The sequence below is a fragment of the Heloderma suspectum genome, chromosome 1, assembly GCF_057233095.1.
Source record: "Heloderma suspectum isolate Gila_16-S chromosome 1, 16-S_ref, whole genome shotgun sequence".
Taxonomy (NCBI): domain Eukaryota; kingdom Metazoa; phylum Chordata; class Lepidosauria; order Squamata; family Helodermatidae; genus Heloderma; species Heloderma suspectum.
Window position 1 is genome coordinate 336,697,487 of NC_139458.1, and position 527,075 is coordinate 337,224,561.

The window sequence follows — 527,075 nt, forward strand, 5'->3', positions numbered from 1 at the left end:
CAGCCCTAACCTTGTGATTTGTCCAGGATTTGTATGATCTGCAGCTTTCAGAGTTTTTTTTTGTTCTACTTCTGTATTAATTAGCACTTTCTGTCTGCTCTACTGTTTTAAAAATGTATTGTATTGTTCCCGCTCCCCCCCCGCCACCCATCTTTTTATCTTTGTTTTGAAGTGTTTCTATGCCATCCTGGGAGTCTTTTTGGACCAAAGACTGGGATATAAATATACACAAATAAATAAAAAATGTAATAAATAATGAACCCTGATGGCATGCCAGCTGTATTATAGTAATTGCTGGAGGTCCATAGCCACCAGTGCAAAATAGAATAAGAGGCATTTCCTTCACCCATTTCCTGTGAGACCATTCATTTACCATTATCACCTTCATAGCCATGTAAGAAACATCACTTCGAAAAACATAAAGATCCTGAAACCTTAAATTCATGGGAGCTGCAAGTTGCTTGGAAACCATAGGTTCTCTCCCCCTCTTATTGCTGCATTATGAATATCTCTCTCAGGACTTGTGATGGAACCGCTTCCCACACCCTTTCGGACACAATCAAAAACATGAGTAGCATCCTTCCAACAGAAAGGTCTTTATTCCAGGGTTTATTTATTTTATTTATTTAAAACATTTGCATCCTGCCCTATATCATTAAGATCTCAGTGAGGTATACAGATAAAATCAATTTAAACAGCATAAAACAATAAATAATTTAAACAGCTTAAAGCTTATTAAACCATTAAACTGTTTTTTTTAAAAAAAATACTTTTTATTCTATTTTTATCTTTTTAAATGAAATAAACAGTACCAACAACCTAATCAGTAACTACAGTTTCCCAGCAATACAGTATTCCTAGGAGGACACAGCAATAACAAAAAGGAGAAAAAGAAAGAAAAAAGAAAACAAGAAGGAAAGGGGGGGAAAAATTCATTACACACCAACTTCAAATCACATTCTACTTAAGAATTATACCTATAACACTGGCAATATTACAATTCAATAGAGCATAGCTAATCAACCTTACATTTCAATATTCTATCATCAATCTTATAGCAAGGATGCAGGCCTACAATTCATTTCTGGTAACCATATATTGCCCTTCAGTTAACATCTAATTATAAAGCTTAACAATTTAACCAGCCAAAAATCTTACTAACCAGTCTTATAATAATGATAATAGTAATAAAAAAGAAAGGAAATTAAAAAGGATAAATAATAACAAATCACTAATAAATTTTATAATATTATATAATAAAAACAACCTTACAGCAATCACTAAGGTATTTTGTACTAGATATATAAATGAGTGTGCACATTTCTTTACACCCTCAAACAGTAAATTTAAGTACAATATATCATATCCATTTTAAAGAGAAAGGATTTTTAAAAAGAAAAAGAAAGAAAAAGAGGCCTAGCCTAAATCTTACAGACTAAACATGGCCAGTTAACAAAACATGTTTGTAGATTCCAGTTCATGGAACTGGGACAGAACAGAACTCTCATGCATTTTTCCGTTTAGCCACGCCTCTGCCATTTCATGATTCAGAAACTTCTTCATCTGACCTTCAGAAAAAATGCAAAATGTAGCAGGATATTTTAAGTGATATTGTAAGTTCATTTGTTTTGCCAAATTTTTCACCTTGATAAATTGCCTTCTTTTATCAGCAACTTCTTTGGTGTACTCCGGGAATAACATAACTTTATCTTGTTTCCAAAAAAGATTTCCGCCCCCTCTTGCCAAACTCAGGATATAATTTTTTGTGGAGATTCTTGCAAATTGGACTATAATCATATGACTAGTCCCTTTAGCATTTGGCACATGGAATGCCTGCTCAATATCAAGTAAATAATCAGATAGCACAGGGAGTATTTCATGCAAAAGCTTATCTACAAAAGTAGACAAATTTACATCACTAGGTAGATATTTAATACCAATGATACGTACATTTGCACTGCGTGTAAAAGCCTCCAGTTGAGAAATTCTGACAGAGAAATTGTTGAAAAAAAAGCTTGTGACACAGTTTCATTCGTTGCAACATCATCTTCCAGCTCGTTAACCTTCGCCTCCATTTTTTGCCAAGAAGTGTTGATTAAATCCACAGCCCCTTGCAGGACGGTGATGGAATTTTGAATTGTATCCAGCCTCTTAGCCTGTTCAGCAAATTTCGAAGACAAAGTTTTTATCAGAGCAAGCAACTCCCCTATATCTTTGGTTTTTGAAACCTTTTCCAGAGGAAGTACTGGGGGCGGGGTGGTGGTGGCGATCCAGTTACTTTTTTTCTCCTTGATGTAGCCATCCTTCTCTTCAATCAGATCTTGCAGGTCCTCAAATATTGTTAATATTTCTTAAACCATTCCTCAGATATTGTTGGTATTTCTTAATCCATAAACTACAATGGAGCACATCAGCTCTAATTTCTCCTAATTAAATAGTAGTTTCAAAACAGCTTTTGAGTGATGATTAAGCTCTGGCAGGCTGGTCTCGGTCGGAATCCAGCCCCTCTGCTCCTTCGCAGCGAGGACTAATCTTCCAAGACTTCATCCAGATGCACTCTTTGCCTCCCCTTTTAATTCCAGGGGAGAGATAAAAAAGTTTTTCAACCCTTAAAAAAGCTGTTTGAGATAGTGCCCCGCTGAGGCTCCGCAGAACGTTGCTAGGGCGACGTTGGCTCCGGCCGGAAGTCTCAAACCATTAATTACACATTAAACTGGTTTAATGGTGGGCAACTTGTGGCACTCCAGGTGTTGTGAGCTGCAATTCCCATTACCCTTCACCATTGGCTGTAGTGGCAAGGACTGAAGGGAACAGAAGTCCAATAACATCTGGAGAGCCACAAGTTGCCCACTCCTGTCTTATTCCCAGATACAAGGCTCTGTCTCTTGCCCTAGCCCTCTCTCATATACCCACATAAAAGCATGAAGCCCAGATGCACAGATTGCATAGCCTCCACTAGTTATGATCAGCTACGTGGGCCAGAGTACATGGATACTTAGTGCAGCAATCGTTTGCACTGGCACAATGTGTAGGGACATTTCCTTAGAACAGGCAGTTGACAATCTTGCTTCATGTAGGATCCAGAGAGAAATAAAACTAGAACCACAAGGGAACTACTTCAACACCTGCCCAACAAGGGTAGCAATGGAAGAAGGGAATAATTTGTCAATGACATATCCAGATATACATCTCTGAAAGAAACTGAGAACTGGCCACCAGTTTCTCCTTTCAAAATACACCCAGTTTCTTGTGATTTTAATCAGAATCCATAGCACTTGGCTTCACAGTGCAGCTCTTTAGCTCATTCCTCAGTACATTAGAGGAATATCATATGGTAAGGATATGGAGTGAAATTAAGAAGATAAGAAGATCCCGGCCAGATCAGACTACAGATCGATCTAGTCTGTCATCCTTTTAAACAGTGACCAACCAGATGCCTCTGGAAAGCCCACAAGCAGGGCACAGAGGCAACAGCCCTCCTCTGCATATCTTTCCAGTATCTGTGATTCAAGGCATGCTGCCCCTGCATATGGAGGTTTCATTTAGCTATCATGGCCACTAGCTGTTGATAAATCGGTTGGCCTAAGAGTTGGGAACTGTACACACCTGATGTTTGGTAACAGTGAAGGTTTATGTGAAGTGAGACAGAGCAGATGTCCTGTCTGTCACATCTGTCATGTACAGGACAATAGCTGAGTGCATACTGTTGCAGCAGATACAGCTGATCCATAGGCTTACTTTGACAGTGGTGGAAGAAAACAAGCTAAAATATAAGGGGTTGGATCCAAACTTAATCATGCTTAGAGCAGATCAAATGAGCTGAATCTAAGGTTCAGCTTAAGTCCCATTCGTTTCCCAAGTCCCAGAAAGAAAGAAAGAAAGAAAGAAAGAAAGAAAGAAAGAAAGAAAGTTAATGATTTGATTACTCTTTTATTAGTGTATGGCAGGAGTGTGGAATCTTTTTCAGCCAGAGGGCTGAATTCAGTTTCCAAGAAACTGTTGGGAGCTGCAGTCCAGTGGCGGGCGGGGCTGAAGACAAAAGGGGTGAGGCCAAAGGCAAAAGAGACAAGGCCAAAGTACCAGCATATTTGAGTTTCAGGCTCTTGCTGTCAGTGACTAAGGCTTAGAAGAGCATGTAAGGGTGCGATCCTATGCATATTTAGACAGAAAAAAGTCCTACAGTTCCCAGCATTCCCAGCTGGCTGGGGAATGCTGGGAGTTGTAGGACTTTTTTTTTTGTCTAAGGATGCATAGGATTGCACCCTAAACCTTTCAGAATGGTGAAAACACACATGCAAAAGCTGGGGAACCACGAAACAATAGGTGGGCAGGGGAAATGGAGCTTGGCCATCTGGGGGACTCTGGCGGGCTGGATTGGGACCCAAGGCAGGCTGGGTTTGGACTGCAGGCCTGAGAGTCCCCTTGGTCTAAGGCCTGGTATAGGCCTGCCAAATCGCCTAACCATGGTTAGGAGTTCAAATGCCCAGTGGGCTTGCATTCTTCCTCTTCCTCTGTCATGCATGGATTCCCTCCTCCCTTTAATTTTCAGAGCTAACCACGGCTCACATTATGGGCCTGTTCAGATGTCACATTAAGCCACCATAGTTCGTTTTTTTCAGTGAACCACGATGTCTTATCATGTTATGCGTGGGGTCAAAATCCCAACCATGATGGCTAGGAAACCACCCCCGCTTACCACCCCTCTGTAGTGGGATTAGGGGGCCCTAGGGTAGCTTATTGTGTCATGTGGCAGGAACTCCATTGTTAAGAGTGGTTGCTCTGCACGAAAATGCAGCAACCACAGTGATGGCAGCCTACAGTGTCTGTCACTTCCGGTGACGCTCTAGGCAGCCTGGCCAGACTCAATGGTCACTGTCACATAGTGACAACTGGAGTGGCTGGTGCACACCATTTCCCAGTGCAATGGCCTCTGGGATAACCAGCAGTGGTGGTGAGAGGATGACGTGGTAACCACGCTGTGCGGTTCCTGGTCGTGTGATGGGCACGTGCATCATGATTAGCCTAACTCTTCCCACTCTGTAGTTACCCTAACCACCCTTCCCCTTTTCGCTTGTCCATAGGGCCTATGTCTGTAGAAACATTTTCTCTAGCCATAGTTAACTCCTAATGGTTTGCAAACATGGCTAGAAGTGGGTTAGCAAACTGTACTTTGAGCTAACCATGGTTAGCTATGAAAATTAAAGGGAGGAGAAATTTACATACAAGAGTGGAAGAGGTGGAAGAGGAAGGAGGTGTGTCTGAGCATACAAATTGCTTCTGAGCTCATCACTATGGGTTCAGTGTTCAGGCAACATTACCTCTGCACAGATCTGAATTGGTGACCATGGCTTCAGGATTTTTAACATATCTGATAGTGAGTTGTTACCATGGATGCGATAAAGAGGAAAAAGCAGACTTACTCATCTTGCAGCTGATCAAAGATCTCTGCTTTTCCTGCTCATGCAATTATAACTGACGCTGAAAATAGCAAACATATTCCAGCTATTTCCATATTTCTCCAGGTCATAGAGCAGAAGGACAATCTATATTCAGAGAAATCTGCTTTTGTTCATTATTTGCAAACAGAAGAATGATCAAATATGGGGAATGATAATTCTTAAGAAATAAGTTGTGATAACTAGTGATAGGCTTTATGGATGCAGTCACAGATGTTATCATTCACAGAGGAAAATTCTGATAAGTCTACTGATTTCTGCTTTTTTTCCTACAAGAGAAAACCTGTTCAATACACAAACACTCTTTAAACCAACTAAAAAAAGCCTTTACCTGTTTCAAGAGGTTTTTAGCTGGGTAAAGAATTTTAGTTGATTAACTGATTACATTTAAATATATTTGCATACTTCCCAAACTTCAGTATAGTTTGGGAAGACTTTTAGAATATTGAAGGATGTGTAGGTGGCTCAAAAGTTATCACTAATTGTTAGAATGAAACCCAGTTTAATATTTTCTTTCTTTTTTATTCTTCATTATAGTAATTTAGTTTTAAAAAAACAAGCATGCTGATTCACTGACAAAAAGTTGCTGGCATCAGGTAAAATGTTCTCTCAGTTAATCAATTAAAACTCTAGCTGATTATTCTACTGATTAAACCTGTTCAAGCTTTCATTCCTATCTTTATTTATGTATTTATTTATTACGTTTATATCCTTTCCTCTTTGCAAGCAACCGAAGATGGCTTACATGATCCTCCTCCTCTCCAGTTTATCCTCACAACAACCCTGTGAGGTAGGTTAGGCTGAGAGTCAGTGACTGGCCCAAAGTCACCCAGTGAGCTTCATGACTGAGTGGGGACTAGAACCCGGATCTCCTGGGTCTCAGTCCAACACTCTAACCACTATATCACAGCCGCTGTCATGGTCTCTATCATGGCTCTAATCATTTGTTATCCTTTCAATCCTTTACTAAAATGAATTAAAATGATGATGATTGATGATGATAATAAATGAATGCATCACTTTCCCCTCAGAGAGCATATCCTTTCACTTTCACATTTTCAATTTATTTCACATTTTTCACAATTGTATTATGGCAACATTGGGATGCCTCAAAAGGTAATGAACGGGATTAGTCATGTAAATTCTTTGCAGGCTCCTTTATATGCTACCCTTCACGCAGGCCGGTGGGCCTTTGCATTCAGGGTCAGCCCTACCATTAGGGAGAGTGAGGCACCTGCCTTAGGCAGCTAACCTTGGGTATCATGAGGGGGCAGCAAATTGTTTTTTGATTTAATTTATTATTATTTTACAGGAGGAAAGAGGCAGTTCCTGCCTAAGATGCCAAAATAACTTGGCTGGCCTTGACTACTATACACTTTGACTTGTGGAGGGCAAGGCAAGGGGTGGGGGGAGCAGAGTATTTGCTGGGAAATATCTTGGGTCTTGTTTGCACTCCCAGTCTCTGTTGCCATTGGGTCATTCCTCCTGGTACAAGTCTACCATAGATGTTCTTGTATAGAAGATCTGCCGAGTTAAAACAAGCTTTACAGCTTTCCTGAACCAACGGTAGGAAAACACATAAATCAAGGGATTGCAGGCAGAATTAAAGTAAGCAAACCAAATAAGAACATCAAACACAATGGGCGGGGTAATGAAATCCAGCAGACTGTCTACCATGGTGTCTATGGTAAAGGGCAACCAACACAGCAGGTAAATTGCTACCGCGATCCCAAGTGTTTTTGCTGCCTTCCTTTCTCTTTTCATGGCTCCTAACTGACACCTGGAGCCCTTGGCTCTCTTATTCATGCTGCTGATCTGTTTGGCTTGTCTGGTGGCTACAATAAATATCTTAAGATACAGCCCTATCATGATCAGGCAGGGGAAGAAGAAGAGCGGGAAGTTGATCCAGCCCCAAAGTTTGTTGAACAGAAGCTGGCAGCGCCCAACGCAGGGCAGGTCCTGCAAGAACTGACCTAACCCTTCCTCCACTGTTTTGCTGTAAAGGAAGATGGAGGTGTAAACCACGGGCACCCCCCACCCCACTGCTATGTAGATGCAAGCGGCCCTTATGGTGAACTTGGTGGGGTAGAGCAACGGGTCACAGATGGCGCAGTGACGGTCGATGGAGATAAAGCAGAGGTGGAATATGGAGGTCAAGCAAAACAGGGTGTCCAGGAAAGTGTGGAGCCGGCAAAAGGCATCGCCAAAATACCAGCAGCTCTCCACAGAGCGGATTGTGCTAAAGGGAAGCACCATTAAGCCCAGGAGGAGGTCTGCCAGGGCAAGGGAGAGGAGCAAGAAATTGGTGGGGGTGTGAAGTATTTTGAAATGGAAGACCGAAATTACCACCAGCAGGTTCCCCAGTACCGTAAGTAGCACGCCCATGGCACCGGCGAAGTAGATGGCTAACTGGACTCCCAAAGGATGCAGGGTTCTTAAGCAGGAGCCGTTCGTTGGAAAGCAGAGTGGAAGCAGGATGGTGACTTCTGCAGTGGTGTTCATGCTTTCTTACCCTCTGCCACTCTCGGCTTCAGCCTGCATCAAAGGTTTCAGGTGTTGCGACCTTTCTTCGTTATCTGAGAAAAAAATATAACATGAATTATTACCTGAATGTATGTTACCAGGAAAAAAATATGACATGGAATATTACAGGACACCGGAATCACAGGGAGTGTGGTTCCCGTGAAAGGAATCTTGAGAGAGAGAGATTGAGAGAGAGAGAGAGAGAGAGACCATCTCCATAGCTGGTTCAAGGAACTCTGTTGCAGCCTAACACATTGAACTAAGAAGCTATGGCCACTCAGTCTGGCACAATTGCACTGGCTACATACACAAAGCCACATACTTGCCTTCTTGCTCTGTTTTTCTGGAATAGCTACCAGCCCAAGCTCTATACGTATAATCACTAAAGCAGATCACAATCCTCATTCCACCTTTAAATATGCATTCAGACAGTAGACAAAACCCACTTTCTTCCCACTTATTCTGATTGGAAGTACAGCAAACTGAACTAATTTGGGTTAGATGTAGACTTCAGGGGCTATATACAAGTTTAAGTACCCACTAATTCAGCTTTCGGGGGGGGGGGGTTAATATGATATTTTGTGATGATTGTACAGATGCTGGTTCTTAGAGGAAGTTAAGAGTTTACTTTTTAAGTCATTTACTTTAACTTGCAACCAGGGGTTTTGCACTAATTTATTATATCTGTATTTGTATCAAAGATGTGTTCATATAAGCATATTGCACTGTGTATATGATTGTGTATTTGCTAAATGTTGCTCAGTCCTTGTTCGGTCTTTTGTACTTTTTAAAGCCATTTTTTTAAATGCAAGTACTGATTACATGAATGACAGAATAAAAGGGTTCTTTGTTAGAACAAGAATTTGTGTGGCATTTGTGGAGAAAAATCTTTGCTTTTCACAGTCGCTGAGAATACATTTCTCATTCCAGATTCATCTTTCTTAAATGTAGAAATCTCTCTCTCTCTCTCTCTCTCTCTCCTTCCTTCCTTCCTTCCTTCCAGTTATTGCAAATATATAAATAGAAAGATATTATGGAATTGAGAATCTCACATCCAATAGATTTTGTAATAAAAAAACAATTGCACAATTATTGATTTAGAAGCCTTGTGTCACTGTTTAAATATTAAACGTCTTCTCTATAAAGCAAATAAACTAGGATGAGCGATACAACAATATGGATAGCATTTGTTTCAGTAGAAATGTCCAAGGTGTTTTGTTTTTTGCTAAGGTTTTGTAAGCAATTACCTGTATGATTTGGGGAGATGCAATTCATAGACAGTTGAGAATACTTGTTTTATTGATTTGTAATAGATACATAAAACATAGATCCAACACTGAGACAGTGTAATTAAACAAAATGTATTTGCCCTAAACTTTAAAAAAAATGTTTCTGAAATGCATGCAAAATTAATATGGAACCTTTGATTTTGATCCCATGAATGCAAAAAGAAAGCATCCTTTTTTATATTGGGGTTGAAATATATACAAAATACAGTAAGGATTACTTACCAGTGTCCACTATATTAACTTCCAGGGTCTGTCTTCATTCCATGTCTGGAAATTGTGAAATCAGCATGCCTTATATAATCCAGTTGGAACAATAGTCCTCTCTAATGAATAGTGTTTCTGTAGGTGTGGTCAACAATGTATATGCATGTTCAGCAACAATGCTTGTCTTCAAGCACCCTATGCCATGGCTTTATAGACATACATACTCATTACTTACCTGCCTTTTTAAAATGTTAAGGGCTGACAGCACAATCTCATGCATGCCTACTCTGAAGTAAGTTATGTTGAATTCAATTAGACTTACTCCCAAGTGAAGGTTATACTTGCAGCTTCCCTAACCTGGTGCCCTCCTGAAATGTTGGACTACAACTCCCACCATACCTAGCCAACATGGGGAAGGTTGGGTTATAGGATCACAATCTGAGTCACAAATTGCCTGTACATTTCCTGCCCATAGTAATGTCACTCTGTCTCTCTTCTGCCTTTTCCCATGATTCAATGTATTCCCTCTCACCTTTGACTCCCAAAGGTCCCTTTGTCATTCCTATTTATTTATTATATCTAAATGCCACCCTATAACAAAAGATTCTCAGGGCGGCTCACTCAATAAAACGGGTTCAAAACAACTCTGCGAACTCCAAGACATTCTGCATTTTATTCCGAGACACTTTCTATTCCACATTACTTCACCCCAGGTTTCTAGACCAGGGGTGAGGAACATCTTTTGGCCTGAGGGCTGGATTGCCCCCCTGGACTGATCCAGCTGTCCAGATGATGACAGGGGGCAGCCCCTGCCCCCTAGTGATGTTATCCCTCCCTCCCATTCTATCTTCCTCTGTGCAGACAGAGGCACAGAGCTGCATGTCTCTGTCTGCATGGAGAAGAGACTTGGCTGTGCCTGGAGGAGCAGCTCCTCCTTATGGTTTTTACATTCTGAAATCTTTGTAAACCACCTTGGTTGGTTTCAGAAAGGTGATATAGAAATGCAATAAATAAATAAGCTTTTCCTAGCATTGGACAAGCTGGCCACCTCCTTTGTGCACTACTCACCATCCCAATTGGGACAAGGAGAAGTGTGTGAATGGGAATCTCCAATGTTAGTTCCAGTCAGTGATTGGAGATAGCAGAAGGGAATCCTCTGCTCTTGCAGCAGCATGCAAAGGTGAATCCCCACAGAAATGGGGAGGGGCTTGGGAGGGAAACCTCCGTGGCCTGGATGGGGAACCTCCATGGGTTGCATTTGGCCTGCAAACCACAGGTTCCCATCCCTGTTCTAGACAGGCCTTGATTTGCACATTATCACAAACACTCTGCAAACCTGGATGAAGATAAATGAACTGGGCAAGCAGTGATACTGTCCCTGGGACTGAGATTGGTCCCAGCTCTAGATTTAAATTCCTGCTCGGTCATGACGCAAACTAGATTGATTTATTTTTTGCTTATTTTACTACATTTATTTCCTTGAAGGAACTCAAGGCAGTGAACATGGTTCCTTCCCCTCCATTTTATCCTCACAACAATCCTGTGTGGTAAGAGAGGCTTAAAGAGAATGACTGGTCCAAGGTGCTGAAAAAAACCAGAAGGGAGGCACCCAGGATAAACAAAAAGCAATAAGAGAATGAATTTTCTGAGGTGTAAAAGTGTAATTTGTTTATTTTAGGCCCAATGTGTTTTGAAGACTGTTGCTCTTTTGTCAGGGGCAATCTTAGAAAAATGCAAATGCTGCAAACAGACTGCAAACCCAGATGGTATAAGAAGGAAAGTAATCTGGCTGAGTTTGTTTTCAGCCTTTGCATTTTAGAAGACTGCCCCTGATGAACGAGTTACAGTCTCCAAAATGTGTTGATCCTGAAATAAACAAATTACACCTTTGCACCTCAGAGACTTTGTTCTCTTATTGCTTTCCACTGGTCCAAGGTCACATAGTGAGCATCATGGGCCAAGTGAGGATATAGACCCAGGTCTTCCTGGCCCTAATCCAGTACTCTCATCACTATGGCTCACTGGCTTGATGACCTTGGATGTGTCACTATCTCTCAGCCTAATCTGTAGACAGTGGGTAGGCAACATAGTATCCATGGGCACCAATGTGCCCCCAGACATCTTCCTTGGTGCCCACCAAGATACCATGCGCCTCACAATTTTTATGTATAAATATTTTTAATATTTTCTTACTGGCTGCTGGGATTGCTTCAGAGCATGGTGGGAGCCTCTAGCTGATGCCATCTTAATGTCAGGGATGAGTCCAAGCCTCCCGGGATGTCTGACAGCTCCAATTCTGAATCAGAGTCGGAACAGCTAGATCAGAGCCCAGGTCCCTACCTTCCCTAGAGCCCCAAGATGCTAGGAGAGATTCCTCTGAAGGCCTTGACAAACAGATGGCCCGGGCTGAGCTGCTGCCCCTTCCCTCCACTGTTAGAACTCAAGTTTCAGAGGAGGAGGAAGAGGGGAACGACTTGAGAGATGCTAGGGCATGTTGCAAAGCAAAGCAGGAAAAGTTAGGGACAGGGTTTAGATGCCCTGCCAGGATAGCCACTCTTAGAAGCCATCATAGGAGGGAGCCACCCTAAGGAAGGGGCAACCCTATGAAGCAAGTCTGGCCATGAAGTTGATGGTCAAACTGTCAGCAACTTCACTACCCTCCGGTTTGTCTCCTCTGATTAGAGATCTCAGATTAGTTGTTTAGGGCCTGAGGCAGTCTGAGAGCTTCCTTGAATCTGCATTTGTAGAAAGGCTAGTCTCTAGCAAAATAAAGTTGTATTAACCTGAAGCTTTGTCTCTTTGTGGAGTTGATTGTGAAGGGGAGGGACAATCCAATCCCGACACTTAATTTCCCATGATTGCTTCTGAGCAGATTACTTGTCCTTTGTGACTAGCTATGCCCACCCTGGCAGCCATTTTATGGTTCTGCCAAGAGCAGTTTCTCAGATTTCCAAATGTCCCAAAAGATTGCATACCCCTGCTCTAGACAATCTACTGACCTAGATGGACCAGAGCTCTGACTCAGTATAGGGCAGCTTCCTATCTTCCTAATGCAAATGTAAGGGGTATCTTTCAGATTTTCTTCCACTCCCAAGATGGAGAACACATCAAGGATGCTGCTTTTTGTTTAGTGTTTATTAAACAGGGGCCACACCAAATATATTTGAATACACACTCTTATTCTTATGAAACTAGAAAGGACAACTCAATTATCACTATTATCAGTCCTTTTCACATGGTCTAAAACAAGGGTGTTAAACCTCAGGCCTGTGGGCCAAATTTGGGGTCCCAGTCTGGCCCTCTGGGGTTCCTCAGAAGGCCATGCACCTTTCCCCTGGCCCCACCTCCTTTCCACCAACCATCAATTGTGTGGTGGTTTCCTGGCTTTTGCATGTTTTTTCCCGCATTCTAAAGGTTGAAACGTCTCTCCCAAGGCTTAGTAACTAGCAGTAAGAGATTTAGAAAGCAATCCTATGGCCCCTAGACAGAGTTGGGGGATGGAGGAGCATAGGATACTTCAAATTCCTGGATCCACGGCCGGAGACAACACTCCGACCGTGGACCCAGGAGTCTGAGTTCCCTGCCCTCTCCCCCTCGCAGCCAGCATAGAGAAAACCGCACCAGCTGCCTCACCAAGGTTGTAACAGTGACCTTGGAGGGAAGGGAGAGGGGGTGGTTCTGTGGGAGGGGAGGGAACTGGGGAAGTGGGGATATGAGCTATCTGCATCTTCCCCAGCCTCTGTCCTTCCTCCTCCACAGAGCCCTAGCTAGACAGGCGAAAATGCCTGTCTAGCAAGAATGCAGAGTGGGGGAAGCACGGAGGCGAAGATCACCTCTGTGGTGCTCCTGCTCTGCACAGGATTCCTGTCAGCCTCCGAGTCTGGAGGATGATGGGAATCCTGATAGGATTGCGTACAAGCTAAAATATGCTGGTGTATTTGGTGTTTGGTCCCTGCCCTGTTGACTTTTGCTCTGCCTCTTTTGCCTTAGGCCCCACCCCCACTTCAAGGTGCCCCCCAAGAGCATCTCTAAAATTGAATTTGGCCATTGAGCTGATAGAGATTCAACACCCCTGGTCTAAAAGATTTTGTGATATTCAGCAGTATGTAAATGCCACAGATAGATAGATAGATAGATAGATAGATAGAACTATGTTATAATGAATGCATGGATGTAGGGAAATGGATCAAACCCCCAACCTTCAGGGGTTCATCAACAGACCCTACATGTGTACAACTTACACACGTGTAGGCTCCTGCAGTCAGTGCAGTCAGGGCCTCACTCTGAGGAGGAGCCTTTCCTCAGAGGGAGGCATTGTGGATGGGGTGGGCCTGGAGACCACTTGGGTGGTAGATCAGGCAGGCGCAGCTCCTGAGAACCCTGCTGGCCGCTCTCCCACTGTGGTATTTGCCACAGTGGGTGAGCAGGGCCCGTAAAGTGGCTGTGGGCCTTCTTGGTGGTGGGAGTGTGCAATTTTCCACCCCTCCCCTTTCGGCTCCTGAGGTAGGGGATTCACTTCACCTGATAGGAGGGCCAGCCCCGCTTCTGCAAGCCCGAGCAAAGACTCAAGTCCCCCCACTCCCCTCTCCACTTCCCGCACAGCCAGGAGGATGACTTCTACAGGATTTCGGTTTACTTTTCATGATTCCTGGCTTATTGTTACATATTTAAAACAAACTCTAGTCAATTGCTAAACAAGCCAACAACAATGTCTGCATTCTTTGGGTGGCTTGTTTAACAAACCAGAGCTTGTCTTAAATTATGATTCCTGCTTCAAACATAATGACACAAATTATGATTCCTGATTCCCAGGAATCAGGGAAAGCCAAATGAAATCCTGGCTAAGTCCTTCTCCTGGCCATGCAGAAGGAGGGGAGGGAAGGAGGAGCATGCAAGCTTAAGTCTTTGCTTGGGCTCACAGTAGCTTGTCCACATAGTGCAGCCTCCTGAACCTGGTGCACTCTAGATGTTTTGGACTACACAACCCCAGGATTCCTGACCATTGGCCATGCTGGGGAGTTGAAGTCCAAAAACATCTGGAAAGCACCAGATTGGGGGAGGCTGATATAGCAGTAAATCCTGACTTAGAGCTGTGTGTGAACTTGGCCACTGAGTGCTAAATACGGAGGGAGGTATAGTGGATGTGGAAGAACCAGCCTGCTGTTTTGGGTTACACAATTAAACAGGAGACTGTTAAATGGAATAAGGAGGAAATCCCAATAAATAAGAAATTATCAAAAATAAGCCCAAAATAGGTTATCAAAAGAGAGAAGTTCATAAACTGGGCAGACCAGTCTTAAGAAGTATGCCTGAAATAGCTTCTGTAAAAGACTTTCCAAAAGAATATTCACAGGGGGTGTAAACGCTGCATGCAAGAGGGACATTTATTGCACAGTCCCTTGGGGCCACTTCCTTCCTTTGCAGTCTCTTCTGAGCTGTTTGCTTCTGACAAAAAGTGTGTCTCACTTGGGAAGTGTCAAACCTGAACAATTATTCCAACTGTTATTTTGCAGGGCTCTTTATGAGCTCAGTTGCATGTGAGTAAATAAAACCCTTGAATTTATTTTAAACACTTTATGAAAGGAAAGAATGTATTCCTACAGTGTATTAAAGAAGACCGACTGAAGCTCCTGGCTCTATTTAAGTCCTAGCAAAAACATCGATTGACTTCAAGGATATATCGAGGGAGATGTGAATTGCAAATATAAAATGGATCTTCTAAAACACAGAGACTAAAGGGCAATAGCCAGAACTCTAAAGGAGCTATCCAAGATGCTGAACCCTATCCCCCAAATAGGTTCAGCACCTTGGATAGTCCCTTTGGATTTATGGCTGGTTCTGACTGAAACCCAGAATGGACACATAACCCCACCCAAATCGGAGCCACCAGCCTCCACTGATTAGCAGTAACACGGGGGTTGGAACCAGATTTAAGCTGGATTAACTGTGTTGCTGGAAGTGGAATTCCCCACTCTCTCCATCCCAGGGCAGCCCCTTCAGTCCCCTGAAAATGCTACACAGAGAGCCAGGAGACCTTGCTGATTAAGGTGAGCTGTGGTATAGGAGGAGGGGGTCCCCCAAAATTGGGTGGAGGGACCTTCTATGAGCAGAAGGCAGTTCCAGGATCCAGCCCCATGTCTTTTTTAAAAAAAGTATTACTAGCTGTTCCTGTTGTGAAACGTGTTGCAACCATGTGTGTAACTTAAGATTTAGTAACTTTGTTAATCAGCTGTTTTACCCAATCTTGACATTTCAACTTCGTACTAAATTTGTATTAAAACTGATAAGAGATAGACTGGTGCAGTAAGCGAGAAAGTTTTGAAAGTTTTTTTTCAAAATACTGCCCCCACCCCGAAATTGCTATGACCACAGATTTGGAGTTATACATAAAAACACATTTTTGATGAAATTAGCCCCCAGTGTGGTTTTCAGTATTTGTCACCGAATCTGTGTGATAAATGCTTTAATTTTTTGAAAAAAGTAAATCAGCCAAGTGGAACTCAAGATACTGATTGCTACAGAAAGTGCTTTGCATTTTAATATATATTACGCCGTGAAAGATTTCTTAATGGAAGTGCATGCAAAGAATTCAAAGTGCTAATTCAAGTACTAAATGTCGATTTTACCATTATTTATTTATCTACCTATCCCTAAACATCTTTGCCATTCCGCATCTTCAGTGAGTAAATGACATGTCTGAGCTGCTTCTTTAAATGTAGCATATACTACCCCATTGTATGTTCTGATACCTTCGTAACTGGTGTCACAACAACATGTAGTAATGGTAATCTAAGAAAATGTCTTTCTGTACCTGAAGGAGATGCACCATACATTCTCCCTAGACAGGGACAGCCCAAGGCACTGGGGATTGCACACATCAGGGATGCAGAATCTCAGACCCGGGGGCCAAATCCAGCCCACTTGGGGTCCCAGTCTGGCCATTCAGGGTTCCACAGGTGGCCACATCCCCTTTCCCCTGACCACTAATTCTTTGGTGGTTTCCGAGCTTTTGTGCAGTTTTCCCTCCATTCTGAAAGGTTGAAATGCCTCTCCTCAGGCTTAGTGACTTAGTACAGATCTTTAAGCTACAATAGGCTGAAATTTTTGGTCTTTTGGGTGCTTCCATTTGCCTTTGACTCTGCCCATCAGTGGAATGCGGCACCTGAGAGTTTCTCCAAAGTGGAATTTGGCCCTCAGGCTGAAAGAGGTTCAGCACCCCTGCCATACGTCCTATGGCATGCAGTAGAGTTAGGGATGAAGAACCTCTGGTCTGTGGGCCAAATGCGGGCCTCCAGGCCTTCCAGTTCAGACCTCCAGGCTCTTCTGAGGCCATGCCTCTTCATTGGTCCCAGTCCAGGTTGCCTATATTAATTACTCCAACTACAATTATTGATTCCTTCCAACTACAAACGTGGGCTTACGCACATTGGGGTTGGAGAATGCCTGCATGCAAATGTCTTTTTCCCCCTTGTTGCATCCTGCACAAAATTAAGAGTCACTTCTGTAACTCCACCCAGTTTTGCTCTGGCCACACCCACTTTGGCTCTGGCCACACCCACTTTTGGCTCTGGCTTCACCTATGTTTGGCTCTGGCCCCACCCATTGCTGGAATGTGGTGTGGAAAACCCCCCAGACAGGTTTAGACTAAGGTAACATGGGTAGCATGAGCAATGGTGGGGAGCATACATAGATCGACATCACAAGGTGATCACATTGCAATACAGTGAGAAGTGAGACTGTGTCTAAATTAAGAAGTTTAACATTTAATTATCAATGTTTCAACTAATTTTTAAAAACAGAATTATTTGTCTGCAGTTGTAGACACCAGTAGCGAATGCATGCAATCATGTATTGTGTACCTGTTCGGCTCTGCAATACAAATTATTATAAACTTTAACAATTAATTGCAAATCTGTCAATTTATTTTCAGGGGTGTGATTATTTTTCTGCAAATCTACAGACTGGCAGCGTTAATTTGAGACTGTTCCAAACTCGATTGGATAATATTTAGGGTTTGAAATGGAGTGAACAAAAAATCATGCTCTGTATATATATATATATATATAGAGAGAGAGAGAGAGAGAGAGAGTTCCATAAACAAAAGAACATGTGTGTGTGTGTGTGTGTGTGTGTGTATATATATATATATATATATATATATTATAACAAATGAAGTCCCAGATGTGGCTGTACATTATCATGAACTTTCTTGTTCCAAAATGTCAAGTTCAAAGCCCATTTCTCAACAAACATACTCTCAGTTTGCTTTTCTTTGCATACAGTAAGTTAATTTGGCATTGAGATAATAGCCCTATTCAGGTGTTCATTGCTCACACAATTCCCAAGCAGGGTTCTAAGTTGCATGGGAAGCCTACATGTGTTGAACAAGCTCTGTGTGTAAGACCTTCCACCCAAATGTGTGGATAGGACCAGGGAGGATGCAATGGTGGGGATGGGCCAAGCAAACATGACCCCATTCTCCCCCCCCCCCATGAAACTGGAAACACATGAGTAATGAATGGCCAAATAAGGGTACTGTCCCATACTTTATGTAATAAACAATGACATGTTCTCAAGCACAGCGCTGTCATGTAGAAAAATCCACAGATTGCTGAATAGAATGCAACATTTAATGCAAAAGCTTTGAAAATTTGGGCTCAAAGGGACTGGAAATATTAAAACATACACACCACAATAGTACATAAACATGGCAAAAAATTAATAATCATTGCATATGATAAAAGAAATTATAAGATGCTACTGTCCATGTAATTGATACATATTGGCTGGAAATTGCCATCATAAAAGAGAATAGCAAAAAGCCTCTGTAGCAGTGTAGATGCGAAAAATGTCAGATAGTCAATTCATTGCCAATGCAGCAGGAACAAGATGTCAAGGAGCAGCAGGTGTCTGCTATTCACCCCATTTCTTAACCATTCATCTTCAGGTGCTTCATAGGCAATGTCCTTGTGACAAGCTCCAGATTCAAATTGCCTCCCCTGAGTGCACTACCCTTTAAGCCAGCCTTCCCCAATGCATTGCCATTGGCCATGCTGGCTGGGAATTGTGGGAGTTCAGTCCAACACATTTGGAGAGCATTGGTTGGGGAAGGCTTCTTTAGATGCTCATTGTTCCAGAGAGCTAGAAGCACTCTAAATGGAAGCTGGGTCTGTATACACACAGACACACAGCAGTCAACTAACTCCACTTTCCTTACCGGCAACCCTGTTGGGTGGTGGAAACCATGGGACCTGAGTTAACTTTAGTGGTTGAGGGAGAAAGATGCTTTCCCCAGACTACCAGGTGTTGCCTCCAACCCAGCAGGACCCCTGTTCCCTGAGAGGAAGTGAGAGGGAAATCAGTGAGTGACTTAGATATAAAAAACAAGGACTACAATTTATTTAACAAGGAAAAGAAAAAAGATGGAGGAAACAAAACAAGCATTCAAATGAATTTAAAATATAACGTAAGACTCTAAACCACAAAATAGAGGGAAGGGAGGCCAATAGTGATATGGTCCACAAATGTAGGCTATATCTTAAGACCTTTCTCAAAACTGTGCAGACCAGGACTTAGAGGTAGCTTCAGTTACTGGTAGTTGGTTGTGGGGCTGCTGCTGACTAGTAATTGGCTGAGCCAGTGTGGTGTAGTGGCAAGAGTGTTGGACTGGGAGCTGGGAGATCCGAGTTCTAGTCGCCACTCGGCCATGGAAGCTCACTGGGTGACTTTGGGCCAGTCACAGACTCTCAGCCCAACCTACCTCACAGGGTTGTTGTTGTGAGGATAAAATGGAGAGGAGGAGGATAATGTAAGCCGCCTTGGGTTCCTTGCAAGAGGAAAAAAGGCGGGATATAAATGCAATAATAAATAAATAAAATAAATGAAAAGTGGAATGCTGCTGCTACTGTTGTCTTTCCTGATCTTTTATCAGCCTCCTCAGAACCTCTCTTTTTCTGTCTCTGTCTCTTCACAATTTTGTCAGAACCTTCCTTTACAACCTCAGTCTCCCTCTCTCTCCCCACAAGCCCTATTCAGGTATTCTACACCTGAGTAGACTAAATGCATGAGGGGGAGGGCACTAGCCCCAGCCCATCCTTGTGCATTTCTGTCGCCCTCTACAAGTGGAGGGTGACTTTCTGAAGGGAAGAAACTCCTGTATCTGACTGAGGAGGCTCTCCACTAGCACTGTGCACCACCTCGGTCCAAATCCCGAAGCGAATTGGGGTGTTTCAGGGGTCCTTCATTGAGCTCCGAAGTGGGTCAGAATAGCACCGAGGTGGTCTGAAGCTAAGCAGGTCACCCCTGAAGTGCCTCAGAGGTTTGGAGTTATTCCAAAGCCATTCTGAAGCCCAGACAGCCTGTCTATAAAATGTATCAACTTGCGAAAGATCAGGGAGGGGGCGAGGAGGAGGAGGAGGAGGAAGAAGGGGGGAAATGGTGAGCCTTGGCGAATGGCAACTCTAGTTGCCAGATTAGGGCTGAACTGAACCCAGCAGTCTCCAAGTAGTGACAATGGTGGAGAGGGGGAAATGCTGGATATAACAGGAGATCATTCCGCTTTGGTTTCACTGAAATGAGAGAGTTGGTTAGAGAGTTGTTTGGAGACTAGAGAGAGTTGGCTAGCTAGATCTCGGGGGCGGCGGGGGGCGTGTTCTACTGCAGCTCCACTTGTCCTTCTTCCTTCCTACCCAGTCCTTCTCAACTGTCCCTATTAGTCTTCCCTTTCTTTATTTTCTACTAGATTCTTTATTTAACCCCCCACTCAATATTTTAAAAACACTTTAGTTTCCTTGCCTTGTTCTTTGGCTTCCCTCATCCAGCTCTTCTCAGTTCTTGTATTCCTTCCCTTCCCATTTTAACTCTTCTCTTTCTTTAAAAAAATAGACCAAAAAACCCTTCTATCTTCTGTTAGGCTTTATGGTGTACTCCTTCTATCCACTCTCTTTCACTTGTAGGCAGCAGGTACTAGTCTAGTACTACTTCTCTTGCCTTGTTCTTTGGCTCACTTCGCCCCCCCCCCCCCCCGCCATTTCTCAATTCCTGTATATTTCTTCCCTTCCCACATTCAACTCTTACCTTTCTAAAAAAAAACATATACCCAAAGAAACCCCCTTTTATCTTCTGTTAGGCTTTATGGTGTACTCGCTCCCCACCCCCAGTTTGTAGGTCGTTTTTCTTTCTGTCTCTCCTTTTCTTTTGTTTGTGTGTGCGCGCGCTGTGTGTGTGTGCAAAGCACTACACAAGAGTCCATACAATACAGTGGGCAAAGAACCACACATCTACATTATATAATATATAGTGTGCAAAGCACTGCACACACAATTTGTTTGTTTACTGTGGTGCAAAGCAACCCTGATATATTGGCAGAGGAAGAGGTGGGCTACTGGGACCAGTAGCACCAGCAGCCGGGCTGGTTCGCCCCCAGTGGGGATAGTGTGTCCTGGTCTAGGGAAGACCTATTTCCTCACGTAATGTGTATTACTTTCAGCCAAAGAGTATAAGGTCATCCAGTGTGAAGCTGAATAGGAAAGTACTAGGGGAGAGGGGTTATTTTGCACTTCAAAAAAACCTACACCAGAGATTAGGGATAGTGACCTCCTCACCTCTTATACACTTAACTTCTCTGATTATCCCTTGAGTTTATTACCTTTGGCTTGAGTTTCTGAGAACAGCACATTTTACCTGTTCCTAGCACAAAAACTACTGGGCCGAACTGTCTGACATTTGGCAAGTTCAGTCACCTCTGCATTGGGGCCCCCAGGTGTCCAGATTTCATGCACTTCTGTGGAAACAGTGACAAGTTATAGCTCTTTGCTTTGAGAGTTTTTGTTGAAAAAAGCACATTTTACCTGCACCTAGCACAAACACTACTGGGCCAGACTGTCTGAAATTTGGCGGGTGGAATCACCTCCATGGGGGATGACAGGTCTCCAAATTTCATATATTTATTGTAGAAACTGAAAAAGTTATGGCTTTTTTCCATAATGCAAATCAATGTTTTGTTTTTCCAGTGCAAATCAATGGGAAAACGTAAAATCTGAATAATCTGGATATCTGAACCTTGCTTCAGATCTGAATCCAAAGTGAAGCAGATTGGGTCCAAATAGGTCTGAAGTGAAGCTAGGGCAATTCAGAAGGTTCAAATTGTCATCCAAAGTGAATTGGAGGTCTGTGCACGGTGCTACTCTCCACGTGATTTTAACATGGATTTTCCAGTGTTCTCAATCACATGGAGAGCCTCTCTGGATACAGGAGGCTGTTGTCTTCACAAAGTCACCTTCCACAATAGATGGTGATGGAAATGTGTGAGGAGAGGGCCAGGGTTAGCATGCTCCCCCTCCTCACACATTTAATCTACTCAATTGCAGAATGCCTGAATAGGGCTACAGTCTCCTCAGGATCTCTCATCACAGTAGCCTTATTCAGGCTTTCAGGATGTGTGTCCAATCAGTGCATGAGGACAAGGAGTGCTCTAGCCCTGTCCCCTCTCCTCTCAAGTTTCCATCACCTTGTACTCATGTAGATGACGGTCTGAAGAGAACAGCCTCCTGTATCTAGGGCAACTAAAGTGATCAAGGGCCTGGAACAACTCCCCTATGTGGAAAGATTAAGTGAGGTGAGTAAGGGGAGACATGATAAAGGTGTACAAAATTATGCACATGGTGTGGAGAATGTGGATAGGGAGACATTTTTCTCCCTCTCTCATAATACTAGAACCTGCAGTCATCCCATGATGTGGATTGGTGGGAGATTCAGGACAGATAAAAGGAAGTACAAAGGAAGTATTAAAGGAGAGCCAGTGTGGTGTAGTGGCAAGAGTGTTGGACTAGGAGCTGGGAGATCCGGGTTCTAGTCCCCACTCGGCCATGGAAGCTCACTGGGTGACTTTGGGACAGTCACAGACTCTCAGCCCAACCTACCTCATAGGGTTGTTGTGAGGATAAAATGGAGAGGAAGAGGATAATGTAAGCTGCCTTGGGTTCCTTGCAAGAGAAAAAAAGGAGGGATATAAATGCAATAAATAAATAAATAAATAAGTATCTTCTTCACACAGCACATAGTAAAACTGTGGAATTCACTACCACAAGATATAGTGATGGCGACCAATTTGGATGGCTTTAAAAGGGGTTGGACAAATCCATGGAGAAGAAGGCTATCAATGTCTACTGGTCCTGATGGCTACATGCTACCTCCAGTAACAGGGGCAGTATGCCTATGTACACCAATTGCTGGGGAACATGGGTAGGAAGATGCTGTTGCACTCATGTACTGCTTGTGGGTTTCCTGCGGGCAGCTGGTTTTCCAATGTGTAAACAGAAATCTGGACTAGATGGACCATTGATCTGATCCAGCATGACTCTTCTTATGTTCTTATTTTCTTATCTGTGGAGGTTCTCCACGTGATTAAGAACCCTAGAAAATCAGGAGCTCTTCAAAGTCTCCAGTTCCCAGCCTGGCTATCTGAAATCCTGTCGACTGGAGACTGAACCTGCAATGTTGCATGTGCAAAGCATAATACCACTGAGCTAATGGCCCCTCCCAATTTCCGCTGGGTTTTATTTAGAGAATTCCCAGCTGCATCGGGGACATTGGTTTAAATAGACTTTAAAGCAGGGCAGGAATCAGTGTGAAGTTAATGAGAAAGGCGCTGGATGAATGAGTCATGATGTGCTCAAACTCCTTACTTACCAGCTGCTGCTTATATCTGATTTGATGGTTCTATTTACACAATTTGCATACAGCCTGTCAGCTGCCGCCTTAGAAAGCTTTGTGCGTGTTTTTTTTAAAAAATGCATATTTTCCATGATATGCATGGGATATTTCATTTCAGATATAATGATCAGTGCCATCTTCAGGGTCTCGGGGCCTCTCAGGTAGTAACTTCTTTATGCTCAAATACGGTGGCCACCTACACATTACCCCCAAACTGGCCATGCATGACCAACAAAAGAGGGCACAGATCTGTGCAGTATGTGGATATGTTAGTTTATAGCAAAGTGCAGAATCTCTTTCAGCCTGAGGGCCAACTCTCGGGGGAGGGGTGCATTCCAGAGGGGGTAGAGCTGAAGACAAAAGGGGTGGGGCCAAATCCCCAAATTACATGTACATTATAGTTTAAAGCTCAAACTGCCAGTAACCAAGCGTTGTTTCAACCTTTTAGAATAGGGGAATAGGGGGTTTTTTTGCACAAAAGCAAAAGAATAGGGCTTTTCACACAAAAGCCAAAAAAGCACCAACCAATCAGTGGTTGGGGGAAGGGGGTGGAGCCAGGCCTTTTGTGGACACCAGGAGGGCTGGATTGGTACCCCTCAAGGGCCAGAGTTGGCCCCCAAGCCTGAGGTACTGCAACCTTGATCTATAGGTATCAATTCAAATTTATACATGATTACTATAACTTAAATAGAAACACAAAATATCTCACCATTGTGGGGGGAAGCTGTGACCAGATGACTTGTGTTCCTTCTAGGGATGGGGGAGAAATTGGTTTGGTTCACATTTTAATATGAAGTGATCTCATCCACAGCTCCCAAACAAATACATAGATCAGAACACAATTCAATTATCCTTCGGTTTTCTCCACTCTTCAAGTATTGCCATGCAGTTTATCCAAAAAAATGGGTACAAAATGCATACATTAGGGAAAACTGCATACAGAAATGTGTGCATTAGTGTAAAACGGCATACAGAAAAGCATATATTGGGGAAAACTGCTTGCAAAAACAATGGCTATATTGATAGAAAATGTGCACAAAAATGCATATAAATTTTCAAGTGGAATTTTTTTAAAACAACAACAACTGCAAACTAATGCAGAAATGGGAATTTAACAAACATGTGCTTGAAAAAAGGTGAACATTTTAGAAAGCAAAACAGACAGAATCATCCACCCCTGGTGCCTACTCAGTCTGCTGTCCTGGTGCTAACTGTTGGTAGACTATTTCAGCACTCCTGCTCTCTCTTTTTATTTTAAACCAAGATTGGACAGGGCAGCCCTTCAAACAGAGGATGCCTTGAAACAGTCCTCTGACTGTTCTCTTTCAAATAGTACACATGATCACCGCCCCAGGCTCTGGAACTCCCTGGCGAGGGAGGCTAGGTTGGCTCCCTCTCTATTGTCCTTCTGCTGGCAGGCAAAGATGTTTTTATTCAAGCAGGCCTTTGACCTATAAGCTGACCTGTTGCTGAAAGGCTTTGTAATAGGTTGCTGCTGTTTATTTATTTCTGATGGCTAAGGCCATCCGAGAGAGAAGAAGCAGCAGCCCTTCCACTAGGCTATCTCCATGACCGGCTGAACTTTGTAACTAAAAATCCAGTGTCTAGGTTTGCTTTTTTTCCTCCTCCCTCCCAATCCAGTTTCCTTCTGTGTCATGTCTTTTAGACTGGAAACATGTGGGCAGTAACTGTCATATTTCTAATCTTTGTAAGCCATTCTGGGAACCTTTTTGGCTGAAGAGTAGGGTAAAACTGCTTTAAATAAATAAATCTCCAGAAAGGATACTGTAGTAACAGCTTGATTATAAATCAAGTTAATGATTAGAGTCAGCTGTTAATGAAGCACTTTAACCATTGGTGTAGGTGACTCTGGGGCCACAATGGTCATTCAGTTAAAGATCAATAGTGGCTGACCTTTTTCACAGTTTAACAATGAGTCATTCCTAGTGCAAACAAATGTATAGTACTGTCTGTGGCTTCTATGATCTGTGCTCCTGTACAAGGTTCTGCAGGAGCATAAATTGTGTTATTTCAGATGGCTCAGAAGAAAAGCAAAAAAACCCAAGATAAAGGCAGGTCAAGAATGTGCCTGTGCTACAGTTCTATGCTGTAATTTCCTCCTCCAGACTTCTGTAAGTAGCCTGAATTCTGTCAGGTCTAAACCATAGAAAGGATACCATTTTATGCCAGAGAAACCATGGAATGCCTTGGGTTGATAAATGAGTTAGTTTATTGATTTTCCAGAAACAGATTAGCAGTGTAGAATATCTTTCCTACGAGGATATATCGAAGTGCTTTTTGAAACCATGGGTAAAAAAAGCCATAAATTAATGGGTTACAGCTGGAGTTGAGGTAGCCAAACCAATTTAAAGCATCAAATAACACAGCAGGAGTTGAAAAACCAATAAAAGGGTCAATTAAAATTGTGACAAAACATGGAAACCAACACAAGAGGAAAACCCCCATCACGATACCCAAGGTCTTAGCAGCTTTCCTGTCTCTGCTTCTGAAAAGCCGGTAAGATTTTTCATCACTTGAACTCTCGCGCTTGCTTTTCATGGCCCTCAGGTGCTTTTTGGACACATCAAAGATCTTTGCATAAATTCCAAACATCACAGAGCCAGGAATGAAGAAGCCAAATGAGAACAGAACGATTCCCCACAGTTTATTAAACATAATTGGACAAGAACTGGAACACGCAACTAAAACCTCGTAGCCTTTGATCCCAGAAGCATATGCTTCAGAGAAAACCACCCCAAAAGCAAAAGAAGCGGGCACTGACCAACAAATGACAATCACCTGCCTGATCACCGGGAGAGTAATTTTGCATGAATAGCGAAGAGGGTAACAGATGGCATAGAAACGATCAACAGCGATGGAGCAAAGATGGAAAATAGAAACCAAGCAGAGCATCAGGTCAAAGCTGTAGTGGATTTTACAGAAGGTCATTCCAAAATACCAGCAGTTCTCCACCGATCTGATCATGCTATAGGGCATAATGAAGAAGCCAAGCAGGAAGTCAGTGACTGCCATGGAAAGGATGAGGAAGTTAGTTGGGGAGTGCAGTTGTCTGAAACAGGAGATTGACATTATGATTGCTAAATTCCCCAAAACCGTGATGATGATGAGTCCGCTTATGAATATATACATGACTCCTCGAACACTTGCTGACCTGAGATTTTCAGAACAGGACCCATTTCCGAATTCAGAGCAATCAACGGCATCCTTGGAGGTGTTAAGAAGACCCATAATCCTTAATCTGAAAATAAGAATCTTTATTAGATGCAGAAATCAGTGTGTGCTGAAACTAGTGTGTTAGACTTCCCAGTTAACTGCAAGGCTTTACATTATAATTCTCAGGAAGTATCATACAAACTTAGGCAGAAATCCTGTTTGCTGAAAAATACTAGTAATAGAAACTCCTGTATATTTTTATCCCAGGAGTTATTTCCTTTTGTAGAAAAAAAACCAAACACCATGTCCAGCCCAATCCATAGGTGGCTATCTATTGATAATTCACTTGTCGATTAATTCTGTGTTAAGCTTGTCTGTAGATTTCTGATTTTTATAAATAAATCACATCCTTAGCCTACCAGCACCCTGGGGATGTACAGTAAAAAATATCTTCACAATTTATCTTAAAACTAGGAAAACACATGAGCAAAAACCATGCAATAAAATTTGAGGTGTAGATGTTAAAGAGCATAGGGAACATTCTGAGTACATTTGGGCCAGAATCCAACAGGTGGCTTCCATCCCCATTGATTCTCTTCTGCCCCATCGATTGCGTTGTGCGAGCGATCGCCACCACTTGCGCAACGGTGCTTTAGCACTTCTGGGGCAACCAGAAAGCCCCGGATAAGCTCCCCTCGCATTAGGGAGCTCCCTGAAAGCTCCCCTTGCATAAGGGAGCTCCGCCAACCTGCCTCCTTCAAGAAACAAGCATTTCTGCTCATTTCAGCACTCCCCCTAGGAAGTGCTAAAACTCCCTTGTGTAAGCAGTGGGTCCTGCTTGCGCAACACAATTGTCAGGACCCACCACTTGCAGAAGGGAATCGGCGGGGAGGAAAAGAATCGGTGGGGTTGTAAGTGCCCTGCTGGATTCTGTTCCTGGAACCATTCTTGCCATAGATTCCTATAAATTTGTCAGTCATGACTTTTCCCTTCCCCTTCTGTCAGAGGGGCAGTGCCTAGTACACCCTTGGTTCTTCAAGTAATACTAGTGGTACTAGTTCTAAACACGTGTGAGCTACAGTTGCGGACAGAGGAAGAAGCAAGAAGTGTAGCTGCAGGCCTCTGCCTAAGGCCGGTGAGAACAGGCCAGTTTCTCTGTGCCACCAGATGTCCCCGAACTGGTGCCCTCCAGTTGTTTTGGACTCCTGGGTCTGCTTGAAACACTGTTCCAAAACCAGAGGCAAAGCAGCCATTTCACCCAGTCTTGAACTCACTTTTAATAATGCCACAACTGATGGGATTGACTCTTTTAATCCTATTAAATGTAATTGGCTTAGTCCTCCCAAGTAAGCCACTTCAGCTGATTTGTGGATCTTGCTGTAAGGCTAACCAGAGATTAATTCGTCTCATTTGACAAATATGAATAATGTCCCTGTGTCATCAGAGCGCTTTGAGGAGAAATACTCTAAAGGCATGATGACAACTGAGAATGAACGTGCCTTAGAACCGATAATGAAAACGTGTTAATTGTCTCTTTCACACATATTAGGTTTACAGTGAAATGACATAAATGGAGTTCACTCACAGCTCAATATAGGTGGGAAAGAAGCATACTCTGTACTCTAGATGCTTCTGATCAGGGCATCAGCTTACACCTACATAAAAAGAAACTCCATATATATATATGTAACATATGAGCAGAGGGCTGGATGCACCCGATCTCATCTGATCTTAGAAGCTAAGCAGGGTCAGCCCTGGTTCGTACTTGGATGGGAGACTGCCTGGGAATCAGGCTTCCTGCATTGAGCCGGGGGTTGGACTCGATGGTCTTGCAGGCCCCTTCCAGCCCAACATCATTATATCTATGATACTTTCTATGTGAATTATAACATTATTTAGTCTTGTGTTTTTAATGGGTTGTATCCAGCAATGGCTTTGCCTTAGTGGAAAGCGCTTCTGCTAACGCAAGTCAGGGCACCCGATTTTCACCAATCCCTCTTACCTACTGCAGCCAGTGGAGGCTGGTAGCTCTGATGACAGTGGGTAGTGAGTCCACTCTGGGGTTCAGTCAGAACCAGTCAGAACTCTACAGGAGCTCTCCAAGCTGCACCACCAGCCTCCACTGACTGCAGCCCTGCTTGCCATATCCGATTCTGTTCTGGAAGGTTAGGTCTCCCAACCCCCAGGAGCAGCTTTGGGGGAAAGACACAGGAGATCACTGGCTTGGGAGATCAGCGAAAATTAGGTGCCCTGATGTGCGGGTGGAGGTGCTTTCCATTCAGGCAGAGCCACTATTGGATAAAACCTATTCTTGATCATTGTGTGTGGGGGAAATAAACAGATTGCCCATCAAATGTATGTTCAGAACGGTATATACCTCTTCCATAGGATTAATATGACTTCATGCCAAATAAGTGCATGAATAAATACTCTCACTTCTGAGCAATATTTAGTCTGAACTGACTAAGATGCCATTTGATTTCAGTGGATGCTTGATCAAACACCTACATTTATTTGTGATAAACAAGATGCACCCATTCATCCCTCAGCCATATGGAGGACTGCTTCACTGGACCATCTCACTCTATGGCTGAGCTACAGGAAGAATCCATCCCATGCTAACCTCAGGCTTGTTCAGGTCTTGCCAACTTGGTCATGTGTGTATGCCACCACAGGTTGAATTCATCCAGGAGTCCCCTTTGGAGACATTATCCATAACATTTAAGGTGCTTTGTAGTGACATGGAAGAAACCAAATCTGGACCAAATTCCGCCTGTTGTGGTACATGCACATACTTCTCTTTGCATAGGCTGAAGGGTGTGGAAGTTAGCAAGGTTTAGTTCCTCACCACCACCACCATCCCCACCATGCCATAGGCTGAAATGGTTGTGTGAACCGAACAAGCGGGGAAAAGAAGGCAAAGCTCATATCCCAACCAAATTTTACTGCCACAATTTTGCTGCTACAAAATTCGGTGTCAAATAAAATCCATATTTAAGGTGTCATTCTCAACTTAGGGTGTCATTGTCAACTTTCCCCATCTAAACCTCATTTTAACATACTGGAGTTAGAACAGGAATCGTGGTGTTCTTGTATAGCAACTTGTTCCTATAGACTGTACCCTTCCATACTATATATAATCAAATATTATTAACATGCTTCACTGAAATCTTTTACAGGAATTTTGCCCCCAAAGCCAAAATAACATTGTATACATTACGGTTATATCTGTCTTTCTTCTCCTTCCTGAAAGCTGTGTACATAAAGCCAGTGAAATTATATAAATGTCCTGAAGTTCCAACCTTTCTGGTACCCTCTTCTAAAAACAACTGGGTTATAATGATGTTGTGCTTTTATGACACAGCAGTCAGACCCCAAGAGAATTTCACGAAAAATTGCAGCTTAGATTATTATTTTTTGATAGGTACAAGTGAGGAATGAGGCCAGATTTCCTGGAATGGTTGAACCCTCCCAAGATCCCACATGCTCTCTGTGCTGTAAGACAGCACCTGGCAGACTTTATGATCAAATGAAAGGTAATGCCATTAGACCACAATGTGATTTTAAAATGAGAATAAATTCAATAGATAGCCATGCAAACTACATCATGGGAAGCGTAATTTTTCTGCAGGTCAAACTAGATCATGTGATGTTTAATTAATTGTGTATAGGCAATTCACATCTATGTTTTTAAAAATGGAAATATCCACCTGAGAAGGAGGGGGTGGGGGAGAAGCAAGCAGGATTGGGACCATGGAGTGGAAAGGGGTGAATCTCCCCCACCCTAGCTCCAATCTTCATTGAAATCCTCAACCTGCCAAATTGCCATTAGCCTTGGTGCCAGTGGGATATTTAGCACATCATCCATTTTTGCACTTACACAATTGCAGCTTCTACTGCAAGCAGAAAGGAAAAGGTTAAGCAGCCTCTGTTGTGTAACCTTCTTCTGCTCAGCCACAACCTGGTCCAGTTGGCTTTGGGTTAAAAAAAAAATGAAAGAATCATGGAATGCTGCTTAACCACATTTTGTCCCAATATTAGGGAAAAGGTGGTATATAAATAATATTTATTAAATAAATATAAATATAATAATAATAATTTTGACTGGGTTCAGACATAACTTTAAACCATGGTTACTCAAAATGGAAGCAGAAGCTTCTAATCTTCTTCTTATGGCAGCACCAGAGGAGGAGAGGGGAGAAGCATGTGAGCCTGAAGGTTGTTTATGCTCATTCCCACAACAATAAGCCATAATTTATCATTATGTCCAAATGCAGCCTATTATCTCCATGGAAACTGGGGGTGGGAGGAGGGGAGGGATGGAAAGATGAACCTGGCTGAAAGTGAGGAACAGGAAAAGAAAACCAATGGGAATTTTCCTTTGGGGGTTAATACACATAGTGAAGGGTGATTCTTTTGTCAGGACCACAACAGGGGAGGAAAGGGTTCCACCTCCCCTTCCCAAATGTTCAGTCTTTACAAAAATTAGAACTTCCTGTACCCACTACTTTATTTTTCAGGTAACATGGCTGCCAGTTACATGTTTAGCATCATGTCTAGTTTGACCCTGAGAGATGATCCACAGAGATGTGAAGAAAGCTAGAATGAAGAGGCCAGGGAAGAAAAGCAGAGAAACTATGACAGGGAGATCAGAGGAAAGAGTGTCTCCCAGCAGGAATGAGAAGAGGAGAAGGTTATAATCAGGCAGCTGAGGGATGAATGTGATGAGCCACAACTGCATCCTCAGCTCTCTAGTTCACCACCAGCAGTTCATTAAACAAATGCTTTCAGACCATCCATCCGCACAAGTTTTCAGGAAAGTTAAACATATGATATCATCCACCAAGGACCTACTTAAAAATAAAAGGAGAACACAGCTGGCCTCTGGGGATTGCTCAGTGAGGGTAGCAATTAGATGTGTTGATAGCCAATGCCACGTCCTAATATGGCAAATGATGCTTTGAAGGCATGTTTGTTTGCATTCCCACAGGCTAATCCATAATAGGATCAAACAAAAGTGCAAAGCATTTCTGTCTTGCTTCTGAATACCCTATACTCTTGGGTTTAAACAGAAACCAAGAGACCTCATTAACATGTCTCTGTTGTATTCTCAGTCATAAAGCTCAACAGCAACACACCAGAGCTGATTAGATGCTAATGAAGGCAAATACTGCAGGGTCTTTGCAAAATGTTACTCTCCCTTATGGAGCCGGATATGTTGAAAACAGAAGGCAATAAGGCTCTTTGGGACAATGCAAAGGTGGTCTAATCACACACAAGAGGACAAAGTTATTGCTGAGTTAGGCCACACACTGAAATGGTGTTTGAGGCTAGCATCACCCGGCATTACTGAGGGACAAACCCCTACCTTCTTCAGTGAACCTGTTAGGGAGGGTCTTGAAATGCAGTAAAACTAGTAACAGCTGGTTCACAGAATTAAAAGCACAAGAGCACAAATAAAGGGGAAATGCAGCTATTTGCTGCCCCTCTGCCAAAATTCAGTGGTGGCATTTTGACTGACTGGCTGGCGGGCGGACTGCAGCCACCTGCAGCCTGTGGTCCATGTGTTGCTCATTCCTGTTTTAAAGTGGCAGGAGGCACATTGGAAACAAGACGAGGACAACTGGGCAATGTCAGTTCCAAACACTAATGGGATACGTCTTTGGGCCAGAAGTACCCTGCAGATGGTTTACTAGGTGCCACTAGTTGATACTGAGAACTATACAGCGCACAGGATAAAGTGGTTTCACTTCTAGGCAAATGGAAGCTAAAAGGTCAGACCTAACCAGTTCTATGGGACCCCTCCAGGACCATTCCAGGAATGTACAATATGAATCACACACACCCCTTTCTGGACTGAGACTCAAATCAGTTTTGGTCTTGGAAGAACGAGCAGAACTACACGTGAGTTCACCTCGCTGCCTCCCCATAAGTTGTAGGGACCCATATTGTGACGTCATCATGTTTTGCGTTTCCTTGCTGTGCCAAATGGCAGCCAATGATGTATGACGGGAGGTGGAAGTGCACGCTGTGATGACACAGGTCAGTGTTGTGCCACATTACAAGGCAGAACTTGACATGGAGGTGCATTTTTAGCTACATCATGTGTATGCTTGTCAAAACATTGTTACACGTGATACCCTATAACATGGTTCATCCTGTGTGCACAAGGAAGGCTGGATGTGGCTGCCAGAAGCAATTTGGCAGGTTCCAGAACATTGATGTTGTTCTAGGTCAGGGATGTGGAACCTCAGGCCCTCCAGGTTTCCCCATAAAGCCACACCCTCTTCTCTTGGCCCCACCCTCTTTCTCCCAACCACCAATCCTTTGGTAGTTCCCTGGCTTTCATGCAGATTTTCCCCATTCAAAACGGTTGAAATGCCTCTCTTAAGTCTACTGGCAGTAGGAGCTTTACGCTAAAACACACTGCTATTATTTTTGGCATTTCAGCTCCACTCCTTCTGCCTTTGGCCTTGCCCATGTTAAATGGAATTCAGCCCTCAAGCTGAAAGAGCTTCTGCAGCCCTGCTCTAAGCCCCAGCACACTGCTAGCCTGTGCTCCTGTTTTTGTGTTCTCATAATACCTGCTTGACCTACATACAATTGCAAATGAACAAGTTATCATGAAGATACTACATCTCTTCAGTGTTTGTCCAAAAGGAAACCAATGCTGTAAAAGATGCTCTGGACTGCCTCAGGGATGGAGGATTTCATTATAGACTTGATCTGGGGCCACATTTTTCATTTCAGCATACTCATGTCTAGTTTGAAAAGCAGACACATTGCTTTGATGAAGAAATGCACTTTATTGTCATCTGTTAAATAATGCATACTGGTCAGTTCTGGTGACTGCATAGGTTAGTTTAAGAATTACATGGAGCAAGAGAGTTTTCATCTATTGAATGACAACATCTGACCCTGACTGAAGGAATTTAAAGAATCCAGTTCACAGCTCCCTCTGTGCTGATTTTCCTTATCTCTCATAATAAGCCACTTCCCTTTGCTCATTTTCAGTACCATGTAATATCAACCATGTCACATCAAGAACATGTCCGCATTGTAACCTTAAACCAATTTAACTGGGATTCACAAGCACACACACAGAGAACCGCAAGAACTGCAGTCTGGTAAACTAGGGGTATTTGGAGCAAGAAATACTCAGAGCCTTAATAAAAGTTCATTTTCCAGACTATTTGGGAGAAAATATGATATTGAAACCAGTTTTATAGCATAGGTTTCTAGTGACTGCAAACATAATTTAATTTTTATTATGTTTGTCCTCCAATTTTAGGGACAAAGTTATGTTAAACATTTCCAATCCAACAGCATATCCCAAGATCAATTTAATGCAATTACTATCCCCTTGGAATAGCATGGTGAAGGATTTAAAATCCATTCCAGATCAAAGTGTTCAATTTTGCATGATCCCCAAAGGTTCACACCATGTTTGGACATACTGGAGCACACCTCTCAGGTTCCTCCATACAGCTGATGAAGGAGGCGGTGCACATTCTGTGAGGAATTTCCCAGCATCCCCTGCAAAATCACAAGGAATCCTGGAACACAACTCCTGCATCACTCACGAGTCACATTGCACCTCCTTGTGAATGCAAATTCTGACTTGTGTTCCTCTCATTCCCCACTTTGCAGCACACCAGTTTCCCACAAGAAAATCTTGGTCTGGATGAGAGTTTTGAACTCCCAGAACATTTGTAAAGAAAATGTAAGTGGAGCACTTGCCCTTACTCTGTTGCCCCACAGCCTGACATAGCATGGCAGAGCACACATAAAGATGCATTAGGCCCCCAATTATGCCCCTTTTCCGTCATGGGGTCCATTTTGCTAATATTAATGGAAAAGAGAGAGAGAGAAACATATAACCATTAATTGGCTCCCCCCATTCCTTTACATGACAAGCCCCAGTCCTTCCAGAATCCCAAGTACAGTAACAATGTTGTGATCCATTCACGGATCATTTTTTTTAAAGCGACATCACCACAGCTGCTGTCCCACTTTCGGCTCCCTGGTTGAAAAGGACACCGTGTCTGACAAAATACGAGAAGACAGGAAGTCTCCAACTTCAAGGCATTTCACTCCAGAAATAGCTGAGTTCTGGATGAGTCTTGCTGAAAAACCTTCCCAAATAATATTATCTTCAAGGCCCTTCGAAACCACAGGTAAAAATACGCGTAAACTATTGGGTTGAATGTAGAATTCAAGTAACCAAACCAAACCATGACATCAATGAGAATGGGTGGTATTGTGTAATTCATAAAGGGATCTGTGGCAGTGCAGAAAAAGAATGGGAACCAGCAGATGAGGAACACCCCTACCACTATGCCTAAAGTCTTTGCAGCTTTTCTTTCTCTGCTGCGTGAAATGTGATGCCGCGCTTCAAATCTGATCTGCATTTGGCTCACGGCAGCCTTAATGGAACTGGCCTGCCTCTTGGCTATAGTGTATATCTTCCCATAGATACACAACATGATAAATCCTGGGATGTAGAAAGAAACCATGGAGGCCACCACCCCTGAAGTTTCACTGAAGAAGACAAAGCAGCCACCCACACAATAGATGAGTTTGTAGAACGCGTCTTCTGCTCCTATCATGTTTAAATGCAAAAAGACTAGCCCAAAGCCAAACATGGCAGGGAATATCCAACTGATGAAGATCATGATTAATATGACACAAGAGTTTATCTTTGCTTTGTATCGCAGCGGGTCACAGACGGCATAGTAGCGGTCAATCGAGATAAACGAGAGATGGAAGATGGAAGCGGTGCTCAGCATGATGTCGACGCTGGTGTGGATTTTGCAGAAAAAGTCTCCAAAGTACCAGCAGTTCTCGACTGACCTCACCATGCTGTAAGGCATGACAAAGAATCCCAGGAGAAAGTCCACTGTGGCCATAGAGAGGATGAGAAAATTGGTGGGAGTGTGGAGCTGCTTGAAATGTGCTATTGAGATGATAACAGTCAAATTGCCAGCAACAGTTGCCAGGATCACACACAACATGAAGACGTACATGGAAATACGAATACTAACTGACCAGCTGCTCTTTATGCAGGAGCCGTTTATGGATTCGCAGCACAACTGCATCCTTCCTAGAGATTCAGATTCTTCCACACACATGTTAAGCCTAGTCCAATGGGTATTTTGTGTGGAATTCCTCTGCAGCAAAACCAGGAATTTGTTAGTCTTTTGCCATCCAGCAGAGGGGGAGTATCTGCCAAGAAAGAAAAGCAGGACATGAATATTTACTAAAATTACACACCACGCACACACACGTGCGTGTGCCTTGCCAACTGCACAACCTGGTTCACAAGCCATGAACAAGGGCTCCCTTTGTAGTGATTTTTCAGGGGGCTCTGTAAACAGCAGTTAAGTGTTTGCCCCCCTCAGCAGTGACAGTAACTGTGAAGGATTGTTGGACTCACCCCAACAACCCTGCAAGGTAGAACAGGCCCAACTCAGCGACAAGTTTCCCCAAATTACCCAGTAGCTTCCCTCCCAGGCCAATAGGCACTGTATTTAGCACTGAAGTTATACAGGACACATCACACCAACTAGAAGTTGAATAAAAGTTTATTAAGGGAAAGGAACAAAGAGGAAGGGAAAGGGGAGAGGTGGTAGGTTGTACAGGAAATTACAAGCAAGATTACAATACCCAAAAGCCAAAAACGCCAATCACCTTGACACACACTCCCAGGAGCAAGACGATAAAGCTAGCTAGTCTATCCCATACATACCAAAGTATGGGCCTCTCGGGATAGCCATCAAGCAGCAACACACCCTATTACCATCAGGGCACCCGCCCCTTCTTTGCCCCCTTCTTTATTTCCCAGCCCTAGCAACTCAAGACGGATTTGAACCATCCAATCATAGCTCAGTCCCAGGACGCCCCACTCCACCCTCCAAGGAGCTGGATCTTCCCACCAGACATGGCTGTTGTCACGGTCACAATTAACAGGAACAGAGTGTGGCCTTAGCTGCTGGGCTGAGAAACGGCTGAGTAACAATCAGCTTCCAGGTGGCTACTTTGAACGTGAAAACCCGATGGGCTGTCACGGCTACTAGTACCCTCATTCTTGACAATAACTATCTTCGCTACTCCTGCTGAGTGCCATCGTTTTTCTTTTTACCTAATCTGAAGCTGCAGTGCTGCACAGTTGCAATGAAGGGTGTGTGTGTGTGTGTGTGTGTGTGTGTAAGCAGTGCCATGTAGATGGGGCCCACGTCTCCCTTCCCCTGGCCCCACTAACTTTCCCCCAATCACCCACCATCTAAAAGGTTGAAATGCCACTCCTTAGCAGGCCATCACTTGCACCAGCTTGGGATAAGCCTCTTAGCCTTTTTAGTTGCTAGCAATCATTTGCTTAACATATTCTATTTCTAAAGGCTTGGTGTGTAAATAAGATAAAGTGGAAACTGACAATACGGGAAGCCTTCAGACAATTACACTGTTATTAATGGATTGTTCCTTTTTCCTGAAAGAAAAGCACTTTTCTGTTTACTGTTATCACCACCTCTTTCCAGTAATTTTAACAGGAATAATACAATGTTTAATCTAAAGTGCAAACAAAAAACATGTAATAATCAGAGTGCTTTTCAAATGGAAATATAACACTGACAACCCAGTCCAGAAAACAGTTGCTAAATGTAAATGGATTTCTTCTGTTGACTCCAACGAGATGAGCAGCCCATTTCTAAGTGTTTGTTCACCAGGAAGTACTGATGGCATTGCCACCATCGCTGAGGAGTGATGGTGAAGCAATGGTAAAGAGTCTGTATCAGACAGTATTGCAGAGCCAACACGTCATGATCCACAGACCCCTTCCCAAGCCGTTTCCACTCTTCTTAAGCATCTGTCAGAATATGTTGCTATGGAGGAGGAACAGGAGGGTGAAGAAGTCCCAGCTTAAATTGTGTAGGTAGCATAAAACTTAAACTGCTCCTTGCAACTTCACAATGGACACTGACAACAAAGGATCGGACTGACTGTCAGGAAGAGAAAATGTCTCGTTCATAGCTTGAATGAACTTGTCCCAAATAAGGATCAAGAAAATAAATAAGTTTGGAAACACACTGATACGCCCCCATAGCACTGTAAATGGTTCCCTGGGTAATATCTTCCTGGGCATTGAGCCCATGAGATTTGCATCTATGTTACTTGTCAGGGAATTTTCCTCCCAGTGATTTTCCCCCCCCAGACAGTGAATCTTTTAGTTGACTAGTCCAAATCCTGCTTTCCATTTTTGCTGTGATCATAAAGTCATACAGTGAGGTAGGCTAATATGATTCTAAGGCCTTCCCTAACTGCCAAGTTGGATACATGGCAGCCCAGATGGAAACAGCTGGAGAGTGAAAGAACTTACTTTTCCACTGACGTGAGAGAAGATTCAGCTGATCTCTAACTTGAAAATGATACTCATCCCAAAGTTCATCTTCTTCCTTCAGTCTGGTTTTCCTGTCTTTTTTGAGGGCTGTTCTGGTGATTTCATTACTAAAGAATTTCCCTTTCTTCATTCCCTTCATGATGAACGAAGTCATGATCAATGATGTTAAATGATTAATCCCAGAACTAGAATAGGGCAGCCATGGAATGTCTTGGAAAAGGGTGTCTCCAATCTAGATTTTTACCAGTCTTTGGTCACCTTAGGCCAAGAAATTTGGGGGTGGGGGGAACCGACTCTTGAGGATGCCAAGATTCATCATTACATGTTCATCTAAGGTGCTGGATCAATACTGTTGCAATGTATTATGTCCCACTCAAGATGTATTACGCAGAACAAATGACTACTGTTCAGCTGGACAGTGGTCGTATTTCCATTTTATTATATTCATTCGGAGACGCTCCTCTAAAATGCTACATAGAGGAAGGAGTTATATCAGCATCTACTCAAGGCAAGAGTCAGACCACAGTTTTCAGCAGGCAAATGCAGCAGATGCTAGGGGGCAGGGAGTGATGGGGTGGTGTTGGAGGGCATTACACTCAGCCTGCCCTCCACCTAGGGCCAGCATCAAAGGTAGGCATGGTGCCCACACCCCAGCACAGGCACACGGAGAAGAGCCACCTGAACTTGCTCCTCCTCTTCATCGTTGCAATCTGCTTGTTCACCTGCCTCTTGCTCTGGCCCAGGCAACAGGGTGGTGAGGAGGAGGAGCAGGAGATGCCGCTGCCTACCTGCTCTCTACCTGCCAAGCTAGTAAGTGGTAGCAATGATGAGAAAGAGGGTGAGGAGCAATAACAGCTGGTGACTATGCTGGTGAGAAGGTGTAGTGGTGAGAGTGCTGGACTGGGAGTCGGGAGATCCGGGTTCTAGTCCCCACTTGGCCATGGAAGCTCACTGGGGGACTTTGGGCCAGTCACAGACTCTCAGCCCAACCCACCTCATAGGGTTGTTGTTGTGAGGATAAAATGGAGGAGAAGGAGGACTAAGTATGCCGCCTTGGGTTCCTTAAGGAGGAAAAAAGGTGGGATATAAATGCAATAAAATAAATAAATAAATAAAGGTACTCACTGAGGGAGGGGGCCCACTGACGGTGTCTTGCCCAAGGGCCCTCCAAAACCTGAAGCCAGCACTGCCAGCAACCCACCCCTCAGACTATCCTGCTGCCCTCTGGTACAATGGAGGAAGCTTTCATATCACCCGTGTTAAAGTAAGAGTCAGCGGCCAGTCCAGTCAGCTTCTATATATAGAACTAGAGAGAGGACGCCATCTTGTCAAGCAGCAAAGTGTCTTGTGCCGGCCCTGGACAAGTTGCCCCCTCAATGGCATTTGATGGGCTGAGGCTGGCAAGGATTTGGTAGGCAAGCACAGGCCAGCTGTGATCATCCTAAACAGGGCTCTCCTGGTCTCCACAACAACAAATCCTCAGGGAATCAGGAAGGCCTGACTGCTGCTCCCACACTCATCAAACTCTGTTGCCTTTGGCAGCAGGCATGCCCTAAATGACCGGCTTCGGTATGCTGGGGAGGGGTGTTTAGACTCTCAACAGAGGCACTGGGCCAACAAAGCACTGGAAGCATCCTTCTTCCTGGAGCAGGACTGAGATGGTACCATCCAAGACCAGCCACCAAAGTAGGCAGCATAGTTCCATGAACAACTCAGCTGGCCCCGTGTAAAAGTTTAACCTGCCCATCCCAAGCAGCTGAAGGCTGGCAGTCCCATCCATTAGCAGCACAAGGTTCAGAAAAGCTTCTAGTGATTCTCTCATGCTGTGCTCAAATGTTATGCTGGTACTACTGGGTCATACTGGATCACCTCCACCTCTGTTAGGAGGACATTTAGGCTCCAGATGAATGGCTCGTGCGATTAGGAGACTGGAAAAATCTCAGATAGTAGGACTAGAAAAGGCCATTACTTTAGACACCATTGAGGTGGACTTGAGACTCACAGTTAGTCGCAGTTGATAGCAGGCCTAGTGTAAGTGCCAGGGATGGGAGCATCAGCAAATGCAGGCACAAGGGCCTGGCACTCTGGTCGATGCCACTGCTAGGTTGCCAACGCTGCTGCTGTGGGTGGACTGCCTGGCTATTTATTTATTTATTTATTGCATTTATATCCTGCCTTCTTTCCTCTTGCAAGGAACCCAAGGCGGCTTACATTATCCTCCTCCTCTCCATTTTATCCTTGCAACAACAACCCTGTGAGGTAGGTTGGGCTGAGAGTGTGTGACTGGCCCAAAGTCACCCAGTGAGCTTCCATGGCTGAGTGGGGACTAGAACCCGGATCTCCCAGCTCCCAGTCCAACACTGTAGCCACTACACCACACTGGCTAACGTTAGTAGTGACACTGCCCAGGGTGCCCACTTCAAGTCATACAGGACACAGGCCAGGAGTGGTGCAGTTAAGTCAGTGACACCACCAGCTTCATGCATTCAGGGCCTGAACTCAGGCCAGCACCACCACAAATAACAATATGGACCAATTGTCTGACTTGCTTTCTTTGTTCCTATGGTTCGACTCTATATAAGTGGATCCGTATATTAGAACAGAAAATGTATGATGCTTAAAATTCTTGCATTAATACAATGGCTAGCAAGGTGAGCCGATTAAAACAAACAAACAAACAAACAAAAATTATATCAACAATGGAAGTCTTTTGCTTATTCCAACAGCTGACCAGATTTTTTTTTGCCCTAATGCCATTTATGATAAATTTCTAGGTAGTTACAGCTTTCCTGTGTGGCTGTTCGTGCTGAAAAGGCCCTTCATCCCAATTCATTTAGTACTTTACATTTCCTCATTTCAATTTTCTTTCTGGTAGTTCTCCAAAATTATCTGTATCTGTTTTCCATTGAATGATGATAAATGGGTCTGTTTCATGAACTGGTTAATCAAATTCGGTCTAAATGGACCATACTTTACATTCATCAGTTAAAGGAATGCTTAACTAATTTCATTAAACAAATCATTCCTGTCAATTTCCTTTAGTGTAGTTGAATGAAGGAGAGGAATAATATAATAAAACAAGGAAACAACTTTAGACAAGTGATTTATCTAAGAGAGATACGCCCATCTATTTTACATTGATCGCAGATTGCTTAGACGAAGACGTAATGTACTGTAACTGATAAAAATGGTATACATCTAACACAGGTCTAAGAATAATCCTGTAGGGCACTGAGTGGAGGGATGTTCAAACGTAGGCTCCCAGCACCAGCAGGGGTGTAATGGAGCAAGAGTGCTCAGGGATGCCACCCTGGTACTTTTTTATTAGCAGGGATGCTGATGTCATCTGGTACCCCCACCTCACTCAGACTCCCCTGTTCCCTCTGATGTTAGCTGCAATCCTCAAGTAGCTGGCGGAGGGGAGGGGATGAATTTTGCCAGCAATAATATATTGTTCCCTGTTGTAATGCAAAGTATTTTGGGGAGGGTTTGGGGCTTTTGTACACGAGGCTGCTGATTGCTGTATCTGCTTTCAGTTTTGTCGCAGAATTCAGACCTGAGCTCTACACAAAAAGCTTTTCCTTTCCTGCTTTTCTGCTACATAACCTCTGGGTGGAGCTGTGCTATAGTGGAATAACGCAACTACACAATAAGAGAGAACACCTGTCAAGGTTCCCCTTATGACCTGGACCCCCGAGCAACCCTTTAAGGATCTCTTGCCTCCTTAAGAGTCCTACTTTCCTTCTTTTAAACTTCCCCTTCCCAGTAACGTGGCTGCAGACATGGGGTGACTGACACACTAAACACGGGGTTTAACCACGACAGTTTACTAGGAGATTTAAAGCAAACAAATTACTACACTTAGACTTTTCTAGGCTGCTTCTTCCTGCTCTCTTGTCAGGCTCTGGCTATGTCTGCTCTTACTGGCTCCCTCACTCTATTTATATACCCTCCTCCCTCAAAACCAAAAGCGCTGCTTCAAACCTGATGAAACTTAAGTGGAGAAATGAAACTGACACTTAACTGGAGGAAATTAAACTGACACTTAACCAGAAAAATTAAACTACTCCTCTCAGGTTTATCCCCCCTCCCAACAGAAAACTCCAGTCCTCTAAGCCTGACCTTTTTTCCCTTTGCCTCTGTAGACCTCAAACCTTCACAATACCATTTTCCCATGCTAAGATAATAGCCCATTTTCCCGATTCTAAAAAAAAACCTGGGAAAGTGCTCTGAAACAACAGAAGCAAAACTGGAGGATCACAGCGTCTACAGCCCATAAACAACTGTGAGTATGTAATCACGAGCACACAATAAATTCCTCCTGTAGAAAAGCTCTTGGTCTTTAAAGACTTGCTCCTGCTGGAGAGGGAAACTGCTAGAATTGGTTTGCTGATATGGATCAATAGAGCAGTCTGAATTTTTGGACTGTGCTTGAGGGTGTGGCTATGCGGACTGTCTTAACGAACGCCTTTGCAGTTCAGAATGTACCACTGAGCACCCAGCTCTGATGCCTTACATCCTGCACTAGCAGTGCTCTGCTTCCACAGCGAGGCTGACAGATTAAGCACCGCGCTTTAGGACAGATGCCTGAGGATTTCGTTCTGTTCCGATTTGGAAGCAAACTGGCCTGATAAGCACTTTCTGAATTACTGTGCAGATCATTATTCTTCCAGTTCTGCTCTTCTCTGAAGTCTGTTGTGCAGTTTTTGTCCAAAAAATATTTTGCATATAAAAATGCTTATTTTATGATAAAAATATATATGAAATGTTTATGAACTTTCATGGAATTTTAAAAATTCAGGTTAACGTGGAAACGGGATGGAGTTATAAATGAACACATGCAAAACTGATATGGACCAATAACAGTCTGATCCATCATCCATCCCTAGCTTTGAGAATGCCATCTAAGCTGTAAGAACAGCCTGCCTCAGTCAGCTGACCTCAAGGACCAATCCCCAACCACCAGGCCCTATAAAGCCCTGATCTCAGAGCTTGCTCCTCAGCCTGAGCAACTTGTCTCTTGTGTGATTACTGCTTGCCTACTTTGGGAACAGACTCCTTCCTGGTTTGAATTATGCCCCTGTTTCTGGCCCTTCTTAACCTTGATGGTTGTCTTGGAACTTGATTGTGCCTGTTTCTGAATATATCCCTGCCTTTGTCCCACTTGGACCAGACAGTTCCCCTGGTCCTGGAAGCTGACTGCCTGGAGGCTGGCTGACTCTTGCCGAGGCCTGACAGACTTTCAGTGAGGCCAGCTTCACACATTCTAAAGAAGCAGCAACAGAGGAGCTTGTCTTCCTTTCACACGCCCAGTATGAACTGGTAGTGACTTGAGCATCTCCCTATAGTGAGATGTAGGAGCTCTATCAGTATCTAGAAGTGATGGTTTGTATCCAATGGTGGATTTGCACTAGTGGAAAGCCTGCCTTGTCTAAGGCAGCACACCCGATTTTCACCAATCCTCCCTATTCACTACAGCCCTCTGAGCCCCTCTGAAGGGACATTCCCTCTGGAACAGTCTGGGATGCGACTGTTCCCACACTTGTTCGAGATATGTATCTCTATCCACATCCGACACTTGATGTAATAATTATTCTGGGAAGTAAGCCCTCCTGGAGCAGAAGTGACAAGGCAGGAATTATTCTGCTGCTAGAGGAACACCTCCCCCCTGTCGTCCTGGCCCTAGCTTGCTAGACAGGCTGCTGTCAGGCGAGTAGAAACTAGCCCTGAAACTAACACATTTTACCAACTACACCGAGAGTGGACAACGTGCTGCCTGCGGGCCAAATGTGGCCCCCTGACCATTGTTGTGGCTTCCTCTGCTCCCCTCTGTAGCTGAATTTGCTGCCACAGCAGCAAAAAAAATAAATGATTCGCTCCCAGTGCACCTTGTTTTCAAGTAAAATTGCCTCCTTTTGACATGGCTGCTGTGCCACTGAGTTTTGGCAGCACATTTGGCAGCAGGGGCAGGTTGTCAGTGCAGATAATTCATCGTGGTCCGGGTCATATGCTGCTTGCTGGACCTCCACCGGCCACCCACTGCTGCTCACCATGCGCAGCGAGTCATTGGGCGGTCTGTGAGCACCCAGCAAGTGGTGCTCTGCCACCTGATCCCTCACCAAGCTGTCGTTTTGCATAAAAATGGCAGCTCGGCCTTTTTTGTAAAGGCTGATTTTATGCAAATGGTAGCCATGAAGTGGCCATTTACACAAGATTACTGGCGTAAATGGACACTTACAGCCACCATTTGCGTAAAAATGGCCATTATGAGAAAGGCCAAGCCGCCATTTTGTGGCTTGGTGAGGGATTGGTGATCCCTGCGCTTGCCCGACTTGGTACGCACTGAGTCGAGCAAGCGTGGGGATCCACAGACTGGATCGTCCCCACATACAGGGGTCCGGGTCTGCAATTTCTCGCTGGCCCTCAAGCCTCATTTGGATACCTGCAATATCTGTAGGTCAGGAATGTGGCCAACTGACCCTGGCAAGTTGCTCACCCCTGAACTATACAAAAGCACAGCATGGGTAACACTAGGAATTTCAGTCTGCTAGCAGAATTCCCTCACAAGGTAGCCGGCACAGTAACAGAGATGAAAGCTTTTTCAGAAAAGATGTTTTTTAAAAAAATGATGAAGCAGATTAAAAGGCAAATTGCAAAGTCAGTTACTGAAGGCTTGTCCCCAAAAGGAGGGGAGAGAGATTAACAGATGAGGCAACAGTGAGCAAAAGGCAGCTGCACAGAGTAAAGCACTGGAAACTTGAACCCTGACAAGAGAAAGAAGAAAGATTGATATATTTATCCTTTGGTTGTGATCTGTCAGAAGCACATCACAGGGAGGTAGAGCAGGGATCCTCACTGGCAGGGTAAATCCAATGCAGGAATGAAAACCGGCATTTGGGGTGGGGAGCATGGCAATGTTTTATTGGGCCTGGTACCACCCCAATGAGGTGCCACCCCAATGAGGGCTTCAAGGAATGGGTCAGGCAGAATAGCTACCTGTCAGACTGCTCCCTGAAAGGGGGCAAAGGCCAAAAATGCAGGCACAGCAGGAACAACCTGTTTCGGGAACAGGAAGAGCTCTGGGCAATGTGGAAGAGGAAGAGCACCATAGGCCGTGCTGGCTGGAGATGATAGGAGCTGTAGTCCAACACATCTGGAGGGTGTCAAGCTGGAGGAGCTTGCTGTAGACTGAAAGGAGCTCCTAACCTCTGCAGGAGTGGATGGGCGATCTATTAAAGAGGCCCACAAATGGATTCAAATGGTTTCCTGATTTCCCTGGAGGAGTTCCCAGCTGGTAATTCTGTTGAAGCCCTCCTCCATCTCTGGGACAGGGAAATGACCCGGGCAGTTGTCACAATTGATGCGGAATTCCCTGTCCCTGCTCATGGAGCCAAAAAGCTTCCTGGTTTTCCAGATCATTCAGGCCAATGAAGCAGCAGGTTCAATGAGCAGAATGATGACGGAGGAAAACTCGGGATGAATCCGATCGAACCCAGGCCCGTATTAAGGCCTGCACTGTGGCAATGATGTTGGCAAATAAAACATGCTTTTCTGCTACTGTTGCATCCACACAGAATTGTCCAGCAAAGCTATTCTGAGTGGTGAAAGGTCTATGGCAGCAAGGACCAGGAAGAGCTGAGAAAGAGGTCTCAGTTGCTAGACATTTTGCAGATAAAGTCGCTTGCATCCACTCCAACTTAGATACTGTGGTTGTAGCAGTTCCTAATGATGCACTTTTGGCGTCGGCTTGTCTGATTGTTTGGGATAGGTTTCCATTTGTGCAGCCTGATGATGTGGACAAGATCCTTGGGAGTCTGAGACCAATCACTGGTGCACTTGATCCCTACCCTTCTTGGATGATTAAGGCAGCCAAAGGAGGTTTTGTCAAGTGGGTGAGAAGAGTGGTGGGGAGAGTGGTGAATGCCTTCTTAAAGGAGGATGTCGCTCCATCCAGCCTTAAGATGGCTTTGGTAAGACAGTTATTTTTTTAAAGCCCTCTCTGGATCCCATTAGTTTGGATAATTTCTGACCAGTCTCAAATTTGCCATTTTGGGGCTACATATTTGAGCACATAGTAATATCTCTCAGCTCCAAAGATTCTTGAATGAAACAGATTATCTAGACCCATTTCAATCTGGTTTCAGGCCTGGTTTGGAACAGAAACATATCTGCTTGCCTTGGTAGATGATCTACACCAGGAAATAGACAGGGGGTCCATGCCTTTTGGGTCTGCTGAACCTTTCAGTGGCGTTTGATACCATTGATCATTATATCCTTCTGGACTGTATGATAGGGATGGGTTTGGGAGGCACTGTTCTGCAGTAGCTGTGGTCCTTTCTTGGGGGTCAGTTCCAGAAGGTGATGGGGAACTCCTGTTCAGCACCTTGGCCACTGCTGTGTGGTGTCCCTTGGGGATCAATTTTGTTCCTCATGTTAACATCTACATGGAAATGCTAGGAGAGGTCGACCAAGAGATTGGGGTGGGTTGGATGACACACAGCTTCATTTCACTTTTTCATCTAATGCTAAGGAAGGTGTTTTAAAGCAGTGCCTGGAAGCCTGGGACATTGCGAAGCACTTAAAAGATCCAGGGCCAGGTCCACAGGACACAACTCTGCCCAAAATTTGCATATGCTAATTGATATCTATATATGAAAATTTAGAAATAATTCCTAGGATGTATTTAAATTTCACAGAAGGATCATCCAAATCGCAGCAAATACAAGCATTATTCAATTAATTCGCACTCTGCCCCAGATCAGTAGTTCCTCTTCAACAACAATTCTTTTGCAATGGTGTGAAAAATGCAAAAAAAGAAAAGAGCGGCTGGTAGATTTTCTTCATGAGCAACACGCACGCACACACCCCTAACTAAAAATGGCAACATGTGCACCAAAATGGAGTTTCAAAACTTTGAGAGTACTAATCCAAAAGCACTGTGTGTTAGGATGGGGAGTGTTGCAGCGTTTGGGGAGGGTTTACCCTTCCCTCCGCACCTGCAACCCCCCTTGAAGATCACCGCCTGCATAACAATTAAGCTGAGGAAAAAACCTTCACTTGGCACTAATGGACACTCGGGGGGGGGGGGGCTACTGTAATGCTTGCCTTAGTTACATCAAGATGGGGTCACTGCAATGTGCTCTGCATGGGGCAACTTCTCAAGAGTCTCCAGAAGCTGCACTGAATCCAGAATGCAGCAGCAAGGATGCTAATGGTTGCCAATTTACTTCTGGGCACAATTCAAAGTGTTGGGCCTACCAACACTTAAAAGGCTGGGGTCCAGGACGCCTGAGGGATCCCCTCCTCCTGTACTAACCTGCTCAATCTCTAAGATCAGGAGGATCTCTGACGATCTCTGTGTCTCACCTACCATGGAAGCATGATTGATGGTGATGAAAGACAGGGTCTTCTCAGTGGCTGCAACAATATTGTGTGACACAATGTTCCATGGAGTGCAGATCCCCCCCTCTGATTGCTTTTTGCTGGCTGGTGAAGACACTGTCATTCCTGCGGGCTTTTGCCTGCTGATGGTTCATTTAAAGTTATGTGTTATCTGTACTCTTCATTCATTTTTACCCTGGTTTTGTTTTGTTTGGTATTTTTAATGTATTGTTTTTGTTGTATTGTGGTTTTAAATTGTTGCATGCCGCTCTGAGCAGTGCACAGGCACTAAAAGGGTGTGAGAGATCTCTCTCTATAAATTAGGGCTGTGTAGGGACCCCTCAAACCAACTCAGAAGCCGCTTTGGGGCTTCCAAGGTGGGCCTGATTTGCTTCGGGCTGATTTGGGGGGGGGGGGTCCAAACAAGTCCAACAACAGTCCAACAACATCTGGAGGGGCACACATTCCCCAGCATTGCCAAACATGAGCTCCAGAGGGGTAAGTTGCCACTGTGACATAGCAGACATCTTCTGTAAGGCAAGTAGGGACCCCAAGTTGGGAGAAATCCTCAAACAGTTCTATTGACCTCCATAGATCTTAGCCTTAGGATAAGGGGAGATGGTGCAGCACTGGGGGTTGCAGGGGGAAGGGGCAAAAACCACCTCCCCTATTTCATCCAGCAGGAGCACAGCTGCATTTGGTCCCTTCCGCAAATGGAAAGAGCCCTCCAGTTTGTGGCAATGCAAACCTAGAAATACGTCTCATATGGTGATATCACATATTCCAACACAAAGGTGTTAGAATGTATAAAGCTGAAATTATGGAGACACTAAAGAGCAGTTAGACACCACCTGGAAAGCTCACCATAAAATACAGTCTGAACTTGATCTTGACAAAGAACTTCGTATTTTTACTAGTTCCAAGGTTTAATCTCATAAGGCTATTTTTATCAGACTCCTGAAGGCAGGCTTACACACTTTCATGGAAAATGGAAGCCACACCCTCCCTTTGTTCTTTGTTTTTAAGTAAAAGACATATTTGATAACTGAAAGCAGCAGTACCCAAGACTGCAGGATATGCAGAAGAAACCTGATTCACTGAACTCAAGAGTAATTAACTAAGCAACTACTAGCCCCAAACAACCAAGTTGTACAGACATGGAATACAAAGCTATTTGAGAAATAAAGTCATCATGTATTATTAAGGTATACAGATGTGCAGTCTGAAGAAATCCAATAAACTGATGCACTTGTGGCATGTAATAACAATCATTGTAGTTACAAAAACAGGGTGGCTCAGCCCAAATGGGATTCGACTGGTTGGGAGAGAGACTGAGGCCAGATCTACACTTTGTGTCATATCATCATGGCAACGCTATATCACTCTTGCACATTTATACCTTGTAGGACACACAATGACATTTGCTGTGGTATTTTGGATAATGTGGAATAAAAAGCAAGAAATAACACTGCAATAGTGGTATATGGAATGTGTAATGTGCCTCAAGAGTTATCAATACTGATATAAAGCAATAGTGTAGATCTAGCCTGAGGCTGTTAGTTGATCAATACTTTGCCTTTAAAACAATTAACGAACTGTAAGAATATTCCATACCTTTGTCAGTCTCTCTCTACCTTCTCCTCCAAAACCATTTTGCTAGTGAAGCTGGGAGACTTGAAAGCTGAGAGGGAGGGTGTATGCAGAAAGGGACACCTGTGGTTAGAGAATTTGCAGGTAGAAATTGGCTGCTGGTGAACCTCCCGTCACTCACTTCTTAGGCTGGTGGCCCTCCAGGAAATCCTCTTTCAGCTGGAGAGTTGAATTCGGGGTGGTGGGTGGGGCTGAAGCAAAAGGGGGCAGGGCCCCAAACACCAGTATATATTAGCTTACAGCTCTTCCTACCAGTGAGTAAGCCTTAGCAGAGGCATCTCAACCTTTCAGAATGAGGGAAAACTGTAGAAAAGCTGGAAAACCACCAATCAGTGGTCAGGAAAAAGGGTGTGTGGCCATTTTTGGGAATCTTGGAGGGCCAAATTGGGACCCCGGGCCTGGGGTGCTGCACCCTTGATCTGTGCCATATAATTTCTACCTATTGTTTAACAGTTTCTTATTCCTCCTAAATCAAAGAAATATCTTAAAGAGCTTTCTTGGTTTTAGATAAAGTTTGACAAATTGCAGTATTCGTTCAGTTTTTGTTATAAGAGTGTGGAAGTCATTCCTTCCACTCTTGAAGTTCAGGGATGAGCGTGAACCCTTATGGGATCCAAACTGACACACATCCACACACAAGAGGGAGACACTGGAAGTAGAAAAAAAATCTTTAGGAGAACAAAAAACTACAGAGGCAGCGGGGGGAGGGGGACGACCCAAAAACAGCCCAGTGAAGACCAAATATGCTCAGTTGAATGTTGACTGACTATTGGAGGAGGCAGGACCAGCATCAAAGGTGGGCAAGGTGTGGCACCTGCCAAGGGCCCACACTCAGGGGCCCTCTGATAAGAGTCCCCTTCCTCCTTTTTCCCCTTGCAGCCTGCTTGTTTACCTGCCCAGTGCTCACTGGCTCTCTGCCTGTCAAGCACGCAAGTGGTAGCAATGATGAGAAAGAGGAGGAGGAGGAGGAACAGCAGCTGGAGACATGGCGGTGAGAAGGTAGAACTCACTGAGGAAGGAGACCCGTTGAGGGTGCCTTACCCAAGGACCCTCCAAAGCCTGGAGCCAATACTGGGAGGAGGGATCAGAAAGCTGGAGGTGGGTAGGATAAGATACTTGGAATCCTGAACAGGAGTCCTCTACCCTGCAATATCTTGGACGCATTAAAAACATATTTATCTGATGCATCACTACCTTCTTCTACTGACATTAGCAAAGCTTTCCAGCCGCAGAACATCCCCTTAAAAATGTTTATGTTAGTTCAAAACTTTCCATGGTCCATCTGCTTGTTCACTATCTTGCCAAATCTCAGAAATGTTTAATCTGAGATATTTTTAAATGAACATTTTTCTCAGGGCTTGACAAATTATGGCTGGCAATTTTTGTAAATCATATTTTTTTAAAAACCTGAGAAAGTTTATTCTAGTGGCTGTAATGGGGCATGCCAGGTTAATGCTAGATGCTCTCAAGAATGTTCAGCTTGTGTCGAACAGAGTAATTTGCCTTCTAACCGGAGCAGCTGGAGGGAGAGCAGACTGGAACCAAGTTCCTCAGTGCTTTTCTGGCATCTCAGTGGACTCCAGATCCTATTGTCCTGCAGGACAAATGCTGTCTTTAACTTATCAACCCCAAATGCCTTGGGATGGGCCCTACCTGCCTTATAGCACACTCCCCTGCGTGTCTACTTAGAAGGCCCACTGAGTTTAATGAAGCTTACTGCCAGATAAAAATGCATAGGATTGTCGCCTTTGAGACTGCCTCTACCCATGTGTCTTGGTGAATATAATCAAGAGACATATTCATGCGCATTTTCTTGAAGAGAATATATTTTCTTGCTGTGGATCTTACTCCCCTCCCTGCAATCTACAGGTATTATTTTGTATTTGTGCTTTGTAATTTTTGTGAACTGCCCAGAGAGCTTTGGCTCTTGCGTGGTCTGGAAATAAAATAAATCATCATCATCATCATCATCATCATCATCATCATCATAACCTCTAATGTTTATTTATTAATTAATTAAATTTATATCCCACCTTTCCACCACAAATGGCATTTTTAAGGTGACTGTATCATCAGTGTTGGGTCCTTTTTATCTATACAGCAAGAGGAAGATACCATAGAACAGCTTTCCCCAACCGGGTGCCCTGCAGATGTGTTGGACTGCAACTCCCATCATTCCCAGCCAGCCATACTGGCTGGGGGATGCTGTGAGTTGCAGATCAACACATCTAGAGGGAACCAGGTTGGGGAAGGCTGCCGCAGAACTACAAAACTGGGCTTTTCGAAGGTCCCGTCTTCCTACCTTCTGTGTTCAACCGAGTATTCTCCTCTGTATCGTCAGTTTGCCATTCTTTCGATCTGCGCCTCCGTTATGTGGTAAGACTTCATCAAATGAGCAGCTTCTTCACTGCTGCAGTGACAGTTGAAGGGAAGCATACTTCTCAAATCTGCAGGGCCACCTGCAAACCCACCCTCAACCACCCTGCTTCTTATGTCCTCTAGTCATCAGAACTGGCCATACTGTGCTAATGTCTGGGGAACGATTGCTGGAGGATGACCAGGTATCAGAAGAACAGCTCAGTTAGTAAACCCCGCCCACCAGCAAGGCAAATCTTAATGACTGTTTAATTAAACATCATGGGCACATTATGAGCAAAAGCAGCCACGTCACATACAGCATGTCATCTACCTTGCGCAAGCATCTATGAAGGCAAGAAAATCATATATAAACAGAGCTCCCTATTGTGCTTGATTTCCAAGGGGAAGCTGTGTGCAGAAAGTGACACTCAATGGACTGGCACTGCTTACTCTGCTGAGCAAACAGGCCTCATCCAACAGACTTATCTGTTAATATTTGTCTACAAAACAGCACTACTAGACATGTGCTTAATATACACAGCGATTGCCTGTTACAAGAGCTACTGATGAACAACACCTGTTGCATGTTGTACATTCGAAATGGCAACGCAGTCCTTTTTTTAAAACATCAAAAATACAAATAAACTTGTATCGTTCTATGCCAGCCTTTCCCTCCAAATATTTTAGACTTCAACTCCCATCAGCCCCAGCCAGCATGGCCAATGTCCAGGAATGCTGGAAATTGTAGTCCAAAACATTTGGAGGGCACCATGTTGGCGGAGGCTGGAATAAGTACAACAATGCGCTGTTACAGCATTTTGGAGATGCTCCATCCCCTTGGTCATTGTAGTTGCCTTTTCCTGCACTTTTTCCAGCTCTACAATATCTTTCTTTAGGTGTGGTGACCAGAACCGGATACAGTATTCCAGGTGTGGCCGCACCATAGAAATCCTTGCCCATCTACTATAAATCACCCAGAGATCTACCACAGGATCCAGATCTACCTTCTGCCCACCCCTGGTGTACTGGACAGAGTGGCCTAGAGAGACCTGGGTTCAATTCCTGCCCAGCCATGAAGTTCACTATTTCTCATCCTAACCGTCTCACATGGTTGTTGTGAGGATAAAATGAGAGAACACCATCTATGCCACCCTGAGCTTATTGGAATAATACAGCAATAATAATAAAATAATTGTTCCTTTTACTTATGAAGAAATAATAACAGGTCCAACTTTAAATACAGCAGTTATTCATATATTAATGTATATTAATTCAGAATGCTGGTTTTAACCTTTAAACCCCTAAATGTCTGAGGACCCAGGTACCTTAAGGGCCATCTTCTCCTACATGAGTCTGCCTGTGCAGGGCCAACATTTTGCTGCCTGAGGTGGAGCAGGAGATGACGCTTCTCTCCCACACCTTCCAGGCAAGGTGCATGATGCTGCTACCCAAGGCCAGTCAAGTTATTTTGGAAGCTGACTCAGCTGAGGCAGAAAATCCCACAAACACTTCTCCTTGGCAGTACCATATAGTACTTAAAAGCCATTCTTGTATGATAAGCAAATGATGATTTTTCCAATAACTTACCCATAACCAGATATATTCTGCTGATATCAATAAATTTGATACAGGGTTTTTTTAGAATGCTACGTAAAATCTTCTCCCTTGCATTAAGCAGTATCATTAAAGGATTCATTAGAAAATTGAAACCCAGATCTGTTAAATAATTTCTGTTATCGGTCTCCACTCAAAAATGTAATTTTTAATGAGATTATTATAACTTGGTTTTTCCTAGTCTTGTTTATACTGTTTCTTATCAATTCATGCTTCATAGAAATTATATTTGATTCTGGTGCAAAAACATTGGGGGGGGGCTAAAAAAAATCCATATAATGCATACAAGTCACGTGCTAAGTGGCTCTTACATGAGATGGTTATCCATGGAGCAGATGAGATACCTCTTAGAAAGCTGTCATAGAACCTTAGGTTTTCACAGTCGAACACAAAGGCAATTTCTATTAATGAAAGCTAAGGCCTTCACATATCCCCAGACCTCTGACCTAGGAAGTGAAGATTAATGTCTTCCACAATTTTCTATTCCAGCACTTCAGGAATTACATCACTTCACTTTCTTTGGTGAGAGAAGAGAGAGTGTCTGGATAAGACATCGTCACATCCCGGAATCCTCCAGAATTCCAAGTTACCATTAGAACAGACCAAAAGATGATGGAAATTCTGCTAGGCATTAGAACTAGTGTTATACCTGCTTGACTTGGGCGTAAGCCTCATTGAACTCAATGACATTTAATTCTGAGTAGACATGTATAGGATTTCACTGTGATTATATTTTATGTTTCCTTTTTTCTACATTGTGGTTAGCCTCTCTGAGCACGTTAGTAGAAGAATGGGATAAAAATAATAAATTACAAGTGGACGTTGCAACAAAATGTTGCGGTGCAGAGTGCAGCTGTTCAGGGTTCAGCCAGCCATGTCCTCTTCCAGGATACTCCATTTCATTCCCCCTCCCCTCAGTTTTCCAAGCCCCCTCCCCCAACAGACACTCAGCATTCCGTGGCCACTGAGCATGTTCAGTCCTCACTGGGCCATGTTGTGGGTGGGTGGGAGGTTATATATTCTTTCCCCCCTCTCTAAAGAATGGGTTATATCCAATGTTATAGCCAGTGTGGTGTGGTGGGAGAGCCAGTGTGGTATAGTGGCTAGAATGTTGGACTGGGAGTCAGGAGACCTGGGTTCTAGTCCCCGCACAGCCATGAAGTTCACTGGGTGACTTTGGGCCAGTCACAGACTCTCAGCCCAGCCTACCTCACAGGGTTGTTGTGGTGAGGATAAATGTAGAGGAGGAGGATTATGTATACTGCCCTGGGTTCCTTAAGGAAGAAAAAAGGTGGGATATCAATGTAATGAATGAATGAATGAATGTTGGTCCTATTTAGAGTAGACCCATTGAGATGAATGGGACTTAAGTTAGATTAACATTGGATACAACCCTATGCCATGCAGTTCCCCTGAGCATGCCAATACTTCCCTTGTTTTTCAGTGACCCCGACTTTTGGCTACACTTCTGTTGGCACTTACCAGCAGAGTTTGCTAACAGAGGGGGTGGTTATAACTTGTCATAGCACTATGATAAAAAGAACCGTTTTTCCTCTTCCTTTGCTGATATTCCTTAAATGGAGTGTACAAGGCTCCCTTTTGAGCTCTACAAGCAAGCCAATGCTGTGGCCCAGGATCTGAGCCACAGAAAACACTCCCTCAGTCATTTTTCCTTTGTGCCAGACAAAGTGGGTGCTCACTCTTCAATGTAACTAAACAGTTCACATTCTTCTTTTTCTTCATTTATAATCCTAGAAAAGTGGATATCATTTGGGGGGCTAGTTCAGAAATGTAAACAGCTGGATTTTAGTGTGCCTTCATTTCCCATGAGATTAAAAACAAACCACTAGTGTGATAAAATTCCCTGCTCTCCCTGCCACACAAATGTTTAGTTTTTCTGACTCTCGGCTAGGGATATACGGATTTTGTTAAAACTGTTCTTTCTCTGTTTTGTGGATTCTCAGGCATATTTCATTCCATCATCCACTCATTGATGGAACTGGATTGTTTAAAACCAGAATGTCATTCTACTTGTGCTAATTCGCATTAGTGCTAATGCACACTGGTGCAAATGTGCTCATGCACATTAGTTAATGTTCATTAGCACTAACACAAATTAGTGCAAATCTCCCTAAAATGAAAAATTGGTCTGTAAGTCCACAGCATCCTTGTGACACGGCAAAGGCTGGTCTGCTGCGGAATTCACCCGTTGGATTCATAGAAATCCGAACTCATTTGAACTGCGGGTTTCTCCGACAGCCCCACTCTCAGCTCTATAATGAATTCCAAGAATACAGAACATTAACTGCACAGAATGAGATTTTTGCATGTTTAATGGACATGCAAAAGATAAGATGTATTTTAGGTTGCTATCCATTGAAAATGAAACATTCACTAAGAATTTATCCAGTGATTTCAAGTGGGAGGATATGGAACTCCAACTGGTAAGGAAATTACAAAAATGAGCACTGTGCAAGGAGAATGTATGCATCTCACTCAAAAGGAAGTAGGCAAATGCTATACTGCTGCTAGGTTTTATATTGGTTTTACTTTTATACCGTAGTTTTAAACTTTTAAATTTTATATTGTATTTTATGTTGTATTTTGTGGTTTTAATTGTTGTGATCCACCCAGAGAGCTTTAGCCATTGGGCGGCATAGAAATGTAATAAATAAATAGGCAATCTAGTGAAAAATGCTGGGATAATTTCTTTGGGATCTATCATTCAATACTGGTGGAAAATATTGAGAAAATATGCAAAAATGAACAGAAATGTATCAAGACTAGTTAGACCTGCAATACAATGCTGCAGCGTGTCTTTGCTTCCTAACAGCACTTTTTGTGTTTGCAGTGCCAGCCAGCCAGCCATGTCCTACTCCAGGATATTCAGTTTCATCCCTCCTTTCTAGTGCTCTGTTTTTCCCTTTCCAACTGATGCTAAACATCCTGGGGCTACAGACAATGCTCATAGTTACCATTCAGCTGTTTTGGGGGGAGTGGTTGCCCCTGTAGCCTTTTCTTTTAAAATATTTGTTGTTCTCTTGCAACCCACAACCCATGTATTTGTTGTACTTTTGCAACCCCTGAGCATGGCGATACCATGCTCTTGGTTTTCAGTGGCTCCATTTTGGCTCCAGTTCTATTGGCACTCACCACTTGAGTTCACTGTTAGATGGAGCCATAGTTTCCATGGAATGTTGGAAATGCTTGCACAATCAACATTCCATGAACATCTCACCTGACCATGAAACCTAGGGCAGGTCTATGTAGTCAGAAATTGGTTTGGTTCTCAGTAACCTCTGTAGGTCAAAGTACATTGCTTGCAACCTGGGAGACAGCTAAGAGGGGGCAAATCCTTCTCCCAACAGTAGAATCACCAGGGTCATAGTGCAGATTTTCCCCATATCCCATGGTGTTTTGGGGTGAATGTCTTTAGTTCTCCAACATAATAAATGACTAGTTCTCCTTACTTCCTGAGGTAAGCAAAAGTTCTGAATTTCTAGGCAGCATTATAGTAGGAACAAAATCTGCCCATTACCCCTGATACTGGTTAACGATCAGGAATCCAGTGGAAGCAAAACAATGCTATTCTTCTTCTTCCTGTAAGGCAGCTTCATAGATGCCAGTAAGAACAATATTGTCATGCATTTGGACCCACTTGGTCTCCATGATTTTGTCTAAAATGTGACCTGATGGCAGGCAGTGATTCAGCAAAAGAAAGCTAATGGTCCCCGATGGTCTGGAGTCACCATCCCTCCCTCCCTCATCCCTATTTATTTCTATAAGGCATTTTAGTCCACATTTCCACTCCAAAAAAGTGGTTAATGAAATATAAAAGCATAAAAACAATATAAAAGCAGCAGCAAAAACAAAACACCTCTGCCCCCAACACACAAAGCATTTCTTTAAGAAGGGGACACTCCCGTTCTAGTGAAATGGGCACGGAAACCGTTTGGAGGAAGTCTTCATTTAGAAAGGGAGACAGACCTTGGGAGCTGAGAAATCCATGAGTTTAGCTAGATTAGAAGAAGCCTATGTGAGGTATGGGGTTCCACGCTGTGGTTCTCCGGAAACCTGATGCAGATTTGCAGCTATGCTACCTGCTCATTAGGAGTCTGCTTGCTTCCAGTAGGCTGCTTTTGTAAATAAAAACAAGCATGACCAAGACACGATAAGTCTCCAGGGTTTTCTCCTCCAAAGGAAACAAAACACTGCAGCACCTCAGTGCTTGAGGAACAGGGGGTCACATAATAACGGCTTGGATCCCAAGTTGTTCTTGAGTTCAGACAAGTGGGAGAAGAATCTGCTGATTCCCTCCCCTCTGCAGCCCCCCTCTGCACCATACCACCACCACCACTGTTCCCAAGAGTCCCCCAATACTCAGGAGCAGATTTTTGGCAGGCACAGGAAAGGGAGATGCAGGAAGGCCCTGATTTGTGGAAGTGAATTCTGCTCCATTCATGGAAGAGAGAATAGGATCCACACCCTTACATTTCCGGTGCTTATCTCCAGGAACAAAGAGTTGGGTGTAGGCAAGAGAAGAGATAAGGAAGAGCACAACTCCAAGCCTACCATTAGGCCGCCTGAGGCGGTGCTTTCCTCAGGCAGCAGATGCTGGGGCGCAGCAGTGGCAGCCTTGCAGGTATTCCTCCTGGACTCCCCAGCAGTTCCTTCTGTTGGAGGACAGAGTGGTGTATCCATACAACCTGTCCCAGGCCCTGAAACAAGCCCCCTGCTTCAGCTGCAGCGGAGGACACTCTGCCACTATCAGTGTTGATGTCCACAGCTTGTTCAGTCAGTTTCTGCACATGGAATGGGGAGGCGGTGTCATGTTGTCCCTTTACCTTAGGCTGCAAAATGTCTTGGGCCAGCCCTGGCAGAGCATTTAGTCTTTCCCTACCCCCATCCCAAACTTGGCTCTTGAGTTAGGAGGGGAAGATATTTCTTAGCTCCTCCCTTATCTGTTTGTCATAGGGCTGCTGTCATGGTTCACCCACTGGACTGCAAAGGTGCAATTCAAACTCAGATTAGACTTTCAGAGTAACATCCTTCAGGTTTGGAAGGGTCATAATCAGGTTTTGGGGAAAGCTCGAACCCTATTCATGCTTTACAATAAGTGGTGAAGCTCACCATGTGAGCAGGAACGGGGCCATGCCAAATAGCCCTGCCCAGTAGCCCTGGGAAAGTGGGGAATGAGGGAAACAATGTAGGTGAGTGGAATTGTGGGAAGGGCTGGAACTCCCCCCCCCCCCTCCCCTGGGCAAATTTCTTGGGCTTTTGGTTTGTGGACTTTCCTCATCCCAGTAGAACTTAGAAAGGTCTGCTAAAATACTGGAGTGCTTGAGAGCTCACCTACTGTGGATATGGAAGCCTGTGCCAAGGCACCTCTTCTTAAGTAATAGAAGGTCTCTAAATAGGGGATACTCAAGGGAACAACATTCATGGCAAAGGAATGCTGTCCATGTTGGGGCTAGTAGCTCCTGGCGTTTGTAGGATATGGAATGCATCTCATGTGATCAATCTATTCATTCAGCACAAGGTAAAAAATATGTCTTGTCAGCTTGATTTTAATTAGGGCTGTTCCTTGCGAGAAGATGTTTACTGAAATGCCCTCAGCACGAAACAATTTCTGTACATCTCTTGATTCCAGCAATGTGCCTAACATGTTTTTCCAAAGAACACATTGTTTTTCTGTACTATCAAGCTGGGAAAACTGTTATCTATATATATATAAAATCCACGTGCTCATGATTTCAGAGCTAAGAAATGTTAACTAGTATATCATCATAGTAAAAGGGAAGTTGAGAGTATCTTCTTTCTACCTTGATATTTTCAACCATAATTTAACACTTTTACTTTAAATAAAAGAAATCATTGAAAGTAACATTGGCAGCTGACTAAAACATAGTTTCATGGATTATCAAGTCTAACCAGTATATATCTTTGCCACAAATATATTATCACAATGACATGAAAAATCAACAGACAGAAATTTAGTTCTTAAATGAATTTTAAACAATCAAAATCTTGTACTGAATTCAGTGTCATTGTATTCTGTTCAGGCCACTGGAAAACTTCCAAGAGAAGGCAAAAAGTTTAATACATATTCTCAGAATTCTTGAGAATAAAATTGTGCCTTTATTCATATTTTTCAGCTCCTGATTTGGACAGGTGTTATCTATCATCTATCTATCTATCTATCTATCTATCTATCTATCTATCTATCTATCTATCTATCTCAAGTCAAGTTACATTTCTGTCACTGTGCAGCTAATCATGGCAGATTAGCTGAAAAATCTGATGAAAATCTTTTACCCAATTTCTTTACAAATGTCCCACCTAAATACCCAGATTACGTATGAATCTTACCTCCAAAAAAAAGAGAGCATGAGCCAAGATACTATCCTTCTTCTCTAGCATCAATTCACCAGGAAAAAGTCCAAAGCATCACTTGATGTGAATCCATTCAACTTCAAGTCACTGAAGCTGTGTCCATCCAAGTCTGACTTGCCTTCACAGCCCGATGCAAAGTCTTAACCATCATGATGACGTCAGTATTAAATATTCAGACAGTCAAGATAAGCAGATGATAAATCTTCCCAGCTATGGGCTTATGGTGCAGAGGAAGGCAAATGGCTTTTTTTGCAACATGGCTAACAAGAGCATGGAAACAAGTGTGCCAAATAAAGACAAGCGGTTATGACAACTTAATTTTTAATTTTCATATGTTCCATATGCAACTACATTACCCTATTATGTCAGCTGATAACAAACCAAGAAAATTTTAGATACATCTAGTTTTAAATTATGATTTGGTTAATTTAATGTGCAGAACTATTTTAAAATGCTGATGTTTAGAGCTGTCAGACAGTTGACTTTTCCCTGGTTAAAGGCAAATCACCCTGAATACCTGCAGAACCAACCGGGGGGGGGGGGGAGTAGTTTGCCCCAGGCCAGCAAAAACTGTAGATGTGTTTCAAGCACAATATTGTTATCAAGCCATCTCTGCAACTCTTAACATGCTATGCCTATAAAATTTAATCTTTATATTTCAGCTTATCTCTATGTAGTTTTAAAGCAAGTAGTTGACACCTTATTTAATTAGTATAGGTTTGTTACTCATTGTAAGCCCTCAAGCACTGGTTTGTGTTGACACATCAACTTATGAAGCCTGGTAGGTTAAAAGTACAGGGCAGACAAGGTTTTATATATTATTATTTTCTACCTTTGTTCACAAGAGTACCAAGCAAAATTTGATGCCTTAATTCTATGCAAGCAGTCAAAAAGCATTACATTGTCCTGATATTTTACTCTGAGGTCAGAAACCTGTCCAGGCTAGCAGCACTTCAAAGCAGGATTCCTCAACCAGGTGCCCTCCAGATGTGCTGGACTGCAGCTCCCACAATTCCTATGGTCAGGCACCTGCCAAGGGCCCATGCCCAGCAGAGGCCCACTATCAAGCCCCCCCCCGGACTTTCACCTCCTCATCTTGTTCATTCTGACCCAGACTACAGTGGTGGGGAGGTGGGGGAGGAGGAGGAGATGCCACCACCTACTTGCTCACTGGCTCTCCACTTGTGAAGCAAGCATTAGCAGTGAGGGATAAGAGGAGGAGAAGCAATAGCCACTGGTGATAATGGTGGCCAGAACGTAGACTCATTGAGGGTGCTCTTGCCCAAGGCTCTCCAAACCCTGGAGCTGGCCCTTTCTGGGGGCCATGAGGTTGGGGTAGGCGGCTTTGATATCATGAGCTACAGCTTGCAGCACTGTTCAGTTGTATCCAAACCTGTCTGTTTACCAGTGGAACAGAAACTCCTGAAAGAACTGATGTCCCCTCCCCCCTGCAGACCCCCCATTCCTCCACATCAGCACCAGAGGGTAGGGAGACCCTCAGGAGGGAGGAGAGCAAGGTGGCATTCCACTGCCTGAGAGGAAATCCACTTACTTGACATTGGATAGAATCTAAAAGTTTTACATTCATTTGGGTTGTTCAGCGTTGCATCTAAATCACAGCTGGGAAACCCTCTATGTTGCTGGACTACAGCTCCCATCTTCTCTGACTAATAGCCATGCTGGCTGGGGCTGATAGGAACTGGAGTCCAACATCAGCTGTGGGGCTGCAGTTTTCCCAGCCCTGATCTAAAAGCTGGTAAGAACTGCAATAAAAGCACTGCCTTCCCAGAAGAGCCAAAACACGATGAACAGGTGCTTCTTGTTTATCTTGGCAACACCAGAAGGTCACTAGGAAGCGCTATTGACAAGAAGAAAGCCATTTATTCCTGCCAGGAAAGGGCTATAGTAAATTATCCTCACCTTCATGAATCGTGACGACTCCGTATGGAGTTTCTTTTAGGGCATGGGCTAAGCTGGGCTTATAGTTATTTATCTATTTATTTCATTTCCCTACCACTCAATAGCCGAAGCTCTCTGAGCTATTCACAGAAATTAAAACCACAAGATAGATCACAGTTTATGTCGATGTTTTAATTTGATATGTAAACCTTTCAGGGAGTATATTCCTCAAAGTATTTAGGTTTCAGCTCTCTCGTCTGCATGGGCAGTGCTTTATTTTTGCATGCGTGTTCCACCTTTTTAAAGCAAAGTTGCAACTAAATAAAATTCTTCAACAGAGAATTCTCAGTCTCAAAGTCTGGATTTATAGTACTGCCTTTCCCCTCTCCCTGCAACACCCCAAAGCCCACAAACATTTGGAATATGATTGTCCTATCGTTGCAGTAACGTCACTGAAGAGAACAGGTGGCATTGGACGCTGTGAAGGCAGCCTACGGTGTGATTGCTGGTTGAAATGGCACCTAGTTTTCAATCAAGGTATCAACATGCAGACAGAAGCTGTGCATAATCAGGCCCTCAGGGTAAGTCTCTATGACTTAAGCAGTTCCTGGGTATGCATCACTGGCAACAGTACATAGAACAGCTGGACTGCAGAACTCGGGGTTCAGTCCATCCAGAACAGCAGCTGAAAGCAGTGGATAGTGGTGAAAAGGAGGTTGGCCATGGAGCAGAAAGTACAGTGGGCTCAAGGGCAAATAGGGAACAGATTAAGACTCACGCAAGAATAAACCAAGCAACCATGGCAGGGATACATGCACTGTTCCGACTATAAATTTTGGTCATCCTCTTGTCAAAGCAAAGCCATTTTTGTAACGCCAAGCATTCCAAAACCAAACGGTAAGGGCCAGACTAGATACGTGGGCACGTATCTCCCATTTGTTTTACTCATTTACTAGCAAATGGACCCGGCTTTGCATGGGTTAGAATAGCCTCTAGGCTGATACAGCAAAGCCCTCAAGCACACTTTCAGAGCTGTCAGACATGTTGTCCCCACCCTACCTGAGTGAAGCCACGCCTGCTGGCATCCTGAGGCACGGCGCCTGCCGTAGTGCATCCCTAGAGCTCCCTAAGGGAGGGGCCCCTCCATTGCATTTCCCTGAAGAGGGGGCTGTCCCACAGCAGGGGTGAGGGGTGGGCATATATCTAAGCCCCACGACCTACTTCATCTCCCCTGGCTTCAGACACTATGGACTGCAAAACTATGTGCTGGCTAGGGAAGTCTGCCCCTGGTGGCTGAAGATGTTATTGCAGGCTTCAATGACATAGACAGATTAACATTAATTCATGTGTTTTAATGACAAAGGAACCCTGAGGTGCACCCTCCTAGGGTTGCCTTAGTAAGGATGCCAAGTTTCAGGTGTTTCAGTTCCATAATCTTGGTGTTATGGCATAGATGGACAGACAGAGAGACAGACACCCTCTTTCATTATTAGACATGTATTCTTTTATTTAAAGCATTTTATACCATCTTTCATCTTAAGATACCAAGGCTGCAGTGAAAGCCACTTGAGGAGGCTGTCACTGCGAGCAGGGAAACAGCAGCTATGGGGAATCACTTCCCTCTTTTCCTGTTGGCTTTTCCCATTCCAAATTAACTCCCCTCCACAGGGAGAAAAGGAGTTTGGGATGGACAATGATAATCAAAAAGTGGCCCACGTGGAAAGGGTAACATGCTTCCTTGATCAGCATTTTCAGCTTGCTGGGACTACTCCTCATTTTAAATAACCCAAAGAAACTGGAGAATATGTTATACCCTTGCATTTAACGTCTGATATGACCCTAAGATTTCAAACACCAGACATGTCTGTCTTCCATTTCCCTTCTGTATGATGTTCCCGCTTCAAATTCCTTAAAGGCACATTCAACATTTCTCCTCTGACCTCCCATTTAAAACTTGTCCTCCATACTGAGCAGAGCAAAAGGTGCACTTACACAGCACCATCCTAACAATGCAATCTACTCCAAACGGTCTAAATAAATGCCTGCCTTTATCAACACCCTGTTGACCCACAAGGTGCAGCAGCTACGTAATACTACCACGTGGAGATGATCCCCACGAGAGCCATGTTTCTCCCAGAATGACTTGTGTGTGGTGCACAGTCTGGTCTAACCCTTTGATAAACTGAACAATCAAGAAACACAAAACCGTCTGGTCTGTAGTAGAGGCTTCAAGGGACTTGGGTTCTTTGCAACGTGACAGCCAATGCTAAGCATGAAGTCAATGTGATCATCACTGTGTGTGGGATGCAACGCACAAGTCACAGTGAGCAAAAAGCAAGCACTGTTCTAAGGTAATAGCGAATGTATCAGTATTGCGATATCAACAGACAAAAGACAATTACAAGAATAGCAACTCATGGTCTGTTCTAATGCCAACTGCTGTCTGTCATGCTCAGAACATCTCAGAGAACTGTACTGTGGAAGTATGGATTTGGAGGATCCTTCTCATACCACCTTCCAAAAAGCGTCACTGTTAGGAGTGGCTGTGATGTATCGTTCTGGCTAATCAGCCGCCCATCACTCAAAACCTAGTTAGGAATGGCAGAGAAAGAGGGAGAAAGAGGGGCTCAGTTATACAGCAATAGTTGCATGGTGTAATGCTGTTACATACTTGAGGAATTTAAGTATCTTCATTATGTGGTTTTAGAGGGGCTGCAGCTCACTGGAATGCAAGTGGAAAGCCCAGCATCCCCAGGCAGGACTGGGACAGACTTCTGCCTAAGTCTCTGGAGAGTCACTGTCTATCAGTATAGACCAGGGATGGAGAACGTCCCTGTTGAATTAAGCTAATTCAACAGCTTAAAATAGAGATGATGATTTTAAAATGAAGCCATACACATATTAAAAATAAACCAAAGAGCAGTTTAAAAGTCTTGGGAGAATAAAAATGTATTTGCCTGGTGCCAAAAAATCAACCAAGTAGGTACCAGGCAGTGCCTCAAATGACAATCTCAGGGCATGGGCAGGAACACACGGGAAGAGACAGTCCTGTTCCTTATTGTGAGTGCTTTTTAAAGGCATTTTTCCAGGCTACTGAGCCTCCTTAATTTTCTATTTGTCATCAAGCACAGAATGGGATTTGTTTCCATGCTGCTATCACACAGGCACAGCTTGTTCCATGCCAACCAGAGAATACCTGCAGACGCTGGTGGGACACCCCAAGGGATGTATGGATATTGTTCAATCCATTCCATCTGTGTTTTGCGGATTGTCAGACATCTTTTGTTCCGTCGCCGTCTCATTGATAGAGTCAGATTTTTAAAACCAGAATTGCACGGTACTTGTTCTAATTCACATTAGTGCTAATGCACAAATTTACTACTGCACATTAGTGCTAATGCGGATTAGCCCAAAGGCCCAGCTCTCAAGTGCAGAGCTAGTCTGCGGAAACAGCGTGACTTGGAGAAAGCAGGTCTGCTGCTATATCAGTAGGTTGGATTCACAGAAACCCGGTCCCATTTGAGTCCCTTATGGATTTCTCTGTCACCCCTGGAAAGATCACCTTACCTGAAACTCTCCAGGGGCCAGCCGAACGCCACTGAGCAGGACTTCCGGGAAGACGTAGTTGGTGCTGAATGTGCCACTGAGAGAATAGGAATCGAAATGGGTATGAGCAGTGCTCACCGACTGGCCACAGGTTTGGCGGTCTGTAGTTGCACACTTCAATAACGTGCAGATCTAGAAGGAAGCAAAGCGATGCCTTGACACAGCAGTCACAGTAAAGGAACGGGATTATTACTGCTATCAGAACATTAAGTGTCATATCATCATCACAGTGTATTCAAAAGAAGGGTGTCGATTTAAAGCACAAGCAAGCAAATAGAGCTGGCTGTGGCAAGAGGACGGCCAGAACTGCTGCTTGTTCCAAGAAGCCAGGACTATGATCTGCCCAGCTGCTCACTCAGGCTGTTCAGTTGCTTTGAGGGAATTACCTGCAAAAACAGTCTCTAAACCAGGGGTGTTGAACCCCGTTCAGCCCGAGGGTCAAATTCTATTTTGGAGAAGCTCTCGGAGGCCGCATTCCAGTGGTGGGTGAGGTCAAAACACAAAAAACCCAGCATATTTTAGCTGACAGCCCTTGCAGCCAGTTCCTAAGCCTTAGGAGAGGCAATCCCACCTTTTCTAATGGGAGGCACTGCACGAGAGCTTGGAAAGGGGTGGGGCCAGGGGGCATGGCCTTCAGGAGAACGCTGGAGGGCAGACCTGGGACCCCGGAGGGCTGGACTGGATCGCTGGGACATACGTTCTGCATCGCTGCTCTACGCCCAGGCAGCCTGTCTGATTTCATAGGTTTGGCAGCCTCACATAGTCGCCGTGCTCCGTATCCACACAGCCCAGCCATTTCTGCAATTGTGACTACTCAGCAAAGGCTGGGTGCAATTGTGCAATGGCAGGAGCCCTTTCTGCCTGCACAGAGCTGCTGACTCACGCAAGCAGCACTGCCACCTGAGCTGCGAACCAAGGCCTCCCCGCTCTCCGACAGGCAACTACAGGGTGGCCACCACAAGCGTGAACCGGATGCATCCCTCGTTATTAGGCAGAAGCCAAATCCCGATCTAGCCTGATCTTGGAAGCTAAGCAGGGTCAGCCCTGGTTCGTACTTGGGTGGGAGATCGCCTGGGAATCAGGCTTCCTGCATGGAGCAGGGGGTCGGACTCAATGGTCTGGCAGGCCCCGTCCAGCCCTACGATTCTATGATTCTAAACAAAAGGCTGATCTTCATCGTACAGCGGTCAAGGTCAGCTTTCAATGGTGTTAGGAGCCACGCTTAGGCTGCAACACGATGTCCATCTACGTGGGAGCAAGTCTCATTGACCTCCGCGGAATTTGTGTCCCCCTGTAAACTTGGCCACGGCCAAGTCATTAAGAATTGGAATTGTTTTTTCTCCTAGCTGGTGTAGACTCTACACTACTTTCCATTGGAGAGTTAGGGATAGTTCTGCAGTTTAACTTCCTGGGACTCACAAGTGCTTACTTCTTGGCTGGATCATGCATGTAACCTTGCAGATGGGGGGCGTTGAGCCTCCCTCAGACCAACGGCCAAATCCCATTTTGGAGGCGCTCTCAGGAGCCACATTCCAGTAGTGGGTGGGGCTCAAAGCAAGAGGGGCGGGGCTAAACCTTTCCCAAATACCAGCATATATATATATATGATATGTTAGCTTAAAATTCGTACTGCCAGTAAGCCTTTGGAGAGGCCTTTCAATGTTTTAGAATGGGGAAAAACCTGCACCAAAGCTGAGAAAGCACAAAACAGTTGGTGGTGAGGGACAGGGGCATGGCCTCCTGGGGGACCCCAAGGGGGCAAATCTGGTCCCCAGGAAGCATAGGTTTGGTCCCTGGGCCTGTTGCAGACCTTCATTTATTATGTGCATGATTTATTATGTGCAACAGGTAAGCACTTACAGGTCCCAGTAATCTGAACTGCAGAATTATACTTAACAATCAAAATTAGTGGGACATGGGATTAAAGGTGCTTAACTTTAGCCAGACTGTGCCCTATATTTCTATGGTGACATCTAGGATTTCTTTCTCTGCCCTGTCCCACCCAATGAAGAAAAAGAGGATATCCCATCTCCCACCATAAGCAAAACCAGTTACGAGACCTGTAAATAATATTCTCCTTCGACCACATGAAGGCCATCAAATGCACCGAGGACGTACAGCTCATCTTCTCGCTTTTCCATCATCCTGTAGCTTAAATGGCAGCAGAGACCTTTCTGGCACACTGTAACATTGTCAGCTTCTTTCGTGAGCTCAGAGAAGGTGAATTCATCGAAGAAGATGAATCCAGTGAAATTGTCCTGCTCATGGAAGGGTTTGATAGTTGTGGCATACAAGCTCCAGTTAAGGGCATGAAGATAGGTGGGAGAAAGAGAAGGATGCGAATCGACTTCTGCAACCACAAGATGACCGTTTTCTGATTCTGCATCATAATGATAAGCTCGGGCTCCGTCTGGTGCATAGATACCGCTACCTGAGCATGACAAAGATAGAAACAGTCATGTCATGCTGCCTGTGCTACCCTCTCACCAACTGTCCTATCAACACATGTACCATTATCTGCATCATCCACTCACAAATACAGAAGCAGATGCAGACACTTAGACACACACGTATGCAGTTGGAAAGTAGACCAACTCACACAAGTACGCACACACTGTCTCCCTTGCCTGTCCCATCAAGTTGTGGTCTTTGGCACTTTGTTGAGCAGCAGCCGACAAGGATGTGCTGCATTCCTAGTTCTAGGAGGCAGATTTCTCGGCCCAGATGCAGCGCATTAAAGAATAAAAAAAATAAAATGAATGTGTCTGATTGGCATCACTGACAACCAGAACAAGCAGAAGCTCCGAATGCAGCGAATTTGCAGCCGCTCAGAGGCTGTGCGGCCATGCCTGGTGGTGGCTTCTTTTTGGTCGAACGTTATCACCAGCATACATTTTGTTACGGAAAAATCTGTGATAAGTGCAGATGCTCATGCGCTTTTTAATTATATTCCTGTGATGTGGGGATTAACAGAAAGACAGCAAAAATGGACCTTGGGAGCCCTAACAGTTGCGAAGAGAGCCTGTCATTCAATGGTCGGAAGGTCTTACTGCACTTGCTGCCTTTGAACGTATGTCCTACAGCTGTCAGTTTCATCTGGATGCTTATTTAGATACATGGGCTGCTTATATTGGTGTATATATTTGAAACAGGAGTGTCAAATCGTTCCCCCTCTCGCTTTTAAATTAATGGTGTTGTGAATAGCAATTGTGAATGGATATGCTTTTTTGTTATGTCCTTTCGGGTGGTGTTTGTTGTTTCCCCCACCTTTTTTGTTTTGTTTTTTTAACAATTACAAATAAAATAATTTTTAAAAAGTAATCAGAGGCTATGTACATATTCCTGAAAGCCAAATGAAAGTCAGTCATTTTCTGTATTTGTATAAAAGCGAGACTGGGATTCTCTGTGTTGTGATCTGGCAAAAGATGGCCGGTAGGGGCCTTTTGTGACTCTATGGATCCCCCCTTCCCACCCACCCCCCTTAATTTTGGCAAGCACACTCTAAAGAAAGCCTCAAGAATGTTAATTTGCAGAGCAGTGGAGTTTGCCAGCTAAATGATGCGTGGAATCAGATAGTTATAAAATAGTTGGATCTACAACTGTACATTGGAGCTGTGCACAAATAGCCTCTGAAAATTATCTAGCCTATTGTGTCAGAGAAATTAAGAGGGGACAATTTCACTGAATTTCTCCTAGGGGAGGAGAAATTCTCCAACTGTTTCTCACAAATAGGGCTCACTATTGGCAGAGGTTGTAGCACAGGCTTGTTCTTTTTTCCTGGGGTTTTTTGGTTTATTGCACTGCTTCTGTAGGTGGCATAGGGAATCAACTGTATTGAGGCTTCCACTTTTTTGAGGCAGAATTTTGAATGTCTTTGCAATATTTTTGAGCTTATCTAATTTTTGAGCTTACCTAATCACTGCAAGGTGGCTGAGGGTGCTGTGTGTGCTTTCTCTCTCTATTACATACCTTTCCACTGCTCTGCAGCCTCCGAGGCCACCTGCACTTTCTGAACGGAAAAAGCCACATGGGAGGTATTGCCTCATGATGTCTTCCACTGAAGTGTGGGAAGCCGAGGAGGCTACAGGCTGCCACAGAGATTATTATACAATGACAGACACGACACTCATGTCAACACTCCTCAGCCACCTCAAAAGCCCAAGGACCCCATACCTGACCCATGAGAGTTTCTCTGAAATTTCTCCTCCTTTGAATTTCTTCGCAAAAGCAATTTCTTTTCTGTCAAATTGAATGAGAAGGGTAAAAAAATGTGGGAGAAATTTTTGGTAGAGCACTACTGCATATTACCTGTCATATTCAAGCGAAGACTATGAGTATTAGCTGCCAGAACATTGACGCGCATGCCCATTGCCCATGACGAATGGAACAAAATAGCAGTTAAATGGGGAAGAACGTTCATCCAAGCTGTAGGGAAAAGGATGGTGTCCACATCTTGCTCAGTCACCAGGGGCACAGCAGGATCATGAAACAGCACATCAAAGCATGTGAAAAGACCAAATTTCCCAAAGGCAGTATTGAAGGTCACAAGCTCTGGGTCTTTAGGGGAATCATACTGCTTTAACTCTATCATAAAGAGGTTGAACTGTTAAAAGATAACACATTTAGCAAACAATTAAGCCACTACAGTGGAAAATACGGAACCTCTTAGAAGTCACTTGCAAAGTCTTTTGAAAGTTATTTAATTTTTGTTTAAATTGAAAACTATTTTTTATTTAAAAAGCACATGATTATAACTTCAGTTGATCCACTTCAAGTAGGTCTTTCTACCTATGCTAATCTACTGTTAAGTACCCATTTATTTGGTGCGAGTTACACGCACTTGTTGGGTCTTATATTCATTTGTGGTCTGCACCTAATTGTGACATGTGTACCCCTGCCTCATGCATGTTCTTGTCTTTTGGCCATGCTGTGTAAAACAATTTTCACCCAGTACCATGATAGACAGACAGACAGACAGACAGACAGACAGACAAATTAGGACCCACTTCATGCATCTGATGAAGTGGGCTCTGAGCCATGAAAACTATGGCCATCAAGAAACATAGCTCAGTGCTTTGCATGCAGAAGTTCCCAGGTTCAATCCCCAGCATCCCCAAGTTGGGCTGGAAAAATTCCTGCCTGAAACCCTGGAAAGCTGCTGCCAGTCAGTGTCGACTGTACTGGGCTAGACAGACCAGTAGTCCGATTTAGTATAAGGCAGCTTCCTACATTCCTATGTAACCTATGCCACAATGTGTGTTTGCCATTCCTATAGTCTTTGCATAACATATTGCACAACACACTGCACAAGCATAGTGCAAAAATGCTTGTGTAACCACACTTGTGCAAACATAACTTTAGTTGGATTCTTCTCTCATGCATACTTCAGAACCTAATTTCTGCTAGCACAATGTCATTTCAGATAATGGAATGGCACAGTTGGATACTACCCTTAGGGAGCAATCCTACGGCCACTAGACACTGTCTAGAGGGCCATAGGATATGCTCTTTTCCAGGAACTGACCTCGGAGCCCGCGCTACGAGGTCAGTTCCCAGAAAACTGACCTCCCCCCACATCTGCGCTGCCTCACAGGAAGCGCGGAGAAGCCCTGTCCTCCGTGCTCAGAAGAGGAACGTGGAGCAACTGAAAAGGGATGGGGACGTTCCAGGACGGGACTATGTGACACATCCTATGTGTCGTACATGCAGCCTCCTCTCCCGGTCGGCCTCCCGCGGCTAGACAGCCAAAAACAGCTGTCTAGCAGAAAATAGCAGGGCAGGAGAGGCACAGAGGGAACGATTCCACCCGTGTCTCTCCTGCCTTGCTTAGGATAGGCGGTCGCATCCAAGTTCGGAGGCGGCCGCCTATCTAGATAGGATTGTGTCCTTAAAGTTATAATATGCTTAAATGTATATTGTTAAACCTAGCATTTTCAAAGTCAAATTAACCCCCAGAAGGGATGTGCTTATAACCGAGAAGGAAAATAATCAGTTATGAAACAATGATGGCGAGGATTTTTGTTCTTACCTTGTGGTAACGTGCCACCAGTTTTCCATCAGAATCAAAGACGACGTTGGTGTTGTACTGATAGTGGCCGTCACTGGGGCACTTGGGGTCAGTATGATTACATGGCTTCTTATCTCCCATATTGGCAACCACATAGATAGAGTTCTTTCTTGCTAGACAGCTCAGCCTCTCTTGCACTGGGGCACGTCCAAATCTAAATCGATAGAATCACAGAAATGAAGGACTTGAAGCAGTCAGAGAGATCGGCAAGTAGATCATATAGTTTGCTGTGGGGAAACACTCACAGTAGATCATCTTCCACCAGGTTGTGGGAGATCATATAGAAATAAGGTAGAAAATCAATTGTGGGCTAAACTCAATCTTATTTGGGATGGAAGTGTGGCCCAATTTGTTTTTGGTTTTTTTATTGAAAGAAAGCCACAGGAGGCTGCCAATTTGCATAGAAGAATAGCCGGGGAAGGGGCTGCTTAACCTTTTCCCCTCCAGCCATTTTCCCATTCATAATTGATTCCCCACTCCCCAGCTGCGTTTCCACCTCTGTGCCTGTCGCTTTCTCCCCATGACTGGGAAAAGAGCTTGGTAGAGGGAAAGGCTAAGAGCACACTCCTGACACTGTTTAAACTGGCAGCTTCCTGTAGCTGCTCTTCTTTGAAGCATCGGGAGTACACTTGTCTCCTACGTAACATCTAATTTGGCCCTCAAACGATTCAAGCAAGCAGGGGCCATATGTTACACATGTACCACAACAACCTTTGTTCTGCATAAAAACTTGCTTCAGAAGCGAGTGACTGAGAATGGAGAAGCAGCTGTGGGGTGGTAAGAGGGCTGAATCCCTTCCCCACTCCAAATCGCTCCCCCACCTTCCAGTACCTTTGCCATAGTGGGGTTTCCAAGAGCATGTTTCCAAGAGCAGAGGGTAAATAAAATCTGTCTGTTCCCACTCTGTTCTGCCTTTATTGTAGCACAACAACCCAAGCTGGGCATTCTGAGGTAAAAATAATTTTTAAAAAACAAGACCTTCACCTCATCTTCCAGCACTTCTATCTATGGTTTCAAAAGCTTGTTTAAGAAGTACTAAACATTCTGACCCTATGAAGTCACAGCTAGATACTGCACATTTATGTTCCACAAATTTATGTTCTAAATTGTTTATTAATCAAAAACATACAGAGTCCAGATAAATGGTACATTCTAGTAACTGAATTTTCCCCACTTAGTTTCCGTCTTAACGGTGATATTTCTTTGATATCTTCAATGCTAGCTCATACATTGCTGCCTAATTGAACATAACCTCTTAAGAAATCCTTCCCTGACAAAACATTCATTTTCAACCCATTTGCTGGTTATGATATACATCTCAAAATAACTTTTAAAGAAAGGATCCTTCCATTTTGTTATCTCACTTGTGCTCTCTGTTCCTGCAAAGTCTGTGATCAGACATTGGTTTTTTGATGGTTGAAGCTGCATGTTTTCTATGGCCAAAAAGTAAGGCACACAGGAAAAAGTATGACTGTGAAAGAAAGCAAATTTTATCTTCAGACTTGTCCATATGGTTCTCATTTTAGGGATCAGAAGTACTCTTTTGTAGCTTGTTTCCAATAAGGAGGATGCACCAGGTCTGATTACAATGCAAACATAATTTAATTAAGTTATTTCCAGATTTCCCTGCCCTTCTATTTCTTTCTACTTTCTGGGCACTGCTGTTACAGATTATTATCCTGCTTAGTCACTACATTGAAGTACTTTCTTTCTTCAAGATACTTCAAGTTATACCTTACTGTGCTGAACCACCAGACTGGGAGACAGCTGCCACATAATGAAGTGCCATTAGGGTGCAATCCTCTCCGTGATTAGACAGGAAAAAGCCTACAACTCCCAGCATGTTTCAGCCATCCATGCGGTCTGGGGGGCACTGGGAGTTCTAGGACTTTTCTCTCTCTAAACATGCATAGGATTACACCCTTTCTATTTTTTTAAGGCTATGTATAAAAACCCAAACAATACTTCCTCACCGCCTTCTCTCTCTCTCTCTCTCTCTCACTCACACACACACACCTTCCTGGGTCAGTACATGGAATCCAGTTGACCTGTGGATCTGGAATATCCTCAAGGTAGTGAAAAAATTTTTCTCTTGTGAAGCCAAAACCATATATGCCATCTTCAGGAGTCACAATGATGTGTGCACCCTGACAAAAGAAGTACAATTGAAGCTCTCCCCACCACAGGACAACACATCTGTAATAATCAAACGCACACTGTGAAATACCTGCTTTGCTGCCATTTTGATGGCCTCTTCCAAGATGTCCATGTTTTTGTTCATCAGTTTTAAAGCCTCTTCAGGAGAAACAGGCTGTGTGGTGGGTTCTGGCAATGTCACTGAATGCTCATACACTGCCGCAATGTATTTGTCCAAGGCAAAGGCTCTCAGGTCCAGCAGGGGAATGAAAAGAAAAAAACACCAGGAAGGTGGAAGGGAGATCATTGCTAGGGCTCTGTCTACGGAAAGGAGAAAAGAGAGTAGCAACAAGGCAAAGAAAGACAGAGTGCTGGCAAAGTCCTCTGGATACTGTTGCTTCTTTAGTTGTTTTGGAATGAAGAGTGTTTCGCAAGATCAGCAATTAAGAAATGGATGCTGGTTGATCCTTTTATGCACCACACACCCATAGGGAGGGGCCACAGCTCAGTGGTGGAGCACATGAGTGGCACGCAGAAGGTCGCAGGTTCAGCCCCTGGGATCTGCAGGCAGGGCTGAAAAAACCGCCGGAAACCCTGGAGAGAAACCCTGCCAGTCAGTGTCTACAATGCTGGGCTAGATCGGCCAATGCTTTCACTCGGTATGAGGCAGCATTCTATGTTCCTTCCAAACCCAATTTGAAATGGGGGAGGGAGGGAGGAGCATTGGAAATAGGAAAATCGGTACAGTGGGATTTACCTCTAGGTAAGCAAGTATAGTATTGTCTCATTTCCCTTTAAGAACATCAACAACAGAGCACTTTTCTCCAGACTCACTTGGTTAATAAGTATAAACCCTGAAACAAAGATTCTCTAGTTAACTACAAGCTCTTCATACTCTTAAATGCTTTTTTCCTTTATCCCCTACTTCATACAACATTAAGAAGTATTAATGTATTTTTTAAAAAAATTCAGCATATTTTTTAAAAAAGGTTAATTTAACCTGAAAGAGTTTCTATGAAGAAACTGCTTAGACAGTCTCATATATTCAAGAGCTGTCGCAAGAAATGTACATAACCTTGGATAGAAAGAGCAAAAGACAAATATGCCTGTCGCTATCAGATAAAGAACCTAGGTGTTGCATAGAAAAAAAGGAAGACGGAAAGGGATGGAGGGATTAACTATGGGTGTGCAGGGGCCCCTGATCCACCTGGGAGGCCACTTCAGGGCTTCCAAGGCAGGCCCAACCCACTTTGGATGGATTCAGGGAGCCCCTGACCCGCTTCGGCCTGCAGAGCAGAAGCAGGAATCGGCTGTCCAAGTCCTGCTTTGCCCTCCCCACGATGCCCACACCATGCGAGCCCCAGCTCCGTACCTGGCCCCACAGGACGTGCGCCTGCAGCTGTCCTCTTCCTCAAGACAGTCCCCATTTTTAAAATCCAGAATCCCAGCCACCACTGCCACTGCCAGTTCCTTACCTGGGTCTTGCAACATGTGCCAGCAGCAGCCTTCTTCTTCCAGGGAGGCTCCTCTCCAATGGATTACCACACCGCCGTGTGTTTTCTTTCACTTATGTACCTATGGTTTGCTTTGGGATGTTTCAAAGTTCACTTCATGAAACAGAGTGCAAATATAGAGTTGGTTCCCGTTGATTTCCAAACTTTCTCCCCTTGTTTCATGGTTGAGCTACATCTGTGCTCCCTTTGTTTCATTGCTGAGCAACATCTGTGCCCTCTGTCTCTGAAAGAGGCACAATAGTCTCTAAACTCCCCTCTTCCCTTCCCCATAAGCTCGAAGGTGAGTTCCAGATAGCAGCAATTGCCTTTTTCAAAGAACATGGTCACTGGGAAGCAACATCATGCAAAAATTGTGGCCTTGCTGGTATAAATGAAATAAAATAAAATATACAGTCAGTAAGGCCAGTCAGGGGGAGAAGGATACCCCCAGCATGGTCTAACAACTCTTGAAAACAGTAATTCTTTATGTTACTCAGCCATAACCACATCAATTGGCAAGAGAATTTCAGAATTTCAATGTTTTCCACACAGTGCAGATGTATTTGACTTATGCTGAACTTCCTATCTATTAATTCCTGGGTGTGATCTCTACATCACACATACGTGAAAGTTGTTCTCTGTTCACTTTCTCCAAATACTCATTCATGATTTTTTTTGGTATCACCACTCTTTTTGTTACCATCTTAAAGAATTTCAGAAATGCTGTGATGCTATTGTTTGTAAATGACAAATGGATGTGCTTCTTTAGTAGCTGTTACTCAACAATTGAGTAACAGGTTTTGCAATTACCATGAACAAAACAAAAGCCCAAACCAACTGTTTTGGGGAGATTAAGAAATCATCCAGCTACAATGAAACAAGCATTCCTCTCTTACCTGCTTTCCTGCCCTGATTTTTGGGGCTTTTGCTCCACCCACTGTCTTAGTTTATGGCTGGCCCTTGAAGGAGACCAGAGCCCGCAGGCATCTGAGGAAGTGGGCTGTAGTCTGCAAAAGCTTATGCCAGAATAAATGTGTTTGTCTTTACGCCACAAGTTTTGTTTGTACTGATGTTAAATTCACAGCCTCTGTTTTTATGGATTTTATTGAAACATGTTTTTATGGATTTTTAAAAATTGTTTCCGTGTTGTTTTCCATATGAAGATGGCCTTACTAGTTCTTTATAGAAACATCTTTATTAATTAGCAAGTACAGAATTCAATTACTGTGCTGTATGGAGTTTTCTCCTTTTCTGGAGCTGGCCACACCTTAGCAACCCTTTCAGTAAACAGGGTGAATGATCCCTCAAGCAGAACAACCCTAGATCTTCAGAAGATCACCCCAAAAGAGTTCCTAACAGAGTGAGAATCAGCCTTTCTCTAAAGCCTCTATACAAATTACAACACAGGAGTACGTGATCAACAGACTCTATTGCTCCAATTCCACACAGACATTTCTTAAATGGGGTCTTATTAAATCGTCTCCTTAACAGGGCAGCAGGCAGCACTTTGAAACAGGAGACCATAATGGTCTCCGGTATTTGGAAACAGTTAGTGTCCCCAAATACAAAGCTCAAATAGAAAGAGTCGTACCTTCCTTACGCCATAATTGCGCAGAACCTCAACAGAACAACCCACCCTACTGATCCTCTTTGCCTTCTCTCCCATCCACCAACTAACCAAACAACCTGAGAGCAATATATGAATATAGCTAGCAGAAGGTGCTGGAAAGTGCAAATGTAGCCACCGTTTCAGGGCCTTTATCCAAGCTAGGGATGTCAGAGAATTCTGCCACGGACTGAAATGGGATCGAATTCCCTTCAGTCTGTGCCACGGGATCCTCTGCGGAACGGCACCACGAGGTCCTGCGGAGCCAGCAGTCATGGAGCTTTTTTCCCCGTCGTTCCCAAAGAGTCGCGGAATTTCCGTAAATAAAAACGCAGTGTAGTATGTTCTGGTAATAAATATGTAAGTTTAAAAAAAAAATGAATTGTGCTCACCGCCTTGTTTGTGGGTGTTCTTTTTCAACTGAAATCCTCCGTCTCCGTTTACTTTCAGCCAAAACACTTCCTCCTTCTAGGGGCTTCCCAAAACAAGGCTGCCCTAGGTGTGCCTGAGCGATGCACTCTTTGTTTAAAGCCACGCTGTTTTAAAGAAAGAAAAAACTTTTTAAATGACCATGCCGGTGCTGGAGCCCTGCACGAGGTATTATTCTCCCTGCCAAGCTTTATATTTCCACATCCAGCGTTGTTGTTGATGTTGTGAGGCTAAAATGGAGAGGAGAACCAACTCTGTGCATGTCTACTCAGAAGTAAGTCTTATTGAGTTCAATGCGACTTACTCCTACACATGTCAGCACCCCACTAACCCCCAGCTCAGCTTTGTATTTCCACATCCAGCTCATGATCAGACCTCCTGTTAGTTATCTCACAGGGTGACTTTGGGCTGGCCTCTATCCACTACACCACACTTCTGTTATGAAACTCATGAAAAAGAGACAGTATAATGGAAAGTTCTTTCTGAAGCAGTCACACTTGTACAAATGCAACATGAAGGGAAAGATTAGCAAGCTTCTCTTTGTTTGAATAAGAAGCACACTCTGCACATGCTCAGGGAATGGACAAAATGAGGAATAAACATACCAGGGAAACAGCTGGATTGAGAGAGAATCTCCCCCCCCCCCACACACACACACATACACACACATAATGGAAGAATATAGTTCTTCATCTTCCCTGGTAAGTTTATTGGACTTTTCCCATTTGAGAGTTAAACCCAGAGATCCAGACTGGGATGCCAAAGGTAAGTTGGGCCACCCACTTGGCAGGACACAGACCTTGATCATGAAGGTTTTCCCGGGGTGAGGCTCATCCATGGCACTCTGGGGGTGATGACCTCTGCAATTTCCCCAAAGGCAGGAAAAACATCAGTACCCTCAAGAAAACATACCAGCCATGAGTTGATTCTGGATGAGAAGCCCAACCTGGTGTGTGTAACAGTCCTGGCTGAATGTGGCAGGCAAACCAACTTATGCCCAGCTGCTGCCCGCTAGATACCGTGTTCATGTGCAGCATATGGCAAGTAGACGGGCAGGTGGTGTTCCTGTAGTCCAGTCTTCCCCAACATGGTGATGTTTTGGACTTCAACTCTCATCAGCCCCAACCAGCATGAGGAATGGTCAGGAATCTTGTAGGCCAAAACATCTGGAAGGCACCTGGCTGGAGTGGGCTGCTATAGTCCTTAATATACTTCTACCTGTTACAGCCAGTTGTTTGTTGTGCATTTTTAAAAATATATTTCAATCATATTCTCATTGTCACATTGAGGGGCCACCAATTTGTTTGGTGATAGATGCCATCACTTGGAATAAGTGTTCAAGAGATGGTTCATGCTGCAGGGGTGGGGAACTTTGGGGCTGGGGGCTACATTCCCCCCCCCAGGTCTCAATCAAGTATGTATATTTGGTGCTTGGTATATGATTGGAGCTTCTGTCATTGTGCCAATCTCCCTGCTACCTTGTCTGACGTATGTCATGGGTCACAGTCTCAGTCTGGTTGTTCATTTGTAGAACAGGTAAGAGGTGAGACTTTACTTGTGGGAGGAGCTGTAGCTCAGTGCGAGCACATGCTTTCCATGCCGAATGTCCCAGGTTCGCTCCCCGGCATCTCCAGGTAGGGTTGGAAAAACCGCTGCCTGAAACATTGGAGAGCCACTGCCACTCAGTGTTGACAACACTGGGTTAGATGGACCAACAGTCTGTCTCAGTCTAAGGCAGCTTCCCACGGCCCTGTGTTCCTATCTGTTGTGGGGACCCAGTTCCATCTCCTTTGTCCCGGAAGGATGGCTCATTCAAGTTTGCACTTTGGGATTCACTTATCCTACAGAGGTGATGAGCCTCCATAAGATCATCCATGATCAGTTGTGTGGAGATCCTGATGGTTTCTTAATGGCCCTAGGGGCAGAACTCTCATGCACCCTTGGAAGAAGGCCCTCCTAGGTGTCCTTTTCCAGTGCCAGTCCCCAGCTGTTCCCATAGTTTCATGGGAAATTCTGGGCAGCAAGGCAGCCAGGAGGATTATTGCAACATGGGCTACCAGAGAATAGTAGCTGATTCAATTGGCTGCTTCAAACATGACACCATCCAGCAGAGCAAAGAGGCACCCTGGCCCTTGCCACATCAAATTGTATGGGATGACTTTCCATTCTTCATATCTGAGGAGGCGAGCACAATATTTGGCATGGTGGGTGCCACCAGTGCCAGCTTTGGGTTTTGTGCTCCCCCCAACACGCTCTGGCAAGACATCTTGATGGGCCCCCACAGCTCTCCTTCATAAACACATAGTTCAAGGGGGCGGATAAACCCGCCCCTGAATGCAGACAGCTGAGTCACCGAAGGCAGTGAGCAGGATTTAGCCCATGCCCTAACAGTGTCTCCAAGAGCATCTCCTTATTTTCTCCCTTGGGAGCATTTCTTTCATGACCCGCTCAAGCCATGATATTTGACCAGCCACCATAGCAGTGGCAGCAACAGTCCATGTGGAAGGGGGCCCTGCACTACCCAAGAAGGAAGGACACGCTCGCGCAGGAGCCTTGTGCCAGGTCGGCACAGGCTGCTCAGCCCTGCCCTCTCCTGGCTGCTCTAAGCAAGCCCAGAACGGGAGAAGAGGAGCAGGAACAGCTGTTGGCCACTTCCGCCAAGAACCAGGGTCAGCCTTCAGTTTGACACCAGTCAGCAATGAGATAACTGCCAGCGTAGGGGCCCAGCACTATGGCAACCACTGACACCAAACCTGGGCATCCCCTCAGCCCTTGTCCATCCTGGCTGGTGCTGAAAAGTCAGGGAACGTTGGAGCTCAGTGCGTTGCTTACCAGAAATGCTGCCTTAAAGAAGGGCTGCGTCCCTTCTCAGCTGAGGGAAGTTTGGCCCTAAGGCTGTTCCAGGGGGGGCAGGGCGTGCGTGGAGAAAGCCGTCCAAGATCCTCATGGATTGGGGAATTACAGATTGAGGTAGGATGCCACAACATCTTTTTAGTAAAGGCTTGTTGGCTAATTGTTGGAGGTGCAACTCAGCTAATGCTTCTTCTATTCATGTGTTTTGGAAATGCCCAATCTTTCTTTCATTTATAAAGACAAAAAATAGAATAAAAAGTATTTTCAAAAAAAGAAAAGAAAAGAAAAGCCCAATGGCTGCCTCCTTTTGGGAGGAAGTTATTGTACGGATAAATTTCATATTGGAAAGCTCTTTAATGTTTACTGATGTAAATGTTCTATTAAATTATTTACCTGCTTCTTGGAATGTAACACATGGTCAGATTAAATGGATTTTTCATGCCCCTTTGGTTTTTCAAAGACTGGTACTACAATACTGGAAAGATAAAAGCTCACCACCTATAACTCAATGGACCGAAGACTTAACAATACTAGCAACATTTGAAAGAGTGGTATATAGGCATAACTTGCAAATGGACTTATATGTGAATATTTGGTCTGCTTTTACTGAAGTTTGTGTGTAACCTTCCCCCCCTCCTTTTTCTTCCCTTTCCCCCCTGAATATTGTAATGTTACAAACTGAGGATTTTTGAATATGTTGTATTTTTATTTTTTATTTCACTCTTCTTCTTTTAGGTTTTGTAATGTTTTCAGTTTTGTTTTGTAAAAAAATCATAAAAGAAAAAAGAAAAAAAGATAGTTGATAGCAAAACATTAGAAGGAGTGTAAAGGGCTTCATATTGACAGTTGGTACCAGAGAGTTGGGCAGATCGCTCTACTAGAGAAATTGACACAAACTTTAAGGACAGCTCAAGGCAATCAAAGACAGACAAGTTTGAAGGGGTATGGATGAAACGTATTGAATCTGCAAATGTAGTAGAACGCGGGTACATACCTCCGCCAGCATACACAGGGCTCTGGAGAGCATCGTTCAAAGAAAACAAGGCTCCCTCATTAACATGTTGAAATGGAATTTGGTGTGTCAATGAGTGATCTAGCAATTAAGATATGTGAGTAATGAAGTACGTGACCTCTTGGTGGAGCTGTGCTATAGGGGAATAGCTCAAAAACACAAGGAGAAATAAAACTCTCAGATATAATACCCCATTTTCCTTGTTCCGGAATAAAACAGGAAAGTGCTCTGAAAAACAGAAGCAAAACTGGTGGATTCCAACATTGTCTAAAGAGCCTGTAAACAACCGTGAGCAAGGATTCACAAGCACACCAGAAACACCTCGTGTAGAAAAGCTCTCACACAACAGGGCTTCCCCATGTTCTCTTCCCTTCAGCATCACCCGTGCGTTCCCCAGGTCTGCTCTGGAGTATCCCCCAACCATTGTCTTTTTGATGCCATGAAAGCCTTTGTATTTTCTCCGGTATTTTAGATCTATTGATTTAAACTCCACTTCTGTGTTGTTACTATGGGTGAAATCCAATGAGGTCCTTCCACTGTCAGAACTATTTCCATCAGTGGAAATGGCAGGGCGGCCTTGCAGCCCGCCATGCACCATCAAACTCTGTTCTAGAGGGTTGGGGGACCCTGCAGGGCAGATTCTGGGTGTCCAAGGAGGTGCACTTGGAAGGATGGCAAAAAAATGACTGGGATTTTGTTATGCTTAAGGGCGAAATCCTATGTGGATAGTTGGCAGCCTCTGAACCTGGAGGCTGCCAAGTCTCCAGTGCAAGGTGGGAGGACAGCAGAGGCAATCTTCACCTGTGTGCTCAGCTCCCCTGCATTTCTGCTAGACAGGCAATTTTGCCCATCTAGCAGCGGTGCTTTGGAGGGGTAGGGAAGGAGGCCGGGGGGGCCATAGGATACATTGTACCACTGCCCCACCCCCGGTCTCCTCCCCTCCCCTGGGAATGCCCCCCTTTCCCCAACTCCGCGCTCCATTTTCCAAGCACAGAGAGGTAGCCAGCGCCATTCGCTCTGCACCAGCTATGAGGGGGATGGGGTGGGGATTGTGGTTTCCTGGCTCTGAGGTCAGAGCTCTGTCTCCAACCTCAGAGCCAGGAAACCGAACAGTCCTATGGCCCCCTAGATGCTGCCTAGGAGCCATAGGATTGCTCTCTAAGGGTGCAATCCTATGCACGTTTAGACAGAAAAAAGTCCTACAACTCAGAATGCTGGAATCATAGGACTTCCTTCGTCCACACGTGCATAGGATTGCACCTTAAATGATTTTGAATGGTCCAAAGTTGCTTTAGGGGGCCTTAAGGTGGAAGAGAGCACCTTATAAATTCAAATATAGATAAATGCAATTCTCCCTGCACCCTTTTAATTTATTTTCAACGAATGCAAAAGAAATTAGGGAAAAACAAGTTTCTATAGAACCTAATACATCCACAATGCTGATGCCGAAAATGTATAAAAGACATCAATTTATTTGCCAGATTTCTTGATTGATGAGATCTATGAATAGTGTCTGTCAGTTTGTACATTTCTACCACATCTAGTGTCTTTAAAGGCCATTCTGAAGGCGAATTAGGCATTTTCCAAAAACGTACCCAAAATACTGATATCAGTATTTTGCTGATATCAATACGTTTGATACCAGGGATTTTACAATGCTAAATATAATCTCTGGGGCATTAAGCAGAATTTTTAAAGAATTCATTGCAAAACTGAAACTCAAGATCTATTAAACAGTTCTGTTATCTGTCTCCACTCAATAAATGTAATTTTTTATGAGATTGTTATAATTCGGTTTTTTCTAGTCTTGTTCTGCTGTTTAGAGTTGTACATTTTAAATCATAGTTAAAGTTTCTCATCAATGCATGCTTCATAAAAAATTATACATGATTCTGGCTCAAACATGAGGGGGGCTAAAAAAATCCATATAATGTAATGCATGCAAGTCATGTGCTAAGTGGTTCTTATGAGATGGTCATCCATGGAGCAGATACGTCTCAGAAAGCTGTCATAGAGAACCTCAGGTTTTCACAGTCAAACACAAAGGCAATTCCTATTGATGAAAGCTAAGACCTTCACATATCCCCAGATCTCTGCTTGCCCTCTGACCTAGGAAGCAAAGATTAATGTCTTCTCAATTTCCCGTTCCAGCACTTCAGGGTTGGTTCTTTCTTTGGTGAGAGGAGAGAGAGTGTCTGAATAAGACATCATCACATCCTGGAAACCTCCAGATTTCCACGCTACCATTTGATAAAGCAAATTAGATAGAACAGACCAAAAGATGATATGAACTCTGCTAGGTGTTAGAACTAGTGCTAAGTAGCCTCAGCGACATTTAATTCTGAGTAGACATGTATAGGATTTCACTGTGATCATATTTTATGTTTCCTTTTTTCTATGTTGTAGTTAGCTGCTCTGAGCACTTAGTAGAGGAATGGGATAAAAATAATGAATTACAAGTGGGAGCTGCAACAAAATGTTGCAGTGCAGAGTGCTGCTGTTCAGGGTTCAGCCAGCCATGTCCTCTTCCAGGATACTCCATTCCGTTCCCTCTCCCCTCAGTTTTCCATGTCCCCTCTCCCCGCAAATGACACTCAGCATTCTGTGGCCACTGAGCATGTTCAGTCCTCACTGGGTCATTTTGTGGGTAGGTGGGGGGCTTTCCCCCCTCTCTAAAGAATGGGTTATAGCCAATGTTAGTCTTATTTACAGTAGACCCTTAGATTCAACCCAAATGATTCACATGCTTCTTTGTTTTATACAGAAGGTGAACTGCACAGAATGAGATTTTGCATGTCTAGTGGCCATGCAAACGAAAAGGTGCATTTCATGTTGCTATGATCCATTGAAAATGAAACATACACGAAGAATTTATCCGGTGATTTCAAGTGGGAGGATATGGAACTCTAATTGGTAAGGAAAGCACTGTGCAAGGAGAATTTATGCACCTCGCTCAAAAATAAGTATGCGGTACTGCTCTAAGCAGTCCAGTGAAAAATACTGAGATAATTTCTTTGGAATCTATGATTCAATGAAATTGGTTTCAATCTGAGGAAATGGAAGATATAGAGAAAATATGCAAGCAATGAACAGAATTATATGAAGACAAGTGGCGCCTGCAGCACAATGCTGCTGGGTAACTTCACTTCCTAAGAGCAGTTTTCATGTTTACAGTGCCAGCCAGCCAGTCCTGCTCTACTCCGGGATATTCCATTCCACCCCTCCTGTCTCATTCTGGTTTTCCTTTTCCAACTGACATTCAGCATTCTGGGCAGGGCTACTTACAATGTTCACAGTTGTCATTTGGCAGTTTGTGGGGAACGGTTACTCCTGTAGGCTTTATTTTTAAAATATAGTCTAAAGATTTGGTGTACTTTTGCAACCCGCAACCCACATATTTGTTGTGCACTTGCACCCCATTTGTTGTCCTTTCGCAACCCCTGAGTATGGGAATACCTCGGTCTTGGCTCTCGGTGGCTTCTTTTTGGTTCCGGTCCTATTGGCACTCACCAGCTGAGTTTCCTGTTAGATGGAGCAATAGCTTACTGGACGTTCCATGAAAATTTCACATGCCCATGACCTCTAGGGCAGATCTGTGTAGACAGAGGTTGGCTTGGTTCTTGGTGACCTGCATAGGACAACGTAAATGGCCTGCAACCTGGGACACTGCTAAGAGGGGGCCAACCCTTCTTCTCCAGACAGTAGCATCACTGGGACCATGGGAAAGATTAGCCCACGTCCCATGGCGTTTCTGAGTGCATGCCTGTATCGATCCAGCATAATCAATGACAAGCTAGTATTACTCCCTGGGGGTGAACCAAAGTTTTGAATTTGTGGAGAACATTATAGTAGGAATGAAAACTAAGGTGAGCATTAGGAGGTCACTATCCCTATTCTCTGGTGTAGGGTGTTTTTAGCTGTTGTTGTTGTTGTGGTTGTTGTTGATGTTGAGGTGCCAAAAACCTCTCTCCCCCTACTTTTCTTTTCTTTTCTTTTTTCTTTTCTTTTCTTCTCTTACGTGCCCAGTGTTGGGAGCTTGCCTGCAATGAAATTTTGAAGAGGGGGAAGGAAGGGAAGAAAGAGCTCCATGTGAAATACGGGTATTTCACTCAGCATCTGATTTCACTGCCCCGAACTGGAACCTTTGGTTTCTGCAGAAGTTTAGTAGCTTCAGTACAGCAAAGAATCCCATCAGCCTCTACAAACTTCTTTCTCCCCCTCCACTTTAATTTCTCCTAAATAGCTGTAGGACTCAAATTATTCCCAAAGGAGGGTTAGGACTACGTGGCATCATGATCAAGGTACTGCTAAGGCTTTTAAACAGGGTCTACAGTTTTTAAAAAGCTAGAAAAAGCCCTCCACCACCTCACCTCAGAAAGTTCATTTAAGTACATGCAGTCCTTGCAAACCCTGCACAGCCCCCTAAATTCCTCTGAAGCACTACCTCTCTGAAAGGAGCCACTTAGCTTAGGGAAATCTCTCTACCCCCCACCTCCGCATTTCCAATCACCAGTCTTCTTTTCTTCTTCCTTCCCCTATCCTGTTCTTTTTCTTTTTTATTCCACCCAGAGTATATCCTGGGGAATTCTTAAAGAGAATTCTCTTCACCAGACAAGAGAAGTTCTGAACAGTGTTTGACTTCATACAAACAGATAAGAGAGCTGGTTTTTCTGCTTCTCCTCACTGAAGTCTTTGAGAAGAGTGGGTTCACATGGTTTCAGAGAAACAAATCTGGGGCTGTTTTGTCAGTTGCCATTATCCAGCAATAGGAAGGGCTGTAGCTCAGTGGCAGAGCACATGCTTGGCATGCAGAAGGTCGCAGGTTCAATCCCCAGCATCTCCAGGTAGGGCTTCAATGAAGGATTCCTCAACCTGGTGCCCTGCAGATGTGCTGGGCTGCAACTCCTGTGGCTAGGAATTATGGGAGTTGCAGTCCAACACATCTGGAGGCAGGGCCAACACCAAGGGTTAGCATGGTCAGGCACCTGCCGAGGGCCCACGCCCAGCAGGGGCCCACTTACAAGGCCCCCTGGACTTGCTCCTGCTCTTCAACATTGCAAACAACTGTTTCATTCTGACCCAGCCTACAGTGGTGATGGTGAGGAGCAAGAGAGGCCACCCCCTCCTTGCTCACTGGCTCTCCACCTGCCAAGCACGCAAGGGATAGCCATAAGGGGAATGCGGAGGAGCAGCCATAACCACTTGTGACAATGGAGGCGAGAATGTGGACTCATGGAGGGTGCTTTGCTGAAACACCATGAGCGGAAGCTTCTTGTTTACCTTGGCAACACCAGAAGGTCACTAGGAAGCGCTATTGACAAGAAGAAAGCCATTTATTCCTGCCAGGAAAGGCCTAAGTCAAGTATCCTCACTCTCATGAATCGGGACAACTCCGTATGGAGCTTCTTTTAGGACGTGGGCTAAGCTGGGTTTTTAGATCACATTTTATGTTGACATTTTAATTTGATATGTAAACCTTTCAGGGAGTAAGTATTCTTCAAAGAACTTGGGTTTTCTTTTTCTCCACTGCATGGGCAGGGTGGCTCTGGATGGTGTGAAGGCAGCCCATGGTGTGACTGCTGGCTGGAATTGCACCTAGTTTTCAATCGAGGTATCAACGTGCAGACGGAAGCTGTGCATGATCAGGCCCTCAGGGTAAGTCTCTATGACTTAAGCAGTTCCTGGGTATGCATCACTGGCAACAGTACACAGAACAGCTGGACTGCAGAACTCGGGGTTCAGTCCATCCAGAACAGCAGCTGAAAGCAGTGGATCATGGTGAAAAGGAGGTTGGCCATGGAGCAGAAAGTACAGTGGGCTCAAGGTCAAACAGGGAACAGATTAAGACTCACGCAAGAATAAACCAAGCAACCATGGCAGGGATACATGCACTGTTCCGACTATAAATTTTGGTCATCCTCTTGTCAAAGCAAAGCCATTTTTATAATGCCAAGCATTCCAAAACCAAACGGTAAGGGCCAGACTAGATACATGGGCACGTATCTCCCATTTGTTTTACTCATTCACTAGCAAATGGACCCGGCTTTGCATGGGTTAGAATAGCCTCTAGGCTGATACAGCAAAGCCCTCAAGCACACTTTCAGAGCTGTCAGACATGTTGCCCCCACCCTACCTGAGTGAAGCCACGCCTGCTGGAGGCTCGGCGCCTGCCATAGTGCATTCCTAGAGCTCCCTAAGGGAGGGGCCCCTCCGTTGTATTTCCCTGAAGAGGGGGCTGTCCCACAGCAGGGGTGAGGGGTGGGCATATATCTAAGCCCCACGACCTACTTCATCTCCCCTGGCTTCGGACTCTATGGAGTGCAAAACTATGGGCTAGCTAGGGAAGTCTGCCCCTGGTGGCTGAAGATGTTATTGCAGGCTTCAATGACATGGACAGATTAACATTAATTCATGTGTTTTAAAAACAAAGGAACCCTGAGGTGCACCCTCCTAGGGTTGCCTTAGTAAGGATGCCAAGTTTCAGGTGTTTCAGTTCCATAATCTTGGTGTTATGGCATAGATGGACAGAGAGACAGACACCCTCTTTCATTATTAGACATGTATTCTTTTATTTAAAGCATTTTATACCATCTTTCATCTTAAGATACCAAGGCTGCAGTGAAAGCCACTTGAGGAGGCTGTCACTGCGAGCAGGGAAACAGCAGCTGTGGGGAATCACTTCCCTCTTTTCCTGTTGGCTTTTCCCATTCCAAATTAACTCCCCTCCACAGGGAGAAAAGGAGTTCGGGATGGACAATGATAATCAAAAGATGGCCCACGTGGAAAGGGTAATGTGCTTCCTTGATCAGCATTTTCAGCTTGCTGGGACTACTCCTCATTTTTAAATAACCCAAAGAAACTGGAGAAGATGTTATACCCTTGCATTTAACGTCTGATATGACCCTAAGATTTCAAACACCAGACATGTCTGTCTTCCGTTCCCCCTCTGTATGATGTGCCTTTAAGTAATTTAAAGTGGGAACATTCAACATTTCTCCTCTGACCTCCCATTTAAAACTTGTCCTCCATACTGAGCAGAGCAAAAGGTGCACTTACACAGCACCATCCTAACAATGCAATCTACTCCAAACGGTCTAAATAAATGCCTGCCTTTATCAACACCCTGTTGACCCATGAGGTGCAGCAGCTACGTAATACTACCACATGGAGATGATCCCCATGAGAGTCATGTTTCTCCCAGAATGACTTGTGTGTGGTGCACAGTCTGGTCTAACCCTTTGATAAACTGAACAATCAAGAAACACAAAACTGTCTGGTCTGTAGTAGAGGCTTCAAGGGACTTGGGTTCTTTGCAACGTGACAGCCAATGCTAAGCATGAAGTCAGTGTGATCATCACTGTGTGTGGGATGCAACGCACAAGTCACAGTGAGCAAAAAGCAAGCACTGTTCTAAGGCAATAGTGAATGTATCAATATTGCGATATCAACAGACAAAAGACAATTACAAGAATAGCAACTCGTGGTCTGTTCTAATGCCAACTGCCGTCTGTCATGCTCAGAACAACTCAGAGAACTGTACTGTGGAAGTATGGATTTGGAGGATCCTTCTCATACCACCTTCCAAAAAGCGTCACTGTTAGGAGTGGCTGTGATGTACCGTTCTGGCTAATCAGCCGCCCATCACTCAAAACCTAGTTAGGAATGGCAGAGAAAGAGGGAGAAAGAGGGGCTCAGTTATACAGCAATAGTTGCATGATGTAATGCTGTTACATACTTGAGGAATTTAAGTATCTTCATTATGTGGTTTTAGAGGGGCTGCAGCTCACTGGAATGCAAGTGGAAAGCCCAGCATCCCCAGGCAGGACTGGGACAGACTTCTGCCTAAGTCTCCGGAGAGTCACTGCCTATCAGTATAGACCAGGGATGGAGAACGTCCCTGTTGAATTAAGCTAATTCAACAGCTTAAAACAGAGATGATGATTTTAAAATGAAGCCATACACATATTAAAAATAAACCAAAGAGCAGTTTAAAAGTCTTGGGAGAATAAAAATGTATTTGCCTGGTGCCAAAAAATCAACCAAGTAGGTACCAGGCAGTGCCTCAAATGACAATCTCAGGGCATGGGCAGGAACACACGGGAAGAGACAGTCCTGTTCCTTATTGTGAGTGCTTTTTAAAGGCATTTTTCCAGGCTACTGAGCCTCCTTAATTTTCTATTTGTCATCAAACACAGAATGGGATTTGTTTCCATGCTGCTATCACACAGGCACAGCTTGTTCCATGCCAACCAGAGAATACCTGCAGACGCTGGTGGGACACCCCAAGGGATGTATGGATATTGTTCGATCCATTCCATCTGTGTTTTGCGGATTGTCAGACATCTTTTGTTCCGTCGCCGTCTCATTGATAGAGTCAGATTTTTAAAACCAGAATTGCACGGTACTTGTTCTAATTCACATTAGTGCTAATGCACAAATTTACTACTGCACATTAGTGCTAATGCGGATTAGCCCAAAGGCCCAGCTCTCAAGTGCAGAGCTAGTTTGCAAGTCTGCGGAAACAGCGTGACTTGGAGAAAGCAGGTCTGCTGCCATATCAGTAGGTTGGATTCACAGAAACCCGGTCCCATTTGAGTCCCTTATGGATTTCTCTGTCACCCCTGGAAAGACCACCTTACCTGAAACTCTCCAGGGGCCAGCCGAACGCCACTGAGCAGGACTTCCGGGAAGACGTAGTTGGTGCTGAATGTGCCACTGAGAGAATAGGAATCGAAATGGGTATGAGCAGTGCTCACCGACTGGCCACAGGTTTGGCGGTCTGTAGTTGCACACTTCAATAACGTGCAGATCTAGAAGGAAGCAAAGCGATGCCTTGACACAGCAGTCACAGTAAAGGAACGGGATTATTACTGCTATCAGAACATTAAGTGTCATATCATCATCACAGTGTATTCAAAAGAAGGGTGTCGATTTAAAGCACAAGCAAGCAAATAGAGCTGGCTGTGGCAGGAGGACGGCCAGAACTGCTGCTTGTTCCAAGAAGCCAGGACTATGATCTGCCCAGCTGCTCACTCAGGCTGTTCAGTTGCTTTGAGGGAATTACCTGCAAAAACAGTCTCTAAACCAGGGGTGTTGAACCCCGTTCAGCCCGAGGGTCAAATTCTATTTTGGAGAAGCTCTCGGAGGCCGCATTCCAGTGGTGGGTGAGGTCAAAACACAAAAAACCCAGCATATTTTAGCTGACAGCCCTTGCAGCCAGTTCCTAAGCCTTAGGAGAGGCAATCCCACCTTTTCTAATGGGAGGCACTGCACGAGAGCTTGGAAAGGGGTGGGGCCAGGGGGCATGGCCTTCAGGAGAACGCTGGAGGGCAGACCTGGGACCCCGGAGGGCTGGACTGGATCGCTGGGACATACGTTCTGCATCGCTGCTCTACGCCCAGGCAGCCTGTCTGATTTCATAGGTTTGGCAGCCTCACATAGTCGCCGTGCTCCGTATCCACACAGCCCAGCCATTTCTGCAATTGTGACTACTCAGCAAAGGCTGGGTGCAATTGTGCAATGGCAGGAGCCCTTCCTGCCTGCACAGAGCTGCTGACTCACGCAAGCAGCACTGCCACCCGAGCTGCGAACCAAGGCCTCCCCGCTCTCTGACAGGCAACTACAGGGTGGCCACCACAAGCGTGAACCGGATGCATCCCTCGTTATTAGGCAGAAGCCAAATTCCGATCTCGCCTGATCTTGGAAGCTAAGCAGGGTCAGCCCTGGTTCGTACTTGGGTGGGAGACTGCCTGGGAATCAGGCTTCCTGCATGGAGCAGGGGGTCGGACTCAATGGTCTGGCAGGCCCCGTCCAGCCCTACGATTCTATGATTCTAAACAAAAGGTACAGTGGTCAAGGCCAGCTTTCAATGGTGTTAGGAGCCACGCTTAGGCTGCAACACGATGCCCATCTACATGGGAGCAAGTCTTATTGAGCTCCAGGAAATTTGCGTCCCCCTGTAAACTTGGCCACAACCAAGTCGTTAAGAACTGGAATTGGTTTTTCTCCTAGCTGGTGTAGACTCTACACTACTTTCCATTGGAGAGTTAGGGATAGTTCTGCAGTTTAACTTCCTGGGACCCACAAGTCCTTACTTCTTGGCTGGATCATGCATGTAACCTTGCAGATGGGGGGCACTGAGCCTCCCTCAGACCAACGGTCAAATCCGATTTTGGAGGCACTCTTGGGAGCTGCATTCCAGTAGTGGATGGGGCTCAAAGCAAGAGAGGCAGGGCTAAACCTGCAGAATTATACTTAACTCTCCAGTTGAAATTAGTGGGACGTGAAATTAAAAATGCTTAGCTTTAGCCAGATTGTGCCCTATATTTCTATAATGGTATCTAGGATTTTTCTCTCTCCCCTGTCCCACCCAATGAAGAAAAAGAAGGTATCCCATCTCCCAACATAAGTAAAATGACCTGTAAGTAATATTTTCGTCTGGACACATGAGGGCCATCAAATGCACCGAGGACATACAGCTCATCTTCTCGCTTTTCCATCATCCTGTAGCTTAAATGACAGCAGAGACCTTTCTGGCACACTGTAAGATTGTCAGCTTCTTTCGTGAGCTCAGAGAAGGTGAATGGATTGCGGACTAATCCAGTGAAATTGCGATGCCTGGGGAAGGGTTTGATAGTTGTGGCGTACAAGCTCCAGTTAAGGGCATGAAGATAGGTGGGAGAAAGAGAAGGATGAGTATCGACTTCTGCAACCATAAGATGACCGTTCTCCGATTGTGCATCATAATGATAAGCTCGGGCTCCGTCTGGTGCATAGATACCGCTACCTGAGCATTACAAAGATGGAAACAGCCATGTCATGCTACCTGTGTTACCCTCTCACCAACTGTCCTATCAACACATCTACCATTATCTGCATCATCCACTCACAAATACAGAAGCAAGCAGACACAGACACTCAAATACACATATGTGCAACTTGAAAGTTGACGAACACACACAACTACACACACACACTGGGGCTGTTCACACAGTATGCTAACCCAGATTCAGTGGTTGAATGTGGGTTGTTTATTGAACCATGGGTTAGTGTGTTGTCTGAACGCAGCCAGGGTGGCTTGTTAACCACTCTGAACAACCCAACAACCCTGAACAACCCAAAACCAAACCATGGATTCTCAAGATGGCTTGTTTGAGAAAATAAGGTACACTGCATGGTTAACGAGCCACCGTAGCTGTGTTCAGACAACACGTTAACCCATGGGTCAACAAACAACCCATGGCTGAAAACAACCCAACAGTTTCCCCTGCCCCTTCCATTGAGTAGTGGTGTCCACCACTCTGTTTAGCAGCAGCAGGATGGGGATGTGCTGCATTCCTAGTTCTAGGAGGCAGATTTCTTGGCTCAGGTGCAGCGCATTAAAAAAGAAAAGAAAAAAGAAAATGAATGTGTCACAACCAGATCAACAGAAGCTCTGAATGCAGCTAATTTACAGCCGCTCAGAGGCTGTGTGGCCATGCCCTGTGGTGGAGTCTATTTGGCTGGAAGTTATCACCTGCATACATTTCGTTCTTGAAAAATCTATGATAACTGCAGATGCTCATGAGCTTTTTAATTATATTCCTGTGATGTGGGGATTAACAGAAGGACAGCAAAAATGGACTTTGGGAGCCCTAACAGTTGCAAAGAGATTCATATTCAAGCCTGGACGCACAAACACACCACCTATCATTCAATGGTCGGAAGGTCTTACTGCACTTGCTGCCTTTGAACGTATGTCCTACAGCTGTCAGTTTCATCTGGATGCTTATTTAGATACATGGGCTGCTTATATTGGTGTATATATTTGAAACAGGAGTGTCAAATCGTTCCCCCTCTCGCTTTTAAATTAATGGTGTTGTGAATAGCAATTGTGAATGGATATGCTTTTTTGTTATGTCCTTTCGGGTTGTGTTTGTTGTTTCCCCCACCTTTTTTGTTTTGTTTTTTAACAACTGCAAATAAAATAATTTTTAAAAAGTAATCAGAGGCTATGTACATATTCCTGAAAGCCAAATGAAAGTCAGTCATCTTCTGTATTTGTATAAAAGAGAGACTGGGATTCTCTGTGTTGTGATCTGGCAAAGGATGGCTGGTAGGAGCCTCAGAACTTTTGTCTCTCTATGGATTCCCCCCTTCCCACCCACCCCCTTAATTTTGGCAAGCACACTCTAAGAAAGGCCTCAAGAATGTTAATTTGCAGTGCAGTGGAGTTTGCCAGCTGAATGGTGTGTGGAATCATATAAAATAGTTGGATCTAAACCTGTACATTACCTGTCATCCTTAAGCTAGGACTATGAGTATTAGCTGTCAGAACATTGACGCGCATGCCCATTGCCCATGACGAATGGAATGCAACAGAAGCAAAATGGGGAAGAACATTCATCCAAGCTGTAGGGAAAAGCATGGTGTCCACATCTTGCTCGGTCACCAGGGGCACGCCGGGATCATGAAACAGCATATCATAGCATGTGAAAAGCCCAAATTTCCCAAAGGCAGTATCGAAGGTAACAAGCTCAGGCTCTTTGGGGAAATCAAAATAGTGTAGTTCTATCTTATAGAGGTTGAGCTGTAAAAATATAACATATTTACAGAACAATTAAGGCACTGCCGTTAAAAACAAAAACAACATGGAAACACTTAAAAGCAAGCTCTAAAGCCTTCGGAAAGGCTTTTTGTTTAAACTGCAAATGAAATTAAAATTGTTATTTAACACCCCCCCCCCGATTATAATTTACACTTATCCACTTTAAATGTTTTTTTCTGCCTGTGCTAATCTACTGTAAGTACCCACTCATTTGGAGTGAGTTACGCCTGCTGATTGGGTCTTATATTCATTTGTGGTCTGCACCTAATTATGACATACGTACTCCTGCCTTGTGCATGTTCTTGTCTTTTGATCCCACTGTGTAAAACAATTTCTTTGCAGTACTGTGATATCTAAACAAACAAACTACATTTGTTTGGGACTGTAGCTCAGTGGTAGTGCTCCTGCTTTGCATGCAGAAGTTCCCAGGTTCAATCCCCAGCATCTCCAAGTCGGGCTGGAAAAATTCCTGCCTGAAACCCTGGAGAGCTGCTGCCAGTCAGTGTTGACTGTACAGGGCTAGATAATCCAATGGTCTGATTCGCTGTAAGGCAGCTTCCCATGTTCCTATGTAACCTATACCACACTATGTGTTTGCTATTCTTATAGCTTTTGCTATATCTTACTAACACACAGTTACTCTCTAGAATGGTAAAAGTTATAACATGCTTAAATGTCTATTGTTAATCCTAGTGTTTTTAAAGTCAAATTAACCCCCAAAGGGGGTGTGCTTAAAATCGAGGGGGAAAATAATCAGTTATGGAAACATGATGGTGAGGATTTTTGTTCTTACCTTGTGGTAACGTGCCACCAGTTTTCCATCAGAATCAAAGACGACGTTGGTGTTGTACTGATAGCGGCCGTCACTGGGGCACTTGGGGTCAGTGTGATTACATGGCTTCTTATCTCCCATATTGGCAACCACATAGATAGAGTTCTTTCTTGCTAGACAGCTCAGCCTCTCTTGCACTGGGGCATGTCCAAATCTAAATCGATAGAATCACAGAAAAGAAGGACTTGAAGCAGTCAGAGAGATCTGCAAGTAGATCATATAGTCAAAAGCTTGTTCACTAAGGAATCTCCATTCAGACCTTAGGAAGTGACAGCTAAATACTGTACATGTATATTCCACAATAATTAGCATTTCCAAATTGTTTATTAACCAAAATCATACAGGGACCAGAGAAGTGGTAAATTCTAGTAACTGAATTTTCCCCACTTAGTTTCCGTCTTAACTTCCAAGTGTTATATTTCTTTGAGATCTTCGATGCCAGCTCATACATTCCTGCCTAATTAAAAATAACTTCTTAAGAAACCCTTCCCCGACAAAACAGTTATTTTCAACCCATTTGCTGTTCAACTGGTTATGATGTACATCAAAATGAATAAATTTATAAAAGGAAGGAGACTTCCACTTTGTTATCTCGTTTGCATTTTCTGTTCCTGCAGAGTCAATGACTGGGTTCACGCGACACACCAACCCATGATGGGTTGTTTTCTGAAACAACCCACGGTGGGTTAGCATGTCGTCCAAACCCATCTGATTTTATTACAGTTGTTTATTTTTCCCAAACAACCCACCCTGATGACCCATGGTCTGTTGTAAGGGTAGTTTTACCCACAATGGCTTGGCGTGTCATCTGAACCCGGACATGCCAATCCATCATAGGTAAGGGGCATCAGACTGCTAGCCACTCGGCAAGAGCAGCAGAAACCCCTGCTGCTCTTTCCAAGTTTGGCCATGATTGCTTTTCGAGATAGCGCCAAACCGCTTCCAGTGCCCAAACAGCACTTTGGAGGGCTGTGGCTGGCCCCATTGCTCCTGCCAAGCTCCCTGGTTCCCACCAAGCCCTCTTTTTAAAAAATTATTCTAATTGCTTTTTTATTTTTTTTGCACAAAAACTAACATATAAACTAGAATTATAGATATTCTAGAAAATTGATCAAATGTAATCTGAAACATAAGGATGGGTGATTGCTTTCTTCTAATCTAACAAAACAGCATCCCTTGCTTTTCTTTTTCTTCCCCACTTCCCCTTCCTCCTCTCTTGAGCATCCCGGGAAGTATAGTCAACAGATTCTATGCAAAACCCCTCAAATGACTGAATAAGCCATTGTGATAAGAGTGTTGAAAGTAAACAGGTGAGACCCAAGTTTAAATCTCCACTCAGCTACGAAGCTTACTGGGTGATCTGGGGCCACTCGTCATTTCTCCACCTAGCCTACCTCACAGTGTTGTTGTGGAGCTAATAAGGGGGACTACATACACTGCCGTGAGCTCTTTGAAGAAAGGATGATATACCATTTCATAAACAAACTGTAGAAACAATTGTACATCCCATGGTTTCAATCGAGCCATGTGGATAATTTCAGTCCACGCTGGTCCTCTGCCAGTCTATGTGGTTGATTGTAATGAGGAGAAGACTGGCACAAGCTGTGCAAGCAATCCGTGCAGCTGACTCCCCAGCACTCGGGCTGCAGCACAGGTGCCCTCCAGATGTTTGGGACTACAACTCCTAGAATCCCTGGCTGTTGACCATGTTCGCTGGGGCGTAAGGGAGTTGTAGTCCAAAATATCTACCAGAACAGAACCTTTCTTTCTTGAAGATACTTCTACTTCTAGTTATGCCTTACGGTGCTGAAGACAGCTGCCACCTACTGAAGTGCCATTAGGATGCAATCCTCTCCATGATTAGACAGGAAAAAGCCTACAACTCCCAGCATGTTTCAGCCATCCATGCGGTCTGGGGAGCGCTGGGAGTTCTAGGACTTTTCTCTCTCTAAACATGCATAGGATTACACCCTTCATATCTTTTTAAGGCTGTGTATAAAACCCAAACAATACTTCCCCACCACCTCCTCTCTCTCTCTCTCTCTCTCACACACACACATACACACACACACACACACACACGCACACCTTCCTGGGTCAGTACATGGAATCCAGTTGATCTGTGGATCTGGAATATCCTCAAGGTAGGGAAAAAGTGTTTCTCTCGTGAAGGTAAAACCATATATGCCATCTTCAGGAGTCACAATGATGTGTGCACCCTGACAAAAAAAGTACAGTTGAAGCTCTCCCCACCATAGGACAACACATCTGTAATAATCAAACGCACACTGTGAAATACCTGCTTTGCTGCTGTTTTGATGGCCTCTTCCAAGATGTCCATGTTTTTGTTCATCAGTTTTAAAGCCTCTTCAGGAGAAACAGGCTGTGTGGTGGGTTCTGGCAAGGTCACTGAATGCTCATACACTGCCGCAATGTATTTGTCCAAGGCAAAGGCTCTCAGGTACAGCAGGGGAATGAAAAGAAAAAAACACCAGGAAGGTGGAAGGGAGATCATTGCTAGGGCTCTGTCTACGGAAAGGAGAGAAGAGAGTAGCAACAAGGCAAAGAAAGACAGAGTGCTGGCAAAGTCCTCCGGATACTGTTGCTTCTTTAGTTGTTTTGGAATGAAGAGCGTTTCGCAAGATCAGCAATTAAGAAATGGATGCTGGTTGATCCTTTTATGCACCACACACCCATGGGGAGGGGCCATAGCTCAGTGGTGGAGCACATGACTGGCACGCACAAGGTCGCAGGTTCAGCCCCTGGGATCTGCAGGCAGGGCTGAAAAAACCGCCGGAAACCCTGGAGAGAAACCCTGCCAGTCAGTGTCTACAATGCTGGGCTAGATCGGCCAATGCTTTCACTCGGTATGAGGCAGCATTCTATGTTCCTTCCAAACCCAATTTGAAATGGGGGAGGGAGGGAGGAGCATTGGAAATAGGAAAATCGGTACAGTGGGATTTACCTCTAGGTAAGCAAGTATAGTATTGTCTCATTTCCCTTTAAGAACATCAACAACAGAGCACTTTTCTCCAGATTCACTTGGTTAATAAGTATAAACCCTGAAACAAAGATTCTCTAGTTAACTACAAGCTCTTCATACTCTTAAATGCTTTTTTCCTTTATCCCCTACTTTATACAACATTAAGAAATATTAATGTATTTTTTAAAAAAATTCAGCAAATATGCCTATCGCTATCGGATAAAGAACCTAGGTGTTGCATAGAAAGAAAGGAAGACGGAAAGGGATGGAGGGATTAACTGTGGGTGTGCAGGGACCCCCGATCCACCTGGGAGGCCACTTCAGTGCTTCCAAGGCAGGCCCAACCCACTTTGGATGGATTCAGGAAGACCCTGACCCGCTTCGGCATGCAGAGCAGAAGCAGGAATCGGCTGTCCAAGTCCTGCTTTGCCCTCCCCATGATGCCCACACCATGCGAGCCCCAGCTCCTTACCCGGCCCCACAGGACGTGCGCCTGCAGCCGTCCTCTTCCTCCAGACAGTCCCCATTTTTAAAATCCAGAATCCCAGCCACCACTGCCACTGCCAGTTCCTTACCTGGGTCTTGCAACATGTGCCAGCAGCAGCCTTCTTCTTCCAGGGAGGCTCCTCTCCAATGGATTACCATACTGCCGTGTGTTTTCTTTTACTTATGTACCTATGGTTTGCTTTGGGATGTTTCAAAGTTCACTTCATGAAACAGAGTGCAAATATAGAATTGGTTCCCGTTGATTTCCAAACTTTCTCCCCTTGTTTCATGGTTGAGCAATATCTGTGCTCCCTTTGTTTCATTGCTGAGCAACATCTGTGCTCTCTCTTTGTCTGTGAAAGAGGCGCAATAGTCTCTAAACTTCCCTCTTCCCTTCCCCATAAGCTTGAAGGTGAGTTCCAGATAGCAGCAATTGCCTTTTTCAAAGAACATGGTCACTGGGAAGCAACATCATGCAAAAATTGTGGCCTTGCTGGTATAAATGAAATAAAATAAAATATACAGTCAGTAAGGCCAGTCAGGGGGAGAAGGATACCCCCAGCATGGTCTAACAACTCTGGAAAAGAACAATTCTTTATGTTACTCAGCCATAACCACTTCAGTTGGCAAGAGAATTTCAGAATTTCAATGTTTTCCACACAGTGCAGATGTATTTGACTTATGCTGAACTTCCTATCTATTAATTCCTGGGTGTGCTCTCTACATCACACATACGTGAAAGTTGTTTCTCCAAATATTCATTTATGATTTTTTTTTGGTATCACCACTCTTTTTGTTACCATCGTAAAGAATTTCAGAAATGCTGTGATGCTATTGTTTGTAAATGACAAATGGATGTGATTGTTTAGTAGCTGTTACTCAACAATTGAGTAACAGGTTTCACAATTACCATGAACAGAAAACAAAAGCCCAAACCAACTGTTTTGGGGAGATTAAGAAATCATCCAGCTACAATGAAACAAGCATTCCTCTCTTACCTGCTTTCCTGCCCTGATTTTTGGGGCTTTTGCTCCACCCACTGTCTTAGTTTATGGCTGGCCCTTGAAGGAGACCAGAGCCCGCAGGCATCTGAGAAAGTGGGCTGTAGTCTGCAAAAGCTTATGCCAGAATAAATGTGTTTGTCTTACACCACAAGTTTTGTTTGTACTGATGTTAAATTCACAGCCTCTGTTTTTATGGATTTTATTGAAACGTGTTTTTATGGATTTTTAAAAATTGTATCCGTGTTGTTTTCCATATGAAGAAGAACGCCTTACTAGATCTTTATAGAAACAACTTTATTAATTAGCAAGTACAGAGTTCAATTACTGTGCTGCCTAAATCATATCCCTTATGGATATACAGTGGAGGTAAGGAATAGATTTAAGGGATTAGACCTGATAGACAGAGTGCTGAGGAACTATGGACGGAGGTCCGTAACATTGTTCAGGAGGCAGCAACTAAATCCATCCCAAAGAAAAAGAAATGCAAGAAAGCAAAGTGGCTGTCTGATGAGGCTTTACAAGTAGCTGAGGAAAGAAGGGAAGCGAAAAGCAAGGGAGAAAGGGGAAGATATACCCAACTGAATGCAGATTTCCAGAGAATAGCAAAGAGAGACAAGAAGGCCTTCTTAAATGAACAATGCAAAGAAATTGAGGAAAACAATAGAATGGGAAAGACTAGAGATCTTTTCAAGAAAATCGGAGATCTCAAGGGAACGTTTTGTGCAAAGACGGGCATGATGAAGGACAAAGAAGGCAGGGACCTAACAGAAGCAGATGAGATTAAGAAGAGGTGCAAAGAATACACAGAAGAACTCTACAGGAAAGATCTGAATGTCCCTGATAGCCATGATAGTGCGCTCACTGAACTTGAGCCGGACATCCTAGAGAGTGAAGTCAAGTGGGCCTTAGGAAGCATTACTAACAACAAAGCTAGCGGAGATGACACTATTCCAGCTGAGCTATTTAAGATCCTAAAAGATGATGCTGTTAAAGTGCTGCACTCAATATGCCAACAAATTTGGAACACTCAACAGTGGCCACAAGACTGGAAAAGGTCAGTTTACATTCCAGTTCCAAAGAAGGGCAATGCCAAAGAGTGTTCAAACTACTGCACAATTGCGCTCATTTCACATGCCAGCAAGATGATGCTCAAAATCCTATAAGCTAGGCTTCAGCCATATGTGAACCGAGAACTACCGGAAGTACAAGCTGGGTTTCGAAGAGGCAGAGGAACTAGACATCAAATCGCCAACATTCACTGGATCATGGAGAAAGCAAGAGAATTCCAGAAAAGTGTCTATTTCTGCTTCATTGACTATGCTAAAGCCTTTGATTGTGTGGATCACAACAAAGTCTGGCAAATTCTGAAAGTGATGGGAGTACCAGACCACCTTACCTGTCTCCTGAGAAACCTGTATGAGGGTCAAGAAGCAACAGTAAGAACCAGACATGGAACAACCGATTGGTTCAAAATTGGGAAAGGAGTACGACAAGGCTGTATATTGTCGCCCCGCTTATTTAACTTATATGCAGAGTACATCATGAGAAACGCCGGGTTGGATGAATCACAGGTCGGAATTAAGATTGCCAGGAGAATTATCAACAACCTCAGATACGCAGACGATACCACCCTAATGGCAGAAAGTGAAGAGGATCTAAAGAGCATCTTGTTGAGGTTGAAAGTAGAGAGTGCTAAAGCTGGTTTGAAACTCAACATTAAAAAAACTAAGATCATGGTATCTGGCCCCATCACTTCCTGGCATATAGAAGGGGAAGAAATGGAAGCAGTAACAGATTTTATTTTCTTGGGCTCCAAGATCACTGCAGACGGTGACTGTAGCCATGAAATTAAAAGACGCTTGCTCCTTGGGAGGAAAGCTATGGCAAACCTAGACAGCATAGTAAGAAGCAGAGACATCACCTTGCCGACAAAGGTTCGTATAATCAAAGCTATGGTTTTCCCAGTAGTAATGTATGGCTGTGAGAGCTGGAGTATAAGGAAGGCTGAGCGCCAAAGAATCGATGCTTTCAAACTGTGGTGCTGGAGAAGACTCTTACGAGTCCCCTGGACTGCAAGGAGGTCCCATCAGCCCATCCTAAAGGAAATCAACCCTGACTGCTCATTGGAAGGACAGATACTGAAGCTGAAGCTCAAATATTTTGGCCACCTAATGCAAAGAGAAAACTCTCTGGAAAAGATCCTGATGCTGGGAAAGATTGAAGGCAAAAGGAAAAGGGGACGGCAGAGGATGAGATGGCTAGATAGCATCACCGATGCAATGAATATGGACTTGAGCACACTCCAGGAGAGAGTGCAGGACAGGAAGGCCTGGCATGCTATGGTCCGTGGGGTCACGAAGAGTCGGACACGACTGAACGACTGAACAACAACAACAATGGCATTTTCTCCTTTTCTGGAGCTGGCCACACCTTAGCAACCCTTTCAGTAATACAGGGTGAATGATCCCTCAAGCAGAACAATCCTAGATCTTCAGAAGATCACCCCAAAAGAGTTCCTAATAGAGTGAGAATCAGCCTTTCTCTAAAGCCTCTATACAAATTACAACACAGGAGTACATGATCAACAGACTCTATTGCTTCAATTCCACACAGACATTTCTTAAATAGGGTCTTATTAAATCGTCTCCTTAACAGGACAGCAGGCAGCACCATAATGGTCTCCTGTATTTGGAAACAGTTAGTGTCCCCAAATACAAAGCTCAAATAGAAAGAGTTGTACCTTCTTTACACCATAATTGTGCAGAACCTCAACAGAACAACCTACCCTACTGATCCTCTTTGCCCTTCTCTCCCATCCACCAACTAACCAAACAACCTGAGAGCAATATATGAATATAGCTAGCAGAAGGTGCTGGAAAGTGCAAATGTAGCCACCATTTCAGGGCCTTTATCCAAGCTTGGCATTCAACTGTTTTAATACCCACTTTCAGAGAAATACTGGCATTCCCCATGCAGGGTGGTAAACCCAGAACTTTCCTAAGGAAAGCAGATTGGACTTTTCCCATTTGAGAGTTAAACCCAAAGATCCAGATTGGGATGCCAAAGGTAAGTTGGGCCACCCACTTGGCAGGACACAGACCTTGATCATGAAGGTTTTCCCGGGGTGAGGCTCATCCATGGCACTCTGGGGGTGATGACCTCTGCAATTTCCCCAAAGGCAGGAAAAACATCAGTACCCTCAAGAAAACATACCAGCCATGAGTTGATTCTGGATGAGAAGCCCAACCTGGTGTGTGTAACAGTCCTGGCTGAATGTGGCAGGCAAACCAACTTATGCCCAGCTGCTGCCCGCTAGATACCGTGTTCATGTGCAGCATATGGCAAGTAGACGGGCAGGTGGTGTTCCTGTAGTCCAGTCTTCCCCAACATGGTGATGTTTTGGACTTCAACTCTCATCAGCCCCAACCAGCATGAGGAATGGTCAGGAATCTTGTAGGCCAAAACATCTGGAAGGCACCTGGCTGGAGTGGGCTGCTATAGTCCTTAATATACATAGCCAGTTGTTTGTTGTGCATTTCTAAAAATATATTTCAATCATATTCTCATTGTCACATTGAGGGGCCACCAGTTTGTTTGGTGATAGATGTCATCACTTGGAATAAGTGTTCAAGAGATAAGTGGTTCATGCTGCAGGGGCGGGGAACTTCAGGGCCGGGGGCTTCATTCCCCCCCCCAGATCTCAATCAAGCTCTCCAGGGTTCCCCAGGTGGCTACACCCCTTCCCTGTGTCATCAGAGGGTTCCCACTCCCCACCCAACTCTGATTGTTTGGCCGTTTCCTGGCTTTTGTGCCAATTTTCCCCATTCTAAAAGTTTTAGATGCGTCTCTTAAGGCTTAGTTACTGGAAGTAAGAACTTTTATATGTACTAGTATTTTTTTTGTATTTTTGGCTCCACCCCTTTGCATTTGGCCCGCCCACCACTGGAATGAGGCCCCAGAGTGCGTCTCTTAAACTGAATTTCGCCTTCAGGCTGAAAGAGGCTCCCCGCACTCTGCCATATGGAGTATGTATATTTGGTGCTTGGTATGCGATTGGAGCTTCTGTCAGTGTGCCAATCTCCCTGCTACCTTGTCTGACGTATGTCATGGGTCACAGTCTCAGTCTGGTTGTTCATTTGTAGAACAGGCAAGAGGTGAGACTTTACTTGTGGGAGGAGCTGTAGCTCAGTACTAGAGCACATGCTTTCCATGCCGAATGTCCCAGGTTTGCTCCCTGGTATCTCTAGGTAGGGTTGGAAAAACCACTGCCTGAAACTTTGGAGAGCCACTGCCACTCAGTGTTGACAACACTGGGTTAGATGGACCAACAGTCTGTCTCAGTCTAAGGCAGCTTCCCACGGCCCTGTGTTCCTATCTGTTGTGGGGACCCAGTTCCATCTCCTTTGTCCCGGAAGGATGGCTCATTCAAGTTTGCACTTTGGGATTCACTTATCCTACAGAGGTGATGAGCCTCCATAAGATCATCCATGATCAGTTGTGTGGAGATCCTGATGGTTTCTTAATGGCCCTAGGGGCAGAACTCTCATGCACTCTTGGAAGAAGGCCCTCCTAGGTGTCCTTTTCCAGTGCCAGTCCCCAGCTGTTCCCATGGTTTCATGGGAAATTCTGGGCAACGAGGCAGCCAGGAGGATTATTGCAACATGGGCTACCAGAGAATCCTAACCAATTCAATTGGGAGCAGATACCTCTCAGAAAGCTGTCAGAGAAGCTCAGGTTTTCACAGTTGAACACAAAGGCAATTCCTATTGATGAAAGCTAAGACCTTCACATATCCCCAGATCTCTGCTTGCCCTCTGACCTAGGAAGCAAAGATTAATGTCTTCTACCATTTCCTATTCCAGCACTGCAGGGTTGGTTCTTTCTTTGGTGAGAGGAGAGAGAGTGTCTGGATAAGACATCATCACATCCCGGAAACCTCCAGATTTCCATGCTACCATCTGATAAAGCAAATTAGAACAGAACAAAAGATGCTATGAACTCTGCTAGGTGTTAGAACTAAGTAGCCTCATTGAACTCAGTGACATTTAATTCTGAGTAGACATGTATAGGATTTCACTGTGATTGTATTTTATGTTTCCTTTTTTCTACATTGTGGTTAGCCGCTCTGAGCACATTAGTAGAGGAATGGGATAAAAATAATGAATTACAAGTGGGAGCTGCAACAAAATGTTGCAGTGCAGAGTGCTGCTGTTCGGGGTTCAGCCAGCCATGTCCTCTTCCAGGATACTCCATTCTGTTCCCCCTCCCCTCAGTTTTCCATGCCCCCCCCCCCAAACAGACACTCAGCATTCTGTGGCCACTGAGCATGTTCAGTCCTCACTGGGTCATTTTGTGGGTAGGTGGGGGGCTTTCCCCCCTCTCTAAAGAATGGGTTATAGCCAATGTTAGTCTTATTTACAGTAGACCCTTAGATTCAACCCAAATGATTCACATGCTTCTTTGTTTTATACAGAAGGTGAACTGCACAGAATGAGATTTTGCATGTCTAGTGGCCATGCAAACGAAAAGGTGCATTTCATGTTGCTATGATCCATTGAAAATGAAACATACACGAAGAATTTATCCGGTGATTTCAAGTGGGAGGATATGGAACTCTAATTGGTAAGGAAAGCACTGTGCAAGGAGAATTTATGCACCTCGCTCAAAAATAAGTATGCGGTACTGCTCTAAGCAGTCCAGTGAAAAATACTGAGATAATTTCTTTGGAATCTATGATTCAATGAAATTGGTTTCAATCTGAGGAAATGGAAGATATGGAGAAAATATGCAAGCAATGAACAGAATTATATGAAGACAAGTGGCGCCTGCAGCACAATGCTGCTGGGTAACTTCACTTCCTAAGAGCAGTTTTCATGTTTACAGTGCCAGCCAGCCAGTCCTGCTGTACTCCGGGATATTCCATTCCACCCCTCCTGTCTCATTCTGGTTTTCCTTTTCCAACTGACATTCAGCATTCTGGGCAGGGCTACTGACAATGTTCACAGTTGTCATTTGGCAGTTTGTGGGGAACGGTTACTCCTGTAGGCTTTATTTTTAAAATATAGTCTAAAGATTTGGTGTACTTTTGCAACCTACAACCCACATATTTGTTGTGCACTTGCACCCTATTTGTTGTCCTTTCGCAACCCCTGAGTATGGGGATACCTCGGTCTTGGCTCTCGGTGGCTTCTTTTTGGCTCCGGTCCTATTGGCACTCACCAGCTGAGTTTCCTGTTAGATGGAGCAATAGCTTACTGGACGTTCCATGGAAATTTCACATGCCCATGACCTCTAGGGCAGATCTGTGTAGACAGAGGTTGGCTTGGTTCTTGGTGACCTGCATAGGACAACGCAAATGGCCTGCAACCTGGGACACAGCTAAGAGGGGGCCAACCCTTCTTCTCCAGACAGTAGCATCACTGGGACCATGGGAAAGATTAGCCCACATCCCATGGCGTTTCTGAGTGCATGCCTGTATCGATCCAGCATAATCAATGACAAGCTAGTATTACTCCCTGGGGGTGAACCAAAGTTTTGAATTTGTGGAGAACATTATAGTAGGAATGAAAACTAAGGTGAGCATTAGGAGGTCACTATCCCTATTCTCTGGTGTAGGGTGTTTTTAGCTGTTGTTGTTGTTGTGGTTGTTGTTGATGTTGAGGTGCCAAAAACCTCTCTCCCCCTACTTTTTTCTTTTCTTTTCTTTTCTTTTCTTTTCTTTTCTTCTCTTACGTGCCCAGTGTTGGGAGCTTGCCTGCAATGAAATTTTGAAGAGGGGGAAGGAAGGGAAGAAAGAGCTCCATGTGAAATACGGGTATTTCACTCAGCATCTGATTTCACTGCCCCGAACTGGAACCTTTGGTTTCTGCAGAAGTTTAGTAGCCTCAGTACAGCAAAGAATCCCATCAGCCTCTACAAACTTCTTTCTCCCCCTCCACTTTAATTTCTCCTAAATAGCTGTAGGACTCAAATTATTCCAAAAGGAGGGTTAGGACTATGTGGCATCATGATCAAGGTATTGCTAAGGCTTTTAAACAGGGTCTACAGTTTTTAAAAAGCTAGAAAAAGCCCTCCACCACCTCACCTCAGAAAGTTCATTTAAGTACGTGCAATCCTTGCAAACCCTGCACAGCCTCCTAAATTCCTCTGAAGCACTACCTCTCTGAAAGGATCCACTCGGCTTAGGGAATTCTCTCCCCCCCCCCCCGCATTTCCAATCACCAGTCTTCTTTTCTTCTTTCTTTCTTTCTTTCTTTCTCTTCTTTATTCCACCCAGAGTGCATCTTGGGGAATTTTTAAAGAGAATTCTCTTCAGCAGGCAAGAGAAGTTCTGAACGGTATTTGGCTTCATACAAACAGACAAGAGGGCTGGTTTTTCTGCTTCTCCTCACTGAAGTCTTTGAGAAGAGTGGGTTCACATGGTTTCAGAGGAACAAATCTAGGGCTGTTTTGTTTGTCAGCTGCCATTATCCAGCAATAGGAAGGGCTGTAGCTCAGTGGCAGAGCACATGCTTGGCATGCAGAAGGTCGCAGGTTCAATCCCCAGCATCTCCAGGTAGGGCTACGAAAGAATCCTGCCTGAAACTTTGGAGAGCTGCTGCTGCCAGTCAGTGTCAACAATACTGGGCTAGATGGACCCAGGGTCTAACTCGGTATAAGCCAGCTTCCTATGTTCCTATGACCAGAAAGCTTTAATAAAAATAGGAGTTTGGGGTTTGTTTTTTAAGTGGAGGGGAAATAAATACTGCTCATTTATACAAGCCTATTTATGCCTACTCAGAAGCCCCATTATGTTAAATGAGGCTTACCCTCAGGAAAGTGTGTATAGGATTTCAGCACAGGTTACCTTTGGAGGGAGGTTTGCACCCTGATGTTCTGCATGTTTACTCAGAAATAAGTCCTGAGTTGTGAGCATGGTACTACAGGCTTAATACAGTGCCTACCTAATTCCATCTAATGAATTGACTACCCTTTCAGCTCAGTCCTATGCATGTTTTGTCATTTGTGTGTGTGTTTTTCATTTTGCATGAACTCTAGCTTCAGTGGTGAGGGAAAGGCACTTAGTACATGCTCAGAGTTTCTCCATAACTTAGCCCTAGTTTTGAAAACAGACTCATTGGCTGAATCCTGGTGTGCCAAGTCTTGGCACAAATGAAGTTATGGGGAGGAAGATATAATGAGAGCTTGTGCATAACAAGGAGGAGGTAGAGAGCAGTTGCACAAAACAAGACATCTGTTTTTATGAAGAGTTGTTGGAGGTCAGTAGGGTGAGGAGGGATGGTTGCATGGAGGGGAATAGAATTGGTAGGGGGAGAATGTAAGTGCTCAGTGGTGAAAGAAAAGCATTCTGCACATGCTCAGAGGCGTTTTCTGTTTAAGAACATAAGAAGAGCCATGCTGCATCAGACCAAGATCCATCTAGTCTAGTATTCTGTTGACACAGTGGCCAAGCAAATGCCCATAGGAAAGCCACAAGCAGGACATGAGTGCAATAGCACCTTCCCACCCATGTTCCCCTGCTGCTGACACTGGTGACATGAAAATAAATGATAGTAATTCTAAATTAGACTGCATGTATATCCTTCAGAAACTTTTCAGGTTTCTTACCCGGCGGGGCGCCTCTAACGACTTGTGTATTTTCATACAAACTTACACAAAAACTATTGGGGAAGGGGAGAGGGAAAGCAAATCACTCCCTCCCCCAAATAGGAGATCTCCCCTTCCACATGAACTGCGGAATGATGTCTTCAAAGAACTTAGGTTTCCTTTTTTTCCTCTGCATGGGCAGGGTGGCACTGGATGGTGAAGGGAGCCCATGGTGTGACTGCTGGCTGGAATGGCACCTAGTTTTCAATCGAGGTATCAACGTGCAGACGGAAGCTGTGCATGATCAGGCCCTCAGGGTAAGTCTCTATGACTTAAGCAATTCCTGGGTATGCATCACTGGCAACAGTAAACAGAACAGCTGGACTGCAGAACTCGGGGTTCAGTCCATCCAGAACAGCAGCTGAAAGCAGTGGATCGTGGTGAAAAGGAGGTTGGCCATGGAGCAGAAAGTACAGTGGGCTCAAGGGCAAATAGGGAACAGATTAAGACTCGCGCAAGAATAAACCAAGCAAGCATGGCAGGGATACATGCACTGTTCCGACTATAAATTTTGGTCATCCTCTTCTCAAAGCAAAGCCATTTTTATAACGCCAAGCATTCCAAAACCAAACGGTAAGGGCCAGACTAGATACATGGGCACGTATCTCCCATTTGTTTTACTCATTTACTAGCAAATGGACCCGGCTTTGCATGGGTTAGAATAGCCTCTAGGTTGATACAGCAAAGCCCTCAAGCACACTTTCAGAGCTGTCAGACACATTGCCCCCACCCTACCTGAGTGAAGCCATGCCTGCTGGCATCCTGAGGCACAGTGCCTGCCGTAGTGCATCCCTAGAGCTCCCTAAGGGAGCTGCGGGGGCCTATCAAAATGTCCACGTGGAAGGGGGGCCTGCACTAGCCAAGAAGGAAGGACACGCTCGTGCAGGAGCCTTTCGCCAGGTCAGCACAGGCTGCTCAGCCCTGCCCTCTCCTGGCTGCTCTAAGCAAGCCCAGAACGGGAGAAGAGGAGCAGGAACAGCTGTTGGCCACTTCCGCCAAGAACCAGGGTCAGCCTTCAGTTTGACACCAGTCAGCAATGAGATAACTGCCAGCGTAGGGGCCCAGCACTATGGCAACCACTGACACCAAACCTGGGCATCCCCTCAGCCCTTGTCCATCCTGGCTGGTGCTGAAAAGTCAGGGAACGTTGGAGCTCAGTGCATTGCTTACCAGAAATGCTGCCTTAAAGAAGGGCTGCGTCCCTTCTCAGCTGAGGGAAGTTTGGCCCTAATGCTGTTCCAGGGGGGGGCAGGGCATGCGTGGAGAAAGCCTTCCAAGATCCTCATGGTTTGGAGAACTGCAGATCGAGGTCTGATGTTTCCTTCATAGACCAAGTGGGTGTACATTAATAATTGGATTAGATGTTGGTCTGCAAAGAAAGGAATTAGTGAGCCATTTACTGCTAGCAGCAAATTGGTTGATAGCGAAATGTTAGGAGTGTAAAAAGCATCATATTGAAAGCTGGTACCAGAGAGTAGGGCAGATCGCTTACCTAGAGAAATTGACACAAATGTTAAGGACAGCTCGAGGCAATCAAAGACAGACAAGTTTGAAGGCGTATGGATGAAACGTATTCAATTTGTGAATGTGGTAGAAGAACATGGGCGCACACCTCCGTCAGCATACGCAAGGCTCTGGACAGCATCGATCGCAGAAAACAAGGCTCCCTCGTTGACATGTTGACATGGAACTTGGTGTGTCAGTGGGTGATCTAGCAATTAAGATATGTGCGTAATGAATTATGGAGTATAGAACAAGTAAATGATTATTATTTATATACCAGGTAGAATTGAAATGTCAATGAATGACGATATTGTTTGATTTCTGTAACTAGAAACAAAATATTTAGACATAGACCAAGTGGTTGAAGAGGCATTGGCCAAACAGCTCCTGCTGCTTCTGACAATCTGATTTATTCACAGCTGGAATTTGGGGTTGAGACCACCTTAGTTGCCCTGATTAATGATTTTTCACTGGAGGAGAGGGGTGAGGGGGTGGGTGTTGCAGGAGGGTAACCATTTGACTTTTCCTGGATCTCTCAGCACTTCTGGTAGTGTTGACCAAGGGGTCCTTCTAGAATTAAAAGTACCAAAAAATGCCAGCACCTTTTCAGTTAAAGCTCTTCCTGCCAGTGGCTAAGCCTTAGGAGAGGCATTTCAACCTTTTTGAATGGGGGAAGAACTGTGCGAAATCCAGGAAACCAACAAATGCTTGGTAATTAGGGGAAGGGGGTGGGGCCAACCCAGGAAACCTGGAGGGGCAGATTTGGCCCCTGGGCCTGAGGTTCTCCACACCTGCTTTGGATCAAACATGTTGGTTAGGAGACACTGCATTTCTGTATCACTGGGAGATTCCAGAAGGTGGTGCTGGAAGGTCACCATTCCTCCTGAGGGATTGTCCTGCATCTAACTTCCATGCTTTTTAGCATCTGCTCCCTGCTCATCTGCTCACTTCCCTTGAGTCAAGACACCAACTGTCTTGACTCAAGAGAAGATTTGGCTCCCCTGCCACACCTGTATGTTTACACATGTCATGGATGTGTGTGCATGTGTGCATGCATGTGCATGTATTTGCAGCGTCCGGTTTACCACCCAGCATTGCACATGATGCTTGGGATCAAAATGTTTGCTCAAGCCTCGTGCATGAGATATGTGGGCATTGTTCCTGCAATGGCAGGAGCACAAAAACCCAAATCCGGCTCTGATGCACCCCAGGGTGCCAACTATCCTGAAAGAGGTTACCTGGGTTTTATTGTTGTGATTAAGGCACCATCAATACACTGATGATACCCAACTCTCTTTTATGTTTCTATCCAGTGTGGCTATCTCATCCCAGAATGATTGCTTGGAGTCAGTGATGGGTGAACAGACTCATTCCAGACAAGGCAGAGTTACTGATGATGGGTGGCCCTTTGACCAGAGAAGCAGGGAATGCCCTGCCCTGGATGGGGTCACACTTGCCTCAAAAGAACACATTCCCACTTTGCAAGTCCTCCTGGGCCCCATCTATGCAAGCCTTTTACTCTGGGGTGGCTGCGAGTCGAGGTCCCTTGGGATAGATGACGTAGTCGCCACTTCGCAGCCATCCATGGTTTCCTCCCGGAAACTGCGGATTTCCGAGGTGGCATTTTGCTGCGATTTGGGGGGTTTGCTGCAGGTTTCTGTCTCTTCCTGGAAGCGACTTCACATTTTGCGGTGGCATGTTGTAGGTGTGCGTAGTGCCTACATTGCTCTGTGATGCCCCTTTTCTCCACCCATCCCTTCACAGCTGCATAGTTACAGAGGCACAGAGAGGCGTCTTCAGTTATTTAATCCCACTTTTGCACATTTTTGCAGCTTTGTATCTTCGCAACTGTTGCTTTTGGACTCAAGTGCCCAAGAGCCGGGGAGGGGGAGGTCTTGGGGGTGGACCATCTTCGCTCCGGCCACCATTTCGGAGTGATGGGCAGGCACATACCGCTCATGCTTGTGAGTGCGAACCATTGTGAGAGTCTCAGGCTAAGGAACTGACAAACAGATGGCATGGAAATGAAGGAGCACATAACACCCACTTTTTACCTAACGAGGGATGGAAAGACACAACAGAAACCCTGGCTGCCAGTTTGCTTCTCAGGGTGCTTCTTCCACACTAGGCTTTTAATGTGGAATCACCCTGCCTCATTTATTTATTCACTTTTTGTGGGGCATCCGAACAACGCCAGCATCCTTCTGTTCTCTTTCTGTATTTTCCTGAAGCTTCTTCTATCTTTTCTTGAACTGCAGAAAACATTATTTGAAGAAAAGAAAAAGAAAACAAGGAAGGGAAGCACCCTACAGGTGTGGATGGTTCTTAGCATGTTAGATACTCTTCTGTATCTCCAGGGGTTAAGCTACACCTTACTTTAAAGTCATAGCTAGTAGTTAATGCTGTCCTGTTACTATTAATAACTGTAAGCATGCTAGGTATCGACCCTTGTAAGTTATAAGGTCCCTAGGTATAAGGTATCGGTTATATGTGGGGTTTTTTCCAGCACTGTTAGCTTAGCACCACCATCATCATCACCGCTGGAAAAGGTCAATGTTTCACTCCTTAAATATAATGTCGCTATGGCATTGTTCCTTTATTTTAAACAGTACAGCTCAGTTCTTAATTATTGAATTAACTAGGGATGTCAGAGAATTCCACCACAGACTCCAGTGAGAAAGAATTCTAAAGAATCCGGCCCCCCAGAATCTGTGGCAGAACAGCCTCCCCCGCCCCCACCACCCTGCGGATTCCCCCCAGGACGGAGCTTACCTGGCAGTGGATGCGGTGGCGGCAGCTCCAGCTGGTCTCCCAGCTGCTGCCAGGCTGCTGCGGCCACAAATGGTGGCTGTCGTAGCAGCCACCATTTGCGTGGCTACCTTTGTTTGTGATAGGCTACATAAATACTTACGTAGCCTATCATGGCAAAGAGCAGCCACGCAAATGGCATAGCGGCCGCCATTTGCGTCCCTGCCTTTTGCTGTGATAGGCTGCGTAAATACTTACGTAGCCTATCACAGCTTACTACAAGGACGCAAATGGCAGCCTCTACAACGGCTGCCATTTGCGGCCGCAGTGGCCGAAACTCTGGCTGCAGCGGGCCCTGGCCGGCGGTTCTGCGGAGCTGCAGCAGAGCAGAGCCGGCCAGGGAGGATTCCGGGGGGAGAGATGGAGCGCCTCCCCCCCACTGCGGATTGACTGGTACGGAGCCAGGTAGGGGTTTCGTACATCCCTAGAATTAACAAAGCAAGTAACAGTAAAATAATAAAAGAAGTCAATTCATATCTAACCTTTCAAAAGTTAATCCCGTTCTAAAAAAGTGTTTTTTACTGGGAGTGTTGGACTGGGAGCTGGGAGATCTGGGTTCTAGTCCCCACTCGGCCATGGAAGCTCACTGGGTGACTTTGGGCCAGTCATAGACTCTCAGCCCAACCTACCTCACAGGGTTGTTGTTGCAAGGATAAAATGAAGAGGAGGAGGATAACGTAAGCCACCTTGGGTTCCTTGCAAGAGGAAAAAGGGTGGGATATCAATGCAACAAACAAATAAATAAACGTATTTAAGCATGATTACCTGATTACTGGCCATGTCCAGAGCTGGTCTATTCATTATGCAAAGTGAGACTCCTGCAACAGATGGTGAAGGAGCAACGGATAGGGGCCTTCTCCCGTACTATGCTGCTGCCCTCCCATCACAACCAGCCCTGCAGCCCCTGCTGCTAGGGTGAGATTGGACAGACAGAGAGAGAGAGAGAGGCTGCTGTGTAGAGCATGTGTCTTCTCTCCTCAGTCACTCAGGAACTGCTGCCGTTACCTGAGGTTGCAATCCCCACCCCACCCCAAACTTCAGACTCCAGCAGGATCCAGGAGAGAAAAGAAGAGGTTGAAGCAAACTTGGAGACGAAAGTGAACTTAAGCCTAAAGAGCCACATTTAAAAGGGGGCTTTCTGCTTCCGTTTTAAATGCAGGATCACAACAGATTCCCTTTACACGCGCTTCCTTTCCCCCCTCCTCTTCCCCCCTTCTTCTCCCCCTTATCTGAATCTTCCCTACGTTTCATTGATCTCGCTCATTATCTCCAATCTATTTAAAAACAGAATAAGGGTCATTTAGTGCAGGAGACGCCCTGGAGGTTAACAACATCGTCTAAAGCAGGGGTCCCCAACCCTGGGCCGCGGACCGGTACTGGTCTGTGGCCTGTTAGAGACCGGGCCGCAGTAGGGGTGTGGGAACCCCCCTTGCCTTGGGTCCACAGGGGGGAGGAGATCTGTCCCTTCCCCCCACCCCGGAATCCTCGCTGGCCCTGGCCGGCTCCACTCTGCGGCGAGTCCGCAGAGCTGCCAGCCGGCTCCGGCCCTATTCTTTGCAGTGATAGCCTATTACTGCAAAGAACAGGGACATAAATGGCATCCGCTACGCAGACACCATTTGCGTCCCAGCGGCCAGAAGTCCGCCCCCAGCTGGAGCCTGTTCTTTGCAGTAATAGCCTATTACTACAAAGAACAGGGATGCAAATGGCGTCTGCTACGCGGACACCATTTGCATCCCAGTGGCCGGAAGTCCGGAGCCGGACGGCAGCTCCGCGGCAAGTCCAGAGCCGACGAGGATTCGGAGGGGGGGATGGATCCCCCCCGTGGACCCAAGGTAAAGGGGGTTCCCACACCCCCACTGCGGCCCGGTCCCATCCCCCCCCCGTCTGTGGAAAAATGGTCTTCCACGGACTGGGCCCTGGTCCTCAAAAGGTGGGGGACCGCTGGTCTAAAGGACCCGCAAACTTCCGTGAGTGAGCAATCTCAATAGCGGGATAAAAGCCCTGTGTGAAGAAGCCCTTGGTCTCTCCTCTCCCAGAGTGGCTTCTGGAATCTGAAAGGGGAAGAAGAATTTTAAAAAATGGCAGTGCACCTAGGCCCTTCCAGAGTAAAGAGGATTCAGCAGCGCTTTTCTGCATCCAGCTTCAGGTGTGCAGTATCACAGGAGTGCTAAAACAATTCCTATCTGTCCCTGCTTATTTTAGGCTGTGCCCCCCCCACGTTTTTTCAAGCAAATATGATGCAGTAATGAGCAAGTAGTTCCTTTGGTAAACATGGCGTGTGCGTGCACGCGTGTGCGTGCGCACGTGTGTGTGTGCTCGCACGTGTGTGTGTGCGCACGCGCGCGTGTGTCTTCTGTTATCTTAAAAACAGTTGCAGCACAATCCTAACTATGCCTACTCAGAAGTAAGTTCCACTGAGTTCCATAGGACTTACTCTGAGGAAAATATGCATAGGATTACAGCCTGAAAAAGAAGGGAGGGTGGAGAAAAGGCAGGAGAAGAGGATACAGATGAAGGTATTGCAGAAATAGAACAGCAGGATATCATGGGATGTTTAGCTATATATGTAAAGACTATAATAAGTACAGTAATGATTAGTACCCCTAAACATATACAGAGTGCTTCAATCTTGCATAGCTGCATTTCTGTCCCAATCAAAAAATCACAACAGTGAACCAGTCAGGTTTTCCTTGGGAAAACTCTGTACGTGATCACAGATGCTTATTTTTAAATGTTTAATTGAAATATATATTATCCTTTTCTGTAATGAAATGGTGCTTACTCCTAAGTAAATGTGTTCAGCATCAGGGCAGCAGAAGGAAATTCTACTTTATTCCACTAGTCATGCTAGTGTGACACGATGAGTTAAAGGCACAATCCTATGCATGTTTAGATAGGAAAAACATCCTACAACTCCTAAAATCACCTGGCTGGCATGTCTGGCTGGGGCATGCTGAGAGTTGTAGGACTTTTTTCTTTCTAAACAGGTGTAGGGTTACACATTAAAATGTGAAACTCTCCACATATGTGAAATCTTTAAAAAATATTATTATTATGGTTATAGCATCAGGAATGTAACCACTGTGCAGTGTGGAAGGTATACCTGCCATTTGAAGTGAAATGATGAATTTTAAGATATAAAGGGGGCTATAAGATTATTACATCCAGCGTGCAAGATTGCTTAGCCAGCACCATTGCAGGTTGGTGCCTGATCGTGCAGAGAGAGGTGCCCAACCAATTGCTACACTTTGCCATTGTGGGCAGCGAGGCTCCTGGCAACGGGGAGGGCGGGTGCCCTGGCTGCTGACTTGTTCCATGGAGTGCCAGAGGCCTTCCTTACCTCTGCTTCTTCCAAGCTGGCCCAGGCCCCTTATCTGGGTCAGGGGGACAGAAGTGGTGCTGCAGCAAAATGGAATCTGAGCAGCAATGTCTGGACTAAGAGCAAGGTAGTACGAGTGTGTGTAGTGTGGTTTGGCTTGACTTGAGTGTGTCTGGATCTCCTTGGCTCTGAAAGCATCTTTCTGGGCTGCACCCGCCGGTTGCATGATCCACGAGGCAGCCAGGCTCTGGTGGGTGCGTGCCGTGGTCCTCCTGGACAGCAGGGGTTTGCGCTTGCTAGAGAAAGGTGAACAGATGTGAAGAAGCACAGGGACCTCTTTGTGTTCAAAAGCCACAAAGCGTCTTGTGGCATCTTGGAGACTCACACATTTATTATAGGATAATAAGCTTTCGTCGCCTGGCCTCAAATGTCAAAGTAACTTAACTGTGGCTTTTTGATATTGTGCACCGTGACTTGCGGGGGAGGAGAGAGGATTCGCTCTTCTGCCTCAGGCCGCAAAATGTCTTCAGCTGGCCCTGGCCAGGACATGTCAACAACCAAAGCCCACCAACATACTTATGTGCAGTTGAAAAATGTTATTAAGAAATTGCTAACTATGAAAAAAAACAAAGTGTCTGGGAGCAGAAGTGTTTGTGATAACAGCAGATGTTTATTTATTCAAGTAGTATTTTAAATGGGTCCTATAGAATTATAGTGCTATAATGCTCTTTCATGCTCTTTCAAGATAATGCTATTTCACTAATACTCCTCCCTCCCACTTCAGCCACTTCTGCTGCCCACCACCTGTTACCCCTGTTGCATAAAATCATATAATGACCCCCTTTTGGGGGGTTACAGGGTTCCTGAAGTATGATTGAAGAGAGTTACCCGAAGAAACATGCCACGTTACCAGGGAAAGGAATGACCAAAGAACTGGGGAAAACCAAGGTGTGTGTATGTGCAGAGCTGCCCCAGGGAGACATGAACAATGAGATGCAGTTGATCAGTGGACTTTGGAAGAAGAGAACAATGAACAAAGGAACCTCCAAGATAAGCCTAGAGCCTGAAGCAAAGGTCGGATGAGTTGTTGTTGTTCAGTCATTCAGTCGTGTCCGACTCTTCGTGACCCCATGGACCACAGCACGCCAGGCCTTCCTGTCCTCCGCTCTCTCCTGGAGTGTGCTCAAGTCCATATTCATTGCATCGGTGATGCTATCTAGCCACCTCATCCTCTGCCGTCCCCTTCTCCTTTTGCCTTCAATCCTTCCCAGCATCAGGGTCTTTTCCAGGGAGTTTTCTCTTCGCATTAGGTGGCCAAAATATTGGAGCTTCAGCTTCAGTATCTGTCCTTCCAATGAGCAGTCAGGGTTGATTCCCTTTAGGACTGACAAGACCTGTGAGAGAAAGTCTTGTTCTTTAGCATCGATAAGAAGAGCCCAATTAATGTACGGACCAGGACACATAGTCAAGAAGTATGTTTTTCCACATCGTGTAAATACTTGGGAAAGAAGAGCACTTAAGATGCCCCCAAACCAGCAGAACTCTGAGAAAGACCAGGACACCAAGAAGCAGCTGCACACAGCACACCTCCTGCTTCTGAGTGTACGACCTGACCAGCCATCACAGGTCCCAGTCTACACAGAGGCGTCTTCTGACCCCGACGCAGTTTAAAAACACATTCTCTTGAATTCCCATCTACTCCTCCCATGGCGTGTGTAGTGTGAAGGAGTGGAGATTTTAAAATGGGATTATTTAGTAATAATGCTTCCTGTTAGAATGGCAATTAGCAGAGAACAAAGGGCCCCCCCACCCCCAGAATGAGTGTTTTACCAGTCCCACGTGCACATCGGCTATCTTAGAATAATAAAGGAGACCACGCCCTTCTTTAGTGAAGAAAAGGAAAAAGTTTTACTCACCAGTATTCTTGCACATAAAAGGCAGGTACAGCGTAGAGTTTCAAAAGTTTGTTCAGTCCATTTCGTGCTCTATTACACCAGCAGGAGAAAAACACACACAAAAACACACATTGCTCCCAGCAATGGTGGAGGTAAGACAGAGAGAGAGAGAGAGAGAGAGAGAGAGAGAGAGAGAGAGAGGAGCAAGGGAAGAAATCACAGGAAACTGCATTGTGCGCTACAGAGACTCTAAGGATAGATATGGTCAAAATTTCCACGAATTCACTAACTACAACATTGCCTCCCCACACCATCCCCTGCTTTAACCCCTTGCACCCCACTGCAGTCTGTATCCGGTTTGGGTCTCCCATGCCTGCAATTTACATTGCTCAAAAGTGATCCATTGTTTTACATACACCACACTTACTTTTGAGTGAGCCTTGGAGTTCTCTGACTGGTTTGGACCAAAACCTGGAGCTGATTCACCGCCCCATTGATCTTGGAGCCATCAGTCTCCACTGAGCGCTCCTGAAACAAGCAGCCTGGTTTGTCCTACACTGGAATAACGATACTGTTCATTTCTGCTTCTGCTGTACAACCCCCACAGAGTTCAGGAAAACAGACATAAAAATTCAGCAACGGGATGAGCCTTTGAGAACACTCATCATGTGAAAAGCAAATGATGCAGTTAAGGACAATTTCATGAAGATGTTACAGTAGATGTGGAGGGTCTTTTTCAAACCATCTTCCAAAAAGGGTCACAGATAAGACTGGCTTTGATAAGCAGTGGTTGCTTACCAGACGTCCATCAGTCAATACCTGGGGGACAGAAAGTGTAGGTAAAAAACTGTACATGGCGAAGCATGTTCGCATGAAAACGGGTATGAAAATAAAGACAACAATGAATCATTCAAGATCTAGGATAGCAGTTTGCAATCACCTTTTACTTTCCTTAGCTGAAATTCTCCAGGAGCCAGTTGAGTCTTGGTGAGCAAGACTTCGGGAAATACATAACTAGTGTTAAACGTCCCACAGAAGGAAAAGGAATCGAACTTTGTACGAGCAGTATCTACTCGCTGCCCACACGATTTCAGGTCTGTGCTGTTACGCTTGAGTAGTGTGCATACCTATGGAAAGAGGGAGAAGAAAGACATTTATGGAACAGAGGGCACGGAATCGTGTGGGCATAGTAGTCTGCCTCCGAATCCAGAGGCGGTCAACTATCCAGTGCAGGGTGGGCAGAGCATGGAGGGGATCCTCTCCTCTGCACTCCAGCCACCCTGCATTTGCAGCTACACAGCTGATTTTGGCTGTCTAACCAGGGTCTGCAGAGTGGGGTGGGGGAGGCCAGATGGCATATAGGAAGCATCGTACCAGTGCTTCTGCAGTCCTCTCTCTGCCCCCAGGAATGCCCCCTTTTCAGTCGCTCCACACTGCTCTTCCGAGCACAGAGCCAGGGACAAACCATGCCTCCTATGAGGCCATGGGGGAGGAGCAGCAGAGTTGGGTTTCTGGGAACGGAGCTCCGAGCTTTGTTCCCATAAACTGAAAAATCCTATGGCTATCTAAATGGCCATGGGATTTCACCCCGCAGTCATCCATATTGATGAGAAAAATAGCCTCCTCTTCACAGAATGAAGGAAATGCTTGCCCATAAGCTATACACTGGTGCCACTGGGATTTGGAAGAGTCATACACTGACCCCACCCATTTATTTCTTTAAAGCACTTTTACCCTGCTGTTCCTCCAAAAACAGCAGCTTACAAAAGATCAATAAAACAAGAGTCGCTACTTGCACACTTACAAAAAGTCACATCACTAAAGGGAAAGGGGATGAGGAGGGAAAAGGAAAACAAACAAACCTCAGCACCAATTCTTAAAGTGACATAGTAGTTTTTTAAATACTAATAAGACTTAAGTAACTATTATTTTGAGATAAAATTGCCAAAAGATAATTGAGGTAACTGTGGAGTGTTTGAATAAATAGCAGACTATTCATTCCACAGTACTAAGATATGTGTGTGTGTGTGTGTGTGTGTGTGTGTGTTTGCGGCCTCAGTGAGAATCGACAGGAATTATTTTACAGTGCTATATAAAACTTGTACATTTTGTACATACTTAAACAATTCTATGGTATGCTGAAAGAGTACTTAGCATTTGCATGGCACTTTGCTTGATTCAAAAGCAAACAAACCCAGCATGGAATATGACGTTCAACAAGAAAGCCACACAGTGTCACTGTGTGAAGCAGGGGAGGGGAACCTCAGGTGTGGGGGCCAAATCTGGCCCTCTTGGTATCCTAATCTGACCCTCTAGGGTCCCCCAGATGGTCACAATCCTTTCTTGTGGCTGCACCCTTTTCCACTGGCTCACCTCCTCTCACCTGATCGCTGATCATTTGGTGGTTTCCCAGCTTTGTGCAGTTTTTTTCCCTATTCTCAGAGGTTGAAATGCCTCTCCTAAGGCTTAGTTACTGGCAGTAAGGACTGTAAGATAAAATATGCTGCCATTTTTGTGTTTTTGGCTCCACCCCTTTTCCCTTCAGACTTTTCCCTTTTCGCCTTTGGCCCCCACCCACCATGGGAATGTGGCCCTTGAGAGCATTTCCAAAATTGATTTAGGCCCTTGGTCTGAAAGACGTTCCCCACCCCTGGTGTAAAGGGGCTCTTCAACCGATTTATCACCTAAGCAGGTATTTTCAGAATCATATTAATTTTGCAAATAATATCATGGCATTAATATATTACCCCTGTCTGTGGCCTAATCTTCCAAAGAAGGAGGTGTCCTATGAAAGATATCATACAGTTGTCTTCAGTAATAATCTCCTATGATGGTTCTGACTACGTTGCTGAGAAAGCTTGAGGAGACAAGGTATCCTCCCTCTCAGTGCTGGTTCCAGGATTTTGAGGGCCATTGGGTTAAACACCCTTAATTAGCCCCTGCCTCAGTGAGTCTACCTTCTCATTGCCATTGTCACCAGCTGCTATTGCTCCTCATTCTCTTTCCCATCATAGCTACCACTTGCTTGCCAGTGGGCAAGAAGGCAGCGGCATTTGCTGCTCCTTCTTCTCCCCATCACCGTTGTCTGGGCCAGAGTGAGAGGCAGGTGAACAAGCAGGTTGCCATGGCAAGGAGGAGGAGCAACTCCACGGGACTCTTGTCAGTGGGCCCTTGCTAGGGTGCAGGCCCTCGGCAGGTGCCCAATTATGGCTACCCCTGACGGTGGTTCTGCTCCTGTTTCTTCAATGGCTTTGCCACAATAAAAGCACGAAGGGTTCGAATGAGGAAGTCAGACGCTGTTCTACACAGGAATAACATTCCACAACTCGCCCATCCCAGCTCACTAAATCTTTTACCTGCATGTAGTACTTTCCTTCAATTACATGAAGCCCATCAAAAGCACCCAATGTGTAAACTTCATCGTCTCGCTTTGCCACCATCCTGTAGCTCAAATGGCAGCAGAGACCTTTCTGGCAGACGGTGTAGTTTCCTGCTTCTTGTGATAGTTCCGTGAAAGTGAAATTATCAAAATAGACGCTTCCAATAAACACCGGGCTCTCTGGTGACAAATGCTTGATGCTTGAAGCATATAGGCTCCAGTTGACAGGGGGAGGATACGTGGGGGAAAGTCGAGGGTGAACATCCAAGTTCCACAACCAGGAGTTTGCCATTCTGCATTTCCATATCGAAGTAATACACCTTGGGGCCATCAGGTGCAAAGATGCCACTCCCTGTAGGTGACAAAAGAGATTGGGATGAGGCCAGTTTAAGGATTCATTTCTCTCTGAAGGTACGCTGTGATTCTGCTGGGTGCCTCTCTGACTCTGTGCCAGTGGAGTAAAACAGGGTTGTATTTTTGATCCCACATTATTTAATTTTTACATTAATCCGATGGTTAAGAGTTTAGCCAACACTAGTTTGCATCCCCCTAAACTGGACACAAGATCTCTGTCAATCCTTCTTTATCCTGCTGATGCATGCTACTACCTCAGACAAGTATTGGCCTGAGACGACTATGAAGAGCCCTGGCCACCTATTGTAACAATGAACTTCTAACTATTAACTATAAGAAGACTAAAATAATGGTCTTTACTAGAAGGAGGGCTATACGTAGATGGCAGATCACTGGTAATCCCAATAAATAGGTAACAAGCTATACGTATCTCGGAGTAGTTTTCCACTCTACCAGATCCTGGAAAGTCCAAATAAAAAATGCTACAGCAAACGCACAGAGGAGTACTGCGGCTTTATTTAAATTCTTCCATACTAAAGGAGGACACTGTATGCCCTTGGCTATTCAGGTATTTGCAGCCTCAGATGTTGTATGGGTCCCAGATGTGAATTTAGGATACTTATGGGCCTTTTGAAGTCCTTCAAACTAAATTCCTAAGAGCTATTTGTGCAGTTCTATGTTGCATCTCTAATGTGGCCCTGAGACTGGAGGCGAGCTTAATTTCTATGGAGGCCCATGCATGGATTTGTGTGATAAACTTTTGGCTCAAACTTGTCTTTCTGCCTATAAGATCGGCTCCGTTGACCCTAACAGACACTTTTCAGTCCACATGGAGAAGGGTGCCGACAGAGAAATTACTGTCTTATGAGTTTACACATGGCAGTTTAATAGCCCTTGGATATTCTAAAGCCAAAGTAGCTATTAAGCAACGAATATGGGATACAGAACTACAGATCCATTTAAGCTCTGTCACAAAATATACCTTTTCTGATAATAAAGTACTTGTGCCTACACATTGTTTGACTAATTTAATAATTCCCACATGTAGAAAAGTTTTTATATTAGCTATTTTTAATGTTTTACCATTCATGCGTTTGGAGGGAAGTTATCAGAAGGGGCTGTACCATGAATTAGGGATGCTAGAGAAATTTGAGATGGGCTAAACTGAGTTTGGATTTCTAAGCATCTGACCTGCAGAATCTGCTGTGGACCAGCCTCCTCAGGCCACACGGAGTCTGTAGACTTTTGGAATTTTCTTTTACTTTCCTGAAATTTACGCAGATTTATTCATAGGAAAATACACACGTTTCTGCTGAGACATATGCCATGCTGGAAAATACTGTATATGTGGGGAAATGTTGAATGGAATGCGGGACAATGCACTAAATGTTACATAGTGATGTAAATTACTTAAATTGATGTGAACCATCTTATGGAATTATTTGTGTATTTTTCCGCATAATGGAGAAAACAGTCGAATCCATCTGTGAATGGACACTGGAACGAATGACACCGCACAGTCCACAGAACACACACGGGATGGACTTCACAAAATCCGGACACCCCTACCGTGAACACACATGCCCCTATGATGGAGGGCAAGTGGAAGCTGTTGGGCATGTGCTATTATATTGTTTCTTTTACCGAGATATTCGTTATGTTTTTATTGCACCTATTTTACAAAAAATTCCAGGCAGATCAAATGAATTTTATCTTTTGTTCTTCTTTCTGATCAGGACTCCCAGATTACAGATAAGGTGGCCAGCTTTGTGCAGCAGTTTACTGCAAATGTTTGGTAAAACAGTAATATGCCATACAGCTAATACACCGGGGTCACATTAGTTGTTTTGAATTTCTGTATAATTATGTACACTGTGTGTAATTATTGTAATTATGGTACATTTTATATATGCTGATTTTTGATCATAATAACTGTATCTATCTGCCCGAGTGAAGTAAGAATTATGGCACACCTACAAGGAAGCTTCCCGAGAGCTCACCTCTTTGGTCTTATGGTAGAACTTGAAGAACGAGAAAGAAGCTAGAAGCATAAGATGCTAGAAGCTGAAGCATAAAAATGAGCATTGGGTTTTGTCAGCAGTGCCCTAGCTGCCTCTTAAAGTCCCCTCCAGTTGCCAAAACAAGACACAGACAAAAGGGATTCTTTCCAAGGCTTTATTCCTTTACAACCTCATGACTCTTTCAGATGCTAATTGCCAGTGACTAAGCAAGGAACTGCATAGTGTATCATAGCAGAGTAACCTAAGCTCCATGTACACAGTTGGTCCCCGTTTGGAGAAGGGCGGGAAAAGCTCTGAAACTTATGGGGTAGGAGGGGAGGCTCCCGCCCTTACCCATGGGGCATCAGGGCGCAGCCGTTGCCGTAGTGCCAAGCGGGCTGAGTGCCTCCTCTCGGCGCCCTCCACCTCACGCCTCTCTCTGTGCGGGCACCTTGCGTCTAGCAACAACCGATCTCCCACTCTTTCGCTGCCAGGGTCACTATCTCTCTCAGGAATGTGAACTGGGGGGGGGGGCTCTCCCTGCAGCTGCACCTCTGAGAGACGAGCGGGCTCCTTTCCCACGGGTTGTAGCTCTTCCTCAGAATCAGAGCTGCTTTGGGGCTCTATGGGCTCAGTTCCAACCCTGACAGGTTTGGACATAGGAAATCCAAGGTGGCTCATCTGCTCTGCATGCAGAAGGTCCCAAGTTCAATCCCTGGCAACTCCATGTAGGTCTGGAAAGACTAGACCATCTGCCAGAAAGCTAGTCTAGCTGCAGAAGAAAGGGAGCACCATCCAGCTACTAGCACTCTCACCAACCTAAGCACAAGTGCAGAGCAGGCATGCCGCAAGAGTGCTTAAGGAACCATTGTTCCAGGACAAAGTAGCTATAAGTGTGCTTAACCACATGCTGCAGGCAATTTCTGTCTCAGAATCAAGAACAGGGTGGGGTGAACTGCACTTTCCTCATTCAGCCGCACTTGTTCCTCCTATCTGCAATGCATAGACTGAGGCACCAGTATGGACTGAGCAGACCCAATGTGGACACCAGGTTGTATCCAACTGTGCCTGTCCACCAGCTTCCCTGTTGGAGCCCCCTGTGCAACCCCCAAATCTGCTTCAGAGGGTTAAGGGACTCTCCAGGGCAGATTTGGGGGGGGGGCACACAGGGGCTGTATGGGAGAGGAGGAGAAGGAAAAGTCCCCACTTTGTGAACAGAGGTCCACTTGTGTAACATCGGATGTAACCCAGTAACATTGTTTTCCTCATTCTATAAACTTCTTCCTGTTGTTTTCCTCTTCCTATACACCTCCAGGATAGGAAAGGCCTTGCTCCTTTGGTTATGGTTATGAGTCATCAAACTTTTGTCCTCCCAAACTAATTAGTCCATTTGAAATGTTTGGGCCATCTTGGGATCTTGGGATCTGGACCAAAATAATGAAGAGGGGTTGGACAAGTGGAGTCCAGCTTGGGATTTACCCACAAGACAGTCCAAAGACTGCTCAGTAAATAGTCATGGTCATTATCTTTGCTCGCTGATAAGGGAGACAGGTTTAATCCCGTTAAATGGTTTAACCTCTAAAGATCTTGGGGGTGACTTTACCTTCTTCAGTCACTGGGGGGCAAGTGCGATCGATTACATTCTGATTTCAGGGGGTTGCCTAGACAAGGTCAGGCACTTCTCAATTGGTTCTTATCCAGAGCAGGACCACCAACCAGTGAGGTTAGCAATAGACATTCATAATTCCATGAGGAGAGGGGAAGCCAGGACTAGAATCAGAAGCCCACTCAGGAGTGCCAGAATAAGGATTCAATGGAAAAATGTGGATCAACAAGAATTAGGACAAATACTTGCTTCCAATAAAATGAGATGTCTATATGATCTAATAACATATGGTCATATTGTAGAAGCTAAAATCGACCTTTTCCAGGATATGACTACAGAGCTGGAACCCTTGTTATTCTGCACCCCACGACTGTTATTAGGCCTTGAAACCTCTTCAAAACCATGGTTTGATTCAGACTGTAAGCTACAAAAGAAAAAACTATACAAAGCTCATAATATGCTTGGACGAAGGGCAACTACCCCCTTCCAGTTTTGTATCCTGAGCAACGCGGATTGTTTAAAACTAATTAAAAAGAAAAAAGGGAGTACTTCCTTTCCCAGTGGGTGGAGCTGGGGTCAGCCCTAAAGTCTAAAGATAGAACAACATTCTGGAGGCTGATAAATCAACATCACAAGCCAAGTCCTCTGCAAAGTTTATCCCCCATCAGTGCATCACTTTCGAAAGCTGTTTTATGTAGTAGGGACAGAGATAGATGTGGGTCCATCGGACCTGGTAAACCAGCAAGCATGGCCCCCTGTAACCCCGGAAACAGTTATTAACTTAATTACAGGCTTAAAGAAAGGTAAAGTCCCAGGCTTAAATGGTATAACTGCATTTAAATGTTAAGAGTGTACTTAAAAAAAAAAGGTGTTCTTCCACAATCTGTCCAGCACTAATATTCCCACATGCATGCAAACAGCATGAGAAAAGTGTAAAGGCACATTATAGTGTCATGTGTAAAATCACCCAAAGTCTTCTTATAAAGGTGGCACTTTGAAGACACAGACAGTAATCAGCCTCCGATCACTTGTTAACCCAAATAATGTGTTGCTTGCAAAGTCATCTCATGTCTGTTGCCTGACTTCAGAGGTGCATGCAAAGAGCTCATAACGATGACTTCAACATTAGAGGTTCTTTTATCAGGTTGATCCCTGAACAAAAATCACAGGAGAAATCCAGCATTTTCACCAGCATTTCATAGATTAATCATGCCTCTCTGTGCAATTCCTCCCTCCCCACCCCACTTTCTAGTTGTGCCCTCCTGTGCCTGATCTGGACCTAAGCATAGTAATTCAAAGTTGTTGTTACCAGTAAGATCCCATCGGGGCTTGTGTATATTAGCTGCAAGGAGATTGACGCACATTCCCATAGCCCAGGGCGAGTAGTACTGAATAGCAGAAAGAAGTGGTGGTGTATTCGTCCAAGCAGTTGGAAAGAGGACAGTGTCCACGTTGAACTTTTCCACTAGTGATATGGCAGGTTCCCGAAAATAAAACATATCGGCGCAAGTGAAAACACCAAGCTTCCCAAAGGGGGTATTGAAGTTAACATACTGTGGGTCCTTGGCATTATTAAAGTAGATTTCAGACACAAAAAGGTTGTGCTGTTTATAAGAGAGGAAAAAAATGTATATCAGTGGAAGAAAATTACACAATGAAGAAAGGAAAACGTTTTTGTTGCTGTTGTCTCTTATCTTAGGCAAAATTGTATATGTCCTGGCTTTTCTTTACAAAGTTGTGAAAGCAATTCTTACTTTACAAATAAAGTTATTAGGACAAAACCAGATCTGGGTAACACCTGGATTCTATATCTTCAAAAAAGGAGCTCAACCACTATTCGTTTCTTCATTCCAGCACTCCTAGGAACAGTCCTAGATGCAACCAGAAACCATCACAGTACCCATTCCAGGCTAATTTGAATGTCGGCAACCTCTTCCCACATTCCATCTTAAGACTGCAAGTAAATGCAGTCTTCAACACCAGCCGATTCCCACCTTCCACAGTTAGGCTTCTTTTTTTTAACATGGAGCCTGATTAAGAGTTACAGAGAACTTGAAAGACTGCATGCTGTTTTATGACCTTTGGCTTGGCCTAATCAAGGGCTGGCCCTAATACGGATTTTGGAACTTAAAGAATTGCCATTCTTCCTTCAACGAAGGCATATTCCTGCCAGTGATCTCCTGTGGGCAATCCAGAGCTTCTCTGCCTGAAGGACTTCCTTTCTGATATCAATGGCGGGCCAGCCGTATGCATAAAGCAAGGGTGAGCAACTTCCAGGGGTGAGGGGGCCATACCCCACCCCTACCACATTTTCTGCTGTGGTGCTAGCAAAAGAAGTGGTGATTTTTGAAGAAAACAAGGTGAGCACTTGCCTTGTTTACAAGCAGAATCACACTCCTGGGAAGTGTGATTTGCTTATAAACAAGGCATGGACTCCCTGCACTTCTTGTTTTCTTCAAAAGTGGCCACTTTTCTTTTGCTACCGCTGCTGTGGCAGCAAATTAAACAGCAGTAATGGGGGCAGGTGGGGCCACAAAAGCAGACGAGGGGGCCACATGCAGCCTGGGAGCCCCGCGTTGCCCACTCCTGGCATAGAGCAATGCATGCATGCTGTGGGTCCCTCAGTTCAACTCTCCATTCATGTGAGGCTTCTTGGTCTCAGGGGAGTGTAGATCTGACTCTTATTTGGGTAGGAAAACTGGGAGGACATTTTTCTTCTAGCTCAAATACAGCAATATGAATTTACATTAGCTCCCCTGTTTCTTTAGAGGAATCACTTCAAATCCCATGAGAAAATAATGCTTACTTTGTGATAACGTGCCACAAATTTCCCTTCCGAATCATAAACAACATCTGTGTTGTATTGATAGCGACCATCACTGGGGCACTTTGGATCACTGGAGTAGCATGGTTTCTTGTCCCCCATGTTGGCAACCACATAGATGGAGTAGTTCTTTGCCATGCAGCTGAGTCTTACTTGCACTGGATTTAATCCAAACCTAATTTTGAGAGGAAGAATGGAATAACCAAGACAAATTCCATTCAGAAGGGAGGAAACAATGGATGCTGGCATTTATGTGAACGTATACCTTCAGAATGTGGTAGATTAAAGAAGAATGCACAATTACAGATCTGATCATAGCCATTCTTGCCAGGCGGGGGACAGAATAAAAGAAATACAAAACAGGTAAGTTAGACGCATTGGCTGATACATAAGGTGAGCAGGTGGGCGAAGGTTTAAACCTTCCCTCCTCATGTGTCATGATCCAGATCAGGCCAACTTAGAACAAATAATGCAAAGCTATATAGTATATTTGATGGCTACCAGTCAGTGTATTTATACAATGACCACTGTTATGTTTATGTTTGTTTGGTAGTACTGTTTAATTGTATAGGGCTATAACAAGTTTCATGCATATTATGGGTTGGTGAACTTGGCTTTTAAAAAACATGGAAGTCCAACTACTAGGGAAATAATGATTGGGGAAAAAGTGTCCCTATGCTGCCACCTACTGGGATAAATTTGGGCAAACAGATTTAGTGTTGCTTACAAGATGAATCAGATACAAACAATATTTACAGAACTCTAAAATCGTGAGGTTTCTTCACTCCAGCATTTAATGTTTGCTATCGCAGGAAATCTGCAATCTGCTCTGAAATGTGTTTATGTAGAAGTAAATCTCACCCAGTGTGTTATATGTGGCAGCATGCTTCCTGATAACTATTCTTAAAATCCCAGCTTTAGTTAGGATTTGAGAAGGGTTTTTTTTAAAAAACAAAACAAAACATAATAATCAAACAATATGCAAACTACAGATACAGATGGAAACTCTGACCTTCACAAAGAATCCCTTGCAAGCAGTGGCTTCCCCATTTATTGCAATATCAAAGTACTTCCTAACTGCAGCCCCACTTAAATAAAATGCAAGAAAACAATCACAAAAGAGGTCTTTTGGGGGCTGTGGGAGCGCTATAGTAGGTGAACTGTGTTATGCAGTTGTTCTTAATTAAATAACCAGGAATCAACACCACTCTGTATTCACAATGACTAACACATACTGGAATCTCTATTCTGTATGTATACTGAAAACAACAAGAAAATCCATTATTACTTCACCATAACAACAGAGAGATAGGTGTGTTGAAAAGTTGCTGAGTTAGAATACATGATGTACATTACATTGACTACGTAACCCAGGGCGTTTCTATTTTGAATATGAATTTTTCAGTATTTCTGTTTGGGTATGAAGGAAGTACGAAATTACCTTTTAGGCTCATTGCATGGAATCCAGTTGACTTGAGGATCTGGTATATCCTCAAGATAAGAATACAGCGTTTGTCATGTGAAGACCCAACAATAAATTGCATCCTCAGGTGTCACGATGATGCAGACTCCCTACAAGAAGACATCAGCTCAAACACAGGCACCCCAAGGACAAATACAGTACTTAAAGGGTATCTTCTAAGCAGTCTCCAGTACCTGATCAGCAGCTGCTTTGATGACTCCTTCTAAGATGTCCAGATTTTGGTTCATCAGGCTCAAGGCCTCTTCTGGAGTGACACATTTTGGGGTCTCCCCTGATAGTATCACATCATGCTCGTAGACAGCAGCAATGCAGGTGTCCAAGGCAGAGGCCTTGAGGACAACTGCAGTCAGAAATAAAGCATAAATAGGAAGCTGGAAGGTAAGCATGCTTGCAGAGTCCAGCTGTTGTGCAAGATGAGAAAAACCAGGAGGTTGCCTTGGACAGAGCAGGGTAAGGAGTGATTTATTCATTTCAGGGGAAGTCCTGTTTCACAAAACCAAGACTCAGTGATGGGCAGGCAAGATTGTGTAACATGGATGACTGCCAAACATTAACCATCAGTACACCTTGTACTACAGGCTTGTGTAAGTGCATGATATGTATTCACATAAAATGAAGTATGCAAAACCTAAACACCAAGCATAATCTAGTAATCGCTTAAGGGCAGAATGAGATGCGTTTGAACAGGTAGAACAAGTTCACGTTTCTGGAACTGGACATAGTTGAGTTCCTGAAATTAAGCCAGTATGGCCTCTTGGCCAGTACTTGAGTGGCAGAGAGTGCCTGGGATCTCCCTGAATGTGGAAGTAAACACAAGGTCCAAAGGATCATGCTAGTGAAATAAACAATTTACTTTGTATTTCATCATGAGAGTCACAACTGCTTTTTCCTGTAGACTTTCCGAACAGTAAGATTGTTATGAGAGGCACGTTATGTCCTTCATTCCCCAGACCCAGAGGTGGACAGGAGCATGAGACAGGTTCTGCCTCCCCTGTAAATATTTCCCCAACCGATTTTTGACATCTCTAAGTAAATAGCTACCATTCAGCCCTATTGGGAAAGTAAAGTGCAGTATTCATTCATTTATTCATTCATTCAGACCTGCTCACTGAACTTGGCGGCCTGGCCTTCTCAGAGGGATAGAGTGGCCACTTGTGAATTGCCAGAAAAGAGGACAAAGCATCACAAAAAAAAGAAGATGATGATTTGAATAAAATTTGCATATGCTAATTTATATGTATAGATGCAAATTTAGTCTATTTCACTGTAATAGGGAAGACTTTGACCAGGTGAGCTGGGTGCCTTGCTCAGTGTGTTGTCCAGGGGCTGTTGATGGGCAACTTCAAGGCCCAGCTCTCTCTTCTGATGGTTCTTGCCCTTTCAACCAGGCTTGGGCTGGGAACACTTCATGCCTTCAAAAAAGAGGACAGTCCTCTGGCAGCTCTGCAAACCTCCATGAACCTCTGCAAGCCTGTCCTCCATGAAAGAGGATACCACCCTACAATATATGGCCGTTCCCTCCCACCCAGCCATCAGAATGATTATTTTGCTTGTTGATCAGCAGGTGGCCAGAGGGACTTACTAAAATGGAGGACACTGAATGGCCATTGAAATGCATTGGTTCATTCTGAATGGCGATAGGAAATCATTGGAAGATTTTAGGGATCATCTTCATATTGAAATACCTAAAAGAGATAAGCATTTATTTTTCATAGAAAACCACTCCAAATCAAAATACTTGCTAACAGAGTGGTTTGAAGTTACAACTCCTGTGACCCCCAGCACAGCTGTTTTTAGGGGTCATCTCCAAATATAAAAAGAAATCGAATACAATAAACAGAAGGGGACTGCAGTCTTACATAATGATTTATAAGCACCAGTTTCATATTGCGTAGACATGTGGGAGGTTGTTTTTTCCCCCAAAACTGCCAAAGATTATTTCCATGCTTACATACACCCCACCCCCACCCCGGTCCCAGGCAACCTCCTCTTACAACAGGCCTGCATTTCCCAATGGCCATAGGAATACATTAGAATGATACCACAACCCCTCAGGAAACAGAGGGAGCCCCCAAACTGCTCATGGATAACAGAGGTACTACCCCCAAACATCCTAATAGTCCTGACGTGATGCATGCTCCATAGGAATGGCCTGTCTTTCAGCATGGCCATATTACAAAAACCTTCTGAATGGCCATAGGACCTCATCAGTGAGCTCATTCTACAAATGGAGGTCCACCACTGGGGGTCCACACCCCCTCCCTCGTTGCCACCTTCTGAGCTTCCCTCAATACCCAGAGGAGGACCTTAGATTCTGGACATAGAGTATGGGTAAGTTCATTCTGGAGGAGGCAGGCCATGAGGTATTGTGGTTCCAAGCCATATAGGGCTTTAGGTTTAAACCAGCACCTTGAACTGAGCTGAGAAGCATTTAGGCAGCCAGTGTAAGCAGGTCAGAGTTGGTCTTGTATGTCCAGACTTTCTAGTCTCTGTTATCAATCTGTCCACTGCATTTTGCATGAGCTGCAGCTTCTGAACCATCTTCAAAGGCAGCCCCATGTAGAGTGTGTTGCAGCAATCTAACTTGGAGGTTACCAGAGCATAGACAACCAAAGCCAGGTTATCCCTGTCCATATAGGGGCATAGCCGGGCTATCAACTGGAGTTGGTAGAAGGCACTCGATGCCCCTGAGCCTCGTGACAAAGATGGCTCGAGGAGGACCCCCAAGCTACAGACGTGCTCCTTCAGGGGGAGTGCAACCCCATCCAGAACAGATTGAACACCTTCCACCTGGTCAGCAGAACCACCCACCAACAGCATCTCTGTCTTGTCTGGACTGAGCTTCAGTTTATTAGCCTTCATCCAGTCCATTGTCATAGTGAGGCACCACTTTAGCACATCCACAGCCTCAGCTGAATAAGATGAGAAACGGAGCTGCTTATCATCAGCATACTGATGACAGCACACTCCAAAACTCCAGATGACTGCACTCAATGGTTTGATGCAGATGCTGAACAGCATGGGGGACAAAACTGACCCTATACTGGAGAATCCACAGGGCCAAGCAACATTCCCCAAGCACCACCTTCTGGAGCCAACCCTCCAAGTAGGAGCGAAACCACTGCAATGTAGTGCCTCCCATTCCCTATTCAGACAGTTGTCCCTGAAGGATACCATGGCTGATGGTATCGAAAGCCACTGAGAGATCAAGGACAATCAACAAGGGTCACACTCCAACTGTATTTCTCCATAGGTCATCATACAAGGCAATGAAGGCTGTTTCTGTGTCAAAACCTGGCCTGAACCCTGAATGAAGTGGATCCAAATAATCGGTCTCATCCAAGAGTGTCTGGAGCTGGCTTGCAACCACCTGCTCACTCAAGGACCTTGCCCAGGAATGGAACACTTGCAACCAGCCTATAATTATTAAGGTTTTCTGGGTCTAGGGAGGATTGCTTCAGGAGTGGTCTCACCACCACCTCTTTCAAGTGGCCCAGGAGCACTCCCTCTAGCAAGGAGGCATTGCAACAGCCCCACACGAAAGAGCGGAAGCCCAAATACCGCTCACAGGCAGCCAGGTTAGCACCCCCAAGCATGCTAAGACTCACTATTTGATGCATGCTCCCTAGGAATAGCCTCTACTTCCTCAAGGCCATAATATTCAGATGTCCTTCTGAACGGCCATAGAAATGCATTGGGTTTTGACAAACAGCTCCACAGAAAGGAGCAGGAGCTCCAAATCTATTCATGGATGACAGAGTTAGTACCCCCAAAGGCACCAAGATACCTGATGCCATTCCCCCTTCATAGCTATGGGCCCTCCTTGTTCATGGCCCTGATATTCAGATGCTCTTAATGGCCATAGGAATCCATTGGGCTGAGACGAGAAGCACCACTGAAGAGAGCAGGAGCTCTAAAACTACTCATGGGTGATTGAGGGAATACCCTGAGAGGCCCCAAGAGACCTGATGCCATTCCCCCTCCAAAGCAATGGCCCCTGTTTGCACATGGCCATGATATTCAGCTGTCCTTCTGAACGGCCATAGGAATGCACTGGACTCAGATGAGAGCAGCCCCGAAGGAAGGAACAGGAGTGCCAATACTGCTCACAGGTTACAGTGGGAGAAATGGCCACTTGTTGCACATGGCCATAATAATCAGAGGTCCTTCCAAATGGCTATAGGAATGCATTGGATGGAGACAAGCAGCCCCACAGGAAACAGCGGGAGCCTCAAAACTGCTCATGGATGATAGTACTCCCCAAGAGCCCAAGGGTCCCAATGTGATGCATGCTTCATAGGAATGGCCTCTCCTTGCAACAGGAAACAGGAGGGTGCCTACAGATGCATTGAGGGTATCCCGCCCCCCAAATGCCAGGAATCACAAAGCCAGACATGCCAGAGGCTGAGCTAATCAGAAGGCATCAGAATAGCTCCGAATCTCCGAGGTGGAATGAGGCACTTCGGTGGTGACCTGCTTCACTTTTGGAGTGCCTTGGTGCTGGTCTGATTTGCTTCGGATCTCACCGAGGCACCCCGATTTGCTTCGGTATTCGGATTCGGTACCAAAGCATTGCACAGCCCTATCTTTTAGTACATCCTGGTGGCTAGAATTATTTTTCTCTGCCTGGGGTGGTGGCAGTGAGGGGAGCAGCGATAGCTATATTCTGTGTACAAGGGAATATGAAATGCAAGGCTGACGCATTTAGGAAAACTTAAACCTGATGACTCCTTAGGACGGGCCTTTCCATTAAAAATGTTGAATTATGTCAGCTTATGAACAGCTAGGAAAAAGAGTGACAGGCCTGTAGTTGTGTATGTTTCGGTGAGTACACTGTGGGGCAACCATCAACAGCAAATGCCTAAATACAAGTCTTCTGTGTTTATAGTTACTTTTTATTAATTTAAATTGGATTAGATTTTAAGTGCCAGGCACCCATGCACATATTCACCCGAAGACCTTTCCTGTAGTAGTGAGAGTTGGAGGAAGACCTATTATCCTCCTCAGTCTTTTGGCCATATGGCTAATAATTCCATCTTTTTCCCCCCTGTAGTGAGTGGTTTTGGGGCTTAAGCCTGCCTGAACATTACGTATGCCCTCTCGTCAGTCATTTAACTGCAATCTGAACTTTTGAGGGAGAGAAGGGGCACAACTCACTCTTTGCACATGCTCTGAAGCACAAAAACTTCCCATGGGCGTGTTACTGCAAGGTGTCTCATAATGAATGATGAAAAACAGGCTGAAGCTGAACAGCCCACCTTTTCTTAGCCTTTCCCACCCATGGGCTCAATGGCTGAGCTGTTGCTGCATCACCAAATTAAATCGCTCTCAGTTTTTCTGTCCTCTGCTCATAGTTGTCAGCTGAAACATTAGGAGCAGGCAGGGGTGGGGAATGAGAGGAACGAAGCAAGAGACAGGGAAAGGGGCAAAGATGTAATGGAACCGGTCTTACAGAAATGAGCTTGGCTGTTAAGAGATTAGTTAATGCATGACAGAAACCAGCTTCACAATCACTTCTCCTGCTCCAGGGGGTTTGGGGTCACTTGGTAGAATGCTACTTGCGTCTTTCCCTTTATAGCTCTACAAGGAAAAGGGCTAGTTGGAGCAGTGGTTCTTAACCTTCAGTCCACTACCGCTCACCAAGTACACAGCATCAACATCAAGTGATGCCCCAGCCTCAAGTAATAGGATGTAAAAACAAGACTCCAGTGATGGCAACTTTACTCCGATATATAGATATATATTTTGATAGATGTATCCAAATTGCAAGCATTGGTTTAATGAGATCCTTGTACGTGATGACCATCAGACAACTGTTTAGGTTTCTTTGAACCCAACTGCCACTTTTTAGAGAACCTGTTTCTCCTTTGCCTTTGTTCGTAAGACAGCAGCTGCTTATTTTCTGTAAGCTCACCATACATACTTAGTTCCAATGTAAATGGAGTAATTTTTTTAAATGATTTTGGCACCAAGTGGGGAGGGGGCATTCCTGTTTGATTCCTCTTTGTGATGCCACTTTAAGGGCTTTGAGGCACGATCTAGAATTGTATCCTCAGGGTGAGCAATATACAACAACTGTCCTCCGTTGTCTGTCTGAAGACATTGCAAGAAGGGAGATGGGGCTATCTGAAATCCCAAATGCACTCCATTTGTCCCCAAAACTTCGGAATCCACCCCTCCCCATTTTTATAGATCACCTCCTGGTAGGCCTGTATTGTTGTTTATTTGGTCAGTCACTTCTGACTCTTCGTGACTTCATGGACCAGCCCACGCCAGAGCTTCCTGTCGGCCGTCGCCACCCCCAGCTCCCCCAAGGTCGAGTCCGTCACCTCCAGAATATCATCCATCCATCTTGCCCTTGGTTGGCCCCTCTTCCTTTTGCCTTCCAGTTTCCCTAGCATCAGCATCTTCTCCAGGGTACCCTGTCTTCTCATTATGTGGCCAAAGGACTTCAGTTTTGCCTTTAATATCCTTCCCTCAAGTGAGCAGTCTGGCTTGATTTCCTGGAGTATGGACTGGTTTGATCTTCTTGCAGTCCAAGGCACTCTCAGAATTTTCCTCCAGCACCGCAGTTCAAAAGCATCTATCTTCCTTTGCTCAGCCTTCCTTATGGTCCAGCTCTCGCAGCCATAGGTTACTATGGGGAATACCAATGCTTTAACAAAACATTGCTTTGTTGTCAGTGTGATGTCTCTGCTCTTAACTATTTTATCAAGATTTGTCATTGCTGTCCTCCCAAGAAGTAAATGTCTTCTGATTTCCTGGCTACAGTCAGCATCTGCAGTAATCTTTGCGCCTAGAAAGACACTGTCACTGCCTCCACGTTTTCTCCCTCTATTTGCCAGTTCTTGATCAAGCTGGTTGCCATAATCTTGGTGTTTTTGAGGCTGAACTGCAACCCAGCTTTTGCACTTTCTTCTTTCACCTTCGTCATGAGGTTCCTCAGCTCCTCCTCGCTTTCAGCCATCAAAGTGGTATCATCTGCATATCGGAGATTGTTAATGTTTCTTCCAGCGATTTTAACTCCAGCCTTGGCCTCATCAAGCCCAGCACGTTGCATGATGTGTTCTGCGTACAGGTTGAATAGGTTAAACCTGGGCCTGTATAGCCTGGGTTTAAAAATACAGACATGCGTGTACGTGCCAGGGGCCCTCTTTGAATTTCTAACTGTGTGCACATGTGCGTGTGCATGCCTAAAAGGCACAGACCCCTCAAAGGGGTTTGATGTGGCACTCTGTATTACAGTCACCTAACCTTCAACACCCGCAATAACTGATCATCTATTCAACCACCTTTTGAGGTTGCGGACTATGGTAAACAGAGAGTGTTCCACCTCCCTCTACGGAGGAACATAATCTACAAGGGGAAGGCAATGCGTTTTAATCAAGGGAGCAGTTCTGTATCTTCAAAAGGGATGTGCATATCCTTTCTTTTGAAAGAAATGTGGAGAAGTCCACCTTGAAGGAGCAATGTTTACACCAAAGCAGAAACAATGCTCTGGATCAGAGCACCATGAGTTACAAGCACACGGGACATAATATACAAGTATCGCTATGAAAAGAAGCACAAAATAAAGGAACAAAACTGTTTAGTATTTTATTCTTTTTATTTTAGATTAGTAGGCAGACAGTTTTAAGTCATAATATTCCTTTAAAAGTTCAGCACAGTATTCTTTGAAAAGTATTCACAAAATGCACTTCTAATGCACTGGACCTGCAGGTTTACTGAATACTGACTATCGGTGATATTAAAGTCCCAAAGTCAGGTATTACTGAACGTATTTCATATTGTGCAATTATTTCCCATTGGGCAAAATATTTCTTCTGTCCATCAGACGTCTTTGACACTCTCAGTTATAACCGGCTCAGTTGGTCACAGGAATGCAAAAAGGCATTTATCCTCTAATAACGGAGTGGTACATAGCAGCTATCAAAAACTCATTGGTAATAATGGGGCACTGTGAAAGGGATGGCCACATTTACAAGTTATTTGCTTGTGCCTTGTTTGTGTGTTATGCTCTTGAATTAGCCACGAGTTTAGGTTAAACCAACTTCCAATTATGTTTTACTTGGTAAGAGATTAGCCCTTTCTTGCTCTGTTCCCAGAAGGTTTTCAGGATAGGATCTATACAAAACAAAAGGAAATAATCTCAATGTTCTCAGCTAAGTAACACTATTAAGACAAAAAGGAGGAAAGAAAAGATAGCAACATTTGAAAAAGAGCCTCTCGGCATTCAGGATGAATTGAAACAGCTTATCTCTTTTTGTGAGCACTGAAGAGTGTCTTCTACTTCAGTAGTTTGGAGCACTTTTTGCAAATATAATTGTATTTCAAAGCTGATCTTAATTTTTCTCCTTCTTTACCCTCCTGTCCTCCGTCTCATTAGCTCACAAATCTACCATTTAGTCCTACTGGCTCCAGTGACACACAGGATTTTATTGGTGCTCTGCCACAACAGACTTGATAACCCAGATGCTTGCAAATGGTATCACAATGGTATCACCACAGCCAATAAGATGGAAGTGTCAGGGTGAAACTGGTCCCAGTGGAAATCTCCCTGCTGAAGCTGGTATTCAGCCCTGGACAGACTTTGCTACTGGTGCCAGTGACAGCTTCTCTCCCAGGGAAAACAGCAGCTGTGGGAAGGAAGATGGCACCATGGCCCTAATCCTAATCAGCTGCCATCCCCGCAGCAGCTGCTTTCTTTTTTTTTTTTTTAAGAAAAAGTGAAATATTAAATGCAATCACACATTTCATGCAATGTCTACTTTGGCCCTTAGTGTGGGCAATGTAAGGCAGAGCACTGTAGAGGCAAAGAGGGAGGAAAACGGCACCAGGCAAAGTTGCAGCCAGGAAAATAAAAGGATGCTGAACAGCATCAAAACAATGTGAATGTTTGGCAATGCAAGTGTTTTTGCAGTAGTATACTTGGCTGCATTGGATGGGCTACTTTCAAAGTGAATATGGGAGAGAATATTAAGAGAATACTTGGAAACCTGCTCATAAAGCTATCTGAATGTATCCTGCCGATGTCTGGCTGCAAGCCAGTTTAATCATCTAGGAAACAAACAGGAGAGATTGAACAAGTTGATATTAGTTCTTTGTGGTCTAAATGAAAATCAAGACAATAGTAATTTTTCACTTTAGGTTTTAAGATGAAGAGTAACTTTCACAGTACCTTTTATGCGCAGCTTCGTGGATATACAAAATCCCAGCAGCTAGTCCCTTGAGAGAAAGAAATTGGTTAGTACACTTGTATTGCTTCAGGTACAGCCATAATAAAAGGTCAAGTCAAAAATATTGCTTTACATACACTTAACAGAGGGAGTCCACCTTGTATGGCTGCAGCCCATTCAAACCCCAGCTTGTCATTTAGGAAGCCACCTATTGTTGGACCTACAAAAGACCTAAATAGAGATCCGGAAAAGAAACACACCAAATTTAATGTAGGTCTGAGAAAATATAACTCAGGATCCAAAGCACTGTACACTAATTGCACATTATGTTAGTTTCTTGGGAGTTTTCAGAAGGCAAAGACAACCCTACAAACAACTGCCAAGTCACATCATTTCTTTAAAAAAAGGTAGAATGCTGGTCACTGGTAAGGACGTGGGGACTCTCTCCCCCTCAGAAATATCAGCTGTTTACTGTCCTCTACAAGACTAGAGGCCTCAAAGGTGCAGTTACTTTGAGACATTATAGAAGACTGGTTTGTTTAACCTCCGTCACTGGCCATGTTTGCACAAAAGACTAAGCCAGAATTCTGGAGAGTTCTGGTTTACCATCCACAAACATGTTGCCTGGTTGCTCCTGCCTGGCACCTCCCGACAGCAGGAGTGGCTTCAATAATTAGGAGCTCACCAGGAAGAAAAAGCTTAGCATTGCATCCAGACTGGGAGTCCTAGCTTGTCACTCCCGAACAAGCCAGGAATCATAAGCAGACTATAACCTGTGGCTTCAAGCTCTGGCTTGTTAGGGGAACAATAAACCAGGGTTGGACATAACCCTACATTTTTCTCTCTTCCTGACTTCCTGCTTATTGAAGCCATACCTGTTGGTGGGAGGAGCCAAGTGGATGCAATCTGACAGTGGGGATGCACATGCTTGCTTGTGAATTCTTGCTCATTGTTTTGAGCAAATGCAGCCACCGATTCAAAATTCATTGGGCTTCATAAACTATATTTCCAGTTCATTCATTCATTCATTCATTCATTCCATTTCTATACCGCCCAATAGCTAAAGCTCTCTAGGCGGTTCACAAAAAGAAAAACCAAAGAGCACACAATAAAACAATATAAAATATATAAAACATTAAAACCACAGTATAACAATACAACCAGAATAAAAGCAGAATAAAACCTAGCAGCGATGCAGGGATTTAAAATGCAGATTTAAAACAGCAAAGCTAAAAGTCTAGAAAGCTAAAATGCTAAAATGCCTGGGAAAATAAAAACGTCTTCACCTGGTGCCGGAAAGAATACAGTGTAGGCGCCAGGCGAACCTCACTAGGGAGCTCATTCCACAGCCAGGGTGCCACAGCAGAAAAAGCCCTCCTCCTACTAGCCACCGAAGGAGCCTCACTTCCTTTGCAGGGGCTCATGGAGAAGAGCCTCTGAGGATTTATTTATTTATTAAACTTATCAATCGCCCATCTGGCTGGTCATCCAGCCACTCTGGGAGATGTACAACAATAAAAACAGTTCAAAACACTAAAATTCAACATTAAAAACATCACATTTCTAAAATTACCCTAATCTACCCCAAATGCCTGCCTGAACAACCACATTTTTAATGCGGGGCTGAAGCTCATTAAAGAGGGGGCATGGTGGAATTCCCTAGGGAGAGAGTGGGGGCCACCACAGAGAAGGCCCTCTCCCTCATCCTCACCAGTCTAGCTGTCCTGACTGATGGGACAGAGAGAAGGCCATCCGAGGCTGATCTTGTTGAGCGGCCTGTCTGGTGCTGCTGGAGGCACTCCTTGAGATAGGCTGGGCCGGAACCATATAGGGTTTTAAAGGTCAAAACCAACATCTTGAATTTGGCCTGGAAAACAACCGGTAACCAATGCAGCTCCTTCAGCACCAGAGTGATGTGATCACGCCGGCGGCTGCCTTTAATCAGGCGAGCCGCCGTATTCTGTACCAGCTGCAGCTTCCAAACCGTCTTCAAGCATAACCCCACGTAGAGCACATTACAGTAGTCTAAATGAGAGAAGACCAGGGCATGTACTACTGATGGGAGCAGATGGTCGGGAAGGTAGGGGCTCAGATGCCGTATCAGACGGAGTTGGTACAGCACTGTCCGGCTCACAGCTGACACCTGAGCCTCCATGAACAGCTGGGAGTCTAAGATGACCCCCAGGCTGCAGACCTGGTCTTTCAAGGGTAGCCATACCCCATTCAGCACCAGGTCAACATCCCCCAACCTCCTCTTGTCTCCCACCAAAAGTACCTCGGTCTTGTCAGGGTTCAGCTTATTCCTCCCCATCCAGCCACTCACCATCTCCAGACATTTGGACAGGGATTCTATGGCCAACCTTGGTGAAGATTTGAACGAGAGGTAGAGCTGAGTGTCATCCGCATACTGATGACACCGCACTCCAAACCTCCTGATGACAGCCCCCAGTGGCTTCACATAGATGTTAAATAGCATCGGGGAGAGGATGGAACCCTGTGGCACCCCCACAAGTGAGCGGCCATGGGTCCGAAACCTCCTCTCCCAGTGCTACCCTTTGGTACCTGCCAGAGAGGAAGGACCAGAACCACTGTAATACAGTGTCTCCAATGCCCAACCCCTCCAGGCAGTCCAGGAGGATACCGTGGTCAACGATATCAAAAGCCGCTGAGAGGTCGAGGAGAACAAGGGAAGAGCATTCACCCCTATCCAGAGCCCTCCTTATATCATCCACCAAGGCAACCAAGGCCACTTCTGTCCCATGCCCAGGCCTGAAGCCCGACTGAAATGGGTCTAGATAATCAGCTTCTTCCAAGTGTGCCTTCAACTGCACCGCCACCACCCGCTCAATCACCTTGCCCAAAAATGGCAGATTCGAGACTGGGTGAAAGTTGTTCAGAACTTGGGGATCCAAGGAGGACTTCTTTAAAAGCGGTCTTATCACTGCCTCCTTGAGGGCTGATGGCATCACTCCCTCCTCAAGGGAGGCGTTCACCACCGTCCTGATCCCCTCACCCAGTCTCTCTCTGCAGCTCATAATGAGCCAAGATGGGCAAGGATGAAGTAAGCAGGTGGTCGGCCTTACAGATGAAAGCACCTTGTCCACTTCATCAGAAGGAAGAAGCTGGAACCGATCTCGCAAAACCGGTTTGCCACAGACTACCTCTTGCTCACTAAGTATATCCACAGTGCACGGAATAACACTCCTAATCCGATCAATTTTATCTGCAAAGTGCCTTGCCAAGGCCTCACAGGAGGCCTTAGAGTGCTCCAGCAGTTCCGGAGCAACTGGAACGACCAGGGTCCGGACCACTTGGAACAGCCTCCTGGGACAGCATTTTTTGCTGCCTTCACCGCCACATGATAGGCTGAAGATAGAGCTCTAGCCCATGTCTGATCGTCTTTGGAGTGAGACTTCTGCCACCAGCGCTCTAGCCGTCTCACCTCCTGTTTAGAACTTGTAACTGCAGATTGAACCATGGTGCACTCCAAGCCCTGTTCAGGGGGAGAGGGCGTTTCAGAGCCACCCGATCTAATGCCCCAGTGATTGTGGCATTCCAGCCACCCACCAGGATCTCGACCGAGTGGCCGTTGGCATGCTCCAGAGAATCCCCAAGCATGTTCAGGAATCCATTCGGATCCATAAGACGCCTGGGGCGGACCATTTTAATGGTTCCTCCACCCCTGCAGAGGGGTTGTGGAACCGAGAAGTCTAACGTCACCAGACAGTGATCTGACCATGACAAGGGGGGGGGGATATACCCCCGACTTCCAGATCACTCCCTGCTTCTCCAGAAACAAACACAAGGTCTAGCACATGACCAGCTACATGGGTGGGCCCAGATGGAATAGGGTGCAGCTCCCAGGAAGCCATGGTCTCCATGAAGTCCCGACGTGCTCCTGTGAGGACAGCCTCCGAATGTACGTTGAAGTCCCCCAACACCAATAAGTTAGGGGACTGTACATGCACATCAGAGACCACCTCCAGCACCTCGGCCAAGGAGTCAGTCGTGCAGCGGGGTGGACGGTACACAAGCAGAATCCTCAGACTGCCCTTCGGGCCCAACCTCCAGTACATGCACTCAGCAAGCTTGGTCTCCCGGAGAGGGGGTCTGGTGAAGACCAAGGACTCTCGGTAGATAACAGCCACTCCCCCTCCCCGATCCCCAGCCCTTGGCTGCTGTGCATATGAAAATCCAGCTGGGCACATGGCTGCCAGAGTTGGAGCAGCCGCCTCAGCCAGCCAGGTTTCTGTAATACATGCCAGGTCTGCACCCCCATCCGGGATCATGTCATGGATGAGGGAGGTTTTCTGGGTAACAGACCTCGCATTGCAGAGCGGCAAGCAAAGGCTAGAAGAGTGGTTCACAGCCTGTTACATTCTGGGCCAGGGAAAGAGACTGTGGAACCCTTGGTTGGACTCTGTGACGAGTTTGCACGGCACTTTGAAGACAAAGTCGCTCAGATTCGTCATGAATTGGACACCATGATTAATGCAGTTCCATTGGTAGAGGTGTTCAGAGCACCGTCTGGTCCAGACACTGAGATGCAATGCTGGTGGAAAACAACTGTCTCTTTGCCACCCTCACCTCCACAGAGTAGGCTTGATAATGAGCTCTAACCTGTGTTCAGTCAGACTCAGCACGAGTTTTCCTCCACCTGCGTTCTAGCCGTCTCCCCTCTTGCTTCATTGCCCTCAGCTCAGGTGTATACCAAGGAGCTGGCCGGGCTCTGCTCAGAGGGAGAGGGTGCTTGGGCGCGATCGTGTCAACCGCCTGAGTCATCTCTGCATTCCACAGAGCGACCTGGGCTTCGACAGGGAGCACCAGCCATACCAGCAGGAAAATCCCCCAGAGCCCTCTGGAATCCATCGGAATCCATTAGCCTGCGGGGGCAGACCATTTTAATAGGTCCCCCACCCTTGCAGAGGGGGAAGGCTGCCAAGATTCTAAACCTCAACAGGAAGTGATCTGACCATGACAAAGGGACAGACGTTAATTCCTCCACTTTCAGATCCCCATCCTTCTGCCCAGTCGAGAAAACCAGATCAAGCGTGTGTCCTTTTATATGTGTTGCAGTGCGGGGAACCCCTTTTATAAAGTGTTGCAGTGCGGGGAACCCCTGCTCAGGGTTCCAGGCAGGAAGCCATGCCCATCCTTTCAGGATACTACTTTCCATTCTCCCTCCCCACAGTTTTCCTCCCTCTCCTCTGAAGAGACTCTCAGCATACCATAGGCTCTAAGCATGCTCAGTCCTCACTGGGCTGTTTTTGGGTGTCCCTCCCCCCAACCCACAGGGTGTTTTTTCTTTTCTTTTTTTAACACATCTGCAAACCTTCAGGTCCCCTCAAGCCCGTTAATAGCTCCCTCTCGTGCTTGGATGGTGCCATTTTGGCTACATTCGGATTAGCACTTGGAGAATGAGTTTGCTATGAGTACCATCGGATTGTGACTAGTGTAGGCATGCCATGACCTTACGTACCCAAGTGACCAGACGGCACTGAAGAGTCCAGAGACCAGCCCTAACAAACTTAACCCTTCCTCAAATCCATTCTCACTGCAGAAGGAAAGACAAATAGGTTATTTGATACAGAATACAGGTACAGAATTTTCATTTTGTACTCTTACAAGGTTTGGGCTTCAGCAGTCTGAAAAGCAATAGTTACGTAACCACAACAGTAGCGTCTACAGCAGACCTGCCTTGTCCTTACAGGCAGGCAGGGCCCCACCAGCTCCCTTTCCTCCACCTACTGTTTTCCTTGACGGAAGAATATGATAAGAAAGCACCGTCTCTTAAAAATGTTCTCAGTACCTACAAAACCACACCTCATCCTGTGTCAGGTGGAAGGGATGCTCCATATACTGGGTGAGAGGTCCAATTAACTTGGGGAGGGGGCTATTTCAACAGTGACATTTACCCGGTTCTCATGTCACAAATAACCCACAGTTAGCTAACCGCGTTGCTGAGAATGAAGCAGGAGGAAACGTGGTTTGTTCTTGGTTACAAGTCTGAGCTGTTCCTCCCCAAACAACACCCCCATTTTGGACATCATGATAACAAACAACCCAGGGAGGGCGTGGGCGGGGAGGTGGGAGCTGGCCCACTTGCTTGTTCCCATTCGTTTGCAGCTACCCAGCATTCATTTAAAGCCTGGGTAGCCGTGATGTGCAAACTGGACCACTGCCAGATCCTTAATTCATCATTTGTCTTAAACCGCCTTGCATATTTAAAACAATCCTGGCACAGACCTGTAGTTAGTTATGCTGGCTATTAACAAACCATAGGCTTCTAATTTGCTCTGCAATAGAAAATAAAATAAGTTACAAGTTTATCAAGAGAGGATAACTTACTATGCACAACTGAGTATCTCGGGGAATAGTGGGATACCGCTCATCCCAAGAGAAAAACCAATCAGGACCAGCATTAGTACAAACAGCCAAAGCTTGCTGCAAAACAAAGAGATTCTAAAATAATTTGAGGAAATGATGCAGCACTTCACAATATCTGTAACTCACATATGAATGTGGTATGCTCAGAGCCCCTCGCATCATTGCTCTTACAAGAATCACTCCCACTGATGGCAGGGCAATGGCCATTTGGTTAATTATAGAGAAGCATCCCAAGCCCAGGCTAAAAGTCATATTTTTAAAGACTCCATTGAATGAATCATAGAACCACAGGGTTGGAAGGGGCCTACACAAGTCCATCGAGTCCAACCCCCTGCTCAATGCAGGAAGCCTGATTCCCAGGCAGTCTCTCATCCAAGTACTAACCAGGGCTGACCCTGCTTAGCTTCAAACGAGATCAGACGAGATCGGGCACATCCAGCCGAATGCACAGTTAATATTTTTAAAAACTTATTTTGCCTCTACACCAGCCTTCCCCAACCTGTTGCCCTCCAGATATTTTGGAGTAAAATTCCCAGCATTCCTCACCCTTGGCCATGCTGGCTGGGGCTGATGGGAGTTGAAGTCCAAAACAGCTGGAGGGCAGCAGGTGGGGAAGGCTGCTCTACATTATACTTTTGGGGAACAGACTGCGATTGCTAGTAGCCACGAAGAACTGCCAGAATACCTGCTGAATGGCACCCAATGCGTTTGTGGCTGAGCAAGGATTTGGAGTCACACTTTCATAGCATCTTTTTCAGTTCAAGCAAGGTCCTTACATTTTGCCACAGGATGACAAAGATACTCATTTCAGAGCATTGTAGGACTTAGACTGGGGAGACTGGCTTTAAACCCCTGCTCAGTCATAAAACTCAATGTATCTTCCAGTGGCTAACTGCATAGGGGATGGGGCTAGGAACAAGAGTTTGGGACCCACCAGTGAGAAGGAGGAAACATGTCCCTCCCTCACCTTTTTTGGGAAAGGTCATAGCTCCATGGTAGAGCACATGGTTTGTATGCAAAAAGGTTCCATTCCCAGCATCTGGGGAAGGGCTGGGGAAGACTCCTGTCTGAAACACTAGAAAGCTGCTGATAGTTGGAGCATAGATGATACTGAGCTAGATGAACCAATGGGCTATCTCAGTGACTGGGCTCAGACAACGCAATACTCCACACTCAGGGGTTGAGTGTGGGTTGCCATTGAACTGTGGGTTATTGTTGAAATGTGGGTTGGCGTGTTGTCTGAACCCAGCCATGATAGAAAAAAAACATGGTTTGTTAACCATGAACAACCCATGAAGAGAACCCATGGTTTGTTGTTGGGTTGTGAACTGTGGGTTGTTCATGGACAACAAACCATTGTTTGTTAGCATAGCTAGGCAGCTTCCCATGTTCCTAAAATATGGGACTACTCACTGTTGGGACTATTCCCATGTATACTATCCTGAGTGCTACTACTCTGAGTGCATTGGAGAAAAGGTGGGATACAAATTAGATAGCAGTGAATTTCCTGAATGGGATAGATTTTTTAAAAAAACATTTCCTAAGCATCCCCACTGAAAACTGGGGAGTGGGGAGAGAGAAAGACAATAGAGTTGGATAGCATTCATTCCTGTCCAGGATCTGAAGTAGTAAGAGTACATAGTACAAGATGGCAAAACACAAGATGGCACAGGACTTGGATATTTGACAGCAGAGTACACACATCCATTCTTATGGGTTTCTTGGTTAGTGTGAAAGCTGCAGAAAAGGGAAACTTTCAGTGTCTGAGAAATGAAAGAAGTATACAGTACCTTTCAATGTGCAAGATAGGAGCAGGTCCCAAGAGAAAATAGCACAATGCTGTCAGTAAGCCTCCAGTGACCAACAGCCACTTCCTTAAATGCTGCAAGAGACAGAGAGCTGAAGGATTTGACTGTCACCAAAACATCACATTTGAATAAAATTAACCTGTTAATTCAACTGAGGAAATTCAAATCCCAGTTAATTCAAGTGGGAGCAAAAGTGATGCACCTGAAAAATATCACTTCATATGTTCCGGGGCAGAACTGTGACATTTAGAATTTATTTATTTATTTATTTATTTATTTATTTATTTATTAAATTTATTAATTGGCCATCTGGCTGGTCACCCAGCCACTCTGGGCGATGTACTACAATAAAAACAGTTCCAAACAAATAAAATTCAACATTAACATAGAACAGGCTATATGGCCGACGCCTGGTGCAAACAGAGCCCCACATCTAGCCTCATATTTTGAGATGGCCTTTGATTTTCAAACTTTTATCCTGGTGGGCTTCAAACTTTCCATCTTCCCCTGACTCCTTTCAACATGGATTTGTCAAAAGAGGAACCCTACACATCGCAGAAGATTCTGGAACATGTTCCAGGGTGCATAATCAGTTCAAATGGAACACTGTGGCCAAAGAGGAGTGTGCACTCCAGAATACAGGCAACAGTCTTCCATGGCTATGCACAGACGCCCATGGAATGAAGAGACAAAACCTCAGGATATTAAAATAAATTTACACACACAATTTTATTCCTTGAACTAGCCCAACACGTTTCAGCCCAATATCATATATATGGACTTTCTTCAGGAATCAATATTTCTCAAAATTGCCTGTAGAGATCTCTGAGAAGATGCATCCTGCAACTGGAGACATATCTTTTCAGAGATCTCCGCAGGCAGTTTTTAGAAACATTGACCACACAGCGAGATAGGGACTACTTCTTAAAAGCATAGATACTCTCTCCTTCACCACATCAAGATAAAAGCCACCTGAGCCAATGTTTGGTTATACTTAAGGCGTATGTACCCCAACTGTTCATTAACACCCCCCCCCCGAAGATTGCTTCCAAATTAACACAAATGCAAAATTCAAGACACCAATCAATCACAGGAAAAACCAGTACAAGTAATTATTACCTCTGTTGATTAAAAGCGTGGGAAAATAGCATTGTTTCAATCTGGAGCCTAGAACTAGTTGCCACCTGTTGTACTTCTCCAGGGCGGGTTCACCACAGAATGAGGCACCATCATAGAAAAGAACCCATCACCAGCCATCGCCTGATCCCCTTCCAAGGGTTGGTGCACCCTGTGAAGGACCTGCACAGATCTCAACATCTGTGCAGGTTTCGACTGTTTAGACAGCATTAAGCTTTTGTTTTTGCAGTACAACATTCAATGGTTCGTATCAACCTTCCTCAACCTGGTGGCCCCCAGATTTTTTGGACTCCAACTCCCATCAGCCTCATTCTTGTTGTTCAGTCGTTCAGTCGTGTCCGACTCTTCGTGACCCCATGGACCATAGCACGCCAGGCCTTCCTGTCCTGCGCTCTCTCCCGGAGCGTGCTCAAGTCCATATTAATTGCATCAGTGATGCTATCTAGCCATCTCATCCTCTGCTGTCCCCTTCTCCTTTTGCCTTCAGTCTTTCCCAGCATCAGGGTCTTTTCCAGAGAGTTTTCTCTTCGCATTAGGTGGCCAAAATATTTGAGCTTCAGCTTCAGTATCTGTCCTTCCAATGAGCACTCAGGGTTGATTTCCTTTAGGATGGACTGATTTGACCTCCTTGCAGTCCAGGGGACTCGTAACCGTCTTCTCCAGCACCACAGTTCGAAAGTATCGATTCTTCGGCGCTCAGCCTTCCTTATAGTCCAGCTCTCACAGTCATACGTTACTACTGGGAAAACCATAGCTTTGATTATACGAACCTTTGTCGGCAAGGTGATGTCTCTGCTTCTTACTATGCTGTCTAGGTTTGCCATAGCTTTCCTCCCAAGGAGCAAGCGTCTTTTAATTTCATGGCTACAGTCACCATCTGTGGTGATCTTGGAGCCCAAGAAAATAAAATCTGTCACTGCTTCCATGTCTTCCCCTTCCATATGCCAGGAAGTGATGGGGCCAGATGCCATGATCTTAGTTGTTTTAATGTTGAGTTTCAAACCAGCTTTTGCACTCTCCTCTTTCACCCTCAACAAGAGGCTCTTCAGATCCTCTTCGCTTTCTGCCATTAGGGTGGTATCATCTGCGTCAGCATAGCCCAAAATCTAGAATGGTGGAAGGTGCAGCCAAAAGTATCTGGAGTGCACCAGGTTGGGGAAGGCTGGCTTGGATCCTGAGTTGCCGTTCTGTGAATGGAAGGTCTCCTTCCATTCATGGAAGAGACTCTGATCCAAAGGAGGTTCCTGCTGGCAGAAGGGACTGGGGAGATAATTTTCCCAACATTCCAGAGCAGATTTCTTGAGGACAGAGGGGGCTGTAGAGGGGAAAGCATAATTTGTGAGAATCACCTTCCCCCTTCTATTAATGGGAATATCCCATGAGCAGAACTCCTCTCGTCGGAAAGTAGGATCCAAGCCAATGTGCTTTTTAACATTAGAAGTCTGTATGTTAATAACTGAAACTGTTGTGTATCAAGTCAATCCCTTTGTCTATCTACTCTAACTGGCAGTAATCCAAGGTTTCAGACAAAGGCCTTTCTCAGGCTTGTTACCCATGACTGGACCTGGGACCTTCTGCCTGCAAGACATGTGCTCTACCACTGGTGCATGGTCCCACCCTGTCATGAGACTTACTGAGGAAATATTTCTTAGAACAGACTACATTGTCCTCCAGCTATCGTCGATATTGAGTCCTTGCTATTCTCTGTGCAGTAACTCTTTGGCATCTCTTGGCAGGACCAGATAATACCAAAGAACACCCCACAGAAACGTGACACACCCACACCGGGTCTGTGGGATTTGATGCGTTCCGACCTCAAAACAGGAATTTCTATTTTATTCAGCCTTTGAAGCGTGTCGATATTATTCAGACATTAAAGCTGCCAATAGTGCAGCATTGCAACTGGCAATGCTAATTTTCTGTAGAGCTAGTGTGGTATAGTGGTTACAGCACTGGACTGGAACTCGGGAGACCTGGATTCTAGTCCCCACTCGGCCATGAAGCTTTGGGTGACTTTGGACCAGTTGCTGACTCTCAGCCCAACCTACCTCACAGGATTGTTGTGAGGATAACATGAAGAGGAGGAGGACCATGTAAGTTGTCTTGGGTTTCTTGCAAGAAGAGAAAAAGGTGGGAATCAAATGTAACAATAACTAAACAAAACATTTAAAAGAAAGGAGGGGAAATGTATACTCACCGGCATTTTATCACTCAGAAAACCAAGCAGTGGTGAAGATAAGGAATAGGAGAGTGCTAACCCCAAGAAGACTAATCCTACATAGCCAGCGGGCAATTTGAACTATAGAAAGAAACAGCATTTTAGTTATCGCATAGAAACAGCGTCTTCTGTTGGTTTACTAAATTCTATTGCCCACGTCCTGTTATTCTGATGGGACACAACGAAGCCCATAATGGTCTTATTAATTTCAACAAAAAGGGCAAAGGCAAGCACATGAAAGCACATCTGTATTACTTTGAAATTTTAGGATGCCTGAAAGCCAGATCTACTTGGTTTCACCTTGCAGGTATAAAAGATTTGCTCCATTTAAGGAGCAATCCTATGCATCTTTCGACAGAAAAATCCTATAGCTCCCAACATACCCCAGCCAGCACTGTTAGCTGGGGAATGCTGGGAATTGTAGGACTTTTTTCTGTCCAAATATGCATCGGCTTGTGCCCTTCGCTGAGCTCTACCTCCATTGCTTTCCCCACTCCTCCTTCCTCAGCCTACCTCTGGCCTTAAAACTACAAGATGGGGGTATCTCTACACCACCCTAAAATCCTGCATTTAAAAATGGGGCTTTCTGCTTCCGTTTTAAATGCAGGATCACAACGACTCCCTTTTTTACGTGCTTCTTCCCCCTCCCTTCTCCCCGTATCTGAGCCTTCCATTATCTTTCACTGATCTCGCTCCTCTTCTTGCCGTTTTTCCTCTTTTCATGGAGGAAACTCAAGTAGAACACAACAAGGTAATTTAATAGCTCATTATCTGCGATCTATTTAAAAACGGAACAAAGGGCATTTAGTGCAGGAGACGCCCTGGATGATCACGGCGTCATGTAAACAGCCCACAAACTTCCACGAAGGAGCAATCTCAATCGCAGGATAAAAGCTCCATGTGAAGAAAGCCAGGATGAGAAGTCTGAAGAAGCAGTTACTATTAGAACAGCTAAGAGGTTGCTCTTGTAGCCGATACCTCCTGCCACTCCACCCGGGCACGTTTAAAACCTAATCATATGTAGTCATTTTACATCAGGGGTGGACCAGTTGTGGCCCTCCAGATATTTTGGCCTACAATTCCCATCAACCCTAGCCAGCCTTGGCGATGGTTAGGGATGATGGGTGTTGTGGTTCTCCAGATGTTTTGGCCTACAAGTTGCCTACCCCTGTTTTAGATGGATAGTATGTAATGCTATGGTCCCTGGGAGGGCAATCCCCACTCTGAGATCCTACCTCGGATCTGCCCCCCGCCCCGCACCAGCCCCCATGGAAACCTCCAAGGCCCTTGCCTCTCTGACGTTGGACTACAACACTGGTAGAGGCAAAAGAGAAGCAGATTGAGAGCCTCCCCATTTCCAGACACACCCCGGAGATGGGAGGAGGGGATGTATGCCAGCCCTGTAGCTGCATACATTATTTGGTCGCAATGGAGGGAAATTGTTCCCAGAAAACCACACACACACCCCAGAACGGGAAGGGAGGGAGGGAACAGGAGCAGTTCTCTCGCTTCCACCCTGCCAGTGCAAGCCATACATTCTTCGGATCTCCCAGCAGGATTGCACAGACCAAGAGGTTCTTCCCCCACAGTGTCACTTACCTTTTCCAAGACAAATAGTGACATTGTAGGATCCAGAAAGCCCAAACATGCACTTAATGAAAACATAGTCATACTTAGGAGCATAATTTTTGGTAGGGTAATAAGCTTCCAGAATGAATCTTTGCTAGGAGTTGAATCTGTAACAAGACAAAACAAGGAATCATTATCTTTGGGGGAAGTTATTATTTATATAGCGCCATTAGTGCGCATAGTGCTTCACAGAGTAGAGAATATGCACCTTGCCCCAATATCATCTCAGATCAAACAGGCTTTCCAGGCTTTTAAAATGCAAAAAAACCCTGCAGAACTTGTTTATCAGAGGAGATTGGGACACACTGGGGGGGGGGGGGGAAGAAGCCACTATTGTGTAATTTTCAACAGTCCAAGAACAGTACTATTGATCTCCAGTTTTAATGCACTTGAGAAGTGCATTAAAGAAAACAAGCAATCCCTGCACATAGGAAACCACTACCTGCAATGCTCTTTTTATTGCGCTTCCCAAGTCAGCTGTGCTGCACCTTCCCACTTGAGTCCCTCAATGTAAGCAGGATTTTACGCTTTTGATGAGGTGTGAGAGGCACGGCTGTCCCAGGAAAAGGACCCAGCAGCATGCATGTGTGTGTGTGTGTGTGTGTGTGTATATACACACACACACACACACACACACACATACATACACATACATACACATACATACACATACATACACCCCCCCCAGGAGTGTATGTCAGCCTTCCCCAACTCGGTGTCCTCCAGATGTGTTGGACTACAACTTCCATAATCCCACACTCAGGAGCTTTAGTCCAATACATCTGGAGGGGACCAGGTTGAGGAGGGCTGGTCTAAGCAAAGAGCTCTACAGACTGGGGATAAAAGCTACTATCAACACAGTTTGGCAGTAGGAATATTTCACACAAGTCTTGTTCTAACACCATATCTTACATATGTGTGGACAACAGGCTCCAAGAAAGGAACTTCATGGAGGGAAATTAAAATACACAAACCACATGTGTCGTCCCCTGCCCAGTTGGAAACAGGAATCCACCTACCGTATTTTGGTAAGAGGTACATGTTCAGAGGCACCAGGAATAGCACTACGCATCCAAGTACAATGAAAGGGACTTCGTAGCCATATGACTGGTACAAAAAGCCACCAATAGGTGGGCCCAGCACTAGTCCCAGTCCAGTAAAAATTTCAAGGCTGCCCTAAAGAGGAAACAGCAACAATGCAGTCAGATCAGATGGCCTCCTTGGCCTGGCAGAACAACAACTAAAAATCACAGCCATAGGGAAGCACTACCTTCTATTAACCTAAATAAGGGACAATATAAGAATGGCCTCCATGCGAATCTAGCCTTTAAGGGGCTAGGTGGTTGCATCCAGCTTAGACTATTTAGATGCGCTCTTTTTTATGGGCTGCCCTTAAAGGAGCTTCAGCTGGCACAGAATGCAGCTCCTCAGTTGCTCATGGGGGCAAAGAGATTGGTGCATATAACATGGATTCTGTACCAGCTGCACTGGTTACTGGTGCATTTCTGGGCCCAATTTAAAGTGCTGGTGGTTACCTTACAGCAGGGACAGGCAGCACACGGCCTGGCATTTTTTACTGCCCCTACTGCTGAATTTGCCACTGAAATTTGGCGATGCAGGAAAAAAAGGGCCAATTTCCCTTCAAAACGAGGATACTAAAACAAAGTAAGTTCCCATGGTCTAATATAAGCTAACGTACTCATACTGCTATTTAGTCTCAGTTGTTCTGGCTCAGCATCTGCCAGTACTCAATTGTAAGGTCAGCTCTTAAAGCAACAACATTGGCCTTTTTATTTAATTAGTTGGATGTCTTTTCCATAGAAAATCAAATTATCATAGCCTCATCAACTCTTTCTGGATAAAACATTCCTCAAAGCATAGGACTATGCCAAATTGTTCTTCAAGAGTGATGTGGGCCTCCCATTCCATATGGTGACAGTTGTTAGGCAAACACAGGATGCCATTCGACCTTTCAAAACATGCATATGCTTTGATATAGCCAGTAACTAATGGATCCAAAGTGCATGTCCTTGTAGGAATCGACTGCAAAAAGAGACAATGTTCTCTACTGAAGAACCATGTAGCCCGTTTTTCTCCCATATACCATGCCGGAGAAGACATGACCAACTTTCCTTCTGCAAATATTTTACACCCCACATGTCTCAGTGATCAAGACTGAGTTGGATCCCGATTTACACATTGGATTAACTGCGCTGACAGAGCCCTCTGAAAATACTACCCAGAGCATCAGGAGACCCTGCTGAATAGGGTGAGCTGTGGTGTGGGGGGAGGAAGGATCCCCAAAACTTAGGCAGCAGGACCTTCTGCAAGAAGAAGTTTCCTTCCTCTTGTGGAAATCAGAACCTGGATCTAACCCACTGTAGGGCATGCATGCATGCGTGTGTGTGTTGGTGAAGCTTCACTCTGAACACACATACATCAGGGACAGTGGAGGAAAGATCAACAACTCTCTGACTCACTAGCTAAGGGGGAGGTAAAGAAAAAAAAAAAGAGTGTGTCTGTGTTGCCAATGATTAAGCCTTCTTACCTCAGCAGAGCTGCTTCTTTTTCTGACCCTCCCTTGCTACCAAAAGAATAACAGAACAAGCAACCAAAATTCCTACCAAATTAGTTTCCTCCTTCCTCAGAAACTGGACTATCTGGGGGAGCCTGCTGTGGCTAGAAAGCAGGCCGGGTTTTTACAGGGCTGAACTTGACTGTTTGGGTGTAGGAAAAAGGAGGACTGTGTTCTCCAGGTTGAAGCCTAATATTGAAAATAGAGTCCTGGAATAAATGCAGCTGGGAGTGGGGGAAAGAGAAATGGAGTTCCTCCATGTAAATTTTCTTCCCAAAAATCTCTGCACTCCTTTGTGAGGAGAGAACAGACAGCTGTGGAGCAGGGAGAGAACATACAATTTCTAGAAAGGGGACAGGAGAGGAAACTAATAGTGGATTTTTCCCAGAGAAGGACTGCATTCTTCCATTGTACATTAAGCTGCCAACGGATACTGGGGGAGTGCTTAATTTTTAAAAGCAGAGGCGCTCAGCCTGTGTGATTGTCATGCCATATGCCCTGAAACTCTAACAGCCATATTACATGATACTTTAAAAATGTGCTTGCTTTTAATATGGGTATTCTTGGAATTTGCCACTTGCTTTTCCTGGCACTGCCGCTTTTATCACCTCAGTAACAAGGGAAATATTCTATGTATCAGGGGGTTTCTGAAGGCCCGACAGTTTTTCAAACATACCAGAACTGTAGCAATGTTGTTGGGAAAAGCCTTTGCGAGAATAGAAAACGAGGCAGTCATTGCCGCAGCGAAGCCAATCGCATCCACTGCTCGAACAAGAAAACACATCCCTATGAATACTGGCCCATTTGGCGCTTTGTCCAACATCCTAAAAAGAAAAATACAATGAATCCAGCACCACAGCCCCTTGTGCGCACACATACCTAGCGTAGTGCCCTCATATACGTAATAGATACAAGGCCTCATTTTGTCTAGTAGCTTAAGCTATTCTTAATGGCAGAGGTGGGGTACTCTGTTGAGGGCCACGTTTCAATTGGGGGCATGCCAACAGTGAGGGGGAGGTCTACTTCTTCTCTCCCCCTCCCCCTTCTTCCTCTTGCGCCCCTTCCTGCTCCATGCCTAACTGGCTGACCTGGGAGTGACAGATCGCTTGTGGAGGGCCACAGGAAATTAGGCTGAGGGCCACAGATTACAACCTCTGCTTTAGGGCAAGCGTTTGGTCAATTCTACCTGGCAGAGTTGCTGTCAGCGGTAAAACCATAAGAGAGAGATGCAGTTATGCAAAGGTTTGCAGTTAAAAGCAGCTTGGGATGGGACATCAGGCATCAGCAAACCAATCCATTAACAATTCACATTTGCACCTTTCAGGATTCTGCTGTCATGTCCAAACAGAAACCCACTTTGGAGAAAAGCAGAATTCATATCCACATCTTGTGTTTGCGTCTTTCCCCTATGAGAATTCCCCATTAGGATGGAGAAGCATGAACATTAGACATGCAAGTCAGTTGCACATCTGATTGCAGCAGTCGCTGTAACATCCAAAGCTGCCCTTGAGAACACACACATGGCGCTTTCCCCAGAGACTGATTTGACACATCCAAAGCTCATAAGCCACATGCACCTTGCACTGTGGCCGCACTGGTTCTCCAGCTATCTCCCGTGTATTGCAACAGGAGAACCCGCTGGAACCACCCCAGGCTGCTTTGACCATTTGAACCTATGCAGCTGCCGTGCACCAAGTCAGACAATCAGCGCATGTAACTCAAGGTTTCTGGTGAAGGCCTTTCCCAGCCCTGTCACTCAGGATGCCAAGGAGGGAACCTGGGACTGTCTGTATGCAAAGCATGCGCTCTGCCACTGAGCTATGATCCCTCCGCAAACAGACCATATGGCAGAAGCGTTGGTCAGATCAGTGTATGGTTTCAGTGCTGGCTCCAGGTTTTGGAGGGTCCTTGGACAAGACACTCTCAATGGGCCCCCTCCCTCAGTGACCCTACACTGCCATTGTCACCCACTGCTTTGCTCCTCATCCTGTTTCTCATCATTGCTACCAGTTGCTTGCTTGACAGGCAGAGAGCCAATGAGCAAGCTGACAGTGGCATCTAGTGCTCCCCCCCCACCACCACGCTCTGGTGCACCGCAGTCCGCACCAGAGCAAGAGGCAAGCGAACAAGCAGGCTGCAATGGCCAAGAGGAGGAGCAAGTCGGGGGACTTGTCAGTGGGTCCCTGCTGGGGTGTGGGCCTTTGGTAAATGCCCTACCATACCATACCTATCCTCAACTCCTGCCCTATATGGTTCCCTCCCCCTCGCCTTAATTAAGTGTGAATTAAAATCACACTTAATTTTCCATGCGCTTCTCCTGAATCTCTGTATCTATAGCACAGGCTAGTGGGTGGCATCAGTTCTGCAACCTCCTTGTTCGACCCTCTATGTCCATAAACGGGAATAAATCTTAAAATTAATTACTGTAGGCCCAATTCACACATGCAAGGATCGTGTGGAAGCTCCACATAGCAAGCAGTTTCTATTAAGCGGATTCCCATTCCATTTGCGGGGTTCTTGCTGTGCCAATGCAAGCTGCAACACATGAAGGGCTACATCAGCACAGGAAATTGCCTCCATGTGGCTGCTTTCTGAGCAGATGTCAGTGTGGTCGCTTGTACATACGCACTGTCAGAGACATGCCACAAAGGTCGGCTTCCCTTAAAGAGTGGTGTTTGGACAACGTTTCATAGCAGAACCTTTTCCCAACCCAGGTTACCTGACTGTTTCCATTATCCAAATTAATTCCTGTACCAGTGTAACTATGTAGCGACCACCCACACTCATCGGAGAGCAACTAAGCATTTTGTAGTCTCTTGAACCGTACAGTTGTCGGATAAAGTCGCGCCGTGCTTATTTGCACTCGAGTTATATTTTGTATGGTACGGAAGACAGTACTTTGTATTTCCAACAATGATCCAAAATATGAAAGTACTCAGCAATGTTACATCCTATCAAATATACCGGATTTAGGAGAACAGTGATGGCCTAGGTATTACAATTTATTATCAAAAGAGATAAGGGATAGCTACTAGGGGAGCAGGTGGCAGGGGGCAGGGAGAGAGAGAACTAGCTCAAGTTCACTGACTTCCCAATATCAGGAACACAGTCAAGGTCTGGTAAAACATTATTTTAATGGTCAAAATTATTTTCACAATATGTAGACACAAACCACATAGAATACAGTGGATTTTTTAAAAGATGCTGCATAAGTATGATATATAGAGAGCCAGCGTGGTGCTGTGGCAAGAGTGTTGGACTAGGAGCTGGGAGATCCAGGTTCTAGTCCCCACTTGGCCATGGAAGCTCACTGGGTGACTTTGGGCCAGTCACAGACTCTCAGCCTAACCCACCCCACAGGGTTGTTGTTGTGAGGATAAAATGGAGAAGAGGAGGATAATGTAAGCTGCCTTGGGTTCCTTGAAAGAGGAAAAAAGGAAGGATATAAATGCAATAAATAAATAAATAATAAAATAATATACACTCACCCAAAAAGAATTGTAACACATCCTGAGACAAACATTCCAGCGACAAACATAAACTTTGCTCCAATCTGTACAAGCTGTAATTATTGAACAATCATGTTAAGTTTAGTGGTTTGCAGATGTTTTTATCAGAAAACATTTACAGAACTTATATTACTGAAATCTACCATTTTTCTTTCAGTTTACAGGAAAGACAAACACATGAGCTTAATTTCTCTCCACCCCACCAACTTACATCCAGCATTATCACATCTAAAAATATTCTAAATGGATAAGTGAATTAAGCTATTTTCACCATGGTAAGTAAACTGGTGCAATTAACTGTTTCAGCACTCTCTGCTATCAGTACCCCTGTTATTACGAAAATTCACATTAGGCTATCAGCAACACAACAGTGCTTAGGACAATGAACCCAAAGCATTGAAGTGATTCAGGAGGGTGTCTCTGGGTGCAGTGAATAGGCAACACAATGGCAGAAGGACAACTATAAAATGCACAACAGGGTACACAGAGTCAAATAATCCTAAACTCACATCAGGGCTGGTGGGTCCCAAGATTACTTCTACTACTTGGAAAGTTTAAGGGTCCCATGAAAGCTCCCTGCAACAATATTTTGTATGCAAATGCAGCTTTAGGAAAGAAACTGAATGCATAACAGCCGATATGAAAATATACTTCTGTATCTATGATGCTGCTGGCATGTTGTTGCTAATTCATTAAAAAAAAGTACAGCTAGACAAGGGATTGAGAGAATTAGAATGGTCAGAACTGGAAAATCATTTAGCTTTTATGATGAAAAATGATGAACCATTTTTGGCTTAGAAAAATCGCTGAGGGGAGACAGGACTGGGGCTGATTGCCTAAATGCATATGGCTGCCCAACAAATATTCTCTGGATGGCTTATAGATCAAGACAGATAAAATAAAAAGCTTTAAATACAAAATATCATAATTGAAAACAACTGAAGTACAGCACAAAAACTTTCTTCCTAACAGGGACAGCACAAAACCTTTAGCAACTCAGATTTAAGAAAAATTACAACAGTGAGAGCCCAAGGAGTATTTAAAAGGCCTGGAAGCTGCCTTATACTGAGTTAGACCCTTGGTCCATCTTATCCCGGTATTGTTGACACTGACTGGCTGGCAGTGGCTCTCCAGGGTTTCAGGTAGCATCCTTTCCTAGCCCCACCTGCAGATGCTGGGGATCGAACCTGGGGATCGAACCTGGGGATCGAACCTGGGGATCGAACCTGGGGCCTTCTGCAAGCTAAGCAGGTGCTCTCCCACTAAACTACTGGCCCCTCCCCTCTACGGTCTTCCCCTGGCACCCAATAGAGCATAAATGCAGCACCAGGCAACCCTCTCTGGGAAGGCTATTCCACAGCTGAGGTGCCAGCACCAAGAAGGCCATCTCTTTAGAAGCCACCCACCACACTTCACTAAGCACATGCAGCAGGACCTCCAAACAGAATATTAAGGAGATATTTCAGGTAACCTGATCCCAAGCCATTTAGAGCTTCATTGTTTAAAACCAGTACTTTAAACTGGGTCTGGAAATGGATTGGGACCCAGCAGAGCTGAGCATAATAGGATCAAAACACCCTGGGCCGATCTACACTTATGGGTTTTTTCGCTTCCAATGAGGTTTCACCACCCGTCTTTCACACTATGCAATACCCTCCTCGAATTGGAACCGGAATTTCCCACTTCCGTGCCCCGCTTTCAATACCCTGATATCCCGGTATTTCCCCTTAATGTGCTCTGATTTTCCGCCTTTGCTACCGTATCTGGTCGTAGACCCCTCCCCTGCCTGTCCATATACAGCGGTGTTTGTATTTCCCTCCTGTCCAGTCACAGCTCTCAACAGCCCCATGTTGTCTTCCAGCTCCTGATCGCATAGATTCCTCAGCACTCAGTGTTTCCTCACCAACAAGCAAAGGGCTGGATGTGTGTGCGCTTGTCTGATCTCAGAAGCTAAGCAGGGTCAGCCCCAGGCAGTAGTGGGATGGGCGACTGCCTGGGAATCAGGCTTCCTGCAATGAGCAGGGAGTTGTTCTATCCCTTCAAATGAGACTAAGTTTAACGCCCTCGGCTTTGTTTTTTTTAAGGCGCTATCTTTGAAGAATCGTGCCTTCTCCGTGATTTTTTTTTCTAATTCAGGCATGATCTTTGAATTTTCAAATCTTCGAAGATTCAAAAATTCGAAGATCATGCCTGAATTAGAAAAAAAAATTGCGGAGAAGGCACGATTCTTCGAAGATAGCGCCTTAGTTAAAAAAAAAAAGCTGAGGGCGTTAAACTTAGTCTCATTTGAAGAGATAGAACAACCCCCTGCTCAATGCAGGAAGCCTGATTCCCAGGCGGTCACCCATCCCACTACTGACCGGGGCTGACCCTGCTTACCTTCCGAGATCAGACAAGCATGTGCACATCTGGCCCTTTGCTTGTTGCTGAGGAAACACTGAGTGCTGAGGAAGCTAAGCGATCAGTAGCCGGAAGACAACATGGGGCTGTCAAAAGCTGTGAGCGTGGTGGGCGTGGAATCAGCAGAAACGGGAAGAGTTTCTGATCCTCCAATGAGAGCCTCCATCTTTAAGAACAGGAAAACAGCACAGCGCTCAAGTGTGAACCGAGCTCGCACATTTGATGAAGCACCGCAATGGGGAAAGAGGGTGAGTGTGAATAATCATGTTTTAATGTGAGAGCATTTAACCTGATAGGACACCCAATTCATTTCGATGACGGGTGCAATGTAGATCGGCCCCCAGGAATAACCTTGATGCTATATTTTGAACCAACCGCAGTTCATGGATCATTTTTAAAGGCAATCCAATCATGTGTCATCTGCAGAGGGTATGTCAACAGAAGTGTTCCAATAATCACAATACAATAATCAAAGAATCTGATAGGCAGCACATTTAAAACAAAGTATAAAAGTACTTTTCCTTCAGATCAAAGGAGAATTCTCCTCACTGGAAGCATCCAACTTGAGTATTTATGACATCCAATATCTATTGAAGAGAGATACGGACTTCCCCAATCTGGTGCCCCCCAGATGTTATGGACTTCAACTCCCATCAGCCCAAGCTGGTACAGCCAATAGTCAGAAATGCTGGGAGTTGTAGTCCAAAAGATCTGGAGGGCACCAGGTTGGGGAATAACTCAGAAGAGTCTTTTGCTTCCACAACGTATATGACAACAAAGCTCTGTAAGTCTGAGTTACAGTGTAAATTATAAGACCAACTGTGGTTTTTTTTCTTCTTCTTCTTCTTGGAGAATATCCCCTATTGCCAATTTTGCATGGAGATGTGTCCCTATGGACATGTGCTTCCGAAAGTAACAGCAAAATGACGACCCATACTGGATGTCAAAAACTGCTTTTATTTCCAAAACGCTCTTGCAGTTATACACCTGGGGTTTCCCTTGTAAACAATGTGAAATCTTCAGCGAGTAGATTTGTATTAGCCTGCCTTCCAGCACAGGGTCAACAGAACACCATTGCTTCATTGTGCAATTCTTTCATTGTCTCCAGGGCACAATTCAGGGTAGTGGGTTTAAGCTAAATTCCTTGGATGCTATATCTTTTAGAGATAACCTTTCCCCTCATATCCAATGTCCTAGTTGCTCTAAGCGAGTTTACCTCTTTGCCAAATCCATATAGCACAGGTACACCCGAGGGTGTTTTTGGTAGCTACTCCGCATATGTGGAAAACCCTTCATTTTTTATTTACAACATTTGTATACTGCTCCACATCTAAACAGATTCCGGAGCAGTGAAGAACAAGAGATAAAATAAACAAAAATACAAAGAATTAAAAGAATTAAAATTATTCTTCAAGAAACAGAGTGCCAATAAAACCAAAGCTGGTCAACCAAGGAAGGATCCTGGAAAAGAGCTGTTTTCAGGAGGTGCCAAAAATAACCCAGCGTTGGCACCTGCCTGACCTCCGGCGGCAGGGAGTCCCGTAGGAAGGGAGCCTCCACACTGAAAGCTCTTCTCCAGGTGGACTCCGGTTGCGCCATGGATCCATGTGGAACCACCAGGGACATGCCCTGTGATAACCTCAGTGATCAGGCAGGTTGGTAAGGCAGAAGGCGCTCTCTCAGGTATCCTGGTCCCAAGTTGTTTAGGGCTTTGTACACTAGTACTAAAACCTTAAACCTGGCCTGGAAGCAAATAGGCAGCCAGTGCAGTTCCCTCAGCAAAGGAGTTGCATGCCAAAAAGGGGAAACTCCCAATAACAGCTGAGCTGCTGTGTTCTGAACTAACTCCAGCTTCCGGAGCAGCCTTAAGGGCAGCCCCACATACAGCACATTTTGAAATACCCCAAGGCATTTAGCAAGCTCGATCATGTTCTGTAAGTACTGTAAGTCCTTAATGAGGCTGTACTGGGGCAGGAGGTGCAATGGTGCAATACAATTTGCATTTGAGTATGCTGTTTCCTTGTATAGACCTTATGGCAAATTGAACATACTTACATATTTTCCCATTATCAAAGACATCAAGAAATTGAATAATGCAAAGCAGCCAAAAATGAGTCCAACTACTGTACTACTGGCACCTTTCTTTTCTGCCTAGAAAAATGTCCAAACACAAAGACTCAGAAGAACATGAAAGACTCTGGAATGCAGGAAATTATTACAGACTTACGTCTTACAAAACGTTGCTAATGGATCTTGGAATCCCAATTCAAAAGTCTCCCTTGGTATCAGGAACTTAGGGCAACAAAGGACAAGTTTACGAAACACCTCACCAGATCAACAACATGGTGCTGAACGATAGTCACTAACCGCATTCTGCAGACCTAGTAGCCTCTCCAGAATTCAGAACTCTTCGGAAAGTAAGGAAAGTCACATGGACATAATGGCCCCACGATCTACCAGGCACTCTGCCAAGTAGTTCTATTTTCTGTCAAAGAGCATCTGCTGTGCAGTCTTGCAACTAGGCAGGAGACAAAAAGAACCCACATGGCCCATATCTGCTCCATATGTATTCTGCATGCGTGGATTTCCGAGCTAATTCCCAAACTGCATTTAAACATAAGGGTGCATTCAGGTGGATAACACCCATATGTAAAAAGGTAGAAGCGTAAATCTGAGGAAAGATTCTGGCATGAGAGGGCTCTGGATATACGTCTAAAGTTCCAAACTCTGATCCAAGTGTTATATATGAAAATGTACTGCAAAAGTGTCTTTAAACATCTTTCAAAGAGAAGAGGGTATTAAAACCTATTGAACCCAATACTTACTTTTTAAATGGGAGGTCAGACTCAGATCTGGAAGCTTTACTCCATTTTATTTATTTAATAGATTTATATACCACTGTCCATATTTAAAAATATCTCTTAAGTTGTATGATCTGAAAGTTTTTCTCTATACTCCAAAACACATACAGGGACTGCACACTTATTCTACACAAATCTTGCATCCTGCAATTTCTGGGGTTGCTTCCAGAACAGGCTTTGACCCCACAATCAGGATAAAAATCTGGGGGGAACATATATTGGTTTCAAAGATAACCATACTAGATCAAGGTGAGCAAACAATGGATTTGTGTGTGCCCCCACAATTGGTGTGCATAGCCGGGGAGGGGGGGGTCCGTGGAGGTCACTTGGTTATTGTGTTCTCCTTTACAAAACAAACAGTACAACTGTACTCAGCTGTTCAAGAGCAAGAGTGCAAAACTCAGTACCAACTACTTAAAAAAAAAACCATAGCTTACACAACTGTGGAGCAAAGATGTTGAGTTGGGAGTAGAGATGCATATTCATTCGCTTTTAAAAATGAATATATTAGGAAACTGGATAAATTTTACAAGCGAATGGTACAACAGGAATACATCACCTCTAGCAGACTATGAAAAAAAGCTTTGAAAAAATCAGATTGTTTCAAAATGGCATGGGTTGGGCAAGGTGTTCATGTCACTGGACTCCTGAAATATAAAAAAACTATTATGTGCCCTTAGTCATGCAATCTCAGCCCACAAGAACAAAAAAATCTCTTTTCCCAGCAACTACTTCCCATTGAGACAGATTTCTACACATTCAACACATCAGCTGTTGCAAGAGACAGTGTGATGTTTGTTATAGTTATGCATATTGCTGAACAAAGTGCTGGGGATCTCACAATTAAACAATTCCAGAACAGGGTGGTTTTTTTTTTGAAGTGATATGTCCACTTACCTCTCTTGGAAAGAAGGGTCCCAGGATCGAATAGCAAATCATTGAGCTGAAGTTGATCGACGCAGTCGCTATCAATGTAAATATCTGCTCTTTGCTGAGCCTTCTGGATCCTTCACTGGCAGCCTGTGGTCTATCATTGTCTTAATAATTAATAATAAAAAAAAAACACCTCTTGAAAGATTAAAGCAAGAGAGTCTTCAACTTTATTAGTAGGAAATAAACCAAGCTTTCATAGATTGGACAACTGGTAAAGAAATACAGAAATATAAGAACAAAGCCAGTTCCTACTGGAGCCTAATATAACTGTCCTATATCCACCTATGTGCTCAGGACCTGGCAATCTGGCCTCACAAAGTTTACACACAAATAGTTTACACGTCAAACTTGTAGAAATGAGAAACTGACAAAGTTATAAAGCACACTCATTGGGTGGTATTTTGTACACGTCTGAGAAAAGTCTGATTAATGCAGTGATTAATTTAAAAATCTGATTTGTGGCATGATCAAGAACACAAGGATCTATGTCCTAGTGTACTGCAGCCTTTTAAAACTCATCCTACAAAATATTTCTTTAAAAGCGCAGGTGGTATTAGATAGGCTTCCTGATCTGAAAATTAGCCCTGAGAATTCCTAGATTTGAGTTAGGCAGGCAGAGAAGAATACATGCAACTTTGCCGTCTTTATTAAAATCTTCCATTCAAAAGGCCCTAATCTGCAGTGCAATCCTATGCATGTTTACTCAGAAGTAACTCCAATGGTACTTATTCCCTTTTAAGTATTATTAGGGTTGTAGCCTTTCACAGTCGGTTAATTTTAGAAACCTTTTAAGGACAGAAGAAGAACTCTGAACAGGTGCAACCCTGCTTTCCCCTCTACACAGGTTCAGAGGGATGTCTGAATGGGGCTTTCAGGGGCTTTTTCTTGTCTGGATGACAAAGGTTACAATCTGTTTATTGTGGCCTAATTCTGTCTTTAATAGGGGGAGGGGGTCAGACCTAAAGCAGCAGGGCACATTTCTTTCAGAGACAGAACAAGTAGTCACTCCATTCCAATATCCAAAATCCATATGGCTGTAATACCTATATTATGCCAACCAAAAGACCACCAAAAAATGTACAAGCTTTTGAGATCCCCAATTCTCTTCATCAGGCAAAATGTTATAAAAGGCAGGTTGAGGGGGGAGGGGAAGTCACATTATCTGCAAGTTTAGACTAGGTGTTCCCCAAGGTGTAGTGAGGGAGGAGTCATCTGCAGGTGTAATAGTGAGTGATGTTGAGAAAACATAAGTGCTGCGAGTACATGCATATACCATACAGGAAGCAAAAGAAAGAGGGGTGCATCTACCCAGTAGGTAGCAAGATGGATCAGCCTTTCACTTTTGGAGTTTAAATTATAAATTAAACCATACAAAATGTACAGTTACACATATTAGATGCAACAGGACATATAGCTTCTGAGTAAACATGGAGAGCCATTGTGGTCCAGTGGAGTGGCTGGAGAGACATGGGTTTAGAGCCCTACTCCATCATTAAGCTCACAGGGTGACCTTGGGCAGGCATTAACTCTTAGGCCAACATACCTTACAGGCTGTTGGGAGGAAAAAAATAGGTTAGAAGAACCATGTACACCACCTTGAGCTCCTTGGAGGAAAGGTGGAACATAAATGTAATAAACATGCACAGCATTGCACTGTAAGTGTGGACATCTTTATGTCCTTAATGTAAGGTAAGTGCGCATAAGATGGCAGCCTTGATAGAAGGGCAGGGCAAACTTCTAATTATAACTGAATTTCTACATGTCCTTTGTTATTTTTACTATTCAACTATCTTCACTCACAAGTTTAGAATGATAACTTCTTGAGCAACTTCTTTGTACCTTATATAAGGTACAAAGAACTTTGCACAAAGAACTTTTGTACCGTACTACGTAATACGTATTAATACATAATAAGGTACAGAGGTGAACAAGATACTTAACAAGATACTTAAAAATAAAAGTCTGGAAGAAACACAGGCACTTTCTAGCATCAGATACACGAGATCGCATCCCCTTGTGCAGCATCATTAATCCGGAGTAATGACCACGCTTTCCTCCAGTAAAGACGAAAAGCCGCACTTCATTTCTAAACAAGCAGAAAACGCTTGATGACAGCCAATCCCTCGTTTCGCTACTCATCCCGGCAACAGCTGTCGAAGAACGAAACCGCACCGAGGCTATAACCCCAGGAGCCTTAATTGGGTGCGGACACTCCTGAGATCTGCTGGACTTCTTTAAGAATAAATACGCATAGAGTCGAGCGGCAGGTAATCCCGAATTCACGCCCCGAAGCGGACTGGGGCGCTCGGCGGGTGGCGGCGGCGGCGTCCCCTGGGGCAGGGAGCGGTAATTCGAACAGGAGCCCCCCCCCCCCCCCCCGGGCATTTCACACCCACCTGGAAACTCGCCAGTAGCCTCTAGAGCCGCCGCTTCGTGGCTTCCCATAGCGAAGCACCGCGATGCCGGACCCGGCCAAGGAGAAGAGCGCGACAGCCGCCTCCCTCCGCCCGGCTTGCCTGCGACAGGTAGCAAGCAGCTCCTCGCTCAGCAACAAAGGGCAAAGTCAGGGCGCCGGTGGCTTCAGCCGCTGCTGCTGGGCATGCTCCTCCCCGGGCAATGCTGCAGGCCGGAGCGGTCCTGCCGCGCCGCGAGCCGCGGGGCAACCTCAAGGCCGGGCCCGGCAGGCTTCGCTCCCTGGGCTGAAAACGATAGTTGGAAGTTGCCTCACCCGGAGAGCATCACACCCCCGCCCCGCCCTTTATAGAACATTTAAAGGTAGAAGACGCCGCTCCGGGTGCGTGTGTGCAGCAGGCGTGGCTGTTCCCCTTTCCGACACCGGCCCGAGCTCTGACTTGGGGCCGAGCAGCAGGCGCGAGCTGGCGGCTGAGAAGAGGTGCGAGCGTGGGTCTCGGCGGCCCCGACGCTCTTCTTCTTCAGAAATAAATTTTAAAAATCCAGTTAACTCGATGGGGCTTCCTCTCAAGCACGCGCGCTTACAGCGGGGTGTAAGTCAGTCTTGAGACTGAGTCTTAAGGAAGAAGACTTTCAGCGGGATATAAGTCAGCCTGAAGGAAGAATGGCCGCGCTGGATCCTCGAGCCGCAGCCTTAACTAGCCCCGCGTTCGCCTTACAATAGCAGCGGCCCTGATCCAGGTGGCTGAAATCCGCTGCGTAAGCGATCAAGTGCTCTGATTTCACCCTTCGTGCGTCAGGAACGGGGGCCGTTCAGAAATTCATTGTAGGCCAAGGGCTGTTCAGAAGGATTGGCCATTCTCTGTCATTCCTTTTTAGCATGCCCCCAAGTGGGAAAGTTAGTCGTCTGGCATGGCTGTAAATTCTTACATGGAATCACAGAAGTTGAAAATGAAAAAAGGGCCATGTTCTAGACTAAGGCTCCTGCCCTAAGGTTGGAAAGTCCTATACCTAATGCATCTCCAGCAAACACTGATGAAAACTTCCAAGGATGGAAATCCATAACCTTAACCTTAGCCTACCTGTACGAGGGTCAAGAAGCAACAGTAAGAACCGGACATGGAACAACCGATTGGTTCAAAATTGGGAAAAGAGTATGACAAGGCCGTATATTGTCACCCTGCTTATTTAATTTATATGCAGGGTACATCATGAGAATCGCCGGGTTGGATGAATCACAGGTTGGAATTAAGATTGCCGGGAGAATTATCAATAACTTCAGAGACGCAGACGACACCACCCTAATGGCAGAAAGCGAAGAGGATCTAAAGAGCCTCTTGTTGAGGGTGAAACTGGAGAGTGCAAAAGCTGGTTTGAAACTCAACATTAAAACAACTCAGATCATGGCATCTGGCCCCATCACTTCCTGGCATATGGAAGGGGAAGAAATGGAAGCAGTGACAGATTTTATTTTCTTGGGCTCCAAGATCTCTGCAGACGGTGACTGTAGCCATGAAATTAAAAGACACTTGCTCCTTGGGAGGAAAGCTATGGCAAACCTAGACAGCATAGTAAGAAGCAGAGACATCAGGTTCCTCGCCGACAAAGGCCCGTATAATCAAAGCTATGGTTTTCCCAGTAGCAACGTATGGCTGTGAGAGCTGGACTATAAGGAAGGCTGAGCGCCGAAGAATTGATGCTTTCGAACTGTGGTGCTGGAGAAGACGGTTACGAGTCCCCTGGACTGCAAGGAGGTCAGATCAGTCCATCCTAAAGGAAATCAACCCTGAGTGCTCATTGGAAAGACAGATACTGAAGCTGAAGCTCAAATATTTTGGCCACCTAATGCGAAGAGAAAACTCCCTGGAAAAGACCCTGATGCTGGGAAAGATTGAAGGCAAAAGGAGAAGGGGACAGCAGAGGATGAGATGGCTAGATAGCATCACCGACGCAATGAATATGGACTTGAGCACACTCCGGGAGAGAGCGCAGGACAGGAAGGCCTGCCGTGCTATGGTCCATGGGGTCACGAAGAGTCGGACACGACTGAACAACAACAACCACCTTAGCCTGGAGCTCCTCTGCTCTTCATTATCACAGTGCTCATCTACGGTTACAGTTCCCTTTAGAGTGAGAACAATCAGCCTCTCTGTGGTTTAAAATATTTACAGCAACGTTTCAACAATGTAACGTAAACTTTGTCACTTTCTAGGGCTACACCCTCACAAAAGTGACATACAAACAAAAGCAAAGTACATTATAATAGTCACAGGAACAAGCATTCAGAATTCTTTGAGAAGCTGCTCTGAAACACATAAGCGAAGTACCATCTCAGTTGAATGCAGCATTGAAGATCATGGGTAACCAAGGCTTACCTAAACATCTGTACAGAAGAGGGAAGGGAGTCCCACAGTTTTTGGGTCACCACAGAGAAGGCCCTATGTCCTATGCACACCTACCTAACCAATCTTAACAGCAGGCACTGGAGAAGGACCAGAAGCAGATCCTAACATACCAGCAGGATTAATCATTTTATTAGTGAAGGCAGCTCTTCAGATAGTGTGGTCCCAAACCATTTAGGGCGCAATTGCGCCTTTAGGGGTTTAAATGTTAAAAACGGCATTTTGAATGGGGTCCCAAAGCTTAGCATCATCCTCAGAGTTGTGTTCTCAGACTTTGAGGTAACCAGTGCATGGATAACCAAGGTCAGGTCTGACCACTTGAGATAGGGTTGCAGCTAGTGTACAAGCCAGGGCTTGCAAAAAGCAGTCCTGACCACAGCTGCTACTTGTGACTCACCAAGCCAGACACCTGGACGGGGTGGGGGAGAATAGAGCAGCTAGTCATCTGCATACTGGTGATGCTGAAGTCCAAATCTCCAAATGGCTTCTCTTAGTAGCTTCGTATAAATGTTAAAGAGCATGGGGAATAAAATGCTAAAGAGAATGGGAATAAAATGGAGCCCTGCGGCACTCACAAGCTATGGAGTGCGGAATAGAAATCACCCAGCACTAAGTTCTAGTACAGACCATCAAGGGATGACTGGAACCATCATAATACTGTGCTTTTCTTTACTCCCAAGTGTGTGTGTGTAGGATTGCAGCCTAAGTCTGGATCTAACCCTATCTACCCAGCTTTACTTATAGTAATTAAAGAATGATAAAATTAAGAGTGGATCTGTACTTTTTCATATTTATTTTATTGCATATTTTTAATGTTAAGCAGTTCAATAATTTGCTTTGCAAGTTAGAAGCAGAAATGTATATTATTAAGCAATTAGATCCTAAAAGCCATATCAGAAGATAAAGATCACTCTTTTCTTATTTTTTTATATCTTGAGAATCCATTTTTCTGAGAGCTGACAAATTTTTGGCTATTCAAAGGTAACAACATCTACAAAATCAGTCCTTTAATTTGGGAGTCAGATTCATCCATCCATCCATCCATCCAGGCCCACAATTACAAATATGTATTAGAATCAGCAGCACAACTGCATGCCCACCACATAAAATGAGCGATGTTTCTTGCTCTGAAATGTAAAGTACTATAGAAATGTCTTGATAACTTTTTGTAACTTTATTCATTTTTGTAATGCTTGTGTTGGTTTTATTTTTATTGAAAGATGAAGATTTTATAGAAAGACAGATAATGAACACATTTGGATTTTAACAGTAGTAGTAATCACAATAATACTAAGTATTATTAATAAGTCAACTCTGAATGCTTTCCTTTTTGGTCATGTGCAGTTTCCTAAAATTTTAGGGCTTTTCCGGACAAGCAGGATTATAGCCCAATGAATGCACAAGTTGCAACTGATGTATTGCTATGGATCCTGTCATTTTTACTGAACTTTTGAGGCCATTACGCTAGTTTGCTGCTTAGAAAATGTAATCCTTTCCCCAGCCAATGCATCTTTTGGGCGGACTGTGTGGAATGTGGTTGCGCGAATGTCGCAAGTACCTATCGGACAGCGCTGAAGCCATCACTCGTGATAAACCCGTGGTCGCCCCATACCCTCTCCCTCAAATACAAACTATCCAAAGCCAGCTCACTTTATATAAACACCTAAAGTCGACGATTTATCAGCGAGGGGTTATCATAAAGAGAAACCGCTGGACGCGCACACGCGTATGTAACACTTCGCCGGCGACCGATACGATCCAGCCCACGTGTCCCTCCCCGCGTCCATAAACCAAAGTACGCGCCCAGTGCGCTGAACGGAGCCTCCCGGACGCCCGGCTGCCTCCCGGGCTGGGGCGGCGTCCGACCCGTCCGGCAGTAGCCTAGACACCTATCCGCAGCGCGCCCCGTGCCGTAAAGCTACGGGCACCTCGAAACGGAGACCTCGCGGCCTTAGATAAACCACCGACTCCTTCGACGGGGCGCCCACGGATGAGCCTCGCGCCTCATGGCCGCCAGATCTCCGAGAACTCCACCGAGCGGCGTCTGGCAAAAAAACAAAACCAAGGAGAGACAGCCCACGCGCATTTCCGCCAGGCGACTCGGTTAGACGCCTATCCAGAAGCGTGCGCGAGCGGAGGGAGGGGTCCTCGCGGCGCTAAATAGGCGGACCGGACGCCCCGCCTCTCCCCTTTCGACATCTGCTCGCGGAGGCTGGGAGGTGAGCGCGAGGCTGCTCGGGCCTGCCGGGCTCTTTGTTTCATCCCTCGCGCGGGGGGGCGGGCGGGCGGCGGAAGGATGACTCGTGGCTTTCTTAACTGCCTCCCCCCCCCCTCGCCATCCTCCGTTAACGGCTTTTGGTCTTGTTTCAGCAACCCCGGGCGGGAGCGTCACCACCGACCATGGCCGAGGAAGGGTAAGTGTGCGGGGCAGGCGGGCGGGCTCCGCCAGGGGCACGAGCCCTCTCGGGGAGACCCGCTTCCGCCTTGCTCGTGCTCGAGGCGCGTCCCTGCACGAGGAGCGCGCGCGCATCCTGGCCCCGGCTCCCTACACGTGGCCGGGCCTCCCGGCGCTTTCCTGCCGCGGCGATCAGTTCGCCGATGCTATCGGAGGCCGGAGCTGATGAAACCTCCTTTCCCTAGTTCGCTTGAAGCGGCCGAGGATGCAATCTTATCTCTGCCCGTTGGGACAGGGGGAAAAAAGTTCCGCGGTTCCCACAGTGTTGGCTCGGGCATGCTGGGAGTTGTGGGACTTCTTCCTTTCCTAGACAGGTATAGGATTGTGCCTTTAGAGAGCAAGGTGGATGCATGCATGCATAGGATTGCACCCTTAAGCGTTCTTCTTCCAAGTTTGAATAGTAGTCACTGGGACCACCTGTTATGTTTGGGATCCTGCCCTTAAGGGCTTGCAGCCTAAGGGAAGTTAAGGAAGCTCCGGGAAGGGAAGTTCCCTGACCCTTCTGCTCTCTCAATGACTACTAGTTCTTATGGGCTGAGAAACATGGGTGGGAGGGTGGTGTTGCATTCTAGTCCTGCATCTGGGTTTCTGGTGGGCAGCTGGTTGGCCACTGTGTGAACAGAACGCTAGTCTAGATGGACCCTTGGTCTGATCTTATATTTTCTCCCCCCATCCCCAAGGCATCTGTACCCTTCGCAAAACTTCTCTGTAGGGTCAGAAAGCTCTCCTGGGCAATGTAGGCTTGGGCGGTGGGGGAAGGAAACATAACTTCCATTAACGTGTCTTGGTATCCAAGTAGTCCACCTGCCTTGGCAAATTCCAGAGGGGCAGTTAGTTTGTTGCACTAAGAACATCAGAGAGTCCTGTGGCATATTATAGACATAATTTGCTTATTTTGGCATTTGTTTTGTGGATTAATGCTTAGTTCATCAGGTAACAACCCTCAACTGGTGTACATATAAAGTATGTGTAAACAGTGGAGCTAGAAGGCCCTGATGCAGGTAACAGTAGGTCTGTGATACTTCTATGCAGAGTCCCCATATATGCAAACTAAGAACTACTACTAGAAAGTTACTATAGAAGGACTTGCTGTTGTAAATGTGTTACTGTTCTGCATAGATTCATCACTAACTGCTGTTATTCCTTGTGCTTCATGGCCTTTTGGCCACATTTTACAGTGTTTCCTCTCTACAAGTATATACTGATAGGTTAACAACTCATGCCTCTGTTGAAATAGGCTTTAGTCCACAAAAGCTGATGTTATAATCTGTCATGGTCTTCCAGGTGTTACAGGATTTCTCACTAGATGTTTTAAGGTGCTCCTGCAGTTCATACACTTGCCCAAATCACTGTTACAAGTAGTATCTCCACTGTATAGTATTTTATTTTTTCCCCCTGAGTTTATAACTTCTTAGGATCTGGAGGATTCTGTTATAGCTGTAGTCTTTGGCTTCATAGGTTGCAGCATGTGGGATGGGGGAAGAGTTATAGTTGTTATATATGAAGCGTGTATGGATTTTTTCATTAATCCCCTTGGTTCATAGTTTGTTAATTCTTTTTTTTCATGTCCCTAAGATCAGCATTATGACTTATAAGCTGCAAAGCCAAATAGGGACTAATCAAATAGGTACCTCTTCACTCAGCTGCTGTCACTGTAGGCACCTGTGAAAACTTTGCAGTTTCCCTCTACAGATCAGTAACTGGTTAAAAAGGAATTGAGTGTTAGGAATAGACAGTTCTTGCAATTCAGAAAAGTAAACAGAATAGTCACAATAACGTACTGGAATTGGTCCTGCTTAGCTTCATTTTATGATCTGGAGTAAAGCGAACAATGAGGTAGCAAGTTTACAGATAACATGTACACCCTTACAGATAACAACATGTACACCCTCACTTAGAGGAGAGGTTAAAGTATTTGTCACTTCTTCTTTTTTTGGAAAAATAATTATGCCAGAAAATGTAAGATAGGTCCACAGGATTCTGAATATTTTAAAAATATAAATGACAGCGCAGAGACATTTTTCTCCCTCTGATCTTAGAACTCCTAAGTCACCAAATGAAAGGTTCAGGACAGGCAGGAGTAGTAGATAATGTACGGAATTCACTACTGCAAGTGACAGCCGTTTGTGAAAATTCACGGAGGAAAGGTCTATTGACAGAAAAGCTGCAATAAAGCCTTGTTTGGGTGCAATATACATCCAATACCAGATGCTCCACTAGTAGGTGTTTTACTAGGTGAGCTGTTCGGAGGTATTTGGTTGCCACTGTTAAAAGTAAAATGCTGAGCTCAACGGACCTTGGTGTTTGTTATCCAGCAAAATAATTCTATTTCTTTTCTTTGTTTTTGTTATCTAGCATTGCTGCTGGAGGTGTAATGGATGTCAACATCGCCCTTCAAGAAGTGCTGAAGACCGCACTTATCCACGATGGCTTAGCCCGTGGAATTCGTGAAGCTGCCAAAGCCTTAGACAAGTAAGTGTTGGGTGTTACTGGCATGAGTGCCTCCAAATTAAAGCTAGGCTATGTAGCATATTGCTTTGACTTCCTTAGGAGGTTGTTGGTGTGCTTTTTTGATAGGATGATAGGAGAACTGCAGTTGAGGAGGCAGGTTGATCGTTATGGAAAATACAGGGTTGTGTTAAGACAATAGTTTTCTTCTTTTCTGTATGTGAGTGAAATTGGAGTAGGACTTGGCGTGTGCACTTTCTCCCTATAACATGTGAGTATTTGAAGCAAATGATTAATTTGGGCAATAATCTATAAGGATAATGTTTGGTGAGGTGGGAGGGATTTGTACAAGTTGAGACCTTTTCCTGATCTTGATATGTTTAGAGATTGAGGATAGAAATATTGTCCAAATAGACTATGGCTTGCTTATCTTGGTGATCTTTGATTTGTTGTATGAATGTGAAACACTTGCAAAATAAATGTATGTGACCAGGTTAGTATGCTTCCTCTGTAAACTCTTGCTAGAACATTGTCTTAGAACAATTAATTCCACCTTTTTACGGTACATGTAATTTATTTGTTATGCGTTGGATCCAGATTTGGTTCAGTGGAGTTCTGCTGGCACTATGAGGAACGTGACTTTCTCTAATTCCCCTCGAAGCCCTTAAGGCCCCCCAAATCTGGGCCACCCTCCAGAGCAGTGTGATAGATGGCTGTGGAGGTTGCAGGGGAAAGGGGAAATAGAGAAAATCACTGCCTGCCCCCTTTTGCTGGCAGGAAGTCTCACCTGGATCCCAGTTGCCTCTGCAAAGGGAAGGTACAAGTCTGGATCCAACCTGTATATGAACTGGAATAAAATGAGTAGTGAGGTAGTAAGTTATAGATACCAGCAAGTTATTCGGGGTGGTGAAATCCCAAGCACACTAGGGGAATGCAAAATGATTGCCAGATTGGATAAATGAGCAGCCAAATGGTAAATCAGATTCTCAGATGAGAACTACAGAGTTTGAGTGATGACTGTATCAAAAAAATGTCGGATACCCCTTCACTCTTTATTATGAGTGAAAATAATAGTCTGACAAACCTGTAGATTAAATTCTTGGTAGGAGTGGAGTATCCAGAAACAGTATGGTAAGTTAAAATTACCCGATTTTATCATTTGAACAATTGTAAATGGTTGTGCTAAATTGCCCCACTCCGAATGGTAAATAACATGTTTAAAAACCTGCCTAAAATGAATGTTACTGACTGGAGATCTACTACCTTAAGCTTCATTAAAATTGTGGCAATGGTGTGATGTGTTTGTTTCTAACATCAGAATGGTGTTCTGGTGGGTTTTCCTTTCAGCATTGCTTAGAAATAACAATGGGTTAAAACTCAGGGTTGTTTCTGCCTTAACAACCCAGAGTTCCAGGTTCAGACATCATGGAGAACAATCCAGGAATGGGGCCTTTCCTGAGTTGTTTAGAGAAGCAGTCAAGCAGTCAGGAGCCAGCACTCTTGCCCGCTCCCATGTGCTCCAGAACAATCTATGGTTAATAAACCATGGGTTTTTAATCTTGCAAACCACAGCAGTGTTTATACTCAATTGTGTGGTTCCTAATTTCCCTTCCATGGACGGAACAGAATTCTGTTCACAGAATAGGGCTTTCACACTTCCCTCCTTCCCTTTGCAACCCCCTGCTCCCCTCTGTGGGTTAGAGGACTTTTTGGAATAGTTTGGGAGATGATACTGGGCCTGCAGATGTTGATGGTAGTCAGTGGAAATTACCCTTATGTGAACAGAAGAGCAACTTGGGGTTCAAGCCTCTGTATTTCGATAACATCGCTGAGGAAATTGATTTACTGTGGTCATTTGTGTAACTGACACAATCTTTGACGATTATTTTATTTTAGACGCCAAGCCCACCTTTGTGTTCTCGCATCCAATTGTGATGAGCCCATGTATGTCAAGCTGGTTGAAGCACTTTGTGCTGAACATCAGATCAACCTGATAAAGGTAATGATTATATACTACTTTAGGATCAATGATGTAAGGCAAAAGCAGTTGTTTGGTCAGATTCTTGCAGCTGTGTGTAACACCGAGGCTAAAGATAGTGAGGGCTTTTTATTGGTACTGTCTATGCTGTACAGTGATGATAACTTGGCTCCCTCTACTGAGACTTGTGAGGAAAACAACCATAAACGTTACCCTATATGTCTGAGTGTACAGCTTGCTTTGATTCTGTTCTTATTGTCTTGGTATTAAGTGCACTTCTAATAGAATGCAAATGTCTTTGGCAGGTTGATGACAACAAGAAGCTGGGTGAGTGGGTAGGTCTCTGCAAGATCGACAGAGAAGGAAAACCCCGCAAAGTTGTGGGCTGCAGTTGTGTGGTTGTTAAGGTAAGATGTCAAACTATTTATTTTAACACTGGTGATGAACTTGCAGCAGTGGCATTCACTAGGTGGTCTACAGGGCCTTTACAAGATGTTGTGCCCAGTTTGGTCTCCTGTCGCAGTCCTTGATCTTGCTTAATCACACTTGTATGTCTGAACTATTATCAGCTAGAAAGCACAACACATGCTACTGTGCTAGCAAGTTTAGGGAGAGATGAGGACAGTATTTGGAATTACAGATATGGGTTAAATCCACTGTTGTGCTTACGGACATCTGCTAGCCAACAGGACCTTCCTCCCCTGTGCAGCTCGTAAATCTCCGGGGGGGGGGGGGGTTCCCAGCCCTCTAGGGTGGATTTTAAGGGTGGGCTGTTGGAGGGCTGTTGCCCCCTCCTGGTTCCACTGATGGAACTGCTTCAGTCAGCAGAATGACAATACTGGATACTACAATCTTGTGTGTGTGCAGATGGGGCAGTGAATGGGACGTGGGGCTGAAAAGGGGGCTATTTCTGCATGTGTGAAAGTGTTGAAAGAAAAGTTGTTTAAAAATTTTACAATTAATTGTAATGTTTTGTTGTACTTGTAATGTTCTAAATACTTCCCAAATGTAAATTGATGTGCATTTCTGATTCCTAGAAATTTTAAAATAACTGTTCTGTAATAGGGAACAAATAATCAGTTGGCACAATGCCTCGTGTAATGAACAACTGCCAGTATCATAAAATCTGCTTAACTTGTAAGTGTTCTGTGGAATTGAAAAAAAAAAATACTGGCAATATTAAAGCCAGGGTACGAGCCTTGAAGACTTGGTAGTCATTGAGGTCCCAATAAATGGCTACATTGGTGTTCTTGGTTTCATTTTATTTAAATTGCTTGCTTTTTCGCTCCCCCCAAATGGGGTCCCATTCCATTTTAAAAACATAAAGGTGGAAAAGCTATAGTGACAAATAGCTTGTATTCTTAATCTAAATAGCAATTTCCAGAGGGATTACTCACTTTAGTCTATTGCAGAAAAAACAACAAAAAGTCTTGAGATATCTTAAAGACTTAACAAATCTGGTATGCCATAAGAAATTTGTTATGCTGTCACAAGACTCTTGGGTATTTAATTTAAATAGCAGGTATTCCATGATTTAGCACTTCTAATTTAGTATCTTGTCTAGTGCGTACATACCTCATAGGTAAAATCTAAATTTCTGTTAACAATTTACTGTGATATTAATACATTGTTTTATTGTAGGACTATGGCAAAGAATCTCAGGCCAAAGATGTCATCGAGGAATACTTCAAGTGCAAGAAATGAACAAATAAAATATATTTGAGCCTGACAGTGTTTGTGTTTTGCTGGGTTTGGGATAGATCTTAGAATATCTTATGGATAGTTTTGTCCTTTTTAATGTCCATTACTTCCAAGATATAAGCTTCAGAACATTTCTAGAGTTCTTTTATCATCTACCTTTAGTTTTCAGATTGTTTTTAAAGTCCTTACACAAAATTGACTTCTGAAAGGACTGAGGAGAAATGGCTTGAATTGTAGCCCAGACTTAACAAGCTGCCCCCAGCCAGTGTAGTCAATCATCAGGGATGATATGGGAGTTGTTAATCCAAAATATGTGGAAGGCACCAGGTTGGGGAAGGCTGTATGGATATTGTTTTCATTCTCAGCTTTAAATATGTAAGAGACGTCTGTCTTAATCCAAGAGATGATGTTGGGCCCTGGTGAGACAGCAGTTTAACTTCAGAGATGTTCAATGTCTGCCCACAATTGGAATATAAAGTAAGGGGAGGATCTGCCAAGAACTACTCTTTAAAAACCAACCTTTTCCTGAAAACAGTGTTGTTGGGACTAGTCTAATAATGTTAGTGTCATTAGAGCCTGAAGCTGGTGAAGTAGAAGGTGCTTCTGAGTGCTCCAGGGTTTCTGCACATCTTTGCCAGAAGTGGAACTTGAGTACTGTATGTGTCCAACTGGATAAAGAGCAAGGGTCTGTGGCAAAGATAAGAATTTATTGAGGAACTTCATAGAGGCATCACCTTGCTTCAAATTACACATAGTGCTGTTTCTTGAAGACATATTTCTGAGACTGAACTGGACATCTTATGTACTTGTTGCTTGATCTAAACTAATACTAGTTCGTAGCTAATGCAGCATGCTATGGATAAGCTACACAGGTAAATTTTAAATTGATGAAAAAAGTGGGAAGACATTGGGCTCCTTTTGAAGAAATTTAAGCTTGCTACGTTAACTATGTTAATTTCCATGGCCTAGTTTCCTTTTACATCACCCATCTGTGTTCTTAAACTGTGTTTACGCGCTACATGATAGCAGTTGAGAATGATTGCTCATTCTTGTAGACTTGGCTTTAATTTTGTGAGGTTTCTTTTTAGAAAATTCAAGCCTGCTCAAAATGGGAATGTAAAGTTAAGGGGAGGATCCCTTTACTTTAACATATTTTCAAAATACAGAAAAAATTTGAAACAGGCCATAAAGGTTGTGTAAACAAAGGTAGATGGCTGAAACTAAGATTTATTGCAGACCTCAGTGATACAGAAAAAGTCCTACAGAAACACTGCATATTAGCATCCCTGTCATACATCAAAGGGCTAGCAACAATTTGGATAGTAAGACACAATAATAGTGAATTCCTCAACAACTTATTGTCACTACACAGGAAATATTAGCAAAACTAACATCTGAACAGCTGGTGTCTTTAACATGTTGTTCAGTCATTAAGTCGTGTCTGACTCTTCGTGACCCCATGGACCATAGCACGCCAGGCCTTCCTGTCCTGCGCTCTCTCCCGGAGCGTGCTCAAGTTCATATTCATTGCATCAGTGATGCTATCTAGCTATCTCATCCTCTGCCGTCCCCTTCTCCTTTTGCCTTCAGTCTTTCCCAGCATCAGGGTCTTTTCCAGGGAGTTTTCTCTTCGCATTAGGTGGCCAAAATATTGGAGCTTCAGCTTCATTATCTGTCCTTCCAATGAGCACTCAGGGTTGATTTCCTTTAGGATGGACTGATTTGACCTCCTTGCAGTCCAGGGGACTCGTAAGAATCTTCTCCAGCACCACAGTTCGAAAGCATCGATTCTTCGGCGCTCAGCCTTCCTTATAGTCCAGCTCTCACAGCCATACATTACTACTGGGAAAACCATAGCTTTGATTAGACGGACCTTTGTCGGCAAGGTGATGTCTCTGCTTCTGACTATGCTGTCTAGGTTGGCCATAGCTTTCCTCCCAAGGAGCAAGCGTCTTTTAATTTCATGGCTACAGTCACCGTCTGCGGTGATCTTGGAGCCCAAGAAAGTAAAATCTGTCACTGCTTCCATTTCTTCCCCTTCTATATGCCAGGAAGTGATGGGGCCAGATGCCATGATCTTCGTTTTTTTAATGTTGAGTTTCAAACCAGCTTTTGCACTCTCCTCTTTCACCCTCAACAAGAGGCTCTTGAGATCCTCTTCGCTTTCTGCCATTAGGGTGGTATCGTCTGCATATCGGAGGTTGTTGATAATTCTCCCAGCAATCTTAATTCCGACCTCTGATTCATCCAACCCGGCATTTCTCATGATGTACTCTGCATATAAGTTAAATAAGCAGGGTGACAATATGCAGCCTTGTCGTACTCCTTTCCCAATTTTGAACCAATCGGTTGTTCCATGTCTGGTTCTTACTGTTGCTTCTTGACCCTCGTACAGGTTTCTCAGGAGACAGGTAAGGTGGTCTGGTACTCCCATCACTTTAAGAATTTGCCACAGTTTGTTGTGATCCACACAATCAAAGGCTTTAGCGTAGTCAAGCAGAAATAGACGTTTTTCTGGAATTCTCTTGCTTTCTCCATGATGCAGCGAATGTTGGCGATTTGATCTCTAGTTCCTCTGCCTCTTCTAAACCCAGCTTGTACTTCCGGTAGTTCTCGGTTCGCATACTGCTGAAGCCTAGCTTGTAGGATTTTGAGCATCACCTTGCTGGCATGTGAAATGAGCGCAATTGTGCGGTAGTTTGCACACTCTTTGGCGTTGCCCTTCTTTGGAATTGGAATGTAAACTGACCTTTTCCAGTCTTGTGGCCACTGTTGAGTGTTCCAGATTTGTTGGCATATTGAATGCAGCACTTTAACAGCATCATCTTTTAGGATTTTAAATAGCTCGGCTGGAATACTGTCATCTCCGCTAGCTTTGTTGTTAGTAATGCTTCCTAAGGCTCACTTGACTTCACTCTCTAGGATGTCTGGCTCAAGTTCAGTGATCGCACTATCATGGCTATCAGGGACGTTCAGATCTTTCCTGTATAGTTCTTCTGTGTATTCTTTCCACCGCTTCTTAATCTCATCTGCTTCTGTTAGGTCCCTGCCTTCTTTGTCCTTTATCATGCCCGTCTTTGCACAAAACGTTCCCTTGAGATCTCAGATTTTCTTGAAGAGCCTCCTGAACAATGTTACAGACCTCCATCCATAGTTCCTCAGGCACTCTGTCTATCAGGTCTAATCCCTTAAATCTATTCCTCACCTCCACTGGATATTCATAAGGGATATGATTTAGGTCATACCTGAATGGTTTAGTGGTTTTCCCTACATTCTTTAAGCCGAAACTTTGCAACAAGAAGCTCATGATCTGAGCCACAGTCAGCTCCAGGTCTTGTTTTTACTGACTGTATAGAGCTTCTCCATCTTTGGCTGCAAAGTACATAATCAATCTGATTTCGATATTGACCATCTGGTGATGTCCATGTGTAGAGTTGCCTCTTGTGCTGTTGGAAAAGAGTGTTTGCTATGATCAGCGTGTTCTCTTGGCAAAACTCTATTAGCCTTTGTCCTGCTTCATTTTGTACACCAAGGCCATGCTTGTCTGTTATCCCAGTGATTTCTTGACTTCCTACTTTAGCATTCCAATCCCCTATGATGAAGAGGACATCTTTTTTTGGTGTTAGTTCTAGAAGGTGTTGTAGGTCTTCATAGAACCGATCTACCTCAGCTTCTTCAGCCTCTGGTTGGGGCATAGACTTGAATTATTGTGATGTTGAATGGTTTGCCTTTAATTCGTACTGAGATCATTCTATTGTTTTTGAGATTGTACCCCAGTACTGCTTTTCCCACCCTTTTATTGACTATGAGTGCTACTCCATTTCTTCTAAGGGATTCTTGCCCACAGTAGTAGATACGATGGTCACCTGAATTAAATTCGCCCATGCTTGTCCATTTTAGGTCGCTGATTCCCAAGATGTCGATGTTCAATCTTGCCATCTCATGTTTGACCACCTCCAGTTTACCTTGATTCATTGATCGTACATTCCAGGTTCCTAACAATATTGTTCTTTACAGCATCAGATTTTCTTTTCACCGCCAGACACATCCACAGCTGGGTGTCCTTTCGGCTTTGGCCCAGCTGCTTCACTCTTTCTGGTGCTACTTGGAAATTCCCTCTGCTCTTCCCCAGTAGTATATTGGATACCTTCCGACCTGAGGGGCTCATCTTCCAGCGTCATCTCTTTTAGCATCGTGATACGTTCCATGGGGTTTTCTTGGCAAGAATACTGGAGTGGGTTGCCATTTCCTTCTCTGGTGGACCACATTTTCTCAGAACTCTCTGCCATGACCTGTCCGTCTTGGGTGGCCCTGCACGGCATAGCTTATGGCTTCACTGAGTTACGCAAGCCCCTTTGCCACAACAAGGCAGTGATCCATGAAGGGTCTTTAACATGGTGGTAATATAATCTTGAAAATAGTGCTCACTTTTTTCTTTAGGTGTCTCTGAAAGATCCAGTATTTGACTGGGTTTGGATGATTGTGAAGGGAGAAGAAGCCATCGTGGCTTCTGTCCCGGCATGTGCTGCGAGCGTGACCTCCATTTGTATAATTCCCCATGCTGCAGAGCAAGTTGGTGTGTCCAAGCGTGGTGGGGGTGGCTTTGTACACCCTACAACTCGCAACGTGCAGTACAGGAGAGGTTGTAGGATGGGTACAAAACCCCGTGGGGTGCCAGCAGCAGGCCAACCCCCACTGCTTCGCAGGGGATTATGCAAATGACGGCCACAGGCCTGGGGAGAAGCCAGGATGACTTCCCGTTCCAAACACTCGCTCTAAGTCTGAACCTGTAAAGGGTTTTTTTTAACTAAGCAGTTCTTTCATATTGGGCTACAGGGTAGGGCAGGGTGGCTCAAAATGTCTGTTTCTTCCTCTTTAGGCATCCATATATACTCCAATGTGGCTGGGGAAAGTGTTGCTTGATTTGCTCGTGTTCTGTGTCGGACATTGTTCAAGATGCTGCTTTTGAGGGTGGGATGACTGATGGAGCTGGGTTTTGTTTTGATTTGAAGTTAGGCATTGATCACCCTTCCTGGAAAAGACCTTCAGTATTTCCCTGTATCTTTGTTATGGTTTCATGGTTAACCTGAAAATGCGTCACAGACCACAGTTTCAGAATTGAATTTGTTACTTCCTCAGCAAGAGACAGGACATCCTGTCTCCACACAATCCAGGTTATCACCTGACCAAGCTCATGGTCACTACACTTGATCTTTCCTCATTTTATCTCTGTGCTGTTAAAATTGCACCTGTTACAATTCTGCCTGTTAAGCAGCTGTTTGGAGAGGAGTAAACCTGGCAGCCATAAAGTAACCCATGTTTGTCCAAGTCTTCTTAGGGGAAAAAAATCCCAATGAGGAAAGTAGTTCCTAAAGCAACTTCTGAACAGTTTCACTTATAGGATAATACTTTTTTTTCCCCTTTACTCCATCTTGATCAAGTTGTCAGGCAAGAATGATATTCTAAATGGTTTCAAAATACTCTTATGTGCTTACTGTTAACTGAGTATATAGGAAGTTTTATATAAGTGAAATATGTTATATAGTGATCTGCCTTTTTATGGTGCTTAGCAGCTGAATACCACTAGTGCCAAATTTGAGAGAACTACCCATGTAACAGTGCAATGCTATGCAGGTTTATTCAGAAATAAGTCCCACTGTATTCAGTGGGGTTTACTCTCAGGTAACTGCACAGAGTTGCAGGTGTTAGTCTTAAGGTACCAAAAAAAAGCATTTATTTAAAATATTTTAAACACACCTTTCAGGACACACTGCCCTCAAGGTTGCTTAGGATACTGTAAAAACATGAACAAACACGTCCGTAGCAGCAGAAGCTAGTGATTTTTATGCACCAAATGCAAACCAGAATAAATATGTCTTCAGGGCTTTTTTTTTTTTTTTAAAGCTGGCAGTGATTATTCCATATGTATCTCAAGAGATGGGAAATATCAATTTACCTTTCACAGGTCAGCAATCACTTTATCAGATGCATGAAATATGAGCCCCCAGAGAATAAATACATTTTTTAAAAGCTTGAAAGGCCAAAGCAATGCAAGAGTAGTAGGTGTGTCCTCTTACTATGCAGAGCATAATGTAGTGCTTTACTTGTACTTTAAAAAGTAAACACTCTTAAACTTGTTTGTGTTAATGCATAAAATGGTCTGCTTGTGTGTGTGGCATGTGCATCACATTAACAGCTTACTGTAAAAAGAAAAAAAGGGGAAAAAAAGCAGACACTACATGCTCAGGACTTATGCTCAGGGTTTGTGCTCATTGCCCCAAAATGAGGCACTATTTTAGTTTGTTTCAAGCTTCTACTGTGTTGTGTCAGCGGTTATTTGGATATCTGTATGTATCTCAGGTTTTTCCATTGCATGCAAAATTAGGAGCTTACAAAGGTACTGTGAGTGCTCAGTATCACTTACATTGGAATGGTTTACAGCAATAGGACAGGTTACCAGAAAGATTTTAATCTTTCTTGCCAAGATCGCAACGTGGCTTCTTGCTTGCCATTTTAAAACTGGGCGAGTAATGCTTCATTCTTTATGCAAATTCTAGTGAAACAGGAATTCATATTTTCAATGTTCCATGAGAACTGAATACTTCTGTGATGGATTCTAAAACCCATTATCATGCAGACAGATTCTCTAATTTCACATTAAATTTTCCAATATAATATGCTGATAGGTTTTGCAGGCACTTCAGTGGCAGGGGATCAGGAACTGTCGGCAAGAAATCAGTTGACTGGGCAAGAACTTAATAGCTCGTTCCAGCCATTCCTTTCAAGAGTATTAGCTATACTGTATTCTTGCCAATGAAGGACTGATCTGGTAGTAAACATGTGTAGTCAAAATACTTTGCATAGTAGGTTGTCTTGACCTACTGATTACCAAATGGCTGTCCATTTGCTGTGCTTCTTCAAATGAGATATTGTGTACCAGTACTCTGTTAAATTGAATGAGCTGGAGTTAGGGGCCAAGTCTGCAGATGACACTAAATTACTCAGGATGATGAAAACCCAAGCAGACTACAGAAAGCTTAAAAAAAAAAGTTCCCTGTGAACTGGATGAATGGCAATAAAAAATGGTCAATTGAAGATTCAATGTAAGTACGATTGGTTTGCAAGTGACACATAGAGCAAAACCACAGTAGCTTCTATGACCTGGAGTAACACAAGCACATTTGTCTTGCGGTAAATTTTCAAAGTTGACAAGCCAGAAAACGTGATGCTCTTTTCAAGCCTGCGCATTTCTAACAAGTTTTTATTTGTTTACTATCTATAGGCACGTAATATACAACCATGGGTCCTGCAAAAGGCTATTCAACAGCGCTATAATTATTCATATGATTTTACCAGTCCATAGCAGTGCTGGTGAAAGTTTTTAGTTGCTTCAACAAGTGCAAAACTTGCAACTACCTGACTGCTTCAGCATATACCAGAATTTGCTCAGATCATGCCAACTCATGTTCAAAAAAATAGCCTGGACAATGAACTGCCTCCTAGGCCTGTTTTCCCTATTACTTGCACAGTAAGGTTGCTGCTACTCCGGGTCCAAGCATGGCAGGGGAGGTATGCTGTACTGTAGTCTGCAGATCCAGGGGCCCCTGGCAAAGTCGACTGCCGGTCTTGTTGGTTTTGCATGTGTTCATTCATAAGTCCATTCTATCCTGCTCCTACATCAACCTGAATTTTTAAAAGCTGCATGAAAATGTACATTTTAAGTATGTCTTTTTCACAAAATGCATACTTTTGTGTGTATTTTGGTACATTTCTTTGAACCAGGAATTGTTAGTGCATCTGGGAAGTGCAAATCGGGTAGGGTTGGTTAAAGATATGGACCAAACAAAATTCTCAAGCATCTCTAAATCACAGATCTGGATGATTTTCCTGTGTATTTATTTGTCTAGACTAGAACTTGGCTCCTGCACATCTCACAATCAGAAGCAGTGTTAGAGCAGAACAAGCAACATTCCATTAAACTAGGACTTGTAGTTTGAAAGAAGGAGATTTGCGCTTCCCTGTGTGACATGCTTTCACAAGAACTACCAGTCCCAGAGTTCTCTGTGCATAGGCAAGAGGAACAGACAGTTGGCTGGAGGGATAAAGTTGCATAATAATCAGCTGGGAAAATTTGCAGGCCCCAAATATATGTGACTAAATGACCCGGTTCGCACGTTGTAAACAAGCCATAGTTAACTGGGGGTGTGAATGAGGTTTTTGGCTCCCACCCACTTGCCTACTGCTGCAGTAAACCCATGGATGCTCCATCCCTGGGTTGTTTAGCATGATGTGTGAACCTAGAACTGTGGTTTGCTGGGGGACGAACAACCCAGACTTGGAACCTGTGGTTTAATACTGAACTGTTTAAAATCATAGGTGGCCAATTTGTGGTCCTACCAGCAAAGGATTGTGGTACATGTGAACTATAGCTGATGAATCTGTAGGTTTGAGCATGGTATAGTCAGGGATGTATTCTTGCTTGCGTTTCCTGTATTGTGCTCCTGGCTGCTCCCTTGCTCAGTAGAGTAGAAGGAGAACCACCCAAGGTAGGAGATGGGGGCGGGAGGAGAGGTGGACCACCGCTGCTTTAAGTACACTTGTTGTATTGTGCTGGAGCTCATTCTCTTAGTTGCTCTTGAAATTCGTTTTCAGCCATTAAGTATGCTTTTTCTAGGAGAGCTACACTATAAAACTTAAAATCCTACACTTTAAAAGATGTAACAAAAATAATTAAAAAATTGATTTTGGACCCTTGAGACTAGCAAAAGTTTACCTAAATCAGGGCATTATTCTAACACAGTTAAAGTGCAAGTATTTAAGTATTTTTGCCATGACACATACACACAGTGCAGGACTGTATAACTCACCCCCCCTTCTAGTTTCCCCTTTACTTAACCTCACTGCATGCTTTAACATTTATAAACTGTTATAAAAATCTTATTTATACCTGGTTAGCTTATTATAAAAACATTCTTTTAAAGGTTTGTGATATTTCATGTTGCTGACATATGAGATTATTATGTGTGAAGGTGGGATATAAAAATAATAAATACTGAACTCCATAATGGAGAAAGTAAATGTTAACATCCACATTAATGAAAAATTACAACTTTGTTATGATTTTGGTATGTGCTATGTGTCTATAAAAATTATATGTGAGTATATGAGTTCACTAGGTCAGCAAGTGTGGTATCTACTGGTGAGTATTCTGAAACAATCCATTCTGTAGTGCAGCTGAATTAACGGCATTACAGTAGCGACAGATCTGATCTGTGGAAACGTACGGACTGCAAAGTTATATGGTTTCAATGAAAATATACTGAAAAACTGCTGAGGAGTGAGGGACAAAGGTACTGAATGAATTTATTAAAATATATTTAAATAAATGCATTCAGGTTAAGATTTTACCTCTAACGAACCTTTCAGGTCAAGCTAAACAACTAAGATATATTAATACCATTTTAATATAATGTACTGTTATCCAGATAGCTGATCTATTGTGGGATGTTGGCAGTGATGCCTTTTACACTGGCTAGCTGATCAGTGTGATGGCATAAAGTTCATGTACGCTGCAATAGCTTGCTCAGTAGAGCTGTCCACTTCTGAGAGAAAGGGAAATTGTCACTTAGACTAGGATTAAAAACTCACCCAAGTCTTAGGGACAGGATTAGCATTGTGAGGCAGACGGAAGAGAGGGAAGCACATGCACAAGTTAATGAAATAAGGGTGCGCAGTAGGCAATGGAACGAGAAATAGAAATCTTGGGGAGAATGGGTGGGAAAGGGGGCCTGAAGAAAAGGTCGGAGGTGTCAGGGAAGTGAAGCTAGATGGTAAGAGAAGGGGCTTTGAACAAACCTCACAGTGCAGGTGGTACTATATGCTGTTGGGAAGTGGAGGAAGGAACACTGTATAGAGTGGTACAGGAACTGGCCAAGAGACAAGCTGAATAAAATAGGAAGGATGAACTAGAGCTAGGCAAAGGGCTGAGAAGCAGAGACTTAAAGAAATGTGGGGTTGGATCCAGACTTGGTCATGACTAACAAGTCCCATTGCTTTCAGTGGGTCTATCTAAGTATGACTAAGTCTGGATACAACCTGTAGTGTCGAAGGAGCCAAAGAGAAAATAGGTGGGGGAATGCTGGAGTTGTAAGACTTTTTTTCAGTCTAAGCATGCATGGGATCCTGTCCTTACACTCTTTACCTGACCAGATGTGGTAACGGCAAACCCATCTATCACCGGCAAACTCATCTCACTTCCAATGGAATGGCGAAGAGCCAGTCATGTTCTTGCCCTGGACAATTCCTATAATAATTATAATTTATTATTTAATGGATTTATATACTGCTTGCCATATTTTAAAAATATCTGTAAGTAGATTACAAAAAATAAAATATATGAAAATACATTAAAAACAATATAAAAACATTCTATAAACGTATTAAAACATTAAAACTGCTACTCATGATACTATGATTAACAAACGCACTGGGCAGCACAATCAATCAGCGAAGGCCTGGGTGAAGAGATGGGACTTTAATTGGTGCCTAAAACATGACACAGTTGGGGCCTCCTGAATACCATGGAGAGAGAGATGGCACCAATGGTAGGGGGAGAACAGCAGTAACTATGTAGAAGTATCATAAGCAACAGTTTCACTATGAGCGGTTGTGTTGGGTGGGGTGTTTTTGTTTTCTTTTTAATGGTCATCAGGGTACAAGCCAGAAAACTAAAAGCAGTTGCATATTGAACAAGGCTGCAACTTCAGTATCAAGACCTGCAAGTTTACAGAACAGATGTGATCCAATAAATAGAACCAATTCTCAAGTAATTGGGAAACAAAATTTCAAATCCTTGTTGTTCTCAGTGCTATCATTTCCCTTTCTTGGCTCTAGTACCCGGCCAAGTCAATATTTTCAGTCTAGGTCACAGCTGATATGTGCAGTCATGGGCAATATTTTTTATTGTTTGCATATTTGTAATAGGAAAGCTATGGCAAACCTAGACAGCATAGTAAGAAGCAGAGACATCACCTTGCCGACAAAGGTCCGTATAATCAAAGCTATGGTTTTCCCAGTAGCAACGTATGGCTGTGCGAGCTGGACTATAAGGAAGGCTGAGCGCCGAAGAATTGATGCTTTCGAACTGTGGTGCTGGAGAAGACTCTTACGAGTCCCCTGGACTGCAAGGAGGTCAAATTAGTCAATCCTAAAGGAAATCAATCCTGACTGCTCATTGGAAGGACCGATACTGAAGCTGAAGCTCCAATATTTTGGCCACCAAATGTGAAGAGAAAACTCCCTGGAAAAGACCCTGATCCTGGGAAAGATTGAAGGCAAAAGGAGAAGGGGACGGCAGAGGATGAGATGGCTAGACAGCATCACCGATGCAATGAATATGAACTTGAGCACACTCCGGGAGAGAGTGGAGGACAGGAAGGCCTGGCGTGCTATGGTCCATGGGGTTACGAAGAGTCGGGCACGACTTAGCGACTGAACAACAACAAAGACTACTCAAGATGGTGAATAAAGGACAATCTACAGCAATACAACTCCTAAAAATGCATTATATCCTTAAAAGATCTTCCTAAATAAAAATGCTTTGTGCTGTCCTCTTAAAAGTCTACATCCTAGGCAATGGTGGATCATTTCTGGCAAGCTGTTTGACAATTTGGGGAAAGGGTGTCTTCATAAGAACAGCAGCTTGTGAATGTTCTGGGACTATGCTCACAGAATGGGATCCAAAGCTTAATCGGTAGAGCATTTGTGTGTATGGATGTACACAGTAATATGATAGCTATCTTCAAATATTTGAAGGAATGACACATAGATAGATGATGCAACAAATTTATGTTCAGAGAGTAGGATCTGAAGCAACAAGTTCAAATTCCAAGTAAGGGGACTTTGACTAAACATTAGGAAGTACTTCCTGAAGGTTTGAGCTATTCGACAATGGAACAGACTTCCTCAGAAGGTGGTAGACGCTCCTCCATTAGAAGTTTTTAAGCAGAGGTTGGTTGGCCACTTACCGGGGATGCTGTAGGGGCAGATCTACTCCCACAGATCTACAGCAGGGGGATGGACTAGATGACCTTAGAGCATCCTTTCCAACCCTATGGTTGAATGGAAACTGCTGCAAACACTATGAGGTTCTGAGCGTCCCTTCCATGTGCATCGCCTCATGCCTCCCCCGACTCTATCCCTTGGATTGGGTCTTGATTTTCCACACTTTCCTGAGGTTTGTCTGCATGGAGCCAGGGAGGAAGCAGCAGCATAATTCAGGTTTCAGATATGCTGATCCAGAGTGTGCAGGAGAGTTGCTGTATCAGCAGGGGTGGCTGGGTCTATATAAGAGGACATCGTGCCCAACTGTGCACACAGAGGCTCCACTTCAAATGTGAACCTTACAAATATTGTCACACTGTCTGATAGTTTTCATGTGTCATGAAAATAAATCGTTTTGCTTTGTCAAGAATCCCCCCCACATTGTCAGCCCTAGTCAGTCTTTTCAATCTGATCCTTTAAAAAAATCATAATATTGCATTCTTATGTAATATCATTTTAGAATATATTCCAGTATTACCAGTATTGTTACAGCAGCATTCCCCAACCTGGTGCCCTCCAGATGTGTTGGATTACAACTCCCACAATCCCCAACTGGTTAGGGGAGTTGTAGTCCAACATAGTTAAAATAGTTAAGAGCAGAGACATCACACTGACAACAAAGGTCTGCATAGTTAAAGCAACGGTATTCTCCGTAGTAACCTATGGCTGTGAGAGCTGGACCATAAGGAAGGCTGAGCGAAGGAAGATAGATGCTTTTGAACTGTGGTGCTAGAGGAAAATTCTGAGAGTGCCTTGGACTGCAAGAAGATCAAACCAGTCCATACTCCAGGAAATACAGCCAGACTGCTCATTTGAGGGAAGGATATTAAAGGCAAAACTGAAGTACTTTGGCCACATAATGAGAAGACAGAATACCCTGGAGAAGATGCTGATGCTAGGGAAAGTGGAAGGCAAAAGGAAGAGGGGCCAACCAAGGGCAAGATGGATGGATGATATCCTGGAGATGACGGACTCCAGCTTGGGGGAGCTGGGGGTGGCGACGGCCAACAGGAAGCTCTGGTGTGGGCTGGTCCATGAAGTCACGAAGAGTCGGAAGTGACTGAACGAATAAACAAAAGTCCAACACATCTGAAGGACACCAGGTTGGGGAAGGCTGGGTTACAATATCTGAGAAAGGATCGTGTGGGGAAAAATGATCTTTTCGTTGGCCTAATAAAGGTATTGTGGATTTTGGAATTAGAAAAAGAAATGGCTTAAACAGAAGGTGGCAGTATTGCTGTAGGTCAAAAGCAGCAAGTGCCAACACACACACACACACACACACACACGCACGCACCCTGCACGCACGCACACATGGGAGAGATGGTGCTGATTGGGAGTGGAGTTCTAGCAGCAGGTGCTGCTGTGATTCCTTCGAACTGCGTACATAGGAAACAAATGTGAAATTATTCTGTTTATTGCCACTGAACATTGCACAGTTGTGCAATGTATTTTCCAATGTTACGGCCTATTCTCTTTCAAAAGCTTCAAATGAGTTTTATTTATTTCTAAATGGGGGTTTAGAAATGTGCTTTTGAAATGCAGGACATCCTACAGCCGCAGGTTTGCCTGCCCTCTCCCTTCTTCCTCTGTTTTTCGCAGCACGGTTGGTGGTAGAGGACTTGGGACTGGGGGAGAAAGGTCTTTACAGCCATCTGCAAATTTTAGCGTAAGAGGATGAGTCAGCTTTGACCCTTGGTGCTGTTATAACAGACACTCCTTTTACTCTCTGGAACACATTGGGACTATTTACTTCTGATTGTGGCAGCCTTTATGTTTGTTTTATTTTTTACATGAAATTTTTATTTTTATTTCAAAATAAAGTTAACAAAATAAAGGCAACAAAAAGAACATAACAAAATAGGATCACTAAAGAAACAAAGAAATTCACTAATTACTCTTAGTCTATAACTGATATGCTTGTGGAACATCTACACTAGAACGGCTTAAGTAGGAGCTATCTAATGAAAGAATAAAAATACAGTTTAAGGCAGCATATAAAAGGAGTGTGTCAAGGATGTGTTATTTTGTGTGTATGTGTGTTTTAGTCTGTTGGAATTTGATTAAAAGTTCGAGGGCTTCAACATAGGAAATAAATGGAAATCATAATGTCTTTCTTAAATGTAGGATTCCTTGCTTGCTACACTTGCTGAGTAAGTTTAGTCATTGACCCAGTTCGCACAATCGTGGCAAGGGAAATAAGCCACAGTGGCTTATTTCACCCACTGTGTGTGCAGGTGCAATTTGCATAACTACCCTCTGGTGTGGCTTGCCATGTCATGCAACCCTGGTAATGGTGGTTTCTTGCCATGGTTAACAAGCCACCCAGAACACATGGGCTGTTTTACCCAAGCTGCATCAGTGAGGATGATTATGCAAATCCCTCCAGCATGTGACCGGCACACGTGGTGGAGGAAATAAGCTACTGTGGCTTATTTTCCCCTCCGTGATCGTGCGAACAGGCCCATAGTCTCCCAAATTTTATCAACTCACTGCTCTTTAGTTGGTTGTTTTGGAGATTTCCAGTTACACACAATAGATGGCTTTGCAGCTGTATACAGTTGCTTAAGAAGGTCTTTATGCAGGAATCCAGGGTCATTAGGTTCAAAAAGATGAAGTACTATAGCTAGGGAATTCCTGACGGCAATCAGCAACCATGTTCCAAAACTCCTGCACTGCTGAACATTCCCACCAAAGATGGAAGTACGAACCAATGTGACCACACCCCTTTCAACAATACTGACTATAATTCAGATTATTAGGTGAAGCCTTGCAGAAGTAATGTACCTTGTAGAGTTGTCATGAGTCTTACAAGAAAACAATGGGACAGTTTGCACGCAGTGACAGCCCGTGGGGTAAACGACTCATGGACTGTCAGGGACAAGCCAGAGAAGGAAGGCATACTTTTACTTAGCAAGCTGTTAGCAGCTCCTTCATAGGTTGGTGAACATGCCATCTGAGCACAGACCGCTGGATTGTTGAGGGGCTAAGCAACCCAATGTTTAACCACGGTTTGTTGTCTGGGTTCGGATGTCATGCTCAGCAACCTACAAAGGAGCTGCTCATAGGCTGCTGAGTAAAAACAGAAGTAGCGTGTATGCCACAGGTAATGCGCCCAGTCTTTCCCGCTCGTGCATGGCAGCTCATGAGTTGTTCTGTGCAAATCAAATCAATGTACGTGAAGTCCTTTGACCACTGTGAACTGATATACTACAGTGATGTATTGTTATTAGCACTATACTCTTCTGAACAGGTGTGGTCTCCCCCCCCCACCTTCTTTCCTATGTAGGTTGGGGGTGGGGTGGGGAATCGGTAAGATGTCTGCTCATGAAACTTATCTGGTCAAATTAAAAAGGGGCAGAATGAGGAGGAACAACCATGCCCTTAACAAATCCCAGCTGACGTTTGCCATCTCTAGCAATTAATTCCCTTTGGCACTTTCTGTGACCTATCGAGCTGAAATGCCTCTTTTAAAAAATAAGATGAAACAAAGCCATCTTCCTGGCAATATACTTGGCCTCTCTGACACCGTGTCAGATAATAAGCACACCGTCACTGGGATTCTCCTAATCCAAATTTTGTGGACTGCTGTGTTCTAGTCCTGAAGAGTTGCTGAGCACCATACCATAATGTGAAACCAAGTCTATTTGGTAAAGAAGACAGCGTGGCTGACTTTCCTTCTGGGAGTGGAGCTCAGTGCAGAAGAACTAGGAAGCCCGTAGCTCAGCACCATGGCAGTTAATGTCTTGATTTGTGCTGGTGTGCAAAATGGTGATAAAAAAAAAAAGGTGTCTGACTAAAGAACGAGGAGGTGGAGGATATTTTGGATATATCAGTCAGGAGTAAAAGACGTGATCATTGTGTCTTTGTAATCTTGGCTTATTTCTTTTCATAGGTTCTAGACTGTACCACCAACACTGTTGTGATGACTTTCAACAAGAATGCAATTGACAGCACAATCCTATGCTTGCCTGCTCACAAGTAAATACCAGTGGAGTTGAGGTACTTTCCCAGGTAAGTGGGTATAGGATTGCAGCTTTATTTGCACATCCCTTGCTCTGTAGTCAGTACACTTCTAACCTGATTGATTTTACAGAAAAGGGAAGGACGAGACAGGCTTGTAAAAGCATACTGTAAACTTGTCAAGTAATGGAATGAAATTTCATAATTCAAAAAGAACACACATATATAATATTTGATGCACATGACTGTGGAAGCTAAAGAAGCATTTTCATCTTGGTTTGTCAAGTTCTCTGCTTTGGCATTTTTTTCTTTTTCGCTTATATCTAGAGAAGTAGGAGCCCCAGATTGCCAACGCTAAAGTGGAAGCATTTAGAGATCTTCTAGAAGAGAGTCTGCTGCCCATATTTTTGAGACAGGGTCAGCTACGTAAAAGTTCTTTCTCCAGAATACTGTCTTGATACATTGTGTTAGTTCAATAATACTGCAGTATACGCACACACAAAGCAATGTATTTGAGATCCCTCCCTAAAACCTTGTGGTTAAATCCATGATGTACAGCTTCGCTGTACGTAATATAATCTCCACATGTGTAAGGGGCATGCAATATTTTATTTTTTTGCTTAAGCCGGGGAATGTGAAATTAAATTTATCAGTTGCGGAATTTGCACAAGAGCTCATAAATCGTTCTTGACATGCTTCTAGTGGCCCGTGGAGAAGAGGGACTGTGAGGGTTAGGATGCAAAGAGCTTCCAAGGCAGAGGAGATTCAAAGACCGTTCTTGCTTTCATTATTGAGAAAACGTATGACTCTATTCACAGCTCGGTCTAAGCTAGTGACCAGCACAGAGTGACCTTGAAGTAAATGAACGAGTGACAGAAATGTTAAAATATGGTATAGGAAATCAAAACAAATTTTTGAAACAACCACTGCTTATTTTTCTGGGGAAAGGTCTCAAAACTTGAAATGCAATTTGGAAATTAGATCCAAATGCAAATACAATTTAAATAAAAGCTACTATAAACAATAGAGCATAGCCCTCATCACAAGAATCTTATGAGACATTGCCAAAGGGCCCAAGCTTCGGAATTGCTTACTAAGTACAGGTGCCAAGTTTACTATGGGACGGAGCACCTTTGCCTTTAGGTTAACAGCTGCCCATTTATTTATTTATATCTTGCCTTTTGACACTAGTTCGTGGGGTGGCTTACAAATAAAAATAAAAATTAAAAAAAGAAATCAAAAACAATACATTCAAAACAGCAATAAAGTTAATAAAAGCACCAAAGCAGCAGTAGCAAAACACCATAAAATCAAAACTAGCAGCAGCAGCAGCATGCAACAACGCTTAAAATGTTTCAGACCGAGTAAGGAATACCTAAAACAAGAGTCCATTAAAAGGTTGAATAAATGGTAGCGTTTATAACCGGCACCTAAAAGCGATTAAGGCACTGAGCAAATGGACGGAGGGAGGGTGTTCCACAATCAAGGTGTCACAGCTAATAAGACCTTGTCTTGTGTTGCGGCCCCCTCTCACTTCTGAAGTTGAGGGAACTCTGAGCAGGGCCTGTGATTATGGTAATATAGTATGGCAAGCTCATATGGGACTGACAGTTCCTCAGGCACCCATGTCCACTGTTTATGGCTTCATAGGTCAACACCAGCCTTTTGAACTGTGCCTGGTGACAAAATGGAAGCCAGCTCTTTAAGCCTCATGTCCCCCAGTGCGACAGTCATAATTTGGATACAATTTATGACTACTCAGCTTCGTTCTAATATGAAACTAAAGTCTTTCATTGGAAAGGAAAATAAATATACATCTCTCTCTCTCTCTCTCTCTTTCAAGTAAGTTTATTTTGCCTTTCTATAGCTTTCCACATTTGACATGGTATTTCTATGCGGCTTTAGGACTGCCAGTAAGTTCTGTCAAGTTGTTGCTCCTGGCAACCAGTATTGTAAGAGGGTTATTTGTCATGCGTACCTTGCCATTCCAGAAGAACACCAGATATTTGTCTGTCTTTACCCCAAATGCAACTTTGTTAGTACGACTCTAAAGTTAGCTGATTATCAAAGGGTTTGAGGGGGAACAGTGGGGGTGGGGGAGGAGCATATTATAGAAAATGCCAGACCAAACACCGTTTCCTTCCCCACCCCACACACTAATTGCCTTGAAATTCTACCAGAGCTATGAAAAAAGCCTGAATTTGTTTGTTTCCATCTCAAAGCAAATGATATTCCTTCTACAGCACTGAGCTAACCATATTATTCATGATAAGGCAAGCAGAATAAAACCCAGCTTGTCTGTTGCCTCTAGTATGCTACCAAAAGTAAGACAAAAGTAGTCTTGTCAGTAAAGTGAGGATACTTTATAGGTCTGGAAGTGACAGGAGCTACAATTCTAGGCGGTATTATCTTGAATATTTACATTGCCAAGGGTGCCAATATTTACACTGGCAAGGGTATTTTGTTGTAGTTGATTCATCTTTCCATATAGGAATATCTTACACCAGGGGTGGGTATCTTGTGGCCCTTCAGAAGTTTTGGCCTACAACTCTTATCAGCCTTAGCCAGCATGGCCAGTGGTGAGGGCTGATGGGAGTTGTAGGCCAAAACATCTGGAGGCCACAAGTTGCCTTCCCCACTTACATGCAGGAAAATGCATGAGCCACACATATAGATCATCACGTATATTTTGCAGGACACTTTTGCCTGGGCTTTTACCAGGGTGCTCATTTGGTATAACTAGGGGGCTGTCTTCATGAGCGATTTGGTGCGAAGTTAGAGCAGTTTGAGGTCCTTCACGACAGATGACGTTGTCACCAATCTGCTGCCAACCAGCCGCTTCCCTCTTGAAAAGCCACATTGTCCGAAGCTCCTTTTACTCCAACTTTTTTATTGAAAGCGGCTCCCTGGTGGTTTTGCCACAGTGTGCTATTCCCATGCCCCCACCCTGGCATTGAATCCCGTGCCTCTGTGACTGGGCAGTGATGTCCTCAAGAGGGTGGGATGCCCCATTCCCTCTTGTTTCCCCAGTCGAAGTAGTTTTCCCCATTGAGAAAATCCCCAGGTGCACAGCAGCCACCCCTCACATTACCATAGAAGTGGGGACACGCAATCAACTTAGGTAGCCTGCTTTTAATCTTTAAGAAATCTCCCCTTCTGAGCATGTTTACTCAGAAGTAAGAAATAAAGCTCGCTCCCCTGCAGTGAATCTTTAACATATCTCTCTGCATTCGGAGCCACGGGTCTCATCTACAAACCTCTTCCACCTTCTCCAGGGTATTTCACTAAAGCACTAAAAGTTTAAAGGCTAACTTTAGTAACTCGCCCTAAAGCATTTTTTCGTGTCTCCGATGCTCTCTTAAATCGCTGTTGCGATGCTGTGCTTCTTTGATCTTCTGTAGTTTCTCTGATGTAAAGTTGTTTCTCAGTTGTTATGTTAAGTTCCTTCTCTGCTTTTATTGCTCTGCTTTATCTTTTGGGTTTTCAGGAGCTTCTCGCTGCGAGCACGGAGAAAGAGAAAAGGGGGATTGGAAGCAATAACTCTGCAGCAGAGTGCTGGAATGGGGCGAAATTAGGGGGCTGTGCTGCTCTTGGGGGGGTGCTTCAGATGCTGCACTTGAGAATCGGGGATTTTGGCTTCTCAAGGCAAAAGTGTGCACATGGGGGAAAAGGAGGAAAGATAATGTAGTAGCAGGGGGAGCCTCCAGAATTGTGAATTACTTGTTCTCCATTCATTATAACGTAGTAGCAGGGGGGAGCCTGGACACGGGTGGGAAGCAAGCCTCTCTCATTGGTTGAGCAGCCCCTGCCAGGTTGATGACATTCAGTTCTACCCCCCCCCCCCCCGCACACATACACACCTGGAAGTATGTTCCTTTCAAGCGCTGTGTGACCCCTGAAAATGGGATTTTAAAGGTACAGTATCTGCTATTCTCTTCCTTTGTGTGACCCTGACAGACCCAAGCTGATTCCATGAAAATCCGCCTAATACTTCAATGTGCGTCTCATTCCATTGTCGTGAAGATCGCCCCCCCCACCCCCACCCCCCCCCAGCTCTATGCTGAATATTTCGATTCTTCAGTTTTTGGCATTGGGTGGGGGCAAAATGAAAACTTTGGCAAAAGAGGCTGGGGAGGTGAGAATTTCAAATAACTTTGTCCTTGGGGAGAAGGACAGGATTTCTGCTTACCTTTTTAAGTGTAGGTGGTAGGAAGAAGACTCCTCAGCTATCTTTCTTTTCTTTTCTTTTCTTTTCTTTTCTTTTCTTTTCTTTTCTTTTCTTACTTTAGAAACACCCCCTGCACTTTGAGCAGCCCAGGACTCTTTATAGACAAGCTTCTTCATCCTAGCAGCTCTTTCTGAACTCCCATGACACCATGTGACCTTGCCCTCTCATATAGGCATTCAGGAAGTGCTCCCAGGTTGAAGAAGCTTCTTTGCAGAGTCCTGGGCTGCTGCAAACAAGAACTAATGGGGCTTTTAAAGCTTTAGAATAATTCTGTTCTTCCTTGCAACGTCACAGAGCAAGCAAGATAAGAATTTTTCTAAAGCTCCAAAAGTCCCATTTGATCTTGTTTGCAAGAGCCTGGGAGTTCTTCCTGAATGTCTATAGCAGAGGGTGACGTCATGTGATCTCACAGAAGTTCAAGAAGTGCTGCTGGGTTGGAGAAGTCTCTTGTGCTGGGGCTGTTTTTCAGGTAAAAACCCCAAATAAATAGAAAGAACATGCTTTAGCCACCTCCGAGACTTAAAAAGGTATGTGGAAATCCTGTCCCTCTCCCCGAGGAGAAAATCGTTTAAAATTCTCCCCCTCCCTGTGAAAGAGGCAGAAAGGGAGAGAAAAAAAATCCTGAAAATAGGGGGCAGGATTCGGCACAGCACTAGGAATAACTGATCCTCATGAAGGCATGCCTCCAGTTTGGCCGAATGGAGATGCGTAACCTTTTTCAGCCTGAGGGCTAGTGTGGCAGTGAACAGGGCGTGTGTCCACCTTGGAAAGCTTCAGAGGCCAAATTGGGGAGCCTCTCAGGCTGGAGGTTCTCCTTCCCTGGCCTAATAGGTTAGCATTTGGGCTTGAACCTGGCAAGCTTGGGTTAAAATTCCTGCTCCGCCATGGGTTCCCTGGATGGTCAGAGTCTGTCTTTCCACCATAGTTCCTTATCTGAAAAAACAGGAGTTGTAGTGATGATGAATAAGACATAGGGCTGGGCTCCAAAGAGCTGCTTAGGATCAGGGAGGAGCTTGCCTTGGCCCAGTGGGATTTTGACTTTTTTTTCCTTTTAGACAGCTGACCTCCATGCTCTATCATGAATTCTCAGTTTCAAAATTGGTTTACCCTGTGGCATGGTGGGGGAGGCTGCTGTTTGAGAAAAACAACTCTAAAGTCGTTGGAACCGTCTAGGGAAGGCCATCTGCTTTGCATGTGGAAGGTCCCAGGTTCAATGCCTGGCATCTCCAGGTAGGGCTGGGAAAGATTCCTACCCCCAAACCTTGGAGAACTGCTGCAACTCAGTGCAGAGAGGACAATACTGGACTAGGTGGCGCAATGATGTGACTCCACATAAGGCAGTTTCCTAGGTTCTTGACAAGTTTCCTAGTCCCTTCGATCTGTACTACTGAAATAATTCAATTCCCTCTTTTCCTGGCAAGAAAAGCGTGTGGTTGTACAACTCTGATTTTCAGTTGGGTTTTGTATGCTAGGAAAGGTTATAATGCAAGACGTCCATTTCAAACTGTACATTCTCTCTTTCTTTAATTGCATGTGGAACTCTCCAATCACAGCTTAACTAATATACCTCTCCAGTCCAACACATGCAGAAACTCTGGAATAAGAAAAGTTAAGCACCTCTTCCCGTTATTTCATACCATAGTTCAACCCAGGGAAAATAAATAGCTACATCAGGTGGATAGTTTAATTATACCCTGCCAAGAATCCAGAATTTAAAACAATATCCTAGTTGAATGGAAAGTTTATATTTTTAAGTAGACACTTAGTCTACATTAATGGATGTAAATAAATGGGCAAGAACAGCTGGACGCTATGCAACATTTGAAAACTGTGATGGGATTCCAATATTAGACTGATAGCTAAATAAAATTGTTGGGGATGGGAATGAGTCAGGGTAAATACGGTATAGCAATGGTTCTTTTTCTATACCATTCCGCATGTGTGGTCTAAATAATTGGTTTAGCAGTTTCTTTGCCAGCTTTTAAAATCTTGTTCTATCCAAAAATGGGAATCTGGAAATTAAACACTTTGGGTATTGCAGATAAATGTCATTGTATGATATCACTTGCTTAAGACAATGCACCAGTTACTATATTCTTTTAAAGCAGTGAGGTGAGTGCTGATGTCTAGTTTAAATTTGTGTTGTGGTGCACTTTATTTTTATTAGCTTAGATCCAAACTTTCCTTCCACAAATGGAATAGACTTCACATTCACAGAACAGAGTTTACCTACCCACTCCTTCCCTCTGCAGCCCCCCCCCCCCACTTCTAAAAACCTCCTGGAAATTGGAGGACCTTCAATAATGCTGTAGGATATGGTGTGTGTGTGCACGCATGCATGCTGTGTCTGTGTGTGGGGAATGCACATGGAGGGTGAGAGTGGCAGAAATACCACCCATATGTGAATGGAAGAGGAACTTAGGGTGCAATCCTATGCATGTTTAGACAGAAAAAAAGTCCTACAACTCCCAGCATCCCCCAGCCAGGATCCAAGACATGCTCTCAAATTTAGACACTTTGTGAGTACTTCAAGCCTTTCTACATGAAGCTTTTACTGTGTGGTCATGTTTGCTCACTCACAGAAGTTTGCAGGTTCTTTACATGATGTCATCCTCCTCCAGGGCCTCCCCGGTGTTTTGCAACCATTATCACTTCTTTTTTTCAGTTGAGGAAAGTCTGGTATATCCTGAATGGCGCTATGAAATATGTTGTGGATGTGTGCAATTCCGCTATACCACAGTGCCATCTAGTGCCTGAATAATGAAACAAATAGAATGGCAGAGAAAGAAAAACCCTGGAAAAAAGGACATGTAAAGGAGCTGATCTTAATCCTGCAAAGAAACTGGAAGCAGAAGCCTCAGTAAAAGTGCAGGATAAAAGCTTCATGTAGAAATGCCCTTTATGATAAGGCTGTGAGGTGGCCAAAATGAGAACCCATTGCTTTCTATTTAAAATCATTATAATGTTGAAGTAATAACTGAAAAGTAAGTTGTTAGGTATTTTGAGAATCCCTAACCAGATTTACATGAAGCACATATAAATCCAAATTAATTTCAAAGAAATAAAGCCTTACTAAATACACAAGGAAATCTATGTATGAAATTAAGGGACCAGATAATTGTGTGGTATATGTGCTTTTCCAGTATCTCTGCCAAAATAATTTGTCCTCAGAGATTTTTTTTAAGCGCAGGTGTATGCTAAGTACACAGTCCCAGAACAGTGCCCAGACTTCAGCAGAAAAAAAAACCAACCCTAACAAATGTTGTGAGTGCCTCAGAGTCTACTGACATTATTGTGGAACAAGCATTTGTAGGTAACAAGGCTCACAAATTAGATGTATGAATATTTAACAAGGTCTCTTAGTTTCTAGCATTCTCTTTGGCTCTCTATTGTGTTTGTAATTTGGACCCATAAATATTCATTGTTATCATTGGGCAGAGGCTCAGTTCTGCTGGGTATGAAGTGAGGAGCCAGAACGTCTAGGGTGACACTGCTAGTATGGAAGAGTACCTACAGATGCAGCCCCAATGCATGCCCCAAGCCCTTTTGTGCAACTCTTCTAGCTCTGCAATATCCTTTTCAGATTTGGCAACCAGAACTTGTACAGTATTCCAACTATGGTCACACCATAGATTTGTATAATGGTATTATAATATTGGCAGTCTTATTTTCTGTTCCTTTCTTAATGATCCTCAACATGGAATTTGCCCTTTTCACAGCAGCTGCACACTGGGTCAGCACTTTTATTGCACTTTCCATCAGAGCCCCAAGAGTTTCCTGGTCAGTCACCACCAGCTCAAACCCCATCAGCATATATGTGAAGTTGGGATATTTTGCTCCAGTGTGCATCACTTTACACTAAACTGTATTTGCCATTTGAATGGCCATTCCCCCAGTCTGGAGAGATCCTTTTTGTCCTGTTTTGGTCAGATTCAGTGTTGGGGCAGTCCAAAGGCAAGTAAATAAACAGGCAAAGGTCGAGGGATATCAATCTCCCAAGAGAGCAGTTCTGGGCAGGAGTATTCAGTTAACCAGCAATGGTCAAAGGCACTGTTTTACCAAGGGAGAGGGAGAGTTCCAAGAGAAAAGTCTGAAGAGCAGCCAAGGTCCAAACACAGATAAGCATTCAGACACAAAACGCAGTCCAAGAAGCAGCATCAAGCCGAATTCCAAGGATCAGTAGCACAAAGGTTTAGTCACAGAGCAAGGTCAGAGGAACACAGCACTTAAGCAGGCACTCCTTCACCTGGCCATGGTCTTAGCCTGGCCATGGTCTTAGACTGTATCTTCTTGGGGGCTGTGTGGTGGCTCAACATCCCCCTCTGATTCATAAGCAGAGCTTTCCACCTTTCAAGGGGGAAGATCTGAAGCTATATCTCCTGGGGGTCCATGGTCAGCTCCAAGACCCTCTGAAATAGCTTGTTCCCTGGGAAGATCTGGCTCAGGAGGCTCCAGATCATCCTTTGGATCATTCCTCCAGGGGATGGGGCATGACACTTTTGGAGCTCTTCACTGTTCCTTTTTTGTTTTAACCACTCTAAATAACTTGGTATCATCAGAAAACCTGGCCACTTCACTGCTCCTCTAACTCCAGATAATGTATGAACAGGTTAAAAAGCACTGGTCCCAAAACAGATCCTTGGGGGGACCCCAATGTTACATCCCTCCATTGTGAAAACTGTCCATTTATTGCTACTCTGTGTTCTTTAATTAGTTATCTATCCATAAGAGGGCATCTCCTATCCCATGATTGCTAAGTTTATTCCGGAGTGAGAAACTCTGTCAAAAGCCTTTTGGAAGTCCAAGTTAGCAAAAACTGGATCACCCTATCCACATGTTTGTTGACACTCTCAAAGTACTCTAAAAGGTCAGTGAAACAGGACTTACATTTGCAGAAGTCACGTTGATTCTTCTTCAGCAGGACTTGTCCTTCTATATGCTTGGTAATTTTATCTTTAATAATGCTTTCCACCTATTTATCCAGAACATATGTTACGCTAACCTGCCTGCAATTTTCTAGATCCCCCCTGGATCTCTATTTTAAAAAATGGTGTTACGTTGGCCATTTTCCCATCCTCTGGTACAGCGGCTGATCTTAGGGACATATTTTTGTTAGAAGATCAGCAGTTTCACATTTCATCTATCCTCTTTCAAGATGCTGCTTGAAGCAGTTTGCTTCACCCTGCTGCATGTCGGGGCCGACCTTGGGCAGGACCCAAAGTCCATAAAAAATGTATTTCCACCGATGTTGGCCTCTGTTTTATTCTATTTTACTATCTTTAATTGCCCAGCAGACGGGCTAGGTGCTACAGTCACTCGAGTCTCTGCCTTCTATTTCCCACATTGTTTGGGTGTTTCATAAAATTCTATCCCTGTGCCATGAGTGCATCCTTCTGATCTTTCTTCCTCCCCATTTTCTCTGTGTGCACAGTTCTACTCTTTGACAAGCCGTCACAACCTTGCATTTACATGTTCAAATATTTCATCAGCTGTGGGTATGATCCAGCCAAAGTTGAGTACTTTGAGGGCCCATTAATTTCAAGGAGAAAGTTAAGCACCTTCTTAGCTCTTTCCTGCTTAAACACATAGGACTTCAAAGTGTTTAACTTTAGCTGGATCTAGCCCCATATAAATACACATAACATGTATACTGTCATTGTCAAAGCTAAAAATTCATATTAAAATTGCATGCATAGTGAAAAAATATAAGCCTTATTTTAAACTTTTAGAGCTGTGCCTAAGGTTTCTAAATTATGTTATAAAACTCACCTCAGTGCCGGCAGCCACATGAAACACCATGCTTGTATACATCTAAATGCGTATTGAATTCTACTAAGCTACTCTAATGATGCCGTGAATTGCAGGAGAAACCTGAGTGGGTTATCAATGTCAACAAACCCCAGATGGAGTTACAGTTTTTAATGCGCTGTTTGGTTATACCTTATTTGCTATAATAGACAACAAAGATAATGTTCTATTAAAAATATACAGAAGAAAACATTTGTTAACCAGAATTGTTTAAAGAGCAGATTGGATTTGACAGCGAATTTTAAAATGCAGATTCAGCTTTACAGATGAAGCTTGACTGGATACGGGTGTTTTAAAGAAAACAGTATTTTTCTGCTTAACAGAGCGACTCTTTTCAGTCTTCAAATGCATTTGTAGCTTCAGTCTTGTGGATGTTCATGACAGAGTCTAGTCCTGTGACGTAAAAGCCTCATTTGACTCAGGATCCATTGCACATTTATACTGTGTGATTTCTTAGAATAATAAAAGTTGGCAGATCGGCTTGATGAAATCTTTATGTAAGCAGTTCCCTTTGCATAGGGAGGAGTTGTCAAGATATCTGACCCCAAGGGCCTTTTCACACATTAAACAAGGCACACATTACACATTGGCTAGAGCCAATTTGAGCTCCCTGACTTTGTTTAGGAACATAGGAAGCTGCTTTATACTGAATCAGACCATGGTCCATCTAGCCCAGTATTGTTAACACTCACTGGCAGCGGCTCTCCAGGGTTTCAGGCAGAAATATTTCCAGCCTTACCTGGAGATGCCAGCAATTGAACCTGGGACCTGCATGCAAAGCATGTGGTCTGCCATGGTGCTTCCCTCGTACCATTCACATGTACCATTAAACTGATCTGTGAATGGTACAGTCACAGTTTCCATTATTAGATGCACACTTAAAAACAGCTTAGGTGTTTAGCTAAGGGCCTCCACTGCCCATTTCCCCAGCATATGTTTTCATCAGGGTTGCAAGTTTAATCAGTACATTCATAATTAAATCTTATGAAATTTAGAACCAGTGTGGGATAGTGGTTAGAGCAGCCTTCCTCAATCTGGTGCCCTGCAGGTGTGTGGGACTGCAGGTTCCATCATTCCCAATCACAATGCCCATTGGGAATGATGGGAGGTGCAGTCCAACACTTCTGCAGGTGGAACCAGGTTGGTGAAAGCTGGGTTGGAGTATGAGACTGGGACTGGAGAGGTTCAAATCTCCTTTCAGGTGTGACCTAGAGCTAGTCGGTTTCCTTCAACCTAACATACCACACAGGCTCGTCACAAGGATCAAACTGGGCGGGGGCAGAGAGCGAGCCGTGCATGCCGCTTTAAGCTGCTTTGAGGAAAGGTGGGACACAGTCACAGGGTATTTCTGAGGACACATGATGCAGCACTGTTGCAGAAGCTAAACAGGGATAGGTCTGGTCAGTGTCTGGATGAGGGACTGCTGAAGAACACCATGTATACCACCTTGAGCTCCATGATGGAAAAAAGGTGGGATATAGTTGCCCTAAATAAATAAATAAACGTTTAATCAATCAATCAATTAGCCAGTGCAGGGGAAGGTGTAGTGTTGTTTTAATGCTTAATCGGTTTTAATGTTTTTATTCATGTTTTATGTAGAACGTTTAGCAGTTCTTGTGTACCTTAATTTTATGTTAATGTATATCATAATGCATTTTAGGGCGCAATCCTATCCAGATAGGTGGCCGCCTCCAAACTCGGAGGCGACTGCCTATCCAAAGCAAGGCAGGAGAAGCACAGGGATTGTCCCCTCCACACCTCGCCTGCCCATTTTCGGCTGTCTAGCTGCAGGTGGGGGGGGGGCTGAGCGGGAGAGGAGGCTGCTGTATGACACATAGGATGTGTCGTACAGGCAGATCCACTCTCCCTGCCCCCAAACGCCCCCAGCCCAGACCCTTTTCAGCCGCTCCACGCTCCTCTTCCGAGCGCAGAGGACAGGACTACTCCACGCTGCCTCAGAGGCAGCGCAGACATGGGGGGACGTCAGTTTTCCAGGAAAACAGCATATCCTATGGCTGTCTAGCCACTGTCTGGAGGCCATAGGATTGCTCCCTTAATGTATTATTTTTCTTGTAAACCGCTTAGAGATATTTTAAAATATGGTCAGCAGTATATAAATCTATTAAATAGAAAAATAAAAAAAATTACAGCAATATTAAACATGTCATTTGGAGTTTTTTTTAGAGTTTATAAAAATGTTAACAGCAGGTGCAGGAGGCCCAATCAGGGTAGGGACAGTGCTGTGCCCAGAGAGTGGGTGTGTATGTGTTAACCCTGGAAGAGAGGCATTCATTGGTAGCTTCCCTTCCAGGGTGAATAGAAGCTTGGTAGGGAGTAATTCTGCTTAGGAATTTTATTATATTAAGCGGTAAAGAAGTATCACAAATAAATAAATAAACAAACTATTTTCACCTGGTGCGGAATAAGGGATAAATCGCTGGGGTCTGTACTCCTAATGCAGATTGGGTAGCCCTCCACAACTGTTAGAAACAAGACATACATGCGTTTAACATATTGTCTACTTTAGCCCTAAGAAAGATGGGAGAAGAGAAAGGGGAAATCTAGTATGTGTAAGAGAAAAGCAAAACAAAAAGATCACAGGGAAAAGTTAAGTCAGATACACTTAAACTGGAATGTTGTTGCAATCACTGAATTAAAACCACCAGTCTCTTTGCCCTTGGCAGGATGGATTAAACCACATAGATTGCAAAATAAGCACCGTTACTGTAAACACTCTTTCAAAGAAAAGAAAACTCTACCCTTATCCACCATGTTTTTGCCAACAAGGTAGATGAAATCTGTCAGAGCGTAACTAACCAGCATTAGCTAATCTTGTGACACCCCTGTAACATTTGTCATGTTCCTATTGAATGTCACCACAACGCAGCTGAAAAATACTCAACAGCATTCAAGTTCTTAGATTTCTTAAATTCCAAATCATGATGACTGAAGTATTTGAGTCATATTTTCTAATATGGATATCCTGCTAACAAATATGTTTTGTAATTACAATTTGAATATTGTTGCACAGACTATTCCAGCAAATGCAGAAGTATGCAGGAAAACTTACTAGGGAAAGGAGAGGCAAAAGGAAGAAGAGTTCTGGAAGCCTGTATTCAATACTCGCTGCAACGAATACTGTCAAAACTGATTGTGTCAAGTATATGACTGGGGATGTGTGCACACCCCAGCTAGTGCATACAATTTTGAACACTGCACACACCCTTATTCTGCACACTGGATTAAGGAAGAAATTTGAACAATATGAACCTTACAATGAAAAATTTCAAATTCAAATTTAAAACTGACTTTTTGCAAAATAATCTTGTAGTTCAAATTTTATTTCAGATTTCTTATTTACAAGAAATTGTTTAATGGATCCAACTCAAATTATGCAGTTGTCATTTGTGCCACTTAACTAAGCTCTCCTGTTCTTCCTTTGCTCTGACTGGGTTGATGGTGATACTTTGGTGTGCAACTCCAAAGGGCACTCAAACTAGCAGGTGAGAAGGTTAAAAAAGCTTCCTAAGCTTTGCCCCGCCTCTGCTGTACCTACAAATTCTGGGATTGTTCAGCTTCTGGAGGGTTTATTTCATCATTAAGGTGGAGTTGTTAGTTCACACTGCAGGATGCTCTTAGAAGTAGAATTATTCCCACCCGATTACATGGTTTGCTGTTAACTGTGAATTTACTATTTAATTGTAATTGCTAGCAAAATATAATTTAACCATAAAATACGCTGAACTGGTAACAAAGTGCCCTTTTTACTTTAACAGGAATATGGATGTGGACCAAAATGTGTCTGCATGGTTCCAATTAAGTGGGGAATGCTTAATGTAAAGCTCCAGTTGATGAATATAACTGAAGTCTCTGACAAGCTAATAAATTGGCGTTTAGAATACAGTACTGTATACTATACAGTCAGAGGGGGTGACACCTAGTTTGGGTCATCAATTTTGGTCAAGCCTTCCTGTTCATTTATACTAAAATAATAACGTGTGGGTAATTTGGTTTTTCTTCAGCTGTAAACATGGAAGGTGATTCAGCACAGACCCTATTCAATATAGCACTAAATAGGTCACTTAGCCATGTTTCAATTGCCACACTGGAACTTTAAAGAAACTTAAACCAAGTTTATAAAGTAACAAGTAACTCCTTCACAAACTTACAACAGTAGTTATTACTTGGTACGGATCACTAATAGATCAATTTATAATTTGCTGCAACAGCACTATAGCAGAGGATCTGGAGCTAGGCAGTCAGAGGCCAGACCCTGCTGCGTATCATGAGCAATGGAATGAAATGGAGGAACTCAGGATCTAGTAAGGGGACAGGAAGTGCGGAGACAGGAGGTCTGGAAGAGGGCTTTCCCTCACTGCAGCTTGCATGGGCAGGCTTGTGAGAGCACACCTAGAACTGAATAAAGACCTTTCCTCTAATCCAAGGGTGGGAACGTTTGGGAGGTCCAGGGGCCATTTTTGCCCCCAGACACCCCCCTTCCCCATGGCTGCAGTTTGTTGGAGACCTGAAAATTTATTTGTGTGTGTGTGTGTGTGTACGAAATGGCATCTGTAGCACTATGGAGCATCAAAAAGGTCAAATGTAGCTTTTTTACAAACTAAATTTGACCCTTAAAAGACTCTGTAGCAGCTATGGATGCTAAATTTGACCTTTGGGGTGCTCTGTAGTACTATGGGAATAATTTTTCCTCTTAGAAATATACTACTTAATTTGAAGGGGCTGAAGACGCCCACGTGGACTACAGGTCACGTGTTGCCGATCCCTGTTCTAAGCCTGCATGTGCTTTAACATTAATGAAAGCAGCTGAACATTCCCTTCTCCTACAGGGCCATCTACTACTAAGTGCCCAGTGGGAAGGATCCTGTTTAGCTTTGTGTGTTTTGCTACTGTATTTTTATTACTGTATTTTAGGTTTTTACTTCTAAACTGCCTTGGAAGGCTTTATATCCTTAAAGGTGGAATATAGATGAGAGTTTGATTAATCATAGTGCCCTGGAAGGCACGATGAACCAGCATTGACTCCTGTGTTCAGACAATGATGGCCATTGCTGATTCAGTGCCTAGGAAAAGCTGCTATGTGGCCTTTTCAGTATAGGGAATAGGGATGGAGAATAGGGTTCTTCAGTACGGAGAGAGGGGGTTTCTGGTGTCATCAGCTGCTTGTACTACTTCTACAGCCATTGTAGCAGTCCTCATCTTTGAAGCGGTCTCTCTGCCTCGCTTGCCCAGCAGGTCAACACTTGTTTCCCAAAGGAGGCAGGTTAGCAGAGCTCACATAAGGCAGAAACTTATGCCTGGCCTCCTTCCAGAAATGAGAGTTTCCACTCGTTCTGAGGCTTCCCCTAGGATGTGCTAAATCTCCCTTGTGTAAGCAGTGGGTCCCACTTGCACAGCGGAATTGTCAGGACCCACCACTTGCGGAAGGGGAGCAGTGGAGTGGAAAGGAGCTGGTGGGGGCATAAGCACCCCTTTGAATTCTGCTCATTGATAAGAAAAGTTGTACCTGCTGCAGTGCTTGCTATGGAACTCTTACAGTTGCAGGTGTGAACTTAGCAACCCCACCACCTACACCTGCCTTCAAATTAAAATGCCAGTAGGCACAAGTAACTACACCCTGAGCACTTGGGGAATTCTATTTATTGGTTTCAACTTTGCCATCTAAAAGAGAAACTTTCTAGTTAATCCACCGGCCTACTGTCTTGTAGCAGATTCACTGAGCAAAATGTAAAACTAGGAAATGGTAAAACTGAAGTTTGTGCTAGAATCATTTTGCTGTTTGTTTTTGTGGCCTAAGTTAGCCATCCATTCACCCGAGAAGAACATGGAGGACTCTCGTTTCTCATGATGTGCAGAGTCTGCGGGCATTCTGTCATGGTTGATGCTGTTTGGGCAATTGAAAAGGTGCTTCCTGGTGAGGCTTTTATTGTGGCATCATCCTGCCTCTTTCATGGAATTTTGTTGGGGTGTGTGTGTCCAGCTGACGTTGTCTTCCATGTAACCCCCATTTCCCCGCCACCACTTCCATCTTTTTTCTTGCCACAGAAAATCCGTTAAGGGTGAAAAGATGGAATAGTTGCAAAGTGTTGTTTCATTGGTCGCACAGGGACCACCCAGTCTGGGAGCACCCACAGATTTATTTATTGCTTTTCTTTCATTTCCACAGTCTGACTGTCATTGTCATCAGGCTCTGTTGCCGTTGGCGCTCCTTTTTCCATTGTTAGAACCTAAATACATTTTACTGACACTTTTTCTCTCCCTCCAGTGGCTTGGCAGATGCAAAAATCCTCTACCAGGTCGCTGTACTAATAAAAGAACATGGCACAAAACTGGTTGGAGAGGTTTTAGAGGAATTTGTTTCAGATGGAAGCTTCCAGGGGGCATTGTTTCCCCACCCCCACCCCAGCACCTTGATAAATGAAAGGCCACTAGCCCAGAATAGTCTCAATCTATTGAGGATATTTTAGATTTCTCTCCGCTTCAGCAGAATTTTGCCAAGGACATTCCTGCCACGTTCCACAGCGTGACTGCTGTACTTGGCTTTCTTGATTGGTTGTAGCTAGAGGTACTGACTATATGCAGTGGTACACTGCTGATGTTGGGAAGAAAACCAGGCGGTAGCTGTTTTTTTCTTCTCTTTCTCACCCGCATGCTTTCCTTCAACACTGGCTCGACTTTCTTTCTGATCCTCTCCACCTTGTGCTGCATCGTGTGATCTTTTCCTTCTTTTGATTTTAGCAGCCAACTGACTTACTTGCTGTCAGGCCTGGAACATGGTTGTTGACGACTGACTAATAGGCTTACCTTGTTTTCTTCTTTTTCTGCTCTAGACTCTAGTGTGGGCCTTTAACAGCTGCATGACAGACAGAAATGTGACAGGTGCAGCTCTCTCCATCACTGAATCTCCATGTTGAGAAATGGTGCACCTGTGGAATGTTTGCCTGTCATGATGAGCCTGTTTCTGAAGGAAAGGTAGTAACATAGATTAAGAAATCCAATGGAGAATTTCACTGGAGAATCCAGGTGTGGATCTTGTCTACAGTTTTCTGATAAGGAGCTTTGAGAGGCTAACGATGATAACAACATTTACCCTTGTGCCAGGCTGATCAGACCTGACATTTGGGACCTTTTAGAGAAGGAGGATATAAACAGCGCAACCGCACCAAATTGCCTTTGTGCTAATATTCTTTAATTGTTACAATTATAGTTAAGTATGGAAAGCTCTAATCGTTCATGTGACTCACTACAATGGGCAGCCAACTCCCAAACAGTGAGATTCAACTCTGGAGGCTGGGGACCGAGGTGCACACACCACTCCAATGGTTGGGGTTCTCCAATGTTTTGACTTTCTCCTTCCCTTATATCATTTTTACAGTACAACAGGGCTCAGCAGAAAATGCCTTTGCAACAAGAAGCACCCTCCTTTGATGCTGTGTCAGCATGATCTTTCCCAGGCATTGCTCTTTCTGCTGTCTCTTATCACAAGCTCACCAACTGTCCAGGACATGTTGTTAAACATTTGGTCTTTGGTATTCCTCTCAGACACTGTAATTGCTCTAAGACCTTAGACCCAATCTTTTCCTCCTTAGCTCACGGCCTGCTGGAATCCACACCTTTCATGCCTCACATTCACTGCGATACAACTATGTTATATACAAATGGATGAAAATTAAACAAAAACAAAAACAAAAGCAGCTTCTGAAGGGAGCATTTTGAGCAAAGGAACAATTGTGTGTGTGTGGGGGGGGCATGTTTAGACCTTTTGCCACTGGCTTTAAAAAAACAGACCTCTGGATCACCTCTCCCAGTGCTCGAATTATGGGGAGGGTGAGAGTGAGGGCACCTTTCATTAAATCTCTGACTCCCTGACTCCCCCAGTTTTAGCCAAACCATGTCCCCTGCACCTTATAAAAGCAATAGTCTTTTATAATTATAACAATTATATTCATTCACAAGTAAGGAAAGCTTGTACCACTTAGGAGCATAATCCAAAATGTCTGGTCATGCAACCCTTTTGCACTACAGAGACAAGAGGAGCAACTGGGAACTTAATGGATGTCTGTTTGACTGTTTATCACATACAACGGGGATGGGCAACATCAGCCCCTCCCCCGCCCCTGCTGTCCCCTGAATTTGGTGTGTGTATGTATATACTGTATGTGTGTGTGTGTGTGTGTATATATATATATATATATACACACAATATACACACACACAGTATACACACACTCTATCTATCTATCTATCTATCTATCGTTTGTGTGCAGTTTACCATCTTGGAGAGGTACTGAAGAAACTGGCATTGTACTATTGTTTAATACATGTTGCAAGTTATCTTGCTCTGCAGATTTGTGATAAAATATCTGTTTGAATATTTGATCTGTCTGATTTTGTTTTCCTTGAAGCAGCTTTATGATTTTAGAGCCATATAGGGTATGAACTAATCTGTGACCTGTGTCAACCAGTTGGCAGGGTTGCATACATTTTTGTATGTACTCTGATGTTAGTCTTTCTATCTTTCTTATACAATTTACCTTAAGACTGACGGCATCCACAGAGGATCCAGAGTAGGGATGTCAGAGAATTCCACGACGGATCTCGGTGAGGCCGAATGCCAGTGCATTCGGCCCCCCGAAATCCATCGCAGAACGAAGTCCCCGCTGCCCCCACCCCATGAAAGGCGCGCGGGACGAAGTCCCCGCCACCCCCACCCCACGAAAGGCACGCGAAACGGAGCACTTACCTGCTCCTGTCCATGCTGCTTTGCGAATGGCGGCCGTCCTGCGGCCGCCATTCGCTTCCTCCTCCTCCTCACCGTGATAGGCTACGTAAATAGTTACGTAGCCTATCACGGCTAACGCAGGGATGCCATTTGTGTCCCTGTATTGAGCCGTGATAGGCTACGCAAGTATTTACGTAGCCTATCACGGCGGGGGGGGGGGGGAACCCAGCATACGCAAATGGCGGCGGCTACCGCCATTTGCGTATGCTGGGTCCCCCCCCCCCCTGCTGTGATAGGCTACGTAAGTATTTACGTAGCCTATCATGGCAGGGGGGAAAAAAACCCAGCATACGCAAATGGTGGCGGCTACCGCCATTTGCGTACACTGGGGTTTTTCCCCCTGCCGTGATAGGCTACGTAAATATTTACATAGCCTATCACGGCTCAATACAGGGACGCAAATGGCAGCGGCTACGACAGCCACCATTTGCGTCCCTGCAGGGCTGCCCAGCGTCTGGATGTCCGGCTGCGGGCGGCTGGAGCTGGCCGGCGGCTCCGCGGCTTGGCCGTGGAGCGGAGCCAGCTGGGCAGGATTCCGGGGGGAGGGATGGAGCGCCTTCCCCCCACCACGGATGCCCCTGTGTGGAGCCAGATAAGGGATTCGTACATCCCTAATCCAGAGCCTCCTTGTGGCTTTTCTGTTGTGCCGCTTTACACCAATCTCTCTCTCTCTCTTTCTCCAGCTTTGGCTATTGGGTGGTATAAAAATGAAAGAAAATGTCTGTCTGTCTGTCTGTCTGTCTGTCTGTCTATCTATATGGCACCCATAGCAGTTACAGATGCCATTATGTAAACAATGGGCGCATGCACAGCAGGGGCAGGGGGAGAAACCACAATGGTTTCTTTCCCCCCCCGGTGATTGTCTGAACCCGGACAGAGAGTCAGATGCATGAAACATATAGGCCACGGCTCTCGAACACACATAAGTAAGACACTCTTAAGTACACAGAACACTTACCGTAAACACCACACCCTCATTTTCTTGGCTATGCAAACAAAGGAGGAAACATACACACACCGACGAAGACCAAACTTTCTCAGAGCCCCCTCCATCCTGATGCTTGTGCAGCCTGCCAGCAGCTGCCTGCCACTTTGTCCCTGCCCACTTTCCCAGAAGCAAAGTTTTGAGATGGGAAAATAAGGAACACAGCGCAAGTAGATCAGGGAGCTATAATATTGTACTCTGTGCCCTTCATGCCAGCAGGGCTAATGGCTAAATATTTTGGCTTTGCCTAAGGTTTACTGGCAGCAAAAACTGCGGTAGGGAGAGGTTGTGTTCCAAAAGCAAAACCCCGACAACAATCTAAACCCCCCCCATCCAGGCTGTTCCTGCTTGTCTGGCACCCATCTTAGCAGGATAATGCTGAGAGTCCCAATCGGAAGGCAGCCCCCATATTATATTGTGCATGCTGAGCCCAATGAAAATTTAAAGCTGAACTCATTTATTTTTATTTTATTTCATTTCTTTCATTTCTATACCGCCCAATAGCCGAAGCTCTCTGGGCGGTTCACAAAAATTAAAAAACTTATTTCTTTATTATATTTATATCCTGCCTTTTTCCTGAAAGGAACCCAAGGCAGTTTACATAATCCTCCCCCTCCTCTTCATTTTATCCTCACAACAGCCCTGTGAGGTAGGTTAGGCTGAGAGTCAGTGACTGGTCCAAAGTCAGCCAGTGGGCTTCATGGCTGAGTAGGGACTTGAGTCCCAGTCCGACACTCTAGCTACTATGTCACACTGGCTCTCCTCACAGTCTTGCAGTCTTCTTTTTCAGCTGAGAAGAGTTTTTTGCCTTCATTTTCCATAACCCCCCCGCAACTCTTTAAAGTATCATCTCAAATCAAAGCCAATCTGATGCTTGATGAGGGACCTTATTCTTCTATAATAATAAATAAAATAGAGTGTCTGTCGGTGCCATGGCTACAAGACCATGAAACCTAGATGCCTGAAACTTGGCATGCTTACTAAAGGGACCTAGAGGTGTCTGGTGTTTTGTTTTGTTTTTTACAATGCACTGATTAATTTAAATTGATTTAAATGTGTCCATGGTTTGAAGCCTAAAGTACCACCCTTAGTCACAAGCTAGCAGACTTCCCTAACCAGTGTACAGCTTTACAGTCAATACAGTTTGAAACCAGGGAGGAGTGGTCTAGGGACAGAGTGATACAGCTGCTACACTCCCCTGCTGTGGGGCAGCCCCCTCCCCCAGAAAAGCAATAAATATATAGTCCCCTCAGGGGACCATAGGGGTGCACCATGGCAGAGGCTGTGGCTTCACTCAGATGGGGTGGGTGCAATGTGTCCAGCTCTGACAGCTGCACAACTCTGCTTGAAGGCTTCACTGTATTAAAGCAAGGGCTATTCCAACCATTGCAAAGCCAGGTCCATTCGCTAGTTTACAATAAAATACAAATTAATTTAAATGATAGTGTGATTAGTATATAAATTTATCCACTTTTAGCCTTGCTTAGTCCTGGCTTATGGTATGAGTCCTGTAGAAGCATTTGAAACTAGTCAGTAATAGAGAATATAGCACAGTGGGAAGAAATCATAAACTGGCATGGTAGAGAACACAATAACCTAATAAATCTTTTCCATCCATTGTTTTTATTACTTCGTATCTGGGCCTTCCTCTGGTAAATAGGTGCCAACTGGGCATGGAATTTTGTGATATGTTGTGATACTTCACTGCTCTTGTGACCTTGGCAGCCACACAGTGTGAAATGACTACAGCCAAGCCATGGATTCATGAGGTGGTATTTTGAAGGTCTCCTAACTGAGCTAAGATTTTACTTTGCATTTAATTTTTGTAGGACAAGCTCCTGATATATAAGGAATTGTGGGGCTGGGGCAGGGGAAACTCACACTCATATTTTCTGGTATGTTTTTTATATAGTAAACTGTAAAAGGATTCTTGGTGCTTTCACACAACATTATTTCCTGGGCACTAGTTTACAATATAAACTTTATATTCATGTATCCAATTTCCAATGATTTCAATGATTATTCCAAGACAAAAGACACAGAATGTGAGGCGAGGCAGAAAGTGGAATGCAGCAGCTATCTGATCTGGTCCCTAAAGGCCAGTTCTCAAGAAACTGAGACTGCAAATGAAAGGTTCTAATAAGCTGATGTCCACCATATGTTTTCATGAAAGTGTAGGTGGATTCATGTATGTGCCTACCATCATGTCCATAGCTCTCCAGGTACCTGTTACTCCAGGGGTATGTCTGTGTCTACTAACCCCCTGGCCTCTAGTGTGCCACCACTGAAATTCAGAGGTGTGGCAGCAAAAAACATCTGTTTGCCACCAAATTTTGGTGGCAAACGTCAAGGGAGACTGCAAAAGGGACAAATGTGGCTTGAAAACAAGCTAAATTTGTCCCTTTTCAGTCTCTGTTACAGTTTGACAGTAAAGTTCAGTGGCAAAATGCAAGTTCTTTTGCTGGCACTGCCATGTTTTAGTTAAGCAACAGGAGGAGTGCAACCCCCAAGGAGGTCCAGGGCATAGAAAATAGGCCTGGGACCCACTGAAGTTACCCACACCTGTCTTACTGGATAATGCCTGTTTTTGATGCCCTGTCTAATGGCAGTCCAATAGAAAAGAGCAACTATTGTTTTCCCTTTCTCTATAGAACCTGAAGCATGGGAAAGGCGGCCAGTTGTGGCATAGAGGTTGGGCAGAGGGAGCTGACTTGTACTTGGGGTAAGTACAAGTAAATCATTTCTCTCAAGGGGCCTGCAAGTATGGCAGGTGGCTCTCTCTATACGCGCACACACGCACGCACACACGTAATGGAGCAGTGGTAGAAGTTGTATGTGCTGAAATACTCCTGCAGGAGTATTTGCATTTCTCCAAGGTCCAAATGGACAGAGGGATTGCTAACCCTGCTGGTGTGATAGAATGTACTATGATAATTTTGATACCAAACAATCTTTTTCTTTTTTTTTATGGGGAGGGTAGTGATTGGTGGACCGTGTCCATTTTGTATGTGTTCAATCACAAATCGAGTCAATCTTCTTTTCTGCAAAAAAATTAGCCATACTGAAAATTGAATTTAAGTTGCATGCAGTTTCCCCTAAAACAAGCATTTCCCCCCAAAACACACATTTTGTATGCATTTTTGAGCTGCATTGCACAATTTGGAGAAGTGTGCAATCTGAAGGATAAGCCATGCATTGGTCTGGGAAGTGTGAATTAGGTTGGTTTGCTTAAAAATGTGGACTAAATGAAATTTTCCAGCATCTTTAATTGGTGGTTCTAATTAAAATTAGAAAGAAGTCCTCAAAATACAAAGTTCTCTGATTCACAGAAGAGATTTTCTCAAAGTTTCAGCATTTCAAATAGCTGCACAACCTTTTTTTTTTTTTTTAACTTAGTTCATAAAATCTCCCAACACATAGCAGACCATTCTGACTTCTAAGATTTAAGTCGGGTGATGACAGACTAGTTACATATTGGAAGAAAGGGGTTCAGCCATTCTTTTTCTTTTCTTCATTGAAAAGAAGGTGGTTTACTTTCTCACTTTTGACAAATTAGGTTCCTTTTTACAAAGCCTATTCCCTCAGCACTTATTAGTGAACACATCTAACCTTCTTAGGTATCACATATGAGATCAGCCCCTCATACTGCAGGTAGTTATATTTATCACTGACGCTTGTCCTTTAAAAATGGCAAAATGATTGATATTAAAAAAAAAAAAATGCAGCCATTTACTCTCCCAAAAGCTGGTCATATTTAAAAACTAAAGCATGTGAAAGAATAGCATTTTATAATCCCCAAGGGGATTAAAAAGTCAGCATGAGGTCCTTGATACCATTATGACCTGTGCTGAGGCCTGAAGTGTTATATAGGCAAGAGCATAGCGATGAATGTAACTCTACATTCAACCTGTGGAATTCATCATAGTGAGGCTACCTGGGGTATCTTTTTTTTGCCCATGCCTTTGATCAAGTGGCTGTAACCTGGGCCAGACTGCTGGAAGAGGCTGGCAGGTGAGTGGTTGGAACAGATCTCGGCTAGATTGTGACCAGTGGAAGCTGGTGTCTCCAATTTTGGTGGGGCTGTGCATCTTTTCTGGGTTTCAGTCAGAACTATAAAAGAGCTATCCAAGGTGCGGAACCTAGTTTGGGGACAGGGCTCAGCACCTTGGATAGCTCCTTTAGAGTTCTGGCTGGTTCTGACTAAAACTCAGAATGGATTCACAGCACCACTGAAATTGGAGCCACCAGCCTCCACTGATTGTGACCCTGTTAAGTATTAGCGCAATTCCCTGGGAACACCATTGAGTTGTGCGGACTAAATCTGGTCCTGGTGATCCCAGAGTCTTAGGCAAAAAGCAGGTTTATTTCTTCTCCCAACTGTGCCCTGGATATCTGTTCATTTATTTTGTCCTATAGAATTCAGTGAAGGTTGCGAATAATTGATTCATCCCCTATCTGCATACACCCACACTTTCATCTCCGTATCCCTCCTCTCGTTCTGGTTCTTAGTGTACTTCAGTGTTGGAAACTAGAATAGGCAGTCAGGCAGAGATGGCTGCAGATGGGGAATGGATCTCTCTCTTCAGTGGCAAGAAGGGAATGTTGCTAGGAATAGACATGATAAATATGATAAACATGACTAATAAAGCATATCCACATATATCAGAAAGAGACCCCAAACTGTGATATTTTCAAAATAGAGTAGTGCTGCTTGCAATCAAAACCTGACAAATAAACCATGACAAACACACACATTAAATTTAAAACTAGTTGTTGACAGCGGGTAGTACATTTAACATCCCACCCCACCCCCTTTACTTTACAGACAAAAAATATAGGTGGAATCCATTGGCTGCTTGGAGCTTTTCTTCGTGGTTCTTCATAATAACAAATTATATTTAGTCTCTTTTCCATAATCTTAGGAAAGTCTTCCACAAATATTGCTATATATGCCCCTGTTTTTATATATACAATACAATCATGTCATATTTTATAAAAATCATATATTTTGACCTTGCCCTTAGCTAATTTCAGTTGATACGTCAATTTTTCTGCCATGGCTGTTTGCTACAGCTCCATGTACTAAAACGTTAGACATTCTGCAGTTTTCCAACCTTTAGCTATTACCCTGCAAACTTTTTAAAGTTTAGTTTTGATGCTTTATGCTTTGGGGGGGGGAGTAGATTGAGACCTCTTGATTGTGTGTTTGGGCTGTAGCTAGAGCTCTGGGAATGGGTGGATGTGGAACCTGGAGCCTGTAGTTACAATTAACTAGCATAAACAGGATCTTGGAGGCTTGAGCTCCAAGCTGTCCGAATCCAGGGATGGATAGCAGGTTAAAGGAAATCTGAATCACAGATTTATTTATTTTTAATAGAACTTGTAAGCTATTCTTCCAGCCTGTATCATGTGCTGAAACAATTTACAGAACAAGAGAGATGTATGCAGTTTTTTACCAGGTCAGATGTTACTTTCTTTTCATGGAGCAGGAGGTCAGGGAGAACGGGCAGTGGATGCGTACAAGCCATGAATCACTTCCTTTACCAGGTTAAGGAAGTAACATCTGATCAATCTCAAGGTGATCTTCTTGAATATGCTTCCACATGAAGAAGGTGAAATTATTCACCACCTACTGGAAAGTGCAATAAATACCAATCTTACCACCTGAAGGTGCATTCATAGTTCATGGTGACCATTCCACGTCCAAGTGTTCCATGTCCTTTCGCCATGAGACCAACGGGGCGATCCTATGCTTGTCTACTCATTTGTTCAATGGGACTCAGGCACGCCAAGCCAGACATGCACATGTTTAATTAAATACACAATTGCTAGTTCAGCTATAAAATGGGAGTGATGCTGGGAATTAACTTTTAACACTAAAAAGAGCATGAGGGAGAGAAATATGCCCTTTTCCAACTTACCTTCCAAACGCTCTGCTGCTTTAAGATGTTTTTCTCCAGTCCAGCTCACGTAATCTGTTTAGTGTAAAAAGTTACCTCTTCCATGCCTGCTTTACAACTGAATGGGCAAACACATGTGTAATCAAGTGGGTACACCTATAAGTGTGCATAGGACTGCAGCTGAACCAAGAGAGGAAAATGGGAGAGTTCAGATCCTCTCCAGGGATTAACAATGAGGTGGAATTCCCAAAACACCACTACGTCGTCTAAGCCAAACTAGACAACACAGCGCAGCCAAATACAAGGCTGATCCAACAGTCCTTTGCCCATTGCAAAGGGTTTTTATGCCAGAAAAGGGGGGGCATGGAATGTTCAACCTTTTCTCTGCAAGCCATTTCACCCCTACAACTCACCCCTCTCCACGCTGCTTGTCTCCTACCACCAGTGTTTTGTATCTCTGTTCACCTTGAAAACATGAGGTTTGGAACCCCATAATTGGAGGAAGGAGCAGGGGTGGATTCTCCCTTTCTCTGCTACAAACAAACCACCATCTCTTGTGGGCACTTTGTAATGCAGATAGGGCCACTGGGTAATATTAGATATGGCTGCAATGTATAATATGTAGTTTGGCTCTTCAGTTCCTGAGCTAGATCTTAATGGGTTGGTTCCTGGGAACTGAGACTAGATGGAAGCCTGCAGAAAGGGATTTTCTTGCCTCTTCTTCCCCACAGCAGCCCCCAGGGTCTCTCAAAAGCCACTCCTGAGGGTTGGGCAACACTCTGGAATGGAGTGGAACAGGGTGTGGTGGGCTGCTAAGGGAAGGAGGAACTGGCCAGAACTAGCTCCATTTGGGCTAGTTGTCTCTGTCCAAATTGCCATGATTCCTCAGTCCCTGTTGTGTGGGTTTACCCGACTCTCAGCAGTGGCTTTTCACGGGGAGGGGGTTGCAGGAGGCTTCATTGGGCAGGAAGGGAAGGGAAATTCCATTCTGCGAACTTCCTTCTACTTGCAGTTCTCAGGGTCTAACCGTATGAGTTGTTTTTCCCCTGAGATCGATCTGATATTACTTAAGTAAAAGTAATAAGAGTTTATAAAGTATATATATTGGAAACACTTAATGTGCATTGGATATACATAAAGCAAAGGCACTTTGAGCCAGTGACAGGATATATCTGCACATTATGTTCTAAAAGAGAGTATTGTAGCATGTCCTCCCACCCCACCCGATGAATATAATTCATATTTTTTTTTGCAAACAAACAAAAAATGTGTAAGAAAAACATGATTTGCAGATTAATTAATGGATTTGCTTAAAATACCTCAAATGTAAACTTTCATACACCATTAGAAGCAATCTGCACCTGTGTCTACTTTTGTGGCAGAATGGGATAGAATTTTTGGATTTATGGTAGATTAGATCTCTTTTCTTTCATGATTCCACCAGTCTCTGTATACAATTTCTTGCAAGAATTTTGCCTTTTAAACTACTGAGGCTGCGATCCTATACATAGTTACCCATGAGTAAGGCCCATTAAACTTAATGGGACTTCTGAGCAGTCATGCATAGGATTACACAAAAAGTTATCTTCATAAAGTCAGCTTTTGCCAGCAATGTCTAAGACTGATGTTTTCCCTGTGCAAAATTTTGACTGGTTTCCTGTGATCTGGCTCAAACTGTTGCAAAATACTAAATAGATCTCCTGCTTAGAGCTCACTTTGCTAGGTTTGTAGAGATTTTACAATTCCTGGTGGTTGTTTTTTAATGTGAGCAGCATTTCCAAGAAATACTTTTTCATATATATAAGCATAGCTGTCTGTCAGTTTTTCAGGGCAGGAAAGAATTTGGAAACTGGAGAATGGTAAGAACAGAATTGTTTTGAAAGGAATCGCCTCACAGCATTAAGGCCAAAAGCTTTTATTAAAGTTTTATGAAAATCCTCCCTGTTTTTTACATTCCAGTTGAGTCTATTAACTTTGCAGGTTTTGATGATCCAGCAGGTATAAGTACTTTTCACATTAAATGCAGTGTTGACAAAGGAAATTCACTAGCAAAGGTTTCATTAACTGGGGATTATACTGAAACCTTTTCCCAGAATCACCAATAAATGGAACCTTAATCCAAAATTTGGCTTTCAACCCAAGTGCAACAAATATAATTTATTTTTTGTTTGGCTTTAAAGTTACCCATTGCCTTCTTTATATTATTCAAACTGTCATCTGTACTGTCCAATGTAATTGTTCGTATGAGTAAAATAAATGCCTGTAAGGAAACCTGTGTATAAAGGGGTTACAGTTTTCTTTATGTTTACAATAATACGGTCCTCTTCTAATTTTTAAAAAGCATATTTTGTTCGGGTTTCATGCAGCAGAGTTCTCTCTCTCTCTCTCTCCCTCTCGCAATTTTTCATCCATATGTCTTGCTGAATTTTATAAAGCATTTTACCTCTGAGAAAGAGATGTGCATCCATGATCACATGGCTTTGTGGCTTGGCATGGTGGGAACTGCCAGATTCTCAAACACATTCAGATGATCATATCTTGACTCAATAAGCTAAGATAGGAATGAGCCTTGTGCCTGTGGATGCAGCTGCTTCCTCCTCCTCCATTCCCTGAATGCAGTGCAAATGTCTCCAATTAACCACAGTTTCCCATTTCATCCTAACCAGGAAACTATGGTTAGCAGCTTTAGAACAAGCCAGGGGAAAAGTGGTGATTTGTGGTAAATCTCTGCTTTGTCTGTTTGCACTAATAAGCGCTAATGATGCTGCGCTAGTATTAGTTTATGTTAGCACAATGAATGTCATTAGCGCTGGCGCTGTGTCACCACTGGATACTACCTGAAGCACCTAGTATTGGACCAACATATCTGAAGGCCTTGACCTTACGTTTTATGGATGGGATTCATGTGACTGTTTTTCTTGTGTGAGGTGACATTCTGTAGTTGCCTTACTGTGGAGAGCCACATAGATCCCATTTCTATGTGTGACCCAACACATGTTTTGACCATAGGCCAACAAAATTTGAAGCATGGTGGATGCATGCCAGCCAGTGCACAGCTGTATTTCACAAACCATTTCATAAATCTTGAATCCTTATGTATCTCAGTCAGGAGCTGAAAGCTAAAAGGCCACCAAAGTAGAACATATGGTTGTATGACTGTGCCTGATTGGAAAAACTATGCCTGGAAAGGGCCTTTTTGGTGGTGATGCCCCACCTTTGGAATTCCACCTTTGGTTGGAATTTATTTAACAGGTTATATATTACATTATTACATATATTTTAAGGGTTTTAATCTTTGTAAACCACCCAGAGAGCTTTGGCTATTGTGTGTATAGAAATGGAATGAATGAATGAATGAATGAATGAATAAACGTCTGCCTTATTTTATGATCTTTTTGATGCCAGGCTAAGTTACTTTTATTTGCCTAAACATTTTAGTTTGTTTAACCTCACAGTCTGCATTAAAATGCTGTCTTTTATCATGGCTGTTTAATGTTAGTGCTTTATTATGTTAGGTTTTAAATAATGGTTATTTATATTTTTGTATATCTGGAATCTGCGTTGGTGAAGGGCTATAATAGAAATGTTTTAAATAAACAAACAATAGAAACACAATACATTGCAATATTTAAACTGACCTGAACAAAATCGGTATCTTCCTTACTTATTCTTTTGTGTAAAACTTGGGATAGGAAGCTCCCATATACTGGGCCTGTTTGCACATAACAAGAAGCCACCATGGATGAATTTCCCTGCAGGGCTTCTCGTTGTAGTGCCAACCGCCATTCTGAAAATTCAAGCTGAGGTCAGGGAGGTGCGTGTTGTAGCTTGTTATTACGTGTGAACCCAGGGAGGGTGGGTTGTTGGAGTGGCTAATAAGCCACCTGCAACCCTAAAACAGGCTATGGGTTCTGGGTGGCTTGTTAACTGCCCCAGAAACCCACCCTTGCTGGGTTTGCACAAAATGACAAGCCATGGTGCGCCCCTGCCTCAGCTTGAATTTTCAAAATGTAAAATGGCAAGCCGCACAGGGAATTCACCGTGGTGCCCTGCCGTTCCGTGCAAACCAGGTCACTGCGTCAGACCCAGTGCCAGCATCAAGAGTAGGCATTGTCTGGTACCTGCCAATAGCCCACATCCCAACAGGGGCCCACTGACAAGAGGCTCCCTGACAAGAGACCCCCTGACAAGAGACCTGGTGTTGCTCCTGCTCTTCACCATTACAGCTTGCTTGTTCACCTGAATCTCATTCTGACTCAGACAACGGTGGTGGTGAGAAAAGGAAGAGCAATAGATGCCACTGTCTACTTGCTCACTGTCTGTCTGTCTGTCTGTCAGGCAAGCAAGTGGTAGCAACAGGACCAGCCCTACCATTAGACAGAGTGAGTCAACTGGCCCAGGCAGTGGTGGCAGCCTCCTGGCTTTTCTCATAAACTCTCAGGCTGCTTCCTTCTCTTGGAGGACAGAGCTGTGTATGCCACACAAAACCTGTTCTGGGCCCCCTAAATTAGCCTGGTCCCTCAGGTGTGGTGGCAGATGCTAATCCATTGCCAGTGTTCAAGTAAGTTTCAACCTTCTGTCCACGGATTGGGGAGGGGGTGCCATCATGTCCTTCACCTCAAGTGGCAAAATGTCTTGGGTGGGCCAGCCTGAGATACCATGATGAGAAAGAGGGTGAGGAGCAATAGCAGCTAGTGAGAATGGCAGTGAGAAGGTGGACTTGCTGAGGGAGGGGGGGCAATGATGGTGTCTTAGCCCAAGGACCCTCAAAAACATGGACCTGCTACTGGGCATACCATTGCTCCATCTAGCCCAGCAGTGTTGACACTGACTGGGAGTGGCTCTCCAGGGTTTCAGGCAAGAGTGTTTCCTAGCCTACCTGGAGGTGCCAGCGATTGAACCTGGGACCTGCATGCAAAGCCTCAGTGTTCTACCACTGAGCTAAACACACCCCCTTGATTGAAATCAAGTGAACCTCAAATAACATTGGTTGGATCATGTCTTTTAAGCACTGATGTTAGATTCTGAAAAGTTAGTTAAAGTTTAATGATGTAAGACAACTGTAATTTAATAGCTACACATCGGAGTTAAGAAACATAGGTTTAAAATTATGTTGATTTGTAAGGTGCCTTCGGACCCAATTTTTGTGGAAATATGGGGTATAAATACAATAATACCATTATGATACCACTAGGTGACAAGGTGTAATGAGTTAGATCCAAAGGTATCCTTCTACATGCTGAAGGCGACTTCTACTCTAGGACTGTTTTACACCTTCCACTAGAGCACTGCATGTGAGAAAACAAAAAATAAGGGTGCAAGCAATCCTATGCATGTTTAGACAGAAAAAAGTCCTACAACTCCCAGCATGCCCCAGCCAGCCAGCATGGTTGTAAATAACTAAAGTAGTTATTGTAGGAATTTTTCCTGTCTAAACATGCACTGGCATTCGGCCTCACCGAGATCCGTGGCGGAATTCTCTGACATCCCTATGGTGGTGGCGGTGGCTCCTCTCCTGGAACAAGATGGCTGGCAGTGCACACCCAAGGGACCAGTAAGGAGCTGGGGGCTGGGCGGTGCGTCAGGGGAGTGAAGCAGTATTCGGATATCCGAATCCCGCTTCAGCTCCAGAGGCCGAAGTGTGTCAGGGGCCCCCTGAATCAGCCTGAAGCAAATCAGGGCCCCCGAATCAGCCCAATGCAAATCAGACCTGCCTGAGAAGTCCCAAAGCGGGTTCTGAGGCAGACTGGGGGGGTCCATGCACAGACCTAGTTACTAGTGTCTAGTTGGTTTTTTTGGGTGATAATGCCCTTCCAAAAACCAGATTGATTTGCAAGAGGACACCTTTCTCTGTGGCCTTTGTTTATGTATGACAATAAAGGTAAATGATGTTTCAAAAAAGTAATATTGCTGAATTAATCCTTTAATTTGTCTCTTAAACAAAGTTAACTTTTCTGCCAGGACTGTGTTCCAGATTAAAGAGGGGAAAAAAACCCAGCCATCTATTTAGTTTCTTGATTTGTCTTCCACTGTACCTTAACTAATAAACATACATACTCATGACTTTCTTAGTCTACTTCTCACATCTGGTGAAGTATCATTATCTATTAAAACTTATATAGGCTCTTTTTAAGAGTCTGAGAGGCCTGGGGGCTGAATATTCATTCGAAGCCCCCCTCCCTTCTCCCTGCACTCATAGCAGTGCCATTTTTTTTGTCATGTTTGTGATTGTTAATATGGCATTAATTCCTCCACACACACACACACACACACACACACACACTTAAAAAGGCCTTGAATTTATCACACAATCTTCCAGTTATTTTCTACATTTCTTCAGCAGTCCCCCGTCTTTTTCTTGTAAAAGTATATCACTTACAGCATACATTCTGGATTTTGCAATTAATTGTACAGTAGCCGTTTATCTCTGCTGACCTTTTGCAAGTTACCCCTTCCCAAATCCTCTCCCTTTAGACCAAGAGAGGAGTGAACACCATAACTGGGAAATCGAAACTTAAGCTGTGCATTCCCCCAAAAATGTAATTTGCTTTGCACTTCATAGTGAGTTCCATAGCTAAGTCTGTTTCTCAGTACTTGGTAAAGAGAAACCAAATATTTCCTTTTGTTACAGGCATAGTAAATTCAATTAGTACTTATAATTGCTTTTTATCTTAGTCAGTTGGGCTGAAATACTTTAAGCATGAGACCTCCAGAATTTGTATATGATACTTTTGGAATTACAGAGGGTTTGAATAGAATCTTATCAACCATCCCTAATTTTTTTTTTCTCTCCAAGCAAGCAATGAAATGCTTTTAAAAAATAATAAACAGTCCTTCTGTCATCGGACAGCTTCATTTTCTCCATCAGATTAGGGTGGTCTCTGAAGCTCTCAGCAGCTGATCTGACAGAATAAATCTGAAACAAATTGCTATTGCTGTAATCCTTTACTGGAATCTGGTGCTGGATGGGAGAGAAATCAACTAGAGCCACATAGCAAAATTGGCTGGTACACCAATCTATGTAATAAGATTATGGTCTAGTGAACGATCTATTCATACAGTTCTAACTGGACATATGAAACTTTCTATTTTTGCTCTTGCATTTGGATGGGAGTAGAACATCAAACAGGAAACCACCATAAGTGTAAGGCGTACTGGCCTTTAGCAAGTAGACTGACACTGTTCTCACTTCTCAGTACTGTTCTGTCAGGAATAATTTCTGTGGAACCCACCATGAATGTGGAATTGCTAACTGGAGGCTGCCTAACTGTTTCCTTCTGAATATGGTCCCACTTTCTGACATGTTACTGTATTAAAAAAAGAAAAAAGAATGTAAGACTTCCTTAGAGTTGGCCCTTTGATCTGACTTCCAAATCAGTCACACTATTTTCTTATGGGACCAGAGCTACTATCGCTAATTGGATTTTTCTCTTTTTTATTTTGTTTTACAACTTCATCTGTTTTTCAGCTTTACAATTCTGCTTGGCTTATCAGCCAAAAGGACCTGGACAAATCTGACATTGCTCTAAGGCCAATGTTGCTTTTTACATGGGACCGAACCAGTTTTAAGTGCTGAAAAATATTCTTATGTGGATTTTTTCTGGAGGGAAAAGTCAGTATAACCATTGTGCTTGCATTACGATTGGGTTCCAGGTCTATTCTGGCACATAGGATGTTTCTGTCTTGTTGAACAACATTCCCCGTTATGCTCTGCTTATGATATGATTGCCATTATATGGTACAAAGACAGCTTAATATGCTCACTAAATCTTTTGTGTGACCTGACTTCTCTGTCAGGCTGAGTATGCGTACCAAGTGTGTGTGGGTGTCTTGTTTTCCCATCAAGGAACAGAGCATTCTCCTTTGCTTCCCACTATGTCTGGAGCTCACACAGTGAAGGTGTATTTTGTGCCACCACTTTCTCTTCCTTCAAATCTCTCCTCAAAAAACACCTTTTCCTTTAGGCCTTTGGTGTAAACCCTTCACCTCCATCCTCAACTGTAATCAAGCGTAAGGATGTGTAACTGCATTTGCTGTATGTATTGCATCTCTCCCTTCCCACTCTTGTGTTTCTTTCCGCTCCTTCTTTGGTCTTTTCCCACTGTTGGCTTCCACCACTTCAGTGGGGGCAAGCAATTTTTTTAACTTGTGAAATTCTTGTCAAGTGTTATGTTCATAGATTTCCCTGTATAAAGAGGGAATAATAGTATAGGATTTTCTTTCTGAATATGCTGATGACCATAAAAACAGTGGCCATGTATGAACTGCCAAAAAAGCAGACAAAATATGATACCGATTTGTGTAAAATTTGCTTATGTTGATTTATATGTATAGATACAAATTTAGAAATAACTATTATAATTTAATTGGAAATAGACTACATCTCACCCTAGTGTGGAAGAGTGTGACCAGGGGGTTCATCACATGGAGCTTTTATCCTGCTATTGAGATGGCTCCGTCACAGAAGTTTGCGAGCAATTTAGATGATGCCGTTACCCTCCAGGGTGTCTCCCACCATTTTCCCCAGCCTATCCTGTGTTTTCTGCAAACACAAAAAATGTAGTATTTTTTCCTGCCCACGGAACAGGAGCACCACGACCTCCACGCAAAATTCTCCCATAGCGGAAGGAACTGCTCTGCCTGCCTGCTGCAGGCATTTGTTTTCGGTTGCTGGGGGCGCGGTCAGGATGACGAGGGCACTGAGGATGGGTGCAGGGTTGCAGGGAAGGAGACCCGAGCAGATTTGACAGGCACAAGGGCAGGAATCGCCTGCCGATTGCGTCTCCTGCTGCCTCTGCATTTGGAGGTGCCTCTGCATTTGCAGTTGGAGGGAGAAGAGGGTAAAATGCCTCCCAGCAATGAAGGGAGACACATCTGATCCCCACCAAGCTCAGAAGCAACGTCCTCTGTTGTTTCAGAGCACCCTATTAAGTTCAGTGGGGCTTATTCCCAAGTAAGTGTGCCGAGGGTTGCAGACTTATAGGGCTATCCTATGTCTACTCAGAAGTAAGTCCCATGGAGTTCAGTGGGGTTTACTCCCACATAAGTGTGCCAAGGGTTGCAGACTTACAGCACAATCTTACATTTTATGTCTACTCAGAAGTAAGTCAGAGGTTTCCTGGGAGCTGCGAGAAAACAGTACAGCAGAAGTTAAGCTACGAAAACAAGACTCCCCCCACCTCCTTTGCAGACATGCCAGGGAGGGAGGAAGGCACTCCCTCAGTTCAAGCCATGTGGCAGCCCTGCAAAGAAGCCCTTCCTAATCCCACAAAAAAAACCTGAAAGCAGGACACTCTGGAAAGAATGTGGGGTTTTGCAGGGGTTTTGCTGAATGTAGAAACACCCCAGCTGACTTGTGTGCCCGGCTCAGCCTGCTGTCCAGATGCTGCTGATGGGCAACTTCAAGGCCTGGCTCTTCCTCCTTATCTTACCATTCTTTATCTTTAAACCAGGCTTGGACTGGTCAGCCCTTCAAACAGAGCATGCCTTCAAAATAGAGGACAGGACACTTCTCTATCAAACTGTCAAACAGAGAACTGTCCTCTGTAAAAGAGGACACATTGTCACCCTAGGGGAGATTCTAAGTTGGCAATTGTTACCATTCACAAAAAAGATTACTCTCATCTTCCCTCTCAGTCACATTTTATGTCTTCTCATATTATCTGATCATGGCAAGAATTTCGCCAAATTTACCCGATGGTTAAGCCTCCTTCCATTTCTTGCAGTGGTACTGTTTAAATAGCTCCACCAGCGGTGCAGTGGCGCCAAGGCGAACAGGAACACAACTGGCACCTTTTTATTAGCAAGGACACTGACATCATCTGTCACACACACACACACACACCCCTCATAGAATTTGTGGTTCCTCTGAGCTTAGCCACAATCCTCACAACAGCTTGTGTATATATGTGTGTGTGTGTGTGTGGGAAATAAATGTTCCTTGCAACAATATATTGTTTCCTGTTGTAATGTAATGAATTTTGGAGTGGCTTGGACTTGAATAGGCAATTAAGACCCATTTGCTTTACAAAAGATCTGCTTCTAGTGGAGTTGAAAACTGCTAAAACTGGTTTGCTCATTCGATCAACACAGCTGCCTGAATATTTGGCTTCTCCTTCGGGGTGTGTGTGTGCGTGCCGCTATTGGGACTGTCATGATGAGTTCCTGCACTTTAAAATGTAACACTACACCACTGAGCCCCACCAGATATAAAAGTCAAATCCCCCTGCATGTGGCCAAATGGCAGCAGCTGGTGTATAACGTTTCTTATTTTGCAGACTTTGGCAGCCTACTTCCACAACATCTGTCCAGATTTTATAATATTATGCGGATGTGGTTGTTGGTGTGCCCCATCCATAGCATTTTTGTTGGTATAGCAATTTTAGGATTAGACTGCTAGACTCTGAGCTCTGTGTACTGAATTATTTTTATTTCTGTTAAGAAACGGTGGTGACCTTTCAATTGCTGCTGCTGTTGCATCGCTTATGTTCCAGGATTGATAGCTTCAGCACTATTAGAGGTGTGCACTGACCCTGAGATTTGACTTGGACCCCGATTCAGCACCTTAGGAAATGTCCCAATTCTGCTTGGACCAGTTCGGAGCCAATCTGCTTTGATTCGGGTACCAAACACAAGTCAAGATTTAGAAACCCAATCCCAGGCTTCTTATCTCCCACTGATTATCATGGGAAATTTAAAAAATGGCTATAACATTTTCTCCTTGTCAGAATTGAATGATACCTGCAGGCATAGGAGCCCCTTCGGAGGAGAATACATCTGCCAAATGTCAGACAGATAGGTGTAGCATTTTTATTATTTTTGGTGTGTGCTAATCTCCTTTATATTTTGATTTTGGTTTTATTTATTTTAAAAGGGAACTGCTAATATTTTTTTCATTTCATGACGGAATTAGATGAAAATTGCAGGGATAATTTTCCTTTCTGAGAGGATCGTGCCTGCCCAATTTCAGAACAATAGTTGCAGAGAATTTTGTGCAAGAGCAGCATTGACATTTGGGGGGTATCCAAAAGAGGATGTGCATATCCTGCTATGTTTCTTGTGGACCAGTGTTCTGAAAATGAGAGAAAGAGAGAGCCTAGAGGTGGCCTGAAGTAGAAAACCTGTAGAGATTCATAGCATAAGTGCAGCAGTTTATGTGGAAGGGGAGCCCTCACATTTTCGGGGTGGCGGGAGTGATTTGCTTCCTCTACCCACCCCTACTGTGAGTTTTTGGGGGCAATTTGTAAGAAAATGGCACACATCATAGAGGTGTCTCCAAGCAACAAACCTGCAAAGTCCCTTCCTGAGATCCTCTGTGTGGCTCTCAGGGTGGACCTGGGCTGCCCCTGTCACTGAATGGAACTGCTGCTCGTGTGGGAAGAAGTTGACTGAATCTGATGCTGTATTGGCCCCAGGAGCGTAGCCAAGTCATTTGTAGTGTTAGAGGGGCCTAGAGATCCATAATGTTTGCTTAAGTTCATTATTGGCGCAATTCCCATGCTAGTAGGCCTCTGAGCATGTGCAGGTGAGTCAAAAGGCAGATCGCAGCCTTCCCAGTGCATTCCTTACTAATGAGTAGAAAGCCTTATCAAGCACTCTGTCTGGGAAGTAGGGATGTACGAAATACTTACCTGGTTTCGCCCAGGGATATCCATGGGGGCGGGGAGGCACTCCGTCCCTACCCCCAAAATCCTCGACAGGGGGGAGGCGATCCGTTCCTCCCCCTGGAATCCTGCCCGTAGAAACCTGGCCTCGGACGGGCTGCTGCGGACGCCATACCGGATGCCATTTACGTCCAGCAAAGCTGCCGTGATAGGCTACGTAAGTATTTATGTAGCCTATCACGGCAAGAACCCCCCCCAAAAACAGCGTATGCAAATGGCGGCAGCTACAGCGGCTGCCATTTGCGTTCCCTATTTTTAGCCGTTTTAGCCTACGTAAATATTTATGTAGTCTATTATGGTGAAAAAAAGGGGAATGCAAATAGCGTAGTGGGCACTATTTGCATTCCTTTCCCCCCCCTTACGTAAATATTTACGCTGGCTAAAACGGTGGGAAAAAAAGGAACACAAATGGCACCCACTACGCCATTTGCGTTCCCCTTTTTATCGCCGTGATAGCCTACGTAAATATTTACATAGGCTAAAACAGCTAAAAATAGGGAACGCAAATGGCAGCCGCTGTAGCCGCCACCATTTGTGTACGCTGTTTTTTTTTTTGGCTTGCCGTGATAGGCTACATAAATACTTATGTAGCCTATCACAGCTGCAAGGCCACAAATGGCAGCCGCAACAGCCCAGCTGCAGCTGGCCAGGAGACCAGCTGCCGCCACTGGAGCCATCGCCTCCGCATCCGCCCCAGGTAAGTTCCATCCCGGGGGGATTCCGCTGGGGGGGGCGGGGGGCAGGAGGCTGTTCTGCCACGGATTCTGCATCCGGCCTCACTGCAATCTGTGGCGGAATTCTCTGCCATCCCTACTGGGAAGCGAAGTTTGTTTGCAGGGGGCTGTGCTTGAGAACCAAACACTCCTAGCCTATGCGGGGAATGAACGCTGGGGGGGCTTGCTGGTGTCGTGCTGCCTCACTGCTGACCTGTAGAGTATAAGGCCCATTGTACCCAGTGGCCTGGGGTTCAGAGAAGCTGTCTGATCCAACCATGGGGTATGCCTGTGTGCTATAAGGTACCCAGTAAAGTACTCCTTGTAAGTAAACCTTTTAGTCTGATGTATCAATGTCTTGGCACCTCTAACCTAAGAATTCAACACCCACTGCAGAGGCGACATAGATGCATATCCCTAATAATTATACAGTGTTACAGAGAGGCAGTGTGGTGTAGTGGCTAGAGTGTTGGACTGGGAGCCATGGGATCTGGGTTCTAGTCCCCACTCGGCCATGAAAGCTCACTGGGTGACTTTGGGTCAGTCACAGACTCTCAGCCCAACCCACCTCACAGGGTTGTTGTTATGAGGCTAAAATGGAGAGGAGGAGGATTATGTAAGCCGCCTTGGGTTCCTCAAAGAGGAAAAAGGGTGGGATATAAATGTAAATGAATGAATGAATGAATGAATGAATGAAAAGCCTTGCTGGAGGCCAAACTCCCCTTTTTGCTCTGGTTTTCTAATTGCGGCCACTTCCTTAAATTTGGGGAGAGGTGAAATTGACTATATCAGATGAGCAATCTGGTCTAGGCAATCTCTTATGGGAAACCTTGCAATTCTTATTTTTAAAGAGTCACATGAGCAGATGTGTGGATATAGAATAATAGAGTTGGAAGGGGCCATTTAGGCCACCACATCCAACCCCCTGCTCAGTGCAGGAATCCATTTTAAAAGTATCCCTGACAGATGGCTATCCAGTCTCTGCTAGAGTACCTCCAGTGATAGAGAGCTCACCACCTCCCTAGGCAGTTGGTCCCACTGTCTGACTGCTCTGACAGTTAGGAAGTTTTTCCTGATGTTCAGCCAAACTCTGCTTTTCTGTAACTTAAGCCCATTATTTCATGCCCTACAGTCTTGGATGATAAGGAACAGGTTGCAGCCATCTTCTGTGTGACAACCCTTTAGGTACTTCAAAAGTGCTATCATATCCCCTTCAGCCTTCTCAAGGCTAAACATACCCAGTTTCTTCAATCTTTCCTCATAGGGCTTAGTTTCTAGTCCCCTGTTCATCTTTGTTGCCCTTCTCTGTACTTGTTCGAATGTATCTGAATTCTTATGTACACATGCTTTCATGTTCAGAAAATAAACCATTTAAAAACAGTTCCAAAATGTGTTCTGGTCAGAGGTGGATGAAGTGGGTATTATCCAAGTAGTGCCTGGCACAGTTACATCCATGTATTACACACATCTTTTGCAGCATTGATTGTCACACACCTTGGAGTTTGTTTCAGGCCCCACTCCCCCCTACAAGCTTATGGCCTAAAGCACTACCAGAATCTGAAAAACTGAAACCATGACAGGATACACAAAAAATAATGCATATACATAGACACTGATAGCTTCGTAGTGCCACATCGAAATAAATGAAATGCTATCTTATGCCCAAGTAGGAACACACATATTTTTTTTAAAGACAAATAAAAAATGAAAGAAAATGAGGGTAACGTGCACCAGCTGCACAATTCCTAAGGTTTCAATCCTAGAATCAGAATAAATCTGGAAAGCAAATGGAGGAGGAGGAGGAGGAGAACCAGATAGGCAAGGCTACGATTAACTGTTGCCTAGCCAAATACTCAGGTATGACTTCGAAATATCTCTGTCCAGGGCTGCTTCCAGACAGAGAGCTCCTCGTGCTACCAATCAGGAGGCATGGTGCTGCAATTCCATCTTTTTCTCTTCCTTTTTCAATTTTTGGCAGTAGGAAAAAAGATGGAAGAAGCTGTTGTGGGAAAACATGGGAGGGTTAGGAGTGGAAGGCAATGACATCTGGACCCACCTTAAAACCCTATGAATCAGCCAGGGTGATGGTGGGATAAAAGCCTCATCTGGAAGCACCCCAGGTCAGGTCGAAGAGAGCAATGAGCTGTCCGATGTGAGGCCATGCTGGAGTTTGGGGAGGGCAATACTTTGCCTGTTCACTTTTGAATTATCAACTCCAAGGGGCATTGGATTGGAAACCAGGAGGTTCTGGATCAAGTCAGTGGTTAATTTTTAGACCATGACACCAGGGTGGAGGGGAGTTGCCCTCTGCTCGCTTTATCATGTTAAAAATAAACATTCAAACTGGTTCTTTGTACTCAGCATTCATTTTCTTCCCTTCCTCCTTAATACAGAGACTCTTTCCATAGCTTCTGGAAACCCATAATTAGGGTGAACATTTTAAATAGTCCAAATGGCAGGTGTGCTTGTGCAATAATGGACAATGGCTGCTGTGGTGAATTTTTTCATGGACCTGAGTCCAAATGACTTGTGCAATTCTATTGGCGACTAGTTGATAAACAACTCTGAAGTGCTTTTATAGTGGTGCCGTTTTATACCTTTACTGCCATTTGCAGTTTTGCTGCAGCCTGCAGGAAAATTTTCAGTATTTTTCAAATGTCTGTCATGAATGCTGGGCTGCTGTAGTTGTGATCGACTATACCACTTGTTCTCCCGGAATAGTATCTGAGTCTGGTTTACATTAGTATATTTTAGTGTCCTGCCTTTTAGTAGAGTGGAAGAGCTTTATTCTAGCAAGGTTTAGAAATGGACACTGTTTTTTAAATGATGTCAGTAGAAAATATTGTACTAGTATGAGTATATGTAGCCTTGGTAGCAAATTTTTCACAATGAGCATTGTGATACAAAAATTAAGTTACATTGCATTTTTATAAATGTTAACCACGTTGGTCTAGCTGTGGTTGTAGGTTCTGCCCTGGCAATAGTAGGGTTGGAAGGGGCCTACAAGGCCATCGAGTCCAACCCCCTGCTCAATGCAGGAATCCAAGTCAGAGCATCCCTGACAAATGGCTGTCCAACCTCATCTTGAACGCCTCCAGTGTGGGAGAGCATTGCCTGGCAACTGAAAGGTTCTTGTCCATCTTCCCAATCCATCAACATAGCAGGACACCACCAGTACTGATGGCTGACAGGGGTAGGCCCAGTTCAGGGGGAGGCCCAGTTTCAGCAGAAACCCTGAGCTGGCAGGTACAAGGAGGATCTGGTGACCCAAGCTCAAATTTCTGGCAGCCACAAACGCCTGGGGCTGTTACTGTTCCCTAGTGACATTAATTGAAAAATAATTTAAGACTTCTTTAAAAGACAAAGATGCGTCGCCCACATGTGGTTTGGGAGACAAGTTTTAAAGCCTCTTGAAAACACATTTGTTCACACAGGCTTTTTCTGACCTGTGAGGGACTCTGTTACTACCCTGCTTTATTGTCATGATGCTGTAATGTTTTAAATCATGTATTATCTTTATCTTGTTTTTTTATCTTATATTTTAATGTGAACAAAAATTTGGGTTCTTACACTTCTGTTCAGGAGCTGCATGTTCAAGGGGATTCAGGTTTAGGGCTGCTGCCAGCTATGAATCTTAGCACCTAATTGTTATATAACAGAAGGGGGAACATTTCTGTAGAGTGGAAAAGGGGAAAATGTGTCCTTTTTCCTTCCTCTCCCCCCACACTCCACCTCCTGAAACATCACTGTACAGCATGTGGCGCTTTTAAGCACACATCCCTGCAACTTTAACTCCTGCTTGAAGTAGGGATGTCAGAGAATTCTGCACAAATTTTAAATGGGATCGAATTCTGACAAATCCGGTCCATGGAATCCTCCTCGGAACAGAGCAGCCCGGTCGTTCCGGAACGGAGCTCATGCTAGGGATGTCGGAGAATTTCTCCACGAATCTCCGGGAGGCCGAATGCCAACGCATTCAGCCCCCCGAAATTGGTGGAAAAATTCTCTGCTGGCCCCCCGCCCCCCCCCGGGATGGGACTTACCTCGTGCTAATGTCCCTCTTGGCGGCGGGTCCCGGCGGCGTTGCGGCAGCGGCGGCAGCCGGTCTTCTGACTGGCCGCCACCGCCGCCATTGCAAAATCAAAAGGTAAAGTAAAAAAAAAACAACACCACACCCATGATAGGCTACGTAACGATTTGCGTAGCCTATCACGGCTAGATTCCCAAAGTCAGCTGTGATAGGCTACATAAATCATCACGTAGCCTATCACGGCTGACTTTGGAAATCTAGCCGTGATAGGCTACGTAAATCGTTACGTAGCCTATCACGGGTGTGTGTGTGTGTGTTTTTACTTTAATTTTTTTTTTCACGGCCGGGTAGACAGGGCGCTCCTCCCCAGCCTGAATTTCGGTGGCGAGGGATGGGGTGCCTCCCCCCTGGCCTGAATTTTGGCGGGGCGGGGCACCTCCCCCCCTCGCCTGAACTTCGGGGGGAGAAGCGAAGCGCCTCCCCCCCACTGCAAAGCAAGCTGCGGGACAAGGTAAGTCCCTTTCGTCCATCCCTAGCTCACGCAGACCAGTGGTTTTTTTTCTGCGAAACGGTGGATTTTACGAAAATAATTACGAGAAGAAATCCGTAAATTGGAAATGGAGGCAGAAGAACGTGCACAGTTTTACCCTTTTTACGAGGCATTTTCCCTGTGACCCGAGGCTTTCTTTTGCTGGGGCTGAGTCTTGAACTTGGGGATGGTGGAGAATTCCGCCACAGACTCCAATGAAGCTGGATTCTTTAGAATCTGGCTCCCCAGAGTCCATGGTGGAACAGAGCAATCCCCCCCGCCACCCCACGGAATCCCCCCAGGATGGAGCGTACCTGGCTCCAGCTCCGGCGGCAGCTCCAGCAACTCTGGCAGCGGCTCCGGGACGTCTTCCGGCTGCTGCCGGGCTGCGGCCGCAAATGGCGGCTGCTATGCCATTTGTGTCCCTGTCTTTTGCCGTGATAGGCTACGTAGATACTTACATAGCCTATCATGGCAAAAGGCAGGGACGCAAATGGTGGCTGCTATGCCATTTACGCCCCCACTCTTTGCTGTTATAGGCTACGTAAGTATCTACGTAGCCTATCACGGCAAAAGACAGGGACGCAAATGGTGTAGCAGCCGCCATTTGCATCCCTGCCTTTTGCCGTGATAGGCTATATAGATACTTACGTACCTATCATGGCTTGACAGGGACGCAAATGGTGGCCAGCGTAGCGGCCGGAAGTCCGGCTGCAGCTGGCCAGGCAGGATTCCAGGGGAGGGATGGATTGCCTCCCCCCCACCATTGATGCCCATCAGCGGAGCAAGGTAAGGGGTTCATACATCCCTACTTGAACTCCATGGAAATCCTCCATCTTTTCTGTTTATTGTCTGTGGAGGTGAGGTCAGGTCAGGTCCGGTGAGGTCAGGTGAGATGAGGACAGGTCCGGTGGGGTCAGGTGACCGGAAGTTATGTGGGGAATCCCCACAAAGGGCTTTACCCTTTTTACAAAAATAAATATGCATTTTCGCTATGACCCGAGGCTTACGGAGACCGACAGCGGGTGTGCGGAAAGGATTTTTCGGTGGTACTTACAGAATTATTTACGTAAGTTTGGGAAGCCGGAAAAACGGGGGAATCCGGGGCATGCGGACAGCGGAACGGGGTAGCCCTCGGCTCTGTGGAATCCTCGCGGAGCAGAACCACTCCACGCGGATTCTGGGGGGGAGAGGAACGGATTGCCTTCCCCCCCCCGTGGATTGCCCACTGGAATGGACAGTGGGGAATCTGTACATCCCTAGCTTGAAGATACTATAAGCCATTAGGGGCTCGAGCAGGCCAATTTCTTTCTTCCATTTTCTTCTCCCCACCCACAGCTCCTGACAGCCTCAACAATTGTGTAGGCCCCAGAAGTCACTGACCCTGTTGGGCCATTTGAAGGGTTTTTTTAAAAAAAACAACAACAACCCAACAACCCCTTTTTTCTTTTAATTTACAAATCAATATATTTCTGTGAACCTAGTGAATTTATTAAGTATTCAGACACCGCTTCCTTCTTTTTGCATAGCCCTATTTCTAAACGAATAGACACAGGGCTTCCTGCATCTTCCAGGGCAGGAGTATTACAAAAGCCCTGATATTAATAAGGCTAATATGGTCAATTGCAGGACTCAGATCTGACACCACCTGCCTGAGTTTGGTGAGGGCCAAGAGGCTGTGAGATTTTACCTGGGCTCCTGCTGGCTCCCTGAGCTGTCCTTCAGCCTTACCTGCTGTTCCTCGCCTTGGCAAGTATTTAAGGTGTGGCTGCCAGATCTGACACCTCATTCTTTCTGGGCCTTTCCACATAATCAATGAAGTATGTATGCCCAAAACACATGTTATCCTTTGCACAATACTTACGCAAGCCCCAGTTTGGTGACAATGGGATATCACCTTTTTGCCTACTGCTGTTTTCCCTCCTCTTTTAAGAAACCTGGCCTGATGTGCTCTTTAGTACAGCTCTGGCAAAATTAAAAATGCATTTTATTTTTTAAAAATTATTTATTTATTTTTAAATCACAAAATAGCAGTGAAGTGTGAAGAATACTGCTCTTTGCCCATTTTTTTTTAAAGCAGTTGGATGATAATTCGAGGACAAGGTTTGCACAGACACCAAAGAACTGAAAAAGTGTCAAAGGCAGGAGCATCATTAACAAAGAGCCCACCTGGGCATGGGCCCTGGAACTTTTTTCAAGCTATGCCTCAGATCTTTTGGGCTGTCCTAATCGCCATTTTTTAAAAGCATTTTCCCATTGACTTGCACTGGAAAACAGAAATGGCCATAACGTTTTTAGCTTGTATGATAAGTACATGAAACTTGGAGACCTAGTAGCCCCCATGGATCTGATTAAATCTGGGCAATTTCAGGCAGTTAGGTCCAGAGGCTTTTGTGCTAGTCACAGGTAAATTTGCAATTTTAAAGAAAATCTGTCAAAGCAAAGAGCTATAATTTTTTTGTTCTTCCACATAAGTGCATGGAATTTAGAGACTTGACAGCTCTATGGAGCTGATTGAACCTGCCAAATTTCAGGCAGTTAGGTCCAGTGGCTTTTATGCTAGTCATGCATAAAGTTTCCTTTTCTCAAAGATTAAAACGAGAGAGCCAGTGTGGTCTAGTGGCTAGAGTGTTTGACTGGGAGCCATGAGATTCAGGTTCTAGTCCCCACTCGGCCATGGAAGCTCACTGAGTGACTTTGGGCCAGTCACAGACCCTCAGCCCAACCTACCTCACAGGGTTGTTGTTGTGAGGATAAAATGGAGAGGGGGAGGATTATGTACGCTGCCTTGGGTTTCTTAAAGAAGAAAAAAATGGCAGGACATAAATGTAATAAATAAATAATAAAACAAAAAATAAAAAAACTATCAAGCCACACAGGGGATTAGAGATCCTAATCAGAAGGTGTTTAAGGTGACCATTAGGGGGTCACTATCCCTAATCTCTGGTGCAGGTTTTTTGAGGTGCAAAAAAGCTCTCTCCCCCTACTTTTCTGCTCTTGCTTGCACACTGTTGGGAGCTTGCTTGCAATGAAATTTTGAAGAGGGAGAAGGAAGGGAAGAAAGAGCTCCATGTGAAATACTGGTATTTCACTCAGCATCTGATTTCACTGCCCTGAACTGGAAACTTTGGTTTCTGCAGAAGTTTAGTAGCTTCAGTACAGCAAAGGATCTAGGGATGTCAGAAAATTCCGCCACGGATCTCGGGGAGGCCGAATGCCAGCGCATTTGGCCCCCCGAAATCGGTGGCGGAATGGTCTGCCCCCCCGCCCCCCCGGGACGAGACTTACCTTGGGCAGATCTTCCTGGCGGCAGCGGCTCTGGCAGTGCTGTGGCGGTGGCAGCTGCGGCGGCCGGTCTTCCGACCGGCTGCCGCCGCCATTTCCAGTTTTAAAAAAAGAAAGAAAGAAGTGATAGGCTACGTAAAGATTTACGTAGCCTATCACGGCTAGGTTTAAAAAAAACCATGATAGGCTATGTAAATGTTTACGTAGCCTATCACGGCTGACTTAAAAACAACAACAACATGCATACGCCAATGGTGGTGGCCATGGCCGCCGCCATTAGCGTACGCACGTTGTTGTTGTTTTTAGTCAGCCATGATAGGCTACGTAAACATTTACGTAGCCTATCACGGCTGACTGCAGGGACACAAATGGCGGCAGCTATGGCTGCCGCTATTTGCATCCCTGCTAGCCAGCGGCCGGATGTCCGGCTGCTGGCGGAGCCAGCCGGCGGCTCTGCAGAATCTCTGCGGAGCACAGCCGGCCGGCCGGGATTCCGGGGGGGGAGAGGAACGGAGCGCCTCCCCCCCCATCCAGGATTCCGGGGGGAGGGACGGAGCGCCTCCCCCCCCACCATCAACGTAATCTGCGAAAGGTAAGTGACTTTCGTACATCCCTAAAAGGATCCAATCAGCCACCACAAACTTCTTTCTCCCCCTCCACTTTAATTTCTCCTAAATAGCTGTAGGACTCAAATTATTCCAAAAGGAGGATTAGGACTATGTGGCGTCATGACTGAAGAACTGCTGAGGCATTTAAATAGGTTCTACAGTTCTAAAAAAGTTAGAAAAAGCCCTCAGCCACCTCACCTCATAAAGTTCATTTAAGTACATGCAATCCTTACAGACCCTCCACAGCCTCCTAAATTCCTCTGAAGTACTACCTCTCTGAAAGGAGCCACTTGGCTTAGGGAATCCTCTCTACCACCACTCCCCTATGCATTTCTAATCACCATTTTCTTCTTCCTTCCACTATCCTGTTCTTTCTTTTTCTTCTTTATTCCACCCAGAGCATATCTTGGGGAATTCTTAAAGAGAATTCTCTTTGGTGGGCAAGAGAAGTTTTGAACTGTATTTGACTTCATACAAACAAACAAGAGGATTGGTTTTTCTCCTTCTCACTCAAGTCTTTGAGTAAAGTGGGTTCACATGGTTGCAGAGAAACAAAACTGGGGCTGTTTTGTTTGTCAGCTGCCATTATCCAGCAATAGGAAGGGCTGTAGCTCAGTGGCAGAGCACATGCTTGGCATGCAGAAGGTCGCAGGTTCAATCCCCAGCATCTCCAGGTAGGGCTACGAAAGAATCCTGCCTGAAACCCTGGAGAGCCGCTGCTGCCAGTCAGTGTCAACAATACTGGGCTAGATGGACCAAGGGTCTGACTAAGGCAGCTTCCTATGTTCCTCTGAACAGAAAGCTTTAATAAAAACAGGAGTTTGGTGTTTGTTTTTTAAGTGGAGGGGAAATAAATACTGCGCATTTAAACTTGAGCACACTCCGGGAGAGAGCGGAGGACAGGAAGTCCTGGCGTGCTATGGTCCATGGGGTCACGAAGAGTTGGACATGACTTAACGACTGAGCAACAACAATGTATGCCTCAGAAGCCCCATTATGTTTAATGAGACTTACCCTCAGGACAGTGTGCATAAGATTCCAGCACAGGTTACTTTTGCAGGGAGGTTTGCACCCTGATGTTCTGCATGTTTACTCAAAAATAAGTCCTGAGTTGTGAGCATGGTACTGCAGGCTTAATACAGTGCCTACCTAATTCTATCTAATGAATTGACTATCCTTTCAGCTCAGTCCTATGCATGTTTTGTCATTTGTGTGTGGTTTTTTTTTAATTTTGCATGAACTCTAGCTTCAGTGGTGAGGGAAAGGCACTTAGTACATGCTCAGAGTTTCTCCATAACTTAGCCCTAGTTTTGAAAACAGACTCTTTGGCTGAATCCTGGTAAAGTCTTGGCACAAATGAAGTTATGGGGAGGAAGATACAATGAGAGCTTGTACATAACAAGGGGGAGGTAGAGGAGAGTTGCACAAAACAAGACATCTGTTTTAATGAAGAGTTGCTGGAGGATGGTAGGATGAAGAGGGATGGTTGCATGGAGGAGAATAGAATTGGTAGGGGGAGAATGTAAGTGCTCAGTGGTGAAAGAAAAGTATTCTGCACATGCTCAGAGGCATTCTCTGTTTCAGAACACAAGAAGAGTTGTGCTGCATCAGACCAAGGTCCAGAATTCTGTTCACACAGCGGCCAACCAGATGCCCACGGGAAACCCACAAGCACGACATGAGTGCAATAGCACCTTCCCACCCATGTTCCCCTGCTGCTGACACTGGTGACATGAAAATAAATGATAGTAATTCTAAATTAGACTGCATGTATATCCTTCAGGAACTTTTCCGGTTTCTTACCCGGGGGACACCTCTAATGACCTGTGTATTTTCATACAAACTTACACAAAAACTATTGGGGAAGGGGAGAGGGAAAGCAAATCACCCCCTCCCCCAAATTGGAGAACTCCCCTTCCACATGAACTGCTGCACCTATCCTTCTAAAACTTTTGCTGTTTCTTACTTAGGGACCACTCTAGGCTGTCTGTAATTTTCAGAACAATGGTCCACAAGGAACATAGAGAGATAAGTATGGCCTGTTTTGAGTCCTCAAAATGTCAAGGCCACCCTTGCACAAAACCCCTTGTGGCTATCATTCTGAAATTTGGCAGACATGATCTCCTCTGATGGGGCAATGAATCCTGAAATGCTTATCCCGTTCTTCCAAATAATAAAAATGTTATTGGCAGTTCCCTTTAAGAGAAAATCAAAACATAAACCCTGCACCTATTTTTCTGACACTGGGCAGGTGTAATCCCCTCCTAGGGGGCTGCAATGCCTGAAATTATCATCCAGTTCTGACCAAGAAAAAAAAGTTACAGGTTTTTTCCCCTAATTTCCCATGATAGTCAACAGGAAGCATAAAGACTCATTTTTTCAAACCTTGACTCAGGTTTGGTGCTGAGCTGAAGTGGCCAGACTATAAATTGGCCCAAGCAGAAGCGGGATGTATTCTAAAATGCTGAATTGGGGTCTGAGTTGAAATGGGGTGGGGGGTCAGTGCACACTTATGTATGTAATCTGTACACACACGCAAGCACACCACATGTACACACACACACACACACGGATATACATATATATATATATATATATATAGGGCCGCGGTGGCTTAGTGGTTAAGACACTGAACTGCAGACTGGAAGGTCAGCAGGTCAGCAGTTCGAGACCCGAGTGCTGCGTGACGGAGTGAGCTCCCGTCTTCAGTCCCAGCTTCTGCCAACCTAGCAGTTCGAAAGCAAGAAATTGCAAGTAGATAAATAGGTACCGCCTCGGCGGGAAAGGTAACAGCGTTCCGTGCACCTCGGTGTTCAGGCATGCCGGCCACATGACCACGGAAGCGTCTTCGGACAGCGCTGGCTCTTCGGCTTAGAAACGGGGATGAGCACCGCACCCTAGAGTCGGACACGACTGGTTGGGGACACCTTTACCTTTTTTTATATATATATATATACATATATATACACACACACACACACACGTGTGTGTGAGTGTGTGTATGTGTGTATATATATATTAGAGGTGCACTTAGACTCAAATATACAGTCAGGGCCACAAATACTGGAGCAAGGATAACTGTTTTGGCAGTTGGCCTCTGTACACCACCACACTGAAGTTGAAAGGAAAAACACCCAGATGGGAGCGAAGTCAGGACTTTCAGCTGTAATTCAAGGGGTTTGACAAAAGTGGGGCACTAACCATTCAGGAAGTACGGCCAGTGGCATACACACACACCCGTCGTTGGTGGCTCATAAGTAATGGAACAAACCAACATCATTTCAAGCTTAAGGATCGCCTTTAATACCTGGATGAAAATCCTTTGCAGTCAATGACTGCCTGAAGTCTGGAACCCATGGACATGACCAAATACTGAGTTTCCTCCCTCAAGATGCTTTGCCAGGCCTTTACTGCAGCTGCCTTCAGCTGCTGCTTGTTTGTGGGTCTTTCTGCCTTCAGTCTTGTCTTCAGGAAGTGAAAAGCATGCTCTATTGGGTTGAGATCAGGTCACTGACTTGGCCATTGAAGAACATCCCACTTATTTGCCTTCAGAAACTCTGGGGTAGTTTTTGCTGTATGTTTTGGATCATTATCCATCTGCAATATGAAGCGGCATCCTATCAGTTTGGCAGCACTCGGCTGAATCTGAGTGGAAAGTATAGCCCTATACACTTCAGAATTCATCCTGCTGCTTTTATCAGCAGTCAGGTCATCAATAAACACCAGTGACCCGGTTCCATTGGCAGCCATACACACCCATGCCATAACACTGCCTCCACCATGTTTGACAGATGATGTGGTATGCTTTGGATCATGAGCTGTTCCTTTCCTTCTCCATACTTTTCTCTTCCCATCATTCTGGTACAAGTTAATCTTGGTTTCATCAGTCCAAAGAACCTTATTCCAGAACTGGGCAGGCTTTTTTAGGTGTTTGCTGGCAAAGGCTAACCTGGCCTGTCTGTTCTTGAGCGTTACCAGTCGTTTGCACCTTGTTGTGAAGCCTCTATATTTATATTAATAAAGGCGTACTGTAGATGTTGACAATGACAAGCCGACCTCCGCAAGAGTGTTCTTGACCTGGCTAGATGTTGTGAAAGGGTTCCTCTTCACCATGAGCAGAATTCTGCGGTCATCCACTTTCATGATCTTCCATGGTCTTCCAGGCCTTTTGCTGTTGCTGAGCTTGCCAGTTAATTCCTTCTTTTTCAGGATGTTCCAAACTGTTGTGTTGGCCACTCCCACTGCTTTTGCTATCTCTCTGATGGGTTTATGTTGTTTCTTCAGCCTAATGATGGCCTCCTTCACTCGCATGGACACCTCTTTGGACCTCATGTTGGGAGTTCCAGTGAACAGCTACCAAATGCAAATGTAACACTCAGAACCACCTCCAGGCCTTTTATCTGCTTGATTGGTCATGGGGTGACCAGGAAACAGGCCACACCTGGCCATGCAGCTGCTTGGCAGCCATTCATTCCATTATTTATGAGCCCCCAATGATGGGGGTGGGTGTATGCCACTGGCTGTCCTTCCTGAATGGGTAGTGCCCCACTTTTGTCAAAGGCCTTGAATTACAGCTGAAAGTCCTGACTTCGCTCCCATCTGGGTGTGTTTCTTTCCAACTTCAATATGGTGGTGTACAGAGGCCAACTGCCAAAACAGTTATCCTTATTCCAATATTTTTGGCCCTGACTGTATATTTTATATATATATATATATATATATATATATATATATATATACACACACACACATACACATACACATACACACACACACACACACACACACACATTTGTGTTATGGGCCTGTGCCCTGGATCTTTTAAGAACCTAGCAACACCCCTGGTCAAAGGGAATATAGAACTGAAACCACAGCCTAAAAATTATAATGGTAGATGTGCTGATATTTATTTTGTATTGTCCTTGTCTTTCTCCTTCTTCCCTTTGTTTTCTCCCCTACTATCAACATTTTGATTGTAAGATTCTTAGGGCATGAGCTTATCTTATTCGTTGAAATGTATTAAAATGGAAATGTCTCAAGAAATACCAGATTCCCCAAACAGTGATTAGCCATATGATTCAATATACATATTCTTTGGTTTCCCACAGTCAAACATGAATGTGCATCAATGCCATATTATCTGAACGACCACTGGATGAACCAGCACAGTACCATTTCGGGTTGCCACATTTCAGAAAGAATATTGTAGAGCTGGAAAGGTGCAGAAAAGGGTAACCCAAATGATCAGAGGGTTGGAGCAACTCCCTTGCATTGGAAAGGTTGCAACATCTAGGGCTTTTTAGTTTAGAAAAAAAGGCTAGTAATAGGGGACAAGACAGAGATTTATAAAAGTGTGCATGGTAAGGAAGAAGTGAATACGGAGATGTTTTTCTCCCTCTCTCATAACATTTAAGTCAGGATCATCCAGTGAAGCTGAATGGCAGGGGACTAAGGGACAGACAAAAAGAAATATTTATTCACTTAATGCATAGTTAAGCAATGGAATTTGCTTCCACAAGTTGTGGTGATGGCCACAAAATTAGATGGTTTTAAGAAGAATGTAGAATCATAGAATCATGGAATAGTAGGGTTGGAAGGGGCCTATAAGACCATTGAGTCCAGCCCCCTGCTCAGTGCAGAAATCCAAGTCAGAGCATCCCTGACAGATGGCTATCCAGCCTCATCTTGAATGCCTCCAGTGTGGGAGAGCCCACCACCTCCCTCAGTAATTGGTACCATGTAGACAAGTTCATGAAGGATAAGGCTGTCAATGGCTATTAGTCATGATGATGGCATACTCCTTCTAGGATCAGAGGCAGCATGCTTCTGAATACCAGTTGTGGGAGAACAACTGTGGAAGGGTGCTGTCTTGAGGCCCTGCTTTTGGGCTTTTTAGGCATCTGGTTGGCCCCTGTGCAAAGAGAAAGCTGGACTAAGTAGGCCTTTCGTGTGATCCAGCAGGGCTCTTCTTGTGTTCACTTGGATAATTAGAAAAACTGATGAATGGTGCTCATATAGGTTTACTACAACATGGGATTATATAAGAACAGAGTGAATTTAGATAATTTTGGCCTCAAGATATCCAGGGTCAAAGTGTTCTTTTATAGTATTGATTGATTGATTGATTGATTGAACTATTTCTTGGCCACCTTTCAGGGCAGAAGACCTCCCAAGGCGGCTTACAGCAATAAAATGCATAAAAACAGTTAAAATATTAAAAGTGGTAAAAACATAAAAACAATAAAAATAACAATAAAAGCAAAGAATAAAACCAGTAACAATGTTAACAGCAGTAACAGCAACAATAACAGTCATATCAAGAGAAGGCCAAGGTAAAATAATATCTTTTCAAGGCCTTCTTAAAAGTCTGCAGTGATGGAGCATGGCAGACCTCTGATGGCAGCTTGTTCCAAAGGTGTGGGGCCACTGCAGAGAAGGCCCTCTCACATGTGATCACCCACCTGACAGCTCTCACAGGTGGGAAAATGAGAAGGGCCTCTCTTTCTGATCTTAAAGTGCAGGCAGGCTGATATGGGTGAAGGTGGTCCTTCAAGTAACTTGGTCCCAAACCATTTAAGGCTTTAAAGGTCCAACCTAGCACTTTGGGCTTGGAAATGCACCGGTAACCAGTGCAGCTGGCACAGTATAAGCATTACGTGGTCGATACGTGGGCGGCCACATTCTGTACAAGCTGGAGTTTCTGAACTGTCTTCAAAGGCAGCCCCATGTATAGCACATTATAGTAGTCCAGCTTGGACGTGACTAGTGCGTGGATAACTGAGGCAAGGTCCGTCCTCTCCAGATAGGGCCACAGTTGGCATACCAACCTAAGCTGGTAAAAAGCACTCCTGGACACCGCAGCCACCTGGGCTTCCCCAGGTAGTTCAGAGTCCAGGAGGACTCCCAGACTGCGCACTTGGTTTTTCAGGGGGAGTGCAACCCCATCTAAGACCAGTTGTAAACCTCCATCCGAAGCAGTTGGTTTCCCAACTCACAGTACCTCTGTCTTGCCTGGATTAGGTTTCAGCTTGTTCACCCTCATCCATCCCAAAACAGCCTCCAGACACTGGTTCAGAAGTTCCACAGCCTCCCTGGGATGTGCATATGGAAACGAGAGATGGAGCTGAGTATCATCTGCATGCTGATGACATTTCAGCCCAAACCTCCTGATGATTTCCCCCAGCTGTTTCATGTAGATGTTAAAAAGCATGGGAGAACAAGATAGAACCTTGCGGCAAAGTTCTAGTAGGTAGGCCATTACCCAATTACCTTTTCTGCAAGGTCTTTCCCAATCTACGGTGGCTTCACTGAACCTGCAGCTTTACTGCCATTGCATCACCCACCCCCACCATTTTTCCTCGTCATTTATTTCTCAATCCAAGGATTCTCTCTCTGCATCAGTCCCAGTCTTGTCCATCTTATATAGCAGGGACCCTGAACCTCAGCTCATGGGCTGAATCCAGCCTTCCAGCATTTCCCACATGTCTATGTTCCCTTTCCCTTCCACTGGCCCCATTCCTTTCCCACAACTGCCATTCACTTTGTGGCTTCCTGGATTTTGCAGTTTTCCCCCGATTCTGAAAGGTTGAAATGCCTCTCCTAAGGCTTAGTGACTGGCAGGAGGAACTTTAAGCTAAAATATGCTGGTATTTTTGCCCTTGCCCCCTTTTGCCTTTGACCACTAGAATTCAGGTCTGGCGAGTTTCTCCGCAATGGAATTTGGCCCTCGGGCTGGAAAAGGTTTGCCCCCCACTCCCCACATTATATAAGTTGTAATGATTGGGCAGGAATAACCCCATAATAATTTCTTCCACGTCTTCCATGCCACCTGTTAGTTAAATGTTATGTAGCCTGTTTGAACATACTCTGAATATACATGTTGAAATAAGGCCTAAAGAGACTTGGTATAAATAAACGTCTAAGAGTTGATCAAGGAGCATTAAAACTCATAGCCACATTGCCAATTCTATTTTATTTTGTGGACTTGATGCAACCATTCTCCCCTACTTACATAAAATCTCAGAGTGGAATCATGTTAACTTCTAAATAGCAAATCATTTTGGTGAAAATTTCCCTCACTTAGTTGTTGGCCTGCACTTGGAAATTCTGTCAGCTCGCAGCCTTTCATAAAATAATGAGGGGAATTAGAATGGTTTATCAAGTTATAAATTAATCATGAGGTACTTAAAGTATTGCAAACTACCAGAACGATAATATTACAGTCTTTCAGTCATATTTGACAAACATCAGTCTCTACCCTTGTGTAATTTGTGATTATAGTCAAGCCAGCCAGTTCTCCAAGATATTAGCTTGCAAATGCATACTGCTTGCAAGAAAACATTACGGAACCCTCTATTCAAAGGAAAAGCCAACTAGAATAAGAAACAGCTGCAAATTAGACTCCCAAATCCACTAATGGCCATTAGTTACTTTAATAGAAAATCATAATTCTGATTTTACAAATGGAATATTTGTTCTCCTCACTGATTTAAATTGACATTTATAGCCTTAAAAAAACCCCTTCCCTTACAGGTATGCAAGGTTTAATTTGAGCTGGGGCTCCCCAGAAACGTTTTCAAAGCACAAGAGTTTGGCCTCGTAATGCAAAATTAATATAGAAGTGAGTGTCTTGAACATGGACAGAGTGCATTTCTTTATCCATTGGATTAGTCCCCAGCAAGTTCATGCAAGTTCATATCTGGGATTATAAAGAATGGCATCCTGGTCAGAATTTATGGCTTCCATACAGCCTTGGGCTCTGGCTTTTCTCATTTCAGAAACTGTATTACATGCCACAAATATACATACACATGGAAGGGAAAGGTCCTGTGTTTACTTTAACAGTAGTAAATTCTTTGAGCTATCAGAATTGTTTTAACATTTGAACTTAGTGCTGTTGCCTGTGATACAAGGCTCCTTGAATCATGGGCAACTTACAGATGGATGAATATGTCAGTTTTTATTTCTCTCCATTTCTCATTTTTCCAATCTTAAATTCAGTTTGTCCTGAACTTTTACATTTTTTAAAATGTTCGTATGAATATTCTTAAGCGTTTTTGTGCACTTTTCTTGTAGTACAACCACTTTTAATTCATTTTTCCTAATATACACATTTTTTGCAAGCCATTTTCCAAAGATAATGCATTTTTGATGTTATTTCCCCTAACTTATGCATTTTCATGTGGATTTTTTAATTGGAGAACTCTATTGCAAAATTCAGAGAAGTGTGAATTTCAAAGGATAACTGAGTTTTGGTTTGCATCCTGGTTCGAAAGAGTGAAATTAGGTAAATGTGTATTAAAAGGCAAACTGAACAAGTTTCTCCCCCATCCCTAGTGCTCACCTAGAACTCTTCTGTAAACAGACTTCCAGTTTCCACTCACATGCTCTGCATCTCCTAGTAGTCTATCTCCTTGTGCTCTCTTGTCCTTGTGAAGTACTTGTGAATGGTGGACATCTGCAGAACTCCCCTGTTCACACAGAACACCTGGATTGGGGCAACTGAGCCTTTTTCAGAGAGCCTAGATGTGTACATTTGATTATAGAAGAGGCACTGCCTTTTACATAGATCTGGACTGAACCGTCTGGAATGCTTTACATACCTACAACCTCGCAGTTAATAGAATTTATGTTCCAATAAACCACTGCACTAGTTTGCCAGATGTTCTAATTGTATACAATTAGTTTATGAACCTCCTCACTAGACTCAAGCATACCAAATCTACATTGTCTAGGCCTGTGTCTTAGGCAAACTGAACATTATTTGCATAAACTGGTTCAAATAAGCATAATCTTAAGTATCATCTGCAGAGTTAAAGTTTCACGATTGTAAATCCCTGACAAATCAAGTACAGATGGATCTCTTTTGCCCTCAGGGCTTGGGCTGTCAACCCACTTCTCTCACTTGTATCTTTCTCCCTAACATTTTTCACTACTAGTAGTCATTGAAAACTGTTTATGTAGATACATTGCAGGTACTAAACATGACATTGAACATTAGTCATATGGGCTTTCCCCCTTTGATCACATTTCCTGACAAAATAGGGTTGGCATGTAATTCTGGGCGTCTGGTTGTACCACCTGGAAAAATTTGCTCTGCCAATCAGCAGATGCCAGACAGATTGTTCCAGTTTCTTGGGAGATGTTTCAGATAAGATGGAGTCAGGCCAAATAAATGGTTAAACCTGAGCTGGCAAATTCCATCAGGTACTCATGGAAAAATCGATGAAGGGCACATGTGGTCGAACAGCCTAAAGCAGTGTTGTATACAAGGCTGTTAAAAATGAAGTGATGATCATTGTTTTATGGTATCCTAATGTCTAGAAAAACCCACACATTGCAAGTTATTCAAGCTGTTTACAAGTTATTAAAAGTCACATTAACAATTCTTGCTAATATTTAGCCTATTAATAAAGAAGACAAAAATGCAGAAGGTTTGGCAGTCTTGAATCTTTGTTTCTGATTACCCTAAGATTTAACCATATTTCCTTTGCTGGTACCTAGTTGCTATTTATTTGGCTGTAGTCTTTGATCTCTCTTATGCTGGCACATCATAAAAAAAACATATCCCTGTTCAAGTTCTGTATTATGCAGTTACTTTTTTCCTTGGTATGTTCGCCTGGCTAGCTACGCATACAGAATAAGACTGTCTTTGTTTTTGATAGAGTCCAGGTGTTTATCGCTAAAGCTTACTAATGGATTTGACCACAAAAAATACACGCAAGAGGTACGCTGAAAAATGAATGGGAAAACTGCTAGTTTGATAACCCGAGGCCTGCTTTACAGTAATCGAACAACACGCACCATTGCACAAAGTGAGTTCTGTAAAGGTCTGAATGCTGAATTCCATTTTTAGTTCCTGCTGGGAAATTTCCATTACTTACAGAAGGTTGCAGTCCTATACAATGGGAGTAAGTCCCATTGAACTGAATGGGGCTTACTCCCAAGTAGACATGCATAGGATTGCACTGTAAAGTTGAGATTTGTGCAAACATAAATATATCTAGTATGCTGATATGTTTAAAAAACTTGTTCGTTAGAGAAGTCAGAAATTTTTGTTCCACAAGAAGCACTGGACACAGACTTCTGTACTGACATATATTTGTAAATATGGAAATTGGTCATTTTAGAAGAACAGTATTGGATTCATTATGCTTACTATATTTAGATGAGAAATGCACAAAGGGCTTGTTCAGATGGGGGAAAGGGGTGACAGAGGATACCTCAGGTGTGGAAATGTACTGCGCACACAAGCCAGCCATGCAGAAATGTTACCACGCTTCCTTGTCTACACATGCATGGAGTTTGCATCACAATGAATCCAAGATTATAGCGACCTTTTCCAGAGGTGTGGTGTGCACATAGCAGATCATGCAAAGTGGTCAGAAGGTGGTGGTAGGGGACTTCTGCTCGACCCTATGATGTTTATGGTTTGGGGTCCTGCAAGGCTCTGTCTGGTCCCCCATGCTATTTCACAACTACATGAAAATGCTGACCAAGGTCATTCAGATATTTAGGGTGCAATCCTATGGCCACTAGACAGCATCTAGATGCCATAGGATTTTTCAGTTTATGGGAACCGAACTTGGAGCTGGCACTCCAACCTCAGTTCCCAGAATTCTGACTCCCCGCCCCTTCTCCCGCCTCCTCATAGGAGGCATGGTTAATCCCCGGCTCCGCACTTGGAAGAGCAGCATGGAGCAGCCGTAAAGGGGGCGTTCCTGGGGGAGGGGAGGGGATGGTGGACGCACCAGTATGACACTTCCTATGCGCCATCTGGCCTCCCCCGTGCTCCGAGGCACCCCGGCTAGACAGCCGAAATTGGTTGTCTAGCCACAAATGCAGGGTGGCCAGAATGCGGAGAAGATTCCCTCTGCACTCTGCCTGCCTTGCATTGGGTAGTCAGCTACCTCCGAGTTCAGAGGCGGCCGACTATCCCCATAGGACTGTGTCCTTAGAGTACAATGTCATCAGGTATGCTGATGACACACCTCTCTGTTTCTCTCTTTCACCAGTCCCAGGTGAGGCAGTGGAAGCACTAAATGAATGCCATGGTAATGGATCAGATGAGGGCCAGTAAGCTGAAGCTCAATCCAGAAAAGAGTGAGGTACTGCACTGTATTTGGCCCCAGCCCCTTTTGCCTTTGGCCTCACCCACCACTGGAATTCAGCCCCAAGAGCTTCTCCAAAATGGAATTCAGCCCTCAGGCTGAAAGAAGTTCCACACCAATGCATTAAGACCAGGTTCTACAATTACTTAGCTGCACCACCATATGTGGGAACGAGATTGGTGCATTGATGAGGGATCAGAGTTTGTGAGAGAATATCCCATTATGGATAAAATTTGGGTTAGAGCACATTGTTTTGGATGAGTGAGAAGGCCCTTCCCTCAGAGATGGGATTATATCAATACTGTGTAGCAGATGTGCAGTACAAACCTAAGTATATCTACTCAGAAGCCCACTGTGTTCTGCGGAGCTTACTCCTAGATGAGTCTGCATGGGATTGCTACCCTATAGGCATTTAGTGGGGAGGGGGCAGATATCTCATGTAACCTAGTGATAGCAAAGTAAAGTTTAATAATTTGACAAGCGCTTCCAAAATGTTAAAATTGTGATGACATTATTCTGATCGTTTATTCCACTTCTCTTCTCAACACAATTCTCTGTAGCCAAGTTATGGAAATGTCAGATTTTCTAGTAGTTTCTTCCCATTAGCAATGTATGGTTATTCGAAGATGGAACCAAATTCAATCCTAAAGATTCAGAAGCAAACGTCCATTAGTAAAAGCGGAAGAAGTGATCACCTATCAATGGATACAGAATAATCTTATATTCTAGTTTACATTCACCCCTAGGAAAGGTGGCGAGTATCTTCAGTTTCCAAACATCCAAGAAAAGGTGCCACACTTGAAAGACACAGAAAGTGAATGCCCTGGCCTGTGCCACTCCCCGGAGTTGGTGAAGAGTCTTGGATAGACTGTCACACCCATTTTAACAATATTAATAATGATAATTAAAACAAGGATCATCTTGAGATTCTCTACATCTAGGCTTCTGCAGGGTGAAATGTGCAGTGCTGAGTTTTTTGTTACTGCTATGGAAAAAGCCCTATCAAGTTATGCTAATGCCTTTATTCCTATGTTTTAAATTCCGATATTAGTTTTACTGTGAAAATGTTTCTTGCTAGAAAAAACTATTAAAGTTGTGAGATAAAATTTAACATGGTACAGTAGAAAAAGGATGGTACGATACCAAAATATCAAGACTGAAGTTTCAATTCAAAGTGGCCCAAACTTCCCCATCCTCTCCTCCTTCCTTCCCCTCCCAGATCTGCTCTAAGGAGTCCCCCAACCCTCCAGAGCAGATTTAGGGGGCACTTTGCAGGAGGGAGGGGGAATCCATGTGGCAGATAACCTGGAGTTCTTATCTTAATTTACAGGTCAAATATTATATATATTAAAAGGATAGTGCATAGAGTTCAGTACAAATGACAACCATTATGAAAGTAACTGTAGAAAAAAATATTCTCTAAGAGATGACGAGATATTTGCTGCAGAGATGAGAAAACGCCATGACCCAGAAAAATAAATGTCTCTCTCTCCACCTCGGTATGTAACAGAGAATTGTTAAGAATGCTGGAACCAAAGCAAAATAAACACACTCAGCATTGCCTGATGAGAGCAAGGACTTTAATTTTGGCTTCCGCAGATGAACCTGCGTCCAGGAAAACAGCAATTTGTGCATCTCTTATACTCTTTTATGGACATGGAGTATGTGTCAAACAAGCTCTTTGTGCCAGGAAGTGACAGAAGGATGTGAAAATAATCCCTGGAGTGCATCTGTTCCTGTTAGATTTCTGCGTCGCTATTCCAAATACCAATTTTATATATAGGCTCCATTTGATTATGAACAGTCACATTTTTAAAAGGGTGCCATCTCTTTCCGAGGGTACAGTTTGCACCCTCCCAAACATACAGCTGTATGCCAGACACAAATTAACAGCTGCAATTTGACTGCTGCTAAAAACCTAAATATTTGCACCTGTTGTGAGCTCTGTTTTGTGGTTGCACATTTTGTGGTGCTTGGTATTTGAAAAATTATAGCCCTGGGCTCTGCTCTTCAAACCATTGCACAGATGCAAACTCAGCTTGCTTTAATGTGGACAGGGGCTCTCTTTGGCCCAGTCCTATGGTCTGCTACATCAGCCATGTGTGAACATGGTTGTGCCAGTGCAGTATTGTGAGGGGCCCAGGCGATTATGCCTGCACAGCAGCATAATTTGATGCTGCTTCCATTAGGAAAAAGCACTATGACCAGAGCAATATGTAGTCTATGCTTAAAGCAAACAAATCAAAACACAAATCAAAATCCTGCACTAAGGTAGCTTAAATCCTTGGACAATAAAAACTGACTTGCAAGATGTAAATGTAGTTAACCATGCAAATGTAAGCAAAACTGCATCACTAATTATGTGCAATTCATAATTACTATTACGTTTCTGCTTGTCATGAAAAAGAACAAGGACCTATACGGATGCCTGTCAATCTCATTCAGCAACTCCTGTGGCTTTGAGACTTCACTAGGCATTGTTCAAATGCTTTCAAACACACCGTCACAACCATAAGAGTTACATTTTCCCCCGATTTTTTTCTAAAACAAAAAGAAAGCCAAGCTTCTTTGCAAACTGAATTACACCCCCACATGCTGTGCTTTTTCTGGACTTCTGTGATTTGCAGCTTCAAGCCCTTAATGTTATCAGATTTAACACTATTCTAGAGCAGAACAGGGGGAAACATGGCAATGTTGGAGTGAAGCAGGTAGAGGAGCTCAAATCTCACTGAATCCCTTGAAGGGAATATTGCAACAACAACAAAAGTTTGGAAACATTATACTTGCTGCTAGGTGCAAGAACACTTTTTCCCTTTACAGGAGATCTTTTATGCTTTCTTCATACACTTGTGTGAAAGTCAGTTTTTTTAAAAAAAGTTTGTTACCCAAAAAAACATTTACATACCAGATATACTCATATTACACCTGTGTTAAAAGAACTGCACTGGGTGTCTCTTAGCTACCAAGCCATGTTCAAGGTCTTTTTTTTACACACAAATCCTAAATGATTCAGGACCAGGATACCTAGCTGACCATCTTCCCTTATATATATCTGGTTGACCCCTGAGATCATCTGAGGAGGCCTTATTGGTTGTTCTGTGGCCAATGGAACGTCAGCAGGTAGTGGCATATAAGTGGGCCTTTTCAGTGGTGCGACCCGCTCTTTGGAATACTCTTCCACCTGCAGTTTGAGAGGCAGAGACAGTGGCTAGTTTTAAATGCCTCTTGAAAATGCGCTTGTTCACACAGGCTTTTCCTGACCGTGACGGACTCTGTTACTCCTCTGTCTTATCGCTTATGGTACTGTAATGTTTTTAATGTTTTGATGTTTTTAATTATGTATTCTTTTGATCTTATATTTATATTCTTATATTGTATTTTATTCTGAATCACTTAGGGATTTTAATATATTATGTGTTATAAAAGTATTATAATAAATAAATACCTCTGGTTATCACCTAGGGTTGTCAACTTTTGAACTGGCCCTTGTGCCTGTCTCTTGAACAGCAGTCTGATCTGTAACAATTAGTAGGCGGTTATGTTTACCTCGATGCCACCACGATCTTCTGCAGATCAAACCTCTGTTAAAGGGACAGAACCAAACCAGAGTGCTGCGTTTGTTGGTTGGTTGGTTGGTTTTCCCTACCAAGGTGGCACCCTTATGGCTGTGCAATAGTAACGGTAGTAATTAATTGTATTACACTGCACTGGATAAAATGAAATTCTGCTGGCATGGTATTAGTTAGCAGCTGATGGGTAGAGAGTGCATGTCCTTAAGTACACTTTCATTTGGCCTGTGGGATCGTCCTGGAGATTCCTCACTGGACCATATGCTGATCTTTCCTTTTTCTGTTGTCCGAGGTGATAATGACGAAGACCTTGGAGGGAAATGTTTAAAAGTGCAGCTGCTTTATTAAGCGTTTAATTACAGCATTCCAAGCTGGTATGTGCTAGTTCGGGCTTGTTTCTGAAGAGCGTGCTGCCCAGACATCTTAGCAGAATACTGGGTGACTTTGTAGCTAAACAGATGATGACAATAAGAACCAGATCTTCAGCCATGCAAGTTGAACCCATTTCTTCCCCTTCATTTTCAAGAGATTTTAGCACACTGTATGAATAGGTGCTGATCATCATTGTTGTAAATGTGTTTGGGCAGCTTGATATTATCAATATTAGGCCTTCTTGGTAGTGAGGGAGAGTAGTATTTCTAGTAGGAATGTACCCTTTGTGTACAATCCACTCTGTCCCTGTTTCGTGGATTGTTGGGGGCCTTTTGTTCTGTTGTCCATTCATGGATGGATCCACATTTTTTTCATTATGTGGAAAAATACGCAGATAATTCTGTAAGAGGGTTCACAATGATTTACATAATTTACTTTAGTACATAACAACTAGCACATTGTCCCCCATTCCATTCAACTTTTCTTCAGCAGAAACTTGTTCATTGTCCTATAAATAAATTTGCGTAAATTTTGGGAAAGTAAAAGAAAAAGAAAAAAAGATCCCAAAATCCACGGACTCTGCGTGGCCTGAGGAGGCTGGCCTGCAGTGGATTCAGCAGGTCGGATTCTTAGAAATCCAAGCTCATTTTAGTCTGTCTGAAATTTCTCTAGCATCCCTAGCTTCTAGATAGGGTTCTAGGAGTGCTTGATCCCTTTGAAAGCTGTGGCCTTTTTGCTCATGGGGAGTAAGGATGGAGGGTGCTGTAGTCCAGGGGTGAGCAGATTTCAGGCTTGTACAGTGGAGGCTGGTGACTCCATTTTCAGTGGGGCTGTGAATCCATTCTGGGTTTCAGCCAGAACTCTAAATGAGCTATCCAAGGTGCTGAACCTATTTTGGGGATAGGATTTGGCACCTTGGACAGCTCCTTTAAAGTTCTGGCGGATTCTGCCTGAAACTCAGAATGGATCCATAGCCCCACTGGAATCGGAGCCACCAGCCTCCACTTGCAGGCTTATTTTGCTTGCTACTAGAATCCTGAGCACTACCCACCAGAGCCTAGGCCAGCCTTCTCCAACCTAATGCCCCCAGATGTGTTGGACCACAGCTTCCATAATTTATTATTTTATTTATTAAATTTATATCCCGGCTTTTTTCCTCCTAGGGAGCCCAAGGTGGCATCCATAATCCTCCTCCTCTCCATTATATCCTCACAACAACAACAACAACAACTCTGTGAGGTAAGTTGGGCTGAGAGTCTGTGATAGGCCCAAAGTCACCCAGTGAGCTTCCATGGCCAAGTGGAGACTAGAACCTGGATCTCCCGACTCCCAGTCCAACACTCTAGCCACTACACTACACTGGCTCTTCCAGTGTGCGACTCCCAGTCAACTCTGGTAGTTGTAGGTCAACACGTCTGGGGTACACCAGGTTGGGGAAAGACTGGCCTTGTGCAAAGACATACACTTAGGATGAAAGCATTCGGAGTCCAGCAATTTGTTCAGAGTACCAGAACTAAATGAAGTTCACAGTCCTTCCACACAAAAATCAGTTCCTGGCTACCCAAAGTTTTCTTCCTAACTTCAGCAGTATAATTTAGGGTAAGGTTAGGGATGTACGAAAGGGACTTACCTTGTCCCGCAGCTTTTTTCGTGGTGGGGGGGAGGCGCTTCGCTTCTCCCCCCGAAGTTCAGGTGAGGGGGGAGTAGGCGTCCCGCCTCACCCGGTCGAAATTCAGGCCGGGGAGAAGCTCCCCGTCTCCCCAGCCGCGAAAGAAAAAGTAAAAACAAAACAAAACCCGTGATTTGCTACGTAACGATTAACGTAGCCTATCACGGCTAGATTTCCAAAGTCAGCCGTGATAGGCTACGTTAATCGTCATGTAGCCTATCACGGGTGACTTTGGGGGAAAAAAAAAGCACGTACGCAAATGGCGGCGGCCCATGGGCGCCGCCATTTGCGTTCCTTATTTTGGCATGTCTAGTGGACGTAAAGATTTACGTAGACTACGGCGAAAATAAGGGAACGCTATTTGCGTTGCCCTTATTTTCGCCGTAGTCTACGTAAATCTTTACGTAGACTAGATGTGCCAAAATAAGGAACGCAAATGGCGGTGCCCATGGGCCACCGCCATTTGTGTACGCACTTTTTTTTTTCCAAAGTCACACGTGATAGGCTACGTGACGATTTACGTAGCCTATCACGGCTGACTTTGGAAATCTAGCCGTGATAGGCTTCGTAAATCGTCACGTAGCCTATCACGGGTGTGTGTGTGTGTGTTTTTACTTTTTTATTTTGTAATGGCGGCGGTGGCAGCTGGTCGGGAGACCGGCCGCCGCCCCCGCCCCTGATGAAATGCCGCTGAACCACCGCCAGGACTTGCCGCCGAGAGGGACATTCGCTGAAGGTAAGTCCCATCCCAGGGGCAGGGGCAGCGGAGAATTTCCCCAACACTTTCGGGGGGCCGAATGCCTCGGCGCTCGGCCTCCCGAAGATTCGTGGAGAAATTCTCCGCCATCCCTAGGTAAGGTGAGAGCAAGGCTGGGCCTGGACATTTTGTTGCCTGAGGTGGAGCAGCAAATGGCACCCAACACTACGGATGTACGAAAGTCACTTACCTTTTCACAGCCTTGATCTGTGGTGTGGGGGAGGCGCTCCGTCCCTCCCCCCGGAATCCTCCCTGGCCAGCTCCGTTCTGCGGCAGCTCCACGGAGCCACTAGCCAGGGCCGTCCGCAGCCGGAGTTCCGGCCACGGCTGGCTGCTGCAGCCGCCGAAGCGGCCGCCGTTTGTGTCCTGCCAGACTGCCGTGATAAGCTACGTAAGTATTTACGTAGCCTATCACGGCAAAGAGCAGGGGCGCAAACTTTTGTCAAACCCCTTGAATTACAGCTGTGCCCCACTTTTGTGCCCCACTTTTGTCAAACTCCTTGAATTACAGCTGAAAGTCCTGACTTCGCTCCCATCTGGGTGTGTTTCCTTTCAGCTTCAATGTGGTGGTGTACAGAGGCCAACTGCCAAAACAGTTATCCTTGTTCCAATATTTCTGGCCCTGACTGTACATAGATTCAGGGAAAGTTGTAGCCACATATCTTTGAGATTTATAGTAGCAACATGCCATCTGGAAGATCCCATGGATTCCCCCCCCCCCCGCCATATTAGATTTGTTTTCAGTCATGATTAGGTTGAGCCTTGCTCCCACCCAAATGATGCAAACTGGCATCTCAAGAATAAAGTTCATTGATGAAAACTTGCAATCCACACACTATATTCTGTCAATAAACAGCATAGTTACATTCCTTGATGTATCACCTGGACACTTTTCAGAAGCACTTAATATTAATTGGAGGTGAGCAAACTTAAAAATATGATCAGACCTGCACAGGGTGGCCTTGTGTCCACTTTACATAGCTCTCTCTGTTTGAAAGGTTGTCAGAGGACAATTCTCCATCTAAAGGTATCCTCTGTTTGAAGGGATGTCCAGTCCAAGGCCAGTTTAAACATGAAGAACCATAAGAAGGGAGGGGCTCTGATGTTGTCCATCCATCATTGGCCGCACCTGGACAGCAGACTGACCTAGGAGGCACACAAATCACACACAGTCTTCCTCGCTATGGTGAATGTATTTCATTTCTATTTCAGTGATAGTAATTGTTTCTAAATCTCCATCTATACAACTAGCGCATGCAAATCAATTAGCACATGCAAATTGTACACGAATCTGTGTCATCCTTTGTCATCTTTTTGGGTGGTGCATTTACTCTTTTTTGGTAATGCGTAACTGGTCGCCCTAAAGCTGAAGAAAATGGACCTAACGCACCAAGTTAGCCGTACTGCAGACATCAAGCAGTTCCTGCATTTAGTCTTCATCATTTATTGATCGATTGATTTGATTTGTACCCCATCTTTTTGACCAAGCAAAATGGTACTCAAGGCAGCTTACAGTCATAAATAAAACTTGATTAAAACAATAATGAAATGCATTAAAATACAATTAAAAACTCAACAATAACAGAATAAAAACAGCATCCAACCCAACAGCTCCAAAGACGATCAGACACGGGCTAGAGCTGTATCTTCAGCCTATCACGCGGCGGTGAAGGCAGCAAAGAAGGAATATTATGCTGCCTCCATCGCGTCTGCAGAGTGCTGTCCCAGGAGGCTGTTCCAAGTGGTCTGGAGCCTGGTCGGTCCTGTGGCTCCGGAACCACTGGAGCATTCTAAGGCCTCCTGTGAGGCCTTGGCAAGGCACTTTGCAGATAAAATTGATCAGATTAGGTGTGTTACTCTGCACGCTGTGGATACAGTTAGTGAGCAAGAGGCGGCCTGTGGCAAACCAGTTTTGTGGGATCGGTTCCAGCTTCTTCCTCCTGATGAAGTAGACAAAGTGCTTTCATCGGTACGGCCAACCACCTGCTTACTTGATCCTTGCCCATCTTGGCTCATTATGAGCTGCAGAGAGAGACTGGGTGAGGGGATCAAGGTGGTGGTGAACGCCTCCCTTGAGGAGGGAGTGATGCCATCAGCCCTCAAGGAGGCAGTGATAAGACCACTCTTAAAGAAGCTCTCCTTGGATCCTCAAGTTTTGAACAATGTTCGCCCAGTCTCAAATCTGCCATTTTTGGGCAAGGTGATTGAGCGGGTGGTGGCGGTGCAGTTGAAGGCACACTTGGAAGAAACTGATTATCTAGACCCATTTCAGTTGGGCTTCAGGCCTGGGCATGGGACAGAAACGGCTTGGTCGCCTTGGTAGATGATATGAGGAGGGCTCTGGATAGGGGTGAATGCTCCTCCCTTGTTCTCCTCGACCTCTCAGCGGCTTTTGATACCGTTGACCACGGTATCCTCCTGGACCGCCTGGAGGGGTTGGGCATTGGGGACACCGTATTGCGGTGGTTCCGGTCCTTCCTCTCCGGTAGGTACCAGAGGGTAGCATTGGGAGAGGAGGTTTCGGACCCGTGGCCACTTACTTGTAGGGTGCCACAGGGTTCCATCCTCTCCCCGATGCTATTTAACATCTATGTGAAGCCGCTGGGGGCTATCATCAGGAGGTTTGGGGTGCAGTGTCATCAATATGCGGATGACACGCAACTCTACCTCTCGTTTAAATCTTCACCAAGGTTGGCCGTAGAATCCCTGTCCAAATGTCTGGAGACGGTGAGTGGCTGGATGGGGAGGAATAGGCTGAAGCTGAACCCTGACAAGACCGAGGTACTTTTGGTGGGAGACAAGAGGAGGCTGGGGGATGTTGACCTGGTGTTGAATGGGGTACGGCTACCCTTGAAAGACCAGGTCTGCAGCCTGGGGGTCATTTTGGACTCCCAGCTGTTCATGGAGGCTCAGGTGTCAGCTGTGAGCCGGACAGTGCTGTATCAACTCCATCTGATACGGCGGCTGCGCCCCTTCCTTCCCGACCGTCTTCTCCCATCGGTAGTACATGCCCTGGTCTCCTCTCGTTTAGACTACTGTAATGCGCTCTACGTGGGGTTACCCTTGAAGACAGTTCGGAAGCTGCAGCTGGTACAGAACGCGGCGGCCCACCTGATTAAAGGCAGCCGCCGGCGAGATCACATCACTCCAGTGCTGAAGGAGTTGCACTGGTTACCAGTTGTTTTCCAGGCCAAATTCAAGGTGTTGGTTTTGACCTTTAATACCCTATATGGTTCCGGCCCAGCCTATCTTAAGGAGCGCCTCCAGCAGCACCAGACAGGCCGCTTAACAAGATCAGCCTCAGATGGCCTTCTGTCTGTCCCATCAGCCAGGACAGCTAGACTGGTGGGGACGAGGCAGAGGGCCTTTTCTGTGGTGGCCCCCACTCTGTGGAACTCCCTCCCTAGGGAACTCCGTCATGCCCCCTCTTTAATGAGCTTCCGTCATGCATTAAAAACGTGGCTGTTGAGGCAGGCATTTGGGGTGGGTTAGGGTATTTTAGAAAATGTTTTTATTGTAGAATTTTATTGTTTTAAACTGTTTTTATTGTATGTTGTACATCGCCCAGAGTGGCTGGGTGACCAGCCAGATGGGCGATTAATAAATTTAATAATAAATAAATAAATAAAAAACAGTCCCGCTTTCATGCCAAAGGCATGCTTGAACAGAAAGGTCTTTGCCTTCTTGTGGAAGGCCAGCAGAGAGCTGAGAGTTGGTTCATTGTTGGTTAGTGTAGATATATAACCCCCGCATCCCGGACAAATTTACTGTATCTTGTCTAACGAAGAACTGGGTTTGCAGAGAAAGCTAGGAATATAGTAAACCAGTCTTCCCCAACCTAGTGCCCTCCAGATGTGTTGGACTACAACTCCCAGCATCCTGGCTGGGGGTGACAGGAGTTGTAGTCCAACACATCTGGAGGGCACCTGCTTGGGACTGTTGCATCTAGTGACTGTCCTTTTGCACAAGTGTCCTATGATGGGTGATTGTTCAGCGACATCTCTGTTTGTAATTTAGAACTTGACTCAGTCACAGGATAAACAGAATGTTCCTGGACCTGAAGAGGGAAAGGAAAGATACCACAATCGATTCAATGTTGGGCTCTGTGTGTGTGGGCTTCCCAGATTTTTCTATTTTTGATCTGCACTTAGCAGTTTGGACAGCACAACTAAGGCTCAGAGGTGGCACCATTACATTCTATACTCTGGAACCAATGCCCACATACAAAACATATGAACATCATATTCATCATGAGGGTCCATCTGTATTAGCCAGGGGTTTTGCCTAAATGTAGGAGAAGGCCTATCTTTTTGGGGGTTGCTGCTGGCATATATCCTGCAGACAAATGCTGCAGCTTTCAGAAGTACCATCTATAAAGTACACCATGCCATGTGTACTTTGTAGTCAGGAATTTGTTCCTGAGTAGGGATGTCAGAGAATTTCTCCACGAATCTCGGGGAGGCCGAATGCCAGCGCATTCGGCCCCCCGAAATTGGTGGAGAAACGGTCTGCCCCCCGCCCCCCCCCGGGAAGGGACTTACCTTGTGCGAATGTCCCTGGCGGTGGCGGCTCCAGTGGTGGCTCGGCGGCGGCGGCTGGTCTTCCGACTGGCTGCCGCCGCCGCCATTTCCAAGGTAAAAAAAAACACACCAACAAACGTGATAGGCTACGTAAAGATTTACGTAGCCTATCACGGCTAGATTTTTAAAAAACACCGTGATAGGCTACGTAAATGTTTACGTAGCCTATCACGGCTGAGTGAAAAAACAAAACCGTGCGTATGCAAATGGCGGCGCCCATGGGCACCGCCATTTGCGTACGCATGGTTTTTGTTTTTTTTTCACTCAGCTGTGATAGGCTACGTAAACATTTACATAGCCTATCACGGCTGACTGCAGGGACGCAAATGGCAGTGGCTACTGCCGCCGCCATTTGCGTCCCGGCAGGACAGAAGGATTTGCGGCCAGAGGGACGGGGCACCTCCCCCCCAGCCAGAATTTCAGGGGGGAGGGACAGGGCGCCTCCCCCCCGGCCAGAATTTGGGGGGGGAGGGACGGGGCGCCTCTCCCCCACCGCGAATCAAGCTTCGGGATCAGGTAAGGGACTTTCGTACATCCTTATTCCTGAGTAGTTAATGCCATGTATGATGTGGGCCAATTTAAGACTTCCCTAGATTTGCTGCCAACCTCTGATGCAACACTATTCTGTCAAGATGATATTCAAAAGCAAGTGAAACAGACAGAGCCTGAGCATGTAAGGCAAATGTTTTGAGGAGTAGCAAAAGGCCTTCACATCATCTCTTGTTTGGGGTTTTAAACAATCTGCGTCAGTGCGAAAAAGAAAAACAGCAATTTCTCTTACTTAGACCTTAATGTTAGCTTTGGATTATGTTCCCCTTCCATTGTTTATAAGTTCTATAAAGTGAATATAAGCATGCAATAGAGGATGCTAGCCAGATTTGGGCCCTTTCTTCTTTATGATTATCAGAATTGGCCCAGCCTGCTACCTGTCCTCCTTCACATTCCCCACGACTCAGAATATGGTGGGTGTTCCTCTATAGCATGACAGAGCAGTAGGCACCAGGATCTGAAATGTGAGGGAATCTTTGATAACCTATTTCATGTGAGGAGCAACATTATTATGCTCTCCATATTGTGTCAGTTTTCAGATGAGGGATTAATATGGAAAGAGAAAGTTACCTGGCGCAATAGTTTATGGCACCAGACATGTTTGTCATATTTACACCACTGTTCCCTGTGGAGAAGACATAATGTCTGAAGGAGAGATTTGAGGCTTCAGACCCTGAGGGACACTCATTCTATATACATCAGCAAGCCATGATTGGCAATGGCTCCCTGGAGTTTGCTGCTTATTTGGATCAAATGCCTGTTCCCTTCACACTTTGTGTTCACCACAGTGAATAGTAAGCATGTTTGCGGCAGTTTGGGGAAGGGCCTAGGGCAGCCTTCCCCAAACTGGTGCCTCCAGATGTTTTGGACTTCAGGTCCCATCAGCCTCAGCCAGCATGGCTAGTGATTAGAAGTGCTATAAGTTGTAGTTCAAAATATCTGGAGGCATCAGGTTGGGAAAGGATGGCCTGCACGATTGTTTGAGAATAAGTTATGGCTTGAGAGGGACATATGTGGTAACCTCAGAATGTGAGTCCCCACAATCTAGCATTGTCCAGGATTAAGACACTATAGTCTTAATCCATGAGACCTAGAACAGTTTCGCTCCTTTGAAATCAATGGGACTAACCCAATCCAAATTCAAGTAATCTTGGAATGTGGATCACAACCATCCAGTACCATCTTTCTGAAAATTAAGATCTAAGGTCCTCAGTTCCTAACTACTAGTTGAATGCAGTGACTGAGTGAATGCACTGCAATCCTGATGAACTTTATGTGATTTTAAACACACACACACGTGGTAATCATTTGCTTTTCCCTTGCTAGCTTCTTTCAGTCACAAATTGACTTATTCATTGACTTTCTACAGAGGTATTTAAGCCTCTGTACATTAAAATAGACGATTCTTCCCCAAACTGGTTCCTTCCAAATGTTTTGGACTTCAGCTCCCGTCAGCCCAAGCCAGCATGGCTAGTGATCAAGAATTATGGGAGCTGTAGTCCAAAACATCTGGAAGACAGCAGGTTGGGGGAGGCTGAAATAGACCAATAAAAACAACACTAGAAATCAACAATGAAAACCTCTAAAATGAAACAGCAAAACAAAGGAGACCTCCCCACCATCTCCCCCATAAAAGCCAGCATTAGGACCCAGCATAAAACCATGAAAAAATGGTTTAAGACAGCACAGCTAAAAAACAACCATCACCAGTCCTTCCAACAATTACCTGGTGGGAAATGCTTTTTGAAATAAAAAGGTCTTAGCCTTAACAGGGCAAGGAATGGGGGCTGAATGGGTCTTTCTAGGTAGGACGTTTGATAAGGGGATGAAGCCACCGCTGAGAAAGCCCTGCCCCGTATCTCAGGCTGTAGAATTCTATTTGCTGCATCTGAATTGTCCTCAAGAGCAGTCCCACACAGTTCCCATTAACAGTAGTCCAGAGAGGAGGTTACTGTCTCATGGGTGATGGAAGCAACTGGGGAGCAGCTGCAGGTGTCTCACTAGACAGAGCTGGTATAAGGCACCCGTGACCTCTGCTACAACAGTCTTTTGTAAACTACCTTGAAAATTTTGAAGAGAGATATGGCACACTGTCAATCAAATAAATAGTAGAAGCTGAGATTCCAGAAGCACCCCTAAACAGTATATCTGGTCCTTTAGGGACAGTATCATCTCACCAAGAGATGGTGGACTCCCCACTCCATCTAGATAATAAGTGTAATCCAGAAAACCCAGGAGTATCTCCACTACCACCCACTCGGTTACTTTGCCCACAAATGATGCATGATTCAGCTAAGCAAATGCCTTTTTTGGAGTTCACGGGCCCCTATCTACATGATGGTTCTTAGCTATTTAAACAGTTAAACTAGCGAGGGTAACAATTCATTCCTGGAATACTGGTCAATTTGAGTCATCTGTATCTAGTACATCTTTAATCTTAGCCAGAAATGCATGATTAGAAGAGGTTGTTTAATTCTCATGTGGAATTCAGCTCAGCTGCAAATATTGTAAACAAAAGGGTTTTTCAGATGTGGTGGAGAACTTTTGAAGTGGATCTTGTTGAGAGGAGGACAGTTGCATGGACAGAAAATGTGTGGCTATCCTGCCCCACAACATTGGCATTGTTTAGTTGCAAATGTTTATAGATTACTTTGGGGAATATAACATTAAAAGTGAGAAAAATAGACAGAAATATAATAGCATGCTACCAGGGCTAGCCCAAGACATTTTGCTGCCTGAGATGAAGGACAAAACAACGTCTCCTCCATTTCACCTATAGAAGCCAGTGAGAGTGGCAGTGAATCTTACTTCAACAATGATGTTGGAGCAGCATCCTCTGCCTCACCGGAGGCTACTTTAAGATATGCAGCAGGGCAGGCTGTGCAGAACACACAGCTCTGTCCCCCAACAGAGGGGGCACTGTTGCTCCCTCCACACCACCCAGCCTCTGCTGCCCAAGGTGACTGCCTCACTCTGCCTAATGGTAGGGCCGGTGCTGTATGCTACTTATACTAGTATACTATAAGGATAGGCAGGCTTCAGGGTTGTGGGATCTACTTTGGGTCTGGGAACAGTTCTACAATGCTGGCTCAGAGGGAGCAGATATCAAAGAACACTCTGCCTTTGAACACATGCTCAGTTCAGGAATTTGTTTTCAGTTCCAGAAAGAAATTACAGTTCTCTTACACAGAAATTCATTCCTGATTCCTAATTGGTGGGCGGGGGACATTCTTTCTGTGTTGCTATTGTTAAAAACTCAGGGGAGTCAGGAACCCTTGCCAATCTACTGCAAATCATCCAGAGATCTACCAGTAGATCCTGATCTATCTTCAAAGTCAGATGTTTCACTGTCACTCCCACACACATCCTGGAGCTCCTGGATCAAGGAAAGGCCCTTTGCTCTATGTTTGTTCATGGTAGGAAGGCATGTAAAGCTTTTAAGCTAACAAAAATTGCCAGTGGTCAAGTGAGGATTTATTCCCATATCTTTCACTGGCTGGAATTCAAAGAACTAATTCCACACATCTTGTGGGAACTGGGGTTCCAGTGTCATATGACACAATATGGGACTGGGTTTGTCATCCACAGGTCAAACATCCCACTGAGTATAGCTAAGAATTTGGACACACCTAGCTTTCCCCAACCTGATGCTCTCTCAATGTGTTGGACTACAACTCCCATCAAACCCAGCCCACATGGCTGGAGGACTCCATGTTTGAGAAGGCTGCTTTAGATCCTGGCAAGTCAGATTCCTTTTCTTGTTTTCCAGTTCTCTGTGCAGAATGAAATATACTGAATGAGAATAGCTGTAAGGACATCATTAGGAACAATGTTTAAAAAATTTTTTTTAAAGAGATTTGGAACAATCTTTTTTTTTAAATCATTCTTAATTTAAATAGTTCATAAACTATGGATGCAAAATAGCTATGTTTGATAGGATTAAGTTGGACCTTCTAAAAATTTAAGAAACAAGAGCCCTAATGCAGTTCCCATTAAAGTCAACCATAGGAATCTTTCCATCACTTGCAATGAATTTTGGATAAGATACTAAGACATATTTATTTATTCGACTGCCAAGGCTGCCGCCAATATTAAAAGAACTGTATTTTCTTTTCTAAGAAAAAAAAGCCAAATATTGTAAAATGAAAACATTTCCTGTAAATATAATACATAAAAGCCAGATTTCAGTGTAAAGCAAAATAGCTGTGAGCCAGGGAGCTCCTTTAAATGTGAATAATAGTGTGTTTGTGTGTGTGTGTGTGTGCGTGTGTGTGTATGCGCGCTAGGAGTAAGAGAACCAGGGATGTTTGAGCTTGCAAAAATTCTCTGAACTTCACTATGAAGCTTGGTTCAGACCTGTCTTTCTGTTCATTTGAATGGGGAAAGTGCACATTTTCAATGGATCAAGTGTGTCTTGAGTATGGGAAAAGTGCAGATTTTTGTGTGCATTTTTCAAAAGTGTGCACTTTACTGTCATAGATTAAGGTGGGCAAATGCATATATATTTTTAAATGCATATTCCAAAATGCACATTTTTCAAAAATATGTGTTTTTCAAACACAATCATAAGTTCAGTAATGTATTGACATTTCTGGAAAAAATGCAGTCCCATTTGTATTCAGGGTTGCAAACGGGGCAAGTTCAGGTAATATGTGAACTTAAATTCTCATGCAAGTCTGTGCATGCATGCATGCATGTGCATCAGGGCTTCTCACTTTTTCAGTCTGACTAGTAACTTCTCACTCTGTGTAGGAAATTACTTTAGAAAGCCATTTTGAATTGTTAGGCAAAAAGCAGAACAGCATTATTTGTGAAAGTGAAAGAAAATGCTTTTTACACTTTTCCTGTATACCACATTGCCACCTAGAGGTTACATAGGGGGAAACAGGAAAGGAAATACTGTTTGTGTAGTGCTCAGATCTCAATTCTGTGACGAAACTGAAAGTAGATATAGCAGATTAACAGCCTCGTGTAAAAAAGCTCTCAGTGTAAAGTGCACTCTTCCCAGGACTCCAAGCAACTTTTTGGCAGGTCATGGGAAGTGTGACTGTAATGGAAGGATAGTCTGCAGGAAGGTAATCCCTGCATGCCATCATCCCCATAAAACATAGCTGTTTGGTGGATTAGGTGGGGGAGGAGTTGTGACAGAGGACAGACAGTGTACATGGAGGGGAGGCTTACTCTCTATCCACCATTCTGCCACATGAATATGTGTGTGTGGGGCAAGTGAGGCCAGTCCTGGCCCTGCCCACCCATGGCTCTGGCCATACCCACTGGCATGCAGATGCCAACGCACCCGCACTGCTGCATGTGGACCTTGGGGGCTAAACTGTTGCCCACCCCTGCCTTACAAGTCCCAAGATACTTATACTCAAATCAGCTTACAGCACAGGTTAAAGGCAGCATGGATACACAGTGTAATGCTAAGTCCCCCTAAAAACCAATAAGAAAAACTTTGACAGCAGATTACAATCACACAGCAAGAACATTTTCCCTTATTAAGAACACAGTTCTGAAAATGCCCATGCTGAAAGAAGATCATCTTCGTAGCCATTTAATAACAGGCCGTGAAGGAGCCTGACGTACCATATGCCAAGCCCTGGCTATCACTGCTGAAAAGCCTCCCTCCTGGGTATCTGGGTTGAGAGATAGTATCATGTGATTTGATTGAGCCACTCCAGTCATAGTCCTGTCAGCTGCATTCTGAACCAACCGCTGTCTTCAAGGGCATCTCCCACATAGAACGTGTTACAATATACCATCCTGAATAACTAGGGATGGATACATCCCTATTTCCGATACATGTCAACTTTGCACGTATTCATCTATAACCCTGTTCCATCCCCTTTCCACATCAACCTGTGAATTAAAAACAACAACCGATGCACAAAAATGCATTATTTTTGAATTTATTTTCCCACAAAATAGCGACTTTTGTATGCAGGGTATCCCAAAACACACATTTTTGTACACTTTAACCTAAAATATGCATTTTATGTGCATATTTGTATGGGTTTTGAACCAAGAACTAGAGTGCAAAATTCAGAGAAGTGTAAAAACCAAAGGGTAAGTGTGTTGTGATCTGCATACTGGCCTGGGAAGTACAAATCACTTTGTTTGGTTTGCTTAAAAATGTGGACTGAACAAAATGCTCAAGCATCCCTATGAATAAGTAAGGGCAAGTCTGGTTTTGTGGCTGTCTGAGATTTGGCCAAGGCACCAAACATGAATTTCGCATAAGATTGCCCAATTTGACCTATGTAGGTGAGATGTATGATTTCAGAATGATTCAAACCCAAGTCAAAAGGAGGGTATGCCCAGTGTCAGTTTTTGAGGACACTTGGGCAAGTCATCCTCAGTGGCCCCCCTCCCTCAGTGAGTCCACCTTCACACCACCATTGTCACCAGCTGCTATTGCTCCTCAACCTCTTCCTCATCATTGCTACCCCTTTCTTGCTTGGCAAGCAGAGAGCCAGTGAACAAGTAGGCAGTGGCAGCTGCTGCTTCTCCTTCTCACCACCATTGTTGTCTGGGCCAGAGCAGGAGGCAAACGAATAAGCAGATTGCAATGATGAATAGGAGGAACAAGTGAAGCAGACTGTTGTCAGAGGGCCCCTCCTCAGGTGTGAGCCCTGGGCAGATGCCCAACCATGCCCACCCTTGATACCAGCCCTTGGTATGCCTGCACCAGAGATTTTCTTTTGCAGTTCTGTTCTGATTGGCCTTTCACTGTCAACATAAAGCTGTATATGCTGGGTGGAGGGGAGGTGCAGGAGAGATTTGAAGTAAGGGTGAGCATGGAACTTATTTTCATGCCAAAAATCCCCCAAAGGTTTCCCGGCTACTGTTACATGCATTTGTGAGTAGTGTGCAGTTTGGCACTAAAAGACAGGATGAGGGTACTTACCCATACATTTGATCCTTGTTTACTGATCATTATGCTTAAGACTAATAGCATTTGCCTCTTGATCGCTTTACCATATTTACCTGACTATCAGATACATGCATATTAGTGCAATGTTTCCCTGTGAAACACATTTAAATCATGTTGACTGTTCCACTATGCCCCCCGCTGCATTCTTCAACCACTGTTTTCTAGGGATATGTGCGTGTTGCGGGGGGGGGGGGGAGTTCATTCAGCTTGCAGTTGAATGCAAACATACCAACTTTTCACTTTTGAACCAATATGTGAACTAAAGCTCACTTATACTTCAAAATTCGCACTTCTATGAATTTTGCAGTGGACTCTCATTAAAAAAATGCATACAAAAATATGTACATCAGGGAGATGGGCACACACACACACACACACTATATGTGTGTGTGTGTGTGTGTGTACATACATACATATATATATATATATATATATATATACCGAAATAAGATTTCAAAATACATTATGTTTGGACAACTGCTTGCAAAAATGAGTATATTGGGAGAAATGTACGCAAAAATGCAAGAATTTTCATGCAAACTTTAAAAAAATTCTCAGAGTTTGGGATGAACCAAGTTTAAGATTAGAAAAATGAGAAACTGACAAACATCCTGTCTCTTTTGTCCTTTTCCTCTTACCCCTCATACTGTATCCCAACCTCCACATATTTCTTCCCTTCTTTATACTCTCTTTCATAATATGAATGTTTATGCATGTCCTATAAGTATTTGTTGCTGTAAACTATGTTATCAAGCAGCTCAAAATAAAAGGAAATATGGGGAACATGTTGTTTTTAAATAATAAAGTATAATGAGGCTGGCATAGTGCATCTCTTTAAAAATTAAATCTGGCCTGTCCTTTTATTCACAATTCATGGAGCAAATCTCTAATACACATTCCTGCCCATTACTGTCTTGATAAACTGCTCACAGCCTTAACAGAAATAACTTTTAAAAGCAGAGCTGCTGTTTTGATTAGCAAAACTAGCTAAGCCAAACCTGACAATAACGCATGTGCTTTAAATTTCCCTGGTTTGAGGCACTGTTTACTCTGGCAGTTCTATCATTAAGCGAAGCTCCCCCCCCCCCCGCTCCAAGCTGTTACATGGTAGACTGATATTGGCTGACCCTGAAGCAAAAATTTGAAAACAGCACATTTATTTTCTCCCTAATGCTGAACACGCATGCAATGAGGCATACTTTGGTCTAGCTTGGAAATTTTTCAAAATCACAACTATTTGTCCCCCATGCAAATGCCTTGCATTTTTTTTTTCTGGGGAGGATAAAGTAACATGCTGAAAACTGATCTCAGGGCACGGAGAGCTCTATGTTTCCCAGGGAGAAATAGCGTGGGTCCAGTGCACACAGACAGAGTTCCCCTCCTTCATCTCGGTGTTTAACATGATACAGTGGGTGGAATCCAAAGGGATGTTCCACTCACTGAGGGCAGCATGAAAAAAAGTGGAACTAAATCCAAAGATGTTCTACAAGAGATGCGCTTGCACAAACATGGGAACTGCTATTGAAAGTTTCTGTTGTAGCACTGCATAAAATCAGAAGCACACTCATGTGCAAGTGGTTACGGACCAGTGCTAGTGGCTCTTTTCCTTCTACTCACAATTATTTAGATCCAACCAAGTATTTCTCTATCTTCACGACTCAATGTTGTAACATGAGCAGCAGTTCCATATAATGTTGGCCTGTGTGCATTTGTCTTCAGGTAAGAACCAAATCAGATGAATTCAGCTATTCGATTCCAACAGCCAAACCTATTCATGCATCTCAGCTTTGAAGACTCATATGTGCTTCCTTTTGTCCTAACCCTTTAATGGTTCCACTTTGCTTGCATAAGTTCGCACATGCAGGCATATGACTAACTATGGTGGTAGCTTTTTGTAAGACAGCAGTCACAGTAGTGAACCTCCTACCTGAACCCTGGTAACTAGAACCATTCATCCCACTGCTTGTGAACTGATCCCCAAGCATAGTTTTGTACCTAACTAGATAACAAAAAGAAGTTTAAGAAAAGTCGTGTAAGCTGTCTTCTGCAACGTGATCTTCAGTCTATGCTGTTGTTGCTGTTTTATGTTACTTGTTTCAGTTTCTACCCTATTCCATCCTTAAGACTGATAGTGGCTAAAAACGTCTGGTGGGTGTGGGTGTGGAACCCAGCACATTACAAACAAGAATAAAATAACCAATTAGAAAAGCTAAACACTTGTTACAATTGCCCATCACTTATGACTTGATCAGTTAAACCCAGCACTGTGACATGTACACAAAAAATGGCAGGAAACCAGTGCAAAGATGCTGCAGCACATTTGTACCAGAAGGTGATCCAACACATTCTGCACTAGCTGAAGCTTCTAGACCAGGAGCATGAAACATGGTGCCCACAAGCACCAATGTGTCCCTGAACACCTTTCTTGGCACCCGCCGAGTTGCCTTACCCCTCCCACTTAAAAACAAACGAACACATTTTCTTACTGTTAGCTGGGATTGCTGTGAAATAGCTTTCTGTTGGTGCTGAAAACTGTAGGTTCAAAGGAGTTATTTAGTGTGTTGGGGCTCAGACCTCACCTTTGACTTGGACTCAGTCTTTTGGGCAGGTTACTTGTCCTTTGTCACACCTCCTATGGCAGCCATTTTGTGGTGGTGCCCAGGATAGTTTCTCAAATTGCCAAGTGTGCCCAAGGCCCAAAAAAGGTTGCCTAGCTTATTTTAGACAGTCATCAAGGGCAGTAATGTGCCCTTTAAGCTGGCCTTCCCCCGGCAGGTGCCCTCTAGTTGTGTTGGGCTATAACAATCATCATCCCCCAGCCAGCACGACCAATGGCCATGCTAGCTGGGGGATAATGCGAATCTGGAGGGCACCAGGTTGGGGAAGGTTGCTTTATTTAGGTTAATTGTCAAGGTTATCCTTGTATTAAGTGTAAAGATAAGCCATGCCCTACCGGATGAGCTCCTGGTCCATTTGATCCAAGTGGCCCTTCCTCATCCAAAATGCTTGTGATTTGTTGGTCTTCAACAAGGACATGTTTTTGTCCTTCCTTGCTCCCCCTATCTGTGACTGTAAGAGTCAGTTGTCATTTTGCTGGCAGCTGCCAGTGAACTCTGGCCATGCTGGGAGTTGTAGTCCAAAACATCTGGTGGGAAGTCTGATTTCCTCTCTAGCCTGTGGTAGGCTTCCCTGGAATAAATGGCTTGAGAGTGTCCAGCATGGGCTTTTCTTGCTCCAAGTTTGCTTTATTCCATCAACTGCCTCAGACAAAAGAGAGGTTAGAAATGAAACATGGCACATAGACAGTGAGTCCAGCGGACAGAAATTTGGCTGAGCTCTTGGCTACACTTGAATGTCTGCTAAGCATGTGATGAAAGAGGGTTTTCAAGTGCCAGCTGTGGAAAGGTTAATAAAATATAACAAAAGTAATTCAGAGCATTAAAGCTTCTGGCTTTGCTGATTTTATGCTTAAAAACAACATGTCAGAGAGGTGGGAATGCTAACAATGTGCACTTTTTTGTTGCTGTTTTCTTTCAGTTTCCTTCTTAGAACTCTTCTGGCTAGTCATTTTTTGGTAGCTTTTCATCACCCATTTTGTCGCAATTTGCTACTAAGTGTATGCATAATCCATAGTCCAGTTGTGGCTATAGTAGGGTGGCCAGATGCAAAAGAGGACAGGGTAGCTGCACTTTTAATAGTTGCAAAGAAGAGGAAATTTCAGCAGGTGTAGCTTTTCATGCAAGCTACCACGGCTGGCCCAAGACCTTTGGCTGCCTGAGACGAAGGACAAGATGGATCCCTCCCCCCGCCCGACCAATTTCTCATACAGAAGCTGACTGGACAGTTGAATTTTATTTCAACATTGGTTGCCTCCAGCACACCTGAGGGCAAGAGGCTAGCTTAGAGAATGCAGGGCAGGTGGTGTGGCATACACAACTCTGTCCTCCAACACCACGCCACCCCCCAATTATCTGCTGCCTGAGACAGGTGATGCCTCAGGGTAGGGCCAGCCCTGCAAGTGACACGTTCCCTGTTCTACGCAACTATTAAAAGTACAGGAACCTTGACACATAGGACTTGATTGAAGGTGGGAGGAGCATGAAGAAGAATGCACCTACTTTATAAAGGAACAGCCCACTTGTCCTGGCAGACATGCCCCTTCAACTTGCAGGAGTATTGTACATGGCTAAACTGAGCTTGTGACACACATACTGTGAACATGTGGAGGGCTCCAAGGATGCGAGTTAAGAAAATTAACATTGGAGTCAGTTCCCGAGCTGTAGTGTGCTTGTAGCAGCATTCTGTCCGGAGAAATAGAAGGAATTGTTTCCTACCCATCCAAGAATAATTAGGCAATAGAAAAACTACCCAGGGTGGGGTGGGGTGGGGTGGGGGACTGTGGATAATTCTTACTGGGAGCTTTAAAAACAGTTACATAAACATGTGTCAATGATGATGTTGGTGATTCTGGACTCTTTTCTGAGCATGAAAGACAAACAATGTGACCCTTTTCATCTCAAAGTTTGCAGCTCAAAAGTACAGGAAACTGTCATTAATTATTCCTAGGCATCCGTTGTAGATGCTGGAATTACTGCTCAAAGAGCATCATTTCCCTGTGCTAGACAGAAAGACTGGCATTCACAGCTCCATGACCTCTGCAGACAAGCAGGCCTAAGTAATACAGTGATTAATGTCAGATCTGGAACTTTCTGCCACTATGGCAGGGGGTTAGCAGGATTCAAAAAAGGGGTGAGATATCCATATATTCAAAAGCCGACTCACAACATTTCATCCCCATCTCCCAACTTTCCACCACACTTTAGCGTAATTAAGGTTGCAGTCCTATCCTATGCACATTTACTGGTATGTAAGCCCTGTTGCCCCTTCATGGATCACTGCCTTGTTGTGGCGAAGGGGCTTGCGTAACTCAGTGAAGCCATAAGCTATGCCGTGCAGGGCCACCCAAGACGGACAGGTCATGGCAGAGAGTTCTGACAAAATGTGGTCCACCGGAGAAGGAAATGGCAACCCACTCCAGTATTCTTGCCAAGAAAACCCCATGGAACGTATCACAAGGCTAAAAGATATGACGCCGGAAGATGAGCCCCTCAGGTCGGAAGGTGTCCAATATACTACTGGGGAAGAGCAGAGGGAAGTTCCAAGTAGCGCCAGAAAGAGTGAAGCGGCTGGGCCAAAGCCGAAAGGACGCTCAGCTGTGGATGTGTCTGGTGGTGAAAAGAAAATCCGATGCTGTAAAGAACAATATTGTTTAGGAACCTGGAATGTCAGATAAATGAATCAAGGTAAACTGGAGGTGGTCAAACATGAGATGGCAAGATTGAACATGGACATCTTGGGAATCTGTGAACTAAAATGGACAGGCATGGGCGAATTTAATTCAGGTGACCATCATATCTACTACTGTGGGCAAGAATCCCTTAGAAGAAATGGAGTAGCACTCATAGTCAATAAAAGGGTGGGAAAAGCAGTACTGGGGTACAATCTTAAAAACAATAGAATGATCTCAGGACGAATCCAAGGCAAACCATTCAACATCACAGTAATTCAAGTCTATGCCCCAACCACTGATGCCGAAGAAGCTGAGGTTGATCGGTTCTATGAAGACCTACAACACCTTCTGGAACTAACACCAAAAAAAGATGTCCTCTTCATCATAGGGGATTGGAATGCTAAAGTAGGAAGTCAAGAAATCACCGGGATAACAGGCAGGCATGGCCTTGGTGTACAAAATGAAGCAGGACAAAGGCTAATAGAGTTTTGCCAAGAGAACATGCTGATCATAGCAAACACTCTTTTCCAACAGCACAAGAGGCGACTCTACACATGGACATCACCAGATGGTCAATATCGAAATCAGATTGATTATGTCCTTTGCAGCCAAAGATGGAGAAGCTCTATACAGTCAGTAAAAACAAGACCTGGAGCTGATTGTGGCTCAGATCATGAGCTTCTGGTTGTAAAATTTTGGCTTAAATTGAAGAACATAGGGAAAACCACTAAACCATTCAGGTATGACCTAAATCATATCCCTGATGAATATACAGTGGAGGTGAGGAATAGATTTAAGGGATTAGACCTGATAGACAGAGTGCCTGAGGAACTATGGACAGAGGTCCGTAACATTGTTCAGGAGGCAGCAACGAAATCCATCCCAAAGAAAAAGAAATGCAAGAAAGCCAATCGGCTGTCTGATGAGGCTTTACAAGTAGCTGAGGAAAGAAGGGAAGCGAAAAGCAAGGGAGAAAGGGGAAGATATATCCAACTGAATGCAGAGTTCCAGAGAATAGCAAGGAGAGACAAGAAGGCCTTCTTAAATGAACAATGCAAAGAAATCGAGGAAAACAACAGAATGGGAAAGACTAGAGATCTCTTCAAGAAAATTGGAGATCTCAAGGGAACGTTTTGTGCAAAGATGGGCATGATAAAGGACCAAGAAGGCAGGGACCTAACAGAAGCAGATGAGATTAAGAAGAGGTGGAAAGAATACACAGAAGAACTATACAGGAAAGATCTGAATGTCCCTGATAGCCATGATAGTGCGGTCACTGAACTTGAGCCGGACATCCTCGAGAGTGAAGTCAAGTGGGCCTTAGGAAGCATTAGTAACAACAAAGCTAGCAGAGATGACAGTATTCCAGCTGAGCTATTTAAAATCCTAAAAGATGATGCTGTTAAAGTGCTGCATTCAATATGCCAACAAATTTGGAACACTCAACAATGGCCGCAAGACTGGAAAAGGTCAGTTTACATTCCAATTCCAAAGAAGGGCAATGCCAAAGAGTGTTCAAACTACCGTACAATTGCGCTCATTTCACATGCCAGCAAGGTGATGCTCAAAATCCTACAAGCTAGGCTTCAGCAGTATGCGAACCGAGAACTACCGGAAGTACAAGCTGGGTTTCGAAGAGGCAGAGGAACGAGAGATCAAATCGCCAACATTCGCTGGATCATGGAGAAAGCAAGAGAATTCCAGAAAAACGTCTCTTTCTGCTTCATTGACTACGCTAAAGCCTTTGATTGTGTGGATCACAACAAACTCTGGCAAATTCTTAAAGTGATGGGAATACCAGACCACCTTACTTGTCTTCTGAGAAACCTGTATAAGGGTCAAGAAGCAACAGTAAGAACCAGACATGGAACAACTGAGTGGTTCAAAATTGGGAAAGGAGTACGACAAGGCTGCATATTGTCACCCTGCTTATTTAACTTATATCCAGAGTACATCATGAGAAACGCCGGGTTGGATGAATCACAGGTCGGAATTAAGATTGCCGGGAGAATTATCAACAATCTCCAATATGCAGACGATACCACCCTAATGGCAGAAAGCGGATCTAAAGAGCCTCTTGTTGAGGGTGAAAGAGGAGAGTGCAAAAGCTGGTTTGAAACTCAACATTAAAAAAATGAAGATCATGGCATCTGGCCCCATCACTTCCTGGCATCTAGAAGGGGAAGAAATGGAAGCAGTGACAGATTTTACTTTCTTGGGCTCCAAGATCACCGCAGACGGTGACTGTAGCCATGAAATTAAAAGACGCTTGCTCCTTGGGAGGAAAGCTATGGCAAACCTAGACAGCATAGTAAGAAGCAGAGACATCACCTTGCCGACAAAGGTCCGTCTAATCAAAGCTATGGTTTTCCCAGTAGTAATGTATGGCTGTGAGAGCTGGACTATAAGGAAGGCTGAGCGCCGAAGAATTGACGCTTTTGAACTGTGGTGCTGGAGAAGACTCTTACGAGTCCCCTGGACTGCAAGGAGGTCCAATCAGTCAATCCTAAAGGAAATCAACCCCGAGTGCTCATTGGAAGGACAGATACTGAAGCTGAAGCTCAAATATTTTGGCCACCTAATGCGAAGAGAAAACTCTCTGGAAAAGACCCTGATGCTGGGAAAGACTGAAGGCAAAAGGAGAAGGGGACGGCAGAGGATGAGATGGCTAGATAGCATCACCGATGCAATGAATATGAACTTGAGCACGCTCCGGGAGAGAGCGCAGGACAGGAAGGCCTGGCATGCTATGGTCCATGGGGTCACGAAGAGTCGGACACGACTGAACGACTGAACAACAACAACAACAAAGCCCTGTTGAACTCAGTGGGACATACTCCTGAATAAACATGCATAGGATTGTGCTGTGAGAGCCAGACTATATGTTCACACTAATTGCATTGCATGTAGCTAAGGCTTATCTTATGTTTTACTGTTGTGCAAGCAGAAGCATGTGTGGCCCTGATTTGGATTGGGATCATAGCACTCTTGAAGACAGGGGAAGGGGAAGGGGAAGTCTGATTCCTCTCTCCTGAGCTGCTTCCCTTCTGAAACCCGCCTCCACCACCACTGCAGCCAGTAAAGGGGGGGGGGGAGTATCCATGGACTGTAATGGAGGCTTTTGGGGAGAGAAGGCTTATAACTCTCTGCCCTGCTTGTGGTGGCCCTGATCTGGATCAAGGCGCCACATGCTTGCTTTGGAGCAGGGGTGCAGAACTTCAGGCCCCGGGGGCAAAATCCAGCCCTCTTGAGGTCCCAATTCGGCCTTCTGGTGTACCCCAGAAGACCACCACTCTTTTCCCCAACCAAAGTTCAGTGTTTTCCTGGCCTTTATACAGCCCCCCCCCCCCGCCCCATAAAAGGTTGACATCCTAAGGTTTAGTTACAGGCAGGAAGAGCTTTAAGTTAAACTATACTGGTATTTCTGGCATTTTGGCTTTGCTCCTTTCGCCTTCAGCCCTGCTCACCCCTGGAATGTGGCTCTTGAGGGCTTGTCTGAAAAGGAATTCAGCTTTTGGGCTGAAAGAGGTTTATTTATTTACAATATTTATATACCACTCTACATCAAAGATTTCAGAGCGGTGAACAACAAGATAAAAGAATAAAAGCCCATAATTAAAACAGTTAAAACATTTTAAAAGAACAGATTCTGAACTTAATAAACTGCAGCTGGTCACTCAGGGAAGGCTTCTTGAAATAGCGATGTCTTTAGGAGGTGCCAAAAGCAACACAACGTTGGCGCCTGCTTGACCTCCAAAGGCAGAGTCCCAAAGGAAGGGGGCCACCACGCTGAAGGCTCTTTCCCTACTGGACTCCAACTGGGCCATGGGTCCATGTGGAACCACCAGGAGCAGGCCCTCCGATGACCTCAGTGACTGGGCAGGTTGGTAAGGAAGAAGGTGCTCTCTCAGGTATACTGAGAGCAAAGGATAACAAGAAAGGGAGCAGCACACTGCATAATTAACATAACATCAAACTTGACCATGACATAGGGATGTACAAAATACTTACCTCGAGGTTCGGTGGGGGGTCTGTGGGGGGGGGAGGGGATCTGTCCCTCCCCCTGGAATCCTACCCGGCTGTCTCCGCTCTGCGTCAATTCCACAGAGCTGCCAGCCAGTGATAGCGCACCAGTGATATGGCCGCCATTGCCATATTGCTGGCTGGGCTGATTGACTGCAGACGCAAATGGCATCCACTACACCATTTGTGGCTGTAAAGGTCTTAGTTTAAGCTAAATGAAGCCATTTACGGCTGCATTTAGCTTAAACTAAGACCTTTACGGCCGCAAATGGTGTAGTGGACGCCATTTGCATCCGCAGTCAATCAGCCCAGCCAGCAATATGGCAATGGTGGCCGGAATCACTGGCTCTTCGGAGCCGGGCAGCGGGGAGGAACCAGCTGTTGAGGATTCCTCTGGGAGGCGGAGGTAAGTCTTCCGATCCTCCACGGACTCCGAAGGCCGGATTCTTTCAAATGGGGTCCGTGGAGGATTTCTCCGCCATCCCTACCATGACAGCACCAGGCGCAGAGAGCAGATGTAGCCTCCAGCACAGCCCCATAAGTGGATGGCTGCCATCAGTACTATGTATGAGGAAATCTAAGGTTCTGTATTTGAGGGCAATGCTATGGATAGGGTCAAATGTCCTCGGTCCCAGAAACTGCATGTCCACTAGTGGGGATCTCACGTGCATATGGGGGCATGGGGGGGGGCATGGAAGCAATGCTCATCCTTTCTCTCCTGAAGGCTGCCTTAAAGCGTAGTGTGGGGAAAATGATCCTGTTTCTTCCTGATCTCTATTTCTGCGTTCAGAGCTAAAGTGAGCATTGCTGCCATCTACTTTTCTTCAGGCCTGCACAACTTCTGACCTACCAAATTAAATGCAGCCTGCCACCAGTGTATTATGGCTTACCAGATTCTCAAAATCCTGTTTTTGCAGTCCTAGCAGAAACAGGTTTCTTGAGCCCTTGGTGGACTGCTATACAGGGCCAGGAGACTTTATTTACCTACCCTTGGAGGAGCCCAAACTATTGTTTTCTTGGTTACATTCTCTTAAGGAGGGAGGCTCTTTAGGGCAGAGTTGGACAACATTGTATAAACCCTGAACACAGCAGTTGATTTAGGACACAATCTTATGTATGGCTGGCTGGAGCATGCTAGGAGTTGTAGGACCTTTTTCTGTCTAAACATGCATAGGATTGTACCCTTAGTCACTTCATTTTTATCCCACCCTTCCTCCAAAGAGTTGAAGGAAGCATACATGATTTCACCTTAGTATTTTATTCTCACACCAGCCCTGTGAGGTAGATTAGGCTGAGAGAGAAAGAGTCATTAGCCCACGGTCACACAGTGAGCTTCATGGACACCTTGGATGTCCCCAGTCTTTAGCACAGGAGTAGGCCACATGTCACGCACCCTTGCTGTAGAACTGAACCATACCTAGGAATGGCAGATATGATATCCACCTCTGACCTGACTTGGGCTGCAATGCTTATATATACTTACTTGGGAACAAGCTCCATTTAACACAATAGAACTTACTTCTGAGTAACATGCATAGGATTGCACTATTAGATATATCTTCCTCATGACTAGTTTCATGAATGAAAATGGCCCATATTTCTATTTTTCTATATCTTCTCCTAGCACATAGATTTGATCAGAAATATGCTTGGCTTTCCAAATTTTTGATCTAAGTAAACATTTTTACTCAACTGTGGGTCCACTGGCTTACTCAGCTAATGGAATAGCTTTAAATCCCATCTTGGGTCCTATCAGTATTGTGACAGCTCATTAAGTGGCCAGTGAAACACCAGCACGTCACACATTTATCCTCTGACTCTGGCAGCTGTGGCTGAGTCCAGAGGCCATAAAGACATATTTCTGATGTTGGCTGGCAGAATGATAATTTATGCACTTTGTAATTCAAAGGGATTTCAAGGCAGTTGTAAATTAATGAAACCTGAATGGCTTTTTTTTAGAGGGAAAGCCTCTCATTTAACTGATTGAGTTGAACATTTAAAAACAAATAAAGAAAATAAGGGCCAGCATATTTCCTCCCGCTTTTTATAGAAAACAAGATAAATGAGATTAAATTTGAGATGCTAAGAAGAAAGTGGGAGAGAGAGAGAGAGAGAGAGAGGGAGAGAGAGGAGAAAAAGACATGGCTTTTGGCCAACTCAAAAGCTGATTCCCTCCACGCCTACTCTTTTATTTCCCCTTAAAAACCTGCTGTTGATCGCTGCCAAAGAAGAAGTGTAGTAACTTACTACAGATTTTGCTTTCAGTCAGGAGATTTTAAAAAAGAAAGAAGGAAAAAGAAAACCCACAAATGAAAGAATCTCTTTAATCAGATAATTGACCAGCTGGTAATCTTAGCTCTTTTGTGACACACCAGTTGGCAGGTACAGTGGTACATAAGCATGAGACTTTCTCTCCGTTTCCCTTCCCTTTTGGACACTCATAGAGCTGCTCTGTCTCTTCAGTCTCAGGGGATATTTCCCAGACATTTTGAAGTCCTGAAAAAAAGGCAAGCTATCAGAGGTAATGACTGCCTGTGGACATGCAGATGGCACGACTACAGATACTCAGACTACCCATCATGCATCTGGGGAAAACAAAGGAGTTTTCCTTAAACAATTGTCTTGACACCAGGGCTTGTTGCCCCAAGAAGCTTAGCCTAAAGTAACCTCAGGCTGTCTCTCCCCACCCACAACATCAACCACCAAAAGAGCTTGTAAGGCAGCACTGCTTTCCACAAGCATTCAAGTTTGTGTTGTCATATCATCCCATCCAAAACAACCTTAATAAAAATGATACTGTTGCTCTTTCCCTTTTCATACTACTCGCATGTGTCTTGCAGCATATTGCCCGTATTTTCACTGCGCACAGTTCTAAACTTAGAGATGTTTCACATATTACAAATCAGCCAACTGGTGTTTGCCACTGAACATAAATATCCCCAGAGACCTTACAGCCAATTCTGGCTCTCTCTCTGATGAGCTGTTATGAAGCACCTGCTGTTTGTCACATTCATAGTAGCCCTATTCAGGCGTTACTTGGCCCCTCAAGGTCCTAAGTGACGTGAGGAGCATCCATGGATACAACAAGCTCCCTACTGTAGAAATTCACCCTCATCACATGAGGGGCTGGGACGAGTCATGCAACCTTGGGGGTGGGGTTGAACACATGACTCCACAGCCACTGGGCCCCCCCCCCCCATACCTGTGTTGTCTGTCTGGGTGAGTAATGCCTGAACAGGGCTACTTTATCCTTTGATACACATGTGAAATTTATTTAGATGTACAGCTTAAAAAAATGTAATGTGAGAAGTGGTCCTTAGCATTTTGTTGCTCAGTAATGCTCATTTTTGTAAAGCCGTATGCTATGCTTTTCAACCTTTGTTCTGCCTTTTCTGCTTTCATTTGTGTTTTTCACATTTTCTTTTAAACTCTGGGGAGCTGGATACTCTAGCTACTGTGCAAAGCAGTCTTATACCTTACACATCTCCTCTGGGCAACACGAGCAGGATGTTTCTGTCATTCTAAACTGCCCATTACCCTATTTGGCATTCATCATGCACCTGAAGGCACAAATCCTGCTTTAAATGCCAACCACTAGAGTTTTAAAACAACAGCATTTGGTCTTTAATGGGCACCTAGCATGATACAAAATTCTTGGGAATTGACTAAAAAAAAAGTGCATCCTAACGTATCATGTGATGATGTTTCACTGTATTTATTTGGACTTAATGCCAAACAGGAACATTTGATTCTCACATGTGGCAATTGATATTCAAGTTGCACAGCCTTCAGTGTAGGAATATCATAAATGGTGAAATTGACCTAAGCAGAGATTTGACCTGACCTTGTCATGAACCACACTGAGCTACTTGTCTCAGGGGGAATTGGGAAGGGTAGCAAAACAAACGCCCTGATCCCCAGCACTGCTTTCCTGAGTTTCCACCACTGTGCCCAAACTGCTGGAATGGGTGAGGCCCCCTGCTGTACCTCTCAAGGTCCTGCTGCCAGCATCGGCTGCCTGGCTGGATACTCCATTGCCAGGGCAGCACTATGCCAGGCCATGGAGCACCACTCCCATGCTGCTCCTGTTCTGCCACCCCACCCACCAGCCAAGCTGTAGAGCATCACTGGTGGATCACATTCCCTTCAGACTGAAGTATAGGTGTTGCTGCACTTCAGACAGAAGAGAAAGCAACTGAGTGGGCAGTGAGGGCTGCTGCCAGGAGGCACTCTATGGCTGCTGGGGTCTGGATAGGTCAGCAGGTAGAGCACCTGACTGGGCAGCAGCCACCCAGAGACTGAGGCTGGGCCACGTGGGGATGGGTCTTATACAGGCCTCCCCCATGTCTTTCCTAGTGAAGTTTCATGAGACTTGGTGAAGTCTCACGATGCTTCACTGCAGGCTTGGTGGATTCTTGTGAGACTTTGATAAGTACTATGAGACTTGGGGTGGCTTCTCTGTGGTGCTGGCAACTCAATGAGATCGACTGAGGAACAGTACTGTGGGTTGCGGGGGGCAGTGGTGGGCCTGCCTCTTCCTCAGGCAGCGAAATGGCATGGGAGAGCTCTGAATGGGAGGAAGGATGTGTTACCCCTAGTTGGAAATATGTCCACAGGTGAGGCTTAAATCAGCTTTTTCTTACTTCAGTCTTAATATGGATATAAAACAGACATTGGCAAGACTGTGTAGACTTAATTTTTCTTTCACATTCGCACCTGCTCGTATGGAACAAATTGCACAAGAGAGCCTCAAAGAAGCATTTTAATGTCTTTGTAAAAAAATGTCCTCTGCCCTCAATTTGCAACATGAGTAGCACAATCGGAATTGTTTGTGAACCAACCAGAGAGCTTCGGCTATTGGGCGGTATAGAAATGAAACAAATAAAATACAAATAAATAAAACAAATCATGCAGTAATGGCAGGGGGACAGTCTGGATGGTCTTCACCATACATACAGTGGGGGAACTAGATTGTACCTTCCCATTCTTCCCTCAAAGTGCACCTGCCCCACCTCCAGTCCCATTAAATATCCTTGTGAGCACATCACATTCCCATCACAGCCCTTATGCATGTAAATTCAATGCACTTCAACTCTGGGGCTTATGATCAATATCACACATACAATCTCAGAATCACCGGTGCAGTTGGGACTGTGTACATTGGAGTTAAAGTTTGTCCATAATGTGCAAACATTATGTCTCCCCCCACCACAGGATGAGTGCACATGGGAAGGGAGTGGCCCTGACCTATGCAGAATGCTTACAGCAGGAGTAAGCAACCTGGTGCCTTTCAGATGTTTTGGACTACAGCTCCCAGAATCCCTGACTATTGGCTATGCTGGCTGGGGCTGATGGGAGTTGCAGTCCAAAACAATTGGAGGGATCAGGTTGCCTACCCCTGGCTTAGAGCATCTGCAGGAACTCTCTGCACCTGTACAGGTAGTGGAGGCTGGTAGCTCCGATGTCGGTGGGGTAGTGAATGCGTTCCGGGTTTCAGTCAGAACCAGTCAGAACTCTAAAGGAGCTATTCAAGTTAGCTATCCTGTACAGGGCTCTTGTGTAGTGAAAATCTCAACATGATATGCTCATCACAAAAGAGGAACCGAGGGGGAAATGTATATCGATACGCAGTGGGAGAGAAAGACCTTTTCAAGGAATAAAAAAAGAAAAACATACGGTAGGGATGCATCTTTGTTAAAGGATTCCAAGCTCAAGCTCTTTGCCAAAGTTAGGTGGTTGCTTCAATATAATGAGGCACGTTAACACCCCTGAAGCAAGCAAGGACAGCTGAAAAAGTGCTTGGTAAAACTCAGCATTACTAACGTCACAGAAGATCTCCCCCCATGTCTGCCTTTTCCTTTTATTCTTTCTTGACTCCTCATGTGTGCTGGCAGCTATGAATGAATGTAACATGCTAAACGACTGGCATCTATTAACACTTCTTCACAAACCTTGGGCCTTACATTTGAAAGGCCTCTGAGATATATATATATATATATATATATATATATATATATATATATATATATATTCATTCTTTAAAGGAACAAAATATGTGGGGGGGGAGAAAGAGAGAAGAGAGAGATTGGAGGATAGTGTGTTCTTTGAATCTGACTTTGCTGAACCGCTGCCAAATGCAGGCCGTTCCATTCAAAGGGCTGACTGAATAAATGAGAATAACATCCTTAGGGACCGTTGGGATCAGTTTACTCCGAAAATGTTCAGCCTCACAAAGGGTCAGAGTCACAAGGTAAATGGAAATGGCTGGGAGGGGACTTTGATGGCCGAAACACTGTAACTGTAGAGGACTTGAAAGAAAAGTGTTTTTTTTTTTTTAAGGGGCGGGGGGAGAAAAGGAAAGAGAGAGCGAGAGAAAAGAAACACCAAGGGGAGGGGAAAGGGCAGGAAATGACTCAGAGGGAAAAGGGCAATTGAAAACCATATTCTAAAGAACGCCTTCCATGTTGTTCATTCCTTTTTATTCTTTAAAATATTGCCAGCTAGAAGAAAATTTGTTAGCAGTGGCTATGAGAAAATTAGGAATGCTTCCTTTTTCAGCAGGCCACTCAGTCAGTAGTGCTATGGCATGTGTGTTTTAAATCACAGACATTTAGGGCACCATCCTATCTTGAAGATCCACTGGCTGAGGGGCTTTACAATTCAGCAGAAGCCCTGCTGTGCCTGGAGAACACCCCAGATACATTGGCAGAACACAGGAAGCTATTTCCAAGTGAGACGCTTGGTCCATCGAGCCCAATATCGATGACACCGGCTGTCAGCGGCTGTCTGGGGTTTCAGGCAGGATTCCTTGCTAGCCCTCCCTAGAGATGTTGGGGATTGAACTAGGGACCCTCTGCATGCAGTGCTCTACGGTCCTTACTTCAAGGAAACACTCCTCTGGTAGAGCTATTTCTACTGGCAAAGATACATTAGCAGAATGGCTGGAATGGGATGGCGTTGTGGGCAGCATGGGGCAGACTTGTGCTGCATCCTGTACCCCTTCAATCCTTCCCCCTCCATCAAGCATAACTTGACAGCAGCTCTGGATCTGGTGCAGGAAACTTCCATCCCATTGACTACAATGGGAGGGTTTTTTAATTATTTATGACCATCCTGCCCACCTCGCCATGACAGAGCATGGAATATGGTGAAACACCCAATCGCAGCACATCGCTGCCTATATATAAGCCCAACTCATGTCACACACATTCAGAGTGGTGATGGGAAACAATGGAGACAGGGCACGATGCACACCAAAGGAGCACTTTGCACAAAACAGCCTGGTCTCGCCACACACATTTCTCTGCCTAAAAAACCTTAAACAGTCCCTTACTCTGGGACTCCAGACACAAACACCAAATGCCACTCCAACAACTGGGGGTACCTGGACAGAGCACCCCACACAGGTAGCAAAGAAAGGGAGGCACACAAGTGGTAATGTATAGCTGCTGCTACTGTTTCCCATTTCTCCTCCTCCTCATTTCCCATATGTGAATATTGTGCCTTGATGACCTGCATTGCTGTAATACTCCTCTCCACCACCCCAAGCAGCAGGGGCGCACACAGGAGAGTCACCCATCCCCACATCCAGCTAAGCTGTCCAGGAATTGCACCCCAATCATTGCTGGCCAAAACTCATATGCTCTTTTGCCTACAGGAGCACAGCCCCAATGCATGCAGCAGAACAAACCGCCAGCATGCACAGGGTACTCCAAGAAGGAAGCATATTCACAGTCACTGCAGTCTCCCCATCATCCCATGGGGTGAGGCTGAGGACATGAGCACTGCCTGAGCACCACTTATTCTTCCTTCTCACAAACATCGACTGGGAATCCATCCTCATAGAATAGAATCATAGAATAGTAGGGTTGGAAGGGGCCTATAAGACCATTGAGTCCAACCCCCTGCTCAGTGCAGGAATCCAAGCCAAAGCATCCCTGACAGATGGCTGTCCAGCCTCATCTTGAATGCCTCCAGTGTGGGAGAGCCCACCACCTCCCTAGGTAATTGGTTCCATTGGCGTATCTTCAGGGACTCTGTGCTCCAGCCACCACTGACTCTTCTTCATTGCCCTCTCTGTCTCTGCCTTTGCTCTCCTCAGCCTGCTCTCCCACAGGTACAGGATCCGCTCATGCCCTGTTCCACACAGCCACAAGAGAGGCCTGACCCCATAGCCAGCAACAGTGACTGTGATGCTCTCACCCATTCCTCCATGGGCTTAGTAACTTACTTGCTCCAAGCAGGTTTCTGTACCCTTGCAAGCTCCATGACAGACAATGACACAACAGATGAAGTTGTTCCTAACATGGAGCTAATGCCATGATGCACCTGCTACCCTGCTGCCATTTGAGCTACTGTCCAGGGCACAAGAGCCCTGCTGGGGTGACTTCTTGGCAACCCTGCACATGCCTTTAACCTTTTGGATCCACTCCATCCTAGATGTTGATCAATAAGGGCTCTGAGCTTGCCACATATGTTATTTCTTCATTGGCAGAGAATGGTAGATGGGGAACCCTTCCCTGCACCCTAGGAGGATAGTGGGCTCTAGGGGTGTACAAACCCCACCTACCCGAGTCTGCCGGGGGGTCCGCGGGGGGGGAGGTGATCTGTTCCTCCCCCCCGGAATCCTCCCTGGCTGGCTCCACTCCACAGCGAGTCCGCGAAGCCGCCAGCTGCGTCCGTCCACTGTGGGACTGCCAGATTGCAGACGCAAATGGCATCTGGCATAGCGGATGCCATTTGTGTCCCTGCTCTTTGCCGTGATAGGCTACGTAAATCTTTACGTAGTCTATCGCGCGAAGGAACAGGGATGCAAGAGCATGAATGCAAAAGGAGTAGCGGAAGGCAGAAGGGTGCTCCTGCCAGGGTGCATAAGACAGTCTGTTGAGGTGGGGAGAAAGGGAGGGATGAGGAAGGGTATGGATGGAGAGGCAGTAATGAAGAGAGGGTGAGAGAGTCATTTAGTCCTGCTGGGATGCTATCCAATAAGGATGCTCACAGTAATGATGGCACTTGCAATCCCGCGGTGCTTCCATTCACATTTTAACGAATCCTGCTCACATTTAGGGATGGCAGAGAATTCCGCCACGGATCACGGTGAGGCCGAATGCCACTGCATTCGGCCCCCCGAACTCCGTGGCTGAATGGCCTGCCACCCCCCCACCCCCTCGCGGATCTCCCCAGGACGAGACTCACCTGGGGCAGATCTTCCGGGCAGTGGCGGCTCCAGTGGTGGCAGCGGCGGCGGCCGCTGGTCTTCCGACTGGCCGCCGCCGCCGCCATTTCCATTCTTGTAAAAAAAAACAAAAAACCACACGATGTGATAGGCTACGTAAAGATTTACGTAGCCTATCATGGCTAAGTTTAAAAAAACAAACAAACAAACACGACGTGATAGGCTACGTAAATCTTTACGTAGCCTATCATGGCTGGGTGGGTTTAAAAACAAAACAAAACCGTGTATGCAAATGGCAGCGGCTATGGCCGCCGCCATTTGCATTCCTTATTTTTGCCCGTCTTAGTCTACATAAATATTTACGTAGACTATGACGGCGAAAATAAAGGGGAACACAAATAGCGTAGCCGGTGCTATTTGCGTCCCTTTTTGAGTCGCCGTTTTAGCCTATGTAAATATTTACGTAGGCTAAAACGGGGAATTAAAAAGGGATGCAAATAGCACCCGCTACGCTATTTGCGTTCCCCTTTATTTTCGCCATCATAGTCTACGTAAATATTTACGTAGATTAAGACGGCCAAAAAGAAGGAATGCAAATGGTGGCGGCCGTAGCCGCCGCCATTTGCGTACGCGGTTTGTGTTGTTGTTTTTTACCCAGAGTCCTCTGCGGCTGGAAATCCGGCTGCAGATGGATCTGGCCTGGCTGGGCCTGGCCGGCTGCTCCATGGAGCTGCCGCAGAGCACAGCCAGCCGTTCGAGGATTCCGGGGGGGAGGAACGGAGCGCCTCCCCCCCCACCATAAACATAATCCGCGAACAGGTAAGTCACTTTCGTACATCCCTACTCCCATTGCACATGGTCAACGTATATGTTGAATCTGCCAGAAATTTTAAGGATTCCAGAGTGCTTCATGAAGGAGGGCTTCTAGCACAAACAGCCAAAAGGCACTGTGCAGCATTGTGTGTTTTCTTCATTAATGGGTTTTTTTCTTGCTATGAAAAGAGATGGGAGAAGTGGTGGGAAAACACAGGAGGGCTACAAATCGAAGACAACATGGCACCCCTATAAAATTCAGTAAATGAGGCAGTGTGATTACATAATAAATGCCTCATCTGGAAGCATCCCTAGTTCAGGGAGCCATATGAGCAAGTTGTACTGGCCAGGAAAGCTACAGTGAATGTTTGCATGCCAGGAGACCCAGTCTGGTTGGAGATATTGGCCTAGTTCCCATGTTCCCATCTAGATCCCAGATGTTCCAGTTTCTACATTCTGGCTTATCATGAGTGAACCAGCATTCTGATGCACATGGCTTGATCACTCCCACTTAGCTCCTCTTGCCAATGGGCATGGCTAAACAAGCCAGGGACAATCTGGCTTGTCTCTCTCTTTTGATAAGCCAGAGATGTAACCTAAGAACAAATTCTGGCTTAAGACTGGCTTATTTAGGTGCTCCCATTGGCAAAAGAAGCCATGCAGGAGCGACTGAGTACAGTGGTATAGTGGTGTATTTTGAAGTGCAGGTGGTCATCATGACATTGTGCTAGTTTTATGCTGTTTTGTGCCACAAATTCTGCGTTTTGTGCTCTCACCCACAAGTGTGTACTGGTGCATCCAAGGCAGATAAATTTGTGCTAGTTTTGTGCTGTTTTGTGCCACAAACCCTGACTTTTGTGCTGGCACCAAAAGCATGAAAATGACACCCCCCGAGGTGGGCCCCCGCTGAAACTAAGAATCCCATATTGTCATATACCCTCCAAACCCATGGCAAAGTTTTGTTTTGTGCCACACGTCCTGAGTTTTGTGTCACCACTAGAAATGTGAAAATGACTTAGACCTAGGGGGGTACTGAGCTTTTGTTGGTGGCACAAAACTTGAGATTTGTGGCACAAACCAGTACAAAACTAGAACAAAACTTTGGCACAGTTTTGGAGTAGGGATGGCAGAGAATTCTGCCACGGATCTCGGGGAGGCCGAATGCCAGTGCATTCGGCCCCCCGAAATCTGTGGAGGAACGGCCTGCCCCCCCGCCCCCGCCACGGATCCCCCTGGGATGAGACTTACCTGGGGCGGATCTTTCGGGCGGCGGCGGCTCCAGCGGCGGCTTCGGCGGCAGCAGCTGGTCTTCCGACCAGCTGCCGCCGCTGCCATTTGCAGGTGTGTGGTGTTTTTTTTTACACCAACGTGATAGGCTATGTAGCCTACGTGATAGGCTATGCTACGGCCGCCGCAATTTGCATATGCTTTTTTTTTTTACCCAGACGTTTTAAACGTCTGGGTAAAAAAAAAAAAAAAAGGCGTACGCAAATGGCGGCGGCTACAGCCGCCGCCATTTGCGTTCCTTATTTTGGGCCATCTTAGTCTACGTAAATAATTACGTAGACTAAGACAGCGAAAATAAGGGGAACGCAAATAGCGTCCGCTACGCTATTTTCGTTCCCCTTATTTTCGCTGTCTTAGTCTACGTAAATATATACGTAGATTAAGACATCAAAAATAAGGAACGCAAATGGTGGCGGCCGTAGCCACCGCCATTTGCGTATGCGGGGTTTTGGTTTTTTTTCCCCAGAGACCTCCGCGGCCGGAAATCCGGCTGCGGACAGCTCTGGCCTGGCTGGGCCTGGCCGGCTGCTCCGTGGAGCTGCCGCGGAGCACAGCCAACAGCGGAAGATTCTGCGGGGGGAGGAACGGAGCAAATCCCCCCCATCCAGGATTCCGGGGGGAGGGACGGAACGCCTTCCCCCCCACCATCAACATAATCCACGAAAGGTAAGTGATTTTCGTACATCCCTAGTTTGGAGGTCATATGACAATGTCTGATTTTTGGCATTCTCCAGGACCCTGCCTTTGGGTATATCATTTTCATGCTTTTGGTGGTGGGCACAAAAGCTGGGATTTGTGGCACAAAACAGAACAAAACTAGCACAAAACTTTGGCATATGTTTGCAGGAGATGCTAGTTTTTTGGGTTTGTACTAGTTAACAGAGCTGCAAAACATCTGAGTAACAGGTTGCAGAGGAAAAGTGCTGGGCGGGGAAAGGATTAAGCTGACCCCAGTGCTGACCGACCATTCACCTGCCCACACTTTGTAGCAGAAAAGAGTGGCCAAGATTTCCAGATGTATGTTGGTGGCCGAATGTTTGGCTCTGGCTTTAGTCTGATGGAACCTGGAAGAAAGCTGAACCATAAAGTATATAGCACATATGGTACACACATTTCTCCTGGATGGAAGAAGCTTTCCCAAAGATTTTGGGGGGCCACAGCAATTCTATACTGGTCTGCTTATCACACAAAAAATCCAGGACTTGCCAGCATGACATATAACTCACAATGCATATGGCGGCAAGTGAGTGGCCGATGGAGCTGTAATATTATTCGTGTACTATAGAAGTAACAGTGTAAGATATGATGGTTCTATCTCATCCTTATCTTGATAAAATCTTTTTAAAAATATGCAGGAAATTATAATTAAGCCAAATAGTTGGTCAAGTACGTCACTTTTCTGGTAGATGTGTGAGATTGCCATACAAAGAAAATCAGTTCTAAAGGTTTCATCATATATCGTACTGCATAGCTGATACCCTTATATTCCTGAATATGATCGGATTCACTAAAGAAGTCTGATGTGGGGAGAGCCCTCTCAGTGTTTCAAATGCTCATTCCCACCCACAACCCACCATCAGTGGATTCATATATACAAGACAGAGACCAATTTTGGCCTGGTAGTCCTGTTACACAATCATCTCCTATGTCCACTGAAGGAAATGTTACTGTTTACTTCAGCTGCTTTGAAGTGTAGCATGTCTTTTATCTAGGCATCAATACATGTATAGATTTGCTTTCCTTTTGAGGAAGGAAGGAAATATGACAACAGAATATCAGTGACACAAAATGGCCGCATCCTCCCCCCTTCCCATTTTTGCTTTGTTTTGTTGTTGTTTAATGTGTAATGTGTGGTCACATAACAGGGACCAACAATCTGTATTTCCACTTGTACATGGTGCTTCTGGGACAAGATCACATGGATAATTACAATATGTCCAGCCCACCAAATCCTATCATTATACATATCCCTTAATTTCAGGGAAAAGATTCCTTCCTTTTCTGAGCAATCAAATTGCATGCTACTAAGAGCTGTTTCTCATGTCACAGCCTGAAGATATGAGACTCCAATACTGGTGCATGTTGCACAGAGATACGTCCAATCAAAAATTGCCTTCAGTATATACCTGTAGTAATACAATTAGAGAGGATGAATGTTTTCTCATACTGCCATGAGTATACAGCTGGACCAAAGAACCAATATAGGTTCTATGACTAAGCTATATGGGCCCTCATTTTGTGCTCTTCAGAAATTTCTGGTTTTTCCCATTAAAGGATTTTGTAGTTGGCTCCATGCCTAAGACCATGGAGCACAACTTCCGGTACTAGTCAAGATGGATTTGGGAGCTAATTCGGTATAACACAGCTTCTTATATCTAGGTATGGATGATACTGTCATGTTCAGTTTCTCTCCGTTTCTCCTTTTTCCAGTCTTACATTTGCTGTGCCCTGTTTCCACATCAGTTTGAGGATTTTTGTTTAAGCTTGCACAAACATTTGTATTTTTGTGCACTTTTCTCTTAATGCACACATTTTTGTATGCAGATATACCTAATATACATATTTTTGCAAGCAATTTTCCTGAACAGAATCCATATCTAAATGTTATTTTCACTAATGTATTTTTGTGTGCATTTCCCCCTAATATATGCATTTGTGTACATTTTTGAGAACTCCATAGCAAAATTCAGAGGTTTTGAATGATAACTTAATTTCAATCCTTGGAGAGGTTCAGAAGTGTGAAATTAGATAAGTTCACATTAAAACTGAATGAATTTCTCCACCATCCATACTTACACATCAGACAACCTTCACCAACCTGGTGCCCTCCAGATGTCTTGGACTAGCATCCCCCCAGCCAGCACTGTAGTCCAACACATCACTAGCAATTAATTTGCCTTTAGTGTCTACAAATAATTTCAGTGTGTTTTGCTACTAGCTTAACATTGTATCTGAAGAAGATGAATGAAAACTCCTTAATGCAATGATATGATGTGAAGCAAGGGTTCTTACTTCTCTCACTAAATACTATATTTTAAATGTCATAAAGAGCAGTTATGGGTCAAAGTTACAGGGTTCAGACATCAGGAATGATAGGTCTGCTGCTAAATCTATTTTGGGTTGGGCTCAGATCTTTATAGAAGCAGGGCTAACATCAAACGGATGCATTTTACTACCCTCCAGACAGAGCCTTCTCCATTGCATCCTTTTCTTTCCTTACCCAGATATGGTAGTATACTAGTATGGAGGATTCATGGTGGACACCACAGGAGGTCTTCATGAGGCTGTAGATGCTGCAGCATGCATGCAAAAAGATCTGGGGTTGCGAAGAACATGGGAAATACCATTCTCATAGTTCTATTCCTAGAAACTCAAGTGGCACTCAAGTGGTGGCCCTGGATGCTGTAGTGCATGCCCATGGCATCTTTTAGAAGCTAAAGGAGGCCCTGGCACAGAACCTGTACCACCCTCCCTGCCAACACCATGCCCCTGTAAAGGGGCAGTAAGGAGGTTGTGTGTTGGAGCACTGTGGACCCAATTCAGGACATAATTCAGAGCCTAGATTATGTTGCAGAACATCTGGAGGATGTCTGGTTCGTCTGAATTACTTCTGGTACACATTGCAAGATAGGAAATGGCTTTATACCAGGTCAGACAATTCCTCAATTATTTTGACTGGCAGGTGACTCTCCAGGCTCTCAGACAGATGTTGTTCACATGTTCAGGAATTGAACTTGGGACGTTATGCATGTCAAGCACATGCTTTACTGCTGAGCTATGGTCAGTCATTCCAGGCCTGGTGCCAGCATGTTGGGGCAAGTGCTGGCTGGGCCCACCTTTGCTGCTGCTGCTGTAGTCACCTGGCCACTTGCCTATCCAGGGTGGCAACCAGTGGGGATGACACTGATCACTTGCTTCATCATCTTAATTATGCCATCTCCATTCTTGCCATGGATGCAGCAGGGACTGGAGGGAAGCCTAGAAGCAGTGCTGATCGGAGCTGCTGGTCATGTGCCTGAGCTCTGGCTTTGCCATCTTAATGATTCTGATCCACCCCACAATATACGCATGTTAGGGCAGGGCTGGCATAATGAAGGTGTCAGGACTAGCAGGTTTGGGCACATGGCCTAGAGCTCTGATCTACTCAGCTGCCACCACCATCATGGGAGGCAAGCAGACAAGCAGCTTACCCACCTGTAAGTGGGGAGCCAACTGAGTTCTGTGGGAGGCGTCCACTGAGTGTAGCCACGCCAGGGACCCCCCAAACCAGGCCTGACTGAGGGCCAAAGCAGACATGCTGTAATGCAGCTATGTGTCCAGTTTCGCTTTTAGTTAATTACAGGTTACAGGTTAATTAAAGGGGAGGATGATCCTTCTCAGAAAAGCCACACATGGGGAGGAGAGGCTTATGGCTTTACTCTCCCCAGCATGCTTACACCTCCGCTGATTCCATTACGTCCTGCCAATTCCCATCTGCAAGCAGAACCCACCACCTGCGGAAGGAAGTTTTAGCGCTTCTGGGGCAACCGGAAATGAGCAAAAAACCTCTGTTCTGGAATGAGGCATGTCAGTGGAGCTCACATAAGGGAGCTCTGCCAACTTGACCCAATCAAGAAATGGGTGTCTCTGCTTGTTTCAGGGCTTCCCTTGGAAAGTGCTAAATCGCTGTTGCGCAAGTGATGGGTCCCGCTCACGTAATGGAATCACCAGGACCCACCACCGGTGCAACAGAATCAGTGGGGTGCAAGAGAATTGGTGGAGGCATAAGCGCCCCACTGAATTCTGCCCTTGGTGTCTAATTGACCCCCTTCCTGAAAGCAGCTAGAATGCAGAAGGAAAAAGTTTATATTGGTGTAGTGTTTCTAATAAGGATTACACACGCCCATGGGCACACATCTGTAATTAGCTGAAGTAAAACTGGGTATGCAGCCGCATGCGATGTATTTATAGAACATCTGCTCTGTTCTGAATTCATTTACTAATAGAAGTTTAATAATGCTTAGAATAATGTGGAAAAATGGCATACAGTTACGAATATCATATGATTGTTTGCTAGGCAATTCAGATTAAGAATTGTTCTAGAGAAACCAAAGAACTAAGAAATAAGATGCAGGATTTATTTCACTTTTGTGGGCCAAACACTATATCATGGTATTTATTTTTAGGAGCAGGTCTGAGATGGTAAATGTAATTAGTTAAAATTTAGTTAAGGGCACAATGCTGGCTGGGGAATGCAGGGAGTTGTAGGACTTTTTTCTGTCTAAACATGCATAGGATTGCACCCTAAGGGGCTTACTCTGGTTTATAAGTGACAGTTCAGGTCCTGTGATAATCCATGCTGGATGCAAGTGGATTTGTTTCTCCTAGTGATATCAGTAGGTGATTTATGGACTAGGCAGGTATTCAAGAATTAAAATACGTGGCTAGTTTAGATCTGACAACCCAAGTGGTGTTAATAATGGTAAACAACCTGGCTTCTGCAACATTTGCTCTTTGGCTCAGCTGCATACCCATTGCAGTAGGGTAAAACAGGTTATATTTCTTTTTCCAAGTGGCAACACATGTTTTGAACGCCAAGCAAAGTTACACATGGAAGAAATAAGGAAAGCCTAGCTTAGCTTAGTGCTATAGTCAGCACAAACATATATTTTAAAGTATTCCTTTATGGTCTCGCCTCCTACGATGATTTTCATATAGAAGACTCTTTCACTAGTTACATTTTTGGCTTTTTCATCATCTTTTAGATTACCCATCCTGTCCTTCCTGAGCGATTCTACTGCTTTGGTAACCTCTGCAAATGATTTTTTATATTTTGCCTTTTCGTTTGTTTGGGGGGCCTGTTGGCAAAAAATATCTTAAAGATTGCTGGGAGTCCACTTGAAATTAATTATTTAGGAGTCAGCAAAGTGATGGAAGTTTTCTTCTTTTCAGTGTACACAACTTTAGCCTTCAGAGGGCAGCCCAAGGCAATGAGACAATGCTTGCATACCTAGACAAGCCAACATGTGTTTTTGCTGCAACTTGAGTAACCCCGTGTTCAGAATATGCGGCAAAAGCTGAAGTTCACAGCACTCCTCATCTGTCATTGAACTGAAGAGAGCTGAGGCAGCCATATTTAATCAGCACCAAAACCTCCTTCTGGGTAATGTTTGTACTCTCCTGTAATATTTTATTCTAAGCCATTTCCCAGACGGCATTATTGATTCATGTCAATGTCCTCCACATGGTACTGTGCGCTATTGCAACGTGATACCCAGCTGCCAGTTCTCTTCATGAGCATGACTCCATAACAAAATAACAACAGCAAAAAAGTGAGACAATTATTGTGTAACCTTTAGGCTGCACGCCATGGGGAATACTGTGAACGCATATGGCTCTTGTCCGTACCTATTTTGTAGATAATATGAAAATGGTATAAGTGACACTGAATCCTGAACATCTAGAAAATACCTGGGCGAATGTGGGTGTGGCCAAATAACCAGGAAAATGTACAAGAGAAAATAGCTGTTGTGACTGATTTGGGGATGTGACCATACATTTCTTATATTGCCCATTATGACCTATCATGATTTGTCCTAGATTAATGAGAAATGTGTTCGTAGTTCTAGTCATTGTCTCAGGCGATGCCAGAAGGCAGAGTCAAATGTTCTAGATTTTGCATATGCATACCCCAAATTTGTTCGTGTTTCTCAATTTGCCCATAACATACATAAGGAAAGATGGCATATATTCTTTAATGCAAAGGTCTTTCTGAAAGTAACCACCAAACTGTTACCCATGTTGTATTGTATTATCACAGAAAATAGTGTTATGCACTCCACACTTTCAGTAGTAGTAAGACATTCCTGGGGCAGTACTATGGGCTTAATTTCCTTTGTATGTCTTTGAAGCACCAGAGGGTTATTTTGTATTTGTATTGTCAGTTTTGCTGTAAGGGACCAAACTACAAACCACGGTACTAGAGTGCAATTTGTCCAGCAATGTCAAGATTGTACCCGAAGTTCCACCTGACTCCAAACAGAAACTGCTCTCTCTCTCTCTCTCTCTCTCTCTCTCTCTCTCTCTCTCTCCCCCCCTCCCCATTTCCCCACCCTTCCTCATCCATCCAAAACTGGAAGCAGCTGTTCTAGGGGCCAAAGTACATGTGATGCAGAAATCTGTGACTGGATATCATGACATCATATGCAGTTTGGCTCTTACGCACACACCTGCAGGAAACAAGTCTCCATTTCCCAGGTCACTATCAGAGAACTATCATCCACAGACATTAAGAAACACAATATTCTTCACCAATGCAGTCAGACAGAATCACAACTATGGGCTTTCTACATGAGGCTTTTAACCCACACCTTTACTGAGGCTTCTACTTCTGGATTCTTTGCGGGATTAAGATTAACTCCTTTACACATTTTTTTCCCCCTACAGGGTTCCTTTCTCCACCTTTCCAGATGTTTCATTACACAACCACTAGATGACCCTGAGGTATAGCAGAATTGCGCAATTACACAAGAGTCTCATTCTGCCATTTCTAAATTATACTACATTTTCCTTAATCTAAAAAATAGGTGAAAGGGCCCTGGAGGAGGATGACATCGTGTAAAGGACCTGCAAACTACTATGAGAAATCACGAGCACACAATAAAAACTTCATGTAGAAAGGCTCTACTTTTCATACTGAAGTAGAAAGGAAGCAGGGTACTTCCCCAAAAATAATTAGATGAATTGGGCTGAAACCTATTTAAGGTGCATTCTTGCATGTTCACAGGAAAGGCCTATAACTGAGTGGCAGAGGACAGGCTTTGCAAACTTTGGTCCCAAGTGTTTGTAGATTACTAACTCAGTGCAGGGCTGGCCCTACCATTAGGCAGAGTGAAGCAGCTGCCTTAGGTGGCAGATGCCGGGAGGTGGTAGCAAGGTGTTGAAGGACAGAGTTGTTTGCTTCACAGCCCGCCCTGTGCCCTTTAACCTAACCTGCTGCTTTATGTGCAATGGAGGATGCTGTCCTATCATCAGTGCTGAAAAAAGATTCCATTGCCAGTCCAGTTAGCTTTTGTACATGGAACGGGATGGGACACCATCATGATGTTCTTCATCTCTGGCACCAGAGCGTCTTGGGCCGAAATGAGCTGATATCAGGACATTTCCTTGATGAACAATTAAGGGTGGGGAGGGACCCTGAAGAATTTTGTTGGTGACCCCTTTAATTTTTACGGTTGCAATCCTACGGCTGCAGTAAGTGTATCCCAGGGACCATGGGATATATCCCACATCTCCCCCTCGAAGGGTGGAGAGAAATGCCTGCCCTTGGAGGGGGGTGGGTGGGTTCCGACCTTGGATCCTGCTCCCAGTCCCTGCGGAAAGTTCCGCACCGCCTACTTCTGCACTCTGAATCTAAAGGCAGGATTGCCTTGTTAGTTGTTCTACAAGCAAAACACCCTCCCAGAATCTCTTGCAAAAGCCTTTCTTTTTCCTTTGTACTTTAGGAAAAACAGGGCTGCTTGATACATTGTAGCAATTCAGCCAACTAGAGTTCTAAACCATCATGTTACAGTGTAAAGTGTAGGAATTAACATAACAAAAACCCCAAACAAACTTGCCCCTTCCATCCCTAGAAGAAAATCATTTTTATATATGTTTTTCATCTGCATGGTGAAAGCACTGACATATTAGAAAGGCAATGGAATGTTTTTATAACTATGAGAGTTTAATTAATGGAAGACGACCAAGTGTCCTTGAAAACACTTTAAGGGATGTGTGTCATAGGCAATTCACTGCTTTAATGATTCCAGCAACTGGAGATGTAACAGCACCCAGACTGTTTTCAAAAATCCATGCTCTAAAAGAAAATAACATTTAAAAAGAATGACTTTGCTGTTGCAGCAAAGGAAAAAAACAAATGACTGTGTAGCAGAGAGAATAAGTGCTATAGGGTGCTTGCAGATGATGCTTGTATTATACAATCACCCTGCCTCATTCACATAATTTTATGGCCTACCCAGATGATGTCACCTTCCATTAGCTGTACAATATCTTTTGATTGGTAACACTCTGTCTGGAAGCACCCACAGTAGTAGCAAACGTAATCCTAAAATAGTGCCTGTAGAACCGTCATGAGGAAAAACTTCTAAGGCAGCATCAAAAATCTATCCATCCATCTATCCTTTAATAAAACTACATGCTGAATTACAAGCTCTACATGATCTCCAGAAAACAGGAGAGGAGAGATCGTCAGCAAATGCCAAGAAGTTTTGGGCTTCTATCTCTTCTCTGTTCCTTCTGCAGAATTGCTCACACAGTTTACCCATTTACCTTTATTACATGAATCTGAAGAAACTCAAGGGATATCGTCATTCATAATTAAATTGCCAGCAGATATGAAAGTTTCTTTCCAAGGGCTAAACGACATGCTATGTAGTGTTAAAAAATCTTGTTACGGAGCAGTCCTAGGTCTCCTAGACAGCGTCTGGCAGCCTAGGATTTTTCTGTTTCCTGGCTCCAAGCTCGGAGCCAGGAAACTGTGCTCCCCTCCTCCTCTCCCTCATAGCCAGCATGATGGAGAGAACCGTGCCAGCTACCTCTCTGCATTCACAAAACGGAGCGTGGAGATAGGAAAAAGCATAGGATACTCATAACCCCCAAACCCGGAGGCTGACCAGTACCCAGGGCACAACCCATAGGACTGTGGCCTTAATGCATTGTTAGATCTTTGTACAGCTGCTGGCTTTTGCTCTGGTGTTATTCTTTTTTTAAACTTAAGTTTTTCATATTATATTTTACTATGTTTTATGGTTTTAAGTTTTGTTTTGTGAATGGCCCAGAGAGCTTCGGCTATTGGGTGGTATAGAAATGGAATGAATGTATGGATGGATGGATGGATGGATGGATGAATAAAGAGTGCAGATGATCCTCACTTTCTTTTTTACCTCCAAGAAAGCATGTGTGGGTCCAATCTGGATCAGGGCCACCACACATAAGTAGGTGAGGTTTAAGCCTTCGCACCCAAAAAACTCCATTAGCCCCAAAGAAAAATGCTCCTTTGGACTCAAGTTTTTTTTAATTCAACAGGAACCATTGCACCATAAAGGGAAATTGAGCAGATTTTTTTTAATGGAAAAAAAGTGAAAATAAATTGAATTTTACAAGAGCATATCCCCCCCTCCTCCACCCCCACAATTGCTCTCACTCACCCAGGCTGCCAGTTTAAATAAAGATAGCTTTCTTTAAACATTTGCATAAAGTTGTAAATATTTTTTAAAAATAATGAGGGCAGTCCAAAAAGCAAGATAACTTACCCGTTTGTGCTGGTGATGTGGCAGCTGCTTCACCACTTTCTGGATTCCTCCAGTCCAGAGTCCAGACTCACACTCCAAGGCACAAGCGCAATCTCTCTCTCTCTCTCTCTCTCTCTCTCTCTCAATCGCTCTGAGTCTCTATGCTCAAAATAATAAAAGGAAGAAAGTCTAGGCTCAGCGCCATGACTGCTCTCTCCCACACTGTTTTCCACATGCTGGCCAAGAAAAAGTAAAATGATAGGATCATCAGTCAGTCTGCTCTGTACTGCCAGGTGGCAAAACTCTCCCCCAAATCCAAAGCCTATTGGCCATGGTCATCATCCATAGGTGCCCCTACTCATAATGCTAAGAATCGGTGAGTCCTGATTGGCTGGAGCCGATTCTGCCTATATTTGGGAGTCAGACAGAGGAGAACCCTCAGAGATGCCCTGCCTGGCTGCCTGCTTCTTGCTAACTGGGGCGGGGCGGGGCGGGGATGATATCTGCCCATGTGCATCCACTGCACATGGGCAATTGGTCCAGCCAGCCAGCACGGAGGAGGACTGGCTGGGGAAAGCTGGGCGCCACACACTCTAACAATAAAAATAGCTGTGCCTGTAAGTAAGTTGCTGGGTGCGTGTGTGCCCTCTTTTGGGAGGTTATGCAGCCAACACTTTTTCACCTGTGTGTCTAACAGAGGTAACTTCTGTGACTGAGCTAGAGTTTACTCTGCATCTGGCTCCTGGTGCAGAGGATGCTGTGTGTGCTCCACCCACACCCACCCCTGGATACAGAGGGTGGAGGGGAGAAAAACTGTGGTTGCTGCCACATCATATGTAAAGCAACTCTCAGTCACATAAATATTCTCACAGTCGTATGTTTTGAAAACGTTTATCCACTTATAACACAGGCTGCGGACTGAAATTAATTGTATGTATGTCGCATCCCACACCTCATCTGAACTCTCCTGCTGTTACCTCAGCAGCACACACAGACTGCCTGACTGTTCCCATTTCTTTTGTCATGCCTATTGCTCCCAACCCAGCCATTTTGCCAGGAGTAACAAGAGGCTCACCAATGTATAATGTTCCATGAAAAAAGGAGGGGAAAGAAATCTATAAGCAGAAGTTCCACAACATATAAACAAAATTGTTCTCATAATCGTTAAAAAATGGCAGGAAGGCATACATAAAACAAAGGCTGGTGATAAGGGGACCCTTCCCCCTTTTGCAGGTTCACTTCAGGTGAGGATGATATGAAGATGTGTGAGGAAAGGAAAAAAAATGGAGAGGAGAAAGGCATTTTTCTAAGAAAGAAGAAGACGAGTGAAGCATGAATTGGAATACAGCCAGTAAAGGCATGTAACTATATAAAAACTTTGTACAATAGGCAGGCAGTAACTGAAGGAGCTGAGGTGCTTTATATCTAGAAAGAAGAAACACTGAAAAGGGGAGTGCCAGAAGCAAAGAGGAGAGGAGCCCTGTTCAGGCTTTCTAATGATTAAAATCATGTGAGGGAGAACAGGGTTGGGTGTGCCATGATGGCGATGGCTTTGGAGGAAGAGGAGCTAGCAGGCTCGTCCCTGCTATCTCTCCTACGATTCAAATTGCATGGGGAATCAGAATGCCCAAATAGACCTAGGACACCCTTCCCCAATCTGGTGCTTTCCAGATGTCTTAGATTACAACTCCCATCATCCCTGACCATTGGCCATGCTGGCTGGAGGTGATTGGAGTTGTAGACCCAAACAGTTGAAGGCTGATACAAACCATTGGATCTTGTACTGCAGAAACAAAAGCTTGATATAATGCTGTCTAAACAGTTGAAACCTGCACAGATGTTGAGATCATCTTCACAGGGTGCACTGACCCTTGGAAGGGAGCAGGTGGTGGCTGGTGATGGGTTCTTGTCTATGATGGTGCCCTGTTCTAGCCTAGGACGTCCAAGGTATGTACCCTTCCTTTTGCAGAACAGCAGGCGTAGATCCAATCCATTATATATTGTACCAAGGTTTTCCCTAATTGCTCAATGGAAAGCACAAATGGCAATTGTGTGAGCTGTGTCATTTGAATGGTTTGTTAAATTCCAATGCCCTCCTGAGTCACAACATACGATAATGGATTATAATGTTCTATATTGGTTCACTGACATTGGCCTAGGGTATACAATAATGCACTTATGTGTTGACAATCATCATGCGATTCAAAAATAGCTGCTATCTAACCAACTTGTGGAGTATTATAATGCCCTTTATCTCCATTGTATAGTGATTTTTGATTTAAAGTGGAATTTTCTACTTGGTGTATACATAATTTATTTGTTTCTAATGTGCCTAAAATATATATCATCACCCATGGGCTGGCACAGACTGTTCTTTAGGGTATAGGTTTGGTATGTCATGGTGCACTGTTCCTTGTGCTTGGAATAATGTACTCCATGTCCAGCTGAGATCTTTAACTGACTCCTCCTCCAGATATAAAAGGAAGTATAATCTTTATATTGAATCCTTTGTGCTGTTATTCTGGTTAGTGTTTATTTTAAGTACAATTTTATATTGATTTTTACTATTTGCTCTACAATCCCAATAGTTTTAATGAAGGGCAGTCTAAACATATTTTAAATAAATATAATATTATCTAGGAACTGCTGTGAGTTTGTATTTTACAATTGCTATGGCTACAGTGTCCAAATTTGGAATTCCCAGTCATTGACTCATATTTATATTGAATACAAAATGGGGGATTATGGAACATATTGTCCCATACCAGCATTCTGAACACAGACTGTAAAACTATAAAAGAAACCGTAAAATAAACATTTGGAAAGATTACAAATTATTTCTATAGAATTTCAGAAAAGATGATTGCCTGTGTACACTTTCCTTTCACTTCAGGCAAATGATTTAAATTGTATTACTCTATCATGGGAGCCAGTGTGGTGTAGTGGTGAGAGTGTTGGACTGGGAGCTGGGAGATCAGGGTTCTAGTCCCCACTCAGCCATGGAAGCTCACTGGGTGACTTTGGGCCAGTCACGGACTCTCAGACCAACCTACCTCACAGGGTTGTTGTTGTGAGGATAAAATGGAGAGGAGGAAGAGGATAATGTAAGCCGCCTTGGGTTCCTTGCAAGAGGAAAAAGGGCGGGATATAAATGAAATAAATAAATAAATAAATAAATACAGCAGTTTCGGCAGAAATTCCAAATCTAGGATACATAGACAGAGAGTGAGACTGAGACAGACAACAAAAAAGGTGGTGGGACGTAGCAAAACAAAACAAAAGAACCAGGTGCAAAATACACAAATTGCAAAAAACTAAAATAGAATTCACACTTGTGATGTTATATTTCCAAACTGTTCAGACTACACTTGTTCCTCTTCCTAATTTTGAGTTCTGCATGCATGACTCCATAGCTTGCCGCAGGCAGCTGAGAGCTATTAATGGATCACCACATCTGTTTCAACAACAGTGGTTCCTTGGTTAATGAAACTAATTAAAAAAGAAGTCCAGAATAAAATTCCATGACCAATCTAATGTGTCTCTGTGTAAACATGGCAACAGTTGAAATAATGATAAAATTTGCATGACTAAAATTATGGACAAAATATCACAGGGAATTAAAAAACAATCCTTGGAACTATTCTTTAAAACTCTTATAAAAGGCTGAAATGAGCTCTTAAGGAGAAATAACTTGATGGCATTTAATGTATACTTTTGTTCCTTGTCATCATTCCCTCTGTTTCTGATGTTAAGGCTGTGAGTACCATCACTTTTGTAGCCAAAACGGAACCACCCATGCGCAAGAAGAAGGTACCAGCAGGATCGGGGAGCCCCTAAGGTTTGCAGAAGTACCAAAAAAACCCCAGCTTTAAAAAACCAACTCTTAGGTGGCCATGGAGAGTCTCCCAAACAGCCTAATAAGGATTGAGCATGCTCAGTAGCCATGCGGGTTGATTGACTGATTGTTATGGCAGGAAGGGGTCAGAGAATTCAGGTGGAGGAGAATGGGATGGAATGGTTGAAATCCTCAACAGAGAACACTCCACAAACAATATTTTGTTGCAGGTCGTACTTGTCTATATCCTAATACTTGTCCAACCTGCATGAACAACATGTCAAGGCAGTCACCAAGATTTAACACATTTGGCCCATCTATAGTTTAACCAAACTACTAGGTGGTCTCTCTGTAGTTTGGAGTTCAGAATTACAGCAAAAATAGATGAAGACCAAAGCTGGCACCACATTCAATAGCTGCTCCAAAACACTTCCCAGCTCGGGACTTTGGGTTCTAAAGGGTGTGAAATCCATGGACAAGCCACATGACAAGAGAAGATAGTTTTATGTTATGTTTTGTTCTATTGGCAGTTTGTTCTACTGGACATCACTGGCACATTCTCCTTACATAAAATGAAACTAAATGGGATTGCACCACCATTTCTCTTTGGTTTGATAAGATCAGCTTATGGGCAGCGAAGTTCTAGCCAATCACTTTCTCACTTCCTGAAAAAAACAGCGGAGTGGTATGTAAGAAATACTGAATGGCAGGGGAGGAGGAAAGGCATGGATTGTGTTCCTTGGACACATACAACTGCATATTTTCTGAAGGACGCGTATCTGAATGAATCAATCCTATATTCATTGATTTAAAAGCTGGTGGTGAGTCAGAAAAGAATGGATGAATCTGATATTGTATGCAAGGATAAGATGTGCTGATATGGGTCTACCATGTGTTCAGCAGCTGCTCCTCTTGGCTTGAACAGAACATGAGAGTTAGAGTGGCATTTGTGTCTACCTACAAATATTTACTGGTGCATTTTGTACCTAATTGTATCTGATTCAGTGGTTAAATTAAAGCTGATTATTTTATTAAAGTTATTATTATTAGACTTGCAGTCTTTCAGGTCATGCTGAATGGTGCCTGGGAAATGCATCAGTAGCCAGTGAGGCTGCTGTAACAAGGGAGTCAGGTGCTCCCTGTAACTGGCTCCAGTCAACAGTTTGGTTTTATCCCCGTTCATTGCAGCAAATTGGGAATCTGCAAATACAGGAGTACATGCACAGAAGCATTTACATGGCTCTGTGTCACTTATAAAAACATGAAAGAGTTTTGTGGCCCCTTAAAGACTAACACATTTATCATGGCTGCCCAACAGATCCATGTGACCATGTAAACCCCAGCCCAGCCATCCCCAATCTGGGTTCCTCCAGATGTTTTAGACTACATTTCCCACCATCCCTGACAATTGGTCATGCTAGTTGGGGCTGATAGCAGCTGTAGTCCAACAAATCTAATGTGATGCTGGCTGGGGAAGGCTTGGACTAGTGCACAAAAGCTTACATCATAATAAAAGAGATAGTCTTTAAGCTGCCATAGGCCTTTGTTGTTTTTGTGGCTTCCAACCAGCCTTCTCCAACCTGGCTGGGGGATGTTGGGAGTTGTAACCCAATAAATCTGGGGGGTGCCAGGTCATAGGAGGCTGCTACAGACAAACATGGCTACTTCCCTGGAAGTGGTATATCTATTCAAAGCAGATTAACTGTTAGTAAGGTACAATACCGAGCAGGGGAACGACACAGGTTATACCTGGCGTGGCAAGAAATGATCAGATGAACCTGGCATAACATGAGCTTCATGGTGAGTTTATTCATTTCACTGGGCTCTCTGGTCAATGCTGGAGACAGGCTCTAAGTGCATTATGTGGCACTGCATTTCAGGCACAAACAAGGAAACAACCAGTAACCATACCCATTGGTGGAAAATGTGGAGGTTGGGTGTGCAGTGGCCAAATTAATCACTCAGAAATGATTGCCTGGGACTGGGCCAATTATTATCTCACCAGGCTTTAGCACTCACTGCATTGGCACGACGTGGATGAACTATAGTAATATGAGAAAGGGATCAGAGTAAAAGAGAAGTGAGAATGTTCTTAAGCTGTGCAGGAGGTGTTGGGTCTCTGCTCTGCTCCTTTTTCCTAAACGAGGAGAAAAAGAAACCATGCTATGGTAAGTTACATCAACCATCAGACCATGTCTTCTTCCATGAGGCGTCATATGGCTTTTATTGACATATTTAGATTTTAGCCCACCTGATATGAAGGGCTCTGGGCAGGGAATATTATATGAAAACAAGATTGTCAACTGGCACCCCGAAGGTCTCATTCAGCCCCACCGTCATTTTCTATCATCCCACCACCCCAAACCTTGTGCAGCAGCAGACAGAATAGAGTGTGACTCTCTTGGCCCGTTTCTGGCCTGGCAGCAATTTGGCACAGGATGTGGTGCTGGTGACACAAAAAGGAATTTGGGCGTGTCACACTCCACTCTCTCCTCCACAGCTGGGTGCTCCTCCCTTTGGGAACTGAGACGTCACCCCACAGGTCCTGCAATGTCATGGGACTTCTGGGATGATCTCCTTTTCACTGACCGGTGGGGCACCTGGTGGCTAAGTGAGAAGCTGTGCTGTTCTGTTCGCTTCTTTTGGACCAGCTAGCACTGCTTGCCTGGACTTGCGTAATGATGCAGGAGCACTGGGCGGGAACCCAATGGCAACCGAGGAAGCAAGCTGTGACTCTCTCATGCTCCTTTTGGCCCCACCAGCACTAGACTGTCCTGCATGTTGCTCTTCCCCCACAATGCTGAAACATCGTCAGAATGATCAGGTCCTCCGAGCAGGTTGACTAGGGAGAATCTGGCCTTCTCAGCTGAAGATGTTGGTATCCATGCACTAAGGTATACAAAACTATTGAAAATAATAAAACAATAAAGTTAATGTGAACTCCTCCCTCCCAACCCCCCCCTTTCCATGGCCAAGTCACAAAAGGCCAGCTCAAGAGAGGAAAACTCCCACAGCAGTGATAGGCAACCTGGTGCCATTCAGATGTTTTGAACTACAATGCCCATAAGCCCCAGTCAGCATAGCAAATGGTCAGGGATTATGGAAGTTGTGATCCAAAACATCTGGAAGGCACCAGGTTGCCTATCCCTGTCCTACATGTTCAGTCGTTGTCCTATCTTTGTGTGCGAGGGGAATGGAATACTATAGCTGTACAGCAGCCACTAAGAACATATCTGGATGTGCTGTTGACATGGCAGAAGACATGTTTAAAAGCCTACTCCATCTGAAAACTCAGAGTAGATGCCTTTTGGGTGTATAAGGATTACGACCAGGGACATCACAAGCTGTCCTGCTGCCTGAGGCGGGAGAGTACACACGGGTCTCCCACACACACACACCCCTGCTGTGCCTCCCCCCTCACCATGCCTCCCATCTCCCACACATACCTCCACATAGCCACCACCACAGTTGGTGCTGCTGCTGTCTGAAGAACTTTGTCAGCCATAAAAAGTGTCCTGTGCAGCTCGCAGAGAGACATCCAGGCCCAAATGCCTGTCTCTGAGAAGGGCCTTCCTCAGTGGAAGGCACTATGGGAGGGGGTGTCCCTGGAGATTGTCCACAGTACAGGCAGTCTCCAGAGACACCCCCTCCCACAATGCCTGGGTCTAAGGAAGGACCCCTCAAAGCCAGGCAGCAGTTTCAGAGAGCCCCGTTGGCTTCGCTCTCCCACTGTGGCAAATGCAACAGTGGGAGAATGGCCAGAGGGGCTCTCGAGAGCACCCGCCCACCCAGCAGTATCCACCCAGTGGCACCTGTGAGGTGGGTGGCCTCCTGGCAGTGGGGAGTGGGGAGAGTGCCACTCCTTCCCCTCTGCTGCCTGAGGTAGGTGCCTCACCCCACTTCATGGGAGGGCCGGCATAAATCCTCTAATTCTTTACATCCTGTAATTATCTAACTTACTCTGTTGAAGGTGCAAATGGAAAAGAAATCTACAGGCTTGCCAGATATAGAGGCAGCCCATTACCATGTGCTTTAAAACATGCCATTAGCTAAGGATTGTAACAAAAAGGTTGATAGGAAAATTGGGGTCAATTGGCTCTTCCCAAAGCCCTGACTAGTAGCCTTGACACTGTTGACACTCCTGCCCACACATTAAAATAACATTAACTTCACTGCCACTCAGTGGAGGATGGGGGCTCCGATGTCAGTGGGGTGGTGAATCTGCTCCGTGTTTCAGTCGGAACTCTAAAGGAACTTCTTTAGAATTCTGACTGGTTCTGACTAAAACCTGCAGTGGATTCACCACCCCACTGACATCACAGCCACCTGCCTCCACTGCTGCCACTCAATGGGACTCTGAGAGGTCAGGTGGCTGACTGAACCCTGAGGAATAAGGTCACTTGGACCTAGTTTGAAGTCGGGCTGATGAGATAAAGTGCTCCTAGAATCAGGACTGAGCTCAGACCTGGAACAAGCGAAGTAAGGCAGTAAGGGCATGATCCTATGCATGTTTAGGCAGAGAAAAGGCCTACACTTCCCAGCATTCCCCAGTCAGCTTTGTCCGTCTAAATATGCATAGGATTGCGCCCTAGGTGTAGTAAGGAACAAGAAGTGAATTCGTGCAGAGTGCCTTCCATTGACCACTGAATATCTGCAACCAGCCCCTTATGTAGATACATAGTCATCCCAGTACCTTAGTTTGAAGGAACATGGCAACCAGATCCCATGCAACGAAGTGCTTCCCGTCATTACCACCGGCTCTCCTATTATAGGTAAGAGAATCCCTGTGTAAGCCAGAGCCTTTGTTTAAAGTGCTAATCTTCTGCCAAGTCCTTGTTTTGTCCAGAATATTATTCAGGCAGCATTGAAACTCCCCTACTGTCCTCTCGGGAATGTTCACATTTGAAGGGTAACATTACCTACTCAATGCAGCCTAGCAAAAGTCATTATTAACTTACTTAATTATGAAAGTAGTATACTCTGTTCCAAACCCTAGTTTTAAATCATCATCATCAACAGCAGCAGCAACAACAGGATTTTATGTTGATGACAGCAGTCCATCATAACCTACTTTGAGTGAGAAATACAGGATATATTTTGCCAGGTCTTCTGCTTTAGGTGCCATTTTCTCATCTCGCTGAGTGATACTAGCATTGTATGGCTCTGTAACTGTAATGAATTTGCTTCCAAACATTCATCTCAAAATCATCCCTTTCAAAAGTTGACGTTCAGTATTCTTTTGCTTCCTCTTTGGCCACACCATCACGCATTGTGAAGTGAAAATGTGCCATAGAAGAGATGAAGCAGTATCCTGTGGCTGCACACTGCAGAGTGTTGGGAATATTGCAACTTCGTCTGCAAGTTACAGGATGCGGGCAGTGTTGCAGTTAGTTAATGCACAGGCATAGCTAGCCTTAGGATCTCCATGCACTACAGTGGTTTCCTGTTCTTCCCCTTCCTCCCCCCCCCCCGACCTTCTTCACGGTGCACATGTTTGCTCTCAGTCTTGCCAGTGCTATGGGACACAAATGGACTGAACACGCTTTGTCTGAAACTATACACTGTACCTGCATTTTATGCAAGAAACGCTGAGTAAACCATTTTACTTTCCTTCACTAAAGAAGAGCGCGGTCTCCTCTCTTTACTCTTTTACATGCATGTGGGATTGGTAAATGCTCATTCTGTTCTGCCTTTTGTTTTTCCTTTGCTAGCTGCCTTTCTAACAGGAGGCAGCAATACCAAATAATTCCATCACAAGGAAAGATGGGGAAGGGCTGCAGCTTGGTGACAGAGCACATATTTTGTTCCAGGTTCAATCTCCAGCCGCTCTAGGTAGGGCTGGGGAAGACCTCTGCCTGAAACCTTGGACAGCCACTGCCAGTCAGTGTAGCAGACAATACTTAGCTAGATAGACAGTGGTCTGGCTCAGTATAAGGCAGCCGCTTGTGCTCCTAATAGTGGTTGACAAGCTGTATTTTGGGGGAGCATATTTCTCATTACAGATCTTGCCATTGAGAAGCCCCTGATCAATTCCCAAATGACCCAGGGTTTCCCAGAACAGATCACTAGCATATCATATCTAATAGTATTTGATCATTGGCAGCATTTGATAGATAACATGCAGTAGCATTTAGTATATGCCATTTGATAGATAACATGCAATGGCAAGCAATTGTTTTTTGACAGCATGTGACCTTTGACGGCTTATGAGATTTCATATTTGAAGCCTGCCAAAATCAAAACTATCAAGAGATGCCAATAAAGTCTTAAAGCATTTCAGTTTCTAATTTATAGGTCAAAATTTATAGTTGAGATGTGAGTTCAAATTCTGAATCCAAAATTTTCATGGCAAAATGGGAAAATCTGGTGCACTTCCAGTATTTGCAAACATTCATTTCAACACAAACATTAGTCCATTTTCTAAAGCTGCTATCTGGTAAATTTTTGTTTTTTAAAAATAATTATTATAATATCAAAAATACAAAAAGGAACATGAATGGTGGGAAATAACAAGCTGACATATACAGGAAAAAACAAACTGATTATCTTAATTTGGCCATATATTATTTCCAGAACGAAAAACAAACTAACACAAATAATATATACTTCTAAGTCAGAAGAACCTGCATGTGATACACACGTTTTCTCTATCTGGAGAGTTTTAAAACTAAAACTTCAGCTGACTGTTACATTTAAGATGAAATCTTAAACACACTTACCCAAGAGTAAATTCCACTGAACTTATTATATAAATAAAACAGCATAAGATATAATCATAATAAAACCATCAGCAAAGACTAAAACAGTGCACACATCTAAAAGCAGTACATGAATTTCTAAAAGTGCAACCCTATACATGTGTACTCTGAAGTAAGCCCCTTTGAGTTTAATAAGCTTACTCCCAGGTAAGCGTACATAGAATTTCAGCCCTAAGTACTTAGCTTTGTGCATAAGTCCCATTAACTTTAATGGGACTTAAGCAGGTCTGATTTTCTCTGGATTGTGCCAAATGTGATTCATCAGAATATTTTTTCCCCCAGAGCTTTAATATTTTAACACTTTGCTTCATTGTTGTTAAAAAGAAGAAGGTGGGGAACTTTTCAGCTTAAGAATGTTTAGTGTTTCAGTCTTAAATGAATAAAAAGAAGAAAGTTGTTGTTTTTGTTGTTGTTGTTTTAAAAGAAAGCTAGCCTTTGCTGCACATTAACGTCCTTCCTTCATCCTTGGTGGCCGTCTGACTTCTTAGACAAAGGGCCTCAATGTGCCATATATGCCTCCTCCTCTAATGTGAACCAGCAGCCCAAATTACCTGTGTGACCTTTCCCATGAGCATGAGGAGAAATCTCTCCTGGAGTGAGATAAAGAAATTAGGTCTTCATTCTTCCATGGTTTACTCCTAGGAATGCTTCTTGGCTGGACACTAAGAATAAACCAGTTATTGAAAAGGGGAGCTTGGAAGCTGACAAGCATGGCTAAGCTGAGTAAGGAAATTTGATGAGGAAATAAGATGCTTTGTAGATCAGTGTGTAGTGATTAGTCTTTTGAATGCTGGGATTATTATATAAGCAAAAAGAGAGGGGGTGCTTATTGTAACTGACAGCTTCCACTTATACAGGTATTCTTCCAACTAATGAGAAGCATAATGGACTATTTGTTTATAAATCTTACCCCAAACCCCTGCCTTTTCCTCAGACCAATTAAGTGGGCTGGAAAGCTAGGGACAGTAATTTCCCCCCTCCCCCCTGGCTGCCTCTCCCTGCATGCTGTAGTAGGAGCAACTACAACTGAAGAGGCCCAGAGGAAAGAACTCATTTCTTATTACTTGAATACTGCTGTAATCATAGAATTTATAAAAGATGCATAGCGGTTTGTTTATAATTCAGCAGGAAAGGACTGAGGGTGGATTTGCATGTATCTCTGCCCTGCAGAGATGTTGATCTTTTTCTTCTCTTTTTTTTTGTAGGAGTGTTCCATAGCCAGCCAACCAACCAACCAACCAACAAAATCTGTAGCATCACTCCAGTCATTTAAGAACTTATAAATAAGAGATGGTCAACTTCTATGGTGAAGTTTTTCTCCTAATAGTAGAATCCAGGGCCATTATCCCATGAAGCTGAATGGTGGGAGATGAGGGATTTTGGCAAATCCATTCTGTGTTGGGTAGATTGTTAGGTGCCTTTCATTCCATCATCCGCTCATTGACAGAATTGGATTTTTTGTAGGAGAATCTCATTCTACTTGCACTAATTTACATGTGCACTAATGCGCACATGCGCATGTCTGGAAACGTGCTAATCTACATTAATTAATGCACATTCCTGCAAATTCATATTAACTAATTCCACAAATCTCCCTAAAAGTGGGGGGAAAAGAAAAACGTGCAAATCCCCCCCACCCCAAATCTGCATTTTCATGCTTTAACCTATAAGGGGAAAAAATTGTCTTTGGGTTTTTTCTTCCTACTTTTCTATGATTAAATTTGTGCACAATTCCCAGAAAGTTTTTTTAAAAAATGGTCTGCAAGTCTGCACAATTTAGAAAAAGCTGTTCTGCTGCAGAATCCGTGGGTCAGATTCATAGAAATCCAAACTCATTTAAATCCATTGTAGATTTCTCTGACATTCCTATGGGAAATTCAGAACAGATGAAAGGAAGTACTCCTTCACACAGTGAAGAGTTAAACTATGGAATTCACTATCACAAAATATAGTGATGACCACCAACGTGGATGGCTGTTAGCATAATGGCTATGAATTACCTCCAGTATCAGAGGCCGTATGCCTCTGTGTATCAGCTGCAGGAGAAAACAACCGGGAGGGTGCTGTTGCACTCATGTCCTACTTGTTGGTTCCCAGTTGACAGCTGGTTGGCCACTACGTGAACAGAATACTGAACTATAGGCCTGTTGTCTGATTCAGGATGACTCTTCTCATGTGCTTAACTGGAGGCCTGCAGCCCAGATTTGGACCCTCCAAAGCAATTTTATTTGGCCCCAATTGTGGTTCAAAATTTTAATCCAGGTGTGTTCAAATCTTTGCTCAGAGATTTACTTGTATTTCATATAAAGTCCAGTAAATAAATGCGTGAGTAGGGGACATGGAGGCACGCACTATGGCCCTGCCATCTACATCCCAACGTGCGCTGCTTCTGCCCCCTTAGTTCCAAGTTCGCAACAATGAGCTAATAATGCAGAGTCCTCACTCGCACAGAGAGTTCTACTCATGTTCAAGCAAATGGGAGCGTAACAGCTTTTTGGATCTTGCCACTCAATGCAGCAAGGTCAGAACCGAGGGGTCAGGGTGGTGTGCACTGGGATGCAGAGGGCAGGGCCAGCATGCATGGCCCCCGTACCCCTACACACATCGGCATACCCTGTTTGGGTATGACCTGAATAGGGCTTTTATTTTATTGCTATCTGGAAAGGCACAGAATCACTGCCAAGAAGTTGCTGCTTAAGGCAAATCCAGGAAATTAATTTATTCTTCATATTTAGCTATGCTAAATATTCTCTAGTTTCACTTTTTGGCTGAAGACTAGGGGCAGGGTTGTTAATGGGGGTTAGAAATATTTTCCAAACAGACTTTGTTGTCACAAATATTCACCGTTTCCCAACCTTTTTGGTTCCATTGCTTCTGCTACTTGCTCCTCCTTCAATACTATTCTTCTCACCTGGTTACTGCTTCTTCTCCCTTTCTCAATGAAACACATGGGTGATCCCACCCAATCAAGGATCACACAGTGAATGGGATGGGATGATTATGCTCTGTAGCTGTGTGATGATACGTCTCACTGAGGGTGTATAAAGTCAACAGAGAGAGGAAGCAAAGGAGAGAAATGCACATGATTAAGTTAACACTGTTGTAAGTAGTGCTGGGGGAAAAGCAGGTGTTTTGCAACATTGTGGAAAATATTCCTGAGAAATGGAACATAGTTTTGACTGTCTTCGTTCCTCAGTCCTCCCCACAATTGATGGCCTCATAACATAAACGTGCATGTACTTCATAGTACCTCTGAAGACCTCACAGCTAGGTGGTAACAACTTTGTTGTAGAATCTAGTCATCTCTGGAAGGGTCAGGTATTTGCAGCTATTGGTCTAGTGTCCAGAGTGGCTACTAAGAATACAGAAGCCGACCATCCCTGTCATAAATAAAAGAATGCAGGGAATATCCATGCATGTTATGCTAACTGTATCAATGGACAGAGAATAAATGGCCACAAATCTGACATTAAATGCAGGGAGGAAGGGCTTCCCCAGTTCATACTGTTCCAGGAGCATCTCCATGGCACGCACAGACCTTCTCCTGTATTAACTGAATACAGGAGAAGGTGCATGTGAACTAGAAGCTCTTTGTTGACTTCATAGAATCCATGGCTGAAAGCAATAAATCAAAAACGACAATGCAATTAAAGATGTCATGACAAACAAAACAAAGCAGATATACTTGTTGCCTGACATTCTCCCTACAGGGGCAGCTTAGAAAGACCATAAGACTGGAGAGTTGGGAAAAAATAAAGCCACAGTACTACAGCAACAGATGGTACCTGTTGAGGAGTGAAGCCACAATAATGTAATATGTGTACAAGACTCGGTAGACTATTTATTATACTAAGCTTCCCCAATGGGTCAATAGAGCTGAAATTAATCAGGGCGGAGAATTCTCGAACAAGTTTTCCTAACTCATTTTTGTTTGCAGACATTGCATTCCTTCCAGTTGATCACTGATTATTGGCCTCCAGTCTGGCGCAGTGCCCTTATCAGAGCTCTGCTCTCTTAAAGGAGCATCTCCCCCCTCATTGGTTTGTGTTCATGACAACGTAGTGGATCGTGTGTCCTGTCCTGTGCTCTTCTTTTCCAGAGTTGGTTGGTGAGGTGGGCAGCAAGCAAGTAAGAAGAGGCTGCTACCTCCAACTTCCCATGGTAGAGTGCTGCTTCTTCCTAAATCCAAGATGAAAGTCAGCCCCCAGCAATGTACTTGCCTGCTTTTCAGCCTAATGCTGAACATGTTTGCTTAGAAGTAAGTCTCACTGAATCTGGTTGGAGTTTTTTTCTGTAGTAAATATACTTAGGATGGTAGACTTAGTCACACTTGGGGAGGTTTGAAGTGAACAATTTGTTTGTGCCTTATGGAAGTTTGCAAGGATCAGATTTCAGAATGTTTGATGTAGAATGTAGATTCAAAATGAGTAAAGGCCTAAACCAAGCATACGCCAAGGAAGGCCGCAGTCGGATTTGTTGTGTTGGTGCTGCACGCCAAGTCAAGCAGGAGTGTTTTTTCTTAACTGTGGATTTTAACTAGCAGAAACTACTATTACAGGCAGCTTTTATATCCTAAAGTTACAATTTTTGTATTAATGTGCAAGCAAATATGTATTCAAAATTGCTACCATCTGGCTTATGCAACCCTTGTGTTCTTTTGGCATTGTTATATTATCTCTAAAGATCGAAGTAAGTTTTATTTTGGCCATAAGAGACATTTCATGGTTGATAAGATTCCTTACTTTGTTTTTTTGTTTTTGTTTCAACATATGATGCCAAGAACAGAATACAAACCCACTGGGTGTTTTCACACATGGGCTTAAATCTAGCTATGGGGCCAAGTAAGACCTGCATTGGTAGGAAGGAATGTGCATTAGACTTATCTTTTGCATTTGATCCCCCACTAATAAGTTTTCCAAGTAGGACAGATAGTACAGGAAAGGGTGCTTTTTAGTGTCACTTGTGAAAGTGGTCATTGGTTTCGTCAGAAGCAGCCTTACAGAAAAGCAGCATGCAGTCCACACAAAGGAAATTCAATCCACTCGACAGCTAATTAAAAAAGCATTACCTTTCCTCAGCGCTGACCTCCAGCAGTGAAAAGGATAAAGATGGGTATCTGTCAATCATGTTTACCTAACAAATTCTGGCACAATATTGTGATGAACAGACAGATCTAAAAAGGGATGGATGATATTGCTCAGAGAACTCCAAGGTACTCTTAATACCACATTTAAAGAAGAAGACCTCATCAGTAATTTGAAACTTCAGCTTGCATGGTAGGGATACACCAGAGCTAAATTTTGCTCAGTCCTGCAGAGAGTAAATATACAAAGTGCAGCAGGAACACTTGGGACGTTTGAAGAAAGCGAAAGATCCCTTGCACATGGCGCTCATTTGGAGCTCTATATCCCTTTGTTGAGACACATCCCTGAGGTATACTAATTATTCCATCCATTCTTCAGATTTTATTAATTCCACAGCTATGTCAGTTTAACATTAAAGGGAAAGTTAGGTACACATAAGTCCCACTGTAATAATCAAACAAAGGTACTTAAATTGAATTCATTTCAGTGGGTTTGGGACATGCATAGTATCTCCTACATAGTATCCACAGTGTTCCAGGTCCTGTCCCTAGTTTAACATAGGATTCAACTGGGCATGCTCTTCTAGTTGAGTTTCTTGGAGAAGCCTCAATGCATGTGACAGCTTAAAGCTACTCAGTAAAGTTTAACTTTTCTGCCTCAAAGAAAGATAATTGGCTTTATTTAAATCCCAGCCTATTAGCCAAGAAGACAAATTAATCAGAGCCAGGACTAAACACAGACATACCCTTTCATTTCAGGTCACAAATCCTGAGGGATTTCAAGATATTGTATGTATGCACCATGGATGTAAATTGAAAATCTTCTCTTCTTTGATAGCCTCACAAAATTACGTCTGGTTCTGTCTTTTTTACAGCTTTGTTTTTAGAAGAAAAAAACAAGCTTTGTTGTTGTTGTTGTTGTTTTTTACTGCTTTTGTTTTTAGAGTGGCTGGGTGACCAGCCAGATGGGCGATTAATAAATTTAATAATAAATAATAATCATAGAATGTTGCTGTCCTTGGGATGGAAATAATTAGGGCTGTACAGAGATACACACACCCTCCAACCTGCTTCAGAGGCCGATTTGGAGCTTCCGAATCGACCCTGAGGCACCTTGAACCGATCCAGAGCCGGGCTGACCCACAACAACCTCCAGATCTGAAGCAGGATCTGTACAGCCAAAGTGCCCCCTTGCCCACCCATGTGAACCCTGTGCCCACCCCTTGCCCAGCCACTTGAGCCCCACATCCACCCTCCGCCCAGCTGCGTGAGCCCCACATCCAGCTCCTGCCCAGCTGTGAAAGCCCCCTGCTTCTCTTTACCTGGACCCATGGGGACCACCTGCAGCTGTTGCCGTCTTGGAGGGAGTTGCCATTTTCTTTTAAAATGACAACTCTTCTTCTTCCAATAATTAAATGTTACATAGATTACAGCAGTAAAGGGGTTATCTACGCAACCTTGCAGGCACAAATGGTTCATTTATGCCAAAAGAAAATGGCGACTCCTTCCAAGATGGCGACAGCTGGTAGGCACTCCCCATGGGCCCAGAAAAGTAGCAGGGGGATCCAGGAATCCAAACTATGCTAAAGTCCCCCAGATTCTGTCATAGGGGCCATAGGTGTCAGGGTTGGATCGGAGCCCATAGAGCCCCAAAGCAGTTCTGATTCTGAGGAAGAGATAGAAACCGTGGGAGAGGAACCCACATGCTGTTCAGAGGTGCCGCCGGAGGGAGAGTCCCTCCCTGCTCACATTCATGAGAGTGGTAGCAACCCTGGCAGGCAGGAGGGAGGGACAATTGGAGCTTCGGGATGCTAGGTGCTGGCGAAGGGACAAGTGGGAGAAGGAGGGCACCGAGAGGAGGTGCTCAGCCTGCTTGGCGCAACATCAACAGCTGCACCCCGATGCTCCATGGGAAAGGGGTGGACTTTTGCCTCCTAGCCCTTAAATCCAGAGGTTTCCCGCCTCTACCCTCCAAATGGAGATCAACTGATTTCACTAAGGCTAGAAACCTGTGGTAGGCAGCTCTCTAAAGTTTCCCTCATTAGGCTCCTGCAATTAGCATCTGTAAGCGTCATTAGGTTGAATGGAAATAAAGCCTTGGAAAAGAGCCCTATCGTCTGCGTGTTGATTCTGGCTACTTGAGGATTTCAGAAGGCAGCAAGGGCGCTCCTGACAATAGGATTTCTCTCTATTTTAGCTAGTTAACTGAGTAGTAGTAGTAGATATTGTTGTTATTATTATTATTTGGATTTCTTAGTCACCTTTATCTTTAAAAAAGACTCAGGTTGATTTACAACAGGATTGCACACAAAATTTAAAACAGCTAAAAACAATTTCCACTAAAGGTAGTGAAAGTAGTGTATTGTTTAGTAACAGCAAAAAATAAAGCCTGGTATTTCATAGTGTGCTTTTCCTTAGTGTTCAAAATCCATCACATGAATAATCAGTAATTCTTACAACAACCCTGTATGGTAGAATAATAGTACTGTCATCCCCACCTGGAGGTTAGAGCATAGTAGCGTGCCTATGGCTTTCTAATGTCAAACCTGAAGATAAGGGCAAGACTCCACTCCAGGTGTACAGTGTGAACCTCCCCCCAGCCCCATGTCTGCCCTGGAGCCTTTGGATCGTGGAGAAGGATTATGAAGCACTGTATGCAGTAGATCGTAGCAAAGGATTATAAAGCCTTGTAGTGCAATGGAAGAATGACTTCAGTTAAGGGATGTCAGAGAAATCCATTTGAGGGATGGAGCTTGGCAAGTTTTCATCAGCTCGGGCCCTTGGACTCTGGCTCGTTTATTCGCAAGCTGGCCCCACTCCAAGTGCAACGACTCAGGCCAGTTCGCGGATTTGGGGGTATTTCTTTATTTGCGCAAATCAAAATTGCAGCTGTAAATAGCGTAATTTGAGCAAAATTGCAGGCGTAAATGGTCTAATTTGCACAAATTAGACCATTTACGCCCACAATGTTGCACAAATTGGACTATTTACAGCTGTGATTTCAGGCAAATTGCACTTAGTGCAAATTAAAAATTTGATAAAGTTCTTGGGTTTGGGGAACTAACCCATTGCTCAGCTCACAAATGTAAGCCGAGTTGGGGGCTCTGCAGGGACCCATCAGACCTGGATTTCCCCGTGACAGACAATGCTATTCAGTTGTAAGCATAACTGAATTTTTATGCTGCAGTTTTATTTGGCCTGAAGTCAGAAGTAGCATCTTTATATCTTGGTTTAATGTTGTCATTTGGCAAACATTGCGTAATGAACCATGTTTGGGATGTTTGTTTGAAGGGGAGGGGAGAGTAGACTGCTTGAAACCGGATGAGAAGGTAAATGGGAGGGTGAAGGTGAAGGGAACATGGAGTTGGAGTGGGGTTGGAATTTGTTCAGTTGACAGTTGGAATGGGAACAGGGAAGGGAGTGGAGAAGGGATTATCTGGGTGGAAATGGAGTTAGGAGATTACTAGTTCTAATCACAGTCCTTCCAGACTTCAGTTTACTGTGAATTTATCATCATTGTTCTTCATGTAAAGCCTCTGTTGTTAACCCTGGATTATTGTCCATAAAACTCATACTTAGATGGTTTGTACACTTAACTCACCTAGGACTAGTTGCGAATACGTGTTTCAAAGGATATGCATATTTTTGGTTGTGTGTGTATATTTATTTATTATGTATTACAATTTTTTATATCCCGCCTGTCAGGTTAAAATGCTACCATACATTACCATGCATGAATTAAAAAAAAAGAAAAATAACACGTACGTTTCTGTTCCAGAGGGCAGCTGATGATAGAAGCTCTGTGGGGAAGAGAGAGACAGTCCAGATGGAGCAGGGCCCTGAAGGGGCCTTCACCTGCCTGCCAGCCTCTCTCTTCTTCGCCTGCCTCTCCTTCCCTCAGGGCAGTTGGTGGTAATCATGTATGATAACGTACAGTTGGTGTGTGTATATACATATCACACCCACACACACCTTGTAATCTTGTTTTGCATGTAATGAGCCCCTGGAAATTAGTCTTAGCTTAAAGTAACCATTGTGGGAAGGAGAGGATGTGCATAGCAGCTTAGGATTGTTTCCCCTATATCTGAAAATATACCACATATATAAAATCACTTTAAGAAACTAATCCCATCTCTTTGATTGAGAAGACAGGGCTAGTGTCCAATGATTGGAACAGATGGAAAGACAGAAAGAAAAATACTCTTCAGAAAATGGACTTAGGTAGCTTATTTATGTGCATTTCTTGCTTGCCCACAACATCATTATCATTTTATCGGGATCCCAAGGCTACCCTGATGAAGTGTGAGCAGATTGACTCACCAAAGCCGCAACCCAAGTGAGGCCCAGCTCTCTGATCTTCATGGGCAGCTTGTGAAACTTTCCAGTTGAAGCTAAGATCTCCTCTGGGAATACAGCAATGAGCTCACAAAATCCCCTTTTCTTTCTTTTATTTTCTCCTTTCACTGTGATGTCTTATTTTCTTGTCTTATAGAAGAAAGGGATCTGTGCAATTTGGATTTAAAAAAATAATAAAAACCTTTAATAAATTAAATACACGCAATCTCCCCCCCCCCGAAAAGACATAGATTCTTGTCAATGTTTATGACTGTTGATGAGAGATTTGCTATCATATAGAGAAATCTATTTTTATTTTTGTCAGACTTCCTAAATGACCCTACTTCTTAGCATACAATACAACTCCTCCCCTGCACCCCCCCCCCCAAATCTCTCAGTGCACACCCTAAAGCCTGGACAAATCAAAAAGGCAGATGACTGCTTAATCATGGCACAGGGTTATACTGAAATGGAGCTACAAGACAATAATTTTACTTATCTCAGTCAGTTTGATCCAGGCGTATTATTACCTAAAACTAGAAAGGTTTATCTGAAGTTTATGGCAATGGACAATGGGCACATTTCTTGAGGTGTGGTGATCCCAGCAATAATTGAGGAAGAATACTCTTTGGCTTTTAATATCTACCATGGGCTGTAACTTATGGTAGGAATAGGTAGGGAAGTAGTTAAAAGCTGGTGAAACCCTTTCTGAAATTTAGTAGATGTACAGGGATGTGAGAAGTAGCTACAGTAGCCAATTTGAAAAGGCACTGCAGCAAAAAGGTGTAACTTCTCAGTCTGCACACACATCATGTGGAAAGATCCGCAGTAGTTGAGAACTTTGCCCAGCAAGAGGAGCCCGGTGCAGGAAATGTTCAAATATAGTACACTTCGCTATCATGTGTTCTACACAGATGGTCCATGAAGTGAACACAGAAGTGGAAGACCAGTTTTTCTTAGGTTCCATTGTTTGCAAAGACACTGAGCGTTCATGGAGGATAAACCTAACAAATTGTGGAACAACTGTTAATTTCAAAATAGATTCAGGAGCAGATGTCACATTTATCTCAGAGGAGACCCATGAAGAATTCAAGAATCCTCCCACCCTGAATAAAGAAGAGACTGTGCTACATAACTGAGGAGGTAACCTAGACTGCATTGGACACTTTGTTGTACAAATACAAAGAGAAGAAGGTATGTCATAAAGATCATATGCTGGACAAACTCCTTAGTTTTGGAGTTAATGCTAGAATGAAATGAGTGCAAAACTGGGAGAAACTGAAGGAGAAATTGTGGACACTTAAAGGAGACCCCGTGGATGATGATGATGATTTATTGTCAGCAACAACATTTGCAATAATAATTGCACACGGTATTGTTGAGTATCATGTCCTAAAACATACACCAGGAGAATTCCTATCCCCTTCTCCACTAAGTGAAAATGGAGCTGTAAAACATGAAGAAACATGACATAATTAAGGAAATTACCAAGCCAACCACCAGGTGCATGCCAATGGACCTAGGCATCAAGAAAAATGGTGAAGTACTATCTGTGTAGACATTAAGGGCACAATCCTATGCGTGTTTACACAGAAAAAGGTCTGACCACTTCCAGCATTCCCAGCACCGTTGGGAGTTGTAGAACCTTTTTCTGTTCTACAGAAAAGATTGCATAGGATTGCACCTTAAAAAGCTTAATGGAGCTGTAGCTAGAATGGGGACATAGTATCCAATGCTAGAGTAGCTTCTCCCAAAAATGACAGGAGCCAAAGTATTCTCCAAATTAGGTGCTTCAAGTGGTTTCTGGAAAGTGGTCCTTTCAGCAAACTAGAGTGCCAAACTGACTATATGTTCCACACCCTTTGGGAGATTCTGTTTTTAATGTCTTCCATTTTGGACAATAAGCGCTCTCAAACTATAGAGCATCTCAGAAATGTCAAATGAGTTGTATTTTTTCATGGACTTAGTATACTGCACATCAGTAGAATAACATGTTAAAACACTTCCTGTCCTAAATGTGATCCATGATGAGACAGGACCCAAAATAAGTGAAAATGCATTTTCTGCCAATATGAAATAGAGTTCTTATGGGAGAAAGCCATGCCCAGAGATAGTAAATGTCATTGTTGTTTTTCACTAGTTCTTAAAGATCATTTTACTCTGTCAAGCTTTTGTTTTATGAAGCAAGTAATGTTTTTTATGTTTTGGTTTTAACTGCTGACCCTGTCTCCTCAGTTGATTGTTTTATATTGTCATTTTTATAAATTGTAATTTTTAAATGTTGTAAGCTTCCTTGACTAGTACTTTTGCACTAGAAGGGTGAGATTTTAAAAAATCAGAAAGCTTAAAGCATGCGACACCTAACAGAACAGAACTTTTCTACATGAGGCTGTTAATCTGCTGTTAATCTCCTGTATTTGTTTTCAGTTTCATTACAGAATTGAAGTCTGAGCACTACACAAGAGTAGTTTCTTTCTTGCTTTCCCACTACAAAACCTCTAGGTGGCACTGTGGGATAGTGGAATAGCGCAAATACACTAGTGAAAAAAAATAGTGCTTTCTTTCATTTTTACAATTAAATGCCACATTTTCCCTGCTCTAAAAAACAAAACAAAAAACCCTTTCTGAAAGTGAAATTATTAGACACAATATTGTGTATTAGACATTATTATTAATGTCTATTAGACACAGTTAGACTCATTAGACACAAGCAAAACTGGAGGGTCACAACATCATTTAAAGGACCCAGAATAACTGTGAGTAGAAATGATGAAAAGCCCTGATACACTTTGGGGGGCAGTGAATGACCTCACTCAATACATTTTGAAAGAGACCTAACCACTAACTACTAGGGATGTACAAAAGTCCCTTACCTTTGATGAAATTTGCTTCGTGGGGGGGGGAGGCACTCCGTCCCTCCCCCTGAAATTCTGGCTGGGGGGGTGGCGCCCCGTCCCTCACCCCTGAAATTCTGGCCGGGGGGGAGGCGCCCCATCCCTCCCGCTGCAAATCCCGGCCAGCTGGGAGCGCAAATGGCGGCGGCCGTAGCCGCCGCCGTTTGTGTCCCTGCAGTCAGCCGTGATAGGCTATGTAAATGTTTATGTAGCCTATCACGGCTGAGTGAAAAAAACAAAACAAAACCGCACGTACGCAAATGGCGGTGCCCATGGGCGCCGCCATTTGCGTTCCTTATTTTGGCACGTGTAGTCTACGTAAACATTTACGTAGACTACGGCGAAAATATGGGGAACGCAAATTTGTGATCTTGGAGCCCAAGAAAATAAAATCTGTCACTGCTTCCATTTCTTCCCCTTCTAGATGCCAGGAAGTGATGGGGCCAGATGCCATGATCTTAGTTGTTTTAATGTTGAGTTTCAAACCAGCTTTTGCACTCTCCACTTTCACCCTCAACAATAGGTTCTTTAGATCCTCTTCGCTTTCTGCCATTAGGGTGGTATCGTCTGCGTATCTGAGGTTGTTGATAATTCTCCTGGCAATCTTAATTCCAACCTGTGATTCATCCAACCCGGCGTTTCTCATGATGTACTCTGCATATAAATTAAATAAGCAGGGTGACAATATACAGCCTTGTTGTACTCCTTTGCCAATTTTGAACCAATCGGTTGTTCCATGTCTGGTTGTTACTGTTGCTTCTTGTCCCTCGTACAGGTTTCTCAGGAGACAGGTAAGGTGGTCTGGTACTCCCATGTCTTTAAGAATTTGCCACAGTTTGTTGTGATCCACACAATCAAAGGCTTTAGCATAGTCAATGAAGTTATGGACTAGGTGCTATATAAACCAGAACTCTTATTGAAGCAAACAGAACATGCCTGGCTAGTGTTTGGGGATGTGAAAATATTTACAGATGTGTGGCCTACAGTCTTTCAGGCTCCTTACAGGCCATAAACCTTGATGACATTGAAGGAAAGAAGTGGTTTGGATCAAGCATCACTAAGAAACCAGTGTCTTCTAATAAGATTGATATGATGCAACCAGAAGCTGAGTATGTTCCTACTGAGTATGTTTCATCAGATTGGCTTGGAAAATAAGCCAAGTTACTTTTTTAAAAAATCCAGAAATACTCATCTTATTTTTCAAGCTGATCTGGTCACCCTGTCTTTGAGCCCTGTTCCTTTAAGACAACCTTCCCAATGTAGTGCCCTCCAGATGTTTTGGACCACAACTCCCAGCATTCCTGACCATTGTTCATGGTGGCTGGGACTGATGGGAGTTGAAGTCCAAAACATCCAGAGGGCACACAGTTGAGGAAGGCTTTTTAAAGACAATACAGAATTATGGCTACCATCTAGTCAGGTGTTCTCTAAACGTTCCCCTTCTATAGCACACATAGAAAGAGGAAATTCTGAAATCACTTTAGTTTTGCTCTCTGACTTTTAAGTCTTGCTTTATTTCAAACAAATCTGCAGAAACCATCACATGAGATTGGGACTGAAAAGAATTTGGGAGATAAAGGAAAGGGAAAATGTCAGTCATCATCTAACTGCTACAATGTAAACAAATTATACTAGTGAGAGGAATTTCCCATGTGTCTCTTGGATGATTTAACTTTGCCAGCTGTTCATTTTCATCATTAATGTATGGACTAAAGTGAAGAAGGAGCTTTTCAGGAATGTTCCTCTGTCTAAATAGCAAGGCATTGTTTTATTTAAAGGAGAATTTAGGAAAAGAAGAAAACCTGTTGAGATAAATCATACGAATGCCCAACAGGATATTCGTATGCCCAACAGGAATGCCCAACAGGCTAGACGCTAAGACCAAACACTTAGTAAAACAATGTAATGGGCTTTTAACAAAATTCTGGCTGCACGCAACTTTAAAAAGTCATCATATTCTATGTGAGTGAACACTATTTGGCATGAGTTGGGCTTACCTGGTCTCCACTGATATCAGTGGGACTTACCTTTGATCTATGCTTTTAGGAGGACTGGGAAATACCTAACTCTGATAAGATCATGTATTGAATTTCTTGCATTTTCTTTGTCTTCAAGACTCACTGTATAAAATTCTTGTTTTCTCCACTGCATCCATGTATGTTATAGGAAATGTCAGAAACCTTTACTGGCAATTCTTAAGATTTCAGGAGACCAGTGGGAAATGTTAGGAAAGTCAAACATTTATGAGTCAATTTGAAGGCCAATCAAGTTTACCTAGTCAATTTTTCATACCATATATCAGTAAAAGATAATAGTTGCACATTGCTGAGATGTAAATGTTGAAAACAGTCACTTCTGATGTTCACCAGTACATCTCAGGAACTGCAGAATGCCTTCAATAAACAACTCAGTTTCACCCATCTCTATAGAATTTACTGGTAAATATCAGCATTTACCATGGCAGCCTGGGTAATCCCACAATTTGAGAAGAAATTAATTTCTTCTGAGACGTTTTCTTCCACTAGTTCTGATTCTAACAACATTACAAGAATTCTAAATTATCCAAATGTCACTGTACTCAAAAAATGAAATAGTTAAAAAGGTAGAGGAGATAATTGACCTCCATCACTCTTTCTAATAGCAAATGCAGATGGTGAGTGATGAGAGAAAAGAAGCCAAAGCAGGGCCACTGAAAAAGAAGAGGGAGGCATCTGCATGCTCAGGAGAATCCTGAGGTTTGCTGAAATACCAAAAAATCTGTTCAAAAAATAACAACTAAGGGGGTACCTCCCCCAAAAAACAGCACAGTGAGAACTGAGCATGCTTAGTAGCCTAATGTTGTGTTAGTTGGAGAAGAAAAGCAGAAAACAAGGGAGGGGATGGCATGGAGTATCCTGGAGGAAGACATATCCTAGGAGGTGAGGATATATTGCAACATGTTAGGAACATAGGAAGTTGCCTTATACTAAGACCCTTGGCCCCAGTATTGTTGACACTGACTGGCAGCAGCTTTCCAGGTTTTTTCAGGCAGGAGTTTTTCCAACCCTACCTGGAGATGCTGTAGATGTCACACCTGGGACCTTCTGCATACAAAGTATTTTATTTATTTATTTATTTATTTATTTATTTCATTTCTATACCGCCCAATAGCCGAAGCTCTCTGGGCGGTTCACAAAAACTAAAACCAAACAACACACAATAAAACAATTTAAAATATATAGAACATTAAAACCACAATACAACAATACAACCACAATAAAACCTAGCAGCAGTACAGGAGTTTAAAATACAGATTTAAAAGAGCAAAGATAAAAATTTAGAAAGCTAAAATGCCTGGGAAAATAAATAAATAATAAATAATAAATAAAGTAGGGGCTCTTCCACTGACCCGTAGCCCTTCCCTTCCTGTTGCAGGACCTGTTGTAGCCACCAGCTGCTAAATAGTAAATGCATAATCTCTTTCAAGCAGAGAACTCCACTAGTGTTTTTGCTAGTTCTACTGTGAATACTTATTTAACGACACTTATTCTAACTTCTGTCTTTTGCCATAAATTATTTCAGGGCACAATCCTATGGATGAAAAATGTCATACAACTCCCAGCATTGCTAGGAATGCTGGAAATTGTAGGACATTTTTCTGTCTAAGCCTACATAGGATGGCACCCTAAATCCTTAATTTTAAGTGCAATTCAAAATGTCATTTAATTGATTATCATCTTGAAAGCATCCTAGAAACTGTCACTTCTGATCTCACCAAGTAAACAGCACACAACATTTTCATCCATTATGGTTATTAAAAGTATACTATTTCAAAAAATACTAATTCCATACTCCAGTCAATCCCAACTCTGTATAACTCTATGCACACAATCAAGGCAAAGTTAAGTGCTTCAAAGTTCCATTGCTTTCTACTGAAGAGTTAAGCAGGTGCTTACATCTCTCCTCTGACAGTCAGTGCGAAATAAAGATGCTTAACTTTGGCTAGATCATGTTTCAGTCCCTCCACACTTTCTGAGAACACACTGCCATCAGAATCATAAAGTATCCTTCATTTCTAACATTTTGTTCTGGCCATTCTCTGAAATTGCTACCCAACAAAGTTGTTGCACTAGTGATTATTGAGAGATACACATATTAACAAATATTGGGGTTTTATTGCACATAATCACCATGTGCATTTTACATAATCAAGCATGATTTGAATCAATGCAGCTAGATGGCCATAGGATATGTGGTTTTCTCGGAATCGACCTCGGAGCGCGCGCTCCGAGGTCAGTTTCTAGAGAGCCGACCTTCCCCTCTTCCGCTCTGCCTCGCAGGCCGCGCGGAACAGCCTCACACTCCATGCTCGGAAGGGGAGCATGGAGCACCCAAAATGGGGCGTTCCAGGGGGCGTTCCGGTGCAGGGAAGGCGGAAATGGCAGTACAACACATCCTGTGTGTCATCCGGCAGCCTTGTCGCCCGCTCCGCCTTCCCTCAGCTAGACAGCCAAAATCAGCTGTCTAGCCGCAAATGCAGGCAGGAGAAGAGCAGAGGGAATTATCCCCTCCATGCTTCTCCTGCCCTGCAGTGGATAGGTGGTTGCCTCTGAGTTTGGAGGCAGTCACCTATTCCCATAGGATTACACCCTAAAAACACGAACTTAGATGATGCTTGAGTAAGATTTTATCTTAAGAAATCATACATCTCCAAGAGCCAGTTGGCATTCTGCGCTCACTAAATGTGCATAGTCCTCATTGGGGGGGGGGGTGTTCCCCCATCCCCCACTATGCTAAGAAGCAGGATCATTTGACAAAAATAATAACAATCTTTCCCTAAAGATTGTTGTATATCTGCAAATCTCATGGTTTTTATTTTATTTCTTTATTACATTTATAGCTCACCTTTTTTCCTCTTTCAAGCAACCCAAGACAACTTTCATGGCCCCCTCCTCTCCATTTTATCCTCACAACAACCCTGTGAGGTAGGTTAGGCTGAAAGCCAATGACTGGCTCAGAGTCATCCAATGGGCTTCATGGCTGAGTGGGGACTAGAACCTGTATTTCCCAAGTCCCAGTCTAGCACTCTAACCACTACACCACACTGGCTGACATTTTTATATAGTACAACATGCAATGAAGGGCTATTAAGAGTTGAGTTTTGTATGCTTCTTAGAATAATTGAGTCATCTGGTGATCATGATCATTTGGTATCTTGGAAACTGACATTAGAAAAATAGATTGGTCATTTATTTTCTGTCATCAGCTTGCCTGTGCTTGTGTACTTGTCGGACACCCATAGGATGATGGCACTGGCTGGGTAGAATCACATGTGGCCTCTCCATTGAATCATGTCCCCAATTCTGCAATGGCTCTTATTCATGTGAACGTCCAACAGCCCAGCTATGCAGGGAAGCTAAGGAGTTTGGCATCTAGGACAGGCGACAGCTTAGTCTCATACATGCAAAGCAGGGCGTGTGAGAAGTTCATCCATTGCACCTGTTAAACAAAGTCTTGGAGGCAAAGCCAAGATGCTGGAATGATCCTTCATGTCACATACTGTAGCAATGAAGAATGATTGCATATGCTAGGCTGACTCCAGCTTCCTTGATTCCTTAGAGTCTTAGCATGACTAGAATGTGCAATGTGGTAGTGTGGACGCAAAGCTGGAGAGGATGAGGATATGGCCAAAGAACTAGACTTTAGGGACAGCGGTGTTTGCGTAATTCCAATTCTTTCATGTATTTTGTTTGATGATGGAGTTTTCTAATTGTACAGAGGCACACAGTAGGGAAGTTAGTGCTGATCCACACAACCACATTTAGTGGAGGAAAATGGTCAGTCTCAGCCAATGGCTTGAGTGTGGGAAATGGCAGTTTTGCAGGTAAGCAGTGAAAACTGGTGGACGATGGAAGTATCGTTTTCTGTTTGAGCTAGTTGTGTGAACTTGCTTCAAGTCCCACACTCTTTGGCAGGGGAGGGAGGAAAATGGCAAAGCTGCCACAATGTGACTGGGACGCATCATTTCTGGATGATGAGCATTTCTTATGAATGCACACATCTTCATGTGGGTTTACCCCTTCCTGGCTACTACCAAAGCCTCATGCCATAGTTTTCCTACTAGTTCCAGACAGTGCCACTGACAGAATTAACTTAGAAGGAAAGGTGTGCAGGGGGTGGGGGAAAGAGAGAAAAGTACTCTCTGGCCTGTCTGAGGTGAGGAGCAATAGCTCTCCACCCATTTAGAGATCCGAGTGGACCTGGTGTTGCTTTTGCCAAGAGGTGTTCAGAGATGAGGATTGACATTGTCCTCTTCCCTGTTTCCTTTGGACCAGGGGGCAATCTCCACAACAACAGGAGGAGAATTGAATGGAGGATTACCCAGATTTTTTTTCAGGGAATCAGCTTGGTCTGTGCAGGGCTCCACGAACGGGCGCACCATACCATTCTAAGTCACTTCACAGGAACATACTTCCGGGTTGGGTGGTGGTGGAGTGAATGTCATCAGACTGGCAGAGGCTAATCAACCGATGTGAGAGGCTTCGCCCCCCCATCATTCCATACAGTTGACAAAGCAAACATTAAAACACAGCTGCAGCCTTCTCGCTTCCCTGAAGCTCCCAATGCTGCAAAGAATCAAAGCCTCGCATTAACTGGCAAAGCAAACATTAAAGAAACACAGCTTCAGCCTTCTTCATCCCCTGAAGCTCCCAATGCTGCAGAGGATCAAAGCTGCGAATTAATTACTTCTGAAAAGCAAGGAAGCAAACATCAAAGACACGCAGCTTCGACATAGCTTTAAGGCTCCTAAATGTGCTATTTCAATGCATGGGAATCTCATAACTTTGGGAGTGTGCATTTTGGGAACAAGCCTCATTGACCACAATGGGAGTTACTTTTGAGTAGGCACACATATGTTTGTGCTTGGAAACACAGGGGACAAGAAACACCCCTTGACCGGGGTCTCGGTGAAATGCACACCCCTGGGCAGGGCTAGCATACCCGAGGTAAATGCGGAGGTTGGGGCCTACAACAACTATACCCCGGAGAACCCAACTTAAGGAAAAGAATTGGACTTCAAACAGTCTCAGGAAATCTGGTTTTTCCACAAAAAGCTCTAGGGTGGCTGTGGGATGGCCACGACGTCATGTGCCCTGAACAACCCCCAAACGCAGCCAGTTCGCAGCAGATCACCTGTGGCGACACCCCACAGGATTTTTTTTTAATGGTATATAAGAAGCTGTAGAGGCTGAAATACTAGGGACTAGCTGCTGGAAAGCCAAGAAATGAGGAAATCAACTTGTGTTTGTTAACCTCAATGTCTCTGGTCCAGACAGAATCAAAATGTGGTGCAGTGGAAGAGAATGCCAGCTGTACTCTGTTGCCACTGCTGTTGCTGCCACTGCTTCAGAAGGTCTTTCCAGAATCATTGCTGTCCCTTAAGACTATGTTCCTCTGCCTTTTAAGGCTGCATCCTGGACTCTAGAGTTATGTTTCCAATTCAGTACCATCAATGGGGCTCAGTCTCCATTTGAGTACATGGGTGTCCGATGCTCGGCTATGCATCAGCTTCTACTCTGCCCAATAGGGCAGTGGTGGTTACTGATGTGGGAATCTTGTCTTAAGACATGGACCCCATGTTCAAAATAGGGCTGTGGTGAATAAGACAGACAGCAACTTGCAATACCTATGATTTCCCAACATGGAAGTGCATTCAGATGCTCGCTATGCAAAAACAATGAGTGCAACATTGTAGTGACCTCACTACAGATACTGTGGGGCTTTATCGGGAAGCTGTGGGAATCAAGCACCCTCTCTTTCTTTGTTATGCCTCTAAGACAGATGGTCAGAGGTGGGAAATACAGGCCCTTTGAGCCAATGGTTGGAAAATCTGGTTGGAACCCTCCCAACAGGATGACTGGGGGAACTGACTACCTCAATACTTCTATTATATATAAACCACAGATCCTGCTTCAGTCTGAGCAATATATCATTAAGGAGACTGCCCCCTGTCTGCTCTTTAGTGCTTATCAGATTGCCCCCTGCCCACCCACACTTTTCAGTTCACTTGATTACTCTTTGTTGCCTACTGTGACACTCGCTTGCTGGATTCCACAAGGAGCTTTTTAACATAAGCCTGTTAACTGCTTTTAATCTACTGTATCTACTTTTGGTTTCATCACAGAATTGAAATCCAAACATTTACACATAGAGCATTTCCTTTTCTGCTTTTCCGCTACATAACCTCTAGGTGGCACTGTGGTATAGTGGAATAGCGCAAACATTCAAGAAGAAATTGTGCTTTCTTTCACTTTCACAATTAAATGCCGCATTTTCTGTGCTCTAAAAATACTCGCTGAAAGTGCTGGTTACACACAGAAATGAAACTGGAGGGTCGCCATGTCATCTAAAGAACCCATAAACAACTGTGTGTAGTGAATGACGAGCACACAATAAATGCCTCATGTAGAAAAGCCCAAAGACCACATCACTGACTCCTAACACAAATGGAGTACAAAATGAATGTACCAAAGGAACATGAGAATCATGCCTTAAGTAATTTCAGAATACTCTGTAAGTTTCTTACAAGCGGGCTATCAAAAGTTTGCAAAGGTCGGAAGGGGGATGAATCTGCAGGGAGCTCATTTCATTAATGGCATGTATTCATCTAATTGTGTGATCATGCAATGCTCTTTGCTAATGCATCTTCAAATGAATGTTAAATAAATGAATGGAATTAATGGGTTAGCAATTGGTAAGCAAGTGTAAAGCCAATTGTTAATCTGGGCATGTTCTCCAAACAGCAATCTTGTTGAGTTAGTTTCAGAAAGGCTGAACATGTTTCTCATGCCAGATCCATGATTTAACTATGAGAACATATAAAACAGCTGACACTTTCTGCTGTGATAATCTAATAGTTGCAGAATGTGCCATGGGGAGGAGAGGAACCAGTTGGATTGAAACCCCTCCTGTTGCTTTCTGTATCAACACTCTAAGTGATTATGGTAACAGAGATCCTTCTTTGAAGAGTATTAAGTCTTCCTTGACACATCATCTCTTCTACTTCAGCTGCACGTGTGTTATCTGATAACTAGTGGGTCAGGAGGAGTTAACATTTCATAATTTCAACAGACTCCCCTGCAAGAGAGATTTGAATTGAATTGTCCACTCTCATGACAGCTGTGAGAGATCTCAGTTGCAAACTGACAGTCACCAAGAAAGGGTGTACAGGCAGAGGGATCTTGCAGAAATCTCTGTACTTCTGGATAGATAAGGACTGCGGTCGCTTAGGAACAATGCCACGTTTTGGCTTAGTGAGCTCATCTGAAAGGCTCAGGGACATTTAAATGAACCGTGTTCAATAGATTCCACACCCATAGCTAATATGGGGTGTTTGTTTTATTAGGGGAAGGTAGGCAAAAAGAAGTTAAGCTTTATTTCCACATTACCAAGCATTTAGAATAGGATCAGGCAACTTTGGGAAGTCCAGGAGCCATTTTTTGCCTTGCCTTGCCTTGCCTTCCCTCCCCTCCACTGCAGGTGCTAAAAATATCCCATGACTGCTAATTCTTCCTCCACAGCTGGTTCTCCCCCCACCATCAGTGCCACTTCTGCTGGTTGTGTGATCTCCAGCGATGCTACAGTAACCTCTACTTCCACAGACACTGTTAGCTACTCATCCTGTCTTTCCAATGGAGGTCATAGTGGAGGCACATCATTTGAATGAGAGGCAGAACTACACCCTATTCACAACAAGGGACTGCTACCAAAACCAGCAACTCCATGCTGAGTTCTCCCATTTTCCCTATAACTTGTATGCTCACATATACCCAGTGCCACTGATTGGGTGAGAATTGTTTTTCCACAGGTAATGCATCTAGGGATGTATAGATTGTGTAAATTCATTCCATCTGTGTTTCACAGGTTGTCAGGTGCCTTTTGCTCTGTCATCTGCCCACCCATGGAATCGGACATTTTTGTTTCAGGATTTGTACCAACGTGCACTTTGTGGATTTTTGGCCATGCAAAATGTATAAAATCCCCCGAAATGTGAAATTCCCCTCCATGCATATTTTCATGTTTTGGCATATGGGGGAAATGCGCATTTGGGGCTGTTTTTTTTTAACATTTTGTGTATTTTTCTACCACAAAGTTTGCGCAAAATTCAGGAAAGTTAGAAAAACGGTCTGCAAGTCTGTGGAATCTGCCCAGCATGGGAAAAGCCAGTCCGCTCCAGAATCCACAGGTTTTATTTTTATTTATTTATTTATTTATTACATTTATATCCCGCCTTTTTTCCTCCAAGGAACTCAAGGTGGCATACATAATCCTCCTCCTCCTCCATTTTATCCTCACAACAACAACCCTGTGAGGTAGGTTGGGCTGAGAGTAAAGTCACCCAGTGAGCTTCCATGGCCGAGTGGGGACTAGAACCCGGATCTCCCGACTCCCAGTCCAGCACTCTAGGTTGTTGTTGTTTATTCGGTCAGTCGCTTCCAACTCTTCGTGACTTCATGGACCAGCCCACGCCAGAGCTTCCTGTCGGCTGTCACCACCCCCAGCTCCCCCAAGGTCGAGTCCGTCACCTCCAGAATGTCATCCATCCATCTTGCCCTTGGTCGGCCCCTCTTCCTTTTGCCTTCCACTTTCCCTAGCATCAGCATCTTCTCCAGGGTATTCTGTCTTCTCATTATGTGGCCAAAGTACTTCAGTTTTGCCTTTAATATCCTTCCCTCAAGTGAGCAGTCTGGCTTGATTTCCTGGAGTATGGACTGGTTTGATCTTCTTGCAGTCCAAGGCACTCTCAGAATTTTCCTCCAACACCACAGTTCAAAAGCATCTATCTTCCTTCGCTCAGCCTTCCTTATGGTCCAGCTCTCGCAGCCATAGGTTACTACGGGTAAGACCATTGCTTTAACTATGCGGACCTTTGTTGTCAGTGTGATGTCTCTGCTCTTCACTATTTTATCAAGATTTGTCATTGCTGTCCTCCCAAGAAGTAAACGTCTTCTGATTTCCTGGCTGCAGTCAGCGTCTGCAGTAATCTTTGTGCCTAGAAAGACAAAGTCTGTCACTGCCTCCACGTTTTCTCCCTCTATTTGCCAGTGATCAATCAAGCTGGTTGCCATAATCTTGGGTTTTTTTTAGGTTTAACTGCAACCCAGCTTTTGCACTTTCGTCTTTCACCTTTGTCATGAGGTTCCTCAGCTCCTCCTCGCTTTCAGCCATCAAAGTGGTATCATCTGCATATCGGAGATTGTTAATGTTTCTTCCAGCAATTTTAACTCCAGCCTTGGCTTCATCAAGCCCAGCATGTCGCATGATGTGTTCTGCGTACAGGTTGAATAGGTAGGGTGAGAGTATACAACCCTGCCGTACTCCTTTCCCAATCAGTCCATTGATCCGTGGTCTGTTCTTACCGTTGCTACTTGGTCGTTATACAGGTTCCTCAGGAGGCAGACAAGATGACTTGGTATCCCCATACCACCAAGAACTTGCCACAATTTGTTATGATCCACACAGTCAAAGGCTTTAGAATAGTCAATAAAACAGAAATAGATGTTTTTCTGAAACTCCCTGGCTTTCTCCATTATCCAGCGGATATTGGCAATTTGGTCTCTAGTTCCTCTGCCTTTTCTAAACCCAGCTTGTACATCTGGCAATTCTCGTTCCATGAATTGCTGGAGTCTACCTTGCAAGATCTTGAGCATTACCTTACTGACATGTGAAATAAGTGCCACCGTTCGCTAGTTTGAACATTCTTTGGTGCTTCCTTTTTTTGGTATGGGGATATAAGTTGATTTTTTCCAATCTGGTGGCCATTCTTGTGTTTTCCAAATTTGCTGGCATATGGCATGCATCACCTTGACAGCATCATCTTGCAAGATTTTAAACAGTTCAGCTGGGATACCGTCATCTCCTGCTGCCTTGTTATTAGCAATGATTCTTAAGGTCAATTCAACCTCACTCTTCAGGATGTCTGGCTCTAGCTCACTGACCACACTGTCAAATCTATCCCCAATATTATTATCCTTCCTATACAGATCTTCCGTATATTCTTGTCACTTTTTCTTGATCTCTTCTGCTTCTGTTAGGTCCTTGCCATCTTTGTTTTTGATCATACCCATTTTTGCCTGGAATTTACCTCCAACGTTTCTAATTTTCTGGAAGAGGTCTCTTGTCCTTCCTATTCTATTATCTTCTTCTGCTTCTGTGCATTGCTTGTTTAAAAATAATTCCTTATGTCTTCTGGCTAACCTCTGGAATTTTGCATTTAATTGGGCATATCTCCCCCTATCACTGTTGCCTTTTGCTTTCCTTCTTTCTTGGGCTGCTTCCAGTGTCTCAGCAGACAGCCATCTTGCCTTCTTGGTTTTCTTTTTCTTTGGGACGTTTTTTGTTGCTGCCTCCTGAACAATGTTGTGAGCTTCTGTCCATAGTTCTTCCAGGACCCTATCTACTAAATCTAGTCCCGTAAATCTATTCTTTACCTCCACTGCATATTCATTAGGAATATCAGTGAGCTCATATCTAACTGATCTGTGGGTCTTCCCTATTCTCTTTAGTCTGATTCTAAATTGTGCAATAAGAAGTTCATGATCTGAACTACAGTCAGCTCCAGGTCTTGTTTTTACCGACTGCATAGATGTCTGCCACCTTTGGCTACAAAGGATGTAGTCAATCTGATTTCGGTGTCAACCGTCTGGTGAAGTCCATGTATAAAGTCATCTCTTAGGTTGTTGGAAGAGAGTGTTTGTTGTGCACAGTGAGTTGTCTTGACAAAATTCTATCAGCCTATGTCCTGCTTCATTTTGTTCTCCCAGACCATGCTTGCCTGTAATTCCAGGTGTCGTTTGACTACCCATCTTAGCATTCCAGTCTCCTATAATGAAAATAACATCTTTTTTTGGCGTACTATCCAGTAGGTGCTGAAGATCCTCATAGAACCGATCTACTTCTGCTTTTTCAACATCTGTGGTTGGGGCGTAGATTTGGATCACTGTGATGTTAAATGGCTTACCCTGAATTCGAATTGAGATCATTCTGTCATTTTTTGGATTGTATCCAAGCACTGCTTTAGCCTAGGGATGTACGAATCCCTTATCTGGCTCCGCGCAGGGGCATCTGCGGTGGAGGGGAGGCGCTCCGTCCCTCCCCCTGGAATCCTCAATGGGCGGGGAGGTGCTCCATCCCTCCCCCCAGAATCCTGCTCAGCCAGCTGTCCTCCGCGGCCAAGCTGCGGAGCCGCTGGCCAGCTCCAGCTGCCCGCAGCCGGACATCCGGCCGCTGGGCAGCCCTGCAGGGACGCAAATGGCGGCTGTCGTAGCCACCACCATTTGCGTTTCTGTATTGAGCCATGACAGGCTACATAAATATTTACGTAGCCTATCACAGCAGGGGGGAAAAAAACTCAGCGTACGCAAATGGCAGTAGCCGCCGCCATTTGCGTACACTGGGTTCCCCCCCCCCCGCCGTGATAGGCTACGTAAATACTTATGTAGCCTATCATGGCCTCCACAGGGACACAAATGGCGTCCCTGCATTAGCCGTGATAGGCTACATACGTTTTTACGTAGCCTATCACAGCTATGAAGAGGAGGAAGCGAATGGTGGCCGCAGGACGGCCGCCATTCGCAAAGCAGCACGGAAGGGAGCAGTTAAGTGCTCCATTTCGTGCACCTTTCATGGGGTGGGGGTGGCAGGGACTTTGTCCCACGCGCCTTTCATGGGGTGGGGGCGGTGGGGACTTTGTTCTGCGATAGATTTTGGGGGGCCGTATGTACTGGCATTCGGCCTCACCGAGATCCGTCATGAAATTCTCTGACATCCCTACTTTAGCCACTTTATTGTTAATTATGAAGGCTACTCCATTTCTTCTGTGTTCCTCTTATCCACAGTAGTAGATCTGGTGGTCATTTGATGCGAAATGGCCCATTCCAGTCCATTTCAGTTCACTGACACCCAAAATGTCTATATTTAATCTTGACATCTCCCTAATAACCACATCCAATTTGCCCTGGCTCATAGATCTTACATTCCAGGTTCTTATGGTGTGTTGATCTTTAGAACATCGGATACGTCGTTCACCACCGGCACTATCAGCTGCTAGCCATCCTTTCGGCTTTGAGCTAGCTGCGTCATCACATCTGGGGCTAGTTGAACTTATCCTCTGTTCCTCCCCAGTAGCATTTTGACCATCTTCCGACCTGGGAGTCCCATCTTCCGATGGTATACTGACATATCTCTGGTTGTACTGATCCATTTAGTTTTCATGGCAAGAATACTGGGGTGGGTTGCTGTTTCCTTCCCCAGGGATCGTATTTAGTCTGACCTCTCTGCCATGACCTTTCCGTCTTGGGTGTCCCTTCACTGTTTAGCTCATGGCATCATTGAGGTGCTCAAGCTCCAGCACCACGACAAGGTAACAATCTCCTTTGCTGAAGAATCCACAGGTTGGATTCATAAAAATACAACCTCGTTTGGTTCCATTGGGGATTTATCTGACATCCCTAAATGCATCCCAAATCCTTCCCATCCATGGGGGAACTGCTGCACCCACCTCACCACTGCCATTTTGCTAGCATGCTAATGTCTTTCATGGATGTGGCTGATGTCCATCCACAACTCTAGATAATTAGTGGCAGAGGTCCTTGCGCCTCTAAAATAGCAAAAAGCACCGCATGAGGATGTGCGGACTGAGTCAGTATTGGTACACACATTAAGAAATATCCTATAGTGTCTTTGCAACCTGGCCCCATCCCTAATGCCTGCCTTGACATTCCTTTTGATATTCTGAAATGGCTTTGTTTAATTTGAAACAGAATCATCCGAGTCTTTGGAAAACATACAGACCTGTCGAGAGTCAGCTAAATCTTTTATGCATGTGTTAGGAGAATTCCACTATTAGTGTCACACTTCCTTCTTCCTACCTTCCTCCTTCCTCTGGCATACGGCTGTTTCTTGATAGATGTACCTTTATTGCCTGCTTCCAACTGTCCAAGTTCTAGGTTTTCAGCACATCACCTCCGCGGTGTGGAGAGTCCTCTGAAACATCTGTATTGAATTTACTTCTCTTTCATTTCCATCCCAGCCCCCTTCTCAACGTTATTGGATTTAGACTAAAAGGCACAAGAAAAACTACTGTCAGTGCAAGCTTTTACACATTCTAACAATTATATTTTTCTGATTATTTTTCTCATGTTAAGGATTAATTTTAGAGAAATTAAGTGTAGAAGCTTCAGCATCTATTTCAGCACAAAGGAATGGGATCTAAATTCTTGTATTAATTTAGCTAGGAAATATTTCTCACCCTTCTTCAAGTCTGTTGAACTATTGCAGTGAGAATCAAGGCTACAGAATCACCTAGGATGCTCTTGCACCTGATTTTATCTGTGGGCAGCCATTTCTGGAAATTTTGTATCGCTAGCATAGGCAGCTTTCAAACTGGTGGTTCTGATACCTGGGATCGTAGCCAGAAGGCATGTAATGGGCGGTTCCTTACATCAATGTTTTTACTCTCCCCACCCCTGCCCCCCAGGGAAGGAACCTAGGCTGTGTTCAAGACCGTAGAGGCACAGAGTGGTAAGAGAGAAGCTCAGTCACTGATGTTGACAAGTGTTCTATGTCTATAGCCCCTTCAACCCTAACTGGCAATGCTGGTATGGAAAGCCCCAGTGCCAGGGATTTAATTTTGCAAGGAATAGGCTGAAAGCCTTTCACCTGAGATTTCACACAAGTACCTTGTGGTTCTCTCTTCAGGAAGCGTATTTTATCCAAATAGCTGCAGGTTATTCCCTCGTTCGTATTTGCAGGCTTCCCTCTGGAGAGTTTCTGTAGTTTGATGCTCATGATCATATTTGCCAAGATGCTCAGGAAGAGGAGGAATTAGAGAAGAAAGCAGAAAGGAAAAGAAGGTCACCAGGGAACTATGGAAAGGAGCCTGGAAATAAACAGAGATTGTACTATACGTCTCTCTGATGTGTGAGCCTTGCCAGAAACAAGCTATAAGAACGATGCTGAAAGAAGCAAGAGGGAGCAGAGGTGGTGCTTCTACTGTAAGCCAAAGTGATCAGGAGAACATTGCCCTCCCGATATTGTGGACTGCCACTCCATAAGCCATGCTGACTAGGACTGATGGGAGTTGAAGTCCAAAACAACTGGGGAGGGGGCTGACCTAGAACAAAAGAATTCCACCAGGTAAAAAGCAGACACTCTTGTATCCTTGGCCTTCTTGCACCCAAAGCAGAAAGCTGGCTCTGCATACAGCATAGCCTGTGCTGGTCCCTTAATTTTCTGTAATACAGGCTATAGAATTGCACAAAGATCCAGGCATAGCTACACATTATGGAAGACTTGTAGCTGCTGTCAAACTGTCTCCCCCAGCCCCAACTCTTCTCTTTGGGCACATATAGTAAAAGAAGTGCATGACAGGACATCAACCCTTTTACTGACTCTCCATGCCTCTGTAACTGCTAGGAGCAGCCAAAGAATTGGACTGGAGTGAGGAAATGCTGAGTGGAATGATATCACATATCACAGGTTTCCCTTACCAAATGTTATGGAAGAGATGCGGGGTGGGGAATGCAGGCTGGTGGCAGTCACACATCTTCTGCAACATCTTACTAAGTTCTAAAACACTGTTAAGTACTGAAACATCACCAGAGACACATGGAGAAGTCCTCCTCCAAGGGAAAAGGTTGTGTTTCCTGCTCAGGGGAAGGGAATGGACAATTTTCCAACAAATATTCTATGGATGGCACTAGGGTTGTATCCCATCCTAAAATGTCTATAAACTACTAGAATATCTAGAAATTGATTTTTTCTCAGATTTATTAGACATCTAAAGCTGTGACTCTTTGACGGATTAAGTAGAGTTTTTGTAGACTTCTTTTTTTAGTGTGCTGGTTCATACCGTACAGCAGTACCACATTGGTGGTTTTGGCTCATGTGCAGAACTTTGAGGCAGCTTTCAAAGTAACTTGCTACACTCTTGGCTGGAAAGTCACAGACACATATGGCAGTGAATTACTTACTGTTTATTAAAAATCGTAGAAGGCCCTGGGTTTTAATGGGAAAACTACATTGCTACTCATTAAACCTCTTCAGAAATGTCTATCTTCATAAATATAAAATATTGAATTACATATGCCAAAGAACAGAGTTATTACAGTTCCTTAAAATGAAATCTTCCAGGCTTTATAATGTTTAGTAATATTGACCTACCAACATCCTTCTGGTGACCTTAAATCAATTTTTGGTGTTTCCTTAAAAAATTTAGAGAGTGACTGCTCAGTGATGATGTTTAAATAAAAACACAGTGTAATAGTTAATCTTACAGGCAGGTGATATTAAATTGGTGAATGAATTTCCCAAAGTATTCTGCCAGAATTTAAATGGTTTTTAACCCTGGCAGTACAAGGCAACCACAGTTACACTTACTGGCTCCATTGAAATCAAAGGAACAAGTTACTTCTGAACAATTTAACTCTCATTTCTTCCAATGGATTTTAGTCATAGAGATGGAAGAATCTGTATCTGGACCATGTTCGTTTCACATGTATTAAATCACAGTATGTTCTGTCCAATTTCCATATCAGTCTGCATTTCTTTCTTTTTTTAAAAGCATGAAAAATTGCATTTATTTCCATACACAAAAATGACAATTCCACCTAATAGCATTCTTGTATGCAACATTCCCAATATACACATTTTTGTAAGCAACTGTCCCTAATATACAGATGTTTGTACACATATTTTGAGCCAAGAACAGCATTGCAAAATTCAGAGAAGTGCATAATCAGAAGGATAACTAGGAATATTTGTCCAGAAACTGCAAATTAGGTTGGTTCACTTAAAAATGTACATTGGGGTCCTTAATTTCAGTGATGCCAGGGGTCAGTAGAACACATGCCAATTGGATGCCTTTTTTCTCTTTGATTTCCCTTGCCCCTCAAGTATAGCATTGTTTGAAGGAACATAATAGCACATGTCTATTTTATTGGATATAACCACCAATGGCAAGAGCCTTCAGTTGTGAGACATGAAAGACATGGTTCCTTCTGTTTCTGGAAGTGCTTCTGGCTCCAAATGGCTGTATGCATAGCTCAAAGTGCTTTTTTCACATGAGATTGTACCAGGCAACTGGGGATGGATGGAGGTGAAGCTACTGACTGTCAACCAGCAGTAAGAAACTCAAAAGATTTATCTGAGGGCATCTTATGCTGACACTGAGGAGATTTGGGCATAGCTGGATGGGAAAACAGGAATCCCACATAAGCCATCCTCAGCCATAACAGGAAATAAATACAGGTGCAACTGTGAGTAACTGAGGAGAGCTGCTTTGTGCTAGATTCACCTTGCACAGAGACTTTGGAAAGTCCCATTATGATAGAGATATTTACGACTACATTTTAAAATCAGGATTGGCTTTAGAATGCCATATGCTATGATCTTTCTTTCTTTCTTTCTTTCTTTCTTTCTTTTACTTACCATGGCAATTGTGAATGTTTGCCCCTGGAAAACCCATTAAGAAGGCATCGTGCCCATGAAGGGTCAATAAAGCGGAAACCTGGTCTTATCCAAGTTATTCACTCTGTGGCCCATCACAGAGCAAGTGGCTGAGCTTTTCTGTCCCCAGAAATGCTTAGAACTGGGGAGAGTTCTGCTAGCTCTGCTACTAACTTATTCTTCTCTTGAGGAACCTGTTGTCATTCAGTTGTTCAAAATGCAGTTCATTCACTCACTCACTCACTCACAACATTTCATCTCTATACCACCCAATAGCCAAAGCTCTCTGGGCAGCTGAAGCACCTGGGATAACTCCTTTAGAGTTCTGACTGAAACCCAGAGCAGATTCACTGCCCCACTGACATCGGAGCCACAAGCCTCCACTGGTTCACATCATGATATGACATAATATAAGAATTTCAGAATTCCATTCAAGAATTTAAAACAGTTTGAAAACAAGTTAAAAACAAACAATAAAACTACCAGGACCTGATTTAAAAACAACTACTAAAATGCCAAATGCTTGGGAGTAGAAGCACCCACTAACAGCATCTCAATCTTGTCTGTATTGAGGTTCAGTTCATTAGCCCTCACCTAGTCCATTGTCACAGACAGGCACTGATTCAGCACATCCACAGCCTCACCTGATCAGGATGAAAAGGGGAAATAGAGCTGTGTGTCATCAGCATACTGATGGCAATCCACTCCAAAACTCCAGATGACCCCTCTCAATGGCTGCATGTAGATGTTGAATAGCATAGGGGACAGAACGGACCTCTGCGGAACCCCATACTGAGAATTCATGGGGCTGAGCCATGTCACCCAGGCACCACCTTCTGGAGCTGGCCATCCATGCTGGCTAATAAGGAAGCACAGGGGAGGGAGTGCAATGTCAAAAGGAATCAGAATCTGCTATTTGTGTCACACAGTTCCTTGTCACACCAAAGTAGCATCTCTGAATGGCCACTGAAATAGGCATCATAGCCCTGATCCAGGCGTAAGTTCCACTGAAATTAGTGAGACTTTAGTTAAACTCAACTAACTTGTCCCATTGATTTCAATAGGACTTGGGTTTGCCCAGGTTTGGATTGGGATCAAGATATTTTTACAAATTCAAGGAGCTTCAGAGCAGAGGCTAATTTCAGATTTTGAAAGTTAAGGCTGTATTAGATGTAGTCTTTCCTCACAGAGTTATCACCATTTCTCCCTACTCCTAATCATGCTTACTTGGAAGCAAAGTCAACAGAAACAAATGGGAAGTAAACGTGTTTAGAATCAGAATCATAAATTCACTCCAAGTTAAAATAACTTTTTCCTGTTGAAAAATGTGGGATTGGGGAGAGATTTAAATCTATATCTACATCTACATCTCCCACATACCCTAAAAAGTACAGAATCTGGCCTCTCCTGTGAACCCTCTCCACTTGATGTCATGAAATGAATCCTTGAAGCCATTGGGATTTTTGCACCCAAAGCCAGAAAGCCTAGCTTAAATCTTTCTAAAGCCAAGCAAACTTCTGTAGACCAGGTCCCATCACCACACACTGTTTCTAGCCAAGGCATCCTCACCTGCCACAATAATTCACTTTGGAATACAACGATCTCTGCTAAATTAAAAATCTCACTGGAAAAGAATATAAATCTGCCTTTAGGTGTACAAGATAATGTGAAATGAGGGACTAAATATGAACTGACACATAAATTACAGCCACAAGTGTGTGTGTGTGTGTGTGTGTGTGTGTGTGTATATATATATATATATATATATATATATATATACATATATACATACACATATGAAATCAGCAGTGAGTTCTGATTTACAGAGACCTGGAAGGCTGCAGTAGGTTCAGTCCCAGCACTTAAAACAAAGGCAGCTTTTCAATGGTGAATTCATGGGGGAAATTTACTACAATTCTTTATCTGTCAAGCATGAACAATGTGCTTAGCGAAGGGAAATAAATCAAGTATTTTAGACAAGAGGTGGGCAAGTACAGCATGGAAAGCTACATGTGAGTTAGCAGAGGTATCCAATGCAGGATAAACATAATATGTTTATTGCCTTGAGGGACAGGCCACAGAAGATAGGCCCATGCCAAGAAGGTCATACCATCAGCTCCTGAAAAGACCACCAAAAGCAGGAGAGAATTTGATTTGGACAGTCCCTTCCCCACATTCCCAGGAGGCCACTTAAAGTATTGTATGCTCTGAGGAGAAGTTGAGAAGTCCTGGCCGGAGAACTCATACCCTAAGCTCCTAAAGAGACCAACAATGTCCAGAACAAATTCTGCTAGTTTATTGTTTTGTCTTTTTGATCCACTGTTTTTTATTTCAGTTTTTTAAATTGTGTAAACCACTGTTAGTTGCATCCGCAGAAAGGCTGTATATACGTATAAATGTTGTTAGTATGTGTGTCGCTGAAGCAAGAATGTGATTGGCGTAAGTAAAGGTGCATAATGAATTAAACCAGTTGTGAATAAAAGTTGCCTGGCAAGGAGTGCCTGACTGGTGAACAGGATGACCATCTTCTGTGAAGCTCTGTCTTTGCAGTATGAGACTAGCTATTCCTTTGATGTTTTAGTGATACCCAGCTAATTTATATGTCAGTTTACACTCGTTAGAAAGCAGTGATGCAAATGGTCACACGCAGATATAGCTAATGCTAGAAAATACTGTTTCCCTTCCATCCTTTCTTTTTATTGGACAGCTTCTACTTCTGCTTTGTGTAACCAATTGCATTATAGCAAGGCGTTTTGCATATGGTCCCATTGTTTGGTGCTTCTTGCTTGGGGGATTTTTGTTTTTTGAGGTGGGGAGGGGTGTATCAATATAATAATGCAATTTGAATTAAAGCAAAATGACAGAACTGTGCTGACTCTGCTCTCTAATTTTAGTGTATGTCAAAAATGGTAAGTGTCACAGGAATTAGAGAGGGACAAAAATCTATGTCATTTGAACATACAATATTGACTTGTATAACATAGCAGCAATTCAGCAGCCCTCCCACCTTCTTTCCCTTGTTGCTTTTGCAGTAGCCATGTGTGTGTGTGTGTGTTTTTGACAGATTACTAATTTAGAGGATGCCAGCATTTTGCTAGGGCATCCCTAGACAACTGTCTAGACATCCCTAGACAACAGTGCTGCCACTTGCTTTTCAGCTAGTGGCAGCACTGCCACCTCACCTCATGCTGGGCTGGGCTGGGTTGGCAATAAGCCAAGCTACTTCTCAAACACTGGAAAATACCTTTGTGTATTTCTGGAGCCAGCCCAAATTCACCACCCTTGAACCGTCCCAAGCCCTCCCACATTCCCTCTCGCCCCACTTATAAGGCTCTGGGCTTCAGCGCAGGAAGTGATGGCAAACTGCAGAGAGAGGCTTCTCTGAGGCCTGCCCTGTCAGTAGTCCATCCACTACACTTCCCAGGGGAGCTACTTCAGCCTGGTGCAGGGTGCTGCTGCACCATGCACACGGTACTGAAGAAGAGAAGCGGTGGGAGAAGACCTTCCTTTCTCTCTGTAGCTTGCCACTGCTATAAGTTGTGCTGCCTGTCCACCCTCGTAAGTGGGGTGGGATGGAGGGTAGTTGGGTGCAGGCTGAGTAGGAAGGGGATTGAGAGAGAATTATTCTCCAGTTCAGAGTAAAATCCAAGCTGGAGAAGAAACTGGGAGTTTTAATGCTTGCCTCTTATTTTAGGTGAGCATCGCAGGCCCCTAAGACTCATACCTCCAAGCTTGGAAGGTACGTGCCTCAGCAACATCATTAATCAGTACAGTGTATCTCTTCCTATGAATATTGTTAAGTCAATTTATTCAGCGAGGAACAAAATTGCTATCAGACTCAAAGGACATTTGACCCTGGTAGTCATTTGTGACTGGTTCAGGCAATTGCAGAACCTTTAGTCATTGAATGGCAATGGAACAACTAACCCTGTCTTTTCATGACAGTGAAACCTTAAGTTCCCTCTCTCCCTGAGAAGCAGCAAGACAGACCACTGCCAACAGCCATCTGAGATAACGATTCACTGTATTCCTCGAAGGCTTTCTTTCATGAGCCTTACAAATACTCTGCAAGGACTGAAATGAAACCAGATCCAAGATTTGATACCTTGCTTCCCTCCAGTTGCCAGCCCTTTAAAGGGTTCATGTACAAGTTTCCTGTGGGCAAATGTCATTTTGTGGTCTATTATAATAAGTAAGGATGCAGGGTGAAGGACACCCTAATTGCAAACACTGGAAAGAAGAGGAGCATATCTAGAGGCTAAATGTAGTAGGCTAGAACAGACTTCATCCAAACTGAAATCTACTTCCACTAAATGAAATGTCAGCTAAGTACCTTCAGAGTAATACTTCCATCTATTGCCTTTGGGCTCAGAAACTAGGGAATAGCAGAACTTCACCAGCTGTGAGCATAATAAGTAATTAACATCTTTAACAAATAAACAAGAAACTCGAACAGCTCAAGATTTTATTCACAGTATTTTATTATTTATTTTATTTATTCTTTCCTTATTCCATTCATTAGGTTCCCAGTGGTTCAGTGGGAGTTAAGGACATCAGAGAAATCCATTTTGGGGGTGGAGTTCAACATGTTTTCCTAGGCTCAGCCCCCCCAGGCTTAGTTTCAGTTCCTGCTGCGGAACTGCAGCCGCAGAAAATTCAGTTTGTGGATTTTCTGGGGATTTTGCACATTTTATTTTGGAAGGTTCTGCAATTTCCACAAATTTCTGAGCAATTACAGCTGAATTTGCACAAATTATGGCGGAATTTGTGCAATTTGCAGAAATTTGGCCAGAATTTGTGTGAATTGCTCAGACATTTGTGCAAATTGCATAACCTCCTCCCACCCCGAGCAAAAAACTTCCTGGAGTTTGGCGAACAGCCTGCAGCTTGGCTCACAGATACAAAGTGAGTCATACACACCATGGAACTCCGTTGAGCCAAAAAAGAACCAGATTTCCAAGTGATGGACATCCTTAGTGGTATCTAGGGATGTCAGAGAAATCCACTGCGGATTCAAATGAGGCTGGATTCTTTGGAATCTGGCCTCAGGAATCAGCAGAGGATTGGGACCCCTTACCTCTGCTCCAGGAGGACTGGAGGCAGAACGGCGCTCGGCTGCTTCTTGCCAGCCAGAGCCATTCGCTTCCTCCCTGTCCCTGCCGATTGCCATGTCTTAAAAAAAAAAAAAAGAAGGCGATCAGGAGGATGTGCCCATAGACTTATATGCAAATAGAGTCATGAATCTTGCATATAAGTCTATGTGTCCATAGGCTTATACGCAAGACTCACGGCTCTATTTTGCGTATGAGTCTATGGGCACATGCGATCAGCAGGATGTGATCACACAACTGCTACACGCAGGGTATTTAACAAGCTGCTGTGGCTTATTAAACACCCTTGTGTCATGTGAACCACACCAGTGCTGACAATGCTTGGCTAGATGGACCAATGATCTGACTGAGTGTAAACAGCTTCCTAAGTTCAAACATTCTCTGGGAACTGTACAAATTAAAAGAAATTAAAATCACAGCTCCAATAAAACAGCAATCAATAAATAAAACAACACAAATCTCTATAAAAGAAAAAACCATATAAAACCCCTAATTCCCCTCAGCGTCTTCCTCCCCTCCCCATTGTTTCCTTTCCTCCCCCACCTCTTTACCCCTGTCTGTTGACTGAATGTTTATCACCTGGTGTCATGCAGCTGAGCATGTGAGCTATTGCCACACTGCATTTTCTCACGCAGACACTTTTATGCAAAGGTTTTTGAGGGATACAAAGAAGAAGAAAAATAAAGAAATGCTCTTGAAAAGTCTATACCTTATATCAGTAATCTTTTGTGAGTTTTTAAAATTCTTGTTGGCAGCCCTAGTATGCTTACTTCAGCATCCTTGTGAATACGTCTTCTTTTTCCAGTGTTTAATCTCAGCCAGAGATCATGTAGTTAATGTGATGACATCACAGAACCACATAACCAATCCGATTGAGTTATCGAGCAATGTAACTGAATGCAAATTGAAAGCAAATGTAGCCCTTGGATCAGCCTTCCCCTATGTGGGGCCCTTCGGATCTTTTGGACTACAGCTCTCAGCATTCCTCACTATTAGCCATGCTAGCTGGGGCTGATGGGAGTTGAAGTCCAAAGCATCCTGAGAGCACCACATTGGGGAAGGCTGCCTTACACTGTCCCTGCTCTGAATGAGGAGTTTAGAGACTCCCTGACGCGCTACCCGATATTGGCCATCTTATTGCCTGCCAAGGCTGTGTGGCAGCAGGACTATCACTCTAATCAAGCTCTGGTTACATATAGTAGCACATGTGTGATTGGTTGTAGAAGGATGGGGATGTGTATCCGAATGAAGGGCAGATGGATGACATCTGGGTACTCATCCACATTCTGCCACAACTGGCCAACGAAGAACAACTGGACTGGCATGAGGGAATGTTGGCCCAATTGGCCCAGTGACAGGGAATTGTTCCTTGTCTCCCTTGGAGGGACCATCCTCTACATAAAGGTATCCAATATTTGAAGGGTTGACCAGTCCAAGTCTGGTTTAAAGATAAAGAACCACAAGAACTGTTACCCATCAAGTGAGCACTTGGACAGCAGGCTGAGCAGGCAGACAAACAGGTCACCTGGTCACAGTCTTCCACAGTATGGTAAGATGTACTGTACTTCTATTTAAATTATAATATTTTCTAAATTTGCATATATCAGCATATGAAATGTTATGCAAATCACTGTCCTCTTCCATCCTCTTTTGGGGTGATGCATTTCCTCTCTTTTTTTGGCAAGTGATAAGCGGACATTCACTTGAAGTAAAAATAATTTAAAAAAAAAACCCTGAAGGATACTCTAGTTAGGGGTGTATGAATCCCCACTTACCTTGCTCCACTGGGGTCCGCGGGGGAGGGGTGGCGATCCGTTCCTCCCCTCTGGAATCCTCCCTGGCTGGCTCCACTCCGCGGCGTTTCCATGGAGCCGTCGGCTGGGCCAATCCACAGCCGGGCTGCTGCAGACGCAAATGGCGTCCTGCGTAGGGGATGCCATTTGCGTCGTTGCTGTAGCAGTGATAGGCTACGTAAATATTTACGTAGCCTATCATGGCTAAAGCCGGGATGCAAATGGCGTAGCGGATGCCATTTGCGTCGTTGCTTTAGCTGTGATAGGCTACGTAAATATTTACGTAGCCTATCACGGCTAAAGCAGTGACACAAATGGTGTCCCCTATGCAGGACACCATTTGCGGCTGCACACCGGAGCAGCAGCCAGCAGCGACTGGATCCGGACCACTGGAGGCAGGTAGGATCCAGTCCACGGGGACTTCACAGGGTGGCGGGGGGATTGCTCCATTCCACCACGGACTCCGGGAGGCCAGATTCTTTAGAATCCGGCCTCACTGGAGTCTGTGGCAGAATTCTCCGCCATCCCTAACTCTAGTTGGTAAACTCATTGGACCAACCAACCCCAAACAGCTCAACAGAAGAGATTTGTAGGCCTACTTCTAAATTGGAACAGTTATGTGAATTTAACCATCTCATTTTCTCCCCAACACACAGACACAGCTCCGAACACATCTTTATATTGCATTTCTGCTGATCTACCCAAGTGCTGTTTGATTGGAGGGGGGTGGAGAATAAGAGGCACGAAGAAGCAAATCAGCCACCCAGCATTTGCTTGTGGTTTTAGGGAAAGTCAATGTATTTGCTTGCTTATTGTAAATGCACGCTTCATGTGGCAATAGCAGCTGGAGCTGGTAACCACCACTGCTTATGACATGTGAGAAGAGAACAAATTCTTCCACAAGAGGCCCATTTAATTGAATTATGAAATAATGACAAAGGGAAGCCAATATAGCTTTAATTCAGAACAGCTATACATTTCCTTAGAACATGGCTGTCAGTTCTGTGCTTTAATTTGTAAGCAACAACAGAAATCAACTGATGACAGCCAGGCCTGGTTGGGCAGACTGGGGGCAATCTTTCCAAAGTACCCCATCCAGCTTTAATAGCAATTATCCGGATTAGTGGGAATAAGATGTCCAACCCCTACTCTATGTCCATGCTGTTTGAAAGCTAGTTTGGGCATTATATTATCCATGACATCCCTGTGGTGCACACACTTCCCACAGATTGATTGATTGATTGATTGATTGATTGCATTTATATCCTGCCTTTTTTCCTCTTGCAAGGAACCCAAGGCAAAGTCTTGCAACTTTGTGTCTACTCTGTTAGAACATATCACCATAATGTGTTAGGGCCATAATGAAGCTAGTTTCCTTGCTCCTGCTGGTGAGGACCACTGACAGAGTGTGACAAATCACCTTAATTCTAACTAAACAGCCCACAACATGCTTGAGACTACCACTATGACTTATTCACTGCCCCTGTGCAAACAATGCCCAACCCATGCCACTAATTCACAATGGAGCCCCAGGATCCCCCCCTCACTGTCCACAGAAGAAATGCTGGTTCAGACCAGGTGGCCATGTGCCCTTCTTTACAGAGGGCAGTCCTCTATTTGTAGGCCTGTCAGAAGACAGTCCTCTTTTTAAAGGGCTGTCCTCTGTTTGAAGGGCTGTCCAGTCTAAGTCGAGTTTAAAATTAAAGAACCATACGAAGGGTGAGATGTATTGTGATTCCGTTTATATTATAGTAATTATTTCTACATTTGCATCTGCCAATGTTATGTAAACCTGTGTCTTCTTTTGTCCTCTTTTTTGGCAATGCGCAAGTGCCCCCCCCCCCGCCCAGCTTAGTCCAGCGCAAGTACCCTTCTATGCTTCTTAATTAATTTGGAGGGTGGAACCAACTGCAGAGGCCAGAGGGGCTGGAGGGGTGGGGCCTTACAGAAGAAGATAGAGGGCCCAGGCCTTTAATGCCTAACATTCGCTTTCTGTCCTAGAGTTGGGAAGCAAGTAGCCACTAGAGCAGAGAGACAGAGCTAGGGAAGGCAAACAGCCCTATAGCATTTCTTGGCAGTCCAGTACCAGTGTGGAAGGGATGGAGAAGCACTGGCCTGTGAGGCTTCCATGCCCCTGCCTAAGGCCCAAGTATGGGGAGCTGGAAGAACTGGACACTCTGCAGGGCTCAGAAATCCACAGGAAGGCAGCCTAGACTGCAACCTATTACCATGAGGCTAAATTTGAGAATACCTTTGCTTGAGAATTTCTTCAGAAACTTTTCCCCCCCTGTATCTGTATACCTATTGTCCAGATCTTTTGAGATTTGCTGTAGCCAAACAAGCTCTAGTGTGATAAAGCAGAACAAACAACATTCTGAACAGTGATTGCTGGCCGAGGCCATTCTCTAGAATATGGAGAGTGTGCTTGTGCAGTTAAATTAGGACTTGTAGTTTAAGAGACAGAAAATAATCATGCTTCCCTAAGTAACATGCTCTTTCAAAAACTACCAGTCCCAGAGTTCCTTAGGCACAGGCAGGAGGGAGGGATAGCTGGTGGGTAGGGATGGGATAGACATTTGTTCAACCTACTTTTGCATATTTTTCCACTATCAGTTATCGTTCAAAATTCGCACCTCTCCGAATTTTGCAGTGGTGAGCTCCAAAGAAAAAAAATTGCAAACAAAAATGCATATATTAGGGGAAATACTATTTAAAGCACATTATAATAGGAAAATTGCTTGCAAAATATGTATATTAGGCCAAAATGTATACAAAAATACATGTATTCAGAGAGACAAGTATGCTTATGAATTTCTTGCAAACTCTACACCCCCCCCCCCTCAATTTTTGGAATGAACCAAAGTTAAGAGTGGAGAAATCCCCAAAGTTTGAGATGAACTTTAGACTGGAAAAATGAGAAAATGAGAGAAATCAAAATAGACAATTTCATCCATCCATACTGGTGAGGACAGAGCACCATCATAATCCAGGAGATTAAATGAGATTTACAAAAAACAACTTGAACACATTTTTAGTGAAGCGCGCATAACCCTGGGGATTTTTATCTATTTATTTATTTTGCACACTGCAGCAACTTGGCTGAAGCTGAAAGACATTTCAGCAAGCTAGCATGCTTCAAAAACTGCAGGTACTCTACTCTGGGACAAGAACACTTATGCCACCTAGCTATTTTGTTTTACCATGGGTGAAATCAAGTTTGGGCTGATTAGTATATTTTGCAATGAAGAAAGGTAAGCAAACCAAAGCTGGCTTATTGTTATTTGTGAATGCAGCCACTATATTTATGGCCATGAATGTTCATGTGGGGAAGACACTTGTGTTTGAACTAATTAACGGAAAACAGTGAAATCCAAAAGCTGCCTTAATAGAAAGGCAGCGTATCAATGTCCTACAACTCTCCACATTCCCCAGCCTGCTATGCTGGCTGGGGAATGCTGGCAACTGTAGGACTTCTTCCTGTCTGAACCGCATAGGGTTGCGCCCTAGCACAGCTTCCCCTCTGGGAATCAGGGATAGAGTTACATCTTTTGATAGGGTCAGTATTCCAATTCGCATTAGTATGAGCAAGGATTTTAGTTTGGAGTGTGGCATAATTAAATGTTGCATAAAATCAAGGTTCTGCTCTTCCAGCTATGTCGTGTAGATGGTTCTGAGTTGGTGGAAGCCCCTATCACCAAAGTAGGATTCTCTTCCCTCAATCTGTCTTCCTAACCACACACGCACACCCATACCCTTCAGTTTTATTAAAAAGTGAATGTTATTTTCACCTGTGACCTGCAAACAGCACAATGGCACGTGGGTTACATCAGCCTTGGTATGTGGACCAGCTGTCTAGAAATTTAACAGCAACGTCACGGGTGGCTACTGGAAGGAGGGCTTTTTCTGCTGTGGCACCCCAACTGTGTAATGTGCTCCCTAGTGAGGTTCTTCTGGCACCTACACTGTATTCTTTCCGGCACCAGGTGAAGACCTTTTTATTTTCCCAGGCATTTTAGCTTTCTAGACTTTTAGCATTGCTGTTTTAAATCTGCATTTTAAATCCCTGCACTGCTGCTAGGTTTTATTCTGGTTGCATTGTTATACTGCGGCTTTAATGTTCTATGTGTTTTATATTGTTTTATTGTGTGCTGTTTGGTTTCAATTTTTGTGAACCACCCAGAGAGCTTCGGTATAGAAATGAATTAAATAAATTTATTTTATTTATCGGGCGGTAAATAAATAAATTTATTTATTTACCGCCCAATCTATACTATTGGGCAGTATAGAAATGAAATAAGTAAATAAATAGCCAATTATGCAGCCAGAAAATTGTATTTGCAACTTTCTCAGAGATATATATATATATATATATATATATATATATAATGATCTTGTAAATATACTAATATCTATATGAAACCACTGAGCGGGTCATCATTTGGGGATTTGGGCCATGGTCTCCTCAATAGGTTGTCTCGCCATTCTATTTGTATTAGGAGAAGCTGTGCAAGTGTTGGACTGATGCCTGGGGGCCATGGCTGAATTTAAATCCTGATGAGGAGGCTCTGTGGGTAGATGGTTCCCAGGTCCAGGAATTAGGTAGATGGCTTGCACTGGATGGGGTAGCCAGTACGTAGTCTGGGAATACTCCTCAGTTTAAAGCTGTCACTGGAATTCCAGGTGGCCTCAGTGGCGAGGAGTACTTATGGCCAGCCATGATTGGTTCACCATCTACAGCCATTCCTGGCACAGGATAATCTGGCAACAGGAGTCCATGCTCTGATAACTTTCCGATTAGACTATTGCAGTGGTCTCTATATGGGGCTTCCCTTGAACACAGTCTGAAAGCTGCAGCTGCTGCAGAATGCTGCCATCCCTGTGCAGACAGGAGCAGGGAGATGTGGTGCCCCTAAGAAATTGTGTCCCATGGGCTACCACATGTGGTAGGGCCTTTTTGGTGGCAGTGCCCCAGCTGTGAAACTCCCTTTTGATTAGGGATATAAGAACGCACCCTAGTTCGGTTTCTCTGGACACTTGCCAAAGCAGCGCCCCTGCTTGCACCCCCCTGAACCTGTGCTTGGGCCACCCACGAGTTCGGTGAGTTCCCTGGGTTCACCGTGAACCCATTTGGTGAGCACCGCCATTTTCGTGCCTTTGATTTCTGCACAAAAGAGGAAGTTTAAAAGATGTGCATATTCAAATATGCGCAGTTTGGAGCTGGGAAAGCTAAATAAATGGTATAATCCCTCTAATATTGCGCTTATTTAGCTTTCCCAGCTCCAAACTGTGCATATTTGAATATGTGCATTTCTTAACTTCCTGTTTTGCACTGAAATCAAAGGCGCGAAAATGGTGGCACTCACTGAATGGGATTGCAGTGAGGACTGGGGAGCGCAAGCAGGCACGAGTGGGGGGCGAACAAGGACAGTGTCTCAGCGGGCGCAGTTCGGGGGTGGCAGGCGGGGGTTGCCCGATGAATTCCCGAACCCAGTCGGGTGCCTGCGACATCCCTACTTTTGATAGAGATTTGGTTGCCCCAAGGTGTTGTCATTTAGGCACTAGTTAAAGACCTACTTATTTGTGCAGGCTTTGGGGGGTATAGGCAAGGGCTCTTTTTTTCTTGATTGATTGGCTTTTGTTTTATAGGTTTTATTGTATTTTTTATTATTTGTTTGTAATTTTAGAGTCATGATTTTAATGTTGTATATGTAAGGATGGGAAGAACACCCACCTGGGTCTGGGAGTCTGTTGGGCTCTGCCCCCCCATGCCCCTGGACTGTGCCCCCTGAACCTCTGGCCTCACTCACCCTACTTGCACCCTCCCAGACATTCCCTGCACTCACAACGGCCCATTTATGCCTCTAATATTGCATATATCAAGCTTTCCTAGCCCAAAGGTGTCCATATTTAAATATGCACATTTTTAATGACCTCCTTTCTTCCATGAAGATAAGCTCAGCAAAATGTTGGGCGCTCCCAGACAGGATCCAGGGTGAGTGCAGTTGGTTCACTGAGCTTGTGGGGGCTCGAACGCGGGTCTGGGGGGGCCTGAGCAGGAGCAGTGCTTCAGCAGGCGCCTGCTGATACTGGACAGGGGTGAGTTCATCCATCCCTATGTATATGTGGTATACTATGTTTTATATAGAGTGCTTGCCACCCAAGGGGAGTGTGTATGAGGAGGGGTGGAATATAAATCAAATAATAAATAAATAAATAAATAAAGCATTTACCAGCTTAGAATTTTTTTTTTTTTAAATCCCAGTAGTTCTAATTCTCCTACTCTTGAATCTATGGCATTGGTGTGGAAGTGACCATGTGCACTATATTTTGTTTAATATCATGTTTGCCAGCCATGAGTGGCAACTTCCAATTCAAGGAGAATCTCATTTCCCCTCTCCCCTCAGGTTGGTTCCATTCTGTGATTCATGATCTCACTGAAATCCTGGGCAAGCCATGTGTGTCTACTCAGAAGTAAGTCTCTCTGAGATCAGTGAGGCTTACTTCCAGGTAAATGGGTCTAGGATTGCAGCTTAAGTTCTAGGAATCTGATCATTCTGAGCTGAGGAAGCACGGGGTTCTGGTAGCTTTTAGTAGCTCTCTTTTATGAAAGTAAGCTTCACTGAAAATCAGACAAAATTGCTTCCAAATTAGGGCCAAACTAGGTGAGACATAATTGGGATTCCAGTCTCTTTGATAGTTGTCTTAAAGTAACTGTGGTGGCCCGCAAATTACATGGGGACTGCAGGGCAGGGTAAAGGTTTTTTTAACACTGTTCCCATGTTCCCACCCCACCCCACAGACACTGTTTCCCTGAAGTTTATGTCTTCCCCAGCTGCTATTTGGCCTTTTAAGGAACATCAGGTGTTTAGGGTTGGAGTGCCAGTTAGGGATTTTCCTCTGAGATACACTAAAATGCATTCAAGCTGATTTGGGGGACAGACAAGTGTAGCTTTCAACTAACGCTGGATGAAAATGTTTAACTCCCCCCCTCTCCCCGGTGCTCTGATTTTTATTTCTCTCTATGCTTTACACTCAAGAGATTTGTCTATCCCGACTTTTCATTCTATGCAGTTGGCAACAACAAAGAAGTCTATTCTTATTGACTACCTAATAACCAGAATATTTTATAATAGTTTTTTTTTACTGTTCTGTTCTAAAAATGATGGAACCAATAATTTCCAGTCTTAACTTCTTAAAAGCAGGCATTGTTAATAAGTGGCTATAAAATATGTAATATTTTATAATAATGAGTGTATAACTGTTCCACAGTGTTACATCTAGACCTGTTAAATGAGTATATGCTACTGGACCAAGGCAGACACAAAACTATTGTGTAAAGATACATATGACATGCTGGCCAGATCTACACTTTGTGTCATATCGTTACAATCCCATCATGGTAACGCTATATCTCTCTTGGACATTTATACCTCATAGGGCAAACCATGAGATCTGTTGTGGTATTTTGGATAATGTGGAATAAAAAGGAGGAAATAACACTACAGTAGCGGTATATAGAATGTGTAATGTGCCCCAACAGTTATCAGTGCACTTCAATACCACTCTAAAGCAGTAGTGTAGATCTAGCCCCAGACCAAGCATTCTGATGTCTGCCTGGGAAGTCCAATGTGCCTGTGGAGCTCTCAGCTCAATGACGGAGTGGGGTAGATGTTTTCACACATACTTCCAGATATGGGAACATGGCTGCCCCCTCCATTAAAGTGAATGAGCGAGCCTATGAACACAGAAGTTTTGTGTGCACACACAGCTTTGGCCTGAGATGGCTGATGGCTATCCTTATAGTGTCCTGAGATAGCATCAAGTCAGCATAAGTGACAACAGTGTAATCCATGTCCTTAGAAAGGGTGTCTTTAAATGCTTCATAAGTTCTGTCTAGATAACCATCCTATTTTCCATTTTAGTCTACTCAACAGTTCCCCACAAAAATGTCTAGCTGAATGGGAACATTAAGCACACACGCATAAACACACATGACAGTAAATTTATTCTGTAAGTCTATTGATCATGCCTGTGCTCAACAACAACAAAGACCTCTAAAAACAGTTAAATCAGGAATTACATATTTACTGTGGAACAGATTCTTGTGTGTTCTTATTATTGCTCTGGTTTGCTCAGGATTAATATCTCTCCACCACATGTCCTGAATTAAAACGAAAAATTATAGCGGGTGAGATAGTGGCTGGAAAAGAGTTTCCCCAGACTAGCTAAAAGGATAAAGATAACAAAGCCCAAGAAAGAATATATATATATATATATATATATATATATATATCTCAAACATGGTGAACCACAACCTAGCTTTTCTAGTCTTTTTGACCGCTGCTTGTGAATATGTCTGCCAAGTGAGCATAAAGGATGAGAGGGCATAAACTCGCTGAGCCAGCATATGAATGCCTGCTGACACATATAAGTGCAACAAGCAAAACATGGAGTGGAACCAGGACTAAAAGGATTGTTGGTACTATTCACTACATTTTTGAAACCTGAAGCCACATGTATAAGGCAGGCCAGAGAGGTTGAAAGGCTACAGGGAATCAGTTTGTATAATAGGTAGTCTAAACCTCTATCCAGGCATTTAGCCCTCACACAGTTAGAATCAAGGGGGGGGGAGTGTGGACCTGCTCTCTGGCCCCTCCACTATGTCCCTGTCACCTGGCCCCACTGCACTCCACAGGCAGTATCCTGCACTGCCCCTGCACTAGCAGAATGAAGTGCTAGTGCAACAGGAACTAGTGATTCCTGAAACAACTGGAAACAAATGGTGATGCTCATTTCCAGAACAAGCCAGGCCAAGTCACAGAAGGGAGGTCCGCTGACCTGTCTAGTTTTGGAAATATGTGTTTCTACTCATTTTCAGAGTTATCTCAGGAACGGCTAGTTGCTGTTGTGCTAGCACTTTGTTCCGTCGGGGCAACAGAACCAGCAGAGGTACAGTGGCAAGATAGAGTATTACCCCATGAGTTGTACTCACATAAGGCTCCTTGTATGATTGCTAATAACCCTCTCTCTTGTGGGGGGGGGGGGGTAGCTGGCTATTTCATTACTTGTATCCCACTTTTCTATTAAAATAATAATAAAAGTGGCTCACAGTAAACTGAAAATTACAATATCCCAAGAAGATATGTTCATGTATTTCTTTTTTAAAACATTATTTTAGTTTTCACAGAGGCAAACATCTCCAACAAATTATAGAAAAGAAAGTGAATGAGATAGGATCCAGAAGCAATAGTCATATAGAACTGAAACATTAGAAAGGAAAAATATGATACAGATCCTGATATGATTTAAGGCCAAGATCCAAAGAGGCAGTGGCCCATGGGATCCCCAGCCACCCCCCTCCTAAGAACAACAGACAGATCCCTATGCAATATTATAACCTGTGGTTTTTTTAAGCTCCCCCATTCTCAAAAGCAGTTTGCCAGGAGTCACCATTCGACACACACCACCCCTAACCTCCCTTGGATATACAGAACTAATGTCACAGTTCTTTGGCCACAGCCTAAAAGTCTCGAAGGTACACTTCAGATCTCCAGTTCCTGATCTCCAGACCATGAACTGGAGATTTTACTCATACCCTCCTTCCACCCAGTCTCTTCTCTTATGCAGATCATTCTTCCCTTTCATAGTTTGCTGTAACTGTAGTTTGTTTGTTTGTTTATTTATTACATTTATATCCCGCCTTTTTTCCTCCAAGGAACTCAGGGCGGCATGTCGAGATCAGGGGTAACTATATTTAGAAATAAAAAGACCACCTCCACCCCCCAGCAATGGTCTGCAAACTCATTGCAAGTTATGGTTTCAAGGCAATCCCTAAGCCCCCTCCGTGCATTACTTGCCATAGTACATCACACTATTCCAGGCAATGAGGCCTTGCTTCCGGTCCTAGTATCTGACCTCTGGACATCCACATGTTAGTATGGTCATCCCCAGTGAAGAAACCTACAGATGAACAGCTGTTCACACATAGGGATCTTCACCAGAGATGGCTCTTGCTCCCAGGTCTTTCCTTCCTTCTGCATAACAGAAGAAAGAAACCAAGACTGCAAAGATGTTGTCTGGGTGAGGGTGGGAAGAGGCTGCTCAGCCAGCCACACACACACACACACACACACACCATGACCTGGCATCAGATGCACATGCCTTGGTTATATCATGTTTAGACTACTGCAATATGCTCCATGTGGGGCTACCCCTGCAGAATATCTGGAAACTTCAATTGGTGCAAAGCCACTAGGCTGCTTGCTAACCAGTGCCCATTATCGGGACCCTATTACACATGTCCTGAAAGACCTGCACTGGTTGCCCATTGCTTTCCAAGATCAATTCAAGGTATTGGTTTAGTGCACTGAAGGGCTCAGGACCTGGCTGTCTAGGGCACTGCCTGTCTCATCATGAACCTGCCCACTTATTAAGATCTGCAGGAGCCATCTTGAGGACACCATTACCCACAGAGGCTGCTTTGTTGGGCAGACATGAAAGGGCTTTCTTTTGTGTCACTCCCAAACTGTGGAAAGTGCTCTCTCAAGAACTATGGCTGGCCCCCACTCTCTTGGCTTTTAGAAAGGGTGTGGAGATGCTTTTAAAAAATACCCCTTTAACCTATATAGTTTTTTTTAATGTTTTACAGTTTTGAACATTATTTTTATGGTGTTAAGATTTTATTGTGTTAAATTGTTGTTCACTGCCTTGATGGCTTTCTAGCAAACATGGCAGTGTATAAATAATGAATAAAATTAATAATGAATAAAACCATGTGTGTTTGTGTGTTGGAGAGAGAGAGAGAGAGAGAGAGAGAGAGAGAGAGAGAGACTCTGCCCATCAACATGGCTGACCAGATGTGAGCCAAAACAAAAATGCCTCGCATTGATTGAAGGAGTTTCTCAGGATCAGGATACTGATGAATTTCCATCATAACGCCATAGCTGTAAAGCAGCTACAAAGAAATGCCTCTCTAGATGCCCTCACAAAAGCAGCCCTTAGGGCACAATCCTATGCATGTTTAGAGTCAGAAAAAAAAAGTCCTGGAATGCTGGGAGCTGGGCTTTTTTCTGTCTAAACATGCATAGGATCGCACCCTTAACTGTCAAAGCTTGTGGTTTCAAGAGTGATCTGTAAGTTATTATTTTAATTTAGAAATCTTTTAAATTATACTATTCAAAATAAACAAGCAATAACATGTAAAACAAGTCAGAACTTATAACACAATTTACAGGGCAATCCTATACATGTCTACTCAGAAGGTAATCCCATTGAGTTCAATAGGGCTTACTCCCAGGTAAGTGTATATAGGATCGAGCTGTTAATAACCTAAATCCCTAGAACAACAATATCTTGTAATATATCATTGCATGAAGGCAAAAATAACTCAAAAATAAATATGCACAAATAATGAATGCAATCTTGTTCACAGTTTTAAGTACTTCAGGTCTTGCCAATTTCAGTGGGAGAAATGTAAGCAAATGCTTAACTGTCCCATTGAGATAAATAGGGTTTAAAAGTGCTTCACTTCAGTTGTGCCCTTTATATAGAAAAGTATATGCAAATCTGCATTTCGAATGGAGGCAAGAGAGATATGCCCTGTTCTTTAACAAATTGTAGCAAGAGAGATCATATCTCAAAGAATTCCACTGGACTCGATTTTTTCTGGCATAACTTCATCGGATGGGTAATTTTTTCCACAGCAGGAACATCTCTGCTCCCAAAAAACATTTGTATTTAGAACCACAAAAACATTATCTCTCTATATCTCTATATATAAACCCTGAAGAATGGAAAAATCTGACATGAACTCAACCACTTGCCAGTTACCAAGACACCATACTGTCCGGCATTACTGATCTTAGTTCCTATCAAATCATCTGATGAGTTTCGGTGTTTGGCTAAAGCACAGCCCTATTCAGCCTCTGCAATGCTATGGTGGAACATACCTTTTATCAAACAGTAAAAAGTTGAACATGGAGCCCAGTCGTGGGTTTTTGTTTTTTTATTTCGTTTTTTGCAGCTGAAAGAGTTACAGCTTTAAGAGCTGTTTGACAGTCTGGCTTTCCCTAGACTTTTCAGCATTATGTCTGTTTTCCAGTTGAGGTTTTGAGTTACTATCTTGCTGATTTGCCAATGTACAAGTCCATGCAGGACTGACTATGAATGATGCAGCAACGCTCTGGAATTTTAAAAAGTTATTGAGAGTGGGGGGTGGGGAGGACCTTTTCATGCACTAGCTGCAACCAATCAACTTCTGCCTGATGCCAAGAAATTAAACACAATAAAGCCAGACCCTTCTCAGCAGTGAGTTGATTGCTTTAAATAAGGGAGATTTCCTGAATGTTTAAATTGAAACTTCTACTATGATTAAAGCAACGAGAAGGACCAGGATGGCTTCCTAACTATTTAGTTCCTAAAATTCCTGTGAGGTCTGGAGATGACAAATTCAATTCTGATGTGCTGTGTTTTACACTCTGCAGGCTGTAGTAAAAAGGGGAAACTAATCAGGCTTGGGTTTCCCAGGGGCTGAGCTCTAAGATGTTTTCCTATTTAAACTCATGGAAATATGTTAAAACCCACATCGATTGGGTGAGGATTATACAATATGAAATCTATGCTCCAGGAGGTGTTTTGGGTTTTTTTTTTTGTTGCTTCCCCCCTCCCCCTTTCCACTGTATGCATATTTAGGCTTTGAAATATGTTTTGTTTGTTTAAACTTTCATCTATTTGGGTTTTTTTTTTTTTTAACTCCAACTCTACTATATAGTAAAGGCTAGTTGATAATAAGATAGTTCATGAGATTTGGAATAATTAAGGTTTCAAAGCTAAACATACTTACTAGGGATAAAACCCCATTGGACATGATGGAACTTATGTCTTTATTATGTCTTTATTTTATTTGTGCCCCACCTTTCTATCAAAGAAATGGCACTCAAGGCAGCTTACAGAAAAAAATAAAAATGATTAAAACAATACATTAAAATACAATAAAAACGTAACAATTATATATATAAAAAGAATTAATGAAAACAGCACCCACCCCAACAGATGCACTTCGGGAACAATCCTATGCAGGCGTAGACAGAAAAAAGTCCTGCAACTCTTAACATGCCCCAACCAGCCAGGGCACGTTGGGAGTTGTAGGACTTTTTTCTGTCCAAACCTGCATAGGATAGGATTGCACCCTTACAAATAAAGCAGTCTTTGTGTGCCAGTGGAAGGACTTACTTTCCAGTAAACATGCATAGTGTTGCAATGTATCTTCAATGCTGTGTTGAAGATATAGCAGGGGTGTGTATCACTCGTGGGCCACCCTCCGCATGTTTTGGCCTGCGACTCACATCAGCCCTAGCCAGCATAGCTATTATTATTACATTTCCACATCACCCAATAGCTGAAGCTCAATAGCCAATGGTAAAGGTGATGGGAATTGAAGACCAAAACATCTGGAGGGCCACAAGTCGCCTACCCCTGAGATATAGTATGCATTTGTAATGGTCATAGATATGAGACTACATCCCATGTTATGTGAGTTGATTTCCACTCATGCAACAGGATGTCCCCTTACTCTCCTCCACCCTGCACTCCCTGTGTACCCCCTCAAATTGCTCTGGAAGGTCACCCAACCCTCTGAGGTAGATTTGGGAGGCATGCAGGGGGTTTCACTGGAGGGGGGAACCATTGTACCACCACTTCCCATTCTGTTGGCAGATAGCCAGCATTGGATACAACCCATGGCAGGAAGTGGGATCCAGGGTTGGCCCTCTTATGAAGCAAATTGAGGCCTCAGGTGGCAGATCAGGAGGTACAGTGGTCACACACACACCCCATACCCACTGCTGGGAGGGCTGCCCACTTCCAGCCAAGTCCAATGACTTGCTCTGAGGGAGGGCCCCTCAGAATGAGGCACTGGGTGGGGTGGGCAGGCGGGTTCTCCAGAGGGCCCCATTGGCCACTTTCCTGATGTGGCAAAAGCTGTAGCAGGAGAGTGGCAGATACAGCTCTCTAGAGTGGCTGGGAAGCCCCATGCCTCACTCTGAGGGGTCTTTCTTTAGAGCATGGCATTGGGCAGAGGCTGTGGAGAGCCCTGCTGGCTGCTTTCCTGCTGTGGCAAACCAGCCTAGAACTAGCCCTAACTTGATTGTGAAGGGATCTATTTCACAGTTCACGATATAGGCTCTTAAAAGTTAAGACAGTAAGAATTATTGTAAGGGAATTTCATGAGAATATACAATATATATCTTCCATAAATGATTGACTTCATGTAACAAAGTGGTGGAGGCTACATTTCTTATTTTTTTCATTGCACATGTTAAATTATATTCATGGGGTCCAAAGAAGCGGTATACACGTGTGAGAGACAAGCGTTTGTGCAGCTAGAACTTTTCTAGCTGTTTGTCTCTTCTGCTGTCTATAAAACTGGGTTGCTTTTTCAGCAGTGGGGTTTACCTCTTTGGCAGTGGGAACAACTGTGAGGAAAATACAGAGAAAAAAGCTCCAGCTGTATGCTCATTCAGGTGTGTGAATGATGCCTATCAAAGGGAGTAATGTAGCAGCTCACAAACCAATGCAGTTTCACCCCCCCCCCCTTTTTTTAAGCCCTGCACACAAGAAGCAGTGAATTTTTGGGAACCAAGTGATTTAAACCTCCCCTCCTTCCACTCAGTGGTCCTGATCCAGAGTGGGCTCCATGTGCTTAATTTACAATAAAGCACAAAGAGTGTGTTAGCTACATGCTATTATGTATTGACCACAGAAGCCCAGCATGCAAGATGGGTCTGTTTGCATGATTGAAATGTGCTCCTCCAACATCACGCATGCTGCTGCTTACAGGCCAGGATGGCAATAGAAAGAGGAACAGAGAGGCTCCTTCAGGAATAAAAGCTACCACAAAACAGTAGGTAGGGTCTGGCAAGAAGGCAGAGGAAGCAAATGGAGGGAACAACTTGCTCCCAGATTGCAATCCTACACACATCTGGGATTATGCCCCACTGAATTCAGTGGGACTGAGTTCTGAGAAGACATATATAGGATTTGTGCTGTCAGTCTTGATTTGGTCCTTCAGCCCAGAAGAGCAAGACCTGCCCTCCTCAGTATGTACCAGACCTCTATGTATCTAATTAATTTAGCATGGAAAGATGGATATATTTTATTTTCCATTTTATTTTGAAATGTGCCACCATTTGAAATACAGACTTCCATTAAGATCTATAGAGCTATGGAATAAAGACCACCTTTAATACAAGGAACAGCAGATGATAGCCATATTTATCTGTATGCATAACAGTAATCACAAGGAGTTTGCATTCTATTTGGAAGTATTGCGATTAAAAGTAACAGAAACAAGAGGGAAAGGTTCTTTAAGTCAAGCTTTTCAGCCATCATTCAGAAATTTGGCACTTGTGGTTACCAGGAATCCATCCTTTGCGTTAGGCTGTGTTTATATGAATAAAAAATTAGCTGTTTCAGAAGCAACAAATGTCATCTCTTTGCAATGAGATTCTTCAAACATGCAGTTATATGGCTTTGGTTAGGCGTGAGCTTGTTGTTTTCCAATAAACCGATCTCAGCTGCTGGTGTAGAGAAGCCATTTTCTGTTAGCACTCCAACACAAATGTTGGTTTTAAATTTCGTGTTCCATAAACACCATCGTTTTGACTGATGCACCATAAATGACATCTGTTGATAAGTGTGGCTTAAGTTCCTTTCGAAATAAACTGGAACCAGCCCGTTTGTTGTTCAGAAGCATTGTGCTATTGTAAGCTCTCAAACTGCTGTTGTAGCATTTGTGATTGACCTCTCAGTCAATCCCAATTGGTCGCATCTTGCCAGGACTGCTTAGTGGTAGAAACAGAGCTTCCGTGGCGAGCAAGGCGGTTCAAGCAGAAACAGGAAATCTCCTCTTGTGGCTGTGGTGGTGTAGGTTATATGGATTTTGTAACATCCTGGGTTGCTGACTTTTTAGTGTGGGCTATTGTGCAAACGAATGGAGCGCTTCAATGCAGGCAAGGTCATTTTCACCCTTTACTGGCATAAGCCATGGGATGACAGTGGCAAGGCACACATAAACAGAAAGCGTGTAATGAAACATAAAATCTGGTGAAAGAGGAGTGCAAAAATGTCTATTATTTGGTAGTAGACCAGTTGGTTAAGAAAAAAAATTAATCCCATAGCAAAACCTAAAATATCAACTTATGTCGTGAAGACCCATGGACTCGCCAGGTATGCTGTCTCCCAGGAGGATGGATTAGAGACGTGACTGAAAGGTTGCCTGCACTCATGAAGCCCACTGACAGGTATCCCTTTCTTCTCATCCATGTGGGAACAAATGATACCGCCAAGCGGATCTACAAAGAAATCTCGTCAGACTTTGAAGCTTTGGGAAGGAAACTCAAGAACTTTGGGGCCCAGATAGTTTTCCCATCCATCCTTCCAATAGTTAGAAGAGGGACAGGAAGGGAAAGAAAAATACTCTGGGTGAATAACCAGCTACGAAGGTGGTGCCGGCATGAGAGATTTGGATTCTGGGACCAGAGGCTATCCTTCCTGGAAGATGGACTGTTGGCAAGGGATGGGTTGCACCTCACAAAGGTTGGGAAGAATGTATTTGGCCACAGCATGAACAACTTCATCAGGAGCGTTTTAAAATGAATTCTACAGGGGAGGGAGATGTAAAGTTGGGGGTAACAATGGATGAAGGCTCATGCACCATGACGGAGAGAACAGCTCTAACAGCACCCAATAATAGTCTTCAGAAACATGTAGGAAGAAAGCCAGACTATAAAGCACATGGTCTTCAATGTCTATACACTAATTAGGGATGTACGAAAGTCACTTACCTGGTCCTGCAGCTTGCTTCGCGGTGGGTGGGAGGCGCTTTGGTTCTCCCCCCGAAGTTCAGGCCGGGGGGGAGGCGCCCTGCCTTGCCCGGCTGAAATTCAGGCTGGGGAGAAGCGCCCCGTCTCCCCGGCCACAAAATAAAAAAGTGAATGTAAAAAAACCACACACACACCCGTGATAGGCTACGTAACGATTTACGTAGCCTATCACAGCTAGATTTCCAAAGTCAGCCGTGATAGGCTACGTAAATCGTTACGTAGCCTATCACGGGGGACTTTGGAAATCTAGCCGTGATAGGCTACGTAAATCGTTACGAAGCCTATCACAGGTGTTGTTGTTGTTTTTTTTACATTCACTTTGTAATGGCGGCGGCAGCTGGTTGGAAGACCAGCCGCCGCCCCCGCCAAACCGCCGCCAAACCGCCGCCGAACCGCCGCCGGGACCTGCAGCCGAGAGGAACATTCGAAGGAGGTAAGTCCCATCCCGGGGGGGCGGGGGGCGGAGAATTTCACGGCCAATTTCGGGGGGCCAAATGCATTGGCATTCGGCCTCCCCAAGATTCGTGGAGAAATTCTCCGCCATCCCTAACACTAATGCCATAATGAGTATGGGAAACAAACAGAACGAACTTGAACTCTTAATACAAGAGGGAAATTATGACTTGATAGGTGTAACTGAAACTTGGTGGGATGACTTTCATGACTGGAATACAGCAATTGAAGGATATAACTTGCTCAAAAAGAACAGGAGGAACAGAAAGGGAGGTGGAGTTGCACTATATATTAAACATACATATCTCTGCACAGAAATACAGGAGGATGAGCTTGGTAGCCCCATCGAGAGCATCTAAGTTAAAATAAATGGAGCAAAGAATAAAAGGAACATGGTGGTTGGAGTCTACTACCGGCCACCCAATCAAGCAGAAGATGAGGATGGAACTTTTGAAAAGCAAATTGCCAAGGTTTCAAGGAAGCATGATGCAGTAGTAATGGGGGGACTTCAATTTCCCTGATATTTGTTGAGAGACAAATTCTGCAAAACATGGCCACTCCAAGAGATTCCTGACTTGTGTTGCTGATAATTTCCTCCTACAAAAAGTAGAGGAAAGAACTAGAGGATCAGCTATCCTTGACTTGATCCTAATTAACAGAGATGACTTAATGGATAAAGTAGCAGTTACAGGAACTCTGGGGGAAAAGTGACCATGTTATACTTGAGTTCTTGGTTCTAAAGGAAGCAAAAGCCCAGTGTAGCCAAACCCATACCTTCGATTTTAGGAAAGGAAACTTTCCTTTAGTTTCCTAAAGTTTCCTTTAAAGTTTCCTTTAGTTTCCTAAAGTTCCTTTAGGAAACTTTCCTAAATAGGAAATTCTAATAGGAAAATTCTAATAAACTCAGAACAATGATCAGTAAGGTCCCATGGCAAGTGTCTCTAACAAGAAAAGGAGTCCAAGATGGGTGGGAGTTTTTTAAAAAGGAAATTCTCAAGGCACAATTACAAACAATTCCAACAAGAAGAAAAGGTGGAAAACAACAGAAGAAACCAATCTGGCTTGACAAAAAGCTTAGAGATGACCTGAAAACGAAGTGGAAGGAAGGCCAAGCTACAAAGGAAGAGTATAGGCAGGTAGCACAGAATTGCAGGGATGGCATCAGGAAAGCTAAAGCTGAGAACAACTTGAGGTTAGTGAGGGATACTGAAGGGGCAGGATTGCAGCTTGAGATCGATAGGCATATGGCCAAGGAACACTTAATTACTTTGAATGAGTTCAAACCTCCAGGGCCAGATGAACTGCATCCTAGAGTAATAAAAGAACTGGCAGAAGAACTCTCAGAACCACTGTCTATTCTCTTTGAGAAATCATGGAGGACGGGGGAAGTGCCAGATGATTGGAGGAGGGCCAATGTTGTCCCTATCTTCAAAAAGGGTAAAAAGGAGGAATCTGGGAACTACAGACCAGTCAGTCTGACATCAATCCCAGAGAAAATTCTGGAGCAGATGATAGAGCAATCCATCTGGAAGCACCTTGAAAACAATGCAGTGATTACTCAAAGCCAACATGGATCTGTCAACAACAAATCCCGCCAGATTAATCTGATCTCCTTTTTTGATCAGGAACCTCCCTTGTGGACTGTGGGAATGCTGTGGAGATAATATACCCCAGCTTCAGCAAAGCTTTTGACAAAGTGCCCTGTGATATCCTGATGAGCAAACTAGCTCAAAGTGGGCTAGATGAAACAACGATCCAGTGGATCCACAGTTGGCTACAGGATCTGACTCAAAGAGTGCTTAGCAATGGGATCTTCTCAAACTGGGGAGAGGTAACGAGCAGAGTACTGCAGGGCTCAGCCCTGGGCCCAGTGCTCTTCAACATTTGTATTAATGACTTGAATGAAGAGGTGCAGGGAATGCTGATCAAATTTGCAGATGACACCAAATTGGGTGGGATAGCTAATAGCTTGGAAGACAGAAACAAAATTCAAAGTGATCTGGATAGACTGGAGTGCTGGGCAGAAAATAACAGAATGACATTTAATAGGGATAAATGGCAAGTTCTGCACCTAGGAAAAAGAAACCAAATGCACAGTTACAAGATGGGGAATACTTGGCTCACGAGTACTACAAGTGAGAAGGATCTTGGAATTGTGGTAGATCACAAGCTGAATATGAGCCAACAATGTGATGTGGCTGCAAAAAAGGCAAATGCTCTTTTGGGCTGCATCAATAGAAGCATAGCTTCCAAATCCCGGGAAGTACTAGTTCCCCCCTACTCAGCACTGGTTAGGCCTCATCTGGAGTACTGTGTCCAGTTCTGGGCACCACACTTGAAGAAGGATGCAGACAAACTGGAGAGGGTTCAGAGGAGGGCAACAAAGATGATCAGGGGACTGGAAACAAAACCCTATGAAGAGAGACTGAAATAACTGGGCATGTTTAGCCTTGCATGTTTAGACTTCAGAAGAGAAGACTGAGGGGAGATATGATAGCGCTCTTCAAGTACTTGAAAGGTTGTCACAGAGAGGAAGGCCAGGATCTCTTCTTGATCATTCCAGAGTGCAGGACATGGAAGAGTGGGCTCAAGTTACAGGAAGCCAGATTCCGGCTGAACATCAGGAAAAACTTCCTGACTGTTAGAGCAATACGACAATGAAACCAATTCCCTAGGGAGGTAGTGGGCTGTCCCACACTGGAGACATTCAAGATGAAGCTGGACAGCCATCTGTCAGGGATGTTTTGACTTAGATTCCTGCATTGAGCAGGCCCCTTCCAACCCTATTATTCTATGATTCTAACTCAGATCATGTGGTACCTGTGGTTTATATGACACCAGGGTCGGGGAGACGTCAGGGTTGCTAGATCTACTTTGTTTTTCACTAGAGCCTCAAGAGCCACCAACCAAATCCATATACAAAATGGTGGCTCAGGGGGGCTTCCGTAACTGTAACCCTTAACAACCAGGGTGTCTCTGAGCATATGCTCAGCCCACAAATTTGTTTTCATTACCAGAGCTGAGCCTTTGCCACATAAACCTTCACACCTGGTTTTCCTTCAAGTTTTCTTCATTAGAGCGGCCTAATTTAAGTGGTGGTGAGGAGACTTTTAGGTGCTGCTGTTGTTAAACCATTGGGAATCAGAAGCTCTTACCAATCTACCTTCTGCCCATCCTTGGTTTACAGAAACAGCACAATCAAACATTAAGGCTTGTATTACCACTTCAGACTCTCTCTCTCTCTCTCCTCGTGTGTGTGTGTGTGTTGCAGGTTTGAACACTCTGTGAAAAAAATCCTTTCACCAGAAAAATAGCCTGTAAAGGAGAAGGCTAGGCTGAACCCTTTTTCCTGGCATTCTTGTTTTCTGGGTGTGGGGTGTTGAATTCATGGAGAGGTATAGAAAATCCCACCTGCAGCCTGCAAGCAGTACAGTTCAGGACACGTTCCAACAGTTGGTTCTATAAAATAGCCTTAAGAAAGAAGACATCTCTGGCGGTAGAAGCTTTGAAACATTTAGCACTGTTGGCTGCTTTGTACTCTGGTTGAATCTACACATAGCAGTTATACCGTTATCATACCGTTATCATAACTATTGGTACACATGGCACCAATGGGTACCAATAGTTATGAGAACGGCATGAGAATGGCATAACTGCTATGTGTAGATTCAGCCCCTGTCTCATATATTGAGGCTAGGCCATGCTCTCACTTGCAACAACCCTTTTCATTCTTGAGTTCACAATGAACGGTATACCTTTGCTAGGGCACCCTAGAACTGACATCCAGAAGCCAGCCATGTTGGTTTCCTCATGGCCTCCATATCCTGTATGGCAGAGGATCAGCATGGAGTACACTATCGCCATGAGCCTCTGTAGGCAGATGCACTATGGATGGACATCTGAACATATTCTGAGCTGCCTGTGGATACATCTTTACAGCCTCATGCATGTTTACTGGTCAGTAAGTTTCTGTCTGTTCAATGAGACTTAGGGTGCTTCCAGATGAGGCTTTTATCATGCCTCATTTCTGTAATTTTAAGGACAGGCTCCAGATACTGTCACCTCACCTTCCATGTATACTGACCCTCCTGTGTTTTCCCACTGATTCATCCTTTTTTTCCCTCCTTACTGGAAAAAAAATCCATTAAGGAGGAAAAGACGGAATAGCTGCACAATGTCTTTTGAGTGATTGCTCTAGGAGCGATCCATGTGGAAGCTCCCTTACTCCAAGGGTGCACAGAATTGCCATGTTAGAGTCCATTCCTCACCTCTTTTAAGTCTTGTTGATTTCAGTGATGCTTACCATTGAATAAACGTGGTTACACCTGGGCTGTTAGTGTAATTTGTAAACAGAATTGGTCTTGTATCTAGGGTGAACTAAACTGAATTCCATGTTTAGTTACGAAGGCAATGTTGTTGTTCAGTCGTTAAGTCATGTCCGACTCTTCGTGACCCCACGGACCATAGCACGCCAGGCCTTCCTGTCCCGGAACGTGCTCAAGTTCATATTCATTGCATCGGTGATGCTGTCTAGCCATCTCATCCTCTGCCCTCCCCTTCTCCTTTTGCCTTCAGTCTTTCCCAGCATCAGGGTCTTTTCCAGGGAGTTTTCTCTTTGCATTAGGTGGCCAAAATATAAATATTTGAGCTTCAGCTTCAGTATCGGTCCTTCCAATGAGCAGTCAGGGTTGATTTCCTTTAGGATGGACCGATTGGACCTCCTTGCAGTCCAGGGGACTTGTAAGAGTCTTCTCCAGCACCACAGTTCAAAAGCATCAATTCTTCGGCGCTCAGCCTTCCTTATAGTCCAGCTCTCACAGCCAAATGTTACTACTGGGAAAACCATAGCTTTGATTGTACGGACCTTTGTCGGCAAGGTGATGTCTCTGCTTCTTACTATGCTGTCTATGTTTGCCATAGCTTTCCTCCCAAGGAGCAAGTGTCTTTTAATTTCATGGCTACAGTCACCATCTGTGGTGAACTTGGAGTCCAAGGAAATAAAAGCTGTCACTACTTCCATTTCTTCCCCTTCTATATGCCAGGAAGTGATGGGGCCAGATGCCATGATCTTAGTTTTTTAATGTTGAGTTTCAAACCAGCTTTTGCACTCTCCACTTTCACCCTCAACAAGAGGCTCTTGAGATCCTCTTCGCTTTCTGCCATTAGGGTGGTATCATCCGCGCATCTGAGGTTCTTGATAATTCTCCCAGTATTCTTAATTCCGAGCTGTGATTCATCCAAGCCGGCGTTTCTCATGACGTACTCTGCATATAAGTTAAATAAGCAGGGCGACAATATGCAGCCTTGTCGTACTCCTTTCCCAATTTTGAACCACTCGGTTGTTCCATGTCTGGTTCTTACTGTTGCTTCTTGACCCTCGTACAGGTTTCTCAGGAGACAGGTAAGGTGGTCTGGTACTCCCATCACTTTCAGAATTTGCCACAGTTTGTTGTGATCCACACAATCAAAGTCTTTAGCGTAGTCAATGGAGCAGAAATAGACGTTTTTCTGGAATTCTCTTGCTTTCTCCATGATGCAGCGAATGTTGGCGATTTGATCTCTAGTTCCTCTGCCTCCTCGAAACCCAGCTTGTACTTCCGGTAGTTCTCGGTTCACATATGGCTGAAGCCTAGCTTGTGGGATTTTGAGTATCACCTTGCTGGTATGTGAAATGAGCGCAATTGTGCGGTAGTTTGAACACTGTTGAATAAGTAGTTCTCTCTCTGTCTTTGTAAATGTTAGTAAGAAATGACTTTCCAGATTATTATATGAATAAATGTGATAAATGAGATGAAGATTACCTAGAAGAGGATATAATCACTTGTTATAGATCTGCTTCAGTAGCTGTACTGAATACAGGGAAGGCTGGTGGCTCCAGTTTTGGTGGGAAAGATATTCCATTCTGGATTTTAGTTACAACCAGCCAGAAGTCTAAAAGAGCTGTCCAAGGTGCTGGACCCATTTGAGGGATAGGGTTCAGCACCTTGGATAGCTCCTCCAGACTTCTGGCTGGTTCTAACTAAAACCCAGAATGGATTCACAGCCCCACCAAAACTGGATCCACCAGCCTCCCCTTCATTAATATATCAACCAAAGATATGCCTAGCTTGGCACCATCCTATGCTCCTGGGTCAGTACAGAAGGACTCGTATGGAATGTAGCCTGGGGAGCAAATAGGGATGGGGAAAAAATTGGTCAGTTTGCATTTTAATGCAACCTTACCTGATCATAGACTTTCAAATGACTTTGCAAACCAAAACTCAGTTATGCTTTGAAATTTCCCTGAATTTTGCAATGGAGTCTTCCAATCAAAATATGCATACAAAAATCCATATATTTGGGGAAATACTGTTAAAATGTATCATAGGAAAATTGCTTGCAAAAATGTGTACATTAGGCAAAATGCATACTAAAATTCATTCAGAGCAATGTGCACAAAAATGCTTAGGAATTTTCATATAAGCTTTTAAAGAAAATTCTCAACATTCTGGATGAATTAACCTTAAGAATGGAGAAATCCTCAATGGTTGAGCTGAACCGAACGTAAGATTAGAAAAATAGGAAATTGAGAGAAACTGAAATGGGCAGATACATCCATCCCATGGAGCAAAAGGACGGGGGGGGGGGTGCACACATTTCTGCCCCAATAGTTCTTCTGCTCTGAAGACTATCAGGAGCTACTGGAGGGTCAAGTGGCTTTAAAAAGTATTATTAATAAATAAATAATAGTACTATAAATAAATAAAGAGCACAGCTTGCAGGAATCAGCAGTATAAGCAAGGCTATGTGTATTCCCTGTAAAAATACAATACAATACAATAACCCACATTCTACACTCAGATTATCTGAATTATGTGGCTCGTATAAATTATGCAAACCAGGCAAATTTACACATTTCTCCAATGTGGCATAAATGGAGAGAGGCAAGAAGCTAGGCAGGGGGACCAACAGCATTTCTCCAATGGCTGGCCAGTCCTTTGACTTCTGAACTTTCCGCAGACGTTACCAGCACATGTTCTAACATCTCTGTAATCATAAAGGACAGAAGCTTGCTTTTTTAATTTAAAAATGAAAGGCAAGGAAGCTGAACTTTGCACTAAATACCACATTCTTTACTTTATCATTTTTTATCATCAGATGATACACACAGCACCACTGCATATTAAAAGGGTAGACTGCACAATGTGCGAGAAGGTGCCGCCCTTAATTGGCTAAGGTTTTAAAGTGCTGAACAACATTCATTCTTTCATGTGCACGCACGCGCGCGCACGCACGCACACACACACATCTATGTCCCAAAGGGGCCTGCCGAATCCCTGCAACTGTGGCATTACCTTAAAAGTGAATCAAAGCAAAACAAGGCCAAGCAGAAGCCCCAGCTGCACATAATTACCATATCCACACAGACTAAACAAAGGGCTACCGCTCTCCATCCTTCCCGATTTCAAAAGATACAGAAAGCTTGGTCAGTGTGGGAGTGTGTGAATTAGATTTATACCAGTTCAGCTGCAGGATCATTCAATCAGACTGTTATTTCACATAATTGAACATGCTAAGTACCACATCAGAACCCCGACTAAGTTGCAAAGTGATTACAAGTGACAGGCAAACGCAGCAAAAGAGGGGAACAGCATACCGGGGGCGGTTGGTGAGAATAAGACAGTTTTAGCCCTGTGGACACCCCCCCCCCCCAAAGCACAGTTTTCCTGCTCAATTCGACCTGAGTCTTATTTTTTAGGGCTTTTCACTTGGGGAGAAGAAAGGGGGTTCTGTACTCTTTGAAGCTCGTATGTGCTGCTTAGACAGGAAGCTGGAGCTTCTGTCAGTCAACAGCACATGCAAAATTTATCAAGTATATTACTTGACACAGAGGTTACTCTGTCATTACTAACTAACAGGGGCCTGCCAGGCATTTTTTTATGGAAACATGTGCTGCCAAAAGCAAAGTGTCCATTGATTGATTGCCACAGCTGACCTAAATGTACAGGAATCACTGTGTAATAAGCTCTTTATCATATATAAACCACCCCAACCTAAGTTCAAATAAAATTAGGAATCTTACTTAGGCCAAGAAAACTCAAAGTGGGGGGGGGGGAGAAAGGAGCGGGATAGAAAGAGATTCTCAATCTCTTAAGAGTGTGTAGCTTTTGCAGTTGGCTTTTGTTTAGATCTGCTGTTACGGTTTATGTTCATATTTATACTAAATTGTCCTGAGTTCAATATGAGTTCCCTATTCTGGTTGTTGCAATCTCAACATGTTCTATTAGCTTTCATTTTATAGATTTCCCCACTGCCTACAAACACATATTATGCACAGCACTGAATATGCATGTTTTGTATATTTCATGTCCACTGCAACTATTTGGCTTATAACCTCTGTAGAGAGAACAATTGTGTATTGTCTAGGTAAAAGTGATTCACTGATAGTATAATTTGTGTTGACTTAGCGTAACTCTGGGTTCCAGTCAGTTGTTAGATGAACCAACCTATACCGTAAATAAACAAAGGAAGGTAGGAAGCAAAAAATCCGTTATGGGCAATAAACAGGTTTTTCTGTCTATGGACAAAATGGTGAGTACAAGTCAGTGGCCAGCAGGAAGAGCTCTATTTGTTGCCACTGCCACTGGTAAGCCCGCCTCCACTTTGCCTGCATCTCATCCCCCATTAAAATCATCAAAATGCCTCCCCATTTCACTACCCACAAATGGAGTGACAAAATGGGGGTCCCATTTCAGCTCAGCCCCAGTTGCTACTTTCATGCTGCTCTCTCAGTGATGTCTGATGGTGTGTTCATCTCCTGGGCATATCCAGTGACCCTAGTCTGTGTACAGAGTCATTTCTGCTTCTACCATGAGTAACTGAAAAGCAATAAATAAATAACCTAAATAGGGGAGACTAATAGCACAATCCTGTGCATGTGCTCTCGGAAGCAGGTCCCACTGGGTTCAAAGTAGTGTACTCCCAGGTAAGTGTGCATAGCATTAGGCCTTCTTTTCACTGAGATGGTAAAATTATGCCAGGCTAAGGATGGGAGTACGGGACGGCAGAGGATGAGATGGCTAGATAGCATCACCGATGCAATGAATATGAACTTGAGCTAAGCACACTCCAGGAGTGAGCGGAGGACAGGAAGGCCTGGCGTGCTGTGGTCCATGGGGTCACGAAGAGTCGGACACAACTTAACAACTGAACAACAACAAAGGATGGACGTATCTGTCAGTTTTGTTTGCTCCCACATTCATTTTTTTTAAAAAAAAATTCTCAGGTTCTGTCTCTCCTGAACTTTGCATATTTTGGTAAATTCTTATCAAAAACTAAATTCAACTTCTCTCCTGTTTGCACCAGCCAAATTCAATAGCTACAGCTATTCCTAGCATGGAGAGGACCATATTGTACCTGCCTGCCACGTAGCTGTTAAACATGAGAAGCCTGTGAGAAAAAAGAGGTAGCCATGCTAATTATGCACTAACATAGTTGGGTACACAAGGATTCAAACCCAGAGTTTTATGAGCAAAGCATTCAAAGCCCTGGGCCTGGACTGATGGATCTGTCAGTTTATGTTTCTCCCACATTCATTTCTTTTTTAAAGTCTAAATTTATTTCCTTCCTGAATATGAAGAACTTTGCAAGTTTTAGTAAATTCTAATCAAAACAACTGAAATAAAATTCTCACCCATCCCTGTGTCAAACTTTGCCACTTCAGACTGCAGGCAGGGACTTGCATAACCAAATATTCCTCCACACAAAAGACTTCCTTCCACATAGAAGATGTGATGTAAGGGAGAAGTGTGGTAGCGCCTTGCTTTCTTCATCCTAGAATGTGCCCCTGGAATGAGGGCTCAATGCTAGACATGCACAGATTCCTTAGCAGATATACCAAAAGCAAATTTTATTGGGTGAGAAATTCAGACATCAAATATTTAACAAATATATATAGCAAATATCTGCGTATGCAAAGAATATCTTGGGAATATCCAACAGGAAAACTGACAACCGGCAAATTTTGAGTGGAATTTTTGGAGCAACTATGTTTCACCTCTACACAGGATTAAATTTGCTTAACTATGAGCTGCAAGAACTGGTCTCTTAGAACTGTACAACTCTACAATATGGAATTGAGTAACCTGTCCTCTGTGCCTTGCAGCTAGCTGCCTACAGGAGTTCCCTGGAGCAAATTTTCTTGACTACAGTTATTATACCAACATTCTAAAAATACTTTTATGGAGCTATTGCTGGAGCACTTCAGCCCACTCAAGAGTTAGCACTGATTCAAACAAGTTATTTCTGATATGATACAGTCCTTCCATATAGGTGTACTACCTCAAAATTCTTGTCAAAGTCATGTTTCACATGTAAGGCTTAGATATTAAGGAACAGTCTATGTTAGAAGCCTGCCTTGTATGTAAGTTTTATTCATTGTACCAAAAGGACAGTTTTTATGTGGGAATGTTTTCAATTAAAAAGGTTCCCACATGAATTCTAAGGTGGCAGAGTTGTCTGAAAAGACTGTACCATGCCAACTTTGTTCATGCTCATATCTGACAAACATGAGCCCGAGCATACCTTTATTCTGAAGAAACCATTGAATTTTTCAGGCGAGCAGGGATTGAACCCAACGTCTCTTCCAGGATTTATGATAGCTTTGCTGTGCATTTCACAAACCCTTTCATAAGCTTGAGCACAGTCACAAATGAACGAATTTATGCCTTCCCAGTTGAAGCCATATAAAATATAAGTTTGCATAGTTGGTTTTTTCATATGGCATCAGTGTGAAAGCAAGTGATGCTCGGTAGCTTCAGGTGGGATTTATATTACGTTTTTGTTCATTTAACCCTGAGACTCAATGTGAAATTCAGGAGGTAAAAATTCACTTGGAACAAAACCAAAATAAATAAAGCTGAACTGAAAAGGGCTTTTCAAATTCATAAATAAACTTCAGAGTATTTGTATTCTTTAACAAATACTCAAATTCACATTTACCTCCCTCGGAATGTTTTACTTTGCTTTTGATTAGTTTGACTTCAGCCTCAATTAGTTTAGGTTGGATGTTGATCAGTTGCCCTTTGATTAGTTCACATACAGTACAATCCATAAGACACCACTTGCATGAAGCTTGATTTCACAAGGGGGTGGGGTGGGTTTACAAGAGGAAGTCCTCCTGAAGAAGCAAGGTTATGGACTGTGGCCTAAGTTCGTTAAAATCAAACTAACACAAATCAAATTTAGAAGGATGCAAGAAGTATGAAGTGAAAGGAGACATCTTTCTTGCCTGCAATACAAGCCACTAGATCTAGAAAAGTCTTCCTGACATACTCCCATAGAATTCAGGGTGAGACTTCTGAGATGACACAGAAGAAGCATTTGGTGCATGGTTGCCTTTGTGGCCAATATGTTAATTTCTACTGGTGTTGCTTTCTGGTCTCCCCAATGTGATATATGGCCCAAACCTTGACTGAGAACAGTCAGCCAATCTCAAGTTACAAACATGGCAAAACAAAGAACAAAAGTATACATCATAAAATGGCAATTTTTATATATTACTATATTTATAGCCACCCTTTCTGCCATGGTGGAACTCAAGGTGATCTCCCATCCAGGCAGTGACCAACAGATCCAGCCAAGCCTGCTTCACTTCAGCAAGATTAAGAGATCAGGGTGATATAAGAAATACATTACAAATATTAGGTAAATGTATTCCATCTATAGAACTAATTAATTGGAAAGTCATGACACCAAACATGAGCCAAGATGCCCTGTTGGGAAAACCTGGTAGGCCTTGGTCAATAACAATGGACAGCATTGCAGGTAGCTGAGTTGTTCCATTAGAAGATGAAGAAAAGGCAAAAGTAGCACAATACCATTTTTTTAGGAACATGTAAAACCCCCCACAAATTAGTGAGTAAGCTTTTGAGTTCACCGGAATTCTTTTTCAAGATGGATTTAAGAAACAAACAAACAGCAGGAAGAATATTGTTGGACATAATCAAAAGGCTGAAGTATGTCATAGTCTTGAGATGGAATGACGGAGACATAAGCAGACTTGCACAGCAATCCTATCATGTCAAGTCCCATTGAGCTTAGTGGGGCTTACTTCAAGGTAAGTGGGTATAGAGCCCTATTCCCACTTACCTGGGAGTAAGCCCCATTGAATTTCATGGGACTTAATTCTGGATAGACATGCATCAGATTGCACAGTTAGGCTGCAATTCTAAACACATTTAGTAGGGAGTAAGTCCCATTGAATACATATTTCCAAGTAAAAATGCATAGGATTATACTGCACATTTGGTTATATTATGCAAAATATAAAAAAAAGAAAAAAAGAACTCAGTTGCACCAAAACATATTGGAGCTAGGGGTGGACGAAAGTCACTTACCTGTCCTCGAAGCTTGTTCGCGGTGGGGGGGAGGCGCTTCGCTGCCCCCCCGCGAAGTTCAGGCCGGGGGGGAGGCTTCCCGCCTCGCCCGGCCGAAATTCAGGCCGGGGAGGAGGCGCCTCGCCTCGCCCGGCCACGAACTCAATTTAAAAAAAAAAACGCCCCCGTGATAGGCTACGTGACGATTAACGTAGCCTATGACGGCTAGATCTGCAAAGTCAGCCGTGATAGGCTACGTTAATCGTTACGTAGCCTATCACGGGTGACTTAAAAAAAAAAAGCGCGTACACAAATGGCAGCCCCCATAGGGAGCCGCCATTCGCGTTCCTTATTTGGTCGCTGTAGTCTACGTAAATCTTTACGTAGACTACGGCGAAAATAAGGGCAACGCAAATAGCATTGCCCTTATTTTCGCCGTAGTCTACGTAAATCTTTACGTAGACTACAGTGACCAAATAAGGAACAGGAATGGCGGCTCCCTATGGAGGCTGCCATTATCCGTACGTGCTTTTTTTTTTTTTTAAGTCACCCGTGATAGGCTACGTGACGATTGACGTAGCCTATCATGGCTGACTTTGCAGATCTAGCCGTGATAGGCTACGTTAATCGTCACGTAGCCTATCACGGGGGCGTTTTTGTTTTTTTTTCTTCTATTGCAATGGTGGCGGCGGCAGCCGGTCAAAAGACTGGCTGCCGCTCCCGCCCCGGACAAACACCCGCTGAACCGCCGGCCAGACCCGCGGCCGGGAGGGACATTCGGCAAAGGTAAGTCCTGTCCCGGGGGGGTGCGGGGGGCGCAGGGTGCAGAGAATTTCTCCCCGAAACTTGTTCGGGGGGCCGAACACGTTGGTGCTCAGCCCCTCGAAGTTTCGGGGAGAAATTCTCCGCCATCCCTAATTGGAGCCCCATCTACACTGGGCTTTTACGCCGGGCTGGGTGCGAGTCAAGTTCACTCATGATAGATGACATAGTTGTGACTTTGCAGCCATCCGTGGTTTTTGCCCAGAAAATGCGGAGTTCCAAGGAGCCATTTTACTTCAATTTGGGGGGTTTGCTGCAGATTCCCTCATGGTTGTGGGCCTCCTTCCCCAAACTGACTTCGCATTTTGCAGTGGGCATGTTGTAGGCATGCGTAGTGCCTGCGTCACTCTGTGACGCCCCTTTACTCCCCCTATCCCTTCGCAGCTGTGTAGTTATAGAGGCACAGAGGGGCATTTTCATCTATTTAATCACACTTTCACACACTTTTGCAGCTTCGTGTCTTCACAACGGTTGTGGAGTAAGTACCCAAGGGCCAGGGGAGGGAGTCTTGGGGAAGGACCAACCTCGCTCCGGCCACCATTTCGGAGTGATGGCTAGGCACATTGCATTCACGCTTGTGAGTGTGAACCATCATGAGAGTCTCGGGCTGAGGAACTGACAAACTGATGGTGAGGAAATGAAGGAGCACAAAACACCCACTTTTTACCTAAAAAGGGATGGAAAGACACAGCAGAGCCCCTCAAATACAAAACAGCCACTGAAGTGTCGCACCCCCACACTCACGGGGCTGCACAGCTGCGCATTTCAGTATAACGCCAAAAAACGGGCACAGCAAGTCTGTTAGGGAAGCACACAGTACTTTGCGAATGTATCACAGGGCCCTGCTGACTCGAAGCTGCATTGCTGTGCAGTTGCGACGGGGTGCGGGGTCAAAGCGGTGCCATATAGATGCAGCCTGGGACAAAGTATTCCCAGGAGAATGGCTATAGCTCAATGGGTAGAGCAAAGGCTTTGCATTCAAAAGGCCCAAGGCTCCATCCCTGGTATATCCAGGTATGGTTGGGAAAGACTCCTGCCTGAAATCCCAGAGAACTGCTGTAGTCCATGTAGGCAGGACTGAGCTAGATCAGCAAATGGGCAGACTTTCTAGAAGGCAGTAGCTTATGTTCTGGAAGAAGCAAAGCCTCCCTTTGAAAATAGAGAAGTTCTCTGTATAGATCCAAATAACATCCTCCACATCATCTGAAGACTATCACAAACTGCAGATGGGGCTTTTTCATCAAGCCAAGCATCTTTTTATCTTCATATCCCCCCCCCCTTTTCTTGCTTTGATATGCTGACATCCAGCCTGAAAAAGAGTACTGATGTAGCTGGCTTTCTGACTGGCTATATTCCAGGTGGTCCCTAATACTGGTATTGTGGTACTTCACAATGGACACTAATGAATGGGCACTGGATACAGCAGGTCTTCTCCCCTTGTGTGTGGTCAGCCACCCAGAATATCCTGAGTCACACAGTGGGGGAAAGTTGTGAAGTCCTGTGTATGGCAAATGAGATCAAGGGAAGCTGAATGGAGCAGTTGAAGACTTTTGGTTGGCAGAGTTGCTAAGGGTTCATAAGAGTTTGCTGGAGAAATTTTGAAACTCTGGCTGACAGTGCTGTGAAGAGGGATGTCGGAGAAACCCATAATGGCATCAAATGGGTTCAGATTTCTACGATCCGGCTCATGGATTCTGCAGTGGACCGGCTTTTCCCAAGTTGCACAGATACTGCAGACTTGTGGACCGGCTTTTTTACTTTCTGGAATTTTATGCAAATTTAGTCATAGAAAAATATACAAATTTAGTCACAGAAAAATATACAAATTTAGTCATAGAAAAATATACAAATTTAGTCATAGAAAAGTATGTAAAATAAAAAAAAACACTGCACCCAAATGTGCATTTCCCCCATAAGCTAAAACATAAAAATGCCCATTTGGGGGGATTTGCACTTTTGGGGGGGAAATTTGTGTATTTTTGCGAGTGAGAATTTGCACAAATACGAATTTACACAAATTTGGGAAATTGGCAAAAAATCCAATTCCATCGGGTTCAGCATCTTTCTTGGGTATGTTCCCTTAAAAATCTTTTTCCTTCTTGCTTTCATGTCCTTGATAAGAGCCGAGCTAAAACAACTCTCGCTTAAAAACAAACACCTTTTTCTTGAAACCATTTATAACACTCCTTCCAAAATTTTCATTGAAAGTTAATTATCATGAAAAATGGACATCTTGCTTACAAGTTGCAACGCTGTCATCACGGTATGTTGGATTGCACATCAGTACATATAAGTATCGTGGCATTTGCTGCAAGGGATCTGACACGCTGAGTCAAACCACTTGATGTCTTTTTCTGAAGCCATTGTTCCAGTTCAAAGACAGAGGGATAGATTTTACCTCTGATAGCGGCACCTGTGGTTACGTCACAGTGAGAACTGAGGATACTTTATCACCACAGATTTGGTAGGAGCAGTTCTAAAAGCAGCAAATGGCAAACAACTGCCCATATTTGAAAGTACAATCCATTATGCACCTGTGTACATGAATTAGTTCTACATGTCACTTTCTGATTAAGAGTGCAATTGCATGCATATTTATTCAGAAATAAGTCCCATTGAGTTGAATGGGGCTTGCTTCCAAGGTGTGCATGGGATTGCACCCTAAATCTTATTGGCAAGCATGGATAGTGGAACTGAATAAAGAATGAAATGAAATGAAATGAAATACCCATCGGAGGCACTAGTAGCTACTTGCACCCAGAGGCACACAGCAGGCAGGTCTTGATGTGGGAACTAGATGTGATGATGGTTGCTAGACAGAACAATGCGCAGCTGGAACATAACAAATATTTCCAGGCTGCACACTTACTTGGGTTTAACCCCACGGAATGTCATGGGACTCCCTTCAAGTAAACATGTATAGGGCTGGGCTGCAGTAAGATATTTTGGCCGATAATATTATATCAGTAAAAGTATCACTCCCTTTGAATGACAAACATTTGAAACAGAACAAACTGTAAATGGAGGCAATTTGACTTAGCCCTGTTGTCACCCAGGAACTCAGACTGGATTTTATTATTGGATCACTTTGGAATGAGACCACAAAATTTGTGACCGACCATGCTAGTGAGCAACATTTGGGTTCTTGGATCACAACTGATATAGTCTGAAAATATGCAGTATCCTTTATATCTGTGCTTGATTTCTTAAAATTCTTAAATAATTTTGTTTGGGGTTTGTTTTTTTAAAAAAATCTGCTTCAAGAGAGTTCTACAGCACTTACGGCTGTAGAAAGAAAGGATGGAAGTTCAGTCCATGGCCTGGTTTGGACCATCAATTCTTGGCATAATAAGCTAGAATATACATGTGTACCCACGCACATCCTCTTTGCTGCTGCTTCGCTCTTCCCTTCACACAAGTGAGTGAAGAAGCCAGGAAAGCTCTGTTAACCATAATTTCCAGTTACGTGTGAACAGGGAAACTATGGTGAATGGCTGCCAAACAAGCCAGGATGTGAAGCCACGATTTAAAGTTGGCTTCCAAATCCAGGCTTCTTTGGAAGCCATTAACCACTTTCTAGTTCAGACATAATGGGAAGTTACTGCTTCCTTGTTCGTTTCACCACTTGCTCGAAGGGAGGAGGAAAGTAGCAGCAAAAGGACTGCATGGAGGTGCACGAGCTCATGCATGTCGTGACTAATAAAACCACGATTTGGTTGTCCAAACATGGCTTATGAGTTGGGCAGCAAAATATCAGCATGTACTGTATATTTAGTGCAATAGTGATAAATACCACTTGGGAAATGGGAGTACTTGTCTTCTCAGTCATTACAACATGCTTTCTGTATTTTTGCTTGATTTTTGCTCACTGAGATTTTTAGTCATAACACAAGGTTACAGCAAAAAAAAGAAAAGAAAGAAAGCAATACAAGCACTTTGTGCCTACAGTGCATTTCATAATAGCACAGGAAATGAACTATGAGTAACCATAGCTGTCTCTGTAGTTCCAAAATGAAATATATTCAATTCACTAAAAATAAATAAATCAAATTGTTACCTACCTCCACAAACGCCACCAAATGTGACATTCTTTATGTCCAAAATCACATGAAACCCCTGTTCCTTTGTTCAGCATGATTTCTTCAGTTTCTAGCAAAATTACATTGCACATCCAGGTTTGGCCACTGCCAGTGAGCTTGCTACCTGCTTCCATTTCTCCTTCTGAACAGAATAACATCTCTAAAATGTTTTGTAGTTAGCCATCTAATAAATAAATAAACAAACAAAACACAGATATATAACAATGGCCAGCCTGTCCTTTGAGCATCAAACAGTATGGAAAGAAACTGTCTGGAATGCATCACACAATAATAGTGCAATGCTATGCCTATCTACTCTGATGTAAGTCTCATTGTGTTCAATGGGGCTTACCTGTAGGAACATGGCCATGGGATTTCAGCCTACGGGCACAATCCTATACGTGTTTAGACAGAAAAAAGTCCTACAAATCTCGGCATTCCCCAGCCAGCCATGTATAGGACTGCAGCCTAAATGTAGTAAAATAGGAGAAACTCTCATGTACCTAGATGAGATACCTGGCTCACCTACAGGTGTGCTAATCAATTTACACCTCGTTCCTTTGAAGGGAGCCTTCTTAAAGCACCACTTGGAGAGCTGGGGTTGCCAAAAATAACATTTTATCATCTTCACAGCTTGTCAAAACTAGCATTTCAGCTAGGCCAAGTGCTTAGATGGAAAAGATGTTTTCTCAGGAGCAATTTCACCCCACCATTGGAAATTAAGAACTGTTAGCACGTCATTCTCACAAAATCCATCATTCCATTAGGCTCTCCAGTTTTGATAAAAATGTTATTCTCACCAATCTCCTCCCCTAATAAAACATTATTTTTGGAACAGCCCTGCTCCTTATAGAACATTATTTTATCTCATAAAAAGTCTACCTTGCACAAGCCCTTAGCCTAATTAAATAGGCAATGGCATCAATTCCTGATAAGGTGTTTTATGTAACTTCACTACTGATAAAATGTTGCTTTTTCCACACCTCCACTCCTGATGAAACACACATTCTTGTCAAGAATGGCTTCTGAGGAAATGTTATGTTTGGCCAGGTCTGACCTTGATATACACTATTTTTATGTATGAACCTTCTATTTCTATTAGCCACTATACCCCAAATGTGTTTTTTTAATTCCTGGAGGGAGCAATCCTATGGCCGCTAGGCATCGGCTAGATGGCCATAGGATATTGTGTTATCCAGGAACCAACCTTGGAGGCCATGCTCCAAGGTCGGTTCCCAGAGAACCAACCTCCCCCACTCCCGTGCTGCCTCGAAGGCAGCGTGGAACAGCCCCATCCTCTGTGTTCACAAGAGGAGTGCAGAGGGGTCGAAAAGGGGCATGGCTGGGGGCGTTCTGGGGTGAGGAGGGCATTCCCCGCTCCATCCTCCTGTGGCTAGAAGGCCGCAATCAGCTGTCTAGCCAAAAATGCAGGGCAGGAGGATCGCAGAGGGAATGATCCCCTCCGTGCTTCTCCTGCCCTGCTTTGGATAGGCAGTTGCCTCCGAGTTCCGAGGCAGCCGCCTTTCTGCATAGGATATGCCTGTCTGCATAGGATTGCACCCTAAACTTTCTTAATGTAAGAGACTGGGTGTTATCGAGGTATCAGTGTAATCTGCCCATCAGTGTTTTAGAGTAATCCAACTGCTACCAATGAGATTCTGAGCAAGCACACACCACAAACGTTTCCCCTGGAATGATACGCAAGGATAGGTGAAAGCCATTGGAGAAATGTTACTAGTCATATCAAAATGCTCTGATCTATCAGTCTGTAGCATTTACCTCCTAGCCTTCCTCCAAGGAGCACAAGATGGCTTATATCAGGGGTGGGCAGAACATAGATCTCCAGATATTTTGGACTTCAACTCCCAGCATTCCTTATCATTGGCCATGCTGGCAGCAGCTTCTGGGAGCTGTAGTCCCAAACATCTGGAGATCTATGTTCTGCTGCCCACCCCGGGCTTTCATTATGCTGCAGAAAATGAAGGATAAAATGCTGCAGAGGGCATTTTATGCTGCATCAAAAAGCCAGAGCGAAAGGGGGAAGGAGGGGGGAGGGAAAGAGCGGGAGAACATTATTATAGTATGCCCAACGCATTTCAAAAATGATCTTCAGTGCAGTGGGGAGAGGCAACATGCACACCTGTATGCCTGTATTCATGCAAGTGATGAATGTCAGCTGCATATAGACATCCATACTGCATATAGACATCCATACTATGGACATTCATCTGCCCAACATTCCTTTCAATGGGATGTGCATCCTCATCTCCATTCTGCCCGAACTAGTCATGTGTTTCTCTGTGTGACTTAGAGCTAGACTGGCAAGAAAGTCATGGCCTGCTGGGATGATGGGCAAGGTGTGAAATCACCGGTCCAGGATGGCAAGACGGGCAGCATCAGGCCTGTTGCCTTGGCAACGAGGATGCATACATTCCCCCACCCCCATTCAGGATGAGGCCAATGCAAGGGATTTGTTCATATATGCAAATATGTGGTGCAGTAACTTCATCACCTTCATTGAGATTATGCGTAATATTGACTGGCATCTTACAGTGAAGAAGCCCTTTCACGTTGTTGTTGTTGTTGTTTTAATGGTATTGAAGCAGTAGATCCAGGAAACAATGGTGGTAAATACCCACCAAAATGCATGAACATATAGAACGTATAGAAATGCAGACTCTTCATCCCCCCACCCTAGTGGTTTAGTGGTATATTTTGAAGTGCAAGCACTCATCATGATATTCTCACAGCCACGCCCTCAAGAACAGCCCCAAAATGCAGGCAGTGGTGTAGATCCATATCACTACTGCAGTTCCAGCAGTTTTGATCTCCACCAGGAGCAGCAGGACTGTAAAGCGAATGGGCCTTAACTGCCCATTCAAGACTAAGCCCTCGCAAAATACTTTGGACTAGGGTACAATATATTGTTGCTGAGAAAACATTTCCCCACAGCTACTGTGACAATTGCAGTTAAGCTCAAAGGGAACAGGGAAATTCTGAAGGGGGTGGAAGAGAATGTCAGGGTCCTGCTAATCGGGAAGTGTCCCTGCGAGCCCTGGCTCCAGGACCCCCCCTCTCCCCCTCCCCAAATGGCAATTTACGTACTGCCATTAAACTAACCAGCCTGTAATTTCCAGCAACGTCTTCCTAACAACATTCCTAACAACACTGGTTGTTAGTAGGCTGAAGGTGCTGTAGGCAGGGAAAGCCAAATGGTTTCACATGAGCTTCAAGACTGAGTGGGGCTGAGGTCCTATTCCTGACATTAGAAGAGGGGAAATGGCCTGATTTAATCAGAACTCTTTGTGTGGTTGATTCACGTTTGCTCTGGGGTCAAAAATCTTCTGACTGCCCCTGCTGAATTCTTCAAAATATTACTCTGAAACCAATATATATATAAAAAAATGGCCTGACACTGACTGATCATAAAAACATGTGATCCCTAATGCACTCCGTTAAACACAGAGACAAAGCTCAGCAGTTGATTGTCTTTTCTGCTAATGATTATTACAGTTCAGGGTAATGTTCAGATGTGGACCTTGAACTTTCTGAGGTTTGTGCCTGGCTCCGCTGCGGTAGGCAGCAGTTTAAAACTTCCCCTGAAATCATTTTACAATTCTTGTAGTTCGTCTATTTTAAGCAAACGTTTGCTTTCCAAAATGTAATCCCTTCTGACATCTCTTGCACTATTCACCTGGCATCTTTGGATGCTCTTCAGGAGATAATTTAGATGCCACATGAACATGCAAAAAGCCTACATTTAAACTAGCATGAGTCAGACATGAATTCCAATTGCTGTTGATCTTTTCTTTATGACATAAAGCAGAATAAAATGCATCCTATCACAAGAAGAAGAAAAGTCTTTTGTTCTCTTCGTTAAATCTGCTCATCGTGACTGATTTATTAAAATCAATCTTTTGAGAAACAGTAGCATCTAAAGCAATAGCATTGCATGTGATGTCATGGAAGAAGCAAACTATAGCTCCTAGACAGAGTCTGGGGGGCCATAGAATAGTTTGGATTCCTGGATCCAAAGTTGGAGTCAGTTCCCACTCCCCCTTGCAGCCGGTGCAGAGAGAACCATGCTGGCTGCCTCTCCAAGGCCATGAAGGCAACCTCGGAGAGAAGGGTGAAGGGGACATATGGGGAGGGGACAGGGAGGGGAGGGGACTGGGGAGGCTGGCTTACGGTGTATCCTCAGGCCTCCTCAGCCTCCTTTCCTCCTGCTCCACACAGCCCTAGCTAGACGGGCAAAAAAGCCTGTCTAGCCAAAGTGCAGAGCAGGAGGAGCACGGACGTGAAGGTCACCTCTGCCGCTCCTTTCTCTCTGCATTAGATGGCCGCAAGCCTCTGAGTTCGGAGGCGTACAGCCATCCCAGTAGGACTGTGACCCAATGCTGTGGGCATCTTCCGGGAAATAAATCTTAGGAGATTTCATTTTTTGTTTCAAGCTCTTTGGTGTTAGAAAATAGTCTGATGGCACAAAACTCTGTTGAGATGTTGTCTTGTTTATGTGCAAAGCTTGGGATGGGCAAACGAGCAAAGTCTGAGCAATGGAGGCTGGTGGCTCCAATGGCAATGGGGTGGTGAATCTGCTCCAGGTTTCCGTCAGAACCAGTGAGAACTATAAAGGAGCTCTCCAAGCTGCTTCCGCACCTTGGAGAGCTCCTTTAGAGTTCTGACTGGTTCTGACGGAAACCTGGAGCAGATTCACCCCCCACCCCACTGACATCGGAACCACCACCCTCCACTGAATCTGACCTCTCAAGGTGCTCCATTTTCCACCTGGATGCTCGTTTTGCCTCAGTCTCCCTCCTGAACCATGTGTGTCTTCTTCTTTTTCCTTGAACAGGAAAAGTGCTCATTTTCTAACAAGAAAAAATGCACATTTTTCGAAGCATGCACCCAAATGCGCAACCCCCCCCCCCATTGACTAAAATGTGAAAATGTAGCCTTTGGGGGAAAAGGATGCAATTTGCAAGCATGATCAGAAGCTTGAGAATGTACAAGCTTTTCTCAAAAAATGTCATCACATTGGGGGTTGGAATTGGGGCATTTGCCATTTTCATCTATTTTTGAAACAGTGACAAAATTCTCACACATCCCTAGTTTATGTCATATTTATAAATCTTGTATCATAAATACAGCTGCCAATTGTTTATTCCCTAGGGATGTCAGAGAATTTCGCCACAAATCTCGGGGAGGCCGAATACCAGCGCATTCGGCCCCCCGAAATTGGTGGCAAAACGGTCTGCCCCCCCGCCCCCCCCGGGACGGGACTTACCTTGGGCGAATCCTCCTGGTGGCGGCGGCAGTGGTGCGGCGGCGGTGCGACGGCTGCGGCAGCCGGTCTTCCGACCGGTTGCCACCGCCGCCATTTCCAGTTAAAAAAAACAAACGAACATGATAGGCTAAGTAAAGATTTACGTAGCCTATCATGGCTAGATTTTAAAAAAATACTGTGATAGGCTACGTAAATGTTTACGTAGCCTATCACAGCTGATTTAAAGGGGAAAAAAACGCGCATACGCAAATGGCGGCGCCCATGGGCACCGCCATTTGCGTTCCTTATTTTGACACATCTTAGTCTACGTAAACATTTACGTCGACTAAGACAGCAAAAATAAGGGGAACGCAAATAGCGTAGACGCTACGCTATTTGCGTTCCCCTTATTTTCGCCGTAGTCTACGTAAATGTTTACGTAGACTAAGACGTGTCAAAATAAGGAATGCAAATGGCGGCGCCCATGGGCACCGCCATTTGCGTACGTGAGGTTTTTTTCCTTTTAAATCAGCCGTGATAGGCTACGTAAACATTTACGTAGCCTATCACAGCTGACTGCAGGGACGCAAACGGCGGCGGCTATGGCCGCCGCCATTTGCGCACCGGCCGGCCAGGATTCGGGGGGGAGGGACGGAGCGCCTCCCCCGGGGCAGAATTTCAGGGGGGAGGGATGGAGCACTCCCCCCGGCCAGAATTTCGGGGGGGGGAGGGACGGAGCGCCTCCCCCCCTGGCCAGAATTTCAGGGGGAGGTAAGGAGCGCCTCCCCCCCACCTTGAATCAATTTTGTGAGAAGGTAAGTGACTTTCGTACATCCCTATTATTCCCTATTCAGTCCTGTTTCAGCCCGGCAAGTACCACTGGGACTAAAAGAAGCCCCCAAAAGTTGCCTTCCTCTGCAACTGGATGTCCTACTCATCCAAAAATATCAGATCAGCCTAGAGGCCCTTCCATCGTTCCAGAGGTGCCTACATAGGTGAGGCATCTGGGTGAGGGCACTGATGCTGAGAGAAAGTGCTTGAACTAGCGGGGTTAAAAAACAGTCCAAGAGTTTTTACTATTGCTATTATTCAGAAGGGCCTCAATAAACATATTGTAGAGTTGGAAGAGGTGCAGAAAAGGGCAACTAAAATGATCAAGGAGCTGGGGCATCTCCCCTATGGGAGAAGGTTACAACAGCTGGGATTGTTTAGCTTGGAAAAAATGAGGGTAAGGGGAGACATGATAGAGATGTACAAAGTTATGCATGGTGTGGAGAATGTGGATAGAGAGATATTTTTCTCCCTCTCTCAAAACTACTAGAACCCAGGGTCATCCTATGAAGCCAACTGGTGGGAGATTCAGGACAGATAAAAGGAAGGACTTATTCACACAGCACATAGTGGAATTCACTGCCAGTCACAATATGTAGTGATGGCCACCAATTTGGATGGCTTTAAAAGGGGGTTAGATAAATTCCTGGAGGAAAATGCTATCAATGACTATTAGTCCTGATGGCTCTATGCTACCTCCAATATCAGAGGCAGTATGCCTATGTACCCCCACTTTTGGGGAACATTGGCGGGAGGGTGCTGTTGCACTCATGTCCTGCTTGTGGATTTCCCATCAGCAGTTCATTGGCCACTGTGTGAACAAAATGCTGAACTAGATGGACCCTTGTTCTGATCCAGCATGGCTCTTCTTATGTTCTTAAGAAAGGGGAAAGAGACCACTTGCCTATAACACTGACATAGGTTCCTGATCTACAGATCAGTAGCCCCAGATTCATGGATCTGAACCAATCATAACGATCTCAGTTCTCCAGTCCTTATGTAGCCAAAATGGCACTACCCATGCACAAGACAGAGGCATCAGTAGGCTCTGGGGAACCCCAAGTTTTGCAGAAGTATAAAAAGTCTTTTGAAAAGAATTTCCTAAGGGGGAACCTCAAAGGTGGTGGCCCAGTAGAGACTGAGCATGCAGAGGGCTTTGGAATGCTGACTGACTGTTGTGGGCACAAGATGGAAAACCAAGTGAGATTGGAATGGCTTGTCCTGAACAAGAGCACTCAATGTTTTGTTGCAGGTCTCACTGGTTTACATCCTAATCTGAAACTTGTGGGCCTCTTTACATACATACCCCGCAATTCCCAGCATTGTAAGTATAATATATGAGGCTGTGACCTTGAGCACATTTGCATGGCCCAATTGAACTTAGGGAGGTGTCATTTGGCCTCCATGGATATTAATGCTTTTAAGACCACATTTTATTAAAAAGAAATCCTGTCATTATGAAGTAGAAGGCAAGGATCCTTTTACTGCATAGATCAGTAAGGATGACTAGATTCTGGGGTGTTTTTTCATCCCATGAATTTATTTTAATCTCCCACTACATATATACCCTGTGGGGGGGATAATGATTTTTTAAAATGCTGGATATTATCTTTTTTCGTTTTAAAATGTGTTAAAAATACTTTCATTTATATATATATATATATATATATATATATATATATAGACTGACCACAGATTTATTGCTATGAGTGCATTGTAAGGCAGCTGAAATAAGGCCACTAATGCAGGTTTATGAGTACAGCTGGTGCATTTACTAGTGGGTTTATATGCTCACCTCAAGAATGGCTGCAAGAGGTATGGTATCAACAAACGCCACTGGACATATGGGGCTATTGGTTTGCAAGGCCCTATAAAGCTACCAATAACCACTGCAGCTGGGATCATAAAGCTTTTCTAAAAGCCTCAAAATCTGGTTCAAAAACATAACTCTAGATCAGAAATAAACAATAAGGAAGATTCAGTGGTGTGTGCTGGCGTGTGTGCATGTCCTCTCAGCCTCCATGAAAAGGCCTATTACAATAGCTGTCTATTTGTTCTTTTAAAATCTATGGTGCATCTACCACTAACCTTTTAAAAAAAATCAACTCGAGTTCTTTAGTAGTTACCAACAGGCTGATACGATGAAGTTGTTTACTGGTGAACATGAGGAGAGTGGTTGCCTCATTTGTAATTTTAACACTTGTACACTAACCCTATCAGGGATAAGAAATTAACTTAAATGTTATCCAGATCAGTTATTCTCAGATAGTGGATCAAGATCCTTCAGTGACTGTACTAGTAAACTGGTGGGGCTTTTGGCATTTCATTGCCAGGATACCTGGGTAGGGAGACCTCCAGAAGAAGTTCTCTCCATCCTGTCTTGAAACTTTAGGCTTAAGCCTAAATTTAACCCCCACTAGATTTCCCTCACAATGTCCTCAAGAAGTTGCTTTTCTCTTAGTCTATATTCCAGACCTGAGATTCCATCACAAATGTGGTAGAGCCTGGCCTGCCTGAAGGGGAAAAAATTAGGAGGGGACTTGAGGTGAAACTAGGAGACAGAAAAAGTGCCTTCCCTGGCCTGTGGTTCTCTACTGCAAAACATGCACTCCTATTCCCAGTTTGCACAGAGGAGGTGGTAGCCAGGTTTTAAAAGCATGAGATTAAGGCAAACTGTGCAATCCTGCTTTGAGCAACTCTTGTCATAAACCGGGGGTGAGGAACCTCCAGCCCGTAGGCCAAGACATCACTGACTGAACTACTAAATGGTTGGATGCATGGAGGCTTTTTCAAAACTTATATTAATGCATTAGTGTTAGGCATGCAATCCACCTCTGCTCCCTTCCTTGCTTTCATATAATATCTGAAAAGGGCAATGGTCTGAATAGCAGCTACAAAATTCCTGTTGCTTCCAGTTGCTTGGGTGGTGGGCAAAAGACAGTCTGGGATCCTGACTTCCAATCTGTGTTTAGTTCACAGAATGGCAATTTCCCGTCTTCCCAGGGACCATAGGATTGCTGTCTGTGGAGTTTTTACTGCAAAGTTTAAGTTAAAACACAACTGCAGCAAAGCCAAGTACTACTCTTAGTGTTAGTATTATCACTACTTGTTCTGTCTCCCCTCTACACTGAAATGCTCTCAGCTCTTATACCAGGCTCAGACAAGAGCTAGGTGAGCCACACGCCCCACCTCCCTAAACAGCTCACTTGAGCTGCTGTCAGTTTTTTTAGGAAGAACACAATGAAATTCTCAGGTAAGGCTTTGGGTAGGTTACTATGTAACAGACTTCAGTTACTCTCGATAGATAGATACATACATACACACACACACACACACACACACACACCTGTATTACCTATAGTGTGCTACTGTAAATAAATAGTTCTAATTATTGTGAAGGCATTTACAACTTTAGAACAAAAGTGTTTGCTGTAGGGATGGATGGATCTTACCATTTCGGGTTCTCTCAGTTTCTTATTTTAGCAATCTTAACTTCAGTTCATCCTGAACTTTGAGAATTTTTCCAAGCTTAAATTTGGTTCATTTAAAGCTTTGATAATTTTTTTAAAAGTTCACATGAAATTATGCATGCATATTTGAGAGCATTTCTCCAAATAAAGGCATTTTTGTATGCATTGTTCTCTAATATACACATTTTTGCAACCAATTTACCAAACGTAATGCATTTTAATGTTATTTTCACAAATATATGCATTTTTGTGTGCACTTTCCCTTAATATAAGATTTTTATTATTATTATTATTGGAGAACACCATTACAAAATTCGGAGAGGTGTGAATTTTGAAAGACAATTCAGTTTCGGTTCACATATTGGTTTCAAAATGCAAAATTAGGTAAATTCACATTAAAATGAAAACCAAGCTATTTTTCTCCCATCCTTAGCTTATTGAATTTAAATCTAAGGGCCAATTCATACAAGACTTTATATTTCATTCATATATAGTACAAATTAGAAGCTGTACTTTTGGGCAAGACATATTAATAACAGTAGGTTGTATCCAATCTTAATCCTACATAGAGTACACCCATTGAAAAGAATGCGACTGAAGTTAGACTAACACTGGATACAACCCATAACCTTTTCCACTCACTGTTTGCAAGGGAACTGTAGCCAACAGTTTGCTGGTTGAATCCATGCATGCTTTGCTCACACATTAGATTACCTATGGCAGGAGTGGGAGACCTGTGGTCCCCTAGAAGTTGTTGGACTACAGATCTTATCACCTGTGACCATTGTCCATGCTAGCTGGGGCTGATGGAAGTTGGAGCCCAACAACATTGGGAGGGCCAAAGTTTCCCTGCTCCTGATCAATGGGAATGTGTACCTTGAAACAGTTGAGGCTGCTTATGTTGGCAACATAATTTATGGGAACTGGCCTGAAATCAATATTAAGGCATGACTGTAACCTCTGAACTCATAGCATTCTGACCACACACCTAAACCTTAGTGTGAAGCAAATATTCTCAAATAAGGCCAATATCATTGGGACAATGAAAATCTGGGTCCCCCATCTTGGCCACCAGCCCCATTGGTTTTAGGGGGTTCCAAGAAGTACAGACAAAGCCAGTCTGCCCATCACAATGAGGAAAAACTGAAAGGCATGTTTCTCTTTTGCATCCTGATGCATTGCACAGAATGAAAACCATACGTGGAGCCAAGAGAGGTGAAGCTGAAAACAATTAAGAGATTGGGTTGGAACAAATCCTGACATCCATCATAAGCATGCAATTCTCAGCGAAACCAACAAGTATAACAGCTATGCAACTGACAAGAGAACTTTGTCCAGGGCTACCACTTTCATAAATTCTCTTCAAATGTTTTGCACACATACTATGCAGTGAGGTGTTCCCCCTGACTGGCAGTCAATAAGACCATATCCACACCAGAGTGTCCCACTACACTTCCAGTGCAGTGTCTGGGTGCATAATTGGACATTTGGGAGCCCTTCAAGGGAACAAGAGAGATTACTATGGTGCACAGGGTTTTATTCATCTGGACGTGGTAAGGATCATTCCGGCTAATTCACTCTCACCTCAGGGCTGGTGGCGATGCAGAAGTATACCGAAGTCCGTGGTGGAGGGGGAAAATGTTGATTGCTATTCCCTTTGTCTTCTCACTTCATTACACAGTGAATTAACACGTGCATATCTATTATTCGATGGCTGCAGCATCAAGGGATGATTTCCATGTGTGAAGCAGGCATCACAGGTCAAACACCACAGCATTAACTGTGGTGTCACCTCACAACACCTCCATCAATTATTTTATCATGGAGGTAGTTCAGATGTTTGGCATGAGCCACTGAGGGGCAAGACATTGAGTGGTGCACACATCTGCATGCATCTACCCTTTGCTAGCTCACAAAGGCTGACTGAAACAACTGTCTCTACTTGACATAAGACATTATGTTTGGAATTTCCAGTGTCATGCAAGTATTACAGCAGATCCATGTTGGTCTCCTGTTGAGTATTGCTCTTTATTAAGAAGATTATTTGGCAGGTTTAAGACACTACCCGGGTTGGATAATTCTGTAATACCATGCAGGTGTTTATTAATATGCAACCATAATTCCTTTAAGTGCCTGCTGTTGCCAACTCCTGGCATTACCTACTTTAAAGAGACAAATGCTACCTGATACCTGTGCCATTTTTTTGTTTTTGGTCACATGAAAATCTACAGGAAATATAAGATGCTACAGGTGTGAAAACAAAACCAGCCCTACAGAACTGAGCTGTGCAAGAGGGCATTATGTAGGTTATAAAAGTTTATCATGTTCCAGCAAATGATGGCAGGTCAGGGCATATTGGCATGGGTATGAAATAAGTTTAGGGCAAGCCATGGGCATTCTATAAATATGGGGGCAAGGATAGCAGTCAAGTGATGGGTGGTTTACACTGGACTTTTGAGGAGTGATCATCTTTACCCACCCATTCCCTGAATGCTATCTTGCCCAGTATTTATGACAGGGGCAGGGAACCTCTTTCAGCCCAGGGGCTGAATTCACTTTCAGAGAAGTTGTCAGGGGCCAAATTGTAGTGGTTGGCTGGGCCAAAGATGAAAGGAGTAGCCCAAAGACAAAAGGGATGGACCCAAAATACCAGAAAAACCCAATCCAACATAGTTTTGCTTAAAGCTCTTCCTGCCAGTAGCTAAGCCTTAGGAGAGGCCGTTCAACCTTTTAGAATGGGGAAAAAAATGTAAAATCTGTAAAAACACCTGTAAAACCACAAAACCACGTTATCCTGATCAAGTGGTCAGGATAAAGGGATTGTGGCATCTGGGAAAACCCAGAGGGTCAGACTGTGACCCCAGGAGGGCTGGATTTGGCCCACAAGCCTAAGGTTCCCCACCCCTGATTTATGGAATATACATAGCCACCAAATCAGCCCTCAGCTTAACCTGTGTTGGGCTGATTTAGGTCCAGTTTGGGTCATCTCAAAGTTAAGTAAATAAAACTAATTTATTCCAATATGGAATCCAAGAACTATGGATCTAGACTTAGAGTAGACCTATTGAAATCAATGGGACTTAAGAGATACATGGCCATTGATTCAATGGGTCTGCTCTAAGTATAGCTGACTCTGGATCCAACTTTTTGTAACACCAGAAACATTATAAAATGAGGGCATGATCTAGCCAGAGCTAAGCAAGCTCTCAGTGGAAGTGTTAAGTGTGTACTTAACACCCTCTCAGTGCTTAACTCTGGCTGAATCATAGAATCATAGAATAGTAGGGTTGGAAGGGGCCTACAAGGCCATCGAGTCCAAACCCCTGCTCAATGCAGGAATCCAAGTCAGAGCATCCCTGACAGATGGCTGTCCAGCCTCGTCTTGAACGCCTCCAGTGTGGGAGAGCCCACCACCTCCCCAGGTAATTGGTTCCATTGTCGTATTGCTCTAACAGTCAGGAAGTTTTTCTTGATGTTCAGCTGGAATCTGGCTTCCTGTAATTTGAGCCCATTCTTCTGTGTCTTGCACTCTGGGATGATCAAGAAGAGATCCTGGCCTTCCTCTCTGTGACAGCCTTTCAAGTACTTGAAGAGTGCTATCATATCTCCCCTCAGTCTTCTCTTCTCAAGGCTAAACATGCCCAGTTCTTTCAGTCTCTCTTCATAGGGCTTTGTTTCCAGTCCCCTGATCCTCTTTGTTGCCCTCCTCTGAACCCTCTCCAGTTTGTCTGCATCCTTCTTCAAGTGTGGTGCCCAGAACTGGACACAGTACTCCAGATGAGGCCTAACCAGTGCTGAGTAGAGGGGAACTAGTACTTCCCGGGATTTGGAAGCGATGCTTCTATGAATGCAGCCCAAAAGAGCATTTGCCTTTTTTGCAGCCACATCACATTGTTGGCTCATATGCAGCTTGTGATCGACAACAATTCCAAGATCCTTCTCGCTTGTAGTGTGGTTGAGCCATGTATCCCCCATCTTGTAACTGTGCATTTGGTTTCTTTTTCCTAGGTGCACAACTTGGCATTTATCCCTATTAAATGTCATTCTGTTGTTTTCTGCCCAGCACTCCAGTCTATCCAGATCACTTTGAATTTTGTTTCTGTCTTCCAAAGTATTAGCTATCCCACCCAATTTGGTGTCATCTGCAAATTTGATCAGCATTCCCTGCACCTCCTCCTCCAAGTCATTAATACAAATGTTGACGAGCACTGGGCCCAGGACTGAGCCCTGCAGTACCCCACTCGTTACCTCTCCCCAGTTTGAGAAGGACCCATTGATAACCACTCTTTGAGTCCGATTCTGTAGCCAACTGTGGATCCACCGGATTGTTCTTTCATCTAGCCCACTTTGAGCTAGTTTGCTCATCAGGGTATCATTTTATTTATTTTTATTTATTATTAAATTTATTAATCGCCCATCTAGCTGGTCACCCAGCCACTCTGGGTGATGTACAACATACAATAAAAACAGTTTAAAACAATAAAATTCTACAATAAAAACATTTTCTAATACCCTAACCCACCCCAAATGCCTGCCTGAACAACAACGTTTTTAATGCATGACGGAAGCTCATTAAAGAGGGGGCATGACGGAGTTCCCTAGGGAGGGAGTTCCACAGAGTGGGGGCCACCACAGAAAAGGCCCTCTCCCTCGTCCCCACCAGTCTAGCTGTCCTGGTTGATGGGACGGAGAGAAAGCCATCCGAGGCTGATCTTGTTAAGCGGCCTGTCTGGTGCTGCTGGAGGCGCTCCTTAAGATAGGCTGGGCCGGAACCATATAGGGTTTTAAAGGTCAAAACCAACACCTTGAATTTGGCTCGGAAAACAACTGGTAACCAGTGCAACTCCTTCAGCACTGGAGTGATGTGATCTCGCTGGCGGCTGCCTTTAATCAGGCGAGCCGCCGCGTTCTGTACCAGCTGCAGTTTCCGAACCGTCTTCAAGGGTAACCCCACATAGAGCGCATTACAGTAGTCTAAACAAGAGACCAGGGCATGTACTACCGATGGGAGCAGATGGTCAGGAAGGAAGGGGCGCAGCCGCCGTATCAGATGGAGTTGATACAGCACTGTCCGGCTCACAGCTGACACCTGAGCCTCCATGAACAGCTGGGAGTCCAAAATGACCCCCAGGCTGCGGACCTGGTCTTTCAAGGGTAGCCGTACCCCATTCAACACCAGGTCAACATCCCCCAGCTTCCTCTTGTCTCCCACCAAAAGTACCTCGGTCTTGTCAGGGTTCAGCTTCAGCCTATTCCTCCCCATCCAGCCACTCACCGTCTCCAGACATTTGGACAGGGATTCTACGGCCAACCTTGGTGAAGATTTAAACGAGAGGTAGAGCTGCGTGTCATCCGCATATTGATGACACTGCACCCCAAACCTCCTGATGATAGCCCCCAGCGGCTTCACATAGATGTTAAATAGCATCGGGGAGAGGATGGAACCCTGTGGCATCCCACAAGTAAGTGGCCACGGGTCCGAAACCTCCTCTCCCAGTGCTACCCTCTGGTACCTGCCGGAGAGGAAGGACCGGAACCACCGCAATACAGTGTCCCCAATGTCCAACCCCTCCAGGCGGTCCAGGAGGATACCGTGGTCAATGGTATCGAAAGCCGCTGAGAGGTCAAGGAGAACAAGGAAGGAGCATTCACCCCTATCCAGAGCCCTCCTCATATCATCTACCAAGGCGACCAAGGCCGTTTCTGTCCCATGCCCAGGCCTGAAGCCCGACTGAAATGGGTCTAGATAATCAGTTTCTTCCAAGTGTGCCTTCAACTGCACCGCCACCACCCGCTCAATCACCTTGCCCCAAAATGGCAGATTTGAGACTGGGCGAAAGTTGTTCAAAACTTGAGGATCCAAGGAGGGCTTCTTTAAGAGCGGTCTTATCACTGCCTCCTTGAGGGCTGATGGCATCACTCCCTCCTCAAGGGAGGCGTTCACCACCGCCTTGATCCCCTCACCCAGTCTCTCTCTGCAGCTCATAATGAGCCAAGATGGGCAAGGATCAAGTAAGCAGGTGGTCGGCCATACCGATGAAAGCACCTTGTCCACTTCATCAGGAGGAAGAAGCTGGAACTGATCCCACAAAACCGGTTTGCCACAGGCCGCCTCTTGCTCACTAACTGTATCCACAGCGTGCAGAGTAACACACCTAATCTGATCAATTTTATCTGCAAAGTGCCTTGCCAAGGCCTCACAGGAGGCCTTAGAATGCTCCAGTGGTTCCGGAGCCACAGGACCGACCAGGCTCCAGACCACTTGGAACAGCCTCCTGGGACAGCACTCTGCAGACGCGATGGAGGCAGCATAATATTCCTTTTTTGCTGCCTTCACTGCCACGTGATAGGTTGAAGATACAGCTCTAGCCCGTGTCTGATCATCTTTGGAGCGAGACTTCCGCCACCGGCGCTCTAGCCGTCTCACCTCCTGTTTCAGAGCTCGTAACCGCGGATTGAACCATGGTGCAGTCCGAGCCCTGTTCAGGGGGAGAGGGCGTTTCGGAGCCACCTGATCTAATGCCCCAGTGATTGCGGCATTCCAGCCACCCACCAGGGTCTCGACCGAGTGGCTGTTGGCATGCCCCAGAGAATCCCCAAGCGCGTTCAGGAATCCATTTGGATCCATAAGACGCCTGGGGCGGACCATTTTAATGGGTCCTCCACCCCTGCGGAGGGGTTGTGGAACCGAGAAGTCCAACGTCACCAGATAGTGATCTGACCATAACAAGGGGGTGGTGGATATACCCCCGACTTCCAGATCACTCCCCACTTCTCCAGAAACAAACACAAGGTCTAGTGCATGACCGGCTACATGGGTGGGCCCAGTGACAATATGGTGCAGCTCCCAGGAGGCCATGGTCTCCATGAAGTCCCGAGGTGCTCCTGTGAGGATGGCCTCCGAATGTACGTTGAAGTCCCCCAACACCAGTAAGTTAGGGGACTGTACATGCACATCAGAGACCACCTCAAGCACCTCGGCCAGGGAGTCAGTCGTGCAGCAGGGTAGACGGTACACGAGCAGAATCCCCAGACTGCCCTTCGGGCCCAACCTCCAGTACATGCACTCAGCAACCTTGGTCTCCCAGAGAGGGGGTCTGGTGAAGACCAAGGACTCTCGGTAGATAACAGCCACTCCCCCTCCCCGATCCCCAGCCCTCGGCTGCTGTGCATACGAAAATCCAGCTGGACACATGGCTGCAAGGATTGGAGCAGCAGCCTCGGCCAGCCAGGTCTCCGTAATACATGCCAGGTCTGCACCCTCATCCAGAATCATGTCATGGATGAGGGAGGTTTTCTGGGTAACAGACCTGGCATTGCAGAGCAGCAAACGAAGGCCAGAAGATGGGGTCATGCCTCCCCCAGCCATCCTTTGGCTCTGGACAGGCCCAGAGCAGGGGACAGATATTACACATCTCTCCCTTGTTCCCCTTACCTGGCATGGCCTGCCCCTAGCGCTCCGCCAGTGCCTGCCGCCCAGCCTTGGTATCTTCTGGCCCCCAACACTCCCCCCACTGCCTCCATCAGGTGGACACATGCCCCCTTGCTCCCGTCTACCAGGCAGGCTACCCACCCCTAAAACCACAACAAAATCCCCCAGGAAAAAGAAAACACACACACACACACACACAAAACAATTAAAAATCCCCTTAAAAATAAGGCCAGGTGGTGGTGGTGGTGGTGGTGGTGGTGGTGGTGGTGGTGGCGACGGTGGTGGCGGCGGCCCAGCAGCAGGCGTGCCTCTTCCCCGGTGATGATGGTGGTGGCCTCTCCTGCAGGCCCTGGCTCTCCCAGGCCACCTCAGCCAGCCAGCTTATGTAGCCCCTCCAGGGAGGGCAGGTGGAGCAGCACAGCTGGCTCGGTACCTGGGGGCCTGGCCCTGCAGGGATTGGCGGTCTGCCAGGCAGAAGTCTCCAGGGAAGGCCTGGTGGTGGTGGCAGCGGCAGTGGCAGCAGCAGCAGGCCCAGCAGCAGCAGGCCCGCCTCTTCCCTGGTGGTGGTGGTGGCCTCTCCTGCAGGCCCTGGCTCTCCTGGGGCACTTTGTCAAAAGTTTTGCTGAAGTCAAGGTATATTATGTCTACAGCATTCCCACGGTCCACAAGGGAGGTTACTTGATGAAAAAATGAGATCAGATTAATCTGGCAGGACTTGTTTTTGACAAATCCATGTTGGCTTCGAGTAATCACTGCATTGTTTTCAAGGTGCTTTCAGATGGATTGCTTGATCATCTGCTCCAGAATTTTCCCTGGGATTGATGTCAGACTGACTGGTCTGTAGTTCCCAGGTTCCTCCTTTTTACCCTTTTTGAAGATAGGGACAACATTAGCCCTCCTCCAGTCATCTGGCACTTCCCCCATCCTCTATGATTGCTCAAAGAGAATAGACAGCGGTTCTGAGAGTTCTTCTTCCAGTTCCTTTATTACTCTAGGATGCAGTTCATCTGGCCCTGGAGATTTGAACTCATTCAAAGTAATTAGGTGTTCCTTGACCATATGCCTATCGATCTCAAGCTGCAATCCTGCCCCTTCAGCCTGTACTTCGCCTTTGCCAGGGGGGTCATAGACCCTCTTTTGGGAGAGGACTGAGCCAAAGTAGGAAGTGAGCACCTCTGCCTTTTCTTTGTCATCTGTTATCATTTTGCCATCCTTATTTAATAGCTGAACAACCATTTCTTTCCTCTGCCTTTTACTATGCACATAGCTGAAGAAAGCCTTTGTGCTTTGAACTGCGCCCTAAATTCATGATGTCCTCAATATTTATCCGGGCTCTCTTATAAGATTATTAAGGTATTACATTGTGAATGAATATATTATCCATTAAATTAGCATACATTTGCTTTTATTGCAGAAAACTGTACTGAACAAAATAGCGATTCCAGCTGGTAGCCTGTATACTGTCAGAGCATTTACCTGCCCCATTAATCATTTCTATTTAATTACAGAAACAAATAAGGATGGATCAGTGTGTTCACTAGATAGGAAGGGCATGATTTCTCCCTCTCTCCTTCCTGCCCAGTTCCTCTCTTCATACTTTTCTTGCATTGGCTCAAAGTCCATATTGTGATGTCACTGAATTGTTGTCAGATCAAATGTGCTACTCATCCTTTTCATGCCGTGGCAGTTCTGCTGCCTGGATTCTTCCCTTTCCTCTACAGAAACTTCCCCACCCGGTCTTCTTCTCCTATATTTTTGTGCTTATACTAATTTCTCCTTAGCTTTGTGATCCCTTGGGCTAAGAGAATGTTGGGATGGCTTTTAAAGAGCCCCACCAAAACCAAGCGAACATCCCTAATGTAAACTGTTGAAAAGTAATAAAAAGTCAGACTCAGTTTTCATATTGCTTTTTCCTAAGAGTGAATTATCTGACGGGTTTTATATATAGGGGGTGGGGGAGATATAATGTGTGAATTGATTATACACCAAACATATGTAATCCAGAGAAAACAACAACTCACCTTCCCAAGATCACTGGTATGTCATCCAGCATTTTTCTCTCCCTCTCTAGGTTTTTAGTAGAAAATGAAATGGTTTCAGACATTTTCTCTGCAAACATACAAAGCCAGAACTATGAAGGAAGAACGACACTTCTAAAAATGAAATGGATCACATGACCCAGTCTCATGTAGGGATGCTGGAGAAATCCGCCGCAGACTCAGATCATGAGGCCAGTTTCCAAAGAATCCAACCTCTGGAGTCTGCAGTGGACTGGCCGCACTCAACACCACGTCTGCAAGAGTTCCCACAGGGTGGCTCTCTAGCTTTCGAGAAGACACAGTAGGCTAACAGCAGCTGCAATGTGTAGGTCAGAGTCAGTGCTTTATGGCCGCAAATGGCGTAAAATACACCATTTACAGCTGTAATTTTCCCTCAATAGGTTTATGGAAACTGCCATTAGCCTATCATGTCTTTTAGAACATGCGATCTCTAGCAAGGCTCCGGAGAGATCCACAGATCCCCAAACAGCCAGATTTCCCCGCGACACCCACCCCTCCCCCGGACCGGAAATCAGGGGTTTTGCCCATCCCTAGTCTCATGGGCTGCTGTACTGTTGCCATGGCTCATAGCAGCCTTCCCCAATCTGGTGCCCTCCAGGCAACTCCCATGACTCCCCAGCCAGCACGCCCATACTACAGATGATGGGAGCTGTAATCCAACTCATCTGGAAGGTGTCAGGCAGGGGAAGGCTGGCTCTTAATACTGGAGTACAGGACTCAGAGCCCAGCACAAGGGCCCAACACTGCTTGTCCCTTTGCATCAGCACAAAGACTCAATCTAGGGCCAAGGACCTGCAAACACCCACCAACGCTCAACCACTTGCCTGGCATAACATGCAGTTCGTACTGTTTCTGAGTTTGGCTGTTGATGCTCTGGCAGCCAAACAGGACTGGTCACGTTAGGTCTAGTACACATTCATCCCAGTCCACATTAGTCCCATAGGACTGGGCCACATTAGGGGCCACAGGGGCCAGTCCTGTAGGACTAGTCCACTGGCCATTAGAGGCCAGTCCCATAGGACTGGTCCACATTAGGGGCCAGTCAGTGCTGTGCAATCATAGAAGTAACTTGTTGGATTGATGGATTGTTTGATTTGCTCTGATTACCACTAATGATTTTAAAAGCAGCAAGAATCTGGGCCAATATGGATAATGTTTTCATAAGGCCAACTTCGACACCAAATTGACTGTATGTAACAGGATGCTGATCAGTTGCTAGATGTTAGAAGCTGCTCCTTTGACAAATGTCTGGAATGAACAATCCGCCTGGCCACAACCTCAATATTAATTTCAATGGGATTTAAGTTTACTTTACTGCGCCCTTGATTGTGCCTATCAACTGACTGCTGTTTTGGCACACAGTTGTTGTTATGTTTAGGGAACAGATATGGCAGAAATCACCTCCAAATGCATTCCATATTGGGCCTGAGATTGTCCATGTGAAACTCTTCTTACTTTGTCCCATGCCTTGTCAGACATCTTTTCCAGAAGAGGGGGGAAAGAACAACACGGAAGTTGCAGAGTGGATACAGCCAGCTTTGTAACTGCCACGCTTGGCACACCGGCACTTTGCTAATGTATTTTCCTTGTACATCTCACACAAATTGATTTCATTAAAGCATAGGAGAAGTGTGGTAGGCAGTTTCAGAAATGTCTAAATTGAGCATGGGCCCTTTTCTAAACAAGGAGAGAAATTAGCTTACATTTTGAGCATGAGCCCTTGCAGGATCATTATTTACTGCTGGCATTGCCTCTGAAGTTGCTCATTTATCACTAACCAGGTACAAGCAGGATACTTTTTTCCCTTTTAAAATGATATATGTGCATACATAAATAATTTCCTAAGCCAAAAATATGTCAGAGAAATTATGACTTCCAGGGCTAGTGCTGAAATGGTGCCAAATCCAAAGTTTGGCAAATTAGGCGCTAAGTGTGAAATCCCTCCAGCTGTTAGAAGTATCCCATGTCTAATTATATTCACAGTTTTTTTTCTCCCTCTCCAGAAAACTCCTTCAGTTCGAAGGATACAGAAAGTGCATAATATGTATATTTGCAAGCCAGGTCGCATGGATTTTCTTGAAATCTTCCCAAAACACAAAGACGGCAAAGAAACAAAACAGACAATCCACATATTTGTATGGGGGGGGGGGATAAATGTTTTCCTGTGTGGCTTTCATTGTTTTTGCAGTGTTTCTATATAAGAATGATTTACAGTAATGTGCCCACCACTGTCTTTCCAGATGCTGTGAATGGCTTATATGTAAGAAAGTGCTCATTATGCTGTTCTAAGTATCTGTTACTATGAGAGCCACATACAACAGCTGCACTAGACCAATGGACTCCGATGGGGATGAAATGTTTACTCATGCTTTCTGCTTACGTTTTACATTCTGATCAATTCCAGAAGCTTTTGCCTCCTAAGATTCTTTTGCTTTGGCGCAACTCCTACATCATTCAAAGGACTTAGACTCAACATCAAGTAGGACTCCGTCATTTAGACGGCAATCCTATGTTTGCCTTACCTTGGATGGCGGGAGCAAGTCCCATTGAACTCCCTTGAGGAATTTTGCTCATCTGATTCCAAAATATTCCCATGCAGTTCCTACAGATGTTCTCTTGTTAAGGATGCTTCAAATCAACTTCAAATACCCTTTTCTTTGTTTTTCTCTCCTCCCCCCCCCATTTTTGGGGGTGGTGGTGGGTGACATTCAGTAGCAACTTAGAGATATGCAAAAGATCCTTGAAGAATTTCACTAATGATCAGAATTATTTCTGGCTTTCTTTGAAATGTGTGCAGATGTTCTGCTGAAGCAGGATCTTCCACTTTGAATTTTGCTTTAGAAACAGATTTATTGCTAAGAACAAGCTAGAATAACAGCACTAACACAGTTGACTGCTTAGTTCTGGGCACAATGCCATCTATTGCTAGAATAGCAACATTACATTGAATCAAGTTCACTGCAAAACAGATGCAGTTTTCACATATGATTGTAACAGGAAGCTTTGACTGTAATATTACTCTTCCAACAATAGGCGGTGATGTGCCCAGAACTAAGCAGTCAGCTACGTAAATGGTTTTACTGTAGCTTATTCTTAGCATATAAAGCTGCCGTTCTTTTCAGGATCCATTTTGACCTGGTCTCACTCCCTTGTCAAGAAGGAAATGTGGAGCTAAGGGCCAAAACAGACATTACTTTAAATGTGTATCTAGCAGCTACATTTTTTTTTACTCTAGAGTAGGTGCAGATGGCCCAGTCCAGATCTCCCTATCCCCTATCTTATGGTCTTGATCTGGGTTGGTCCCCTGTGCCTTCTCTAGAGTAAAAATGAAAAAAGATGTAGCTGTAGATATAGATTTAAAGTCATGTCTGTTTTGGACCTAAATGCCAGGGGAAAGACCTTAGCATTCAGAAATGACTATGATACTGATGTGACAGTGATATCCTATAGTGAAATGAAGTGCCAACCTAATAGGTCACATTAATAAAACCATTTTGGTGACATGCTTTAAAAGATTGCCATCTGGAATATTTTCCAGAAGAAAATGAATGACCTGCTAAAGGACAAGAATGCTACTGATTTTATAGATGATGTTTTATTATTTGGAGCACAATGGAGAATTTTGTCTTGTAGCTCTTCTGTCTTCGGTTGTATATCAACATGTCTGCAATCTCTAGTAAATTCTCCCTGTTCCATTATTTCTGCAGTGTAGTATGGCAGATTCTTCTTCATGATGGCTTGAGCCTTTCTGTCAGGACCTGTCAGCTCCACAGATGAGTCAGATGGGACTTCCTTGGTAGCATGGGGGAGCCCACCACAGAGCCTGGTGCACTCCCTAGTGGGGATTCTGGGAAAGCAGCTAAGGAGCACACCAACCCTTTGGAACCCAATGAATCCAGGGATTCAGGAACATACCCCATGCCTTGGTTCACCCAATGCCACAACACACACACACACTATCTCCGCTAGGCCCCAGGCACAAGATGACAGAAAACCCCAACAGAAGCCTCAATTAGTAGGCAGCACAGTTGCCTGGCAATGTGGCAATATGGAGCCTCCCTCCTCAAGCTCTGTTCCCCAAAATGAGCCCACCCCGAGTGTTTCCCAGTTGAGGGCCTCCAACAATGCGTGAGGAAGGATGGAGGAGCTGCAAGGCCAGCTGCAAGAATCCACAGCCACTGCTTGGCTGGTGCTGGTGCAACACTTCTTATGCACAGCTCTTTGCTATAGTTATCTTGTGGACAGCTCCCCTACTGTTTCAGAAACCCTAGAACCTGGCTTCAGTATTCTCTTCTGTGCTTTGCCAGACAGTTCACCAGTGGCGCTTGCAAGCTCGTACCTTGAAGCCGACAATCTCCTGGGATGGTGAGACTGGGAGTCTTCCATCTTTTTCACCATCCCGTTTAACTAGGTCACCATGTTGCAGTGCTTTTTTCAGGCTACTGGTTATTCTGCCTTTTTATGTGATTCTGCAACTTTCCTCATCTCTAGCCATTTGAAGGCTAGGTTTTCTCCAAGACTGGAATGGTTTAGAATGTGATGGGATCTGATCCCTCCAATCCACCACTGAGCCTCTCACCATCACCTGCCCACTTACATGGGCTTGTATTTTGCGAGCAGTGATAGCAGAGAGTCAGGGAACTCTCCCCACTCAGGGGCAAGTGAAGGCTGACTTCACTAAAATCAGCTTTGTCTGGGCAGAGCTGTTCCTTGATGTTTTGGGAAATGGTTTGCCTTTCCTGAGCCAGTTCAAAGAAGACTGGGGTAGTGGTGATGGCAACACCATTAAATGTAATGGGAAGCTTTAACTGTAATGTCAGCCTTCCAATATGGGGTGTTGTGCCTGAATATGGCAGCCAGATATGGTGACAAATCCCAGAGATTGTGAAATATAATCTTGAAGGCTGAGTTATCACCCATTACTATTGTTGTAAGAGGCCACTGTGCTTGTCTTGTGTACATTTCCACTTTGCATATAAATGTCACGGACTTGTACCTCTTGCATCTCATAGCCTTTTGGCCCCACTGTTTTGATTTTTTCCCCTTGTGAAGGTTTGAGGCCTACAGAGGCAAAAGGAAAAAACGTCAGGCCTAGAGGAGTTTTCCGTTGGGAGGGGCAATCCTGAGAGGAGTAGTTTCATTTCTCCAGATTAGTGTCAGATTCATTTTTCCACCTAAGTTTCGTTTCTTCAGGTTTGAAAAGCAGTACTTTCAGTTTTGAGGGAGAAGGGTATATAAAGAGATGGAGAGAGAGAGAGCCAGTAAGAGTCAGAAAGACCAGGCTGCAGCCAGAGCAAGAGTAAGAGAAAGAGAGACAGCCAGAAGTGAGAGCAGAGTCTGAAGAGAGAGCAGGAAGAAGCATCCTAGAAAAGTCTAAGGACAGCTTTTATTTTCTTTTAATGCCTTTTGCATCACTCAGCTCTGTTGTGTAAATACCTTTAGTTGTATTTTGTTTGCTTTAAATCTACTAGTAAACTGTTGTGGTTAAACCCTGTGTCTAGAGTGTAAGTCACCCGACATCTACAGCCTAAACCCCACATTACTGGGAAGTTTAACAGAAGGAAGGTGGGACTTACGGAGGCAAGAGATCCTGCTCAGGGGGTCAAGGTCATAAGGGGAACCTTGACACCCTTCTATACTTATGTACCTACTAATCTGCCAACAGGGGGTGACACATCATGCATCTGGAGTAGGCTCTACTCCATTAAATCTTATGCCAGAATAAATATTTTAGTCTTTAAGGTGCCACAAGACACTTACCTTGTTTTTGCAGGCAGCTATGTAAGTGGTGTTATTCTGGCTTGTTCTAAGCAATAAAACAGTTGTTCTGTTCAGCATCCATTTTAGCATGGTCTCTTCTTAATCTGATAATGATAGTGCCCACATATGTCACCTGTCTGTCTACATGAATTGATTTATAAAGGGCCTTTAAAAAGGGTTTTGCCTGCAGGCTTACAATCTAAACTAATGCAGCAGTAGGGATGGGAGAACCTGGGATGCTTGCACTTTCTGAAATCCCCCATTACGAAGCTCAGTTTGCCTTGTTCCCATTTTTATTTGTGATCTGTTTTTCTTGTTGTTCAAATGGAAAAAATGTGCTTGAATTCTTCAAATGGGCTGTATTCACCTGTAATGTTAAACCATGATTTATCATTATGAGGATGAGTCACAGCAAGCCTTGAGCTCATGCACTCTTTCCTCCTCCTTCTCTGGCAAGGCCGCGAGAAGGGGTTTGGAAGGGTTTTGTTTTGTTTTTAGACTAACCGCAGCTTGTTGTGACATTCAAAGCTGAACAAACGTCAGTCTTAACTATGGATAGTGGAAACAAGCCTATATCAAACCATAGTTTATGAAGCAGGCTTGTTTTCACTCACCATTGTTAAGATTAACCTCAGTTTAGGGTTCAGACATAATGCTAAACTGTGATCAGTCTATAAGGAAGCAGTGCAAACCAGAAGCTAACTAAAGTTCATCCTCATAACACTAAACCAAGTTTTAGTGTTACAGGCTAACCAGGCTAGCATGAGAATCTCCTCTATTCCAGAACCGAAAAGCTCCACAGAATACTGTGAATGTTATTTTCACTGTTTTCATAGTTATTTCAGCACACCTCAGTGTCACAGCACTGCATGGAGTAGCAGTCATTATTAGTGTCCCTTATTTCTGACACTTAGGTGTCCTTTAAAATAAAATATATTTGGCAATTTTTTTCTGCTATCCTTTGAATTAGAATTTTGCTTTTCAAGATTTATTGAATGGCATTTTTACTTCAAATTATTCTGTTTGTCTCGTTTGATCAGTGCTTTCATACTCACAAAAATCACACCCTTTATTTTGCTTTCCTTGGACCCAATTCTTTAAGAAAATACACATCTGGATAGCTAAACCACAACATTCCACACAAGTCTTGAAAGAATGCACAGCACGGAAGCTGGCTGATTTTGCTTCTAAAAGGAATTTTAAGTGTTTGCATACATAGAACCCAACGTATTCAATATGAAATCATTTCAAATGGTATGTTAATGAAGCAGATGTAATTGTTGACAATCAGCTCAATCTGACACATTGCATAGTTAGTGTTTGAGCTTTTAATCTGTTCAACAAATTGTAAAAGAGGGAAAGAGGGAAAGCTATAGCTTTAAGGCCTACAAATATCCTCCCTCTTTTCTGCTCCTGTGTAGTTAATCAATGTCAGATCCTCAAGATTGCTTCAATTGGTTTATACATATTGCATTTCAGTTTTCTCTTTCTAAAAGGCTGCTCTCCTTATTTGCTTGCCACAAAATATAAACACCCATTATAATGTAGATAAGGAAAAATGTACAATGCACTACCCCAGTGGCAATGAAATAAGTGTGTGATTTGCCATACAGTGCCCAGTAAATGGAGATAATGGCCCTTTTTAAAGCTCGGCAGTCTGGGCAGTTATACAACTTTCATGCTGTAAACAGACCATAACAGGTTTGATCTTGAAAATGCCTCATCCAAACCCAAGCTAAGTGCATTCACTTCTCCCAGCCCAACTACAGGCCATACATGTGTGAAATCAGGCTTCCAGATTTATTCATTTATTTATACTCTAGTGCTGAGCCAAACTGCAGGGGGCGTTGTGCAAATATTTTTTGCTCCCTTGCAAAAAGACCCCCCCCCCCCGGCAAATTGTTGCACCCCTTGGTGGAAGGCTGCAAAACTGCTTGTAAAGAATCAGAAGCTGGGAAAGTAGGAAACATGTTCCTTTTTTCTAGGAAAACTATGCCATCATACCTTCCCATTAGTACAGGCATCCAACTGTGCATCCCACTGAAAATGGGATGTGCAGAGGAATGATCCATATTCATATTTATTTATTCCTGTATTCGTTCATTCGTTACATTTCTATACCACCCAATAGCCAAAGTTCTCTGGGCAGTTTACAAATATTAAAAACCATTAAAATACGTTATACAACAAACAGTAAAAACCATTTACATACTAACATACAGACAGACAGCACAGACATACATATATCTAAAACAATTTTAAACACTGAACAATAAGAAAAGTCTACATTCCAGATGCACATTAGAATGTGTTTCTGAATACCTTCCTTTTAATAGGATGCACATTTGGATGCACATCCAAATGGGCCCACATTGAAAGCAATTGGGTGCAGAAGAACAGCACACACTTTCAGATTAAAGATGCAACATTTCCAGAAAATTTGAAGCCATGGGGGGGGGGGGGGAAGCAATTTTTTTTCCCTTGGGGAGAAATGGAAATTTGAGGGAAATTGAATGCAATATTTTTCTTCTTTTTAAAGTTCTCTTTACAGATCTAAAGTCACCTTGTTATTTTAGGAACATAAAATGTATTGTGTATAACTTGCTTTGCTTGTAAAATTAAACATTTACAAGCAAACTCAATTAGTAAATGCGCAATTATTGTCTGAATAAACTATACTGTTAAATGTAATATTCCAAACATGTCAATTTTATGGGCAAACAAAGTCATGCATAGCACATTTTAGGAACTTCAGCAAGTAGTCCCTGAAACATCTGAGTCATCCTAGAAGCCAGAAGAAGCAGGAAGAGGTAGAGGCAGAGGAGCATTGGTGTATAGCATCTGTTCCTGTTTGTGAGACATTGAGCGTTTCTACATGAGGCTTTTATTGCATGCTCATGACTGGTTACTCATGGAAGGTTACAGGTCTTTTAAATGATATCGTCTACCTCTAGGGTGTCTCCTGCACTTTCTGACTGTTACCCGCTTTTAAAAAGATCAGGTATAACCCAATAAGGAACGTTAATCCGACATATAATCCAATATATAATCGGCTGTGTGTAACGACGGAGTTGCACTATAACCACACCACCATCTAGTGGCTGTAAAATGAAACATATAGAACTTGCTGAGAAAGGAATTCCCCAATTCAAAGCACATGTCGTCCCATGAAAAGGAGCCAATCTTCATCCCACAAAGAATCCGGAAGCAGAAACCCCGGTAAGGATGCAGGATTTTAGCCTCATGTGGTGAAGTCCATTGTTTGGGGTGGAGTTTAGGGAAATTTGGTCTACAGGGAAAGCTATTCAGAGCTTATTTGGGTGGGGAAGACTGTCTTATCTATTAGGAACAGTAACCAAGCAAATTTAATTTAAGAACCTTTAAGGCGCAATCCTATTAAGATAGGTGGCCGCCTCCGAACTCGCAACTGGGAAAAACCTCAGCTGGAGATTAAAGAGAGTTTCTGGCAATCCGAATAACTTACTCTTGGCTAGATGGGCAAATAGTTTGTCCTGGTATATGGCAGATTCCTACGTTCCTAAGAAGGTAAGAACACCAAAGGAACTTGCTAAAGTTAAGTACTTTGAAGTTCCATTCGTTTCAATGGAAAAGAGGTAAGCAGGTGATCATCAAAAGAGCCTAAGAGCATAGTCCTTCCTATACACATCTACATAGATGTAAGTGCCATTGAGCTCAATGGGACTTACTCCCAGGAAAGTGGGTGTAGGATTGTGTTCTAAATGTTCTTAATGTTGGCTGGATTGTGCTTAAGGCTGTCAAACATATTGAGATATAAGGGGAAATGTGCAGCCAGTACCCCTCCCCTGTCCTCAGTAAGTGCTCCATATCCGTCTGGCTTGCATTTTTCAGCCCACGGGCTGGGATGGGCAGGCACTTGGGGTCGGATCCAGATTTACCCCTACGTAGAGTAGTCACATTGATTTCAATGGGTATATTCTCAGGATGACTAACAGCACAATCCTAGACATGCCTGCTCAGACACAATCCTAGACATGCCTGCTCAGACATATCAGCCTGCTCATGGGGAGTAAGCCCCATTGAGTTCAATGGGGCTTACTCCCAGGTAAGCGAGTATAGGATTGCAGCTTAAGTCTGGATCCATCCCTTGGAATGTATTTTTTTAACCTTTGTCAAATTTAATTAAACCATTTAGTACAATTAAAAGGTTTAATTTACACAGTACTGATTTGCAGTGACTTACAACGGCTTCCCCCTTCATGGATCACTGCCTTGTTGTGGCGAAGGGGCTTGCATAACTCAGTGAAGCCATAAGCTATGCCATGCAGGGCCACCAAAGATGGACAGGTCATGGCAGAGAGTTCTGACAAAATGTGGTCCACCGGAGAAGGAAATGGCAACCCACTCCAGTATTCTTGCCAAGAAAACCCCATGGAACATATCACAAGGCTAAAAGATACGACGCCGGAAGATGAGCCCCTCAGGTCGGAAGGTGTCCAATATACTACTGGGGAAGAGCAGAGGGTATTTCCAAGTAGTGCCAGAAAGAGTGAAGTGGCTGGGCAAAAGCCGAAAGGACACTCAGCTGTGGATGTGTCTGGTGGTGAAAAGAAAGTCCGATGCTGTAAAGAACAATATTGTTTAGGAACCTGGAATCTAAGATCAATGAATCAAGGTAAGCTGGAGGTGGTCAAACATGAGATGGCAAGATTGAACATCAACATCTTGGGAATCAGCGAACTAAAATGGACAGACATGGGCAAATTTAATTCAGGTGACCATTATATCTACTACTGTGGGCAAGAATCCCTAAGAAGAAATGGAGTAGCACTCATAGTCAACAAAAGGGTGGGAAAAGCAGTACTGGGGTACAATCTTAAAAATGATAGAATGATCTCAGTACAAATCCAAGGCAAACCATTCAACATCACAGTAATTCAAGTCTATGCCCCAACCACTGAGGCCGAAGAAGCTTAGGTTGATCAGTTCTATGAAGACAACACCTTCTACAACTCACACCAAAAAAAGATGTCCTCTTCATCATAGGGGATTGGAATGCTAAAGTAGGAAGTCAAGAAAATAATAGGGATGTACGAAAGTCACTTCCCTTGCCCGAAATTTGATTTGCAGTGGGGGGGAGGCACTCCGTCCCTCCCCCCAAAATTCTGGCTGGGGGAGAGGCACCCCGTCCCTCCCCCCCGAAATTCTGGCCAGGGGGGAGGCGCCCCATCCCTCCCGCCGTGAATCCTGGCTGGCCGGGAACGCAAATGGCGGCAGCCGTAGCCGCCACCGTTTGCATCCCTGCAATCAGCCGTGATAGGCTATGTAAATGTTTACGTAGCCTATCACAGCTGAGTAAAAAAAAAACCACGCGTCTACGCTATTTGCGTTGCCCTTATTTTTGCCGTAGTCTACGTAAATGTTTACGTAGACTACACATGCCAAAATAAGGAACGCAAATGGCGGCGCCCATGGGTGCCGCCATTTGCGTACGCGCGGGGGGGGTTGGTTTTTTTTACTCAGCTATGATAGGCTACGTAAACATTTACGTAGCCTATCACGGTATTTTTTTAAAATCTAGCCGTGAGTAGGCTACGTAAATGTTTACGTAGCCTATCACGTTTTTTTGGTTTTTTACTGGAAATGGCAGCGGCGGCAGCAGCTGGTCGGAAGACTGGCCGCCGCCGCCGCCACCGAGCCGCCGCTGAACCGCCACCAGAGCTGCCACTGCCAGGGACATTTGCACAAGGTAAGTCCCATCCCGGGGGGGTGGCGGGGGGGCAGACCGTTTCGCCACCGATTTCGGGGGGCCGAATGCGCTGGCATTCGGCCTCCCCAAGATTCGTGGCGAAATTCTCTGACATCCCTAGAAAATAATCACTGGGATAACAGGCAAGCATGGCCTTGGTGTACAAAATGAAGCAGGACAAAGGCTAATAGAGTTTTGCCAAGAGAACACGCTGATCATAGCAAACACTCTTTCCAACAGCACAAGAAGTGACTCTACACATGGACATCACCAGATGGTCAATATCGAAATCAGATTGATTATGTACTTTGCAGCCAAAGATGGAGAAGCTCTATACAGTCAGTAAAAACAAGACCTGGAGCTGATTGTGGCTCAGATCATAAGCTTCTTGTTGCAAAACGTTGGCTTAAATTGAAGAACGTAGGGAAAACCACTAAACCACTCAGGTATGACCTAAATCATATCCCTTATGAATATACAGTGGAAGTGACGAATAGATTTAAGGGATTAGACCTGATAGACAGAGTGCCTGAGGAACTATGGACGGAGGTCCGTAACATTGTTCAGGAGGCAGCAACTAAATCCATCCCAAAGAAAAAGAAATGCAAGAAAGCCAAGTGGTTGTTTGATGAGGCTTTACAAGTAGCTGAGGAAAGAAGGGAAGCGAAAAGCAAGGGAGAAAGGGGAAGATATATCCAACTGAATGCAGAGTTCCAGAGAACAGCAAGGAGATACAAGAAGGCCTTCTTAAATGAACAATGCAAAGAAATCGAGGAAAACAATAGAATGGGAAAGACTAGAGATCTTTTCAAGAAAATCGGAGATCTCAAGGGAACGTTTTGTGCAAAGACGGGCATGATAAAGGACAAAGAAGGCAGGGACCTAACAGAAGCAGATGAGATTAAGAAAAGGTGCAAAGAATACACAGAAGAACTATACAGGAAAGATCTGAATGTCCCTGATAGCCATGATAGTGCGGTAACTGAACTTGAGCCAGACATCCTAGAGAGTGAAGTCAAGTGGGCCTTAGGAAGCATTAGTAGCAACAAAGCTAGTGGAGATGACAATATTCCAGCTGAGCTATTTAAGATCCTAAAAGATGATGCCGTTAAAGTGCTGCACTCAATTTTGGATCACTCAACAGTGGCCACAAGACTGGAAAAGGTCAGTTTACATTCCAATTCCAAAGAAGGGCAATGCCAAAGAGTGTTCAAACTACCGCACAATTGCGCTTATTTCACACGCCAGCAAGGTGATGCTCAAAATCCTACAAGCTAGGCTTCAGCAATATGTGAACTGAGAACTACTAGAAGTACAAGTGGGGTTTCAAAGAGGCAGAGGAACTAGAGATCAAATCGCCAACATTCACTGGATCATGGAGAAAGCAAGAGAATTCCAGAAAAACATGTATTTCTGCTTCCTTGACTACGCTAAAGACTTTGATTGTGTGGATCACAACAAACTGTGGCAAATTCTGAAAGAGATGGGAGTACCAGACCACCTTATCTGTCTCCTGGAAACCTGTACAAGGGTCAAGAAGCAACAGTAAGAACCGGACATGGAACAACCGATTGGTTCAAAACTGGGAAAGGAGTACGATAAGGCTGTATATAGTCACCCTGCTTATTGTCGCCCAGGAAGGCCTGGCGTGCTATGGTCCATGGGGTCACGAAGAGTCGGATACGACTTAACAACTGAACAACACAACGGCTTCCCCAGTATACCTGTACCGCTTCCCCACAGCCACCCACACATACAAAACAAAGGCTACAGGGCTGGTTTGATCCCACTGAAAGCACATCGCTTTCTTGCCACCATTCTCAAACATGTGTACCTAATTTTTTATTTATCAGATGTTTGAGTGGACCTTACACATCTTTAAGTCTCATTGGTGGTAAGGTGATTTCTATGCATGTTCCTAACTATAGAATTGTTACCCTACTGTACGTGAATTGCATGTCTCCCTAAAGAGTCATTTACAGTGCAGAGACTGAGATTAACCCTCCTTTTACAGCATTGTGTCCCCCCCCCCCCGTACAGTTATTTCAGTTTCCCTGAACTTACAAGTGTCGGGTCTCCAACAGGATGGATCCTGTTCCATGTGGAGCTCCTTTGTAGCAGATTGTTAAACATGTGCAATAAATAAATTACAAGTCTACTTTTTCAGGAAATAATGCTTTTCTAAACACAAAACCTTTGGTGTATTTCTGGTTTGCTTCACTCTCATCTTGAGGGTTAGAAAGAGTTCACTAGATTTCATCTTAACTCTTAACCTTTTTAGAATTTAGAATTCCAGAAAACTACAGGAATACCTAATTTTTTTTACTGAAGGTTTTTACAACGTAAACTTAGGCACTGGTGAGCTGCATCTTTTCAAAAGTGTATAAGGCCCATTTTCATTGGTAATGAAAATGTAATTGCCGCAGTTTCCAGATTTGGCAACTTCTCCAGTGAGGGCTTAGATGTAGAGAAAGTGATTAATGTGAGAGGCCTAGAAGAAAATAGTATTTGTTGTAATATAAATTACACTCCAAAGCAACTTCCCTAAATTCAAGATCCCATGTTTGATGATGATGAAGAGGAGGAAGAGGAGGAAGGTTTATTCTACAAGCTATGCTGAGATACAAGTTTATGTTTCGAACATATACTTTCCCTCATTCTAAACTCCTTCTTCTTTCTAGGGTTCTGTTATCTGAGAAAAGCTGATCGGGTGTCAATATAGTTCTGGCTTTTAAATATTACCTGATTGCTAGTGTATAGTAATAACAACAACAACAACAACAATAACAATAATAATGTGCTGTTGTTATTGTTAGTATTATTATTAATATTTCTATCTTGCTTTTCTGTTACAATAACATACAAAGCAGCTAACAAGATTTGTAATAAAAACACATTACAAACAATCAAAAACCAATAATAAAAATAAAGATTAAAACTGCAGAGACAGAAGATCAATAGAATAAGCCAGGAACATAGCAGGGAAATTAATTCTACCCACCCTCTAAAGCCACACAAAACAAAACAGATTTTACATTGCACCAGAAATCTGGGGAGGGGGAGAAGGGACTAGATGAACAGCATCCTGGAAAACAAGGTTCACTTTCAAAGCCTGGGCACAATAGCTGAAAAGGTCCTGCCCCATATAGGTATCTCCTTCCAGAGCAGGCCCTCAACTAAAGACTTAGGAGAGTGGATAGCTTCCTTAAGATCTCCTGGTCCCAGGCCTTTCAGGCCAGCATTTTTAATTGACGAAAAGCAAATAGGAAAACACACAGTATTGACACAATATTGGTGTTATGTGTTCCCTGCAGCAGGTTCCATGTAGAACTTTTGCCACTGCACTTCGAACCTATTGAAGCTTGCAACCCTTTTTCGGCAACAGACCCACACAGAGCATATTAGAATACTCTAAGATGGATGTTAACAGGGCTGGCCCTACCATTGCGTGGACTGATGCACCCGAATCAGGCAGCAGAGTGGGAGGAGCCAGGAGGAAGGGCCCACTGCTGCCACTGCCCTGCCTTCTTCAACAGGTGCTCTGGAAAGCCCTGCCATGTGCTGTCCCACTATGGCATTTGCCTCAGTAAGAGAGTGGCTGGCTGGGCTCTCTGGAGCAGCTGCCGGCACTCCTGTCATGCTCACACACAAACACATCCCTGTTTCCCCTTACTGTGGCCATGGGTCTCACAAGAGCTCAGCCAGGCCCCAAGAGAGCTCAGCTGAACTCTTGTGAGAGCCCCCACAACCAGGAGAGGGTGTGAGATGGTGGTGGCAGTGGGCAGGCAAGCAGACAGGCAGGTGCAGGGGGGCATGAGGTGCGAGGTGGCCGCAGCACATGTATTCACCTCAGAGTGAGAGATATCTTGGGCCGGGGCTGGATGTTACCAAAGCGTGCATGACTGTGACCAGGTTTTATCTCACATGAAAAGGGTGGACTTGACATACCACCCTAACTTGGAAAAAAGCATTCCTGTCCCAGCTCCTCCTGCCACCTGCACTGCTATGAGCAAAGGTGGATCCAGGAGCAACAGCAAGCTTTGAAATGGCTCCATTATGGACAACATGATCCTATTCATAACAGGTTGAACGGAACACCTACACCTGAATTAACTCTGTCACAAACAACTGTGTTTCTGTTTTGTCTGGATTAAGTTTCAGTCCTTCACTGGTACATAAGAAGACCCCTGCTGGATCAGACCAAAGTGTCAGGGTGGACACTGAGTCCATAGAACCTCAGAGCAGTTCTGATTCTGAGGAGGAACAGTCGTCCGTGGGAGAGGAGCGTGCTCATCCCTCCCAGGCCCTGCAGCTGGCAGATATTCCTCCTGCCAGCATTCCAGACATAGATAGTGGTCCTGAGAGTGAAAGAGCGCGGGAGAAGGGCTGGCTGGATGCTCGACGCAGGCGCAAAGAGCGACGAGCTACGGAGGGCGTGGAAAGGAGGCATAGCGCCCATTTGGTGCGCAAGCAACGGTCGTGTCCAGAGGACAGAAGGGAAAAGGGGAGGGACTCTCCCTAGCCCATAAGTTCAGGGTCTGCAAGTGATTCTCATTCAAATGGGGACCAACTGTTTCCAACCTGGGGCATAGGTTACGCTGCTGTTCATAGCTTAGTCGCTGGTGATAGAGTTATTAAGTTGTAAAAGGAATAAAGCCTTGAAAAGAATCCTTTGTCTGTAGTCTGGAGTTGGCTACTGAAGTAGACTGAAAGAGGCCGGCTAGGGCCCCCTGACACAAAGGTCCATCCTTCCAGCATTCTGTTCACACAGTGGCCAACCACTGTGGAAGTGGTTGGAAACCAGTAAGACACGTGTACAATAGCATCCTCCTCAAGCACCAGTTCAGGGCCTCCACGATCACCTTGGAGTTTGATGGAAAGGACAGAAACAGCTGCATGATGGTGTTGCACTCTAAACTGCCAGATGACATCCCCTAGACTTTTCATGCCGATGTTAAAAAGAATGAAGGATGAGATGGAACCCTGCAGCACCTTGCAGGCCAAAGGGAAGAGTAGCAGATTGATCCTCTAGTGAGGACCTCGAATCCACCCAAACAGTGCCCTCTAAGTGGCCCAGAAGATGCATGAAAACAATGTACAGAGGATTTAAAAGCATGGAGAAATATATAAAGAAGTATTTGCTGGGGATGGAAATGACATCAAGGATACCATGGCTGATCATATCAAAGGCTCCTGAGAAGGTCCAGGAAAATGAACAGGGATGGTTGTCAATGTCAGTTGCCTGGCATAGGTCTGGGGACCAAGGCAGTTTCCATCCCAAAACTAGACTGAGAGGGATCCAGATAAGTCAGTCTCATTTAGAAACTCCTAGATCAGGGACATTACCACTCACTCAAGGATATTGGCAGGAATGGCAAATTTGAGACTAGCTGGTAGTTACTCAGCTCCCCACATTCCAATCATTGACAATAACCGCTTTAAGCACCCATTGGACCATTCCCCCTCTGACTGATACATTAAGCCAGGACAGGCATGGGTCAAGCAAGCAAGCTGTAGGACTTATCCCTCAAGTACTAGACAAACTGAAAGTTATCCATATGCAAATGATGAACAGAAACCATGAGACCATCCATGATGACATCTGTAATTAATGTGGAACTGTTCAAATCTTCCTTAGAAGTGACTTTGAAGGAGGAACAGAAGGAGCTCCTCACATTTCCTATTCTCTGTGCTTATCTATCTTGTCCAAAATAAAATTAAAAGTTCTATAGTGCACTTTAAATGTTCTCCCAGTTGTGTGGGATCTCCCCATTGATAAGCCGCTCCTGCAGAGCTGGGAGAATGTTTCAAGGACACTTATTTAATGTACTACAGAGAAGCATGGGGAGAAGGAAGTAAAGGGCACTTGAACTTCCTGCTTCTATAAATATCCAAAGCCAATCTGGGAAAAGATCAGGAGTTGCCAATGCTCCGTCAGTTGGGCTTTAGAAAAGGAAAAGAATTGAGATTTCTAAGATTTAAAATCCTTCAGTTTAAGAGAAGAATTAAGTGCTTACAAATTCACTCATGCACCAAACAGCATTGAAATGGTAAATTAAAGTGCCCACCCGAATATGTACGCTATGTAAACTATAAAGCAGGGTTGGGGAACTAATTTTTGATGGCAGGATGGATGACCTCCACCCATCCCCCTGATGTCATATGGTCATTTGACACCATTTGGATGGATGATCCATCCTGCACATCAGCTGGGACTTCCCCATTGGACAAAAAGAGAAAACTTGCCCTAATATAACTTGACCCTTCCCAACAGCAGCCTTTTCAGGTGCAGCCTCTGTGAAAAATGTGATGATAGTCACCATCTGATGGCACTAGGATTGCTTAGACTGCTATAACTCAGGCATTTTCATCAGATTTTTGCTGAAAAATTGCCTGATAGTTTATTCAAATTAACCAATCCTTATCAGGTAGGCTCGCCATGCCAAATCTGACTGGCTGATAGTCAGATTGTCCTGATGTTATGATGTAGGATGTTCAGGTATTATGATAGATGAACAATGAAAATTCCAGACACCTTAATGATACAGCCAGTCTTGTGACGGTATTATATTAAACGAGAGGTATCAAGTTCATACTAATGTTTTGAATGTTTTTATGGAGAAACGGTGTATTCTGAGATAAAAGTTATTAAAATGTTGTGTAAAATTTATGAACATGTGTATTCTATGATGTGGCATTGTTGTGATTATAAGTGGTGAACTGTGAGAGGTGAAAAGGTTACCTGTAACTGAGGCTCAACAGTAACTTTGTAACTGAGGCCTACCATTGGCAGACTGCAAACTGCCAGTAAAGCTAATATCAAAGATGCAGTTATGATCTTAGAAGGTTTACCATTGGACCAGGCATTTATATACTGGATAGAAGAACGAAAGGTTCAGCTTACAATACACTAGTTAACAAATATTTGATTTACTTTACTTTCATTGTCTCATAAATATAGACCAATGGACTGGCAGCTGATGATTGTTGGTCAGAGGATTCTGACTAAAATGTATGAAAGGACAGGCCCAACACTGTCCAGGTTAGTTGGAGCAGGCTGGTCAGTTAAGTCAGAGAAGAGCCTGATAGAGAAGGCAGCAGCAGAGGCTGAAGAAGGGAAGTGAAATTACAGAAGGCAGAAGCTGTCAGCTGTTAGGGGAAGAAGACTCTGGAAGCAGTTCTGAAGAGGTTCATGGCCAGATTATCAGTGAAAGGCAACTGGTGTCAAGAAGGAGCAAGGCTTCAGACGGAGGTGACTGAATGATGGAAGACTTCAGAGGAAGCTGAAGCAAGCCTGCCAGTGGAAGACTGTTCATCTTGGGAAACTGTGAGTACAATGGGAGACACAAGTGAAATATTTATTTACAACCCTGTATCCTTCCAGTGAGGTTCTGATCAGAGGGAAAACTTCAGGTTTATTCCTCTCTGTCATTTTGGGTGAGCTAAATGGGGTGGAGGTAGTGTAACTGTAATTGGCAACTACATTTTCATAGGGAAGTAAATTAGAATAAAGAAATATCTGCTTCCTTAAAGAAACAGTACTTGTAAAGCACATAACCTTTAAAACCTATTGATAACATCTAACTTTCTACATAACTGAACACCCTAATATGTAAATATATTTGGGATAAACAATTAACATATTTATTTTACCTTTTTTAATAAATCTCCTTGCCTGTTTATCCCATGCCTATAGCCTAGAACCTTGCTACTGAGTGTGTTAAGGAAATGAGGTTTTAGTAGGAATTAAAATGATGGAAACTGAAATAAAGGAATAAAGAAATAAGGTATACTTTTTATATAGTGACATTTTGGGTGGCACTAGGTGAGATTATAGGAAAACAAATCCAATCCTTCATACTTGGTGGAGTGAGATAATAAAAAAGCAAATATTCTATCCTCCATATTTGGTGGTAGTGGTGGGATTATAAGACCCCATCCACCACTGGTTTTCAACAAACAGGTTGGGACCCACAAATAGGCTGTGCCCTGACCTAAAGGAGGATCATACCAGTGTGCCATCATGATTTTCTTTTTTAGGGGTTAGGCTTCATTTTAAAATAGAAGATCAAGGGAGAAAGAGAAAGTAAGAGGGAAAAAACTGGGAAAGATTAAAAAGGAGAAAACCAGAAAAAAAAAAAAAAAGGAGACAACCTGAGAGAAAGATGGAAGACGATGGAGGTCCCAGGGCATAGTCTGAAGGCACATGAGGCAGCCACCTTGCTGAAGCTAAGCAGGTTTGGGTCTTGTCAGTGCTCGGAGGGGAGACCACCTGGGAACCACATGTTCCCAGCCACCTTGAGTTCCATGAGGGAAGAAAAGTGGGATATAAATGTAATAAATAAATAAAAATATACATGCAAAGAAGTTAAACATGGATTCCATATTGCTGGTTGGACTTAAATCCTTCCGTGAAAAGGAAAGTTATACATTACCTTCCCTTTTCCCTTACCTATACATTTAATAATTACAGTCAGGGCCAGAAATATTGGAACAAGGATAACTGTTTTGGCAGTCAGCCTCTGTACACCACCACGCTGAAGTTGAAAGGAAACACACCCAGATGGGAGCGAAGTCAGGACTTTCAGCTGTAATTCAAGGGGTTTGACAAAAGTGGGGCACTAACCATTCAGGAAGGACAGCCAGTGGCATACACACACACCCATCGTTGGTGGCTCATAAGTAATGGAACAAATGGCTGACAAGCCACTGCGTGGCCAGGTGTGGCCTGTTTCCTGGGTACCCCATGACCAATCAAGCAGATAACAGGCCTGGAGGTGGTTCTGAGTGTTACATTTGCATTTGGTAGCTGTTCACTGGAACCCCCAACATGAGGTCCAAAGAGGTGTCCATGCGAGTGAAGGAGGCCAACATTAGGCTGAAGAAACAAAATAAGCCCATCAGAGAGACAGCAAAAACAGTGGGAGTGGCCAATACAACAGTTTGGAACATCCTGAAAAAGCAGGAATTAACTGGCAAGCTCAGCAACAGCAAAAGGCCTGGAAAACCACGGAAGACAGCTAAAGTCTTCCGCAGAATTCTGCTCATGGTGAAGAGGAACCCTTTGACAACATCTAGCCAGGTCAAGAACGCTCTTGAGGAGGTAGGCATGTCATTGTCAACATCTACAGTCAAGAGATGGCTTTATGAATGTAAATATTAGGGATGTACGAAAGTCACTTACCGTTTTGCGGATCTGCTTCGCGGTGGGGGGGAGGCGCTCCGTCTCTCCCCCCCAAATCCTCAACGTGAGAGGAGGCGTTCCATCCCTCCCCCCGGAATCCTGCCCGGCCAGCTCCGCTCCGCGGGGATTCTGTGGAGCCACCGGCTGGCTCTGCCAGCAACTGGACAACCGGCCACTGGGCAGCAGGGACATAAATGGCGGCGGCCGTAGCCGCCATTTGCATCTCTGTACTTAACCGTGATAGGCTACGTAAATATTTACATAGCCTATCACAGCAAAGTAAAAAAAAAAAATGTACGCAAATGGCAGCTATGGCCGCCGCCATTTGCATTCGCTATTTTTCGCCGTTCTAGCCTATGTAAATATTTATGTAGGCTAGAATGGCTAAAAATAGCGAACGCAAATGGCGGCCGCCGTAGCCGCCGCCATTTGCGTACGCTGCGCCCAGCCGCGGCTGGCCAGGAGACCAGCCGCCCGCACCCCTGCCTCCCCCACCGCCACCGCCGCCGCAACTGCCGCCCCCGCCGCCTAGGGATGTCAGAGAATTCCGCCACAGATCTCGGTGAGGCCGAATGTCAGTGCATTCGGCCCCCTGAACTCCGTGGCGGAACGGCCTGCTGCCCCCCCACGGATCCACCCCGGGACGAGACTTACCTGGGGCGGATCTTCTGGGCGGCGGCGGCGGCGGCGGCTGGTCTTCCGAGCGGCTGCCGCCGCCACCATTTCCAGTGTTGGATGGGGGAGATGTGATAGGCTACGTAAAGATTTATATAGTCTATCATGGCTAGGTTTTTTTTAAAAAAAAACAAACGACGTGATAGGCTACGTAAATCTTTACGTAGCCCTATCACGTCTGACTTTAAAAAAACAACAACATACGTAGGCAAATGGCGGCGGCTATGGCCGCCACCATTTGCATTCCTTATTTTGGGCCGTCTTAGTCTACGTAAATATTTACGTAGACTAAGATGGCGAAAATACGGGGGAACGCAAATAGCGTCCGCTACACTATTTGCGTTCCCCTTATTTTCGCCGTCTTAGTCTACGTAAATATTTACGTAGACTAAGACGGCCCAAAATAAGGAATACAAATGGCAGCGGCCATAGCCGCCGCCATTTGCGTACACGCGTTTTTTTGTTTTTGTTTCAAAGTCAGACATAATAGGCTACGTAAAGATTTACGTAGCCTATCACGGCTGACTACAGGGACATAAACGGCGGAGGCTACGACTGCCGCCATTTGCATCCTTGCTAGCCAGCGGCTGGATGTCCGGCTGCTGGCGGAGCCGGCCAGCGGCTCTGCGGAATCCCCGCGGAACGGAGCCGGCCAGCCAGGATTCCAGGGGGAGGGACAGAGCACCTCCCCCCACCCAGCGGAACCCGGTGGAGCCAGGTAAGGGCAATTTTGTACAACCCTACTGCCGCCGCAACTGCTGCTGCCGCACCTGCCAACCCCACCCCCGCACCTTCCGCCGCTGCCGCACCTTCCACTGCCACCACTGCCCCCACTACTGCCGCCCCACCACACCTGCTGCCGCGCCCGCTGCTGCCGCCGCCGCACCCTGCTGCTGCCGCCGCTGCCCCCGCCACCGCCCCCACCGCCGCCCCCACCACCGCCGCACCTTCCGCCCCCACCACCACTGCACCTTCCGCTGCCGCCGCACCTTCTGCCGCTGCCCCCGCACCTTCCGCCACCGCCGCACCCGCCGCTGAAGCCGCCACTGCATCCGCCCCAGGTAAGTGCCGTCCTGGGGGGTTCCGCGGGGTGGGCGGGGGGGCAGGAGGCCATTCCACCACGGATTCCGGGGGGCCGAATGCCAGTGCATTCAGCCTCACTGGAATCCATGGCGGAATTCTCTGCCATCCCTAGTAAATATAGAGGCTTCACAACAAGGTGCAAACCACTGGTAACGCTCAAGAACAGAAAGGCCAGATTAGTCTTCACCAGCAAACACCTAAAAAAGCCTGCCCAGTTCTGGAATAAGATTCTTTGGACTGATGAAACCAAGATTAAATTGTACCAGAATGATAGGAAGAGAAAAGTATGGAGAAGGAAAGGAACAGCTCATGATCCAAAGCATACCACATCATCTGTCAAACATGGTGGAGGCAGTGTTATGGCATGGGCATGTATGGCTGCCAATGGAACCGGGTCACTGGTGTTTATTGATGACCTGACTGCTGATAAAAGCAGCAGGATGAATTCTGAAGTGTATAGGGCTATACTTTCTGCTCATATTCAGCTGAATGCTGCCAGACTGATAGGACGCCGCTTCATATTGCAGATGGATAATGACCCAAAACATACAGCAAAAGCTACCCCAGAGTTTCTGAAGGCAAAGAAGAGGGATGTTCTTCAATGGCCGAGTCAGTCACCTGATCTCAACCCAATAGAGCATGGCTTTCACTTACTGAAGACAAGAAAGAAGGCAGAAAGACCCACAAACAAGCAGCAGCTGAAGGCAGCTGCAGTAAAGGCCTGGTGAAGCATCTCACGGGAGGACACTCAGCATTTGGTCATGTCCATGGGTTCCAGACTTCAGGCAGTCATTGCAAAGGATTTTCATCCAGGATTTTCATACAGGATTATTGCCTGTAATCCAGGTATTACAGGCAATCCTTAAGTCTGAAAAATGTTGGTTTGTTCCATTACTTATGAGCCCCCAATAATGGGTGTGTGTGTATGCCACTGGCTGTCCTTCCTGAATGGTTAGTGCCCCACTTTTGTCAAACCCCTTGAATTACAGCTGAAAGTCCTGACTTGGCTCCCATCTGGGTGTGTTTTCTTTCAACTTCAATGTGGTGGTGTACGGAGGCCAACTGCCAAAACTGTTATCCTTGTTCCAGTATTTCTGGCCCTGACTGTAGTTAATCAAGTGTCTTTAAAATTGAACAATACTGTTCTAATTTAAGGGTGCATTTGCACCTATGCTCTCAAACAGCAGTCATTTACTCCAGCACTAACCAGAATATTTATCTTCTGTACTAAGACGCTGCATCTGTTCAGAGTAATCTGTTCCTGTTCACTTTTACACCTGTCAAGATGGAGTCCTTTTTTACTACTGAATTTGCTGCTGTTGTCTGGTACCCTCCAGATGTTTTGGACGACAGCTCCCAGCATTTCTGATCATTGGCCATGCTGGCTCAGCCAAAGGAAGCTAAAGTCCAAAACATCTAGAGGAGATCAGGCTGGGGAAGCTTGCTTTATGCATACAGGATATCAGCTCAGCAGAAAAGAAATGACTGTGAAACAGGGAAACCTCTTGTCGGTTCATCATGGAGTATTGCAAAATGTCTTTTATTGTTGGAGTCTTAAAAGTTGTGTTCACACAGTCCTAGCTTTGGACAGATGCAGAATGAATATTTATATCAGCTTTCCCCAATGTGGTGCCCTCAAGATATTTTGGACTACAACTCCCATCAGTCCTGGCCAGCATGGTCAATGTTCAGGGGCATCTGGAGGACACTAGGTTAGGACAGGTTGCCCTAAATGGTGGATATGACATGTGTGGTGCAGCACCTAATTGGGTCCAAGTGGTTAAAATAAGGGAACAAATTAGACACACAGACTTGATGAATAAATTAGCCATAACTTTTTGGCTTTCACTTGGATCGTATTGGCAGAGGCATAGGGTGTGGATTCTGTCATTGGACAGCCTACCTGCTCTCCGACTTCCTCTTCCTGGGGCCGATCTACATTGTGTCTGCTAGTGCAATGAAGTTGGTAGACTGCCAAATTAAATGCCATCGCTTTAAAACATGATTATCCACACTCACCCTGTTTCCCCGTTCCAGTATTTCATCGAATGCACAAGCATGGTTCACACTCCAGTGCTATGCTCTTTTCCTTCTCTTAAAGAAGGTGGCTCTCATTGGAGAAGCAGTAACTCTCCCTGTTTCTGCCGATTCCCTGCCCACCATCCCTCTCTTCCTCTATCCCTGTGTGTGTGTAAGGATGATGCCAGCATCCGGTTGGGGCTCGAGGCCCGGCAAGAAGTTGCCACTCCGCCCACCCCCGCCGGACACCAGTTCCCTCAGCAAGGTGACAGGAAGAAGGCAGTGCCTCTTGTACTGCCCCTATCACTGCTAGAGCGGCAGTGGTGCGGGAGAGGCTGGTCATTTTCCGTAAGTTTTCCTGGCCTTATGGAAAATGACCACTTTGTCCCTTGCCACTGCAGCAGGTGGGGATGGAGGGAAGAGGGAGGCACCTATGCTCTTCTCCCCCCCACACCTGTTGGAGGCCAGGGCGAGAGGCTGGCGGGTGTCTGCTGAGGTGCTTTTCCCCACACCAGCCCTTGACAGCTGGTGCAAAGAAGAGGAGCGGCAGCGGCACACCAGCACTTGGGTTGGGGAGGGTCTGCTTGTGTCTTCGAATCTTCAAAGCTTCGAAGACTGCCCTGTTTTTGTCCGCCATGGAGGAAATTCCATTGAAAGCAAATTGCCTTCTGATTTGGAGGTGACAGACACTGCTTTCCCACCCAAGCAGTAGTAGGGATTCATGAAACTCACTTACCTTTTCACGGAATCTTTTGCGGTGGGGGGAGGCGCTCTGTCCCTCCCCCTGGAATCCTCGATGGGGGGGAGGTGATCCGGTCCTCCCCCCCGGAATCCTCGACAGCCAGCGGATTTGGCAGTGGGGGCGGCAGTTCCTCCAGTGGCACCGGCAGCTCCGGCAGTGGCGGCAGCGGCTCCAGTGGCGGCAGCGGCTCCAGCAGCGGCGGCTCCGGCAGCTGGTCTCCTGGCCAGCCGCGGCTGGGCTGCTGCCACTGCCACTGCCATCCTTGCAGCCAGCCGTGATAGGCTACGTAAGAATTTATGTAGCCTATCATGGCTGGGTAAAAAAAAACAAAAAACAACCCCAGCATATGCAAATGGTGGCGGCTACAGCAGCTGCCATTTGCGTTCCCTATTTTTCGCCGATTTATCTTACGTAAATATTTACCTAAGATAAAATGGCAAAAAAAAGGGGAACGTAAATAGCATAGTGGGTGCTATTTGCGTTCCTTTATTTTTCGCCATTCTAGCCTATGTAAATATTTACGTAGGCTAGAACGGCGAAAAATAAAGGAACACAAATAGTGCCCACTATGCTATTTGCATTCCCCTAGGGATGGCGGAGAATTTCTCCACGAATCTCGGGGATGCCGAATGCCAACGCATTCGGCCCCCCGAAATTGGCGGTGAAATTCTCCGCAACCCCCCCCCCCCGCAACCCCCCGGGATAGGACTTACCTCCCTCGAATGTCCCTCTCGGTGACGGGTCTCGGCGGTGGTTCGGCAGCGGTTTGGTGGTGGCGGGGGTGGTGGCCGGTCTTCCGACCGGCTGCCGCCGCTGCCATTACAAAGTGAATTAAAAAAAAACAAAAACACCAATTTCCAAAGTCAGCCGTGATAGGCTACGTAAATTGTTACTTAGCCTATCACGGGTGACTTTGAAAAAAAAATAAAAAAGCACGTATGCAAATGGCGGCGCCCATGGGCGCCGCCATTTGCGTTCCTTATTTGGGCCCGGGTAGTCTACGTAAAGATAGCGTTGCCCTTATTTTCGCAGTAGTCTACGTAAATCTTTACATAGACTACCCGGGCCCAAATAAGGAACGCAAATGGCGGCGCCCATGGGCGCCGCCATTTGCGTACATGCTTTTTTTTTTTTTCAAAGTCACCCGTGATAGGCTACGTAACGATTTACATAGCCTATCACGGCTGACTTTGGAAATCTAGTCGTGATAGGCTACATAGATCGTTACGTAGCCTATCATGGGTGTGTTGTTTTTTAAAAAAAAATCAGTTTTTTATTTCGCAGCCGGGGAGACGGGGCGCTTCTCCGCGGCCTGAATTTCGGCCGGGCGAGGCGGGGCGCCTCCCCCCCGGCCTGAATTTCAGCTGGGCGAGGCGGGGCGCCTCCCCCCCCAGCCTGAACTTCGGGGGGAGAACCAAAGCGCCTCCTCCCCACCGCGAAGCTGGCTGCGGGACCAGGTAAATGACTTTCGTACATCCCTACATTCCCCCTTTTTTCGCCGTTTTATCTTACGTAAATATTTATGTAAGATAAATCGGCGAAAAATAGGGAACGCAAATGGCGGCTGCTGTAGCCACCACCATTTGCGTATGCTGGGGTTGTTTTTTTTTTTTTTTACCCAGCCATGATAGGCTACGTAAATTCTTACATAGCCTATCACGGCTGGCTGCAAGGATGGTAATGGCGGCAGCGGCAGCCCAGCCGTGGCTGGCCAGGAGACCAGTCACCGGAGCCGCCGGCGCTGCCACTGGCACCAGAGCTGCCGAATCTGCCACATCTGCCCCAGGTAAGTACCATCCTGGGGGGATTCCGCAGGGGGGTGGGGGGGCAGGAGGCCGTTGTGCCACGGATTTCAGGGGGGCAGATTCTAAAGAATCCAGCCTCACTGGAATCCGTGGCGGAATTCTCTCCCATCCCTAAGCAGTAGTGCCTAAAGCAACTGCTTTTAAAAAATATCTTAAAAGATGCCAAGTTCTGCCAGATGAATTGCATGAATGGCACAATCCTATGCATGTTTAGACAGAAAAAAAGTCCTACAACTCTCAGCATTCCCCAGCCGGCTGGGGAATGCTGGGAGTTGTAGGACTTTTTTTCTGTCTAAACATGCATAGATTGTGTCCTAAGTACCCAGTGAAATCCTTTGAAGGCTTTCTCCTGCTTGGCCGAAAAAGAAGACTCCCCCATCCACCCAGGGAGCCAATGTGTTCGGAGGTATTGGGTAAAACAAGGGTACATGAAATCAGAAAAGGGATCCTCAGAATTTCATATGATTTTTAAAGGGGAGACCCACAAAACCAGTATCAAATCACAGAGCACATCTGCCTCCACGGACTGAAGTTGAAAAATATGGATCTGCCACCAGCCTAAAATCCTGCAGTTAAAATTGGGTTTTCTGCTTCTGTTTTAAATGCAGGATCACAACTGACTGCCTTTACACATACTCCCTTCTCCCCCTCTCCTTCCCCTCTCCTTCTCTCGGTAGCTTAACTTCTGCTGTACTGTTTTCTCACAGCCCCAGTCCTGGGCACTTACTTACTTGGGAGTAAGCCACATTGACCTCAATGGGACTTACTTCTGAGTAGACATAAGATCACCCTGTAAGTTTGCAACCCTTGAGGAAGCCCCATTGAACTTAATAGGGTGCTCTGAAACAACAGAGGATGTTGCTTCTGAGCTTGGTGGGGTGGGGGATCAGATGTGTCTCCCTTCATTGCAGAGAGGCATTTTACCCTCTTCTCTATCCGATTGGGAAATGCAGAGGCAAGAGACGCTTGGGTTGGGGGGGGGGGGTCGGCTTGCATTTTCGAAGTTTCGAAGCTTTGAAGACTGCCCTGTTTTTCTCTGCCGCTCATGAGATGACATTAAAATTGTCCACAGACATTTTTATTGATGTTAGTCCATGAATAGTGAAGACTGTCTGCCTGGATGTGTGTGTGTGTCTTTCCATTCAGGACAGCATGCTGCAAGCATGGAGGGGACTGTGAAAAAACTTATGCTTGGCTGGGCTTGGCCAGGCAAGTGTGCAGAGAAAGCAGGCTGGAAAAGCTACGATTCTTCAAAGATTTGAAGATAATTCCTCATTGTTTAAAAAAAAATGAGCCAAAGTAGGGGACAGAAGAAAGTAAAAGTTAGTGTCATTTGAAGGGATAGAACAACCCCCTGCTCAATGCAGGAAGCCTGATTCCCAGGCGGTCTCCCATCCAAGTACTGACCAGGGCTGACCCTGCTGAGCTTCCAAGATCAGACAAGAGCAGGCACATCCAGCCCTTTGTTTGTTGATGATAAAACTTTGAGTGCTGAGGAAGCTATGCTATCAGTAGCCAGAAAACCGCATGGGGGCATTGAGAGCTGTGATTGGACAGGAGGGAAATACAAACACTGCCATATATGGACAGGCATGGGAAGAGAATTCCACACCCATGTATGGTAATGAAAGCAGAAAAGCAGAGCACATGAATGAAATCTACTCGGAAATCACGGAATATCAGGGTAATGAAAGCGGTAACAGGGTAGCGGGAAATTGCAGCTCCAAAATGAAACAGCGAGGGCGTCATGTGAAAAGAGGGGAACGAAGTAGGGATGTACGAAAGTCAGTTACCTTTTCGAAGGGTGACATTCATGTTGGGGGGGAGGTGCTCCGTCCCTCCCCCTGAAATTCTGGCCAGGGGGGAGGCGCTCCGTCCCTCCCCCCCGAAATTCTGGCCGGCCGGCTCTGCTCCGCAGGGATTCTGCGGAGCCGCCGGCTGGCTAGCAGGGACGCAGATGGCGGCGGCCGTAGACGCCGCCGTTTGCGTCCCTGCAGTCAGCCATGATAGCCTACATAAATGTTTACATAGCCTATCACGGCTGATTTAAAAGGGAAAAAAAACATGCACGTACGCAAATGGCGGCACCCATGGGCACAGCCATTTGCGTTCCTCATTTTGGCACGTCTTAGTCTACGTAAACATTTACGTAGACTAAGACGATGAAAATAAGGGGAACGCAAATAGCGTAGCATCTACGCTATTTGCGTTCCCCTTATTTTCGCCGTCTTAGTCTACGTAAACGTTTATGTAGACTAAGACGTGCCAAAATAAGGAACGCAAATGGCAGCGCCCATGGGTGCCGCCATTTGCGGATGCGCATGTTTTCTTTTTCTTTTAAATCAGCCATGATAGGCTACGTAAACATTTACTTGCCTATCACGGTGTTTTTTTAAAATCTAGCCGTGATAGGCTACGTAAATCTTTACATAGCCTATCACTTTTTTTGTGTGTCTTTTTTTTAACTGGAAATGGCGGCAGCAGCAACCAGTCGGAAGACCAGCCACTGCAGCCGCCGCCGCCGAACCGCTGCCAAACTGCCGCCGAACTGCCGCCGAACCACTGCCGGAGCCGCCGCCACCAGGAAGATCCACCCAAGGTAAGTCCTGTCCCGGGGGGGCGGGGCGGCAGACCGTTCCGCCACCGATTTCGGGGGGCCGAATGTGCTGGCATTCTGCCTCCCCTAGATTCGTGGCGAAATTCTCTGACATCCCTAGAACGAAGACTGATTGGAAGCATAAAAAACCGTGAGTGTAGATCAGGCTCTGGTCTGCATGCTAGAAGTGTTGTTGGTAGATGACATGGTCAGTAGTGCAGACCACTAATGTGCACCATGGTGCAGTTCACTAATGTGTAGTGATGTCAGAGATTTTCGCCACAGACTCCAGTGAGGCCGGATTCTTTAGAATCCAGCCCCCCGGAATCCATGGTGGAACGGCCTCCCACCCCCCGCCACCCCGCGGAATCCCCACAGGACGGAGCTTACCTGGGGTGGATGCGGCGGTGGTGGCTCCGGCGGCAGCGGCTCCAGCTGGTCTCCCGGCCAGCCACTGCCAGGCTGCTGCGGCTGCAAATGGCGGCCATCGTAGCGGCCATCATTTGCGTGCTTGCAGGCAGCCGTGATAGGCTACGTAAGTATTTACGTAGCCTATCATGGTAAAGGCGGCCACGCAAATGGTCTATTTACGTAGTAAATAGTTACGTAGCCTATCACGGGCTCCCATAGGGACGCAAATGGCATCCCCTACACAGGACACCATTTGCGTCCGCACCAGCCTGGCAGCGGCTGGAGGCCCCGCTGCGAGATCGACCCGGCTGGCAGCTCCGCAGCATGGCTATGGAGCAGAGCCAGCCGGGCAGGATTCCAGGGGGAGGACCAGATTGCCTCCCCCCTCGTCGGATCGCCTCCCCCCCCCCATCAGATGCCCCGACCGGAACCAGGTAAGGGATTTGTACATCCCTACTACTGTGAACCCCTTTCCCACCACCCAGGATATGGCAAGCTCGCAACTACCCTGCTGGTCTGGTGTTGGTGCCACATTCCCAAGACCCCTTAAGGGGATTCCCAGCAGGAGACCAATCCTGCTCCTCCTTACAACTGGATCCAGCCCAATGCCTGTCATGCCTACATAGTTGTGACATAAAACATTACAATATGAAGCACCCCAGAAGGATTAACCAACAGTACAGATCAACGTATTTACAACGGAAATAATCTTGCAATGAGGAAGGCAAAAACCCTACACCATCTTTGCCATTTAGAATGCAGGTAAAATTCCTTCTCAGCTCCATTAACCAGTGACTAACTTCTGTCCACTGCAAGACCTATTGCTTAGCAAGAATGGGTGCTGGAGTCGATAATGGCAATGCTGAAGCCACAATGGAGGCCCGTTTTTATGGGCCTTAGGCAGACCAGAGTGAGAACAAAGGGGGAAAGTTTTCACTCTGGTTCACCCTTCAGTCCTACCCCTGTCAAACCAATCAGAACCCCGAATAGGGATGGATGGACTCACCCGCACTCAGCTTTGTCGGGCGCTCACTAAGCTGCCGCCACTGCTCACCTACCGCTGCTCGTGGCACTGCGCAAGCTTCGTCATGGCCTGCTGGACACCTGACTAAGCTGTGGGGCCACCTGTCCTCTAGCTAGCAGCTATTGTACACAACAGTGGCGGCTCGGTCGCTTCCAAGTAGGTGATGTTGTGTAAGTAGGCCCCTTATGGCTGCCAGTTACACAACATTACCTACCAGAAGTGCCCACGCCGTTGCACACAATGGGAGCTCGCTAGGAGGACAGGGCAGCTGCTGGGCGCTCGCCAAGCCACAGGATGCTTGCAGAGCCAGTCCGCGAGTGCTCTGTGGTCAGCAAGCAGGGTCCAGGAGGGCAAGCAAGGGGGAGTCCATCAGACTCCACACACCGCCGTGGACACTCGTGACATCCCTAACCCCGATTGGCTCAGCAAGCCTCCCCACTGGCAGAAGCTGGTGAGCCATGGCTTCTCACCCACTCCCTTCCTCCTTCGCTGCCAGACCAGGGCACTCCCACAAAGTGCTGCTCCCTGGTAAGCGGGGAACGTGGGTTAGTGCAGGCCCCCAAGGACTGTCAAAAGGGGTAATCAAGTTGCTTACATCTACAAATGTGGGCCATTCTCTTCAAATAGAACTTTAATAACATTCCACCAACATGCTCCATTTTCAGACTGCAAAAAGCCAAGCCACATTTTCTATTATCTGTTATTTTTAATATCTTGTACATGTATCTATGTATTTCAGCCAAACAAAAAGTGCCCAACTTCATGAAATGTTGTATAAGGTACTTGAGGTTTCTTTTTCTTTTTTTAACTGATCATTTTCCCACTCATTTAAACAAGGGAGCTCTAATTCCTTCACACACTGTTTTGTTTATAGCTCCACATTTTGGTAAGAAACCCATCTCCCTATTAAAATGAAACTGAATTTTTAACTAGATGAATTTGAATTAAGCTTTAAAAAATAGCCACTTTCTCCATAATCATTGTGTTAAAAAAATGCTCGTGTCCATTTGCATTAATGACCTCATGGATTTTGCTAGTTAAAAATGAAAGCCAAGAAACCAGGACTGAAGCTTGACTGGCAAAAAGCCAGTATAGTGAAATTAAGAACATATGTTGAAGAATCCATTTGTAGCAGCTCTTCCCATTTTTTGTTTTTTGTTTAAATGGAAGCTTAAAACCACCAACATGTACGTCTGTTCTTATTCTCCTTTCCATCCTTCTGTCTCTCTTTTTAAACTTTTCTTTATATCAGTGCCCTTTTCCTGGACACTTCAGCTGATTTCCCAGTGTAGTATTACACTGACAAAAGGATTACAAATAATGTCTTATATACCTTGAAGTGTTGTAGCTTTTCCCTCTAGATCAGTGGTCCCCAACCTTTTTGGCGCAAGGGACCGGTCCAATTTTTCCACAGACTGGAGGCGGGGTTCCGCTGGCGGACTTCCAGCCGCTGGGATGCAAATGGTGTCTGCTACATGAACGCCATTTGCATCCCTATTCTTTGCAGTAATCAGCTATGTAAAGATTTACATAGCCTATTATTACGTAGCCCCCTGCATTGAGCAGGGGGTTGGACTCAATGGCTTTGTAGGCCCCTTCCAACCCTACTATTCTATGATTCTATAATTCTATGGTCTATGATTCTATTACTTGTAGAGCAGGGATGCAAATGGCGTCCACATAGCGGACGCCATTTGCATCCCAGTGGCTGGAAGTCCACCAGCGGCCAGAGCCGGCCAGCAGCTCTGCTGCGAGTCCATGGAGCGGAGCCGGCTAGGGCCAGCGAGGATTCCGGGGGGGGGGGATGGATCGCCTCCCCCCCATGGACCCCCGCAGACCCAAGGTGAGGGGGTTTCGCACACCCCTGCAGCCCGGTTGCTGACAGGCCATGGACCGGTACCGGTCCGTGGCCCGGGGGTTGGGGACCCCTGCTCTAGATCATTCTAGTTACTAGAATCTAGTGAGTTTGTCATGTGGCTGGGGCAAGGATGATGACTTTGCTGGTTTGCTGATGCCCAGTTGTACACCATTCACATGCATCCCAATGTTACGATAAATATACAAGCTTTGATGCAAGTAGTCAGTGATTAGGATCTCATTAGGATGCTGTTTCCCTAATTAAAATCCACACAGAGAGACATACAGACATACACGCACACACTGTTATTTGCCCCATGGAGATAAACATATGGACGTTAATCCTGGTCCCCAGGCCCAAAGTCTCAATCAAATACCCCACCCCACAACTGTCATGTGTATATATAAATCCATATAACATCTAGATGCACCCTCAGTTTGTCATGCTATTGGGGGTTTCCCCTATTTACTGTGAATTTACCTGAAAACAGTCAGCCTTATTATTTTCTGATCCGTTGACCAAAGATTTATGGTTTCAATGCATGAAGATTTTGCCGTCCACTGATATCGGTGCAGGAACAGGTGCCTGATCCAAATAGTAAGAAGTTTCCAAACATTACAGTCCCCATGTGGCCTTTGCAATGTATTAATTCAAAGCGATATACAATTAACTCCTCCTGCTGATGAAACTGCATGGAATTAGAGTGCAATGGGACAGGGATAATTCCAACTCCACTTGCAGCCCCCCCATTGGGGAACCCTTCTGAGCAGACTTGGAGGGGGGGCACGGAAGACTGAAGGTGGAGGAGAGGAGGGGAAAGTCCCATTTCACAAGCAGAAATCTGCTTGCACAACACTGAAACTGTTGAAATGCATGGCCAGGAGCTGGGTAATGCATGAAATATCCTATTTCAGGGTGGTGGAGGAAATCATTGCCTTGTGCGAACGCTTGGAGCTGGCTTGCCAGGTAAAATGGTCTGTTTGAGCTATGTGCTGCCATTTTTAATGGCTATCAAAATGAGACTTGGAGAACATATTTGTGGCAGTATGTTCTGTCATTAATCTGCAAGACTATGGATTTTTCTTGCTACTTAAAGTGCAGAAGAAAGGCTGCTAGGTGAGAAAGTGCCAGGGAGAATTAAGTATGCATCCACAATACAGAATTCTTGAGCTGGAAAGAAGGAGAAGGGCTTAAAGCGGAGCTGTGCACAAATGGCCTCTCAAAATTCTCCACCTTATTTGTGGCCAGAGAAATTGCAGGGACTGTTTCACTGAAATTCTCCAGGGGGAGGAGAAATTCTCCAACAGTTTCTCACAGGTAGGCCTAGGGATGTCAGAGAATTCTGCCACGGATCTCAGTGAGACTGAATGCCAGTGCATTCGGCCCCCCCGAAATCTGTGGTGGAATGAAGACCCCTGCCCCACCACCCCGCGAAAGGCGCACAAAATGTAGCACTTACCTGGTGCTGTTCGCGCTGCTTTGTGAATGGCGCCGTGTCTGCAGCCGCCATTCACTTCCCCATTTAGGCTGTGATAGGCTATGTAAATACTTACGTAGCCTATCACGGCTAACGCAGGGACGCCATTAAATATTTACATAGCCTATCACGGCAAAAAAAGGGAACACAAATGGCGACTGCCATAGCCTCCTCCATTTGCGTTCCTGTTTTTTTGCCATGATAGGCTACATTAGGGATGTACGAAAGTCACTTACCTTTTTGCAGCTTTGATCTGCGGTGGGGGGGAGGTGCTCCGTCCCTCCCCCCGGAATCCTCCCTGGCCAACTCCGCTCCGTGGTGGCTCCATGGAGCTGCCGGCCAGGGCCATCTGCAGCTGGAGTTTCTGAGCTTACCTAATCATTGTGGAAAGGCTGAGGGTGTTGTGTGTGTGTTTTCTTTCTTTTCCTGGCATGGCACTAGCTTAAAGTCTAGCTTGCTTGTGCCAGTCAAGGAAGTGCCTAGTAAAGGGACCATCACAGCATCACATAATGTCTCTAGGGCTTGGTTTGTTCCATCCGTGCTGCAACATGACCTGGGATATTGGGCTGGCAGAGCAGCTGGGGTGCATAGCGACCACTGGTAGATCCACTGTCACCATTGTAGAAATGGGCGGAAATATGAAATGAAATCCCAGTCACTACAGTCCCGCATGTATGTTGATCCCTTAACTCTGGCGTGGGCAACTTGTGGCCCTCCAGATGTTTCGGGCCGCAGCTCCCATCATTCTTCAGCATTGGCTATGCTGGCTAGGGCTGATGGGAGTTGCAGTCTGCCAACATCTGGAAGGCCACAATATGCCCAACCTTGCCATAGATGATACCTTTTACATTTTGGAGATAATTGTAAATCGTATGTCACTATAAACCAGGGGTGGACCCCTTGCGGCCCTCCAGATGTTTTGGCCTACAACTCCCATCAGCCCCAATCAGTATAGCCAATGGTGAGGGCTGATGGAAGTTGTAGGCCAAAACATCTGGAGGGCCACAAGAGGTCCACCCCTGCTGTAAACTTTCAGGGTTACGGAATACTGTCTTGTTCATATTGTAAAATTTGTAGTGCACCGAACATTGTATTGGAGTCTAATGACAGATACCTGCTGCAATATTTAAATCTCTCTCTCTCAAACACACACACACAGTACCTGCTTGTCTCAAAAAGTGAGATATGATGGGGATCATCAGCGCAACGATGTGGGAATACAGTGATTGGGATGTAGAGGTGGTTGAAATTCTTTGCATGGATTTATTAGGGATGTACGAAAGTGACTTACCTTTCCGCGGATTATGCTGATGCTGGGGGGGAGGCGTTCCATCCCTCCCCCTGGAATCCTGGCTGGGGGGGGAGGCGCTCCGTTCCTCCCCCCTGGAATCCTGGCCAGCCAGCTCTGCTCCGCAGGGATTCTGCGGAGCCGCCAGCTGGCTCCACCAGCAGCCGGACATCCGGCCGCTGGCTAGCAGGGACGCAAATGGCAGCGGCCGTAGCCATCACCATTTGCATCCCTGCAGTCAGCCGTGATAAGCTACGTAAATGTTTAGGTAGCCTATCATGGCTGATTTAAAAAACAACAACGCGCATACACAAATGGCGGCGGCCATGGCCGCCGCCATTTGCATTCTTTATTTTGGCACGTCTTAGTCTACATAAACATTTACGTAGACTAAGACGGCGAAAATAAGGGGAACACAAATAGCGTAGCGTCTATGCTATTTGCGTTCCCCTTATTTTCGCCATCTTAGTCTACGTAAATGTTTACGCAGACTAAGACGTGCCAAAATAAGGAACGCAAATGGCCGCCGCCATTTGCGTACACACGGGTTTTTTTGTTTTTTTTTTAAGTCAGCCATGATAGGCTATGTAAACATTTACGTAGCCTATCACGGTGTTTTTTTTTAATCTAGCTGTGATAGGCTACGTAAATCTTTACGTAGCCTATCACATTGTTTTGTTTTTGTTTTGTTTTTAACTGGAAATGGCGGCAGCGGCAGCCAGTCGGAAGACCGGCTGCCGCAGCCGCTGCCGCCGAACCACCGCCAGCGCCGCCGCCGCCAGGAAGATCCGCCCAAGGTAAGTCCCGTCCCGGGGGGTGGCGGGGGGGTGACGGGCCATTCCGCCACCGATTTCGGGGGGCCGAATGCGCTGGCATTCGGCCTCCCCGAGATCCGTGGCGGAACTTCCGTACCTCCCTAGAATTTATATGATGATATAAATAGCTAAGGAAACCATTCTCCTAGTAATGTTGGTATCTTGTGTTTAAACAATTTAATATGTTATTTGTGAGCTGTTTTAACAGGGTCTGAATTCTAGCCATTGTTTCAACAGGACACCCTATTTCCAAAAGTGAACCCGACTCCTTGTATAGTTTGCATGAAATTATATTGGCCTTTGAAACTATTCTAACTTCATTTGAACTTTTTGGAGCAGGCATGTTAGAGAGAATATAAATAATGTGATTTGCATGGTGTAAATGAGAGCCTACAGATGCTCATGTTAGTTACTGAGCCCTGCCAAGGAGCTGATGTTGAACAGTTTGGTGCAGATGGAATGAATGCCAAACTTACTTAGATTGTCCTGCAAAATAAACAGAGATCACATTGTTTATGATGGAAACTAGAGAAAATGAGGGAGGGGGGTTTAAAATCACCTGCAATTCCTTGGTTTTTATGGCCATAGTCTATAATATTAAGGGCGCAATCCTATGGCTGCTAGGCAGCGGCTAGATGGCCATAGGATGTTTTGTTTCTCAGGAATTGACCTCGGAGCCAGCACGCTGAGGTTGGTTCCCCAAAAACCACCTCCCTGCCCTCTCACCCTCACCCTCATAGGTGGTGCGGTTTGTCCCTGGCTCCGCAGCCAGAAGAGCAGTGCACAGCATGGAAAAAGGGGGCGTTCCTGGGGGCTGGGAGTGAAGGGGATGGCAAAAGCACCAGTTCAATGCTTCGTATGATATGCCCAGCCTCCCCACCACACACACTTTGAGCCGTCACAGCTAGACAGCCAAAATCGGTTGTCTGCCACAGATGCAGGGCGACTGGAGTGTGGAGGAGAAGATCCCCTCCACACTCCACCCATTCTGCATCGGATAGTCGGCCGCCTCCAAGTTAGGAGGCGGCCAGCTATCCCCATAGGATTGCTCCTTAAAAGAGGATGTCTGTTGGTCTGTCCATCTGTCAGCGCTATAGTGCCAAGATCGTGAAATCTAGAGACCTGAAACTTGGCATGAATACTAAGGGGACCCTACGGGTGTGTGCCTTGGGGTTATTTTGTCTATTAAATGCATTAATTTGATTTAAATGTGTTCATGTGGCTGAAGCCTGCAATAACATCTTCAGCCACTAGAGGTAGACTTTCCTAGCCAGCACACAGCTTTACAGTCCATACAGTTTGAAGCCAGGGGAGATTGATAAGCTAAGTGGCAGAGTTATATGCCTGCCCCGCTATGAGCAGCACCCCCACAGGGGAACAGAGTGGACAGACCCCACCCCCGGGTCGCACTATGGCAGAGGCTGTTCTTAGGGCATGGCCTCACTCAGGCGGGGTGAGTACAGTGTGTCCAACTCTGTGTAGGTTTGCTTGACAGCTTCATCATATCAAACTGAGGGCTATTCCAGCCCAGGTGGGGCCAGGTGCATTCGCTACTTACAAATATGGCAAAGTGATAATAAACGTTTGGGATCGGATGTTTCTTGAAGCCTGTGTTTCATTGTCAAGCTGAGATACACCCTGTTCATGTCATTTGGCTTTCACCAGTAACTGTTTTATACTCCAAGTTCCACATGTGACTAGTACCAACCAGACACAGTTTGCTTCCAAACGGGGCTATGATTGTGCAATCGCCCTGCCCCGTTCACAGAATTTTACAGGGGTCCAAACATTGCCATTTTCTGTTGGTAAGCCTCTCAAGTTTTCCCACGGCTTCCTCCATTTTTTTCCTCTCTTTTTTTAATCCATTAAAGAGAAAGAGATGGGATGGGTGCACAGTGCCTTTTGACAGAACCATCCATCTGGAATCACCCAAAGATTACTATCCTACACCAGCTTAAATACCAGCTATCAACAGAATCTTTGTGATTAGGTATCACAATAAATAGCTAATAAAATTGGTTGCCATGATAGTTAAAAGGAACCTCCATGTTCAGAGGCTCTCCAAAATGTATTTCTGAAAACCAAATGATGGAGATGGGACAAACAATAAGGGAAGCAGGGGCCTTCATGCTACACTTGTAGGCTTCTAAGAGGCATCAGGTTGGCTATTAATAGAACGTTGGCGCACATGGATCTTTCGTCCTATCCAGCAGGGATTGTTTATATTCATTTGTTTTTAGTGAGTGATAAAACATCTTCAACCAACCAGACATTTGGAATAACTACTGCAAGATGTGTATTGATATTAGCACTATCAAATTGTTAGCACTGAATATTATATTGCTCAACCCTTTCATCGCCATCTGGTGCCACTCCTGAATACACTTTCAGCCTTTCCGAAATCCTGAGTATAATAACATAACATAAAACTCAAAAGAGTTGTAAAAGTAGACTATATCCAGCTTTGATCATCCACCAGTGGAATGAATACTGCTGGTGGAACAGATTCCCCTCCCCCAGGCAGTGCCCCGCATGCCCCCCCCAAAAAAAACTATGCTGCAGACAGTTGGGGGACTCTGTGGAGCAGATTTGGGGGGCAGGGAGAGAGGGAAGAACCAATTGGGACTTTCACTTTTTACCCTGCCAGGGGGGAATTTCCTGGGGAGAATTATGGGGGAAGGTTTAATCCTCCCCTCCCAGTGCATGGTGGTCCCAATCCAAACCAGGGTCATGCACATTTACAGTAGAGTAAATAAAAACCTAATGTTCAGCCACATAGTTGCTAATAATGGCCTCTGATCTGGAAGGCCCTCCCTGTGGCTGCTGCTGGTTAAGTTCAGTTTCAATTTCTGTTTCAGCCATGAGCCATAATATCACATCCAGAAAAGTACTGTTACAACCAGTCAATAAAATAGCATGATAAAACCATCAAATTGTATGACTAATTACATTATCCTTGATAAAATAAGCTCATGACTTTGCTAATGCCATTGAAAAGTTAATGATTCTACACATTACCTTAAAATCATGATTCTAAAAGCTGAAAATCAATCTTTCAGGGAACAGACCATTGCATTTTCTTAAAATATCCACAAGACAAGCCTCAGTCCCCATGTGAATGGTCAGTCAAATAAATCATGAGGGAGTTCTTCAGTTTGGTTACTCCCACAACAGCAAGAACATCAGCTATATGGGATTTTGGACAGCCTGCCCTCTAAGACAGGAGATGGCATCATTTGAATTCTCACCAAAGTAAATTATCTTATACTTAAGTACTTACATTGAGGATTGATCTTGACATGACTAGAGGATATGTCATTCTGAGTAAAGATATCTTGAACCCTGATTGTACATTTCTTTGATGGCTCTTGTTTACATGGGAGGGAATTAGAGGTGGGCGAGCTCTTCCCTCCTGGATTAATTTGGGAATGACCCCGTTTTTTTTGTAAAATAAATGAATAAAATTCAGGTAATTGTCTGAGTAAATCTGAGGCTCAGAAAATCACCACCACCACTCCTTCCCAGTTGTAGTCTTTCTGGGTGCAGTCTCGGAGCCAAATGTGATGATAGTGTCTATCTGATTGCACTGGAATTGCTTTCTGAGGCTGAACCCAGAAAAACTCCTGCGGGGTGGTGAAAATCCATCCATCACAGGGTCTCTAGGGTCAGTTTGTAGGAATGGAAGGGGCTGCATCGTGCACACACACACCTGGGAGGGTCATACACCCCTCTACCACCTGCCAAGATGGCTGCCACCACCATGCAGGCCACCACAAAACCAGGCTGTGCCTTGCTGTGAGGGCTTCTCAGGGGGCCGCTGCTGGCCACTCACCAGCTAGGGATAGGAATGGATGAGAATTTTCCTTCAGTTCATTAAACATCAGAATTTGCCCATTAGTACCCCTGAATGTGACCACATTTTGGGGGCAAAACTCACATATTCCTGAGCTTGCAATTTGTGTTCAAAAAAATGTACTGATTGAAAAAAATGTGCACTTTAAAAATGCTTTAGTCATTGGGGGGAAAGTACACAAAAGTACACACTTTTAAATGTGCACCCAGATGCACACATTTCCCATTTCAACAACAACAACAACAACAACAACGTAAGTTCACATTTGGGAATGGAATGAGACAGACTAGGTTCAATCCCTGGCATCTCCAGGTAGGACTAGGAAAGAATTCTAGGGCTAGATCTACACTACTGCTTTAGAGAGCTATTAAAGTGTGCTGATAACTGTTGGGGCACATTACACATTCTATATACCGCTACTGTAGTGTTATTTCCTCCTTTTTATTCCACATTATCCAAAATACCACAACAAATGTCATTGTGCGTCCTTCAAGGTTTAAATGCACAAGAGGGATATAACATTACCATGATGGGATTGTAATGATATAACGCAAGGTGTAGATCTGGCCCTATACTGGGCTAGACAATACTGGGCTAGATGGACTAAGGATCTGACTCAGGATAAGACAGCTTCCCATGTTTGGAGAACCTCAATGAGCTCCAGCCTCACTGCTTCTCTCATCCCTAAGTGTCCCCATGAATTACTGATTAATTTTTTAGATACTCTTCATATGTGATACTCTTCATCAAAGTGGCCCACAAAATACTGATTAATTTTTAGATACTCTTCATATCTGTAATTGCTTAGACCAGAAACTATTCTTTCTATTTCTTGTGGGAAATGAGCCTAGAGGGTGAAAATACAAAATTTGGTCTCTTTCATAATAGACAAATTAGTCGCTTTCCTTAATGCCACTACAAATGGTTTTAGGATTCAGTAGTAACTCAGAGGTGTCCAAAATACCTTTTCAAATCTGAGTTTTATTTTTAAAAATTCTTAGTTGGAACATTCCTTGGACCCCGCAAAAGTGTTTTTCTTCTTCATCACCATACCTACCTCTGGAGTTCATATTTAGCAATACTTACTCATTCTGCTTTTAGGGTCACTTTAACCCCAGCTGCATCTGCAGATGTTCACTTGCAACCTGCACTCTCACCTCAGCAGGTGGCCAGACCAAACAGCAACTCACCATAGAATCATAGAAGCATAGAATAGTAGGGTTGGAGGGGGCCTATTAGATCATCGAGTCCAACCCACTGCTCAATGCAGGAATCCAAGTCAGAGCATCTCTGACAGATGGGTATCCAGCCTCATCTTAAATGCCTCCAGTGTGGGAGAGCCCACTACCTCTCTCGGTAATCGGTTCCATTGTCATATTGCTCTAACAGTCAGGAAGTTTTTCCTGATGTTCAGCCGGAATCTGGTTTCCTGTAACTTGAGCCCATTCTTCCGTGTCCTGCACTCTGGGATGACCGAGAAGAGATCCTGGCCTTCCTTTCTATGACAACCTTTCAGTACTTGAAGAGCACTGTCATATCTCCCCTCAGTCTTCTCTTCTCAAGGCTAAACCTGGCCAGTTCTTTCAGTCTATCTTCTTAAGGCTTTGTTTCCAGTCCCCTGATCATCTTTGTTGCCCTCCTCTGAACCCTCTCCAGGTTATCTGCATCCTTCTTAAAGTACTGTGCCCAGAAGTGGACACAGTACTCCAGATGAGGCCTAACCAGTGCTGAGTGGAGGGGAACTAGTACTTCCTGGGATTTGGAAGCTATGCTTCTATTAATGCAGCCCAAAAGAGCATTTGCCTTTTTTGCAGCCACATCACATTGTTGGCTCATGTTCAACCTGTGATCTACAACAATTCCAAGATCCTTCTCACTTGTGGTGTTGTTGAGCCACATATCCCCCATCTTGTAACTGCGCATTTGGTTTCTTTTTCCGAGGTGCTGAACTTGGCATTTATCCCTATTAAATTTTATTCTGTTGTTTTCTGCCCAGCGCTCCAGTCTATCAAGATCACTTTGAATCTTGTTTCTGTCTTCCAAGGTATTAGCTATCCTGCCCAGTTTTGTGTCATCTGCAAATTTGATCAGCATCCCCTGCACCTCCTCCTTGAAGTCATTAATAAAAATGTTGAAGAGCACTGGGCCCAGGACTGAGCCCTGTGGTACCCCACTCATTACCTCTCCCCAGTTTGAGACGATCCCACTGCAGCACTCTTTGAGTCCAATTCTGTAGCCAACTGTGGATCCACCTGATCATTGTTTCATCTAGCCCACTTTGAGCTAGTTTGCTCATCAGGATATCATGGGGCACTTTGTCGAAAGCTTTGCTGAAGTAGAGGTATATTATGTCCACAGCATTCCCACAGTCCACAAGGGGGTGACCTGATCAAAAAATGAGTTTCATCAGTTTCATCTGGCAGGATTTGTTCTTGACAAATCCATGTTGGCTTCCAGTAATCACTGCATTGTTTTCAAGGTGCTTACAGATTGGTTGCTTTATAGTCCATCAAGGATCTTTAGATGACCCTTTCCCTCTGCTTACAGGAAGATCTTTGCAAAATGTGTTATTGAGGTATCTTGGGTATCTTTATAACCAGCCAGCCCCAGCAGCTCAAACCCTAGGCCAGACAGTGGTTGAGAAATTAACAGCACATTTACAGGGATCTGGATGAAATAAAACAACTAAGAACTTTTTACAAGTCTGCCACTAGCCAGATAAATTGGTTAAGAAAAAGTCTGACTCTAGTTGGCACACTGAAAAACGAACAAACTAGAAATCCCCTCAGAGATCCTTGTCCACAAATCCAAAAGCGACAAGAGCAGCATTTTTGGTTTTCAAAAATATATGATACTTGTAACTGATGTGCCAAAGAAGGACAGTGATTTGCTTTCCCTCAATCTACAAAGATACAAACATCTCAGACAACGAATCCAAGCCTGAGATCATTCTTAATTATAACACGATGGAAGGTAATAAAGATATTTCACACATTCACTTCCAAATGCATGATCAAATGGTGGCCAGTGGAATGTATTTGATTCCTAGGTCTGGAGTTAATCAAACCCTAGCTTGAGTCTAGAAACACAGCCAACTTGTCTGCTGGAACATCAAGAGAACTTGATTACCTCAGAACTGATAGGGCCTGCCACAGCTGACACCAAGAAAAGGTCTGAGTGTCATCTTTGTGGCTGAAGCAATGAGAGAAAATGGCAGCAAGGATATGTTTCATGTAACTGTTTTGTCTGTTCAGCTCATGCAGCCGTGAAATCTTCTGAAGAAACAGAACTTGGACCCAGAAGTGGAGAACAACAGGCCATTTGCTAACATCCCTTCTTGAGCAAGGTGCTCAAGAGAGTGATTGCGATCATGTCTGGGCACTCTTGGAGGAAGGTGATTTTCTAGATCGATTTCTATTTGGCTTTAGGCCTATGGTTTTCAATACATTGCTTTATGGGGGGGGGGTTGTATTTTAACTTGCGTTTGTAAACCTTCCTGGATGCTCTACTGAAGCGTGGTATAGAAATACTTAAATAAATAAAATATATAAAACTCTGTGTTCAATTAGACTCCATACATAGTTTTTAATTACCTCTTTGCAACTTTATTGTTTGCTGAAAAAGGAAATTTCTCAGTGAAGATGTAATTGTTTTAGTTGCAAACAGTGTCATGCTTAATAGCATTCTCCAGGTGTTTTATTGTAATGACTTTCTTGGGGTACATTTTACCCCCAAATCAAACTGATACATTTTTATATTCTAAGCACCAGTGCCAAAAAAAGTCTCCCACAAAATTCTATATGATCAGAATGAATGGTACTCCAGTTAGATCTCTCTCCTCATAATACCTGAATGTCCTACTGCTCTATTGACTCAGTATCTGGTGTCAATTAGTAATTACTTGGGATATTTTATTGTGGGTTTAGTTCCAGTGATAAAGCTGGGACAATTTGATACCCACTTACTTGGTTTGTGAAGGCTACTGGGGAGGGGTAAAGACTCTCTGAAAGACCCCAGACTAATTGATCCTAATTCAATTAGTTATTTATTATATGACTTGCATTTGTTTCAGTATTTCTTCTTTTAAAAAGTCATTCATTTCATTATGCACATTTGGGTTATTTTCCCTGTTCACTTTCAGCAGTTGAACAGACTTCTTTGGCCATTTCTTGTGCCCACCATTTTCTTTTCCCAGATACTCCACATGTTGCATCATTATTCAGGAACAAAAAGAGTGGTTGCCACAAAACTGGCAGCCAGTCCCTATGACAGCCACTATTTTTTGTGGCAACATAGTCCCACCACCACCAGAATGCCCTGGGTTGCTGGCTGCAACATCTAGAGCATCTGGAAAAAGAAAATGAAATTTGCAAGGAATGGCTGTAGAAATTATCTCTGCTGCTGCAGGAGAGATGCAAGCCTACCACCTTGACTGGTAAAATGGGTAAGAAATGGCTACAAACTGGAGTCCTGAAAAGAAGGCAAACCCCAGTCTCCACTCAAGCTTCGGGGAGTGACAAAACACTGGGAAGGGTCTGGTGCCATCTGTGTGCTAGCTCCATTGATGTTACGCTAGTATAACTAACACTTGTGCAATGTCTATAGCGCCTGCTAGCACAACTAGTTTTTTGGGAAGCTCATCACACTACCAAGCACAAATACTGATTTATGCTAGTGCAACATCAATAGTGCTAGCACATGGATTCCATTGGATCCTTCCCATTAAACCTCATGATTAATCTCTGCAATATATGCCTCTTGGAGACAAATTATGTTGCATCTCTATAACATCTGGAAAAAAAATACTTCTCATCCCTGTTGTGTGAGTTCCAATCTGTTGTGTTCCAAGATAGTGTGGTAAACAGTGCAACCCAATACATGTTTACTCAGAAGTAAAGTCCACAGCATTCAGTGGGGTTTACTGACTTGTAAGTATGTTTGGATTTAAAGCCAGAATCTGACTGTTTCAGGGAAGGAGGGGTTACTTAGCATGTTGGTCCCTTTGATCTTGGATCAAACATATTTGGGTGACAGGACACTGGATTAACACTGAACTGCGGATTTCCCATGGATTTCTTAAATGTGGGTTGTCTCTAAGATTTCAAGGTGCCAATTCTAGGGAACCTAAATAGGCTGCTGCTCACTCTCGTAACCTTTGGGATGAAAGCAGTCTGTGGTGACACGGGATTCTTTTTCTGGCCTGGTCCAGTATTTTACATTAGGATGCAATGATCAAATCTGGATTTGAAGGATTTCCTTCTGCATGCTTGGAATGATTAAATCTTGATGGATTACCTGGGCCATTGAACTAGACATTCCCTCTATTTCCAAAGATCATGGTGAGTCATGGTGAAATTACACCATCCACACATGAGAGAGAGATAACAACATTTGCGGAAGAACAAAAACTCTTAAGGGGCAGGAGCCCAAAATAGTCCAATGGAAACTAAGCATGCATAGTAGTAATAGAATATTAAGTCAGTTAAAAAAGAAAACAAGGGGAATGGGGAACGGGATGGCTTTTAATATTTTTATGTTGTCGTTTTCACTGAGAAATGAGTGTTGTTACTGGTAGAGGAAAGGACAACCTGCATACGGTCAGAGGTACTCTTCCAGGGCTCTGTCTTTGCACTGCAGCTAGGTTCTTGGACTGAATCTGAAGAGCCTCCTGGCTCAAATGTTGCTCTCTTCTTGCCCTCACAAGCCCTCACCCTATAATTGGTTTTCTTAAAAAAATCAGGAACAAATCTTCTCTCTCCCATTTAGACATTGGTTTCCCACCATGACAGCCTGACTTCCGTTATGGGGAGTCCCTTTTGAGGACTAGATACTTTCACGTACTCTATCTGTTTGTGGCAGTAGAATCATTGCCCATGTGTGGGCATTCAAAGTGTTATTTCGCTATGTATTTTAACACACCACAGGTTCTTAGACCAAAGCTGGTACAAGAAACCGAAGGTGTGCTCATATGCGAGGCTTAATTTGACTTCAAGCCTTTCCAGCACTATTTATGTTACTGACTGGTTGATTTCCTGCAGGAGTGAAAATGGAGGAGGCATTTGTTAAGGCAAATTAACATTCTGGCCAATTTAGGTTTTATATTTGCCTTCGAAACCAAGGATTGTAGCAAAAGCCACTTTACAACTCTTATGGGAAAAATGGGTTAGTTTGGGCTATGTGGGTTAGTTTGGGCTATACAAGAAGAATAAAGCCGGAGAAGAAGGCATTCAGTTCAGTTCCGACTGCTGCCAAAATATCTTAGAGTGATGTGTGAGCAAATAACTTGAGGCTGACAAGGTTAGTTTATTTTTTGTTCAGACCTACAGAAATATTTAAAATGCTAACTGGCTCCATTTCAGGATGCTTGTTGCTGTTGTGGAGGTATGCTATGGAGAGGGCAACGGCTGGCACATGACAGAGAGCACACAGGGGAAATTTTATTGCATTTTGAAAAGACATCTCAGTCTTGCATCACTTATAATTTGTCAAAAGACAGCTCCATCCTAACCACATAAACCAGCGCTTGTTCCCTCTTCTCTCCTGCTCTTGCAACTTGAAGGGCTTTTGGTCTACTTCCTTTAAGGAAGAGAGAGATTTCATAATGTGTTTTCTTTCTCTTTATAAAGAAGCTTATCCAAGGAATGCTCATTAATGGCTGAAAAGTGAAAGCTGTGGTGAAGTCTATTTTTTAACTGGAACATGCACCATGCTGTGACACACGCACATCCAAGGGAGGGAACAGATTGATGGCCAGACATGTGGAGAGAACTGCCATTGATTGAGATCAGACAACTGCAAGCTGTGAGGGAGATCCAGGGGAAAGTATTTTCACCACAGCAATCCAGTTTCAGGACACTTGGGTACGTTCTTTCCTGTGACTGAAGTCTGTGTCTCCACAGAAGCCAGAGTACTACAGCAAGGTTGAAGACTAAATAAGAAATGGTGACACTATCTCATAAATAAATAAATAAATATGTTGTTAGAGCGCTGTTGTAAACCAACACTATTACCTTCACTAGCAGATATTGTTATAAACTCCTCAGGTATAAGCTGTCTTCTTCCATCAATGAGAATCTCACCACCACCACCCCAAAACAAACACTTCTAGAAATCGTGAAAAGGGAAACATGTACATCCTATATGCTAAAAGTAAATTCAGTGTTTATGTAGCCAAACTAGTACCATCCATACACAAGAATGAGGTATCACTATCAGTAGGGTTGCAGAAGTACAAAGAAACTTTAGGGAAAAATTGTAAGGGGTTAAAAACAAAACAAAACAAAACACCACAGACTCAAACCATCAATGAGGACAAAGCCTGTTCAGTGGGAACAGAATGCTGACTTTTTGGAGAAAAAAATTAAAATGGGGTTGGTGGTGGAATGGGAGTATCCTGGAAGATAAACTGCCAGCTGAAACCCAGAAGAGGAGCACTCCACACTATTTATTTATTTATTTATTTATTATTTATTTATGTATGTATGTATTTAAGATTAACTGATTTATATACTGCCTTTTAGAGCACAATTGCCCTTCATGGTGATGTACAATATTTCATAAATACGGTAATATTAATGAATAATTACTACTAATAATAATGATTAATAAAATGATCAAATTAAATCCAGATTACACTCCCTTAAAATTGAGCAGCAGCAGTTAGAACATCAGCAGCAATTAATGAAAAGCAGATTGAAATAAGCATGTTTTAAATTGTTTCATAAACGTTTCCAAATATAAGGCCACTAATGTTTCCCACAGGAGAGAGTTCCAAAAGTGCGGAGCCAGTATTGAAAAGGCCCTGTCCCAGGTACTCATCAACCCAATATCTCTTATAGATGGGTCAGAGAGCAGGGCCTCAGTGGCTTATCGTGAAGCCCAGGCAGACTTGTATAGGTGCGGACAGTCCTTCAGATAACCTCATCTCATTCTGTTAGGGCACAATCTTACGCATGTTTAGACAGAAAAAAGTCCTATAACACCCAGCATTCCTCAGGCAGCCACACTGTAACAAGTATTGAGTTGTTCCAGCACTGTTATAATACGTTCTGAATGCTTGGCTCCTACCATGTGGCCATATTCTGTACCAAGTGGTTTCTTTAAATGGAGCAGATATAACCAGATCATATGTCATGAAGGCAAGGCCTGCACTGTCTAGATAGCACCAGTCAAATTCAACAGGTACAGCTATTCCCGCCACGGGCAGGACCATGTTGCACGTGATCGCCATATGGCTGTTAAAGCTGAGGAGTTGGTAAGAAAAAAGAGGTGGCCACCCTAACTCAGCACCACAAAGTCATCTGAATACACAGGGATTCAATTTTGAGAGCTAAGCACTGAAAGACCTTTGCCTGGATGGATGAATCCATCAGTTCCACTTCCTCCACATTCAGATTTTTTAAAACCTCAAGTTCTTTCCTTCCTTTTATGAAGATATGTGCAAATGTTGGAACGTTCTTATCAAAAAATGAATGAAATGAAATTCTCGTCCACCCTTAGGAAGGAGGCAGCGCTCCACAAGGCCTGTTTCCCCGCTATCCTGAAGACAGCCTCTGGACTGAGAAGAGCTAAGAGACATTTATTACTTCTCAGTGCCTGGAAGCCATATGTTCCCTTTGAAGGAACAGGGGATGGAGCTGCACCTTGCTCCATCCATGGCAACGCCTTCAATGAGGGGAAGGAGGGGGAAGAAGAAGGAGGGGAAGGAGTTTGGACTGAACTCTCAGTATATGCCAGTTCCCTGGGTTCTGTCAGAGCCCGGAGTGAAGAAGATCGGTTCAGGTGTCTCAATGACACCTTTTTAAAAAGAGGCTTGTAAATGGGGTACTCTGGGCAACAAACTCTGCCCCTCATCTACAGATACTGTTGGACCACAACTCCCATCATTCCTGACCACTGGTTATGCTGTCTGTGGATGATGGGGGATGTAGTTACTGGGATTACTGGGAGCAGCCCTGTAGGGCTTCTGAGTGCATTCTCCCTTATAATGGAATGTAAGCCTACTCTTTGGGCAGAAAGTATTTGGAAATCAGAGAACACGCCCACCAACACAGATATGGCCTGGCCTCCACCAACAAGGACACTATGAGAGGTGCACAGAGTCCCTCGGAAATGTTTGTTTTTTAAAATGTATGAACCATGCCTTCATCCAGAAAAAGTATGCACATAAATAAAATATTGAATACAATAAAAACAATGTAAAACTGAAACATCAATACAATAAAATTGGGAGGCATAAAACTGTTTCACCTAGCTAAAATATAAATTGAAAAGTTTTAAATATATGGACAAATAAAAACGTTTTAACCCCAGGTTTAAATGGGTCAAAATAAGCCAATGGTGCCACTACCCTCTCGAGAACCTTGCCCCAAGATTAGTTGGATTTTAGCAACAACTTTACTCATTGCAATCTTCCAGGGTGTGAAGGTTTCACCACCACCTCCTTCAAGGTGGCTGTGACCTCTGTCTCTCTCTCTGTCTCTCTGAAGCATTACTAGCCTCTTGGGGGGGTGTCTCCATGACAATGGAAGGAGAAGTGAATAGTGGCTTACCTGGATTTTTCGAGGAACTAGCTTTGGTCTGTGCAGGGCTCCACAAACAAGTGCACCACACCATTCTAAGTCGCTTCACAGGAACATACTTCCAGGTGGAGTTGTGGGATTGGAGTCAGTGTCATCAGATTGGCAGGGGCTGCTCAACCAATAAGAGAGCCCCCTCACCACGTCCAGGCTCTACCCCCCCCCTTTCTCCTTCCCCTGAAACTCCCATAATGCGAAGGAGCAAAGCTTCACATTAATTACTTCCTTACAGCAACAAAGCAAACAGTAAAGACAGGCAGCATGGATATTTAGGGAACAAGCTTCATTGACCACAATGGGAGTTACTTTTGAAGAGACACCTGCTTCCCCAACCTATGCCCGATTCCATCAATTCTTTTAAAATTTATTTCTCTTTAAAACCACATTAGCAAGCACTACCCCCTATCTCACTATCGTGCATTTGCCACCAATTCCTATACCCCCCATCTCACTATTGTGCGATAGTGAGATAGTATGGGAATTGCTGGCAAATGCGAGATAGTGAGATAGGGGGTGCAGGAATTGCTGGCAAATACATGATAGTGTGATGGTGAGATAGGGGATGTAGGTACTGCCAACAAAACCACTATTTTGCTTTAATGCTTTACTTTTTTAAAAAAAAGTTAGAGGTTGCCCAGAGCACACCTATACTTTGTGGGGATGGCTACCAGAGTTTAGTGGTAGGCAAGGTGAAGTAAATGCCATGGGGTGGCTCAAAATTCTGACGGCCAGCCATGAAATAGCAGAAACATCGGGGAAACACAGGTAGGAAAAACATTGGGGAAACACTCCTTGACTGAGTCAGTGAGGTCATGGCAAGGTGAAAGACACACCCCTGGGCAGGGCTATCATACTGGAGTAAATGCAGAGGGTTGGTGCACACCACAACAGAAGCACAGACCAGCTGAATTAAGGGAAACTATCGGACTAAAAATAGTCTCAGAAGAACCTGTTTTTCGGCGTGAAACCTGTTTTTCTGGGGTGGCTGCGAGATGGCCATGACATCATGTGCACCAAACGACCTCTGAATGGAGCAACCTCGCAGTAAATTGCTCATGGAAACATCGCCCTGGACCCATCCAGTAAATTGCCTTTCACTTGATGTAACTAGCCAAGATTGGCAAGGCTTGAGGTGGTTGGATGAGTCTATATAGATATATAGATATAGATATATAAAAACATATATAAAAATAGATATATATGACAGTAATCACATTTAATCAGAAAAATAACACCAACAGTGTTCATATCAGTGTCAGTGTTCACCAACAGTTAATTATGCCATCAATACCCATGAAATCAGGTCCATAGTTCGAGGGTACTCCTCCGGATTCCGTGGCAGAAAGGATCCCTTACCTCTGCCTTCGGAGCACCAGCGATACAGCCACCAATGCCGATAGGCTAGCCAATTGTGGGGAAAAACACAGATGCAAATGGCATAGCGGACGCCATTTGCGGCCGTAAAGCCCTTAGTTGAAGCTAAGTGCAGCCATTTACAGCTGCATTTAGCTTAATCTAAGAGCTTTACAGCCACAAATGGCGTAGTGGATGCCATTTGCATCCACAGTCAGCCCGATACAGCACAGCAATGGCAGCCGCCCAGATCGCCTCCCCCCCCCACGAACCCCCAGAACAGAAGGTAGGGGTTCCGCCCACCCCTATCCATCACTTCCAGTTGGAAGCCCAAATGGCCGTGGCACCTCAGAGTGTCTTTTACCAGCTTCGGCTGGTTCACCAACTATGGCCTTTCCTGGACAGGGATAGCTTGGCCACAGTGGTACAGGCATTAGTGACCTCAAGACTGGATTACTGCAATGCATTCTGTGTGGGGCTGCCCTTAAGGCTGGTCCTGAAGCTGGAGCTAGTGCAGAATGTAGCAGCTCAGCTGTTGTCAGGAGCTCAGCTGCCCCTTTCTAGCATGTAACTCCTTTGCTGAGGGAACTGCACTGGGTGCCTGTTTGCTGCTGGCCAGACCTAAAGTTTTGCTACTAGTGTACAAAGCCTTAAACAACTTGGGACTAGGATACCTGAGAAAGCGCCTTCTCCCTTACCAACCTGCCCAGTCACTGAGGTCATCGGAGGGCTTGCTCCTGGTGATTCCACATGGACCTATGGCCCGACTGGAATCCAAGAGACTTCAGCGTGGCAGCCCCCTTTCTTTGGAATTCCCTGCCCCTAGAGGTCAGGCAGGACAAACACTGTGTTGTTTCCAGCACCTCCTGAAAACAGTACTGTCACAGGAGGCATTCCTTAATTAGAATGCCTTAAAACACATTGTGTGTTTTTTAAGTATAATTTTAATGTGGTGTTTTAATCTTGTATTCTTTTACTGTTTTATCTTTTGTGTTCACCTCTCCAAAACCTGTCCTGGATGTTGTAAATGATGATGATGTGTGGGTATCATCGTTTTACAGATGCATATGTGTTATCCCAATGTGCTCCCTTTCTTATGAACCAGTTAACTGTTTTGGATATTATAGTACCTGCTGTGAGACCTTGCAGATGGGACAGATTAAACATCCAGATAAATAATGCAATTATTTCTGTATTATGAAACATAACTACATTGAGACATCGCAAAGAGTGACTGCACTTTATTTTTCTTAGTAAACTCACTATCACATTGATAAACTCATGACTACATTCCCATTTCTCTTTCCATGCTTACTGGTTTTAAACATTACAGAGACCACCCCTGGTGCCACCAAGATGGGCTAATAAAAGGGCAAAATTATGACATGTAAAAGTAAGGCACGATTCCTCTTTGATTCCTCAAATGCAGCTCTAGTGCTCATTTTTAAATAGGGAAAATGTACTTCCAGTGCCTTGCTTAATGCACATCACTTGGATTACAAAGAGAGTTTGGTGTTGGTAACAGTTGTGGAGCTATGTGCTTGCAATGAGACATTTTTATGTCATTATAGGTATCAGTTTACAGCCATTAGCAAAGAAGATTGGTCCGGACCAAAATGCTCTTGTGTGTATGTGTGTGTGTGTGTGCGCACACGCACCCTCACACACACCTTATCGCTAGATCTCCTTCTTCCATTATTCAGGCTTTTAAAAAGGAAAACAGAGAGAAAGAGGGAGGCTTTAAGTGCATTATACTCTATGACTTGTCTCAGTCTTCTAGTCAGAAAGGTCTGAAATAGGTTTTATTGGAAATCATTATTTATATGCCTCCACTGAAGAGAGAATATTGATCTCTTCTACATAATAGTTACCAGACTGCAAAATGTACCAGAGAGGGGCTACAAGTAGGCTGACAAAATGTCAGTGACAATTCATTTTTTTTACCAGTTAGGATGCTGGTTTAATATCCTGAAAAAAGCACTTAACACCAGTCTTTTCATAGCATCTGTCAGGGCCCTTCCAGTTGGTTGTTTGTCACACTGTGTGCTCCAGAGCCGTTGTGAGGCCTGACTCTGAAACATATCCCTGTCAGTGGCCTTGCAATTCCTCACACACTCAGTTCCCCTCACTTCCCTGCCCCTCACCCCACACTCTTGTAGCGCTGGACATACAGGAGACCAATTGTTACAACCTTCTGGGACATTTCTAACTTACCTAAGTTAGATGCATATAAAAAAAACCCTTCTTTTAAAAAAATAAAATAAGGCCATAGTGTGTTCAGGGGCCCTGCATGTGACAGCCTGCCCTGTGCTCACATAGGCACAATGCATAATAATGCATAATCCAATCATAGTGTGTCTAGCCTGTTATTTCATACATACTTGCAATGTTATCAATTTCATTTCAAGGAATACATAGATATGTTGGGAATGAGAGGCTGAACTTAACAAAATAGCGCTAGGTCTTAATTTTCTCTGTGTGCATGTGCCCTACAAAGGCTCATATGCTAGTATGTTTGTTTTTGTTTGCAAATAAGTACAGTTTTATTGAAGCCACAAGCTGTAACTCCAGGGGCTTCCATATGAAATTAATTAAATACCACTCAAATGGTAAGCCATATGTGCAGATAAAGTAATAGGGAGATCGAGAAAAACATTTATTTATTTATTTATAAAAACATTTATAAAATAAAACTAGCCCCAAAGTAGATTGAGTGATGGTAGGGAAAAACCCAATTACTTCAGAGTTTTCTTAGATTTTCTTCTGTTGTAATACATAATTTAATCCTGAACCACTGAGACGTGTCAAGAATTGCCCCTTTGCAGTTGCATATATTAGTAGTACTGGTAGAAGTCTTAGACTGCCATTCTATACATGCTTATCCAAGAATGTGCATAGGTGGACTTTCTTCTGAGTAGGGATGTCCTTCGCTGGCAATCCAGCTCTGTTTTGACTCAACAGAGTTCCACAGCATGTACAACTCACTTTGCATCTTTGAAGCAAACTGCAGGCTGTTCCCCAAACTCTGGGAATAGTTTTGCACGTTACATTTTTGGAAGGTTCTGGAATTTGTGCAAATTTCTGAGCAATTTGTGCATATTTCTGAATAATTTGCACAAATTTCTGAACAATTTGCACAAATTTCTGAACAATTTGCACAAACTGTAGAACCTTCCAAAAAAGATGTGCAAAAAGGTTCTCAGAGTTCAGGAAACAGCTCACAGCTCAGCTTGCAGACGCAAAGCAGAACTCCATCAAGCCAGAAAAAAACCAGATTTCCCAGAGACAGACATCCCTACCTCTGAGTAAACAGGCTTAGGATTGCACTGTTATTCTCTTATATTTTTAGCTGTAATTGAATGGATGTTACAAACTGGCAATAGAGATGACAATTCAGCAGTAGCTTAACAGCAGAAGTAAACCAAAAGCTGGGGAACGAGGGCAGAAAGTATGAAGCTTAAGAGCACAGTGCACAATTAATAAAACTGAATCAGAGTTGCAGGGGTCACTGGAGATCATCTAGTCCAACTCCCTGGTCAATGCAGAATCTGCAATCCAGGATGCCACTGCAGCATCCCTGTCAGAATGGAACATAGAAAAAAGGAACTCCATACTACATTTTGCTTTTTTGCTTTTAACATTCTGAGGATTTTAGGACTGGCCTTGTCCATGAGCATATCACAACTCTACAATCCCTCCTCACAGAATAATCCAGAGATCTTTTTGATCTTGCTATAATCATGTGTTGTTTTGACCTGACCTAATACTATTTCTAGTTTCCCCTATTTGCTTTTATTATATTCATTTCCACTATTGTTTTTACTGTATGTTTGATCATACAATAAAAGCCTTTGGGCTGAAGAGTGGGATAGAAATTATTCTAATAAATAATTATTCAAATAAATAAATTAAATAAAAAAATTCAAATGACTAGTTTTCTTCCCACTAAGTTCTGTGGCTGTTGAAGGATTCCTGTCCTATTCAATACAGCAGAAATAGATTGTCCAAAAGGGTCAAACTCACAATTGGCAGTGAGGCCATTATGCGTTCAGCAGGTTAGATTTTTAAGGTTTGTTAACAACTGGGGAGCTTTCAAGAGGACTGTATATTTTGGGTCTTTAGATTGGCAGGTTTTCCGGACATCCCACCAAAAGTTTATAAATGGTAGTCTTAATCTTCCCCAGGGGCAAGAACCAGTTTGGATGGGTTTACTTCAGCAACGCAAGATTTAGGGTCTCTAGCTTAACGTGATAGTTTGTAGAGTGCCTTCCCCAACCTGGTGCCTTCCAGATGTGTTGGATTACAACTCCCATCATCCACAACCAGCATGGCCAGCATAGAAAAATATGAAAAAGCCCCGCCTCAGCAGCACACAACACTGTTGAGCAGCTGCTGGAACCCCAGCAGGGGCCACCACTGATGATGCCTGCCCTGCCCTATTTTTTTTAATGGGCTTTTTTGATAAGTGCCAGGAAGCTGGGGCTGGGAGCTGCCATTTTAATTTCCAACCAGCCACACAAGATAGTGTTGCTACATCTCATCGTGGGAAATTTAAACGGTGGCCTCCAGTGAGGATCTGGGAGCTGCCATTTACATTTCCCACAATGCTCTAAACATAGTGTTACTCTGGAGTATTGTGGGAAATTTAAATGGAGGCTCCATTGGATTGCTGTTGTTGCCTTCCATTGTCACCAAGTAAGCTTACCAGGTTGACACACTGGTAGGATGGGGCTGACCAGTGAGCAGTTTCCCAAGTGGAACCAGCCAAGTGGAAAGTATTCTCTCCTTATTCTTCCAGCCATGACTATTTAGCTCATGTTACGTAAATTATACCAAAAAACTGCAACTTCCTCTCCAAAATTATGTCAATATTTTGAGGAAAGGACACGAAAATTACAGTGTTGCACAGAAATCCAAACTAAACAAACTTCATGGGATGTCTTTTCATTTTTGATGCAAACCACAACTTTGTGCTAAATGCAGAGATGAAAAGATAACACAGAAATCCATAGTATAATCCTCTCAAACAATGCTAACTTGAAAATATTTACCTCAAAAATCCATTCTGAAAGTCTGAATGGAGTGTATGTCCTTAAAGATGACCTTAGTCATTCTTTCTCTGTCAACATAAGGGATGTCTAGTCTATGGGAAGTCTCTCGTTTTCTCTTGAGGAAAGGTAAAGATCAGTGTCCCCATCTTCTCTGGAGAAGGGGCTCCCACATCGTCCAGTCTCCAGCACTGTAATAATACCAGTCTTCCCAAACCTGGTGCTCTCCAGATGATTTGGACTAGAACTCCCAGCATTCCTGACTGTTGGCTCTGCTGGCTGGGGCTGATGAGATTTGAAGTCCAAAACATCTGGAGGACACCAGGCTGTGTTGGGGAAGGCTTCTGCCTGTATACTGTGTCAACCATCATCACTACAAGAACCTACCCCCTCTCCTTGCCCAGTAACACACAGACGGTACGGCTGAGAAGAGAGGCAGCTGTTCTATTTCCCAAGCCTACTGCCATCAAAGTGGTCTCTATGATATTTATTATTTTTGCAGTGTATAAACTGTTTCTCAGCAAAGCCCCCTGTAACAAAATGATCTGGCAGGCTTGTCAGCTGGGGGACTGAGGAGCTGTCTGTCAAGGTGGAGGCAGGGGGAACTCCTTAACAGAATCCAGGAGGGAAGTGTGGAGAGAACACAGCCTCACTGGCAGTTGGACTTGTCAGAAAGAAGGCAGCCAGCCTGAGAGATTGAGAGAGTCAGACAGACAGACAGACAGACAGACAGACAGACAGACAGACATAATTGATCTAGGCCTGTCCTTGTCACATGTAAAGTTGTTTTACTCTTTAAATTACCCTAGGAATTGTAGCTTGAAATTGTATGTGCTTTTTAAGTTCTGTTTTTTTAGGTTCGAGTGTATTGTCTACATTGCTTTTTGTCTTTAAGCTCTGACCTTTTGGCCTGTCTATCTAAAATTATTTCTAGGCTGCCTTTGAGAGTGGAACCTTTTCAAGGTGGCAAACAATATAAAACTACACAAAGTGAATATAATACAAATCTGTAAAACATATTCAATAAAATCCATTAAAAAGATGGCCAATTAAAATCAATACAAAGAAAACTTACAAATAAACACCAAACGTTCAAACTTATGGCAAGGCAGGTAAACACAAATGGGTCTTCAGAGCTTTCCTGAAGATCTCCAAAGAAGGGGCTTGACAAATCCCTGATGGAAGTTGATTTCAGAGGTGTGGGGCCACCACTGAGAAAGCCCTCTCCCTTGTACTCATCTGCTTAACTGCCTTTGGCGGTTATGAATAAAATAATTCTATTTGGGCATTAAGTGAAACCCATGGTGTGCCTCTTTATTGGAGATTCCTTTCCTACAGTCTTTCCCCATGAAGACTTACCCTCGACTCTGCTTACTGTGTCCAGATTTATAAAGTTTAAGGGTGCTCCTAGCCAGGCCAATGTTGGATTACAACCACCGCTGGGAGTGGTGGTTGTAACCCCACCTGAACAAAAGCTGGCTATATTTTATTTATTCCTTTAACATGGGAGAGCTTCCTAGGCCATAGGGAGTAGTAGGTGTCATATATTTGGTGGCAGTTTTGGTATTGATTTTGGATGTTTTGAGAGGAAAATATTTACAGAACAATTCAAGTTTTAATTTGTTTAAATTTAGAGTAGTCAGGGATTTAGCATATGACAAGGATGCCTCAGAGACAAGGCAATGCCTGAAGGCCAAGAGGAACCATTTCTTCACATACCTCTCTCAATCACAAAAGTGATTGGGAGAAAGTGCAAAGGTTGGAGTATGAGATGGAAAATGAGGTAAGAATAGGGGATAGAAACACCCTACAGTCTGACCAGCAGGGGGCAGCTGGAGCAGAAATTGGCTTTATTTTATTTATTCAACATAGGGGAGCCATCTAGGTCAGAGGGAAGTATTAGGTGTCACATCCCAGTAGCAACAAGCGATACAATATCAACATACAGTAAAATCATAAAACAATCATAAAAACATTAACTAAAATGATACCAAAAGATTCATGATCCATTTCCCTTGCTCTCAAGATGATGCATGCATGCACATAATAAGGTTCATGTTACAAAACCCTCACCTGGGTTGAAGTTTGACTGCTGTTTGTTTGCAATCCTTTGCTCACATTCCTGGAAGTAAGCCCCACTGAACAGAATGTGACTTACTTCTGGGTAAACATGCCTACAACTGCACTCTTAGAAGCAGTTTGAGCCTTATGTTTTCAAAAAATATCTCCTTGCCATTAAAAGAAGGTTTCTCTTCCATCTGGACTCCCATTTACTGGACTATCAAACTGATTTTTTCCTCTCAGTTGAATTAAGTCATGTCAATGGATTAAAAAGTAAGCAAATCTTTCAGCTATGACTCAATTTCAGCATTAATTGTTTTATGGTGGCGCAAAATGTGGATAAATATGCCAAGGATTAACAGTGCCCAACCTATAGAAAAGTATTTTGTGACAATAAAAAAAAAATCAAACTGGTTTGTTTAAATGACGTCATCTGTTTTCAAAAAACAGTTTGGACAAGTCCTCTCTTCCCCATACTCACGACCTATTTCTTCACCAGGGAAATGAGAAGTGACAAGTGAATGAGTTAGAAATTACTACATCAATTACACACCTTTGTAGGTACCATCATAAACTGTGAATACCTACTTGAGTATTAATTACACTGTCAACAAAACAGCATGACTAGGCACAATAAATCTTGGCACTGTAGATCTCAGCTATGTGCCAAAAAAGGCAACTAAAATAGAGTAAATTCACATGACCATTTGAACCCTTTACAAGGTCATTTACACCCTGCATTTTTTATGTTGTAATGTGGTCTTGTGAACACCATAATACACCTTGAGATCACAAGTCATTGTATCTTAGGAAATGTCTGAAAGCTAGGTTGAATGTGGACCCAGTGAATTCATGATTCACGACATGAATTTCATCAACAAACTTGTAGGCTTAAAAAGTTCTGGTAAATTTGCCCAAGGACACTGGAGTTGTAATTCTATACAAAAAATCATGGATATTACAGCATTAAAGATATTGAGCTTTATCTAGCCAAGTATAAGCACAGTATTTATGTAGAGAGGAGTCCCATAGAACTCAACAGAGCCCTGCTCCAACACAACCACATAGAATGGGAGGTCTATGTGCACCTTCAACATCTCCCTCCAAGTGCCATGCAAGTTAGTAACAAAACATGAGGATTTCCATTCTCTGCAATGCCCCATTATGTTTCCTGTGCACAAGTGTTCATGGGGATGATGAAAGACATCTCTGAGTCCTCCAGGATTCCTCCATACAATGTGGCCCTAATGTGGTTTTCTGTCCAATGAATACAGGAAGTCTCCTATGTGTTTCTGAGATATGAGAAACCATGAGTTTGCACTGGGTTGGTTCTTCTTGGAGATTCCAAAACAACTAAGGGTCAGGCTTGATATGACATGACTCTTGGTATGTCCCCGTGGCTGTATACATTTGAAAACATTTTGTCCAAATATGCATTCTATACAACTAATAGTCAAATGAAGTGATGCCAGATTCCTAAACAGATCTGGATCAAGTGAATGGCCTTATTCAGATGCAGCACTGCACTGTGGCTTAGTGTTACATGAAAAATCCATGAACTTGTATGCTCACTCCTCCCCTTTTCTCATCTAGTTTGGCCAAGAAGAGATTGGAAGCTGTCACTCCTATTTTATTTTTTTTAATTAACTGCAGTTTAGTGTTAATAGCGTACTGAACCTGGATAAACTGTGGTTAGTCTTAACTGTCATTTACTGAAATAAGCCAACTTCAAAGCATCTTGTTTCAATAAACCATAGTTAAGGTTAACCATAGTTCACAGTTTGGATGTAAAACTGCAGCTAATTGAAAATGGAAAGTGAAAGCTTTCAATCTCCTCCTTGTGGCCATGCCAGAGGTGGAGAGGCAAAAGGTGAGCACATGAAGAAGTTATGTGGATTACCTATTGTTTATGTATTTATTTAAAAGATTTTTAAGCCACCTATTAGGGTAACCCCCCCCCAAACAGCCTGTAACAAAATTTAAAACCATGAAATACAATAAAACAATGATAAAAACAATAAGATCAAAATTAACAATTACAACTAGATAGCATCATTTTATTTATTCATTTACTTACTTACTTACTTACTTATTTCTTACCTTTCTATACTGCCTAACAGCTGAACCTCAATATACACAATTGACACCCAATAAAGTCCTAACTCCGTTATAGGCCAAAGTAAACAGGTAAGTCTTTAGGGACCATTTGAAAGCCCATAATGATCAGACCTGGCAGAAAGTTTGCTGAATGTTTGCAGAAATGCAGAAAGTTTGCACATGTATGCAGAAATGAATGGCAGAAGTGTGTGCTACCCTATTTTCTACAACAGCTTCTGTACCTGTAAGAGCTGATGGGGATGTACAAATGTTGCTATAGCATTATAAAAGTTCTTTTAGCTTACCTTTCAATGTCCTGGATTTTTGTCCTTAAGAGGAAACTTCCATTTTGTTTTAAATTCTGCCTGAAGCAAAGTTCAGTGGCAACTGTAGTATTGTGAAATAGAGCGGCAAGAGCTCAATGTATTTTCAATGGCAGAATTTTCCATTTGCTTCACAAGTCACAACCTTTGCTTACCTGTGCAGCAGGTAATAATCTTGAATAAACACACTGTAGAATCAGATCAATCACAGTTTCTTTTATTCAACTCCACAGAGGCATCGCATTTCCCATATGCCAAGCCATCCAGCATAGAAAAAGGAGTGCTAAAGCCTTGAAAAAGCTCCTCACTTAATGGTCTCCCCTCCCCCCCACCCGATCAGGATACTCATACACTTCCTACCATCTGGCATACTGGGAGATCAGAACCCCAGTTTTAACACATATCACTCCACAGAACATTTCTCCAAGGTATTAGTTGAATGCAAGCAGTCAACGCTCTAAGGAGCAGTGTGGGAAATGGCCACAATGTGGCTTTTGTGGTCTTCACTTTTATAAGCGCTGCATCCATTTTATCTCCAAGTCACACTTGCCATCTTGGACTGGGCATGGGGAGGTGGGGAAGAATTTACTTCTCCAGCTCCGAAAATATTTAACAAAGCAATTGAATTCATTTTTTCTCCCCCTCTCCCAAAAGGAATGCTTTACATTTTATAAGCACTCTATTTAGAAGGCGTTTCTGGAAGTTGACCTGATGTGTGAGGAAAGCTTCTGTCTGTTTATATGAGCACCAGCTTACAGCAGGCACTAGGAAGGCTCTTTGAGGATGAAAGTCCACTGCCCTTCCCCAAAATGTTCCTTTTCTACCTAATGCTCAATGAGGTGTAAACAAAAAGTGATGTTTCTGAGCCAAGCTTTGCATATCTGTATACACTCAATGTACTGTATTGATTCTGGTCTCTCTGTGGCACGGAGTGTAACTCGTCAGTTGAGAAACACAGGGCTAATCTGCCTAAGGGTGTGGTAGATCATTGATTTCTATTATTTTTGAACACAATACCTCCACTGCAGAAAGGCTACCCAAAATGCACCTCTGATATTCTGGGAAAGAGAGAGGACCACTGGTCTTGAACTGTTGTTGACCAGTTCTAGACAAACCGCCCTCAGTCGTTCAATGGTTCTGCTGGAATGATGCTATGATTAACTATGTACATAGAATGTTTAATGTACTGAGTGCTATGCATATATGTATGTATTTAATGTATGTCCCACCCTATCCCATGTTATTACATTAATATCCATCTGTGTTCCCAAAGGACTCATAATCTAAGTATCAGATTTGGATAGCTAAAGGAAACAAAGGAGAACAAACTAAAGAAAATAGATTCCAATTCCCTAATGTTTTCTTTTTCCTATTGCTCCCCTTATCCCAAGATAAAGCTCTCGCACAACATAGAAATATATTAATTAATTAATTAACATGCAGATTTGATCCAGTTCTGTTCACCATCATTTCCCATTCTCAGACCACAAATGTGCAACTAAAAGGAAATAGATACTATATCTATCTATCTATCTATCTATCTATCTATCTATCTATCATCTATCTTAGGAATCCCATACGTTTGAAGATAGGCGTTTTGCAATATTTACCTTATCCATTTTCACCAAAATTATATGAGGTAAGAACATAAGAAGAGCCCTGCTGGATCAGACCAAAGGTCTATCTAGTTCAGCATTCTGTTCACACAGTGGCCAACCAGCAGCCTGTAAGAAGCTTAGTATTATAATTAGAGTTAGCTTTATTGTTTAGAATACCTTTAAATACTATATGACTGATGATTAGCATGCATTAAGGAACAGCTGTCCAGAACTTATGCTAATTTGATTCTACAGCTCCAGTAATATCTTCAGTATCTAGTTTTCAAGTCCTTAGTATCTTCAGAACATATTGGGTTTGGTAAAGAATCAACATAATTTCATCCCAAATTCTTAATCTCTAGCATGCATGTAAAGACTTGCTGTGGCAACATATAAGTGCTTGGATAGGATATACAAAGAGCTTCACCAGCAGAATGTTGCAAAACAACTAGATTATTCTGTGTTGAAGTCAGTAAAGTAAAAACCTTGAACTTTAGGATGAAAATTCAGTTTAATAATTTCTCTTACAAATGTATCATACACTGAGGTCTTTATCAAGCTCAAGTGACTTGCAGCTAAGTCCCACTGAAAGCAATGTGACTAAAGTGCCCATATGTCCCACTTTCCAGAAGACAGTCCTCTGTTTGAAGGGCTGCCCAGTCCATGTTCAGCTGAAAGCTGAAGGACCATAAGAATGGAGAGCAGGGACAATTAGCACCAGAACCTCAGACTGTACAGGCACATGGGTCACCTGGTCAGAGTCTTGCCCAGTATGGTGAGATATATGGTACTTCTGTTTCAATTATAGTAATTATTTCTAAGGACAATATCCGATGGTGACCGCCCACGAGTGGCCAGCCCTGCCAATTCATTGTGCAAACAGCACCCACCACTTGTACAATTGAGATTTGGTCAGGGCCAACCCAAAATGAGTGGAAACGCTTGTTTCTGGAATGGGGCAGGTCAGCAGAAGTTGCAAAGGGGAGCTCTCCTGACCAGCCTTGTTCCAGAAACAAGTGTTTCTACTCATTTGGGGGCTTGCCCCTGGATGTGCTAAACCTCTGTTGTGCAAGCAGTGGGCGCCACTTGCACAATGGAATTGGCAGGGCTGGCAACTCGCAGAATGGAAGCAGCAGTAGAACCCACTTGCAGATGGGCAGCATTGGATACTGCCCTACATTTGCATCTATACATATAAATTAGGATATGAAAATTGGTGTCCTCTTTTATAGTGATGCCTACATGACCAACCTAAATGGATCTTGCTATCCAGGCCTAATTTCCTCCATTCGTTTCAATAGGACATGCACCACTACCCTGTTTAGTCAGAAGTAAATACCACTGAATTCAATGGGACTCACTCCCAAACAATTCTGGATAACTATAAAATTGTGCCATTAGTCATGACCTAGTGAGATCGTAGATTGCGCTATTTTGTTTAGCATTTTTCAAGACAGTTAAAGTATGCAGTTGGACAAGGTATTTAATATTGTGTGTTTTATAGTAAACCAATATAATGCACAAGGCTAAGAGCCAAAGAGGTCCCCTGACTATGTAATATGCTACCTTTTTATTGGATAGTTTTACAGTGTGGCAGTGATATTGGAATTTATCTCACTATATCAAAGTTTCTCTCATGGCCTTTTCACCAACAACTTTGTAATGGATGGCTGAGAGTATGAAAAATGGATTCTGAAAACCTATTCAGTTTATTTGCTTCTTACTGACACACATAATAATAGCTGCTGAACAAAAGTATTTCTCTTTTTGTATTGCAGTTTTGGATTTAAACATAATACAGAGAGAGAATATAGTAGCATTTGTTTGGTCAATATAGTTTAGTTAGCATTGCACTCTGAATTATAGGCCAGTTACTTTAAGGGAATAGTTTTATTCTAGAGCATCACAGCTAGCTAGAATATAATGGTGAGCCATCAAAAAGCCCAGCAATGAAGCATTTTACAGAACTGACAAACAAATCTTGAACAGTCAATTTAATTTAGACTGCATTCCTAGCCATGCTTGCTTGAAAGCAAGGGGCCATGCTTACTTTGCTTTTTTGTTTCCAGAACCAAATATAAAATACACAAGCCCTGTCAAGTGTGGAAGGCACACATGTATAGAATTATTTGTTATTTATTGAGGTTGCAGTCCTATATGCATTTACCTGGGAGTAAGTCCCATTGAACTGACTTCTGAGTAGACATGTAGGATTGCACTGTTAAGCACATATCACAACTATGTCTATATGGCTGCAATGGATATTTCACTTGAATCTGACATGGACTGACACACTAGCATTCTACCATTCCTCTCCAAGATCCAAGTACCTAAGGGCCAATCCATAAATCCTTTTGCTATGTCAGGAAGTGAGCTGCAGTGATCCATATTGTCATTTTCCCATGCTGAAGTAGTCATCGGAGTGACTTCCTTTTGGTTATAAGAAAATACTCTGGACAACCATTTCACCATGGAAAAATGGCAACACAGATCATGTCATCTTTCTACCTGCCATGCCTCAATGGTTCTGTGAATCAGTCCTATTCACATACATCCATACAAAGCAATTTACTTTGGACAACATCCTACTGATTTCAAAATAACTTATTTCTAAGTAATGTGCTTTACGACTGAGCGTGGAGATCTCACACAAAGTGTAACTTCTGTTTTCATGCCTGAGGAAAGAGCAACCTGAATTTACACTTGAAGCAGTTAAGCATAACGTTTGCAGCACCGAATCAGGACAATAGGGGATAGAGTAAGAATTTCATCAACTTTTTAGAATTACCAAGACTTGCACTGCACGTCTAGCCATATTTTCTCTAAAGTAAATCTCACTGATAATGAGACTTTCCCCATGATAAGGATGCTACCAGTGGCAGAAGTACACGTTGCAGTGCTGCATATGCTTACATGAAAACAGGCATCACTTGATTCCAAGAAAGTGTGCTTCATATTTTGGCTTGTCTCCTTATTCTAATTTATAGAATGTATAGGGTATATTTGTCAATGGACAACTATCCCTTTAATGTTACAATCCCTCTTCCAATAAACATTCTTAAATGGAGCTGAAACAGGTAGGCAATGTTTTGCACATTCACAACTATGTGAAATGTTTGTGCACTTTCTGAAATGGCAACTGTCCCAGTGCAAATCAGACCTCATAAACACTTGACATAATTATAAGTTTTATCTTTCTGTCCCTCCCCCTTGGGCATTTTTTCCAAACCCTTCACAAGGGTACAGGTGAGAGAGAGAGAGAGAGAGAGAGAGAGAGAGAGAATGTCACCATTGCTTAGGCAATGGGGTGAATACTCCATCTCTTGGGCCAGGGCTGGATTATCCAGTAGGTACAACAGGCACAGTGCCTGGGGCCTACAAAACTCCCAGGGGCCTATGAAAAAGTTTGAGGCCTACAATTCAATTAAAGCAAATTATTTGATACTTCAGCTACTTTAAACTACTTTAGCAGTTTAGGGAGCAATCCTGGCCCCCACACAGCATCTGGGGGACATAGAATATTTCGCATTCCTGGATCCAAGGCTGCAGACAGTGCTCTGACCTTGGACCCAGGAACCTGACCTCCCCACCAATTGCAGCTGGCATGGAGAAAACCATGCCAGCTGCCTCCACGAGATTGCAAATGTGAGCTCATAAAGGGCTGAAATAGGAGTGCTGGTGAGCAGGGAGGGGAAGAGACTGGGAGCTGATCTACACTTATGGGTCTCCCCGGCCGCAAAAAAAAAAGTACAGAAAAAAAACAAAACACACCCGTGATAGGCTACGTGGCGATTAACATAGCCTATCACGGCTAGATTTCCAAAGTCAGCCATGATAGGCTACATAAATCATCACGTAGCCTATCACGGGTGACTTTGAAAAAAAAAAAGCGCGTACGCAAATGGCGGCGCCCCATGGGCGCCGCCATTTGCATTCCTTATTTGGACAGTGGTAGTCTACATAAAGATTTACGTAGACTACGGCAAAAATAAGGGCAACGCAAATAGCGTTCCCTTATTTTCGCTGTAGTCTACATAAATCTTTACGTAGACTACCCCTGTCCAAATAAGGAACACAAATGGCGACGCCCATGGGGTGCCACCATTTGCATACGCTTTTTTTTTTCAAAGTCACCCGTGATAGGCTACGTGACGATTTATGTAGCCTATCATGGCTGACTTTAGAAATCTAGCCGTGATAGGCTACGTAAATTGTCACGTAGGCTATCACGGGTGTGTGTTGTTGTTGTTTTTAACTTTACTTTTTTATTTTGTAATGGTGGCGGCGGCAGCCGGTCAGGAGACCGGCCGCTGCCCCCACCCCCGCCGAAACGCCGCCGGGACCCGCCGCCGAGAGGGACATTCGCCGAAGGTAAGTCCCATCCTGGGGGGGGGCGGCAGAGAATTTCTCCACCAATTTCGGGGGGCCGAATGCATCGGCACTTGGCCTCCCGAAGATTCGTGGAGAAATTCTCCGCCATCCCTGAGTCTGACAAATTTCGGAATACTTCATATAAAGGGTTGTGGAAGCATTGGTCCATGCTGACCCCCTTGCTTCTGATCAACTTTGCACAACATAGGTATTTTTCTTCATGTTATCTACCAATTTAGACCATCTTTGGGGTGAAGGGGAGAAGAACATATAAAGTGACAGCAAAATTCCAAAATGCCCAACTCTGTAGGAGCTGCTCCAACCACATTCAGACTATGGGTAGAACATGGAACCCCTTCAGCCAAACTGTTAACTTCATGAAACCTAGTTTGCACCTGTGAATAAATGCCACTCATCTTGCCGGCACTATCATATGACTGTGACTTGCAGCTTGCAATAGCAATGTGGTGAAAGGCTATGCCCCAGTAGCCCAAAGTAACACACGCACACAACACCCCTGCATGTAGATCTGTGATTATTATGGGGCCTATACAATTCAAATATTTAGCTATAGATCTATCTTTGGGGCCTATAATTATGAGAGTGCTTACAAAGACTTTAATCCAGCCCCGACCTGGTGAGCTTCTAGTTGAAAATGCATTTGGAGGCACATGCCAATGCAAGGCATTGCTGGTCCAATTGCTTTGGCAATGGGAAAGAGCTTCCACTCCACCCCAAATAGTTGTCACTTGAGGGAACAATGGTAGAAAACAGGGATGAAAACAATGTTCAAGACAGCAAAGGCCAAATGGTAGCTTTTGGGGAGCAAGGATGGAGAGGGTTGGCAATAGGGAAGGATGAAAGTCCCTTACCTGGTCCCGCAGCTTGCTTCGCGGTGGGGGGGAGGCGCTCTGTTCCTCCCCACCGAAATTCTGGCCGTTTGCATCCCTGCAGTCAGCCGTGATAGGCTACGTAAGGATTTACGTAGCCTATCACGGTGTTTTTTGAAAATTTAGCCGTGATAGGCTATGTAAATCTTTACGTAGCCGATCACGTTTGTTTGTTTGTTTTTTACTCGGAAATGGCGGCAGTGGCAGCCGTTCGGAAGACCGGCTGCTGCCGCCGCACCACCGCCGGGAGCCGACAGTGCCAGGGGCATTCGCCAAAGGTAAGTCCCATTTGGGGGGGCGGGGGGGCAGAGAATTTCTCCACCAATTTCGGGGGGGCGAATGCATTGGCATTCGGCCTCCTGGAGATTTGTGGAGAAATTCTCCGACATCTCTAGTTGGCAAACATCTGTGTACTTCCTGAAAAGGCAGTGGTGAAAATCAAACCTCACAAAAACTTGGCAAAATTCTAAATTTGTATTTCTTTTGAAAAGATATGTGTGTGTGCTCACCTGTTTGCGTGCGCACACACTTAAGCATTTTTCTTTCCTTTTGTTTGTTTTTAGACCAGCACTTTAACTCAGCCCACACCCATAAGAAGTTACAGCTATGTGGGTTGTGAAATGAAGAAAGGTTTATAGAGATTAAAAACTAGAAATGCATTTGCTGGAGTTTGTGCTTCAGTGAACAAGCCTTATCTGCAATATACAATCTGACATATGGACTTAAACTATTGTTATTCAATTATATGTTTCACGACTTTGGCATTTCTGTCCTTCATTGTGCCTTGTAAGTTTGTAGTGTATAGTTTACAATCTTAAATCAGAAAGTATTTTGCTTGTGAAAATGCAGACAGATGCCTTTAGCCCTGACTGGGTTTTATTTTTTAGTGTGTTGTGTGCTAAGGTTAGTGGGGCAGGCTATTACAAAACTTGTATATTGAAGTTTTACAATATACATGAATACAACATAGTTCTACACTATTTTCTTTAAAAACAAGTTATTACCCACTGCAATTTATGTCCAAATCATCTGGAGGTTCATTGTAGCCAATAAATAAAACTGTTCTCATGTTCTCCAAAAAAAGTAAGTACATCTTAAAATATGGAAAAGTAATTTATAATAGAAATGGGGGAAGGGTATATATGTAGTATGATCCTAATCATGTTTTATTTGGAATGAAGGCCTACTCAGTTCAATAGTACATACTCCAAAGTAAGTGTGCATAAGATTAGATTGCGATCATGTGTACAATTAGGCAGCTTGATCCCTGATGACTTCAGTGAAACATGACATGTGATCCTAAGCAAGTCTGATCAGAAGCAAGTCCCAGTGAGGTCACCTCCAATGGAGTGGCACTTACATCTGAATAAACATATATGGGATCAGGCTGCATAAACTATTTCTGTCTTTTCAAGGCACTAAGCTACTTAGAGCGCAATCCTATGCATATTTAGACAGAAAAAATGCCCTACAACTGCCAGTATGCCCTAGCCAGCCATGCTGGCTGGGGCATCCTGGGAGTTGTTGGACTTTTTTCTGTCTAAACATGCAAAGGATTGCACCCTTACTGTACAATCCAATGTGTGTCTACTCAGAAATAAGCCCTACAAACTTTAATGGGACTTACTCCGAGGTAAGTGTGTATAGGAGTGTAGTCTTAAGCAACTTAGGTCACAATCCTATGCATGTTTAGACAGAAAAAAGCCCTAAAACCCCCAGCATTCCCCAGCCACCATGGCTGGTTGGGAAATGCTGGGAGTTGTAGGACTTCTTTCTGTCTAAACATGCAAAGGATTGCACCCTTACTGTACAATCCAATGTGTGCCTACTCAGAAATAAGCCCTACAGACTTCAATGGGACTTACTCCGAGGTAAGTGTGTATAGGAGTGTAGTCTTAAGCAACTTAGGTCACAATCTTATGCATGTTTAGACAGAAAAAAGCCCTAAAACTCCCAGCATTCCCCAGCCAACATGGCTGGTTGGGGAATGCTGGGAATTGTAGGACTTCTTTCTGTCTAAACATGTAGAGGATTGTGCCCTTAATAATTGAAAAAGCCAAAGTAAGTTTACAAAATTATTTTATTGCAAAGGAGTTTGAAAAGACATCATTTTGCTTTTTTAAAAGACAGATCTCAACTGAAGAAGGAATGATCAGATATCTTTTTTAAAAAATGGGCTTTGTCCCCAGAAGAGATATGGAGGAAAAATATTTGTTGGTAGGAATGTCACTTTAAACAGAATGCAGACATTCATTTTCCAGCAAAAAGTTTTCTTATATACCAAATGAAAATGTAAGGACACCTATTAATTTAGAACTGAACTCTTTACTGTCAGATCTGATTCCAATCATGTTTTTTAAATCTGTTTTTGTAATCCAACCAGAAATGCACTAACTCAAAGAAGGTAGCCAGACTCATTGGAAGCGCACACATGTGTGTGTGTGTGTGTGTGTGTGTGAGTGAGAGTGAGAGTGAGAGTGAGAGTGAGAGAGAGAGAGAGAGAGAGAGAGATCTGGTTAATCAATTAGAACTATGTAGGAATGCTGGAACAATCAATCAACTTTTATAAACTTTAAAATACAAATCTGCTGTGAGAACATCGTTGAATCACAGCAGTAGCCATGAGTACCAAAGCAGCTATTTGGGAGATGGATGTTTTCTTTTTCTAACTCAACAATATGTTGGTAATGAAGTCTTCAGTTTTTATCACTAGTGATGGGCAGTATCTAGATTTGAGAGGTGCTCTCCTAAAACAAGCAGATTTCAACTCAGCTGACGCCCAATACAGATGACCAGCTTTGCTTACCAAGGGTTTCTGCCCCAGATTTACTTGGTTGTCTGTATTAATGAAAGCATGTGTGTGTGATTCTTTTCTGCCACACATTGTAACATGTGGTAAATGCTGGGGGCCTTATCAGGTGGTAAGGTTTCCCCATTAACCACTTGGTGGGTTGATCATCTGATTTATAAACCATGGCAGACAACACTGAGTTGAGAAGATATTCCCCCAAGCAGCAGGAGCAGGCAATTTGTTGTCCTTCAGATGTTTTGGTCTACAATTCCCATAATGCCTTACCAGTGGCTATGCTGCTTACTGTTGATAGGAGTTGTAGGCCAAAACATTTGGACAGCCACAAGATGTCCACTCCCATGTATAGAGCCTCATGGCTAGAGTTTCATGGAACAGCTTGTCTTTTCTTCATGGCTGAGTTTTATTTGAAGCATTCATATACCACTTTCCAAGTATACAACCTTCCAAAGCTGGGCAGTTAAACCAAAGGGTTAAGCCAAAGGCCTCGTGGTTAAGGAGGGCTTTGAAGGAAGATGACTTACATATTCTAAGAAGAAATTTCAGGCATAAGAGGAAAGAAGAGAGAATAAAGGTGGAAGGACATTGGAAGCTGCCTTATAACTGGTCCATCTAGTTCAGTATTGTCTGCACCTAATCTTCTAAATAATGAAGGGATTGGTTAAAAGAAAATTGAGTCAAGAGGCCCAAATCTCTCCAGGGCACTTGGGTTTTAGTCAAAACTAGAATAACAGAAGCTCAGCTAGAATGTATACCACAGGTCAGGAAAGGTAGCACCAAGTCACCAACATGGTTAACTAACACTGTCAAAGAAGCAATTAGAGAGAAGAAGAAGAAAGCTTCCTTCCAAAAATGAAAGACTTCATCACATATGGAAAACAAAAAGGAATGCAAACTTGTACAAGCAGACAATAAGAGATGCGAAAATAGATTCTGAGAAGCATAACAACATTAAGGCCAACAATAAAAAAAAATTAAATACACCAGAACTAGGAAACTGGCCTGGAAGACAGTTGGACCATTGGATGACAACAAAGTTAAAGGCGTACTAAAAGAGGATAAGGAGATTCCAGAGAAGCTGAATAAATTATTTATTTTATTTTATTTTTTATTTATTTAATTTCTATACTGCCCAATAGCTGAAGCTCTCTGGGCAGTTCACAAAAATTAAAACCAAACACACAATAAAACAATTTAAAATATATAGAACATTAAAACCACAATATAACAATACAACCACAATAAAATCTAGCAGCAGTGCAGGAGTTTAAAATACAGATTTAAAACAGCAAAGATAAAATTTTAGAATTATTGCATCTCTCTTCACATCTAGGGCAAACAGCTGTGCCTAAACTAACATTTTCAGGAAGGAAGTCTGAGAAACTGAGGCAGATGGTGGTGAAAAGAGATAAAGTTCTAGACATTATTGACAAATGGAAAAGAAAAGCACTGGGTCCAGATGGTATACATCCAACAATTCTTAAAGAACTCAAACAGGAAATTGCTGATCTTCTGACAAAATATGTAATATATCCCTAAGATCAGCTTCTGTACCAGAGGACTGGAGAATGGCCAATGTAACACCAATATTTAATTGGGAATCTGGGAAATTAAGGTTGGTTAGCTTAATGTCTGTTCCGGGTAAATTGGTGGAAAGCATTATTAGGGATAAAATTATCAAGCATATAGAAGACAAGCCCTACTGAAAAAGAATCAACATGGCTTCCACAAGGAAGTTAGTGTATCCTCTCTCACTAACTACTTAGATTTCTCTGAGAGTGACAATAAACATGTGGGCATGAGTGATCCAGTAGACATTGTGTACTTGGACTTTCAGAAGGCTTTTGTCATAAAGTCCCTCACCAAAGACTCCTGAGCAATCTTAGCAGTTGTGGGATAAGAGGAGAGATCCTCTTACAGACTGGTAACTAATCAAATACAACAAAGCAGAGAGTAGGAATAAATGGACATTTCTTGCAATGAAGGGTTTTTGGCACCTGTGCTTCTTAACTTCATAAATCATCTGGAGTTAGGGATAAGAGGAGAAATGATCAGGTTTGCTAACAACACAAAACGATTGAGAATAATTAAACAAAAAGTGATAGCAAAGACCTGCAAAAGGATCTCTCCAAATTGGTTGAATGAACATTAAAATGGCAAATGCAGTTCAATAAACAAGCGTAAAGTGATGTATGCTGGACCAAAAGAGAACTCTAACCACATATATGCTGATGGGGTCTGAGCTGGTAGTGAATGGCCAGGAAAGGGGTCTGGGGTTTGTGGTGATAGCTAATGAAAATGTCAACTCTGTGCAGCTGCTGTGAAAAAAGGCAAATTCCACATTGGGGATCATTAGGAAATGAACTGAAAATAAAACTGCTTATGTCATAATACCTTTATACAAATCTATGGTATGACCATACTTGGAATACAGTTCTGGTCACTGGCACCTCAAAAAGAAAATTGTAGAGCTGGAAAACATGCAGAAAAGGGCAACCAAAATAACCAAAGAGCTGGAGCAACTCACTTACGAGGAAAGGTTACAACATTTGGGACTTTTTAACTCAGAAAAAGGCAAGTAAGGGGGGGGGGCACATGATATAGATATATAAAATTATGCGTAGTGTGTAGATAGGGAGAAAGTAGATAAGGGCTTTCCCCCCCCTCCCTCTGTCATAATACTAGATCCTAGGGTCATCCAGTGAAGATGAATATTGGGAGAGGAGAGCTAATAAACTGAAACTCAATCCAAACAAGACTGAGATGCTGTTAGAACGTGATTTAGGCCAGGTGTGGCATGGAAACTATGTCAGGAGAGAGTCACGGGGAGTGTGGCCTTGCTGATTCTCCTTGATCTCTCAGTAGCTTTCAATACCATCGACCATGGTATCTTTCTGGGATGACTGTCTGAGTTGGGAGTGGGAGGCACCTCATTGCACTGGTTTCACTCCTACTTGGATGGATGGCTCCAGAAGGTGGTGCTTGGGGAATATTGCTCAGCCCTGTGGATTCTCCAGTGTGGGGTTCTGCAGGGGTTGGTTTTGTTCCCCATGCTATTCAACATCCACATGAAACCACTGGGTGCAGTCATCCAGAGTTTTGGGGTGTGCTGTCATCAGTATGCTGATGACACATAGCTCTATTCTGCTTTTCATCTTCAGGTCAGGCTGTGGATGTGCTAATTCAATGCCTGGCTGAGACAATGGACTGGATGAGCGCTAGTAAACTGAAACTCAATCCAGACAAGACTGAGATGCTGTTAGCGGGTGGTTTTCTTGACCAGATGGAGGGTACTGAAACTGCTCTGGATGGGGTTGCACTCTCCCTGAAGGAGTAGGTTCATAGCTTGGGGGTCTTCCTGGAGCCATCTGTGTCACTTGAGGCTCAAGTAGCCTCAGTGGCACGGAGTGCCTTCTACCAGCTTTGGTTGGTGGTCCAGCTACACCCCTATCTGGACAGGGATAACCTGGTCTCAGCTGTCTGTGCTCTGATAACCTCCAAGTTAGATTACTGCAATGCACTCTATATGGGGCTGCCTTTGAAGATGGTTCAGAAAATGCAGCTTGTGCAAAATGCGGTGGACAGATTGATAAGAAGGACGAGAAGGTCCAAAAGTATAACACCAGTTCTGGCCTGCTTTCACTGGCTGCCTGTATGTTTCCAAGATTCTAAGTGTTGGTTTTGAACTATAAAGCTTTACATGGCTTGGGACCACAGCGCCTGATGGAGTGCCTCTTCTGGGATGAACCGACCCACACACAATGGAACCTCCTTCGGGTGCCTCCTCCAAGTGAGGCTCAGAGCAGAGAGCAGCAACGAGAGAAAGGGCCTTCTTGGTGGTGGACTCCAAAGAGGCCCACCTGGCTCCAACACTGTCGTCTTTTCTGTGCCAGGTAAAAACTGCCCTCTTCTCCCAGGTATCTGGCAGCATATAATGAGTTTTAATTATGTATTGGGCTGTCTTTGGCTGATGGTTTAAAAAAACGGTTTTGGATATATGTTGTCCACGTGTATATTATCTGTCTATATGTTTTTATGCAAATGCTTTTTTGTGCTTTGCGTAATGGTTTTTAATTTTTAGGAACCACCCAGAGATCTTTGGATACGGGCAGCAAAGGAATATAATAAATGAAATGAAATGAAATGAAATTCAGGACAGACAAAAAGAACTTAAACTGTGGAATTCGCTACCACAACATGTTGCGATGGCCACCAACTTGTACAGCTTTAAAAGGGAATTAGACCAATTCAGGGAGGATAAGGCTATCAGTGGCTACCAGTCACGATGGCTGTACATTACCTCTCTAGTATGGTATGTTGGAGGCATAATAGCACAAGTTCAGAGAGATCAGGGCCGGTGCTAACATTATGCAGGGTCATGCACCTGCATCAGGCGGCAGAGCAGTGAATTGCGCTGCTCTTCTTCCCTCCTCTTGCCAGGAGGGCCTGCTGCTGCCTCCCTGACACCTTGGCTGTGGCCGCAGCCACAGCCACCACCATCCGCCCGCCCACTCGCATGGCCTCCCTCACTTGCTCCTGCCTGCCTAGCCACTCCTGCATTGTGCCCCAACCGCAGGGCTCCTGCAAGAGCTCACCCCCATGGCCAGAAACAGACATGGTGGCTCCGCACAAAGGCAGCCCTGGCTCCAGGGCCGCCTCACTCCCAGCTGGCATGGAAGAGGGCGGCTCACTGGTGCTTCTTCAGCCAACTGCCAAGGCAGGCACACACAGGCAGGACGAGGGGAGCTGGGGGAGGGGGCAGCAGCAGCTGCAATGGGAGAAGGGAGCAAGTGAGTAAGTGAGGGAGCGGCTGGCTGACTAACCAGCGAAGCAAGCAAGCGCAGGAGGGTGGGCGGCAGTTGCCTCAGTTGAGGCGGCAATAATCCTTGGGCCGGGCCTGAGTGAGATGGTTCTATTGCTTGTGGGCTTCCCATGGGCATCTGGTTAGCCACTATGAGAACAGAATGCTAGGCTAGGGAGGTCTTTGGTCTGATGATCCAGCCAGGTTCTCCTTACGTTTTTATGAGACCTTGGGGATTAAGCCTTGGACTTTCTCTATGCAGAGCATGCGCTCTACCACAGAACTATGAAGCATTTCCATGTTAAGAAATGTAGATACAAAATATTCATTTCCACTGGAGAATGAATGAGAAGAAATGGAAATGTATGGCCATGATTCAAAGGACTGCAGAACTAATTCAGTGTACCAAAGGATGCTTTGGGCATGTGTATCTCAAGTTTGTGTCTCAAGAAGTGACCCTCCAATGGTATGTAGTAGATACCTGGGATGTAGAAGCATACAATTGAAGAAAAAATTACACAGGTCAAGTAAAACAAAATCTACAAGGCATTAGCAGAATTCTTTGCACCTAATTTAGGGCTATTTTACCTGTTAAATGTGCTTATTAAGTTTCTTTAATGAGCAGGAGACTAGTAGTTTTTGAATAGACCAGGTGTGAATTTTTCTGTGGAAAAGAATGCTAAGCATTATTCATGGATGAAATATTCTATTTTAAAAGAGAATGTGTTTTACAGTTTAGGTCAGAAAAGGTAGAGAAGATATTTCCAATCTTAAATAGCCAAATGTTTTAGAGCGCAATCCTATGCATGTTTAGACAGGAAAGTGTCCTACAACTCCCAGTGTTCCCCAGCCAGCATGGAATGCTGGGAGTAGGGATGGCGGAGAATTTCTCCCCGAAACTTCGGGGGGCCGAGCGCCAACGTGTTTGGCCCCCCGAACAAGTTTCGGGGAGAAATTCTCCGCACCCCCCCACCCCCCGCACCCCCCCCCCCAGGACGGGACTTACCTTTGGCGAATGTCCCTCCTGGCGGCGGGTCCGGCCGGCGGTTCGTCGGGTAAGTGACTTTCGTGCACCCCTAGCTGGGAGTTATCCAACACTTTTCTGTCTAAATATGCATAGGATTGCACCCTTAATCACATCCCTCTCTCCCTTTTAAGTGGTTATATTAAAAAAAAAATCACAGAATGCATCACAACTATTTCCTCGATTTGCATGCAGCAAAAATAATTTCAGAATGAGAGATGTTTGCAGTAAAATACACTGGAGGGGAGGGGGGATATACAAATGGTTGTGGGAAAAATAACTTATTTTCCCCAGGTTTGTGCTGCATCAGAGACTGTTTCGTAAGCTCTGCTGCAATAGGATTCAGAGTTGCTTGTCTAGAGGTATACAGTGGAAGGACTGATTGCAAAAAAAAGAAGTCCAGAGAATCTACTGCATGTATAGAACATGACCCTAGGGATTATGGCCAAAAGTGGTAATATGAATTAGTTACAGATAAGGCGTTTTGTACGACTACAAAGGAAACGTTGCTTGTCATTTTTAGAAGTGGTAAAATCCTACAATTCAAATGATTCTATATCTTGCATACACTAACAAATACAGAAAAAAGAGAATTACTTGAAGGAATGCCTGAAAATGTCTAAATGGAAGTTTCACAGAGCATGCTGGATTAGACACTTTCGCCTCTATGAAGCAACATCATTCTTCCCTAACCTGGTGCCCTCCAGATGTTTTGGACTACAACTCCCATCATGTTTGATGAGTGGCCATGCTGGCTGATATTGATGGGAGTTGTAGTCCAAAACACCTGGAGGGTGTAAGGTTGGGGAAGGCGAGCTAAGTGAGAATATTAGGCACTCTGTTGGCTCCACAGATACGTTAACGTGTGATGTTTAAGTGCACCTTTCAGCTAGGGCTGTGCAGGGACCCCCCCGATCCAGCTCGGGCAGATTCGGGGGGGCCCTGACCCACCTCAGCCCGAAGCGGGTTCCCCCCCGATGCCCCCATGCAACCCCCCAGCTCCTTACCTGGGCGCCGCCTCCTCTGCCGCCACCACCTTCTCCGTTGCACCGCCTTTGCCGCTGTCACCTTCACCACCGCCTGCTGCTGCTGTCTTTGCCACCTCCACCGCCTTTGCCTCCACCACCTCCTGAGGCTTCGACACATGACGACATTTCTTCCAGGGAGTCGCCATTTTTAAAATGGCAACTACCTGGAAGTTCGCGTATCTAGGCTGCAGGAGATGGCGGCGGCAGCAGGTGGTGGCACGCTGCTCCCACTTTCACCGTCACTGCTGCTGCTGATGCCACCATCTCCTGAGGCCTAGACGCGTGGTGACTCTTCTTGCAGGGAGTCACCATTTTTAAAATGGCAACTTCCTGGAACTTCCAGGAGGTTGGCATTTTAAAAATGGTGAGTCCCTGCAAGAAGAGTTGCCGTGTGTCCAGGCCTCAGGAGGCGGTGCGGCGGCGCAGTAGCAGAGGCAGTGGCAGCAAGGAGCGGGCAGCTCAGGTAAGAACCTGGGGGCACTGGGCCGGGGGCTGAAGCACACAGAGCCCCTGACCTGCTCTGGGCCGCTTTGTGCCCCCTCCATTTTGCCTCGGCAGGGGCACAAAGTGTCCCGAAGCAGCCCACTTTGACTCGGGGTTTGGGCCTCAGGCCAAAGCAGTGCACAGCCCTATCAGCTTCACTTGCTTTATTTTTGCCATGTGTGAATGTGGTTGATATAAGGTAGAACACCGAAGAGAAAGGGCTTACTATAATGAAAATATAAAACCCACATTGGTTAGAGTATGCACTTTATTTCTCTTCTGTGTTCTACCTTATATCAACCACATTCACACATTCTACTGTAGCAGTAGCACTTACTGAGATCTTTGCCATTCCATCTAGCTCAGCTAGGGAGGCTGCGAGTGCCCAACTTGGTCTGGGAATCCAGCAGATTCCCCCATGCATGGCCCCCACTCGCTGAGCCATGGGGTGCTTACATGCATGCTCGTTGAGCGCCGCATGACCTGGGAGCACCTCGCAACCACCCACTCCTCAATGCGAGCCACCATTTTTACACAAGTTAGGGGCTCTGTAATTTTTGTATATTTAATGTTACGTGAAATGGTGGCCATTTACACCTCTAATGCTGAGGAAATGGCTCTTTGTGGCCGCCATTTTGCGCAACATTAAATATATGGAAATTATGGAGCCCTCATCTTGTGTAAAAATGGTGGCTCACAGTGAGAAGCGGATGGCTGTGGTATGCTCCTGAACTGCTCACCAAACCCTCCAGGGCTCATATTAGGGATGCCGTGAGCATCTGGTTGGGGCTCAAAGCCCGGTGAGAAGCTGCCGGTTCGGCCCCCCGGACGCCAGTTCGTGGACCTCAGCTCATGCCCCACTCATGGCGTGCTGAGTTGGGCAAGAGCTTGAGCGCTCGCTCCCTCAGCAAGGAGAGGGGAAGAAGGCAATGCCTCCCCTCCTTCCCCCATCCTTGCTACAGCAGCCGTGGTGCGGGAGGGGCTGGTTGTTTTCCTGGCCTTATGGAAAACGACCAGCTTGTCCCTAGCCACCGCTGCTGTAGCAGGTGGCGATGGAGGAAAGAAGGAGGCATCTATCCTCTCCTCCCCCCACCTGCTGGAGGCCAGGACGAGAGGCTGGGGGCAGCTGCACCAAGGCCTTTGACAGCTGGCGCGTGGAAGAGGGGCGACGGTGGCACCCCAGCGCTCTCACCCTGGCCTGCTCTAGAGAAGGCCAGGGCGGGAGGCTGGGGCTGGCTGCGATGAGGCCCCTCTTCCCCACACTGGCCTTTGACAGCCAGCACGTGGAAGAGGGGCAGCTCGCGCAGCTCGCAGGCAGTTAGGGGCGAGCAGGGAAGCTCGGCGAGCAGCCCTGGGCTGTGCAAGCTGTGAGGGGGCTGTTCGTCAAGCTCCCCAATCCCAGACAGAGATGGGTTCGTCCATCCCTAACTCATATGGCCTGGCAAGCAGGTGCGGGCGGCAGCAGCAACTTGACAAGCACCTGCCCTTGGAGGGCATGGGTGAGTCCATCCATCCCTAACCTCAGATCCTTTAAACTGGAGGCTTAAATCATTTATGTCTGTTTTGGGCTCCATCTACATGGAAATGGAATGAGAAGCACTTTCTGGTTGTATCCGGAGTTCCATGAAATCACCTTGGTCCATCAGGGACACACAAAGCAAGAAAAGCAGAGTGTACATTACCTAAAAAAACTGCTTTCATAGGTCACACAGCACTTGAACCCCCCATATTTTAGGGTTGGGTGGGCAGAATAGAACTTAACATCATCAACTGCATAGATGGATGATCTTAGCAGATAAGAAAGGCTTGTTCACTGCCCCTGTCCATGCTGTCCTGCTCAGGAATGTTTACTGGAATCACTGAATTATAGGGATGTACGAAAGTCACTTACCTTTCCGCGGATTATGTTGATGGTGGGGGGGGAGGCGTTCCGTCCCTCCCCCCGGAATCCTTGACGGGGGGGAGGTGATCCGTTCCTCCCCCCCGGAATCCTCCACGGCCGCCTGTGCTCCGTGGCAGCTCCGCGGAGCAGCTGGCCAGGCCCAGCCAGGCCAGAGCTGTCCGCAGCCGGATTTCCAGCTGTGGAGGGCTCTGGGGGGGGGAACAAAACAAAACCGTTTACGCAAATGGCAGCGGCTACGGCCGCCACCATTTGCAGTCGTTATTTTTGGCTGTCTTAATCTACATAAATATGTATGTGGACTATGACGGCAAAAATAAAGGGGAACGCAAATAGCATAGCAGGCACTATTTGTGTCCCTTTTTGATTCACCGTTTTAGCCTACGGAAATATTTACGTCGGCTAAAACAGCGAATCAAAAAGGGACGCAAATAGCGCTCGCTACGCTATTTGCATTCCCCTTTATTTTTGCCATCATAGTCTATGTAACTATTTACGTAGACTAAAACAGTCAAAAAAATAAGGAACGCAAATGGCGGCGGCCATAGCACCGCCATTTGCGTACGCGGTTTGTTTGTTTTTAACCCAGCCATGATAGGCTATGTAGCCTTTACGTAGCCTATCATGTCAGTTTTTTTTTTTAAACCCAGCCATGATAGGCTACGTAAATCTTTACATAGCCTATCACATCATTTTGTGTGTGTGTTTTTTTTTTTACAAGACTGCAAATGGCGGCGGCAGCAGCCGGTCAGAAGACCAGCCGCCGCCACCGAAGCTGCCGCCACCCGGAAGATCCGCCCCAGGTAAGTCTTGTCCCGGGGGGGATCCGCAGGGGGGCGGGGGGTGGCAGGCCATTCCGCCACGGAGTTCGGGGGGCCGAATGCACTGGCATTCGGCCTCACCGAGATCCGTGGTGGAATTCTCTGACATCCCTACTGAATTATGCCCCCATTGTACCCCACACCTCTCCCCTCCCATCCTCTCTGGGATATTGTGAAAGATTAAAAGATACTGCGCTATTGTGAATGGGAAAAAGAGGCTACATAATCTGAATCGGTGAAGCAGCTACTGTGGTATTGTAGGGATGTACGAAAGTCACTTACCTTTTCGCAGCTTGGATTTGTGGGGGGGGGGAGGCACTCTGTCCCTTCCCCCAGAATCCTCCCTGGGCCGGCTCTGCTCTGCGGTGGCTCTGCGGAGCCGCCAGCCAGGGCCGTCCGCAGCCGGAGTTCCAGCCGCGGACGGGCTGCTGTGGACGCAAATGGCAGCCACCGTAGTGGCAGCCATTTGCGTCCAGCGAAGCTGCTGTGATAGGCTATGTAAGTATTTACGTTGCCTATCACGGCAAGCCAAAAAACCCCCAAAACCAGCGTACGCAAATGGCGACCACTATGGCGGCCGCCATTTGCGTTCCCTATTTTTAGCCATTTTTACCTATGTAAATATTTACGTAGGCTATTACGGCGAAAAAAAGGGCAATGCAAATAGCGTAGTGGGCACTATTGGCGTTCCTTTTTTCCCCCGCCATAATAGCTTACGTAAATATTTACGTAGGCTAAAACAGTGAAAGAAAAAGGAACGCAAATGGCGCCCACTATGCTATTTGCGTTCCCCTTTTTTTCGCCGTAATAGCCTACATAAATATTTACGTAGGCTAAAATGGCTAAAAATAGGGAACGCAAATGGCGGCTACCGTAGCTGCCGCCATTTGCGTATGCTGGTTTGTGGGGGTTTTTGGCTTGCCGTGATAGGCTACATAAATACTTACGTAGCCTATCACGGCTATGATGAAGAAGCGAATGGTGGCCACAGGGCGGCCGCAATTCACAAGTAAGCGCAGATGGCAGCAGGTAAGTGCTCCATTTCGCACGCCTTTCGTGGGTTGAGGGGGCGGGGCTTCATTCCGCCACAGATTTCGGGGGGCCGAATGCACTGGCATTCGGCCTCACCGAGATCCGTGGCAGAATTCTCTGACATCCCTATGCTATTGTGAATGTTTGAAACAGTGCTACTGTGCTATTATGAATGGGAAATACAGCCTACATACCTTGAATGGGGAAGCAGCTACTGCGCTATTGTGAATACCTGAAACAGTGCAAAGTAGTGCTAAGTTTGAAAGAAAGCCTTTATCCAAAAGCACCCTACTGTGAATGGGGAAAAAGAGGGAAGGAGGTGGCCCCACCCTTTGACAATGTCACTGCCAGGTCACAGAGGCACGCCCCAGATTTAATGTGGCGGGGACAGGGTACACTGCAGCAGAACCACACAGGAGCTGCCTTTAAGGAAAAAAAGTCGCACTAAAAGGACATTCTGAAAATGCACCTTTTCCAGAGGAAGCTGTGGGGTTGCTGTGGATTGGTAAAAGTGCCATCTGTCACAAACTACCCTGATGTGCTCTTGCTCCGCACTAAATCGGCCGTGTAGATGGGGCCTTGCTTAGCATGATAATAATGGGGGTCTTCCAGATGCTATTTTCTACCTGTTTAAAAGCAAAGTTCCCAGTCATGTTCTTTTTAGGGTCTCCTCATAGTATCATAGAGGGGCCGCGGTGGCTTAGTGGTTAAGACGCTGAACTGCAGACTGGAAGGTCGGCAGGTCAGCAGTTCGAGACGCGAGTGCTGCGTGACGGAGTGAGCTCCCGTCTTCAGTCCCAGCTTCTGCCAACCTAGCAGTTCGAAAGCAAGAAATTGCAAGTAGATAAATAGGTACCGCCTCAGCGGGAAAGGTAACAGCGTTACATGCACCTCGGTGTTCAGTCATGCCGGCCACATGACCACGGAAGCGTCTTCGGACAGTGCTGGCTCTTCGGCTTAGAAACGGGGATGAGCACCGCACCCTAGAGTCGGACACGACTGGTTGGGGACACCTTTACCTTTACATAGTATCATAAGGGAATATTTTAGTCATTCATAGTATGATTTGCCTGGGTTCATTTCAGCAAAAATAGATGGGTGATTTAACGGGCCAACCTTGATCATGTGACTGGCCCTTGTTTTTTCTTTACTACATAGCAGTTACGGGGAGGCCCAGTTTAAAGGGGACTATGGCATGGGAGAAGATGCTTCAACCCACTGCCCCTGCTGCACTCCCAACTTGGACTGGGCCTCCCACAGCTGCTATTTGCCTCAGGGAGAAGGGAAGTTCCCATTGGCCCCAGTGGGAACTTCCCTCCTGATGCAAACTGGTAAACTGTTAAAAAGCACAAGCCAGAGCAAGACATAAGTACCTATGTCTTATTGAAATCAATGTAACTGAAGTACACATTTAAGTCACACTGATTTCAATGACTTTAGGTATGTCTTTTAGGAGGCCCAAATTAAATCATGTAAATCTGCAAGTTTTCTTCTTTGTATCTATAGAAGTGCAGGCACATGGGTCAGAGAAATATGGAATCCTACTATAAGATCTAGTATGATCCAGTATGTGTTAACTTAAAAATAATTCCCACTGGCATCCATATTGTGTGTAGGATTGCAGCCGTAATCTAGCATGGATTAAAGTAGTTACCACCACACAAACTCTATTGAGCAAAGGGATCATTTTCTAGTCTGAGCATAATAATTCATTATTGGTAGGAGCGAGGGAAGATTTGTAACTTTAATCAACAACACAGCACCAAAGAGAATCTAGACTGGATGTTTAGATGAGCAAGTATATTGTTTCCTAGATTAAAAATGACTGGGTGGCTTGAAGAAGTAACTTTGCACAAGCAAGAGGTAGCGCTGTCTACTGTGTCACCAACACATAATGTCTGTCATCTTCAAAGCATTCGTCTAGCCCGTCTTTGCATTGCAGGGGAGACACCTTGAGGTCACCACACTGCACAATCCAGTCAAAGTTAAGCACTTTCAAAACTCTTTTGATTTCAATGGGGAGAGTCCAAACAGGTGCTTGGTAACAATTTGTAAGAGAATTGTGATATTGCATGAAGGTAATTGAAGTTATTAACAAAATGCACCTTAGTTTTTTGTTTTTCATTCTTCTTGTAACACTTCACTGCTTTTAAGGCAAAAGACAAGCTGAGTGTGGCATTTTGAACCCAGGCTTATTCACACAGACATTTATTGCAGCATTAGAAGAAACAATGAGAAGCACCCTCCCCACCTACTTTCTCAAAGTGCAGTCAAAATTGTTCTCAAATGTTGGTTATAAACTTGTAATCTGAACTCCAGCCACTTGGCAGGGCTGCAGAAGAATTTACGATGTGCTAAATATTTCCTTTGTTCTTCCCAGTGGTAGCCTGCTGTAGCAATTAGAAAAGCAACTGGCTGCACATGTAAACTGTAGCTGTTTTCTACAGCCTTGGTGATAACTGTTGAAAGCCTCAGTAAGAATGACTTGGTATTTTAATATTACCATTTCTGAAAATTTTAAATCTTCATTATACGACACTGCTTTCCATTCTTGGCCTTTCTTACACACAGCTGTAGCTGTCTTGCATCGCTGCTGATTGGCTCACCTTAAAACATAAGAACTGGCTTGCTGGATGAGACCAAGTCTCCACCTAGTCCAGGTAGCATTCATTTTTCAATAGCAGCATGTCAGATACTTCTGGAAATTGGCAAGCGGGGCCTTGGGGGTGATGGCCAGCCTCTCTTGCGGTGCTTCTCAACCTTCCATTAGCTAGCACAGCTTCAAAACAAATAAATAAAATAAAATAAAATGGGTAGCATATTGTAACGCTTACATCTGGAAAGCCTTACTTTTCAATTCTGGAAGAGCGAGGGCTACCTGCACTCAGAGGACCCCCTTTCCTCTGCTTCTGCATGAGTCACTGCTCTGGATGAAATGTGGTCCAATCACATCTCATGCAGATACACAGTGTAGTTATGCCCACCCGGGCCCAGCCTGATGTATCTTGCCACCTCAAGCGAGGCAGAGGTGCTGCCACTGCTGCTGCCTACCCGCTTGGCTGGCCCACCTGATTGGCTGGCCAGCTGGCTCTCTCACTCGGCCAGCTGGCCACTTGCTTCTGCCATCCAGCTGTTCCCGCCTTGTGCCCCAGCCGTGGAGCTCCTGTGTGAGATTGACCAAACTCCCGCGGGAGGTCAGCCAAACTCCCACAAGAGCTGGGGCATAAGGCGGGAGCGGCTGCCTGCAGTAAGAAGAAGCGGTGGTCAGCAGTGTACGCAGCAGGTTGCTCTAGAGAGCCCTGCCAGTTGCTCTCTTGCTGAAGCAAATGCTATAGCAGGATTGGCTGGCAGGGAGGCAGTGGTGGGTCCTCCTGGCAGGGGAGACAGCAGTACGATTTGCCACCCTTCTGCTCAGCTGCCTGATGCAGGCACATCATCCAGTGTAGAGATAATGCTGGGCCTGCCTGATATGATATAATATGATATGATTATGGCTCAGTGATATGGCTCATTACCCATTTCTGCAGATGCCCATACTCATCCATGGTTTTTTGGTTTTTTTGCATAGTTACCATTACTAGGCCATGTTTCCTTGATGTGAGCCAGAAGGTGGTGATTCACAATCTTAACATATGTTGGACATTCACACATTTGTTTCATGTCCCTGCTGGAAGACCCCTCAGAGGAAGAAGAGCTAGAGGACCAGGAACCACCCACCACCAGCAATGCCCAGGTTCTGCCAGAGCTTACAGTCACAATTTACATAGATGGAAGTGCCTTACAGCCACAATTTATGTAGAAGTAAGTCCTGTCCTGCAAAGAGAAAACTCTGGAAAAGACCCTGATGCTGGGAAAGACTGAAGGCAAAAGGAGAAGGGGACGGCAGAGGATGAGATGGCTAGATAGCATCACGGATGCAATGAATATGGACTTGAGCACGCTCCGGGAGAGAGCGCAGGACAGGAAGGCCTGGCGTGCTATGGTCCATGGGGTCACGAAGAGTCGGACACGACTGAACGACTGAACAACAACAAAGTCCTTTATGGCCACAAATGGTATAACATACATAAATTATGGCCATAATTTGCCTATGATAGGCTATAGTGCATCTTGCCCTTTTTAAAGCTGGAAAGTTGCCCCACATGAAATCCAGAAGATGTGCAAGTAAGGGTGGCTGATCTGCTGCAGATCCTTGGGAATCCGGCCTCATTGGAGTCCATAGCAGATTTCTCCAGCATCCCTACACTTTCCTTGACTGATTCCTGGCATGAGTACTTTTGGACTGAACTATGACTTTCCTTCTGCCTGCTCCTTGTCTACTGTGTTGCCTTGGAACCTTGTTGCCTGTTACTTGGACTGTTCAGATCTTTCCTTTTGTGCAATCCCTGTTTGTGCTGACCACCTTGGAACTCTTGGGCCCTTGAACTTGCAACTACTGTGCTAAGAGCTTCTCTGCATTAAGGAAAAATCCCATAAATTTACTGGAGCTTCATCTTCTGGAGTGTCTGTGGATTTACAATGGGCACAATACACATGCCTCCTCCCTCTCCTTGTTTTTCCCGGTCCCTTTGTAGGCATGTTCCATATGTTTCATTTATTCAGCCAGTAGATGGTGCTGCAAGATTTCTAAAATATCCCACCCTTCTTGAATTACACCATCTCTTTGATGCATTTTTGGTGGGCGGGGGGTTGTTACTGCATTTTTGGTGGTTTTTAAAATGGCAGATAAGAGAGGCACCAGAGGTTGACAGCATCATGAAAAGGACCAGCGAACTTCTGTGAGTGAACAATCACAAGCACGCAAAAAATGCCTTGTGTAAAAATGCCCTATGACTCAGGAAATGTGACAATTTGTTTCCAGCCCCAACAAAATAATGGAGGTGGTATTGCAAGAGAATCTAGCCTTAAGGGATCAGGTAAACCAACTTGCCATCATGGAGAATACTCTACAGACCCAATTAAATCAGCTTGGGACCCAGCAACCGCCTCCAGCTATGCTCCCTAGAAGCAAGTGTCCAGAAGCCCCACCTGAGAAATTTGATGTGTTCCTGGATAAGTTTCCTGCTTTCCTAGCACACCATACTCTTTACATGTAAATGCACCCTGAGGATATTCTGGATGACTGGGTCCAGGTGGAGTTCATTATCAGCTTGCTTAGTGGCCCAGCTGCTACATTCAGTTCAGTCCCCTCTTGTCCAACTTTGAGGAACAGCTGTGAGTTACCTATGAGGTTCCTCAGAAAGAGGAGATGGCTAACTAATGGATCAGGCACCTCTGCTAAGAGAAGGAGACGCTTGCCTTAAATGCCATTTCCTTCCATCTTTTGGACCAGGACCTGGACTGGAACAAGGCAGCTTTGATGGATCAATTCACAATGGGCTGGTGGATGGTATCCTAGATGAATTGGCTTGGGTGGAGTGACCAACCGTTCTGCAGAATTTGATACAACTCTGCCTCTGAATAGATGGTCAGTTGGAAAGTCTCCACCCTGTGTCCTGATCAGCCATCCATCATGGGTTCTCAGACCCATGATCAGCTCTGGGTGCTCTTGATGTTGGGTGAACCCATGGCTTGTGGGGAAGAAACAGTGCAGCTGGGAGGTGCCTAACCATGCCTAATGGCCAAAGACAAATAAAAACAGTGCCAGGCAACTCTATGTTTGTATTGACGGAAGCCCAGTCATTATGCCAGATCTTGTCCCGCCAAACGCTAACATTCTTTGTGGGCAGAAAACAAAGGTTTCCAGGCCTAAGAGTCCTAGGTCTGGTCTGGCCATCTTATATTGCTTCTACCCAACTGAGATGATACCATGCCAATCCCTGACTCTAACTACCAGTCTTCATTGGTTGAATAAGCCCACTGTTCAGACCATGGCTATGCTGGACTCAGGTGCCATTGACCTGGAACCCGGAGCTCAGATCCCAGTGGGGAGCGTCTATTTTCTCTCAAGCTGGCTGCCCTGTGGGAATTCTTGGATAAGAACTTAAAACAAGGTTTCGTCTGACCTTCCATTTCACCAACTGCAGGCCTTGTACTATTCATTAAAAAAAGTGTGGGGAGTTACGCTTGTGTAACAATTACCAGGCCCTGAATAAGGTCACCATCCAAAACTGGTACCCATTGTCCCTCATCCATCCCAGAGTTACTAGAGCTATTACATAGGGCAGTCATTTATATGAAGTTGGATTTGCATGGGGCATATCACTCAGTTGAGATCTGAGTAGGGGATAAGTGGAAGGCTGCCTTCCAAATGCATTATGGACATTACGAATATACTGTTATGCTGTTCAATTTGTGCAGTGCCCCAGATGGTTTCCAGCATTTCATGAATTATATCTTTCAAGACTACCTAGATCAATTTGTGATCATTTATCTAGAGGATATTCTCATCTAGTTGTCCATAAAGGCTACGTTGCAGTGACTCCAGGAACACCATTTGTACACTAAACTGGATAAATGTGCCTTTGACCTAGAAAGGGTGGCATTCTTAGGGCACCAAATATTGCTTGGCAGTATTGAGATGAATCCAGTGAAAGTGGAGGCCATATTGTCCTGGCAGACTCCCAGAAACATAAAAGATGTTCAACGATTCTTTCGCTTCACTAATTATTATTACTGGTTTATCCCAGTCTTTGCAAAGATCATGGCTCCGTTAACCCGAGACTGTTTCCAATGTGGAGGAGCTGCTCAGCAGGCCTTTCAATATTTAAAGAAACTGTTCCCTTCAGAGCCCATTCTCCAGCACCCATATCCACAGACTCCATTTGTGGTCAAGACCGACACCTCTAATGTAGCCATTGGGGATCTGCTACTTCAATCTTCACCCACCCATGGAGCACTTACACTGAGCACCTATTTCTCTTGCAAACTCAGTCCATCAGAGAGAACTATACTATCTGGGATAAAGAAATGTTGGCCATCAAGGCAGCTTTTGAGGTCTGGCATCACCTCCTGGAGTGCAAAACTCATCTAGTGGAAGTATGCCCTCATCACTAAAACCTGGAATACTTGCAGACCACCCAACAACTTAATCAACAAATCTGATAGTCTCTCTTCTTTTCAATGTTTTAAATTTAAAGTGACTTACATTCCAGGTTCTTGCAACAAGCAGGCAGACACGTTGTCTCAAAAACCAGAGTATACCTCCTCAAAACAGGAGGAGTTGGTGTATACAGTACTGAGACCAGAAAACTTTGCTATGGCTTTGGCCCTGCCATCCCTGCCATTACAAGGTTGAAATGCCCAGACCCAGTTAATAATCTTGTGTCCGTATTCTGAACAAACTGCAGTTTCCAGACCATTTTTCAAGGAACTCCACATTGCAAGAGTCTAAACAGAAGGTTATCAGAGTGTGGCCAAGACATCTCCATCCAGGTATGGTCTATAATACATTTGAGCATTGCAAGCTAGGCATATTTTTATTCTGAATCTGGTAACTATGAACTATGTCACGGTAGTGATGTCACTACTTCCAAGTATACTCATAGGAGCACTGAGATCTGTAGTTTTTGTTTCTCCTGGCTGAATAGACAAATGACATGTCTTACTGTACACAAAAGCATTGGAGACTTCCAAGCGTGCTGAAACTTAAGGATGGGGCCTCTGCTGTCCCCAGCCTTTTCTGCCACCAGTTCCCATTCTTTACCCCCGCACAAGGTAAGTTTGGAAAAGGAGGGAAGCAGGTAAGCTGGTGGCAGGGAATGGTTGTCTCTGAGGTGGTGTGATTATAAACTTCAGAAGGGGGGTGTTGGTTCATCACATAATTGGCATGGGTTTTACAAACTGGTGGAGCCTATTTCTGAACCGCCATTCTAAAATTCAGTGCCATCCCTGATACTGTCATGTGTTGACTGCTGCTGACTGTCAGCTGTCAAGTCTTGTCAAACGCCGTCTTCTACATGACAGAGACAGTTAAATCTTGGCTGCCATTGAATGCCAGCTGCCAGATACTGTCAAATGTTTACTGCCATTGAAAAATCTTTGGGTGGCAAATACTGATGCTACACATCAAATATTCACTGATTATCTGTGCAGTCATAGAATATTCAGATTTTCAGAGGAGAATCCCACAGTGCTGATAATTACAGTGACCAGCCCTTCTTTTTGAAGGGAAAGTTGGTGGAGGAAATGTCCTTCTCCTTGAAGTGCATGATGGACCCACAGTATATCCTCCTCCCATTCTCTGAATGTCAAGGGAAATTTTAGTTAAGTGGCAAGATTTACCCCGGCTGAAGATACAATTTTACACTGAAGGGGGTGACAAGTTTTGAGTCAACACCTATTCTCAGTGATCTTTTTTTGACCCTGATGTCTTTCTAGCTGATACCAAAACAAGAAGCTAAATTTCTAGGTAGCAGTTTCAATCCACAGCAGAATTATAAAAACACACTAGGCACCCATTGATTTAATGGACTTTAAGTCAATGTATTCTATACTGGAGGCAATGGTTTATGCTAATGCCAATTCACCAAAGGCTAGCAGGCTGACCTACCTCATGTTTCCCTGGGCTACTTAGCCACTGGATGCCACTGTAGCCAGCGCAGGCCTGTTATTCCAAGGCAGAATGGAGCAGCTCAAAAAGCTGCTGTATGAGGGAAGTCTTACATTGCCTGCCTTGGGTTTGAACTGTTTGTATGATTTAAGTCCTGTGAATAACGTCCTTCTGAATCAATCATGCAAACTGTTTTCTTGTGAAGCACATTTTTGCCCAACAGAAGTCCTTGCTTTTAGCTTATCGATCAGTAAAAAGGCAGCAAAACAATGGCATGAGCACTAGTTGAGTTCTGCCCAACTGCACTATCTTGCCCACCAGCAAAAGCCTCAGTAACTGGTGTCATCAGCCTCTGATTATTTTTATACTTTGTTTGACAGACACTTCTGGAAATGTCTCCTAGTTTTACGTCGTCAGCAGAGCTCCCAGGCTAAGTTCCTAACGTATCTTTAAATACTGCTAAGCTGATTGGCATTTGCTCACCCACCCCCTCCCCATAAGAATCATGGGGTCTGTCTTGGCAAGAATTATTGTTATTTTTTAATTGAACAGCTGCCTTTTAAAACTTAAGCCTATCTGGCCCTTTTAAGGGGGAAAAGGAAGCAGGTAAACATTAAAATCTGTTCCCACTAATTGGAGGAAAATGCTCCATAAACAATTGAAAGGTCCTTTCCTACTTATGGCCTGACATTTCCACAAAATGTTTAATTGCTTGCATGGGCCTAAAGGGTTATGTTCTTTTTTTAAGCTGCATATGCTCCCTGCCAAATACTAGCTTGGACACGCTGTGAGTGGTTTTTTGGGTCACCAGCAGCTTGTGCTATTTTAGGCTCTGTCACTCCCTGTAGTTGTAATTAATTGCAATGATCCTGACAATCGTGACGACGGTTGCACTTGTTTCTGATGAGACTGTCTTAAGGATCTTCCCTTGAAGAGGAGACCACCTTGGATTTTCACTTACAGAATACAACTCTGCAAGGAGTCTTCTGATCAAAGGGCAATAGTGTGAGGCATCATTATCTCAGGGAATATCCATATGGCTCACTCTTAGAGCCAGGACAGATACACCGAAGCAGATCATCCAGTACCCCAAGGTTCACTCCAGGTGTAACCATGGCTCTGTGCATATTATGGATTACAAACTGGGATCCAGCCATGTGAATGCCTTCCCCTTCCTCCTCCCATCTGCCCTGCCAATTCTCATTTGATTTCTCTTGTCAGCTGTAACCATAGTTTAGAGTTACATCTCCACCAACACTAATTTTAATGAATGACTACTACGAACCAGTTTTTCTTCTTAGCCAGGATTTGAAGGCAGATTTTGAAGTAGGTTTGCAACCTTGAACTAACCTGGTTTACAACAATTATGGTTCGCACTGGGACAGACAAAATTCTAAACCAAGGCCAGTAGGGGAACTGAAGGGAGAAATTTATACCACAGAGAGGATGAGGGAGTTCCTGTTCCTAAGGCTGGGCCCTGATTTCCAAGCCAGTTTGCAGGGAGCCAACATTATGACAGTACCAGAACATAAGGTAATAGATGCACTTATTTTGATACATTTGATGCTCGCAGTATACTGCGTAAGACACTTCGCCTGCTTCCAGACAGCTGATGAAGTTTTGTCTGCATGGGCTGTTTTCCCCACAATGGCTGCAGAGGGAAATGTCTTCAGAGGGAAAGATATTTGCTTTATCCAAGCATACCTGGGAACAGAATGGAGGTATCATAGGCTGTGCCAGAGTGAGGTCAAACATTCTTCCAGAAAAGTAGCTCACATTCCCAGTTGTGAAGGAAAGACACTCACTAATTATATAAATCATAAACTTTACATTAAAATAAGACTGCAGTCCCAAGCATAGTTACTCAAAAGGGAACTCCATCAAAATCAATAGGACTGACTACAGAGAAAATACGCTCAGGATGAGAGCATTACATGAAATATACCAGTATTTTGCTTTCATAAATCTTGTATGTAAGATAGCCACCAATCTAAAATTAATTTTGTCCCTTCTGTGCCCCCCTAAATATTTTCTTCTGGTCTTGCCACTGTGAGGTAGTGACACTATGATGTGTCCTAGTAGTATGTCCACATCAGTGCCCATTTTTGCAATTCGTCACCTTCCAGGGTATTTGTCTCTCATTGTTCTATCCTTGTTTCACATTTCCTGTATACATATAAATACACATACTGTGTACCAAGATAGAAACCAATACAGGCATGTTCCCTTGTCCGGGAATGATTGGGCAGGCTTCCAGGTGGTTGGAAGGCAACTCCCCAGTTCTATGTCCCCCAAACAAAGTGCTCTGGATCCCGATACATTAAGGGAGCAATCCTATCGAGATAAGCAGCCACCTCCGAACTTGGAGGTGACTGCCTATCCAAAGCAGGGCAGGAGAAGCATGGAGGGGATCGTTTCCTCTGCGCTTCTCCTGCCCTGCTTTTTCGGCTAGACAGCTGATTGCAGCTGTCTAGCCATGGGAGGACAGAGCGGGGAAGGAGGCTGCTGTATGACACATAGGATGTGTCATACAGGCAGTTACGCTCTCCCTGCCCCAGAATGCCCCAGCCATGCCCCTTTTCGGCTGCTCCGTGCTCCTCTTGCGAGGGCAGAGGACAGAGCTGTTCTGCGCTGCCTCGGAGGCAGTGTGGAAGTAGTAGGAGGTTGGTTCCCAGAAAACAACAAATCCTATGGCCGTCCAGCCACTGTCTAGTGGCCATAAGATTGCTCCCTACGTGTCTCTTTGATGTCAGAATTTGGGTCACTGAAAAGTGATTGGCTAGTGATCACTTAGACTGCTAGCAAGAGGTGCCAGTACAATTCAGCTGAAAGTCTACACAGTGTTCACTTTATGGAAAAGGCAAATAAATATATAAATGACACCCAGCAACCATTATTGGTAGATAATGTAAAAGAGCTTTCCATATCACTTAAGTTATTTCTGTTAACTCAGACAGATACTGTTAAAAACCTACTAAGAGTAGAATCATAGAATAGTAGGGTTGGAGGGGTCCTATAAGACCATCAAGTCCAACCCCCTGCTCAATGCAGGAATCTAAGTCAAACTAGCATCTCTGACAGATGGCTGTCCAGCTTCATCTTGAATGCCTCCAGTGTGGGACAGCCCACTACCTCCCTAGGGAATTGGTTCATTGTCGTATTGCTGTAACAGTCAGGAAGTTTTTCATGATGTTCAGCCAGAAGCTGGCTTCCTGTAACTTGAGCCCATTATTCCGTGTCCTGCACTCTGGGAGGATCGAGAAGAGATCCTGGCCTTCCTCTCTGTGACAGCCTTTCAAGTACTTGAAGAGTGCTATCATATCTCCTCTCAGGCTTCTCTTCTCAAGGCTAAACATGCCCAGTTCTTTCAGGCTCTCTTCATAGGGCTTTGTTTCCAGTCCCCTGATCATCTTTGTTGCCCTCCTCTGAACTCTCTCCAACTTGTCTGCATCTTTCTTAAAGTGCAGTGCCCAGAACTGGACACAGTACTCCAGATGAGGCCTAACCAGCACTGAGTAGAGGGGAACTAGTACTTCACAGGATTTGAAAGCTATGCTTCTATTAATGCAGCCCAAAAGAGCATTTGCCTTTTTTGCAGCCACATCACATTGTTGGCTCTTATTCAGCTTGTGATCTACAACAATTCCAAGATCCTTCTTGCGTGTAGTATTGTTGAGCCAAGTATTCCCCATCTTGTATCTGTGCATTTGGTTTCTTTTTCCTAGGTGCACAACTTGGCATTTATCCCTATTAAATGTCTTTCTGTTGTTTTCTGCCCAGCACTCCAGCCTATCCAGATCACTTTGAATTTTGTTTCTGTCTTCCAAGGTATTAGCTATCCTGCCCAATTTTGTATCATCTGCAAATTTGATCAGCATTCCCTGCACCTCCTCCTCCAAGTCATTAATAAAAATGTTGAAGAGCACTGGGCCCAGGACTGAGCCCTGCGGTACCCCGCTCGTTACCTCTCCCCAGTTTGAGAAGATCCCATTGATAAGCACCCTTTGAGTCCAATTCTGTAGCCAACTGTGGATCCACCTGGTAGTTGTTTCATCTAGCCAACTTTTAGCAGTTTGCTAATCAGGATATCATGGGGCACTTTATTGAAAGCTTTGCTGAAGTTGAGGTGTATTATGTCCACAGCATTCTCACAGTCCACAAGAGAGGTTACCTGATCAAAAAATGAGATCAGATTCGTCCGGCAGGATTTGTTCTTGACAAATCCATGTTGGCTTCGAGTAATCACTGCATTGTTTTCAAGGTGCTTCCAGATGGATTGCTTTATCATCTGCTCCAGAATTTTCCCAGGGATTGATGTCAGAGTGACTGGTCTGTAGTTCCCAGGTTCCTCCTTTTTGCCCTTTTTGAAGCCAGGGACAACATTAGCCCTCCTCCAATCATCTGGCACTTTATCCATCCTCCATGATTTCTCAAAGAGAATAGACAGTGGTTCTGAGAGTTCTTCTGCCAGTTCTTTTATTACTTAGGATGCAGTTCATCTGGCCCTAGAGATTTGAACTCATTCAAAGTGATTAGGTGTTCCTTGACCATATATCTATCGATCTCAAGCTGCAATTCTGCCCCTTCAGCCTGTACTTCGCCTTTGCCATAGACCATCTTGTGGGAGAAGACTGACACTGAGCCAAAGTAGGAATTGAGCACTTCTGCCTTTTCCTTGTCATCTGTTATCATTTTGCCATCCTTATTTAATAGTTGAACCACCATTTGTTTCCTCTGTCTTTTACTATGCATGTATCTGAAGAAAACCTTTTTGTTGCTATTAGCATCCCTCGCTAACCTCAGCTCATTCTCAGCTTTAGCCTTCCTGATGCCATTCCTGCAATTCTGTGCTACCTGCTTGTACTCTTCCTTTGTAGCTTGGCCTTCCTTCCACTTCCTGTATGTGTCCTTTTTTGTTTTCAGGTTATCTCTAAGCTTTTTGTGAAGCCACATTGGTTTCTTCTGTTGTCTTCTGCCTTTTTTCTTGTTGGAATTGTTTGTAATTGTGCCTTTAGAATTTCCTTTTTTTAAAACTCCCACCCATCTTGGACTCCTTTTCTTGTTAGGGATGTCCACCATGGACTCCAGTGAGGCCAGATTCTTTAGAATCCGCCTCCCCCCCAGAATCCATGGCGGAATGGCCTCCCTCCCCTCACCACCCCGCGGAATCCCCCCCCGGACGGAGCTTACCTGGCAGCGGATGTGGTGGCGGCTCTGGCTGGTCTCCTGGCCAGCCACTGCCAGGTTGCTGTGGCCTCAAATGGCAGCTGTCGTAGCGGCTGCCATTTGCATGCTTGCAGTCAGCCGTGATAGGCTATGTAAGTATTTACGCAGCCTATCACAGCAAAGAGCAGAGATGCAAATGGCGGCCGCTACGCCATTTGCGTGGCCACCTTTACCATGACAGGCTACATAAATACTTATGTAGTCTATCACAGCTGACTGCAAGCACGCGAATGGTGGCCGCTACGACGGCCGCCATTTGCGGCTGCAGCAGCCTGGCCGTGGCTGGAACTCCAACTGCGGCCGGCCCTGGCCGGCGGCTCCATGGAGCTGCTACGGAGTGGAGCCGGTCCAGGGAGGATTCCGGGGGGGGGGATAGAGCGCCTCCCCCCACCGCTGATGCCCTGGAACGGACGGGTGAGTAGGATTCATACATCCCTATTTCTTGTTACAGTCGCTTGTCATGGGACCTAAATTATCATTGTCCTGAGTTTATTAAAATTGGCTTTCCTAAAATTGAGGGTACTTATTTCGCTACAGTTGGCTTTTGCTTCCTTTAGAACCAAGAACTCAAGTATAACATGGTCACTTTCCCCCAGAGTTCCTGTAACTGCTACTTTATCCCCTAAGTCATCTTTGTTGGTTAGGATCAAGTCAAGGATAGCCGATTCTCTATCTCCTTCCTCTACTTTTTGTAGGAGGAAATTATCAGCAACACAAGTCAGGAATCTCTTGGAGGGGCCATGTTTTGCAGAATTTGTCTCTCAACAAATATCAGGGAAATTGAAGTCCCCCCATTACTACTGCATCATGCTTCCTTGAAACCTTGGCAATTTGCTTTTCAAAAGTTCCATCCTCATCTTCTGCTTGATTGGGTGGCCGGTAGTAGACTCCAACCACCATGTTCCTTTTATTCTTTGCTCCATTTATTTTAACCCAGAAGCTCTCGATGGGGCTACCAAGCTCATCCTCCTGTATTTCTATGCAGAGATATGTATTTTTAATATATAGTGCAACTCCACCTCCCTTTCTGTTCCTCCTGTTCTTTTTGAATAAGTTATATCCTTCAATTGCTGTATTCCAGTCATGAGAGTATATTAAGCTAATGCTGTTTGTGTCCTCCAGGCCAGCTGCATGATAGCCGAAGTACGACTGAATTCTCACATCAGCGATCTTATAGATGTGAAAATATGCTATGTTTAGTAGACTTAACAAACAATAAAACAGCGGCAAATAGATGAGGCTTTAAGCCTATTCATTAAAATCACTTTCTGATGAGTTAAAACAGACTCCTTACTTCTGGTCCATAAACACCCTGCGGCAGTTCAAGTCTGTCACGGTTCAGGCTGCTGTGACAAAGTTTATTCATTTCCAAATACAGTAGTTAGAAATTGTCAAAAGGCACCACATATGGTGACATAGTTTCCTTAAGTCTGCAAAGTACAAGAGAAATTTTCTGGATAAAAACCCTAATATGGTCTAATAACATGTTTGATCCTACTAAAAATTAGATATCTGTGGGACCAATTTTGAACAATGAGGCTGCTCAGAATGTCATTACTAAAAAGTGAAGCCATTGTTCAAAATTGTTCTTGGCTGGTGAGTCGTGTGGTGGGAAAATATTTTTAACAGGTTTTCCTATTAGACAGACTGTTCTCAATATGTAATGCTAGTGTTTAAACTACAATGGAGCCTTCAGCTAGCAATTTCTGCTCACATGCTTTAAATGCTTTATAAACAATTTCTTATATATGGTTATTTCTGTCCCAGCAGAACCTCATCTGAATTGTTTACTCAGAAGTATTCTAAACGCAGATAGATAGATAGATAGATAGATAGATAGATAGATAGATAGATCAGCTGTATTGTACCAGAATGGTCCATTCAGTTTGCTTCCAGCATTGTCCATATCTTAATATTTTGTAGTATGAAAAGTACTCCCTCTCCTAAAAGAAAGAAAGAAAAGTATGTTTCATTCCTTGCCATCAGGGTGTATAAAGCCATCATGCCAGAATAAATGGCTGCACACCCATTGCTGTCTAGGGCAGAGCAGATTTCACTTCATTTGTTCTATTTTTATTCATTTCATTTTTATCCTGCCTTTCCTTTTATCCCACATGGTTCTCCCCATCCTATTTTATTCTAACAACAACCTTTTGAAGTAAGTTAGGCTTCAAGATAGTGACTGACCTAACTACAGTTTCATGGCTCAGTTGGGATTTGATCGTGTCTCCCTGGTTCTGGTTTGATACTAACTTTTACTCCACACCAGTTCCCAAATTTTTATTTCTTATATTTAAGAACATGAGCCATGCTGGAGCAGACAAACAGCATATCTAGTCAAGCACTCTGTTCACACAGTGGCCAACCAGCTGCCTACAGGAAACTCACAAGTAGGATATGAGTGTAATAGGTCATGTTCCCCAGCAACTGATATACATAGGTACACCACCTCTGATATTGGATATGGCATGAGCCATTGTGTCTAATAGCCTTTGATAGACTTACCCTCCATGAATTTGTCTAATCCCCGTTTAAAGTCATAGAAATTGGTGGTCATAGCTACATCTTGTGATAGTGAATTCTATAGTTTCACTATGCACTGTGTGAAGAAGTACTTTTATCTGTCCTGAATCTCCCACTATTCAACTTCTCAGTATTATGAGAGAGGGAGGAAAATGTCTCGTTATCCACTTTTTCTACACCGTACATACACTTGTACACCTCTACATAATGTTGCATACCTCTACATTTATATCCCACCCTTTCTGTAAGGAGCTCAGGAACCATCAGACATGGTTCTTTGCACACACCCTGCAATTTTATCCTCAACCCACCCATTTTGACCTTACAACAAGCCAGTGAGACAGGTGAGGCTGCAAGATAGCAACTGTACGAAGGTCGCCCAGTGAACTTGATACCCAAGTGAGGATTTGAACCCTGGTCTCGCAGGTCTTAGTCCAACACTCTAACCACTATACCACACTGGTGTGGTAACTATATACTGATTACAGAATAGGATATCATAGAATGTTAGGCTAATCTCCTGTTTGTATTCCTGCACACACTTTATAACACCAAGGCTGCCCTTACATTAAAGAAAAAATCTGCAGTCCTACCATTGTGGAGCCTTTCTGTGTTTACAGCGGGCTCCCAGATGGCGACCACGTGATTGCTGAGAGGGAAAGTTTTTAATTTCCAAGATTCCACAGAACTCAATGAAACAGTGGCATCTAGTGACTGTTTTAATAGTGCAATAATCCAATGTATTTTAATACGTCATTATTTCCAGATCTATTTAACATGGAATAACCAGGAAATACCTCTGGATGTGTCCTGGAGGTTGATGACATCATGAAAAGGACCTTCAAACTTCCATGAGTGAGCAATCTCAATAGCAGGACAAAACCTCCGTGTGAAGAAGCCGTAAGACTGCATTTCTATATACATTTACCTGGAAGTAAGCCCCATTAAATACAATGGAACTTACTTCTGAGTAGATATGCATAGGATTGCACCAAAAGACTTCAAAGTTAAGCATATTTTCTGGGAGTAAGTCCCATTGGTTTTCAATTTTTTACCCTAGTAAACTTACTTATCTCACCTGGCTCAACATAGTTAGGATCAGGCTGTGAGACCCAACAAAGACCTGATGAATATAGGTAAAAACACCAGACAAAGGCCTGGTTCACACGTAATGACAACCCAAAGTATGGGTTGAGTATGGGTTGTTGTTGAATCATGGGTTGTTACATGTCAACACTGCACTATGGTTTGTTAAAAATGAACAACCCAGGAAGACAATCCATGGTTTGATGTTAGGCTGTGAACTCTAGGTTGTTAGTGGTTAAAAACTCATAGTTAAACCATAGTGCAGAGTTCGCACATATCAATAATCCATGATTCAGTGACAACCCATCCTCAACCCATATTCTGGGTTGTCATTATGGACGAACCATGTCAATGGAGGGAGTACAGAGATGGCAATGTTGGATACTTGTTTGATCAGTTATGAGAAGGAACCTAGGTTGGCCTGCTAGCAGTCACTCTGTTTTTCTCCAGATACTTATAAATTAAGGACACATTCCAGCCAAATCAAGAACATTTAAGTTCTATTGATCTCAATGACCTCAGGTCACTGTTAAGCCTAAAATGCATGTGGTTAACTCTCCAGCTGAAATCCATGAACTCTTGTTGTGCTTCATTTTGGCTAGATCATGTTCTAATTGCTTGATTATTTGTATTAATATCTCAAGAAGTATAGGAGTCTAGACTTTAAACACTCAGGAGTTGATTATCTGATGCTCCAGTTCACTCATGAGTGAAAATTATGTCAGAAGGGCATTTCCTTAATAAGAAAAACAGTTTGGATAAGAGACTGCATTCATTTCCATAAGAAGATATTTGGTTATACAGTTACACAATTAGTTGTCTTTTTGCACAGATACTCTACACATGCATTACTTCCCATTTCTCATTTGATAAGCTTTGTCACTAGAGTAAACTTATGTTTATAGAAGAATTACAAAAAAAGTGAAAACAATAGAATTATTCCATGTAATATTGGAATATAATAATTCCATTTAATAATGGAAAGCTCTGATGTGAATTCATATTGTTGCTGTCAAGGGCTCCTTGGAGGGCTCTCTCAGTCTAATCCAGTAGCCAAGTCCAGACGCAGACAAAGGGATTCTTTTCAAAGCTTTATTCTTCTTTTACAACTTAACAACTCTACAGGTAGCAAATAGATCTGAGCAGCAGCATCCCTATGCCCTAAGTTGGAACATTTGGTCCCCGTTTGAAACGCAATTACTGGCAGACCCCTGAATATAAGGACTAGGGAGAATCCCTCCCCTTTTCCCTTGGATCCTCTGGGCGCAACCGTTCTTTGAGCGCGAACCATTTGGCGCCACTCTCTGCATCTGTGCCGCGCATCCCCCCCAGTCTGCTATCTGTGCTGAGTCACTCCCTGGACTGCTTTCTAAACTAGGAATGTGGGTGGGAGGAATCTCCGTCAGCTGTTGGTCCTGGGAAAAAAGGAGCGCGCTCCTCTCCCGAAGGAGCGACTGCTCTTCCTCAGCATCAGAACTACTCTGGGATTCTATGGGCTCAGTGTCCACCCTGACAGTTGCCCTAATCTGACCAAAAAACCTGTGTAGCCACAATCCAGCTGTGAAAAAGGTAGCTCTTTCAGCACTGTGGCTGTTCGGTGAGGAAGGGTGACTGACACTATTGCCAATATAGTGCCAATAAGTCAGATTGCCACAATTGCTGATTTTCTAATTGGGTAAGGGGAACATGTGTGCAGCCCTGGCACCTGGCCTACTTCTAATATGATGTCAGGTGTGCAAGAAAAACATACATGCACAGTGTTCCACATAACTGGTATCTCATATATACAGCTCACCTTGCCTATGTGTGCAGAGTTAGCATGCCAGGGATTTGTGCCATACAACAGACGATTCTAATGAGACCATCCTCCTTAAAAGAACTATTTATTTATTCATTCATTCATTCATTCATTCATTCATTCTATCATTTCATTTCATTCCTACACTGCCCAATAGCCGAAGCTCTCTGGGCTGTTCACAAAAATTAAAACCAAACAGCACACAATAAAACAATACAAAACATATAAAACATTAAAACCACAGTAAACAATTGATGACTAAGTGCCATCAAGGCACTGTGACCTCGCCGACTAATATCCATTCAACTTGTGACCCCCAAGACTATTAAGTCATATTGGATGAGGAAGAAAGCGACTTATTGAGGGGAACACTTCCAGCAGAGGAATGGAGACCCCCTACCTCTTTTCTAAGGATAACCTTGGGGAAAAAAACACCTAGCAATTTTACAACCTAATCAGGAAGAATTCACTGGACCATCCCCCCCCCTTTTTCTTTTTACCATCTATAGATCCTCCTAATCCTACCCCTGCAAAAGATTTGAATTTAGTCCAGTTGGGCTATTTTCATAATAAACTACATACTGTTGCTGCAGAAGTTAATTTGCTACCTACCTTTTCTACTACTGTAACAAGAAGCAATGCTATGGCCTCACCTCAGGCCTCAATTATATCACATGCAGCTCAAAACTGTATAGTTGCTGGTGAACATTTGGCAGGATTCACTCTATTATGTGAATCTCACCAGACGGTATATGATAGAAGCTTTTTAAGTTATGGGAGTCAAAGTAAGGGCACAGTTGCCAATGTGTCAGAAAAATAGCCCTTAAAACCGCTGGTGATATGCTGAATGAAGTATGACAGTGCTGACTACCTACATCTCTTCATTCTAAGAACCCCTTGCTGATTAAGGTCCTGTCCTGGAATGTAGCAGGATGTAGGGGTGTACAATCCCCCTTACCAGTCCACTCTGAGATCAGCTGGGGGGGAGGTGATCCGTCCCTCCCCCCAGAATCCTTCCCGGCTTGTTCCGCTCCATGGCAAGTCTGCGGAGCCACCGGCCAGGGCCGCCCGCAGTCGGACTTCCATCCATTGCCGGGCTGCAGCTGCAAATGGCGTCTGGCGTAGGGGACACCATTTGCGTCCCTGCTCTTTGCCGTGATCGGCTACGTAAATATTTACGTAGCCTATCACGGCAAAGAGCAGGGACGCAAATGGTGTAGCGGACTCCATTTGCATCCCTGTTTTTTTTGTGATTGGCTATGTAAAGATTCACATAGCTTATCATGGCTAAAGGCAGGGACGCAAATGGCGTCCGCTATGCCGGATGCCATTTGCACCTGCAGACAGGCGGCAGCGGATGGGACGGATGGCAGCGGCTGGTGCCAGGTAGGGTCCATCCTGGCTGGGCTTTGCAGGGTGGCGGGGGGAGCAGTCTGTTCCACCATGGACTCTGGGGGGCTCACTGGAGTCCGTGGCGGAATTCTCCACCATCCCTATGCCTAGTGGGATGGCTTCCTAAGTGAGCTGATGAGAATTTTAAAGATTTTTGTGCCAAATTTCAAATTATTTTTATTCAAGAAACCTGGGTCACTTTAAGACCATTTCCCTCTCTCCCTGGGTATGTACCACATTCATTACCAGCAATTAAATTAGGTAATAGGAGGTGGCCAAGAGGTGATCTGGCGACCATGATTTCAGTTGATTATATAACCCAAATATTTCTCAGATTGATGTAGCTACTAGTAACAATATTTTAACCCTCCAAATTATTTAGCCTTCAGGTTTAAAAATGGTCCTAATTAATGTATACTTCCCCCCATGCAATTCAAAGTCTGAGGGTTTTTCGGTCTGGTCAGAGTTAGATCAGGTTCTCAAGTTTATATTTGAGACCAATGTTGATCCTTTAGTTTTAATAGCAGGAGACATGAATGCCAGAATAGGGCAAAACAACCGTAGAACAGGAGAGAAACTGGGTTTAACACCTGAAGACTTAACCCTTTTACCTGTTAGGAATTCCAAAGACCTGAGGATTAACAAAGCTGGCTAATCTCTTTTTGCCCTTATTTTTAAGTCCCATCTCTCTCTCTCTCTCTCTGTATGTAATGGGATGGGATGGGATGGGATGGGATGGGATGGGATGGGTAGAAGCCCTGAATCAGACCTTGACACATATATCAGACCAAAGGGTAAGAGTGTAATAGACTCTATGATCCTCTCTCAACCATGTTCCTCATGTTGAGAACTTAAAGTTCTCACTAGGCCAGAGAGTGATCATATGCCAGTTCAGTTACTTCTCTCCATCTATACGATCAATCCCTTCTCTAACAGTTTGACAGAAAATTTGACAGCCCAAGGTGATAAAAGAGTACACTGGAATGGGAAAGTTCAGGAAGAGATATATTTATTCCTAATGTCCCCCATGACGTTATCCCTGAGAGACTAACTTTTGACCTCCCCAGACCCCCTGGAAATCTTTTGGTAAAATAGCTCGAGAGATTAGGCCCTTTGTGGTCAGCTCTAAAGCCATCCACCCAGCTAAATACCCTAATCAGGGTTGGTCTGATGTGCAGTGTGCTGCTCAGAAGTGCACCCTAGCAAAAGCCATGAAGAACCTTCAGAAAATTTCAATTCTTATATATATCTCCGAAGAGAGTATAAAAATTTATTACAATCAAAAAAGGATAAATACATACAACAAGTTAGGCCTGGCAACTTTAGAAAGGGACTCATCCAGATTCTAGGCCCTGGTAGTAAAAGGGATAAGAAGTTATAATGGCCCTATTGATAACCAAATTATATAATCGCAGTGGCATGCTCAGTTTTCTTCACTTTTTGGCCACTTCCCCCCTGGGATCAATGCAGACTCTACATACAATATGAATTTTTTGGTCCTCTACTTAGGGATGGCGGAGAATTCTGCCACGGATTTCAGTGAGGCCGAATGCACTGGCATTTGGCCCCTCCGAAACCCGTGGTGGAATGGCCTCCCACCCCCTGCCACCCCGCGGAATCCCCCCCAGGACGAAGCTTACCTGGGGCGGATGTTCTGGTGGTGGCGGCTCCAGTGGCAGCTCTGGCGGCAGCAGCTGGTCTCTCGGCCAGCTGCTGTGGCCTCAAATGGCGGCCGCCGTAGCAGCCGCCATTTGCATCCTGCCAGACTGCTGTGATAGACTACGTAACTATTTATGTAGCCTATCATGGCAAAGAGCAGGGGTGCAAACGGCGGCCGCTATGCCATTTGCACCGCTGCTCTTTCCGTGATAGGCTATGTAAGTATTTACGTAGCCTATCACGGTAAAGGCAGCCACACAAATGGTGGCCACTACGCCATTTGCAGAGCTGCCTTTACCCTGGTAGGCTACGTAAATGCTTACGTAGCCTATCACGGAAAAAGCAGCAGCACAAACGGCGTAGCAGCCGCCGTTTGCACCCCTGCTCTTTGCCGTGATAGGCTACGTAAATACTTGCATAGCCTATCACGGCAGTCTGGCAGGATGCAAATGGCGGCCGCTACGGTGGCCACCATTTGCAGCCGCAGCAGCCGGCCGTGGCCGGAACTCTGGCTGCAGATGGCCCTGGCCGGCGGCTCCACGGAGCCGCAGTGGAGCAGAGCTAGCCCAGGAAGGATTCCGGGGGGAGGGACGGAGCGCCTGCCCCCTACCGCGAATCAAAGCTGCGAAAAGGTAAGTGACTTTTATACATCCCTACCTCTACTCTTGCGGTGAATGGGAACCTGTCACCCAGATGAAATAAATGTTTTAGTTAAACCTTTACCTGTTAAAAAAGCCCCTGGAGAAGATATGCTTCCAGGATAATTGTTTAGAGCAAATCCTGACTGGTGGTGCCCAGTTCTTGCTACAACATTTACTTATATAAACCATCACGGGAGAATTCCCCAGGGCTGGGGAGAAAGTGTAGTAGTGCCAATCCATAAGAAAGGCTCTAAGGCCTATCCAAAGAATTTTAGACCAATTTGCTTGCTCAGTGTTATCTCTAAACTGTATTCCAAATATTTTCTATGTAGAACAGAGCCCTGGGCTGCTAAAAATTCAATTATTGCTGAAGAACAAGCTGGGTTTATATAGGGAAAGACCACAATACAGCAATGTTTTGTACTCCATCATTTGATTCAAAAATACTCTCAAGATGGTAGAAAAGAGTTGTTTGCTTCTTTTGTGGACTTTAGTTCTGCTTTTGATCTTATAGACAGAGACCATCTATGGCAAAAACTATCTGCCACAAATATTGACAGATGGCTCCTGTACTTAATGCAAATGCTCCACTCTAATACCTCTCTTAAGGTCAGATTAGGGGCAAATGGATTGCTCTCAGAAACTATACCAACTGATAGAGGTAGGGATGGGTGGATCACTTATCCCGTTCCAGGTTGAGGGGGTCCGCGGGGGGGGGGGGATATGATCTGTCCAGGCCTAAGGATGTCAGAGAATTCCGCGATGGATCTCGGTGAGGTTGAATGCCAGTGCATTCAGCCCCCCAAAATCCGTCGCGGAACAAAGTCCCCGCCACCCCCACCCCATGAAAGGCGCGTGAAACGGAGCATTTACCTGCTCCCGTCCATGCTGCTTTGCGAATGCAGCCACCATTCACTTAATCTCAATAGCCATGATAGGCTACGTAAATACTTACATAGCCTATCATGGATAACACAGGGATGCCATGTAGGCTATGTAAATATGTAGCCTATCACGGCGGGGGGGGGACCCCAGCGTACACAAATGGCGGCGGCTACCGCCATTTGTGTATGCTGGGTTTTTTCCCCCTGTGCCATAATAGGCTACGTGTTTACATAGCCTATCATGGCATGGCGGAAAAAAACCCCAGCATACGCAAATGGCGGCGGTTTTCCCCCCTGCCGTGATAGGCCACGTCAATATTTACGTAGCCTATCACGGCTCACTACAGGGATGCAAATGGTAGCAGCTACAACAGCCGCCAGTTGCATCCCTCCAGGGCTGCCCAGCGGCCGGATGTCCGGCTGTGGGTGGCCAGAGCCGGCCAGCGGCTCCGTGGCTTGGCTGCGGAGCGGAGCCGGCAGGGCAGGATTCCGGGGGGAGGGACGGAGCACCTCCCCCCCGTCAAGGATTCTGGGGGGAAGGACAGAGCGCCTCCCCCCCCGTCGAGGATTCTGGGGGGAACGACAGAGTGCCTCCCCCACACCGGGTATTGCCCAGCGCAGAGCCAGGCAGGGGTTTCGTACATCCTTATCCAGGCCGGCTCCACTCTGCAGTGATCCTGCAGAGCCAGCGGCCGGCTCCACAGCACTGGCAACACAGCCAGATGCCATTGCCATGCTGTATTGCTATGCTAAGTCCAGATGCAAATGGCGTCCACTACGCCATTTGCATCCCTGTTTTCACACAATAGGCTACGCAAATTATATTTAAGTAGATATTTGCGTAGCCTATTGCGTGAAAAAACAGGGACACAAATGGTGTCCACTACGCCATTTGCGTCCGGACTTAGCACAGTGATACGGCACAGCAATGGCGGCCGGCCGTATCACCAGCACTGTGGAGCTGTGGCTGGCTCCGCAGGATCACCATGTGGAAGAGCTGGCCTAGACGGATTCCGGAGGGGCACGGAGGTGAGTGCTCCATTCCACCATGGACACCAATGGGGCTGGATTCTTGGAATCCGGCCTCATTGGGGTCCGTGGCGGAATTCTCTGACATCCCTACATAGAGGTATGCATCAGGGATGTCTTCTGTCCCCTTTCCTTTTTAATTTTTATATCAATGACATTGTACTAGGGATGTCAGAGAATTCTGCCACTACTCCAGTGAGGCTGGATTCTTTAAAATCCGGCCCCCTGGAATCCGTGGTGGAATGGCCTCCCCCACCACCACCCCGCGGAATTCCCCTGGAACGGATCTTACCTGGCAGTGGCAGCGGTTCTGGTGGCAGCGGCGGCAGCTGTGGTGGCGGAAGCTCCGGCTGGTCTCCCGGCCGCTGCCAGGTTGCTGCGGCCGCAAATGGCCGCATTTGCAGCCACAACTCCCCCGCACCGCCAATGCCCTGGAATGGATGGGTGAGTGGGATTTGTACATCCCTACATGGTACAGGAGCTGAGTGGTTCGGAATACTTTCCAGTTTCTATTTTGGATATCAAGCTCTCAGTTCTTTTGTATGCTGATGATATTGTTATGATTTCCACCACATTAATTGGGATGTGGAGGTTATTGACCAAATTTAGTAAGTTTTGCACAAAAAAGCACCCACTAATAAATTATACAAAAACAAAAGTGGTCGTGTTTGAGAAGGGAAAAAAACCCATATTTGGGTCTCGAGTTTAATGCTCAGCTTTATGGAAACCTCATTTGAAGGCAGTTAAATTGAAATCTTCCCACTCAGGCCCCAATGCATTTTCTTAAATTTCAAGGAGGGAGTTTGGTGGCGTGGGCAGTTGAGATATTTCTGAAGAAGGTACATCCCTAACTATTATATGGTGCAGAGATATGGGGGTATACTAATGTTCCCATCTTAGAGGTGGTGCAAAATTCCTTTATGAAATTCCTGCTAGCTGTCCCTCAAGGCATACCCACTCTCTTTCTAAGGGCAGAAACAGGAAGCCTCTCCACAGAAATATGTGCTCATCTTGCGCTTGTCCTATACTGGCTGAAGCTGTCTTGTATGAATGACAAATGTTTCATTTGGTAAAAAAAAAAAAGTTTCTTGGAACAACTGCAAATTCCAACACAAAGTTCTTGGGTAAATTCTGTAAGACGTATCCTACATACTTATGGGATTATCACAGAAGTCTTACCTGCCTACTCTTCCAAGGGAGTTAAACAGTTGTTCAACGAAAGAATCCATCTATATTCTTAGCGGTGGGGCTTACCCAAATGTCGTACTCAATTTGGTATCCATTATATAAAACAACATTTGGTCTGGAGGAATACTTTACCACGCTTACTGTGGCTCCTTTAACAAAATCATTCATGGCTTTAAGATTCCAGTGCATGCTCTCTGCTTATCTGGAGGGGAGTTTTGACAATACCTCACCTCATTTACGACTCTGCATCTTTGAGTCTGGCGAAATTGAGGATACTGAACACTATTTACTTTGCTGCCATTTTTATGAGTCCCCAAGATATAAATTTCTCCACCATACCCTTTGTTTTCTGTCAAATAGACCTCCCTTGGATCAGATCTGCATATTGCTTGCATGCGAAGATGTATATGTTACCACCCAGGTTGCAAAATTTGCCCTGGCTGCCAGAAAATTAAGAGCCAGGCATCATACTGTACCCTCTTATAAATCTAGGGGGTGGGACTTTGCAGCTGTTAGTTTGGAGATGAAGTGACATGCAAACATGTATTTTAACCATTGTTTGTGTACTGTTTTTAAATTGGTTTTTATTGTATTTTATCCTGAGTGTTTTTTAAAATTGTGATAGCCTATGGCTTTGAACAATAAAGGTTCATTCATACATACATGGGCACAGGTGCGGTATACTACTCCTGCACACATAGTAGCTGAGGGCCCAGTTTAAGTAGGGTGTCAGTCACATGCAATGCCACGTAAGGTTTTTTTTATTTTTTTGGTGGTGTGATTAGAATGTTGGATTGGGACTCAGGAGATCTAGGTTCTAGTCCCCACTTGGCTATGAAGCTCAGTGGGTGACTTTGGGCCAGTCGCTGACTGTCAGCCTAGTCTACCTCACAGGGTTGTTGTGAGGATAAAATGGAGAGGAGGATATAAGCCGCCTTGGTTTCATTGGAGGAGGAGGGATATAAACTTAATAAAAAATTCATTAATAAAATAAATGTTCAGTATCGTGTTAAACTGGGCCTTAGGGAAGAACCTCCATATACAGCATCCATTTGTATTTGTAGTTCTTTGTCCAGTTTGGGATACATATGCAAAAACTTACTTCAACATGCATATGCCCCTTAGTTGAATTGGGGCATAGTAATTAAATGACAAATTGAAGTTGTTAGGCCAGGTGAATGCACAAAAGATAGTTTATTTGTTTTCCAAGTGTGTGTGTGTGTGTGTGTGTGTGTGTGTGTGTGTGTTTATGCATATACACCTCTTGTACAATATTTTAACACTTTGATTTTGACATTATGTGTGTGCATGCATGCATGCGCATCTCTGTGTGTGGTAAATTTATGAATGTTAAAATATGGTTTAAAATAAGGAAAACCTTTTAGCTGAGGCAAAAAGCTTCATAAATTCCATAATCCATTATGTTTGAGTCTGTGCACAGTGGTTAAACAGCATTTTTGTTGAACGACAAAAGCGAAGTGCTTGGTGCCAAGAGGAAATGATCTCTCTAAAAGGAAATGATAGGTTGAATAGCTTTAGTTGTACTTTCACCTCTGGAGTTTTGGTTTAAAGCCATATCTGCTATCCTTCTCAGAGTAAAGACATTCACTGATGTTGAAAAGTACCAAGGGACTGTGGTTATCATGAAAAATTAGATGAAACTAACCACTATATACTTTCAAGGATTTATAATAAAATAAAATACTTTTAAAAAAGAAGGTAGTACTTCTTGAGCAAACAAGATCCAATGAGCTGGAGAAAGCATAAAAAGGAAAAATTCTCTAAATATATCATCATCATCATCATGATTAAGATTATTGTAAAATGCCTAGAGAATTGTATTTTATGAGACCTTTAGTAAATTAAATAAATACATAAATGAACAAATATAAGATAGGTGGCCACTTGAGGCCACAAGTTTTGAGAGCCATTAAAGGGTGGCAAATTGTCAGTTATTAAATTTATTATTTGATTATTACCATGGAGATGCATAATTTGGATTTTCCAGCTCAAGGGTCAACATGTCTAAGGCCAGCTCTGGTTGTAGCATTCCAGGAATGTTTCCAAAATCCAGAAAATATTTGTATTTGTAGATATTTGTCTACAAACTTTTTTTTTTTCAGTCTCAGGTTCGAGGAATAAAGTCGAACAAATAATTGTAGCTTGAGCCTGTCACAGACCAATCCTACTAACTCTGTGTCTTTTGCACTATAAGAGAAAAAAGCAAACAGCAAAGGTAAACCGCAATCAGGTGCCAAGGAAAAGTTTACTGAGTTCCCCAGCATATTTCAATGCAATCTTTATTGGGGTAGCAATTATAAGTTCTTGGTGAGGGGGAGTGATTTCAATGTTAATCCAGCATGGTAAAGTTCAAGTATTTATCAAAATACACTGGGCAACTTAACTTTTTCTTGGCCCCTTTTTGAGGTCTACCACCTCTCTTTTTGGGGTGGCAGTCATGTGTTCATACAGTGCATTCACTGTAACAGCTGCTATGGCATCCTGTCAAAGGCATACAGGGAAGAGCTGGACATTTCTACCCAGCTCTAAAGCAATGATAACTGCTTCTTCCTGGCACTATAAGAGCAGTGAGCTTGGATGGGACAGAAAGGTACAGCAGTAATGTTGCCTTTTTATCCTGAAAAAGCTGTTTTGCACAATGCTGGAAGCCTGAGAACACAGAAGAACATAGCATTGGGCATTTAATTAGCTTAAATCTAGGGCTGCAATGTTTAATTGATTAATCAACTAAAAAGATGCCCTGATTAATTGGTGTGTGTGTGTGTGTGTGTGTGTGTGTGTATGTGTGTGGGTATTATACATCTTATACAACCTGCGTATGGCAAGCACCATCGTAAAAGAGAGTCCTGTGCATTGCCTTAAAACAAAAGAAATTAGGCTTCTCAATTCAGAAATATTTTTCCCCACATACACATTTACGAAAAAATAATCAGAGATTAAATAGTGAATTTTCTAAAACTCCTATGATTTATCAATTAAGGCTGCAGTCCTATACTTACTTACTTGGGAATAAGCTTTGTTGAACTCAGTTGGACTTACTTTTGAGTAGAGATTTATAGGATTGTGCTCTGATATATATTTGAGTTGCAGGTAGCCCTACTTAAAACAGGCCAGCTCAGAAAGTTCCAAGTTATACTAAAGGCTGATGTCTTAAGCATGCTGATATGGAAGTAAATCCCGTTAAAATAAATGGAACTTATTCAGTCTGTAATGCCCCCGAGACAAATTAGGAAATTATTATATTTCATTTGTAATTATAAAGAATAGTAATAAGTCATGTCTCCACCCCAGTACTATTCAAATCTCACAGGTCACAAAGATGAGCCCATTTGAATCACAGAGACAGAAATGAGAGCAGTTATGATCATTCAGGATTTTGTTTGTAGGAATCCAAATAACTCTAAATACATTTACACATCTGATGCTGAGGGTGGCTAAAAATATGGAGAAAACATGAGTCCATCTAAAGCTGCAATCCTATACCCACTTACCTGGGAGTAAACTCCATTGAACTCCACGGGACTTACTTGTGAGTAGACATGTATAGGATTGCACTTACATCCACTGTTAAAGCTGTGCCCCTATTGACCATGCCTTGCTGAATCTGAGTAAAAAAAAACCCACCACCACCTTGGGTTCTCTGTCTTCCTTTGCTTTATATGTTGTGTTTTTCTCTGTTTTCCCCAAAGTCTTTGTCACTCTTGAATATTTATATTGAAAAATATTTCTGGAAGGGACTGTTGCTCATTCAGTTGTCATGTGTGCCAACCACAATTTCATCTGGATATTAATGTACTGCAAATAAATAAGGAAAATAAAATAGCGATACATTTTCATAGGCATTTTCCAATAACAATTTATGTCCTTCTTTCATTACTGGGTTGTCCTGCACCATTCGATATTTATGAGAAAGCCCCCAGGGCATGCTATTTGCTCTGAAAGTTAAGACAGCAGCTGCACCGCATTTAACATCCACTCAGTTCTCTCAAGAGGACGCCCCATGTCTCAAATGGGGTCTCTAAAGAGCTACCTCATTTTTCTCCCTGCTGTTTCAACTCCAATTGTTAGCAGTTACATTACTGAAACCATCTTTCCAATTGATAAATGCTCGCCTGGAATCAGGCCTTAGGGAGCTTTTAGTTATCCAGCGGGTTTTAGTCATCCAGATGAATTGCTGAATGACATGAGGTTCTATATTCCCATATCCTTTCACTGTTTCCAAGTTCTGATTGCTAGGGAATGTCAAATGGGGCCTAGCAATAGGACAGTCCTAATGTACTCTCCTCAACAGCACTGGATTTAAGGAAGTGCTTAAGTGCTTTCCTGTAATGGGCCAAGAGGAAGAATGCCACTGTAGACTTTATTGCCACCAAGTGTTTATACCCTTCTTGGGAAATCACAAAGCCTCTTGCAAGTTACATTTAATTCAGCATGCATGTACACTGTCTTACCTAGCTAATGTAAATTTACTAAATTAACTGCATCCAAGATATATATGAAACAAGTATTCTCAGCAAACTTTGAAATTTAACTTTTAATAGTATTAGTAACATCATGATGCTGATGATGCTGATGATGGGTTGGACCCAAAATCTGACTTCTATAGACAGAAGGGTTCTTCCATCAATGGTAAGATTCTGATCCAGCAGAGGAATCCTACTGAAGGAAATGGTGGGGAGGCAATTTGTGTTGAGTCCCCCCTTCCCCAGCAGTCCCTTATGCCCCCCCCAACTCTGCTCTGGAGGTTGGGGACACTCCAGAAAAGTGGACTAGGGGGAGCTGGTAGCTGTAGGGTGAAGGAGAATTGGCAAAGTCCACCTTCCCCTTTTTGCCAGGGCAGGGGTGGCAATGTGGTGCCCATGGGCACCAATGTGTCTCTGGATACCTTTCTTGGTGCCACCAAGGTCCCCTTCCACTTAAGGAAAAAAAGCATTTTCATAACTGGCAGCTTGGATAGCCATGATTAAATAGGTTTCTGTTAGTGCTGAAAATTGTGGGTTCAAAGGAATTGTTTAGTGTGTTGGACCTCAGACCCAACCTCTGCCTTGCACTCAGCCTTTTGGACAGGTTCTTGTCCTTTGCCATCCTCCCTATGGCAGTCATTTTGTGATGGCACCTAGGACAGTTTCTCAAATTGACAAATGTTCCCATGGCCCCATAAGTTTGCTTACCCCTGCATCAGGGGGAGTGTTCTGAGCAGACCTTCTCTCAGGCAATGCTCCTGCTGCCAGAAAAGGAGCTGGATCCAACTTAAATGTAAATAGGACTTTGGAGCATGTATATGATCATATGGCAAATTTAAATCCCACTTTTTGTAAAACTAAGCATATATTAAAATCCTCTTCTTCTTTTTTTACCATGTTGTAGAACTGCCACTCAAAGGCTATTTTGTTTCAGGTTTAACAATACTGGAAAATATATAAATCCCAGGAGTTCCCTGGGTTTGTTTGCATGACAGGTTAAAATCCTCCTGAACATAAGTGGGGTTATTAGCTACTGAACTTATTTGGGGGGGGGGGTTGGAGGGGGGGGAGAACTATTTTATCTAAACAAGATGATTTGAACTACTTAAAACTGGCTCCGCCTGTAATCACTCTGTGAATCTATCACTTCTCCGGGAATGGCTGTGGTGTTTGATGTCATGGAAAGTTGTTGCTGTTGTGTTGGAAGAGTCCAACCTATAATGTTCAAAATCCATGCAGCTGCAATGAACAAGTAAAATAATAATAATAAAAAAAAATCTCGCATAGGGCTAGACATAGGAGGGATACCATATTGAAATGTTGCTGAGGTAATGGGTAGCTTTTTTTAATCTGCAAGTGTTTTTCCATAAGGATCCATGGAGACTGGTGATGCAACTGTGTTGTTCTTCTTGTTAACATAGTTAATAAAGCTGTACCTTTGTTCAATTTTTTGGCAGCATTGTTGTTTTGTATTTTTGCCACTCTTAATTAATTGGTCAACTTTTACATTGGGACTATAGTCCAGATGTGGTTACACCAAGAGTCAATTTAGCAAGATTTAAAAAGTTTCTTATGCCATACTGCTCCCCAACGTTTTGAATCTATATTTTCCTTTAAGCCTTTCCCCCCCAAGCTTCTTTTAAGCCATTTGTGGTTCCTGTATTTTCATTTACTAAATTTTTATAAATATTATATACTACACATTTGGGATTGACTAGTGATTATTCATTATTCAGAGGATGTGAGTGGCCTGATGGCTTGACTTATTTCTTAATGTGAGATGCAGAATCTGATGAATTTGTAACCAGTTAATTCTAACATTTCCCAACTGAACCATTATTTATGTTTCCAATTTGACTGCAATATATAGAGGTAATGAACTTTAACAAGTCCTTCGATTTCCAATTTTTGTATTGTGCATATTTATGTTGAAAAATAGGTGATTCAGAAAGGCTATCAAGGGTGAGACTGGGGGAGAAAGGTTTTTCTTGCCCTTTTTTGCCATTTTGAGTGTCAAATATAGAAATGGATTTCCTGTATTCTTTAGTGTTATTGCTTTGTTTATTAGAAATGGAAGACTTTGTAAGTTGTGTTGTACTCTTTTTATATTCCATATCCAGCCATACTACCATCATTATGGATTATTATGAGCTGTTTCTATTTGAATGCTTCATAGTACCATCGGTACACCTATTCCTTTGTTATACCATTTATATACATAGACTTTTTATTTAATCTGGAGCATTTATTACTATGTATACAGTTATTTTGTATTTTTTGCCAATTTGCTTTATGTTTCTTGGGTATAGAAATAGGTAGAACTTGGAAGACATATGTTAATTTTGCTAAAATGTTCATTTTAATGACAGCTACTCTTCCTAGCCAAAATGATTTAAATGTGTGCATTTGTGTCTTTTAAACTTTTTTGTAAGAGGGTTACAATTTATTTTAGTAATTTTCTTAAATTTAGAGGTATGATACTTTAAACCTTTATTGCATAACCTTATTCCTGTTTTGCTGTTTTAGTTGTACTTCTTTGCCTAAAATCAAACTTACGGAGGGAGCAATCCTATGTGGATCGATGGTCGCCTCCGAGCCCCGGGGCAACTGCCTAACCAGTTCAGGGCAGGAGGAGTGGTGAGGAGTGGATCTCCTCCTTGCTCCCCTGCCCTGCTTTCGATGGCTGGATGACATGTAGGATATATCATACCGGCATTTCCGACCTCTCCACCCTGCCCCGGGAATACCCCATTTTCACCACTCTGCGCTGCTCTTACGAGTGTGGAGTCCAGGGACAATCTGCATTGCCTGCAAGGTGGCATGGGAGGGGTGGGGATCAGTTCTCCAGGAACCGACCTTGGAGCGTGGGCTCCATCAGCAAATAAACTGATTGTGTTGTTTTCCATTAATCATAATTCCTTTAATATATGCATTCTTTCTAATTGTGTCAGCATTGTGTTCAATTGAAAAGGCAAATAAAACTGGAGACAAAGGACATCCTTGTTTTGTTCCTCTGTTAATGTTCTCCTGTAATATCAATTAGTTTTGAATCTAGTCCATTTAAAGAGCAATTTTATGGCTCCTAGACAGTGTGCCAGGGGCCACAGGATGCACTGGATCTCACCTCTGAGGCTGGAGACATTCCTCCAACCTCGGAGTAGATCCAACTGCAGATCCTGACCCCCTCCAAGCCATTCATGGTGGTTCCTTCTCCCATCATTGGAACTATGACCATGCCAAAGAGGAAAATGGGCATGGGAGTGGGTGTGGAAAGGCCATGGATCTGATGGGTCCAATGGCCTCTTAGCCCACCTGGCCATGTGCTCATCCTTGGGAAACGTTGACCTATGATTAATTGTTAGGTTAACTTTGGATTGCTTAACCCAGGAACAATTCAAAGTTTCTAGATCCGCACATCATACAACAACCTACGATTGGGCCAATTGGAAGTTGATTATGCAAAGCAGAAGCTGCTCACATGTGGCACACAATCCACAATTTGCCGCCATTATGTGCAAATGGGGCCATTTATGTGGACTCAAGAAAATGACTAAATTCTCCCTTTCTCTGTCCTTGGATGCATAAAAAAAATACAGAAAGCCCCAGCTTCCACCACACTTCTGCCCTGTTGGGCATAGGATGGAGTGGAACCTCCAACCTCGGAGGCTCCTCTCATAGAGAACAGGATTGCTCTCTTATTAGGAGAAGTGCTTTGTTTGATATAATTCGATTATGTCTAAAAAATTATTTCCAAAATTTATTTTCTTTACCAAATCTTTTTAAAAAATCAGTCTTGATTTATTTAACTCTTACATTATGACAAGTTATATTATAGCCAACTTCAGTTTATTCCTTTTGCTAAAATTAATTATATTAAGAAGTCACCTAATAGGTTCTGAAATTTGTCTATTTTTAATAGAACCTGATTATTCATTACTAATATAATGTGGTACAATTTCTTTTGCTAATTTCTTTTCCTTGTAAATATTATTGCATAATTTATTGAAGTAAACAAAAATATGAACCTATAATTTCTGCATTTTCCCCTGGGTTGGAAGTATTATCATCCTGGATATTTTCTAAGATTTCAGTATGGGTTCCATGCAATATTTTATGAAATAATGTAGCCATATGTTGAATTAGGTTTGTTTCAAACGTTTTATAACAATCCCCTGTAAGACCAGCAAGTCTAGGGGATTAGTTGTGTTTAAACCTGAGCCTAGCAGTTATAGGTTCAAGGTCCCAAGAGTTCCAAGATAATTAGCACAAACAGGGGATCAGGCAAAAGGCAAGGTCTCAACTTCTTCACACAGCACATAGTCAAACTATGGAATTCACTACCATAAGATGTAGCGATGAGCACCGATTTGGATGGCTTTAAAAGGGGGTTAGACAAATTCCTGGAGTAGAAGGCTATCAATGTCTACTAGTCCTGATGGCTCTATGCTACCTCCAGTATCAAAGGCAGTAAGCCTATCTACATCAGTTGTTGAGGAACATGGGCGGGAGGGTACTGTTGCACTCATGTCCTGCTTGTGGGTTTCCTGTGATCAACTGATTGGCCACTGTGTGAACAGAATGCTGGATGAGATGGACCCTTGATCTGATCCAGCATGGCTCTTCTTATGTTCTTAACAGTCCAGGTTACAGGTAAACAGGTTCCAAGGCAACACAACAGACAAGGAGCAGGCAGAAGGAGGATCAGAGTCCAGTCCAGTCCAGTATAACAGGCAACAAGGTCCCAAGGCAACATAGCAGACAAGGAGCAGGCAGAAGAATAGTCAGAGTTCAGAAGTGCTTACACCAGGAAGCAGTCACAAGGCTAGGGATGCTGGATTCAGAAAGATCTGGTCAATGTTGTTTCAGCAGCTCTCAGCCTTACACTGCTGGTTTAAGGCAAGGCTATCAGAGCCATGCCCATGCTTCAGCTGTGAGCTGTTAGTGACTACAGCTGAGAAGGTCAATCCCCCTCAGCCAGCGATATGGCATGGCGGCTGTATCGCTGGTGCTCTGGAGCCGGAGGATTTGGCTGAAGAGGATTCCACAGGGAGGCGGAGGTAAGTGTTCCGTTCCGCCATGGACTCTGGGGGACTGGATTCTTTAGAATCTGGCCTCATTTAGAATCTGGGTCCGTGGCAGAATTCTCCACCATCCCTACTTCTTTTATCTTTTTCCTCTAGTAAGAAGATAGAGTATTTTTCTCTGTTTTATTCATGCCATTCCTCTAGTTGGGTAGTTTCTTGTTAACTTTCCTTATTTTCTTTTTTTATATAATTCAGTTCAATTATGCAAGTGTTCTTGAATCATACCTTCATCATGTTCTAGATTGTTGCAAAAGATAATCCATCTGTATTGTTTAATTTGATGAATTGTTTTATTTTTTCCTGTATTGTATTTTCTTTGTAATAAAATCTGATTAAATTTCCTAAGTTTGAAGCCTTTTGTTTTTCTGTCAGTTGTAGTGTTGTGGTGATTGAGGTATGATGTAAAATAATAATCAGTCCTATACTTGGGTTTTCCAGATTGTATATTAAGTCTCCAGATATTAGGATGTAATAATTTTTAAAACTGTTTTAAGGTTTTATTTTAAATTGTTGTATACTGCCTTGATGGCTTTTTAGCAAATAAGGCAGCATTATTATTAATAATAATATTATTTCTGGTATAGGTTTCATGCCTATCTGAATAAAGTGTAATCTTCATGTATCTATCATATCACATGCTGCTAATAATGATAAACCTATATTTATATTGCCTTATTTTCTACATGATCCACTTCTATCTCTATCTTGATCTCGACTAAATTACATTCCCCTTCAATGATCAAATCCCTTTTTTTGAATTATGGTTTTTTTTTTACGTTGCTTAAAAAAAAGAAAGGCTGCAGTCCTCAATTCAATGGGACTTACTTCTGATGTACATAGGATTGTACATCAACTGATTAGTTAACTGATTAATATTTGGACTATATATCAACTCAATTGTTATGTCCTTGCTAGTAAGCTTTCCTTTGATAAATATATACTGTCCCTCCAGATCCCTTAAAATGGGAATGGGGAACTTCCAGCATGTGGGCCTGGTTCAGCCTATGAAGGTTCCTCATCCAGCTCATGTAGACCAGGGCTCCCTCTCCCTCCCCAAGCCCCGCCCCACCCCACCCCTTGCCCTGGCTGCTTGGGGAAGGATGATGGAGAGGAATCTCCTTGTTACCACTGATCTGTAATCTACTGATCACCCAAGGGGAGGGCAACTGGCATGAAAGGGAATCCCCTTGGTATCTTTGATCAGATAGGAGAAAACAGGGAGATTCCCCTTACTTAATGTGCTGCTCTCCCTCCCAATTGGGAGTGGGAGTGGCATGCTAAGTGCTGTGCTTAACAGGAGCTGCTGCAAGTGCCAGCTGAGTATGCTTCATTCCTGTATGAACATTTCTAGTTTCCCTTCTTTAACCTCTTGTCAGTTTCATTTCCTGCCAATTTCAGCTTTCTTTCTCCCTTCTCATAGGAACATGGGAAGCTGCCTTATACTGAGTCAGACCATTGACCCATCTAGCCCAGTACTGTCTACATACACTGACTGGTGGCAGCTCTCCAGGGTTTCAGGCACGAGTTTTTCCAGTCGTCCCTGGAGACGCCAGAGACTGAACCTGGGACTTTCTGCATGCAACTTATGTGCTCTCTACCACTGAGCTATGACTTCTCAGTCTGTTATATGTTCTTTTACTGTTTACATGGTATAATATCTTCGGATATGTTCCTTCTCCAACTTACTCCTTCCTTTTGCTTTCCTCTCCCCTATGTTATCTATGCCTGCAGAAATGATATGGTGTTGGAGATTTTCTGGTTCCTCCTCGGTTGCCTTTGTCTTGTGGGCTCCAAGAAGTCTTCTTCTTTCTTCCAGTTCTCTCCCATTTAGTTTTACTGTTAGGTCTGTGTTCAATTGCCTCCTCTCTCTCATCATCAGTGTCTCTTTCTTCATCATTGCCTGGGTTTAAACTGGATAACATAAGACATTTATTTGCTTCACACTGAGAGTTCATAATATGCGTTGTAGCGTTTTGGGTTACAATAATCTTAAAAGAGAACCCCCACTGAAAGCAGATCCCTGCTTCCCTTGGTTGGTTGGTGAAGTATGTATAAGTTTTCCTTTTCTGCAAAGTGGCAGTCCTGAAAAAGCATTACTTTATCTCCTCTGAATTCTATAGTTGAAAGCCATTGTGCTGCACTAAGAATCTTGACCGTTGTGGCATTATTTATGAATCTGATAATATCCTACAGTTTTCCTCCATTTTGTAACTTTACAATTAAGGCTCAAGGTGCTCTTTCTATCTTTCCTGCTATAATCAGTCAGGCCAGAAGCTCATGAAGTATAAGAATGTTGGCAGATTCTGTTCTTCCATAGACTCTTTAGCCCCTCTCATCCTCAGATTTGGCATGTGGCTCCTGTTTTCAAGGCCCTCAACATGGTCTTGTAGATCTCTGCTAGCCTTTTTGAGTTTCATAATGTCAAATTAATGGTTAATTGCTAGCTTAAGAGCCTCATCTGCCATTTTAGTGATGTCTCACACTTTGCTCATTAAGTCTATGATTATTTGGGGGGGGATTTAATTGATTGAGTCTTACCAATCCCATTTTAATTCTTCTTTGAGTTGCTGCAGCTGACCTGTAATGTTGTCCAGCAGCTCATAAGAACATGAGAAGAGCCATGCTGAATCAGACCAAGGGTCCATGTAGTTCAGCATTCCGTTCACACAGTGGTCAAACAGCTATCAACCAGGAACCCACAAGCAGGACATGAGTGCAAGAGCACCTTCCTGCCCATGTTTCCCAGCAACTGGTGTATGTAAGCTTACTTCCTCTGGTACTGGAAGTAGCACATAGCCATCAGGTTTAGTAGCCACTGATAGCCTTCTCCTCCAAATATTTTTCTAACCGCCTTTTAAAGCTATCCAAATTGGAAGCCATCACTACATCTTAAGGTAGTTGTCCTTACCAGGTTTGTGTGATCACAGCATTTCTATGTCTGTTTCGTTGTCAGATTGAGGGGTTCATCACATGGAGCTTTTATCCTGCTATTGATATGGCTCTCTCTCGGAAGTTTGCAGGCTCTTTAGATGATGCCGTTACCCTCCAGGGTGTCTCCCACCATTTCCTCCAGCCTATCTTGTGTTTTCCCCAAATGCAAAAAATTTATTTTTTCCACCCATGGAACAGGAGCACCACGACTCCCTGTGAAATTCTGCAATAGTGGAAGAAACCACTGTGTCTGCCTGCTGTGGGCGTTTGTTTTCAGTTGTTGGGGGCACAGTCAGGATGAGATTTGACAGGAGTGAGGGCAAGAATCACCTGCTGATTAGGGATGGCGGAGAATTCCGCCACGGATGCCTGGAGTCCATGGCGGACCACCCCACCCCACCACCCCGCGAAGTCTGACCCGGCCGGATCCTACCTGGCAGGCTGGCACTGCCGGCTCCAGATCTGGCCGGGTCTGTCCGCTGCCCTGTGCAGATGCAAAATGGCGTCCGGCATAGCGGATGCCATTTGCGTCCTTCCCTTTTTGCCGTGATAGGCTACGTAAATCTTTACGTAGCCTATCACGGCCAAGGGAGGCATGCAAATGGAGTAGCAGATGCCATTTGTGTGCCTTCCTTTGTCTGTGATAGGCTACGTAAATCTTTACGTAGCCTATCACGGCCAAGGGAGGCATGCAAATGGAGTAGCAGATGCCATTTGTGTGCCTCCCTTTGTCTGTGATAGGCTACGTAAATCTTTAAATAGCCTATCATGGCCAAAGGGAGGCACGCAAATGGCATCCGCTATGCTGGACGCCATTTGCGTCCGTAGACCAGCTGCGGCCGGAAGTCCGGCAGTGGAAGGCCCCGGCTGGCGGCTCCGGAGACTCGCCACAGAGCAGAGCCAGCCAGGGATTCCAGGGGGGTGGGGTCCGTACACCTCTACTGCTGATCGCATCTCCTGCCTCTGCATTTCTCAATCGGAGGGAGAAGAGGGTAAATTGCCTCCCAGCAATGAAGGGAGACACATCTGATCCCCCACCCCACCAAGCTCAGAACAGAAGCAATGTCCTCTGTTGTTTCAGAGCACCCTATTAAGTTCAATGGGGCTTACTCCCACATAAGTGTGCCAAGGGTTGCAGACTTACAGCACAATCTTACATTTTATGTCTACTCAGAAGTAAGTCAGAGGTTGCCTGGGGGCTGTGAGAAAACAGTACAGCAGAAGTTAAGCTACGAAAACAAGACTCCCCCCACCTCCTCCTTTGCATACATGCCAGTGAGGGAGGAAGGCACTCCCTCAGTTCAAACCATGTGGCTGCCCGGTAAAGAAGCCCTTCCTAATCCTGCAAAGAAACTGAAAGGAGGAAGCTCTGGAAAGGATGTAGGTTTTTGTGGGGGTTTTGCTTAATGTACATACACCCTGAGTGGCCCTTAGCCAATTGCTATTGGAACCAAATATGCATCTAGATTTGTTTCGTTGAGTTTATGAGAGCTATGAAGCATAACCAACCATTTTCTGTCTCTTCTGTTGAATTTCAATTATTTTTGCATGCTGTTTTTATCAAAAAGCTACACTGGGGTTTATGAGTTCAAAGTGAATCCACCATATTATGGCAGTGATGTAACCCCACCTAAGAAGCTTTATGATTGAGCATATAAGATTTTTCATATTTGTTTATGTATTAAAAATGTACTGTACAATATATTCAGTTGTGAGGTGATGAATGTTGCTTAGCAAAAAGAAAAGGTGTTATCTAATAAATATACAGGCATCACTGAAATGTCAAGTTTACAACTGATAGTCTGTGGTACCCCATCACTGAATCCATAGCTGAACTCTTACACAGGTTGAATTACTGAAGAGGGTAGATATCTTCCTTTGTTTTATTTGAAATTTGAGAACTATGGTAAAAATTACCCCATTCATTTTTACTTTGTAAGAATGTGAAGCTCTGAAGCGCTTGCAAGATCCTCAGTGTATCATCTATTACAGATTGATGAACTTGCTCTCAGATGAAAGCAAACCTGCCAGTAGAAAATAAAACAAATAAAGAAATTGTGTGCTTGCAGCACATGCTCTTATTCTTGCAAGGAATCTCATCAAATGAAAAGGAAGGGAATGGAACCACATGGGAACACAGAATATTTGAGATCATGGAAACAGGAGCCCAGGGAAGCAAAAAGCTTGATTCAGCATTCACTATGGATCCCAAGCAAATACTACAATGGCAAATACTAGGCCATACACAAGCATTTTTGGCTGTATTCGCCCTGCACCCCTGGATTGAGAGTTGCTTGTATTTGGCTGGAATGGGATAAGGTAGGTTGCCACTCTGTTCTTTGATCCAACTGAGAAGCACTTCTAGGGCTAATTCATACAATACCACAACAGCATGACAGCAGCTTTCCTCTGGCTCCAGTAACATCTGAATGAAGGAACAATACTGGCAGAGCCAATGACGTGGTTCCTTTCCGTCTGAATATTCAGGTGGGAATAACCATCTAATTGGTCCCACCCATGTGGTTCTGTTGTTTGAGTGTAACCAGAACATCGCAGGAAGGAGCCATTGACAAGCAGCTCTGACCCCACTACAGTGATTCAGAGATATCAGGATGAGATCATGCCTATAGTGGCAACCTTCATGCCTTACCTGAGATATCCCACATTTTAGGAATCAATAACTTAAAGGTTTATAGGGTATTAGGGTAGTTTTTCCAAGTCAAAAAGTGAAAATTTACTGTCTGTCTTGCAGTGAACTCCAATAAAAATTACAGATGTAGAATCACACTGTTTGCTTACTATATATCAATTCTGAATAGTATGCAATAATATGCACATCTATGCAAAAGGAAGTATGCAGATCTTCCTTTTTGCAAGAGCCATGTCAGATGAGGCCATTGTCCTGTAGCCCTGCAAAGATTTCTAAAAGCAGTTCTACTGAAGCTGGAGACAGACGGTTGTGGGAGGGAGGGAGGGAGGGAGAGAAAGATGGTATGATACAGCTGTCATAGCTTGCAGTGTACATACTAATTTAATAAATGGTTAAATTCAGCATTATACAATGAGACTTCACCTTGCTCTCCTCTGCCCTGTAGCTCCCAGGCACCCCACAGATCTGTTCTGGAGGGTACCCCAACCTTCCAGGGAAGATTTGGGGTGGGGAAATCTGTTCTGCTGGCCATCAGCCACTGTTATACAACGTTTTTATTATATTAAATCATCCTTCATCAACCTGGTTCCCTGCATATATGTTGGACTGCAACTGCCAGCAACTCCTTGGGGATAATGGCAGTTGTAGTCCAACACATCTAGAGGGCACCAGGTTAGAGAAGGCAGCATTAATTTATGTTCCTGTTTTCTATAGAAACTGTATTGAAGGCAAGTTCACAATTAAAAAAAATTAAACATCAAAACTATAAGCCTGTCCTCCACACACACACACGAAATTATTAAAATAGCAGCAGTTAAAAGGGCTTCTGCCTTAAAAGGCAGCCAAGATATATTTTAAATAAATTTAAATAAATAAATAAATTATAAGAGGCAGTATTTAACTGTTTTAGAGATGGCCCAAAGGATTTTAGCTCCTAAGTCAGAAAATTCAAATAGTTTCCCCCAAGTAGTACACCTCTATGCAACTACCTCCCTTATTTCCTTTAAATCCCTCCTGAAAACTCACCTTTTCTGGGAAGCCTTTGGATCAAGCCAAAGTACGTCTAATTCAAGTAATCTTATGCTTCCATTTCCCTCTTTCCTCTGTTATTTCTCTGTGTCTATTTTAGTTTGTAAGCCCCTTGGGGTAGAGACCTGTCAGTCGTGCCTGTTCTTTGTGACGCGCCAGTATTATAGTAAAACTATAATAATAAATTTAAGTATGCACACTTATCTTGGAGTATGCTCCTTTTAACACAGTGGGGCTGATGAACAGACATATGTAGCACTGTGTTGTAAATAATAATTTGCTACCTAATGGTACCCTAAAATCTGCCACCTCAGGTGAGCTCCCTTATCCTGCCTACTGAAAAGGCAAATCCCTGTGCAAGGCTGCTTCAATAACACAGGAATCCCAAACAAACCTGACACAAATCCAGGTGCCTATGATTACAATAGGGGAGGGCCTGACTTCTGGCTTGCATATTTTCCCACACTGTCCAACCAATTGCCTCCGGTGAGCCCACAAGCAGGACATGATGGTGACAGCTACTCCTACACTTTGTTCCCAGAGTTTGGTAATCAGAGGTACACTGCCTCTGAACACTGAGCTTTCGTTTGCTGCTACTGAGGCTGATATAATAGTCAACTGACTGACTTTTCCTCCTTGAATCTCTCTAAGCCATCTTGGGACCTGAGCACACACGTTTCTATTCAACTCCTGGGCTTACTAAGTCTAAAATGGAAATGGGTGGGGTGAGGGTATAAGCCAGATGCCCACTCTTACTTTCTAGCCAAAACAAAGCAAAAGCAGTGTGTGGTAGTACAGCTATTCACTGCTGAATATGGCCGTGGTAACTTCTACAGGGCAAAAGTGAGCTGCCCAGGCTTTGCAAGAATCCAAACGTCCAGCAGGCTTTATGCAGTCTGGTGAGTTCCAGATGTGCCCAGATGCTGGGAGTTGAAGTCCAACACGTTTGGCTCCCCCTCCTTCAACTGACATCACCAGCAGGCATTCCAGCACTCTCTTCTAAGGGAGCTGAGAGGGGCCATTCTACCACCCCTGCTGAAATACTACATAATTTTTTCCCTCTTCCCTCCCCTTTCCTTTTTCCTTATGTGTTGACTCTCCTTTTATTGATTATACTTACGCCACTCAGGAGCCTTTTTGGCTGAGGTGCAGGATAGAAATACTTTAAATAAATCAATAAATTAAAAAACAAAACAAAACTGGAAGGCGCCAGGTTGGGAAGGCTGCTGCAATCCAACGGAAATTGGCCACTGGTCCCAAATGCCATCCTTTCCAGACCTGGCTGGGGGATTCTGGGATTTGTAGTCCAGCACATCTGGAGGGCACCAGGTCCCATATACACAGCCTATTTAATACCGAGCCTCATTGCCTTGGGGCTGGTTCTTGGGAGTTGTTGGGAGGATATGAGAGTAGGAATCCGGTATTTGGTTTTGCTTTTAAAATGTCTCTAAGTGGAAGGTATTAACGCTCCCTTCCCTTGCTGCCGAGCAAGCGCCTCGG

At 44.2% G+C, this 527,075-nt stretch overlaps 7 protein-coding genes, 2 long non-coding RNA genes, 3 other non-coding genes and 1 pseudogene across 30 annotated transcripts; 5 read left to right on the top strand and 8 right to left on the bottom strand.

The window, feature by feature from the left end:
- Nucleotides 1-6,932: 6,932 nt before the first annotated feature.
- LOC146359543 (trace amine-associated receptor 5-like) lies at nt 6,933-7,958 on the bottom strand. Its single transcript, XM_084831751.1, has one exon. It carries the CDS (start codon nt 7,956-7,958, stop codon nt 6,933-6,935), a length of 1,026 nt encoding a protein of 341 aa, XP_084687877.1.
- Nucleotides 7,959-25,414: 17,456 nt separating this feature from the next.
- On the bottom strand, nt 25,415-26,387 carry TAAR2 (trace amine associated receptor 2). The gene has a single exon (XM_084816705.1). The coding sequence runs from the start codon at nt 26,333-26,335 to the stop codon at nt 25,415-25,417; it is 921 nt and encodes a 306-aa protein (XP_084672831.1). The 5' UTR covers nt 26,336-26,387.
- A 6,761-nt stretch (nt 26,388-33,148) lies between these two features.
- TAAR1 (trace amine associated receptor 1) lies at nt 33,149-59,246 on the bottom strand. 3 transcript variants are annotated; one of them, XM_084827561.1, is made up of 2 exons: nt 57,330-57,683; nt 33,149-35,584 (listed from the first exon to the last, which is right to left on the bottom strand). In XM_084827561.1, the coding sequence occupies exon 2, from the start codon at nt 35,488-35,490 to the stop codon at nt 34,450-34,452; it is 1,041 nt and encodes a 346-aa protein (XP_084683687.1). In that variant the 5' UTR covers nt 35,491-35,584; nt 57,330-57,683; the 3' UTR covers nt 33,149-34,449. The 3 variants fall into 3 exon arrangements, with proteins under 3 accessions (XP_084683687.1, XP_084683686.1, XP_084683685.1); XM_084827560.1 differs by lacking the exon at nt 57,330-57,683 and adding an exon at nt 51,088-51,329; XM_084827559.1 differs by lacking the exon at nt 57,330-57,683 and adding an exon at nt 59,127-59,246 and having other exon boundaries at nt 33,155-35,584.
- A 3,284-nt stretch (nt 59,247-62,530) lies between these two features.
- LOC146359546 (pantetheinase-like) lies at nt 62,531-76,427 on the bottom strand. Of its 13 annotated transcripts, none has more exons than XM_084827547.1 (10): nt 76,350-76,427; nt 74,334-74,443; nt 73,616-73,712; nt 72,950-73,179; nt 72,739-72,869; nt 70,684-70,876; nt 68,964-69,258; nt 66,716-67,086; nt 64,617-64,787; nt 62,531-63,637 (listed from the first exon to the last, which is right to left on the bottom strand). In XM_084827547.1, exons 3-10 carry the CDS (start codon nt 73,644-73,646, stop codon nt 63,512-63,514), a joined length of 1,548 nt encoding a protein of 515 aa, XP_084683673.1. In that variant the 5' UTR covers nt 73,647-73,712; nt 74,334-74,443; nt 76,350-76,427; the 3' UTR covers nt 62,531-63,511. The 13 variants fall into 13 exon arrangements, with proteins under 13 accessions (XP_084683673.1, XP_084683683.1, XP_084683672.1 ...); XM_084827557.1 differs by having other exon boundaries at nt 72,950-73,452; XM_084827546.1 differs by having other exon boundaries at nt 74,334-74,465.
- Nucleotides 76,428-85,567: 9,140 nt separating this feature from the next.
- Nucleotides 85,568-97,297, bottom strand: LOC146359547 (pantetheinase-like). 4 transcript variants are annotated; one of them, XM_084827542.1, is made up of 9 exons: nt 97,228-97,297; nt 96,635-96,731; nt 95,969-96,198; nt 95,758-95,888; nt 93,631-93,823; nt 92,525-92,819; nt 90,670-91,037; nt 88,891-89,061; nt 85,568-87,903 (listed from the first exon to the last, which is right to left on the bottom strand). In XM_084827542.1, the coding sequence occupies exons 2-9, from the start codon at nt 96,663-96,665 to the stop codon at nt 87,778-87,780; spliced, it is 1,545 nt and encodes a 514-aa protein (XP_084683668.1). In that variant the 5' UTR covers nt 96,666-96,731; nt 97,228-97,297; the 3' UTR covers nt 85,568-87,777. The 4 variants fall into 4 exon arrangements, with proteins under 4 accessions (XP_084683668.1, XP_084683670.1, XP_084683667.1 ...); XM_084827544.1 differs by having other exon boundaries at nt 95,969-96,471; XM_084827541.1 differs by lacking the exon at nt 96,635-96,731.
- Nucleotides 97,298-109,417: 12,120 nt separating this feature from the next.
- On the bottom strand, nt 109,418-128,348 carry LOC146359548 (pantetheinase-like; annotated as a pseudogene).
- Nucleotides 128,349-135,549: 7,201 nt separating this feature from the next.
- Nucleotides 135,550-165,302, bottom strand: SLC18B1 (solute carrier family 18 member B1). Of its 2 annotated transcripts, none has more exons than XM_084827562.1 (14): nt 164,992-165,302; nt 162,560-162,699; nt 160,857-160,952; nt 156,381-156,454; nt 153,569-153,716; nt 151,337-151,493; nt 150,288-150,424; nt 148,668-148,769; nt 145,316-145,407; nt 143,487-143,582; nt 142,618-142,692; nt 137,276-137,369; nt 137,141-137,187; nt 135,550-136,086 (listed from the first exon to the last, which is right to left on the bottom strand). In XM_084827562.1, exons 1-14 carry the CDS (start codon nt 165,038-165,040, stop codon nt 136,020-136,022), a joined length of 1,374 nt encoding a protein of 457 aa, XP_084683688.1. In that variant the 5' UTR covers nt 165,041-165,302; the 3' UTR covers nt 135,550-136,019. The 2 variants fall into 2 exon arrangements, with proteins under 2 accessions (XP_084683688.1, XP_084683689.1); XM_084827563.1 differs by having other exon boundaries at nt 137,296-137,369; nt 164,992-165,296.
- A 4,294-nt stretch (nt 165,303-169,596) lies between these two features.
- On the top strand, nt 169,597-176,019 carry RPS12 (ribosomal protein S12). Its single transcript, XM_084827564.1, has 6 exons — nt 169,597-169,628; nt 169,780-169,823; nt 172,220-172,336; nt 174,209-174,311; nt 174,596-174,697; nt 175,932-176,019. Exons 2-6 carry the CDS (start codon nt 169,810-169,812, stop codon nt 175,992-175,994), a joined length of 399 nt encoding a protein of 132 aa, XP_084683690.1. The 5' UTR covers nt 169,597-169,628; nt 169,780-169,809; the 3' UTR covers nt 175,995-176,019.
- Nucleotides 173,317-173,396, top strand: LOC146359551 (small nucleolar RNA SNORD101). Its single transcript, XR_014787050.1, has one exon. It is a non-coding gene; the product is annotated as a small nucleolar RNA SNORD101 (small nucleolar RNA).
- LOC146359552 (small nucleolar RNA SNORD100) lies at nt 174,437-174,525 on the top strand. The gene has a single exon (XR_014787071.1). It is a non-coding gene; the product is annotated as a small nucleolar RNA SNORD100 (small nucleolar RNA).
- LOC146359553 (small nucleolar RNA SNORA33) lies at nt 175,399-175,534 on the top strand. The gene has a single exon (XR_014787069.1). It is a non-coding gene; the product is annotated as a small nucleolar RNA SNORA33 (small nucleolar RNA).
- A 5,593-nt stretch (nt 176,020-181,612) lies between the features above and the next one.
- On the bottom strand, nt 181,613-300,136 carry LOC146359554 (uncharacterized). The gene is made up of 4 exons (XR_014786693.1): nt 300,026-300,136; nt 258,030-258,228; nt 186,193-186,294; nt 181,613-183,689 (listed from the first exon to the last, which is right to left on the bottom strand). It is a non-coding gene; the product is annotated as an uncharacterized LOC146359554 (long non-coding RNA).
- LOC146359555 (uncharacterized) lies at nt 196,687-316,685 on the top strand. The gene is made up of 4 exons (XR_014786692.1): nt 196,687-196,753; nt 214,529-214,599; nt 314,697-314,855; nt 316,440-316,685. It is a non-coding gene; the product is annotated as an uncharacterized LOC146359555 (long non-coding RNA).
- Nucleotides 316,686-527,075: the final 210,390 nt, after the last annotated feature.

What these genes read in the sequence shown, in the direction of transcription:
- TAAR2 (XM_084816705.1), bottom strand. Translation starts at nt 26,335, where the DNA reads ATGTATATATTCATAAGCGGACTCATCATCATCACGGTTTTGGGGAAT.
- SLC18B1 (XM_084827562.1), bottom strand. Translation starts at nt 165,040, where the DNA reads ATGGGAAGCCACGAAGCGGCGGCTCTAGAGGCTACTGGCGAGTTTCCA. An exon ending in GGCTACTGGCGAGTTTCCAG is followed by an intron (nt 162,700 to 164,991) that starts GTGGGTGTGAAA and finishes TTAATTATTAAG; the next exon opens with ACAATGATAGACCACAGGCT. An exon ending in CCTATCTTGCACATTGAAAG is followed by an intron (nt 143,583 to 145,315) that starts GTACTGTATACT and finishes TTTGTTTTGCAG; the next exon opens with CAAGCTTTGGCTGTTTGTAC.
- RPS12 (XM_084827564.1), top strand. An exon ending in ATCAGATCAACCTGATAAAG is followed by an intron (nt 174,312 to 174,595) that starts GTAATGATTATA and finishes TGTCTTTGGCAG; the next exon opens with GTTGATGACAACAAGAAGCT. An exon ending in GCAGTTGTGTGGTTGTTAAG is followed by an intron (nt 174,698 to 175,931) that starts GTAAGATGTCAA and finishes GTTTTATTGTAG; the next exon opens with GACTATGGCAAAGAATCTCA.
- LOC146359543 (XM_084831751.1), bottom strand. Translation starts at nt 7,958, where the DNA reads ATGAACACCACTGCAGAAGTCACCATCCTGCTTCCACTCTGCTTTCCA.
- TAAR1 (XM_084827559.1), bottom strand. Translation starts at nt 59,146, where the DNA reads ATGCTCTCTTTTTTTTGGAG. An exon ending in ATGCTCTCTTTTTTTTGGAG is followed by an intron (nt 35,585 to 59,126) that starts GTAAGATTCATA and finishes CTTTCTTGGCAG; the next exon opens with ATACTCCCCCTCTGCTGGAT.
- LOC146359547 (XM_084827541.1), bottom strand. Translation starts at nt 97,297, where the DNA reads ATGGTAATCCATTGGAGAGGAGCCTCCCTGGAAGAAGAAGGCTGCTGC. An exon ending in TCAAAACAGCAGCAAAGCAG is followed by an intron (nt 95,889 to 95,968) that starts GTATTTCACAGT and finishes TTTTTTTGTCAG; the next exon opens with GGTGCACACATCATTGTGAC. An exon ending in TGGCCCCTGGAGAGTTTCAG is followed by an intron (nt 87,904 to 88,890) that starts GTAAGGTGGTCT and finishes ATTCCTAACTAG; the next exon opens with GTTTTGAGTGATGGGCGGCT.
- LOC146359546 (XM_084827547.1), bottom strand. Translation starts at nt 73,646, where the DNA reads ATGAGACAATACTATACTTGCTTACCTAGAG. An exon ending in TCTTCGCTTGAATATGACAG is followed by an intron (nt 67,087 to 68,963) that starts GTAATATGCAGT and finishes TGTCATGCTCAG; the next exon opens with GTAGCGGTATCTATGCACCA. An exon ending in TGGCCCCTGGAGAGTTTCAG is followed by an intron (nt 63,638 to 64,616) that starts GTAAGGTGATCT and finishes ATTCCTAACTAG; the next exon opens with GTTTTGAGTGATGGGCGGCT.